This window comes from Onychostoma macrolepis, chromosome 08 (assembly GCF_012432095.1).
Source record: "Onychostoma macrolepis isolate SWU-2019 chromosome 08, ASM1243209v1, whole genome shotgun sequence".
In the NCBI taxonomy this organism is placed as follows: domain Eukaryota; kingdom Metazoa; phylum Chordata; class Actinopteri; order Cypriniformes; family Cyprinidae; genus Onychostoma; species Onychostoma macrolepis.
Genome location: NC_081162.1, coordinates 15,778,117 through 16,352,284, shown reverse-complemented (window position 1 = coordinate 16,352,284; position 574,168 = coordinate 15,778,117). Strand labels below are relative to the sequence as shown.

The 574,168-nt window shown below is 36.8% G+C and overlaps 35 protein-coding genes, 3 long non-coding RNA genes and 4 other non-coding genes across 98 annotated transcripts; 28 read left to right on the top strand and 14 right to left on the bottom strand.

Moving 5' to 3' along the window:
• Window positions 1-242: 242 nt before the first annotated feature.
• On the top strand, window positions 243-4,598 carry LOC131545662 (uncharacterized). The gene is made up of 4 exons (XR_009272474.1): window positions 243-381; window positions 1,630-1,954; window positions 4,092-4,160; window positions 4,266-4,598. It is a non-coding gene; the product is annotated as an uncharacterized LOC131545662 (long non-coding RNA).
• Window positions 4,599-15,821: 11,223 nt separating this feature from the next.
• On the top strand, window positions 15,822-30,744 carry dnmt3ba (DNA (cytosine-5-)-methyltransferase 3 beta, duplicate a). Of its 5 annotated transcripts, XM_058784738.1 has the most exons (26): window positions 15,822-16,038; window positions 17,099-17,228; window positions 17,341-17,486; window positions 17,728-17,929; window positions 18,155-19,881; window positions 19,967-20,135; window positions 21,009-21,077; window positions 21,380-21,441; window positions 22,222-22,353; window positions 23,026-23,103; window positions 23,260-23,409; window positions 23,503-23,610; window positions 23,724-23,853; window positions 24,085-24,195; window positions 24,337-24,381; window positions 24,803-24,882; window positions 25,016-25,128; window positions 25,223-25,406; window positions 25,832-25,916; window positions 26,228-26,373; window positions 26,712-26,802; window positions 26,955-27,103; window positions 27,474-27,559; window positions 27,683-27,752; window positions 27,983-28,101; window positions 28,253-30,744. In XM_058784738.1, exons 2-26 carry the CDS (start codon window positions 17,105-17,107, stop codon window positions 28,392-28,394), a joined length of 4,518 nt encoding a protein of 1,505 aa, XP_058640721.1. In that variant the 5' UTR covers window positions 15,822-16,038; window positions 17,099-17,104; the 3' UTR covers window positions 28,395-30,744. The 5 variants fall into 5 exon arrangements, with proteins under 5 accessions (XP_058640721.1, XP_058640723.1, XP_058640724.1 ...); XM_058784740.1 differs by lacking the exon at window positions 21,009-21,077 and having other exon boundaries at window positions 15,823-16,038; XM_058784741.1 differs by lacking the exon at window positions 22,222-22,353 and having other exon boundaries at window positions 15,824-16,038.
• Window positions 30,745-31,292: 548 nt separating this feature from the next.
• On the top strand, window positions 31,293-36,019 carry mapre1a (microtubule-associated protein, RP/EB family, member 1a). Of its 5 annotated transcripts, none has more exons than XR_009272660.1 (9): window positions 31,293-31,417; window positions 31,915-32,091; window positions 32,410-32,555; window positions 32,680-32,875; window positions 33,255-33,296; window positions 33,653-33,765; window positions 34,970-35,122; window positions 35,209-35,315; window positions 35,744-36,019. XR_009272660.1 is itself a non-coding variant. In XM_058785865.1 (9 exons), the coding sequence occupies exons 2-8, from the start codon at window positions 31,971-31,973 to the stop codon at window positions 35,257-35,259; spliced, it is 822 nt and encodes a 273-aa protein (XP_058641848.1). In that variant the 5' UTR covers window positions 31,293-31,417; window positions 31,915-31,970; the 3' UTR covers window positions 35,260-35,270; window positions 35,744-36,019. The 5 variants fall into 5 exon arrangements, 4 of the variants coding, with proteins under 4 accessions (XP_058641848.1, XP_058641847.1, XP_058641846.1 ...); XM_058785865.1 differs by having other exon boundaries at window positions 35,209-35,270; XM_058785864.1 differs by lacking the exon at window positions 35,744-36,019 and having other exon boundaries at window positions 31,918-32,091; window positions 35,209-35,490.
• Window positions 36,020-43,621: 7,602 nt separating this feature from the next.
• On the top strand, window positions 43,622-47,744 carry si:dkey-16n15.6 (organic solute transporter subunit alpha). 5 transcript variants are annotated; one of them, XM_058785432.1, is made up of 8 exons: window positions 43,622-43,712; window positions 45,157-45,210; window positions 45,418-45,569; window positions 45,644-45,717; window positions 45,815-45,970; window positions 46,073-46,184; window positions 46,826-47,078; window positions 47,194-47,744. In XM_058785432.1, the coding sequence occupies exons 1-8, from the start codon at window positions 43,703-43,705 to the stop codon at window positions 47,622-47,624; spliced, it is 1,242 nt and encodes a 413-aa protein (XP_058641415.1). In that variant the 5' UTR covers window positions 43,622-43,702; the 3' UTR covers window positions 47,625-47,744. The 5 variants fall into 5 exon arrangements, with proteins under 5 accessions (XP_058641415.1, XP_058641416.1, XP_058641417.1 ...); XM_058785433.1 differs by having other exon boundaries at window positions 43,635-44,252; XM_058785434.1 differs by lacking the exon at window positions 43,622-43,712 and adding an exon at window positions 44,275-44,410.
• Window positions 47,745-48,604: 860 nt separating this feature from the next.
• suv39h1a (SUV39H1 histone lysine methyltransferase a) lies at window positions 48,605-54,379 on the top strand. Of its 2 annotated transcripts, none has more exons than XM_058785400.1 (6): window positions 48,605-48,726; window positions 48,942-49,087; window positions 49,245-49,904; window positions 50,197-50,343; window positions 53,638-53,767; window positions 53,903-54,375. In XM_058785400.1, the coding sequence occupies exons 1-6, from the start codon at window positions 48,708-48,710 to the stop codon at window positions 54,034-54,036; spliced, it is 1,236 nt and encodes a 411-aa protein (XP_058641383.1). In that variant the 5' UTR covers window positions 48,605-48,707; the 3' UTR covers window positions 54,037-54,375. The 2 variants fall into 2 exon arrangements, with proteins under 2 accessions (XP_058641383.1, XP_058641385.1); XM_058785402.1 differs by having other exon boundaries at window positions 48,649-48,726; window positions 48,949-49,087; window positions 53,903-54,379.
• Window positions 54,380-55,588: 1,209 nt separating this feature from the next.
• Window positions 55,589-69,603, bottom strand: gpr173 (G protein-coupled receptor 173). The gene is made up of 2 exons (XM_058785403.1): window positions 68,476-69,603; window positions 55,589-60,818 (listed from the first exon to the last, which is right to left on the bottom strand). The coding sequence occupies exon 2, from the start codon at window positions 60,584-60,586 to the stop codon at window positions 59,423-59,425; it is 1,164 nt and encodes a 387-aa protein (XP_058641386.1). The 5' UTR covers window positions 60,587-60,818; window positions 68,476-69,603; the 3' UTR covers window positions 55,589-59,422.
• A 768-nt stretch (window positions 69,604-70,371) lies between these two features.
• On the top strand, window positions 70,372-88,611 carry foxp3b (forkhead box P3b). Of its 10 annotated transcripts, none has more exons than XM_058783762.1 (15): window positions 70,372-70,597; window positions 73,266-73,299; window positions 75,354-75,433; window positions 76,785-76,824; window positions 79,114-79,271; window positions 79,612-79,720; window positions 82,080-82,206; window positions 82,290-82,394; window positions 82,493-82,580; window positions 82,793-82,867; window positions 83,097-83,235; window positions 83,842-83,918; window positions 84,099-84,200; window positions 84,567-84,688; window positions 84,800-85,438. In XM_058783762.1, the coding sequence occupies exons 1-15, from the start codon at window positions 70,592-70,594 to the stop codon at window positions 84,888-84,890; spliced, it is 1,353 nt and encodes a 450-aa protein (XP_058639745.1). In that variant the 5' UTR covers window positions 70,372-70,591; the 3' UTR covers window positions 84,891-85,438. The 10 variants fall into 10 exon arrangements, with proteins under 10 accessions (XP_058639745.1, XP_058639746.1, XP_058639749.1 ...); XM_058783763.1 differs by having other exon boundaries at window positions 76,736-76,824; XM_058783766.1 differs by lacking the exon at window positions 75,354-75,433 and having other exon boundaries at window positions 73,269-73,299; window positions 76,736-76,824.
• Window positions 88,557-94,653, bottom strand: LOC131545188 (uncharacterized). Of its 2 annotated transcripts, none has more exons than XR_009272346.1 (4): window positions 94,488-94,653; window positions 91,158-91,310; window positions 90,880-91,051; window positions 88,557-88,678 (listed from the first exon to the last, which is right to left on the bottom strand). It is a non-coding gene; the product is annotated as an uncharacterized LOC131545188 (long non-coding RNA). The 2 variants fall into 2 exon arrangements; XR_009272347.1 differs by lacking the exon at window positions 94,488-94,653 and adding an exon at window positions 93,626-93,937.
• A 4,954-nt stretch (window positions 94,654-99,607) lies between these two features.
• Window positions 99,608-145,334, top strand: sema3gb (sema domain, immunoglobulin domain (Ig), short basic domain, secreted, (semaphorin) 3Gb). Of its 2 annotated transcripts, none has more exons than XM_058784587.1 (18): window positions 99,608-100,047; window positions 114,358-114,489; window positions 132,882-133,042; window positions 133,247-133,309; window positions 133,415-133,534; window positions 133,776-133,869; window positions 134,968-135,087; window positions 135,177-135,322; window positions 135,497-135,611; window positions 135,704-135,773; window positions 136,628-136,772; window positions 136,868-137,090; window positions 137,258-137,346; window positions 137,458-137,499; window positions 140,684-140,841; window positions 140,990-141,057; window positions 141,148-141,272; window positions 142,367-145,334. In XM_058784587.1, exons 2-18 carry the CDS (start codon window positions 114,390-114,392, stop codon window positions 142,781-142,783), a joined length of 2,256 nt encoding a protein of 751 aa, XP_058640570.1. In that variant the 5' UTR covers window positions 99,608-100,047; window positions 114,358-114,389; the 3' UTR covers window positions 142,784-145,334. The 2 variants fall into 2 exon arrangements, with proteins under 2 accessions (XP_058640570.1, XP_058640569.1); XM_058784586.1 differs by having other exon boundaries at window positions 141,145-141,272.
• A 2,578-nt stretch (window positions 145,335-147,912) lies between these two features.
• Window positions 147,913-152,871, bottom strand: wasb (WASP actin nucleation promoting factor b). The gene is made up of 12 exons (XM_058784588.1): window positions 152,645-152,871; window positions 151,926-152,066; window positions 151,497-151,583; window positions 151,277-151,373; window positions 151,133-151,159; window positions 151,015-151,050; window positions 150,476-150,668; window positions 150,347-150,389; window positions 150,066-150,219; window positions 149,222-149,625; window positions 148,799-148,910; window positions 147,913-148,136 (listed from the first exon to the last, which is right to left on the bottom strand). The coding sequence occupies exons 1-12, from the start codon at window positions 152,744-152,746 to the stop codon at window positions 148,081-148,083; spliced, it is 1,452 nt and encodes a 483-aa protein (XP_058640571.1). The 5' UTR covers window positions 152,747-152,871; the 3' UTR covers window positions 147,913-148,080.
• Window positions 152,872-153,280: 409 nt separating this feature from the next.
• slc38a5b (solute carrier family 38 member 5b) lies at window positions 153,281-174,507 on the bottom strand. 2 transcript variants are annotated; one of them, XM_058785371.1, is made up of 16 exons: window positions 173,779-174,507; window positions 165,546-165,684; window positions 164,664-164,733; window positions 164,430-164,545; window positions 162,559-162,632; window positions 160,768-160,860; window positions 160,248-160,329; window positions 159,948-160,030; window positions 159,670-159,728; window positions 157,462-157,578; window positions 157,137-157,216; window positions 156,770-156,870; window positions 156,433-156,557; window positions 155,480-155,624; window positions 155,094-155,191; window positions 153,281-154,981 (listed from the first exon to the last, which is right to left on the bottom strand). In XM_058785371.1, exons 2-16 carry the CDS (start codon window positions 165,602-165,604, stop codon window positions 154,877-154,879), a joined length of 1,407 nt encoding a protein of 468 aa, XP_058641354.1. In that variant the 5' UTR covers window positions 165,605-165,684; window positions 173,779-174,507; the 3' UTR covers window positions 153,281-154,876. The 2 variants fall into 2 exon arrangements, with proteins under 2 accessions (XP_058641354.1, XP_058641355.1); XM_058785372.1 differs by lacking the exon at window positions 173,779-174,507 and adding an exon at window positions 169,210-169,446.
• Window positions 174,508-175,007: 500 nt separating this feature from the next.
• ccdc22 (coiled-coil domain containing 22) lies at window positions 175,008-192,562 on the top strand. Its single transcript, XM_058785497.1, has 16 exons — window positions 175,008-175,772; window positions 175,899-176,076; window positions 179,740-179,872; window positions 180,930-181,036; window positions 181,151-181,235; window positions 181,442-181,611; window positions 183,288-183,500; window positions 184,771-184,962; window positions 186,697-186,816; window positions 186,973-187,089; window positions 188,621-188,722; window positions 189,105-189,212; window positions 189,364-189,459; window positions 190,403-190,462; window positions 190,834-190,908; window positions 190,991-192,562. The coding sequence occupies exons 1-16, from the start codon at window positions 175,723-175,725 to the stop codon at window positions 191,102-191,104; spliced, it is 1,920 nt and encodes a 639-aa protein (XP_058641480.1). The 5' UTR covers window positions 175,008-175,722; the 3' UTR covers window positions 191,105-192,562.
• Window positions 192,563-193,280: 718 nt separating this feature from the next.
• nt5dc2 (5'-nucleotidase domain containing 2) lies at window positions 193,281-206,615 on the top strand. The gene is made up of 14 exons (XM_058784783.1): window positions 193,281-193,756; window positions 194,064-194,248; window positions 195,357-195,431; window positions 195,537-195,592; window positions 195,685-195,778; window positions 195,999-196,127; window positions 197,009-197,069; window positions 197,595-197,697; window positions 199,573-199,674; window positions 200,099-200,180; window positions 200,919-201,005; window positions 201,222-201,362; window positions 203,726-203,790; window positions 205,441-206,615. The coding sequence occupies exons 1-14, from the start codon at window positions 193,387-193,389 to the stop codon at window positions 205,700-205,702; spliced, it is 1,812 nt and encodes a 603-aa protein (XP_058640766.1). The 5' UTR covers window positions 193,281-193,386; the 3' UTR covers window positions 205,703-206,615.
• Window positions 206,616-207,163: 548 nt separating this feature from the next.
• Window positions 207,164-207,235, top strand: trnah-gug (transfer RNA histidin (anticodon GUG)). The gene has a single exon. It is a non-coding gene; the product is annotated as a tRNA-His (tRNA).
• A 375-nt stretch (window positions 207,236-207,610) lies between these two features.
• Window positions 207,611-215,883, top strand: tbc1d25 (TBC1 domain family, member 25). Its single transcript, XM_058785280.1, has 7 exons — window positions 207,611-207,972; window positions 209,997-210,106; window positions 210,272-210,426; window positions 210,785-210,909; window positions 211,309-211,497; window positions 212,456-212,731; window positions 212,817-215,883. The coding sequence occupies exons 1-7, from the start codon at window positions 207,928-207,930 to the stop codon at window positions 214,527-214,529; spliced, it is 2,613 nt and encodes an 870-aa protein (XP_058641263.1). The 5' UTR covers window positions 207,611-207,927; the 3' UTR covers window positions 214,530-215,883.
• On the bottom strand, window positions 209,978-217,703 carry LOC131546007 (uncharacterized). The gene is made up of 3 exons (XR_009272571.1): window positions 217,075-217,703; window positions 210,297-210,447; window positions 209,978-210,098 (listed from the first exon to the last, which is right to left on the bottom strand). It is a non-coding gene; the product is annotated as an uncharacterized LOC131546007 (long non-coding RNA).
• A 1,824-nt stretch (window positions 217,704-219,527) lies between these two features.
• On the bottom strand, window positions 219,528-219,600 carry trnaf-gaa (transfer RNA phenylalanine (anticodon GAA)). Its single transcript has one exon. It is a non-coding gene; the product is annotated as a tRNA-Phe (tRNA).
• A 590-nt stretch (window positions 219,601-220,190) lies between these two features.
• Window positions 220,191-220,263, top strand: trnar-acg (transfer RNA arginine (anticodon ACG)). Its single transcript has one exon. It is a non-coding gene; the product is annotated as a tRNA-Arg (tRNA).
• Window positions 220,264-220,336: 73 nt separating this feature from the next.
• Window positions 220,337-225,027, bottom strand: LOC131546333 (properdin-like). The gene is made up of 11 exons (XM_058785862.1): window positions 224,071-225,027; window positions 223,758-223,840; window positions 223,308-223,452; window positions 222,619-222,785; window positions 222,364-222,534; window positions 222,090-222,284; window positions 221,833-222,006; window positions 221,549-221,740; window positions 220,916-221,027; window positions 220,667-220,775; window positions 220,337-220,574 (listed from the first exon to the last, which is right to left on the bottom strand). The coding sequence occupies exons 2-11, from the start codon at window positions 223,810-223,812 to the stop codon at window positions 220,566-220,568; spliced, it is 1,329 nt and encodes a 442-aa protein (XP_058641845.1). The 5' UTR covers window positions 223,813-223,840; window positions 224,071-225,027; the 3' UTR covers window positions 220,337-220,565.
• A 5,760-nt stretch (window positions 225,028-230,787) lies between these two features.
• On the top strand, window positions 230,788-243,429 carry ppardb (peroxisome proliferator-activated receptor delta b). Of its 4 annotated transcripts, none has more exons than XM_058783928.1 (9): window positions 230,788-231,433; window positions 234,860-234,970; window positions 235,062-235,515; window positions 239,014-239,165; window positions 239,601-239,739; window positions 240,324-240,523; window positions 240,761-240,964; window positions 241,118-241,361; window positions 241,596-243,429. In XM_058783928.1, exons 3-9 carry the CDS (start codon window positions 235,116-235,118, stop codon window positions 241,841-241,843), a joined length of 1,587 nt encoding a protein of 528 aa, XP_058639911.1. In that variant the 5' UTR covers window positions 230,788-231,433; window positions 234,860-234,970; window positions 235,062-235,115; the 3' UTR covers window positions 241,844-243,429. The 4 variants fall into 4 exon arrangements, with proteins under 4 accessions (XP_058639911.1, XP_058639910.1, XP_058639909.1 ...); XM_058783927.1 differs by lacking the exon at window positions 234,860-234,970 and adding an exon at window positions 233,452-233,506; XM_058783926.1 differs by lacking the exon at window positions 234,860-234,970 and having other exon boundaries at window positions 230,789-231,433.
• Window positions 243,430-244,113: 684 nt separating this feature from the next.
• Window positions 244,114-247,534, top strand: mkrn4 (makorin, ring finger protein, 4). Of its 2 annotated transcripts, none has more exons than XM_058783931.1 (8): window positions 244,114-244,276; window positions 245,145-245,276; window positions 245,347-245,627; window positions 245,708-245,841; window positions 245,931-246,172; window positions 246,268-246,378; window positions 246,467-246,584; window positions 246,803-247,534. In XM_058783931.1, the coding sequence occupies exons 1-8, from the start codon at window positions 244,116-244,118 to the stop codon at window positions 246,920-246,922; spliced, it is 1,299 nt and encodes a 432-aa protein (XP_058639914.1). In that variant the 5' UTR covers window positions 244,114-244,115; the 3' UTR covers window positions 246,923-247,534. The 2 variants fall into 2 exon arrangements, with proteins under 2 accessions (XP_058639914.1, XP_058639915.1); XM_058783932.1 differs by lacking the exon at window positions 244,114-244,276 and adding an exon at window positions 244,559-244,712.
• A 140-nt stretch (window positions 247,535-247,674) lies between these two features.
• Window positions 247,675-251,679, top strand: fance (FA complementation group E). Its single transcript, XM_058783930.1, has 10 exons — window positions 247,675-248,131; window positions 248,543-249,107; window positions 249,291-249,335; window positions 249,424-249,480; window positions 249,574-249,717; window positions 250,471-250,594; window positions 250,715-250,790; window positions 250,909-250,975; window positions 251,052-251,177; window positions 251,429-251,679. The coding sequence occupies exons 1-10, from the start codon at window positions 247,929-247,931 to the stop codon at window positions 251,528-251,530; spliced, it is 1,509 nt and encodes a 502-aa protein (XP_058639913.1). The 5' UTR covers window positions 247,675-247,928; the 3' UTR covers window positions 251,531-251,679.
• Window positions 251,680-252,597: 918 nt separating this feature from the next.
• rpl10a (ribosomal protein L10a) lies at window positions 252,598-255,511 on the top strand. The gene is made up of 6 exons (XM_058783935.1): window positions 252,598-252,682; window positions 253,092-253,163; window positions 253,734-253,814; window positions 254,229-254,377; window positions 254,486-254,658; window positions 255,289-255,511. The coding sequence occupies exons 1-6, from the start codon at window positions 252,678-252,680 to the stop codon at window positions 255,457-255,459; spliced, it is 651 nt and encodes a 216-aa protein (XP_058639918.1). The 5' UTR covers window positions 252,598-252,677; the 3' UTR covers window positions 255,460-255,511.
• A 352-nt stretch (window positions 255,512-255,863) lies between these two features.
• si:ch211-163l21.11 (inositol 1,4,5-triphosphate receptor associated 2) lies at window positions 255,864-260,162 on the top strand. 6 transcript variants are annotated; one of them, XM_058785733.1, is made up of 13 exons: window positions 255,864-255,992; window positions 256,408-256,474; window positions 256,566-256,632; window positions 256,798-256,825; window positions 257,047-257,187; window positions 257,278-257,409; window positions 257,519-257,666; window positions 257,756-257,799; window positions 257,941-257,991; window positions 258,102-258,220; window positions 259,306-259,434; window positions 259,601-259,714; window positions 259,824-260,162. In XM_058785733.1, the coding sequence occupies exons 1-13, from the start codon at window positions 255,930-255,932 to the stop codon at window positions 259,954-259,956; spliced, it is 1,236 nt and encodes a 411-aa protein (XP_058641716.1). In that variant the 5' UTR covers window positions 255,864-255,929; the 3' UTR covers window positions 259,957-260,162. The 6 variants fall into 6 exon arrangements, with proteins under 6 accessions (XP_058641716.1, XP_058641719.1, XP_058641717.1 ...); XM_058785736.1 differs by having other exon boundaries at window positions 259,828-260,001; XM_058785737.1 differs by having other exon boundaries at window positions 255,871-256,002.
• On the bottom strand, window positions 260,163-272,808 carry inavaa (innate immunity activator a). Of its 3 annotated transcripts, XM_058785712.1 has the most exons (11): window positions 272,656-272,808; window positions 271,962-272,150; window positions 266,110-266,223; window positions 265,649-265,782; window positions 264,544-264,666; window positions 264,096-264,327; window positions 263,931-263,984; window positions 263,594-263,819; window positions 262,652-262,807; window positions 261,724-262,420; window positions 260,163-261,630 (listed from the first exon to the last, which is right to left on the bottom strand). In XM_058785712.1, the coding sequence occupies exons 2-11, from the start codon at window positions 272,125-272,127 to the stop codon at window positions 261,538-261,540; spliced, it is 1,995 nt and encodes a 664-aa protein (XP_058641695.1). In that variant the 5' UTR covers window positions 272,128-272,150; window positions 272,656-272,808; the 3' UTR covers window positions 260,163-261,537. The 3 variants fall into 3 exon arrangements, with proteins under 3 accessions (XP_058641695.1, XP_058641694.1, XP_058641696.1); XM_058785711.1 differs by having other exon boundaries at window positions 271,962-272,800; XM_058785713.1 differs by having other exon boundaries at window positions 263,594-263,792; window positions 271,962-272,800.
• On the top strand, window positions 261,614-292,095 carry elapor1 (endosome-lysosome associated apoptosis and autophagy regulator 1). Of its 2 annotated transcripts, none has more exons than XM_058785707.1 (22): window positions 261,614-261,644; window positions 283,744-283,864; window positions 284,005-284,185; window positions 284,444-284,591; window positions 284,806-284,886; window positions 284,987-285,092; window positions 285,201-285,350; window positions 286,006-286,094; window positions 286,215-286,392; window positions 286,533-286,661; window positions 286,834-286,924; window positions 287,058-287,163; window positions 287,683-287,817; window positions 287,929-288,192; window positions 288,625-288,798; window positions 288,902-289,052; window positions 289,139-289,232; window positions 289,361-289,462; window positions 289,994-290,120; window positions 290,249-290,427; window positions 291,029-291,194; window positions 291,350-292,095. In XM_058785707.1, exons 3-22 carry the CDS (start codon window positions 284,037-284,039, stop codon window positions 291,416-291,418), a joined length of 2,688 nt encoding a protein of 895 aa, XP_058641690.1. In that variant the 5' UTR covers window positions 261,614-261,644; window positions 283,744-283,864; window positions 284,005-284,036; the 3' UTR covers window positions 291,419-292,095. The 2 variants fall into 2 exon arrangements, with proteins under 2 accessions (XP_058641690.1, XP_058641689.1); XM_058785706.1 differs by lacking the exon at window positions 261,614-261,644 and adding an exon at window positions 278,074-278,773.
• zgc:195245 (uncharacterized protein LOC565483 homolog) lies at window positions 273,166-275,759 on the bottom strand. Its single transcript, XM_058785755.1, is given in 6 exon segments — window positions 273,166-273,445; window positions 273,622-273,766; window positions 273,926-274,070; window positions 274,240-274,267; window positions 275,605-275,696; window positions 275,699-275,759. Coding segments are annotated over 6 exon segments (555 nt in total). The 5' UTR covers window positions 275,745-275,759; the 3' UTR covers window positions 273,166-273,346.
• On the top strand, window positions 276,283-276,600 carry LOC131546404 (small Cajal body-specific RNA 2). The gene has a single exon (XR_009272692.1). It is a non-coding gene; the product is annotated as a small Cajal body-specific RNA 2 (non-coding RNA).
• A 34-nt stretch (window positions 292,096-292,129) lies between the features above and the next one.
• si:ch211-163l21.10 (basal body-orientation factor 1) lies at window positions 292,130-299,723 on the top strand. The gene is made up of 12 exons (XM_058785732.1): window positions 292,130-292,279; window positions 292,381-292,633; window positions 292,733-292,798; window positions 292,939-293,082; window positions 293,184-293,264; window positions 293,447-293,517; window positions 293,665-293,809; window positions 295,979-296,331; window positions 296,439-296,579; window positions 296,676-296,780; window positions 298,899-298,967; window positions 299,076-299,723. Exons 1-12 carry the CDS (start codon window positions 292,242-292,244, stop codon window positions 299,173-299,175), a joined length of 1,566 nt encoding a protein of 521 aa, XP_058641715.1. The 5' UTR covers window positions 292,130-292,241; the 3' UTR covers window positions 299,176-299,723.
• A 146-nt stretch (window positions 299,724-299,869) lies between these two features.
• mapk14a (mitogen-activated protein kinase 14a) lies at window positions 299,870-314,199 on the top strand. 4 transcript variants are annotated; one of them, XM_058785744.1, is made up of 12 exons: window positions 299,874-300,262; window positions 302,455-302,584; window positions 303,448-303,506; window positions 307,044-307,155; window positions 307,313-307,342; window positions 307,878-307,925; window positions 308,079-308,193; window positions 308,829-308,900; window positions 309,643-309,722; window positions 311,393-311,471; window positions 311,791-311,964; window positions 313,555-314,199. In XM_058785744.1, the coding sequence occupies exons 1-12, from the start codon at window positions 300,144-300,146 to the stop codon at window positions 313,620-313,622; spliced, it is 1,086 nt and encodes a 361-aa protein (XP_058641727.1). In that variant the 5' UTR covers window positions 299,874-300,143; the 3' UTR covers window positions 313,623-314,199. The 4 variants fall into 4 exon arrangements, with proteins under 4 accessions (XP_058641730.1, XP_058641727.1, XP_058641728.1 ...); XM_058785743.1 differs by lacking the exon at window positions 309,643-309,722 and adding an exon at window positions 310,554-310,633 and having other exon boundaries at window positions 299,877-300,262; XM_058785745.1 differs by lacking the exons at window positions 307,313-307,342; window positions 309,643-309,722 and adding an exon at window positions 310,554-310,633 and having other exon boundaries at window positions 299,875-300,262.
• A 721-nt stretch (window positions 314,200-314,920) lies between these two features.
• On the top strand, window positions 314,921-331,484 carry srpk1a (SRSF protein kinase 1a). 3 transcript variants are annotated; one of them, XM_058785714.1, is made up of 16 exons: window positions 314,921-315,018; window positions 315,765-315,819; window positions 317,039-317,166; window positions 317,725-317,833; window positions 317,936-318,023; window positions 318,281-318,368; window positions 318,644-318,750; window positions 321,111-321,276; window positions 321,513-321,538; window positions 322,247-322,463; window positions 322,911-323,276; window positions 323,552-323,652; window positions 324,060-324,167; window positions 324,309-324,378; window positions 328,159-328,251; window positions 329,846-331,484. In XM_058785714.1, exons 1-16 carry the CDS (start codon window positions 315,006-315,008, stop codon window positions 330,028-330,030), a joined length of 1,920 nt encoding a protein of 639 aa, XP_058641697.1. In that variant the 5' UTR covers window positions 314,921-315,005; the 3' UTR covers window positions 330,031-331,484. The 3 variants fall into 3 exon arrangements, with proteins under 3 accessions (XP_058641697.1, XP_058641698.1, XP_058641699.1); XM_058785715.1 differs by lacking the exon at window positions 328,159-328,251 and adding an exon at window positions 327,527-327,619; XM_058785716.1 differs by lacking the exon at window positions 314,921-315,018 and adding an exon at window positions 315,067-315,091.
• On the bottom strand, window positions 329,946-338,104 carry lhfpl5b (LHFPL tetraspan subfamily member 5b). 2 transcript variants are annotated; one of them, XM_058785753.1, is made up of 3 exons: window positions 337,687-338,104; window positions 336,088-336,318; window positions 329,946-330,839 (listed from the first exon to the last, which is right to left on the bottom strand). In XM_058785753.1, the coding sequence occupies exons 1-3, from the start codon at window positions 338,102-338,104 to the stop codon at window positions 330,718-330,720; spliced, it is 771 nt and encodes a 256-aa protein (XP_058641736.1). In that variant the 3' UTR covers window positions 329,946-330,717. The 2 variants fall into 2 exon arrangements, with proteins under 2 accessions (XP_058641736.1, XP_058641737.1); XM_058785754.1 differs by lacking the exon at window positions 329,946-330,839 and adding an exon at window positions 335,772-335,804 and having other exon boundaries at window positions 336,082-336,318.
• Window positions 338,105-353,639: 15,535 nt separating this feature from the next.
• cpne5a (copine Va) lies at window positions 353,640-426,643 on the top strand. Of its 6 annotated transcripts, none has more exons than XM_058785720.1 (21): window positions 353,640-353,719; window positions 353,835-353,853; window positions 371,639-371,665; window positions 375,568-375,671; window positions 376,737-376,776; window positions 377,577-377,591; window positions 377,749-377,825; window positions 392,859-392,922; window positions 398,365-398,468; window positions 398,677-398,781; window positions 403,371-403,412; window positions 403,709-403,784; window positions 405,110-405,163; window positions 406,203-406,264; window positions 412,467-412,513; window positions 412,634-412,815; window positions 413,714-413,841; window positions 416,499-416,601; window positions 420,958-421,015; window positions 421,521-421,594; window positions 424,196-426,643. In XM_058785720.1, the coding sequence occupies exons 2-21, from the start codon at window positions 353,848-353,850 to the stop codon at window positions 424,382-424,384; spliced, it is 1,557 nt and encodes a 518-aa protein (XP_058641703.1). In that variant the 5' UTR covers window positions 353,640-353,719; window positions 353,835-353,847; the 3' UTR covers window positions 424,385-426,643. The 6 variants fall into 6 exon arrangements, with proteins under 6 accessions (XP_058641703.1, XP_058641701.1, XP_058641702.1 ...); XM_058785718.1 differs by lacking the exons at window positions 353,640-353,719; window positions 353,835-353,853 and adding exons at window positions 357,461-357,862; window positions 369,673-369,713 and having other exon boundaries at window positions 371,619-371,665; XM_058785719.1 differs by lacking the exons at window positions 353,640-353,719; window positions 353,835-353,853; window positions 377,577-377,591 and adding exons at window positions 357,461-357,862; window positions 369,673-369,713 and having other exon boundaries at window positions 371,619-371,665.
• A 10,868-nt stretch (window positions 426,644-437,511) lies between these two features.
• Window positions 437,512-442,715, bottom strand: dclre1b (DNA cross-link repair 1B). Of its 6 annotated transcripts, none has more exons than XM_058785730.1 (5): window positions 442,004-442,715; window positions 440,191-440,356; window positions 439,869-440,051; window positions 438,732-438,996; window positions 437,512-438,596 (listed from the first exon to the last, which is right to left on the bottom strand). In XM_058785730.1, the coding sequence occupies exons 1-5, from the start codon at window positions 442,193-442,195 to the stop codon at window positions 437,834-437,836; spliced, it is 1,569 nt and encodes a 522-aa protein (XP_058641713.1). In that variant the 5' UTR covers window positions 442,196-442,715; the 3' UTR covers window positions 437,512-437,833. The 6 variants fall into 6 exon arrangements, with proteins under 6 accessions (XP_058641713.1, XP_058641709.1, XP_058641707.1 ...); XM_058785726.1 differs by having other exon boundaries at window positions 437,512-438,996; window positions 442,004-442,249; window positions 442,401-442,715; XM_058785724.1 differs by having other exon boundaries at window positions 437,512-438,996; window positions 442,004-442,320; window positions 442,495-442,715.
• A 1,667-nt stretch (window positions 442,716-444,382) lies between these two features.
• adora1b (adenosine A1 receptor b) lies at window positions 444,383-452,147 on the bottom strand. The gene is made up of 2 exons (XM_058785748.1): window positions 450,472-452,147; window positions 444,383-446,996 (listed from the first exon to the last, which is right to left on the bottom strand). Exons 1-2 carry the CDS (start codon window positions 450,810-450,812, stop codon window positions 446,303-446,305), a joined length of 1,035 nt encoding a protein of 344 aa, XP_058641731.1. The 5' UTR covers window positions 450,813-452,147; the 3' UTR covers window positions 444,383-446,302.
• Window positions 452,148-498,504: 46,357 nt separating this feature from the next.
• zgc:110353 (uncharacterized protein LOC550482 homolog) lies at window positions 498,505-502,640 on the bottom strand. Its single transcript, XM_058785749.1, has 6 exons — window positions 502,302-502,640; window positions 501,028-501,088; window positions 500,630-500,777; window positions 499,914-500,010; window positions 499,513-499,769; window positions 498,505-499,209 (listed from the first exon to the last, which is right to left on the bottom strand). Exons 1-6 carry the CDS (start codon window positions 502,555-502,557, stop codon window positions 499,069-499,071), a joined length of 960 nt encoding a protein of 319 aa, XP_058641732.1. The 5' UTR covers window positions 502,558-502,640; the 3' UTR covers window positions 498,505-499,068.
• Window positions 502,641-515,557: 12,917 nt separating this feature from the next.
• On the top strand, window positions 515,558-521,186 carry mmp9 (matrix metallopeptidase 9). The gene is made up of 13 exons (XM_058785710.1): window positions 515,558-515,805; window positions 515,932-516,170; window positions 516,268-516,416; window positions 516,502-516,630; window positions 518,267-518,440; window positions 518,604-518,777; window positions 518,863-519,036; window positions 519,109-519,264; window positions 519,396-519,600; window positions 519,711-519,844; window positions 519,942-520,092; window positions 520,203-520,306; window positions 520,393-521,186. The coding sequence occupies exons 1-13, from the start codon at window positions 515,671-515,673 to the stop codon at window positions 520,491-520,493; spliced, it is 2,025 nt and encodes a 674-aa protein (XP_058641693.1). The 5' UTR covers window positions 515,558-515,670; the 3' UTR covers window positions 520,494-521,186.
• A 386-nt stretch (window positions 521,187-521,572) lies between these two features.
• Window positions 521,573-536,696, top strand: LOC131546257 (zinc finger protein 335-like). 3 transcript variants are annotated; one of them, XM_058785705.1, is made up of 28 exons: window positions 521,573-522,306; window positions 524,174-524,372; window positions 524,459-524,729; window positions 524,851-524,928; window positions 526,038-526,964; window positions 528,735-528,878; window positions 528,952-529,110; window positions 529,217-529,475; window positions 529,613-529,790; window positions 529,946-530,058; window positions 530,260-530,278; window positions 530,383-530,499; window positions 530,677-530,753; window positions 530,862-531,022; window positions 531,110-531,327; window positions 531,421-531,520; window positions 531,626-531,699; window positions 532,568-532,851; window positions 532,939-533,077; window positions 533,169-533,375; window positions 533,488-533,630; window positions 533,747-533,886; window positions 534,026-534,126; window positions 534,295-534,381; window positions 534,899-534,982; window positions 535,184-535,249; window positions 535,844-535,949; window positions 536,091-536,696. In XM_058785705.1, exons 2-28 carry the CDS (start codon window positions 524,181-524,183, stop codon window positions 536,210-536,212), a joined length of 4,566 nt encoding a protein of 1,521 aa, XP_058641688.1. In that variant the 5' UTR covers window positions 521,573-522,306; window positions 524,174-524,180; the 3' UTR covers window positions 536,213-536,696. The 3 variants fall into 3 exon arrangements, with proteins under 3 accessions (XP_058641688.1, XP_058641685.1, XP_058641686.1); XM_058785702.1 differs by having other exon boundaries at window positions 521,574-522,306; window positions 532,936-533,077; XM_058785703.1 differs by lacking the exon at window positions 521,573-522,306 and adding an exon at window positions 522,482-522,875 and having other exon boundaries at window positions 532,936-533,077.
• Window positions 536,697-540,075: 3,379 nt separating this feature from the next.
• Window positions 540,076-542,857, top strand: LOC131546275 (uncharacterized). 2 transcript variants are annotated; one of them, XM_058785752.1, is made up of 6 exons: window positions 540,076-540,268; window positions 540,563-540,871; window positions 540,972-541,074; window positions 541,157-541,272; window positions 541,351-541,388; window positions 541,633-542,857. In XM_058785752.1, exons 1-6 carry the CDS (start codon window positions 540,229-540,231, stop codon window positions 541,804-541,806), a joined length of 780 nt encoding a protein of 259 aa, XP_058641735.1. In that variant the 5' UTR covers window positions 540,076-540,228; the 3' UTR covers window positions 541,807-542,857. The 2 variants fall into 2 exon arrangements, with proteins under 2 accessions (XP_058641735.1, XP_058641733.1); XM_058785750.1 differs by having other exon boundaries at window positions 541,154-541,272.
• A 512-nt stretch (window positions 542,858-543,369) lies between these two features.
• prok1 (prokineticin 1) lies at window positions 543,370-545,492 on the bottom strand. Its single transcript, XM_058785756.1, has 3 exons — window positions 545,421-545,492; window positions 544,382-544,507; window positions 543,370-543,489 (listed from the first exon to the last, which is right to left on the bottom strand). The coding sequence occupies exons 1-3, from the start codon at window positions 545,490-545,492 to the stop codon at window positions 543,370-543,372; spliced, it is 318 nt and encodes a 105-aa protein (XP_058641739.1).
• A 4,221-nt stretch (window positions 545,493-549,713) lies between these two features.
• Window positions 549,714-551,592, top strand: lamtor5 (late endosomal/lysosomal adaptor, MAPK and MTOR activator 5). The gene is made up of 4 exons (XM_058785757.1): window positions 549,714-549,871; window positions 549,957-550,018; window positions 550,826-550,943; window positions 551,245-551,592. The coding sequence occupies exons 1-4, from the start codon at window positions 549,837-549,839 to the stop codon at window positions 551,303-551,305; spliced, it is 276 nt and encodes a 91-aa protein (XP_058641740.1). The 5' UTR covers window positions 549,714-549,836; the 3' UTR covers window positions 551,306-551,592.
• A 1,393-nt stretch (window positions 551,593-552,985) lies between these two features.
• Window positions 552,986-568,418, top strand: slc16a4 (solute carrier family 16 member 4). The gene is made up of 11 exons (XM_058785731.1): window positions 552,986-553,425; window positions 553,978-554,100; window positions 555,052-555,178; window positions 557,882-558,014; window positions 558,128-558,260; window positions 558,335-558,478; window positions 558,563-558,724; window positions 559,378-559,953; window positions 564,014-564,225; window positions 565,645-565,738; window positions 566,661-568,418. The coding sequence occupies exons 3-11, from the start codon at window positions 555,156-555,158 to the stop codon at window positions 566,864-566,866; spliced, it is 1,683 nt and encodes a 560-aa protein (XP_058641714.1). The 5' UTR covers window positions 552,986-553,425; window positions 553,978-554,100; window positions 555,052-555,155; the 3' UTR covers window positions 566,867-568,418.
• Window positions 568,419-574,168: the final 5,750 nt, after the last annotated feature.

Sequence of the window (574,168 nt, the reverse complement as noted above, 5' to 3'; positions counted from 1 at the left end):
CGCGAGAATCTTCAGCAAAAACGACTCGAATTATTTTAATAGCAGTGTTTCAAGCAAAAAACGCTATGCGGGTTAAAACAGACCGCCTTCACGAGCCACCGTCACGCGATAGGACTGTCCCACTCTTTCCACCTGTTTGAATCGGACCTGCGCGTGCAATGCTGCCGCCACCACGCTAGAGACCGTCCCAAATTGACATTTCTCGTTTAGAATCCTCAGGATTTAATAGCTACTGTCAGTTTTGTGACAGAAACGTCTTCCGTGGCTTACAATGAAATAAAAAAGCAGCCGTAACGAAGTACTATGTTTTCTTTGTATGTCAGTCTTTTTTTTTTCAGGAAGTAGACGGTGCAGCGCGTGGACGCAGTGGTTACAAAGCGGGTAGGCAGCATCTGGTGTCGCAATAAAGAGAAAAATTTCCGATACAAACAAAAGGGAAAATGATTTTTATATTTTGATCAACAAAGTGAAAATATTCCTATTGCGTAGGCTATTTACTGAAATATATTGAATGAAATAATCGGCATATACATCAACATGGTTCAGATGTTTTTGTTCTCTTGTAAAATGACAATAATTACAAAACAACAATCGTAATGGGATTTAAGTCATCATTTTTGAGAAGTATAGTGATTTGGGGGTATGTTAAAGTAGGCTACCCCGTTCTTAACCATTTTAAAATAATACACAAAAGGTTCAAATAAAACCAATGTAGTCCATAACAATGTTTACATAAGTAAACAAAAGCCACTAATTTGCCCCATAATCATGCACTTTATAAATAGAGTGAATGTACAGTGAAAAATTACCAGAACAGAAAATAGTTGACTATCCCTTACAAATGATTTTTTTTCTTCTATTTAAAAATGTGTTGAGTAAAGTAGTTTAAAATGATTTATTTCCTTATTTTGATAGTTTGTTAACTTTAAAGAAGGGGTCTTTTGGTCCAACTCTTAAGTGTTCAGGTAAATTGAGCTGAGTGCTGTTGTCAAAGTAACATTGTAATTAGCTCAGAAGCGCTCTGCCCACTTGTGAATATTAATAGATTATATAGGCCTATTGATGTTTATGATAACAATAAAGGATACATAGTGAAAATAGTCACTGTTAATTTCCAAATTGATCATTTTCAGAATTATATGAAATATATATGAAGATTTCATTTGCAAATAAGCTTTCTAATTTAAAAATGTTCAAAAATCATGTTTGTTTATCCTGCATTACAATTAATATAAATCAAACTGCAGTTGGGTTGTTTTGATTAATTAATAATAACTAAAAAAATACAGCTAACTAACAAAATAAAAACTGAGTTACCAGTTTTTGCAAATAAACTCTTCATACATGCCTATATGTGTGGGTATACTTGTAAAGTTAGCTAATAGATCATTCTTGGCATAGCTTAGGTTATTGTTATGTTGTGATATGTGGTGTGTGTGTGGTCCAGTCTGTTTAAAATGTCCTCTGATGTCAGGTTTTGTGAGTGTATTTGGCCTGTTAATTTCTAATATGCTCTGTGACAGCGTGCTCATGTTTGGTCATGTATGTGTACATATTAGTTGCATTGTGTTAGTGCGTGTCCCCATATGTGAGTGCTGGTATGTGAGCATCCTCTCTTTCTCTGTGTAGTGCGAGTGCTCCGGGGCTGTGTCGAGGACCATGCTGGGACTGCTGGTGATGTCGGCTGCTGTTGCTATGACAGCAGCTCAGCTCCAGCAGCTGAAGAAGCAGAACAGGCCGCCTGTATCTGCCCCATCCAGACTGCATTGCCTCACTCCAGAATCTTCTCTTAGTCCTAGAACCTGTTTTGAGTTCTAAAAGGTCTCCCTGGTCTGGAATCACTTCAGCATTTCGGAATCCTCCCTGAGCTCAGGAATTCTGTCGAAAGGTCTGGGATTCAATTGACGAAGCTGACAGGAATGTATCCCTTTGATGTTCTCCGATTCTTAAAGGGGTATTGCACCTTGTTTAAATACCATGTTCATTTTGCCCAGCAGCTAGTATTGACTAGTCAGTTCCAATAAAATGTTTGACTGACAGCACTAAATCCTCTTTGATTGGCACAGCCCTGCATATCTGTCCCAGATGTGACTCCTTTAGTTTGAAAAGATATTAACAAACCAATTACCATCACACGGCAAGGCTATATTTAGATGAAACTGATTTTGGTATAAAATGTATTTAATTCAATCCTTTTTTCTTATTTAGCCTTAATGAGAGCAATCTCATTATTTTTAATAATATATTTCTCAGAAGAAATATTATTTTTGATGGTTTAAATGGCTTGATAATACAGAGAAATTGTGCAGAGGTGTCTGAGAAAATCTTTTTTCATTGGTCTTGCAACTGTATTGCATTAACCTGTGTAAAAGGATAAACAATGTTAGAATATAGCAACGTGTGGGCACATATTAAACTAATTACTTGATCTTTCCAACACCTCGAAGTGCCATAAAAGATACATAATTTAAAGTTGGCTAATTAGTAACTGTCGAGTCAATTATGAACAAGATAGCTAAGTTTGAGTGATTTAGTAAGACAATGGCCCTTGAAAGTAGGCATTTAATTGCTAAAAATAATTCAAGTTATATTTTAGAGTATTTTATGTGATTATATGAATTATAATCATTAGTATAGAATAGTGGAGGTATTTTACATGAATATATACTGTATTATAACAGACAGAACAAATATATGTGCAAATTTTGCAGGTAAAAATTGCATGAATGAGGGACAACCAAAACATTTTCTGAACATGTTTGGTCACAAATATCTGCCTTTTGAAAAAATAAATAAATAAATAATAATAATAATAATAATAATAAAAAAAAAAAAAAATATATATATATATATATATATACTTGACAGGCATTATTGTATAGTTTGAGCTTAAGTTTGAAGTCAGTGTCAAACATCATTTTTCATTTTATTGTATTTTTATGAGACAAATAGAATGTAAGTAAAAACATCTAATTAGATTTTTCTTTTGTTGATGATCATTCAGATGTATTGAATACATTCTATGTGTTTTGGGCAGTCATTTCCCACTTGAAATGAAATTTTGTTATTTCTTTTATAATAAGCCAAAATTAAGCTTACATAACTGTAACCACACTCTAACACAAACTCTCGCTGCAGTGTGCTATTCAGGTGTGAATTTCTCTTAGTTTCATCATTTTGACCGAACTGGACAGAGATGTGCATATTCCAGGTCCAGCCCATGATTGGTCTGTTTCGGGCCTGAGCATTCTTTCTGAGTTAGCAGATCAGCTCACATGACTAATCGCTGACAGGCAGGGAGGTTAAAAGCAGAGCTTACCCTAACATTTCTACATCATGCCTTCTGGCTATGATTAAACGTACTGGCACTGAAGCGAACACTCTTATTTTTGTCCTATTGCAGGTGTTTCTATGAGTTTATGTTCCCCGTGTCATTCCATTTCTATGTTTCTCTCTTCGTTTTGGCCACACGCACAGTGCGCACCACCAGCCTTTGGCTTCAGCATGCCAGGTTTCTGTTACAGCAACAAAGGGTGTATCTCACTCCCATTGAGAGCGTGTGTGTGCAGAAGTGAATGGGAGAGAAGGGATTACGGTGCCAGTGCAGAGGAGGCAGCCGTTTTGTATGGATGTGTGTGTGCACTCTGCTGCTTATATTTGCCGGCTCAGGGTGGGTGTAACTAAAGCTGCGCATTAGCTTAGAACTTAGCTTAGGAAAAAAAAACAGTCACCCTTTTTCTTTTAATCTCTCCCTCTCTTCTCTTCATTTCTCTCGCTCTCTTCCTTCTTTTTTGTCCTCCTTTACCTCGGTTTCTTCCCATCCTTCTCTTCCTTTCTGTTGATTGCTTCAATTTTCTCTCTGTACATCCACAACATCCTTCTGCACTTGTATCCAGTCACGTCTGCGTGAATATAGATTTACGTATTAAATAAACAAGCTATGGAAACAGCAATAAAATAAGATGTTAACAAGAGATATGTGATGCCTGGTGTGTCATGTGGTTATAATAATGACAGTACGTGTGCAGCACAAAATCTCTCTTCTGTCCCTTATAAGACCTTTTGACTTTCTTGACCTTTGCCCCCCTTAGATTGGTGCCGGAACACCCTGCGGCCCAAATTACATCAGGATCAGCTGGTGGGATGAAAAGGAGGAGGGGGTGTGTGTTTTTGCATAGGGAGGGGGTTTATCATTTCACATTGTTAATAAGCCCCTCGCTTCATAATTAAACCCCCCTTAATACTCTCCCCTTCCCCCTTCACAGGAGGACAATGATGAACCTTCAGTAATCGTCTCCATAACCCTGTCATTTAGAACTGGAGGAGGGAAGGAGGCTGGGGAGAAGCAATCTCTCCTCCTTTCAGGTCCCTCAAAGGGTCACATGACTCATCTCAGCCTTACAACGGCAAGCCTTGCTCTCTAACTGTGGTGATTAGTGTCAAGCATATGTAGTCTCATCCTGGTTCTGAGATGTTTAGTGGGATGTACTCTGACTTTGTGTATAAATTAAAGAGAAGCCTCGAAGACTTCTGTCATCATTTACTCAGCCTGCCGTTCCATTCTGAAGATGATGTTGTATTGGACCCCACTGACTTGAATACCCTAGTGAAAAATAAATATACATAAATGTATTTGAAATATATTTATTTCATGCTAAGTATACTAAAAATACATTTTCATATTTATGTACTTAATAAAATGCCCTGCAATTGTACTTTTAGTATACTAAACTGGTATACTTAAAGTCTGCTAAACTTGAACAACTAATTTTGTACTTAATGCACTTTAATTGTGCGGAAGTAATGCTGAAGTACAATAAAAGATATTCTTGCTTAGTATATTTAATTGTACTAAAGTGGAACTATTGCAAGTACACTTCAGGTACACTTTAAACATTTTGCATTTAACGGCTGATATTATTTAAACAACATACAATTTTTATCAAAAGTGACATTAAAACACATTTTAGACTTAATATTAAGAAATGTGCATTGTACACAAGTAGTACACCAAATAAAGTTTAATAATAATTTTTATATCAGCTGATCTTTCTTTGTGCTCCACGGAAGAAAGAAAGTTTGCAACAACATGATAGAATTGTCATCTTGGGTGAACTATGCCTTTAATATAACTTGAAGTCCTTGCTCCATTCATCATATCCAGTGCTTGGTCTGGTTTGGCTCTTTCACATAAAAATGAACATTTTACCAATCTAAGGGGACCTAAAAGAATGAAAGATTGAGAAAGGAAAGCAGAGAGATTAAGAGAGAATATGTGGGCAGTGCTGAATCAGATAAAGTTTAAATGCTGACGACCAACATTAATATTTCTTACTTGATGACTGATGAGAAGTTGACTGATGATCTATTCGCTGCTGCCACCTTAAGTTCAGCCATGGAAATTCACTCACAATGCTGTGTGTTTTTGTCTAAAAGCTGCTGAACTAGATACAAAGAGTTTATTCTATACATTTACTGTAAATGGCAACACTTTCAGAATAATGACCAAGCTGACTTTTTATTTATTTATTAAAAGGTGTACTAAACCAGTCCATCAGAAAAGCACAGAAAGGCTCTCCTGTGCTCTATTCTGAACAGTTTACAACATCAACAACAAAATCAAACTCAGTATCATCATTTGACTTTAAATCAGTGATTTATTCAATTCAGGCCATGGAGGACTCCCAGGATTGCTCATTTTATTCAGTACTGGATCAAAATTCGGATAGGCTGTTCTAAATAACTACAAATTGTTGTTTCCAGTCTCCCTACCTCTGTCTTTCTATGCAGATAAGCCATGAATTCTTCAGCAGTTGTTAAATTGCTTGTACAGGGAGGTGGTCGGTCTGTTTGTCGTCCAAACTGAGGAAGTGGGGGAGGGAGCGAGCACACGAATGCACGCAAGCAAACACACACAGACAGCCTCGTGGGACATCAGTGTAGGGTGGGCCAGGGCCTGGGCGCGCAGGCTGGGGGGCAGTGGGGAATGTCAGGACAGGAGAGCCAAGAGGCTGTTGGGAAACGACAGAATGGGCATGGTCACCATGGCAACGCAATTGGCCCAAGCAGTTCGAGGCAACCGGTAACCAAGTAACAGGAAATGAGCAGTGAAAGGGGGAGAAGCAGAGACAGAAGATCGAGAAGGAGAGAGGTCTTCGCTAATGGGACAAGCTTGAACTCTTGATGGACAGTGTTGTTAATTGACAAAGCAAAATGTTTACACTTGGGTAAATATGTATATTTTCACATCTGTATGCATCTTAAAGCCACAGCAGCTTCGACCTGCCTGTGTGTGGGTGTGTAGAGGGCACCATATGTGAAGACTGGCTGACTGACAGACTCTCTGGACTACAGTACCTACAGTTCCTGACACCATTATAACCAACTGTGACAACTATGACACATGGGGTTAGAAGCAGAGAAACAGAAAGGTGTAAAGCCCACAAGGCAATAAGATAGATAGATAGATAGATAGATAGATAGATAGAAGATAGATAGATAGATAGATAGATAGATAGATAGATAGATAGATAGATAGATATGTTTTCAATATAAATTATACTTGCTCTTTTTTACTTCCAAAAATTGTGCATTTACAGTAACAGTATTATACTGTAAACTATGTCCCGCCCCCTTCGTTACTGTTGCTATGTTCGACAAGCCATGCCACTCTCACGTCACACATCATGTTCTCAGGCAGTGAAAAATACATTGTGTGGAGCAAAGAGCCAACTAAGGCTACTTTAGGTATGAAACAAAATCTCAGCTTTCCAATTTTGTCATTTTTTAAAGAAATTCAAACCATTGGGTATAGTCAACACATCATTTTATATTAAAAACATTTATTTTTGTAGTATAAAAAGTAAGATACGTTTGGAAAAAAAAATACTAAATACAATATTTTTCATTTAATTTGTTTAAAAGTGTTTCAAGGCTTTTTGAAACTTTCTTAATACACTTTACTAGTTGAAAACAGTTATTTCAGGATCAACCTTGTCGTCTTGACAACATGTACATATGGGTTTTAGAGGCAAATATAGTTCTGAACAACCACTTGCCGATGAATCATATTATACAAAGACTTTTGTTAATTAGGACTGACTTCTGTTAATTAGGATGACGCAAACACATAAAAAGGACTCTCTTCTGCAGTTAACAAGGTAACAAATTTTCCTCACACCAGATGTCACATAAACAACATGGTAGTAGTCTATTTAAATGTGAACTATTGGAACCAACAATAAATGAATGAAATGCAACAGACTGTAACATTTCATTTCGTCTTGAATAGCAGCATCACTTTACTCATTTAAGACTGGAGCAGTTTACAAAGCTTTGCAGCAGAATTATTGATACATGCATCAGAAATGTTATCTTCCGGTCCTGAAATTATCAGCTATAGACTTACTTCACATCTTCCATCTATTTCTAAAAGTTTAGTTATATTTGAATTCCATCAAATGTGAGTCTTGGTGTGGAAATGGCCGGACAAGTCTTATCAAGTTTTTGTCTAAGCACTCTTTAGTCATCCCTTATTCATTTGAACTGTTTTGCAGATCTCACAAAACAATATTTCTACCAGACTGAAGTTAGCAAGTAATGTTAAAGATATTTAAAACTAGATGACAAGTCATTTTAATTAGGGCAGGGCTCAGGGCTGCCCATCAGAAGGTTGTTGGTTCAAGTCCCACAAACAGTGAGACTTCAGCTATCACTCTTGAGACCTTGACCTCACTTAAGTTCAGGGGGGGTTTTTTAACAGGGAATGACCTTGCAATAGGCTATTTGCAAGTCACTGTGAGAGTCTTTTAAATCACTGTTTTCTACCTTGCATAAATGTATATTATTCTCTTTGTGCCACTTACTATAATTGGAGTTCATATTGTAGCCTCTGTGTTAAATATACTTTCCATACAAAGGTGTAAGTCTGTATGCATGCCTGTTTGAGTGTATGCATGCCTGTTTACTTAAGTGAAGCTTCATGTGGAGCAAAGAGGTTGCCATGGCAACTCAAGGTCAGTGCCTTGGCGGTGTGTGCGTGTGTGTGTTTGACTCCTGGGGGTGCATCAGAGTATCGTGGCCGGAGCACAATAGGGATCCTGCAGAGGACGTGATCTAAATTACTGCTGAAATTTTTGATTTGTAATGATTTATAGTGATTCATTACTACAACAACAACAACAACAACAACAACAACAATAGCAATAAAAATTATTATTATTATTATTATTTTTATTATTATTATTAGCCTATTAGGATTAGGCTGTTTTGTTTTTGTCATATTTGATCAATTATTATTATTCAATTTAAATAAATGGTTATATGCACTCTTATGCTCTCACACACTCTTAGAATGAAGAACATTAAAAAAAAATTAAGACCTTTTTCCACTAAGTAACCTTTGGTGCAGTAGAAAGGTTGCGTGAATGTTAAAGGTTTTTCAACAAACCATCAAAGCCAAAAAATAACCTTTATTTTTCAGAGTCAACTGAACATCTCGTGAGAAAACGGACGAATGGCTGGCTGCATATGAAGTCGGCTTTATAAACAGATGCTGTAATGGCAATTCATGTCCAATAGAGGTCGCTCTATGTATATATTAACCAGGCATTCTATACATTGTGCTTTCAAAGCACATTTTTCTAGCAGGTGGAGTTGTTCTGTGAGGGGAAGTAACTGGCTACACAAAGGCCATGTGTTTGCCACATGGTTTTAGAGAAAAAATAAATGTCTGTCTTTGGATTTCAAATGATGAAACAAGGTCAAAAAAATAAACACTACAAAAAAAGAGACACCACTTGTGAAATGTAGCCCTCTATGTACAGGTTTTTCTTTAAAGAGGCTCTCAGTATGTCACTGAGATCAATACTCTAAACCACTAAACCACGGGTGTCAAACTTAGTTCCTAGAGGGCCACAGCCCTGCAGAGTTTAGATTCAATCCTATACGCACCTGATCCAGCTAATCAGGACCATCAGGCTTATTTGAAAACTATATGTGTGTGTTGAAAATAAACTCTGCAGGGCTGCAGGCCTCCAGGAACTAAGTTTGACACACCTGCTCTAAACCTTATGGTGACCCCACTGAAGAATAACACAGTGACCTCAAAGCCAAAGTGTGTTTATGACCCTCTTGGCCCCAACTTACACCCTCCCACATGAACCAACTCAGTCACATATTAACAATATTCATGTCTGCTTCAACCAGAAGCTGCACTAGTGTAGTACTGAAAAATACATGTATAAACACTCATGGTGTCAGAAATCAACTATATGTATGCTACCTGGAACATTTTTTATTCTATTTTGTGGCATAATTAGATCATTTCTGACACAACACCCTCATAAACATGAATGTTAGGTTTAAAAATATGTGACCCTGGACCACAAAACCAGTCTTAAGTCGCTGGGGTATATTTGTAGCAATAGCCAAAAATGCATTGTATGGGTCAAAATTATCCATTTTTATTTTAAGTAAAGATCATGTTCCATGAAGATATTTTGTAAATTTCTTACCGTGAATATATCAAAACTTAAGTTTTGATTAGTAATATGCATTGCTAAGAACTTCATTTGGACAACTTTAAAGGCAATTTTCTCAATATTTAGATTTTTTTGCACCCTCAGATTCCAGATTTTTAAATAGTTGTATCTCAGTCAAATATTGTCCGATCCTAACAAACCATACATCAATGGAAAGCTTATTTATTCAGCTTTCAGATGATGTATAAATCTCAATTTCGAAAAATATGTGGTCCAGGGTCACATATGTTAAATCCCACATATAAATTAATTAAATAAAAATACACACAATGTGATTTTGTCACCTTTTAGATTTTATACACATCCAGAGCAGTTTACAACACTTCTAGCTCCATTACACGCTTTGCAATTCCTTCCCTCATCTCTGTCAGTCAAACTCAAAATCAATCAAGATGATTGGCTAGAAAAGTCTAACAGTGAGGAGACACAAACACAGGCAGTGCTCATGCTGTGATTGTGTCTGATTGGCTGTGACAAGTGCAGCGTGACCCCCTGTGGTGGCTGTGAGTTCCCTTATCCTGGGAGCTTGTGATGAGTTTGATCGCACCTGTCAGGACCTGACCTCTAGTATTGTTTTCTGTCTTTTCCCCGTCTCAGTTGCTTACCGCTCTCATTCATCGTCCTTGGTCTTTCTTGCAGGGATTTTATCCCAACCTCACCCTTTAAAAACACACTGCTCAATACTGCCCATGGTAAAAGGAGTTGTAAGACTCATTAAGAAGAGTTTAACTGCTTATCTAGTTGGTCATGTATATTTGCATTGCAGCACTGACCAACAGAAAGTTGCTTGGTTAGAAAGTGACTTCTGTGTATCTGTGCTTAATACATGGTGACACTATTGACAATAAACAGTGGACTTTTTTTCGTGACTGAAATCAACAAAACCCTGTCTGCAGCTATTTTTCAAGCATTTCTCTTTCCTGAAGTAGGTTAGAACCACACTCACTCTTTCTTGTCACTCACAGGGCGTTGCTTCTTGATAACACAAAGCCTACCTTGATCCCTCTGACCCTGCTGTGGTCTAGACCAGGCTTGACTAGCACAGAGTAAGATAGGATTTGTCATCTCAATAGCGAGGTCAGTGTTGTGATGAGCTGTCTGAGATCTTAGGTTCATTTATAGCTGAGGGTGAGAGTGGAGCATTCCTATTAGAAGGCACTTTTTCGGTTTGCTGCTATTTTTGTGCATATTAACACACTATGAAATATTTGTACTTCAAAATAATTATGTTACTCCACTATTTAAAATGAACTACATAATACAAAAAGTTATTTATTATTATTATTTTTTTAAAGTCACCAAAAAATAAAAAACAACCTAAAGGACAGTGACCATGTGAGAGGACCTAGCTACATTGTTTTGACATTTCAAAGGATTTTTACAGTAACATACTGGCAACTGTAATTAAGATTTACAGTAGCAAACTGCATTTGATTTACAGTTGCAAACTGTACTGTTTTACAGTAAATTACTGTAAACAAATCAAATTCATCAGTATACTACTGTAATTCATTCATTTTAATATAGATTTCATTAGATTTGATTTTGTTTTTATATAGAATTCATTTTATTATTACTGTACATAGGTACTACTGGCATTCAGTTAAAACAGACACAATAATTACAAAATATCAATTTTTTTTATTTAAAACATTGTATAACCTTGTACACTTAAAAATATAGTCTTCCAATGCTGGAACAGTGCATCTTCACCATTTCTCCTGTCTTAGGACGTTTTGCAGTGCATTATGTTGTGTCCTCTGGATTCATCCTCACAAAGAATATTTAGGCAACAGAAATATAATGGAGAAAAAAGACAAATTTCTGCAAAACCCAGGTGCTGCTCCAAAACGTGGCCACCACCTTTGCTCACCGTCCACTTTGTCAGTGACAGAAATATCTTCTCTGAAAAACAAGAAGTAGAAATGGCACACTTTTAAAAGGTAAACTCCATATATAGAAAACACAAATGTCTCAAAACCATAGTTGGCCAACATTAACTAACATCTGAACAAAATTTCCCATTTGTTAACCTAATGTTAATAGAAAATAAGCGTTGCTCGTTAAAAATAATTTTAATTCGGTAATTTAATTCAATAAGCTGACAAAAGTCGTTTGAAACGACAGGGCAGTTTACCATGTTACCGCCATGTTGACGGGTAAATGTTACTAACCTTATGCCGAGTTCACACTGCACGATTTTCAAACTCGTCGGATCGCTGTTGTTTTCACACTGCGTGACTATCTGGGGTAGCATAAGTTGATGCGGGAGGGAGATGCAGGGATTGTGTTCTGCAAAGAGTGGTAAATAATAATTTTGCAGTAACTGTTATGCTGATGTTGCGGCTGGTCAAGCGTTTGTGCTCGTTTCTGTATGATATAATTGTAGCTACATATTAAAATACTGATATGGTCTATAACTCCTCACTGAACTTCCCTCTGCCCTGTATCTTTGTCTCTCAATGGCTGAAGGTCATCATGATGTAGTTTTCAGTCAGAAATCATTGCACACAGCGTGACTGTGAATCGCCGACAGCTCCAGATATTTAGCATGCCAAATATTTCACAGGCGTCGGCGACGTGTCGGCGATTCCCTCAGATCGCGTCTGTGATAATTCACACTGCGCGATTCTCACTCGCGTGAACGAGCTCCGATTTGCCTCCGATGTCGGGCATTTGTCGGCGATTTATCAAAACCTGTCGGCGAGTGAAAAATCGGGCTAAAATCGTGCAGTGTGAACTCGCATTAGGTAAACTGGTGTGCAAAAATCTGACACAAACACACAGACAAACGTACATATATTTTTACCTTGCTTGCTGGTCTTATTATCTCGTAAGATGCATGGACACACAGCATAGATGTTCTCCGGAAACTCTCCCACTCTAGCAGGTTCATCCCTGGGAAAACCCGCGGCGCTGCCCCGCTGCTTCCGTGTCTTCCTCGGACGCAAGTGGCGCGGCACGACTCGATAAAAAGAACCCATTATATAGTAATATATATTATATACTATCTACAGTGGATGCGGACGGTAAAGTGATGCCCGGGTATATTTCTGAAGTACAGATGCACTCCAAGTGCTTGCGCTGTTTCTGACATAGTACAAACGAATTTTCCAATCATTACAAGCCATGTAACACGTCCAGTGAAGTGAGTCCCAAGCTGTTGCGGCGTTGTAGACAAGGTGCAGGGAAAATCGTGTCAATCCAAATGTAAGACATGAGGAAAATAAAACAACCACAATAGAATGGCGCCAAAGAGGCCGTTACAGCAAATACAGTAGTATACAGCAATTTTTAAAAATACAGTAAGTCTCTGTATGTGGGGTCTGATGTCACAGAAAATTCCCATGATGCAAAGGGTATTAGTTATTTAATGTAAAGAGAATTTGCATTATTATACTTGGTGATATACAGTAAATAACTGCAGAAATTACAGAAATGTCTAACAGTGTACACACTTTCTAAGACAGAATTTTTATGTCATTTAAAACTTGTTTTACTTTCTCTTTTTTTCAGAGTTCAAGTGGAGATTTTTTGTGAAGATATTTTTGATGCAATTACAATAAACAAACTGAAGCTTACCCTAAAAAACTTTTTTTGACTAACTAAACTAAACCTTTCATATGATGTGCACTTAGTGCTGACTTAAATTTGACATCTGCACTAGTCCTCCTCATTCATGAGAGAAGCACAATGTCTGATTCCTAAATTAATCATTCTTTTAAGCCAAATCATTTTAATGAATCTAGTTTAAAAAAAAAAACTAACTAGTTTCCTTTTGGTGCTTTAAACGTATTGCAAGAGAAAACCAGTCTTCATAATATTTCCTTGTGTGTTCTACCGATAAAAGAAATCATACAGGTCAGAGAAACATGAGGTGAGTAAATGACAACTTTCATTTCACTATTTCTTTAACGTGAAAAACCCAGGTTTTCAGTTCTTAAAAAAATTGGTTCTTCACAAACACAGCTATGAATAATTACAAGAGAAACCGTATGCTTCAAACATAAGTTAAATCGATAGGCCAAATAGGCCAAAAGAGACATTGTGAAATATGCATTAGAGAGATTTATGTGTGGGTTTAAGGTATGTCGTAGTGAAACCGTTATTTTCAGTTTCAAACAGCACACATCTGGAGGGGACAGGAAGGAGAGAAGATAAAGACCACTGTTGTTTTGTCGAGCAGCGAGCATGATAGGGATCACTGACTACCTCTTTCACTTCTGATAAGGAACTCACTTCAATTTATGTTTCCGTATTCCACTGGACAGTCAACGTCAATAATTTAACATAAACATTAAAACACATAGCCTATATTGCCTCTACATCCTGTTCTCTCTTGTAATAAGCTTTTTCAATTTGCTCATTTCCAATCTGTTGTTTTACCATGAGGGTTATAGCTACAGATTCTCTTCACTGCAATGGCTATTAAGAAAGAATAGAGAAGTGGTCTGTAAAACTTAAGCATTTTCTAAACCCTGACAGTTTCTTATTACAGTTCCTATCTCATAATGTATTTCACACCTCAGCTGTAATCACTAAACAGAACTGCAAAAATAGTTGTTTTCAAACAGGTTTCCCAAACTCTACCATTGGCTAGAAAGGCAGATAGCCTCGCCCCAAACTCAATGTTGATTGTGTCAATATTGCTCTTTTAGGCTGGTTGCAATGCTTAGAGTAATGTTTTGACACTGCCACGAAGATTCATTGGAAAATTGGACAAGTATAGCTCTGTAGGGATAAGACACAATTACACAAAACAGCTTCAAAAATGTATTCATAAAAGAAAAAGCAAAAAAGGAGGAAGATTGAATGAAAGAAAAAGTGAGTAAGTGAAAGAAAATAAAAACAATTCATGGTATGTTTGTCATGGGTGGAGGCTCACCTGTCCTGTTTGTCCAGCTGCTTTGCCTTTAAACAAATTACCCATGTTAAAATAAAAATACAATCGCCTTTGGTATTCTCTCCAAACCAAACTAAATTCTCTGTCAAACTGGGTAGAGCTTAAATACTTTTCTCACTTTGTCTTTGTGTTAAACCAAGGGATGCTTTTATCACTTCTGAAACAATAAGGCTATTTCTTGTCAAGCCCAATATAGCCTACTTTATTTACATAACTATTTTTATTATAAAAAGCAGTTTGCCCGATATTGGCTTAACTGTCTCCCAGAATAGAACGGAAAACACTAATCGTGTTGAAGTGTGGCTGAATGTGAACAGCTTGCAAACAGTGGACTAAATTGAGATTTACAAACTTACATGATCACCTTTGCTTTTGTTTAGCAAATATGGAACCAAATCATGGTCTTAAAGTATACAAAACCACACATTCGCTACAACAGACTGCAGAAGAACCAATTCAAACTGCCCCGCCATTTTAGGCGGTGAAAAACAAGCCCCTTTCCCGAAGCTTTTTCTGGCGCCATATCAACATGCTTTCAGCTCACGGCGCGCCGCCCGCCATTTCAGTGTCACTAACCTCCATAGACTGTAAAACCTCTCTTTGTTTGATATTGGTGCCATTCGTGACATTATTTAAATACTTTAACCATAAGCTTTATGTGAGTTCGACAATTAAATAAAAAACACAATTACTCAAATGTATGTTTGATCACTGATGCTACTGATATAAACAATAATCCAAAATTTATTAATGTAATCCATTTAATTATTTACCGTTCACCAACATTTTGCGCGACTGTCGATGGCTTTTGTTTGTGGTCAATTTGCATCACTTCCCGTGTTAATATTGACAGTTCATTTAATAAGATAAAGCAAAAAGTGAATTACATTCTGTGTTAAAAAAAAGTTGTCCAAATGAACATGCATCCAAATAGCAGACCAACAATCAACATTGAATCAGTGTTGATGCATCGATCAAATTATCATTGAATCAGTGTTGAAGTTTAACATCGATTTTTCGTCAAGTTTGCACCCTGAAATAATGTTGATTCAATGATGAAAAATAGATGGTTATAAAATATGCTACCCAAAAACTCAAAAAGTACTTGTATAAATTTGTTACAATTATTTATTTATTTATTTGCATTATTTCACGTATAATTTAATCGAAATGTTCAAAATAGGGTTTATGTGTTTTTAACAGAACACAATGTATAAAATAACTGATATGGATATTTTTAAACTGTGATAATTTTTTTTTTAAAAAGATCGCGATATCCCGTTTTTGACTTTAGAGTCATCGCTAACGGTTACGAATTAAACAACTGGACACACGTTAAGTCAGTTCAAACTTATTTCACATCTGAATCTTGACGTGAAAATACCGTTGTCACCGAAAAACAACACGCTATTTCGTACGTGAGAAATCCTAGCTAGCTAACTAAGCTAATGCAGTATAGGACCTCCTACTTCGGATTGTACAGGCCAATCCTTGTAGCACAATGCATATGTTGGGGGAAGGCACTGGGGTAGATTGGGGCTTACATTGTAGACTGGGGAATAGCGAGGTCTCCGGGACCAAGGTACAAATAAGGTAGGACATATTTGATGTTTTTAAAAGCACGTTTCGATTTGTCATATTTTGTCAAGAGTTACGATTATACTGAAACAGGAACCATTCTTATGTTTCACGGTCCCATAGTTTCGCTGTGTCTGAGCGACCATTACAGCCACACAAAGGCATACTAACAAAGGCAACCGGTCTTAATAAAACGAGAACACGGTTAGGGTTTATAAATGAAAAAGGGTTTACTGAATTGTCGTTATTGGCAAACATGTTTTGTACTGCATGTTAGCCGATTACATCTGGGTTAAGGGACTTGCAAAGTTAAAATCACACAAATTAAATAACATTTTAGTTTCGTTGGGCGTTAATCCAAATGTTTTGAAAAGGTCCAAAAAAAAAGACAGTAAGGGTCACTGACAAGATTATAAAATAATGGCTTGCTATACAATTCGATTATGTCACCCCACCAATAAATCAACCGCTAAATATCTAAATGCATGTCACAGGGTTGTTTTTTTATACATGTTTATTTCATTACTTTCAATAGATTTCGTGCGCTCATTGTTTGCGATCAACGGTGTATCAAGTTGTTGTCACCGGTTAAACCTGTAAAAGTGAAAGCTACTTTTAAGCTTGCATTCGCGGCAAAAATTACCCCGCGAGATTTTCGTGAACTGGGGAGGAGTTTTTTAACTCTGCACACTGACGCAAGAGAGAGGCTGTAGTCTTTTTAGGTTTGAGGAAGTCCAACATGTACCAGATTAGGCTCAGTAGACTTCAGAATACAACATTTTTATTAAACATTAATTTATGCCTTTTAGATTAACCTCAAAACGTATCTCACATGCAACTTTACATTATATAATTCATATGCTTCGGAGATTAACTTCACATTATACATCTCATAAATCTAAGAGTAATTTAAATGAATTAAAATTAAAAGAGTAACTTAGTAACATAAACATATGTATGTGTTCAAAGTTCCTTTGTAACCGCTGTACTGTTGTTTTGTTGTTTTGTTTTTTTTCTAAACGTGCAGTGTAATTACCTTTGCTGTCTCACATACATATTTTTTTGCTTATGAAAGCAAAAGATGGCTATGAATGTTAGTCTGGACTCCAATAACCCTGATGACAAGTGCAGTCGCTATGACGTTTTGTCCTGGATCAATGAAACATTGCAGACAAATTTTACTCAAGTGGAGCAATGTCGTTCAGGTACTGTTTAAATTTTATTTTGTTACTATCTACACATTGCCAGCAGCTGTAAACTGAACTTATACAATTCTTTCTTTTTCCGTGTTTTTTTTGTATTATTATTTTTTTTAAGGTGCATGTTTTTGCCAGCTTATGGACTTGCTCTTCCCAGGGTCCATTGACATGAGCAAAGTTAAGTTTGAGTCCCAAAAGAGGTCTGATTTTAAACAGAACTACAGTCTTCTGCAGACGGCTTTCCGAAAATCAGGCATAAAACAGGTCAGATTAACCTTAATCTATTCTTTTCATCTCATGAATCTCAACAAATATAAATGTTGAAGTTGATATGTGTAAGTTTGGTTATATTTCTTAGGATGTTGTTATTCTGTTTAGTCCAGCAAGTGCTACATAAACTACATGCTAGATATTTAAATGTGAATCTTGTATAATTTGAGAAGTTTGTTATCTGTCAAACTCTTCACAGTTTTTTTTTTTTCTCAATTTTTGATGCCTCTTTCAGCCAGTCCCTGTGAAGCAGCTTCTCACAGGAAAGTTTAGACCCAATTTCACCTTTCTGAAATGGTTCAGGAAATTTTTCTTTGCCAATGAGAGGCAAGGGAGAGAGTACAACCCAGTTGAAGCTCGTAATGGTCAGGATATTGTACAGGCAGATGAACCTGTTAAGTCTCCTCCAAGATCCTGGAAAAATCCACGTGAATCTGGTGAGCCTCCATTATTGTCCATTCAGTTTTTATTTTTAGTTTTTTTAGTTTATTTATTTTGTAGTATGGTGATTTTGATTTTGATTTGATTCATTTTTCCCACAATCGTGGAAAATGTTAAAATATGCCCATATTCATCAATAGTACTGGGAAATCAGTTCATCATTGAAATAAATATAATATTTCATCACAACATTGATGTAACTTGTTTTCCATTTTATACAGGCAGAGTAAGAGACGAGTCTGACAAAGACATGGAATTGAATGGAAGGAGACGGCCTTTGACTTACGATTCTAAATGGGAAAGAACCTTCAAGTGGATCAGAGCCAGCCATATGGGAGATAACTGTGCTTACTGCACTTTGTGTGACTACAATATCATTCTACATGCAGGTTTTTTAGATCTGAAGCGACACCAGCAGACTCAGAAGCATATGAAGTGTGAGATGGGAGGATTAAATTCATCTGGCAGAAGAAAGATTGAAAACTCTATTTCCTGTAGTGAAACCATGCTTGTTTTCATTCAAAACCATTGCCTCTCCAGTTTCCCCTTAAGGATCAAAAAGGTCTCTCAACGTACTGCAAGCTACGTCCTTGGCCTAAATTATCCAAATGATATTGTTTCTGCTTGTAAGATCAATCCGTACTGTATCTACATATATGGGCAGGTGCCGCTTGATGCAGAAAGCAGAGAAAGGACCTCCTGCCATGTGGTGCTAGTGGGCTTTTTTGAGGAAAAGCAAGCAAGATATTGTATCCGTCTCCTTGATGTCTTTCAGGCTGAAGATGGTAGCTCTGTATCTGGATGTTTACACAATGTTCTCCAAAATTTTGAGCTTCCTGCTGGCAACATGGTAGCTTTCTATGTTAATGACCAGGAGCAGACCTCAGGAAGCATTGCGTCGCAGATTCGGGAGCTCAACCCACAGGTGATTGATCTCGGAGGACTTTACAGCGTACCTGACTCTGCCTGCAATGCTGGCCTACAAACTCACTCCAGTCAGGTTCAGGAACTTATTGCCAACATCTATGAACACTTCTCAACTTGTTCCACCAGCAACGATAACCTCAAGATGCTATTTGTGGGCATTGAAGGACTAAAAGTCACCAGCGCTCCCCTCTCACACAGTTGTGAGGAGTTTTGTGTGCTCGTTCAAAGGATGCTTGAAATGTGGAGTGATTTGGTATCATACTTCACTTCCTGCGATGAAAATAATGATAAAGCTAAGCAAATTTGTTCGCAGTTGGAGAATCCTAAAATCAGGATCACCTTGATGTTTCTGGATCATGCTCTTGGACCAATCCGTGCCTTTGAGCAGCACCTGCAGCAAAGCAAAGGATCTGTTCGTGCCGATCTTGTCCAAATCCTTCGAGAAGCAAGTGGACTCCTACGTTCGTATGCCTCCAGCTTTCTTCGCCCTCAAGCAGTCATACGCTACCTGAAGGAACGTGACCCAGCCATCCTGGAGAACTCAACATTCTGCCTTCCTGCTACTGAGCTCAGTCTGGGTGGTGTGGTAGAAGACTTCATCTCTGCCAGAGAAGAAGAGCTAGCAGATTCCATCAATGTGTTTCATGATGAGTGTTTAGCTTTCTACAAAACTCTTACGACCTCCATCGCTGACAGTCTACCTCTGAGCGATAGTGTCCTGAGGGGCATTTCACAGCTCCTCAGCCCAGCAGGAAGATTGAAGGTCACAGGAAAGAGTATAGTTGATCTTGCTGTACAATTTGGCATCTGCTCCAAACCTGAGGATTCTGCTAAGCTCACGGATGAGTTCTTGGAGTACCAGCTTGTAGAAGATGAAGACACATCTTCAACCCTTACTCTAGAGCGATACTGGTGTAATGTGCTCAAGACTTTCCCATCAGAATCCATCTTCAAGAGACTTGTCCTCTATTTTTTGGTTTTGCCCTGTCCATCGCTTGATGCAGAAAAGATATTTGCACAGGTATAAAGTACAAGCTATTTATCTATCTATCGTTCTATCTCAATTTATATTGTTATGTGTTTAAAATGGGTTTACTTGCTCACAGGCTGTTGAAAATGGAGATGTTGCTCATTGGGATGATAGTTCAGAGGAAAGTGACACAGATTTGACAAAAGAGCTGGATTCCAATGATGACTCTTCTTTAGACCACACTGAAGTCAAGATTTCACCTATCAGAAATGGGCAAATGAAAAAAAACAGAGGTGGCACATCAGGTAAGTTATCCTAAAGGCCTGCTTGCTTTTTTACATTAAAAAATGGCAGCAGCAACCACTTGTAAAATATTTGCACCAAAACAATTCACATTTACAATGACATATCCTCAGCCTCCATCAATAGCAAACGTGAAAAAAACATCAACCTACACAGCAGAAAAATGCTCACAGGCCCTCTAATAAAGGACGCACAGGTTTTTTATTAGTCCATCTGAACACCAAATTGTGCTTTCAAGGAAAGGGCTGCTACAATGAGCACTTGTGAGGAAGAACTGAAAACTTGGACTAATTGGGCTTTGCGAGGTTAATGACATTCAGTTTCAATGATATTCAAAGTTGCATTGCTGAGGAAAAAGTTTGGATCAGATCAGATCATGTCAGAGCAGGCTGATAATGGCTTTCCCTTTTTTCATTGTGAGAAGCAGCTCACTGGTCACTGCCAAGACCATAAGAGGCTTCAATATTTTCATAATTTCTGGGTGTATTGGTGATTTGATATATTGCTTATGCAAAGTGCCTATGTGGGCGGATCTTTGCCAGAAAATGCTGTAAAATGATGCCGACTGCCAGATTTCTAGCTCTGCAAGACTAATATCTGGATTAAAGTGTATGAAGATGTAGAAACATCTTCTGGCTTGCACGTTATTAACATGGGTGCCAAAGGGTTCTCCTCATAATACTATATTACTTTCCTAATTAATTGTCATGGATTAATTTAGTGCTGTCATGTACTTTACATAGTAAGAACAATAAAATTATCAAATTGTGATCTATATTCATTTTTTGCATAGCTGTACAGTGCAGATTAAGTTCTATCCAGTCAGATCCAGCAGAGGCTGGTTAGATTGATGTAAACAATGTGCTGTTTTCCAGAGATGGTTCAACACTCAGACACAGTGAAGCCGTGTGTGGTGCGACTGGAGAAGATCACCAGTCAGAGAGGTGTGAATGAAATGCTTAAGATGAGTTTAAGAGGTTCTAGAGCAGCTACAGAATAATGCTTTATGATCTCAATCGCTTCTGGTGGCAAATTTCTGCTGGTCTGAACTTTCTTCCTTTGCTTCCTCCCTAAATGCTCAAGAAAGTTGATTCATTGCATTGAAATTACAAATATGCTCTGTTTGTCTGGGCTCAAAGTAATGTTAATTGTTGCTATCTGTGCTCTTTGTTTGTACACCCCTAAATAGTTAAATTCATACTTGATTGTTCAGTTTAACTATTTAAAACATGTTATTTCCCTACAGAAATGAACTTAAGGAAAGATGGAGCAGATGATGATATCTGGACTAGTAGCACGACACATGAGGTAATAGAAGCTGGAAAACAACTGTGGCTGAGAAAAAAATAAATAAATGTTTTTAGATTTGTTTTTAACCAAAGGATTCATTCCTGTGTGTCAATAGATACTGAGAACAGGGTGACTGTTAAAATGCTAATAAAAATGTTTATATACTAATACAACCATATATATATTTCAGTGTATTGAGTGTTTAATTTGTATACACATATATCTCATTCTAATATGCTGATTTAGTGCTAAAGAAACATTTCTTCTTCTTCTTATTATTATTATTATTAATAAAATCCATGAAAACGGATGTGCTGCTTTATATTTTTGTGATACAATTTTTTTCTGGATTCTTTGATAGAAAGCCTAAAATAACATAGCTTATTTCAAATAGAAATCTTTTGTAACAATTCTTCATTTTTGATCTATTTAAAGTAACAAATGGTTATTGGCAATACTGATAATCTGGCCTGGTCAACATATCAGTCTAACTAATTATAGTCTAAATGTCAGGCTTTTGGCAATGAATACTTTTGCTGAATACTATTTCACATTGTATTGAGATGATGAAGCAAACTAAGACTGATTAGATCCACTAGTTTTCACAGGAAAAAAAAATCACTGGCACACACAAACCAACCACATCATCACACTAACCTCTCTTGATTTAACATCTTTCTTTCCTTTTCTACATATCTGCAATTTGGCACCCTGAAACTGATTACTTCAATGTAGGAGTCATGTGACCTGAGTGACAGCGTACGTGTGTAATTTGTGTGCATATGTATGGGTCTATAGGGCTCCGTTAGGGGAATTTATGGTTGGGAGAGCAGCTTACGGCAGAAACCACAGGAACGCACAGTCTTTCAGGCTGGTACAGGCACCTGGAGCAAACCGGTGAACCCAGACAAGGACAGCAAACCAGAGGTGGTATGTACCTGTCCAGGTCTGGCTTATCGCTGGTGTAGAGGGTCTGCCTCAGTTTTGTCCCTTTCACGCTCTCTGTATTACATTGAGCTGTTTTCATAAGCGATGGATGCCACTTTATGAATGTGTGCATGAGTCCTGTGGTTTCCATTCCGGATGGTAGATTAGTCTTTGGAGTCTTCATTTTCATCTGATGTTCCTCCTTTAGCTATGTGTCTATGTCTGTTTTCCCTCTGTAATTGCATTGCTAACATTCTGCATCTGCTTCTCCATGGTGTTTTTTATTATTATGCTGCTTTAGAGCAGTATGTATTGTGATAAGTGCTTTACAAATAAATAAAGATTTATTGTTGGCTGAGTCATGCATGCTGTACTGATACACTAACATACATGATAAAAATGCTTGTGTGTGTAAAAAATTAAATAAAATAAATAATGCACATCTTTTTGTGGTAGTGTTTACAAATGAATAAAGTTAATCACTTTAAGCTTCAACAAAGCTTCCTCGGTAGTTAGCATTGTGAAAGCTAGCAAAGACAGATCAGCAGGAGACTTAATTAAAATTGGGTGTTATGTGTGTGTGCTTTCCACATGAAATGCTTACGGTCTAATTCAAAAGCATTCACTTTAGATTTCGTATTCTTCCTTGTGTATGTTTGTTTCTCACTAATGTAGGTTAAGAACAACGCTCGTTCATCTGCATCAAATTCGACACCAAGCCCCAGATCTGGAAAGAGAGAACAAGCGTACAATGTAAGTCTTAAAGGTTTTTCTTGACCTCTCTTTAATCTCACTGCAAACCTGACCGTTTGTGTATGTTTGTTTGTATGTTTCACTAATCTAGGACAACCAAGACATCCATGTTATGAATGTAGCATATAGCATATATCTGTCTCTCTGTGTGTGCAGGATGGAAAAGGTTATGCCATTGGAGAGCTTGTGTGGGGAAAAGTAAAGGGCTTCTCTTGGTGGCCTGGACTGGTGGTGGCGTGGAAGGGCAGGGCACTTCCTGTGTCAATGAGGCGTGTGGAGTGGTTTGGAGATGGCATGTTTTCAGAGGTTAGGAGTTTTTACTTGCTTTCTTGCTCCTGATTCTCATCTGAGAGATACCCCATGTTTCATGTTGAAGCATGTTTCTCTTGTTGATCTTAGATTCATACAGAGGGACTGCTGCCCTTTGCTGCATTTGCAAAGTGCTTTTGTAGTAAATCCTATGAAGGTCTGCCTACCTACAAGAATGCCATTTACCAAATCCTAGAGGTACAGCGAAAAGATACTTGACAGTTCTTTTGAAACTTGGGTTGGGTATCAAGAACCAGTTCTTATTTTATTCGTATTTTAATATTGCATTATATTGTTGTGTCCTTGTGTAGTTGGCAGCGGAGCGCTGTGGGAAGAATTTCCCCCCCTCTGAGAAGAAAGGGGAAGAGGTGAAGGCCATGCTGGATTGGGCATTTGGAGGCTTCCAGCCCATGGGCCCTGATGGATTTTTGCCTCCTGTGGGTATGTAAAAAAAACTGTAATTTATAAAAACTGTTGGTGATTGATGGCAACTTTGATGTTCATAATAACAGAGAGTACCAGAGTGACACCTGACTTCAATTGCGTGACTTCACAGTGATCCGAAAATTAGGTCTATACACAGTCATGTCAAAAATAGCAAAAGCTCTTTAATGAATAAAATCTTGATCTGGACTGATTAACAACAGTGCCCTCTGCTTTTCCATTTCACAGACAGCTCTACCAGTAAAACTGAGTCGGATTCCTCTGTGTCTGATTATCAGCCTCCAGCCAAGAGGAAGTATGTCAACAAGAACAGACCGTCAGCTCAAGATTACACCAGAGGTGAGATACATTAATCTGCGTAAAGGCCAGAGCTTAAAGATCATAAAAAACTGAACTGTAGATTATTGATGTTTTAGGTTTTTACATATTTTTTTTTTTTGTAAGAAAACATACCCCTATGTTTTGTTTTCCTCTTTTCAGATCAAATGGTCTATGAGGTAACCGTTAAAGGCAGAAACCTTGAAGGTAAGTCACCTAAAATTCATAATTTGTGTTTATTAATTAAATTATTCTAGGCTGTTTTTTCCTGCTGGGCCAATCAGAAAACCTGGAGATATTAGGAAATGTTAAAATTGTGGCCTGAATATCCCAGCCTGGAAAAATTTAAATTAATTTATAAAAGGTCATGGTAAAATTGTGGAAATATGGTTATGCTTAACTCTGAAATATTTAAATAGAGTTTAAATAAAATAATAAAGTAGGAAAAGGCATGTAGATTCATTGGTCACACTTCAGATTAAATTTGTATTTGCAACTGTCAATATTTTCACAGCTGTCACCACATGAAATCACACCTTTCATTTGATCATTTTATTTTTAGCAACTTATTTTCATTGCTCAGTCATGTATTTTAATTAATTACAAGGTAATTATTCTCTTTCCTCAGATTTCTGCCTGTCCTGTGGAACTGCCAATACTGAAATTTTCCATCCTCTTTTTGAGGGAAGCCTTTGTTTTAAATGCAAGGTGTGAATCAATTCTTGTCTTATCTGTTTAGTGCAAAATCATAAAATTAATATGCTACTTCCTATTTGGTGCCCAGAGTGTCTCTCCTTTATTTAAATTTTTTTTTTAATGTGCATGTTTTGTATTTGTTTAGGAGAACTTTACAGAAACACTGTACAGGTATGATGATGATGGCTATCAGTCATACTGCACCGTGTGCTGCGCCGGACAAGAGGTCATTCTCTGTGGAAATGCCAGCTGCTGCAGGTTTGAGCTCAAACTTATGCAAACTTAAACCTTAATGTGATGTTAACCATCATACAGGTTGTTTTACAGTCTTTCTTTTCCACCCACTGTTTAGGTGTTTCTGTAAAGACTGTTTGAATATGCTGGTGGGACCAGGGACGTTTGATAAGCTGAAGGAGGTTGACCCATGGAGCTGTTACATTTGCCTGCCCTCTAAGTGCTACGGCGCGCTCAAGCTCAGGCCTGACTGGAGTGTTCGTGTCCAGGAGTATTTCGCCAATAACAGTGCCTTTGAATTTGTGAGTGTCATTCTTATACTCCTTGTGTTAGATGTGTACCTGGTCATATTCAGATTTTTTTTTTAAATACACTACCATTTTAAATTTTGGGTTTAATAGGACTTTTTTTTTTTTTTACATTTATGAAAGAAGTCTCTTCTGCTGATCAAAGCTGCATTTATTTACTTATAAATACAGTAAAAACAATATTATTGTTAAATAATGCAATTACATTTTTTAATAACCATTTTATGTTTGAATATGTTTCAAATATTGAATGTATGCGGTTTGAATAACTTTGTCAAAGCTGTATTTTCATCAGCCATTACTCCAGTTATCTGTGTCACATGATGCTTCAAAAATCATTACAAGATGCTGATTACACAAGTATGGAAAACCAGAATGATGTTTTAATATGAAGAACACTGTTTTTGTCCTTATTTTAGGAGCCACACCGAGTGTATCCTTCTATTCCAGCTCATAAGCGTCGTCCAATCAAAGTCCTCTCCCTGTTTGATGGGATTGCAACAGGTATGCTCAGTTGTTTTGCTTTAATATTAAGGGAATACTTCCACCCCCCTCCCCCCAACCAAAAATTAGTTTTTAGTGTAATGTTTTATGATGTCAGGATAGTTTTCAATAATGAATTTTTGTGTTCCCCAAAAGAAAGGGGGAGTAAATAATAAGAGAATTACAATTTTTGGCAGAAATATTCATTTAAATCAGTTTGAATCAAAGGAAATACTGAAACAATGGCATTTATTATTTTTGTCTTTATTTACCTTGAAGTTTGTGCAATAGTGGTGAATTATACCAGGGTGATTTGATTAATTTTTTTGTAGGCTATCTAGTCTTAAAAGACTTGGGCTTTAAGTTGGAGCGCTACATTGCCTCTGAGATCTGTGAAGACTCCATTGCTGTTGGGATGATCAAACATGAGGGCCAGATTGAATATGTGAAAGATGTGCGCACCATCACAAGGAAACATGTATGTATAGAGCTTTTTCGCAAGAAATATTAATTTACTTCACAGACATTCTTCAAGTAGTATACAGATTTTAACAGTTGATTAGATTCAATGGCTAAACATTGCTATTTTATATACAGTCTTCCTAATATCTGTAAGAACCCTGTTGAAAAAAAACAGCATATCCTGGTTGGGTATGTTTTGAAGCAAGGCTGCTGATTTAAGCTGGTCCTAAGCAGAAGCAGTCATGTTTCAAAACATAACTAACCAGCATATGCTGTTTTTTTCAACAGGAAACCAGGGCAAGTCACTGTGGAAAGAACATTTTTAAACTTCCCTTTTGTCGTACCATTATGTAGCTGGCCGAGTGGGGGCCATTTGACCTCTTGATTGGTGGAAGTCCATGTAATGACCTGTCCATGGTGAATCCAGCCAGAAAAGGTCTTTTTGGTAAGAGATTTATCATTTTCTTGCACTTTATGCTACCTATTCAATAGAATTGTGAAGATTTAGCTAGATCCGAGCATGGTCTTTAGTATTAGAAGAGATTTATGTAACTCAGTTTCAGAAAGTAATATTTCAGCATTCTCATGTTCTTTCAGAAGGCACAGGTCGACTGTTCTTTGAATATTACCGCATGTTAACCATGATGAGGCCGAGAGAGGATGATGATCGCCCCTTTTTCTGGCTCTTTGAGAATGTTGTAGCCATGAGTGCCCACGACAAGGCTGATATATGTCGTTTCCTGGAGGTAAAAAAAAACCTTTCCTCTTTATTTTTCCCACCAGGCTAGAGGTGCTGTCACATTAGCAGAGATTTTGCAAAAAGTAGCACATCTCACACGCAACAGAAGTCACTTATTATTACTATTACACATTGTTTGAACTTGATGCAAACTTTGCATAGGAAAATCATTTGCCCTCACAAGATATTGCCAATTGCATGGATTCCTGTTAAAATGGCCGGATTTCACCTGCCAAAAATGGCCAAACAATGCTAAATGTGAAAGCACCTTTATACATGCTGTTTACCAAAGGTGTTCCCATCTTACTCACATGAGCATGTTATTGTTGTCGTTGTTGTAGATGGTTATGAATTATCGTGCTTTTATCTGTTTCCAGTGTAATCCTGTGATGATCGATGCTGTGAAAGTAAGCCCAGCCCACAGGGCTCGCTACTTCTGGGGAAATTTACCTGGAATGAACCGGTATAAATGCAGGGACACACAAATAATCACACACATCTGTAAACATAAAGTGTAACTTCACGGACATGTATGCATGTTCAGTAATAGATGTATGCACAGATTCATGTGAATTTGTGTTTACAGACCACTTGCGACTTCACTCACTGATAAATCAGAACTGCAGGACTGCCTGGAGGTCGGACGAACTGCAATGGTAAACAGGTTTATTGTACCTTCTGACAGAAAAGTTGATATTTCGTGAATGAAATTAATTTCATTTGTAGTTTTAGTTTACAGCAGTCCTAGAAAATATACATATGAGTGCCAGGAATCTAGGCTCAACTAAGTTATATGGTAGAATGTCAAAAACAATTACATCTTATTTATTCCTTTAACAAAAATGATTTAACAATTCCGTTTTTTTTTTTTTTACTGTATCATCAGTTCAACAAAGTTCGCACTATCACCACCAAGTCCAACTCCATCAAACAAGGGAAGATGGGGCCTCTGCCAGTCACCATGAATGGGAAAGAGGACTATCTTTGGTGCACTGAAATGGAGAGGTCAGATATATTTATATTAACTGAATTTTACTCAGAGTTTTGCCTTGTTAGGTTTGCATACAGTAAGTCAGTGGGTTTGTTTAAAAAGCGGCATAATGTGGCTCTAAACAAAATTACTGACATTTTATTTATTTATTTTTTCTGCTCTCAGAATATTTGGGTTTCCAAAGCATTACACCGATGTGAATAATATGGGGCGAGGACAGAGGCAGAGGTTGCTTGGGCGGTCCTGGAGCGTTCCCGTGATCCGACACCTCTTTGCCCCTCTGAAGGATTACTTTGCTTGCGAGTAAAGCCACCATCTGGTCCAGGCAGCACTGGCACTGGAGGTCCAAATTAAGTCTCTCAGATAAATGAATTAGCTTTTTTGTGTTTTTTTTCCCTGCAGATTCTGACCTCACAGAATATTATCAAATTTTAATGTTGCATTTGTTCTTAAGTTCAGAAAGCATGCTATCCTGATGATTTATCCTTGGAATGCACAGACACTTTTGGATTGGATTTTGAACATCTTAAGGACTGTCATTTTTAACTTGTGTACTTTTAAAGTGATTTTAATGCTGGAGAGAGCCACACGATACTCCACCCACTACCTCAGTGCCATTCTGTGATTTGTTCATTTTCTGGAGGAATGCCGCTTTATGCCTATTTATAATTTAATAAGTTAATATTAGTTTGGTTTAGTTTATCAGTTTTAAACTTATGTCAGCTTTTTATATCACATTTTTACATTAAATCTTTTCCATGTTTAGGAATAAACGTCCTGTTATTAAAGATTGCATTTCAGAATTTTTAAAATGATGGTAATGTTATCATTCAACGGTGCTGTTTTATAATACAGGATGTTTGGCCATCATGACAACTGCACCAAGTCAACATTTAAATGTTTTCTTATTTAGGAGCATCTATTTGACTGAAATGAATGTTAATATACACCGTAGATGACTTGGGTTTCAATTAAACGGCGTTTTGTTTATAGGAATACATGAAATCTTGTAGTGCTCCATGTATTTAGAAGCACAAATGTTGTCTGTGCCATTAAATTTTACTCAAAGCCTTGGGCTGATGATAGATTTGAGTTGACAGTAGTTTTCCAAAGCTTTACCGTTTTTTTAAATTACTTTTTAATTTTGTAATCTTGATCATTTTTAATTAATTTGCAGAGCAACACTGCAGTTTTAAGACAATTTTAGCCTTGAGCTAGCATTTTAGTCCACACTATCATTATTTTACAAGAAAGAGGTCATCGACCCTTAGGATTAAGTATTTTGTTTTTAATTTTGCCCCATTATCTGTACGCACTTCCGATTTTAAACTGTTGACTGAAACTGTGGTCACTGCAGCATTAATTTGTGATGTTTTTGGTGAGGATGTAGCATACTACAATATCTAAGTCAGAGTTAACTGAAGCCTTTTTGTAGATCATGCTGCAATGTGATCAAGGGCTTAAACTCTGAATAAGTGCCTACAAACTGATAGGCTATTTTTTTTATGTAGAAAAGAATTGTGAACTGATTGTAACTGGCATGACTTCAGACTACTTTAAAGGGAATAATTTTGGCTACTTTGTCTAATGCAAGTGTCTAAATTATATTGTACCTTTTTGAAATGTCTCCGAATACATTTCGTTAAAAATTGTGGTCCACTGTCAGTGTGAAATTTGGTGCTTCAGAATGGGTGTATAAATACTATGTGTTTTCTTTGTAGTTGTTTAGCATGTGTCTTTTTTTAGCATTATGCGGATCATGGTGATTTGTGGTTCGGACTGTCACAGGTCAAAGCTAGTGTGACCATACATCCTCTTTTTCCCTGACATATTCTGGCATGGATTTCTGTCAATCGATTATGTATTATACCTACATGCTGTTGGTCAGATTTCTTTTCAGTCATTACCTTCATCAAGTATAAATTACAACAGGAAAACAAATCCATTTTAGGTAATTTAGAAATCCCATCCAGGACATGTCTGTGGAGAAAAGAGGATGTATGGTCACCCAGATCAAAGCTGATCTTCAGCTTTTGGTAGTTTTCTAAAACTTACTCAAACTAAGCTTGATTAAACCAGTTTTAGAGAGGCATGGGCCAGCTTGAGGTGTATGTGTGCTTTGGTGAAATATCATTAACTGGATTACATGTCTTGATGCCTTTTGGATGTCTAGGTCTTGTAGCAAAGCTTTAGAAATTCCCAGTAAGAACTGTGTTGGTGCTGTGTTACATGTGATTCTTGTAAAATGATGGTCCATGTGTAATTTGGAGGTGCAGTATTGTGTTATAAAGAATAACTTCCTCAGGTCTTTTCAACACCAGCAGGCCTCATAGGACCGTGATCTTTAATGTCACACTTGATTATTTTTATTCAATTCTTTGTGAACAGAATATACTATATATTTGTACCCTTGAAATTGCCCTTAATACCTCTTCTTTTTTTTCCCTGTTGAATGGGTCATTCAAAACCTTGATGTGTTTTGGTGCTAAATGATATGCTAATGATGTATGTAGATCTAGAATGTTTTTCCTGAACTGATGATTGACAAGACTGGTTATGTTTTAATCTTTTGATATTTGATATAGTCTGCTTACCTAGCTTTAATATTCCATGCTTGTACTAACATCAGTGAAGAAAAATAAATTGCACCAACCTCGTTTTATCTGTCTGTCTTTTTTTTTAAATTCATGTTAATTTAAGTGTTTTATCAACCCACAAAACTAAACAGTCAATCCTTCAGATTTCTGCTTGTTTTGACTTAAAATCTTAGGGGTTTTTTTTATTGCTGGTTTAGAAATGTGCTAAGAAGCGTGAGAAGGATTACTCATACATTAAAATTTAGTTAAATAATAATATTTAATAGATGAGATAAGGTAACAGAATAGGTAACTCAATGATAGAAGCATAACCAATAGCAAATGGAAAATAACATAAATGTTATGTGTGTGATTAATTTAGATTAGTAAAATACAGCCTACATAACATAAATGTATTTTTTTTTATTTGCAGTAAAATACAGCCTACATAACATAAATGTATTTTTTTTTATTTGCATTATTACATTTACCAAAACTGCTGATTTCTTTACATTTAATTTTTTGTTTTATGCGTTTAATGATGACTTTTATTTTGACAAATTGAAGTAGTTAGCAAAATGTTTATTTCCTATAGGCGAGTGCTGACTTTTATTTTGACATCTGTGATTAGTTAGTAAGCGTCTGCTGTGGTTTCAGGCTTACAGCCCGAGTCCCAGCCAGCTGCAGAAGCGGCACTTTACGAACGACACGCCGGTGAAACTGCAGCCCGGTTTACTCACATCCAGAACCAAATGTAAGATAAAGCCGTTGATTTGATCTTTGACACGCACAACAGAGACCCTTTACTTTACAGAAAATCAATACTTTATTGATAGTTTTGGTTATTTGGACGATAACTTACGGGATAAGTGTCATCTAATGTTATGATTTAAATGTTCAACCGTTAAAAAGGTCAAACAACGGTTAAAACGTACAACTAGAGCATAAACTGTTTATATGAATAACGTTGTTGCCTTATTCAAAATTCTGGCTTTGACGTTAAAGCGGAGCGTTAAATCGGAATCCTGAAAAGTTAACAAAAGACAAACTTCTTAAAATAAAGATCAGATTTTTATCCCGTAAGTAATGTAACGTTACTTGATTTAGACCTTAAGATGGATGTAAATATACAGCAACACTGAAGTGACATTAAGTAGGAAGTAAAGATGATGATGTAGCTGGGCTGAAGGGTGTGAATGTGTGTTTAAGGAAATGAGGCTTTAACTCTTTTCTTGCAACCTCTCTGTCCAGCAGCTTCAGCGGAAAAGTGTCTCCAGCAGCTTCAATTCATCGGTTTTGTCCCAGCCATGGCTGTGAACGTGTACTCGACTTCAGTGACAAGTGAAAACCTCAGCCGCCATGACATGCTCACATGGATAAACGAGTCTTTACAGATGAGTCATGCCAAGATCGAGCAACTGTGCACAGGTCCGTGACCAGCTGTCTGGTCCTTTCACTTCACACACCCAACTTGAGCATCATTAAATTACTGACAGAGTTTGAGATGAACATAAAGCCTAGTTTGCATTTTGACCATAAAGCTTACATATATAATATTAGTGGGTTGACTGCCATTTGCATGCTGATTTTGTCGATGCCTGAGTCAGCAGTTAGTGAGGGAATGGACAAAGATAGTAAGTGCAGGGAGGATGAAAGAGGTTTTTGTTTGGGTTGGGACCTGCATGGCCTTTTAATTCTGAAATATTTTATTTTTTACTGACTATGTCTTTAATAATGTGTTTTAAGGTGCTGCTTACTGTCAATTCATGGACATGCTGTTCCCATCATGTATTCCACTGAAGAAAGTCAAATTCCAAGCCAAACTTGAGCACGAATACATCCATAACTTCAAACTCCTTCAAGGCAGCTTCAAAAAGATGGGAGTTAGCAAAGTATGTCAACCACTTAAATGCATTAGCACATAAATCATGCGTTCCGTTTTGATATACAAAATATATTCATAATTACAATTATGTGTAGCGTTACTAATTTGTTACGTTTTACGTCTCTGTGCAGATTATTCCTGTTGACAAGCTTGTGAAGGGCAAGTTCCAGGATAACTTTGAGTTCGTGCAATGGTTTAAGAAGTTTTTTGATGCAAATTATGATGGGAAAGAATATGATCCGGTGGCAGCTCGACAGGGACAAGATATGCCCACCAATCAGAGTCCAGCAGCAGCTACTGCTAACAAACCAAAGAAACCCAGCTCAGGTAAGGAGAAAGACCAAACAGGAAGTTCTCGGTACCATTTCAGCCTTTTTTTAGGCTTATCCTAATGGTTAAAATAGCATGCATAAATTTCCATCTAATATTCAATGAATGATTTATCATTTAAAAAAAGAATTATCAACATTTTCTTGGTTCCTATATTCCTAGTTCATATAGAGACTAGCATTATTGTCGGAAGCTAGCTGTCCTAATGCTAACAGGTGCATGACAGCTGCAGCTGTTATGGATTATGAGGCCAAAATATGTGGGTGTGACCCAGTCACGCACCAGTGGGCTAGTCCTACATGCTTTAGCTGTTTTAACATGTGTGAGAGTGACTGGAGCCTTACAATGCCTGTGCATGGATTTCTGTTCACTTCAGACACAGGCATCACACCTGCAGTCAAGCCAATGGCCCCTGTTGGTAAGATATTGAGAACTGCGAGTTTTAGTTCAAGCACATTGTTTACAAGGTTGCTTCACTTCTGGGTATTTTTCCTCACATTACAGTGATTCCTACATTTCCAAACACTGCATATTTTAAAAGAACAAGTCATGCAGTTCTCTTTTGGGTCTGTGGCACTTGTTGGTGGAATTATTCTAAAACAACTATAATTTTTCTTTACGTTTCTTTCTTGTTTAATTTCGGCTTCAATATATGAAATAAAACCATTTCATAATTTATTCAATTAGTCAGTTTGAGGATAGAATTGACCCTTTTCCTCAATGCAGGTCGATGAGTATGTATAACAAGGTGATGGATGTGTTCTTGATGTTCAGCTCCACAGCGTTCAGCCACAACACTTAAATCTGCTCCAAAAACAGCTCCAGCTGCAACGCGAGGCACAGGAACAGGCGCCGGTGATGAAGAGAAGGGTGCACTCACTCAGATGGTAAGACTTTACAAAAAATAGTAAATGAAAAGGTTAAATGCATTTACTTTAGAATTATTTTCACTGTGTTCAGATGCTTTAATTTTAGACTTTATTAAATCAGCTTACATAAAACAGGCTACAGTTGGTTGTTATTTTTTGCATAGTTTTTTCAATTATATTTCTATAAATATTTTTATTAATATATTTTAATAATAATAATAGTTATTAGTACTGTTAATGATAGTTGGTAGTTATTTATTGTTGTTGTTGTTTACATTTACATTTAGTTATTTAGCAGACGCTTTTATCCAAAGCGACTTATAAATGAGGACAATGGAAGCAATCAAAATCAACACAAGAGCAATGATATGCAGGTGCTATAACAAGTCTCAGTTAGCTTAACGCAGTACACGTAGCAAGGTTTTTTTTTTTTTTTTTTTTTAAGAATAGAATTAGAATAGAGAGTGCTAGAGTTAGAGGGTCAAACAAAGATGGAAGAGATGTGTTTTTAGCCGATTCTTGAAGATGGCTAAGGACTCAGCTGCTCAGATTGAGTTGGGCAGGTCATTCCACCGGGAGGGAATATGTCATTTAAAAGTCAGTGAAAGTGATTTTGTGCCTCTTTGGGATGGCACAATAAAGCGATGTTCATTAGCAGAATGTAAGCTTCTAGAGGACACACAAGTCTGAAGTAATGAATTTAGGTAAAGGGGTGCAGAGCCAGTGGTGGTTTTATAGGCAAATGTCAATGCCTTGAATTGTATGCGAGTTGGTATCCAGGGCAAATTGATGAACAGAGGTGTGACGTGCATTCTTTTCGGCTCATTAAAAATTAATTTTGCTGCCACGTTCTGGATTAATTGTGAAGATTTGATGGAACTGGCTGGAAAACCTGCCAAGAGAGCACTGCAATAGTCCAACCTGGACAGAACAAGAGCTTGAACAAGGAGTTGTGAAGCATGTTCTGAAAGAAAGGGCCTGATCTTCTTGATGTTGAATAAAGCAAATCTGCAGGACCGCAGTTTTATCAATGTGGTCTGAGAGTCAGCTGATCATCAATCATAACTCCCAAGGTTTCTGGCTGTTTTTGGAGTTATGGTTGATGCGCCTAACTGGATGGTGAAATTGTGATGAAATGATGGATGTTGTTGCTTTATCATTATTGTTATAACATATGTTGTAATTTTTTTTTTTTTTTTTTTTTTTACGCTCATCTGGGCAGATAAATGACCTGAAGGGCACTATTGCTGACATGGAAAAGGAAAGGGATTTCTACTTTGGCAAACTGAGAAACATCGAGCTCATCTGCCAAGAGAAAGAGGGTGAGGGTGATCCTACACTGCAAAGGATTGTGGATATCCTGTATGCCACAGATGTAAGTGTATATTGCAGTCTAAAGTAAGTCTCATACTAAAACTGTCTTCAGCCCTCTGAGTTCTGTGGTTTTCTGTCTTTCAACAGGAAGGTTTTGTAATTCCAGAGGATGAGGCGGGGGAACCAGAGGAGTTTTGACCAATCCAGGGGTGACTGTTTTAAAACAAAAAAATGACCCTGCTGGACACACAAATGTACATACTGGCTGATTCCTGCTGTTGTGCTGCACTTGACTTTGACTTTTGAATGTCTTTTTATTCAGGGAAGTTCTATACCTTGAATTTTCAGCTTTTTTTATTGACCATCAAAACAAAATTATTTTTGTGAATGAAAAATAAAGTACTTATCAAAGGTTGTTTGTATAAAGCAGTCCACTGAGTTCTGACTTGCCAGTGACTAAACATACCCAAGGTATTTTATTCAAACATGAGCAAGCTATTCTGATCCATTCATTCTGTAGTTAAAAAAAAAAAAACATGCAGCCTTCAGGTATGCTTGGTTGTTATCTAGTTTCTGATCTGTACATTTGAATGCTAGTTGACCAGTTGTGAGTGAAGTTCACTTCCTCTAATAAGCTCTGAAGCAGGATGTGTGTTAACTTTTTGCATTTCCCTTTCACCAGCACACGAGACCATGAGGAACCACTTGACATGAGTCATGAGAGGCTTTGGGTTTGTCTTAACTGGCCAAAGCTGTTGAGTTGCAAATACCACCATCTTCAGGCAGCTTTTGATGCAAAATCGGAGCAAGTTAGGCAGTTTTTTTGTTGCATGCTTTATTTTACATTCAGCATCCCTTTTTTGCTATGTATTAAAATCATATACTGCAAAAAAGTACTTAATTTGTGACTTTTGCTTGCAAGCAAAATGTGTTGTAAATCAGTCCACATTTCAGCAATCATTTTTCCCATGGTTTTGACTTTCTGGGCATTTGAGAAACCGTGGGCTGCTCGTGACAAGGTTTTATGTCCAGCTTTTGGAGTCCAGGAACCTCCTCCCCTGCTTGAATCATGCGGAACACCTCTGGAAAAGAGAGGGACGGAGGCTCTGCATTCGCATCTGCTGCATCTCGAGCCGCCTCCACATCAGTCTGCTGCTCCATCGCTGTATCTGCTGATCGCCACAGCCCTGTTTAAGACAACTCAAAGCAATTAATGATTTAACTCACGTCGCTCCTCGGAGATATAGTGATCAAATGTGATGTCGCGTTAATGTACCTGTTAACGTTACTGAAGAAAACCTTTAAGTAGCCTAAATTGTGTTCAGGCTATTGTGCAAAAAATAAAAGTTTCACTTCCAAAATTTCACGATTAAGCCCTTTGACGCAGCGTTGCATTTTACTTAAATTACTAGCAGGTGTTTATTTATTAGATGTAAGTTATTATTATTATTTGGAAATGCTCGATTTTAAGGAATTCTGCCTTCTGTCGTTCGACTTCCGGATACGTCTCCAACCCGTCCTCCAATCACTGATTTATAATATAAAAGTCCCTCAGTCAAAACGCACTACAGGTCGCATCTTATTTTATGCGCGTATTTTACACGCACACACACATACATATTTTTACATATTCTAAACATTACTACTGAAAGTTATGCACACTTATAGTTAAATGCGATATTTGTTTGCTTTTATTGTTTTTATTTGTGTGTCAGATTTCTTTTCTGGGTCATTCTTCATTTGTGGTGGCAAGTGGTGTCCCTCCACTTTACAACAGTTTAAATAAACTTTAAATACCAATAAATCATAAAATGGGGAGTACATTCTTTTATTAATTTTCTAAAAGTTAGCTAAATTTCTGACAATTGACAGTTTCACATTTTATTAGTGTCTGTGGTGTTATGTTGACAACATGTGGTGTTATGTTGTGTTATGTTGCAGATCTGACATATTTTAATCAATATTTTGATAAAAACATACTTATTAATATTTCCACAATGTCCCCTGATCTTGAAATCATGATGATGGCAGCCTCCATTTTATAAAAGTCTGGATTTAGGCTGATTTGTCTGTGGTATTGCTGTCTTTCCTGGTAAAACCACAGAGCCTATAGTAACTTGCAAAGTCTGTGGTGTTACTTCAAAATGACATTGTTTGATTGTAAATGACCAGTGTTTGATTGAAATTATTTAAAAATCTAAATGTTCTTAAGCTTTTATTTGAATGAATATAGCATATTAAACTAATTTTAAATGCATAGCAATACATTTTTACAAACAAGCATTTTTACAAATTCTGCCTCTCATTTGCCACCCCAACTGAAGAATGACCCTTCTGACTTTAAATCCAAAGTATGACTCAAACTATATCAGCCTTTAAGTATGCATCATATTAATTTGTAGTTATTATCCAATATAATTCTTAAAAAATATATAGAAATCAGCTAGGGGTGGGCTAAGGGGGCTACTGCTCCGAATGTTTTCAGTAAAGCCCCGAATGTCAATCGTTTCTTAAACCAGCACTTAAACAGCAAAATGCAGCTGCTTCAGGAATCTGTAGGCTACTATATTAAATGAATAATACCGATATAACCATCTTTCAAAATGAGATTACTGCAGGCCTATAGCAACAAATATAGATTTTTAATCATGGTATTATATGCACTGACTTTCTAGGACACACGCACACATTTAGAGCGATTATCACATTTGGTTAAAATTGGATAAAAGCTTTGGAATTCTAGATTAAGACCTTTTTATCTGTGGAATTTATATTCCTCCATCAGATTCCCCATACTAGACGATGAAGTATTTTACACTTTACAGGAAGAAATGAATCAAAATCAAACTCAGGGGAAAATTTTACTATGTGGAGATCTAAATGCTCGAACTGGTTCAGAATTAGACTATATTGATAACTCGGGAGATAAACATCTGTTCACACATTTACCCCAAGATCTCTTCAGTACTCTACCTAGAAGAAATAACCAGGATACTGGAGTCAATAGCCCAGCACACCTTTGTCAAACTTTAGGTCTTTATATCCTCAATGGTAGAATCAAAGGAGATTCCTGTGGACAATTTACCTATAGCTCAAATCTCGGCAACAGTGTTATAGATTATGACATATTAAATATAAGCCCCTCCCATTTCAGTGCACTTACCGTCAAAGCTCAGTCACCCCTGTCTGATCACAGCCAGATCAATCTTTGCATTAAAGGTGAAAACATCAAATCAAGAGAAATTCATAAAAAGCCAATTCATCTACATAAGCTCAAAACATCATATAGATGGACTCGTAATGCTGCTGAAACATATATTAAAATATTGAAGTCAAATGAAATTGTCAATTCCATAACACTGTTTAACAATTCAACATATGATAATAATTGGAAAGGAATAAATTTAGCAATTAAACATATTAATGACATTTTTGAAAATATAGCAAAAAAGGCTAATTTAAATAAAACTACCACATATAATCACAAGCTAAACAAAAACCTTCTGAAAAGTGGTTTGACCATGACTGTAAAACAATAAGACAAGAGCTACGATTAATTTCAAATCATAAACACAAAGATTCAGTCAACTCAGAATAACGCTTAAAGCACTCAGAACTTCTGAAACAATACAAAAACACACTGAGACAGAAGAAATTGGATTACGGTATTATAACAACACACTTCAGAAGATCGAAAACACAATTGATCAGGGTCATTCTGGAGCACTTGGAACAGTCTAAACAATACAAAGCGACAAGAACTAGCCATGCAAGATGGTCAAATTTGGAAAGATTATTTTGAGAAGCTCTATACACATCAAACTGACCCTCTGAATAATCCCAACCAGTTAAAAGTCCTTGAAAAATTGAATGCTCTTGAATCATGTATCAAAAACAACCAAAATCCACTAGATTATCCAATAACCCAACAAGAACTTAGAGTGGAAAACTGAAATCCCTCAAATGTAAGAAATCCTGTGGCCCTGATAACATAAAAAATGAGATGCTTAAAAACAGCTCTCCTGAACTTCAGATTGCACTACTCAAATTAATTTAATTTGGCTTTGAGTTCAGGCGTTTTTCCTGAGGTCTGGAACACAGGACTCATCTCTCCTTTTTAAAAGTGGAGACAAAACAGATCTTAATAACTACAGAGGGATATGTGTAACAAGTAATTTGGCAAAAGTATTTTGCTCTATAATCAACTCTCGGATTTCATCTTTCCTAAAGCAGCACAATGTCATCAGCAAATCTCAAATTGGCTTCCTCCCTAAACAACGAACCACTGACCATATTCACACACTACACACATTAATAAATTAACATGTACACCTAAAGAAAGAGGGAAAAATATTTGCATGCTTCATAGATTTTAAGAAGGCTTTTGACTCCATTTGTCATAATGAATTGTTTTATAAAATCATTCAAAGTGCAGGGGGTAAAATATATGACTTAATTAAAAACATGTATAACCAAAATAAATGTGCAGTAAAAATTGGACAGCAAAGGACAGACTATTTTTCTCAACAGCGAGGAGTGAGACAGGGCTGCTGCCTCAGCCCGACTTTATTTAACATAGTGTATATATCAATGAATTGGCAGCTCTACTGGACCAATCAGACAGTCCAGGACTACAATTATTCAACACAGAAGTCAAATATTTACTGTAAGCAGACGACTTGCCAATTCTATCTAAAACAGCAGAAGGTCTCCAAGAACAACCTTGACATTTTAATTAAATACTGCCATGATTGGAACTTAGAAGTCAACGTCCAAAAAACTAAGATTATGATATTTCAGGGGAAAAAAACAGAAATCTAGAACATATATTTACTTTAAGCAACACCACACTTCAACATGCTTTACAATATAATTATCTTGGTCTGGTTTTAACTCCCACTGGAAATTTCAATTTGGCAATAAAAACATTACTTGTAAAAGCCAGCAGGGCACTGCACGCCATACGAACAAAATGATTCAAAATAGACATCCCCATCAGAATTTGGACAAAGATTTTCGATAGTGTCATACTGCCTATTACCCTGTATGGAAGCGAGATCTGGGGCCCAACGAGTAATATAGCCATAAAGATTGGCACAAACACCCTTTAGAAGCTCTGCATGTAGAGTTCTGCAGAAGCATCCTTCATGTGCACAGAAACACACCTAATAATGCCTGCAGAGCGGAGTTAGGCCATCTCCCCCTAAATCTAATCATTAAAAAAAAGAGTTTTAAAGTTCTGGATCCACTTAAACTCTAGTTCTGAAGATTCTCTTCATTTTAAAGCACTAAAAACACAAAAAATGTGTAAAAAATGTGTAAACACAAAAACTTTGTGTAATGGTGTCAGATCTGACTAACAAAGCACTCAATATCACCAACCCTGAAAAACCTGGAAGAATCAAGAAATTATGAATGAAGAGAAGGAGACATACAGTGAGGAAAATAAGTATTTGAACACCCTGCTATTTTGCAAGTTCTCCCACTTAGAAATCATGGAGGGGTCTGAAATTGTCATCGTAGGTGCATGTCCACTGTGAGAGACATAATCTAAAAAAAAAAATCCAGAAATCGCAATGTATGATTTTTTAACTATTTATTTGTATGATACAGCTGCAAATAAGTATTTGAACACCTGTCTATCAGCTAGAATTCTGACCCTCAAAGACCTGTTAGTCTGCCTTTAAAATGTCCACCTCCACTCCATTTATTATCCTAAATTAGATGCACCTGTTTGAGGTCATTAGCTGCATAAAGACACCTGTCCACCCCATACAATCAGTAAGAATCCAGCTACTAACATGGCCAAGACCAAAGAGCTGTCCAAAGACACTAGAGACAAAATTGTACACCTCCACAAGGCTGGAAAGGGCTACGGGAAATTGCCAAGCAGCTTGGTGAAAAAGGTCCACTGTTGGAGCAATCATTAGAAAATGGAAGAAGCTAAACATGACTGTCAATCTCCCTCGGACTGGGGCTCCATGCAAGATCTCACCTCGTGGGGTCTCAATGATCCTAAGAAAGGTGAGAAATCAGCCCAGAACTACACGGGAGGAGCTGGTCAATGACCTGAAAAGAGCTGGGACCACCATTTCCAAGGTTACTGTTGGTAATACACTAAGACGTCATGGTTTGAAATCATGCATGGCACGGAAGGTTCCCCTGCTTAAACCAGCACATGTCCAGGCCCGACTTAAGTTTGCCAATGACCATTTGGATGATCCAGAGGAGTCATGGGAGAAAGTCATGTGGTCAGATGAGACCAAAACAGAACTTTTTGGTCATAATTCCACTAAACGTGTTTGGAGGAAGAATGATGAGTACCATCCCAAGAACACCATCCCTACTGTGAAGCGTGGGGGTGGTAGCATCATGCTTTGGGGGTGTTTTTCTGCACATGGGACAGGGCGACTGCACTGTATTAAGGAGAGGATGACCGGGGCCATATATTGCGAGATTTTGGGGAACAACCTCCTTCCCTCAGTTAGAGCATTGAAGATGGGTCGAGGCTGGGTCTTCCAACATGACAATGACCCGAAGCACACAGCCAGGATAACCAAGGAGTGGCTCTGTAAGAAGCATATCAAGGTTCTGGCGTGGCCTAGCCAGTCTCCAGACCTAAACCCAATAGAGAATCTTTGGAGGGAGCTCAAACTCCGTGTTTCTCAGCGACAGGCCAGAAACCTGACTGATCTAGAGAAGATCTGTGTGGAGGAGTGGGCCAAAATCCCTCCTGCAGTGTGTGCAAATCTGGTGAAAAACTACAGGAAACGTTTGACCTCTGTAATTGCAAACAAAGGCTACTGTACCAAATATTAACATTGATTTTCTCAGGTGTTCAAATACTTATTTGCAGCTGTATCATACAAATAAATAGTTAAAAAATCATACATTGTGATTTCTGGATTTTTTTTTTTTTAGATTATGTCTCTCACAGTGGACATGCACCTACGATGACAATTTCAGACCCCTCCATGATTTCTAAGTGGGAGAACTTGCAAAATAGCAGGGTGTTCAAATACTTATTTTCCTCACTGTACATACAGCATTGGAAAGAACAATGCAAAGACCAAAGTTGTCTCCAATGTTATCTGAAACTCAAGAGAGAGTACAGTCTGGCTGACTATCTGGTCTCAGTCAGGAATATAACTCACAGACATTTACTGACGAAGTACAGACTGAGTGACCATAGAAAGAAAACGACAAAAAAAGATGTGGTTACCTAAAGAAGAACGAATCTGTAGTGAATGTAAATCTGAATCGGTTGAGACGGAGGAACACTTCCTCCTCCACTGTGACAAATACACATCCTTAAGAGACGCACTGTACAGTCAAATACAGAAGATTATCCCTGAGTTCCAGTCACTCCATGAAAATTACAAATAAGGAATATTACTTGGTGAAGGACCCACTTCCTCTTTGGTAGCACATCATATTTATAAATGCCACAAACTAAGAAGTAAAGAGTGAACACATCTGCATAATGTTTATATAAATATATATATGGATGTATTTACATGTATTTTGTTTTGTTTATTTATGGATGTATATTATATGTATTTTTGTTTTGTTTTTACTCTATGTACAATGCTTTGGCAATATGTATCTAAGTATGTCATGCCAATAAATCAGTATGAATTGAATTGATTATGTGAAGGGACTGGTTAGCATCGGATGTGGCAGACTTTAATGTCTATTTCTTTGGCGCACCGCACATTTTATTTAGCTGTCCAGTTATCAAAATCTGTGTGGCAAAGCTGCCTAACATTTACATTATAGTGAAGCGCAGACCAGTAGGTCTATTGATTTTATTGTGAATACACAGTAGTCCTAACTTTTATTTTAGACAGTACAGTTTCATTAATAATGAGTAGGCTATAAATTGATTTCATTTTAGACACAACACAGTGTGTTTTATTTGACTTAAAACAAGGCGTTTCATTCTTGAATGAATCCGAGTCTTTGAATGAATCGTTTGAGTAAGTGGTTAAATGAACAAATCGGCATTTTGAACAAATCGGTTGAATTAATGACTCTATGACTCATTCATCAACAAAATGACTTGCTGCCACCTACTGGCGATGTAACCTTCATAATTCAAGTATCCAATTGTTTCATTTTGTCGCTCATTTCATTTTTCTGTAGGCTATTCAAAATGTTTTTATTTAAAACATTAATCTCATTCCGTAATGCACTTGCTGTGTTAATGCATTTACTGCCATCTGAGCAGCATTAATTGTGTAAATACATCTAAATTCAACTTAAGATGCAGTTTCTGTGCCACAGTGCAAAGATGGCTATTCTGCAATAAGCACCTAATATTTGCCATATAAAATCTATGCCTACACAGAAGTAAGCCCTGTCTAGGCGCTGCCCCAGTATGGTTTGTGTCAAACCATTTGTTAGTCTGGTTGTTTGATGAGAGGGAGATAAATGCTTTAACAGCGGAGGACTCTTATTCTGTTGCACAAAATTGAAGACGACGTTTGATCGTTGCTTGACCAATCAGTGAAAAGGGGCGTTTCATTTCCGCCCACACTTGGAAATCGAACATTCCAGGGCTGTATCCGAAATCGTCCCCTACACCCTCATTAACTATTCCCTACATTAGTCCACTCATTCAGTTCACATGAAGGAGTGAATGAAAACCTGTGAGTGAATTCGGATACTGAGCGCACCGGAAGAACTGCCGCTTTTGCATATTTGCTTGCTGTTTAATAATCATTTGAAACGGGCAGCTCCAGTAGTAAGATTGAAGGATTTATCTTGAACTCTGTTACGGAAATTATGTGTAAACCCTAATAGTCAATTTACAATTAATTTGTGCCTGTGTTGTATTACGCTGTATTACGCCTTGGACGAGCGCTTCTAAAATAAACGAATGGATGATTCAGCTGCGTGCGCCATCTTCTGGCGAGACGCGGGAATTCACTTTGCGCGCGACTCTCACAGTGCATTAGGGGTTAACTCTAGCCCTTGAGTGTACATCGGTTGTACACTCGTTTTTGCGGTGCATTGTGGGATTGAATGAGTGCACTCGAGAACGTCCACTATGGTTTCCAACACCACTTAAAATGGCCGTCCCCTCAAATAGTTTAGGGGGCGTTTCGGGGTTTAGGGGGCGATTTCGGATTTCGGATACAGCCAGTTTATCCATGTTCTACCCCTGAGTGTAAAAACGGAAAATCAAGGTGATTTCTTGTTTTTTCATTTAAAAAAACAAAAAACAAACAAAATGAAAATGTTTCTGTTTTCTATTTTAAATCAAAAATCGAATGAATGCAAGGTACACGGTCATTAAGACAGGAGCTTGCTGCCACCTGCTGGCAATTTTAGTCTCATTTTAAAGGTATTGTATTTTTTCTTATTCTAGCATTTCTTATTTCTGCGTTCTAAATTTTATATTTAAAACATTAATCTCATAATATTATTTATGCAGTTTGTTAGTAGGGCTACAAATGATAATTAATTATACGATACATGCCTCTTAAAAAACCTTAAGCCACTTAGCCAATGTAACATTTATTTTATTTGAAGTGTATCCCGTGTATTCTGACACATACATTAATGTCTCGGGGCCCCGGATATCCACTCACCCTAGAACAGCCCTGCCATGTAACATCAAACAATGTAAATTATAAAATTGCAAAATCACTTTTTATAGGCAGATAATGGTTTGCTACATATTTTATCGTTCCTTCAAATTGTTTTTTTTACAATTTTTTTTAAAGAACTGTATCGGTTTACACATTTCCCATGTACTTTATTCCGAGCATAAAAGAAGAGGTTGTCTGAGACAGTACAGACCTGTGGGAAGATGGACTTGGCCCTCTACCTGTCACCTGTGTTTAAGTCAATCATTAATAAATGAGCTCAGAAGGACACCCCTTAGGCAATAGGAAGCCACCTTGTTATAGATTTGTCAAAACTCTTTATACACAATTGCCCATTTATCTAAGCAACTGGGGTTTGCACCTGAACTGATAACAGATAAGTGGGTATTCATTTATTTTGATCCTGACATCTAAGTGCTCCTAATCGAAATTCTGGTGTTTCGTGTGTTTTTCTGATTTCACTGAACAATGGGGAAAGCAGACAACTGCACATTCATGGGAGGTGGAATTCCTCTGTCATCTGAGTTCTTTAAAGGTAAGAGATGTATCAAGCCGAATGATGTTTGCGTGCTTATGGAGCCTGCCTGTGTTACAATGCTGAAAATAATTTTCCCTGGATAATGACAGGAAAGACAGAATGTTTTAATGTAAGACATGGATGATTATACACTGTATTATTTGTAAGTTAAATAATAACTTAATAATAAATAATAAGTTTTGGTTTTGTTTCTTCTGCTTATAGTGGCCAAGAATGATCTCTGGCTGTTCCTCGTTCCTGCTGTGTTTGCTGTGCTTCTTCTTGCTCTCTTCATGGAGGAGATCGGCTTCTTTCTGCGTCATGTCCCCTCTCAGCGGCGTAGACGTCTCAGCCTGTGGATCCTGGGAATATATCCAGTAAAGCAGTACCTTCTCATTCATTCATTTCATTCCTTTAGTTATCCTTTGGTGACATTTTGTTTCTTTGACAGGTCTTCGGGATGACGTCTATCATTGCGCTATATGTTCCACGCTCTTCATCTCTGTGCAACTTCATTGCATCTCTGTGAGTGACTTTTGACTTCTACTGTTGAAATCAAATTGCACATAGTGATCCGAATGGCCGGTCATATCTGTATGGATTGTTTTGTATTTCTTGGCAGTTATCACTCCATTACACTCTTGAAGTTCATGGGTCTTATCAAAGACTTCTTTGGTGGAAAGACTCGCATGCTGGAGATGTTAGCAGGGGAGCAGGTGTCTCCAAACCCCTTCCCTTGCTGTTGCTGTTGCTGTCTTCCTCTCTTCAACATCAACAAGTACTTCACATACACTTGCATAAATGCTTAAGTTGAAGTAAATTTATAATTATTAGTGTGTTTCATTATAACAGTGAAATCTTAACTTTTGTATTCCATTAGGACCAGCGTGGGCTGGATGATGGCTGCTGTTCTTCAGCTCTCTGTGGTCAGAACTGTCTTGTTCTTCCTCACTCTTGTCCTCTGGACTGATGAGCAATACGACTATGGGGATGTGAGTACAATACACTATTGTTCTACGCTTACTATTAGTGCAGTATTTTTATGATAGACCTATAAAGTGAGAAGTTTGGATTCAACTAAAATGAATAAACCTCTTCTTCAAGATCACAAAATGTTTCTTGAATACTTAGTTCCATTCATAAGGTGCTTAAGCATTACCTTTTATTTGGAGTACACTACAGGTCAAAAGATTCAAATTATTTTTTTAAGGTTTCTTAAAGTCTGCGTTTATTTGATCAAAAATACAGTAAAACATCTGTTTTTTGCTTAAAATTTTGTGATATATATTTTTTATGATTTACACAAAAATATTAAACAAAAATGTTTTTTCAACATTGATAATAATAAGAAATATTTATTGAGAGCCAAATCAGTGTATTAAATTATTTCTGAAAGATCATGTGACACTGACAACTGGAGAAAAGCTCATGAAAAATTCAGCAGGAAAAAACTCAATTTTAAAATCTATTATATTACATTATAAATTAGTGATTGACATGACCAGTTTTTAGAATTTGCTGTGAAGCAGGGTTTTCACTGGTTTAGGGAAAAAATCACTCTCGTATATGCAAAGTAGATTTGGCTTATTTTCTGACCTACATTATGTGACTCTTCATAATCTGTTTCTCCTAGGTGAATTCAGTTAATCTCAACATGTATGTCAACGGCATCATTGCCATATCCACGTTTCTGTCTTTCTACGGCTACTTGCTGTTTTATAAAGCCACAAAAAGGGCATTGCCTGGATATAGTCTTCGAGCCAAGTTTATTTGCATCATTGTCATCCTGGTCCTTTGTGGACTACAGAGTGGGATTCTGGAGACCATGGGTGCACTGAATGTCATCCCCTGCACTCCTCCCTTCTCTGACCTGTTTCGGTCTCAATGTAAGATTCATAAAACATTACTATTGATTTCCCAACAGTTTTTGGATCTGGAATCTGGTAAACTTGCAATTTAATTCTCTCATTTGGTCTCTCTCTTTCCTGTGGTCTCTTTAAGTAATCTACCACTATTCTGTAATTGTGGAGATGTTCTGCATCAGCCTCTTTGCGCATCACACATTCCGGAAAGTTGAACCCTGTCATGAAGAGGGTGAAGAAATAGAAGTTGATGTCATAAGAGCTCTCAATGAAAAGGCAATTCAGACAGAAGATGAGCTGCCAATCGCTGTGCAGCTCTCCTCTCAAGAAGATGATCCATGCCATTCTAACCTCGGATACAATAGTGACAGTGAAGACAGCCTCTGTAAAATTGAACACGCACCACTGGACCGCTTCCCGTTCCCCTTACAGCACAGACTGCAAACTGTGGCAAACACTGGGAAAGTGTGTACTTCATCACCTGAGGACTCCATGAGTGTGGACCGGCCGACAATTACTGTCAGTGCTGAAATTAACCATGTTAACAATGGTGATGTTACTGTTGTATAGAAGAAAAAGAGAGAAAAATGTATATATTTGTATAGTCTTATACTTTAGTTGTGACATTATTCCATTTTATTTGTCTGTGACTCCACTGGGGTCAGGAAACTAAATTAAGGTATTTAAAAGTGCAGTGTAATGAAATGTAAATCTCACTAACATAATAAGATTTTATTACTTGTAATCTCTAATATAGTACCTTAAGTTTACTATTTAAATGTACAGTTTAGTACATTTTTAGAAAAAAAGTACACAATAATTTACGATTCCCAATTCTTAAAGTGTAAAGACTAGGCCCCAGATAGACTACGTTAAGAAAAAATAAATAAATTACATATTTATCAATGGTTAAATTGTGGATGCTATAGAGTTACATTTGAGCCTATAAACCTAAAGATGAACCAGGGTAGACTCACTCAATACTGAATTTACTCTGGGCAAAAATTAAATATGACACAACCCTGCTGAAAAAACAATAGAACCCTGCCCAAAACACAATAGAAAATGTAATGGTTTTAATGGTTATAATGGGAACTGTATTGGTTTTAATGGAAACTATTATGGTGTCTACTGGTATGTGAGGGATTTTATTGGTGGGATGTTAAATACTATTGGAAAAATGCCCAAAAACACACTACAAAAAGGAATTTTGTAATGGTTTTACTGGAAAAAGCTAATGGTTTATTATGGTATTTTAATGGAAACCATTGGAATTTCTGTAATGGTTTCTATTGCGCTTCTATTGTTTTTTTTGTTTTGTTTTTTAGCAGGGAACCCTGGCGATTTCTTTGCCGAATTAATTTTTATGCAGACAACTTCAGGACTTGTTCATTAAAATTGTAATGTTTTTGTTCATCTTAAATAAAGTAAAATAACAAATAATACAAAAACAAATCGTGATTTTCAGTTGTTGACACTGGACGACCTTCATTGCGGCATCAAGTTACGCACAATGCCGCGGTCAATGGGATTGACCAATAAGCGTTAGGTATCCTTTTCCTAGCTACAGCTCGACCAATCATCAATGTGAATGCCGTAACGCGTTTTTCCGGCATTGGGAATCCACCACCACCCAGCCTGTTCGAGCCGACCATGGCGCAATGTTTGAAAGGTAGGATTTCGTTTCTTTCTTCAAATGGCGAATAGTGCGCGCCCCAAATACACTACAACGAACAAACGTGCGGTTTTAAATACTGTCATACTAGGGAGCTTTTAAATAGTTAATAACATTACTCGTGTACGCACAGCAAGTGACACTAAGGTGTTTAAGGCTACAGTAGTTTCGTAAGGAATAAACATTATGGAGCCCCTTACATATGGTTTAAGATTGCAGGGTGTCATGTAAACTTTCATGGGAGGACCTCCAGGCTCTGTGCCGCAGAGAAAGAGTTGTTTGCAAGCAGCTGAATGTGGCAAAGAACAACTTTAATGACTACGAAGTGGAGTATTTGTGTAACTACAAAAAACACAAGGTGAGATATTAATTATGCGTTGTATGTACAACTGTGATCTAGTCAATTGTGGCTCCAACTGTTTCAAATACCACCATCTTCAGAACTGTTTCAACTATATCATATTCCCAATTTACATGATTCATATCACTGTAACCTTTAAAATCTCCCTGTTCAGGGTCGAGAGTTCTTCCTGGTCAAGTGGAAAGGCTACACGGAGTCAGAAAACACATGGGAGCCTCTCAGAAATCTTAAATGCCCCATACTCTTAAATCAGTTCCGACAAGACATGAAGGCTGCTCTGCTTCAGGCCAACAACCCGCTTGATCCAGAGTCTTTAAGTGCCCCTATAGTCTCCTTCCTTCTCCAAAAGGCCAAGCAACGTATGAAGCTTCAGAAATGGGAAGACCTCATGAACCGGACCTGCAAGCAGAAGGGCCACATATTCGTCTGTAATGAGATCAACCTGGACGGGCCTCCTAAGAACTTCACCTACATTAATGAGAATAAGTTAGGGAAAGGAGTGGATGTGAATCCAGCGATAGTGGGCTGTGAGTGTGATGATTGCTTCTCTCAGCCAGTTGACGGCTGCTGTCCAGGGCTGCTGAAGCGTCGGAGGGCATATAATGACAGCAGACAGGTGAAAGTGATGCCCGGTGTGCCCATCTACGAGTGTAACTCCAAGTGCAGATGTGGGCCAGGCTGTGCAAACAGGGTTGTGCAAAAAGGTATTCAGTATGATCTATGCATCTTTAAAACAACCAATGGCAGAGGTTGGGGAGTGCGGACGCTACAGAGGATTTACAAAAACAGCTTCGTTATGGAGTATCTTGGAGAGGTAAGCAAGTTAAAGGGATAGTTCACCAAGTAAATGTCATTCCAAACCTGTGTAAACACCAAAAATATGTAATTATGTATTCATATGTAATATATTAAGTCTGACAAAAGGTATTTTGAAGAATGCTTGAACTGTTTATGTATATACAATGAAAGTCAATGGGATCCAAAATAGACAAAAAATGGTACAGATATTTTTCTTTATATTTTATCCCTGTAATTTGTTTTATTTGGGTGAATCCTGTTCTGTGAATGTTGATAACTGACCTGCTGTCAGCTGTGTGTTACACCAGATCATCACGACAGAGGAAGCAGAGAGGAGAGGAGTGGTGTACGATAAGCAGGGCATCACCTACTTGTTTGATCTGGACTATGTGGATGACGTCTACACCATCGATGCGGCTCATTATGGAAACATCTCTCACTTTGTCAACCACAGCGTGAGCACTAACTAGCTGTACACATCATCTTGGCTCTCTATCAAGTAATTTGGAACAGATTCTTGTAAAGTGATTTTTATTTATAGAAGGTATGTTGCATGAATATGTGTTTTCTTGATGTTAATCGTTAATGAATGCTGGCATTATAGTAACCTGTACTCAGATATTTTTGCCATGTTTAGAAACATTTAAAGAGGTCATCGGATGCAAAATTCACTTTTACATAGTGCCAATTTTCCCGGATGTGTCCTGGCCAGGATTTCTATATGGCCTAAAATATCTAGGTTTTGGCTTTGTTTGCGTGCGCAGAGCGATCGGTGTATGACATCAAAGTACCATTCAGATGGTTCCTTATGCTTTCAAAATGCTCTCGAGGTACTTTGATGTCAAACACTGATTAATCTGAGCCGCGCTGCTTTTAAGTCGAACACACTTAATTGAATGGCTTTGACTGTAGATCACACCTTCTCACACACACCATGATTGGTCCATTATGTACAATGCCTGCATGTTATTGGTCAAACTACGTTTCGATCATTACCTTCAGCAAGCATGAAAACAGGAAAACAAAGCCAAAACAAATCCTGGCAAGGACACATCCAGGAAACATGGCACGTATGGTCACCTTATTTTACATGTTGTTTGAACTGAAATGTGTCTTGGCAGTGTGTGTACACAGCAACCCTATAATGATAAAAATCCACCCAGTGCTTTTTTAAAAATCTCAATAAATCCAAACCCCTTTCTCATATCAGGTCGATCTCAGATTATTGGCAGAATGACGTAGTTCTGCACAGGCCCCTCCCACGATTGTTGATTGACACTAGCGTTTTATCACAGCTCCGCCCTGAGTGAGCTGTCATCAGTCCGCCATTGTTTCGATGCCGGAGCGGTTGTAGACAAGAATGGCTCCTCAATAAGTGATTGTTGGATCTGTTGTTGGATGTAATAATGAACATAGTAGTCGTCATTTACTCCCGACATCTGAGCCGCTGAAGACGCAGTGGAGTACGTTTGTTTCTGAAGGGAATGCGCCCCCCCGATCTACCTAAATGCGTCTATGTTCGCGCGAATCATTCGTGATCCAGCTTCACCTACAGAAGTGAACATAAAGGCCTTTCCACACTAAGTGCGATGCGAAAAAGCGAGGCGAATCGCCAACGAACAGTGCTTTCACACCGACCGCGAAACTATTGTTTGCCTTCTGCTAATTCACGCCTGCACGCTAGGTGGCGCTGACCATCAATGCATTTATCCTCCGATATGTATCTCGTATATGATTTAACATCTAAATTAAGATAAACAAAGTTTGGTTCTACACCAGAAACACAAACTATCTATAATGCTTACAAGAATAGGCTACATCCTAAAATATAATTAGAAGTACAATTAGCATCAAGCTACACTTGAAAATGTATGTAATTATTAATGTATTTGCTTACCCACTTTAAATCATCATTGAGTGATTGTAATAACTTCCGATTGTGATTTATAGTTGATTTTGATTCTATAATAGGAAGACACTCTTTGTATGTTTAATAATGCTACACTGCTAATATTTGTCATAAAAATCCTTTATTGTTATAAATAAAACCATGAGCTACATACAAAAAACATAGAAAAACAAAATATATTGTCATAATCGTATGTCTATTTCACATTAGACTTTTTTTTGCTTTCATATATCATGTGTAGAAAAATGTTTCGCTCTATTTTTTTTTAATATGGAAGATCTAGACTAGAGAGTGAACACGCTCTGACTCATAACACGCGCACGTGGAAGAACGGACGGTGCTTTACAGATCACATGATTCAGTAGAGAATTATTAGAAATGTTTCTGTGCATGTGATAATAAATCTGTTCTCCAATACCAATGATAACAAGAACTCAGCATCCACTCTCTTATCCAGGAGACTCTTCTTCTGTTTCTCTGGTTTTCGAAACAGCACCACCATTCTCACCCTTTTGTGCAACAGCAGGTGCTCCGGGCATGTGACGTAATGCTCCAATCTTATTGGACCCTTGTTTTTGCTTTGCGAAACTGAAAAGATTCGTCAGACTGGTCGAAAAAAGAAAAACATTTGCATGTGGAAGCATCCATAGAAATCTATTGTTTTATTCTAGCGTGTCATCGCATCCGATATTCGTTTCAGTGTGGAAAGGCCTTAAGGTTGTTTTTTTTTTTTTTATGAATCTCTGCAAATTGCCTTTCCTATTAGTGTGCTAGTTAGCAAGTTTCATGATGAATGTGGCTTAAGTTTACAGTCTCTCAGAGAGTAGCTCGGAAGAGAGGGGCGGGGTGAGCAGAGCTCATTTGCATTTAAAGGAACATGCAACATAACGGCTTGCTGTAAACAGAGCTGTTTTTGACAGGGTAAAAAGGGTGTTGTTTTACACAACCATTGAGAAATTTTAAGTTTGTTATAGACTTTTCATTAAGACCCTAAAGAATCATATCAAACTGTGGAAAATGGGAATCCGATGACCCCTTTAATAGAAAAAAAAAACACAAAAATATTTTTTATTTTATTTTATTTTTTAATTACCTTTTGGGGTCAGTAAGATTTTTTATTTTATTTTTTTACTTTTATTTTATTTATTTTTTTAAAGTGTCAGGAAAGAATTTTACACAGTTACAAAAAAGTTCAAATAATTATTCTGAACCTTGTTAATCAAAGAATCCTGAAAAAAAAGTATCACAATTTTAACACTTAGTACCCAGAAAAACAGAAAAGACAAATTGCAAAACATCTATCAACAAAAATATTCTGTAGAGAATAAGTTTCCAACATTTATATGCCAAACAAAGAAAAATATAGTTCGTCAATGGAATATGAAGAAAATAGCAGTAATAAAGAAGAATAAATTAAAATATTGAGTATATGAGTAACATAAAACATTAATATGAATATGTAAAATTAGTATAACAACAATAAAAGAATCATAAAGGATAACTCGTATGGAATATACTGTGCGAATGAATATGAAAAATAAGAAACAGAACCACATTGGAAATTTACATACACCAGGTATTAAACAGCAATATTGATAATAATAAGAAATGTTTCTTGAGCACCGAATCACGATTTCTGAAGGCTCATGTGACACTGAAGACTGGAGCAATGCCTGCTGAAAATTCATCTTTGCCATGACAGGAATGAATTAAAATCTATTAAATAGAAAATAGTTGCTTATCCAGTATATTTTTTAAGAAATAAAATTAATATTTTAACATTATAACTTAAAACTTCACAAAGCATGAAATCAGTAAATCTTTACCATTGTTTTTCCAGTGCGATCCAAACCTGCAGGTGTATAATGTTTTTATTGACAACCTGGATGAGCGACTTCCCAGAATCGCATTCTTTGCAAAACGAGGGATCAAAGCAGGAGAAGAGCTCACCTTCGACTACAAGATGACTGGTAGGAAATTTTTTAATCTTTTGCTTTTTTCTTACATTTTAGGCATGGAACTACTTATAACGAAAGGAAAACCCATATCTTATACACTAACATTTGTAGTAAATGCCTAATGAGTATTCCTCATTTTTGCTGCAGTTGATCCAATAAATGCAGAGAGTTCCAAAATGGACTCGGAATTCAGTCGGGCTGGAACTGAAGGATCAGCCATCAAACGGATCCATATGGAGTGCAAGTGTGGAGTAAAGAACTGCCGGAAATATCTGTTTTAATCCAGTTTACACACGAGCATGTGTACTATGACAGGCATCAAAATACATGTCAAGATCTTAATTTTTTTTTTTTGGTTTGTTTATTAATTCTTTTACTTGTGTGTACATATATATATACTTTAAGTAGATTTTAATTTTTTATGTGTGATGCTTGATGGCTTTTATTAATTCAGTTAATGATTAATTCAATCCATTTTCAGCACTGTTTTAATAAAATAACGTTTTCCCACAATAATTATTCCTGTTTTATGTTCTTTTATCAAGTTAATAAAATAAAATTTTTAATACTGTATGAGGTGATATCGATTCTCACGTCAAGAATGTTGCTTACCTCTATAGATGTCTTTGTTTACCACCAGATGGTGCTATTGTATTCATAACACTTTACGTTTAATGTAAAGCAAATTTCTACAGATAAAATGCCAACAAAGCAGTTATAAACACCAAAAAAAGTACTTTTTAAGTTACAGAAGGATTTTGTGAGTGGGATGTTCCATTAATGTGAACTGTAGACACAAGACTTTTGGAGCTGGTCTCATACAGCTGTCTCTATCCATGTAATATACAGTATACATATAGCTATAAAGCTACAAGATAAAACAGCAATAATGTGTGAGTGAATATGGGAACCTTACAGATTGAGTCATCTGGCCTTGCTTGATCTGTGGCCTGAATCCTCAGCTTGGGCCAGGCAGACAGTCAGCTCAGCTCAGCTCAGCTTTAACCTCCCATGAGGAGGTGAGATTCCTCCAGGCCAGCGCTTTTTCTTGTTCCCCTCTCTCTGCTGTTGAAGTCTTCCTTCCTGCTATCATTCTGTTCATTTATCTATCCATACCTCTTTTTCATAGTTGTCTTCTCCCCTGTAGAGCCTACATATATGTTACTCTATACATAACATCCGAATATTCTCCTCTTTCCTTCCACCATGAGTCTGAGGGCGAGTTGTTGCCTTTATTGGATTTGCTGGATTTGTTGTGGATCAAACCTCACTAAGCGCAGACTGGCAAACATTAAACAGTTGACCTCACACATATGGTCTGAGCATCTAACCATGGCCAATCTCACGCCGAGTGGACTAATGTTCACTCACCGCATGCTGCTTATCACTTCACTGTTGAACTCCCATGGAACCTTTAGATTACAATATTACTGAGGCGGCCATAGAGACATCAAGACTTCTACAATATGATGTTATTAGAGGCTCATGCACATATTCTGTAATTGGAAAGATCAGAGGAAAATTGATTTCTTATGAAAATCTGATACAAGGTTAATGTAAATTGTTGAACTATCAAGGGGAAATGTTCACTGTCACTCTGACACATTTTAGCTGACTCACTCTGGCCCTTCTGCAGTGCGGACCATCAGACATAAGTATCAGGCAGATTAAGGTCAAAGGTCAACTCATAATCCAAGCTGTGTGTCTGCGAAATGGCAAAATTCAGGATACAGAAATGTTGACAAAATAATAAAGACTGTAAAACTCAATCAAGAATATTTCTTACTGTACTGAATAAAAGGTCACATAACATTAGGAGTCAAAAATGCAACAAAAGTAAACTTTTATTGTCATGTTGGAAAAAAAATCCTGTTGATTTACAGATCAAGATATCTGAAAGCTGACTCGCGTTTCCTCCTCACCCCCTCCCCAGTTTTTCCTTTACCCTCTTCACTCATCATGCATTCACAAATAACAACTCCCGAGTTGCTCAACTAAAATTTCAGTCCGATAAATTTCATCCCATGATGGATAGGTGCTGTCTATTGCTCTTGTAATAGTTAGCTGTGTGAGTGGCTTGTCATATTGAAGCTGTTTTTCATTCAGATTGTTTCATTCTTTCATCAGTTCAGAGAGCCAGCATGATAAAATCATGTACTCATTCAGGTTCACATATTATGATTTGGCAATTATGAGAGATTAATCATAATCATGATTTTATGATCAAGTCAGGCACTATCAATAATTAATATAAAAGGCAAAAAAGTAAGACACAGGTATAAGTAAAACTTACCACAAATCAATTATGTAACAGGCTTTGCCTGCAAATTAGATGCATTGGAATAATTAAACTCAAACTCATTTTTGTCTAATACAGCTTTTCAAAATAGATGTCATGGTCTCACCTCAACATATCCAGGGTTCTTTTATTTAATTTGTTTACCTAAAAGTATGCAGTTCTTTGTGTACAACCGTTAGTTTTATCAATAGTGGGGTGAAAAAGACCCCAGAATTGCAGATAAAATAAAAAAATGATTGATTAACTAAATTGTTAACACTAAAATGGTCAGTTGCTGCTTAAAATCCAAGGAGCAACTTGAATATCAACATTCATTAGCCGCATATATTTCTAATTGATCCATTTTTTTTTTTTTTTTTTTAACAAAAATGATTTATTTATATTCAGCAATCTTTGTAAGGCTGGAATTGCCAAGCAATGACTGATGTCTGTTTTCATGTATTTCAAGATGTGGTAAACAAGATGCATTCCTCTTTGAGTGTTGGTTGTGATCCTTATTCCCTGTTGATTTTAATCAACATTATGTCTTGTTTAAGGCTCAGCTCTTTGTAATCTTCACAGTTGTGTTGTATCAATGAAAACGGGAATTTTTAGTGGATCAACTACAGGAGTGGTTCCTATCAGATGCTGTGTCTCTGACCTTTCACCTTTGCTTTGTTCCTCATGAGTACCCAGTTCAATCCACACACTCATACTCAGCGTAAACACTCACACACACATGCGTGGTAAAAAGATGACGATCAAGGGTCGTAACCCCACCCTTCACTCCGCCCCCACTTGAAGTTAGTGCGTTGTCCATATAATACACATGAAATTACACAGAGGTTCACAGTTATTTTACAAAAGATAAGATGCCTGAAGCAACTAAAAATGTTCTACCAGGCATTTTGCTCGTTACAAAATCACATCCGTTTCACCCAACCCTAACACCGACCCAAGCAATTTCCTATTCACAAGTGAATACAACAATAGCCCAAACCGTCATTCACATACTCTCCCCCACCCCAGTCCCACCCAAAGACAAGAAGAAGAAAAAAAGTCTCAAAGAAATCCTTAAGAATCCAAGAGGTTCCTTTTAATTCCACTGAAAATCAATATATGTCTCTGTGTCACGTTTTTTTTTCGTCGTAAGTTCAAGTCTCTCCAGAGAACTGAGCAAAATTGTACACTCCCAAGTGTCGCAGTTCGCAAATTCAATAATGCAGCCGTCTTTTTACCCGCAACCCATAGGCTTGTGAAGGGCAGCGAGACATGTCCTCTGATAATCCACAAATACACAGTGTTGTGTTTTCCCCAGCATATGTTTTAGTATGATTTATTGGTGTCTATAGAAGCATACAGCTTTCAGATCATTCTTGCATTGGTAACATTAAACCTTGGTAATGGAGTAAGGCATAAAATGCAGACAACAGAAAGAATTATTCCTCTTTTTCTGTTCATAATAGATGTTTTTCTGCTGTTTTTCAGTGTTCTCGCAATGACAGGTTTCAGAAAAAGAAAGTCTGATCGCTCCTACCAATCCACGCCTACCGACAGAGAGATCTCATTGAACATTCACAGAAATATTACAATCTGTCCTGTCTGCATTGGTCAGCATTCTGATTCAAGTCAAAATATGCCAGAGAAAGCATGTGGCTGATCAATGATTTCTTGAGTTGTGTGCAAAATATTAAGGGAAATTCATTTGACACTGAACGCATTTTGGAATTTAGTTCACCTACTTGTTAGCTCCTAATGAAATGGAATACTTTAAAAAATAAATCTAAACATTCCACTAACAGCTCATTTATTTTCCTTATGTCAAACACATTCATATTTTTATTACAAGATTAAAATTAGATTTTTGTTTGATTTCTGGTTAATAGGAGGCCAAATTATACCGTCAGACTTCAATCCAGCACAAACATTCAACTTTAGGTTCCTTGTTACTACCCGACCAACAACTTCAACATACCATGTGTTAGCATGTAACACATAGTAAATGCAAACTGAAATACCTCTAATGCAACCTACCTTTCACTTACATATGATTGAAAATGTAAAGGCTGAATTCATTAACGTCCAAGATACATGTATGAAAATCACATATAATAAAAACGCTTCGATTTTGTATAGCTCCGATAGGCTAGCAAACTTTCATTCAAGTAATTCAAGACACAAAAGACAAAGTAACTTCTCCTCTACAACACCTCCTGTGCAATCGTTCGGAAGGATAAACGATCGGTTGTTTAACTGATATACATCATTAACAGATCAGTATTTTCACTCAGTCCTGATCTGTCTCTTCACAAAATGAGACAACTTACAGTAAAATACTTCACCTTTTCTTGCTCTGAATATCATAAGACTGGTCATATGTTCAGATTCATTATGGAAATTATAAGGGCATGAGTTTTTTTGTGCAATGCTAGAAAATATTTTATAAATTAATAAATAGAGTTGCGAGAGAGAAAGAGACAAAAAAACAATAAATTACATGTTGCTCAGGGAAAGAGCGCCTACAAACCTGAATAGGCCATATTTCACACAGATTCATATTTTCAGTCAGCTCCTTTCATCTGCAATCCCTTTGAATCAACTTGAGAGGAAAACAGCATTTGTTCTGGAAGTTGCTTTTGTATACACACTGTTTTCATGAGCATCTTAATTCCTGCCTGATGGAGCCACAGGAAGGATTCAGCCCAACCAATTAGCATAAATTTTAGGAACTTTGTCTTTTTTTTGTCAGCCTCATTCATTCCTCGAGGCTTATGCTTGGCACTCATTCTTAAAAATAGTTTAATCTCAAGTTTGTTTCCCCTTAAAGATAAGGTAATACACATGCACATAGAGTATTTTTTGAATCAGTAGTTCAAATAATATAAATTACTCTGCCAGGAGTGCAGCTGTTCACAAGGCATGAACAATATTTTTGTAAATCTTTGATTCGAGGCCCTCAGGATCCTGGTAAAGGGATACAGATACTGAGCCAAACCAAATGGTAATGTTTGCTGAGATCGATCATGAGAAGCCATTTGAAATAGCCTTCATACATTCACCATAAAATAGACCACCAGTTTGGTTGATTTGTACCACCCTAGCGCAAAACATACGGTTCTTCAAACCAGTTTAGAGTTGATTTACCAAACCACACATTAGCGTAGAGCCCATTTCCCCCTTAAAATCATTAAGGTGACAGTAGATGCTTATTCCGTGACATCCACCCTTTTAAAGCATCTTAAACTGAATCAAAGGCCACAACAGCTCTTAAAGTTCGTTCGTGTCTCCATCTTTAAAGACTTCTTATTCCCTCCCCCCTGGCTGTCCACTCTCCAACCATCCAGAAGAGAAAGAAAAAAAACCAAAACATTATGAATGAACACTCATCTTCACATGACACAGTAAGGCTCACGGGGCAGTTGAGGTGGAGTTCTACAGCAGGGAGGCAGGTGGGCCAGCAGGCCCTTCTTCAGGTCCTTGTTGAGGAAAAAGCAGATGATGGGGTTCACGCCCGCTTGGGCGAAACTCATCCACACGGTGGTGGAAAGATACCGATGCGGGATGGTACACGCCTTCACAAAGACCCGCCAGTAACAGGCCACAATGTACGGGGACCAGAGCACCAGAAAAAACAAGGTGATGACATAGAACATCCTGCCAAGCTGCTTCTCGGCCTTAAACTCCTCCATGCCTAGCAGGCGTCTGTTCTGGTTGTGCAAGTTCTGCCTGATGCCCAATAAAGTGGGGGGCATTGGGCCACGGCCGAACCCTGCTATCCAGTTCGCGGCTGCCTGACCTGTGGCTCCAGGTCCGTGAAAGGTCCAGTTTTGGCTGATGGCTGGAACCATCTGGACCGGCTTCATCTTTCGGTGCTTGTATTCGAACAGCAGGAGCTTCATGTAGACCACGTGAGTAGCCAGGATTAGCACAGCCAGCATCAGCATGAAGCCTAGCGTGTCATTGGCCTTGAAGTAGCGATGTTCAAAGATGCACTGGTCCTCCTCGCGGATGAACTTGTAGGTGCCGACGTCAAAGACGGGTGGGAAGGCCATGGCGACTGACAGCGTCCAAACCATGCACACCACCGCCACGCAGGTCCAGAAGGTCATTCGCTTGGAGTAGAAGCGGTGGTGGGCGATAGCCATGTAGCGTGTGACGCTAATGCAGAACAGCATGAAGGCAGCATGGAAGCAAAAAAGGACGGCCATAAAGGCCACCACCTTGCAGCTGAGCACGCTGTAAGTCCAGGCCGAGCCGTTCTTGATGGACACCAGGACAAAGGGAAAGCAGACCGCCGAGCGGATGGTGTCGGCGAGGCAGAGGTCCAGAAGAAAGTAGTAGGGTGCCTTGTGTAGGGCTCTGTCCCGTAACACTAGCAGGGATACCACTAAGTTGCCCACCAGGCTGATGCAGATGATCAAGCCTAGAAGGACAAGTTTCACATAGGTAGACACGGCCGAGGAAGGTGCTCCACCCATCACGCCACCTGTTGTGGACACCACGGCCGCCAAGGGGTTCCCAGGCCCATCGCTGCTTGCGTTTCCGTTGGCCATCCCTTTTGCTGCTCAAATCGCACACCTCCTCCTTCAACTCCTCCTTTACACCCACTTCCTCCACTCCCTCCTCCACCTCCGCCTCCTCCGGCTGAGCTGTTGTCCGTCCTCGTGGTTGCCTTTCGTTGTTGTCTCAAATGGAAGGAGAGAAGCTTGATCTGCATTGCCCCATTTTTGTACAGTTCTCTTTGGAGCGTCCCTTCAAATGTGCCACTTCTTCTGGCCTCCACACCTATGAATAGAGAACAAAACATTTGTTACCCTTGTTTTCTCACACAAACAAATGCTGGTCTTTAAAGGCCACGAACACTACTGATTTTGGGAGAAAGTATAGCATTTTTGTAATTCCTGAGAGAAAGTTTTTTTAGGTCAAGAAGACTGAGATTGCGTAAAGTGATATTGATGCAGGAAAGAAGAGAGATTTTTCTCAATACCACTACAGCATTATAAAGTTTTTGCAAATAAAAATGTATGAATTTGTTGGCATAGTGAGGAGAACACACAAATACAGTAAACTACTGGTGCTGAATAAAAACAGTAACTCTAGTACCTCTATGGCAATTCATAATTGGCAAATTCATAAAGGCAAAAACTGCAAAGTAGATTTTAAAAAGCATAACAATCAATAAAGATAATCTGGAGTTATTTACCATGTGTGGAAACACACAGGTTCTCAAATGTATAGGGAAAATACTGGAAAATTCAGTATTTTTTTCCTAGAAAAACTGTTATTCACATTAACATTCTGTTCTGGTTTGTTCAGGTTTCAGACTGCACTAATGCTGGTCAAACATGATCCCCAAAGTAAAAGATGAGACAAATAACAAAAGTAATTCTGCTTTAATTTGCTTTTTTGTATATTTTTTTCTTTCAAATTTACTGATTTATTGCTTTTACAGGACTGTCAGTATGTTTACAAGCAATTTAAAGGCCCACATTTCAGTCAGAAAGAAATAGTAATGGGTTGTCAACACAAAAATGTGGAATGGAAAGTAACGCAGAGTCTGGAGAAGTTTTTAAATATTAAACATACAACCCGAATTCCGGAAATGTTGGGACATTTTTTTAAATTTGAATAAAATGAAAACTAAAAGATTTTCAAATCACATGAGCCAATATTTTATTCACAATAGAACATAGAACATAACAAATGTTTAAAATGAGAAATTTTACACTTTTATCCACTAAATGAGCTCATTTCAAATTTGATGCCTGCTACAGGTCTCAAAAAAGTTGGCATGGGGCAACAAAGGGCTGAAAAAGCAAGAAATTTTGAAAGGATTCAGCTGGGAGAACATCTAGCAACTAATTAAGTTAATTGACATAAGGTCTGTAACATGATTAGCTATAAAAGAGATGTCTTAGAGAGGCAGAGTCTCTCAGAAGTAAAGATGGGCAGAGGCTCTCCAATCTGTAAAAAGATTGTGGAATACTTTGCAAATCTCATCATCTACAGTGCATAACATCATCAAAAGATTCAGAGAAACTGGAGAAATCTCTGTGCGTAAGGGACAAGGCCGAAGACCTTTGTTGGATGCCCGTGATCTATGGGCCCTCAGACGACACTGCATCACTCATCGGCATGATTCTCTCATTGACATTACTAAATGGGCTCGAGAATACTTCCAGAAACCACTGTCAGTAAACACAATCCGCCGTGCCATCTGCAGATGCCAAATAAAGCTCTATCATGCAAAAAGGAAGCCATCTGTGAACATGGTCCAGAAGCGCCGTCGTGTCCTGTGGGCCAAGGCTCATTTAAAATTGACTGTTTCAAAGTGGAAAAGCGAGTTGGTCAGACGAGTCCAAATTTGACATTCTTATTGGAAATTACGGATGCCATGTCCTCTGGGATAAAGTGGAGGGAGACCTTCCAGCGTGTTATCAGCGTTCAGTTCAAAAGCCAGCATCTTTGATGGTATGGGGGTGCATAAGTGCATACGGTATGGGCAGCTTGCATGTTTTGGAAGGCACTATGAATTTTGAAAGGTATATAAAGGTTTATACATCTATTTCAGGGAAAGCCTTGTGTACTTCAGCAGGACATTGCAAAATCGCATCCTGCAGCTATTATAACAGCATAGCTTCGTAGTAGAAACCTATATCAGGCAAGAATTCCAACACCAAAACTCCAGAAATTCATAACCTCGATGTCCAGACACCTTCAAACTGTTTTGAAAAGAAAAGGAGATGCTACACCATGGTAAACATGCCCCCGTCCCAACTATTTTGAGACCTGTAGCAGGCATCAAATTTGAAATGAGCTCATTTTGTGCATCAAATTCTACAATTTCTCAGTTTAAACATTTGTTATGTTATATATGTTCTATTGTGAGTAAAATATTGGCTCATGTGATTTGAAATTCCTTTAGTTTTCATTTTATTCAAATTTTTAAAAAATCCGGAATTTGGGTTGTATTTTAACTTGTCAGAGTGACAATCCCCATATCTGCTGATTGGCTTCATCACTCTGTCTCCTCTCCACCAATAAGCTGGTGTGTGGTGGGCGTTCTGGCGCACTATGGCTGCCGTCGCTTTTTGTGGGAAAAAAGCATTCCTGTCCCAGCGGGTAAAAAAGAGCACTAGCAACGGGAACATAGCATTAGCACTAGTCAGTCTTGTTAGTTTTTTTTTTTTTTTGGTCTTGGTTTGGTTTTATCAACTAGCTAGTCAAATGTGTTCATTAAACTTTAATCATTACTGCTTGCTATGGCAATATGACAATATATATGTTGGCGATGATATAAAGTGTAAATCAATTTAACTTTTTCTATATCATTTATATATCATTGTGGTATGCAAATATATCTGTGGAGCTTTTAGTTGGCAGGAGCTATTGACATGTCAGAGCGATAAAGAAACATGGATAAATGAGTAATAAGCAGCTTTCTGTGTGTGTGTGTGTGTGTGTGTACCCCAAGACAAAGATAACTAATTAAAAAAAAAATGTTCTAAATTGCACAGTTGCCTTGTAGCTACTAAAGCCCAAGTGCGATTTTCCTTTCGCTAACAGACAGATATCACAGGATTATTACAGAGGCAACTACATTATTTCCTGTTCATCAATAAGATGAGAACCAGACCCATTATAAATCTAAATGTACTCGAAATTAAATTAATTAAAAAGTGTGATATCCAAGTAGTAATAAAGATATGTGCTGTTATAATAATAACAATAGCGCATACAAAAATAGTAAATTAACTGTTTCATGCTACATGTGTACCGCACCCAAGCCACCTCTTCAAGCGGGCTAGGGCATGGTTAAATGAACTGGACACGGTACAGAGCAGTCACACTTGTGAAATGAACTGGACTTTGGGGGTCAATCGCGCTCAAGCATGGATCAGATGCCCTAGTGTGAGTACATCCTAAATCTAAGTGAATAGCAGATAGCACACCACAACTATAACCATAACAGCACAAAAAATGATGAATGATAAAAACATTGACAGTGACAATCGGAATCATTTCTGCTTTAAAGAGCTTGAGCATTTAGTGACAGATGACACAACTGCATTGTATACATAGAATACATTAATATAGTTATCTTCATAATTATCATTCTTGGTGTAAACAGGCCTTAATAGTGCTACTTCACTGGATGGCCAATTTCAAATGTATTTTGTGTATACATTGTGTATAAAACCGTATTTTGTATTTAAATACATTTTTCCACACAGTATTTTGTATTTGTATTTAAATACATTTTTCCACACAGTATTTTGTATTTCTATTTTAAATACATTTTGATGTATTTGTGCCCATCTCTGTGTGCGAGACACTGAAAAACAAGTGGAACGGTCACAAGACTGTTGTGTAGTGCATGTTTACATTGAAAAAAATACCCAAAGACAAAACAGAATTCATTCAGCGGAAATGGTGCCAAGTCCAAATTCGACCTAGATAATGTGGTTGTGTCGCTCGCGCAGCCTCGGCATTGTGCACAATCTGCGTATGCTACTAAAGAGTGTTGGCGCAATGATTTGGTTTCGCATTGTGTCAGAACGATAAAGAATGTGTCTCAGATATGCAAAATCTGCTGTAGCTTGATTCTAACTTTGCATGCAAACGGCAGATGTTAGGAAATAGCTACAGTTTATGTTTGATAAATAATGATTCTGTTAAATTAATTAATTTACATCTGGATTGCATATGCATTAAAAAACAATTTCAGTAATATAAAATATCAGTGATTTTAGATAAAGTAAACGAAAACCAAGGAAAGCACATTTTCATATTTCCATTCTTAATTATTAATATTTCAAATAGATCATGTCACATCAACTAAAATATTATCGTCTTACTCATTTAACATAAGTCAATTCTTTAAACAATAAATATAATCTTCTTCCTAATCACGAGTGCTTGCACCAAATGTAAAATCCTAAAAAAAGAGCTTCAGAAAGAATGGAAAAAAAGCGCACCTTGCACCACAGTAGATATTTTAATTGTGTCCACCATCAGTAAACAGATCAATCAATAGTCTGCTGAATGGGATAAGCAGGGCTCCTGTAAGCATCTGCTGTAACATGCTGAGGAACATCTTCTGCTTCCCCCTTAGTGCCGAGTAGATCAGCTGTTTCCACCACACGCTACATGGCATGCCAGCAACTAGTCTTTCATGGTAATTACCTCATTGTTGCTAGGCTACAACACATCACTTTTTATGTGTTGAGTATAGGCATGTGGACCTAGGATGCGGGGGCAAGGGGGATGGGGTGCCAATGAAAGACTTAGGGGATGGTAAATCTTTTTCAGTCTGCACTGAAGGTGACAGCAGAGCCTCAAGAAAAAGCTTTGGCATATATAGTGATAGTGATGGCCTGAACTATGTAGATATATAGCGTGATTAATTTCGGCCCACTTTTTACCAAATGTTTCTGGAAGTTCCAACTAACCTAGACTTTCTCATTTGCACCCACGTACCAAAAAGCCAGTCTCAGCCCCTGGTTGATGGTATTTAGATGAGGGCATGCATACTTGCCAAACAGACACGTCCCCTGCTGTGGCGTAGAACAGCCAAGCTAGCGTTATCCAACTCTCTCAATGTGAAAGAGCATTGATCCATGAATTCAGGTGTATACTTTCACCTGCTGTGGTGCTATTGGCAGCATTTAAAGAGCCATTTGTGCTAACCCTCACTGGCTAATAGCCTCTGGTAGAGAGAAAGCTAAAAGTAGATGCCAGCTGATGACAAAGTCACCGAATATCCTAGTCCAACAGGAGATAGAACTGCGCCGACCCATTGTTTTAGAGCAGAAACACTAATTCACTTGTGTCACAGCAATTACAGCTGCTTGTTGCTAGGCTACAGGGTCCTTCTGCCTTGTGCGGTGTATGTGAAACTCAGAATTGTATGCGTTGAGGTGAGCTGAGAAGGAAAGTGTCACTCATGAGGAATAATCAGCCAGAACGGAGACTAAAGTGAATGTTTCTGTCAGAGAGAAGATAAAATGTTACAACCTATACCATGACATCCTGTTGTGACCGGTTCACAAATTGTACCGCTTTACATCAGTTACAAGTGTTATTTGAACTGGCAGTTTCACTGTGATTTAATTTCAGAAAGGTAGTTGAAGTTTTGTTATTGTTCAGAAGATGTTTTCAATTGTAGCAACGTTATGACAACTATGTAATTATAAATATGATAAATATTAAGTCCCGTAACGTGCTACATGCGCGTCACCTAACCTTACCTTTATGCAAATAAAAGATGAAAGGCTCAAGGAATACGAAACTTGAACAACTGTTTCCCAAGCGCTTAATGTCACATTTCTCACTTCAAAATAAGCGGTTAAGTGGCCTGGTATAGGGGGAATATTAACATTTTTATGGTCCAAAGATGACAATTTGCATACGGACTGTTCCCACAGTAAATGCTAATGTGCTCGTGCTTTGTTCTGTGAAATAAAGGGCTAAACAAGAATGTGGCTTATTTGGATGTGTCAGAGCTGCTACTGTCGTTCTTGTCACCTACATAAGTGAAAGTTCACCTCTCTATTTTCTCAGCTCTAGATAGACTCGTGGGAGACATGTACGCATTCCAAAGAGGGCGGATGAAAGTTTCATTTTACTCAATGAAAGAGAATTTATCCTCCTATCCTCCACAATTCTTTGATAGGCCCTTAACAGTCTCTCAGATATTCAGTATGGGATGTAGCTATATATTTTGAGCACTATCAGGTCTGCTGCAGCCTTCATGTAATCTAATGAATTTAAATGTGCCTTATGGTCTAGTATGGTAATATAGTCCCTACAGACAAAAATCCTTTTCATTTTGTTTTCTCACTATATAGCAACACAACACTTGCCTTAACACCCATTTATCACTGTTATTGTAGCCCATAAGTGTATTATGTGCAATGCCAAAAGGTTAGATTTGATTATAGATTTTTTTGTACATGTTACATATTTGTTGCTATTGTATATATTTTCAAGCAAATTACTTTATTAAATAATTGAAATAATAGTATTAGGGATTTTTTTAAAAACATACAGTTAAGATAAATGGGCAAATGGGCCCAAACCAGATATACTGATGAAATTTAGGCCTACCTGTACTAATATTGTAAGATACCTGAAAAAAGTAAAAAAAAGAGAGAGGTAATGACATGCAGAAAGTGAATAAAAAAGAAATGTATATTGTGATACATGTTCCCCCTATGTAAAGACCTCCTAAAGGCATTTTACATAACGGTTGAATAATATTTGATATTTACAAGATTTTAAATCAAAATAGACTTTTTTGTCAGACTAATATTCAGTAGAATAAATATTTTTTTCACACACTTAGGAATGAACACATACACACACACACCCACACCCACACACACACACACACACACACACACACACAAACATTAGCTACATTGTACCCATTACAGTTGTCATCCCTTGGGTTATCATTGTGTTAAATTAATTATTCTGAGTCTTTAATATTTCCCTCCAGAGGTTTAGTGTGCTCTTATCTCGCATTAATAGTGAGAAGGCCTTCGATGTCGTTGGGAGGAGTCAGATGTAAAGGGAGTTGGTTGGAGGTAAAAGGCTGGATAGCAACAGCAGTGAATATCGCTACCGTGGTCTCGGTGGGAGGAGGCGACGCGGAATTCACCAACCAAACGAGCCTGAATCATTTCGACTCTCCCACACCTATCGTTTTGATACGATACAGAAAGAACAATGTGATCCCGTCGTTCGTGGTTAGCTTTTATAAAACGTTTTTTTTTTTTTCGTATCTCCTTCATCTTCATTTGCGTTGGGTTATCGGTGCGCTTGGTGATGCGCCACACTGATATACCTACATAAATCGTTTATTGAACTAGAGTCTATTTTACAGAGCGTGCGTTGTCGATGGTTTTCCTTCAAACACATGAAAGAATATAAAAATAATGAATTACCTAGAGCTAATGACGTGACCCGCACAGCCAATACGCAAAAGTGCAAATGACCCGTATGGACAGTGTCGGAGCGCATATAGCCTACAGTCCCAGACAGTGTTACACTGATATTTCGTTATCTAACTCTCTTGGGTGCGATTCCCATCTTCTTGGATGTGTTGAGCATTGTGACCTGCATGGTTATCATTAGATATCATGAACAACTACAGCGTCTCTCCCTCTCTGTGTGTGTCTTATTCCGCGCGCGCGCTTTGCGCGTGTTTGCATGAGGGACAATGAAATAACAAATGCATAAAACAGGCCTGCATTTCACTTCAGTACATAGTATGCGTCATGACGAGAGTCACTTATGTTTTTTTTATTATTAGGCTACTATTATTTATTTGTTATTATTTAAATGCTCGCGCATTTGTAGGCTATTCCCCATTTTATAGTTAATTAGCATATGATAAACATCAAATAGGAGGTTCATAATGTGATAGAGCTCTTACCTATAATTCTCGATCTTCCTCCAGACAATGGATGTTGTCTCGATGGTAGGCCTTAACAGGAGCTTGTTGCAAATATATGAAAAAATAAAAATAAATAAAATATAAAAACACACACAAAAAGGTGCAAATGCGTTTTTTCGACCCGACACAACGCGTTCAAGGAATCGCACATGAATCCAAATTGTAATCCAAGATGAACCTCGACGTCCTTTATGAACAACAGAGAATGGGAAAAAAAAAAAAAAAATTAATGAATTAATTAATACAGGGAATGGTCACGTCTGAAAAACAGAAACAATATCTGTTTCACTGGAAAGTCTTTTGCTGAACGGTTTAAACAATATTATGCCAGAAGCTGGAATATTACAGACATACGGGTTTTAAAAAACAAAAAATATCGTTTCCTCTTTTTTCGTGTGCATGTCATGTCTTCGGGTTTTCCATAAAGCTAGGCCAAGCCTTAGCAGTATATTCCCATCACACGGTGACTAAATCAAACAGAGTTTAATAGCACAATTACTCTATTTCCGCTGTGTTTTGTGGTACTGTTTAATCCTGAGACACAGCGTCAGTGTCATTATCTTGTGCGCAGATTTAGATGTGTAAATAACGACTGGCTCTCGCTACTGGGCTACAGAACAAGGCGCTTCTCCCCATCTTCATTTTCTGGCTGGAGCCAAAGACATTTTCTCCCACGCCACACCGATACACATCTTATCTTCGACGGGAATAAATCCGCTTTATCACGCATCATCCCTCGGTATATCCATTGGCATCAGCGTTGTCCTCTCACATACTGTAGTCATTCTATGTGGAGACATGTACACAGTACATGTAAGCGCCCTATATATTTAAAATGCATAAGCCTGGTACGGTCTGTGATGCAAGGCGCAAAAAAGATGGATCACACATGGCAGTCAGACCCGATTCGTTGCTCGGGAATTCGCCATGACCGTCAGTGTCCTGGTGCCATCGCTGAATTAAGAATGTTAACGAAAAATGAACGAAATGAAATGGGTTCTTCTTCTGCGATGGTGAATTGGAAACAGCGGCTCCCGTCTCTGCGCTCTACCTCGGTTTTCTCTGGATCGGATCCCTTCGGAAATGTCTCGGGATTTTTCGGCATCCTCATTGACGCTGTTCTCCCCAACATAGTCACAGTGGTGCACTGAAGTCACATAGACAACTTTTAAATGGCCAGTGTTGTTTAAAAATATATAATTAGCATTTTCACAAATAGATGGCATTTATATAGGCTGTCTTTTTGTAGTTTTGAATTACATTTTCATATTTGTTTACCCTTTTGAATTGGGTGGGCGATGGAGACTGGCATCAAAATAGCCTAAGTAGGCTACATTTTTATTAAAAGTCCAGACTTTACTCGTTTTCATAGCCATTGTGTTGTCTTGTGTTTTAGGGTTAACAATGGATAATATCCTGTCAGAAAATTAGGCTACTAATATGTACTTTTAACTAAATATGTAGCCTACTTTTTGTACTTACACTGAAAAAAAAAAAAAGATTAATTGAATTTACTAAAATTCAATGAATCATTTTATTGAAATCAATTTATTTTAGCTACATTTAAATAAACAAATTTTGTTGAAAGTTAGTCAGCTAAATTTGTTTATTTAAATGTAGCTAAAATAAATGGATTGCAACCACTTACCTTAAAAAGTGGTTTCATCGCAAATTCAATGAATCATTTTTTTTTTCAGTTATAATTAAGAGGTGAATAAGATTTTGTGCCTACCTCGTGGATAAGAAATGTATTTATTAACTATATTTTATTAATATAGGAATATATCGAAGTTTAATCAGAATGTGTTTACAACACTCCCGTCTCTCCTCTGGCTTTTGGGTCTTTGGCACATTTTTGATTGAAGAGAGGAATGTTGTAAGCCAGCTCGCTCAGTAGGCCCTTGGTGTGTGAGCGTTTAATCTATCTGTAACTTCCTGGTAAAAAGGTGTTTTGTCTCTGCGTGACACAGCGATCCGCTGCGTGCCCTCATGTCTGGCCAAACAGCTGCCTGAACCGCTGGAAGCCGCAGGAACAGATGGCCTTACCCGACAAAGGAAAAGCCGACCTGAGGACACAATCAGTCACCTGAAAGCAATGAAAGTAGGCTACAAAACAGGCGTATTTGGTAATATTTTTAAAAGTTGGTTTAATTTGTAATCAGCACAAAAATGTAGATATAAATATTTTATCAGTCAGACTAATGCTTTCCCTTTCTGCTGGTAAGACGATTATTATGTGATGCAATCATGGTCTGAGATGTAAAGATAATTTTTTTGGGCTATAAAGTTAAACATTGTTACCTCATAGAACTATTCCCTTAACTTCGTTGCATATTCTTGTATGTGATTATAATAATCTTTTGTTATGATTGTTAAAATAATTTTATATATTTTTCTTAATAATCATAATATCTTAAATCACTTAGCACTAGACTAGTCTCGAGTAGAAAAAGCTCATTTACTTTAGATGAATAAAGACACTACGTGTCCACTACGCGCCCTCTAGTGGACAGAACGATAGATGCTGCTGTACTTAGTTCAAACACTACTGCTTATTTCACATTGGAGAAAGGCGTCAGTTTGTCATCTATGGTGTTCTTAATCACAGCACAGTAAAAACACTGATGACAATGTGGCGTGATTTTTTATTTTATTTATTTATTTATTTTGTGTGCATGTGTGTGATGTGGTATGGTGACACTTGTGGTGTTAATGGCTGAATAAATAAAAAATAATTATTGAATAAATGTTTTGTTATTTTAAACCAATGTAACAAATATAATAAAATACATTATTTAAAATAATATTACATTTGTTTTATACAGAATCAATTTCTATAGGCTAAAAATATTACCACAATTTCATAATGCTCATTTCATTGCAACGTTGTCATTTTTTAAATAGAATTTTGTCACATGACATAGCCTACTTCTAAATTGAATTACCTTTTGTGATTTTATTTTTAAGTAATAGCACAATGCCTGATTCCTCTTTTGGTCTGTAAGCACAGATGAATCCTCAATATTTACTTTCCTGTGCAAATCAATTTCTTCACCCTGAGTTCTACCTCAAAGGCCAGTTCGGGGCAAAAACTGGCTTAAAACTGTATTTAGACGTGTTTCATAGTCTATAGAAGTGCTTCAAAAGATTTACAATGAATTATCAGCATCAGCATCCATCCCACACCCATAATGCAGTTCACCTGTTCAATGCAAGGCCTAGCGCAAATAACAGAATAGTCTTTAATGACTGAAATAAGTCAATAAAATATAGAAGTACAGCATGGAATTTGTTCACTGATGCTAAAGAGATTTATCTGCGATAAGTTCCTTTCCGTAATTAGAAAGAGTGTTTGTCACTCGTTCCAGTGAAAGTGTTTATCTGTGCATATTTGATGGCGTGTAAAATCGTGTGAGTGTCGACGTTGAGTGACAGGCTTTCAGCGGAAATCAGAATGTAGCTTATCAGAAATCAGAACATGTCATGTGTGACATTTGCTAACCACAAAAATAAGAATTCTCATCAAAACAAACTTCTCGTTTTCTCTTGTGAGGACAGTCCCATTTATGTAAATTTTATTTCTTATGTGTGTGTGAGTGAGTGTCTGTGTGATTGCAGCAGCCGTTTGCTTTAAATGAAGCCAGTTAAGTTTAGTCATTATATGACTTGGATGCATTGATCACAGCTTTATCGCAGTGTGCCGTATTAGAATTAAATAGGTCCAAAAAATTTATATCCTGCTATGAAAAGCAAAAGATTGAAATATCTGCACTAAACATGTCATATAAGGAAAACCCACCTCAGAATAGTAGAAAACTTTAACCTATGAAGATGTCCTCTGCTAGAAAGGTTACTCGCTAACGGTCGGTTATTTGTGTTTATTACAGTGAAAGCTGTGGTAAGCAGAGTTTTTGGAAGCCTTGAAAACAGCGGTTTTGGTGATGAACGCATGCCCGCTGTTAGAATTTAAGATCAAAGTTTCACATGTAAAACAAAACACTGTGAGACCCAGTTTTCAAAATCCCAGACAGTTTCACATTTCAACATCAGCGTTTCAACTTTGGTCAGGCACTGGTTGGTACTTTGTGTGATAATTCTCACATATGAATATTGGGTCATGTTGTTTCAGTGGCAACACTACAATGTAGAATCAGTCTTCTACGCCTACAAACGGATCCGAATCAGCTGAATCAGAGAACACCTACAATAAGAAATACTGAGTCATACTACTTAAAACACATTTGACTCATATTTGTGTAAAAAAAGATAAACATCTACTGAGCAGATATCCGGATAACCAGAAGCATACAGATGCGAGCCATGAAAATGTCATGTTTTAAAAATAGCAGCCTTAGGGTCAAACATGTTGCAGTTCTGCCCATTGCAGCTTAAAGATTTTAATGGTCACCAAGTCAATCAATGCACTTTGTTTAGTTGATCTTCCCCAGAGATTTTCTTCAGCTTGTTTCATTCAGTGAGAAAGTGCAACAATATTCTCACTAAGATATATTTTATATTGTGATATATTACACTGTAAAAATCTAAAATCTGTTGACAAAAACACACAGCAAAGATATTAAATGAGCTGTTGATTTTCGCATTTCTAACTCACCCTCATGACGTTCCAAACCTGTGATATTATGAAGAAAGTTGGGGTTCAAAGAACATTGCTGAATTGATTTTCATTGAATGGGCAGTGGACTTTTTAGTTTATGTCTTTATGTGTGTGTGTGTGTGTGTGTGTGTGTTTTTGTGTGTGTGTTCCACAGAAGAAAGAAAGTCATACAGGTTTGGAACATGAGGGTGAGTAAATGGTGACAGAATTGTCATTTCTGGGGTGAATCATTCCTTTATTAAACACTTGTTATGCAGTCGACTGTCTACATTACTATTATGCTGTTACTGTATGGTTTTGGCTGTTGTAACCTTTGTTCTGCGTAGTGACTCTGCGTCTTCACGTATTGTAGGAGAGAAATGACAATGAAGTAACTTTAATTTGAATTATGGCACAGCAGTATTGGAAACTGTTAATGCATACTTTTCTTCATATAGCAGATGATGATTTTGCCTTCACGGTTCTCTCTTATTTTCCTATAAAAGTGGCACAAAAGGTTACAGTGAATTTTGCAAGTAATGTACATACAAGTACCTGCATAATTTTTAAGAAACATTCATTGATTTTTATGCAATCATTTGTGACCCTGGACCACAAAACCAGTCTTAAGTAGCAATAGCCCAAAATACATTTTTCTTTTATGCCAAATATCATTAGTATATTAAGTAAAGATTATATTCCGTGAAGATATTATGTAAATTTTCTACTGTAAATATACCAAAACGTCATTTTTGATTAGTAATATGCATTGCTAAGAATTAATTTGAACAACTTTAACCCCTTAACTGTTACTCACAGTTTTGAACACAGACATGATAGTGCACTATCCAAACTTATTTTTTTATAATTCATGAATGAAAACATTTTCCAATGTGATTTTGATGTACCATTTCCATGGTAATGCAATGTCTGATTTTAAAATGGGTTTCAAAGGATGAATTTTGAGATTTTAAGTTTTCAACTGATATATAATTTCTTATGATTTTTAAAGCGTGATAGAGAAAAAGGCAAAAAAGAAGACTTTCTGTGACAGGTCAGAACTCCTGTTATGATGTAGATTTTTCAGGTGCACTCTTGTCATAAATTAATCTATTACTTTTCCTACATAATTTTTTTACAAAAAATGTGGTAAAATACCTATTTAGGAGTCTTAGACCTTTCCAACGATATATAGTTTGTCATGATTAGATTAGGATTTAATTGTAAAATAGTGAAGTAAACGTAGGCGTCCCACAGGGTGGACGGTGACAATTAAGAGGTTAAAGGCAATTTTCTCAATATTTAGATTTTTTTGCACCCTCAGATTCCAGATTTTCAAATAGTTGTATCTCAGCCAAATATTGTCCTATCCTAACAAACCATACATCAATATAAAGCTTAGTTATCTCAATTTCGAAAAATTGACACTTAAGACTGGTTTTGTGGTCCAGGGTCACATTCATGTAATTTCCATGGAGCAATTGTTATTTATATTCTGGTTACATTTCTGAATAAAGAAGAGAAAATTAGAGGGAAAGAAATTTACAGTCAAAATGGTAAAGATCATGACACTTTATGATGATGATGTTTATTATTATTAATAAAATTGTTGTTTCTGAAATGACACAGAAACACTGGTAACACTCTACAATAAGGTTCATTAGTTAACATGAACTAAGAATGAACAATACTTCTACAGCATTTATTAATCTTAGTTAATGTTCATTTCAGCATTTACTAATGCATTATTAAAATCTCAAGTTGTGTTTGTTAACATTAGTTAATGCACTGTGAACTAACATGAACTATCAATGAACGACTGTATTTTTATTAACTAATGTTGACAAAGATGAATAAATAGAGTAATAAATGTATTGATCATTGTTTGTTCATGTCAGTTAATACATTGACTAATGCTATCAAATGACACCTTATTGTAAAGTGTTACCGAAACATTTTATGCAATGCCTCCTTCAAACACGAAAATCATATGTATGTAAATCATTTTACTGTATATTTAAAACAATGCACAAAAGATGTTGGAAACTTAAATGGAAACATAAACGTATCTTAAACGTCTGTGACAAAATAATGTGTTGGACAATTTTTTTTCCCTTTAAAAATGATGCTTTTGACATATTAACTGTTTGATGCCGTATAAGTAAGCAAGTAAGCACCTGGTCTTTGGATTGTGGTTGTTTATGAATACCCTCACTGTGTTGTTTGCGGAACGTTTCTTTCTATTTCCTTTGTGATGACACAGAGTATTTTCTGAGTATAAATATGTGCTGGATACGGTCTACTGGCAATGACACATTCTATGTGGGAAGGTGGCAACTTCAGGTGAGACTTAAAATGCACTACAGCTCTGCGGAAACTATTAATTGTCCTTCAACTTAACTGATGGTTTGCATGATACAATTACTGCTCATATTTTTGAAAAACCCTTTTTTGTTTTTGTCTAAGCTGGAAATAATGACCATGAATCATAGAGACCAGTGAATTCATATATATCGTTACAGAAAATCGTTAAAATGCTTTTGCCATCATATCCTATATTATAATTAATTTATGATATTTTTCTTGTAATTGTGCTTTGAACGGGTGTTTTATTTCCATTCTAATAATTATGTCATAAGCTATAAAGTAGTAATAACATTCTATTAAATTATTTTTATTATTTCTTTTCATATGTAAAAAAAAAGCTATGAATCTGTAAATAATAGTCTCTCTCTAAATCTCACGATAACATTAAAATGTAAAAAGAACATGCATTTTTTATCCAGTTAATATTGTGCTTACTTATCCCAGTGAAACATTTAAGGGCACAGAAAGACATAACCTAACATACCTTTTAACCAGTGTACGTAAACTGTCAGACGTTCGAAATCCTTCATCACTTGTATTAAGATTATAATAATTTAATTTTATAGCACAGCCACCACAAAATCAGACTTACTTTGAGATCATTCTGAGGTTAAATAAAGATTTAAAACCATAACAAGAAATAGTTTAATAGCTATGATAATGTTTTTGAAATCAAATATTTTCATAGTTATGACAGGAAACACTGGCATCAGACAATAGCTTAGAAAAAAAAAAAAAGTTAATAATAAAAAATAAAGCAAATACATTAATCCAAATAGGAAATAAATCAGTTACTAAGCATGTGTGCTAAACTCCTGAAACAATGGTATCTCATATTTTAGAGCAGTCAATGCAATTTATGAAATAAATCAATTAAATCTGTATGTGGGAGATGTAACCTCCTTTGTAATTCTTAAAAAAATTTTCTCAGTAACTGTAACTGATTACAATTACATTTATTTAGTTATTAAATTATGTAATTCCGTTACATGTAACTAGTTACTCCCCAACACTGCTTTTAACATAACATAAAGCATTTTTTTCTTTTAAATTGCCAGTGAATTGCAGTAGTTATGCCTTACATCTTCCGCAAGAAAACTTACGCTCAACCTCTGCAGACTGACGTGGTTAGATGGTCTTTAGTCTTAAGTATGTCCTTTGCCATTCATGGAAGAATAATATTGCTGCATGTGATCTTTGACTTTTGATATAAATTGAAGAATCTAACATTGCATTTATTCCTTTGATGTGAGATTTTATCTCTCTTTTTTTTTCCAGATTGTCTCTTTTTTCCAATAAAGAACCTTTCACTCTTGTTTTTAACCAGAACAGCACAGGAAGACAACGTCTGACTACAAAGGCGCAAGGTAAAGAACGCTGCATCTTGGTCTATATTTACTTACAGTACTTGTTTCTGAAATGTGCTCGATTTAATACTGCCTGTCATTTAATGACAACTTTGATGACAAAGTATGTCATGCAGGCCTTAGATGAGACAGCTATGGATTATGATATTTCCAAATGATCAAAAATGTGTATGGATACTCAAATCTGACTTCACATCACTGGCATGCACATAAGATGTATGCTTGTGAAAAAAGTAATTTGGTGCTAATGAACACTCAATTTCCAGGGAAAACTTTGTTGTAAAGCAAATGATTATACATTATGATACAATGAATGTCGCATATTAAAAATTGAGAGTGTTATTACTGAAATTATTTACTGTTTATCTGTACTGCATGTATGCCTATACTCAAACATCTGAAAAAATATAAGAGTGGGAGGATAAAAGAGATCAATTTATGGTCACTGTGAGTCATTTTGTTTGTTTTTTTCTCAAATCTTGGTGGATAACATCCTGATTTTACGAAGACTAACAAAGTTCAGTTTTTCAACTTTCATGTGGTAGAGATGGAATGGAAAGTAGCTGACAAATATTGATGCCTATATGTAGTTTCACTTAGATTCTGTCTTGTGAGAAACTGCATGTATCTGAAAAGAGGGAAAATAATCAATCGTGAATAATATTCCATTGCTGAATGGTGTGAACCTGAAAGCAAAACTACATATAGAGTGACAGACACTCCACACATTGTCTAGAAAAGCGAATGGAATATTAATGAAAGCATTGTAATTGGTCTTGTTTTTGTTCTTAATAGATTAAATCCAAAAAAAAAAAAACGTTTGCTTGCATTTGATGTTTGCTTAAAGTGCAGAGGAGTGCATGAAAACATCCTTTTATTGTTATAGATGCTCTGATCTCAACTCAGGCTCAATAACATCACCGACCACATTCTATCGCTGCGTCTTATATCCCTTATCCTGTTCCTGGGTTGCTTCTTTCGTGCATGTTTTTGCAAAATGCAAAGTGCGTGTCTGTGGTTTCCTGAGAGGTGGGAGAGGTTTGTGTCTTGTATGACAGATAGATGTCACGCATGTTTTGGGTTTGCATTCAAGCAACTCTCATGTTTCCCTTTTCTGAGGACTTAAAGCTAAAAAATAGAGAGTTAGAGATTGTCAGAAATAATTATGGTCTTGTGGCTACTGTAAAATATGTAGTCTGTCCACACAGAGAACACTATAGTCATTCACCTTGCTTTCCTCATTCACCCCCTTGGTGCTTACAGGAAAATTAGGGTCAGTGTTCCTAGAACCATTCTTTATGCCAAATTTCATGTAATTATACCAGCTCCAGCCTTCTGTTCCCTCTTGGTTTTCTGTGAGCTGCCAAAAGTATTTATTTTGCCTTCTCTATAGTGTACATATAACTGTTGCCATTTTTGCACACATTTCCAACAAATGTATCTAATTTCTGTCAGGTGAAAACATTCATGAAGGTAGTGAAGGAGTCTGTTGACTGATATATAAAACAGAACTTTTTTTTTTTTTTTTATGAAAAAATACATTTCAAAATGTAGGGTAAGAGGTATGAAGAGCAATCTGTATTTACCTTTAAACTGAAACATATTTAGATATAAGTTTAGCATGTGCAGGGTGATGTATTATAGGAAATAAATAGAAACATTTGCTAATTTAGGTGTTTTAGCATAAAATGTAATATTATTCAAAAGGGCCATCTTACCCTACTACTGGTGGTAAGAAGGTGTCAACTTTTACAGTATGTATAATATTTAACATGTCATTAATGTAAAATACATAATTAAATATTCTACTTAATATATATATTATATATATGTATATATCTTATCCCAATGGTCTAATTCTTCTTAATTCAAAATAAAAACTGTACAATATTGTACTCCAAAAATAAAAAAACATTAATGTGTGTATAGATCCCTCATTAACAAACAAAAACAAAAAATGTGTTTCTCAACATAATACAATGTTGTTGATCAGTATTTTACAGAAAGAAATAGATCAGTTAACCACAAAACTCACAAATCCTTGGACAAAATTAAAAATAGCATGGACAGTCATCAAAAGTGTTGAGATTAGATTTTTTAAAGCAATATTAAGCGATCATATTTCCTAACAGGAAAATGCAATGTTGAGTTAATCTTAAAGATGAAGTTAAGAAGCTAATATTCAGGTAAATGTTTCATTGTCTCTCCTACAGTATGCATTATGTCAAATTAAAATGTAATGTAACTCTGTACATCAATCTGCAATCGTTTTCAAACTCTTGACTTCAGGAATGCCTCAGTCTGAGAGAGAGAGTGAGAAAAGAGTGAGTGGGAGAGAAAATGAACGACAGCCATCACTAAAAAAAGAGCGTGACACATCTCCCCCTCTGTTAAATGAAATCGCTTCACCCCAGCACGTGGAACGTCTTTCTTCTGGAGTACGTTCTGTGAGTGAGCTTCATTCTGTGGTACTTTCTTTAACGATGCCTTAAAAAAATGACATCCCTTTGTAGGATGTTTGCATAAAATACACTGCATTTTCTGAAGATTCCAAATGATTTTATGTAGCCTATAGAAGTCTTTTGTCTAAACAAATTCTATGTGAGCTGCATTATATTTCTGATACATATATATACATATCATTTTTATTTGTTCTTAATGTATATCATTTTTTCTCATCCTCTATGCCAGGTACATTAATAAACCACTGATGTCTAAAAGCTATAGTACAAATGTGGCGAAAGGCCTTTATTGTGTTTGCCTGATTCTCTGTGTGTTTGTGTGTAGAGAGCTGCTGATAGGGAACAGATGCAGTTTCTTCAGCTGGTGTTTCAGAATTCTCCGACTGGCCCGATCAGGCCGTCTGTACTTCGCTCTACAGCTCTCCTGCTTCAGGGTTTGTGTTCCAATGAATTATTCAAACTCCATATCTTTCCTTGACATAGTCAAAGTGGTGAAATCCTTAGAGATGTCATTATATTCCATATATTTACACGTTATGATGAGAAAAGGCATTTTAAAACAAAAGTTGCTATTGCATATAGCTTATTAAGTGTTTCAATTCAAAAGGTTTCAAAAGAAATGAAACAAAACATGAACTCTGTCTGAAGGATGTGCTGTTTAACAATGTAGATATATTGTATATAAAACTGTGGTTATATGTTTACTTACCCCTTATACAATCTGCAAAATGATAATTATTTTTTTATTTTTTTATTACTAACTGAATAATGCTGACTAAACTTACACAAATAAATCTGCAAACAACAACAACAATTGTTATTAATTATTATTAAATATTTTTCAGATTCTGCAATGGGTATGTGAATGTTTGACCATAACTATCAATATTAATATTTCATTTGACTGATTGCGGTGTAATATTTATAATATTTATATGTACTTTTGGTAACTCTTTACTTAAAGCCTTTATGTATAATGCATTATAAAGGGTTATTAAAGGGTATAGTGCATTATAATTATTCATTATGTGCATTGTAATACATTATAACTTGTCGTAAATAATTATAACTGAATTTAAAATGCGTAGTGTAACAATGAATTGATAAATGTATTAACTGTGGTTACAATTGTACAGGATTGTACAATGAATTATAAGGTGTATTAAAAGGCATAATTAATGCATTAAAACGAAATTTATAATGCATTATACATAAAGGTTTTAAGTAAAGTGATACTGTAATTTTATATAGTATATTATATATTTAGATATACAGGTGCATCTCAATAAATTAGAATGTCGTGGAAAAGTTCATTTATTTCCGTAATTCAACTCAAATTGTGAAACTCGTGTATTAAATAAATTCAATGCACACAGACTGAAGTAGTTTAAGTCTTTGGTTCACATTTAACAAAAACCCACCAATTCACTCTCTCAACAAATTAGAATATGGTGACATGCCAATCAGCTAATCAACACAAAACACCTGCAAAGGTTTCCTGAGCCTTCAAAATGGTCTCTCAGTTTGGTTCACTAGGCTACACAATCATGGGGAAGACTGCTGATCTGACAGTTGTCCAGAAGACAATCATTGACACCCTTCACAAGGAGGGTAAGCCACAAACATTCATTGCCAAAGAAGCTGGCTGTTCACAGAGTGCTGTATCCAAGCATGTTAACAGAAAGTTGAGTGGAAGATGTACAAGCAACCGAGAGAACCGCAGCTTTATGAGGATTGTCAAGCAAAATCGATTCAAGAATTTGGGTGAACTTCACAAGGAATGGACTGAGGCTGGGGTCAAGGCATCAAGAGCCACCACACACAGACGTGTCAAGGAATCTGGCTACAGTTATCGTATTCCTCTTGTTAACCCACTCCTGAACCACAGACATCATCAGTTACCTGGGCTAAGGAGAAGAAGAACTGGACTGTTGCCCAGTGGTCCAAAGTCCTCTTTTCAGATGAGAGCAAGTTTTGTATTTCATTTGGAAACCAAGGTCCTAGAGTCTGGAGGAAGGGTGGAGAAGCTCATAGCCCAAATTGCTTGAAGTCCAGTGTTAAGTTTCCACAGTCTGTGATGATTTGGGGTGCAATGTCGTCTGCTGGTTTTGGTCCATTGTGTTTTTTGAAAACCAAAGTCACTGCACCCGTTTACCAAGACATTTTGGAGCACTTCATGCTTCCTTCTGCTGACCAGCTTTTTAAAGATGCTATAAATAATATATTTATTATGTATACATAAATACACACACATACTGTATGTATTTTGAAAATATTTACATGTATTTACATGTCTATATTTAAACTGATATAATTTATATTATAAATAAATATATTTAATATAAACATAACCTATTTTTCTGAAATATATACATGCAGGTGTGTGTATTTATATATACATTATATATATATATATACACAGCACACATACATATATTATGTAAACAAAAACTTATTTTGGATGTGATTAATAGCGATTAATTGTTTGACAGCACTACACTCTCAGAAATAAAGGTACAAAAGCTGTCACTGGGGTGGTACCTTTTCAAAAGGTACACTTTTGTACCTATTAGCTTCAAATATGTACACTTTAAGTACTAATATGTACTTTTAAGGTACCAAAATGGACCCTTTAGGCACAAACATGTACCTTTTGAAAAGGTACTGCCCCAGTGACAGCTTTTGTACCTTTATATAGTATATTTTACTAATTTAAAAACAATGTAATATAATAACTGGGGAATTTTTTTTTTAAGTACTCACAAGTGTGCACTGTTTTGCCTTATTCTTTAGCAAATGAGAGCCACCAAACAGCCATGAACAGAAGAAAAGACACAGGTCACAGTGCACAGATTTCCATCCAAGCTGTTGCTGGATCAGGCCAGCACAAGAAACAGTCTCCCAGCTTTCATTCTCACAGGTAATTATCACTGGAAAAAAAATAAAAAAATTCATCAGTGTTCATCAATAAGCATCTTGATGTTACTCATGTGTCCTCCTCAGCCCCGTCGAGTCAGAAATCCAGAGATCCAGCTCTCTTTTTGTAAACGGACAATGTCGCTGGCCAGGCTGTGACAAAGTCTTTGAAGGCTATACTCATTTTCTGAGGTACGTTTTTCATCTAAAGTAACATCAGCATGCTTCCCTTTTTGGAATCAATCATTTTCAAACTTTAGAAATCACCTTTTGATTCCGAATCCGTCTAGACATCTAAACCGAGACCACAGCACAGATGAGAAAACGATTGCACAGTGGCGAGTTCAGCAAGATCTGGTACGGCACATGGAGAATCAGGTACAGCAGCGATACAATCTCTTACAGGCAGCACACTCAAGTCATGCTTTGCATCACCGATCATCATCAGTTATCATGAATGAGGCACAAGAAAGTGAATCATGGTTTCATTGGTTTTGAGTCATTCAGTGTGAACCCAAAAGAATCAAACATCTTGGTAAAAGTGGTTTGAGAACCCACTGATTCTAATATGCTATATGTGATGATTTCAGCTCATTCAGGAGAAGCAGAAACTTCACGCCATGCAACTTCACCTTCAGCTGTTTGAATGCATCACGACACATACCGTAAGACTCATCAGGATACTCTTTGACACCGCCAGACGTTTTGTGGGAGCGATAAGAAATAATAATTCTCACAGTGAACACAACATTTCCTTTTTGTGATTTCATAAAACATCAGTAAATTTATAGTAAGTGCAGATGAAGCATTCATGTCTCAAGATGTCTACGGGAAACCATATCTGTGCTCAACATCACTCTCACATGTAGGACTGACTTGTGTGTTTCCATTCAGGGAGCTGCTACAGGCTGGTGGAGGCCGCTGGCACTAAATTTGCCCCCGTTGGGGGAGCCAGATGGCAGGACAGAGAGAGCTAGTGAAGCGCCGGTACGACAGGAACCCTGGCACATACCCCCACCACACCTGCTGCCAGGTAAAACCTGCTAAAATACAAAATACACATCTTGCTGTGCCTCTAAACACACACAGTCATTAAACTAGAAAAATCCAATCAAGTGGAACTGAAATGCAGATGTCGAAGGCGTTGAAAAATATACCGATGAATAAAGGTTACCATCTATACCGCTGTTTACAGTGCGAAGGTCACACTTATCTTATGCTTACTTCCTTGCTCTTTATGCGTTTATGTTGTTGGCCAGAGAGTTGAAAGTTGGTGGTCTACCACTATGACTACAGTTGAAGTTGTGAGATTGCTTGTTTCCTGTTGCCACACTTGGCATGCAGACCACAAAGGAAGCCTAAGATCTGGACCAAATGTAGTTCAGACGCTCTCATCTCGAGTTTTCATCATAAGCCATCTATTATAAAACCTCGATTTTGCATTTGCTAGATGCATTGTGCAAGAATATTATCGAAAATGACTGACTCATAGGCGTTACCCCGACTGAATGTTTTGCACTTGCAGTAAAACACATAGCAACATACTTAAAGCACAATGCACATATGAGTGTTTGCGGTCAATTTCCAAGAATTATTGTGCAGTGTTTTGCTTAGTAATTTGGCTTTCTGGCAATTACAGATTTTGTTAGCAGTGCTGAATACTACAAATATGCTAACTTGCGTCCTCCATATACATATGCTTTCTTAATCAGATGGGTAAGTAAATAAATTATGTTTGCTTTTATTGTATATTTATTCAAATTATATATATATATATATATAATGTATTTATTATAATATTTTTAAATACATTTCACTCACTCTGAATTTTAAATGAATTTAAATAAAAAATATATAATATATAAATATATATAAAATGTATCATTGATCCTACAGTCAATCCTGGAAACTCCAGACAAACAGCGGACGCTAAACGAAATTTACAACTGGTTCACAAGAATGTTCTTCTATTTCCGTCATAATTCTCCTACATGGAAGGTACTATACATGCTGACACTGCCAACTAACCAGTCCCAAACAGTCCCATTTCTGTTCAGTTCAAAACTCCAATATTTTTTAATCATATTGTTTGAGACTGAGAGATTTGCTTGTGTGTCTGATTTAATGACATATAAATTAGCTTAATTGAAACAAAAAAAGCTCCAGTCTTGAGCAGGTTTATTTCTGAGGTTCTGAGATTGGCCTGACATAAGCGCAAAACACTTTGGAACATTATATTTATGTCCACATGGTGCCGCTGTTGGCATAAAATCATGCTGAATAGCCTCACTGAATGCCATAGGATGGTTTCATATGAATAGAAATTATATTCTCTGGTTACAACTGTTTCAACTTTTTTCTCAGAATGCTGTGCGACACAATCTTAGTCTCCACAAATGCTTTGTGCGGGTGGATGGGAGGATGGGGGCGGTGTGGACAGTGGATGAGGAAGAGTTTCAGAAGAGAAAAGGGCAGAAAATCCACAGGTCCTTTCATGTTCTTCTGAGATTTTCAAGATGATCAAAATATGAATTAAATTCACAAAATATGCTCATTGCTTTGAAAAGTCACGTAACGTCTCGTTTGTTGGTTTACAGGGACTACACTTTCAAATGGCTGACACCCTTCCCCCTTTGCCCATCCCATGAAGCCTCAGACGTATCAATAAAAGCCACAAATTCTCAGTGAAACGTTTTCCAAATATTTAGTGTAGTATGCAGAAAAAATATAGACTGTAGAGTTTTAGGTATGATCCTTAAGGATGGGATAGTTCTTAATATTCATTTTTGCATCTCTATCTGAAAAAAAAAGGAAAGTCTTCCTGAAAATATGACGTCACTGTGTTGGTTTATGTAATTGTATGTATGTAATGTATGTCTAAAAAAGTACTTAAATATAGTTAAAAAAAAAAAAAAGAAAAGAAAGAAATACAACAGCAGTAACATATTATAATATTCAAAATTATTCAGAATTTCACATTGACAGACCAAACTCCAACCTGACCAGAAGAGGGCATCTGTGCGCGCGCACGTTTTTGGGTGTGGTAATTCTGGAACAGAGCAGGCAAAGACAAAAAGCATCATCAAAGCTGCTTGAATGAAAGACAAAGAAATTTCCTATCCACATTTATAAATCGTATTCTGATGATATTGATACTGTAAAACAATTTACAACTGAGCCACTGGGCAAACTGTATGTTGTATCAAATATCTCTTATGAAATTCCTCACCATGTTAATTTGAATTAGAATTCCACCCTTTTTCTGCTACTTATTCTTCCTCAGATGTGCAAAGGGACACTTTTTCACCTTATTTTGCACATCTGTGATTCCATGCTGCAGTCTAAAGGTGGAGAGTAAATAAATCTACTGCATCTGCTCCCCTGTGGTTCTCTGTTTTGTCTTCCAGCTTGATGGGAACGCATCCATCCATTATGATGCTTCAGCCTGTGCTTTTGTGCTCCTCTGCCACCACAGGCTTTTGTTCACCCTTACATTCCAGTGCCACTGTATGTGAATTCCCAGAATGCCATTGATGGTGGTTGGCACTGCAGTCCTTAGAAAAATAATAATAATATTTATTAGTATACTAGATAAGGGATAATGTAGCCACTAAGTCAATCATTTGCCATTACATGGATACTTACCAAAAAAATAAATTGTGGAAATAAAATACTGATTTAAGTTGTGTTATTAATTTATAATCTTTCCTGTATTAAAGATTCGACTAAGTAGCCTACTTTGTACGACACAATAAGTGAAAGTAACGGCAGTGTCATGAACAAATGGGTCAATACTTTTTCAAATTTGAATCAAGTGGAAAAAAATTGCTTCACAAAAAAACTATAAAAAAAATGGATAATTAATAATAATAAATAATAAAATCATTGTTTTGAAGCGCTGGAAACACTGCACTCTGGACGGAGAAAATGAACACAACCCAAAAGACATATTTTACAAACCAATTAATGTTATGAAAGTGTAATCAATTAAATGTAGGCCTAATGTACAAATTAATGAATTCCGTTGATTATGAAGTGCATGCATAATTTGTATTCCTTTTTAATTTGTAGTACTTGTTTTATGTTTTTAGGCAGGACTTGGCTAAGAAGGCCAATTAGAAACAATTTCACTCTACCATTTTTATTATCATACACGCATGTTTATTAAAAATTAATCAAATTAAAAATGTTAAAATCATTAGACACCAGATCAACGTCCTCTAGCGGCGAACCACGTTTCGAAACAAGGTTTGAAACATGAAACATTCACGTGAAACATAAACCTCGTTTGCTAAAATCACGTGACTCTAAGTATGTATAGCCTAATTGTTCTTAATTATTCTTAAATAACTAAAAATCAAGTAACAAACTTAAAATTACTTAATTTTGTTAATGACTTATCAAATCTATAAATAATTTTAAGTTCTAAAATTCACTGTGTTTTCCGAAACTAAAGGCAAGAATATTCCACTCGTTTTATTGCTCATATTTTCCAGCTGTCTTGACGGGATTCCTCATGCCCGCTGATAATTTTATTGGTTCAGCACTGATCTGACAAAATATTTCAAACACTGTATTTTTTCTTGTTTCCATGGCCTTGAGTCCTACAGATGTATTATGATGAAAAATAGGCAGTTGACAGCCGCAGGCTAGAGTTAGCTGGACCCTAATTACACTTGGAGCATTTTTTTCAGGACACACCTCATTATAATGGCCTCTGGACAGCCTCACTGTTTCTGACAGCTGCCTCTCTCTGTGTCAGGTGCTTATTACCTGCTCTTTCTCCCCTGTTGACTTCCAGCGCCAAACAGGTGTCTCAGCCCCTGCGTCTGGTGTGTTATACGACTGCTGTGTTTTCATTACCTGAACCTGCCGTAGATATGAAGCGGAAAGGGAAGATGGTATGTCCTCCGGGGACTTTCTTCAGAGTTTTACAGCCAGAGAAAACATTCAGCTGTAATGGACAGTGTCCTTTTTTAGCGTTTTTCCAGGCGAGATAGTTGAGCATAATCATAGCTCTTTTCTATACACTCAAAATAGGTGTCTTTTGGTGGAAAGTGTGTCATCTCTGAGATTTTTTACAGGTTTAAATGTTATGAATGCAGAATGCTCTGTCATTTTGGTTTTGAAGTATTGCATTGGAGCGCAGACAGCCTACCTAATATAAATCACAGACACACATAAATGAAGATATAGAGCAGATGAAAATAGTGTTCAGTGGTTAATCATATCATGAGGGCTTTTTACACTTGAAATGAAGCCTGGGTTATAGGCTACTAAACCCCAGGTAAACTGAACCCAGGGTTATTTATTTGCATATAAGTCAGTGCCTTTGATTGGACGAACGCAGCACGTGTCCTGTGTACCGGCGCATCCTTCTATTGCAGACTGTAGCCTACTGTCAAGTTTTTGTACTACTAGCCTATCAAGTGGACTGTTCGGTGTGGACTATAAAGTTACGAATTTACATGTTTTCAGTCACTGATGCAGTGAGATCCAGGCAGACGAGTAAAAATTAAAGAAGTAAAAGAAAGAGAGTAGAAAAGAAGGCACAAGGAATATATATGCAGGAAAATTACATCCTTCCAAACTGGTGTTTGTCTAATAGACTTATCCATTATGTCACTCATCCATTATGTCATATGTTGTTTTAACGACTATGTCAGGCCAGGCTAGGCCATCATGACCAGTCAGATGTTACAGTTAAAAACAGATGAGTGGTTTTCACACCTTTTGAACAAATACAGAAAAACAAGCACTTTCAAATATCATATTACGAAAACAATTCCAGGAAAAGAACATCTAGTACAATTAATGACTAATTCTGAGAAACATTATTACTCAGGCAGTAGTTGAAAAATGTCCAATATATATTCTTGGAGAATACTACAAGTATACAACAAATATTACATCTTGAATATAAAAATATATATATATTTGAATATGAATAAATCATAAATGTGGATATGAAAATCAAGGAAAATATAATAACATTGATTATTTGGATATGTCAGTCACCACAACACAACACCACAAACGCTGAAATGACATGCGACACGCGATTAGGTGTCTCTTGCTAAGCACTGTATACATGTTTTCCACTGGTTAATACCTCATAAACCCATAGTGCTAACCCCCCTTCTAAATGAAATGAAATGTACCTTTACCTTTAAATGTACCTGGTTTAGAACCAGGGATTAAGCACAATGTGAAAAGAATAGTGCACTTCACAAATTCTGATTCTTCTCCAATTTGTCCCCCAGAACAGGAGAGAAAATAGTTCATCTAGGCATACAGCACAAAGGTGAACATCTCACACTTCATTAGCTGTCGCTCTTTGACAAGAAAGACAGACTCAACAGAGAATTGGGCTTGTAGATTCTGTTTCACCTCTGTCTCGTCACTCCCTGACAACTTCCCATCTCTGAGACGTGCAAACGCTCGACACGGAGCCAGCGGCTGGTATGTTTGACAGGCTGGGACAGAGATAAGGAATAGCATAAATGACACTCCTTCAACTAAACCACATCACAGAGAAGAGCCATAAATCACTCGGCACCTGTACAACCTGATGCAAGCAGCTGCACTATAAAACTTCATTTTTTGGGTTTGCTGGGTGAAAATTGCATTGAAAAGCATCTCGAAGGTGTTAATTCTTTACGTTTCCTTCAATGGTTTGTCAGCTTTTCAGTAACCAAACTCCTTTGTGATTTAAAAGAGATGGTAAAATGTTCCCACTCACTGGGGTTTTGAGAAACAGATGTATATAAAGATATTTGTTAATATCCCTTTTACTGTGTCTTTGTTCTCAAGTGTGACTGAGTTTGTACTGGTGTGGGCCCCACGTGCTGACGTGCCAGCCATCAAGCGTTCATATTCTCCGGTCTCAGCAGGAGGTAGACAGGCAGTGTTTTTCTGGTAAATTCAGCGCTCTCTCTGCAGTGTAAGCAGGATTATGAGGCTAAAGGTCACACTTCACTCTTGGCTTGTCTGTCTATTCATCTTCCTAAAATGACTGTATGCTAACAACACATCCGCACCTTCACACACATGTCGTAAAAACACTCACTTGTTTTCACTCAATTTTGTCCACTAACGATGTTCAAAAGTCTATACAAAAGATTTCTGAAAATCACGAGAACATGTTCATAATGTGACTTCATATATTTTGTTCAATAGCATTAAATGATGGAAATGATGAATTGATTGAATGAATGAGGGATTTATATGGAAATATAGTTTGCATTATATGATGGAAATGTCATTTTAAACATTTTGGTAATAAGAAATGTTTTTTATTTTAATGTCTTTATTTCAAACACAAATTTCTAAACCATTTATATTTATTTTACTCTTTTAGGTTATCATAGTTTTTGTGTGGATAATTTTGCTATGGCTACCCCTAAACAAGAGCAGCTGTAAGTGAGAGAAAGAAATTATTATAGTTTTTAAAATATGATACTTTATACTTTTATGAAAGTCTTGGTCTCAGATAAGGGTAAAACAATAAAATCAATGTATAAAAGGCATTTGAAAAGTAGCACAAATAAATCAAGGAAGAAGAACAGCTTTAAAGTGACCCTTATATAACAAAAATTCTGTATCCTGTAAGCTTTAAAAATCAACCTCTCAGACATGCATTTATTAAAGAAGCATAAAAGTAAATCTAATGCACAGGCACTTGTGTGTCAACGCGCTGCAACTTCTGAAAACACATGCAAATAGAAAAAGCACCAGCAAATCAAAAAAACATCTTCATCAGTTTGACAGCAGGTGCTGCAAATCACAACGCAAATAAATAAAGAAACGCACTGCAAATGCTCACAACACAACCAAATAAAGAATTTTATTTGCAGAGCGTTTCTTTGTTTGGTTGTGTTGTGAGCATTTGTTTGGTTGTGTTGTGTGTTGTCAAATCGATGTAGTTGTTTTTCTTAATTTGCAGGTGTTTTTTCTATTTGCAGCGCGTTGAGCTCTCTCGACCACCGTATATACATGCACTAAAACATTTTTTAACATAGTACTGTCTGTCGCAATGAGACGCTAACAATAGATGACTATGTGCTCTGTAATTTAACTAATCTGATTTTTTTTTCAGTGGTATTTTAATGCTTAAGGAGTCTATTCAAAATGCAAGACCCCCCCCCATTTTGCCCATTTCCATTTAGTTCAATTCAATTTACTGAAATCCAAATCCCTAAGGTCTTCACTCTGCTAAATTTCCTGGTCCATGTTTAATACAGTTAGGATCTTTTGTTCTTGTTTAAAGATGTCACTGATTTGTTGTCTGTGAGGTTTGAGCTGTGTCTACATCGTATGAAGCTTAATTACATGAGTACACAGTTATCTAAATTGCTGCTACTTGTACGACCTTGAAAGAGGAAAATCATATTTAGCAGAGAGACACATTTTAATAGACTCTGCTAGACCTCATTAATTTCTCATCAGGAAAGGCCCTGGTCATCCATTCAGGTTTGTGAAACTTCAAGCTGGGCTTTTCTCCCCAAACACAGACGTCGGTATCTAAATAGACTATCTAAATTCATTACACCAATCCCCCTATGTGTTTGATATTTTCTCACTAATGCTTTGTTCCTTCCAGCATCCCAGTTGCACAGCAGAATTTCCTGCACCGCATCTGCAATCTCCCTCACCTTGATGTTGTTAGACATGTTACCTTTGAGAGAATGAAAGAGCGTCTTTCTGCAGGAGAGGATGAAAGGGCGCTGGCCTCCATCTTAGCAACACGGAGAGACGATCTCACCGCAGGGCACCACAGCTCTCTGATGCCTCCTGACAGCTCAGGACTTTCCTCAACTTTCAAGTCGTGATACAGTAGTCAAATAGCTCTAGGGGAGAGAGAAACCATAATGGGAGAGGCAAGAGAGAGGGAATCTTACCTCCTTTTTTTTTTTTTTTTGCTTTTTAGCTTAACAAGTGCTGTGATCTAATTACCTGGGCAGAGACGTCTGGAGATGTGAGAAGATTCTAGAAAGAGGAAAAATATGCACTTGAAAATCAGAATGGAACAATCTCACCTCTTTGTTTTGACTTAGGATGTGTTCACACATGTAGTTTTGTTCTCTTGGTTCTTATGGTTTTCTTGGTCTGGACCAAAGAAGAAAATTATATAATTAGTTCTGGTTCGCTTAGCATTCACACTACTTTTTAATAGCAAACCTTATACCAAAAAAAATGGAACGTAATGAAAATGTCGCAATCTAATTGGACAGCTTTTATGACATATTTTGGAACTAAACTTATCGAATATTCAAAACAATGCTGTATTCAGCTATATGTGCTTGTTGTATGTATGTGTATGTGTATGTGCACATCCATGGTATTTTAGCAGCTGATAACTCTCAAAAATGTGTTACGAAAGGAGTCAAAACAGCGCCAGGAACTCATCAATTTTAACACAAAAGAAAATCTGCTTCATGGAGATGGCAGTTGACACCTGTACTCAACTATAATAAGAGACATGACAAACTCATATTGCTCATCATAACTCAGATGAGAAGAGAGCGTTTTTGGTCCATATTGCATTCATATTTCAGTCAAAAAAAAGCACTAGAGTTCATTTGGAAGAGGTCCGAGACCCACCTTTTCAGGGGGTCTTGGTACACTTGTTTGATGTACTAACAAAGCAATTGCACCAGAGTTTGATTTACCAAACCAAACATGCCAAGTGTGAACACACTCTTAAAAATAAAGGTTCCAAAAGGGAGTATTGCAGTGATGCCGTAGTAGGAAAACCATCTTTGGGTTCCCCAAAAAACCTTTCAGTGAACAGTTCTTAAAATAACCATTTTTTTCTTAGTGTGAAGAACATTTCAAAAATCGGAACAACTTTCTTTTTCACAAGGAACCTGAAAAGCTTCTGTGAGTGTTAAAGTTTCTTCATGGGACTGTAGATGTCAATCATTTTTAGAGAGCGTAATTATACAGAACAAACCGATCTGCTGCTGTTAATCGAATGCGTACGCACGTACAAACACAGAGAAAGCAGAACGAAGAGGGGATTTGAAGCCTGTTAGATTGGCGATGTGAACACAGGCACAGACATGTCATGCTTAATTCTGGTCCAGGGTTTTTCAATGGGGTTGACTCCGGCAGACTGGTGTTTCTGTTGATGGGACTTTAAATGAGACAGTCTTGTAAAGCAGAGATCATGATACGAACAGCTTCCGTATAAACAATCTTACATGCATGAAGACACACATTCATGTTCAGGCACACACAGTGAAATGTGGGAACACACACACACACATGCATATGCACATATAGCTAAGTATAAGGAGGGAGGGGGATGGAGAGATTAGGATGAAGAGCGAGAAGATGAATAGCAGGATAATTAGCCTCATCTCCCAGGACCTGACAGAAATATGCGGTTGAGATGGATGGAGTCCATGGAAAAATAGAGCCTATAGTCCACCCCTGCCCCCCCATTCACCCATCCCCCCCAAATCCTCCTCCCGTCCCAGCATTCAAACGGGACTACGGAGAGCGGCAGAGCGAGAGAGAAAGAGTAAGAGCATCCCTATTGGGTTGGTTATCAAAAGCCCCTCGTTCCCCAGAAATCCTCTCTGAGAAGTCAGCGAGGAGAGTCTAAAAAAAAGAAAGACAAAAACACAATTTTGAACATAGCTGACAAAGAAAGCCACAAAACTCCAGTAAAAAAATCACCAGAGAGCCTTAGCAGGGTTTTCTGAGTACCACTGTCAATCCTACAGTTTGTTTTCAAATATTTTTTATTAAATATATATATGCTTTTGAAAATCAAAGAAATATAATTACATATAAAAGTTCAACAACAAAAGTTTCTATTTAAATTATCAATGATTTAATCATTAAAATAAATTGTGTAGATTTATTGAGATCTGGGTCCTGCTAAGAACAGAAGTTGATGCTGTTGCTTTGAGCTTTTTGTATCAGGATGCCTTTCGAGATAACCATCACGGAAAGATAACATTGTTAGGCAGAGAAAATCCTTTTAGATATTTTTCAAAAACAAGACACAATCCCTTTCTTTCCCAGACAGAAGGCCCTTTGCTGGTTGTGTGTATCCTTTAGTTCGTCGCCAGTCTGACTTTCAGTAAAGTAGACTAATAACATACATTTACAAATAACTTTAATCCTTCATCAGTACTTAAAAAACACTGACTGAGAGCATCACTATCAATTTATGTCTCTTATTTTATATTTCATATTTCCTTTTTTTTGATGATTGGTAATCTTAGTTGACATAAGTAATGAGCATAGTGTTGCATCTGATAAACGCAAATAGAATCTATTATAATCAAATAGCCAATATATGATCGCTGTCTACACCTGATGCACTGCTTAGCGCCAACAGATGCCCCGTTCCATATCTGACATACTTGCACTACTTCTGACAACTGACAAATGATTGAAAGACTTACCATTGAGATGCTCTTTTTGGAAGTTTTGCTTTGACGTGTCCAGAGTAAACAGTATGCCAATGGACATGCTTGGTGTAGACAATTTTCTCTTTTTTTTCTTTTCTTTTTTTTTTTTTCACTTAAAGCAGCAGTCCGTAACTTTTTCTTTTTTTGGTTAAAAATGATCCGAAATTAATATTTGCGCAAGTACATAACCAGCCAGTGTTCACAACGGTTAGTTTATAATGTTTTCTAATTTGAGTGGTACAGGTAGGTTTTCGCGGGAAATTCGAGCATGGTACTGCGTCATTACGTCACGTCTGTAAACATAAAGACATTATCCCGGCTAGTATGTTATCATATGTAAGGATCCTGCAGGTGACGGATCGTTTATAGCCTTTTCTCACAGCAGCTAGAATAATTAAATGTATAATGTTGATGGTGGATTGTAATCCAGAAAGGATTATGTATTAATGAAACACATGTGAAATAAATTAAATTATATTTCAGTTTTAAATGTGCTTCTGATTACAGATAGCCTGGGATTACACAAGATTTGTATTTTAAAGAAAACCAGTTCGAAGGGAGAATAATGCTTTTTGGGTTAAAATAATTTCTTAATATGAAATTCGAATGGTATGACAATTAGATATTACAAAAATTGAAATCTACACGCTAAAACACACTATAATCATAGTCACACAATGCTGATGTTGTTAACATTAATAATTTGAGAATAAAGTATAAGAATAATAATAATTTGCATGGTTTGATGTTATATGAGCTAACTGATCGTTAGATTTAATTACCATTGGTAGCGCGATTTATGGTAATGCGTTTTTCCTCAGCTGGTCAGAACAAATGTGGCAGACTTGTTACTTACTTGTTCAGATGACAACATATGGTGAAAATTCTTATTTGGGTCATATATTCCAAGACGTAGGCTAGAATCTGTGATTGCCAAGTACAGTAAACATCCACACCGGTGCGGTGACTGACTGCCACACACTCCTCAAAACATTAGATTCATCCAAGCCGTGCGAACTCACAACCCACGCAAGCAAGATAATTCTGCAAGCAGCTGCAGCTTGCAATTCCAGGTTTTCAAACAGAGATGGCGACAAAGAGGCAAAATTTACGGACTGCAGATTTAATAACTGGAACAATTACTTGTGTTGTGTTTGTTGCCTCTTTGAGTTTGTTATTGGGTGTAGGCTATTTCTTTCCTTAAATATGTGGTTGTCATTAATGTTGGTTTATTGGATGTTACAGAATGCCTGTGGTTGAAAATCTTGTTTTAACAAGCATTTTGCACATTGCAAGATGTCGTCTTTTTCCAAGACTACTAGCTCAGAGCTACTAGCTCATCGCCAAAATTATGACTGTAACCCAATTTTATCAAGCAAATATGACTTTGAATTTTAAAAATGAATTTTAGTTTGTGCAGCAAGTCTAGAAGTAATCCATTTAGGATTTTGTGTCTTTCTTTCTTTTTTCTCATTAAAACAAACGATTTATGATTTCCTTAAATGTCTTTACACAATGCTCTGGCGCAGGAGACTTATGAAATCAGTATGACACATGCTGCTAATGTTCAACAGTATAGTGAGTGTCTGCCAAATCACTTATCCAAAATTATGTTAGATTAGATATGAGGTATTAGTTTAGACTAAAGCCTCCGTTATGGATTATCAGAGGTTGGGGTTTTATTAGAAACAGAAACTCATATCTCTTTGACCTTAGGTCAAATTGTTGTTGTGGTAGAGTTCAGACACTTTTTGTATTTGCCCTGTAATCAAATAAAAATGGGTTTCAGGATGTTGTTGGAAAAGAGTGTGAGTTTTTTTTTTTTATGCTTTTTCTCACCAAGGACCTTAAATAACTACAGGTGTTTTACTTGCTTTCAGTTGATACTTTGGCTCACTGTCTGAATCTAGAGACTGATTGGATTTCACATGTTCTCCTCTTTGAGGGGTTGTGATCTTAATGCTTTGACTCTTGATGATCTCAGCAGAACCAGAATTTCTCTGTATGGTTTTCACTGATATAATCAGAGGCTCTCATTGGCCAGAGAGAGAACGGAAAGAGGCTTCTTCTGGGAAAAGCTGACAGTTACAGGTGGGTTTTGTTGACTCTCCCTCTGACCTTCTTCCTGTTCTCCCGTTGTTTGATGGGAAATTGTTCATATCCGTTGGAGAAAACCAACCCTCGCAAAAACTCTGTGGGTCATGCATGATGCATAGCCAAAAATACAGAATATGAAGTTCCTTTAATTCATTTTTGCTCATGTTTGTCATCACGCCATTTTAGAGAAAACCTAACAGCTAAACAAAATAACAGTGAGTTTGAGAATAATATATAGTGAAGCTCACACATTCTCAGTGGTATTGTATGCGTGTCTGTGCGTTCCATAATACATTTGCAAGCCAAGTGAAGTCAAAATAACACATTCTGACTGCAAAATATTCGTAAGTTCCAGTACGCATCTGTGACTCTAGTACACATCTGTGACTCTAGAGTGAATGTAGTACACAGGTTTTGGATAGGGATATATTTCCATGGTATAGCTGCCAAAGCTAAGCAGTTATGCTGGAAAAACCACTGGAAAAGTTCAGAACAAATACGTAAGTCTCATGAGCAAACCAGGAACTAAATTAGAGTAAATCTCCAACAATATAATCATTGCAAACTCCCTGCGGAAGGCAAAAGATGAATACCGTGGGCATAAAACCAATCCCTCATATTTTACAGGTCTTTTAGGGAGTTTTGAATATAGAATCAAAATACAGACTGAATACATAAAAAATTAAAACACTAAAAGTGACAAGAATATCCTGTGTGCATGCTGCACCTAGCTGTGGTAATTTCCTCTTGTAAAGGAAGCATGTAGGTGTTCCACATGCATCTGTTGCATGTGACTGTCAGCTACATCAGATTGGGTGTTCAGAGGAAATCCTAGTGACTGTGCCCTGGGTGGGAAATTACACTTCACCCTTTACTGATACTCTTGTATCCTGTTCAACACCAAAGCAAACAGAAGCACCAAATACTACTGTAGAGCAGAGCTTCATCTCTCCAACTGTCCGTAAGTATTAATTATTTATTATGAGTAACAAAAATTTCAATAAAAACAGCATTACTAAATTCCATCTGTATGCATATGCACAAGCAGGAGAGAAAGATGTTGTAGAAAATCCTTAAATGGACATGATGTGGGCGTTTTATGCAAATTACCTTCATTTAAAATATTCATCATGGACCTGTTCAAAAATGATGCATGAAAACTTTTCCTGCCCAAACAAATACTATGAGTGAGGAACAATATTTCTTTCACTTGCTCATCCGAGCATGTATCGCCAATCGACTGGACCTATACATGTGACTTATGGCATAAATGTCCACCTTCTAAAGTACATCTATTCAATTCACAATGCAAAACATTTCAAAGCAGATTTACATAAAATGCATGTTTCAAATATTACAATCCAAGAAGCTAAGGTGACCGTGTCAAGGGAAAAAAATCAGCGATGAAGGATTGGAGAAAAACCTTGACAGTCTCTGAACTCATCAGTGGAAGCCCATCCTCTGGCAAAAGGTAATATCCAATGGCAATAATATATGGCTCTAAGGTCATACATGTCATGGTTATTTAATATAAGCAGGCCTAGTGGACTCAAATCAAAGGTTACTACCTCGCCGTCACAGAAAAGACATTTCAGAGTTTATTCCAAAATTTGTTTTAACTGACATAATTCAGTCATTTTAAATGTGTAACAAACATGCAAAAACTATTTGGTCTGAAGACTTGAAACAAATGCCTTTGATTTTTCATTAAGATTTGCTGCATTGTCAAAGACTGCAAAACAACTAGATCTGTGTCATTGCCGGAATGACCTCTCGTTTCCACAGAGCTGCCTGCATTCCCTAAACCCCTTCACCCAGATAGCTGCATACCTCGGTCGGCCGTCCCAAATCATTTTCTCCTTGTGAAAGCAAACAAGACCGATCGATTCATCCTCCCAGCAGGTAGAGGAGCCCTGCAGCATGCCTGTCAGTAAAATCGTGAGCATCTACAGGAGTGAGGGTTGAATAGGCTGTGTGAGACGTGTAGGCTTATGAGTGACTTGGGAAGGTGAAGGGTCTTGGGCTCCACTGGAGAACAGGGTGACCCCCACACAAAAGGCCAAACAGAGACATGGGGTTTGTTTTGCAGGCAGACACACACACACATACACACGTAAGAGAGGAATTTGAGAATGCCCTGATGTGAATGCTGTTCTTTAATCCTTTTTCCTGGTCACCCTGCTTCTTTTGTTGTGGGCCACCGAGGCTGTACTCTCAGGAATCTCAAGAATTTCCAAAGCGCTTTTTACCCTATTCCTGCATGGAGACACCGGGCACAATGACAGCACTGCCCTGTCTGTGTACAGGGTCAGATCCCCCTCAGTGTCTTTCTCTCTCTATCTGCCACCTCTTTCCGCTCTCTTACCCCTCAACTGTGATGTGCCAAAAACCTGTTAGCTATTGTGTTGGATATTGTAACAACATACAGAGAATAGCAAAATCACTGATATGGAGGGACAGTGATTACAGTATCAAGGGCAAATCAGACGCGCATTTAAGAATGTAACCAAATATTTAATAATGAGGGGGACAAAAGATCAAATTTTAGAAACATATTAATTAACCATTTGAATACTAATGAATGAGTCCCTCTCAAATTTTTAAGTGCTAGACTGACTAAATCAAAATCTAGTAAAGTAAAATACAAGCAGCTTTGTTATTGTTAATTGAAACTAAAACGGTTATTATTAGTTTTTGGTAAAAGAAATGAAGTTGAAATACAATAAAATATAGATATTAAATGAAAAACTTAGAACTATTGCCTTGGCAACTTACTGAACTAAAGTTGAAGTATTAAATTACTTAAACTGAAATAAAAATAAATGAAAGCTATTAAAATTAAACTAAATCAAAATGAAAATATAAAAATGAAAGCTAATTCAGAATATTAATAGTATATAAATAATACTAAATTAACATATAATTCAAGGGTTAGATTGACTAAAATGTTCAAATACAAGTTCTAGACCAAATGTTCCTACCTTTAATTTAAAAAAAAGAAAGCAAAAGCAAAACCCATCCTGTATCTTTGTATCTTTTACACCAGATGTAGCATGATGAAGTAATAATCTCTTCCATTTTTGTCCTAAAGAGTCAGGACACATTTTGTTGGTTGCTTGGTTTCTATTTCTGCATTGTTGCACTTAGCCCTGCCCATTGTTCAATATGATTGGTCTAAAATCCGCTCAACGTGTACATTAAACTATCTTCTAATTGGCTGAGATTGTATCACACCTCAGTTTCACATTCACTGTGGACAGACAATTGCTCAAATCACACCAGCACAGCTATAATATGACTGAGATGCACATCTGTTGTTTATAGTGACTTTTTCAGCTCAACCCATATGGCTCATGTAAAGCTACATTAAACACCAACATATAATCACAGTCAGAGGTAAAAACCCCAATAATGCAGCTTTGTCAGGCTGTTTTCAGAATAGTCCAAAGCAGTGCTCTAATAGAAACAACACAGAGTTAATATCGACATAATTTCAGACCAAATTAACTGGCTAAATGTTAAAATGGTAATCTTTTCCGAGTTCTATTCATTTCAACATATCTGCCCTTAGAAGATAAGACTATTATCACCAGAGTGTCAGAGCCGCTGACAGAAACCCGCTCTGTTTCACATCAGAGAGAATTAAATATGAGGCCTCACCCAGACTAGGAGGTTTATTATAACCCATGCAACCTGACACCAAGGGTAATAACTCTAAGTTAATAGGACTCAGTATTGGGAACTTCATGTACTAGCTTATAATTAATGATCCCCTCTTTGTAAGATTAACTAAGAGGCCTGGTTTATTAGCTGGATGACAATCCCTCATTCAGTGCCTCAATCAGGCAGCGGGGGCTCTGTGCAGTTGAGTGCTGGCAGGGAGCTGGTTAACACTGACACGGCTGGCTGGTTTTAATAGGGAGGTAGCGGAGAGAGGGCGAGGTACAGCACACAGCACAGCCGACACCTGCAAACACTTGACTGGACTCGTACAGAGAAGCAGCGCGTCTGACTCTGGAATACTAACGGATTTGCTCCTCATGATATTATGAAAGATGACAGTGCGACTGCAATTGGGAAAGTTTTTCTGAGCTCCGCGTTAATTCTCAAAGAGTGACCGGTTAATGAACGCAAGCTAGTACTTTAACTGCGCCGACTGGAAACTTTGGCAACTGAGAAAGAACGAAGAAACAACCTACAAGCCTGCAAACAAATGTACATTGACGCGTTTAGGTGTGTTTTGTGACTGTTTTGTTCGCATCGGACAGCTGCGTGCCACGGAATGTAACATCTTCCATCTTAAGTTACCTGGACAAGAAGTAAGTGGCTCTTTAAAGAAAGAAACATGTTTGGAACATTAAGTAGTGTGTTTGTTTGATTCGGTTTGTTGATTTGCTCATCTTTGAGTTCTTTGTTTACATTATCCTGTCACCCACAGGCTGTGTCTCAAACAGTGAGGTGCCTGACGAGAGCACTTTTGGGAAGCATTTTTGGGCATCATCACGCGTATATGATCCTCAAAAATGCAGCTGACACGGAAAATGCATATACTGTAAATATGAAAGGCTATAAAACGTTCTAGAAAACCTATAGGAACCCATTGAAAAGGGCCAGATTACTGAGGAAAATACAAAATGAATGGGACCTATAAGTTTTGAAGTGTCTCAAGTACCTTTTTTTTTTTTTACACATATACACATATACACATACATACATACATACATACACACACACATGTTTATATATATATATATATATATATATATATAAAACCAAGTCTTATCTTGGTGGGTTTCTCACAGCCATTGTCTCAGGCTCAGTGGTCCACAGGGTCCTGCGTCTTCATAGATGCCATGAGGTTCCCACATCAGCCTTCATTGTCCCCTTTACACCCACATGACAAAGTTGCTCAGGAATTATCAGTTTTCTGTTAAAACAAACTCAGCAGGCAACTTTAGAGAACCACGAGGTGACATTTTGAAATGCACATTATATGTTCACTGGACTAATTTATTATTCATTCACAACTCTACCTTAAAAAGTAATGCATTATGGATCTGAAGTTAAAAGCATAACAGATTAAAAATAACATCAGATATGGTCCCTAAAATTTGTAGGTTTCTAATCTTAAATTTTGCACATGTAGAATAATAGAGAGCATGAATTATGTATTATTTCCAGTAGTGCTTATTTTAATCTAGCTGAGAATTTTTTTGCAGTTGGTACACAGTTCAAGACAGCTCAGTAATCATAGAAGAGTCTAAAACTGTTGAATGTGTGGTTTATTTGGTCTTTTAATCAGTCCATTGATTGATTTTGTAAAGTGAACTTTGTCTGAAACACTGCCCTGGCTGTACAACATTTGGTGGTTTCTGGTGTCAAAAAGCGATGCTTGATGTGTGGGACACTCAAAATCCTGCACAAAACATGAAAAGGCTCTTAGTGGTTATGATTTTAAGGCTGTTTTGAAATTCACATCCTGCGCTTGTATCAGTTGAAATATAAAAAATGTATTTAATTTACGTCCTTGCTCAGCGAACTTGAGGATGATTTTTGATGCTATGACAGAGGAGATGAATAAGGAATTGATTAGCAACTCAGTTTATGTGCTCCTGGGTGTAAATACTGGTTAGATCCTTTAATGCACAACATGAAGGTATTTATGCAATTCTCTGTCTGTTACCTTGATGCTTATTAAATGCCTCTTCAGTGTTGTTATTCTGGCATATTTGTGTGCTGATTTTTTTATATATATATATATATATATGTTGCTCTAAAAGCTTCTGGCCTTGATATGAAGATGGACTGTTTTAGTGGTGTAGAATTTTCACCAACCTATTTGAAGTTATTCAAAACAAACCTGCTGCTTGAAAGACTTGACAGTGGAATTCTGGGATCCATGTGGATCGTATCTCATCAATTATTGAACAGTTATTGAGGCAGACGAGAAAAGAAGGTCTGAAATCGATTGAGAGGCATCTTGCCCTGAGGGGTTCACTGGATCTGCCTTTATTTTGGTATTGTTGACAGGCCTTAGTGAAATATTAATCTTGCCAATCATAGAATACACTATATACCGACTTGCCTAGAAGCTGTGCCATCCATACTAAAATCTCTTGCTTGTGCCATCATTTATTTATTTAAAAAAAAAAAAAAAACAGGGATTTTCTTTATATTGTTGACAAATTACACGAGTCGGTTAAATGCTTTTATTTATTGATGGAATTGTCATTTTTGAAGTTTTGCATTAGTATATTTAAGTTAATTGTAGAGAAATACAGTACACTGTAACCTCTGATTACATTAGAAAAAAAATATCAAACCACAGATGCTATTTTTTGTGATTTACATTTTCATGCATGTATGAAGTTCTTCTGAAGTTCACTCAGGTGTTCTAGCATATCCACATATGCAATTCATCACATTGTCATCATTTCAGAACTACAAAGTGTCCAAATACTTTGTCTTAATTTCAAACACTATATGTCTTGTTTTATTAATTAAAAACCGTTCTAAAAGTTCTCTAAAAATGCCACTAGGTTTGATGCTTCATTTAATGCAATGACATGTTACGCTTTTTTGAGGCTGCTAGTCTTCAAATGTTTTGCTTCCAAGTTTATCCTTTCTTAATAATTTTTTCGTTTCCCTTGTCATGAGGATGATGATAAAAGACTGAAGTAAATATTCTAAATTGGTCACTTTGTTCTATTCTGAGCGTTCCTTGAAGACATTATGAGGTCATGTTTGGGAAGAGAGTATGTGAGAACTCAGAACTGATGTCTTTGTGATTAACGCACTCTGAACATTAAGAAGAGAATCTTTTTATATAAACAGCCCCTGAAAGACACATAAATATTCACACTGATACTCTTCCAGGCGTATTTCAAAGAATCCAGAGATGGATAATTAATACCTGTACAAACCTGTTGACATAATGTTTCGAGCATAATAGGGAGCATTTGTCACGAGAACAAAAATAGTCTTTTCATCAGCTATAATTTGCAAACAATTTATTGGATGTCAATTGTCAATGTTTGGATGTCTGCCTTTCTTACATTTTTAAATGTTTTTAGACCAGAAGTTCACACAGCCTTACTAGTTTAAATCCCAAACCCCCGACAGCCTTTCTAATGAAAGTATTTTAATGGATATTCTAATCTCTTCCTTTAACTTATGAATATTAAAGCTTTTATCCCTCTCCCCGTTTTGTGTTAATTCAGGGAAACGATCTTTAGCTCAACTTGTTTTTTTTTGCTCATTTCGACATTCATGTAGCTTTTTTGTTAACTACGTAAATGACACACTTAAATTCCCATTTGTCACAAGTGCCTCTCTCTCTCCCACACACAAACATAGAGAGAGATGCACTCATGTATACACTTCTCACTCTCTACACATACAACAAGCCTCTTGAGACGGTTGTCATGACAGCGTCAGTGGTGCTGGGGGGTCAGAGTGGGGTCAGACCGGACTCTAGGGGTTGGTGGAAGGGGGAATCTGGGGCATAAGTGATAATTTAGTGATGTCATTGTGGATATGGGGAGGCGTCCACCTTACGAACAGTGGGTTTTTGCACATCACATATTCTCGATGTTCTTTAATGCATCTGTTCAGGCTTCAAAGCAGAAGCACCTGACATGATTTCAGAATGCTTACCCCCATCAACCCCATCCCGGTCCTGGTGCCACATTTACGGAGAAAGGCACAATGCAGGGGCGTCAATAACAGTGAGCAAGAGTGCCTAATCCCTGCAGCTGTCAGCCCTGGGAGTATTAAGCCTCCATTCTGAAGATTCTTGGGTCTTTGCCAATCAAAGACCAACAGTAGTTGCTGCGAGAGTCCGCTGATGACCAAACAATCTATTCTCTGGCTGGAGAGGACAGTGGATACAAAGAAAAATGAAGTCATCACATCAGAAGGGCAAGAAAAGGCTTGGAGAAAAAAAAAGATGCAGGGTGTTCATCAGTCCAGTGATGCTACACTAATGTCACACTGTAGTGTCTGGTTGTTCTCAGACTATCTGGAAAATGTGACGGTATGACAAAACAATAAAAATAAATGTTGAGTCAAGTGTTGAATGAGGGATGCCAGGAATAGCAAACGGAAACTTGTTAACCTAGAGATTTTAACCCTTTCTTTTCTTTGACTACTTACCATATGTAAGATGATCTCAACTGTTGCTCAGTTGGTTGTACTTTAGGTCTGAATGGGGTTGTGAACTATTGCGAAGTATATCGTTACCATATCTTTTTTTTTTTTACTTTATTGGTTATCATATATTTAATTGTGCATGCTTATTTTTTTCATTTAGAATTATGTGATTTAAGTACAAAATAAATATAACGATTACAAAGGGGGTTATATCTGAATTTTTTCTCACACATACAGATTTGATTGATTTTTATTAATTTTTTTCTAAATTGCATTGACTGCTCTAAGATATGAGACGATGCTTCAGGATTTTAGAACACAGAATAGGACACATGTTTATTCGATAATTGTTTTATTGGGGTTATATATATATATATATATATATATATATATATATATATATATATAATATATATTAACTGTTTGTTTTTTTTCAAGGCATTGTTAGATTTCAGTATTTCCTGTCATATGCAAAGATTTATTTTAAAAAAACAACATCAAAGCTATAAAACTATATCTTTTTATGATTTTAAATCTGTATTTGACCTCAGAATGATCTCAAAGTAAGTCTGTTTTTGTGGTGGCTATGCTTTAAAATTTAAATATTATAATCTTTATTCAAGTGAGGAAGGATTTCAAAGTCTGACAGTAATCAGTTTTGAGCACTATACTGTAAGGTTAACCCTGGCTGGTTTACATGTTTGAAAATGATTTACAGTTGAAAACTTTTACAAAAGTAATCAAAAAGTAATCAAATGTAATCGGTTACATTACTTTAATAAAGTAATTGAAATAGTTACACTATTACATTTTAAATAGAGTAACTTGTAATCTGTAACCTATTACTTTCCCAAAGTAGCCTAACACTCAATTGAAGTACATGTTTAAAAAGAATAATAATTTAATAATATGACTTAAATGGAATCTTAAACAAATGTCAAAATAAATATAATTTTTATACTGTACAGTTTAAAGTTGTAGCATTTAAATATACAATTATTATTTATAAAAATGTAATTGATGAATATTTTATTGGCTTTGTCTGTTTATGTGCATGTATTGATAAGCCAATAAATTGTCAAAAAATAGCAGACATTATATAATATTAAAACTTTTATATTTATACTATAAAACTTTGTCTGTAATTAAATAAAATTGCCTAAATAAAACTACATTTCCTGTACTGAACACAATTTGTTTTGTGCAGTTGATTATTGGCTGCTAAATCTGCATTTTTTCTAAAATTAGCATATTTTTTGCATATATACAGTTAAGTGCAATATTAATATTTATAATTTTTGTTTACTTTTGTATGATGTTTTGGATTATCATTTGATCTCCAATGTAAAATCTTTGTCCTTAAGCAAAGTCAAATCTAAACAAATCAAAATGCCATTTGAAACCAAGAACTAATGGATTAAATCTCCTTTATTCTTTTGATGCAGTGCATAACAACAGTGCATCCTATCATGAGGTCTCCTGATGCTGGAAAACAGCTGTCAGCTATGAATAGCAGAGGCCATGCTGGTGGGGTAATTGTAGAGGAATTCAGTGTTTATCATGTAAATAAAAGAAGAGAGGCCATCGAAACAGGTGTTGGTATGCACCAGGAGGGCCATGTGCTGTTCGCCCCGCTCTGCGTAAAGTCTCACTAATGCTCCTGCTCTCAATTTGTAACATTACAACACACAAGCACCACTTTCAGGGATCTGGTTTTGCCAGAGGGGAGGGGAGCATTGTGATAGGGATTAGAAAAAGAGACGGGCAGTGTTCATGTGTGCGTATTTATGTGTGCACGGGTGGCTTGAGAATGATGGAGTGCATTAATATTGCGTGATGCAAAAGCGCCATGCATTTTTTTGTTATTTCTAAATTAGTGCCTCATTATTTCCCCATTCGCAATAACCTATCATATGTACCAGGCTGCTCTCTCTTTTTGTATGAGGAAATAGTTGTTGCGTGTTGCTTGGTGACTGCACAACACCGCTGACGTGTGAAGGTGAAAATGTCCCTGTGGTTTGTGGGTAGCGGTCACTTCAAAGACCCGCAGATAAGATGTTCGGAGCTTAGCGGCCTTTGAAGACAGGAGCTGAATCCGGTCCTTAAGGGTGGTGAAGCTTAGCCAATGACTCCAAAGCTGTCTGCTCCGCCCGGTTTAAATGCACGGTACTGGACCTTCATGTAGGGGGCAGCCAACATTAGAGCTGGAGAAGGGCCACAATTCCCTCAACAGTGGCACGCACTTAGCTCCCTGACACTAGAGAGCATATGTGCATTTGTGAAAACCTTCCCTCACTTGCTAAGCGCACGACATGAACTTACTTTAGACCTGGCCCTGAGAAAGCCAATCTGTTATGCCGCTTGCCAGTATACTTCAGGACTGGCTGTCAGCCATTTTTGCAAAAACAGGCATCAAAGGCTACAATGGGCAGGTCTGTATGTGTGTGTGTGTGTGTGTGTATATATATATATAACTATGAAAAGTCAGTAAAAATAGGGCCCGGTATACTGTGTTAATAATATGAAGGAATTTTTATATTTATTTTTCACGTGTTTTACTTTATTTTAAATTACACATAAAATTGAGTTGTGTTTTAGGGTTAATGGAAACATTTGTCAAATTAATGGGTAATGGTTTGGCATAAAACTACCAGTACATTTTCATTTTTTTCTTACAGTGTATAGTAAAAAAGATTTTTTTATTTATTTTAAATATATATACTGTATATAAAAGATTTGAAGATATATTTGTAAGGCTTGTCTGAACATCTGCTTTTGAAAAGTGTGAATGATAATATAAAAAAACAAGATATTTTCAATTTAACCTGTGTTTGTCCGTTTGTGCTTCAATTTCAAAAGATTATTGCTCAAATGTATTAAAGCACAAATAATTACAAAGAAACAGCAAGTAATGTATCAATTAAACATGACATTAAGTAGAAAAACAAACAGTAATCTCTTGTAAAGCATGTTCCAAGAACCTACACTGTTAAAAAAAAGTTGTAAATAAAGATTGGAGTATGTTTTACAAGGAAATACTATTTCAGTTTTTTTACTTAAAATGTAATGCTTAATTCAGTGTGTTATTTGCCATGTCTTGTGTATTGTGATATTTGCTATTCATTTCTGAGTGTCTATACCAGATTTTTTTCAGTGTTTAAGCTGCTGGCCTGGTTTGCTGGTTTAAGGGTGTTTTAGGCTCTTGTCTGACTGGAAGACCAGCTAGTGGCCCGCTAAACTAGTGAAAACCACCATTTTTTTTCAGCAGGAAGAAAGTAAAACGTAACCGTAAAGTCTGAGTTCCTGGTAAATGATTATTGTATTTTTTTTCTCTGGTGGATGTTGAAATATGACCCTCTTGACCCCTTTGTACACTTGTTAGTCCCTTGGGGCTGTTTTCCGAGTCAGTGGCAGCTCTATTGCTGAACTAATGCGTCACGCTAATGAGTGCTAACATTGACAGCAGACCGCATTAGCCCCACCCAGCCTGCGTTCTGAGAGGTGATAGGGTTGACTGCTTCACCTTTTCTTCTCCACCTCAGTGGTTTAATTGCTTGGGCTAAAGCTCTTGTTACTTTCCTCTCTTTCTTTCCCATTTTTCTGTTGTTTATTCAGATTTGCTAAATGAAAAGTGGTCACAAAATCTTCAGAGGCCTTGAGGCAATAGAAGGTTTTGGGTGCAGAATATGCTTTTGATTCTCACTTTCTTCACAGTAGAATGAAATTTAGCCTGAGGATTTGGAGGGGATTTCAGAGATTTGGAGTTTCTAGTTCGGCTTGTCATGTAGCCGTATATCTTGAGTGGTGTCATATGGAGTGGTTTATCTACATGCATGCTTTACTTTAGATCTATTATGTTGTTTTACCCTATGACAGTTTTTTTTTAAATGGTATTTTGGCCTTAAAAATGCACTTGACTTTGGGAAAGGAGCAAACTGATACTGATTGGTTCATGAAACTGCTAATTAATTCAACATAGACTCATTGGAAAAGTGTGCCTCAAAATTCCAAACAAACACACACATACATATGCATGTACAACATACAGTATACAACACAATTCACTGCAGTTTCCAGTTGAAATTAACACTAGTGGAATTAAAACAACTTTTATTCCTTTTCCCACAAATTGTAATAGGGCAGTGGGAAATTATTGATTAATAAACACTTATTTTCATGTGTTTCTTTGCACAACAGTTTTGATTTGTAAACTATTGTTTAATGTTTGCATTCAGGGTCGTAACCATCATTTCAGAAATGAGTGGGATGGAATATCAAGCTTCAAGAATATCAATATCAAATTTATTTAATTGATGCGTTTTATTTTTACAATGTAAAAAAATATCAGTGTAATCTGGCATTTCTAAAGGCCTGTTTATCTCCTCTCACTTGTGAAGTTTTATTTTGTTTGTTGTGCATCATCATGTTTTCTGTTTAGCCCTTACAAAAAAAAAAAAAAAAAATCTGAATTAAACCTCAACCATCACCATTTTCAGTTTAATTTGTAATATGTTACAAAAGAGTTATGGTTCATCTGTTTCTGAGAAAATTGCAAATTGTTTTTAGGATCACTCAATGGACATTTTACTTTGAAAAAAGAAGTAACGTAATATAACTTTTTTTTTCAAATGAGGCTGGGTTGAGTTAAATCACATAAGGAGGTCACTTTATAGTTGTATTGAGTTTTTATATGGATTGGTTTTATACATTCTTTTCTTGTTTAGTCATTGGCCTATTTATTTAATGACTAGAGTGAACAAAACCTCAGAGAAGATATGCACAAACTCACAAAATTATTATTCTTTGCAGATGCAACTCATTGTCAGACAGTAACCGCTCCAGGCTAAAATGCAGGACGTCAACAATAGTCTCTGATCGTACCCCTCTGATTTCTCCCCATGGGCCGTTCCCAATATGCCTCTGGAGATCAGGTGGCCCAGATAAACATATGCAATCTGTCACTGCCCACGACTGATAGACAAAAGAGTCACCCTCATGCAGTTTTCCATCCATTTACCAGAAATAAACCATCTAATATCATGTAGAAAACTAGTTTTATGGATGAAAAAAATGACTAATGGAAAATTAACCACATCCTTGAAAAAACTGAGTAAATCAAGTGAAATCAAACGAAAGTGAACAGCATCTCAGCCCTTGATTTTTGAGGAGCTCATGTTTCTGGTTTTCTTGGCATGCAGGGTTTAGCCTGATCATCCATCTTTAGTGATGCTGTCATTGTGTTTTGTGTGTCTTTGGTTAAAGGTTGCTGGCCGCTGTGGTTTAAAAGCACAGTGTGAGTCTCAGTTGAAGCTCTCAGTTAATTGTGACTGTTTTTGTAGTGAGTTATAGGGTTCTAGGCCTCTTCATCACACGGGAAGCCAACAGTAATCCAACCCACAGAAACAGGAATGGTTTTCCTGGTTTCATTAATCTAGTGACTTGTGCACAAGAAATTTAAGATGGAGAACCCTTAAGTCATTTTCGGGTATGAAACAAACATAGATAAAACAAAACAAATGAAGATTATCAGGTTTTTTAAGCCATTTAAAATGCTCCAACCGAATGTTTGGTGTACATAAGCATTAAAAAGATTACATCAAAGGACAAAGATGTCAAAGAGGAGACTGGACAGACGTGTAAGGACGAGTCTTCTGTCACTGCGAGACTGATGAGGACCAACAGGTCTTTGAATTGAGAAATGGCCTGTCTTTTGTGGAGGAATGTGTGGCACAGGGTTATCAGCTCTAGACGATCCCTCAGAGCTCAGAAATGGCCTTGCACTTGATTCTGAAGTTTCTCAGATCCGTTTTACTGACTAGATGAGCTGTTGGAAATGCACCCTTGAAATTCTTAGCCGTATAGTTTGATTTAAAAACAACCGATTCACAGAGATTTAACATTCTTTTAAATAATGGGGGACATGCAGGGTGTTGGTCATGTGATCAATCATGTCTCGCTTTATTCCTTGGGGCTCCCCTGCTAAAAGTCTTTCTTTGTTGGAGGCCTATTGAAGAGGTCTGTGTATTTTTCTTTACTGCAATTAATGACTTACAAACTCTCTTTTAAAAGTTTTAAATCTAGATTCAAAATGACCTCTAAATATCGTCATCTCCTCAAAAGCTTGAGGTTTGAGAAGCATTTTCTTATTTGTCAATTAGAGCTGCTCTAAAGGGTCCTGTGAGTGAAAATGCAGACATTGGTTCAGCAGGAGGGAGCCACTGCAGTTGAATCATTGCGGGAAAGTCTCCCAGAATCCTTTGTGTCAAGTCGCCCCATGACCTACTGTTTCCACATACCCAGGCTTCTTAATGGTAAATGCGCTGCGCTATTGGTTTTCTGTATTCATGCCTGCTGCATGGAAACTAATTTCCACTTGAAGAGGAGCTCAGCTGGAGAGAGAAAAATAGAGTGTTAGAGACTGGGACAGAAATGAGAGAGTCTTTGCCAAATTATATTTTTATTCAGGTTATTTTTCTGTTTTATACTATTTTCATTAAAGAACCACCAAAAATTAAGATTTGTTTATTTTAATTGCTTTTAAAATTTCAATCCATTTGGAATACACATTTTTAGCATAAACATACTAATAAACTTAATTTGATGCATCAGTCATACATAAATGAAACATGAATGAGATTTTTGCAATGGTATTAATGCACTGCATATATTTTAAAGGCACAGTAAACAGGTTTATATATTTATCATTAATAATCCAATTTATTTAATTTTCAGTTCAACAGGAAGCTATCAAACCATGTTCCTACTTTTTAACAGATTAAATGTATTTGTTTTCACATGCCATGATTCATTTTTTTGGGTGTACTCGTTATTACTCATAATTTACTGTTGATTCATATCTGTATGTTTTTTTTAAACAGTGGCTCACAAAAACAGTTTTGAAGAATCTATTCACACTTTCCTCCATACCACAAGCATGACACACTATAGGAATACCATTGAAAAATAATGTAAAAAATTACTACATACTTCTGAAACCATGCAATAGCTTTGTGTTAATTCATTTAAATTAAATTGAATTTGAATTGCATTTATTTATGGTGCTCTTTTATTTCTAGTGTTTTTGTTTCATTTAGTTCCACTGAAAAGGGTGTGTACACGATGACAATTTCGATTTGTATAGTTAATTTTCCATTGAAAGAAGTTGATTCAGTAATATTATGAATAAGCATGCATGACACCTTTAAATCAACTTTAAATCCATATCTAGATAATGTGTTTTTCAGACCTGCAATTCATCCTCGCTGCTGTCTGTTTATATATTTACCCTCTGCTGCTCATTTTATTGCCTCACCCTTGTCCTTGACCTGTGTTTATTCTCAGATTCACTCAGTTTCCTCTCTGTTTTATAAGAACCTCATCATTCTGTCGCTCTGTGTGCAGGTGTGGCTCACTTGCGCGCGCGCACACACACACACAGTGATAATGACACCCCTGTAGCCACTTGAGGCATATAATTAGAGAGCAGACATGTGCTGACTCTTAACGATAGGTATTCTCCAGGCTACGGGACTCACCCATGACTGCACCCTCACATTTACAGTGCATCTCAAAATAAAAGATGCACTCCCTCAAGTTCAGAAATAAAAGCATGATGCAGATTGTTTTGAACTGTACTGCCAAGTGCGCCGTTAACAAACAGAGAAGTCAAAGTGGTGTATTATTACAGTTAATCAGTGCTGGGTTACTAAAATAGTGGCACTACTAATTTAACTACAATTTTCAGTAGCGTGACTGTAGTTGTTTTCAAAATAGTGTAGCTGTTCATGTAACCAAATATTTTGTTCCAAAGCGAGCTGCACAAGCATTTTGGAAGTCTGATTCAATGAACCACTTAAAAATCTTTAAAATGACTCATTTGAAAATATTTATTCATTACATTTTTAAAATGTGTGTTGTCAAATGCTTTATTTATATATATATATATATATTATTATTTTTTTTTTTTTTTTTTACTTTTTTGTTTCTCTTTATTGGTGGTATAGTGTAAATTGAATTGTTTAAATGCTATTCGGTCATTCAAATCGAGATTCATTTATATATGATACTTTTTATAACTACATGTAATTTGACAAGATGCAGTTTCAAAGTAGCTTCTTCAACACAGCAGCTATTGAAGTTGTTATATTTCAGTATTTGTTAATGGTCTTCTTTTGTAATGTGTAGGGTATATTTACATGTTAACAAGACAAGTGAGCCAAAAGGAAGCAAAGCAGACATAATGTGGGAGCGCTCGGCCTCTCCTGTCTGTCTGGATCTGTAAGATAAATTTGACACGATGACAATAATGTGTTTGTGCCAGGTTTTAATCTTCTGAAATATTCACAGACTGGTCATTCCCTCTGGTGCCTTTCAAGAGTAACAGACAGTGGAGAATTCAGCAATGCTATTGTTTTATGAATCTCACATATTAGTTTTGCTAAAAGCTGACTGTAATAAAACAAAATTGGGCCAATTGGTCTGCTTCGACTCTGAAAGCATTTCTGGTCTCTAGATCAAATTAATGATACTGTAGCACATTTATCATAGATAAAGAGCGCTGTCTTTTGGCTATTGTTCCTCTGTCATTTTTCATCACTTGGAAGAGTGTCATTTATCCTGGAAGAGGGCCAAAGTACAGCACTTCATAGCGTGTTACAAAATGACCTCAGTGAAGAGGCAGTTAGTGGTAGAACCACAACAAACCTGTTAAATACCAGCAAAGTGTACTTTTGTGGTGACACTAATTATTTTACAGGATTATTCCAGGTTCAGGTTTTTTTTGTACTTGTCCCTCTTTTTTTATATAGCCACCAGACGTAAACAATATGTGTTAACATGATTTTAGAGAAAATCTCCAGTTTAGTGTCACATGATCTTTCAGAAATCATTCTAATAGTAAAAGAATAGTGAGTGCTTATAAAATAGTAAGCTTCACATTTCTGCTTTTAAATTCTCTAAAAATTGGTCCCATTTTCTTCCATTGTGTTTCATAGTTAAAGGGACAGTTCACCCAAAATGAAAATTGTCATTAATGACTCACCCTCATGTCGTTCCAAACCCGTAAGACCTTCGTTCATCTTCGGAACACAAATTAAGATATTTTTGATGAAATCCGAGAGCTTTCTGACCCTGCATAGACAGCAAGGGTCCTACCACGATTAAGGTCCAGAAACGTACCAAGGACATCGACAAAATAGTCCATGTGACATCAGTGGTTCAACAGTAATTTTATGAAGCTACGGGAATACTAAAATTTGTTTTCTTTGCACACAAAAGTATTCTCATAGCAAAAATATCTTTGTGTCCCGAAGATGAACGAAGGTCTTACGGGTTTGGAACGACATTTAATTTTTGGGTGAATTATCCCTTTAACTTTTATGGCAATCTACATTGCTGTTGATTTAACTTGTATTGAACATGGAATATTCATTTGAAAACAAATATATTGTGCCTCGCTGTCAGCTCCACTTTAAATTGAGTTAAAGTAACTGGCATATTGTACATATAAATCAGCATTGTTCTGAGCTCAACATCTTTGAGCAGTCTCATTATAAAACCTGCTAGCAAGTGTTTGCGTTCCTGTTATGGTTATCCCTCATTAAGCATGTAAATCTGTGTACACAGCTTGCATAGATACGTGCCCGCCATGTTTAGCACCTCAGAACAGGGTGATTTTCTGCAGATACGGAGGCTCACAGTAGGGTTGCCGTTCCCTGCCGGCCGGGACTAAGAGTTTAAGATTTAAAGCAAGACTGTGTGACATGGATTTGCCGTAGCTGGAAGGATTTGGCAGACGTACTTAAGAAACCATTGCTCTCTGACTGCATAGTTTTCTAATCTCTTTTGGGCGCACGTCCCCTCTGCAGAAAGACTTGCTGCCCTCTCCCACACAGTCTAACACTGTTTTCATGGAAAAGGCCAGTTGGCTTCAGATATTTGTCTTTTTTTGTCTCTAGATAAAAAGCTAAAAACAAAACTAGGTTGTGTACCTATGGATAATTCGAGGTGTCGTGTTTAAATAGCTCAACGTTGTGGTTTAACTGGCCTGCCCTTGGGAAGGTGTTTATAGTCCTCACGGTGGATGGCTGTAAATGCTTTGAGAAAAGACAAAGAAACTTACAGCCCTGTGTTACTGTGTGGAAACATTTCAGTAGTCAAATATTAAAAAGCCAACCGACACCTTTAGTATTTTGTTTTCTTTTCTCTGCAGGGCCTCTTTATTAAAGGGTAGGACTTTTCTCAGATTTTCAGTGACCTGTAAACAGGCCTAAATTCGAGGCCGGGCTTTTTAGGGTGGGTGCTTCTATGCTAACAAGACATGAGCATTGTTGAAATCGCTCTTGTTTTATGAGCCACATTTATGGAAACAAATTGGAACTACTCATAAAATGTATACAGTTGCTGTCAGTTACCAATGAATGAACTTGCTAGTGATGTAACGCATGAACTGAATGTGTCTGTCTCTCTCACGCTTGCAGATCTCGGTGGGTTAACTGCTGCTGTCATTATCATGATCACGATGCAAACCCTGCTCCTCATCCTGAGCTTATGTGTCTGGGGTTGTCATGGCAATGCCCGCACAACACCCCGAGTGCACCTGTCATATAAAGGTGAGAAATGTGCAATTTTTCCCCCTGTTTTTTAAAACATGCACACACACATTTTTATTTGTTTGTGTATTCTGTTACCAATACTTTACTGGTCTGGTATATAACACAACAGGCCATATTTACTATGCATTTTTCCATTGTTGGTAATAAAGTGAGCCACTGAGATGATCCTAATTATTAGACCTCATCTCATTATCACATTAAAATCCTTAAAAACACCTGAAAATAACTGCGTCTGACAAAGTACAACCATTCAGGCAGAAATGCGAAACATTTAGCAAATGGAGTTTTTTTTTTTTTTTCTGGATACTGCGTATGAAGGAAATTTAAGTGTCATTTGACTTTGGAAATTTAAAAATGGAATTTGACTTGGAAGTGTCAAGTTAATTAATGAAATCATGGAAATTATATATTCAGTTCTTGAAATTTCTTGAATTACAAAAATTGATTATTTAAAAAAATCTTTTTTAGTTATTTCATAATACCATAATACTCCTAGTTTCTGTAAATAAAATGTTTGAAAACAAGCTGCTTTGTTATTATAGCAAAATAACAAGTTCCCTTCTAAAAAAGAAAATGTTCATCTTCATATTTTTCCAAACCTGTATGACTTCTGTGGAACACTAAACATATTTTGAAGAATGTTTCAACCGTTTTGTTAATGTAATGAAAGTGAAAAGGGTTTAAGACAACATTGGACCCCATTGGCTTTCATTGTCTGGACACAACAAAAAAAAATATTTTGTGAAGAAAGTCACGCAGGTTTGAAACCATTCATTTGAAGGGCTTTTTTAAGTTTTTTAGAAAGTCTGTGGAATGTAGTTATCATGCTTTGTGGAGCTTCTGAGCACTTTCTGTCATCAGTGGCTTTTTAACGCCTCTCTTTTCTTACTGTTCCTCATGTCACACTCTTTCTCACTTTCTCGCTTCCTGTCTTCCTGTGTATGTTTTGAATCTGGCACCAGCATGCCTCATCTCCCAATTAATGCCCCAGAGAGGGGACTACCCATCATCCCCTCTGCAGGGGGATGTGTCACGGCGGGGCACAAAGAGATGCAAGCAGAGCGAGGCAGATGTTTGAAGTTTAAAAGTCAAATCTCGAACACAAAAGCATTAGCATTTTTTTCCCATTCAGCTTGCAAGCGGCGGTCAAATACCAGGCATGAAAAGATACAGTGGCGTTGTTGAAGAGATATTGTTTTATATAATGAAAGACACTAGGCACAGCTGCATGCAGACACATTTATAATACTATTTTGCCCATCCGTCTGACAGAAGCACAGCAGCACAACAGGTCAGAGTCTGACATGAATTTGCTCTCAGTTCTCAGAAACTGTCACACACAAAACCCAGCAGGTACCTCTGCAGTGGAGCCCCATTACTTTGTATAATCCATCAGAAAATATTCTCACACACACACACACACACACACACACACACTTACAGTCTCCTCCGCAATGTATATTTAGTACACAACCTGGTTGCATGTGTCAATTCGGCAAGCTGAGACATGGTTCTTCATGACACCCTACTGTCAGGATGCTGGGCTTTCCTAACAGTGTCCTGACCAGATGCGACGCAACAATATTCCAAAGACAATTTTTCAGACCACACTGAAAATGAAAATGCTGTGCAAGGATTTTGTTCGCAAAGCATCTCAAAGCTGAACACATACTTTTATGACCTGATATGTCTCCATGCAACGTACTTTTTATGGATTTCCTTGTAAAAATTGAGGAATTGTTTGTGAAATTACACAATCAGTCTTTCGATGTTTATTTGTACACTTTTAACAAAGCAAACCCTTTGAACATTTATTTATACACTTTTAACAAAAAATAATATATATATTATATATTAATAAATTATAAATATTATACATATACAGGTGCTGGTCATATAATTAGAATATCATCAAAAAGTTGATTTATTTCACTAATTCCATTCAAAAAGTGAAACTTGTATATTATATTCATTCATTACACACAGACTGATATATTTCAAATGTTTATTTCTTTTAATTTTGATGATTAGAGCTTACAGCTCATGAAAGTCAAAAATCAGTATCTCAAAATATTAGAATATTTACATTTGAGTTTGAATAAATGACCATCCCTACAGTATAAATTCTGGGTATCTCTTGTTCTTTGAAACCACAATAATGGGGAAGACTGCTGACTTGGCAATGATCCAGAAGACGAACATTGACACCCTCCACAAAGAGGGTAAGTCACAGAGGGTCATTACTGAAAGGTGTGGCTGTTTACAGAGTGCTGTATCAAAGCATATTAAATGCAAAGTTGACTGGAAGGAAGAATTTGGGTAGGAAAAGGTGCACAAGCAACAGGGATGACCGCAAGCTTGAGAATACAGTCAAGCAAAGCCCATTCAAACACTTGGGAGAGCTTCACAAGAAGTGAACTGAAGCTGGAGTCAGTGCATCAAGAGTCACCACGCTCAGACGTCTTCAGGAAAAGGGCTACCAAGCCACTTCTGAAGCAGAGACAACGTCAGAAGCATCTTAACTGGGCTGTGGAGAAAAAGAACTGGACTGTTGCTCAGTGGTCCAAAGTCCTCTTTTCAGATGAAAGTAAATTTTACATTTCATTTGGAAATCAAGGTCCCAGAGTCTGGAGGAAGAGTGGAGAGGCACAGAATCCATGTTGCTTGAAGTCCAGTGTGAAGTTCCCACAGTCAGTGATGATTTGGGCTGCCATGTCATCTGCTGGTGTTGGTCCACTGTGTTTTCTGATGTCCACAGTCAACGCAGCCATCTACCAGGAAATTTTAGAGCACTTCATGCTTCCTTCTGTTGATAAGCTTTATGGAGATGCTGATTTAATTTTCCAGCAGGACTTGGCACCTGCCCACACTGCCAAAGGTACCAAAAGCTGGTTCAATGACCATAGTGTTACTGTGCTTGATTGGCCAGCAAACTCGCCTGACCTGAAGCCCATAGAGAACCTGTGGGGTATTGTCAAGAGAAAGATGAGAGACACCAGACCCAACCATGCAGATGAGCTGAAGGCCACTATCAGGGCAACCTGGGCTCTCATAACACCTGAGGAGTGCCACAGACTGATCGACTCCATGCCACGCCGCATTGAGGCAGTAATTCAGGCAAAAGGAGCCCCAACTAAGTATTGAGTGCTGTTGAGATACTTTTCAGTTGGCCAAGATTTCTAAAAATCCTTTCTTTGTATTGGTCTTAAGTAATATTCTAATATTTTGAGATACTGATTTTTGACTTTCATGAGCTGTAAGCTCTAATCATCAAAATTAAAAGAAATAAACATTTGAAATATATCAGTCTGTGTGTAATGAATGAATATAATATACAAGTTTCACTTTTTGAATGGAATTAGTGAAATAAATCAACTTTTTGATGATATTCTAATTATATGACCAGCACCTGTATATATTTCATTCATTTTTTTATAGATTTTTTCATAAATTTGTATATTGTTTTCTTAAAAAAAATATATATATATATTACACACAGAATGAAAAGATTTAAGCAGAAAAATATAGATACTATTAAGAAAAGAAAATACACAAACAAACATACATGCATACAGTGGGGAAAAAAATTATTTGATCCCCTGCTGATTTTGTACGTTTGACCATTGCATTGACAGAGAAATGATCAGTCTATAATTTTAATGGTAGATTTATTTAACCCTCTGGTTGTGTTCGGGTCAAATTGACCCGAAGAAGATTTTTCTTTTTTCCGAAAATACTAGTTAACGTTATCGCATTGGACTCAAACTTACTGACTTTGTTCACATAGGGTATAAGTTCTTCTCATAATTTTTTTTAGAATATTCGTCATTTTTTGTGGGTTTTATTTCACCTAGTAACACTTGTGTTCCCGGTCAAAAATGACCGGACTCCAAACAACTGCTTATAAATCTGTCATTATGCTATATTATCACTAAATATTGGATTCATTCTTTTTATCAACTTGTTTTCTTTCACTTAGGACTGGTTTTGTGTTTCTATTTGCATCTGATTAATCGTAAGCCTCATTTATCTGAGAGTAGGTACTTCATTTTTTGAGTGTAATTTTTTTTTTTTTATGAATAATTTTCGAAAAATTAAACAAAATTATAAAAATTTGCACTGTTTCTCACACTAGTGTGCTTTAATGATTAATCAGGAAGTTTGGTTTTAAATGCTTTTATTTTGTACAAAATTGCAAAAAGTCACACTTGTGGTGTTCCCGGTCAAAAATGACCGGACTCCAAAAAATTGCTTATAAATCTGTAATTATGCTATATTATCACCAAATATTGGATTCAATCTTTTTATCAACTTGTTTTCTTTCATTTAGGACTGGTTTTGTGTTTCTATTTGCATCTGATTAATCGTAAGCCTCATTTATCTGAGAGTAGGTACCTCATATTTTTTGAGTGAAAAAAGCATTTTTTATGAATAATATTCACAATATGAGATAAAAAATTATGAAAATTTGCACTGTTTCTCACACTAGTGTGCTTCAATGTTTAATCAGGAAATTTGCTTTGAAATGCTTTTATTTTGTACAAAATTGCACAAAGTCACACTTGTCAAAAATGGCCGGCCATTGAAAGTGAATGGGAAGGAATGAAAGTAAGAGAAACAAATAGTATTCAGGAGTATGTTGTGCTTGCAAACATAAAGGCCTTGGACCAGTGCGTGTGTGGATGCATGTATACTCACGCTATCTCACACACACACACACACACACACATCTATGCATACAAACTATTGTGAGTATTACACCTATTTCATCCTACCCTGAACTGCATGCAATATGCTTTTTGAATCTGATATTATCTCTCTCTCTCTCTCACTCACTCACTCACTCACTCACTCACTCACTCACTCACTCACTCACTCACTCACTCACTCACTCACTCACTCACTCACTCACTCACTCACACACACACACACACACACACACACACACACACACACACACACACACACACACACACACACACACACACACACACACACACACACACACACACACACACACACACACACACACACACACACACGCTCAAACTGCCTTGTCTTTAGCCTGCACTGACTTCAAAATAATCTTTTCTTTCACCACATTCTAGACAAAACATTATGACAATAGGTTTTGAGGCTTTCGTGTTCTCACAGAGTAGACAAAAGTTTACAAATAAATTCTAGATTATACAAATGCCTAGGAAGGGACAACTGAAGATGAATCTTACAATGAAGATGCATTGCAAGATATATTGGAAGAGGAAAACATCACTGAACAAGCTGAAAACCTTGCAACAACTGAAGAGGAGCAATCTTCTGATTTTGAGGGACCAGCTGAAGTTGATGTAACGTTCTGGTCGAAGGATGGAAAAAATATTATTTTGAAGTCAATACAGGTCAAAGACAAGGCAGTTTGAGCATGTGTGTGTGTGAGAGAGAGAGAGTTATAATATCAGATTCATAAAAGCATATTGCATGCAGTTCAGGGTAGGATGAAATAGGTGTAATACTCACAATAGTTTGTATGCATAGATGTGTGTGTGTGTGTGTGTGTGTGATAGCGTGAGTATACATGCATCCACACATGCACAGGTCCAAGGCCTTTATGTTTGCAAGCACAACATGCTCCTGAACACTAGTTGTTTCTCTTACTTTCATTCTTCCCCATTCACTGTCAATGGCTGGCCATTTTTGACAAGTGTGCCTTTGTGCAATTTTGTACAAAATAAAAGCATTTCAAAGCAAACTTCCTGATTAAACATTAAAGCACACTAGTGTGAGAAACAGTGCAAATTTTCATAATTTTTTATCTCATATTATGAAAATTATTCATAAAAAATGCTTTTTTCACTCAAAAAATGAGGTGCCTACTTTCGGATAAATGAGGCCTACGAATAATCCGATGCCAATAGAAACACAAAACCAGTCCTAAATGAAAGAAAACAAGTTGATAAAAAGAATGAATCCAATATTTAGTGATAATATAGCATAATGACAGATTTATAAGCAGTTGTTTGGAGTCCGGTCATTTTTGACCGGGAACACGACAAGTGTGACAGGAGTCCGAACACAACCAGAGGGTTAAATAATGAGAGGCAGAATAACAACAAAAAAATCCAGAAAAACACATTTCAAAAAAAGTTATAAATTGATTTGCATTTTAATGAGTCAAATAAGTATTTGACCCCTTCGCAAAACATGACTTAGTGGCAAAACCCTTGTTGGCAATGTCAGACATTTGTTGTAGTTGGCCACCAGGTTTGCACACATCTCAGGAGGGATTTTGTCCCACTCCTCTTTGCAGATCCTCTCCAAGTCATTAAGGTTTCGAGGCTGACGTTTGGCAACTCGAACCTTCAGCTCCCTCCACAGATTTTCTATGGGTTAAGGTCTGGAGACTGGCTAGGCCACTCCAGGACCTTAATGTGCTTCTTCTTGAGCTGCTCCTTTGTTGCCTTGGCCGTGTGTTTTGGGTCATTGTCATGCTGGAATACCCATCCACGACTCATTTTCAATGCCCTGGCTGGCTTCAATGCCCTGGCCCTGACGGTACATGATGCGGTGCAGTTGTCCTGTCCCCTTAGCAGAAAAACACCCCCAAAGCATAATGTTTCCACCTCCATGTTTGACAGTGGGGATGGTGTTCTTGGGGTCATAGGCAGCATTCCTCCTCCTCCAAACACGGCGAGTTGAGTTGATGCCAAAGAGCTGGAATTTGGTCTCATCTGACCACAACACTTTCACCCAGTTCTCCCCTGAATCATTCAGACGGGCCTGTACATGTGCTTTCTTGAGCAGGGGGACCTTGCAGGATGCAGGATTTCAGTCCATCACGGCGTAGTGTGTTACCAATTGTTTTCTTGGTGACTATGGTCCCAGCTTCCTTGAGATCATTGACAAGATCCTCCCGTGTAGTTCTGGGCTGATTCCTCACCGTTCTCATGATTATTGAAACTCCACGAGGTGAGATCTTGCATGGAGCCCCAGACCGAGGGAGACTGACAGTTATTTTGTGTTTCTTCCATTTGCAAATAATTGCACCAACTGTTGTCACCTTCTCACCAAGCTGCTTGGCGATGGTCTTGTAGCCCATTCCAGTCTTGTGTAGGTCTGCAATCTTGTCCCTGACATCCTTGGACAGCTGTTTGGTCTTGGGCATGATGAAGAGTTTGGAATCTGATTGATTGACTGCTTCTGTGGACAGGTTGTCACTCTCCCTTTAAGAGAGTGCTCCTAATCTCAGCTCCTTACCTGTATAAAAGACACCTGTGAGGCAGACATCTTGCTGATTGATAGGGGATCAAATACTTATTTGACTCATTAAAATGCAAATCAATTTATAACTTTTTTTAAATGCATTTTACTGGATTTTTTTTTGTTGTCATTCTGTCTCTCACTGTTGAAATAAACCTACCATTAAAATTATACACTGATCATTTCTTTGTCAGTGGGCAGATGTACAAAATCAGCAGGGGATCGAAAACCAGTCAGTATCTGGTGTGATCACCATTTGCCTCACGCAGTACAACACATCTCCTTCGCATAGAGTTGATCAGGTTGTTGATTGTGGCCTCTTCAATGGCTGTGCGAGGTTGCTGGATATTGGCAGGAACTGGAATATGCTGTCGTATACACCGATCCAGAGCATCCCAAACATGCTCAAAGGGTGACATGTCTGGTGAGTATGCTGGTCATGCAAGAACTGGGATGTTTTCAGCTTCCAGAAATTGTGTACAGATCCTTGCAACATGGGGCCGTGCATTATCATGCTGCAACATGAGGTGATGGTCGTGGATGAATGGCACAACAATGGGCCTCAGGATCTCGTCACGGTATCTCTGTGCATTCAAAATGCCATCAATAAAATGCACCATACCATACCATAACCCCACCGCCACCATGGGCCACTCGATCCACAACGTAGACATCAGCAATCATCTGCCCTGTACAGTGAAAACCGGGATTCATCCGTGAAGAGAACACCTGTCCAAAGTGGCAGACGCCATCGAATGTGAGCATTTGCTCACTCAAGTCGGTTACGACGACGAACTGCAGTCATGTCGAGACCCTGATGAGGACACCGAGCATGCAGATGAGCTTCCATGAGACGGTTTCTGACAGTTTGTGCAGAAATTCTTTGGTTATGCAAACCGATTGTTGCAGCAGCTGTCCGGGTGGCTGGTCTCAGATGATCTTGGAGGTGAAGATGCTGGATGTGGAGGCCCTGGGCTGGTGTGGTTACACGTAGTCTGCGGTTGTGAGATGTACTGCCAAATTCTCTGAAACACCTTTGGAGATGGCTTATGGTAGAGAAATGAACATTCAATTCACGGGCAACAGCTCTGGTGGACATTCCTGCAGTCAGCATGCCAATTGCACGCTCCTTGCGACATCTGTGGCATTGTGCTGTGTGATAAAACGGCACATTTTAGAGTGGCTTTTTATTGTGGCCAGCCTAAGACACACCTGTGCAATAATCATGCTGTCTAATCAGCATCTTGATATGCCACACCTGTGAAGTGGATGGATTATCTCAGCAAAGGAGAAGTGCTCACTAACACAGATTTAGACAGATTTGTGAACAATATTTGAGAGAAATAGGCCTTTTGTGTACATAGAAAAAGTCTTAGATCTTTGAGTTCAGCTCATGAAAAATGGGGGCAAAAACAAAAGTGTTGCGTTTATATAATTTGGTTCAGTGTATATACGTGTGTATGTGTGTGTGTATGTGTATGTGTATGTGTATATATATATATATATATATATATATATATATATATATATATATATATATATATATATATATGTGTTATGTATGTATGTATGTATGTGAAGAGTTCAGATGCAAAAGCTTCTAAGTGCCGTCTGAAATTCTAAAAGGAGCATTTTTATCAAAGTGTGTTTAAAAAAAAGTTCAGCCAACTTAACATTTTAAGGCAACCAGCTTCAGCAGATTTTTGAGTTTTCTCAAATTATTTTTGTAGGAGATTTTTGAATTGTCTCAACTTTTTGTTGTATAAACTTAAAACAAGAAGTTGAGAACACAAAAATCTGCAGAAGCTGGTTGCCTTAATTTTAAGTTGGCAGTGTAAGTACAGTGAAGGCTCCTGTGTTTAGGTTCAGTAATTTTACTCTAATGGCAATGTACAGATCCTTTTCTATGCAATTAAAGTGAAATAACTGAACATAAATATAGGAGCCTGGGAAAAAAAAAAGTAATTTTAGAAGAAAATTTCAGATGACACTTAGAGGCTTTTGCGTCTGAACTCACATACATATATAGGCTTGATTATATGTGATTTATAAGTTTAGAATTGATTGTGCATAGAAAAGACGTAGTTGGAACCTTATCAGTTATCCTTTCTTCTACTTTTTTTTCAGTATTTTACTTAAATATCCAGCTATGAGGTTTATGTTAGTCTTTGAAATGTAGTATGTGCGAGTGTCTGAGTGTGTAAGTGTGAATGTCTGTGAGCCCAAATGTTTGTGAGGGTGATTATGACCCTGGGTTGACTGGGGTTATTATTTGCGTAGGTGACAGTGGGATAGATCCCTGTTCTCAGAAACAGGATTGGTTTGTGGCGTTTGAGGTTTATTATTAGCTTGTGTGGTTGCTGTGTTTACCTCGGCCAAAGCACAGGGAAGCCCCCCAAAGCATGACAGGGCTCACTGCCAGCAACCTGTTCCAAAATGCCACAGAGACAACAGGAATGTTAGGAGCTTCAGCCGGTGTCATCCAGCCTGAATCCATCTCCACCCCACAGCAGAGCCACTGGCTTTGTCTGGATCAGGTATGAAGTTTGAGTTATGGTCAGGGTTGGGCTTAAAGATTTTGAGACTCCCATTCAGGAGATTTAACTGGAAATAATTCGGTTTTACGCTCTTCAAATCATTGTTTGTTTATCCATCTATACAATGCCACTCCCATTCCTTCTCAAGACCAAGATGAGTGACTTTAGTGCATTAAGAGAGTAACACTCAAGTTCTGTGAGTTCTCTCTGGAACCAGGCCACTTTCCCAGAGTGCCACTTTAAAACTGACAGCAGTGCTTGCTTATAAATGTGGGAAACTTTTTTGGAAAGGGTATGTGGATGAATTAATTCTATAAACCAGAATTACGAGGTAGAAGATCAGAAACAGGCCTATGGGAGATGATTTTTCTTCTCGAACCTTTCTTATATGGCTTGACCCCTGAATGTCTATGGGAATGAGGTCCACTTTCAGAATCACACAGAATACTTTGCACCGCCCTGAATCTCCAATCATTCATAAAGTTCTCCACATCCAGTGACCCTTGAGTGTTTATTCAGTATTTTTGATAATTGATTATGCATATGTAGCACTCATTTTTGGTAGTACCACATTTAACACCAAATAAATCCATTCTACAGATTTATTTAGCAGATTTGGCACATAAATTGAGAGCAAAAAGTTTACTTGATAAACCAACAAATTAAAGATTAGCTTCTAATGTAGTTACTATAGCTCCTATGTAGAATTATGTAGCTCTTTTAGTCAAGCTTTGTGGTGTTGATTGCAATAGATATGAAGACATTATATTGTTCACATCAAAAATAAATGACATATTGCACTGGAAGATTTACAGAATTGGGCGCCTTGTGCAATAATGAGGTTATTTCTTGAACACGTCTGTCTAAAACAACTGTGCTGCTCAAACTTATCTTTGTTGTTGGATCAAAGCCTTGCAAATGAATACAAATGGGTTTCTCTCTCATATATGACCATCCAAGTTTCTTGTGCAAAGTGTTTGTTGGCAGATGCATTTATAATGAGGTCATGTAGAGTTTTGCATTTCATCTACAATCAACATTTCCTTCCCTGGAGAAACTCGGAGGAATTCCTCACCAATGAGACACTTTAGCTTATGTCCTTTCCTCTGAAAAATGCTCTCTCTCTCTCTTTTTATTTTTATTTTTTATTCCATGTTGGCCTTGAGCTTGGCTCCCATGTCCATGTAATGATCTTGGCCTTTAAAAGAAAAAAACGGGTCAGAGTGGCACAGAGGAATCGATTTTTACAACATTATTAAAAGCCAGATCTGTGAGGATTCTCATGATACTCTTTACCCTTTTTTTCCAATAGTCTGGCATTCAGCCTGCAGAGTTTTTGGCTTGCAGCCACAAATTAAATGGAAAATAATGTTTAAAAACATTGAGGTGGTCTTTTTAAGGAGACACTGTCCACTTGTAAAGAAATGAGTTGGATAAATCATTAGCACAGTGTGGCAGTTTGGTGGAGTACAGTGATCAAATTTGATAGAATCAAACTGTGAAAGTGGCATAGTGGGCCAAACATATAGTTCTTTGCAGTCTAGGGAGCAGTTTGTAAAAATAGCATATGGTTGTGACCAAAGCACGTCAGTGCTCAGCCAGGCCTACGTGCTTATGAAACATGGACGCATGTGAACAATAATGTGATATGATCCCTCTCCCTTGTTATATGTCGGATTAAAATAGAGCTATGCAGTGAAATATGTTTGGTGCAGTATAACGGTTAAGATTTCAATAAAGGTCAGCGGTTCAGCTTGATCCAGAAACTACAGTCAGTTAAAGGGACAGTTCACCCAGAAATGAAAATTCTGTCATCATTTTAAATTGTTCCAAACCGGTATGAGTTTCTTTCTTCTGTTGAACCAATGTTCTTCAAAATATCTTCTTTTGTGTTTAACAGAAGAAAGAAATTCATACTAGTTTGGAACAACATGAGGGTGGGGATGACAAAAATTCTCAGTTTTGGGTGAACTAATCCTTTAAATAATTCTGAATCCATCACTGCACATTAGAACATTGAACTTTAAAGGAATAGTTCAGTACAAGTTAAATGGACAGTTCACTCAAAAATGTAAATTCTGTCATCATTTACTCACCCTCATCTCGTTCCAAACTTGTATGACACTTTTTTTTTTTTTTTTTTTTTTTTTTAGATGGCTTTTCACAACATTGAACCCATTGGCTTTCACTGCATGGACAAAAAAATAGCACAGAGATGTTGTAAATGATGACAGAATTAGCCTTTTTGAGTGAACTGTCTCTTTAAATTGTATTGAACCTGGAACATACTTTTACCCAGATTGCTACAAGTGCTCCGTAAGTTATTTTTGAGCTTCCTAAATAACTAGAAATGCAATAAAAACATATTTCCTTATGGAATCTCTGTGCATTTAGGTCATGACCTAAATATTTTGATTTCCTAAAAAAGTCTTTGGCCAGAGGGTTATAAAGTCAGTGAGGTAGAGCAGCAGCAGCTTTTGGAAAGAAGCTGTCAGGGCCGACTCGCAGCAGGAGTTTAGACGAGGCTCAAACTAGAGACGTCCAAAAGAAATATACAGACGTGGATAGTTTGCTGTACTTTTTATACAGTCTGTGTCTGTTTTCTGAGCAGACTGAACTGAACTGCTGACGCAGCTCCTAATATGCCAGTCTCTTCTAGACTTTATTTTTTTAATGAGATGTCCTTGTTCACAGAGGCAGCAACTGCTGTCCACCTGCCTCCAGCAGTTGGGCTCTGATTACTGTATTAGATGTGTCTCAGTCAAATCATGATGCTCCTTTGGAAATTATAATCTGGTTTGTTATAATTTAGAGAAGTTTTCAGATAATTAAATATATATAATTTAAAAGACGTTTTCAGATGTGTGCCTCTTAAGGGATAAAATCCAGTTTTCCACTGCACATTAATTGAGGGGTCTGGCGTCTTATTCCTCCCCACAGCATTGCATAATGTTTGTTTTTTTTCTTCTTTTTTTTTATTTTATTTATTTTTCTTTTTTTTTTTACAGGCAACAGAGGGGCTGTTAATAAATAAGAAGTTTTCCCCAACTCCAAATGCTCAGCATGTTCCACAGTTATTAGCTTGTCTTTGTGTATTAGGCAAGAGATTGGTACAAACTCAGAGTCTCTCTGCAAATCTCTTTGAGAACTCTGGACTCAAGTGCTGCTCTTCACTACTTCTCTGGGACCCTAAAGAGTCATAATGACCCACTAAATTAAACGCAACCTCTCAAACATGTATTGAGATAATCAGATTTGTGAACTGTGTGTGTGTGTCATTCACTATTTCCAGCCACAGTTGAGCATAAAGACAAATTTAGCTCACAGTACTGCCATATGTGTAGTTTGTTGTACCTTTCAGAAGATATTTTACATTTTGACCCCTTTGAATTAAGCATTTTCATAACTGTTTTTTTCTGACTCAATGAGACAGTGCCGTTTCTCTTCAGCGGCGATGTTTTAATGGTTCTGATGTATGTGTCCATGTGCAAAAGACTATAAATTCATAGTTAATTGGAAAAATATACAAAATGCCGTACTTTTCCATTAGAAATGTTATAAAAACTAGGCTGTAACAGTTATTTATCCCCTTCTTGCTTCAAACCTGATCTGTCTGTTGTTGGCACCATTACTATAGTTAGGTTTGGCAAACATTAAATGTTTGCAATTGGGACATTGTGAGTGGAAAATCTGACTGTTTTTGTCCTGCTTAAATGATGCCATTGTGATTTTTATTAAATTTGATTTTGACTCGTGGCAAACACTGGCAAAAGTCACAACTGGTCCAGCCAGCTGGAAAACAACACTAGAAGCAGAGCTCCTCAAAAACAAATAAAAAGATATGCGTCACCTAATAAATGATTCAGAGACACACATCTAATGTACCATGGGAGATTTTACCATTTAAATATTTATTATTGTTGTTTTATAATATAATATAATATAATATAATATAATATAATATAATATAATATAATATAATATAATATAATATAATATAATAAAAACATCAGACACATTTATAATAATAATAATAATAATAATAATAATGAAAAATTTTTTTATATTTATTTATTAGAAAATATAAATTTAATACAGTATACAAATATAATATACAGGTAATACAAAATATAATAAACAAATAAACTATTACATATTAATTTATTCTAAATAAATTTATTCTAGTATATCAAATACTTAATTATTATTATTATTATTTTAAAATATCAAAAACATCATAAGAGATTTTAGTGCACAAGATATTGGTTTTAGTACAAAAAGTTATGTTAAAATAAAATATTAATCTCTCACACAAAAATATTAAATTTTATTTTAAATGACAAAAGAATTTCAATTAAGATATACATCATTAAATTCAAAAAGTCTGGCTGTGGTTAATGGGTACATTTTTGTACTCTTTAAGCAAACCCCCGTTCCCATTAATCTCACATCATGTTTTATTAAAAATTCTTGTTAATTTTTAAAGAATAATTGTAAAAAAAACTTTTTTTGAAGGTACAAAGTCAATAACAAAAAAAAAAGCAGAACACTAAAATCATCGTAATGAAGTGTCATCTATAAGAACATTGCAACATCTATACTAGTCCACGTTCAGCTAAGTAACATGTTCAAAAATCAAATAAAACAAACCAATAAAACATTTAATTCATGGGGATGAACACAGAAACTAGCCTCATTATGAAGCCTTTTTTTAAATGGATGTCAGCTTATCTATAGTCTCTTATGGCTGTTGATTTTCCACAGATTTACAGTCTGGAAAAGTTGGTGCTAGTTGGCAAAGATCAGAGCCAGTCTGCAGATTTGAGTCGACAAAATCCATAGAAAATTGATTTAACTTAACTTAAAGTGACAACCATCAGGTAATATTTAAAGTCTGTTTCTGAAGTATTTACATAGACGTTCAATGTGGAAGAGCTTAATGAGAGCACACTGAGATTAATTGGAGCAGCAACAATTTTAATAAATTTGATGTAATATTTATTAAAATGACAGAATTTTTGCTAAATAAATAGTCTATAAGTCATGTATTAAGTTCATACATATTTTAATATGAACAACTATTATTAACAATATCTATGAAATTATTCTTTTTCTTATTGATGTCACACTGAAGCTGTGTGATTTTCATAGTAGTGCACCCTTTAAGCTCACCTTAAAATAGTATGAAATCTTTAAAAATGATGGCACTGTAAAACCACAGACCAGCAATAAACTGTCAATTTATAATATTATGGATGTAAAAGTACAAGCCAGTAATGCCTGTGAAGTAATATGTTAGCGTAGCACACAATCTTATACAGCTAGTCAGCTAACTGTGTTCTGTAGCATCTGCGCTGTGTTGCTAAAACTATCTTTTGAATCTAATGTAATTATTTCCCACATTCAAGTTCCAGGTTATAATATGCAAAAGTCTGAACATTAATCTCTTAATTTTACAATAAGTAGTGAAACTTACCCAAAATAAAGGCTTAAACATCTAAAAAAACGCACATTTAAGGGGCTCCCCTTTTGGTGAAAGTTTTTAGACAGCTTTCAAAATGGCCGCCAGACAGTGTGAACATATGGAGACTCATATCTCAGTGTGCAATGATCTGATTGACTTGAAATTATAGGAGGTATATAGTAACAAACATATCAATTGGTTAAGACATCAAGTAGGATAATAAATTATTTTTTCTTTTTATGATCTGATCTCAAAAATGGAAGTGTGCTTAATGGGTACATGAGCTTAATAGGTACGTTTACCCTATACATTAACATTTGTTACACTGTAAAACCTGATAAGTTAAGAATACTCAAAAAAAAAAATTGAGTTTGTTTACTCAAATGTTTTTAGTTAATAGAGCTTAAAATTTTAATGACAAGTGGGGCAGGGCTGAGAACAATGGGAGCCAAGCCAAGCCTTGCTTCCATAATCCCACCCCACTTATCAATTATCTTATTATAACGATAATTATATACAACTTGCTCCATCAACAGCACATTTATTCAGATCTTTATAGTTTAGTACTAGTTAGCAACAACACACTAGCTGGCACATGCTAATGTAGTTATCTAAAAGACTCACAACAACACTTGCATGTAAATAGTCAAAAAACATGCAGTATATATAGTCTTGAAGTTTTGCTGTCCATCCTCAACCTAACCACAGGCTCTACTCTTTACCACAACGGGAACACTACAAAACCAACATAACAGAAACCTGTAAATCCTAACATAACACAACATTTAAGTACTTATGTCTGTCTATGTTAATCTTGTGCAAAAACACACAAAATAACACTTAATTTCTACATTTATTTTCCTTGTTGTCTGATGCAAAGCATGATGGGAACTAGAAAATGCAATAATTTTAAGTTCACCTTACTACAACGACATTTTGAGTTTACAGAACTTATTTCAATTAAGTCCAATGAACTTTCATTATTATTTGAGTGAAACTAACTCATTTCATTTCATTCATTTCACTGTTCAGTTTTACAGTTTATAAAATTGCATCAATTCTAAGCTTTTTCTAAGCAAACTCAAACATTGATGACTTTGTGTCAGCTCCTTGACAGCACTTGTTTGCACTAACGACCTCTCAGATGACATTACTTCCCATCACTTCTTTCAGATGTGAGTGCTTCAGATTGTTTGTACAGTGGTAAAGGTCAAGGTCTGACCTGACGTCCACAGGCTGTCAGGTGCCTCCTTACTGAATAAAGCGAGCAGCCCTCGCTTGCCAAAAGATAGTGGATTTTGTGGATGAAGCCTGTTGGACGGGGATGAGAGAGAGCGCTGAGAATAGATCCGTGGCCCCAGTGCGCTGCGAGCGGTCTGGAATCCCAGCCTGCCCCTGTGGATCGGGCCAGGGAGATTCTGTACATGACTGGAGGATCACCCACACAGCTGCCAGAACCACACACGCACAAACAAACACACACACACACACACACACACACACACACACACACACACACACACACACACACACACACACACACACACACACACACACACACACACACACACTCTAGTACACTTCGCCACCTACTTAGAGCCCTGAGGAGCACACCTGTGCAGACACACACATTGAGAGCATATGTGGCATCTCACCCGTTTACATGTGATCTCGTGTATATATATCTGTCTGAATGACTAAATGTTATTTAGGTAGGACCTTCATTCAGTCCATTGCTTCCTTTTAAACATGTATACAAGAGGTTAATCATGTCTTTATTTAATACATTATCTAAAACCTTTTCCACGTACTTCACTCTGACCTTCCTGTCACCGGCCCCGTTCTATTTCTGTTTATCCAATGTGTAACGCTGGACAGGCGTTTGGACGAGAGCACAGTAATACCTCTGAGATCAAAGTGGTTTGTGGTATGACGCTAACATGGAGTAATTTATAGATTCGGTCTGTGTCAGTTGCGCCGTTCCGCTCCGCTAAAATCACGCACTTACTCTCGTACTCTCAGAGGGCAACGATGTCAGCACGTCCTCGTAACCTCAGATTTATGGTTAAAGTCAACTAGCTTCTCCTCATTCCCTGGCCCGACCTTCACACTATTGTTGTGTGATGTATGTGATTGTTTTTGTCATTTAAAGCTATCTGAACATGGACGGAAACACTAAATATTTGGTGTAAACGCACGGCTTTAATTGGTGATGTGTCTTTGGGGAAATTAGTGGCTGAATGTGATAGAGACGGGGAACAGACACTTGGTACACTGGAGCACGGCGTGCTCAGACAGCTGAAGCCGTCTCTCATCTCTGCACCTGCTCTGTTCTCCCTTGTGTCCTCCCTCAGAGAGAAAGAAAAAGAGAGAGATAGAAACCACCAGCACCTGCTGTGTGAAAAATATGACAGATAAAGAAGCCTGGGCTGAAGAAATAAAATATCATTTAATAAAAAAATAAATAAAAAAATAATATATTTGCATTTTATCATTTATTTCTTAATTATTAATGTAAAATATGACAAAGAGGTCTGCATTGACTTAAATTATTTAATATATATTCATTATTACACATATATTGTCTATATTTTCATTTATGAAGTAATATTTAATTAAATTTAAAAGAAAACATTTTGTCCCAGGCTCTGACAAGAAGAAGGGTTGAACTGAAAGGTCCGCAATAGAAGGATAGACCCTTTTCACAAACTTTGAGGACGTGTTTCAATGGTCATCAGAATCGTTCAAAAGTTTTTCATATTTTCATTTTTTAAAACATTTGACATTCTTCTTTCTTCTGACTGCCATTATCAATCTCTGTCTATATTTTCTTTTTTTTTTGAAAGTTTTGAAAACATTCTTTTAGAGTTCTTCTTTTGCTTTGTGAGCTAATGGTAATGCAAAAAATATATTTGATGTGGTCTCCTGTTCACCGCTATAGAAGTTTACCCAACCATGACGACTTCCATTTCTGCATTTCGACTCCACTGAAAACCTTAAACATCCAAACAATCTACTGGATGGATAATTTCTCAAGAATTAAAGCATCCATACATGAACTACAGCTGGTACTTTTAGAAAAGATTTCGTTGATGTTAACTGCTTTGACCTGATATTTTCTTTCTTTCATTCAGAGTTACTGGAGACAAAAACCATAAGGCCGTTCAGTTTCTCGTTCAACACCAGCGACTACAGAATCCTGCATATGGACCAAGACCAAGGCCGGCTCTACCTGGGCAGCTGTGAATATCTGGTCTCCCTAGACATGCAAAATGTCAACAAAGAACCTCTTATTGTAAGACACTATACAGTTATTTTAATAATTTTCTTATAATGTAAGAAATGTGTAAAAACGTTGTGTGGATTTTGAGTTAATTTAAGTGTTCATTTACTGTAATTGAACCCAGACCGTTCCAATTTCATGGTAGTTCAGTGGTACTTTTGCTACTTTTTTAGTGATTATGGTGTAGTATTTTAAATAAGGTTTGTGTGTTTTCAGATTCACTGGCCAGCAACAGTACAAAGAAAAGGGGAGTGTAAATTAACTGGTAAAGGTGGACAGGTACACTTTTACAGTCTATTTTGATTAAATATCGAATCATTTTGGCAAAGAAATAGACTTATTGCTAAAATCCCTCTGTTTTTTCTCATTTGTGTGTGTTCTCAGGGAGAGTGTGCTAACTTTGTGCGTCTGATTGAGCCGTGGAACAGGACTCACCTGTACACCTGCGGCACAGGAGCTTATAAACCCATCTGCACCTTCATCAACAGAGGCTGGAGAGCTGAGGTACACACATAATGTTTATAGTACTGCAGTGTTAATCTTGTGAATGAATTTAGAAGACAATCATTTTATTTAATCAGCAATAACAAAGAGGGTCCATACCAAAATGCTTTTTAGATATTTGTATTTTGTTTGATGCGTTTTTTTAAAGATTTTGAATAATTTGGTTAATATTTGATGTTTTTTACACACATAAAGACTAATTTTATAATTACTAATAAGTTGTGTGTGTGATTGTGTGTAGGAATACCTGTTCCGGCTGGTTCCTGGTTATGTGGACTCTGGAAAAGGAAAGTCTCCTTACGATCCCCGCCAGGAGAACGCAGCAGCTTTGATAAGTGAGACTCTCTCTTTCTCCTGCTCTCTTGTTTCTCTCATAGTAAAAGCATGTAGTCAAGCTCCAAAAAGCACATATGAGATTTTGAAGCCATTACTTCAGTGTCATATGATCACTCAGAAATCATTCTAATATCTAATTTGCTGCCTAAGAAACAGTATTTTATTATCAATGCTGAAAACATTACTGTCTCCTATAAGCGTTTGGAACTGCCTTGGTGAAGGAAATGAAGGACAAAATGTTACCTTGACAACGCTGCACGTGCGTGCAGCATTCAGCGCTCCAACAAGTTGTTGCAAATAAATAAATTTCTTCTTCTTGTTATTATTTTATTCAAATACGGTCTAACTGTGTCTTATTTACTTTTAAACTTTTTCAAACTAAAATTGCTTAAACTTGCTTACAGTAGTCTTAAATCCTATTTCTATCACTGACGAAAATATTTTGTATTGCATAAAAATAAAGACAAATTTAATTCGCTTATTCTACTTACGTTTATATGTAAAGTCAAAATAAACCCCAACTTTGCTTTAAAATGCATCACTAGATCTCCTAACTGAAGATCACATGATCTCAAACGGAAATCACTTCCATGAAGTGACCATCGTATGTTCCCTTCGCTAACGGACTTCTGGAAGGGCCCTTCGTAAAGGGAACCGGTTGTTCACTTTCATTTGGAACGTCCCTACAAACGGCGTCCCCTTCCCGAAGTGCCCATCAAGGGCGCAAAAAAGCCGTTTGGAATTCGCCCAATATGTCTTTACTGTCTTTTTTTGTCAATTTTATGCGTCCTTGCTGAATAAAAGTATTGATTTCTTTCAAAGAAATAATCTTTGTAGAGTAAAACTTGTGCAATTGTTTAGATCTATAAATTCAAATGTTTTATTTATGAAGTTATTTTTAAAAATACTTAACCAGTGACCTTGATCGACTGGAGTCCTGGAAATTCCTTGGTCAGAAGTGTGGGAACTATTCTGTTAAGCACTTAGTTGTATGAGAGACTTCAAGCTGTATAAATGGGCCAGTAGTATAAATTTAGCCAGTCTTCATCCATCATGATCTCTTTCTCTCCACATTACACTAATTCTACCCTCTTCAGATGGGAACCTGTATGCTGGAGTACATGTGGACTTTATGGGTACAGATCCAGCCATCTTCAGAACCTTGGGAGACCGTCCCGCTGTCAGAACCGAGCAGTATGACTCCCGATGGCTGAATGGTATGATATAAGCAGAGGAGTGAAGTGATTAAAATGTGACAAATATTATACTTTTTATCTCTTTACCAATCCCTTTATCTCTCCATCAGAGCCTGTGTTTATAAAAATCCAGAAGATTCCAGACAGTGCAGAGAGGAATGATGATAAGCTTTACTTCTTCTTTCGGGAGAAGAGTTTAGATGCTTCGGGGGGCAGCGCTCCGAGTGTTCTCGCGAGAGTAGGCCGAGTCTGTCTGGTGAGAAAATCCAGATGCTAGACACAAGACTTGATTTCTTAAGCCACACTCTGACTTAATAATCAACTTTTAAGCATGATGATTTTTGTCATGCAAATCATTATGTAAATCAGATGAACCCACGGTTTGTTTAAAGTCTAATCTTTTTTTCTGTCTGTGTACTTTCCCTTTTAGAATGATGATGGAGGTCAGAGGTCATTGGTGAATAAGTGGACAACGTTCCTCAAAGCACGACTGGTCTGTTCTGTGATTGGTGCAGATGGTGTTGAGACTTACTTTGATGAACTGAGTATGGCATATGTTTTTCTCTTCAACATGATCAACATGTTCTTAATCAGCTCTCTGTCTGTCTCTGATGCCTGATGTCTGTTTGTTTTGAAGGGGATGTTTTCATCCAGAGGACCCATGATGAACGGAACCCCATTGTGTATGCTGTGTTCTCCACAGCTGGGTGAGAAAACCTCTCATACACAGATCTAAAATCTAAAATTTTTGTAGTCAGAAAGAAATTGAAACTTTATTCGTCAAGGACACATTAAATTGAACAAAATTGAAAAGTAAAGAGATTTATGTTACAAAAAGTCTATTTCAAACAAATGCTGTAATTTGAACTTTCTATTCATCTAAGAATCCTGGAAAAAAGGAGCATGGTTTCCACAAAAATATTAAGCAGCACAACCGTTTTCAACATTATTGATTTCTGAAGACTGGAGTAATGTCTACTAAAAATATTAATGATTTACTGTATTTTCAATAAAATAAATATAGCCTTGGTAGGCATGAGACACTTTTTTTCCATAACACAATTCTTTTTTTTAAATCTTCCCAAACAAGATTTTTTTTTATTATATACTGCCCTTCAACCATTCCAAACACTTTTGACTTACTTTCATAAAAGAATATATTTAGCTTTTTTCCCCTCAACTTAATTTTCCCATTTAATGTATGGAAACTAATATAATTTGGAATATTACCCTTGAATATCATATGGAAAACTTAAAATAAAATTACTTCTCTGTTACTTTTCTGTCTCTTTAGAGCTTGGCGGTTTGACAATGATTTCATTGTGAAGCAATAAATATTAGTACTAAAGTAAGAAAAATCAATAAACTGACAAAGGTTAAAAATTGTTTTTAAAAAAAATAGACAGTGAAAAAAAGAGTTTTAATGTATCTAACTGATTATTTAGATTTGATTAAATCCCTGTTGAGTGTAACATCTCTATTCCTTCAGATCAGTGTTTATTGATTGTCTTTTGTTAAATGAGTTATGATGCCAATGCTGTTTCTCTGTTTTCCTCTCTAGCTCTGTGTTTAAAGGCTCTGCCGTGTGCGTGTACTCCATGGCAGACATCAGAAATGTCTTCAATGGACCCTTCTCTCACAAACACGGTCACAACTACCAGTGGACACCTTATACTGGCAAAATCCCTTACCCTCGCCCAGGGACTGTGAGTATTGCTTATGAAATCCAGTTTGGTACCTTATTAATTCTTTGCTGATATCTCATTCTAATTTGCTCTTTCTGCATATTTTTATTGCTTAGTGTCCTGGAGGAACCTTCACCCCCGATCTCCACACCACTAAAGCCTTCTCTGACGAGGCTGTAAACTTTGTACGCGCCCATCCACTGATGTATCAACCTATATATCCAATACACAAGCGCCCGCTGGTGGTCAGGACTGGAGTTGACTACCGTTTCACCACTATTGCTGTGGACCTGGTGGATGCTGTGGATGGAAGATACGAGGTGCTCTTCCTGGGCACAGGTTAGGCATTTCTCATCGTATAAGTTTCTATTTCGTTACATGCAGGATGATTTCTTCCTGAAGTTACATGAGAAGGTGTAGCATTGCAACATGAACCACCTAATTTGTACATCTTATAAAGCATGGGCAATCTGATAGGTTTACTCATGGTTCACCTTGAACTTTAGATCGTGGAACAGTCCAGAAGGTGATTGTCTTACCAAAAGACATCAGCACAACAGAAGAGCTCATTTTGGAAGAGGTTGAGGTTTTTAAGGTAAAAAAGTACAGGTTTTTGCTGAATTTTTGCTATTGGGTATGAATTACCCTAAAATACCACAATGCATGATTTTGAATGTTTTGAAATTTCTCCCTCTATTTTTTTCAGACTCCAGCTGCGGTCAAAACTCTGAAGATTTCTTCTAAAAGGGTAAGTATAGTTGTAGTAAAATCATTATTTTAGTATCATTTGGTATATATTATAATTAATTTTAAATTAGATTTTATTTTTATATATTATATTTTGTAAATTGTTGTCCTTTTTATTAGCCTTTTTATATATATATATATATATATATATATCAAATTTGAATGGGAAATTTTAATTTCAAAATATCAATTTGGCTGGCATTGCATTTTGTTCCAATTAACATAAAAATTACTTTTGCAAAGTTTTGAGGAATTCCACTGAGATTTAGGGTGCCACCTAACACATGAACTTTGGCGAAATTTGAAAAATGTGCAATTTTTGTCTAATTGCCAAAAGGTTGACCTGGAAATGTTGAGTACAGTGAACTTTTATACAGTAACATGTTCTATAGGGTTATCAAAGTAAAAGTTGTTTGTTTGCCCTTTGTGCAACTTGGGCATTTCTCAGAATTCAACTTTCAAGATTCTCCATTAATTTGTCCTATAGACAAAATGAATGGAGGTCAATGGGACATGTTCACGTGGTCTTACCCTGAATTTTGTGCAGCAGTGATGGATGTCGGACACACATATAAAGTTTAATTGACTTTATTGTTAAACACAAGGGGCGATACTGACACACTTAAAAGAACAAACCCTCTCTAGTGGCTAACTCACTGGCAGCTAACAGGGCCTAAATGGTAAGAGCTGACACTAACTAAACTTAAAACTTAATTGCTCAGTCTGTGCCAGAGTCTGCTCCAATGAGCAACATCATGTTAATTTACTGTAACAAATACAATGCTACTCTCAATAAGCATGAGACATCTACAGTGGGTACGGAAAGTATTCAGACCCTCTTAAATTTTTCACTCTTTATTATATTGCAGCCATTTGCTAAAATCATTTAAGTTCATTTTTTTCCTCATTAATGTACACACAGCACCCCATATTGACAGAAAAACACAATTGTTGACATTTTTGCAAATTTATTAAAAAAGAAAAACTGAAATATCAAATGGTCCTAAGTATTCAGACCCTTTGCTCAGTATTTAGTAAAAGCACTCTTTTGATCTAATACAGCCATGAGTCTTTTTGGGAAAGATGCAACAAGTTTTTCACACCTGGATTTGGGGATCCTCTGCCATTCCTCCTTGCAGATCCTCTCCAGTTCTGTCAGGTTGGATGGTAAACGTTGGTGGACAGCCATTTTTAGGTCTCTCCAGAGATGCTCAATTGGGTTTAAGTCAAGGCTCTGGCTGGGCCATTCAAGAACAGTCACGGAGTTGTTGTGAAGCCACTCCTTCGTTATTTTAGCTGTGTGCTTAGGGTCATTGTCTAGTTGGAAGGTAAACCTTCGGCCCAGTCTGAGGTCCTGAGCACTCTGGAGAAGGTTTTCGTCCAGGATATCCCTGTACTTGGCCGCATTCATCTTTCCCTCGATTGCAACCAGTCGTCCTGTCCCTGCAGCTGAAAAACACCCCCACAGCATGATGCTGCCACCACCATGCTTCACTGTTGGGACTGTATTGGACAGGTGATGAGCAGTGCCTGGTTTTCTCCACACATACCGCTTAGAATTAAGGCCAAAAAGTTCTATCTTGGTCTCATCAGACCAGAGAATCTTATTCAGGTGTTTTTTATCAAACTCCATGCGGGCTTTTATGTGTCTTGCACTGAAGAGAGGCTTCCGTCTGGCCACTCTGCCATAAAGCCCCGACTGGTGGAGGGCTGCAGTGATGGTTGACTTTCTACAACTTTCTCCCATCTCCCGACTGCATCTCTGGAGCTCAGCCACAGTGATCTTTGGGTTCTTCTTTACCTCTCTCACCAAGGCTCTTCTCCCCTGATAGCTCAGTTTGGCCGGACGGCCAGCTCTAGGAAGGGTTCTGGTCGTCCCAAACGTCTTTCATTTAAGGATTATGGAGGCCACTGTGCTCTTAGGAACCTTAAGTGCAGCAGAAATTTTTTTGTAACCTTGGCCAGATCTGTGCCTTGCCACAATTCTGTCTCTGAGCTCTTCAGGCAGTTGCTTTGACCTCATGATTCTCATTTGCTCTGACATGCACTGTGAGCTGTAAGGTCTTATATAGACAGGTGTGTGGCTTTCCTAATCAAGTCCAATCAGTATAATCAAACACAGCTGGACTCAAATGAAGGTGTAGAACCATCTCAAGGATGATCAGAAGAAATGGACAGCACCTGAGTTAAATATATGAGTGTCACAGCAAAGGGTCTGAATACTTAGGACCATGTGATATTTCAGTTTTTCTTTTTAATAAATCTGCAAAATGTCAACAATTCTGTGTTTTTCTGTCAATATGGGGTGCTGTGTGTACATTAATGAGGAAAAAAATTAACTTAAATGATTTTAGCAAATGGCTGCAATATAACAAAGAGTGAAAAATTTAAGGGGTCTGAATACTTTCCACTCCACTGTATACACTGAATATGACATTGTCCACTCTAGAATACTGTTGATGTTAAGCTATTAAGCTTAGCTAACATAGATAGCTAACTGTGGTTGGCAAACTAACGTTCGCTAGATGTAATGAGCACCAAATACCTATAAATATGACTTAAATGACTTATGATAAATAAGTATACAAAGACACAACTACAGATATGATAGTAATATGTAATAATACATACCCAACACAGAAAGATCACCTCAAACAGAAAGATCACCTCAGTTTTCTTGAGCTGTAGTATTGTTTACCTCAGATCTCAATGGCGACCATTGAGCACTGTTAACCACTTTATCCAACAAAAACAGATGTGCGGTGGCACCCCTAAATCATCATGTACTGGAAAAATATTTTGCATGTGTTGTTTCTACATATATTGGAACACTTTTAGCACCTAGCCATATCAAAATTCAAGAATTGTGTTTTTTGATGGACCCTAATAAATATATATATATATATATATATATATATATATATATATATATATATATATATATATATATATATATATATATATATATATATATATATATATATATATATATATATATATATATATATATATATATATATATATATATATATATATATATATATATATATATAAATAATTCCAAGCAATGAATTTAGTTAATATGATAATAACCCTGCATTAAACGCAGTTTCCGAGCTGTGACACTAATACAAATCAGTATTCAAATCATTCAACATTTTCTCTTTCTCTCTTGTGGTTTACAGCAACAGTTGTACGTGTCTTCAGAAAGGGGTCTTACCCAGGTGTCCCTGCACAGGTGTGCCGTTTATGGCAAGGCCTGTTCAGACTGCTGCCTGGCCCGCGACCCCTACTGTGCCTGGGATGGAGAATACTGCTCTGCTTTCACCCCGGCTACCAAGAGGTCAGACCACATTCGTTTACCCCACTGGGTGGTCCATGGTCCGAATTGTGTTCAAATGAATCTCTTGACTTCATTAACTGTCTATTTTAATGCTGATAAAAGTTAAAATAGTCAATAAGCTCTTAACCATTTGTGAATGAATCCTTAGGAGAAGCAGAAGGCAAGATATCAAACACGGAGATCCTCTACGGCAGTGCAGAGGATTTAATGCTAAAGGTTTGTAAACAGCCTCTCATATGATACTGAATAATGATGCAGGAGATCTTCAGAAACTTGAATGTGGCCCTTCTCTGACCCTCTCAGTAGAGAAGCGTCTGAGGGAGACGGTGCAGTTTGGGGTTGAGGGGAGCAGCACATTCCTGGAGTGCCAGCCAAGATCCCCGCAGGCCTCCGTCAAATGGCTCTACCAGAAGGATGGCAAACGAAAAGCAGTAAGACACTGATTTTACTATTATAAGGCTTCACCCAAAAATGCTAGAAGAAACATTATTTCAGTGAAAAAGTACTAAATGTGAAGTTTCACACAGGGATACACTTTATGCTTTTTCACTATGAATTATAAGATGATTTGTTCTTTTTCACTTTCAAACATTTTTATACTTAAAGGGACAGTTCACCCAAAAATGAAAATTCTGTCATTAATTACTCTCTCTCATGTCGTTCCAAACCCGTAAGACCTTCGTTCATCTTCGGAACACAAATTAAGATATTTTTGATGAAATCCGAGAGCTTTCTGACCCTCCATAGACCGCAATGGAACTACCACATTCAAGGCCCAGAAAGGTAGTAAGGACATCTTTAAAATAGTCCATGTGACATCAGGGGTTCAACCTTAATTTTATGAAGGTGCACAAATACTTTTTGTGTGCAAAGAAAACTAAAATAATGACTTTATTCAACAATTTCTTCTCTTCCGTCAGCAACACCACACACACATATGGTGGTACTCTCGTGAACGCTGGGTGAAGATAGACACGAGAGAGAAGAAATTGTCGTTATTTTTGTTTTCTTTGCACACAAAAAGTATTCTTGTAGCTTTAAAAAAAAAATTACGGTTGAACCACTGATGTCACATGGACTATTTTAATGAAGTCCTTACTACGTTTCTGGGCCTTGAACGTGTCAGTTGCATTGCTGTCTATGGAGGGTCAGAAAGCTCTCAGATTTCATCAAAAATATCTTAATTTGTGTTGAAATTTGACATGAAACATTCCATTAGATTTATTGTTGTATAGTGTATATTAGGAAATTGCTGTTAAGCCATTAAGAGGATTAATATTACAATTTTTTCCATTAAAATTTGAAATTTATTACAGTGCACTCTCATGTCATTTTGAACTTGTATGACTTTCTTTCTTCAGTGGAAGTTTGAAAAATAATTTTTGTCATTATAATGAAAGTGTTGTTTCAAACTCCTATTGACTTTCATTGTATGGACAAAAGCAGTTGAAGCATCCTTTGAAATTCATCTTTTGTGTTTTGTATCATTAATTAAGAAGGCATAAATGACTCCTTTTTCCTACAGCTCAGTCGAGATAAAGATGTCTTGAAGACCGGTCATGGCATCCTGCTGAAGTCACTCACCCAATCGGATGCCGGCCTTTACCACTGCCTGGCAACCGAGAACAACTTCAAACACACCGTGGCGCGCATCTCCCTACGGATCCTGGACCGAGAGATTGTGGAGGCGCTGACTGAGACGGACGTCCTGATCGAACCAGAGCACCGCCGCCACCATTCCCATCACCACCCTCCACCGCCGCCCCCTCCCCCTCAGACCAACCCACCTGCTCTCCAGCTCCACCCACAGCCTGAAGTGCGTCTCATCAACCAGTACTGCCAGTCCTACAGGCAGCAGATACAAAGCCAGCCACACAAAGCCAAACGCAACAACCGCAGGCACACGGGAGAACAGGAAGAGGAGGAGCTACAGGAGCAGTGAATGGAACAGCACCTGGGACCCTGTTGACCATGTCCCGTCCATGTGCCCCATCATTATGTTCTTCCTCTCGGTCCATTTAATAAATAACATTAGATGTATCAGACTGTGTCTGAACTAGATTGATTTTCGTTTTGAGGTACAGTTTGATGCACTTACTTCCCCTATCTAATATAAATCTGGCTGTGATGTGCTCACTTCCATAGCTAGCATTAAACTACACAGTTTTCCAAAGGAATTCCTTAAAACGTCCAGCCATACCAGCAAAACTACTGCTGTTTTATGTTAAACATAAGCTATTCCATTCTAATATTCAGTACACCAATGACTGCAGTGTAAATAATCAGAAACATTTGAAAACATGTACTTTGTAGAGGCTTCAAAAGGTGTTTGGGGTGAAATTGAAAGATCGCTGATTCAGTCAGTCGTCTTTAAACCCCCAGACCGTAAAATACAGTTGTGGACGGAATATTTTGGAGCATTTTAAGATGGTTCGATGTACGTATCTGCGCGCTACAATTATAGCACAATATATCTTGCCATCATTTTGACCACTAAAGCTTTTACTTTTCTTGGCATTTGCAATTGTTTATAGAGTTTTCTGTAGTAAAGTCCTTGTTTTTCTGTAGTAAACAGGTCAATTTGTATGGACAACTAGAAGTGACAATTAAAATGAAAATGAATATAATATGAAAATATTCATTTAAAATTAAAATTAAATAATAAATTCTTAAAATGGAAAGTGTCACTTCTAGTCCTCCGTACATTTGAGCTTTAATTTTAGTCTTGATCCATAACAGAAATTTGAAATCTTAGAACTGTGAAAGTTTCTATCAAAATTTATATTTCAGTATTATTCAAGTTTTTCAGGAAAAAAAATATAAAAAACTACAGATAGATAGAGAATTGAAAATCATTGCAATAACAATATTGGATGTTAGATTAAAAATACATTTAAAAAATGTTTTACATTTCGAATATGTGGATTGTAAAACAAAATATTTATCTAATATTAAAAATATTATATTTTTTTGTCATGGAACAAGCAGTTCTTTGCAACATGATTGGATCATTGCCCTGGAAATTTAAATGTTTTATTTGGACAAGACTGTGGACCAAAATGACGAAAAATAAAAGTTGTTTATAGGGATTATGCATCAGAATTTCTCCTGTGTGATCAATGAAACCAGACGTAGATAGCTATTGATATGCACTTCACATTTCAATTTTGATTGCAACCAAAATACAAGTCCGTTATCTTCTTTTGTCGTCTTGTGAAACAAATGCTTGTCCCCAACTACTATGAGCGAAGGGATCTTCCCTGATTTGAACTGCTGTATATAGATACAGTTTTTCAGTCTGGTCTCTTCTATCTTTGACTCTGGACTCTGATGATAGTCAGACCACTAAAAACATTCTCACTCTCAATCCATCGAATTGATACATTTTGTATTCCACGGTTTGTCAATGGTGATATGTGGTCATGTTTTTTGCTCGTGTATGAACACAGTATCTGTGCTTTGTGTTGTGTGACAATGACACATGTACATAGAAAATGTATGTATTCGACAAGTCACTGGTCAGGATTAAAAACCAACCTCCTCTCTTTCCTCATCTGTCATGTGACCCTCTGTCACAACATATTTATTGTGAGAGTGTACATATTCATGTGAGTTGTGCTCTTTGGTGGTGGAACAGGGCTGGTTTTGATGGAAAATGTCATTGTATTGTATTGTTTATTAACAGGACCAGGACACATAGAGAGATGCTGAGGAGAAAGAGGTAGATGTTTTTGAAGAAACTATAGTCCGTTAACCTGTAGACATATATATATATTTTAACATTTGAAACCTTTAAATTAACCTTGGGATTCTCAAGAAAAAAATATGGGCAAAAATTATTTCTTTTTAGCAGTTGGCGTGAAATATTTCATATTTGCAGTGTGTTTTAAGCCAGAAATGTCTACCTCTTCAAGCACTTTCTATGGAATATCACTTGACACCAAACTAAAGGACAAAAGCAAGGGAAACATGTTGTGTAATTTTCTTCTGAAAACATACTTTGTCTAGCCCACTAGTGTCATTTTTTGAAAGGATAAGAGACTGTTTCTCTTCTTTGGATGTTGGAGGAATATTTGTAATGACTGTGTATAAAAAGCGCTTAAAGAAACGCTCTGTGGTTTTAACCCGAGACATGTTATCTGGTCTTAAAGGGTGGAGAACATATTCTAGAGTCCAAACCACACTTCTTTCCTCTCCACAGAGATGTTATTGTGCAGAATGACATCTGACACAACTTCTCTGAAGAACTGTAATGCCACATAGACTTTCTTTGTCCTGTTGTGTCTTTCCTTTGGTGTTGAGCTAAAGAAAAACTTCCTAAATATGGTTGCTTCCTAAATACTTCCTCTTTGTATTTACCGATGTTTGTGTAGGTTCATGTTAATGTGATTGTTTGTGATAAATATTATTTTATTATCATGGTATTCTGGGATTTGGGAGTCCTAATAGGTGTTTTTTAAAGCAATAACAATAAACTGCTGTTTTTGTTTTTATCGGTTTATTTATTTATTGTTCTAATTGTCTGAACAACTGACATATCCATCCACATCAAAAAGTATCATAAATACTTTTTAGGTTATTTTAATACTCTTTTTAAACTTTTTTGTTAGTTCCACATTTGTCCTGTAGGGGGAGGTCTTGTGCAGCCAACAGATATACAGAACATTGTAGGCTACATGGCTTCAGAAAAACAGATATATCATCTCGACAAGAATAACATCACTGGGTTTGTAGTTAAAAGAGACAGATTTGGAATTAAAACAGTTGTTGAGTCAAAAGTATGTGCACACAGGAGGAAATACCCAACATAAAGCTGTGGTTAAGCTTGGCAGTCCTATGTTTGGATGAAATCTAACACCACTCCTGGTTTGGCTCAACTAAAGTTCCTTCTTCCTAAGTGAACTCACACTGAACTACTGCTGAGCTACTGAAGTGAAAGATGGAGATAAAACAGACCAGTCTTTGAAACAAGGCTGAGACTCTGCAAAACAGACTTGAAATCTACACTGTAAAAAATGGAACGGGCTATTTACTTAAAAAAGGTAACAATATTACACTTAATATTTTTGAGTAGTTTTTAAGGCTTGTTTTTTTAATGGAATCTACCTGAATAAATAATGTAAAATCTCCTAAATTAATTCATCTACGACACAATGAATTTAATATAATTTGTGAAATGTGCTCATTTATTTTAAGTTGATTCTCAAAAGTCTGTTATTTTGAGTGAGGCCTGTTTGTATTTGACTTTGAGTTATTTTGTACATTTAAAAGACTGTTTACAGCCAAACAGCTCAAGTAGGAAAATACTTGAGAAATACTGGTAATGCTCTAGCACTAGCAAAGCTACTGCTCAAGGCTTAATGCCATATAGGAGTAGTATCCATAACCATAAGTACTACTCTTCTGCACAATAGTAATGATTGCACTGCACAATGGAAACTTCAACGTAACAGAAACTCGTTCAAATGTCAAACATAACTGAACATTAAACATTGATAGATGTTTCCCTTCACTCAAAAACACATAAAATAGCATTTAATTTCTAAATTTACTCTCCATATCCAGCCATATGCAAAGCATGCTGGGAACTAATAATCACCTCTAAAATAATTATCTTCAAATAAATAGGTAGCCTTCTTTCCTTACATTTTTTAGTTTAATCAGTTCCTCAATTCAAGCCTCAAAACTGCTCAAGTTTCCTTTTTAAAAAAATTAGGAAAACACATCTCTTGGTTTTATTAGTAACACTGCCTCAATATTTTCTATACAACACTGAACCACAATTTCTTTAATGAAATATACTCACTATTTGTAATTATCACCTTAATTTTTTTAATTAAAATTACAAGACCCATGATTCATTTTTTACAGTCAGTGGGGATTTCTTTAAGACTGCAAGGGAAGCTCGGCTTCCCCTATAATGTCAAAATATTAATTGTCAAATATGTACTATTGTGTTAACATTTTATTGACTAAAAATGCGTTAGAACACGTTAATCTCGAAGACGAGTTCGTTCGGTATCAGCTACATATAGCAGGTCGGACTCGATTTCCTTCTCATACATTCCCGTAGCTTCAGGGTATTTCTCTGTTGAAGCCGAGCGTCCATTGAGTTCAATGGGGCTGCTTTGAACAGTTTTTTTCAGCGCTTCGAAACTAGACGGTCATTGGATAAATGCTGCGATTATGTCCCGCCTCCGGACGCTCTGCGTCTCTGGGGGTGAATGGAGGAGTGGGCTGGCCTGGACTCCGGGCTTCTGTGTGATGATTGGAGGGTTTGCATCTCCTTTTGATTGACAGCGGTTTTGTACTACAAAAAGTCGCTGACGCTGAATCTATTCGAGCTCAGTCCCATAGCGGCTTTGCACTTGGTTCTTATCAATCATTATATATTTTTTTAATTCATTTATAATGTTATGTTTTAATATACATGCTGCTAACTCGGAAATTTCAAGATATGCGAGCAAAAAATGCTCCTGACACTTAGGCAATACGACACGAGCAAGAGTGCTGTTTTTGTTTCGTTTGTGTTCGAATCCAAATCCGCGTTGATTTGGGCGAATCACTGATTCACTGGGCCATTCATAAAAACAGTCATTTGATTCGCTCCTGAAGGATTCAGCCGTTCTGAAAGAATCATTTGAATGACTCAGTGATTCAATCACGAACTTCTGCCACCTGCTGGCCGTTTTTAAGTTTCCCGTCTAAAAGTAGGCATATTACATTATTTTCCAACATATTTCTATATTCAGAATTTAGTATTTAAAACATTAATCTCATAACATTATTTATGCAATTATAAATACAGTCTAAATGTATAAATGCCACATCTAAATGTCACTTCATGCAGCTTCTGTGCAGTGCTAATATGAGTTTTGTTTAGATCATTTCATGGATAACAATAGCCAGTCATTCATTCACATTAAGTATTCAGAGAATAATATTGTTGGTACAACAGGGTCACAGAGCATTTTCTTAGGGCAGAATTTACGTATAAATAAATGGACAATTTTTATGATGTAGGCCGAAAATGAGCTTCCCCTCTTTGAAAGACCAGCAGCCGCAACAGTGTACGCATTATCAAAGTTAGGGTTTTATTGGATTTACAGAAAATCTTCAGATCATTCTGTGCAATTAATCTGGAATAACCTGAAGTTATCAAATAAGCATCAGCTTTATCAGCTCATTTTATGAATTGGTGGATGTCATAAGTTTGTGAACCAAGAACAGAGAGAAGCATTATTCATCCCATTCATCTTCTTCATCTTCATCACCCCCAACATCTTCTTCGTCTTCTGAAGAAAGAAAAAAAGAGAGAAAAAAAGTTAGTATTTGTTTGTATCTAATGATAAAAAATATTATGCAGATGGCTACTAAAACATGCACACCGAAGACATAAAATTCTGCCTTTATAGCCTACAGTTTAAAAAGACAATTGCCTTTTCGATAGCTCGCCTTTATATGCAAGCAGCAACCTGAAAATACATTTTAATGCACTCTTTTCTGTTTCATATCTTGAGAGTATCTTTTTGTGTGTGCGTAGAAACAACCAACCAATCATAAAACTAAACAGTCCTTGTTACATTAAATATTCATTAGGTTTGCGCAATCGCAGAAACGTTGACGAGCCGCGAGACGTTTCGTTTTTGGCGTTTGAGAGAAAGTAACGAGTTAAAAAGTAACAAAAAGCCCCGTTAATTTAAGTGAAGAAATACCGTTTTATTCTTACATGGATGGTCCAGGACAAACTGGAATATACAGTAAGGAAAAATGTAAGTCAAACTGATGCCCATAAATGAGCTATTTAACCAGCTCGAGTGTATGCAAATATACAAATAAGAACATTAAGACGCGATTCACAAATGTGAAATATGGAAAAAGATAACCAAGGATCTTGTTAACCCATGTTTTGAATGACCTGTGGTTGTGAGAATAATTTATTTATTAAATGGGTTACCCGAGGAATGGATAACTTTACTCCTTTTCTGCATCACCATCATCAGAGCTCCCACAATTCCCCCTGAGGATTCATCTTGAGCTGGAGTATTAGTGTCCGGGGATTCAGACACCTGACATAAACACCACAAAAACAATGGTTATACCCAAAAAAGCACAGTAAAAAAAAAAAAAAAACATTTACACCAAGATATATGAATCTATAAAATGATAACTATAAAGTTAAATATAAATAGGCCTATGCACGATAATGCAAAAAAAAAAAAGTGATTCCAATGGTATTAGCTATGGTTATAGCTGTGATGTGGACTTCCCTATTCTCACTGAATTAGAACGATTATTATAAAGTTATTGTTATTATGAACAGCCCTTAATACTTATAGAAACAATTGAACAAAATGCATTGCATCTGCATCTCACGTACATTCTTCAACGCACGTCCACGGCGAATTTCCTCCATTAAGGTTCCTCGTCCTCCACCACCAGAGGAAGGAGGAGGTGGTGCTGAGCTGCCAGGGCTACTGGGGAAGTTACTGGCTGAAGAAGGCGGCGGTGGAGGAGGAGGTGGGGGCGGAGGTGGAGGTGGTGCACCGCCACCCATAGGTGGAGGAGGTGGCTTGTGACTGTGGCTGGGGGGTGGTGGTGGCGGGTGAGAAGATGGCATAGGAGGTGGAGGCTCAAAACGGCCTCCAGGTGGTGCAGGTGGGGGTGGAGCGCGATGCAGGGGTCCAGGGCTGCGTGAAGGTGGTGCAGGACGTCCAGGTGGACCTGGGACTCGGGGAAGCCCGCTGCGAGGTGGAGGAGGTGCAGGGGCAAAATGAGGACCCTCTGGGAAACAAGCATGATTAAAGTCAAATGAAAAAGAAAAAAAAAAGAACCGGGACTTGGTTAAATTAATTGGTTGTTGATTGGATTGAGGCAGATCTGAATGTGAATTTTTGGTCGATTGTGAGAAAGGGGTGGAGTTTATGCAGACTAAATGATTGGAGAAGTCTGTCATATGTCAGCAGAGAAGTTTGTCTTTTTCATCAGATGATCAAGTCATGACATTTTGATGAAAAATCATGAGCTCAAAATTAAAAATAAATAAATAAAGTATGCATGGATTAATTGCTAACAGTAAGATTAAAAAAAAAAGATGCATTTAGAAAATATATCTGAATTTCCATGTCATGCTGACATTAAGGATCTTATCAAGGTAAAATTATCCAAATCAAACAAATATTCCACAAAGAACTTTTTTCATTTTGATTTTTTAATGAGCTCACCCTGTTTTCTCATTTCCTCTTTTACTGCGTCCAGGCCTCCAGATTGCTCGATGAAGTCATAGATGATCTTAGATGTTTCTTTGTCTGCCAGCTCGGCATCACTGATACCAGCACTGCTGAACAAATTCTTCAGGTCAGGGTCAAGATTGTTGGTCTAGAGGGGCCAAAAGTCAGTGTTCATATATACAGGTTTATAATTGCAATTAGCATAAGCATTAAATATCAGTTTATGTGACTAAATTTGCTTTATGCATTTTTTAAGGATTAAGGACATTTCTTACATCAAACCCAGAGTTTGGATCCCACCCAACATGAGTGACATGTCTGAAGAGGAATGAGAGGCAGCATCCCGTCAAACAAATGAAACAAAACACAAAGTGAGTGTCCAACTTATGGGAAAATTCTCTTACTTGAATCCACTAGGAGCTCCGATATCTGCCTTAGTGAGCTTTGGGCCTTTCTTCTTTCCCTTTTTGTTCTTTTTGCCAATGCAGAGTGAGGCTGGTGCAGGGATCGGCACTGGGGTGGAGCGGTACCTTGATGCCACAATATCTGGGTTCTGGATGTCCACTGTGGCCATTACAGTTGGCTGTGAAACTGGACCTGGTTATTAGACATATATAGGTTAAATACTTGCATTTGCAATGCGTTAGACCATGTGAACACTGCAGGATATGTTAAGGGGACATTTCAACCAAAAATTAACTTTTTTTCTTCTGCTGAACACAAAAGAAGGTATTTTGAAGAACAGGCACTGTCTAAAACAACACTGGACACCATTTCATTTCATTACATAAGAAAAAATAAAACACTGGGACATTTTTCAAAATGTCTTCTTTTGCTTTCCGCAGAAGAAAGAAAGTCACACAGGTTTGGAGGTGAGAGTGAGTAATGATGACAAAATTGACACTTCTGCATGAAGAGTTTAAAATGTTTAAAAGTGACTCACCATTTGTTGGAGGAGTTTGTGGTAGTGCCCGGTTTTCTGTTAATCAAAATAAAACCAGCCTTAAGATGCTTATCTAACAGTTAATACTAAGTGTACGTTTAACCTTGTGCACACATACCTTCAGACGGAGCATGCTGTTTTTTTTCTAAATATGCATATATAAAAAAAGGCACAAAGAGATACTGAGTAAATATGAGTATTTATGGGAAATGAGCCTAGCAAAAATTCATATAAAATATGAATGAGAATGACAGTAACTGACCCTGGCGATTGAATCTCTGATTAATCTTTTCCACACTGATGTTTCTGAAAAATTCAGCTTCTGTCTCACTGGCAAAGTTCAAACCTACTTGACAGTCCTGAGACACAAGTGCATTCAAATATATTAGATCTCTCAGATTGCGAGATTTGGATTTTCAGTTAAAATTGGCACAGCGTTGAGTTTTGGCTTGAATTGAGATTTTTAAAGGGCCTGTACCCACATCAGCTGAAAAAGTGTGGAAGAACCTCATTGGACAGCAATAAGCCATCTGATTATACAGCTCCTGCTCCCATACCATTTTTCCTTCCTGAAAATAAATAAATAAATAACATGAACATGCACAAATATTATCAAAGTCTAAGTGGTGCTACCACCGTATGACTTCATGAGCTGAACTGAGTTGCTGTGACTCATAACTCAAAGCAGAAGTGTATCTTTATTTAATTTCAGCCTACTTGCCACAGGTCAAGCTTGGTCATGCTAACAGGAGTCAGTATAAAACAATTTATCATAATAATATATAATCTTAGGGAACATCTCTATCTGCAAAGATGCTAGATGCATAAACATTCTGCATAACAATTCTGATGAATTAAAGAGCAGTTATGACATGTTTTTTGCACTACAGATTAGAATTTGAATTTCTAACCTTTATGTCATAAAGCCGGATGTAGTATGAACGTTTAGGATTGTCCTTAACGAAACAAACAACTCCAGTATGTTGCAGACTCCATTGCGTCGGACTGTGAGGAAGAGCCATGTACAACTGAACAACCGCTGTGGCCATGGTCTGCACACACACACACAAATGCAATAAACTGACATAAAAGTGCATTAATAAAAGATTAATGAGTGAAGTATTACAATGAAAGCTAAAGACATCAGCATCCTCTACAACAACAGGAAGTGGCCTCAAACAGCATTTCCTGTCGCTCTCCAGTTAAACTTTGCCGTTACATACATCATTTGTCACTGCAGACAGGCTAACAATGTTGTGAACTAATTCTAAAGAAATTAGTTATGTTTTATAATTAAAATTTTCCTAGGTGGAAATTAATTGACTTTGGATTAAATACTTTGGCTTTTACAGCATGTTCTGTAACAGGTTGTTTTGTATGCATTCTCTTCATCTTTTTCATTCTGCACACAGACAACGAAACAGCTTGAAAAGCTGAGTCTCACTTTGACCTTTAACTGACATCAACAGTAACAGCTCCAATCTCATCTGTAACTTCTGCACCATGTCTGTCCTTTCAGGAATTTCTCTTTTATACCTGATTGATTTATATCTCCAAAATGGGTCCAGAAAATCTGTGGGACAGAATGTCCATCCGTGATTGGCCTTCTAATCAAAGTGACTTCACTCACCATGCATCTCCTTCCCAGCAGCTCTAGCAGGCGATCATTCTCCTGGCTGCTAAGGAGAGAACTGGTCACATTCTCCTGCCCCTTGGCTTTTCCTCTGCTCATCTCTCCTTGATGTAATGGACACTCAGATTTTGGGACTCCACGCCTGGGGCCCTTGCTTAGCTTAGGCAAACGGTTTGAAGGAACTGTTGCTTCCGTGTTCTGTAATCTGATGTAAATGCAGCACAGCAAAAGAGAACAGGAAGAACGAAACCGCTACGCAGATCTGCTCTCAGAATGTCATGGACAGGCACGTGTTCCTTCGCTCACATAAAGAAAGGAGGAGCCCCTTGAACATCCTCATTCACTCATATAAGGAATATATATATAGTCATTAAACAGTACACTTAAGTAAAATGTAACTCGTTGAATATTTATAATGTGTTCATATTATATTTTTATTGTATTATATTAGTATCAGTATATTAAAACATTTTTTACATGTTAAAGATAAAGAGATAATAGGAAAAATAAGTATAGGAATAAACAATAAGAAGTCAATACTGGCAGAGTGCTTTCATATGTCATAAGGGATTCAATAAATTGACATTATAAGTGTCACTGTCCTCACAGGGGTACACAAAAAATAAAAACATACATGTTGCACTTTTTAATACTGACCACACAATCTTTATTGAAAACGGCAAGTATGACAAAGTCAAAGGCCAGTTCAGTTAACCAACAAACAAATGTAAAAGCAGTAGAAAAAGCCACTTGTTCAACTGCCTACTCTCTTTGGTGCATTTGTGTTTCACATTGGAACTGTCAATCTTCAACCTCATACAATTTTGGCACCTGTTTTCTAATTAACTAACAAACACAGAGTCATTGAAACAATATATTTATTTCCCCTAAAACAATAAATAGGCATTGCAGGACAGTGGGAACTTGAAGAGGAGGGGGATTGCCATTCTTTAAAGCTATTTGCAATGGTCTGATACTGTGAGTGGGTGTGCACTGAGATCACTTTCAAGCATTGCCTCACAGTGTACAGGGGACCAGGAGGAAAAGATGTCATTTAATGGCATGCAAAGTCATTGTTGATTTTGTTGTGTAAGGGTTTTCGGCAATTGTTGGAGTAAAAATTTCAGTGGGGTCTAAAAGTTTCCTATTTAATAGTTTTTCCTTTACAAACAGACTATGCAATTACTTTTCCATCATATCCTGGGAAAAATATAACTTAATTAAAATAATTAGAGATGAGTTTGACAATTCATGACACATTATACTGTTGTTAGATTGTGACAGATCAATGAGAATATGTCATGAATGACAGAATTCACAGGTTAGGCTTTGTTTGCATCATTATATGCATCACAGCAATGTAATTAAGCACCTTAACCATAGTTATTCACCTGTTCCTCACAATAGATGGCATTCCACCTCACTGCACCACAAAATACTGCAACTGTACGTACCTCACATTTGTTTGACATAATATATGATATCCAACAGAAAAAAAAAAAAAAAAACCCTGAAACGGTGTAAAGCTGATTGTCTGTTTTCAATTGTAGAGCAGTTTATATCACACAATATTTCAGGACCAATTTTCAACTGAATTTTTCTGGACAATTTCACAAATTCATCAATTTCATTCTCAGATATAACAGACACTGACATATTCAGTTCAGGTCTGCAGCCATTCCGAGATGATGTTGAATTTCCTAATCGAGCAACATTTTTTAATGAACAAATTGAAGCAGGAAAATATATTTCAATTTCCCTAGTATTGCACTCTGGGACTATGGCTTTCATTTGATGAGGACAACAGAACAGATGATAGGCTATGTGACAAACTTGATTGTTTCCTGGTATCCGTCAGACAAAACAAACCTCTCCAGTTATTTACTTTGGTTTCTGCTGTATCTTTTAGCATTATTTTAAAGCTGTTTAGCGGACTTCCATCTCCAACACAAGCATCATTTAACATTACGAGGCCCGTTTATGCCTCAAATTGGCATGACATTTCTGTGTCCCCCAGAAATCCTCCACCATGAAACATCATAGGATTGTTATCCATTTTTATTTTAAAGATGGCAGGACATCAGTCCTTTCCTTACTCAGTGGGAAAACAGATCTGAGGTGAGTTGGGTCCAGCCTAAGTGATGTTTTGGTTTCTCTCAAGTTCAGGAGAGAGGTAGTGATGTTCCTCTAAGAAGGCTTTTTGGACCCTTACGGTATTGTGGTTGAAGATCAGTGACCTCCTCCACTTCGATTCTCCCCGTAGACCCAATCCAGTGTGATGAATGTCAAGCTCATGCTCATAAAGAGGAAGCCCAGAGCAGTGAAGCAGGCAGCCTGAAACACGAGAGCAGGAGCTTTTAATGACTACCATAATAAAATTGCGTTCCCTTTTGATTTATTTTAACCTTATATTGATTCAAAAATGTAGAGAAAGTTTAAGTCATGCCTGAATTTTTGGTCTCGAGTTCATTGGTTCAGTGGAAACGATACGGATGTAAAAAAGACCTGGGAGAATGAAGATCAAGCTCGGAGCAGAGGTTGCACCTATGAAATGAACAAAAAATGTGGTCACATTGGTGATATTTTGGTAAAAAAGATCCATTTGCTGACTGTCAATAGTGGCAATTGTAAAAGAGATAAAGGTAGCGCAGCTAACACAGAAGTCACTTTCAGTCATTTATTATTATTCCCAATACTTGTGTGTGACAGGTATTTTGATGCTTATTAGATTTTCTCGCAACTAAACTAAATCTACAGTAATGTTCTTTCGCTGCATTGCAAGCACTGGTATTTTCTTTAGGTGCATGTCTACAATTTTCATTATTTACTCACCAATGATGCCAAAAATGTCACGAATGTTGGGCACACAAATGACGAGCAGGTTGACTACGAAAAGGAGACACAATGCAATAGAGATGTGACGCACCCAATGGAAGGGCTTATCAGGGAATAGAAGCTGAAGGAGGGCTCTGCGAATCTGAAAACACAATATGACAAAGGAATCGAAATAATTTAAACATCTGCCCTGCATTTAAAGATTGTTTACTGAGTCTTTTAACATTAAAGGGACACTCCACCCAAAAATGAAAATAAATATTCTCTTTTATCATTTACTCACCCTCATGCCATCCCAGATGTATATGTCTTTCGTTCTTCAAATGAACACAAAGATTTTTTTTTTTTTTAAATAACCCATCTCTGTCCAAATAATGCAAGTTAATAGGACCTTAAAATGTGTAATTTTTCACCACAGTTAAGTAATATTTGAAACTTCTTAAACTGTACACCGTGTCTTACACGGGTTCATGAGGTCACACTTGATGTAAGCATGACCACATTGTGATTTCAGCACATTGTGTGAAAGTGCTGACATAGCACTTTACCAAGCTCTCATGAACCAAATATATGACAGTTGGCTGGAAGTGCTGGATTATAGTCCAAAAAGTTGAAAATGTTAGTATTTGTCTCTATCATTTCTCTTCAGAAGACATTGATTTATCAACTTGGGTCATACAGTGAAGATTTCTATTCCTTCAGTTTGTGTGGTTTTTGAAGCATACACTTGCAGTATATGCACTCGCCAAAATTTTTTTCTAAAAATCTTTATGTTCATCTGAAGAAAGACAGTCATCTGGGACAGCATAAGTGCGAGTATCATTTTTGTGTGGAGTATCCCTTTACATTTGACAGTATGTTGCAACACGGTTTTGTCTTTTCAGAAATATAAAGCAGGAAAGCTAGTTGGACGTCACCATATAACTGTCAAAAAAAACCCGTCTCATTACCGGGAAGAGCACAACAGGAACAGTCAGAGTCACAGCCACCAGCACGGCCAGACGTACACACAGGATGAGCGTGTCCAGAGGATCCACCTTGTTGTAGGTGTGTAGAAGTTCTGCCTCTGTGTTTACTGAGAGAGATTCATATATTGAGAATTACTATTATTTCTAGGCTGTGCTTAAATTACACACACAAGGAAACAGATACAGGTCCCAAAACTTGTTTATTTTGAAACAACTATGGCAGAGACAAATGTGAGTCTAGCCTATAACAAGACAGCATCAGTGATGCCTCGCTTGCAGCATTAGACAAAATTTTGAATTTATAATCCAGAGTGCTTACAATAAAAGGTGAGGTAGCCAAAGATGGCAGTGAGTAGATACATGACAAACATCCCCAGGATGGACACGTTGGCAATGGCCTGCATGCGTCTCTTTGTGGGACTAGAAGTATCAAAACAACAATCATAAAAGGAGACTTTTTTTTGACTCATGTCTCTCTTTTTGCAAAAAAATAATAGACTCTTCCTTTTAAACACCCAATGTCTTGATACCATTTAAAAGTTTTAAAACCCGAAGTTTTGAATGGTAGTGTACATTATAAGTATCTGTCAAATGAAATACAATCTGTTTTGTTTTCAAACAGTGACCACAATTATTATTAGTGGTCATGAATATTTTCATAGAGAGCGTGTGTTTTCTGAACGTACTTGCGCAGCTCGGTGTAGATCGGCAGCACCTCAGGGTGGCATACAAAAGCGAAGGCCAAGATGGGAACCGTATAGGCTGTCTGCAAAACAACCAGAGTAACTGAAATTACACAAGGCAGTTCCTTATCTCACACAGTGAGGCGGTCTCACACCTGTATCATCATACTCAAATTTGTAGTTGCTTGGTAGCTTTATTTCCACCTACATACTAAGCATTTCCTGTCAGTTTCTGTCTGACTGCGGTGGAGGTCTTAAAGAGTTAAGCATGTTACTTAGAAATGGACATCCTGAATAGATTCTTGCAATGATAAGGACAGTTCCTGACCTGCTGGTTGATAGTGAAGTATTTGGCTTCACATTCACCATCAAAAGATATGTTTTCAGCAGTGTGGTTGCTGAAACCATCAAAAGGACAAGGGATGTTGAACTTCTTATAGATGACCTAGGGTACAAAAACGTGAAGTTATAATGACAAACAGGAGAGGACGAAAGCCAAAAATGAGACAAGGAGAAAGAGAGCCAGAAATATTGAAGAATGTTAAAGAGTTTATATTAAAGAAATTGACAAAAATCTAAAAGACACTCATGATGAATCTCTAAAAATACACTTTGACCTTCAAAATAGACTCCAATGCTACTCAACCCTATAACAGAACCACTAAATCTGCCAATTATTTATTGATTAAACCATTTAAAGAAAGACAAATCCTCCCTAAATACAGATTAAGTCAGAGGTCCCCAACCACCGGGTCGCGACCCACTACCGGGCCGAGAAAGTTCTGGGGAAAATGTGTATAGATATGACGCTCTGTTATTTATTGTGCGTAAATGATTTTTCTAATTACTCTTTATTTTCGTTGTATGCGATTGATATAGAGTAGCAATTTGACGATGGTTAAATTAGTAAATAAAAGATTGCTCTGATCTGTCATAGGGCTTAAACGGATCGCAGTTGATCCGTGATATACGGACCAGGTCCAGACCCCACCGTTAGGCATGTGATTCGCAGATTAATTTGCCAATTTACACGTTCAATCTATTTAAAACCACAAGAAGAAACGAAACAGAACTCAATTCGTTACTTGCTCTCTGTACTCGCACACACCAGAAGCGAGCACAAGCATAGAGATCTGTTTCAGACAGTGCGGCATACCGAATTGATTCCTCTTTCATGTATTCATGTAGTTTTAAACCATGAAGGTGAGCCAATGGATATCACACAAGCAACGTGCAAACTTTGCGCAATAGTTATGCCGGTGAACGTCTTAACTTCAGTCATACAGAAAGTGAAAGTAAAAAAAAACTGATGGAGTTTTCTAATGCCGAGTTCACACTGCACGATTTTGCAGATTTTCAAAGTTGTTTTCACACTGCGTGACTATCTGGGGAAGCATTCAGTCGCTGCTGTGTTCACATTGCACGATGGATCGGCGACAGGGGCTTTCACATTGCACGATTTCACAATAGAAAGAATCGCCGACAACTCTGTCTGATCCGCAAACTACGTTTCACAACAAAACACACGCGAGAAGTGATAAGGAAATAACGCGAGAACCTGCCCTCAGCCCGTTGTTCTCCAGCGAGACTGGAAGCATTAAAAAAATATAGCCCGCAAATGGTCTGTGCGCTGATTTCCAGCTACAAAAACAAAAACAGATTATGCAGGAGGGAGATGCAGGGAACAGGGATTGTGTTCTGCAAAGAGTGGTAAATAATAATTTTGCAGTAACTGTTATGCTGATGTTGCGGCTGGTCAAGCGTTTGTGCTTGTTTCTGTATGATATAATTGTACATATTAAAATACTGATATGGTCTATAACTCCTCACCGAACTTCCCTCTGCCCTGTATCTTTGTCTCTCATTGGCTGAAGGTCATCGTGATGTAGTTTTCAGTCAGAAATCTTTGCACACAGTGTGATTGTGAATCGCCGACAGCTCCAGATATTTAGCATGCCAAATATTTCACGGGCGTCGGCGACGTGTCGGCGATTCTCTCAGATCGCGTCTTTGGTAATTCACACTGCGCGATTGTCACTCGCGTGAACGAGCTCCGATTTTCCTCCGATGTCGGGCATTTGTCGGCGATTTATCAAAACCTGTCGGCGAGTGAAAAATCGGGCTAAAATCGTGCAGTGTGAACTCGGCATAACGCTGCATTAACAGCACATATTATCTCAGAGACAAGAGACGAATCTACTTCAACATGTGCTGATAACAGTATAAATGAATAGAGCTGTTTTAAAGACCCTATCCACAACAACAACAAAATATGTATTAACCATTCACAATGTTAGATGTTAAACATGATTAACTCGAAACTGACTTACTTTATCTTTTCATTTATTTAGATGGATTTTATTTATTATTATTTATGTTGTTGTTGTTATATATTTGTTAATGCTTTGGCAACATTGTGTTACACAGTCATGCTAATAAAGCTTAAATGAATTGAATTGAATAAGAGAAGTAGCAGTGTTTTGAGTGATCTTTTACAAAAAGCCCACACACAGACCACAGCATTAAGTGAACTTACTGAGATCAGGAAGAAAACCATGCATGTCAGAGAGAAGCCACTGGTGTAACCCAAGTACCCTACAACAACAACAACAAAAAAAAACAGACAATATTCCACAAAATGCTCATATTATACTATATCATCACCCAGCTCTGTTCTGCTAATATGGGACTGTAAGGCATGAAGATCCATAAGATAGAAAATAAATTTACTTGACTTGGTTCTGTCACCAGTTCACTGGTTATTTCTCTGTAAAAAGGATAGATTCACAACAAACACAGAGCAGAATGGCTTACCAAGTTGTCTCATCAGGGCAAGGGGCAAGATGATTAAAATGGACACAATGATGATCAGATAGTTGCCATTCAGGAACCACTCACTTTTTAAAAAAAAAGAAAAGAAGAGAGAATAAGTTTACGTGAAGGAACTTAGCAAATGTTTGTGTATTTCAACAACATTTGAAGGATTTGGATTGCTCTGAGGCTGGAATGTTCCAGCAGTTACCTTGGATGACCCAAAATTGTATCTAATTCTTGGCTAGATTAAATTAGACTCATTAGGAGAACACGGGGATAAGCAGATGATTGGTTTCTCACCCACTGCTGTGCTGAAGGCCAAGGAAAGTCTGAATAACCAGAGGTAATTCATACTTCACAATGAAGAGGTAGCTAGACATAGCTGAAAGAAAGAGAGATGGATTCATCAAACACAGTTTGGTCATACTGACTCCCTTATGCAGTAAATTGCAGATCCTTTTGGCTTGTAGCCTAAGGTGAGTTTTGCCTGTGCAGTATAATATATTATAATACCCCTGGCAGGACAATAAAACTTTAAATAAAACATTACGTAGTGCTGTTATCTTATGGACATATACCATTCCTCATAAAACTCAGGGACTGCTTCTAAACTTATGATCAGTAAAAAGCCTTTATAAATTTACATTTTCATGTCCTACTAACAGACCAAATTGTACAGAGAGAGATATTATTTCAATCTAATGGAGAACAATAAATTATAATCAGTATAACCGGATCTGGTACAGTGTTCATCAAAAGATACAGAGAAAAAAAGGGAGTTTGGAAATAAGATCAGAACTGACCCAAAACTCTAACTTACCACCAATGTTGTGCATTGTTATGACAAGAGCTGCCAGTATTTTTCCCGGGTGTCCAAATGCTCGTTTACCCAGTTGTTCATAAGCGCGAATCCCTGTACAGACAGGTTAGTGATTAATGATTTATCCTGATGAACTAACTAAAATCCTTATATACAGTGGGGTCCAAAACTCTGACATCACACTGAAAAAATGGCATTAAAAATTTTATTTAACCTGGAAATAATCAAAAAGCTTTAAATTAAAGATTTACAGTTTAGTTAAAAGTTTTAAAGTTTATATTGAATTATGTCTTATATCATCATTGTCATTAAATCAGAAGGGTGACAATGAATAAGACATTCTGAAATGTGTATATATTTATATAATATATATATTATTAGATTATTTATTCAATCAAATTGCTATAATGATTTTTAATAAAACTACTGTATTTAATTGAAAAATAATGCAAAATAGAAGCATTTAACCCCACTGTACAAAAAGAAGCAATATTAAAAGTCTTGGGGTGTCCCCGACTAAGGATTTTCATAGTCGAATCATATTTTGGGGGCGGGGCAAAATATATTACCAAGAGTCAAGTCAGACGTTCGACAGTCATAAATACTCAAGTTAAATGTGTAACGGACGCCCCGCAGATACAAACGGCGTAAATAATGTTTTATGTTTTGATTAAAAGATAGTTAACATTAAAGGTCAGCGAAATCCTCCAGAATTCACAACATTTTTTTTTTTTTTTTTACAATAGTGCTCTCATTATAACGTTATGTATATGATCGTAGTTATAAAGTTCTGCATTTCTGTTTTGAGCTGCGCGTGCTGAAGATGACCAGTAGAATGAAGAATATGATAGCAGGTTTTTAATCAATGGGATTTAACTAATTTATCTCACATAGAATACGCTTCGTTATTTATATAACATAACGTTAATATTACAATTTATAAGCTATCTGCACAAAATGCCCCGAATGCACATTAACGCGCGGCTCTGAATGAACTAATTTTGTGGACGCGTTCTTCACGCACTAACATGCAGAAACACAACTAAACACTAAAAAATCACAGCGTTTTATTATAATAGTGTTCTCATTATAATTCTATGTATATGACAGTGCCAGTCATAGTTATTAATTATTCTGCATTGTTGTTCTGCTCGCACCGCGCGCTGAAGAGAAAATCGTATAGTAGCCTACTACAATGAAGCGCTTTACCACAGCGTAACTCAACCAAATGCATCTTATACGAGATAAATAATATATACACGATATAAATAAAACGACTGAAACGTTTTGGAATCACTTGTTGTACCCTACCTGATCGAGAAAAAAGAAGAAGAAGAAGAAGAAGTCTTCCACTCTGCCTGTGTCAATTTGAATCTTGTTAAAGATTTAAATCCCTGTCGCCAAGAATGCTCCTCTGTCCGTCACGGATTAGAAAGTGAAACTTTAATCTATAGGGGAAGTTGGATTTATTCAGGCAGGTTAACATATTTATTTAAAGCTTTTTTCTTTTAACATTCTTATTTACAGCATTATCATAATAGGCTGTATATTAACTTATTGGGAGAAAACCGGTAGTTCGATGTGAAATCAGACACTGAGCACCCCCATGTAGCCAAAATGGTATTATCATAATACCCCGCGAATATTCGACTGTGAGATTGGGAGTCGAATCAGGCTCCTCGAATCGAAGCATCGAATCGTCGACTATTCGGGGACACCCCTATAAAAGTCTCATTTGATTTTTATAACAAACATTTTAAATAATGACCAAATCTCTTGAATCGGCCGTACCTACAACCCCTGCGCTCCTCAGCAGAAGATGGACAGAGTATGATGACAAGACAGCAATGCAGGTCAACAAGATCCTGTTAAAACAAGCAGAAAACACGGAACAGAATGTCTCATGTAAATGATCTATGCAGTTGAAAATATGTGCTAAAAACGATCAAAGATTTATATAATGTTCATTAGATCATTCAAATGGTTATAAATGCCATGTAAGACCACTTACAGTGGGGCAAAAAAGTATTTAGTCAGCCACCAATTGTGCAAGTTCTCCCACTTAAAAAGATGAGAGAGGCCTGTAATTTTCATCATAGGTATACCTCAACTATGAGAGACAAAATGAGAAAAAAAAAATCCAGAAAATCACATTGTAGGATTTTTAAAGAATTTATTTGCAAATTATGGTGGAAAATAAGTATTTGGTCAATAACAAAATTTCATCTCAATACTTTGTTATATACCCTTTGTTGGCAATGACAGAGGTCAAACGTTTTCTGTAGGTCTTCACAAGGTTTTCACACACTGTTGTTGGTATTTTGGCCCATTCCTCCATGCAGATCTCCTCTAGAGCAGTAATGTTTTGGGGCTGTCACTTGGCAACACGGACTCCAAAGATTTTTGATGGGGTTGAGATCTGGAGACTGGCTAGGCCACTCCAGGACCTTGAAATGCTTCTTACGAAGCCACTCCTTCGTTGCCCGGGTGGTGTGTTTGGGATCATTGTCATGCTGAAACACCCAGCCACGTTTCATCTTCAATGCCCTTGCTGATGGAAGGAGGTTTTCACTCAAAATCTCACGATACATGGCCCCATTCATTCTTTCGTTTACACGGATCAGTCGTCCTGGTCCCTTTGCAGAAAAACAGCCCCAAAGCATGATGTTTCCACCCCCATGCTTCACAGTAGGTATGGTGTTCTTTGGATGCAACTCAGCATTCTTTCTCCTCCAAACACCACTAGTTGAGTTTTTACCAAAAAGTTATATTTTGCTTTCATCTGACCATATGACATTCTCCCAATCCTCTTCTGGATCATCCAAATGCTCTCTAGCAAACTTCAGACGGGCCCGGACATGTACTGGCTTAAGCAGGGGGACACGTCTGGCACTGCAGGATTTGAGTCCCTGGCGGCACAGTGTATTACTGATGGTAGCCTTTGTTACTTTGGTCCCAGCTCTCTGCAGGTCATTCACTAGGTCCCCCCGTGTGGTTCTGGGATTTTTGCTCACAGTTCTTGTGATCATTTTGACCCCACGGGGTGAGATCTTGCGTGGAGCCCCAGATCGAGGGAGATTATCAGTGGTCTTGTATGTCTTCCATTGTCTAATAATTGCTCCCACAGTTGATTTCTTCACACCAAGCTGCTTACCTATTGCAGATTCAGTCTTCCCAGCCTGGTGCAGGTCTACAATTTTGTTTCTGGTGTCCTTTGACAGCTCTTTGGTCTTGGCCATGGTGGAGTTTGGAGTTGGACTGTTTGAGGTTGTGGACAGGTGTCTTTTATACTGATAACAAGTTCAAACAGATGCCATTAATACAGGTAACGAGTGGAGGACAGAGGAGCCTCTTAAAGAAGAAGTTACAGGTCTGTGAGAGCCAGAAATCTTGCTTGTTTGTAGGTGACCAAATACTTATTTTACCGAGGAATTTACCAATTAATTCTTTAAAAATCCTACAATGTGATTTTCTGGATTTGTTTTTTCTCATTTTGTCTCTCATAGTTGAGGTATACCTATGATGAAAATTACAGGCCTCTCTCATCTTTTTAAGTGGGAGAAGTTGCACAATTGGTGGCTGACTAAATACTTTTTTGCCCCACTGTACATTATGTCTAGTTGTGAGACTGGGGGATTTGAGGTGCATTCTGGGATACTCACAGAAAGAGGATGATACCAGTGTTGGACATGGCGTAAGACAGTCCCAGAATCCCACTGCCCATGATGGCATTGCTGAGGTTGAAGACAGACATTCCAAATGACGTCTTTCCTTCAAACTAGCAGAAAAAACAGGCACAGAGATGATAAGAGGGGAAAAAATAACCACAGACTCATTAGAAGCATCTTGGTGAAAACGGCCTGTTTTATTAATATGAGCTTGATTTCTGTACTCACATCTGTAAACTGAGGGGGTTTTCCTCCATCACTCTTGTGTGGTAAAAACTCCTCTCGTTCAGGTGACTCTCTAAAACATATAGACAAATGTCACACTCTATAAATGCAGCAATTATCAGATCATCAATTATGATGCTACAGAGTTTAAAAGTCTAATGTGTAAGTATTGGTAGCATGGCCTGCTTGTTCACTATAGTTAACCGTTTGGACCTTTTTCATTTACTCTTTATATTTATTGTCCCCTGATATTCATTTCGTAGGCAGTAAACAGTAAATCAGGTGATTCACGTTCATAAAATTAATTGACGCAAGGACCCTTTCCAAATCTTATGTCAAAGGTAACCCTTTTGCCTTACAAGACACTCATTAAAAAAAATGTGATGTGCTTGAAATTTAAACAGCCCAGACCCAGTTTATCATAGTGTTTATATGTAATAAAATGTGTCAAGGATGATATCACTTAATATGTTGATGTTGAACAGTTAACGCCGATTTGTTCAACCTTTATGGAATGCATTAATGTGACCATAAATCCAAGGATATTTTTGTGTGCTAATGAGGTGAAGGCTATGCTGTGGTATGCTGCTAAATTTCTCACTCCCTGGAAAAAAATATTTTAATGATGTTGCAATGCTCACATTTTCCTTTTAGGTTCATTTTAAGTTCACCCAAATATTCACTTAAAATACATGTAACTGCTTATGACTGTGGTGTTGTTCTAGAAAAGCAATTCTAGGTGAAGCAACCAAATAGCGTGTTTGCTTTTAGCATGAATCTGCAGGCCAATAGAAAATAGAAATGTAGTGACAGATTTAGTGACACGGGAAGCATATTCGCAATTCTGTTTTTAAAGCAAAACCACTACGAACGAATGACACGTACCCTTCCTCAAGATGTTGAAAGTCTTGGTGATGACCGTTTGTTAGTTTCTGAAGTTCCATGATGTATTCTTTCTTTCTTTTTCTCTTTTGAGCAGTGAAATTTGTGAAGTGTGAAGTGAAGCGTTTTCTCTAAAGTAGATCTGCAAGAAATAAATGACAATAAAAGCAGTTAAAGCAGACTGAAATATTACAAAAAGAATGTCACTTAGTTAGCAGCATATATATAGTACTATAACTGCATTAACTGAAAAACAAAACAAAACAAAAAATATAAATATTGTAATGACCCCAAAATAGTGAGCAGTATGTACTCTGTCATTAAAACAACAAAGGAATGCTGCATCATTTACACAGAATCAAATCTTTGCTGGTCGTACAGATATTTTAGTATGTCTATATTAACGTTACACAAACTTTGCAATGACAATCACTACTTTATAGCAGCCTTAACTCAGATACCTGACACTGTTAACTGCACTTTTTGACATATAACTTTCTATGTAGACTCTTTTTAATCATTTTCCTGAAAGTTATCCAATGAGAAGACTGTGAGAGCTGTCAAGGATATAGCTAAAAGTCCAGGAAACATGAGGTCCATGTGTCTGTTTCCCACCACCTCTATTGTGATTGGCTCTTAAGGTTATGTTTCAAGTGGGGAAAGAGCATAAAAATACACAAGAGATCTGTAATTCTGGGTTTATTTTGGATTCTTGCCTTTTCAATTGTGTAAATGAACATTAAAAAAAAAATGATTTGACAGACATGTCAAACACCACACTTGTAGGAAAATGATTGTTCTGGTACATGACGTTCTCTATGTGTGTGAATTCACTGATGAACGAAGAGCTTTGGAACTGTGACCTATAATGTTTGACTTGAAAACCTTCTGTGCTCCATTTAGTCATTTCGTAACTCTAAAAGCGTCGTGTACACCATAACAGTTACCAAAACTCTAGAAGATTTAGTAGTATACTTCCTGTTTTTGTGTTGCTACGACACTCACCCCCAAAGGGGACACACATCCAATCTTTACTGACTGACAAGAGTGGCCAAAACTTGCTCTGAAGAGACGTTGACATTCTGTCTTTTAGCTTTCACAAGGACTAGAGGTCAGTGTTATTTTAGTATCACTGAGAGACTATTATAGCTTTTTTACAATATTGTGTCGTGTTTACGATCTGCACAGTATTGAATTAAATGTACATGTGTACTCCTTCATTATGACTGTCATCAGTCAAACCAACACTATTAACTGTAGTGGTTTGCAAACTACTGATGGTTCAGATTTTGAAATCAGTGGGATCTATTCCATATGGCGGGAATAATGGTCACATGCTAACAAACGTAGCAGTATGTGACTCAAACAGCTCTACTAAGAATGTTTCTTGCCACGTGTATGCGAATTATCTCACAGTGTCTCGAACACGTAAGAAAGTGTAAATGGAAATAAATCCCTCTTCAGTGCGAGGGCAAATCTATCAGAAAAATGTAAACAAATATGAGATCAGCGTGTTTATAAGACCCTGCTGTGGGAAGAAGTAACAAGGTGAATTACTGTTGGATATGAAACTCACAGTCACATTCAGCCACAAGTCTGAATACGTGGCTCAGGCTTCGGAGGTTTGGAAACTTTCCAGCAGCCCCTACCAGCTGTAGTTCCCAAACTGCTTTCCGAGCACAACCTTGTACACCCAAAAACTTGATAAGATTTGTTGTAATAATAACATGCTGCCAGCACATGCTGATTAATGCTTTGGTCTTTCCTCAAACACACAAAATCTTGTAATAGATAGGTTTTTGAAATGAAAAGTAATTAAGTTTAAAAATATAATATGCTTTGAGAATATGCAGTGCGTATTTAGAAAATCTGGAGGATGTATAAGCAACACAACTCTTTCAAAAGCTTGTGACTCTTATTAGCCTCAACTGATTAATGGATTGTCAGTATATTGATTCCAAAATTTAACATTGAGTTGTTGACCTTATGTACTGTGGTCTGGCAAAATTCCACACTGTGTATTAAAAGTCATTGTGGTAAAAGTGTCTGAGCCATCAGGCTGAATGGTAATTCTGAAGTATCTGGAGAATTATATAATCTGTGATGTTTATGAATGCCTGTGGGCACATGAGCACAATTAAACAATCATGAAGCATTGTGGAAGAATGTTTTGGAAAGTTATAGCAGCTTCTCATAAACTCACAATTATTATTTCTTGCCTAAACTCACTACTGAAAGACTGATAGAATTTTTTTTTTTTTTTTGTTACAGTCATTTACTGCCATACATATGCAAATGAAGAGTAAATTGTACAGTATTGAAAACTGCTACCAGTAGATTAAAACCCTGATCATTTAGTAGAAACTATATAGAGAGATAGATCATGTACAATGTGAACGCACAATTATAGTACATCGTAAACAATCAGTTTTATTGATAAACTCTTAAAAATAAAGGTGCTTCACGATGCCATAGAAGAACCTTTTTGTCTAAATGGTTCCATAAAGAACCTTTAACATCTGAAGAACCTTTCTGTTTCACAAAAGGTTCTTTGTGGCGAATAAACTTCTTCAGATTATAAAAGGTAAGAAAGAGATGGTTCTTTTAAAGAACCTTTGACTAAATGGTTCTTTGTGGAACCAAAAATGGTTCTTCTATGGCATCGCTTGAAGAACCTTTTGAAGCACCTTTATTTTCAAAAGCCCTTTTCATTCATTGAAAAAAGCTGAAATCAAATGAAATATAATTATAGATGAAAAACTTCAGCTTAAATGAAAATATATATCTATAGATGAAAAAAACTATAGTTAAAAATAAATATTACAAATTAATAAAACTGTCAACAGCACAAAACAAAATTACACAAACAAAAGTTAAAATGAAAACAAAAAATATAAAAGCTATTAATACATACTGTAATAGTAGGCTATATAAATTACACTAAAATAACACAGTATCAATTTACCCTATTGATGCATTCTGAGAATTGTATATAGCTGTAAAACATCAATTAGTTAATGCATTATAAACTAAAAATAAAAACACCTCTTCTTACAGGATATTAAGGTAATGTTATATATAAATTCAAATTATAGCTATATTAGTAAAGCCTATGTAGAAATTAACATTAAAGAAGATTAATAAATGGTTTAAGTGTTATTTCATGTAAGCTATTTCAGTAACTACTGTTAACGTATGGAACCATTTTGTAAAGTGTTATTTTAAAAATGTAAGTTTTAAAAGCGAAGTCATGAGTCATAGAGTCATACAAAAACTACAGCCGAAACCAACTGGACAACATTCCTGAAGGGAAGCTTTTGTTAACTTATTAAGTTTACTCTTAAACCAACATACAAATGATCATTTCTCAAATATCACTGACTTTAAAGGCATGGAACTGATTCCAGCTTGCGTAATTCTACAGAGCAAAGTCTTACTAAATGAACACCAAAAACCTTTTCATGGAAAAATCCCCTATAAATTTGTCAGCTGCAAAATGTCACACTCGTGTATATGCCAAGAATTTCACCCTGAAGGCAGCTTGCCTACAGTCAGGAGGAGAAAGAGGTTTTAACCTCTCTGTGATAAGACCACCTCGTACCCAGCAACACTCCCAATAACTGGCTGTTCAAGTGTGAAACACTAGTGTGACCAGACTGGCTGTTACCTGGAGCAGCTTTTCTCCATGCAGCACTAGATGACTGTTGGTAATCCCACGTTCTCTGGATCTGATTTTTTAAATGCTAAATGTTACTTGGCTCAGACAACCTTTCCGCTTCACTCTCAGGAGTCATTGAGTTATTTGTTTAAACTTCTTAGCACTCAGTTAAAACATGCAGGGTGGGTTGTAGACATTATTGAGGGGCTGGGAGAAAGAGAAAGACAGAGAAAGAGGTGGGGGAGGGGGAGGTGTGCTGGGAGTCTGGGACATCGAATAACTTTTAACCCTTTACTCGCTGCTGCAGAATTGAATTTAAGAGATTCTCGAGACTTAACATTCATATAGTAAAACTCAACTTTCGGACTGCAGTGAAAACAATGCAAAATGCATTTTAACAAATCACGTTACTTACTAAGATAACCAAATGAGCCACAGGTAGACAGCCATCATCTTTGAAAACCATTGTAAAAGAACTACATGAGCTAAAAGAATATATATAGCTTGCAATAAAAATTAAATTAGAAACTAAACATTTTAACAATTTTGAATATTATTTAGCACATGTGGTTCATAATTTTATTTAGAATGAATGCTGTTCTTTGATGAATAGTTCTTTTCTTTTCGTCAGCACTTAATCAGCATATCAGAATGATTTCTGAAGGATCATCTGATTCTGCAGTAATCGCCGCTGAAAATGTAGCTTTACCATCACAGGAATAAATTACATTTCAAAATATATTCAAATAGAACACAGCTATTTTAATTTGTAATAATATTGCACAATAGTATTGTTTTTACTGTATTTTCTGCGTGTATATATACCTTTGTGTGAGTATAAAAGACTTTCAAAAACATTACAAATTCCTCGTGAACGCAAACTGTTTAACGCTGAAAATAATGTAAATGTTAAATTGTAAATAGTAATGTAAATATGAGATTTTAAATGGTTATTATAGTTAATATCATAATTTATACATTTTCATTATTTGAATGTTTACAACATTTTTGTTTACTTTAGTGTAATAGTACTAGATTGTAACCACTCTAATCTGGATCTGAAGCAAAACCATCTGAGAAGCATTGACCTAAAACAAATACATCAAATGTATTGTTAAATCACACTGGTACACTAACAAACACCTACATTGCAGCAACATTTGTGGACAAGATTTCACAGGTCCCACCCTCTATACTATCTTCACCCACTGACCATCAGAGCTGAGCAACCATCTCTCCACACATTTCACTGGCATTCCTCTCCTTGCCTCCATCCATTTCCTGTCATTCAACTCTCTCTCTCTCCCTATAAGTCAACATCTCACACTATTGCTATCCATTTGAAGGTCTTGTTTAGAGGTGTATTAGAGTACTCAAATGCTCTTGTTATGGCAGACACTGTGTAGTGTACTTGCCCATACTTGAATTTCCAGAGCATTTTTCAGGAGATAATATGATCCCCTCGCCTCAGAGGCCACACACATCTGTGTGCCAAAATGCAGGCTCGAGTGAACTCGTAGTCATTTTTGCTAATATAATAGCACTAACAGAATGCATTTTCCACATCAGAATTACTTTTCAACCCGAAAGCCTCAAAGAGTGGAAGCCGAAGTAAGAAGCCAGGTCTGGTCATTGTTGTAGACCACACAATGCACTCGCTGATCTCTCTGCAGGCTCATTTCCCTGTTGTGGCCATGTATATTCAATATGTCCAGGACATCCGTTTAAAAAAGCTACAGAAACCTCTTGAGGTTTATCAATTGTGTGGGTCACACCTTTGGTGTGTACATTGTGCCTTAAACGGCCCTTCAAAAAATCTAACACATTCCTTTTCATTTTCCACCTGATAATGATTTCCTCTACTTTTCCTTTCAGATAACAGTGGTTATCTGAAAGGAAATATTTCATAAACAGTGGAAATATTGTGAAAGTGATGTTTTTTTCACACTCTAGCCACAGAACTTTATGTGCTTCAAAGATTACAACACAACAGGAAGTGCTTCACCTGAAGTCAACAGCTAAAATTGGTAAGCAAAATTACATTATATGAAGTCATGATCTCAGACGCATTAAAATGAAACACTGGGTGAAGGGGCTGTTGTTCTTTGTGGTTAAATTTGCTTTCCAAGCAAACAGCGGAAGAAATACTGGACGTCCAGTTTTAGCACTAAGCAACATTTAAGTTAAAGTTCACATTTTGAAATACTTTCTTATGCAGAGAGTATAAATAAGCCATTAACTACTGACGTGCTATCAATACACTCTAGTGAAGCATCCTGACTAACTCGACATAGCAACATCAGCACAACCAATGGCATGAGTTTAGGGTGGGACTAAGTGTTTGGCCGGCAAATTGCAGATAAGTAAAGTGCACAGTGAAACCTGCTGTGTCCAACACCATGTACTTTCAAAATATGTGCTGAATTTAACGAGGAATATACTTCTTGATCACTGATAAAGTATGTTCTTTTGGTATGCATTTGTAAAACAATCAAGCATTGTCCTTTGAGTGCTACATGCTACATAGAATCACCACAAAAATAATGCACTTGGGAGTTAACAAGTATAATTTAACCATGATGAACAACATTCTTGATATCAAATGCAGTTTCACTTGAATTGCATTTGAAAAGAGTGGCTTAAATTCACAGTTCACATGGCCTCATTGGGATAACAAAGTGTCCACAGGCTGTGAAATTCAAAGTCACAGCAGGTGAACATCCGAGTATTATTCACCTATTTTTTCATGTGTATTTGGACAACCTACTCATCTGACATACTGCTTTTCACATACTATATAATGTGACAAGCAAAAGTATTTGAAACCTTTGGAATTGCTTGTTTTTTTTTTTTGCATTTATTGGTCAGAAAATGTTGTTTGATCTTCACCAGAGTGACAAGTAAACTTTTTTGAACAGGGCGATAATGTGTCTTTTTTTCTTATTTCGTTTAAATATCTTTTTTTTTTTTCATTTATTATTGCCCTTCAGAAGCTACATAAGATACAAATTTTTCATAGTAAGAACAATTTACCCTGATCATCATTTTCAAAAAGTTTACACCCTCAGCTTTTAAACCTTCCTGAGCATCAGTAAATGTTTCTACCTTTTGTAATAGTCGTGTAGTCGAGTTGAATCCATCACTGGTCCTTAGTGAAAATATGGATCTTAAAATCATATAGTTACTGTTGTGAAAAACCAAAGAATGTGCAGAACCTGGGCAGTTCTTTAGAAAACTGTTCAGGAAAAACAAGGGATTCATGAACAACTATCAAAAAACAATTGTGGGTCATCCAAGTACTAACAAGTCACTTACTTTTTTCATAGCATTCTGAATGTTTAATTAAATGTGTTCAGTAAATATGAAAGATTATAATTGTGTTGTTAGCTTTAGCTTTTGTCTGTACTTGTGACTTGTGTGTACACTTGTTATCAAGATCAGATGACATTTTATGACCAACAAATGTTTAAATATACATTTTGATGACCACTATAGTTGAAAAGTAAAGCGTATCCCTATAAATGACGCTAAAGAAATTGTTTTAAAAATTCTTCCTTTGAAAAGTTTGCCAATATCCTAGTGAATAACCAAACTGACATTACCAAGTTGAATGAAATTTGATATCTCTATTCCCCGAATACATGACCTGGTTGCTCTTTAAAAGCTTTTACTGAATAAATCTTGGCTTACTTCTCACAATGCACTGGGTGTACTCTTACAAGTTGCGCAACACATTTTTGAATGTTTTGGATATTTTGAGCTCTTCGTAGTCCCAATTTAGTCTGAAACGTATTGGTACAAAACAGTATATAATCCTGTTTTATTGATCAAGAAGACTTTGTGGAACATTTGAAGAACTGAGAGAATGTAAACATGCTTATACTGACAGTTTACATTCAACCTACATGTCTATCAAGTTGATTTTCTTACATTGTCATGGGAGTTTAGCTAAAAAGAAACATTCCAAGCTTAAATTCTATTCTAACAACCTCACATAGAGAGAGTGACTTGTTTATTTTTTGTAGGTATTTTGGGTGGATACACACTGCTCTCAGTCAACAGAAAACATCTCAAGACATAGTAAAAGACATAGGAACATATATATTGCCATCTATTTCCAATCTTTCATAGTCCATGCAAGTCCAAATCAGCTATTGGCCTTTTATATCTGGCTCGAGGTAATTCTAGTCCTGCGATCGGACATATGATACCCGCATAACGTCATGTGCAGTGTGCATAGAAAGATTTTCCTTTGCAGCTCAAACATGCTATTATCTCAAATCATATATAGCCATATTCTTCACAACACTGTAGGGTCATTGAGGGGAATAACAGACTGTAAATCTCACTAACCCAAAGTGTCATAAAAAGCCACCTAAAAGTACAGTTAATTGCAATCAAAGAACAAATTGTATGACTAAAAAACTTGTAATAGAACATAATGAAGGCTGTAATTGTGGTAACAAAACTCTCCTAAGCCATTAAGCCTTTTCTGTCAACAGCAGTTTGATTTTATAGACCATGTGCTCAATCAATACAACAGATACTCAGAAAAGAAAATACTCAAGACTCTCTCACCCTTTTAAAATGGCTGTTGGTGTTTTCTCAAAGGCAGTGCTAATGAAGCATTCTCTGAGAGCTTTTCTTGGTTGAGGTGTTGCTTTTTATCCCAGTTGTTAAAAGGTTTAAGTAGAGCCCAAGAGAGAAAGAGAGAAAGGACAGTGTGGTTCTATTGAAGGGAGTAAGGCAAGGGTGGGAAGCACATGGAGAAAAAAAGGGAGGGAGCTTCTCAATGCAGTCTCAAATTACTTGTGATGTCACATACAACTCAAGCCACTCTGGTAATGCAGGCAGGATTCCATTCAGTGGCTCCTTCACGCTTTCACATCTGCTTGTCTCTTATTCTTCATATTGATGGAGTGTCATGCAATCCACAAGAAGCTCCAAAATTTGAGCAGGAAAAGACACAGAATAAGACGGGTGAATAAAATTAGGTTTTGATTATTGTTTAGAGGGGTTGAGCATTTTGGGTAATTATTATTTATTTTATTTTATTTTTTGGTTATTTTTTCAGTGTCGGGTAGTTTTTCTGCAACCCTTTGGCTGGGTCAAATGCAGGTTGTGGAGTCAGTCACAGCATCTTTTGGCTTTGAGAGACCGGTTGATTACACTTGAAGTACTTTTAAATGTTTACTTTTTACTTCTAAAATGTTTGTTAAACAAGTTTAAATGTAGTCAATATGTTAAAAAGGTATAAAATATGCTGTATTAAACAAGTAGTTGAGTTGTGTATTTTACAAAGATTGAGAAGATTAACTTAATCTGTATTACTAATTCATGCATGAGGTAAGAAAAAATTTATATAATATAAAAATATATAATATTATTGAAAATATCAATGGGTAAAATCAACTCATCATGCTGGGTTACATAAACTACCCAACTTTGGTCAAATTAGCCCAACATGTGTTCTGTCCTATATATATATATATATATATATACTCAGCCGCTGGGCTAAAAACAGCCCAGGTTGGGTAATTTGTAACCCTTTTTTTTTTTAGAGTGTGTCAGTGATTCCACAAAGAATTGTCAAAGAATTGAGTTTGACACCCCTGGTCTAGAGCAGGATTTAAAATAAATAAATAAATAAATAAAAAACACATTTTGGATTTAGGCACACAAAACTATTGTCAGTCTTCAGCTGAATTTTGAAGGTTTGTTTATGTGTTTGTTTGTTTTTTGTTTTTGTAATGTCAAAATTTCTTCATTGTCTTGTAATATTTATTCATTTATTTATTGTTACTGATCAATGTGAAAACAGTATTTCTTGAAGAAGTGACTCAAGTAGCAGCCATATGTAAAACCTGTAGTTTTCCTAGTTTAAAGATCTCTAAAGATTTACTGTATGCTACAAATCATTATAGATTTAAATATTTCATTAAATGTTTAGTCAGCAGCACTAATAATATTGACTATAAAAAGCTTGTTCTTTATGGCTTAAACATCTGCAAATAACACGACTGTTCTAAATCTAATGAAATCATCTGATTTTCTCTCAGACCTACAAAAACAGCGCACGTGCTTACGCGTCGGTCTCGTCACGAGACCTGCCCGCGCTGTGGGTGTCGGGAACTTGAGTTTATATGAGTAGTTCAGTACAGGCGGCTCAAAGATCTAAAACTTCATGTCCCATTGTGCACTGCGTCGGACACTCCTAGGTAATGACTTCCTCTCCAGAAAAAGCAGATTTTGAAGAGACTGTGAGGAAAAAGCCGTAATTTTGACACGCAGATTTGTTGGAGCATGTGTTAAAAAACTATTTACGGTTAATTTGAAGCTTCGGTTTGAAATGTAACCATGGCAACCGAACGGCCGTCCTGGTTAGCAGCCCTGCACAGGCTGTAGAGAAGGCGATGCTGAGGGTTAGCTGAAGCCTTATGATATTCATTTGCCTTGTCCACGGTGGGGGTTTAATTTTGTTACGGAAGACAGTCGAGCAGCTATATCTGACCTCTTTCCGTGATGGAAGAAGTCGACAGGATTTTAATTCACTCTCTAAGGCAAGCTGGCACGTAAGTAACAGGTCTCCTCAGTTGTGACAAGTCATTTCCTCGCTCTTTGGAGTGATTTGTATCTTGGGACATGTCAAACTTATTTATTGTCTATGTCTGCGTGGTTGGGGTCACCTCATCTTCCAGGGACATTGATGAGGATGTTCAGAGTGTGAAGCAGTTCACCAGTGAGCTGATTGTGGAGGCTGTGGTGAAATGCCTGCGTGTGATCGACCCTGCGCTGGGCAATGGCTTGTCCCATTCACTCCCCCCTGGCATGTCTGCCCGCTTCAGACTGGGCATGAGCCTGGCACAGGCCTGTCAGGTGAGAGACACGCTGCCTGGACGTCCCACTGTGTGCTTGAGTTAACCTGACCCCTCACAACTGACAGAGTCAGCTGATAACCGTTCAAAATGCATTACTGCTGGTGAATAAGTACTTTTGTTTTCATTTTAGGCTTGAGTAAAGATATAACAGTGTGGACATTTATAAAAAAAAATAATTCAGTTCAAGTTTATTTGTATAGCGCTTTTCACAATACAAATCGTTGCAAAGCAGCTTTACAAAAAATTTAAGTTTCTACAATATATTTAGTAGTAGTTTATCAGTGGTAGTAGTAGTAGTTTGTCAAGTTGATGTACATTTGGCAGAAATGTACAGTAAAAATCAGCTAATGACGTAATCAAACAGATGATGAACAATATTAACAGCAATGATTATATGTTGCAATCAACTTATAGCAAAATTTGGTAGTTCTGTATGTTGTTTCAGGGTTGGCATCATCTGAGGTCCTCTGAGGGGTTGGCATCATCTCTTCTCAGGTGTTCTGGATCCAGACTGAAGCTTGTGTAATTCCTAGTTACAGAAACAGATAAACAAATAGAGACATAATTAGCGTAGCAGCTGTTCCAACCAAGCAAAAATGATTTGTTCAACCCAAGCTAAAGAATAATAATGTTCATTTGATCAGATATAACTGCAGTACAAGATTATGAGATGCATTATGTGAATGCTTGAAGATGTGTCTTTAATCTAGATTTAAACAGAGAGAATGTGTCTGAACCGTGAACATTATTGGGAAGGATGTTCCAGAGTTTGGGAGCCAAATGTGAAAAAGCTCTACCACTTTAGTGGACTTTGCTATCCTAGGTACTACCAAAAGTCCTGAGTTTTGTGACCTGATGGATTGTAGCATGATAGAAGACTAGTTAGGTACACAGGAGTTAAACCATTTAGGTCCTTATAGTAGTAATGTTTTGTAACTGATACAGAATTTAATAGGTAGCCAGTGCAGAGACTGTAAAACTGAGGTAATATGATCATATTTTATGGTAAGGACTCTAGCTGCTGCATTTTGTACTATCTGTAGCTTGTTTATTGAAGATTCAGGACAGCCACCTAGCAGTGCATTATAATAGTCCAGTCTAGAGGTCATGAATGCATGAACTAGCTTTTCTGCATCAGAAAGAGGGAACATGTTTCGTAGCTTGGCAGAGTTTCTAAGATGGAAGAATGCTGTTTTTGTAACATTGGAAATATGGTTTTCAAAAGACAAGTTGCTGTGTAATATAACACCCTGATTTTTGACTGTAGAGGAAGTAACAGTACATCTGTCTAGTTGTAATCCAAGAGATTCTGTTTACTGTTTTTTGGTCCAATAAGTAATATATCTGTCTTATCCAAATTTAATAGGAGAAAATGATTGGTCATCCAATATTTTCCATTTTTAACACACTCTGTTAGCTTAGATAATTTTGAAGTTTCATCTGGTCTTTTTGAGATATATAGTTGAGTATCATAAGCATAACAATGGAAGCCAATCCCATATTTTCTAATAATATTACCAAGACCAGTTAACTAGACTTTGTAGATAAATTATGAACAAACTGCATTACGGCATACAATAGATTTTGTAGAATCTTACAGTAGATATTCTGTGATTGAATCAATCTGTTGTGATTTAATTCAGATGACCTTTAACTGTTACAAAGACAAATAGTTTTTTATCATTGTAATATCATCAGTAATTATCCTTTTTGGCAGTATTGTTTCATAAGTAGTTGGTACCAGAAACACAGTTATGTTTCATTTGTAACTACATAACTAAATTGGTTAACACGCACTAACAATGAAAATACTTTTATTAATCTTAGCTATTGTTCAACATTATTAATACGTTATTAAAATCAAATGTCGTATTTGTTAACATTAATTAATGTACTGTGAACGTTTTTACAATATAACGATGGAGTAGTGCAAGCCAAATGTTTGTCAGTGCTGGTGTGCCAACCTGCTCTGCTGTGCTGCACAAGTGTATGTGTAGATTATCAGATTTTGCAAATAGTATAATTTCAACACTGACAAAAGTCAGATTTTTCTCCAGGATGTGGAACCACTGGCGTTTTAAGGCTGGAATACACTACACGACTTTTAAAATCTGAACAGATTTTCAAAACACCAGGCATCATACACTTACGAATTTGTAAATGGTGACAAAAGAAAACTGGGCATCATACACTACTACATGACCAAGGATCATACACTACCAGACTTTAAAGTTGTTCTGATCACAACAAACTCAAGCAGAAATGTGCTCCTTGTTGCTAGGAGACGCATGACAAATGAAAACAATGTGTTCTAAACTTGGCTGAAAATATCAAACATGTTTGATATCCTCCGACTGAATAGAATCAAAGTCTGAAGCTAAAAAATTGGAGTCTGTGACCATCATACACTACGCGTAATCTGAACGTGGAATCTGTCAGCTGTAATCTGCAGACTGGCTCTGACTTTCCTCAACTAGCGTCAACTTGTTCAGACTGTAAAATCGGGGGGAAATCAGGGCAAAAATCGTATAGTGTATTCCAGGCTTTAGTCTGTATGTAAATTTATGATGTGGATTCTGTCTGTTTTTAACTAGTATTGGTGTTTATTTTGTCTGTTATATTGTCTGTGTTTTTGGACCGTGTGTGTCCTTAATAAAGTTTTGATGATGATGATGATGATAAGATTAACAAAGGATAATAACTGGTGTAAAAATATATAATTAAGAATTCAATAAAATAAATAAATAAAGTAAAAAATATATAGTTCACGTTAGTAAATTAACTAATGTTAACAAATGTGACCCTGGACCACAAAACCAGTCAATTTTTCAAAATTGCGATTTGTACATCATCTGAAAGCTGAATAAATAAGCTTTCCATTGATGTATGGTTATTGTTAGGACAATATTTGGCCGAGATACAACTGTTTGAAAATCTGGAATCTGAGGGTGCAAAAAAAAAAAAAAAATCAAAATATTGTGAAAATCACCTTTAAAGTTGTCCAAATGGAGTTCTTAGCAATGATTTTTACAAACGATTAATCGCATCCAAAATAAAAGTTTTTGTTTACATAATATATGTGTGTGTACTGTGTATATTTATTGTTTATATATAAATACAGACACATGCATGTATATATTTAAGAAAATGTTATGTTTATATATGAAATATATTTCTAGATTATATAATTTATGAATATAAATATATACGTTTAAGTACATATAAATATTTTCTAAATATATTCTGTATGTGTGTGTCTTTATATATACATAATAAATATACACAGTACACACACATATGTAAACACTTTTATTTTGGATGCGATAAATCGTTTGACAGCACTACATATTACTAATCAAAAATTAGGTTTTAATATATTTACAGTAGGAAATTTACAAAATATCTTCATGGAACATGATCTTTACTTAATATCCTAATGATTTTTGGCATAAAAGAAAAAAAACGATAATTTTGACCCATACAATGTATTTTTGGCTATTGCTACCTATATACCTGTGCAATTTAAGACTGGTTTTGTGGTGGGTCACAAATGAGACCTTACTTTAAAGTGCTACTGTTAGTACCTCTCTACACGTTCTAACTTAACACGGTGACTTGTAATCCACTCTGATGTGATTTTTGCATTCATCTGTATGTTTAGGATGTGGGTTTTAAAGGGGAAATTGGCTACCAGACATTTCTCTACAGCAATGAGCCAGAGATTCGTTCTCTGTTCATGTTTCTGGTTGAGAAGCTGCCCAGAGAGAGTGCAGAGGCTTCGGACCAGCCTTCAGGTACTTTTGCCTACTGTTTTTTGCATTTATGTAATTGGCATATGCTTGACAATGATATTAAACTCGGCATAAAATGGAAATTCACAGTGCTTATTTTATAAATGCATCTTATTAGGATTGATTCATCCGTCCAATTTTTAATCAAAATGTCATAATTCAATCTTCTGCTGAAACAACAGTCTTCTCTCTAGTGAGGTTTGCCAGACTACTGCAATCATTTTGTCTACTTAAAGCTTGCCCATTTCTTAAAATCATCCTCAAGTTCAGATTCAGATCAACTATACCCAAGTCCCTTCCCTGCATTTTTTTTTTTTTCGATAATTTGTTTCATTAGAAAATACGTCACAATACAGAAGAAAAGATGTTGCTATTTTTATTTCGGCTTAAACGGCATGATCTATTAGATGCAATACAGATAGTAAAACTTCAATTTAGCAACTAAGCCTGTTTCTCAGAGTTTATGATTGCAATTCTCAGTTATTTTACACACCATGTGATAATACCTGAGAATAATGACGTAATAATGATTCACCTCATTAAATCTGGTGTGACTCAAAGTCTCCAACAAATTCTCCAACACCTGAGATGAATTTCTGGTTGCATATTAATAAAGTATTGCGGTTGGGCTGCGTGGTCTTCATGCTGGGATCAAAGGGCAATGTGATTAACTAGGGTGTTAATGTAAGAGCTTAGAGTGCTGATTATTCCCAGCTTTCTTCAATAAACTAGAAACGATTATTCTGCCCCCTCAATTCTCCTACATTAATTAAGCGCTCTTGATTGCCTAAAAATGCATTAAAATGTTTTATTATCTTGGAAAGTATCCAGAGTCAATTTCAGTTAATAGCTAGTTAACGCAATTATAAACTCAGTGGGAAACAGTGCCGACTGGTTCAGACTCACTGTCGCAAACATTACTATTATTTTTTTCCAAAGAATAGTTTGCTTGCCTTTGTAGTGTCACATGTTGCTTTTGATTATTGAATTAAATTAATATGATTAATGAGGCTAGTTTCTCAGAATTGTCTGATTTTTGCATGTATCTCTCTTCTTTTAGGGAAGTCTGCGCTGTTGCAGAGAGCAATTGCTGCTCAAATTAAAGCGCAGTTGTCAGTGCCTTGGCTCCCTCCGTCCTGTAGACTCCCCATTCATCGTAAAACTCAGGTACCTCAGCACGCATACATCTTGAAATCCAGGGCTAAGGCTTATATGCAGAACTCTAGAAACTTCTTGCAAGCTACCTAACTAACTGACAAATGTGTGTCAATGTAATTTCAGAGTTCTGGCCCATGTCACAATTTCCACGCCCAGCCACTGAGCCTCCCATATTCAGTGAAGGTTTCTTCCAGGAAACAGCCAAAAGGCATGCTCATTTTCACTTACTCAACTCAATAAGCCCCCTTAGGTTTGGTGTGATATGTCTTATACATTGTGGTATTGGCCTTGTTGCCACCTGCCCCTGAAGCGTGATTACCCCTTTGAGGAATTTGACAAAAAACAAATTCAGCTCTTATGATTCATTCAGCTAACATTGGTATGTCTTTGATGTTTATTTGTGAATTCTCTCAGAGGTGCAAGAATATTGGAGGGATTATTTGCTGCCTGTGACCGCCCAGCCTTCCCAGCATGCCTCAGTGCCAGCGTCCCTCCTGGAGAACCACATCTCTGAACTTAGTGCCACACAGGAGTGGGAGAGTGAATGGAACAGCCAAGGCCTTCTGTCTAGACTTACACCTGAGGTTATTCTCACCCCCCTTAAATTTTAAAGAGAGTTCATCCAAAAAAATTCTGTCATTAGTTGCTTAGTGATAGTTTTGACAAACTTTCAAGGTCTCCATGGCACTTATAACAGTGTTGCTTTAGCTTTGTTTATATGCTATTATAGGATATATTAATATTTCAAAACTTTAATTTTTCAATATATTTTTAGTTTTCATTGTAATTTTAGTATTTTTTGTTATATTTGTTTTGTTGCGTCATTTTAATAGTTTTTTAATAGTTAACAAGGTAGAGCAATGAAATAAATAGTTTTTTTTTATATATATCTTTAATTTTTAATATAAGTTTTAATTTAAAGGTATAGTTCACCCAAAAAGGAAAATAAAATTCTCTTCATTTACTCACCCTCAAGTTGTTTCAAACCTGTATGAATTTCTTTTTTCTGCTGAATTTAAAAGAAGATATTTTAAAGAGGTTAAACAAAGAGTTGTAAGTCCCTATTGGCTTCCATAGACCAGGAACTGCTTGGTTACCCACATTCTTCAAAATGTTCAGCAGAAGAAAGAAATTCATACAGGTTTGGAGAAACCTGAGGGTGAGTGAATAACGACAGAATTTTAATTTGGGGTGAAAGTTGCTAAAGTTGCAACATTTCTAAATTTGTAAAGTTAAAAAAAAAAAAGTAATCTAATAATCATCTAATAATTTATTTTAATTCAGATGACCAAGAACCCTTTGAATAGTTTTAGTTAACAGTGTCCGATTTGTAGATAAACGATTCATTTGAGTTGAATCTAAAAATGAGTTTGAATGATCGGTTTCATTCACGCCTGTCAGTTGTATGATGCTTTATTTGTCATTTTAAAGCTTGACAGCCCCAGTTCTCATAGCCATGATGTTCTTAAAAAAATTACATTTTGTGGTATGTGGGAAAAAAATCTCACAGGTTTGAGAAAACTTGAGGGCAAGTAGATATTTTTAGAAAAACTATCCCTTTAAGAGCTGATTATTATTATTATTATTATTATTATTAAGCTCATAAATTCCTCATTGTGCATCCTTTAACAATGTCTGAAACTGGAATTCATGTTAATAGTATAGTTAAATTGCCAAGCACTTCATTTCAGTTTGGCTCAGTTTACTCATGCAGACAGCCTTTTTTTACAGCCTCAGCATGGCGTCTCTCTACCACAACACCTAGGTTCCCTGTCTTGATAATAACAATAACACTAGCATGTAATTTAATCTTATGTAATATTTTTGCTGCTGTGCTGTTTTCCTTGATGGCGTCTCTGTGGTAAAGGCATGTATCAACACGAGGATGGAACACAGAGATGTCTTTCACACAAGTGTGACATTCAGCATGTATGTGTCCTTTGACTGTACCGCTGCCCCCTCACATCTCAGTTCCACATTCTCACCTCACCTGCCCCTCCAACTAACTTACACACTGGCCTATTGTCTGACCCCTAGATGTTCTCCAAGGGTTCGGCACGTATTTTATTTGTAAATCACACGGCTTTATCTGTGTTTGAGCTTTGTTGTGTTGAATCTGTTTGAAAATAGCCACAGCGCATTCAGAACTGTCATCATTTAGTAAATTAATAAAATGTGATATTCAACTAAAGAAATATAATCATGTTAAGTATTTCATTTGGTGATTTAAAGCCTTGGCACTCTTATGTCGTCTCTTCAGGAGTACCGATCCAGAAAGAAGGCCCGACTGCAGAAGCGTATCGAAGAGCAGCTGAGGGCAGCAGCTCAGCCTCGTCCTGACACACATGGAGCCACGCGCTCGACTTCTGACCTTTCTGAGCTGCTGCAGTCATTCGGTGGTGCTTCCACTGGGGGAGATGTGCTGACCAAAGGCACACGCTTCACCCATACAGAGAAATTCACCTTTACACAGGTACCTGTCAGAGTTTGTTTACTCAAGCTGATGGGCCAGGGTTCCCACATGCTGGAAAATCTTGGTTTTTGTAATGCTGTTTTCCAGTCATGGAAAATAATAGTGACATGACTGTGTTACTAACAAGGTTATTTTCAAAATGTAGACATTTTGGGACTACAGCTATGACTAAGCTTACCAGACATGGAAATGTACCAGAAATGTGGGCCAAAAGCTCAATCAAAAGAAATGTGTGTCTGAAATAGTTTTTTGTTTTGAGTGAGAACCAAAGTGCTAATATGCCACATCTATACAGTAATTTTGCATGTATTGACTGACTGTAGATGTGTTGCTCACAGTAAACACATGGTAAAAATAGTGGTGTGCAAGTAGGCTGTCATGATGTTATCTAGGCTGAGATAAACATAGATAAACTATTAATACTGATAATATGCTTTCTCAGCAGTACTCTGTGATTGGCCATTACAGTTTTTTAAATTTTCTTAGATTGCATGATTATTGCATGACTATAATACAGTTTTATAAATAATACATAAACTTTACAAAAAACAAATTATTATTATTATAAACATAATTATATAGTAGTAATAATAATATTTATAAATCATAAATTATACATAAACCTTTCAAAACCAAAACATTATGTAAAACTTGAGAAAATTGTAGCACTCCGAACAGAAAAAAATAAGGGTGAATGTTGTTTAAGTGATCAAGTGATGTGCTGAAATGTCTGCTTGCTCGTGTCCATCTGTTTTTAACTCACATGCACTTTGCACTTTTTGCACAATGCAATTTATAAAATAAAAAAATGTTTTTGTAGACTTTTCCAGTCTTGAGTGGATCAGTGTGCGGTTAGCCACCCTCCTGTTCAAAACTAAAAAATTATTAATTATAAAACATTTATATAGTAATTAAAAATATGTACTATGTTTATATCACTGCAGTCTAATGTTTTATATATATATATATATATATATATATATATATATATATATATATATATATATATATATATATATATATATGTATGTGTGTGTGTATGTAATTGGACACTTACAAAAGTGCAAAAAATTGTATTTGTCAATCTCTACTTGAATAACTTAAAGCCATTTATTATTATTATTCTTATTTATTATTAAAACTAAAACCATAATTTTAGATTCTTTATCCAGTTAATTTAATCTGCTTGTAATCTGAATTAGTGGATCTTGAGATGTTTAGGCTCTTAACTAAAAAGGCAAATTAAAGAAAAGGACAAAATGATTTTTAGGAACCTGAGAAGGCAGCCCAGCAGATGGCAGCAGCAGCAAGTGCACTTCCCAGCTCTCACCAATCAGAGGAGGACCTAAAGGCCCAGCAGGAAGCAGAACTTTCTGGTCTGCAGCAGCAGTTGCAGCAGCTGTCAGTCCAAATGGAAGAAGTGGGAGGAGACATCAAGCAGCTCACTGTATCCATCCAGCAGGTAGTGACCAATCAGATAAAATGAAATTATATCACATATAGTATACAGGTGCTGTTCATATAATTAGAATATCATCAAAAAGTTGATTTATTTCACTAATTCCATTCAAAAAGTGAAACTTGTATATTATATTCATTCATTACACACAGACTGATATATTTCAAATGTTTATTTCTTTTAATTTTGATGATTAGAGCTTACAGCTCATGAAAGTCAAAAATCAGTATCTCAAAATATTAGAATATTACTTAAGACCAATACAAAGAAAGGATTTTTAGAAATCTTGGCCAACTGAAAAGTATGAAAATGAAAAGTATGAGCATGTACAGCACTCAATACTTAGTTGGGGCTCCTTTTGCCTGAATTACTGCAGCAATGCGGCGTGGCATGGAGTCGATCAGTCTGTGGCACTGCTCAGGTGTTATGAGAGCCCAGGTTGCTCTGATAGTGGCCTTCAGCTCATCTGCATTGTTGGGTCTGGTGTCTCTCATCTTCCTCTTGACAATACCCCATAGATTCTCTATGGGGTTCAGGTCAAGCGAGTTTGCTGGCCAATCAAGCACAGTAACACTATGGTCATTGAACCAGCTTTTGGTACCTTTGGCAGTGTGGGCAGGTGTCAAGTCCTGCTGGAAAATGAAATCAGCATCTCCATAAAGCTTGTCAACAGAAGGAAGCATGAAGTGCTCTAAAATTTCCTGGTAGATGGCTGCGTTGACTGTGGACTTCAGAAAACACAGTGGACCAACACCAGCAGATGACATGGCAGCCCAAATCATCACTGACTGTGGAAATTTCACACTGGACTTCAAGCAACATGGATTCTGTGCCTCTCCACTCTTCCTTCAGACTCTGGGACCTTGATTTCCAAATGAAATGTAAAATTTACTTTCATCTGAAAAGAGGACTTTGGACCACTGAGCAACAGTCCAGTTCTTTTCTCCACAGCCCAGTTAAGATGCTTCTGGCGTTGTCTCTGGTTCAGAAGTGGCTTGGTAGCCCTTTTCCTGAAGACGTCTGAGCGTGGTGACTCTTGATGCACTGACTCCAGCTTCAGTTCTCTCCCTGAGAAACTCTCACAAGTGTTTGAATGGGCTTTGCTTGACTGTATTCTCAAGCTTGTGGTCATCCCTGTTGCTTGTGCACCTTTTCCTACCCAAATTCTTCCTTCCAGTCAACTTTGCATTTAATATGCTTTGATACAGCACTCTGTAAACAGCCACACCTTTCAGTAATGACCCTCTGTGACTTACCCTCTTTGTGGAGGGTGTCAATGTTCGTCTTCTGGATCATTGCCAAGTCAGCAGTCTTCCCCATTATTGTGGTTTCAAAGAACAAGAGATACCCAGAATTTATACTGTAGGGGTGGTCATTTATTCAAACTCAAATGTAAATATTCTAATATTTTGAGATACTGATTTTTGACTTTCATGAGCTGTAAGCTCTAATCATCAAAATTAAAAGAAATAAACATTTGAAATATATCAGTCTGTGTGTAATGAATGAATATAATATACAAGTTTCACGTTTTGAATGGAATTAGTGAAATAAATCAACTTTTTGATGATATTCTAATTATATGACCAGCACCTGTAGTATAACATATCACATATGATGTTGTGATGTAACAATAATAATATGGGGAAATATTTTAATTCGCAGAATCTTCAGCGAATTAGAGAATAAATGCAGCAGTTAGTTTTAATCATTGATATGTCACATTCCTGTCTGCAGGTGTCAGATGAGCTGCAACAGAAAGAGGTTAGTAATGACGAGAAGGAGAATTCAATCAAAATGAAGAGACAAGCCATTGACTTGCTACCTGACGCTGAGAACAACCTGCTAAAATTACAGGTACACCAGTCACACGCCGTACACACCTGTATCACTATCACCCCCGTTCAGGACCAAACAAACAATAAAAACAGGAATAACAGTACAGTGCAGACAGAATTAAACCGTGTGACTAATGACATGTTTGTCTTTGTCCTGTGTGTTTGTGTTTGATAGAGTCTGGTTGAGGCAAGCTCTAAACGAGTGGTTCATTTAGCCTCTCAGTGGGAGAAACACAGAGTCCCGTTGATTGACGAGCACCGCAGACTAAAAGAGCTGTGCAGCAACAGAGAGGTACCTTGTGATCTCACTATAATATGCACTCCTGTCTAAACAGCCAAATATGTCGATATCAATTCAAATCAAATTCCTGAATAATAACAGGCTGATTTATTGATCCTGCATGAGTTGTTTTTGCAAAGTAGTTTTTAAGGTCATTTTTGTGACATTTGCTATAACATTGAGAAAGTATGAAAAGGGCTGCACGATTTGGGAAAGAAGTATAATTGTGTTTACATCAGGTTAAGTTATATTCATAAAAAAAAAATAGTTTGCGATGTCCTAAGAGTAATGTTGTGGTAATATCCTTTAAATTTTTAAGGGTAGTGTACTACACCCATGGCTCACGTCAGCACTAGTCAATGCATTTATTTCTATAAAGTGAAGCATCAGCTTCTGCTTTTCCCTCTGTCGTTTATCCCAGCGTTTACCCCTTACGTCACTAGCTCCGCCCTTGCGCCATAGCTCGTGACCGGAAGAGAAGATGAGTCGTTTTGCACGGATAAATTATTTATAATAAACACTACAGTTTTCCATTAAAAAATACAATTTTTCAATTTGGATTTCATGCCGACTTTAAGTGCTAGGTTTGCTGTGCTTCTTTGTATTGTGCAAAATGCTTGTTTGTGTTGTGGCTGCACATTTTTGCCCAAGAAATGTTTTGATTGTATATCAACATAATAACAATAACAACAACAACAATAACAGTAATGATGATAATAAGAATAATATCTATTATTATTATTATTACTAAATAAAAATAATAAATGAGAAAATTTTCTATGAAAACTCATCTCTTCCGTCATCACATCGGAACCGACTTCATCTTAAAAAAAACGCAAAAAAACAACAACTTTGCTTTCTTTCCTTAACCTCTCCCTGTCTAGCTGGTATTTACTCTGAACAATGCCTGAAACTTAGTATTACAAGCACTTCCTGTGTCTATTTGCCTCTTTATAATGAATCGCTTACTGTATTCCTCAATTGTATGTCGCTTTGGATAAAAGCGTCTGCTAAATGAATAAATGTAAATGTAAGAAATATCTCTATTGTGATATTTCATTGCAAAATAAAAGTACTCCAAAATAAAAATTGTAGTAGGTTAAGGAAAATTATGGAGCATTAATATAAGTAACATTTTATTTTACAGTAAAACTGCAACTTTTATTTATGGCTGTCCTAATTTCTTAATTTTTAAATGTTAAACCATCAAGCTTTTGTTTTGGCTGAAAACTACTGTGTAATTCTCTTTTTTTGACAACAGCCGATTTTTAAGCATTTCTCATTACAAGTTTGATGATTGCTGCATGTTGTGTTCTCAAATGCATGTTAAAAGTGATTCATTTACTGTGAACCAAGCCACTCCGGGACACTGAAAACACTGCATCATGAGCGGCTTACATGTAAAATCTTTGCTATTTTAATAATCTCACTAAGCCATATAGCGTTTTTTATTTTTTTTGTGATTAGTTGTGCAGCCCTTATTATGACTTTGACTGCATCGTGTGCCTTCATGAAGTAACCAGTTATGTAAACTTTTGCTTAGTCTGAGTCCTCCAGGAAGCTGTCAGAGATCAAAGACCTGCATGACAAAATCAGACAGTCTGCTGAGGAGGCCAAAAAGAAGGAGAGTCTGTATAAGCAGCTGGTACGAAATGTTTCCCTCTCCTTTCAGTCATCCAAGACATGCATTTAGCACTTACACCATGTCCTAACCAGTCATACCACTCAAAAACAAGTGCTCAGTGCCATCTGTTCCATGTAAATGAGTTTTTGTCCTCATTAGACATCACAACACATATGATCGTTTGGTTTACATCTGTTACATCTGGCTGTGTAACCCCACTTCCTTTGGGATCTCAAATTTTGTACATTTGTACGAATGTACATTCTGATTGGTTGTGATTGTGTCATGGTTAGGACATGGTCTAAAAAAATCATTTAAAAGTTACGTCTGTCTTATAATATTTATTGTTTGTTGTTAACATTCACTGTGTTTGTTTACTCTCCTTCTTAATATTATTCTACAGCTAACTGAGTATGAAACGCTATCTAAAGATGTGTCTCGCTCAGCCTACACCATGAGGATCTTGGAGATTGTAGGCAACATAAAGAAACAGAAGGAGGAAATCACTAAGGTCTTTGTTTGAATTTATCCTTAATCTAGTGCTCAATAAAAAACTTCACCTGAGTTCATGACCTTTGTCCACAGACATTAGCTTTGTGTTTGAAGTTAGCAGGTCTTCAGAAGCCTTTTGACCTCTGACCCTATTAATCGACCCCCTGTAGATTTTGTCCGACACAAAGGACTTGCAGAAGGAGATTAACAGCCTGACGGGAAAACTGGACCGAACATTTGCTGTCACTGATGAACTGGTTTTTAAGGTCAGTCTTATTTCCAAAGGTTCAAAAGATGTTTTTTTAATAAATATGTACACTACTGTTAAAAAAATTGGGGTAGGTTTTTGTTATATATATGTCAGGAGTGAGCGAGTTTTTGGATATGGTAAGATTAAACTTATTTTAGTGAATAAAGTACCACATTTCAGTTATCATTTTGTTAGGGTGGTTACTGGTTACACAAAATGTTATTTTTTTTATCCTTGCTTCTAAGAAATCCTCAATCTATATGCTTTCTAACAGCTTCATGTGGCCGTAAACATTTTATTTTAACCTGGCTTTAAGCACTATGCATCATTAAAGTTTCACTTTCACCACGTAAAGCCGACAAATGTGGTGTTTGTTTACATGTAATAATCGTAATATGAGTTTACCTTATGGTACGAACCCAGAGTCTCCGTATCTGTAGGAAAGCGATAAAACGAGCAACTTCCCTCCGAAGACTTGTTGCATTTTGGGGCAAAGCAAAAAAACATTGTTGAACAACAATATAAAATGCGGGAATGAAAAATGAAAAAACTATTCATTGGTTATTTTACAATTAATTGTATTACAAATTATACTACAATTGGAAAATACTGTAAATTGATAAACTGTTCGGCGTGATGACGTTTAATGTCTCCGACAGCGCCTGTAGTCCCATTTAGCAACTTCTTTTTTAAGAAACATAACAGTTTAAAAAAATCACGAGTGGGATGTAACTGGTGTGTTTTATGTCATAGAATAAAACGTGAAAGTATCTTGAGCCTGTGTGAACCACGGACCTTATTTAAGGGATTTAACCAAAATCCCATTCAAAAAACCCATTGTAACTCGCTAAAATTGTTTATTTTCAATGTGATCTGAGACCCTCTTAGATAAACTGAAGTTATTATTGTTTTGTAATAATAGTTCAGTATTAAAAAAATGAATTTTTTTTTAACTGCAGGATGCCAAGAAAGATGAATCTGTCCGTAAATCCTACAAGTACTTGGCTGCCTTACATGAGGTACGAGTCTGCATATCATTATCACATTTATTCGTAGCTCTTAATGTATACTTTGATGTTGTCTGTGGTTTTGAATGCTTTTTTAAAAAAGTAGCACATTGGAGTCTTAAAATGCAGGTACTGTGTTTGAAAGACATTTTTGTCTTGTGACAAGACCAGCAAAGGGGAAGCTGCTTGTGAACCTACAAAAATGGCACATTATGTGGTGGCTTGTCCTGCTTTAGCTCAGGCCATTAGCAATGCTTTAGTCCATCTGTTCAACCTTTGAACTACACAACTGAACTTAAGAGCTAATGCCCTTGCTGATTCTGGCTGTTTTGTCTTGCCAGAGAATTATCAGTTTAATCATTCTAACATTTTTGCGATCTCAGAACTGCACTCAGCTGATTCAGACTATTGAGGACACGGGAACCATCATGAGAGAAATCCGAGATCTTGAGGAGCAGGTGCGAAAAGATCTAAACAACATTTCATTGTCACTTTTCAACTGTCATCGGTTTAATGTATTTACGTATTTATTTTTTGTAGATTGAGACTGAAAATGGCAAAAGAACAGTTAGCAATCTAGAGAAGATCCTTGAAGACTACAAGGCCATTCGTCAGGAGAACTCGGCCCTTGCTGCGAAGATCCGGGAAGGTTAAGCTGTTGCTCCGTCCATGTTTGATGGTACTGCAGAGTGAAAACCCGGCCTGCTGAAATGAGCGCTGCTGTGAGAGATGTCAGTTTGGCTCCCATCTGCGTCAGCCCTCCATCCGAAATAATCCTCATCACATTAGCAACTTTCAGCTTTTATTGAGGGTTTGAACACAAAAGTTTTTTGCATCAAAATGACACAAATTTGAAGATGTTAGTTAAAGCTAATTCTGATCATTGTGATGAGATTCTGTTTTTTAACAAAAAGCTTGGACTGCAATAATTTGAGAAGGACCAGTACCGGTGCTTTGGATTGATAAAACATCTTTGTTATACGGCGATAACCACATTATGAAAGTGTCCGTTAACCGTGACCTCTGATTGTTGTTCATCATATGGGTTGAGCTGCTCATGAACATTACAGAATTTAAGCAATTTGATTGAGCTTGGAGAATAGTGGGCTGATAACAAGTGAATAATCATAAACAGCTTGCCTGTTTCATATTAAAGCATACATTTGATAACGTATCTGTTTGTTTGGCTCTGATGGATCCATAGAGCTGCTCAAATACTCGTCATTGATAGTTATATTGTCATTGAACCTGTGATAGAAAAGTACTCTTGTCAGGCTGACTGTAGGAAAGCTGTGTAAACACATTTAAGTGTCTGATTGAATAACACTGATGATTGTCCCAATCAAACTGGTTTTCAAAACCGTTTCATAGTTTATGCCTGTTTTTGGAATGTTTAGATGATATCGAAAATAATGTTTTGTAATTTACCATGACTTGTATACATTTGCTCAATCTCTGAACAAGATGTTCTGATATTTCACCATGTTGCCACCGGTTGTTATTGTCCTTTTTTTTTTTTTGGCAAAATTGTTTTGAGGATGATGTGTTGAGTTAAAATGAGGTATTAGACACATTGACTTTATTAAGGCAATTTTCCATCTTCGCTGTTATAATTAGACAATTAGAGTAAGGCTGCACAATTTAAGGAAAAGTCTAATTGAGAATTTATATTGAAATGAATGTTTTGTAATTTACCATGACTTGTATACATGATGTTCTGATATTTCACCAATTTGCTACCAGTTACTGTCCTGAGGAAGTTATCAGATATTCAAATCTGACAAAAATATTTCCCACCCACATTTCCCTCCAATTGAAGGTTGTCCTAAACGGTAGAAAAAAAAATAAGCTTCATTGTCTTTAAGGAAATTTAATTTATTTTTATTTACATTTTGCAGCGAAATATGATCCTACTTGTTGACAGGTTGCGTGAGGTTCAGTTTCTGCATGGTTTTATGAGGATTTTCCTGGGACATTGACAAAACACGTTCCTGTTGCCATTGCAACACCCTATGCTACACATTCAAATTAATGCTGTATGAATATCAATACAAGCAGCTGTAAACAAACAGTTACTTCAGACAAGAGTGGCTATAAAGTGACAACATTTTAGCTATTCTGCACTTCTTATTTTATGTTTCTGAGCTGATTAGCCTAGTAAATACGTTTTGACAACTTGTGAATGTGTGCGAAACGTGACTTTACTGTTCACTGCAACGCCTAAAATCGACTCACTGACAAAAAAACGTGTGCAATCCGGAAGGGCCTCATAAATAAAAATCAATTTTGTCTGTCGGTTAGGATAAGATAGTAACATAAGTCGAACATATGATCAAAAGCGGTAAAATAATTAGCCTACATGAGACTTTTTGTTACTGCACTAAACCACAGTCATAATGCGTCCCTTTTGTTCCAGTGTTTTGGGCTGTCCGGCAGTCCTGAAGTCTGCGATGAAACAAGCGTAGAACAACACCATATAAATACTTCCAAAAAATCCTGTTTTTAAAGTAGAACCAGTGGCTTCTATGGTCACATCTTGTACATGCATGCATGTCTCTAGGAACAAAAAGTACGCTAAGCATATTCAGTCACGTAGCACATGTAGGCAGTTGCCCGGTAGTCTGACCAATCATAAGGCATGAAATGTTGCAAAATTTTCATCAGGCGAAACGTATTGGTTGGACTGGCATGTAAACACGTTTTCCTCCTAAACCAAACCCCTAGATAAGCGACACAGCAGAATCCATGTCTTATTGGTTTAACGAACTGTCAATCATTACAAGTCTGTTATTTGATTGGTTAATAAGACAGCTCGCGCCCGACCAACGAGGATCTCAGCGAAGCTGTATGTATCAGTTCCCACAGAAGCGATCTGACTGGACACGCGGGCAAGCACGAATGAAAGAAGTGAACAACTTTGTTAGTATAGCTTAGACATGGCTTGCAAAAAATTAGGCAGTTTAAGTAACGCAGTGTGGCAAAGAAGCTCCACTTGCAGAGTTTCGCTGTGCGCAGGATTGAATATTCCTGCTTTTGCTTGTGGAAGCTTCGCCTCGGCTGGTGCAACAATGAACGGACAGAACTGCTGCAAAGATGGAAACAACTGTGGACCGACGAGAAATTCAGCAGCTAATCAAAGCCCTGCTGCAGCCGCAGTCACATCGCAAAAACACCAGATCGTGGGCAAAAATAGAAGCGAAGAACCTCTTACCAAATCTGGCAGGGCTTTCTCATCCACGGCCCCGCAGATCAACAATAAAACGTACTTGTGGGCGAAATATAATGAGATGAAACGGCTCGTGCACGGTATGTTGATTTAATTTGAGTTTTCATATGTGATTTTCTGTAATCTCTGCACTCATGGCAAAACTTATTTGTCCACTTTTCCTCCGTTCCAAAGAGGCGCTGGTTTCTGGACAGTTTGTAAACAACTGCCAGTTGCCATTCACGTCCAATGCGTGATCGACATTTTATGTTCATAACTATTTCAAGTGTAAGAGACATGGGTTTTTCATAATTGCCTTGTTTATGCACAGAAGAAACAGAATTTAAGACATATGATGCTACTAAATATTTAATAATAAACTTCAGATCTCCCTTTGCCGCCCCACAGATTTGATTCCTCCTGGGGTGTGCAATCTTTTGAACCCTTCCACCATCTATGCCAACAATGAGGTGAATCTGGAAGAGGTGGACATCTACGGCTTTGACTATGATTACACGCTCGCGCTCTATTCCAGCGCGCTGGACGAGATGATATACAACAAGGCGCGAGAGTTTCTCGTCCAGCACTACAAGGTCCGAGAAAGATATCCAAGTTAATGCCATATTTGCATATTTAATTGTTATTAAACCAAATAATTATAATTACCAAGCGTTATTATGAAGTAAAACGCATAACCAATAAATACTTATGGTCCATTCACACAGAACGCGTTTTGGCGATTAAAAACGCGAGAGGCGGGGCTGTGGAATGGGGAAAAGAAAGAAAAAAACGTTAGGACATGCTTATTTTAAAGTTTAACTTTTATCTATACACGTTTTCATCTGGCCCAAGCTTAATTTCCGGTCTGTATTTGTTTATCGGTCTGGGTTGAGGTGCGTTTACCAAAAGCAACGTTAACGGGAAGCGCGCATGCGCAATAACATTTGTTTGTTGTTGCCGTTGAAACCGTCTATAGCACGACGATTTTAGAACGCTGCAAAAAACAAACGCAACAACAGACAGCGTTTTTTATTTAAAAATGCAAGACCAAAAAAAACCAAAAACAATTATTATTATTTTATATATATATATATATATATATATATATATAAGTCAGCTTCTTTTAATTTTAGTGCCACGTTTTTAGAACACCGTGAAAGACCCGAGCAATGGTCAAACTGGTTTGTCTAGCATATGTTTACATGGACAAATTATGGAAAGCAGTACAGTGGAGTCCTTTAGAAAGTCTAAGAGGCCATATACAGAATGCATTTTTGCTTTTAAAAATGTGAAACGCAAAGCACTGGAATAGGAAAAAAAATAAAAATGCAAGGTCTTGAGACCTTTTTGCTTTTTCTCTTTTTAAAAGTTTTTTTGAACACACTATTGGAGCGTTGTTATGCTTCAGTCGCTGCAAAAGACGCGAGCGCAACAGTCGAAACATGTCCATCTAGTTCATGTTAGCATAGAAAACAGTAGAAAAACAATGCAGAGTAACACAAAAATGTGTTTTGTGTGAACGGCCCCTAATGCAACAAATGTATCCTGGGCTTTTAACTCAAGTCCTCCGATGATATGTAGGTCTGTTATGCTTAATTGTTCTAATGATGGTGACCTGCCTGAGGGATCATGTGGAGTCAAGGTGTGGGGGGTTAAAGGTTGGCATGTTTGAGAGGACTTAACTTTTGTTTCTTTCACTAGTATCCCGAGGGAATCAGTAAGTACGACTACATCCCCAACTTTGCAACTCGGGGACTTCACTATGACATCCAAAAGGTGCGTTTAACCTTCTTTGTTTGAGTTTTTGCTGAATTGTTTAATTGTAGCTGTGCAATAAAAGTAATAACACATTATTTTTTTTTCATTATTTAAATGCCACAGGGACTACTGATGAAAATTGATGCCTTCCATTATATCCAGTTGGGCACTGTTTATAGGTAAATTGACCCTCATTTGATCAATTTAATCAGTGTGTTTGTGTGGAGAACTGTGTTATGTAATTCTCAGGCTTTGTTTCTTGTATTCGCAGGGGTCTGAAGCCTGTCCCTGATGATGAGGTCATGAAACTTTATGGAGGTTCTAATCATGTTCCCCTCCACCAAGTCAGTGGATTTTACGGCAAGGTGATTGTTCCACATTGCATTTTCATTTCATCAAATTTCATTTCAAGTTTACATTCGAGAGCGCAGATGTTTACATGGTTTTATTGGCATGCTTACATTTTTGTGCCTCATTACTAAGAGGTCAGTGAGGCTGAAGTGGTGCCACCCTGTCAGGAGCTCAGATCTGATATTGTGTGTCCAGTCACCATGAGTCAGTGAGTCAGTTTATTATTTGTTCCAGGGTCCCAAAATGAAACAGTTTATGGACGTGTTCTCTATCCCTGAGATGACTCTCTTGGCAGCTGCAAATGATTACTTCATCTCAAATGACATAGAGTACGACCCAGTGCATCTCTACAAAGATGTCTCAGTAAGTATGAAGTCAATATGCCCTTCGTGAATCCTGATCAAACCGCTTGTCTTCCTGGCGATTAGGAGCATTTGCACAATAAAGCCAGGCTGTTTTTACAGACTGTGGGAATAGTTTACAAACTGCTTTTGTCATTTAAAACCGTGAGAGCTGTTTCTTGTCTGTCGTTTTGTAAACTCTGTTGTCAAGCTGAGCGGATTCTTTTTTCTGCCTGAGGTTAAGTGCAGCTGACTGATTTGTTTTCATTCAGCCCAGATCACGGTGGTCCTGAATTGGGTTACAGAGCAGCTTTTTGTTTTTTCATGCTGTTTTGGGTCAATTTACTGGCAGAATGTAGTCTTGTATTTTACTTCTGCTTTTCAGCTCCACTCTTTAATCCTCCTTACTTGAGCTTTCGCTGACTAATAGAAAATAAAATTAGCTGAGCAATAAATGGCTAAAATCCAATTTGTCAGAGCTCCAAAGTGCGTCAATGAGAATCAAATAATTTCTTCTGCGGTATGTGGGTTTGCCTCATTAACACATTCACTGGAGTGCTTGTCAGGAAGTAGAGCGTCATCGGAGCTTGTTTATCTTTCAAGCTCAGCTTTTCGAACTGACTTCTGTCCGCGCTGGTAGAACAGATTGTACTGTACTCGCAGTGTGACGTGTGGATACGCAAGATGTCATAGGGAACCGGAAACCTGGCAGCAGATCGAAGTAAAGTTTTTGAAAGATGTGTTTTAAAATCATTTTTGCAAACAAAGGAAATAATAAAAAGAGAATAGAAAGTGTTTGCCTTGAGCGCTGGTTCATGAAAACGCCTGTTAGAGTTTGTTAAACTCCTCTTATAGTTTGAGAAATATGAGCACTGAATTGATGGACAAAATCTGTATTTTCAGGATGCAATTGGAATGGTGCATATCAAGGGTTACATGTACAAATGGATCATGCAAGATCTTGGTGAGTATGAACAAATTACTATGTGCATTACCCAATCATGTAGCACAAAATGGCTTAAAATCTTAGTTATAGTAAGATTTGCACTGAGCCAAGTACAGATCATGTTATTGAAACCTGAAACTAACGACAACCAGACTTGAAGTTGACGCTCCCCACCCAGTGTGTGTGTGTGGTGTGCATATAGGTGGAGAGCAGTCTTTTGTTTTCAGAGCAGACTGTTGCATAATCGGACCTCTCTGGAGAATGAGATTCTGTTGGGCTAGCCCAATCTCATCTTTGGTTTTAATGTTTGTTGTATCCCTGCGGACAAGCAGGGAACCTGCAAATCCTTATCATAGGTTTTCTATTGCAGTATAAACACTTTTTAGGCAAACAGGAAAACAGATTTGATCAGGCTCTATTACATTCATCAGAGTATGCAAAAATGACTGATTTGGTTTTAGTCAGAATAGAATAGACTTGGTTTTAAAAGGTTGTCTTTTTTCTGCCTTTTGTGACCCTTTTCCTTCCTTATTTGGTACCCAGAGAAATACATTCTCAGAGGAGATGAGACATACGCTGTATTGCACCGACTGGCCAGTCAGGGGAAGAAGCTTTTCCTTATTACCAACAGCCCCTTCAGCTTTGTGTAAGTTTCTTTTCTGTTGTATTATATTCAGCAGATTAATTCATAAAGGACCTCAAAGTGAAACTCAGAATTTCTCCATACAATTTGTTAAAAAAAAAAAGTACATGTTTAAAACGATGGCGATTTTATTTTAAACCCCTAATTCTTTTTTTGTCCCAAATCATTTTCTTACATAGTCATAAATTTAAACATTAGCTTTATAGTGGTGTGAAAAAGTGTTGGCCTCCTTCCTGATTTTAAATTTTTTTGCATATTTGTCACACTTAAAAGATTCAGATCATCAAACAAATTTTAATATTACACACAGATAATGCAAGTAAATACAAAATGCAGTTTTTAAATAATGATTTCATTTATTAAGGGAAAAAAGCTGTCCAAACCTACCTGGCCCTACGTGAAAAATTAATTGCCCCCTCCTATTAAATCATGAAAGAACTGTGATTAACCACATTATTTAAGAAAGCGGAGTTAAATTTCACTAGCCAAACCCAGACCTGATTACTGCCAGACCTGTTGAATCAAGAAATCACTTAAATAGAACCTGTCTGACAAAGTGAAGCATGTTTAAAGAGAAATGCATCATTCCACGATCTTAAGAAATTCATAAACAGATGAGAAACAAAATAGTTTACATGTATCAGTCTGGAAAAGGTTATAAAGCCATTTCTAAGGCTTTGGGACTCCAGCAAACCATGGTCAGAGCCATTAGCCACAAATGGAGAAAACTTGGAACAGTGGTGAACCTTCACAGGAGTGGCCGGCCTACCAAAATTACTCCATGAGCACAAAGATGACTCATCCAGGAGGTCATAAAAGAACCCAGAACAACATCTAAAGAACTGCAGGCCTCACTTGCCTCAATTAAAGTCAGTGTTCATGATTCAACAATAAGAAAGAGACTGGGCAAAAACAGCATCCATGGGAGAGTTCCAAGGCAAAACCCAAGTTCTGACCAAAAAGAACATAAAGGCTCGTCTCACATTTGCCAAAAAATATCTTCAATATCCCCAAGACCTTTGGGCAAATATTTTGTGGACTGATGCGACAAAAGCTGAACTTTTTGGAAGGTGTGTGTCCTGTTACATCTGGAGTAAAACCAACGCAGCATTTCATAAAAAGAACATCATACCAACAGTCAAACATGGTGGTGGTAGTGTGATGGTCTGGGGTTGCTTTGCAGCTTCAGAATCTGGATGACTTGCCATAATTGATGGAACCATGAATTCTGCACTCTATCAGAAAATCCTGAAGGAGAATGTCCGGCCATCTGTTCGTGACCTCAAGCTGAAGCGAACTTCGGTTCTGCAGCAGGACGATGATCCAAAACACACCAGCAAGTCCACCTCTGAATGGCTGAAGAAAAACAAAATGAAGACTTTGGAGTGGCCTAGTCAAAGTCATGACCTGAATCCTATTGAGATGCTGTGGCATGACCTTAAAAAGGCGGTTCATGCTCAAACCCTCCAATGTGGCTGAATTACAACAATCTGCAAAGATGAGTGGCCCAAAATTCCTCCACAGCGCTGTAACAGACTCATTGCAAGTTCTCGCAAACGCTTGATTGCAGTTGTTGCTGCAAAGGGTGGCCCAACCAGTTATTAGGTTTAGGGGGCAAGCACTTTTTCACACAGGGCCATGTGGGTTTGGATTTTGTTTTCCCTTCATAATAAAAAACTTAATTTAAAGACTGCATGTTGTGCTTACTTGTGTTATCTTTGATTAATATTTAAATTAGTTTGATCTGAAACATTAAAGTGTGACAAACATGCAAAAAAAAATCAGGAAGGGGCCCAACACTTTTTCACACAACTGTATATTTATAATTTTTTCACTGTTGTTTTATGTAATTGTGGGTTTTTCTCTGTATTTTTTCAGTGATAAAGGCATGAAGTACATGGTTGGAAAGGAGTGGAGGGACTTTTTTGATGTTGTCATTGTTCAAGCTGACAAACCTCATTTTTTTAATGACTGCGTAAAGTAAGTCTGCTTTATTGTGAATGGAAAATATCTCATTTATTATCAATGTTGAAAACCCAAGTGCTTCTTAATATTTTTGTGGCAATGGTGATAAAGTTTCAGTATTCTTTGATTTAATGGAAAGTTCAAAACAAAAACATTTGTTTGAAAGACGTCTTTTGACATTTATAAATGGCTTTTGATCACTTTTGATCAATTTAACACCCTTGCCAAATAAATGTATTACTTTTTATTATATAATTATAAAAATAAAAATTATAAGTTTTTTTAAATGACTGACCCTAGACTTATATTGGATAATAAACAGTAATGTATTGATTCCTAATAACCTTTTATTTTCTCCAGCATGAGTGTTTTTAATTTTATACTGAGTTACCACTTTGCAGTGGTTTAAAGCATCTCTATCCCTTAATTTTCCATCCAGACCATTTAGACGTTTGGACAGCAATGGAGACTTACAGTGGGACAGAATCAAGAGTCTGGATAAGGGACAGATCTATAAACAGGTAACACAGATTTGTTTTGTCCTGCATCATGTCTGTTCATTCTGGTACGATGATTATGAGCAATACAGGCAGATGAGAAGCTTTTAGATAGTACATCATTTATGCTGACTCATCTCTGAGTCAGGATTAAGTTAGAGATTACAAATACATCTGGTGAATTTTTTTCAGAATTACTGGGACATTTATAAGTCCTCAACTTGCAAAAACATGTTATTTTAAAGTTTACATGGCTAACATTTTCCTGTCCCTGTGAGAATAAACCCAAATCTTTCCAGCTCAGCACTGAGTGTCTGTTAATTGTAGAATGATTTATCCACTTAATTTGACTCTTTAATTTGGAAAAAGTAGAAAAGAAGGTGGCAATGTCAACTTCAGACTGAATGGAAAATCAGTATAACACAGTTCAGTGGTGTCAGGCATGTACAAACAGATTTGGCTGACCAGAACAGAGGCTTAGCCTGACAACATACCCACCCTCAGGCAAGATGAAGTTAAAGCAGCATATGAAAACCATCCTAAATTGGGAAAGACTTATGGGAAAGTTCCTTGGCAGGAAACTTGGAGCAAACTGTTCCTGCCATACAAAACCAATGAAAGGTCTTTCTGTTGACTCGTTGCTTCCAGAAATCCAAATGAGTACGGGGGGAACTGCAACGTGTTGTAGAATCTAGTTCAAAACCTAGAAACTACAAATCAATTGAAATATTAGCAACTGCCATTTGTTTTGCTTTGTTTCAGGGAAACCTTGTGGATTTTCTGAAGCTAACAGGATGGCGGGGATCCAAGGTTTTCTATTTTGGAGATCATCTCTACAGTGACCTGGCAGTGAGTCATCGTCATGCTTCTGATTTGTTCACATTTGTTTTGCACGTCTCTTCCTTTTGTTTTTACTCTTTCAGCTCAGTGATTCCAACAACAGTGGAAGTAAATCTCAGCCTATAGTTTTCATAATCACTGGTTTCCAGAGTCAAGCAGTAACAATGAATGTTAAGGTTCTTGAAGTGGCTTCTAGTCTAAACATCCTGTGTCCTGGCATTTTAGGACCTGATGCTGCGGCATGGGTGGAGGACGGGAGCGATCGTGCCTGAACTTGAGGTGGAGACGAAAGTGGTGAACACAGAGCAGTACGCGCAAAGTCTCACGTGGTTGCAGGCGCTCACCGGAATGCTGGAGCGCATGCAGGTACGCAGTAGAGGTCGACCGATTCATCGGTTTTGCCGATGAATCGACAATCAACTATCGGTTATCGGCAAAAATCCATGCCGATAGTTTTCCGGTTTGCAATCATTGCTGGAGTGGCTGAGAAGGGTCCGCTGGCATTATACAGTACGAGAGCAGCCTCTAGAGGCGGAAATCACTGGCAACACGTTGTTTATTTTGACACGTGACACTGCGCGCTGCACAGAGCGGGAAACTCCAGACTCGCATTTAAATACAGGCGACAGAAAATCCTGCCGCGGAACAGAGCGCCATTCACATAGTTTTCTATTAAATGACGTTATATTTGTCCCAAATTATTGTGAATGTACATAATGACTTCACCCTAGGCTATAAAATTATGTATTGTGCATTTTTCAGCAAAAGTGTCTTTCTGTGGCTCTAATAAAGTCTGTATGCTTCATATAGAGAGCTGTAATAGATCGCGATTTCTCTTTCCGCTTGCTCTGTTTTTTTTAAACACCGAACTTCAAACTCATTTATGCCACATTGTTCATTCTTGAAGCAAACTTATGTCCGTTTGGGGATTAAATAAATTGTTTTAGACCGCCACTTGAATTGAACGCAAAGCGTCTGGTGTGTGTGTGTGATACCTCTTGAGTTCTCCTAGACGCAGCGCTGCGCTTTTGCCCGGTGTGTGACTAACTTTTTTTATTAGATAATTATCAAGTGTTAAAAAATAGAAGCATATAAAGTGTGTGAGTACACATACAATATCCATTTGTATGTAATTTTAATGCTATGGCCTTGTGTAGATATTTAAAGATGGCCATCTTTAAGCATGACTGTTGAAATTAAATGGTAACACTTAACAATAAGAGTCCATTCGTAGCATTAATGAAAACTGTAGAAGTATTGTTCCTTGTTAGAGTGTTCATTTCAACATTCACTATTAGCAACTAATAGGCTACATTTTTAAAATGTTAAAGTTTCTTTTTAACATTAGCAAACTATGAAATAACTTTAATGATCAATACAGTAAATAATATTAATATTTTTATTCATTTACAATGTATGGTTCAGTACTGTTACTGCTTTTTTTTTTTTTTTTTTTTATAAATGGTAAAGCACTAGTTCTCCTTCAGTATCCATTTTGAAAACTATCGGTTGATTAATCTGTATCGGCCAGTGTGGTCCAACCTAACTATCGGTATCGGTAAAATCCATTATCGGTCGACCTCTGGTACACAGTGTGGCTCTGAACTTCAACACTCTTCCTGTTTAGAATAGAAAAATATTTATCCTGATAAGGGTCTACTTTTTTATTCAATTTCATGTTAAAGTAAAAAAAAGAATAATTTAATTATTCAAACTTTCTTCGTTTTCTAATACTGTATTTCTAAGCGAGTTTCTAGAGAACAAATGAGAGCAAAATAAACACATCTGCAGCACATGTGCTTCTGCAGTATATGGTTGCATAGGAATGACCTGATACGTTTGGCAGCGGACCATTCGCTTTACATTGATCTGAATTGATTGTTCTGAGTGTTCGTATGTAAAGTTAGATCTCTATGAAAGAAAAGTTTGGTGTGATCGGTTTTTCTGTTTACATGATCCAGAATGCATTCGACCCCATATTCTGTCAAGGTTTTGGGTGATAATTGTTTTAAATTGTGCTACACTAAGATTTAAGCTTCTCAAAATGCTATATTTGGATGAAAAGGAATAAAATGTTAAGTTTAAACAAACATTTTTATTATAAAATCCGCATCTGTATCACCTGAAGTGATCAGTTTTTCATGCTCACCAAGGTTGTTTTTAATTGATTTAAATAAAAAGAAAAAATACAGGAAAATGTGATATTGTGAAATATTAGTTTTCTGTTTGAATATAATTTTAGAGTGCTTTTTTTTTTTTTTTTTTTTTTTATTCCTGTGATTTTGTAAATTGAAAATATAAATTCAATTTTATGCTTATCCTTTAATATGCTAATTTGGTGCTTAAACAAATCTTATCATCAATGTTTAAACAGTTGTGCTACCTAATATTTTTGTGGAAATGTGATAGTAAAAACACTTTTAAGGTTACAAAATAGTTCTTTTGAAATAAATGATTTTCTTTTATTTATATAAAAAAAAAATCCTGAAAACAAAACTATCACTTGCTGAATAAAAATGTTATTTTCTTACCAAAAAAAATCTTATTTACTCTAAAACTCTTGAATAATAGTTTATTTATATTATATTATATATATTATATTATATTAAAATAAAATAAAAGTATGATTTTCGTTTCATCTTAAGGTCATCTTCCAAAAGTTTTCCCTGTTGACTTGCAGAAAAAACATTTTCTTTGGACAAGTGACTTATTTCCGTCTTGGTTTTCAGATGCATCGGGACCCTGAGTCCAAGAAGGTTCTGCAGGAGTGGCTGAAAGAGAGAGAGGAGCTACGGTGAGTGAAGCAAGACAAAAGGACAAATTCTCAAACTCACTTGATGATGATCAGTGGTGGAAAGAGTACTGAAAAAATATACTGAAGTAAAAGTACCATTACCTTCCAAAAAATGTAGTGTGAGTAGAGTGAAAGTACTTGTCCAAAAAAACTACTTGAGTAAGAGTAAAAGAGTAGCCTATTTAAAAGTACTCATGAGTATTGAGTAGTGACTACTGAGCTGTGGATTCTACCCCCTCATAATAAACGCTGTACACTGCAATTTATGGATTTAAAAAACGCTGTACATTCTGTAATTCACATTATCTTGTTTGTCATAAAGAATGTAGAATATCTATCATCCAGCAGTTTTAATTTTGACTGCCAACTCTTTAAAATACATCAAAACAGCACGGAAACCGTATTCAGTTGAAGAAAAGATGAAAGTTATTCTCAGTACAATCATCCCCATTTAAATCATAAAGTTTGAAAAAATAGATTTAAAATCATGTGTAAGGCCACTGAGACAGCATGCTGTTGTTGCACATAAAATTTTAATGTTTAGAACAGTGCAAATACAAACACCATTAGAAACTCATAGTTCAGCATCACACAACATATGGGTTAAAATGAGAGCCCATTTCTCTCCAAAATGTGCCAGTTTTAGCATTTTGCAATAAAGAAATAAGAATAACTAAACTTGATAATTTATGTTTTAATTTTAACATAAATGCACATTGTTCTAGATTAGAATAATGGCATCATGCCATACCTTTTACACATGTACTCGAATTGTTATGCTGATAATACAATTTGTAAGGAAAAATGCAATAAATAGAGAAGTATTTCTGGGGAAGCTTTGCAAAGCACGTTTCTTTACTGAGCCCCGGCAGTCTCGGTGAATCAGCAGCATCCACAACTGAATGGAACAAAAAGCGTTGAAAATTGTTTATGCGCGAGTGCACTTGTTAAATGAAGGCGGATTGTATAAAATGGATCCAAAAAAAAAAAGTTTATTAACGAGCTGCAGTTTTATTACATCACGCGCTGACACAGATGCAGTAGGCTATATTAACGCCACGGGTCATCAATAAGGTGCAGATTGGTCCTCAATTTGAGTACATAATTTCAAATTGTTTTACAGTGTTTCAACACACTTTTTCACAGCACACATCACGCTGTACACAATACCCGCAACCTCACACCGAATTTCAGGCCGTGTAGATAGGCAAGCATATATACAAATCATTTAGTAAGCAGGAATCCGAAGTTTACCTTAACATATTAGAGGAAGATGCGACTGAATTGATGCTTAAAGAATGCACTTCCAGCAGCCATGATTAACAGCAGTGTGCGGTTAAAGTTTTCTAATTTGATTTGACAAAAGTCAAGAGACCTCTCTACTAACTCTCTATCCAATAGATGGATAAAAATAAAATTCAAATAAGCATGTAAAGACCACAAATGGAGGAAAATAGCGTACCGATAAAAGTACCGATACATCACTTAAAATGTACTGAAGTAAAAGTACACAATTTTTTAACTACTCAAAGTACAATTACTGATAAAAAACTACTTGATTACTGTAACGTGAGTATTTGTAATTCGTTACGTCACACCCCTGTCAAGGACTATAGCCATTGTAACACATCTCCCAATTTCCTTTTACAGGGCAGTCACCAAGAACCTCTTCAACCCTCACTTTGGCAGCATATTTCGTACCTGCCACAACCCCACCTACTTTTCCCGCCGCCTGTGCCGTTTCTCAGACCTCTACATGGCCTCTATCAGCTGCCTGCTGAACTACGACCTCTCATACACTTTTTACCCTCGCCGAACGCCCCTGCAGCACGAAGCCCCCCTCTGGATGGACCAGCTCTGCACTGGCTGCATGAAGACACCCTTCTTGGAGGACATGACCCATATTCGTTAAAACCGCAAAAGGTTTAATATGCAAATATGAACTGAAAAGTGAAATGAGGGGGGCGTGTTTGTGTCTCTATAGCATTGGAGACGTGGCACTTTTTGCATGAACACCACATACAACGGGGCCACCTGTTGGATGTTATGTTACAATGCATCTCAATGTTCTCAAGCCTAGGACAGTTAGAGATGGGCTTGTTGTTGTACTTATCCTTATGTTCTTATCTCTAACTTTTTTTTACATTTGATGCTATTGCATTACGTATTACTAAACGCAGTTAGATGTTAAGTGGTTTACAGTTCTCTTTTTTTGGTTTTGTAAATTTAAACCTTTATGTCATGAGTTTTGTAGGTGCAACAGGGTGATGTTTGTATTAACATGAATTATGGTAGCACGAGGAATGAAACCATACTTGGGGTACCCACATTTTTTTTTTTTTTATTCTGGTAGGCCAAAGTATTAAGCCGCTGGCCAAAAATGCACAATATGAGTTACAAATAGGTCTGATTACAAGTACGATTAGGTCAAATCGCTTCATAGATTTGGTGTTGTAATGCTACTTACCTTCCCCACACTATGGTAATAATGTAGCCAAGCCTCAAAGTATAACATGCACAAGTAATAACAGTCTACACAGCTTATTATTTAGTAGAAAAATTACTTTTTTAATTGACAGCTGTATTTACATACATGGAAGCTCCTGGAGGGCCAAACCAAATGCTGTTGTTATTTTTGCCTTGCAAGCCCTCACTGTTTGTGGCTTTAGAATAAGCTTCTGTACAACCAGAGTATTGTTTGCTTGCAGTGAAATCTGTGAATAGCTATGCTGCTAAATTCAGTTTTCCAGGAACGAGAAAGATGTCATCTTTTTTTATGTACTTGCTCTACAATTGATGAAATCAAATAAAAGGCTTTGTATTAATATGTCGTGTTGGTTGTAATAACTTTAAGGAATGAAACACATAACCAACATTTTTTTCAAAGTAGCGAAATAAAATTTTTTTAAAAAGTGAATTATTACTACAGTAATAATTTTCTATTTAAATATTGTTTTAGAACGTAATTTATTTATGTGATAGGAAAAAAGCCATTACTCCAGTCTTCAGTGTCACATGATCTTTCAGAAATCATTCTAAAAGTCAATGTTACAAATAGCTTATTATTTTTGAGGAAACCTTGATACACTGCCGTTTGGGAGTTTTTAACAAATTGATACTTTTATTCAGCAAAGGCAGAAATGGATCAGAATCGATAGTAAAAAGCTTTATAATGTTACAAAAGATTTCTATTTTAAACGCTTTTCTTTCATCAAAGAATCCTAAAAAAAAAGTGTCCGTATAACCACACGATCATAACACATCGACGAGCTGTCAAGTAGCCCTCAAAGAAGCTGATAATATAAACAAGAAATATATTCCATTTAATTATATGGCCTAAAACTGCCGCGGGTGAGCAGCTGCCGAGTAGCTCGCCGTGATCGTATAGTGGTTAGTACTCTGCGTTGTGGCCGCAGCAACCCCGGTTCGAATCCGGGTCACGGCATAAAAAAATGGCAAAGCTGAATTTTTTTGAGTTATGCAAAACGTCTACCGCTACTTAATGATGTGATTCATACACAAACATCTTTTTGTAGATATATTTGCTCATAAAAACACTTGAGAACATTTTATTTATTATCATATAGCTTAATAGTATTTGCCATCGGTGAGTGTAAGACATATATTTAAAAATCCATTTAAATAATAGCTAAATGTCTGCATCTGTCTGACCGTAAATCATCGTTGTATATTTTGTTTTCTTTTTGTTGCACATGCATCATGAATTCCCCGATGAATCCAATGATGTAATGCCAAAGTGGCGTCATATCCTGTTGCTGTTATCTCACGTAGCAAACGTAATGCCTTCTTACTTATGTCATGATTATTGATCTGAAAAGACGAAGCTCTGGTTCCACGAGTCAATCATACCCGAACTGTCTTAAAATACATTCAAACTTTCCAATTTTTAAGACACGAAAGTATTTTGCTGTCTTGGACCGGGGCTTTTATTTTGAAGCGTGTCAGCAGGATATTGGTTGTTTTTTAGTCTCTTGTTAACGGTGTTTTCATTAAATCTGCCTAGCAGTAAGAGAGGGGTAACGGGTAACAGCATCCATTGTTATTGTACTTTTAATTTTTTTTACTGGATGACAACAACGCATCTCTGAACGGGACCCCCAAAGCGGACTACCCACCATGTCGGCTGAGGAGGAGAGGGGGGTAGTTCGTGTCAAAGTCAAGGTGAGAGATTGTGGGGACCGAGCGGCAGGTACAAACCCTAACTACACACACACACACACACACACACACGCAGCAACACAGCGGGATGGAAACACAATAACACACAGCAGTCCACGTAGTCCAGCCAGGCCAGGAGACAGTGTCTGGTTGCGTGTCTGCGTCTGTCGAGGAGCTTTTTTAATCAGCCCATCATCGCTTGACTTGGCTGGCATCTTTGTTGTTTACAAATCGTGATCGCATCTTAATCATTCGTTCACTGAGCATACGTACATTCTTTAAGGGTGTGTAATAATTGTATTGCTTTAATCCTTAAGTGACACACACTTTTTGTAGAAATGTGTTCATTTGTCGTTCTATTGAATTTGTTTTAATTATGTTTTATTGTTCGTGTCATATAGTTGTTCGACAAATACACGTTAATCATATGCAGTTACGTCGTTATCATTCTGTGTTATAGTAATAATGTTTATGTCTGTATATTTATTTGTGAAGCCACGTCCTAAAAAGAAAAACTTACACAAATATATACCCCTGACCTGATAGTGAGTCATGTTTGCTGTTAAGTGTCACATGATCAACCTGCCATGAATTCCCTCGCTTGTTTTTCAGTCATTTCTCAGGTCTGCTGTAACCAACAGCATGAAAGCATGAACCAACATCATGAAAGCCAGTAGGTATTGTTTTAGATGCAGGCCTAAGAGAACCGCCATAAATGATTAAATGGCACTTGACATGTTGGGCCATTTTAAAACAGCACCTCTGTTTCTTTAAGAAGTCTCTTTAGACGACAATGTAGGTCACCGAATTGTAGTTAAATCACAGTGAACTTTTGATTAATCACTGCCATGACACTAATTCTTGAGATATGGGATAAAAATGATCTGCTATTGTAATGCAAGATTTCACAATTATATAGTTGTAGGCTACATGCATGTTTTTTTCCCTGTCAACTGTCACACAGCTTGTACAGAAGTAATTTGTAATTTTTAGATGATTTTCAGAAAAGTGACAAACAAAAGGCTATTTAGTATGTATGAAATATGGTTATGTCAGTATTTTCAAGATTTTCTGTGTCTGACTGTGGTGACTGAAAATCTGTTTGAAACCACCCTGTAGCATCAGTTCATTAGTTCATGGAAGTGAATACTAGATTTTTCATGATTTATGCCACATAACTTCTGTTTCTCGCAGTGTTGATCCCTAATGATACAGTGTTGTTAACTAAACCTATTCATTTTCAATAACTAAAACAAAGCTAAAATAACACAAAATATAAATATTAGATGTAAAAACTTGTACATTTTAGTAATGTGTTTAAGTTGAAGTACTAAAACTGAAATAAGCATAAATTAAGGCTAAATAGAAGTATATACAAACTAATAAAAAATGACAAACGCATAGAAATTTACTGAAATTAAAATTTAAATATAAATTTAAATAATTTGAAATATTAATAAATGCTATGATAGTAAATAAGAAATACTGAAATAACAAGTAAACCACATTTTGGCAAAGGAGAAAAAGAAGCTGGAGATGCACCTACACATGAGTGAACATTTTGATGCAATTTGAATTATTCCTTGAATAAGTTTCATATCTTGGTTTGTCCCAGCACTCAAGAGTCCGTATCAAATGGCAACTGAAGTTACAAATTTTGGAATAATAAAAGAATTTAGGTTCAGTGTGAACCTTGACAGATGTGCTGCAATATGGTCTGCTTGGGACAGATGACCTTGTGGTGCTGTGTTTTGCAGGAGTTCGGGCACGTGTTAGTAAAGTTCAAAGCAATCTGTACAGCCAGCGTCAGTTTCCCATGGTTGGTTGCAACGCTGACAGAGACTCAACAGGCAGTAAATCCACCTGAATAAATAATGTCACCTGATTAGGTGATTTGCATTTCAGATGATAGAGTGATTAGCCTTTCAGGACCTTGAGATAATTAACAAAGTAGGGTTATGTAAAATAGGCAGTGTTACCCATTTTCTTTGTTTTTCTAAAATTGTACCTTTAAAATCTGTCTGCAGAAGTGTGAAGGGGTGTTACCGGTGGAGTTCCGCTCCTTTGCTGTTGATCCTCAAATAACCTCACTGGAGGTGTTGCAGCATATCCTCATACGAGCATTTGAGCTGAATGGGTGAGTGTGAAATTGCAAAATAGATTTGTTTTGTGCTTATTCTCTTCAGATCCGTTTTTAAAAAAATACAGTGGTAATCCAATTTTTATGATTGTTTAATAGCAATTCTAGGTAAATGAACTGCAGCGAACATAGATGCCGTCTTTTTTCTTTGGTTCCCTGTAGGAAACGCAACTTTGGGATAAGTTACCTGTCCCGTGACCGCGGAGGTGTGGAGGTCTACGTGTCTCTGCTGTCCGACTGGGATTTAGATGCAGCGTTCGTCAGTGCGGCAAAGCCTTTCCTCCAGCTCAAGATGGAAATCAAACCATCAGAAGACAGTGAGTGAACTCCACATCCTTCTATTTGGAGAGGATTAAATGTCTGTCAAACTCAGTAGATTATGAAAATCTTCGACTGCTCTGCCTCCCTTATGATTTCTCCAGTTTAGCCATTCACCCAAAAGTTGTTTTTTTGGTAGTTGCTGTTCATTTCAAATGATTGTGTATTTTCCTGAAAATATGCACATTTTTCCACTATGTTTGTTGTTTTGTAGAGTCTACGTATCGTATTTATTGATTACAAGAATAATTTTAACATTCTGTATTTACCTGTAAATAAAACTTATCCAGTCTCGAATTCTTTTTAAAAAAATATTATCATTGTTCTTTAATGATTTCACACCATATTCTTCCTAAGGTCCTGTTTTGGAGGATTGGGACATAATCAGCCCTAAAGATGTGATTGGCTCAGACCAGTTGCAGGGAGAGAAGAGGTCGTTGGCTTCTGCCGCACTTCCTTTCACACAGACGCTGCTGTCCCAGGTTACTCATGATGTACTTCACCCTATCAGCCAGCTGTTTTGCCAGCTAGTGTCTGTTGCAGTCAGTCAGATTCGCAGTCTACTGCCTTGATACTTTAATTGATGGCAATTACCCCCAAACAGTTGAAGTCATTAGATATTTCAGGAGTCCTTGAAGGCCACTTTTGCTCTTGTAAGAAGCAGCTTTGTTCTGCTTTTGTGCTTACACACTGAAATATTAATTTGAAGATAGAGGGAATATATTCTGCATTTCACAGATAACTAATTAATCATGGGCCAGATATCTTATGTGATAGGAATGTTTCTTTCCATGTGTCTTCCAACTAATACCATAGATTTTTGCTAAAAGGCTATATAAATTGTGAAACATTTCTCACTTTGTAACTACCTTCACATTTAGGTGGGTCGCACACTGTCACGTGTGCAGCAGGCCTTGAGTTGGTCCTATGGGGAGGAGGTGAAACCATTCAAGCCTCCCTTAAGTGATACTGAGTTCCACAGTTACCTGAACAGCCAAGGTCAACTGAGCCGACCAGAGGAACTTAGACTTCGTATATATCATGGTGGAGTTGAGCCATCCTTACGCAAGGTAATCAGACTGACTTGGCATTTTTTAAAGCGGTCAAGAACTGCCTTTGTTTTTTTACTGTTCTCTGAGTTGCACATAATGTTATTTTTTTACCTCAAAAATATCATAATTTAGAAGTAATAGGCTATTTTCTGTCCTGTTTTGACCTCCCTCTTCAGAACGCTCTGTTTGAATAGGTGTGGCAGATTGTAGACTCGGAAGTAAAAGCCCACTGGTACAATTGGCTAACAGTTGTGTATGATTAACAGCGTACATCCTTTATAGATGGAGGATTTTGTGATTTAGGTTAAAAGCGCATAAATACTCAGCACATATCAAACGATCTATAATAACAGACAAAGCTAGAGTGACCACGTAACACTTGTGTGTTTTGCGACATTACTGTCGGATCCAATATAGTCGGCACATCATCGTCTTTCAATATTTCTGAAAATCCTGTGTCAAACTGTGCCTTGTTTGTAAACAAATCCACATAAAGTGGCACATTCCACAACTTATTTTGGTAAATTGGCTTCAATATAAGCTGTTTTTAGACTAATGAGAAAGTTTTGAGTTCTGAAACTTACAGGATGTTTCTATAGAACAATGACCTCTTATGTCAAAAGATCAAGGGAATTTTGATTTCTGAGTTCATGACCCCTTTAACTAATCTACCGCTAGAGGATATCCTGATATTACTTTCTGTATAGAAATATTTGGTTTTTTGTTTGTTTGTTTTTTTATCATATTTATTTAATGAAAAGCTAATAAAACACTTAATTAGCTCAATCATTTGTATTCAGGGCTGGAAAAAATATTTTATATAATTTATTACCATAAATTACATTATGGATTATTTTATATCATATATGCATAAAATAATAAAGTGCACATTTTAAAAAGCTTTTTGAAGACCGATGTGGCAGACAGTCCTCTTTTTAGCTGAATTTTCTCTTCCATCTCTGTATTTTTGTGACAGGTTGTTTGGCGATACCTCCTTAATGTGTACCCAGATGGTCTGACAGGGCAAGAGAGAATGGACTACATGAAGAGGAAGACAAGAGAGTACGACCAGCTGAAGAGCGAATGGACAGAACGGGTCAGCGCAGAGGACCTGGAGTTCATCAGGGGAAATGTTCTGAAAGATGTTCTTCGAACAGACCGAGCACATCCTTACTACGCAGGCTCAGAGGACAGCCCGCATCTCACCGCCTTGACAGATCTCCTCACCACCTTTGCTATTACACACCCACAGGTAAATACACAGTAATACCCTTCAATAACACTAGGATGTGCCTTTACCTCTGTGGGAAATAAACGGTCCTCTTTTGGTTTCACAGGTGTCTTATTGCCAAGGCATGAGCGACATAGCCTCGCCAATCCTCGCCGTCATGGACAACGAAGCTCATGCCTTTATCTGCTTCTGTGGCATTATGAAACGTCTTGAGGGCAACTTCCGCCCTGACGGACAACTTATGTCCATTAAGTTCCAACATCTCAAGTTGCTTCTGCAGTATTCAGACCCTGAGTTTTATGCCTACCTAGTCTCAAAAGGTGCAGACGATCTGTTTTTCTGTTACCGCTGGCTACTTTTGGAGCTGAAGCGTGAATTCGCTTTTGATGATGCCCTGAGAATGCTGGAGGTCACCTGGAGCTCCTTGCCGCCTGATCCACCTGAGACAGAGGTGGAGCTTCTGGGGCCAGCGCTTGAGGCAGATCAGTCCAATGGCTCACAGAATCTCCATCAGAATGTGGACATGGAGGAGATGGAAGAGAAGCAGATGGAAAGGCAGAGGAGACGTCACATGCTAAGACCGTCCCGAGAGGAGGCAGATGGGGGACGTAACTTCATCGTAGAGGAGGAGAAGGGGCCTCGGAAGGAAGGTGAAGGAGAGTATGGTGTAGATGACATGGTCAAGAATGATGTCAAAGCTCCAGCTCCCTCATTTGAGAAGCAGGCAAGTTTTGGGGAATTCAAGTACTATAGTGGCCGAAACGAGGACAGCTTTGAGATGAATGAAAACGATTGCTCTGATCCTACGTTATCTCCAGTACAGTTTCAGTCTGCACACTCCACGTTGCCATTCTCGGCCCGTCAGTCCACAGAGGAAAGTGAGGATGACCCTGGAGAGCAGGAACCTCTTATCGGTAATCATACACCGTCTTCTCCAGGGCAAAGAGACTCTCCCAATGGTCAAGCAGCGTCCCCAGCATCATCTCTTCCTTCTGGTCTACCAAATTGGAAGAGTAGCTCAAATCATTCACCGGAAGCATCTAATTCTCCATCCAGCTGGAGAACGGCGTCTCCCGATGCCCTTTCAAAATGCACATCCTCTTCCTCTAGTGGAGACAAAGCTGTGTCTCCTGATAAACCTCCTGGGGGGTTCATGTCCTCACAAGCTGTAATAAATGAAACCGGGGCTCAATCCCCATCAGTGGTCCCAGGGAAATCTTTACTGGCGTCTCCATCGCAGGGTTACAATCGTTCGCTTCTCTCTTCGCCTGTTTTATCCTTTGGCAAGTCACCGTCTTTGCCCAAAGCGTTCTCCAGCAATCTTCCCTCGCCATGCAGACCCACCGGATCTGGCGTAACCTCTCCAAACACAAACAAACCAGAAGGAGGCGGAATTAAACCCTGCTCGCTTCCTCCTCCTCAAGAGTTTGGGAAAGGGAATCCCTTCATGCTTTTCCTTTGCCTGTCTATCCTGCTGGAACATCGTGACCACATTGTTAAAAACAGCCTGGATTACAATGAGCTGGCCATGCATTTTGACCGCCTGGTCCGTCGCCACAACCTTGGGCGTATTCTGCAGCGAGCTAAAGCCCTCTTTGCAGACTACCTGCAGAGTGAGGTATGGGACTCGGAGGAAGGGGATGAAGTCAGCTTGGACTCCCCAGTCACAGCGGCAACATCCCCCCAAACACCCACAACTAGACCTCCTTTCCTCAATGTACAGCCCTCTCAGGGTACCTTACCGAATTCAACCTATAATCTGGCCAATACCGTTCCCTCTCCAACAACTCCTGTTGCCCTCTCTCCATCTGATTCCTGATTCTGTGCAGTAGTAGATTATCTCCAGAAACCAGCTCCGGATCACAAACGGACCCAGAAGCAAGTTTTACTGTACCTTGCCGAGTCACAACATACCTTTGTGCTTTACACATGCTTAATAAGACTTGTATTGTTTTATGTTAACAACCAAAGCTTAGTGACTTTCTCATGTCTCCTTTTCCCTGTCCAACAAGTCAAGCCCCTTTCATTGTACTGTATCTTTTTTTTAATTGCACTTTATTGATTGTCCTTTGAAAGGGCAGGCCAGTTTGGGTCTCATTTCACTTTGTAAATAACACTTTCAAAAGACACATTATGGACACGTAAAACCCGTTATAGTAACCTAACTTACGTAAAACAAAGCTACAAGATTATGGTGTTATTTATTTCTGTGTGCAATCTTTATTTTGGCAAAAAGGGTGTCATCAGCATCCTCTGAGGTTATCGAGGCTCTGTTGTTGTAGAGAGGAGAATGTTTACTCAAGTAAAGGTTTTGAGACGCTCTCTGAAATGTATTCATGAATTTGTTTGACATTGCCAGCAGCAAGGGTGTATTTGTTATGCTGATACTTGTCATTTGTGCTTTATGAGAACCTTAAGCCTTGACTTTTGTTTGTACAAAACATTTGACCAGAGATGAAGGTGCTGATGCATTATCCAGTATCCCATCAATGTGAAACCACCTGTTGTAGAATAGGTAACATTCAGCCCCAATCTTGAATTGATCTCTGAACTACCCATTGAAATCTTCTCTAGTGTACAGCAGCTATTTGACCTGTCAGCTGTAGCTCTACATGCAGTGGATGTTTTGGTAAAGCAGCACTCAACATGGAGAATGGCTGGTAATTTGGTTTCACTTATCCTCGCCTTTGTTGGAGAAGTGCCTCGTTTCACTGAATTAGGCATTTTTGTCTGTCTTTCTTCTGTATGTAAATATAATTTCATTGCTTTCATCCTTCATCTACCAAAGGTTTGTCTGTTCATTCGTTGCCATAACGACTTTATCATCAAGAGGCAACAATCAAGGATCCCTGCTGTTAAAAAAAAAAATCTGAGTATTTAATGCCTTTAGCAGAATGCATTTCTTTGGAGACCTTAAGACTCATTCTTTGTCTTAATACCAAGTGTTCTTTTCTCTTTTTTTCTAAGTGCTAAAATGATAAACCTGCACATGGACTAAAAAATGATTTTCCTGGAAAGTAGAACAGTGATGAGTCCTGCATATACTTGTATGTTTGTTTCTCTGATTTTGGTTTGGTTCTGTATGATAGTATTTTACTCATACCCATGGAGAGACTTGCTAGATTGAATGCTTGCAATACTCCTATTTGTACAATAAATTCACTGAATATTAACTGATCAGTGACCTTTCTGTAGACGCAAAAAGAGTTAATGCAATCCCTGCTGGAATTGCATCTTAATCTGTGAATTTTTTATTTTATTTATTTATTTTTTTGGAACATGGTAGCTGGTCTAAGGTGGTAGATCATCTTGGACAAGCAACAAACCTGCAACTGGCCGGTCAAGCTGGTTTTTAGAATATGATAGCTGGTCACTCGGCTAATGACCAGTCACCATGGTCCAAAACACTGCGGTTCAATATGGAAGTGATTACCAAGAGAAAGCTTTCTTATTTAAAATAAATTTTTTATAGTTAATCGATTAATTTATTATTATGTTTGTTGCTACGTCTTGTAACACCATAGGCCGTTTGAGATTTTTGTTGTTGATAGAAATGTGTAGATTTCCAAAATATTTAGTTTGAAATGGTCGGGAAAACGGTAAGTCTTGGAAGCATTGTTGGTTTGATGAAATAACTTCTTTCATGTATCTTTGGCTATTGGATAACTGTAAAAGCAATATTCTTGGCACACAGCTTTTATGTCATTTTATTGTTTTGTTTTGCATGTTTAACACTGTTTCAGTGTTTCTAATATAATATTTTAAGTGTAATTTCCAGCTTCCACTATTGTGCAAAAGTTTCAATCAGGGTAATGCGGAAGTTGTCTACTGGCTTGCAGGATTCTACTGGGATGGTCATAAGATATTAAATAAAAAAATGTTCAAGAAATTTTTAAGGAACGGTAAGTGTGAAGGCAAACGTGATAACCACTACACTACAGAAAGTTGCGTCGCCAAAATGAGGGCGGGGTTTATAATACGTAAACCTATGACGGCTGTGCTTGTTAGAAATGGAGTTTGATTGACAGACTATCTAACCAATCATAATGCCGAATCTACCATTTTTATCCGACAAACAAAGCAGACGGGACTGGAACAAGATTGACGTTGGTGGGTCTGAAATTGATAAATGATGGTGACGTCTTTCCGCGGTTGAAACAAGAAACCTTTCTTATGTTCATTCATGTTTATTTCATGCTATAATTAGTAAAGAGGAAGAGATGATCGGTTCATGTACTGCTTTAACTGAGGCGCTTCATCGATCTTTCAGACACGTTAAAGAGCTATAAAACGTTATGTATTGTTTGGATTTCTTAAAAAAATTTTTTAAAAGACAAAATTTGAGAGCGGCGGCTGTTTCATACCAAAAGTCTTGTTTGTAGGCACGTTGTCGGTTTCCTCTTTGCTCCGCGATGTATTTTTCACTGAATGAGAATGGTGGCTATATCCGAAAACTGAGAAATGCTGCCTTCGGAGGACACATTGCAAGGTAGGAAGGCATCAAGGCACGTCCGAATCCAAAGTTAGCTTCACTTCCTGTCTCATGAGATGCCTTCATCTGATCGATTTTTGAAGGCAGCATAGATAGATGTAACCATAGACATAATATATGTAGACGCCTCATAGACTGACGCTGCCTATTGGAGCTGACGTACAGCGCGGCCGCCATCTTGGATGGGTCTCCAATGCGCCCCCCCTGCATTAATTTCTACTGAGGAATGTGTATCCCCAACTACAATAATCATAACTCCCCGAATTTTTACCGGATTTTCACACGGTTTGGTTTGTTACAAACTGCAGAGATTTAGTTTTTTAGATTTAGACGCTGTCACACATTAAAAAATACGTGCTTTCATGCTAAAAGACTTTGTATTATGCTCTTTAACAAAGACATATGGTAGGCTATGGCATATTGATAAATGAATGAATTTTATATTTTAATAAAGAAACAAGTTTGATTGTTCATTTGAATTTATTTCTCTCTCTCTCTGTCTCTCACTCAAACACACACACACACACACACACGCGTGAAAAGAACTTAAAATAATAGTGGAAACAACTTAAAATACGCCATAATGTTTGCTCATAAAGTTAAGAGTAATACATCATTCGGAACTGTAAAGGGTCTACTTTTATTTGTGTGCATTCACAATATAAAAAAACATTGTGCTTTTATTAAAATAAATAGGAAAACAGATGCGCTTGCCGTCTCGTCTTGAACAGGAGCGCTTCACAATGATGAACTAAAACGAATTGAGTCACAAATAAGATAAATATATCTATAGAAAGCTTTAAATTACTACTTTAAAACGAAATAATTCAAATCGAAAACAAAAACTCTTTCATTATGTAATCCGTAAAGATGCATTTCTCTCTAAAGGCTCGTCAAATGAGGAGATGGCAAGTCATTTTTCATCACCGTCTAAAATATAAAAATAAGGAAAAGCCTAAAACAGGCCCGATTATATTTTTTCTGATTTTTACGTTGCTCTGCTCTTAATTCCTTAACATTTAAAGGGTTTTCTGCAACGAAATTTTGTCTGCATGATATGTGAATTATTTATTAGCCTATTTTTTTATCCATGCAGCAAAATGCTTTAAAAACAGCTGTAAAAATTACTTTAATCCAGATGATTTTAAAGAACTTTTCACTATAAATTTTACGGGTAGATAGTCGATAGAAATACGGCTATAATCTACTGCTGAAATGTTTGCGGGGCAAATCTCAGGTCAGTCTGAGCGCGCATGGTACACACAGTGCGTCCAGCCGTACACCTGCAGGCGCCACTGACCACAAATGACACAAGCATGAAATGATGTCCCCGAGTAAGAACACATCCTCTGAACGTTGAAGAACAGAAAAAAAAAAAACAGCAAGAGACAATGAGAGAGAGTACCAGTTCCTGCTGTAATAATGTTACACGTAAGTAACGTTAGTTACGATGACATAATATTATAAATGGTAAAATAACCAAAATTATTGTTCAATCTTACTTGTGAAAGGTAATCCCACGCGATCTGGTATCTGCGCGGGTTATTGCAACAGTAAACTGCACAAAATACGGGCATAAATTGCTCGCTCTCCATTGACTCCGCTGCTATCGTAGAGCGAGGAGACCCAAGCAATATGGCGGCGACGCTGGAATACGTTCCAGCATGTCATGAGGCGTCTACGTATATTATGTCTATGGATGTAACGTTATCCTTCGCTGCCTTTGATATCCCACAATCCTGTGCGTTCCATTCCGTGACAGTTGAGCAAAAAATAATAAAGATGGCGTCTGAAAGTTGCGCTTGGTGGTTAGTTAATGTGTAAATGTATATTTCAGATTGTTGGTTTGATAACACTTTTGATGTTATTTCTAGCGAGAAATCAGTATTATATAGAAATTGAATATTCGTTTAGTTATCACCAAAACTCGTTCTATTTCGTTGTAGATCATTAAACCGTTGTGCTGCCTCAGAAGCCTGTCCAAAATCAGCTTCGCGAGGTGCCGTCGTGCAAAAACGCTGCCTGCAAAGTCATGCCTAAGTTTTCGGATGCAGCCGTGCATATGTGGCCTGAGAGCCATGATGACTTGTCGGACATAGCAACAGTAGGGGGGCGGGTCTTTGCGGAGTGTGTTGAAATTATATCAAAAAGCCTCTAAATCAACAACCATCATCTTAAACTCAAAGAACACAATTTCATATTGCCTGTTTCTTTCACAAAATAATGAACACATGCACTTCGTTCACGTTACAAGGCACAGGTTTCTTTCTTGAGACATGTGAAGGTTCTATGGCGTATTCCACTAAAAATAGTTTTGGATCAAAATGCCGAAACCCGGGATCGAACCAGGGACCTTTAGATCTTCAGTCTAACGCTCTCCCAACTGAGCTATTTCGGCAGATGATGTCCATGTGTAGGAAAGTTGTGATTTATTTTTTTCAATATGTCTATGTATATGGCAATAGTATACAGCTGTAAGATCATACCGTCATGGTCATGCATTCAGTTAAGTAGACATTAATATGCGATGCTTTCAGTTTGTGATCATAATGATGTCTCTGCCAACCAATTTAATGAAATGAAAACATACTAGTCTTCTAGAAAAGAAAGGGTTGTCTTTCGAACGTCTATACTCAATTTAATTTCAATTTAAAAGTACTTTATTGTGCTTCTACATTCTGTGTTTACGTAAAATATTGTCTCTCATTTCGAAGACTGCTGCGCCCTCGTGTGGTCGCATAACGTACCTCATCGAGGATGTGTCATTTCAGAAAAGTAACTGTTATAAAGTTGGTTGTTCTTTGTCTTGGGACATAACTAATAGTAATTATTTTTTTATTTTGGAATGTAATCGTTACTTTTTTTAAATGAGGCTTAATATAGTTGCAACCATAAAATGCGACCGCAGGAGGGCGCTGCAGTCTTCGAAATGAGGAAGCTAGTAAAGTCATACGATATAGAGTCACGTGGTCCGTTAGCGTATTTGTCGGGCCAGTGGCGCAATGGATAACGCGTCTGACTACGGATCAGAAGATTCTAGGTTCGACTCCTGGCTGGCTCGCATCTTTTCCTCTTCCGAATAACCAGTATGTGTAATTTAAGAGAAGGTAATTTATTTTATCCCATGTACTACATTACTTTCCTCTAAAACTTTATTGTGACAGCAAAGCAGTTTACAAAGGTGTGCATCAATCAACAATCAATTCAATCCATATCACAAAAGCTAATAAAGCAAGTGTTTTTCTTTTAATAGCACATTTCATAAGAGAACAGCTTGGCATGTTGAGGTCCTTCCAGCTGCTGGTGAGTTTACTGTGTAAGGCAGCTGGTCATCTTGTCTTCAACAGCTACTCTGGAGACTGCTCATTCATTCTGGAAAACAGTAAGAATATGTTGTTAAAAATTAAAATGTATTCACTTTAACAAAAAATAATATACATAAGCTCTGAACATAAGATTACAACCTCATTCTGGCATTCAGGAACGTTTTTACATGTTCTTCTTTCTATTTGTTGTTCCAAACCCTGACAGTTAACATTTGGATCCCCTGCAAAAATATCACGGTCTTGGGAACTGTAGGAGATAAAGAAAAAAAAATATGTAAACAGATTTTTAAACAATGCACAACCTACAGTATGAATGTAATGGAATTACACACCTACAAGATTTATTATAGATAATGTCTTATTTCAGTTGAGATGTTTTTCTCCTACCGGTATTTAGAGATGTCACCAACACAATTTATTTCTCTTGTTTGTTCAGAGTTTTGCCCACAGGCAGGTTTGCAAAAACTCCACTCACTCCACTCTGACAAGACGCCCTTCACTGAACACAGTCAGAGAGTCATTTGTTACTTTATACAATACCTTACAGCTGCAATAGTTTGGAAAATCCTAATTTTGTCTGAAACTAGGAACAACCATCCACTAATATCATCATTCACAATATGTAGAGATTATACTATTTGTTTGAAGTGCACTAATCTTAAACACTCACTTTAATTTGATGCTAAACGATAAAAATAAGCATGCTTTGTATTTATGTAGCTTATGCTGCGTGGTTGTGCCTGAATATGCCTACTTCAATACTATTTATAGTATGCGAAAAACAGTATGGCAAAAGAGTATGTCCAAATTCATAGTATGCAAAAAGTATCTGAATGACCAACTACCTCTGAAGTAGGCATCCAATGGACACTATATTGTCCCATGAAACCACAGAAGAGGATTTCAGAATGGCAGTGAAGGCTGGTAAGTCACATACTATTCATTCTATACAGAGCATACTTTTTTTAATGTCGAAAATTACGTTTTAAACTAAATCTATTGATTTTTCTTTGCACTCACTGTCACAGTCGTTAATGTCATAGCAGTTGCCATGTTGAATAATCTCTCCTTCACAGAGGCTTCCATTGTGTCTTCTATCAACACAGTCCCTCTCTCTCCTTCGGGTTCCCTCCCTGGTATTGCATTTAATTTTTCTAGTGCTAGGTTGTCTACATTGACTCCACTCACTCCATTCGGTCCACATCCCATTTACTGACACAAAAAAAAAACAGAGAGAAAAATGTTAAACAATCGGTTATTTTTTGTTTGTTTAGATAAATCTTTCATTGTGTCACTCTACTTACCCGGACAGGGGACAGCAACGATGCAGACACCAGTTTTTTGCTCTTCACCTTGACACCGTCTTCCACCATGTGCAGGTTTAGGAGAATCACACATCCGTCTTTGAGTCTGCTGGCCCACTCCACACGTCACAGAGCAGGGTGTGGAACCTGTCCAGGCTCCCCAGTTTCCATCAGCTGTGGAGCAGAGATATAAAGCTGTGGTTTCTAAAAACCTCTTGTACGTTTTGTTGTTTTATAGAAGAAAACAAATATATTACCTGGGCAGAAAGGTAGTCCACTGCAAGGACGGCCGTCTGTGTTGGAGCCTTCGCAGTCATTGCCACGTGGAACCACAGATGGAGGAGGGTTAGTGCATGTCCTTGTACGAATCTCTATTTCAGGATTGCGTCCTTCATAAAGACAAGTAACTGGACAGGGACCCCAATTTCCCCAACCGGACCACCCGCCATGTGCTAGACATCAAATGAGAGCATGTTCTTAATTATTCTCAGTATCTTTAGTAAGTAAAAAAAGAGAGAAAACTATACTTACTCGGACAGATTACTTCAGTGGCGCAATTGGTGGTTTCTTCCTCTGCACCGCTACAGGAGCCCCCACATTCTGGAATGGGTTCAGAACATGTTCTTCGCCTCTTTTTCAGTCCATCGCCACATGTGACTGAACATAGCTGCCATTTCGCCCACTCTGACCAGCCACCTTCCACTGAACAATATATATACAGAAACATGAGAAAGGACATGGAAACCTATATGTTGAAATGTAACAATTGCTTAATGTTCTTTCTACCTGGACAGCATTCTTTTTTCACACATGGTTTAGTTTGAATTGTTCCTAGATTTTCAGGATCTGCGCAAGCAGCAATTCCATAACAAGATCGTCGCCTTTGGCTGACTCCCTCTGTACAACTCACCGAGCACTCGCCCCAGCGAGTCCATTCAGTCCATGATGGCCGCCTGGAGGTCAACAATCAACATACAAGACATTTTTAAGGGATATGCTGTGCTAATTCAGTAGCCTGAAGAGTTACATTATCTGAAAGGTAAAATAGTGATTGGTGAAAGTCTCCAATATATATATATATATATATATATATATATATATATATATATATTTTTTTTTTTTTTTAATGCAATACTATTTATAAAGATTTCCACAAAAAAAGACCATTAACATTGCATTAATTTAAAGTTGTGATGTAATGGAAGTAGAGACAGATCGTCTCTGCCATATTGTGACATACATCGGAATGTAACAGATTATAGAAAAAGGAAAAATGTAGGGTGGGGACTTTGTTCTATACATCAGTTGATGATTGGATTTTGCGATGTGGGCATTGCACATTGCACAAGTCAGCAGAAAGAAGTCTGCCATTTTAATTTTCACTGAAACAATCTAATAAACAATAATGAAGCTTAATGTGACATTTATCTGTTTTTGGACATGAACATTATAAGCATCACATCACTGAAACTCACCCACAGGACTTACAAACACCATCTGCTTCTTTGTAGCCGTAGTTGGTGTTCAAGCAACAGTCGTTTTTTTTAACTTGACCCAAAAGATCACTACATTTCCCAGTGGACGGTTTAAATGATGAAAAACAGTCCACCATCTCTGAAACTTCAAACACACCAAATTAATGAAAGAATTAAATACTTATTACACTTTTTGCCTGGTATTATTGCCATGGCACAGATGATCAGTATGCATTAATATTAAAAAAATATGTGCATGATTCAGTTGTTTAAGGGATTTACTAACTGATTATAATTTACAAAAACAGATCATTCAAAAAAAAAAAAAGATAATTTGGCAGTCGGTACAAAAAGTACTTGAGAAAAAAGTCAGTCAGCTGTTAATATTTTTGCTTAATATTCATGTAGATATGACTGAATATGTATATATAATCACAAAACATTTCCAACCTGATTGCTGGACATAAATCCCAAGGAGCACAATCCCCCACAAGATCAGATTCATGGCTGAATCAGTGTAACAGAAATTCTTTCTGAATGTAGAAAGACTTGTAAATTAATAAAATAAACTGCAAGTAAACACTGTAAAAATCAGTTAAACAGTATACAAAAACAGAAACTGCAAACAAATGTGGGTGTGGGTTATTGAGTAATACAAATTAATTGATAAATTGATCATACAAATTAAAGGCTCAAATACTAATGTAATAAATTCATACATTAAGAATTCATATTTTAACCAATATAAGATTTAACCACTTACCTTACACACTTCCCTTTATTGTGAGTTTAAGAGATGAGTGGTTTTGTAACTGCCTCAAAAGTGACTTACAAAAACCTCAGAGAGATGTTTATGAAAACAGGAATTTTTCATTGTGAAACAAGTTAACCAGCTTCCCCTATTCGACAATGATTTCGCAGATTCATCAGCATTACTTGCTTGTTTGTAAAAGAATAAAATGGTTTCAGTTCCACCCCTTCAGCAGTTCATCGCAGTTGTTGAGCACAGTCACGTGCGGTCAAATGTTTTTGCCAATTTCCTTAAAGTGTCCTCCTAACCCACTAACAAGCATATAACATTATTTTAAATAAAAGCTGCATAATAGCATTCATGCAATCACGTTGCATGCAAAATAAACTTACCCGATCCGTGCAAATTGTTTTCAGGGGTGTTTCAGGAAAGGGAAAAACAAACAAACAATACAAAACCCCTGCAGAATTTTTTTTTCTCATTTTCATATGGTTGTTATAGGGTAAATAGAAAAGTAATATCAAAGTTAAACAGAAATTAACATTAAAAATCATTGTCATGTGTCAAATCTTTGGACTGTTACACTTGGTACTGAAATATCTTCCACGTTTATTAATTTCTGAATAAACACGGGTAAGTTTGTATGAATGTTTGTTTCGCACAGATATAGGCTACTTGTAACGGTTTTAACATGATTACTGCCAATGTTCTCAGGCCTCACGTCCGTTTCCTCACCAAGTGTCAGTGACTTTTGTATGTAGGCCATGAGTTCGTGGTTTTACAAGTTAAGCAATATCAGAGGAAGAAGAGGGCTGTTTTCCCGAACATGACATTGTAAATGTCAAAAGAAAAAGTTAATATTACTTGACTTACATTTTAGACACAGTAGCCTGTCTGTTTTGCTCTATATCTCCAACGAAAAGAGTTAAAAAGCAAGCAAGTTTTGCGCATCTCCGATCAACACAGATGTTCGTTTCCCGAATGAATCCCATGTTTTGAACAAGCAAATGACTCGGTTATATTACCCATTCATAATCATCAGTCATTGAATCGGTCCTTTGAACGAATCGAATGATGACTCATTTAAGATGGCTCATTTAATAACGACGGCCTACTGGAAGTTTTAGTTTTAAAAATGTTATATTTAAAACATTAATTTTATAACATTATGCAATTAGAATTGCTTTAAGAGCATTCATGCCACCCTTGATCTGCATTAAACAGTCTGTGTAAATAATTCTGATGCCGCTTAAGATGGCCGTCTGCAGTACCATGGGTCGGCACTGACAACACAGCACAGCCAAGCAAGTAAAAGACTGCTACATGAAATGAGAGCTTTGAGGTTATTCCGAGCTGCATATTGCACAATCATATTTTTTATGCATGGTGCAATCAAGGTTTTTATGGAATCTGAAAGCGCAGATTTCTGCACCCAGCAAGCAATTCTGCGTTTAAAATACATCTATTAGCCGTTCAAACTCAGCCCTGACAGCTAGGCTAAAACAAGGACAAATTTGGGCTGTCAGTGAAAATTTAATAGACGTCTAACCATAGCCCAAGAATAGACTAGTCATCAAATAGACGGCTAATGAATGCCTACATACATCTAATAGACAACAAAACAGCAATCCATCCAAACTAATTAAATATCCAGCTTTTAAGAAAAATAACATTAACAACTTAAACACCACAAAATGATAAAAATACAAAAGAATTTAATGACAAAAATAAATTATAATAAATACAATACACTTACATTTTATTATGATAAAAAAAATAAAAGGAACCCTTTTGTTGGTTTACTTATTCTAACAAATAAAACGACTAACAGTGAACTTAAAAGGAAATTCATTATTGGTTTTATTTCTTGTTTAAAATGCTTCCCAACTGCATTTCTCAAGTCCAACTCTGTTGCTGCCGGGAAATTGGTCACCACAGCATCTGCCAAATAAGAAAAAAATAAACGCATAAGAGCTTTTTTGACACAACTTTTTACTTTAATTACACTCATTGTGACAGGGAGTCATTCTCTTTTGCTTGGATGCCTACAAAAAACAAAAACGAGATATATATATTGTGCATCACCATTCAGCGTTTTAAAAAAAAAAAAAGGGGAAAAAAAGAAGCTCTCTGGTAAATGTTGTGGGTTGAACATCTAATGACCGAGAACAGTGCAGTCTTTTCAAATACCTCTTTCTGCAGTAGACCACCCCCCTTCATGTTGAATTTGGACATGAGGGAATTATTTAAAGCCCTAAAATATAATACAGATTGAGGTGGTTAACAATTGTGGAAAAAGTTTGACATTTCAAAATGACCAGTAAAGGAATTGTTTAAATATCGGATTTGCGTTGTAACTTTTGTTTGATTAATGTTGCACTTTTGAAGGCTTTACCTGTCCAGCATCCTTCTGGCACTGTCTGAGGTTTCTTCCTTTGACTCCTGAATAACACATGCCAATGTCAGGCGGGTAGTATTATGCGCGTCAGTGTACAAGTGTTTACCAACCTTAAACACTGATACCCATTGACCTGCAAGTTTTCCATCACTACCCCTTTAGAACTCTTTATTCCAGCAGTTTAAGTTTTTCCCCTATTAGTCTGTCTCTGCCTCAACTGACTTCATAACACAGTGATAGCTGCTGTAACTAAAAAGCAGCCCAGTACACATTAACCTCAAATGTACATGGAATAATACATTCACCCCTACCGTTTTTATTACAATTCTGTTTGTACCGTTTAGGTTTTAATGCCGCATTGCACATCTGAGCTATTAACACTACTTTAATACTGCTGCAAACATTTTATAATTGATGATTTTATATTGTCATTTTAAATCATTTCAATTTTTAAGCTTTACTATCAATTTGGAAGTTTCAAAATAAACCTTACTGTACTTGTACAATGACAAAGATACTCTAGTCTATTCAATTAGCTCGTGCTCTCTCTGGATGTAACAAGCCATTGTTCAGTCAAATTCGATTTAATTAAGATAAATGGACTTCGTCAAAGATGAGCTTTAGTGAGGAAATGTTTTGGATATTTTTTTTTAATTTTTACCATTGATGCCCGGATCTCCTCAATTCTACAGTGCGGTCACTGTATAAATTAATATAGATTAATCTTTGTCAAAGCCGTGTTTGTTCTGTTGTTTGCTCTTTCGCCTCTTCTTGTGCCGTTTTAAAATAGCTCGAGTTTGTAAACACATGCAAATGATAAAACTTTAACTCTTATTAAATTTTGCAATTAATTATCTGAACACATGCATGCTGAACCGTGGGCCTAATCACTGATCACTATCAACTACGATCTGCTCCCTTCACTAAAATTTCACGGTTCCTACACAACAAAATACAGATAAATAATGAACACGTCAAAACGAAAACAGATACTTAAAAGACCAAGTAGGAGTGTGCTTTATCGTTTGTTGTTTGCCCGCTGCTCTCCGACAGGTAAACTTAGTGCTCGCTTTCTCTCTCGTGTAAAAACAATTCAAAACAACAGTGATCTCTACTAACTTTCACGTCTCGCGTTGCCTCTCAGTTGGGCTACGATTGCCATCTAGCGGTTGGGAAATGTAATTACAGTCAAATAATATCATGCGTGTATGAACGTAACATTTAACAGCTTGTGGGATGCATTTGATAATGTCATGCAAGTAAACTTTTGAAACATTTAAATTCGCATTATTTTTGGCATAATAAATAATGATATATTTAACAATGCTGTAAAATTAAATAAAATATAAAATATCTAATTTAAAGGTTTCAAAAGTTTACTTGCATTTGATAAGAAGCTGCTAGGGCGAAAATTACATGTAAACAATTTTAAGGCTATTTTGGCCATGGTATAGGGCTATAGCCAAGCCGTTAAAAGGATTGCCTCGATTTCACCGGTTTGGGCTAAAAGCAGACTACATGTAGCCCGTCCAATTTAGAGCTAAACGTGGCTACATATAGACCATGTCATGAAATGACACATTTTTGTAAATATTGACACTGCGAACATGATGGGATATCAACCATCTCATGCGCTGCCTGACCAAAAACTACAGAGAATCGGTTTTGACTATTAAGTGGGCTAGAAATAGCCGGTCTGACTACAAGCTAAAACGAGGCTACGCAAAGAACAGGTCAAAGAAATGAAACCAAACACCTTGCAATCACTGTTGACTTTGCTTACATGATGGAATATCATACATCTCACAGGTTAGTTTGCGAAAAACAACATTAACCAAATTCAAGGTTATTTGGGCTAGAAGATAGCCGGACTATATCGGGTCTATAGTTAACCAAGACGATGAAATCACAGCTTTGCTTGCTGGGCTGGATTGTACGCCTGTGACTCGCTCAGACTACACATCCTCACCTGCATGATATGGTGTAAAATATTTGAGCTAATTTGATTATGCTACCAATAAGTGCCAATACTTCATGTTACAAAAACAGCATTGCCACGGAACTTGTTACCTGTTTAAGTTGCAGAAAGGCTAATTCATGCATTTGTGACCTCTAGATAGGACTATTGCACTGCTAGATGGTTGTCCTGCATCCTCAATAAACAAGCTCCAGGTAGTATAAAAAAAATGATACATCAAATACATCAAAATACCCTAACTCCCTTACTAACATAAACAGGAGAAAACAAGTCCAGAAAGAAAAATGGCACCCCCTCTCTACTTATCCCCGTCCTAAATTAACAATGCCAATTTAAGTTAAAGATCCAGTTAGGAAACAAAATACAAACAAATATTAACTTACAATAACATGTTTTCTGGTTGTAAAGATGGAAGTTACAACAGAAGGTGGATTAACTCCAAATCACTAAGAGAATCCAGTCAACAAAACATAATTCAAACCCTTGGAAAAACCAAGAGGAGAAAAACCTCAAAACAGAGCCTCCAAACACACACAACCATGCTGTTCTGTGGTGGAAATGCTGCTTAAATCTCCTCTGCTCCTTCGCATCTTCCAATCAGTGTGAACAGCCAATCACTGGTGACAGGTTGTAGCCATGGCATGCATTACCTCCTACTTGTGAGTAGAGGGGGAGAGAAGGAGAGAAAGAGAGAGAGAGAGAGAGCGCGAGCACGAGAACAAAAAAACACATACGTCCTGGGATGTAACACTACTATAAGGACCTAAATGGTTTAACTCCTGTGTACCTATAACTAGTCTTCTATCATGCTACAATCCAACAGGTCACAAAACTCTGGACTTTTGGTAGTACCTAGGAAAGCAAAGTCCACTAAAGGAGGTAGAGCTTTTTCGCATTTGGCTCCCAAGCTCTGGAATAGCCTTCCTGATAACATTCGGGGGTTCAGACACACTCTCTCTGTTTAAATCTAGAATAAAGACACATCTAATTAGCCAAGCATTCACAAAATGTACCTCACGACCTTGTACTTCAGTTATATCTGATCAAATGCACATGACCATTCTTTTGTTTAGATTGAACAGCAGCTATGCTAATTGTTCTCTGTTTGCTTCTCTTTTTCTGCTACGGGATTGGCATCTCGAGGTAACTAGGAATTACTTCAGTCTGGATCCAACCCTTGCAGAGATCTGAGATGACCGAACACCTGAGAAGAGATGACGCCAACCCCTCAGAGGACCTCAGATGATGCCAACTCTGAACCAACATACAAAACTACCAAATTTTGCTATAAGTCTGATTGCAACATATTATCATTGCTGTTAATATTGTTCACTGTCTGTTTGAATAAGCCTTCATGTCATTAACTGCATGCTTTTTACTGTAAATTTCTGCCATTTGGACATCACCTTGACATATAGTCACCACTGATAAGATACTCCTAAATATAAAGTAGAAACTTTAATTTTCTGTGAAGCTGCTTTGCAACGATTTGTGTTAAGCGCTATACAAATAAACATTAATTGAATTGAAGTGCCATTGGCATGTTTAAATCCATTCAATCCCACAAAACATCCTATGTGGGTGTGGCATACGGCCAATATCTGTATTTAATATCAATATTTCATGCTCATTCGTGCAATTGTTCTGTAGTCTTATTTACTAAAAATCCTTATAGGAGCAATAGGAAGTGCAGCGCTCTTAACATCATACAAGGAAAAAACTTGTCCTCAAATGCTTTGTAATCCATATTCAAGAAGAGATTTGAGAGCTAAAACAAGACAAAATCATAATTTTTTTAATCTATTCTATTTCTATCACTCCTGTTTCGTTGTATGGGCAGAGCAGGACATTCAGCTAAATATCTCCTTTGGTGATGCATTATTAACTTGAAGTCCATCTGTTTACTGTTAGACTCCGATCTAATGGCCCCATCTACAGGAGCACTTTGGAACTTATTATTAGTATTTATGTATTAAATTGAGCTCATTTGTTATCATTTAACAATATTTATTACATGGAATTTTCCAGTAGCTCAGAGCACAGAGTAACTAACCCGTTTCGGAACGGTTTCAACCCTCGCGGGAAATAACATTTATGATTCATACAGCAGCATTAATATTCATCCATTTCCTGCTGGCTGGATCTAGCCACATTGTATTACGTAACATTCACGCCATGCTTTTTCTCAGCTGTCAACCACACAACCGGCTCTACACCCTAGAAAGGAAAACAGATTCTGAACTAAACCCCTCCGCTCGAGCTGTCATTGGACAAACGCCTATCACGTGATTAGGTCATACGTCAAACCGCGGTGAGGGACATTTATTACACTCAAGCTGAAAAATCGCTTGTAGATGTGAATTGTTCTACGCGTATTTAGTTCTATTCGCATGTTTATACATTTTAAATACGGCTGTACCAAATGTAAGTGGTAAAATTGAGTTCGACCATTTGTTTTGCGCTTTATGCTCAGTGACCTCAAGGACTACTTTGGGCCGAAGAGCGACCCCTTCAGGCTAAACTATAAAGAATACGCGCATCTTTTCTAGTTCCTTCACTTCTGTCATCCCTGACAACCGAGTAATCAAAGTGAATGGAGTTACTAGACCAGATTGAGCAAAAGTTGGTGTATGAATAACAGCGCGATGGTTATCGCTTGATCCGTTTTCTGATTGGATTTTAAAGCAGAATGGATATAACAGAAATCTGAAATGAAAAGGCCTGTATTTGGTATCTTAACCTATTTAGCCGGGAGAAATCTGAAAGCGTGTACATCAAAATAAAAAACAAAAACATGTTAGCGTTAAGCTAGCTAGCGCTAACCTCGGACTAGCATGTGTGGAATAAGAGACACAGGGACGCAGTGATGTCAAACACGATGTAAACCGACGGACTATGAGCTCAGTTGAGTCTCAAAACAACTTAACTTCACGTACGAAGAGCGTATTTGTATTTTATCGACCGCCGGGAAACTTCGAAGCTGGCCCGTAAACACCAAGGTAAACCAGAACAGCTAGTTAGCCAAAACTCGCTGTTTTGCTAAAAGTCTCATATATGCTTCAACCGATTACTTACAGAGTAAATGTGTCCATATTAGAATAAGTGTATGTTGTAGTCTGTTAAACAGTTGATGTCACCGTTTTGAAGCCATGTTTTTGTCAGCTAGCTAGATTTGTTGTCTGTGAGGTTGATGTGTCTGCCTAGCTTTTTGGTTATATTGAGTTATTTGTCAACGTATAATTAAGGTTAATCAGCAGTGGGCTTCATGTTAGTCACTGTTTCTTAGTTGAAGTTTCACCATCTGTATTATAAATTTGTAAGCTTTGCTTTGATGTTCGTGTTAACTTTTAAGTTAGATTTTCAACAGCTAACTATTAACAATTTAAGGAACAAGGATGCAACGTAAGGAATACTTTAGTAGGCACATTATACAAATATTTTGACTTCATCTTATAAAAAATTTTAGCTCTTAAAAAAAAAAAAAGATGACCAGGCAATTAAAGCAACATATCTTTATTAAACATTTATATGTCAATTTAAGCAATTGTGTGATGAGTACTGTTTTCTGGAACAGACAGTATCACTTTTAATAGACACAAAGAAGCTTTTAAATGTACATTATACTGCTAAAAATAAGTGAATTGTTTGTTTTGTGTAGGCTATTTGAAAGGCTTCATGTCGAAGTATCAAGTGTGACCTTGTGTACACCGAAGACCAACTGCTTTCACTCTGATTACAAGGTTAAGGTTTTAACAATTAATGTGAAGATCTACTATATATAATCTTCAGCAGTTGTTTTGTACAAGTTTATTATTAATTTTGTAGTGCCCAGAGTTTTCCTGTCCTTTAACTCTTAAGGCAAGACATCACAGGCGAAAAAGGTCTTTTTTTTTTTTTTTTTTTACTGATAGATATCACAATGCTTACCCAGTTGATTAATAATTACAGCACAATAAGACATTTTTTTTTGTAAGTTTTCTGAAATATTATGTTTAAATAGGCAAATGAATGATACACTAAATTATTTACTAAATGTGCACTAATTTGCATTTCTAGAACAGAAATCTGAACACTGGATATAGCCAGGTTCAAAATGTATGATTCATTTGTTTAGGTTTTTAAAGAGGGGACATTGGGTCTCTCTTTTTGTCTCTCAGAAAATAAATGAATCAGAGAATACTGTCAAGAGTCAGAAAAAAAAATCATGTTTTCAGGAATACAATGTTATGTAAATTAAGTAAATGATATATGAACAAACCCCTCTGTAAAAACTTCAGAGTAAAGCTAAGTACTACTGAAGTGGAGTTATTTAGGATATTATCAATGGTTTTTCCAGTGGTGTCTTGCTTTAAAAACAAGGATGAAGCAACCGAGAGGTCCAGACACTGGAATGCATGTCTGACAAAAACCTCTGCACACTGACTCATTTAGTTCCTCTGTGCGGGTCGCCTCTAGCATGCAGCCTGAGTACAATGCAGATAGGTTGAGAACCAGAACGACTGGTTGCTGACAAGTCTGAACAGTGGCTCAAAGCATTTCTTATCGCTTCATTTACTGTGCGTGTATATAAGTTAACATGAAGTCCTGTTTTTTTCATGTTATCCAGTGTGGTTCAGTAACTTTTTTTAATTTTATTTTTTAAAATTGCATTGTCTTAGTTAGTAACATTGATGTGGCTACGGCGTAATCCTCTTGTCACAATCCAAGGATTACAAACGTAGTCTGTTTGGTAGGGGTCTCTATCCTCCATATGAACAAACACTCACATCTGTTATCAATGTTCTCCATGCTGAGAGCTATGATGGAAGTGACTGGCTTATTCATCCAATGTCTAATAGTTTTGTCCCTCATGTTGTTCCAAAACTGTATACTTCTCATACATAGTACAACTGTGTATGAATGTTTTTGTTGTTGTTTTTTGTCTATACAATTAAAGCCAATGTGGTTCAATGTTGTTTAGACTCCAGATTTCTTTAAAATATATATATATTTGTGTGTGTGTGTGTGTGTTCCCCAGAATGTTTGGAAAGACACGAGGGTGAATAAACGATGACGGGATTTTCATTTTTTGGGTAAACTATCCCTTTAAGACATTCTGTAAACACCTTGTAGTCTGAGGAAGTACACTGCTTACCAGATGAAACACAATATATCTTGACCTTTGTGTTGACAGACTGTTTTTTTTGTTTGCTCATGCAAATGGGTCATGAGTGAGAGCATGGATCTCTCCAGTATTTTACAAATAGCATTTATTCAGGTCTGTGTTTGACATGGCTGATTGTTGTTGTTCTCTGGTAGGATGTAAGTTATGTGACCTGTGCTTAACATACATGGGCACAGTCAGTTCTGTGTCTCTTGAGGAAGGAAGATCACAATTATTCTTTCTCTTTTCATTCTGTTTTGATACACTATTCTTGTGCAGGTGGCCTGATTATGTAGGTTCTGTAACACCGAAGTCTTTTGCTAGATCTCTTTCTATTGGTCATACAGTCTTCCCACAGCTGCTTTCTTTTCAGGGTTATATTTTTAAGTAAACAACCTCGCAGCGTCTCATAATGGATTTATCACCTCTAACCCTGTATGTGTAGACTCAGTATACCACAGACCTATAAAATTGCTGACGGCACAGTCTGCATCCGACTCCCTCAAAAAGATAAAGGTCATGTAATCGGAAGTGGTGAATGAATGAAAGGCCAAAAAAGACAAAAGCTTCTTTCTGATTCTCTACGTTTAAGGATTCTCTTTTCCAGAAAGCATTTGAGCCAGGCCTCAAACAAGATTGACATTTCACGTGGCTAACAGAGTGCCACGGTAACCACCCACTTTTTCAGCAGGCTTGGTTTTGGAGAATTTTCACATTCATTTACTTCATAGGCATTTAAAAAAAATTTAAAAAGGCATTTACAGTTAAAATGAAAATGATGTGAAATATTTTTGTGAAATATTAATACAAAATACTAATACAATTTTATATTTATGTAGTCACATGGTCATTATTTTCATATGCTGATTTGGCGCTCAAGAAACATTTCTTATTGTTAGCAATGTTGAAATATATTATTGCTTAACATTTTAGTAGAAACTATGATGCATCAGGATTCTTTTATTAAAGGAAAAACAGCTTTCATTTGAAATCTTTTGTAATATTTGAAATCTCTTTACTGTCTCTTTTGATCAATTTAATGTGGCCTTAATGAAAAAAAGTTTGTTTATTGTTAAAAATCTTTATCTTTATGAGGAAAATGAATGATTTTTTTTTTTTACTGACACAACCCTCTTTTGCAATACGTTTTGAAATATCGGACTCTGCACATGAATAATCTGAATTAAAAAATTGTGTTTTTCCTGCAGTGTGAACAAAGCCTTGCTGTGCTTTAAAAATCTTCATGATAAATTTTTTCCCCCTTTAATTTTATTTGAGTCAGCAGAGAGATAACGGGGGTGGGGTGGAGTTAGGAATGACACAAGCAGCACTGGATCTCAGGTCAAACTCAGGTCATCTGTGTTATCTCTGGAGCATGTGCACTAAACACCAGGTCACTTCACCAGAGATGATGGTCATATTCTGATACAGTGTTGTATTAATGCACCATTGCAATAATTCACTCTCTCTACTTGTCTTTTCAGAGGCAATGTCACGTGACGGATGGTTATGAGATTTAGCAGCCATATAGGAGAACCATGGAACAGGTTGAGCAACCTACCTCAGAAAAGAAATGTGACAGCCCCGTAGACGTCGCAGCAGCCCAGGAGGCCCTCGTGCTCACAGGAGTTTCAGAGGGCCGGTCCTCTCCGCAGACGGAATTGAATCCTGTTCAGATTCTTGAAGACACAACATGGATGGCAGTCCAGGAAGGTGAGTCTGCATCCTCAGACTGTGGAGGGATATCAGACCTACAGGAGCCAAGCTCAGCGTCGGGTGAGGAGGTGGAGGGCAGCGAGACGTCTGATGCCGTAGGATTAGAGGTCTCACCCAGCAGCAAGGGATCGGGGGGTGGCACTCCACAGAATGGAGATGGGACGTCGCAGGAGAGTCCTCAACAGAATAGTGACACTCCTGTAACAGCTCAAATGTTTCAAGGTAAAACTGCGCTTACACATCAGAGCCAAGTATTATGATATTGTGACAGATTTTTTTCACCCACTTAACTCTGAAAATATGTATGTGTCATATTTGATACATGGCTTTCAAAGGCTTCTACATCATTAAATACAATCAATGTATTTCTGAAAAGCATAACATTTATTGATATTGAATATTTACTGTATGCAACTATGCATACTTTATTTGTACTTTGCATTTCATCATGTTTATATATATATATATATATATATATACACACACACACAGGTGCATCTCAATGAATTGACTCATGTTACGATCGTCTAGGGTCAGCCATAACATAAATGAAATGTGCACTCACTCCCTTGGTAGCGTCAAACAAAAAGTGCATTTATTAACAAATTTATAAAGCAATACAAAACCAGTAATAAAGGGGACAAATTCAGGAGTGGACAAGGCCAAAATAACAAACCTAACAACTAGTTTAAATAAACCCTAAATTCCCTAACCAAAATAAAACACAAAAGAAAAATATACAACACAACTTCCCTAACTCCCTTAACTCAAAACATAGAACAAACAATATATATATATATATATATAAAAGAAATGGCGTCACACTCCCTACTTCCCTTAAACTAAATATTAACAAACATAATTAAAAAGTAACTAGAACAAAAGCAAATTTCTCACAGCGCCCACATCACATCTGAAAGGAACCCAACCCAAAGCAAAACAAATGGCCCACATTCGGCCTCCTAGAATGCTTGAGGAGGTCCTTTTCACTGAAACCAGAACTAGACCAATTAGAAGGCAGCCAATCAGGATCTCCCATATCTCGTGATCTCCAATCAGGACGAATGCAGACCACACCTTCTCCTGCACAGACACACTCAGAAATATATATACACATTTACCGGCAAGCCGGAGATGTAACACTCAAATGACTCAAATTGTGAAACTCGTGTATTAAATAAATTCAGTGCACACAGACTGAAGTAGTTTAAGTCTTTGGTTCTTTTAATTGTGATGATTTTGGCTCACATTTAACAAAAACCCACCAATTCACTATCTCAACAAATTAGAATACTTCATAAGACCAATAAAAAAAAAAACATTTTTAGTGAATTGTTGGCCTTCTGGAAAGTATGTTCATTTACTGTATATGTACTCAATACTTGGTAGGGGCTCCTTTTGCTTTAATTACTTCCTCAATTCGGTGTGGCATGGAGGTGATCAGTTTGTGGCACTGCTGAGGTGGTATGGAAGCCCAGGTTTCTTTGACAGTGGCCTTCAGCTCATCTGCATTTTTTGGTCTCTTGTTTCTCATTTTCCTCTTGACAATACCCCATAGATTCTCTATAGGGTTCAGGTCTGGTGAGTTTGCTGGCCAGTCAAGCACACCAACACCATGGTCATTTAACCAACTTTTGGTGCTTTTGGCAGTGTGGGCAGGTGCCAAATCCTGCTGGAAAATTAAATCAGCATCTTCAAAAAGCTGGTCAGCAGAAGGAAGCATGAAGTGCTCCAAAATGTCTTGGTAAACGGGTGCAGTGACTTTGGTTTTCAAAAAACACAATGGACCAACACCAGCAGATGACATTGCACCCCAAATCATCACAGACTGTGATGGCTATTATCAACTAGGGCTATTAGCTTCTCCACCCTTCCTCCAGACTCTAGGACCTTGGTTTCCAAATGAAATACAAAACTTGCTCTCATCTGAAAAGAGGACTTTGGACCAATTCTTCTTCTCCTTAGCCCAGGTAAGACGCCTCTGACGTTGTCTGTGGTTCAGGAGTGGCTTAACAAGAGGAATACGACAACTGTAGCCAAATTCTTTGACACGTCTGTGTGTGGTGGCTCTTGATGCCTTGACCCCAGCCTCAGTCCATTCCTTGTGAAGTTCACCCAAATTCTTGAATCGATTTTGCTTGACAATCCTCATAAGGCTGCGGTTCTCTCGGATGCTTGTGCATCTTTTTCTTCCACACTTTTTTCACTCAACTTTCTGTTAACATGCTTGGATACAGCACTCTGCTTCTTTGGCAGTGAATGTTTGTGGCTTACCCTCCTTGTGAAGGGTGTCAATGATTGTCTTCTGGACAACTGTCAGATCAGCAGTCTTCCCCATGATTGTGTAGCCTAGTGAACCAAACTGAGAGACCATTTTGAAGGCTCAGGAAACCTTTGCAGGTGTTTTGAGTTGATTAGCTGATTGGCATGTCACCATATTCTAATTTGTTGAGATAGTGAATTGGTGGGTTTTTGTTAAATGTGAGCCAAAATCATCACAATTAAAAGAACCAAAGACTTAAACTACTTCAGTCTGTGTGCATTGAATTTATTTAATACACGAGTTTCACAATTTGAGTTGAATTACGGAAATAAAAACTTTTCCACAACATTCTAATTTATTGAGATGCACCTGTGTGTGTGTGTGTGTGTGTGTATGTGTATATATGTGTATATGTGGACAGCAAAACATAAATACATTTTATTACTATTATTAATACTATATTTATTACTATTATATGTTATTATCTTCATGTAATTATTATTTATATATAATATTTTTATGACTTATTCATGACTTAGTTTTATCCTTTGTTGGCTTTGAAACTTTAAACAATGTTAATAGGAGATTAAAATCAATAAATCAATAGTAAAATATAGAAGAGAATTGTTTTCTGACATCAAAACTTTCAATAGACATTCATTGTCAGGCTTTCTGATGTTAAAATAAATGTAAATAAATACTTTAGTAATATCTTATCCATAAAATACCGTATTGTCCCGAATATAAGACGACCCTGATTATAAGACGACCCCCCTTTTTCCAGATGTACCTGTTGAAAAAAGGCTTTTTGAAAACCAAATCTTGTTTTTTTTTGTAAAATCTGTAAAACACATTGATTCTTAAATTATTTTCATATTGCATATTTTTCCAATTCTAATTTTTGTTTTGAAAGTATGGTAAATACTGGTAAAATGTATCAACAATGACATTGGAAAATTTTGATATACCATTGAAATAACAGGTAGCCCATCTGAATTATATAACATTTAGGCTATCCAACTCATAGTAGCCTACCAAAATGTTATTATCAGTAGACGTTAAATCTTATTGTAGTCTTCAAATCTGGGTACTGTCTTATGTTTTATAATCACTTACAGAGGAAGTTTGGTCCCATCGGGCTAACATGACAGTCACGATCATGCTGCTGTAAGCTTTTCTTTTTCATTTGTTTTCATTCGCGATCTTTACAACACACATTACATTACATATTTCATGGCACACTCGTTTTATGCGTTTTTGGCGCCACCTATTGTTGTGGGTGTATTATTGACATGTCAAAGTCTAGACCCTGAATATAAGACGAACGCGTTTTTTCAGATGTATTTCCAAGGAAAAAACATCGTCTTATATTCGGGTCAATACGGTATATACTTTTGCAGTGCTCTGATAAGAGATGCTTTAAAAAATTTCTTTCTGTGTCTGTCTCACATTTATAGATCCGTTACAGAACCCCTCTCTCTCGCTGTCAGACCAGTTACGGCTGGGTCGGGATGATCCCAGTAGTATGGGCCTGAACGTTGAGTGCCGCATATGTGGAGATAAAGCCTCAGGATTTCATTATGGAGTTCATGCTTGTGAAGGGTGCAAGGTAATTTTGCTGAACTTGTCCAAACTACTACAGTCAAGGTTTTTCACAAACCGTGGGTGGATTTGTGGCCTAAAATAAACGTCATCTATAATATACCAACATTAAAGGTGCTGTAAGCGATGCTTTCTAACAGATATCACTGAAATAGATTTCCTGAGAAATCACATTTGGCAGTTTTTTTTTTTTTGTTTTTTTTTCAACCAATCATAAGCCCAGTCTGCATGTGCATTGGCTGGAATTTTGGAGGAGTTTTTGTTTAAAGGGATGAGGCAGTCTAATTTTAGCTAAATGACTGAAATCTCTTACAGCATCTTAAATAAAACCACTGGGCTTCCTAATGCTTAAAGTTGCGTTTCTGTGGTGAAATAATTCAGCAATCCAAGCGCATATTTGCCTTGCTGTTTTTCAGTGAGGAAGTGTCATCTTTTTTTAAAGGGGTTTTTCAGACGCACCATTCGTATGAAGCTGGAGTATGAGCGGTGTGAGCGTGCCTGTAAAGTCCAGAAAAAGAGCCGGAACAAATGCCAGTACTGTCGCTTCCAGAAGTGTCTGGCATTGGGCATGTCACATGATGGTGAGCAGCCTGCATATAACCACAATTTAAAGCATTCAGAATTTTGATTCTCATTTTACATCCCACTTAATGTGCAAACTGAATATTAAAGGAATAATTCACACAAAAAAATTAAAATTTGCTGAAAATTTACTCACCCTCAGGCCATCCGAGATTATAGATTCTTTCTTCATCAGAACAGATTTGCAGAAATTTAGCGCTATATTGCTCACCAGTAGATCCTGTGAATGGGTGCCGTCAGAATGAGAGTCCAAACAGCTGATAAAAACATCTCAATAATCCACACAACTCTAGTCTGTGTGTTTGTTAGAAACATATCCGTCATTAGGATGCTTTAATGTTTCACCGTCACTGTTTTATCAAACAGTGACGCATGGCACCCATTCACTTCATCTTTTCCAATGAAGAAACAAACTCATCAGCATCTTGGACGGTCTGGGGGTGGGTACATTTTTGTCAATGATTCCTTTAATAGTCATACTCTGCAATTAATATTTCAGTGTTCATAAATTGTTGCTTTATTTTGAAATGTGTGCTGGGTTATTTTGTGATAAATGGAGCTAGTTTTTGTATCTTTGCCTCAGCGATCAGGTACGGACGTATGCCAGAGGCGGAGAAGAAGAAGCTAGTGGCCGGGCTCCTCGCTGGGGAGAAACTGCAAAGCTCTAGTGGAGCTGACCTCAAAACACTGGCCAAACATGTCAACACATCCTACCTGAGGAACCTCAACATGACCAAGAAGAAAGCACGGAGCATCCTCACGGGCAAGACGAGTTGCACATCGGTACATGCTCAGCTTTCACTGACAATTTCAGTTTTCTCATATGGTCTACTTTAGAAAGTCTAAGGATGCATGTTACTGAAGTTCCGGCAGATACGATAAGCCAATATTTATTTTGATGTTAACTGATTTTAAAATAATGTTTTTGTGGGTTTGTTTGTTTATTTATTTTTACACAAAATAGTATATGATTGATTTGTAGTTATTCCAGTTGTTTTTAAGTTCTCATTTCATCTCCAGCCTTTTGTGATCCATGATATGGACTCACTGTGGCAGGCAGAAAACGGGCTGGTCTGGAACCAGCTTAATGGAGCACCACCCAACAAAGAGATCGGGGTCCATGTCTTCTACCGCTGCCAGTGTACTACAGTTGAAACTGTGCGAGAGCTCACAGAGTTTGCCAAAAACATCCCTGGCTTTGTGGATCTCTTCCTTAATGATCAGGTGAGAATGAACTGTTACTTTGCTACCTTGTAACCTGTTAAATCTATTGTTAGTGGTTTATTCATTTCAAGTAGTGACTGCTAGGATTGATGTTTTTTTCCTGTATTTATTATACATTCTTCCACTAAAGTCATCTCCCACTTTTTCTCTCAGGTAACGCTGTTAAAATATGGAGTCCATGAGGCCATATTTGCAATGCTCCCATCACTCATGAATAAAGACGGGCTGCTGGTGGCCAATGGAAAGGGCTTTGTGACGAGAGAGTTCCTGCGTAGTCTACGCAAACCTTTCAGCGAGATCATGGAGCCCAAATTTGAGTTTGCGGTGAAATTCAATGCCCTGGAGCTGGATGACAGTGACCTGGCTCTGTTTGTGGCAGCAATCATACTGTGCGGAGGTAAGGCCGTGGTGTTTGTTTGATCAGTATGTTTTCAAATGTCCTTTGTTGTTGTTTATACACTTTACATCTACAAATGAGAACCAAACATTAGAAGAGATCAAAAGCTTGTTTATCATAACAAGAAAAAGCACACTTTACACTGGATGTAAACCAATTAATTGTAATGTTCACATGTCAGTAAAATAGCTAAAGAAGAAAATGGATGCTAAAAATGGTTTCTCTTTGCTCTAGATCGTCCCGGGCTGATGAACGTGAAGCAGGTCGAACAGATCCAGGATGGCATCCTGCAAGCTCTGGACCAGCATCTTCAGGTGCACCACCCTGACTCTCTTCATCTCTTCCCCAAACTGCTCCAGAAGATGGCTGACCTCAGACAGCTGGTCACAGAGAACGCCCAGCTGGTTCAGATGATCAAAAAGACTGAATCTGAGACCTCCCTCCACCCGCTTTTACAGGAGATCTATAAAGACATGTACTGACATGCAAGGACCTGACTGAAGAATGGACTTCAGATTCTCTCCTGAACGGAGAGAGTGCACACATATTAATGGCGCTGCGGTGCTGTTTGTTTTTTTTTAAATGGATTTTTGTAAAGGACTTTTACAAATATTGACTTTGAATACTGACATTTTCTCTGATTTTTGCGGAGTGTTTTTTATTTAAAATCAAGGACGCAGAACATCTAGGCACCGTTTACTACTACTACTACTACTACCACCATCATGTTATTCTTCATTTGCTTGATGAGGGCTAACACCTTTACAAGTTGTCTTTTCCATCCTGGTTTTGGTTTGCAAGTGATATCTAGTATGTTTCTTTGAGGAGATCAGAGCACAGTCAAGCTCTTGTAATGCCACCGTATGTGTTTGTAGGGCTTTTATTTTGTAGTTCTTCTTTCCTACTGATTCTGTTTGATTAGGCACTTTTACTAAAGTAAAAGTTAGACTCCTCACAAAACTGTACAGCAGTCAGTTATATTATTTTGGAATTATGTTACTTTGTCAAGGGTGGTGTTTTCAGCGTCAGCTGCTACAAATATATATTGGTATTGAAACTGAAGACAAATCTGTTTAATAATTCACTCTTTGGGATAAACCTACAACAGTGTGATAATTTCAGCTGTATGGAAGGAAATGTTTGTTCACATGCTATATGTTTATATAATTCTTCTGTACTGATCTCTTTGTTAAGGTCTAGTACCTTGATGGTACTTGTATTTTAGCACACTGTCCGGTACCAGTCTTAAAGTCATTTTACTGATTTGAGACATGACATCACTTCGATCTCATTGTCTCCTTAATGAGCAGTTGTATTAAATTAGGTCTTCCATTATATGTTGATTGAACATGTTTTATGAATATGTAATGAGTGATTGAAAGCAAGCAGTCTGTGGTTACATTCAAACTTGAACATTATGGTCAAATTGATTTATAGTACACATCTAAACTTAAATTAATTCTTTAAATCAGATGCATTAATTAATTACTGAATGATCATGTCATGATAGTTGTATGTACATGGATGCATGGATTTTGAGTAAACACATGCATTGTCCTTTATTGAAGTAACTTGGACACTTCTGAGTTTAGAACGGGTCTCGTCAAAAACAGTGCTGAATAATTTGGGAATTCAGTGTACACGCATTAAAAAGCATTTTTGATGTTGAATTACATTAATTGGTATTATTATGATGTGCAACACATCTACCATTTCACATCCAGAAGTCTCTCAGAAATATCTGAGATTTTCTCTTATGGCTGAAATTTGCTTTTCTGATCTGTTTATTCAAGATGGAACTTGAGGTCAGAGTGATGTCTATGATCATGTAGAAACCTGTTACTGTGAAACTAGAGAGCATAATAATATGAAATTATAAGAAATTTTTTTTTTTCTTTTCTTATTTTAAAAATACTTTTTTTGAATCTATTTTCACACCACATGTTCACCAGTATCGTTCTCTCTGGCCCATCTCAGCAATGTCTTGCTTCACTGACAAGATGCACAAGTGTTATGATTTGTGGGATATTATTTGGCTCACAGTAAAACAATTCCAGACATCTCTTAAGTTTTTTGTGATTTATGAAAAGCTTCAGATATAACTATATTTCACAAGCAATTTGCAGTCATAATGAAATATATATGTTAGTGTAATCTTTTTAATCACGGTTTACCAAACTATTTAAAATGTGTGAAAAATTATTAAACATTTTAATAAGGAACAATTGGCGTCAATGAATGACCCTTTATTGTTTGACTAAACCTCCCGTTTTATCCGGTGCAAATATTTCACGATTAGTTTGGTCTAACTGTCAAGCTTAAGTGAATGAAATGTTGCATCGTAACGAATAGTTTTTGTTTTTCGAATCTTTTAAAGAATCGGTTAAAATGCTTCATAAGCGAGTTTGAACTACTGAATAGTGTGTCTGAATTCAGATTGATTAGTTCGCGAATCGAATCGGTCCGTTCGGTTCTCGAGTCATATTGAACAGAGAATCGACTTATCAGAGCCGATTTTAAATAGCATATTTAGTTATATTTATCTCGTTACATTTAGTATATATAATTAGTGTTATTATATTGTTATATTTAGACACAGCCATAATAAATATGAATATGAAGGAAAGTATCGCAAAATAACGCAATTGCACCATGATATACAAGAATCTCTAAATTGATCATCTGAACCAATTGTGTTCGAAAGAACCGTTTGCTGTAATTGATTCGGACCCTCACTGGGCATCACGATTTAAGATGCCTCCCTGTCCATCACACGTCCAAATGGGAAGGCCCCGCCCAACAATTATAAAAGTGTGCGTGCCATTACCCATCCATCAGGCAAAGAGGGACAAGCGCAAGATGGAAAGGGACGCACAATCATCCAAAGGCCCAGAAGACAGCAGTGCAGTTTGTAGGTGGGTATATACGTTACTTCAGTTCTTAGCATTTCCACTAGTATACAAATCACTGGTTCTTGGATTGTTGCAGTACCACCAAGCAAACAATTGGGGGAAAAATAAGTTAAGAAAAAGAAATTAAAAGTTTATATGAATTGTGAGACCCAAGTCTCGTTTGTATAGATGTCACTCTCCAAACTCGCTGTTTATTCTATAGAAATGACACGGGCGCCCCTGGTTGGTCAGCGCGCGTTCTGCGTGACGTGGGTCTCCAGCGCTTCACTCTCTCTCTCTCTCTCTCTCTCTCTCCAACTCTTCAACTCTTTAATCCGTTTACTTACTCTTACAACTGCATTAAATCAAGCTTTTTGGAGGATTTAAAAATGGATCGGTATCGCACATCGTGTAGACGGTCGAGAAAAGGCAGCTCAAACGTGGAAAGAGAAGTCTGCAGGTAGTTTCATCTTTTTGACTGGATGAAAAGTTCGTTTCTAGCCCCGATCATCTGTTTGAAAGAGTGACTTTTCCTGCTTTAACGTTTCTCGGCGCAGATGTTTACATCCGGTTACGGCAGCAAGCGATTTGTTTTTGTTTTCGTAGAAAGATCAGTGCTGTTACAACGAACATCATAATATTTATTATACTCTGAACTGCAACGTAGTTGGAAAAAAACCGTTGCAAGTTTCTTTTTTTTTATAGTTCTAAAGTCATAAAGTTTCCGTGTACTTTGGTAGTCAATAACAACATGAAGTAATGCTCGAGGGTTCAAAACTGCTACTATCCCCCTTTTTTCTTTTTAATTAAATGTTGCAAGTTTTCAAAAACTTGTGAAGGACGTGCTGCAGTTGTCAACAAATGTATGCAATTAGCATGTTGTGTTTTGCAGGCAGTTCATCAATGGATCTTGTCGCTATGGTCCAAGCTGTTACTATCTACACGAGTTTCCTGCGGCACCGTCGTTTCAAGTTCAGTGTAGGTACTTCCAGAAAGGTGGCTGCTGGTTTGGTGACCGTTGCAGGTAAGGAGCCAGCTGGCCTTTTTTTGAACATGTATTTAGAAAAGCGTTTTAAGTGTTGTATGTCTTGCAGGTATCTCCATGTTCCTCAAGCGGGTGAAGGTTCTTCAGGGAGCAGCAGACGTGGTTCAGCACCTGCGGTGTTCCCCTCAGCGCTGGTGGGACATTCTCTGGCTGACCGCCGAGGATCTGAGCCCTCTCTTCCACCTCAAGGAGCCTACAGCCTGAATCGAAGGGGTTCAGAGCCTCTAGTCACAAGTATGAGCATGCTGCAGCAGAACTTTGAGCGCTTGACTACAGGCATTGCAGAGGAGGAAGAGTTCGGGGTTGTGGCAGATGGACCTCCCCAGCAAGGTATTACTGCTTATTCAGGCTTTTCTTTGACACTACACCTCATGTTTTCCTTTTATGAATTTAATTGATGTCCTCTTCAGATGCAATGAGACCGCTACAACAAATCGGTGCTACAGACTCCAGTTCTTCAGATAACTACAGCTCTGCAGCTTTTGTACCTGGAGCAGCACCTGCCGAAGTCCAAAAAGTAACCGTATCTGAAGCCGAAACACAGGTCACAAACACTACACATTTCTGTAGCTCCTAGATGAAGCTATCTGGGTTTAATCGGCCTGGGTTTAATGAAATGTTATTGGATCATAGGTGACTGGTTCACCAGAGAGACCAGATCAGGTTGGCGCTGCAGTATCGACGGAGCAGCAGCATTCAAGGGCCTTTGACCAAAGCAAAGATGTGGCCTGTGGCATCTGCATGGACAAAATTTCTGAGAAATCCACCTCTCAGGAACGGCGTTATGGCATCCTACCCAACTGCAATCATGCTTTCTGCATCAGCTGCATTGTTACATGGCGGAAAACCAAGGACTTCCAGGAGGATGTCGTCAAGTGAGTTTCTTCTTTCTCCCTTTTGTGCACAAAGCCATGTATATTAATTGTAAAAATTATTATTATTTTTTTTTTTTTAAATCTGATTAAAATAGGGGCTGTCCACAGTGCAGAGTGAAATCCTCCTTCTACATTCCCAGCAAGCACTGGGTCTGTGATGGGGAGGAAAAGGCATCATTGATAGCCGCTTTCAAAGAAAGAAGCAGGTTAGAATGGCTTACATACATGCCGTCAAATCTTTTGTAATTGTTTATTTGATCCCTTACATTGACTCTGGAATTTTGTTTATTCTAGTAAGTTAAAGTGCACTTTCTTCATGCGTCACGGATGCTGCCCCTTTAAGTCGGAGTGTATCTACAGCCATGACATGCCCCCTAATCACACACACCGTCGCAGGCGCTCTGCACGCAGGGTAACGATTTTTGTTTGACTAATTTTGCGGAAAAAAATTTTGTAATGCATTTTGTCAATTGTATGTACATCTTTTAACTGTAGTTTTGGTTTTTTTTTTTTTTTTTTTTTTTTGAGTTGGAAAATGTTCACTATGCTGTATTGCAGTGCTAAGCTTGCTGTATTGGACAACATCAGTTAGCCATTTTAAAAGAAAAATGTATACATTTATTTTTTCAGGACACAGCTGAGGTGTTGGAGGACTTGGGCATTGATGGCATCCAACTTTGGAGCTACATTTTTGCCCTAACTCTTTTGGATGAAGATGACGAGGACCTTCTGGATTTTCTTGATGACTAAGGACCTTCTAGTCATGTATATGTTGGCTTAGCCTTGAGTGAGCTTTGCTTATCTTCTGCACTGAAATCTAATAGTCTCTTTTTAGGGTTGGCTTTACTTTAGCTAGCCCTAAATGTTTGGCTAATTCTTTAGCCGTGTAGATTTACTATGGGTTTCTTTTTTGTATGAGTGAAAGTCTTTTGCCTTTAGTTTAAGGGAGTGGGTGGGAGAGGAAAAAAGTTTGAATGCTCAAATCTCAAATAGCGTGTCTCTTCGGGTTGAGGAGAAACTAGGGCAAAAAGTTAATGTTAACAGAATGCATGGTCACTTATTTCAGCTTGTTTTTTCACTTGTTGATCGTTTAGTACTTCCATCTGTGCCGATTCCTGATTGTTGCACCCTTTTGTCTGATACCTTTATATGAAATCAGATTTTAATTTTGTATACTTTGTGTAGTACTTTATAATATTGCCGGTATTTTGCAAAACACTAAATGTGCAACCTGTCAGCAGGCTTTTGTATTGTTCTCCTCAGCAGTGTTAACAGGTTATACCAGGACTTGATATCACATTTTATTACTTTTAGTACATGTTTATATTCAAAGAAAAGTGAAAATAAAAAAATGTTCCACTGTTTGCCTTATCTGATCCTCTCAGTCTCTTTAACTTATGTGAGCTGCCAGTAAGATGTTTTGAGGGTGGTGTGTGGGGGAGGCTTTTTATTTTATTTATTTTTAACCAGTAATTCCATTATAACAATTAAAGATGACACTACAGCAAAATTGGTTCAGAATGTCGCCAGAGGGCTTCTCAATTGTAATTTCGCTCCAAAACGGCAGGGGTCCTCGGTGTACAATAAGCGTTTGTTTATAACCACAAAGAACTGAGGCGAAATTAGTGCACACAACTTCCTACAGCTTTAAGCGGTGTTATGAGCTGTCATTGTTTTGATGGCATTTCGCTACGGCTGTCATTTTGAAATGACAATAGTAGCAAGCTTCGTCGATATCTGTGACTGAGGTCCAGTGATGGATCTGAAAGCTCTGTTGCAGCGTTTTGACGGACGGTCCCGGTTTCTGGTTCATTCGCTGTTTTCAGGAGCAGCTGGGGCGAGCAATGCGCAGACGGTTTTCAATAAACAGCGCAGATCTGATCCAGATTTCACGCTCACTCCGTTTTTAGAAACTTTGTGTCAACAGGAAGCATGTGTGCGCGAGGACACTCTCGTTCTGTAAGTAACGTAACGTTAGACCGTCGAAAACGATCCTAATTCTGTTGAGTGTCACTTGGAAAACTTACGAAATATTTTATTTCTTCACAATAGTTTATTTTCTTTTTGGATTTTCACAAGAAACTGTCTAGTGATGTGTAAAAAAAAAAGCTGTCCTTTTTTGTGTGTTTTTAGAGGTTTAGTATAAATGAAAGGCTTAAATCGACTGTTGTTCAACTGTCATACGTGTCAATATTCGAAAATAACGTTATTTCTTTTCTTTTGTATATAAAATGAAAAATAACACCATTTTGAATTCAGAAGTCATTATGAATGAGTCTTCGTTCATTTATGTTCCTTTCCTTTTAAGAGTTCATTCCATTGTTAAATACACTGACATCGTTTGTATGAGTAATTCTTTTTGTTTTACAGTAAACCTTTGGTGTGCCTGTTTTCTGAAGGCTTTAAGCGAAATTTGCTGTGTTTTCTACATCCGATTCACGCTGGACTGCCCAAAGACCATGTTCTCCACCTGCTTCAGTGTCTGACTCAGGATGATGTGGAAAATCAGTGGACTTTTGCCTTAATCAAGCAGCTCCAAAGAGATATTGAGGGCATTAGGAAAGGGACTCTCCTCACCTCAGATGGTACAGGGAAACTAAAGAGTCTTTGTGAGAGATTTGGGAATGCTAATGCAAAGGGTAAATGGGCTTTTTGTTTTGAGGATCTTGAAGCAGAGGATAAAGAGATCAACATGCCAGTTTTATCTCAGAAAAAGAGGAAAAGTGACAACATGGATCATGATGGAGATGCCCAAGAAGATCACCAAAGTAAAAGGGTAAAGATGGATTTCTGTCCAAGTGAAGATGAAGAGAAGTTGACCGAAGAGGAGGAACATAAAATGAGAACGTCGCAGCTGGAACAGAGTGCTGCTTCTGTATCACAGGCTCGCTCTGATGTGTTGGGGTCTTCAAAAAATCTACCAGACCACCTGAAGGTAAAGTGGAATTCACTTCAGTTGAACTGATTTTTCATGCTCTCACATAGCTTATTTTCCATAATTTGACCATTAAAAGTTCACAAACAGTTTCACAGGTTATTCTCTTCATGTATAAACCTCAGAAAAGTTACTGCTCTTCAGAATGAATGCATTTCTAACATTTTAACATTCCATTTTTAGGCTGCTGTTCATGTGATCAAAGACTTACTAGACACAGAGTCAGCAGTAAGACATCTTTGTTTTATTATGCAAATGTAATTGCTTTTATCTTTTCATTTGTATAATTATTACATATTTATTTTTTCCTTCACAGTGGGATGAGAGCTCCGTGTCTGTTTTGAAAGTATTTAATGAATGTGACCCCAGTGAGGTTTGTGGTGTTTCACTTGAAAATGAATTGCTTGATGGATTCATTACTCCAGAAATGTTTCCATTAGTATGGATTTGTTGTATCTGATCACAGGTGGAGGTATTGTGTTCGATGCTGTGTTTGTCTGAAGCATCTGAACAGAGTTTACCTCAGTTCTGCAGCTGCTTGTTGGAACTGTCGCCAGACCTCAGTCACAGCACTGCTTCTGCTGTGATCTCACACCTTCTGCTGCCAAAAGTTAGTATGTTCACAAACTTCACATTTGTCACGGGTTACCACCTTAAAAAGATTTTAATCATAATATTGAATCAAAACACATGGGGAAAAAATGTTTATGTTATTAAATTAAATATATTTTTGCAGGGGGGGAGGGGGGTCAATTGCATACATATATTAAAGTTTAAATGTTTGGGAGCGGTAATTTAAAAAAAAAAAAAAAAAAATGAAATTACTTTTATTCAGCATTAACTTCAACAAAAGTGACGGTAAGAAAAACTTGAACGTTCTATTAATAAAAAAAATCTTGGAAAAAAAAATGCATCATGGTTTTCACAAAAATATAAAGCAGTACAACTGTTTTCATCATTGATAATAAGAAATGTTTCTTGAGCTCCAAATCAGCATATTAGAATGATTTCTGAAAGATCATGTGACACTAAAGACTGGAGTAATGGCTGTTGAATGTTATCAAACGAATAAATCATATATAAAATAGAAAACATTCACTTTAAGTTGCAGTAATATTTCACAATGTTACCATCTTTATTATATTTATCATGAAATATATACAGCCTTAGCGAGCTTAATAGACTTTTTGTAAAAGCATCAAAAATCATACCAACCTGAAACTTTTGAACTGTTGTGCGTATAGGTGTTTGGTTACTTTAATGGTTTGTTTTTAATTGAATTTGTAAGTATTATGCTTTAAATACAGCTTTTTTTTTTTTATAAGCGTAATCGCACTTATATATATGCATTTCTCTGCCTTAGATTGTGTCCCTTGCAGAACCTGCCTCTCGCTGTTTGGCAACAGCAGTAATGTCTCTTTGCGCTCGTTACCCGAGGCCGACCTGCCAGGCTCTGATAGAGCCAGTTTTACGGAAGGGTCAAACTGGTATGAGTATTTTTTTTTTTCACCTGGATTAGTTTGTAAGATTGTATTTACCATTTTTATTTGTTATATACTTAATTTCAGGCATCTTTTCAGTAAATACTAATTCTATTTTTTCTTTAGGAAGCGCCCAGGCAGAGGTTCTCTGTAGACTGGTAGTGGACTGCCTTGAGCCACATCACAGGCTTCTTGTATTTCGGTCAGTCTGAGGATCACAATTCAGCTTTCAGAAAGAAAGTAGTCTGGGTCATTTCTGGAATATATTATGTTTGAGTAATCGGTTTAGCTGATCACAGAAATTTACTTCTAAATCTTAGAACAATACTCGGAGTGTCCTGGGATGAGGGAGTGTTATCAGTCATCCATGCATTGCTGGATTCAAAGGTACTTCAGAAAGCAGTTTTGAATCTTTAAGGGTCTTTTAGTCCCATGTTAATGGTTTTTGTTGTGATGCTCACAGCTTGAGCTGAGTCAGGAGGATTTCTCTCTCTTCACCGATCAGCTTTGCAGCCAGTCTCCACATTTCAGCAAATCTATGAAGTTTGCCAAGATGTTGCTGAGCGTCTTGACCAAGTATCAGTCACATGTGAGTATAACTGTAATGACTGGAAATAAAAAGTTTTTAAAAACATATCAACAAATCCTCACAGCATCTGGACTACTATGAAAACTACTTAAGCTCCATAGGCAAATTTCAGAGGCATAGAAAGTAACCAATAAACATCACAATAATAATAACTATCTAGATGTTAAAGTGTTTTTTCTTTTAAAGCTAGCATAAACCTGCTGATTAATAAGGTTTTTTTTTTAATTTTTTTTTTTTTTTTTTGCTTTCAGGTGAATCCTGCATGCCACCACACACTTTCTAGTTGCCTGTCTTTCAATGAAACCTTCCTCAAGAAATCATTGCAGGCTGCATTAAAACGGATTTCCCTTTGAATCATATTATGCCCATTTTAAATGGCACTTTACTAGATGAGTTTCAGTCATTCTGATTGTAAAAAGTTGTGAATATGTATTGTAAATGTAATAAAAACTTCTTTGTATTGTATAGTTGTATTCAGATAAAAAAAAAAAATTGGATTTGATATCTCTTCGTATCAATATTTATTTATATTATTTATTAAACGTAATAGTTTCAATTAAACTATCTGGATTCCTATTACCGTATTGTCCCGAATATAAGACGACCCTGATTATAGGACGACCCCCCTTTTTCCAGATGTACCTGTTGGAAAAAGGCTTTTTGAAAACCAAATCTTTTTTTTTTCTCTCTCTGTAAAACATATTTATTCTTAAATTATTTTCATATTGCATATTTTTCCAATTCTAATTTTTGTTTTGAAAGTATGGTAAATACTGGTAAAATGTACCAACAATGACATTGGAAAATTTTGATGTACCATTGAAATAACAGGTAGCCCATCTGAATTATAAATGTTATTATCAGTAGACGTTAAATCTTATTGTAGTCTTCAAATCTGGGTACTGTCTTATGTTTTAAAATCACTTACAGAGGAAGTTTTGTCCCATCGGGCTAACATGACAGTCACGATCATGCTGCTGTAAGCTTTTCTTTTTCATTTGTTTTCATTCGCGATCTTTACAACACACATTACATTACATATTTCATGGCACACTCGTTTTATGCGTTTTTGGCGCCACCTATTGTTGTGGGTGTATTATTGACATGTCAAAGTCTAGACCCTGAATATAAGACGAACGCGTTTTTTCAGATGTATTTCCAAGGAAAAAACATCGCCTTATATTCAGGTCAATACGGTATTTAAATGTTATGACCTGGACACATTTGAATGCTTTAAGAAGAATTATTGTGACTGATTAGAAATATATCAAATTTAATGTAACTGTGCATGGCGCGCGCACACACACTTTTTTTGACACATATAAAAAAAAAAAAAAAGTTTGTGGAATGTAAAGTTCTCTGCTGGTTACATTTCTGTGGCCACAACAATCATGGCGGGTCCGGAAGTCCCTTTTTCTCACTCAGGCGCATATATTCGACGCAACTTCCCTTCATACTTCCTTTTTCGAGCTCCGTGTGAGAGGAGAGCATCACGGCAAAATGAGGCACGTGAGAAATGTTCATATATACATTATTTTAATCCTTTATAACGTTTTATTTCACTACTTAATAGCTATATAAGCAAATATATCATCAAGCAATGCCAGTCGGAGACCTTGAGATTTATTTTCCTTGACGAACTCGAGCAGCTCTTGAGAGCCGCAGCGCAGCGCACCGGGTCATCTGGAATGCAATCCGGTTTAATCTGACAAATATTTAAGTTCATCTGAAATTATAATTATTCTGACGGTTATTATTCATATTGATCTTAAGTAATATAGATATATTTCGTTTTGGGAAACTGAGTTTGGAGGCATGTTAGTGGTGCATTCACCGGTCAGTCTTATTTGCACTCGGAACAAACTTGTCATGGGATTAATTATTTTTTGTATTTATTTTTTATTTTTTTAACAGCAAGGTCTCAAGAGACACTTTGTACGAGGCTGTTCGGGAGGTCCAGGCTGGTGCCCGTCTCAAGAAGAGAAAGTAAGTGTGGTCCTAGTGTTAGCGTTGGCTAACAGCATAAATTTATGTAGTAGCCCATATGAACTTTTAATAGTAAATGTTTAAAAAAAAAAAAAAAAAAATCTACTTTTTTAATTTCTCTTTTAATTCTTTAGTAGTTCACTTGTGTAGAAATCGAGTTTGATACGGGTGTCTCCTACTTCACTTTTTACTATGAACTGCTGTGTAATAAATTCCTATTAGTGAAGCTTAAACACACTTGCAGCTCTTGGTATAGTTTCAAGTAACGTTAACCATGTAGTAGTTTCTAAAGAGTTATTAGTACTTAACTGAATAGGGACCAGCAACGTTTTTTTTTTTCTTGGATTAGTAATTTGGGCTGGTAATTTCTGGTCAACGCAAACTAGTTATTGTGCTCCTTGCTAGTAATTAAATAGCTATTCGTCAAATTAATGTATGTTTATCTGTTTGCCATAAAGAGTAAGGCTATGCTTAAGTATCAGATGTATTTTTGTTAACCGCACCAAGTGTTTACTCTCATTATGTAGCAGCTATTTGTATACAACATTTATATTGACTTTTATATTTAAGGTTTCTTGAGACTGTGGAGCTGCAGATCAGCTTGAAGAACTACGATCCCCAGAAGGACAAGCGTTTCTCAGGCACTGTCAGGTTCGGCCCTTTACTGTATCACCCAGCCTTCTGTCTGCCTGCCCTTTTCTCTGCCTGAATAAATCTGGATATCTTGACATGAGGTAGTTATTCTGTCGATTAAATTGCTTGAGCAGGCAGGTTAAAGGCAGGCAGTGTAGAATAGCCTCGGGTAGTCTGTCTGAACCATCCATTCTCTGGCTTGGTGAAGCAGGCGGACCCCTACCCTGGGTCTTAAAACATGAGGGGAGGCTATAGGTGACTGCGTTCATGCTGTCATACCTAAGCCGACCATTTTATTATATGCCTGTGCTATCAACACCTGATTCCAGCTGAGGTGGTATGGGTAAGACTCTTCTGTTCTGCCTCACGTGGGTCAAAAGGGGTCTGACATGCTTCTGTTTGTCAGTCAGTCTTTTCCGTTGCCCCTTGCAGGCTGAAGACCACCCCACGTCCCAAGTTCTCCGTGTGCGTCCTTGGTGACCAGCAGCATTGTGATGAAGCCAAGGCCGCTGAGCTTCCACACATGGACATCGAGGCTCTTAAAAAGCTCAACAAGAACAAGAAACTGGTCAAGAAGCTGGGTGAGTTTCCTTTTGAGAGAACATTATCAATAAGACATGTTCAGTGCTATTGTTTTATGTTCTGGCTTGAGTCTAAGTGTTGATGCATCTTGTTGGTTCTCTTTTTAGCAAAGAAGTACGATGCTTTCCTGGCTTCTGAGTCTCTGATCAAGCAGATTCCTCGTATCCTGGGACCTGGCCTCAACAAGGCAGGAAAGTTCCCCTCTCTGCTCACCCATAACGAGAACCTGGCCACCAAGGTGGATGAAGTGAAATCCACCATCAAATTCCAAATGAAGAAGGTATGTTTTTATTCAAGTGCTTTGGACACATTAAATTGATCAAAAGTGACCGTATAGACATTTATACTTTTACAAAAGACTTCTATTTTAAAGAAATGCTGAATCTTTTTTTTTTTATTATTATTATTGCAAATGTATTCTGACAATGTATGACTGTTTCCACAAAAATATGTAAATGAGTAATGGCTTCTGCAAATTCAACCTTGTCACCACAGGAATACATTAGATCAGAGGTCTTCAACCCTGTTTCTGGGGACCCACTATCCTGAAGAGTTTAGCTACAACCCTAATCAAACACACCTGAAGCGGCCAATCAAGCTCCTCTAGACTGCTTGAAAATTGCAGGCAGGTGTGCTGAATCAGGTTGGAAATAAACTTTCCAGGAGAGTGGGTCCCCAGGAGCAGGGTTGAAGACCTCTGCATTAGATTTTAAAATAAAGTAGAAAATACTTTTACTTATAGTATTTTAATATATCCTAAAATTACTGTTTACTGTGTTTTTGTTCAAATAAATGCAGCCTTGTGCATAAGAGACTTTTCAAACGCACAAAAAAAATCTTATCAACCTTATATTTTTTAACTCCTGAATTTGTTACTTAAATTGATAATGGTCATCTCTGTCATGTTCAGGTTCTGTGTCTGGCTGTGGCTGTTGGTCATGTCAGGATGACTGAGGAAGAGCTGGTCTACAACATCCACCTGGCTGTGAACTTCCTGGTGTCTCTGCTGAAGAAGAACTGGCAGAACGTCAGAGCGCTCTACATCAAGAGCACCATGGGAAAGCCACAGCGCCTCTATTAGAGACTCTGTTCCTCAATTTTCTACAATAAATGTGGAGTTGATCCAAATCTCATCTGTTTTTGTGTCTTTCCTAATGTCCTTTCAAATAAATGCTAAATATGCTCACTTGTTTTATTGGTGTAAAAATTGTGCATTCATTGGAACAGTTTTTCAAATGTTTGCATCACATTTATAGACCACAAGGAAGCTGTGTAATGCCATGTAGTTAGAAAAACTTTGATGTGAAACTGCTTCACGTGTATAAATTAAGAATTTTATATTAAATTGGCTACAACACTAAAGGCAATTTTTGCAAGACGGCTCATCTTAATGGTGTTTTGTAGTATGCATACCAAGCGAAATCCATTTTGCCGTTGTTTCGTAGCATTTATTTTTCGCTCAATTCTGGTATTGTCACTAGTGTCTGTGACAGCCATGACTCCTCTAAAACAGCCTCATTAGTCTGCCCGTTTTCTTTACTCTATCTCTTAATGAGATTAAGAGTGTTAGGAGCAGGAATAGAGGTGGAGAGCAAGAAGTCAGCAAATGTCATGGTAAGCAAGCGTAAGTTTATCTTTATTTGGTTTTACTTCGTGGATGTTACGCTGAGCAGAAGCTGTAAATATGAATATTAGAACGACGGTTAATGAGGTTGGGTTGAATTTAAATGTTAGTAGAGGGCTTTTGTTAATAGACGACAAGAATATATTGGCAGAATTAATAACTTTGTGTAGAAAACGTGTTTTTAATGTGTAAAACGTTAATTGTTAAACATTTAATGTTGCTGGGGAATTAAGGATACAGTTGGTTTTTTGCAACTTGGAATTATCAAGATGAACGAAATATAAATATTTTCATTAGCTTTGTTTTTGAGGAAAAATAGTAATTAATCCAATCAGTATATTTATAGTATTATATACTACAGTATGTATTACAATATATTTTGTATAAACAATAACGTCTGATTAGGCCTGTGAAGACCAGCAAGTCCTGACCAACAACCAGACAGAGAACAGTGAGAATGACTCTGTGGAAGGTAATGCCAAAACTATTTACTCACCATACATTCATGCTATACAGGGTATATTAAAGAAGTTTAAGTTTTTTTTTTTCTTTCTCTTTTGAAGGGTCTAGACAGGAGGACCAAACTGCCTTAGAAGAGTCATCTGATATGGTGAGGCTAGGTCCAAACAGGTGATTTATTCAGATATTAACACAAGCTAGTTTTTAATAGCTATCTTTGTTTCAGCCATTCATTTGGTTATCCAGATATTTGATTTTTGGTTTGTGGACATAAATTCCTATAATATCTGTTATTTCACTCCATCTGTATTGTTGGTTATTTCACATTCATCATAGTGTTGACATGACAGAGGAGGAATTGGAGGTCAGTCCTGTTTGACATAGATAGATAGATACATACATACATAAATGGACATTGTGAAGTGATGGTTTTGAAGAATATCAGCTCTCTTTAAAGTCTGGCATGCCTTCATAATTCTGTTCCATGTAGATTGTATTTTTATCTAAATAAATATTTTAAATGGTATTTTAATTTTTTTAATTATTTAATTTAGCTTTTCATTACCTTATAAACCCCCTGCACAGGCTGCTTTCTCTCAGCTGTCTCTGGCCTTTCGCTGTGACCAGTACACACTGTGTCAGAGGCTGGAGACAGAGGAACACGCTCGAGACAATGCCGAGGACAACCTCAAACTGGAAGTGGAAAGAGGCATGGAAGTGCTTGAGGTATGACTACAGTCTGAGAATAGCTTTTGTGAATCATTGCTTTTTTAGATTTAGCCTATGCCAATTATAGAATTGTATTTTTGTCACTAGACACTCAAGGAAATGTGTTTAGATATCAAACGCGCCGGGCTTCTCCAGCGTCTTGAGTTGTGTCTCAACATTATCGGAGGCACCATCGGACGAATCTCCAACACAGCAGAGGTTCTTGGGGCTGCGCATCAGGTATCGGTCCATACTAGATTTTACTCTGGTAGCAAAGCCAGATCCCATTAGATTGGTGGTTCAATCAATGGGCTTTTAATATATTCAATCCCGTTCTGTGTCTGTGTAGGAGGCCAAAGTGAGCCATGCAGTGGAACTGATGGTGGCTCATGTGGAGAACCTGAAGCGCCGTCATGAGAGGAACAGCGCTGAACTGGAGGAGATGAAGAAACAGATGGAGAAAAGCAGCAGAGAGCGACATGTCTGTGAGCAGTGGGGTAGGAAAACACCCATTCAGTTCTTTCACGATGTTAAAGTTACAATTCATCCACTAGCATTTTGAAATAATGTATCTGTGTCACTGCAGAGGAAACTGACGCTATTGAAAAGCTGGAAAAAGACTCACAGAAGGTATTGACTCTGTACTTCGGCTTTATCTTGAAAAATGTGATTTTGTTGTTTGCTTTCTTAATTTATGTAGATATATAATCAATTTATAGTTCAGATGTGTGTTATATGATTTGTATCATCGGTCTCTTTCTTTTGTCTCAGCCTCAGTTACGGCGTAGAATCAGTACAAACATCATTGCAAAGCAAATCCAGGTTGGTGCGCAATGAGTCTCAACTATTCAATTACATTTTAACTACAATAAGCATCTAATCTTAATTTAGTTTAAATGCACTTGTAATTTTCTTTTTGTTTTCATTTGAAGAAGCAAAAAATAAAGGGGTCAGAAGCTATATTATCTTCAGTGACCAATGAGATTTGTGAAGAGATAAAATCAACCACAAAGAAACCAGACCACACAGATGACTGCCAAATGAGCAGAGGGTAATTTTAATACATTTGTATATTTATAGTTGCGATGTAACAGAAGTAGTGACAGATCTTTTCTTCTGTATAGACAGCTTCAGGAGGGACGATGTATTTTTGTAGGCCAAAACCCAGAACAAGTTAGCATTTTAGCACTTTCGGTTCTATCGTTCTGAAGTCAATGTTTGAAGTCAATTTCTTCACTGGGTTTTGGATAAAAGCTTAAAATAAGGTCTGTGGTTAAGACCAGTTCAATTTATTTTCACGTTGTATTCTAAGACCTTAAATATTTGAAAGATTTAAAGCTTTTACGTAGTTTGAAAAAGTCTGAAGTGGTTAAATGGTACTGCAGAGGTTGTCAGAATGTTAAATGCCAACATATCGCGCTGGTAAACTCATCTAATCACTAGTCCGCTTTCACAGCTTCATTGTGTTTATAATCACACTCTTGAAAACTATTTTAACTCAAACTTTCAGAGTAAATAAAGACTGAAAGAGTTGTTGACAGCTTAGTGATTGTGATGCCATGTGATCATGTAGGTAATTTATAGCCTACATTTAGCTTTTTACTTCTGCCAGTTATATTATATACAGAATATTATAATGATGAACAAAATGTGTAAGGATCGTAAACTTGTTTCTACAATAATCCAAAAGCCTATGGCAAAATCCCATTGGGTTTTTGTCCAGGGAAACAGCGTGATGCTAATTTCCAGGTTGGCCTGCAAAAATACCTAATCGCTGTCGTGATGTACATCTGAGGAAACAGATTATCGAAAAAAAATATGTTGGAGTTCTTGATTCAAGTCTTTGTTTTTTTAAACCAATGATATACACAGATGAACCATTCACAATAAAATAATTTATAAAATATATACAGTGAATTTTTATCAACATGAAATCAAATTTTAAACTATTGACTGACTTTATACACATTTCTAATGGATAAAATTAAGTCCTGTCATTTTTTCTTGTTTCATACCCTTTTTTACTTGGGAATACATAACATTTTGGAATAAAATGGGTTGTGAATGCTGTTTTATGCTGACTTACTACAGTATAAGTGTGATTAATAACCACATCCAAGTCTCACATTTCTTTAGGCAAGTAGTACCTCAAGATTTCAGTCCCTCACAAACTGCCACAGTGGATGCTCCTGAGGAGACATCCTCTGCCCAAATTCATCCTAACCAGACTCTGAGTCTTGAGCTGGACCCCTCCTTTGTAAAAAAGTAGGTCACTTTAAACATGGACGCATTATTATTGAAAGTCATGGAGAAAAAGTTTCAGGAATAAACAAACCTTAATGTATCATTGCAGATATAAACAATCCACAAAGATTTATTCTGCTAGTTATCCAGTGGTATATTAACTATTTCATAATTTTGAAAATAACAGACACACAAGTTCACTGCCAGTGTTACCTCATCAAAGGCTGAGGAGGAAGGCGTCGCTGGAGTGCAAGAAATCTGAGCGCCACCTCAGAGACTGTGATGGATGTGTCATTAGCTTGTAAGTTACACTTACTATTAATTTGCACACTGCTTTTTCACATAGGACTTTATTTATTGAATTATTAATCCATACTGATCATTTGTATTGTTTGTGACTCCACCTGCAGACAGCGCCCTCTTATGCAGTGGATGTATCATTGCCGCTGGATAGTCCTTGTCATTTACCTCGCTGTTCTTTGCTCAATCATTATATTAGCCATATTAGTGTGGTTGCTGCAAACCCCTGTCTTATGGATGTGAATATTATAATAAATATCTACAGAAATGTAAATTTGATGAATATGTTAAAAGTAGTGCTGTCAAACGATTAATCGTGATCCACATCCAAAATAAGTTTTTATTTATTTACACACACATACAGTATATATTTTGAAAGTAATTACATATATATACATTTATATATAAACATAACATATTTTCTTAAATATATGTGACCCTGGACCACAAAACCAGTCTTAAGTCGCTGGGGTATATTTGTAGCAATAGCCAAAAATACATTGTATGGGTCAAAATTATCCATTTTTCTTTTATGCCAAAAATCATTAGGATATTAAGTAAAGTGTTCCATGAAGATATTTTGTAAATTTCTTACCGTAAATGTATAAAAACGTTTTGATTAGTAATATGCATTGCTAAGAACTTAATTTGGACAACTTTAAAGGCGATTTTCTCAATATTTAGATTTTTTTGCACCCTCAGATTGCAGATTTTCAAATAGTTTTATCTCGGCCAAATATTGTCCGATCCTAACAAACGATACATCAATGGAAAGCCTATTTATTCAGCTTTCAGAATCTCAATTTTGAAAAATTGACAGTTAAGACTGGTTTTGTGGTCCAGGGTCACATATACATGCGATGTGTTTGCATTTGTATATATAAAATAAATATACACATTCGTATATTATGTAAACAAAAACTTTTATTTTGGATGTGATTAATTGTTTGACAGCACTAATTAAAAGCACTGTTGATAGCTCTTAGTTACTATTTGGTAGGTTTTAACTTTGTTTTAGGGGAAACTGTTTCATGTATAGTTGGAAATGGTCTCAATAAAAGTCTTACACTAGCAATCATGTCAATGTATACTCTCCATCTGTTTTCTATAATGTCAATGTGAAATATCTGAAAATGTGACAATGCACAAGACAATAATGAGGATCTGTAATATTGTTTATTAAAGTATTATAAATAATATAAAATATATTTCATAATTAGTTAGTGTACAAACAGGAAGTAAAACTTCTGCATTTGGTATTATTAAAACTCACAGATGGATTATTCTTACAATGCATATTACAGTAGCAGAGCAACACTTAACTAATTAAAAAAAAAAATGTTAGGAAAGGGGTAATATTAATTCACAAATAAAAAATATAATGGAAAAATAATATATTAATTGTGTTAAATTAAATAAAATCATGGGGAAACTAAGACATTATGTAATACATTAATTATGAAGAATCGTGTACCAGACACAAATATATACTAAATGATGTCATTTCCATGAGGGAATTCATTTGCAAAAGGTGGGCCACACTCTCCTGACATCAATAAAATCACAATTATATTATACATTCATCATAAACATCTGGCATGATGCCTTACAAGGAAGTCTTAGACTTGAAATTTAATCACAAATGTAGGCATATATGGAATTGAGGCATACACTGGCTCAGCTCCAACTTGGTCAAAAAGTCGGTGAGAATGAACATAATCAGACTACATCAGTGAGTCCATTGGCTCAATAAATAAAAATAAAGACATGTACAATGAGAGCACTTATTCTCTGTGTCATCTCCTCCAGGTTTCTTCTACCTGGTTACACCTGACTCACAATCTCAGAGTCTTCCTCTTCGAACCACTGCAGCGGCGTTCCATCCGAAGCCCTATGCAGAATCACCTTCTGAGAAACCTGGATAGAAACAAGTATGTTTATTATTTACCAAGAACGGATTTCAATTATGAAACTGGTACTGATAAACGCACATATTGTTCACATCTTTACCTGTTTATGAGAGGGAATCTGGTGGTAGGGCGGCGGCTCTGGGCGCTTGATTCGAATCGATCCTTGCCGCTCATGTGAGCGAGGTTTGGATATGACTATATTGTTTTTCTGGTGCCAGGTTTTAAGCTCCCCTGATACCACATCTCGAGGAAGCACACGGCTGGGGTGGTTGGGATATTCTCTTAGTGACATTGTGCGGACCACCTTTGTGTATGGCGGGGGAGGCTTGAGCATTCGTTTGGGTGAGGTAACCTCGCCTTGTTGGGGTTTATTGGTATGTACAGGATCAGATTGTGAATTCTGTCTGAGTTGCAGCCTCGCTATGTCTGCCTGAAGTGGTGTCCCATTGCTAATCTTCACTCGATTGGGGCCGGGCACGAGGTTAGGTGGGTTTTTGTTGTTGTTTTTGAGTGTACTGTGGGTGTTGAGCTGGCTTGGTCCGTTATTTGGAGCGGTGCGATGGTAGCCGTATGGAGGCGGACAGGGTTTAGGTGCCTCAGTGGTCGTCTCTCGGCTGGAGGAACTGCTATACGAGGAAATGGAAAGCTCGGAGCTGCTGTCTTCAGAGCTGCACTGATATAAACGTTGAACTGAGTAGGCTAATGCGAAATCGGTCACTCGTCGACGTGGCAGCTTTGTCCGGCCCCGTCCCAGGTCTGAGCTGGCCTTGGTCAATTCTGGTTTGCTTCTGGGAAGCCTATTTGAGAGGAGATGATAACAGATTAGTAAGGCAAGACATTTCCACAGATGGAATAGAATAGAAATACAAATTTTGCTCATTAATAAACTTATCAATCAAAAATATTTAAATGCAACTGTTTCACCAAATATTTTTGTATGTGACAAAGTCTTGTTATCATTTTAAGCCATGTATTTGACAAACAGCTATTCAGACAATCCTGAAGTACCAATACTGTAAATGAATTACCTGAAGGACTGTGAGAACTGTCGGCGCAGTGGCAGCTCTGGGGTGGAGGGGGCGCTGTTTGGCTGATTGTTTCGCACTGGCAGACTCTTAAACACAAACTGGGGCGCTGGAGGAAGTTCTGCCATTCTTGTGTCTGTTGGTGAGCCTGTTGGACTGCTGCTGACACAGAAGCACAACTGTTTTTAATATTGATAATAATGTCTCTGCACCAAATAAGCATACTGGGATGATTTTTGATGGATCACTTAAGACTACTGAAAATTCAGCTTTGCCATCACAGGAGTAAATTACATTTCAAATATTTAAAATAGAAAACAGACTAAATTGTAATAACATTTCACAATATTACTGTTTTTACTGTAAGTTAAATAAATGCAGCCTTGATGAGCACAAGACACTTAAAAAGGTAACACTTTACTTAAAGCATTTATGTATAATGCATAATAAAAGTAGTTTTAATGCATCAATTATGCCTTGTAATGCAGCTTATAATCTCATGAATAATTGTAACCACGGTTAATACATTATAATGCTTATCAATTCATTGCATTATACATAAAGGCTTAAAGCAGTGGTTTTCAATCTCAGCCTCGACTCCACTGTTTCAGACATTTTGCATGTCTCCCTTATCTGACACACTCATTTGAGTTCATGGAGCTCTTTCCTAATGAGCTGATGATCTGAATCAGGTGTGTAAATTAGGGAGACATGCAAAATGTGCAGAGCTGTGGGTCCCCAGGAACAAGTTTGAAAACCACTGGCTTAAAGTAAAGTGTTACCAAAAAATCTTACCAACCCCAAACATTTGAACAGTAAGGTGTATGTTAACCAAATGCTCTATCAAGTACCTTTAAAACAGCTCTGACAACACAAAGTAAAGGTTTGCTTATATTGCAATTAAATATCTACCATGGGACTCAAAGCTAGAATATCCCACAGTACCTTGAGCGGCTGCTGCAGGCAGAGTGAGAAGGTTTTTGTTTCTGGTAGGGCTGGTCCAAGCTGGACTCCTTCCATGGAGAGTTCTGGATGGGTGAGGCATCATAGTCCAGACTGGAACTGGAGCTCGATTGCTTTGGGCCGTTATTGGGCAAGAGAGTCAGACACTGGAAACCGCTGTCTGCTGAAGACCCCAGAACGGCTGGAGAAAAGGGAGCAGAGTCTGAGTCTGTAGATAAAAGACAACTTTTTCTAAATGAGCGAACGCCTAGAGTCTAGACATGAAAAACAGTGGAGTGCGAACATTTGAGTTTGAGGAAATAAAGGGTTGCTTACTTACCATCATCCAAGGCAACAGCATCAGACAGTGAGCTGTCATCAGACATACAAAGATCTGGAATGGACCAACAAATATTTGTTTATTCATATTATATCTTTTTAGTAATACAGTCAATCGCTTTTATAATGCTTAAAATTTTGTTCATGTGAGAATCGACTGGCTGACCTCTCTGTCTGGAAGAACAGCAGGTCTGTGGAGAGACACAGCCGTGGTTGATGCGGTGTTTTAGTATCACATCCTGCAGCTCTTTCAGCTTCTTCTCTTCACGTTTACACTGCTGCAGTCGGCTTTTCCTCACCGGTTTGCTGATGTGCTCCTCGAGGGAGAGCTTTCGGGCTGCCTCATAAATCTGCCGCTGCAGGGCGAGATCAGCCTCGAGCGCGTGCAGCTCAGACTCCTGGAGACAAACATTTCAGGGTGTAACTGCACGATTACAAGCTAGAAATGCTGAAATATGCATTAAACGCACCTCGTAAAAATCTTTTTCCATATAAGTGGAACGGTTTCACCACCATAAATAATATCTTTTAAAACTAGCCAGGTTGGCTCAAATAACAGTCAGTTGCATTAAAGCTATTAAAGTAATCTCTGTGTAGAAACTGTGGCCTATTACCTCGCCATCTTGTGAAATAAAACCCTCATCCAGTTTGAAAGCAGCTCCGATGCGACGCCGGACCTGTGGAGGCTTCTCGTCAGGCAGGAGAGGGTAATCGGAGGGCAGCTTTCCAGTCAGCTCCTGTTAAAACAAAGGGCATTTTAATCTCAAAGAAAACAAACTTTGTGTTTGTCAGTCAATGCAAAACAAAAAAAAATCTTTGAGCGAGCAGATGCTCGTCTTTATATTATCGAAGTGTCCACAAAGAGATTTCTATGGTGTAATGATTAGGCCCTTAAATCTTCTCCCTGCTTGGCCAATAGTGAATGACAGACATGTGGGTTAACATGCAAAGAAGCATCTGTTTCTTGGACATTGCTTTAGTGCCTCTATTGAAGGGCTGTATTGAAGAACAAGAAAAAGCCCAGCTTAATCAGAGCAATCTGATTTACGCTTACGGGCCAGCTGACTTTCCTACTGAAACTTTACTATTCTTTTGAAACTCTGACACAATGTGTGTGCAAAGTAATTTATGCTTGCACGTAATAGAGTACTTTTCAAAAGTTTAGGATCAGTAAGATTTTATCATGGTTTTTGAGCAAGAAAACCATTTTCAATCTTTATAAAAATAAGAAATAAGCAGCAAATCAGCATATCAGAATGATTTCTGAAGGATTATGTGACACTGAAGACTGGAGTAATGGCTGCTGAAAATTCAGCTTTGCATCACAGGATTACATGACAAAATATAATAAAACTGTTATTTTAAATTGAAACAATATTTTATAAGATTACTGTTTCATTGTAATTTTGAAATCACAAAAAGAATGGCTCTTTTTTTCGGTTGATGGCTTAAAACATTTTTGAAATTTCTATGAAGAAAATTAATGGGAAATATCATATTGGCTGCCAGTTTTTCCAAGCAGATTTTTGGTCACAATTCAAGAATTTTCCACAGACCCTCTATTTGTGATGGTTTAATTTACATGTAAATATAAGTCCCATGCTTTAAAATATAATAAAAATAAAAATAATATATATATAATGTATGTGTGTGTGATACATGATGTCTGTGAATTTAGCAGAGATGGCAATACTGATGGCACATTTTTTTGTCACTCACAGCCTCTCTAATGCAGAGTTTCTTTAGCTCCAAGACACAAAGCTCCAGTCTGTCCTCAAGGGCCTGCTGTTTCAGCCTCATGGCACGTGTGTGAGTGTTCAGGTCCTTCACCGGCGACGTGGGACTGTCTGGGCCTGGATATCACAACAGATTTCATTACACAAGAGCACACACATACAGGGGGCTAGCATTTGGCCTACCCTGACACAATGAACTCTAGTGCTCATGTAAGAAACTAGAGTTTGGGTATCTGACTTTCCTCCAATTCCTGTGTTCTTAACACAAAAAAAATACATTTAGATAAAAAAAAAGCTAGAAAACTTCACTAATGTTTATTAACTGGTATACTGATAAAAAAAATCTGTTTTTTGGGGACTACAGCACCAAATTTGCATTCTGCTCCCTCCTAAATATCATTTATCATTAAAAATACAAAAACAAAAAAAAACAAAAGCACTCACCAGAGTTCAAAATGATCCCGCTATCAGAGTCACTGATCTCCTCCTTACAATCCATGTTTATTTTTGTTACTCTGCAGTTTTCAACAATATCCGAGTTCAGTCTGCAGATGTGACCTGTTGATGGGGAAGAGAAAAGACTGAAATCCGTCGTTTGATTTCAAGCGCTATCCATTTACTACTGCTCTTCAGTCCAGCAACCACTAAGTAAATTTGCCTTCCAAATAGTGGCTTGTGGCTGTGCAATTATGTAAAACCGAACCTCCCGAGGAGAACCCTTCACAGGCACCTCAGCGTCTCCTCCACATCTGACAAAGCAACTAGTCTTTCGCCTCATCCACCCCTATTTCAGTCTGCGCACACACACGCACACCCCCCAAATGTTTGAATGTCTCAAAACACAATAGCCGCGCGCCCAGAGTTGACCGCACACATGTGGGGGTCTTATCCTTCCCATACAGCACCATAGCAACCTGGATCACTATGACCAAGCAGGCGTGTGTGAATTGTGATGAAGTGTGTTTGGGGGAAAACTAGAAGTCAACAGATGGCAGAAGGGACTCTCCCCCTCCCAAAGACTGCACCTGTTCTCTCCAAGACCCCCTCTCTTTCTTTCAGTGCCCACTCGCCGCAGCTTTGAAGTGGAACAATGTGTCCATGCTGATACAGCCTCAGGCGGGACATGCTGATAACTTAGATAACCATGTCAGGGATTCTCTTATTACCATGAAGAAAACTTACAGGCAAAGTTTTTCTAAGGGATTGTTAGAAATAATGTTTAGGGATCTCTGACTGTGACATCTCAGATTTCACAGGCCTCAGTATGGAGAAAGTAAGATGAGGAGATACCGCTGTGACATTTACATAAAGTCTTGTTCTGTTATTATAAAGGAACATGTTAATGCATTGGGCAGAGTTTGAATGACAAATCAGATCCTCTTACAGATGTAAAAGGAATCAAACAAGCGGGAAACTTTTCTGTTTAAAGGGGAAGTTTACCCAAAAATGAGAGTGGATAAATCGTGGCAGAATTCAAATGAAAGCCAATGGGGTTCAAAACAACACTGGACCCTACTGACTTGCATTATATGGAAAACATTTTTATTTTAATTTTTGTGTTCCACAGAAGAAAGTGGCCTAAAGTTTGGAACAACATTAGGATGAGTAAATTATGACTGAATTGTCATCATCTTGAGTTTCAGGATTACAAAAGATCCTTTCATATCCAGTAACAAGATTTGAGGAAGATACTAGCTCAATTTATGACATATGCAACACTACTTTTTTGAAGTCCTACAAAAAAGTAAGCGGTTTCATTTCCTGAGAAAATAAAGGCAAGTTACATCAACCATTATCAAACCTAGGCCTCATGTATAAAGACGTGCATAGAATGATCCTAAATGTGAACATGCAACAGTTTTTTGAAATGTTCCTATGACTGATTTATAAAATATTAATATAATATGCACAAAAAAACATTCCTTAAATGTATCCCTCTTACATACACACATATTTATATATTCATTCATTCATTCATTCCAGGAAATCAAATATCTAATTAATGAATTAAATTAAATCATGTAATACCCACAACACAGTTAAAATGACTAATGTGCACATACAATAATATTTAAGCATATTGTGATTGTCTAGTTATTTATTTTTACATTTTCATAATCAGTGGACTATTTGAATCACTGGTATATATGGCGTAAAAAGTTTGTATGGATGTTATGCAACAGTTTTGACATATTGGATGAAATCCATGGAATTTAGGATCAAATCCAATCATGCGTGCGTTTTAGAAATAGGGCCCATGGCTCCTTGTTATATCTAATGAGCGCTGGTGTCAAGCACTCAAAAATCTAGGGCAGACGCTGTATTTATATAAATGCTATTTTGGGGGAAATCTAGTTGCCCACCCACATCACTAGGGACAACATCCCTGCTAATGAGTCGGTGTGGATCCTTATCATCCCTCTTCCTGAGTTCTGAGGAAGAAAATTTAACAGGATGTGATTGTGGAGCTTCTAAAGGCTCCATCCTCATTCAGTTCTGTAACTCATGTGGATGGATGCAGCTCAGCACAATAGAAGGCAGCCTGCTCCATCAGACACTCCAACGACTGAAAAAATACCAGCAAAGCTCTGTGTCAACAAGCCCGAGTGGCCAGTTTGCTGAGAGGACAGTATCTGCTGATACAACAAGACTTACAGAGGGCAAAAGAAAGGCTGATGAAACTGCAGTAGGAATTAGGTCACTGTGACAAACTGTGCTTTATTAAACAAAAAGCAACTCCCAATTTTAGTTCACCCCAAAATTATCATTCTGCCAACATTGACTCACCCTCACGTCTTTGAAAACCTGTATGACTTTCTGCCATGGAACACATACAAAGAAATATTGAAAACTGTGAAATAAGTGTCTTGAATTTTGTTCTTGTTTTCTCGCACAAAGATATTGTTTGACTTCAGAAGACTAACATGTTTTTTAATGCATGGAACTTGTAAAGACAAATGATAACACTTGTGTTTCCACTGCAGTAAGTATTGTATCTAATCAGAATGTAATCATGCCAAGTCAATATAGCACATGGGTCAAAGTTTATGATTAATTTATGGTGCTTTTGCATCATTTTTGATGCTTGAAAGCTTCAGTCTCCCTTCATTGTAAATGAAGACTGTATATATGCACCAAGACAGTTTAAATGGGAGAAACTGCAATGCACAATATAGCCTTCTAAATAAAAGAGCCAGTCACCACATTGCCAGTTGTTCCTACATTTTTTTCAGAATAAATTTTAGTACCTACACTCTCAGAAATAAAGGTACAAAAGCTGTCACTGGGGCAGTACCTTTTCAAAAGGTATACTTTTGTACCTATTAGGTTCAAATATGTACAATTTAAGTACTAATATGTACTTTTAAGGTACCAAAATGGACCCTTTAGGTATAAACATGTACCTTTTGAAAAGGTACCGCCCCAGTGACAGCTTTTGTACCTTTATTCCTGAGAGTGTACGTAATTAGTGAATCATGATTTATTCATGAAAACATTCATTCACACCCAAATTTGCCCAACATTTGTGGGGCAGTTCATGTTTGATTTTATTCCTGATTTGAAATGTGATTTAAAGGTGCCATAGAATGCATTGATACAATGTTTTAAATTGTTCTCTGATATCTACATAGAAGCTACGTGGCTTATGTAAGGGCAAACATTCTCCAGAAACAGTTTTACATGTCCATTTACAACCCTAGAATTTTATCCCTATAATGAAACGGTCTGTTATTGGCTTTGGAAGGGTCATGAATAATAATATTGAGCTCTGCTCTGATTGGCTGTTTCACAGTGCTGCTCATTTCAGTAGCTTACAGGAAGGAAACAGAGAAAATATATATTTCAATACTTTCTCGCGCAGTTATATCGTTGGGTAATTATACTGTAAATAAAATGCGGGCATCAGGGAGCTGCTATTAATATTCTGGGCATTGAAACTGCTTTCAAATGCACGATCGCTTTTTAGTTTCACTTTCGCTTTGGAGATTCGCTATCGCACGAACTCTGTTTATACTATGGAGCGGCAGTACTAACCACACATTTTACAAGATCTGATGCTTGTCAGTGGTGCTCAGGATCTGTAAATCAATCGCCATCATCCTCAGTCATCTCTTCTTACTCTGTTTATGTGGTAAGTGAAATCTTATGTAATTTAACAGGCTACCGATAGCAAGGAGCTAACCATGTCCCTTTAGTGGCTTGCGTTATTTTATTAGAACGCGTTATTTTCTTTCCGTGCCTTTCTGAATACACACAAACCCATCCCTGCACTTCACATCCCCTGCACAGCCTGGAACATAACATTTATTTCCATGATCTGCCATTTTCGCTGTTGTCCTCGCTTGTTTCTTCACAATACCTGCAGAACTTCTGATGGTTCGGCTGGCGGCTGGCCTAGAACATGGGCGTGTATATGCAAATGTTGGAGGCGTAACTATTAGTGATCCTGGCTGTTAAGTCACAGTCGGTGTTATGTTCTGATTCACCTATTTTTCAGTGGTCTTTTTTATTCACGAGATTTACATAAGGAGGAAACAATGGTGTTTGATGCTCATGGTATGTCATTTCCATGTACAGAACTGTTATTATTCAACTATACCAAGGTAAATACAGTTTTCCATTCTATAGCACCTTAAAATATGAATTTGGCAAGCAGTTTTTGAAACGTAAGTATTTCACCATTCAAGATGTCACTACATGCCTAATATTTCCCAAATCGCCATTAAATGAATTTCCTTGAAAGTCAACGTGTTGTAAACGTGTGAAAAGGAGCAATCAGCACAATCTTCAGAACTTCTCTTTTTGTGTTCCAAAGAAGAAATGAAATCACAAGGGGACGGGATGAGTAAATCACCTACTCCTTTCTAACCCACAAACTGTACTCGCAAGGACCTCCACCCTGAAAACACATTAGGTCTGTCATGATTACAAAGCACATTAAGCTCAGAAGAGCAGACAGGACGTAGTCTTCTCGACAGAGATCTCAGCAGCAGAAGAATAACACAACAGATCCACCCATCCTCTCTCGCAGTCAAGCGTAAAGATGAGACATCAGCGAATAAGCCAATTTTCAATAGTCTGCAATTCTCATGTCATCTCCGCCAGATTCCCAAACACCCTTTCCCATGAGTCTGTGGGGCTGTGATCTATTGGAATGCCTACTCGGCCAATTTCATTACCACTGCGGCCAGGTCTGGAATTCCCAGAGAGGGCCAGAGCTTGGAAAGTCTGACGGGAGACTTGAACACGGCCCAGATTGTATGCGGAGCCTGTTATTATAGAGATGCTGAATCGTGTGGATGCAGATGTTATGGGAGCGACAGAATTTGGTGTGTGACTTATTTCCACAGCTGGTGCAAAGCCAAAAACCAGTCGAATGTTAATGAAGCCATGCAAAACATGGCGGAGAGCAAGAAAGAGAGAGTGAGTGTGTGAAGAGACTTGAAAGACAGTCTTTGTGATTCCACTTCTCTCCTTTCATCATGCCACTCAATGAAAATGAAGCGATTGATCAGAATGCATGACAAAACCCTCTCAAAGACGAAAACACCTTTTGCTAATAAATTAAAGAAAGTTTCTCTGCCAGTGTAAACAGACTCATTCTCCTTTATGAATGGACATTCACTTCAATATGTATTCCAGTACAAAGTTAATTGAGATACACCATGGATTTCTGGAAAAAAGATCAACCCTTTATACAAATAATAATGGCTTTAACTGTATGTAAAATGTTCCTTTTAATTAACTTTTAACAGACCTAATGTCTAGAATGGCTGTACTAATACCAGTGGATCTGGATCAGTGGTAAACAACACTTGCAAGCACTAAGAAACATGTCTTTTAAATGCATGGAACTTGTGTAGATAAATATTATTGTAGTAGGTATTCCATTTAATCAATGCAATTATGCCATCAGCATCTAAACCAACTCGGGCCCCATAAATATCATGCAATTCAGATTTCATTTTATTAGTGACGGTCTTTAATAATTTGCATGCTTTGAAAGGGGTTGGATGACCTTATAAGCACCAAGGAATGAAATGGTCAGCATTTATGTCTGTTGTAAATGTAGGTTTAAGTCCCAAAAACATCAAATGCACTCAAAACACATTTAAGAACATGAGTACAGAGCTTATCAAAGAATTAGCGCATGCCTTCAAATGAATGATTTCATGGAGCCTTTGTGCAAAGCTTTAATCAAATGTATTTTATATGTGGAATTACATTTATGCCACAAAAAAAAGATAATACACAAATGTAATATTTCTTAATATAAATATGTATTTTTACCATACCTTTCTTTGCAGTATCCAGCCCAATACACACCCTCCGTTCACTCCATTCCCGCAGATGCGCGTGTGCCGGTGACTCCACAGTGCGGCTGGATGTGGAGTCTTTACTCAAGCCAGCCAAAAGCCACTGGACTGTACCAATCGTATTTGCGCAGGGGGAGAGTGCCATGTAGTTGAAATATTCTCCAGTTTCTATTTATAAAGTAACATACGTATTAACATTAATAGACGCCTACTTAAGATTTTAATGAGGAAAAATTTTAAACTGTGCTTGTTAACAAGTTTAGAAGTACAAAACCGGGCGATACCACTGCAACTGCCCCCTATCGCGAATGTTTGTCTAGATGCTTCGTAAGCGTGCGTGATCTTTTGAAGGCAGCACACGCTTCTTTTGCGATAGGCGTGTCTAGAGCCAGCGGGAGAAAACCGAGACAATAAGAGTTAAACAAGAGGACAGCTGGCGAATAGTCCTCTGGACTGTATGAATTGTGTCCGAAATGGCATGCTGCCACAACTTGATTGTTTTGCTGCATGGCGACATGCCCAACCCTCTTCAAAGTAATTTGCTGAAAGAGTATTTGTCGTAACTGTCGTCAGCCTATAAAGATATATAAATTTTGAGAGCACAACATGGCTCGAGTTTCTTCCTACAAACGTTTCTTTGTCGATTTGCTTCCCATTTGCCTCCTGTTGTTACCTTCCTGATAAAGGCGGGCTACGGCAGATGGTCAGGCTTTCTTGAGTCGTGACTCCCTGAATTTAAAGATCAGCTAATTAAACTGAGGCATTTCCATGTGCAAAGAAGAGTCCGTGGAGATTTCTCTCCGTGCTGGCGAGGTGCAGAAGTGCCACCCATAAATGCAAAGGCAGCGACACACCGAATCGATTTGGGAATTCTAGTGTAGAGGAAAAAAAAAAAAAAAAGACCCCACAAAAAAAACAAAACGAGGCTCAGAGCGAGTAGACAAAAGTTATTTTTCCATTTAAAAAGAAAAGACCATGCTAGGATATTATGGTCCTGAGATTTTGTCATTTGGTTGCTAGGAAGCAACTGACTTTTCAATATGAAAGTCCCATTGAAGTATGACAGTTTGGTCACCTGCTTGACAAAAGTTGTATGTCAAATAGGAAAGTCGTAGTATAAGTCTAAAAGTATTATGCGGTTACTGGTGAAGGAAGGAAAAAAAAAGGGGAAGAGACAGGGTAATATTATACAAGACATTAATAGCTTTAATTTGACTCAAGTTTACAGAACATTTAAATTGAGGGCTTCATTACCAAACTACATTATAGCTGTATGCAACTTAATTTCATAACATTCTCTTTTATTATATGAAAACAGTAAAAATTACAAGGCGCTTTCTTCTGCATCGGCCCTTTCGGTTGTTTTATTCCGTCAACTGTATACGACGCAGATTTTCTTTCACTCTGACAAATTCTGGAACATTTTTCTCATCCTCTATGCGCCTTTGTTCCTCCATCTCATACTGTGGAGAAATATTAAAATATATTAAATGTGCAGGTCCATTCAACAAAACGCATAGCCACAATAATTCAGTTCATCAAAAAAAAAAAAAAAAAAAGTACCGCCTTGCATCTGGCAAAACCCTTTACCTCCATTTCAGCAATAAGGAACGTTAAGTGGACAGAGATTGGTCAGTACCTCCTGCAGTTTCTGCTGTCTCTTACGGAGCTCTTGTTCCAGGTCAGAAGGAGGTCGGAGGGCAAGTTCCTCCTCTCTGTGCAGGTCAAGCCTCCTCTGCTGTAACACACGCTGCAATTCTGGTTTCTCCTCCAACAACAGGCCTCTGAGAAGAAAAAAAGGTCACAGTTTGTATGGATAAATGCAGGTTAGATGCCACTTTAAACTTGATGTTTACTTTGCTTTTATTCTTTGTAAAGTATTGGGTTATGTTGGTGTACACCATCATTTGCAAAGTAAATATCTTTTAGATGTTACTATTCACCTCTTGTGGCTGAGCAGAAGCTCCTTATGGAGATTCTGGCGACTGGGACACTCGCCGGGTGAGCCATTCAGTTTCCGGAGCGGACTGAACTCATCTCCACTGTCTGTGCTTTGCTGGGACACAGGGGAATGACACGCATAATTCTCTGAAAAGATAGGAAACATTTAGACTTACATGAACACCGACAAATCTTCAGTTATGATTTGCATGTTTGAGAAGCAAAATTGTAGGATGTCTAAAATTATGTTTACATGTCAATATGACAGATTATATGATGCAGTGTAAATTAAACGGAGCATCGTCAGTGCCTGTACCTTTTCTGTGATGTCTGAATCCTGGCCGCTGGAGAGAAAGTTAACAAAAATAAAATGGATACACATTAATAAAAAGTAAATGGGTTTACCCAAATGAATGGGTTACTTCTAGCATGCAATTAAAAATAGTGCCAGCATGTCCACCTGCTGATGAAAGCACGGAATCAAATCAGCTCAGTGGACGGAGATGACACATGCTCTGCCTCCTAATGCGTGTTGGCTTGATTTACTGAATGAAGCAAAGAGGGCCATTTATAGCTCAACACTGAGGCTTTCTTAAGTTATTTTTTTCCACCTCCTGACCTCTGAAACATGCCTACAGCCAACAGGACAGAGAAAAGATGTTCAAAATTGGATTTCCTTAGGAAGCATTAAATATTACAGACAAACTTGAGTATATACATAAACTTGCAAAATTACTACCAACACCATTATTAACCAGTCTATCAATCAATAACTATTGACCATTTTGTATGAATTTAAATAACAAACAGACACGCTTCTGCATGAACCCACAAAAAAAAAAAAAAAAAGTCACATATGAAATGTGTATCCTTGTTTTGGCTGTGGTGTGTGTTTGGGTGAGTTAAATGCTTTTATCCAAGTCTACTTGCATTGTACTCCCAGGACACACATTATAGCTCTTTGTGCATTCCATGTGAACCTATAATTTTGGCATGGTTAGCACTATACAGTTTGGTCTACAGGAACATTTTAGGGACCTTGACCAGTCCACCTCTTATTGAGACGTTAATCTTTTGGGCATCCTGCCCACAGCATAGGGTTTATAACCAAGACCGGGTTAAACCAGCTTACTCTGGTCTAACAGTCCAATGCTCAATGGCCATTTGCGGGTCAGCCTCACCAAACACACCCCTATCCCATCTCCACACTCCAACCAACATGACAGATACTGATGGAAATACATGACTCATGCAAATTATGATCATATTCTATCAAGGTTTGTGATAGGGTCATTTAAAAACTACTTGCTGGGACTGACACCATTAAATGGGAACAAAATTTAGTGCGAAGGCTAAGTGCATTGTCAGTGCAACACAATGAATAACTCCAGAAACATTTTAAAATTCATGAAATAGTTTATATTTGAGAGACAGACAAACATAAAACTAAAACCAGCAGCTAAACAAACAAAAACCTGTTGTTTCTCTTAAAACGAACAATGGAAAAGTAACTGGATAATAAAAACGTTTAATTCATATATCATAATTTTTCCCCATTCAAATAAAAATCAAAGCACTAAATTTAGTTAGTGAAAGAGAGTGACTTTATCAAACACCAACAATCATTCACTTAAGATCAATCAAACTACTTTTTTTTTTTTTTTTTTTAAAGAACACTCACCTCCACGCATACAGTTGATTGCTTTTTTGTCGTGTTCAGGTCCAGCATTGTGCGTCTAGTGTCGAGGCTGTGGCCTTCGTTCAGCGTTTGCTCTGTTTATGTTCAGTGATGCTTGTTGTAGACATTACGTTGAAGCTCATTACGCCATTCCAGATTAACCTGAACCTATACGAGGCACGTAGGATGCCAGATTAACTAATTACCGTAGACATCAGTGCTGATTTTAACTGTCTTCCTTCCTTGGAAATATTAGCTCTTGATCTCTTTATTTTTTCCTCAGTAAGACAAATGAAAAGACCGATAGACGTCCGTCTTTGCTAATTAAATAAGCAAATTCCTGTTAATAGGTGTTTGTTTTCTGACAGGGTTATTGTTCTATCAATATAAAATCTTGTCCAAATTATGTAGTTTTACTCTCTGTTTATTCCTCTACATTTAAGTTACATCAACTAATAATCACTAATTTATAAGAATTATAATTTTATAATATAATTAATTGAAATATACATATTGCGCGCATGCTCCTCAATTTATAAAATACTACCGTTGCCAGCCACAAGAGGGCAGTGTGATTTTTAATGGTTGTTTAAACGCTTCCCATGATTCCAAAGTGCTACTTATCGACGTCAACCAGGATGTGAGGTCATTGAGTGAATGTGTTCGCGCGTGTATGGAGTGAATGCTGTGAGAGTGGTTGTCTGTGTTTTGTGAGAGTGTGTGTGTGTGAGTGAATGAATGAGATAATTTTAAAAATCTACACCGTGATCTTATTTGATCTGGTCCGAGTTGCCCTGCTCGGATACAGAGATGATAAGAACCGACTCGAGAGCTTCTGTAGCAATGATCGTGAGGCTTTTCACAAAACTCGGGGCATCCATAGTTGAAACTGTGGTAAGAAATGATGAGTCGATCAGATATACTAGAACAGGCGGGGTGCTGGATCTCGGTCTAGTATGCTCTGCTTGTTCACTGAGTATAACGGCGATTCTGATCTCACCATAACTTCCAACTGTGAGCGAGTCCTTAAAGTCTGTGAGCACCACGGAGCTGCACGCTAAGTTTATTGTATCGTTATTCATTTAAAGAAGAGACCACACCGGCATATCTACGGTTCTTTTATTCTCTTTTTCAAGCCCTTATACGTGGTATTTCTGATATCCATTGTTTAACAACCGACTAGTGGGAGTACGGGCAACCCATCTTAACTTGTAGAACGTGTTGTGTTACGTGGAGTAAAAGCCGCCATCATGCTTACGAGAGTAACCTCGGTTTGTAGAAGCGGTGTGATGAGACTCTGTAAATAAAAACACCGTGTTTAAATTCTGTAGCACTTCTCTTTTTTTAAAAGAATCTCTTATGGGTTGAGAATTAAATATCACCTATGGACCCTTTAATACTGTATATAGAAGCCTTCTGGGTGTCGACCCACACTCTCAGTCCTTTGTTTTCCGTCTCGCACATTGATTCTTCTAATTGTTTGTTTTTCAGTGTCCTGTGTAGGGGGGAAAACATCAAAATGGCTGCGAGTTTTACCCTCACTGAGCCTTCAAACTAAACTCTTTGCTGTTTGGGTGTCTCTTTTATTTCGTTGAAATACCAATAAAAAGAAATTCAAAAAAATAAGTGTAAAATTTTAATCAATATATATTAAATAGTTTAAGAGTTCATTTGCGAAAACGGATAACACTTATTAAAAATGTTCAAAAATCATGTTTTTGTTTTTGTTTTTTTTAAATCCTGCATTCCAGTTAATACCAATCAAACTGTAGTTGGGTTGTTTTGATTAAATAACTAAGAAATACAGCTAACTAACACAATGAAAAACATGATTTGGTGAGGTATCTGTTTTTGCAAATAAACTCGTATATTCAATATAAATTATTTAGAGGCCTTACCCATTATCCAATGCAACAGTTTCCTTCTGCGTCGCGATTTGATTTTTGTTTTGAAATAATCCTAGATGATGATCGTATGTGGATTTTAGATGAATGTCCAGACTGTCCTTTGGTGCCTTGTGACAACATTTTAGCAGTCAGTACATTTCAAAAACACAAAGCTTTGAATGTTAATTTTTAAGTAGCTAGTAGTAACATTAAGCAAATTCAAATCTTCCTTCGAGGTTAGGCTTCATCAACTCACTGTAGTGTCATAATGAAAGACACTTCGCCGAGAGCTGGCTTGTGTTGTCGTGTTGTAGAGTCTCCTCCAGGGTTCATCATTTTGTGCGAGATGGGTTGGCTTGTCATATGGCAGTTTCTGATCAAGCAAGGATAAAAGTAAGAAATATGTAAACAAATGTACTCTGTAATCAAAATGCATACGAACTAGAAAAGCGTGGGCAGTTATAAAGTTTGAAGTTCATCAATTACCTGAATTTCCTTGCTCCCTGTAAACGTATAATCGTTCTCATATTGCGGGAATGGAAAAGGATCTCGTTCTTGTGGCATATTTCCACAATATATCCAAATGAGTCTGGTGGAATGTAACAGATCGATGTTTTGGGATCTTTACTTGCAACTTTTTTTTTGTTGTCCCTCCTACCGTTGCCTAGAGACCAACAGAGAGCGTCAGGTCTGCCGCGCACACAGCTCGAGACGTAAATAGACTAACTAACCTTACAAACGCATTTTTGTGTAAAAATTTACATTAACAGTAGATTAGGTGGCTGTTACAACGTTGTTTTTACAACAGAAAAAAAAAAAAAGCTTTTCATTTTCCCCAGAATTTGCTGCTACGTACTAAAATGTGTTTTCCCCAAATGTAGACCTCATATCATTACTATAATGTTTTGTTATCCAGCCGTGTTCTCGGTGCTTAATGTGATTTTTATTTTTTTTAAACCTTTACGAATATTAATGTCTTGACATTTAGCTTATCTATACAAGAGGGACACGTTTGCAGTTGGAACTCCATCCCAAAGAGACTGACCAATAGGAGAGCAGAGCGCGTTACACGCTTAGTATGTGCAAACAGAGTCTGGATAAAAGCCCAGCAATATTTACAGCACGTCTGTTACTGTCACACGCCTTTCCAGAAGTGAACGTATCTTTTGGAAACAGAAATGTATTCAAGTCATGTGCTTTTCAATGTTGGAAGGCAAAGAGTTTCTGTTATTTTTCTGCTTCACTTACTTTTAACGGGGGCAACGGAATTACCCAGCTGCAAAGAGGTAGGTGCTACTTTACTGTGCATTATACAGATTTTCTGAGACTATAACCTGAGGTACTACAACAGTCTTTTAAAATAACGTAATTTCAAGTGATTTGAATTATTTATTATATGCTGTTTATTTCTGACAGAACTACATAATGCACTGAAATTATTGGCTGACTGACTACTGGCTAAACCCATTAACAGAACACATTTGTGAGCTAATGCTGCTGCTGATTGAATATTGATCATTATAAACACCTAACATTGTGCTGGAGGACTAGGCCAGTACATTCTATAAAAAATATATATCATGTAAGGTCCATTAATAGTAACAGAAAACTTCGTTATTCCCAATTGATTACATGCTGAGAAAATCGTATTGTACACACATCATCATACACACTGGAGCCTGTGTATCACATGACGCCACTTTACAAAAAAAGAAACCATACAAATTTAATGAAAAAAGAAGCCTGACAGCTCATATCATTTAATAAAGCAAATAAGGGATGTGAGCTGGATGTTTTCTTTTTTTTAAATAAAAAGCTCACATGCATCATATCAGTATTAACTTTCAGTAAACTTGTTTCCTTTCTGCTGTATGTTTTAGCTCTCTGTCCTCTTTTCCCTCAAGACAATTATTATGTTTGAATAAGAGTGAACATAATCATGGAAATGGGTGACACACTTACTTTATCATGTCTAGATAAGCTTGTACGTTGGCCCTAGAGAGGGGTGTGAAAGGGGCATCTGCTGTTATGATCAGCTAACAAACGGCTGCATTGTAACTGATACACCTGTCTATAATAATAATAATATAATTTTAAAACATTTTTATTATTGCAAATATAACTGAAAATAGACCAAGTGAAAATTGGCATTAACCTTGTGGAAAAAAAAAAAAACAGCCCATGTTTTCTGTGGGAGTAAGACATTCATCAATTAATCTGACCCCTAAGAGACACCATAGAAACAAATGTCAGTCTGTTCTGTTGTCTTGGTTTCTCGGTTTCTCGGTTTCATCATTTATATGGATGTGAGGATTATGATGTGGACTGCTTGCTCAGAACAACAACTTCTTTCTTTCTTTCTTTCTTTCTTTCTCACTAAACGTTACTAATGTTGCTGCACTAACACAAAGCACTTAGGAAGCATAGCCACTCGTCATGTTGAGGTCTTGTTAACTATTAATCTTGTTTCATTTCACATGGGTCATTCTGATTTGCTCTGTGAAAGTGAAGTGTCTGCTGTTACCTCAGGTGCCATTCTGTCAGTTTAATTTAATAGGTTCTTGTTTCTTGCCAGCTGCCTGTTCTTTGGGGGAGTTAGCTGTCAACATATACAAACCACTTTAAGTCTAAATAATTGTTTCATTTAAACCACACCTTTAAGCATTTAAGTATCTTTTTACAGATTATTATGCCCTTCGTTAAATTAGGATAAACTGATAAACAGGATGTTTGGAGATGTTAATATGTTAATATATATTCAAGATTTTATTTTATCTGGCTCTCCTGCTTTGCATAACGGTGAGAAAATAATACCTGCTAAAGACTGTTTGTTTGGACAAGGATTCGAAGACTTCCTTGAAGTTGATCTTCAGTGGGTGGATCCGCCTATTGTGCAAATATTGATCTTACACAGTATTTTAAAAGGAGATATAATCCAGAGGAACTTTATAAACAAGATGTTGGTAACTACAATTTTATATTATGTCTGTGAAGCACAAAATGACGAGTTGTACATCTCAGCTATCAACTGTAGTGAAAATTGCTTAAAAGCACTCAGAGACAGACTTTGGACCACTGCAGTTTTAATATTGCTGTAATATAGTATTGTAATGAAAGCTTTTTACTTAGCAGAAGCTTTATGATAGTATTACATAATATAAAATAATTCCAACTCAAATCAACATTTCATTTCCATGTATTTATTTATTTGGTGAGTAGCTACCTATTAAACACTCCACGTCAGCTTTTTATCATTAGGGGCCAAGCACCGAAGGTGCGGAGGCACCTATTGAAACCGTTAGATTTCTTCTTCTTCTTCTTCTTCTTCTTCTTCTTCTTCTTCTTCTTCTTCCGCCGCAAAGTCAATGGCAGCCCATAGAACCGATTGCGGGAAAGTTGTATAATTTGGCACACTGATAGAGGACAGTCTCAATAGTAACCACAGCAAATTTGGAGTCTCTAACTCAAACTCTCTAGCGCCACCACTTGTCCAAAGTTTCACTTTTGAAATGCTAATAACTTTTGAACCGTAAGCCACAAAATGAAAATTCCTTTTTACTCGTATTCTTTGGCTCAAGCCGAGTCGAATGAAGTCCAAAATTCAAAAATCGTAAGGTTTAGTTTTTTCGCTATATTGAATTGTTCGTAAAACCTACTTTGTCGAACTCGTCCTAGACGATTAGTCCGATTCTCACCAAATTTGGCTCAGATCATCTACAGACCATGCAGGCAAAAAGTTATGGAATTCAAGTCGATTCGTCCAAGCGTTTTCGAAAAACATGCTAACGAATTTGCCGAAAACCACGCAAAAATGGATCCGAGGCTATATCTCCGCAACAGTTTGGCATATTGAGACGAAACTTGGTGGGTGTTATAACAAACATGACCTGAGGCTACCTGCAGTGTTTCGGCGCTGTGCCCCCTAGTGGTCAGGAGATATGAAAAATGCATATTTTTGCTTATAACTTGTGAACGGTTAGGCTAAAAATCACAAAACTGGTCTCTTTAGATTCGGTGCATCATGCCGAGTCCAACCATATAAAATTTTCCCATGTCAGCCATTTTGGCCGTCGGCCATGTTGAATTTCGTCGTAAAATGCTATATTTTACGAACGCATTAACTTATCGTTACGAAACTCAGTGTGGTTCTTCGGCCCCATGCCCTGATGGTACTCAAAAAGTTTGGGGACAGCGCCACCTTTTGGTCAAAAGTTATAATGAAATTTCTAAAAATGCTAATAACTTTTGCTTACATTAGCCTATTGTAATCAAACTGATGTTGATAGATTCCTTGGGTCATGCCGAGATCATCGATACCAATTTTGCAATAATTGGCTAAACTTCCTGTCCGCCATTTTGATTCATGTTGAAAACCTACTTTTTCGAACTCCTCCTAGACCGTAAGTCCGATTTTCACGAAATTTGACTCGGATCATCTTCAGACCATGCTGGCAAAAGTTATGGATTTTGTGTCGATATATTTCACGGTTTTCGTTTGGCGCATCAACGAATTGGCTGGAAAGATGCTACACTGCATCTGAGGCTGTATCTCAGCGAAACTTTGACATATTCGCACCAAATTTTGTACGTGACATTGTGACCTCACACTGACCACGCTACATAAGTTTGGTAACGGTGCCACCTATTGGTCAAGAGTAATAAACCATTAATTAATCATTAATAATGAAATTTCCAAACATGCTAATAACTTTTGACTGCATTAGCCGATCGTAATGAAACTGTTCTCAAATTATTCCTTGGGTCATGCCGACAACATACATACCAATTATGTCATAATAAGCCGAACTTTCTTTCCGCCATTTTGATTTATGTGGAAAACATACTTTTTCGAACTCCTCCTAAACCGTTTGTCCGATTTTCACCAAATTTGAATCATATCATCTCCAGACCATGCTGACCAAAAGTTATGGATTTCGTGTCGATAGACAAAACCGTTTTCAAATAATACAGCAACGAATATGAGGCATGATGCCAAAATGACACTTGCGACTGTATCTCTGCAATGCTTTGGCCTATTGACACCAAACTTTGTTAGTGCCATTGTAAACTCACACAGAATACATTACTTGGATTTGATAACAGCGCCACCTATTAGTCAAACGTGATAAGCCAATAAATCATATTGCTATAGGTTTATATGTGATTTTTCTGCCGTTTTCACTAAAAATATCCTAAAATGGCTTCAATTACTCATGTCTGCATACAACAGCAACAAATTTGTGGCATGACGCCATTATGACACTTGAGGCTGTATCTCTGCAATGCTTTGGCGTATTGACACCAAACTTTGTGTGTGCCATTGCCACCTCACACAGAACACACCACATCGATTTGATAACAGCGCCACCTATTAGTCAAACGTGATAAGCCAATAAATCATATTGCTCTATGTTTATATATGATTTTTCAGCCTTTTTCACTAAAAACATCCTAAAATGGCTTAAATTACTCATTTCTGCAGTTGGTCTGTTGTTTGCTTCTGTAGTGCTTGGCCCCGTGATTGCTGCTTGCAGCTATATTTTAATCTGTTTTTCTACGTTAATTGGATAGCTATACAATATAATTTTCTTAAACACTAAATTAATCGGTAACACTTTACAATAAGGTTCATTAGTTAAATATTAGTTAATGTATTAACTAACATGAACTAACCATGAGCAATACATTTGTTACTGGATTTACTAATCTTCGCTAACGTTAGTTAATAAAAATACAGATGTTCATTGTTAGCTCATGTTAGTTCACAGTGCATTACCTAATGTTAACAAGATTTTAATAATGTATTAGTAAATGTTGAAATTAACATTAACAAAGATTAATAAACGCTGTATAAGTGCAGTTCATTATTAGTTCATGTTAACTAATGTAGTTAACTAATGAACCTTATTGTAAAGTGTTACCAATTAATCATTACTGAATAAGGTTTACATTTACATTTATGCATTTAGCAGACGCTTTTATCCAAAGCGACTTACATTGCATTCAAGTTACAGTTTTTACATTTTATCAGCTCTTGCTTTCCCTGGGAATCGAACCTTGGCGTTGCTAGCACCATGCTCTACTATTTGAGCTACAGGAAAGCTTTATGTGGTTTATGTGGTTGATATCTCCAATCACGCCAACAAATATATTACCCTGCACAAAACTCCATTTTACGGTATTCCTAGTTTTGTCTTATTTTCAAAATGAATGACATTTCAATGCAGCTGTTTTTGTATGTTTCAATATTTTGCAGTCCGATTATCATTTTGAGTACACAGACTGTGACGTTTTGGGCTCTCGATGGAGAGTAGCGATACCCAACAAGCCTGAGACCTGCACTGGCCTGCCTGATCCAGTCAAAGGCACCCACTGCAGTGAGTAACTGCAACACACACACACACTGCCACTAGATAACGGTCTCTAGCATGCTATGTTACCAGGTGAAGGGTTTTCAAAACTAGAAATGCATTAAGATAATTTAATCGTTGTTGTTGTTTTTTTTCTCTTTTGTCAGCATTTAGCTGTAATGAAGGTGAATTTCTGGACATGAGAACTCAAGAGTGTCAGAAATGCGTTGCAGGGACCTATTCTCTTGGGACGGGTGTTGCTTTCGACGAGTGGGACACTTTGCCCACAGGCTTTGTCAGCCATGGCATCAGTATGAACTTAGGAGACACTCACACAAATTGCTCCAAGTGAGTGACTCATGAATTTGAGCTACAGCATTTCAGGATATGCAAACAGGTGCTAGTGCTTAAAATTCAAGATCAAGTGGATGGCTGAGCCATTCAACTTTCACTTAACAGTAATTGCATGCTCAGAATGTTTATGCAAAAGTACTTGACGAGCCAGGACCTTGAATTTTTTGGAATTAAAATGAAACTGAAGAATGGACATTTGTGGAAATTTGCTTTAATGGGGACCCATTGCATGTGTCTCTTGCATCTGCGCAGCTCAACATGGATCCCAAAAGGTGATTATATTGCCTCTAACACAGATGAGTGCACTTCAACTCTTTCATATGCTGTGAGTCTAAAGAAGCCCGGATCTGTGTCCTTCCAATACTTCTATCCAGACAACCACATGTTTTTTGAATTTTATGTAAGTACTGTGGCTATATTTTCTTATATTTTCCCCCAAATATATACATATATAGAATTAAAAAAAATTATGGTTAGTTAAATTGAATTTGTATATAGCGCATTTTTATGTTTAATATATAAATAACGTATAATAAATTGAGTTTCATAACAACCACAAATGTGACAATGTTAGATACTGGATGAAATGGGATATGATATGCATGTGCTAACAGGTTCAGAATGACCAGTGTCAGTCTACAGACTCTCAGCGTCGCTGGATGAAGATATCAGAAAGTGATTGGGATTACCATTATGTAAGTCTGTGTGTGTGTGTGTGTGTGTGTGTGTGTGTGTTTTGAGAGAATATGTAGAAGCCGCAGGCCTCAAAACCTTTTCTTCTTGCTATCTATCCAGGTGCAGCTGAGTAGTGGTAACAATGTCTTGTACTGGAGAACAACAGGTTTCTCTCTGGCTGCCAATACTGCCAAGCCAGTTCTACTGAAGAACATTGCCATCTCAGGTATTTATCCATCACAAATCATTGTGCACTACCTTAAAAAAAAGATGGCTTGAATTTGAATGCATGAAAAAAATTGACTTAGTATATAACAATTGACCTTTTCTTCAGGTGTCTCGTATACATCTGAGTGTTTTCACTGTAAGCCTGGTACCTATAGTGATAAACCAGGGGCTGCCCGCTGTGTGCCATGCCCTGCTAATTCATATTCTAATAAGGGAGCCACTGCGTGCCAACCCTGTGAGGCAGACAAATATTCAGGTGTGTGTCTCAGCATTTTTAAAGCAATGTTCATGTTAATTCAGGTCAGTCATCAGCCGCTACTGTTATCATTTCACATTCATTATTTCTCATAGTAGTGTTATTTTTTCCTCTGTACTTAGACAAGTATATGAGTGTTTACAGGATGTTTTGTGTACGTGGAATATTGGAGTACTTACAACATATTTATATTCCTTGTGTAGGTGCATAAATGATCCTGAAGTCTTTCAACTGAAAGAATATATATATACTGCATATATAAACATTACATTAATTGTACAAATTAAAATAATTCTATAAAAACATGAAACGATATTGAATTGTTGATATAATTATTGAATGATTTTGTGGTTAAACTAACATAATCAGTCTTATACTAGAAAATCATGATGCATGTAAGCATAGTTATTTTAAATGACTGGTGGTCACCCATCAAATGCCTTATAAAGGGCTTTAAACATTACATCTGCATAGATGTGATCAAGCATTTAAATGTAAGCTCATGAAAGTAAATGTTCATGTAAATGACCTGCACGCACTAGCGCCTGTACCCTATGGGATTTGCCTACTGTGTTTTATCACTTTATCTAAACGAGTGTGTGTTTTTCCTAATGCCATGGGCGTTTTCCTCTGTCCTGTGTGTGTGTTACTTCAGGAAATGGATCTGGAACCTGTCTACAGCGACCACCCTGCACGACAACTGATTACTTCCATACTCACACACCATGTGACTCCAGTGGTCAGGTACCACAAACAATCCAACAAATCTAGAGATTTTTATTTTATTTGATTAATTAATTTTATTTTATTTTATTGATGTAACATCTCCAGATGACAAATGACTGTTTATATAAATATATTTAGACACAACTGATGTATAAGTGGATGGAGCCAAAGATCTGCAGTGAGACTGCGGAGGGGGCAGTGCAGCTTCCGGCTTCAGGGGAGATGATGGCCTGCCCTCCGTGCAATCCAGGATTCTTCTCCAACAACACTTCCACCTGTGAACCCTGCCCACAAGGCTTCTATTCAAATGGGACAGGTAGAGAGAGCCAGGCAACAGACAACAATTAATGATTTCTCATCTCTAGATGGCAACACTACATGTTTATATAAGTACACTATTGTAGTGCATCAATAACAGAACTCACTGTTATAAACAATCATGTTACATGTGTTCAGAATGCTCAGAGTGTCCTGCTGGAACGGAACCAGTCGTGGGTTTTGAATATAAATGGTGGAACACAATGCCCAGCAATATAAGGAGTTCAGTCTTCAGCTCAGAATACAGAAGCACTGAGAGGAACACAGGTAGGCCTAAATATCTCCTCACTAGCTCTCCACACAATTTGATACAAATTTGATATAACTTTATAATTTAATATATAATTTTAAGTGAGCCATTGATTTGGGCATACAGTTTTTGTAGACAGAGTCATTCTGTCATAGATGTTTGTGAATTATGGGGGTTTTGCTGTAACAGGCTGGGAGGTTGCAGGCGAGTACATCTATACCACACCAAGCAATCAGGACTCTGACTACATGATGCTAGCACTCACAGTACCTGGATACAGGTGAGCACATACAGATGGTAACGAATAGCAACCGCATCTTATTAATGGTCTCAATAGCTCATATGAAGACATCATTAATGCTAATACAAGAGATTGATATTTTGATCAATATATTTTGTTTTTCCTTTTCCAGCCTGCCTCATTCCCTGAGTGAAGACAACGAGAGAGTTCAGCTTTCCAGAATAACATTTGTGTTTGAAACAAAGTGTACAGCTGATTGTAAACTGTATTTCATGGCAGTGAGTTTGACTGTATTTTATACCATTGTATATGACATTTACAATTAGAGCTTGAAGAACATTTTTTAAGTGTCTTATGTTCACCAAGACAGTACATACAGTAAAATTAGCAACATTGTGAAATATTAGTATAATGTAAAATAATTTATATTTGAATATACTGTATATTTTAAATGTCATTTATTTTTGTGAGGGCAATGCTGGATCTCTAGCAGAAATAATTATAATATGCTTGTTTGGTGCTTATGAAACAGTTTTATTATTAATATCGAAAAGAGTTTGTGCTTGTTAATATTTTTGTGGAATGTTCAAAAGAATAGAAATAGAAATCTTTTGTAACAATATAAATGTCTTTACTGTCACTTTTGATCAATGTAATGCATCATTAATGAATAAAAGTATTATTCTTCTTTTAAACCTTACTTACCCCAAACATTTAAATGGTACAATCATTGTAATTTCTTAATTCCTTAATTTAAGGAGTATCAATGTCTAAGATTTGTCTACATCTCTTTGCAGGGGCAAAATGAATGGAGTAATATCGTGGAGAGTTGGTCTGGCACTATAGGGAAGCAGTCTTACTCTTACCTTATTAAAAGCAACAACACCGTTAGCTTCACCTGGGGTTTTCAGCGTACTGGGATCTTCAGTATGGTAAGATTAAACTACAATCTTTCACTTCTTTTCCGTTTTGTTTTTACTTTTTTTAACTGTTAAGTAACAGAGATTTTAGACTCCAAAAAGCTTTGTGTGCCTGTATTACAGAAAAATGAATACAGCTCTGACTATGCTAAGATCTACTCTGTCCACCTCACTAATGTGATTGGGGGTGTGGCATCAGAATGTCGTCAGTGTGCTCTGGCTGCCGTTGACTCTGAGTCTGCCTGCGTCCCATGCCCTCCAGGACACTACATGCTTAACGGCACTGGAGTGTGTAAAAGCTGTCCCTCAAATACCATTATCAGGCCCGAGCAGCCAATCGGAAAGCAAGCCTGCATACCTTGCGGACCCAATACTTACAGTAATGAAGTAAGCATTATTTATTTACACAAAAGAAGTTCAGCTTTAAAACTTGTCTTTAGACCATGTGCTCTTTTCCATTCCAAAAACACATTCTGTGTGAATAGCCCCTGTTCACTGCAGTTTAAAGCCTTTGTTTTTAAGTGTCTTGCATTGATATAGCTAGCTTTTGAACAGTACCTGTTCCGGCCAGTAGGTGGGACTGTTGTCAGTCGACAGGTTTCAGTAAACATTATTGATTCAAAGAGCTGATGAGGTAATAATAGAAGTGTTCAGCAACCTTGAGAACTTATGTCTAACCGCTGTGCTTAATACATTTGTGCACAGTTTGAAATGTGACCTTGTAAATGTGTAATGTACATACTTTCCCAAATCATGCACTTTCCAGCTCTTTTATATATCTATTCACTTCTGTCATATGTTTGTCCTCTCTGTTCACAGGGCCGTTCTGCGTGCATGAGTGACTGTACATTAGCACTGCATCATAAAGGAGATATGCTGAATTATGATTTCTCTACGCTGGCAAATGTCACTGGCTTCCAGAGCAGCCCACTCTTCACCAGTAAAGGGCTGCAGTATTTCCACCATTTCAGTGTGGCGCTGTGTGGGACAGAAGTAAGAGAATAAATTAGACCAGATTCATTACTGAACTATGTAGTGAAGTTTGAGTTGTAAAAGTTCAGAATGAAACATTAAAGTGTGTCTTTCTCTCATTTAGAACAGAGCTCTTGCATCCTGTGTGGAAAATGTAACTGAAAGCAAGAGGGATGTAAAAGGCTACATCTGTCAGTCTACCGTAGTGCCTTCTGAGGTCAGGGATCAGAGTGTTGTGTCCTCTCAGCCCTTCAGTATTGGAGATAGCTTAATTGGTGAGTGCTTTGAAATCTCTATCAAATAAACCTATCCTGCTGGGTCCATCCTGTGGATTCATCAAATGTAAACTTTTTATACTCAGGAGTGACAACTGACTTCAAATTTGATGACATCTCGTCATTGGATGGCAACTTTCCTGTTGAATCAGAGCTGCCTGATGTCATATTCTACTACAGGTGAGTGTACTTGCAATGATCTGTGTTTAGTTTATTCTAATGCTTTTAATATGACCTCAACTCAGTATGTCACTTGATTTAGTTCAGACTGATCTGTAATGACGTTCTTCCTCTTATGGTGTCAACAGATCTAGAGAAACGACACAAGCGTGTAAAAATGCAAGATCAGCCTCCATTAGGCTCCGATGTGATCCCACTGTAATACTGAAGAACCATGTTTCCCTACCAAGGTACAGCATGAAATATAGTTTTTCCATCTAAACAACACCAAAATTGCTTAGTGCGATTATCAAATCACAAAGGCTGTGATTTAATTAAAGGGATAGTTCACCCAAAATAACCCTCATGTCGTTCCAAACTCGTAAGACCTTCGTTCATCTTCAGAACACAAATTAAGATATTTTTGATGAAATCTAAAAGCTTTCTGACCCTGCATAGACAGCAACGCAACTGACACGTTCAAGGCCCAGAAAGGTAGTAAGGACATCATTAAAATAGTCCATGTGACATCAGTGGTTCAATCTCAATTTTATGAAATTATAATTTTATTCCCCGCAAATGGTGCAGCCCTACTTTTGGGGCACTTCCAAGGAAAAAACAAGACCAATCAAGACCAATCTGATTTGAAAGTGTGTGTGTTGAATATTGCATGGTTTGGGACTGAACTGTAATACTGGTTTTATGTATGTATTCCAACTCAGACGATAGAAGAATATTGCTGTTTATTACTTGTTTTCTTTGTGTGTGTGCATTTGGTATAGCAACTGTTCAGAGGGCACCTGTGATGGCTGCTCGTTTCATTTCCTGTGGCGCTCCCAGTATGCCTGTCCTCTCTGTTCTGAGAGGAACTATAAAGAGATTGTGAGCGCTTGTATCCAAGGAATTCAGGTACATGTCAATTCACATCATGACAGACCACACAGTTTGTGAATGAGACTATTTTCCTGCTCTGAATGTGTTTATTTTACCATTTATTAGATGACTTAATGTAGCTAAAATGTGTTTATGTTTCGCAGAGAACTACCTATGTGTGGCAGCAACCTCTGAGGTGCACAGGTGGGGTGTCACTGCCTCCTCAGAAGATCAGTGCCTGTGTGACGCTGGACTTCTGGCTGAAGTTTGGTGTCTCCATCGGAACTGTGGCTGCTATATTGCTCATTACTATCAGCTGCTACTTCTGGAAAAGGACACGCAAGTGAGAGTTCATTACTTAAAGTGACACTTGAAAATGGGACCAAAAACTGGTTTACTTACTTTGACAAGAAGTAATAAAATTGTTGAGGTAGAAAACAAAGCAGCATACAGGTGAAATTACCTAGGTTTAATTTGATGTAATGAAAATGTAAATAAATATTGATGAATTATCGATGGAAAAATATTTTTTCCACATTATTGTTAAATAAATAAAATAAATTAAAATCCTATAGATGTTAATCGAATAATGCCAACTTAAGGAAAAATATATTAGTTTGGTTATTTCAAACAAAAATACTTTTTAAAATGTTTGTTTTTAGCCCATTGCATCTCGAATTGCATTTTGGCCAAGACATTATCATATATCTATATTGATAGATTACATACATGAATTTAAGTGTAAAATCATAGTGGATAACTGTATCGTACAACACTGACTTTGTGAGGGAAAGAAATTAAGACAAAAAGAACAACATACAACTTCATGCTGCCACAAAGATGGATGTGAATGTGTTCTTTTATCTCTATAAGCCTAATTGTAGATAAATTGGGGATAAATGAAGACTGCTGTATGTATAAGAGTATTTATGCCCTCTCTTTAGGCTGCAGTATAAGTACTCAAAGTTAATGATGACTGCAGGAGATAAGGAGTGTGAACTTCCGGCTGCAGATAGCTGTGCCATCATGGAGGGAGAAGATGCAGAGGATGACCTCATCTACCTCTCCAAGAAATCTTTCTTCACCAAGATCAAGTCATTTTCCCGAGAGGTAAGGAGGTCACAAGGCAGACTTCAGTTTGGCCGTACTATAAACTCTATAGCTATATTCTTGATGGATGCTATACATGTTTTTAATGTTACAGTAATAGTAGCATTAACAGGCAGATACAGACATTTTCTTGACAAACTGCTGATATTTTACAGAGAACGTCAGATGGCTTTGATTCTGTTCCTCTAAAATCATCAGCTGCACAGGAGATGGAGATGAACTAGAACTTCTGAGACACAGAGAGAGCCAGCAAGAAATGTTTGGCCTGTCACAACACATCCTTGATGCTATATCTGACAATATAACATCCATACTTTTATTCCCAAATAGACTGAGCGAAGAAAAAAATATTGAAAAACATGTCTGCCTTATTCAAGTCACTTCATAAACCTGTGATTTCAAGACTGGCATAAGAAGATTTTTTAAAACTTTTTTTTTATTTTTAATGATGTGAGGTTTTTTTAAAGACCTGTAACATATGTGTATAGGCTAATAAAAATGTATCACCTGTATGCTTGTGAACGATAATGCTGGAAAATTTACATTGGATTTGTTTGACGTCATCTTGTGATATTATCAAATATTATCTTTTTTTTTCTCTCTTATTTTGGGTCAGTGAGATGTTGTTTTCATGAGTTGAGTGCTTGCAATATGTTGCAGTTTTCGTTTTTTTTTTTTAATCATTCAAATGTTTTGGCATATGTTATTTGTATTTTAGGAAATGTCATCTTGTTTGTAATGATTTTCTTAAAGAATAGAGCCTACTTGATAAAGCTAATGTGTCCATTGTTTATTACATCTTGAGATCAACTGTAATTACACCAAGCTACAACAAGAAATAATATCAATAAGGACAATAATAATAATAAAAATGTCTAGCTTTTATTTGCTATTTAAATCATTTCTCTTATGTTGCGTCAGTTTGTTCAACGGAGTGGCTCAGACAGTGACCGTCTCCATAGTAACGAATGTAAACAGAATGAAACTATGGGCCCGTGCAGCTCCAAAATCATCCGATAGCTAGTTAGTTGTCTGAAGCGCCGAAACATGCCGAAAAAGAAAGGAAACAAGGGCAAGGGAAAAGGGTAAGGATGAAAGATGAAGCCTACTTTTAGGTTTGATTTATACAGTAAGCCTTTGAGGTACTTGCTCTCTCTAATTGTCTTTACACTTAACGTTTTTACAGAAAAGGTAAGAAAGAAGGCAAGCATGAGTCTAAAGCCGACAAGGAGTCAGAGATCGAAAAGTTCAAATCAAACGCTGATTTATGGGAGGCGAAGTTTAATATCACGGAAATTTCGCGTGTCGAGTATCGTGAAGCTACTCGCGCGCTCGCTAAAGCCAACGAGGAGCTCGCGAACCAGCAATATAGAGCCGAGAAAGACACAAACGATATTATTGCTTTTCTGAAGAGAACAGACCGTGAAAAGACAGCAACGGTTAGTCTGCTTTTGTCATTATACATCTCTATCATACACATTTCAGTTTATCCACCTGTGCTGTTCTTTTCCTACTAACGTTAATTTGCCTCCTGTAAGATTGCTGCATTAGAAGAGCAACTAAAAAGAGAAAAAGCGAAGGCTTTACAAGAGAAAGACCTTCTGGTAAGCACTGATTGAATTTGAGTTATTTTTCCAAATGAATTAGCATTGTGTCAAGCTGTTACAAGTGAATTTCAAGAAGCTGTTATCATGCAAGACTTAAGTTTCACCCCTCATTGGTTTCAACTGACTGGATGTTGCAGGTGGCTGAATACATGCAGAAGATTGATGCTTTAGAAGACAGGTTTAAGCAGAGGTCAAGCGACTTCCAGAGGATGCAGGGCGAGCTCAAAACCATTAAGCATTTTCGCAAAATAAAGGCCAATCTGGAAGAAGACCTGATCAGTGTACAGCACAGTCATTACTAATAACTATTTAATGTAGTAAGCAATGTCGATGCATCAAAACTCCAGAGATTTAACATATAATGTATTTCTTGTGCTTCTAGATGAGAGAAAAAATGTATATTGCTGACCGTGGACACCAAGAGAGTCTGGCGAGAACAGAGTACAAGTTCTACACAGCACGAGTGAGAAAACCCAGATGCCAAATATATTATGCATCCATTTATATGAAAGACATAATGGAAAGACACATGTTTCAGAAAGTGCATCAAAATCCATTTGTTATGGCTTTTTAGATACTTTGTTTAAACCAGATGTGCCATTAAAATACGTGCTTGAACAGTCAGCGATATCTTCTTCTATATAGATTCACCTTGAGAAGGAAGCGGAGCAAAAGATCACTCAGCTTGCACAGCAAGCACATCATGAAGCTATTGCGTGAGCAGCTATTCTTTCAATACTATTAATGAAGCCATTATTCATTTCTGTCATTATGGTTAAAGACTGCATATATAACTTTTGTATGTGTATCATTGGTGTTTATTGGTATATATGAGTCGAATCTTCAGTTTTTGCTCCTAACAGGCAGCTCGGTACAGCGTCACATACTGTGTTCAAGGAGAATGTACGATTGAATGAGGCACTGAATTATTACCTGAAAGAGGCGGAGGAAATGAAGCGGACAAATGTAACCTTGACAGAGAAGAATGCTTCCCTTGCTCTCTTAAAGGTGCTACCACTAACAGACTATCAGTCATTTTAAGAGACAGTTTCTCTGTAGAGTATTTAATTAAAGCGTAAGCTTAATGAAATGGAAGTACAATTTAGCCTTGTAAAACCTGACATTTGAAAAAATTGTCTGGCAAATCAAATTTTTTAGAAATGGAACAGTTTATTCACACTCGAGAAGGAAAAGAACACACCAGCTTTATTAAGAGGCCCGAACTGCACAAAATATGCAATTGGGTGAAGATATTGTTATTTATATGAACAAAAGTATGATTTTGAAATTCTAATAGCTTGTAATGTGAACAATATTCTATAGACTACTTACATAAAATGCATATAAATATCAGTTGTCACTCTGTATATCCCAATAATATTTCTTAGTAAAATTATATTTAAATGCCTAGGTTCTGTAGTTATTATTGTGGAGGCAAAACATATAATGAAATAGAATTATGACTGAAAGAAGTACAGATAAACGTTCCTCAAAAGCCTGATGTATCATATTTGATACTCACTTTTTAACTTAAATTTGTGCATCAAATACAGGTGCTGGTCATATAATTAGAATATCATCAAAAAGTTTATTTATTTCACTAATTCCATTCAAAAAGTGAAACTTGTATATTATATTCATTCATTACACACAGACTGATATATTTCAAATGTTTATTTCTTTTAATTTTGATGATTATAACTGACAACTAAGGAAAATCCCAAATTCAGTATCTCAGAAAATTAGAATATTTACATTTGAGCTTCAATTAATGACCATCCCTACAGTATAAATTCCGGGTATCTCTTGTTCTTTGAAACCACAATAATGGGGAAGACTGCTGACTTGGCAATGATCCAGAAGACGAACATTGACACCCTCCACAAAGAGGGTAAATCACAGAGGGTCATTACTGAAAGGTGTGGCTGTTTACAGAGTGCTGTATCAAAGCATATTAAATGCAAAGTTGACTGGAAGGAAGAATTTGGGTAGGAAAAGGTGCACAAGCAACAGGGATGACTGCAAGCTTGAGAATACAGTCAAGCAAAGCCGATTCAAACACTTGTCAGAGCTTCACAAAGAGTGAACTGAAGCTGGAGTCAGTGCATCAAGAGTCACCACACTCAGACGTCTTCAGGAAAAGGGCTACCAAGCCACTTCTGAACCAGAGACAACGTCAGAAGCATCTTAACTGGGCTGTGGAGAAAAAGAACTGACTGTTGCTCAGTGGTCCAAAGTCCTCTTTTCAGATGAAAGTAAATTTTGCATTTCTGGAGGAAGAGTGGAGAGGCATAGAATCCATGTTGCTTGAAGTCCAGTGTGAAGTTTCCACAGTCAGTGATGATTTGGGCTGCCATGTCATCTGCTGGTGTTGGTCCACTGTGTTTTCTGAGGTCCAAGGTCAACACAGCCGTATATCAGGAAGTTTTAGAACACTTCATGCTTCCTGCTGCTGACCAACTTTATGGAGATGCAGATTTCATTTTCCAACAGGACTTGGCACCTGCACACAGTGCCAAAGCAACCAGTATCTGGTTTAAGGACCATGGTATCCCTGTTCTTAATTGGCCAGAAAACTCGCCTGACCTTAACCCCATAGGGGGTATTGTGAAGAGGAAGATGCGACATGCCAGACCCAACAATGCAGATGAGCTGAAGGCCACTATCAGAGCAACCTGGGCTCTCATAACACCTGAGCAGTGCCACAGACTGATCGACTCCATGCCACGCCGCATTGCTGCAGTAATTCAGGCAAAAGGAGCCCCAACTAAGTATTGAGTCCTGTACATGCTCATACTTTTCATGTTCATACTTTTCAGTTGGCCAAGATTTCTAAAAATCCTTTCTTTGTATTGGTCTTAAGTAATATTCTAATTTTCTGAGATACTGAATTTGGGATTTTCCTTAGTTGTCAGTTATAATCATCAAAATTAAAAGAAATAAACATTTGAAATATATCAGTCTGTGTGTAATGAATGAATATAATATACAAGTTTCACTTTTTTAATGGAATTAGTGAAATAAATCAACTTTTTGATGATATTCTAATTATATGACCAGCACCTGTATGATACAGTAGGCTTTATAGAGAGCTGGCGTTCAGAGATGCTCGTGTTTGCCATTGTGTTTGGCACATTGCTTCTGTCCAGTGATTAGACTGACTCTCAAATTCTGCAGGAGACAAATGAACTGATGAGAAAAGAAGGCGATTCCCAGCTGAGGTCCCAGCAAAATGAGATCTCCGAGCTGAGGGCTAAATTGGTCACACTTGAGCAAGCTCTGGGCATCATATCTGGGGAGTTTGAGCAGGAGAGAGAGGAGGTGGAGCGGCATGCCATGGTCAGTATGCAGGCCAACAGCGTAGACCTCGAGAGGTTGGAAATGCTTCTAGCTGCCCGCGAGAAGGAGCTGGGCCAAGTGAAACGGCTGGCTCAAAGCATCATCGAGCAGCGCAAAGAACTTGAACTCTTTTTTCATGAAGCTCTTGACCATGTGAGGAAGGAAATAAGAACACAGCAACATCTCTACAGGTTTGCTCAAGTTATGAAAACTCTGTGAAATATCGTTTAATAGGGGATTTTGGATGATAGATTCATTTGGGAGTGCTTCACGCATTTGAAGATTATCTTGTATGTAGACAGGAGGCTCTGAAGGCCTATCGCTGGAGGATGAATGAGGCTCGGGCTGGAAGGTTGGAGTATCCTCGTATACGGACCTTCTCTAATGCCCCACGCAGCACCAATGATGTTCAGACTGACCTGGAAGAAGCTGACAAATGGTGTGAGAGCTTTTAGCACAGAATTACTAATTGCTCTTAACGTGCATCACTAATCAAGATGACTATGATGTTGAAAATGGTCTGGTGTCATTTTAGGAGCAACTTGAAAAGCTCCAGTGTGGATATTTCTGATCTAACATGGGAGCAGAAAGAGAGACTACTCAATCTGCTTTTTGCTAAATTGAATGGGCAAAAAACAAGGTAAATTAATTTATATTTGTATTTATAGACATAAATACACACACACATTACATATATGTTATTTTCAGAAAACCTCAACTAAATAAGTTGTAATGCAAAATTGTTGATTAGATTTTTTTTTTTTTTTTTTTAATGTATACTAATGGTTGGAATTCAGTATTTATTTTCAATGTTATTGTTGTTAAACAAAACATTGTTATTTTATTATTAAATATAAAAATTAACATTAAAAACGAAGAAAGTGATGTCCATTGGAATGTGTGCTGGATCCGAATGAGTAAAAAGGGATTTGAATATTGCGTTCTGTTCTGTATGGAAGACATTTGGTTGAAATGGCAGTACCAAATAAAATAAAATAAAACAGCAACGCTGCAACGTGTTTTTAGCACTGCCATGCCTTCACTCAAAGAAACGGCATCCAGAATTCAGATTTTGATTCTCTTAGGCCTGGATTTCTTTGCATTTCACAGATTCCAGTGAAATTCAGGGTCCCAAATGCTTATTCATTGTTTCATCCTTGTGCAGGGGTGCAAACTTGTCACTTTTCGGCGAAATTCGCCGTTTTCACCTTGAAATTGGTCATTCACGTAAATCGTGTAGATCTGTAAAAAAATTAAAAATGGGGATCGTATCTGCGCGTCATCTGTGTCACGACACCTGTAGCGTTTTTTCCCCCTGTTGGCAAAGGAATGGCCCCGCCCTACTCTGCCTCTGATTGGCTTACCTTAATGTTCTTTCCCTCAACCAACCAATCTCACTGCTGAAGCATAACTTTTAGACGCTGCAGGCAACTGTCCATATTTCCAGAGGCTATGTAAAATGTGAAGGAACAAGCTAACGGCAAGCAACTTATTTTTGAAGTAATTGGGCTATGTTGGTGGTTAGATTAGCCTGTTTGTAGCTAGCTAAATTAAGTTCACTGTAGAGCAGGACCGAATGCATTTGTATCTGCTGTAAATTATGGTGTTCCAGTATAAATGGTGATTACCGCGTGAGGCTGCTGTTTTTTTTGTTTGTTTTTGTTTGTTTTGCATGAGGCTGCTGTTGCAATAGCTATGAAGATTGTAAGTTACGTTATCGCTGCATTAGTTCGCTACCCTTTGCAAAATGCTCCTCAGTCTCATTTGTCTCGGTCTCATTTGTCTCGCATATCAGCTATTACTCTGACATGAAGTCGATTTGAGAACTGTTCGACCTACAAGTAAAGCATACTGTTTAATGTACATTAATATTAGTATCACTCAGCTCAAGTGGAGGCAGCGCTAAGCTAGGGCTGGACAATAATTCAGTATCAATATGTATCACGATATAATTTTTTTCAATAACGGTGATATGATTTTTAAACACATTTCCGATTTACATTACCAGTGTTTCCCATACAATGATTTATTTGTGGCGTTTGACTTCGTTGAATAAACATGAGCACTGCACGTTTCAAAAAGCGGGTGATTTATATGAATGTATCTCTGAAGGGAACATACTGTCTTCAGAATAGTTTTGATGTTATTTTCATTTTATCTGATAAAGTAGCGTTCATGAGCGGAGCTGCTTAGATTACAGCCGTTACCGGGGAAACCGCTAGTTCTTCCGCTCTCAAAGCGCCTCCTACTGGCAGAGAATCAGATTCTACTCCGCTGTTTTCGACATAATAATAAATGTTTTTTTGAGCAGCAAATCAGAATATTAGAATGATTTCTGAAGGATCATGTGACTGGAATAATGATGCTAAAAATTCATCTTAGAAATCACAGGAATAACTAGCATTTTAAAATATTTTCAAGTAGAAAACAGTTATTTTAAATGGTAAATATTTCAAAATGTTACTGTTTTTGCTGTATTTTGGATCAAATAAATGCAGGCTTGGTGAGCAGAAGAGAATTCTTTAAAAAACTAAAATCTTACTGTTCAAAAACCTTTGACTGGTAGTGTATGTTAGCCTATAGTTTGGTTTGTCACCTTTTTCACCCCTGACGAGTTTGCACCCCTGCTTGTGTGAAAGTGTCCTTGTTTCTGTAGTGACAGACAACACAGTGCCAAGTAGCTTTCGTGGCCCAATTCAACTTTACAATTAAACATATTTTGTTTTGTTTTTTCTTGGTTTTTTTTACTCCCTGACAGGAAACCAGCCCATCTTCCAGCTCTATCAACATCTTCCTCTGAGAAGATCCAGGTTGGCAGTGATGCAGGGTAAGGCCCACTGTGATGGATAACACTTAGGATGTTCTTTCACAAGAATAATTATAATGCTGTTTTGTGGCCTTATACGTGCTAAGTCAAACCATTTTTCCTTCACAGGTTTACTGAAGAAAAACGTAGCCTGACCTTTATAACCCAGATGCCAATGTCCAATATGACCTCTGACTCCTGTGTTCTACCAGCCCTTAAGAGCACATGACTGTAAATCTTTTCATATTGTGTTACAGTCAAATATTTCATTTAAAAAAATATATAGAACAAGACTGTAATTCCCTGCAGTAAAATCTTCAAAATATATTTCATCCATCTTCAGACAAAAATCTTCCACTTCCTTCTCCATCCATTGATTTATTTTGTTATTGTTCTATTAGGTTCAGTCTGCAATGTTAATTTATGTTTTTTTTCTCTGCTCATTACTGCATTCTGTGACTATATTGTTTTTTTTTTTTCGTTTTATGTCAATCATGCTATATAACAATTTTTCTTATTTTTCTTTGTTCTTATAAAGTGACCTTGAGTGAATGTTTTCATGTAAAATAAAACTATAAATGATTATAATATTATAACTATAAAAAATATTATTTCATTAAAAACAAATGTAGAAATATCTTGGAGAGCTTTACACCATCTTCCATTATGTACAGAAGTTTGTTCTCTGATGTTATTGTGCATTGTAAAGTTCAAAAAACCGAAAACGTTTTAGTGTGGTATAAATATCGAATTCAAAGACTTGCATTAAATGTTGCATAAAACGTTGTAGTACATCAACAACCTGTGTGTGTTGCCTTTGTTAAATCCTCCTGTGTACGTGTAAATGTGTTGCAGGGGGCGCGCTTGGGAACTCACTTTGCATTTTTTTTTTTTTTTTACGCTGTGACTTTCATTTGTAGCAGCAGGGAGAGACGCAGACGGGATAGTGCTCGAGATCACCGCGACCCGGAACCGAGCAACTTCTCAACACTCACATTCCAAGAATATTTGGAGCCGCTGGCATGAATTAAACACACCGAGTTGGTTCGCTCTTGAGTATCCGCGTGCACAGTCGACTTTATCGGTCGTTTCCTTTCCATTTTTGATTGTTGCAAGAAGACTCGACCGCCTTGAATCACAGGCAGGCTAGGGAAAGCAGAAGTCTCTCAACTCGCCTCGGGCGCTCGTTCTGCAGGCATGTCGCAGAAAGAAAGACCCACTTTCTATCGACAGGAGGTCAACAAGACGATATGGGAGGTCCCTGTGCGATATCAGAACTTGTCTCCCGTCGGCTCGGGTGCATACGGATCTGTTTGGTAAATATTTAGCTGTTGTTTCGATGGCGGAACGATGTGTCCCATTCATTCTTACGGGCCCGTACAAGCATTGCACTGCGTTAGCAAACTTGCTAATAAGACCAAAGTCCGTAGTTTGTTATGCAAGAGGTATTGCTAGTTACAAAAAGCGGGTTAAAAGTGCTTGTAGTGTTGCAAAGTGTTTTTAACGTGTGTGATTTATGCTTTATAAACATTTAAAGTCACGTATGTTGCAAATGCCACCTCGCGTGCACGCACGCATGCCACTTCAGTTGCAAAGTGATAAACCTTTTGCGGTGGATGAGCAACGTGATGCACACGTTAAAATTGTCGAAGATATGAACGCGGTGCACTGCAAAGTTGTTTTTCTTGTAAACTGCGATGTTTGTTGGTGATCGAGAACCACACGTTTCTTTATTCGCCCTACTTAGTGGTGTAGTGTGGTCTTAATGCGGACATCTGGTGGGGTCTGTCCTGAATGAGGTCACCCCACAGATGATGCATCATGACTGTGTCTCCAGAAACAAGGGAGCTGCCGTTTTGGGCACCTTAGTGTGCTTGTGAGGCGCTAAATTGCTGTCTTTGTAGGTAACTCGATAGGTTTTGATACGCAGCCGGTGAGTCAGAGCTGCGTGTAATTTCAAGACTGTTGTCATAGCACTTAATTTTCTCGTTTGCTTGTAGTAACACCACGGATGAGGTGAAGCACTGGGTTTGTCTTATGTTATTGTCTTAATCTCGTGATTAATTCCTGTGGATTGCTCGTTTGGTTTGTTTAGCTGCTATGAGGAAGTTTGTCGGTGGTTTTGTGCTTGTTTTCTGACACAGTTGGATTTATGATTCACTTAAAGGTGCACTCAGTAATTTGTTGCTAATTAACAAAACATTACAGGTAAATAAATGAACCACACGTTTGAGAAAGATCATTACAAAATGTAGTCACACTCAAACGAGGTGTAGACTCCAGACTTAACAATATTTTTTATTCTACGTGGAGCGGGTCGCCCCCTCATGATGTTTACATCACATGACTTAGTCTGTCATGCAATTAAAACTAAGTTACATTTACGTTATCTAGCACTTTAAGTCAGCACTCAAGATAACAAAGAATTAAAAAGACTAAACAAAAGATGCTTAAACAGATTGGCTTTTGGTTATGAAGTGCAAAACTACTGGTATTATTGAAATGAAAAAAGAGCAACTCGCAGCCATTGTGGTGGCAGATGCTCAAAGAAGCACTCTGATGTTTCGAAAGCGACATACTGTTTTTAGGGAAACATTCTACAAATTGTTATATATTAAAGAGGAAGTACATTTTTACATTGTAAAAATTGCACATTTCAACTTCTGAATTATTGTGATCAGCAAACACACTTGTCACGACACAATGTTTTTTTGAGATGTGGCCTTTTTTTAACTGGTCATGTTTGTGCACATCCAGAGACTTCTTTGGTTTCTCAAACTCAAAACAAGTGTTACCTCACTCTTTAATGTTTGCAAATGATTTTCAGAAAGGGCTCTGTGATATTAAACAGACAGGTGTTTGAAGGCCAGGCTCATTTTCTAAATTACTCCTACTCAGGGCAGACAGGTTGTTTATGCACCAAAGTGACTGTTAGAAGTTGCAATGCTAGGCAACCGTGCTATCTAGATTATATTTCATGGGCCCCCTTATTGTGTCTGTGTAATTGAATATCTAATGAACAGATTGCACTGGGTTTGAAGTGCCAGGCTCATCTCTCAGCTTATGTAGTGGTTTCAAAAAAAGAGAAGCTCTGAGATTTTCTTTGATAAGATCTGTTAGTTCTCTGTCAATTTATACACGTAAAACAAATATCCTGTGGTTCTTGAAAGGTTGTTTCTTGACCCTTGCAGTTAAGACTACTTCATTGTTGTGGTGGTCAATGTGTGACAAATTATTTAACTATTTGTCCTTGAAAAGGTAGTTTCTGATTGGTTGCAATAGGTATGTTTTACTGTTTAGTTCCTTCTGTAAGCCTTGGTGGTTATTTCCATGAGGAAGTGAGAATCTGGACGGTTTTTGTTTCAGTCTGAAATGCATAGCAAGTCAATTCAGTGCCTCTCATATGCTGACTCCTACTTCCAACTGTCTTTAACTTTGGTCCTGTTGTAGCATGTTGGAGTTTCAGTTGTGCAACAAAGTGAGGGCATGTTTGAATCATGTGTTTCAGCTCTGCGTATGATGAAAAGACAGGATTGAAGGTCGCTGTGAAGAAGCTGTCAAGGCCGTTTCAGTCCATCATCCATGCCAAACGGACCTACAGGGAATTGCGTCTACTCAAGCATATGAAACATGAGAATGTGAGTTTGGATCGCAGGTATTATCAAACTGACAAGGCTAATATGCACAGTGGTGTATGGTAATCCCAATGGTTAAAGGCTTAGTTCATCCAAATATTTAAAATTCTGTCATTATTTACTCACCCAAACCTGTTTTTCTCTCTTACACAAAAGAAAATACATTGCAGACTTCCATTCATTTCTTAATTAGGAAGACTGAGCTAGTCAGGGTAGTGGCATATTTAATTTTTAAAGTGAAACACACATGCCGTTGTAAAGTCTAACCCTCATAGCCTTGTTTTCATTTGCAGAAAATTCAATATGGCTTCTAACCTTATTAATGTCAGTGGGGCAACATAATGACCATGAGTGAACTGGCAAACTAGAATTTCTAAATTAAGAGAATGTTAACTAGTTACTGCACAAGATAAAAGTCCTCTTTCCATTGGGTCCCCAACATAATTCACAGTAAATAATTCTTGTTGGAAATCATAAAATAGAATAGGTCAATAATAGGGTGTTTACTGTAAAATAGCAGTGATGTGCAATTGGAAATGTGGGTTATTATACTCTTAAATCAAGCCCTGTCATTGAGCTATTGTTTGCTCCAGGGGCTCTGGAGAATCATTTTTCTCACTGTATCCTTGAAAACGCCAGCAAATTCTAAACAGCTCTCCTCTGCTATTAGAGTTAGCCATTATTCTGTCTGTCAGAATCAAACATAGTAATTCCTCTCTTTTTCTTATTAGAAATTGGTTTATACAGGGAATTCTTTAACTGCTTAATTCTAGATTTGTCAGGTTACGCTATGAAATCTTAATGCAAGACTGTACTTGCTGTACTAAATGATACTGATTCGTGTTCTTTGCACTTTGTGCTTGTAGGTGATCGGCCTGCTGGATGTTTTTACACCTGCCACCAGCCTGGAGGAGTTTAATGATGTGTGAGTCAGACAATTACTTCCTCCCTAAGAGATCTTTTCACTGGACTTGATTCATTTTTTTTTTCTTGAATATGATTATACTTCATGCAAACTAGTCCACTCAAACATTTGGGTTGAGTAAAATTATTTTTGAAGAAATTAATTCAACAAGGGCACTTTAAATTATTTAAAAGTGACAGCAAAGACATGTATGTTATAGAAAAATTGTGTCAAATAAAAGGTGTTCTTTTGAAGTGTCTATTCTATTCAGAATCCAGAAGAAAAAAATGCATCATGGTTTTCACACAAATGTTAAGCGGCTCAGCTGTTTTCTGCATTGATGATGATGATGATGATGATGATAATAATAATAATAATAATAAATATTTCTTAAGTGCCAGATCAGCATTTTAGAATGTGTCACTGAAGACTGGAGTGATGACTGAAAATTCAGCTTTTCCATCACAATAAATTATGTTTTAAAGTATAGAAGTTATTTTAAATGGTAATATATTTCTAATATATTATTAAATATCAAATAAATAATACTGTTTTACTGGATCAAATAAATGTAGCCTTGGTGAGCTTTTTTTAATAACATGAAAGAAAATCTTGCTTACTAAAAATTTTGAGGGATAGTGTAAATTCATTCAGAAAATCATTTTATTGCAGACAGGTGGGCAAAATGAAGTGGCCACTGCACATCAAAAATAGAAACTCTATGTCTACCAACTGAAGTTGTGATCAGACGCTTCCTGTGTAAACAACGGTGTTGATCATAATTAGAGCGATTTGATTTTGATGCGCTGTGTCCTTTAGTTCAGCTTTAATATAATCCCATAATATAATAGTACAGTTTAACATACCCTTGTGTGTTTACCACTAATTTCTAATACCGAATACTGCATTATTTATCTTGTGCCATTTGTTACATGACTAGAAGCATGTTTTCGGGCTCTCATGGTTTTATGGAGCTTCGGGTTTCCACAGAGACTGAGCTTTTTGTGCTGCCTGGCTCCAGCCTAGCAGCTGTGGGTTGGTGGGGAATGCTAAGGATACGGCCAGGTTGTAAAACCAGATGCTGCTGTGACTTAACATTGATTCTGTTGCCAAAAATAGACCTGACGCACAGTGATGGATGAAGGGCATCCACACTTTGCTTCAGTTTTTCATTTGTCTGTGCAAGGAGAAGCGATGTATGTTTGTTTACTGTCTCTAATCTGTGTTTTTTTCCCCTCAAAATCTTTGTGGGGGTTGGATGTATTTGTTGATTATCTCTAATGCTGAGTGTGCCTGTTGGGTGGAGAGTGTTTCTGGGATTAAGTAGGGTTTATTTTAAGCTCTGCTGTGTGTGTCGTACCACAGTGGCTCTGTTTGACCTGTAGCTCCACCCTCTCGCCAAGAGTCAGTGCTTATTTAGACTCTACTGTTGGTTACCGTGAAGTGTTTGCTTGATAAATTGAAGACTGGAATAAAATCTGATTGTTAATGTGCCTAAATATACTGTGAGCCAGGTTCAGTGGTCAACACAGTTGCACATTGGCAAAATCAAAGGACTTACTCATTTAAATGAACCCTTACATATCTGTTGTTTCTGTTCTACCTTTAAGTGACTACTTGAGTATAACAGTCCTTCTTAAGTAATAATATATATTTATTATACGTACACTACCATTTAAAACAGCAGTCTGTTATGCTGCCCAAGGCTGCATTTATTTAATTAAAAATACAGTAAAAACAGTAATGTTGTGAAATATTATTAGAATTTAAAACACAGGTTTTCTGTATTAACATTTTAAAATGTAAAATACCAGTGTCACTTGATCCTTTAGAAATAATTTTTTAACAATGTGAAAGTTTTTACTATCACTTTTGCTCAATTTGATGCATCCATGACAAATAAAAGCATTCATTCATTTATTTAAAGAAACAACCTTACTGGCCCCAGACGTTTTTTAATGGTTGTGTAATTTCATGTAAAGCGCTTTGAATACTCAGAAAAGCAATATATAATTTTAATGAATTATTATAATTACTATTATTTAAGGCTGGGTTTTGACACATTTCACGATTCGATTAGATTCTCGTTCACAAGCTTTCGATTCGATTACCAATTTGATTAAATTCAATAGCGATGATTTTGGATATATATCAGGTACAGTACATGCCAAATTTTCTCAAGGAAAAAAAACCTCAACTAATGCTGTAAAATATACATGAGTCAGTTGGTACTACATAATATTGAAAGTTAAAATTGACTAATTTGTTAAAATTGACTAATTTGTTAAAATTACACCTAATGAAGTTTTTAAAATAATAAAGTTACAATTAGCCTACATAACATTTCTACTTCAATTTGTTTTTTTAAAATGTAAACATAATGGTGGCAGTCATAAAAACTTGATGGATTTATTCAAACATAAATTAAACATTGAAGAACAGTAAATTAATGTTATATGATGCATATATTTAGCAAAATGCCCCTCTCTGCAGTTTATTTCTTTATTTTTTATTTTATCTGACTAATGTGTTTATGGTCACCAAATATGTTTTCCTGAGGTAACGTTAAATGTGACGTTACGTGACATTGTTTACAAGCCGTTATAATATTGATGTCTTTGCGCGGCTGAAACACTGATTGAGCGATTACATGAGACAAGATACGGATTGTAAAGTTGTACTCTTTCTATTTTAACTTACCTTCGGATGTTTATTTCGTGCTGAAACTGGTATTAATGTGGAGGAGATGAAGCACTACGCGCTGCCGCGTCTGTTGAACTGAGGCGCTACAGCAATCTGTCACTCCACATTAAACAGCGCCAAAACGGCATTTATTATTTGAATACTGCAATACAATGGACAGAATTTGAAATCTGAAACTTTTTCATATTAAAAGTACCAAAGCACAATGCTTATTGCGATATATTGGATGGGAAGTGCCCTTCAACTTTCCTTCCATTAACTGAAAACAGACTAACGTTAGACTGATTCTTGGGATTTAAGAATCGGTATCTTCCGTAAAAATGAGAATAGATTAATATCGAGATATCGATATTTTTTACCCAGCCCTACTATTATTATTATTATTATTATTATTATTTATAAGGTCATTCTGTGAATGCCCAAATATTTAATAAATAAATATTAAATAAGTATCTGAAGTATTTAATCACTATTGTAAGGAAAGCAGTGAAATATTTATTATATGATTGTATCAGCACAGCTCTAGTTTATATCTCCCTGTGGCTTCCTGTTTCCTCTCTTACAGTCCCAAAATAATCATTAAAATATGTGCGAACAACTACCCCAGGATATTTACATGAAAACTGATCCAGTCGCACATCTTGATGTTGACAGTAGTTAGAAGTTCCCCATGGCCAAAATTTGTGTTAAGTTGCTGCTTCACTTCGGAAGCGCAGTCAGCCTTCAACCAAAACAAGATTATTGGATTTATCAAAACAGAACTAAATGTTCCCTACGTTTCAGTCTATGCTGTCACTCCCAACACCGGGTTAAACAGTTGGCAGGAGAATAACATTCCTGTGTTCTGTTTGGCAGGTACCTGGTGACTCATCTAATGGGTGCTGACCTGAATAATATTGTGAAGTGTCAGAAGCTGACCGATGATCATGTTCAGTTCCTTATTTACCAGATCCTGCGAGGGCTTAAGGTGAAACTGCACTTTTTCAATCCTGTTACAAACACAAACAGGAATCTCTTAATTCTGATGTAAATAAGACTTAATCTGGAATTTGATACTCTCACATAACCTAACCTAACCTTATCCCCCCCTCCCCCCTCCCTTATATTTCTTTTAATTTTACCAGTACATCCATTCGGCTGACATAATTCACAGGGTAAGTGTTCACTCAGGCATATGAGAAATGGCCTGCAGGTTTTTTCCCCCTTAATTTTTTTTGTGTTTGTTGCCCCGTGGAGCCAATTCTCCCTGGCATCACCATGCTGCATGCTCAGGCCTGCTGTTGTGCAAAGACTAAAGCCAGAAATTGCTAGAAATGAGTTCTGACTTAAAGGAATAGTCTGTGTTATTTTCAGCTTGATGCCTGTGGACAGCATCGTTGCCATATTGTCGATTACCACAGAAGATATTTGTGATTTAATTTTTTTATTTAGTTTCTGTTCCATAGAAGTCACATAGGTAATCTGAAAGATTTTGACAACATTACAGCTCACATAACGTTTTTGTTTTAAAATCTATTCATGTTTATGTGTTCGCATTGCTTTTAATTTAATTTGTTCTAATGAACTTGAAATGTTTTGTCTCTGGAAATTGAAATGTGAAAAAAGTGTTACATCTATACATTTAATTCATAAATTGCTGCAAATATTCTTTTAAAACAGTAAAACTGATTGTCACTAATTATTTCCCAGGACTTGAAACCCAGTAATCTGGCAGTAAATGAAGACTGTGAACTTAAGGTGAGTCTGTTTTTTTTTTTTTCTTCTTTTTTTTATATAGTTGTTATACTTTTGCTTGTAATGTGGTTACTCAAATCATCCTGTAAACAATAATAGTATGTTTTTCCCCCAATTTTTTTTTTTTTTTTTATATTTTTTTTTTTTGTATCTCAGATCCTTGACTTTGGTCTGGCGCGACACACAGATGATGAGATGACAGGTTATGTGGCCACAAGGTGGTACCGTGCTCCAGAGATCATGCTTAACTGGATGCACTACAACATGACAGGTAACACAGCTACACCCACATCTGATACAATACAAATCAACTCATTTTGAATCAGTGGAGAAAATTGCTTTTTAGAACAAGATGGTGTAGATCTTTTATGCACAACTCTCTTATAGAAATATAATTCTATTTGAATATATTTTTAAATGTAATTTATTAAAGCTGAATTTTCAGCAGCCATTACTCCATACTTCAGTGTCACATGATCATTCAGGAGTGTTGAAAACAGTTATGTTTAAGCTGCTTAACACAATGTTTTTTTTTGTAACAATGTTTTTTTTTTGTAACAATGTAAGTGTCTTTACTGTCACTTTTGATCAAGTTAATTCATCCTTGCTGAATGAAGGTATTAAAAATAAAAAAATAATAGGCTTTAAAAATAATTTTACTGACCCCAAATGCTTGAATGGTAGTGTAGTTATGACAACTACCAAGCAAGCTGACTGGCCCATGCTAACCAGCCAAATCTTGATGGGTTTGCCTAAATGTCTTTTGAGGATTGTGGCTGTTGATCCATGTTGTTTTTTTTTTTTTTTTTTTACAGCTCTCTGTGACAAGATAGCTGGGTCAGGACACAAGAGCGGGAACATGTGCTTGCTTCCTCTCCACTAATGTTGTTTCTTGATTTCTTTCAGTGGACATTTGGTCAGTGGGCTGCATCATGGCTGAGCTGTTGACAGGCAGGACTCTGTTTCCTGGCACAGATCGTATCCTTTTCCTCTCATTTCCCCCCCTTCGCTGACCTACAAAATGCTCTCTGTAAATTGCACCATGGCTCCAAGCCAGAAAATGCGTGATGTAGTGTTTTTAAGTGTGTATTTGCTCATGGATAAATGTTTTTTTTTATAAAGTTTCTCCCCTTTCTCTGTCCTTGCAGTGTGTATTTGTGCTACGGCAGAAGCTCTTGTCTTAAACTGAACTTTTGTCCTTTCTGCTTAAGCTCCGCCTTTAAGCTACGCCCAAAGACGCAACAGTGATTGGAAGGATATATCATCCATCATTATGAGAACACGATAAACTGCCCTGCAGGAAATGACATGCCTCTTTCTCGCTTCTAATTGCCAATGACAAATGTTTTCAGGTTTCAGCACTTGCAGTGTGTTTTCCCCCCTGGCTTTGCATATTTGACACACTGTATCTTGAACGGCTGCCACTCTAAATGCATCTGGATCCGCAACCTATGGAACAGAAATACTTGCCAAATATTTTCCCCCTCTCACAGGCAGAGAACACCTGTGCAGCGTCTTCTGACCTGCTTTTGCTGGGCAGGCTGAAAATATTCAACCTGTGCTATTTTTATCAGCTTGCTTGTCTTTCCACAGATGTGACCAAAGTGTCTACGCTATCCTGTTCTTTAAGTAATGAACCCAAAATAAGCGTTTCATGCTTTGTTTTTGTGGCCTGTTCCTTGTTGAGCCACACTAGTTTTCCTTCATCTCATTTTATTAGACATCGATCAGTTGAAGCTTATTATGCTTCTGGTTGGAACTCCAGGACCTGAGCTGTTAATGAAAATTTCATCGGAGTCTGTGAGTTTGATATATTTAGGAAGTGTGTACTTGCTAAAAACGCCTGTCTATGTTGATTTTCAAAGTGGAAAATCCATTTGAAGCTGGCAGCTGTAATAACTTTTCTCTGGTCCGGGCTGGATGAGGATTCTTTGAAAAGGAAGTTCAAAAGAACAGTATTTATTTGCAATACATTTTTTGTACTATTATAAATATCTTCACTGCCATTTTTTATGAATATAATGAATCCTTGCTAAGTTATAATTTCTTAAGTAAATAAATGCATAAATACTAACCCAAAATTGGTAGACCATCTACAAGACTAGTTACCAGATCTTAAAGTGAAAAAGCTAGTTTTTGAAACATGGTGGCTGGATGACCAGCTAATGATCTGCTTGGACCAGCTAGAAATCAAATACAGTTAACACTATAAGCTGGATTTTCCAACAGGGAATGTGTGTTGATTGTCGCTAATTGAAACGTATGCTTCTCCAGTATTCTCTAACTAAACTTTGACCTTTTGGCTTCACTTTTAGAAGAAAGACTGATTTGAGGTTCTGTTTGGGACTGAATCATCATGTAAACTGAAATTTACAAGCCTGAGTTTTGTCTTCCAGCTCTGCTGATGTGTTTCTCAACTGATTCTAATCCTTGTCAAAATCTCTAAAGCATGACATTCTTCTCTGCTGTATATGAACACAATTTGCATGCCGATTTCTCCTCTCTCTTTCTTTGATCATGTCTTTCTCCCTAGAGCAGTGGAGAACCACAATGTAATGTCTAGATAACATTTGATAAATTTGCATTACACTAAATTTGTTGACCGTGAGCTCCTTGACCCGGCCTTCAAAGATATAAACCAGCTTCAACAGATAATGCGACTTACAGGAACTCCACCTGCCTCTCTAATAAGCAGGATGCCTAGCCACGAGGTGAGCTCGCTGTCGCCCAGCCCCTTGTTTGCAGAATACCCATCATGCCCTTTAATTAGCAGACCTCATTTTGGAAATACGGACTGCATTTAGAAGAATTTAAAAAGTCCTATTCACGTATAGTAAAGTGATGTCACACGATCAAGAGAGATGTTTTTATGTGCCGGATAAACACAGCCATGCGTTCTGTAATCACTCCAGTTCCAAGCTTGAGTGATACAAAAAGCGACGTTGGACTAAAAACCCCACACAGCAAATCAAATTAGGGAAACAGAGCAAACTGATACAATATTCATTAGAACATTTTCAAGTCCGGTTAAACCATTATTTTTATATGGAGAATACAAGCAAAAGTAATAGTTGTAATAAATTTAACCCAAAGAAGTTCCTTTATCTTCTCCACTTTCTCCTTTGCTCACTGCTTGCCGCTGAGCCGTCATGCGGTTATTCACTGATCTATGCGAGCTGAAATCACTGTCCGTCATCGCCAGCACAAGCACAGACCCCTCTGCCTTCTGAAGCTGTTTGTTTGCTGCATTATTCAAATGGCACTGCATACTAACACCACAATGTTATGATTCACAGGGTTAGCAATGTGCAAAACGCAAGCAGTTGTCATGGTGATCAAGTCAAGAATTGCATCAAGCTCAATTCTTAATTGTAATATTAACTTTAAACGAATATAGCTGATACTTTGATAATGACAGTAATCAACATTATTTCATTGCCTCTGACTGCTTCACCTGGTTCTTTCCACAGGCTCGTACTTACATCAACTCACTTCCTCAGATGCCCAAGAGGAATTTTGCCGATGTGTTTATTGGAGCTAATCCACAAGGTAAAAGTGGTCATTTTTATCATTTTTGTGGAAAAAAAGGATACTTTTTATTTATTTATTTTTAAGAGTTCTTGATGAACAGAAAGTGCAGAAAAACAGCATTTGAAACATTCTAATTGTCTTTACCGTCACTTTTGATATATTTAATGCATCCTTGCAGAAAAAAAATTGTAATAGTTGTGCATGTGCAAATACAGTGTTTGGTATATTTTAGTATATTTTGTGTATGTGTAAACATTATAAAACCAACAGGACAGTAAAATATTTAGAGAAAATAAGTATTTGTTTTTGATTAAATATTTAATCCTTTATGTTTTAGCTGTGGACCTTCTAGAAAAGATGCTGGTTTTGGACACGGATAAGCGCATCACGGCGGCGGAGGCTCTGGCTCACCCATACTTTGCTCAGTACCATGACCCAGATGATGAACCCGAGGCAGAGCCTTTCGACCAGAGCTTTGAGAGCCAAGAGCTTGATATTGAAGAGTGGAAACGTGAGTCAAGGGTTTTTGCTCTGTTTATAAGGAGAATGCCAAAAAGTCTTGAAGCAATGAAGCAGTTTTGTTCACTTGAGGCATTGAGTTAGATTCCCCCCCATCCTGTCAACAACACATTGTCCCCCCCAAAACCCCCATCCTCCCACCCTGAACCAGAGTTATTTTATACTATTATACTATATTTATTTTCATATATTAATTTACTGTTACTTTCTGAATAAACCATTACTAATTGAATTGTTTTATTTTATTTTTTTAATTTTTTAATTAAGTCATTTTGTTATGTCAAAAAAATTAAATAATTTAACAACACTGCGTCGTTAGCGTTGGTATTGTATCAGACACCTGCACTTAACATTATATGAAAATCAAGCTCAAATGGAGTTAATAATGTTTTTGACCAGAGAATGACGGAGATGGGGTGTTTTGTCTGTCGTTAGAACGGCTGTAACTGTTATGCAGTGCATAAGTGCATTATGCTTTCATCAACTTTTACAGGTTATATAACTTTGATTGTAGCTATATGGGCGCTTAGTTTTTTCTTGTTGTTTAATACACTTGGCCAAAATCTCAAATTAAGCGCTTATGCACATAATGCACAGGATATTTAAAACGTATATAGACAGCAAATAACTAATTCTTCTCCACTCTTCAAACACACAAAAACATTATCCTTTACTGACATAGTGTTTGAGTAAAGAAAACGCTGTACTATTCAAACACCAATTATTTATTCACCCTTGCATTGCGAAAAAGCAGAGATCTCATCTTCTCCAGGCTGTGCGCGCGTCAATCTGAACGGAGGCGGGGTGAAGGTACGAGGTCTCGCTGAGAGCTCGATGATCCAATGGCGTTACAGTTTTACTGACAAGTTATTTTAATGCTTATCATTGGTTTACTATTTTTAAAACTCTCTGATTTAAAATAATAAAACGAATTATAAGCGACTCAAGTTTGGATAATTTTTCACAGCACCTGACTGGGCTAGGTATGGCAACTGCCATACTCTGCCATACGCAAACGCCGCCCCTGCTCCCACACCTTGGATGACTTGGGTCGCACGGATTTCTCTGCCTCCGCCATGTATCTTTCCTCTACCTCCGCTCGTTTTTTTTTTTTTTTTTTTTTTATTTATGAGGCGCCAAACTCTGCTAGCATCCGTGAGCGAGAGAGACCGAGTGTGTTCACTCCGCTCCGCCCTCAACTAAAGGTTTTTTTTTTTTTTTTTTTTTTTAATAATCAAACGTCTCCGCGTCGCGCGACACAACGAATCGATTATGAAATTCGTTGCCAACGCTTTTAGTAATTGATTTTTATCGATTTAATCGATTCGTTGTTGCAGCCCTAGTAATTTTAGTGCTTCAACAAATTATTTCAGTTAGTTGCATTGGCACTATTTCTAATTTGTTTAGCTGTTTTTCATCTAATATTTGTATATCTTTTTTCAGCTTTATTTCAATTAATAAAATGTTTCCGTTAATGAAAATAACGGGCAGTTTTGATAGCCATTATTTAGGATAATCTAGATTTATGTTTTAATGTATGTTGCAGTCACAACCTTAATTGTTTGTTTCTGTTCCTGTTCAGGTCAGACATATGAAGAGGTGATAAGTTTTGATCCGCCAGTCTTTGAGGGGGATGAAATGGAATCTTGACCTTCTCTTCTGGATTGCAATCAAACCAACTGTACTATTTTTACAGTAATGCTGTCATTTTGCAGTATTGTAATCAGCCAGTCAGTAGGATGTTTGACTGTTTCTTTTTTTTTTTATGTTGTCTGCTGGGCCAAACGGAAGGAATAATTTAATAGAAAATCATTATTTTACACATTGAAACTTTTCAAAAGATTCTGATAGTAATAATATCAACAATTGTTTTTCATGCAAGTCCACTTGTAAATGTAACATCTACCTGAAATTTCTTAGTATTTAGTTGTGCTGTTATAATGTTCTTTTTGTGTACAATGCATCACATTTGCAGTACTTTTTAAAATGTTCAGAAAACATTGTTCATTCAGTTTCTGTTAATATATATTTTTTTCCAATCAAATAATGAGCATTGTATTTAAAGATTTACAGTACGTTCCTCATTAATCAGTTTTCATAAAGATGGGATTTATTGGAGTCTCCTTTGATAGAGCTAGGATGAAAAATGTAAATTTTTGCATTGGGTATTGGTGATATGTTTAGGCTATTTGTAAATATATGTTCCATAAAGCTTTTCGAATCTGTAGCTGTTTTATTTCTGATCTTTTTCACATTGTTTGTGTGCGTTTCCTAGGGAGAGAAAGTGTGTGTGTGTGTGTGTGTGTGTGTGTGTGCGTGTGTGTGTGTGCGTGTCCACCTGAGGTTGCTACTATGAACTGTATGCGATATGATTCTGCCTCCAGTAGCTGTTTTTAAAATGCTATTAATTGAATGTTCAAATATGAAAGTAGAGTAAAATATTTATATACTGTTAAGGTGGTATTTATGAACCTGAAAAGCTTCAACTGTCTTTAGCACCTGACATAGAAAACATGGAATCAAACACACCATTGTTTACTGAAAATAAAGGCCGATATTTTTCAGAAACTTCTGCTTCTTTGTTTTGTTTGTTTTATGTTGAACAATAGAAAGTGAGGTCATTATTGACATTCTCCACCCTAGGTCTGGATTTCATTTAAAAATGTATTAAAATGCATTTTATGACCAATGCACCTTCAAGAGTTTCTTTAGTCTCTTATAACAAATTACCACAGAAACCATAATTTACAACAGTAACCGCTGTAACTATGGCTACCATGATGCATTTTGTCCCGTAGATTTACCTGTGCTTTGTTTTCGTGTTAAGATGTGCTCGTCTGGCTACTTCTGTCACTGTCACATCTTTCTTCTTTCGATGTATAATTGCGAAAGCACATACATTTAAAAAATGTGCTCTGACAAATAAAAAAAATATATGACAGGTCGCACCATGAACGCGCAATAGTCAAGACGCTCGTGTCCGGAGGTGCGCGCATGCGCAGGGCCACCCAAGCCGCCAACTAAGGGGCCAACATGGAGAGAAAAGGTAAGCTCTTCCTTGACTTTCTCTGAATAATATTTGCCTTGTTTGAAGCTATAACGTTTATATATGAGGCAAGGTGAATAACGTACGTTCTGACTCAAACGAGTAGTGTGATATTAAAGCATAAAGGCGCATTTTGCTTTGTATTGGGACGCATGGGCTGGTGTCTTTAGCGTTAGCATGTAGCCATTCAGTCTGCAGCTGAAGTGAGCTAAATTTATTTTTATCACGCCCCAGAGGCATGTTTTATTGTCGGTTTTTATCGCCTTCACTTTAAGCGATTTCGCTTTTCGTTTGTTTTAGATAGACGTTAATCTTCTGAGTAGGCGCGCGCACGAATCAACTGGATGAGAGTTGAAAGCGTCTGTTTTCCTCTTTGCTGTCGTGGAAACTTCAGGAATTCATTTCCTACAACCTCGTTTCTGCATCCATGTTCGTGGCGTTATAAAAACAGATGAAAAAATGCATGTTATTAAAGAGCCACGTCTGCACTCATGTAAAGCGCTCAGTTCCTGTCACACTGTAAACACTCAGCTGTGTATTGTTTATGTGCATTACATAAGATTACATGAGATTACTATCACCGGTCTGTGTTTCTCCTGTATTATTGTCAGGCTATGTTTGGCTGTCTTTGAGTAACTGAGTTTAAGCTATTTAAAAAAAAAAAAAAAAAAAAAAAATATATATATATATATAACAATGAAACCACTAATATACATATATATGTTGTACTTCATTTGTCACACCAGTTCTGGCACTTCAGGCGAGGAAGAAAAGGTCCAAAGCCAAGAAGTCGACCAAGAAGTGAGTTTGTGACTTATCCTCTTGTGTTTTTTCACCTGTTAGTATTTATTTATTATATTATTTATTTGGGTGTCAATTTTAATTTTTAAAATGAGTGTTAGACTAGACCTAAGAAGGACTGCCTGCATGTATACTACTGGGTTGTGCACAGTTAAACACTTTTCTGGGACATTATTGGACATTAAGATATTAGGAACCATAATATGGAATTCTGTCTTGTTGACTTTTTTTATGATGTTCTGGAAGTTGCTTAGTTAGTAGGTTGTTAAACGCAGTGTCTGTTAGGCGCCACTGTTTTGATGTGTACAGAATGAGTCATCTTGAGTTTATTCTGATTATTCTGTCTTAGTTGTTGAACCGTGTTCATTTGATATCTTTAAACATTTTGGTTTAAAAAATTTGCAGGATGCATGCAGTCAGTGAAATGCATTGAAACACTGGTAGACTTTTTTTTTTTTTTTTTTACACAAGAGTGCGTCAACATTGTATTTAACAAAAGATCTTATGCGATAGAAAACAAAAAAAAACACTAGCTGTGTGCATATCGTGTTTTTTGCATTAAGATTCAGATGACTGATTCAGATGAAGTTAAAAAAAAAAAGAATGTTTTTTTTTTTTTTTAAACAAGTCAAGTTTATTTATTTTACGCTCTTAATAATAATGGTTCCAAAAGGGGATTTTGCCATAGATTCATATTTTTGGTTCCCCAAACAACCTATCAGTTCAAAAGTTATTAAAATAACCTCTCTTTTTTTTTCACTATAAAGAACCTTTTGTGGACTGGAACCAACAATGCCAACTTTTAACAATGTAGTTTTTTTTTGTTTACAATACAGGTAGTTTTAAAGTAGATTTGCAGTAGTAAACAGCAAAACAGCACCAGCAAGTTCTTCGATCAGGATTCTGTAATTTTAGTTATAAAGACAACTTCTGTTTCACTTATTCTAAGATTATATAGCTGCTTTATTCAGGTCAATCCAGTTCGGTTATTCATTGAAGGCGTTTTTATGTAGGTCCTTTTGAGTGTAGCGTGTCAAAAATTAAAATCACATGCTGAAACGGTTGTCAGAACATTTAAACCATGTAAAATCAGCATCAAAGACTCTTTCATGTAAGATGATGGCTCTATGAGTGTTTATACTGTAAGAGGGCCGCCCTATATAGACTGTGCTGTAATGTGTGTCCATTGACCTAAATGAAATGTACTGTCATCCCTCAGGCCAGCACATCCTCCACGCGGGGCATCACAACAGCAGGCCCCTACAGAGACCCAGATACAGGAGCCCGATGAGGAAATCCTTGGCTCTGACGATGAAGAGCAAGAAGATCCTAATGACTATTGCAAAGGTTGCAAACAAAGCTCTATAAGTTCTTTTTGACAGCAGAAGCTACAGCTTAATTATTATAGACTAGACTTAAAATTGCTGAAATAAGTTCAATCTGAGAAAGCTAAAAAGGCTAGAAGCACTTATTTTTCACAGTTGTTTTTTCTGTTGGTGAAACAACAATTTCGTCCTAGAAGTGCAACACATAACTACTGTAAACTGCAAAATAAATTGATCTTTTGTACTGTAAATACAGGAATGTCATCATCCTCTGTGTTTATACCCCTATCGCTGTATGTTTCAAATATCTATGTGATTTTTTTTTTGTATTTAATGTAAAAGGGAAGTGATGTTATTATTACTCGCTTTATTATTTTTTTTTATTTTTGTTTTATTATTCACTTTACTTTTAAAATGTCAAGAATCTGATCAAATTCTAATTTCTATTTTTGGTCTAAACATACTTTACATTGATTGCTCAAAATCAGTCCCTAACAAAATAACAATCAAACTAGCCCTAAAGGACAATCGATGAGCTGTCCAAATGCAAATTGAAGGATTGCTGTTCTTCTTCGGTTAGGAGGATATCACCATGTGAAAATAGGGGACCTATTCAATGGTAAATACCATGTGATCCGGAAGCTGGGATGGGGGCATTTCTCCACTGTGTGGCTGTCCTGGGACATCCAGTAAGACCTTTGTAATTTTGAATAACATAACACAATAATGTGCCAAAATCACATATGCATGATACAGTTTTTTTTTTCTATTCCTTCTTTCCTTCTCTGCAGAGGGAAGCGGTTTGTTGCCATGAAGGTGGTAAAGAGTGCAGAGCATTACACTGAAACAGCTCTGGATGAAATAAAGCTACTCAGATCTGTAAGTATCCAAAGAAACTTCTGAAACTGATATGATTTAAATAATCATTTTAGAAAAAAGGGAAGGTAAAAACAATGAAGGTGAAATATAGATTATTTATTTTTAATGTAAATATTGAATTACCAAGTAAGCATATTTTGTAAGCATATTTACAAAATATGCTTACAAAAATATGCTTACCCCCAAGTAAGCATATTTTGATATATCACTAAACCAGGATGCTTAATTAATTTTATTTTATGCTGTTTTGTTTTCAGGTCAGAAATACAGACCCTGATGATCCAAACAGAGAGATGGTTGTGCAGCTACTGGATGACTTCAAGATCTCAGGGGTCAATGGGACTCGTATCCTTGAATATGTGTTGTGTGTGTGTGTCTGTGTGTGAGAATGAAAATGGGTCAAAAAGTCTTCAAGCAGGTGTCCCGTGCTATTTTAAGATACTCCAAATTCTTTTACAAGGGCACTTGTGAATGCCGACTTTGAAACAGTTGTTGCATGGTAGTGATTATACTGAGAGAAACTGTTCTGGTATTATGTTTTTCAGTTAGAACTTCTAGACTTATTTCTATCAAAAGCAGGTTCTGTTTTAAAAGCCTTGGACCTTCACTTGACCTTTCAGATGTCTGCATGGTGTTTGAGGTTCTAGGGCACCACTTGCTTAAATGGATTATCAAGTCCAACTATCAAGGCTTACCTCTGCCCTGTGTCAAGAGCATCATTCGACAGGTAACACGGCACACTACTGCACAACTAGATCAGTGTTCACATAATTATGGTTTGACTAATTAACTGCTGTCCTGGATTCAGTGGATCAGGTACAGATTAATTATTATGGGTTTACAGTCTTGCTTAACATTTTTGGTTTTATTAAAAATTCAGAATGATTTGATAATGACATCATGTTTAGTTTCTGTGTCACATCTGTTTTTTTAATAAAACCATGAATACAGATATGTTTGTAAGGGATAATGTACAGTGGGGCAAAAAAGTATTTAGTCAGCCACCAATTGTGCAAGTTCTCCCACTTAAAAAGATGAGAGAGGCCTGTAATTTTCATCATAGGTATACCTCAACTATGAGAGACAAAATGAGAAAAAAAAATCCAGAAAATCACATTGTAGGATTTTTAAAGAATTAATTGGTAAATTCCTCTGTAAAACAAGTATTTGGTCACCTACAAACAAGCAAGATTTCTGGCTCTCACAGACCTGTAACTTCTTCTTTAAGAGGCTCCTCTATCCTCCACTCGTTACCTGTATTAATGGCATCTGTTTGAACTTGTTATCAGTATAAAAGACACCTGTCCACAAACTCAAACAGTCCAACTCCAAACTCCACCATGGCCAAGACCAAAGAGCTGTCAAAGGACACCAGAAACAAAATTGTAGACCTGCACCAGGCTGGGAAGACTGAATCTGCAATAGGTAAGCAGCTTGGTGTGAAGAAATCAACTGTGGGAGCAATTATTAGAAAATGGAAGACATACAAGACCACTGATAATCTCCCTCGTTCTGGGGCTCCACGCAGATCTCACCCGTGGGGTCAAAATGATCACAAGAACTGTGAGCAAAAATCCCAGAACCACATGGGGGACCTAGTGAATGACCTGCAGAGAGCTGGGACCAAAGTAACAAAGGCCTCAAATCCTGCAGTGCCAGACGTGTCCCCCTGCTTAAGCCAGTACATGTCCGGGCCCGTCTGAAGTTTGCTAGAGAGCATTTGGATGATCCAGAAGAGGATTGGGAGAATGTCATATGGTCAGATGAAACCAAAATATAACTTTTTGGTAAAAACTCAACTTGTCGTGTTTGGAGGAGAAAGAATGCTGAGTTGCATCCAAAGAACACCATACCTACTGTGAAGCATGGGGGTGGAAACATTATGCTTTGGGGCTGTTTTTCTGCAAAGGGACCAGGACGACTGATCCGTGTAAACGAAAGAATGAATGGGGCCATGTATCGTGAGATTTTGAGTGAAAACCTCCTTCCATCAGCAAGGGCATTGAAGATGAAACGTGGCTGGGTGTTTCAGCATGACAATGATCCCAAACACACCGCCCGGGCAACGAAGGAGTGGCTTCGTAAGAAGCATTTCAAGGTCCTGGAGTGGCCTAGCCAGTCTCCAGATCTCAACCCCATCGAAAATCTTTGGAGTCCGTGTTGCCCAGCGACAGCCCCAAAACATTACTGCTCTAGAGGAGATCTGCATGGAGGAATGGGCCAAAATACCAGAAGACTTACAGAAAATGTTTGACCTCTGTCATTGCCAACAAAGGGTATATAACAACGTATTGAGATGAAATTTTGTTATTGACCAAATACTTATTTTCCACCATAATTTGCAAATAAATTCTTTCAAAATCCTACAATGTGATTTTCTGGATTTTTTTTTTTCTCATTTTGTCTCTCATAGTTGAGGTATACCTATGATGAAAATTACAGGCCTCTCTCATCTTTTTAAGTGGGAGAACTTGCACAATTGGTGGCTGACTAAATACTTTTTTGCCCCACTGTACATTACTGTCAAAACTTTTTGTTTTTTTGTTGTTGAAAGTAATACTTTAGGAAGGATGTATTAAATTGGTCAAAAGTGACATTAAAACACAAGATTTGGAAAAAGAATGCTATTCTTTTGAACTTTCTATTCATCAAAGAATCCTGAAAAATTTGTGCCTTCAGTATTGATAAGAATATTTTTCTTAAGCATCAAAATCAGAATTATTAGAATGATTTCTGAAGGATCATCTGACACCGAAGACTGGAGTAATAGCTACTGAATTCAGCTTTGCAATCACATGAATAAATTACATTTTAAAATATATTGAAATAGAAATAAGTTATTTTAAATTGCTGTTTTTTTAATCAAATAAATGCAGCCTTGGTGAGCATAAGAGACTTCATGACAATTCTACAGAGTGTTGTTTCTCAATTAGAATCAGAAGCAAACAAAATCATCTTGTTTTAGAGAGCTGTGAATAACCAATAGTGTAATGTTGTGTGTTGCTTAAGTATGTTTAGAAAGATGCTAATAGATATTTCTATAGTTGTTTGAGTGTCTGTATTTATTTATTTTTTTAAATCTCTCAGGTTCTTCAAGGTCTGGATTATCTGCACACGAAGTGTCAAATCATCCACACAGATATTAAGCCAGAGAACATTCTCATGAGTGTGGATGAGCTGTATATCAGGCGGTTGGCTGCAGAAGCCACTGAGTGGCAGAAAGCTGGTGCTCCCCCTCCATCTGGGTCAGCAGGTATGGCAGCTCTGCTTAATGACACACACATGATGAAGCACACTTATTACACGGCTTCAGTCAGTTTCGAATGATTATGTGTCAACTTTTCCCTACTATTTTTTTTTAATTTTTTTTAGCCAATTCACATTCTCTCATTAACTTGTTGGTTAGCTTTCTTACCCTCTAGCATACTGCTCTTAAAATTGGTTTACTTTGCAAGCTGTCATTGTGTTGTGTTGTTCTTTATCTTCCAGTGAGCACTGCCCCAGCACCTAAACTGGTATGTGTTCCTCCTTTAGCAGATGTTTTTATGCATTTCATTTAGAAAAATTAAATTATCTTTTTCTTTTCAATTAATTTTAATGTCCTGAAGAAAACTATTCAGTTATTCTCATTCTTTCTGTAGTTCTCGGAATATAATCTTGAGCTGTTGTTACCAATTTCAAGAATGTTCTGGGTTATTTACAACTTAAAATCTTGCCACCGTGACTGTGAAGACATTTATAATGTTACAAAAGATTTATATTTTAAATAAATGTTCATCAGAGAATCCTAAAAAATGTGCCATAGTTATAAAAAATATAAAGCAGCACAACTGTTTTCAACATTTATAGTAATACATTTTTCTTGAGCAGCAAATTGAGCATATTATAATGATTTCTGAAGGATCTTGTGACTCTGAAGACTGGACTATTGGCTGCTGAAAATTCAGTTTGCCATCACAGGAATTAATTACATTTGAAAATGTTTTAAAATAGAAAACGGCGCTTTTAAAATTGAGCAATATTAATGTGTTTAACCAAATAAATGCTTCCTTGTTAAGACTGCGAGTCATGATTCAAAAACATCTTGGGAAAAAAAAAAACAATTCTAAATGTTTGCATGGTAGTATAAGTTTATTTGTCAAATAACCGGGAATATTTCAGTTGTCATCAAAATGCTTTTGCTTTTTAGCATTACCATGATTACCCATCTTGCTCTTCCTCAGGCACCAAAAATGTCAAAAAACAAGAAAAAGAAGCTAAAGAAGAAACAGAAGCGTCAAGCGGAGCTCCTGGAGAAGTGCATTATGGACTTGGAGGAGATGGAGATTGGGCCTGAAGGCAGAGAAGAAGAGGAGGATGACCCAGAATCCCCCAAATCCCCCTCCTGTGCCCCACTCAGACAAGCGTCACTGCAGGACATTGCTTCTGAGGATGCAATAAGTTAGCTTCTATTTGTATAAATAATCTTTTATAGTGCTAGTGTTAATTAAAGTTGTTTATGCCATGGTCTGTCTGAATACTCGATTCTGATTGGCTGGCAGGTGTTGATTAAATTTGTTGAACTGCACAGGTAGTTCCAGGTCAATTTAATCACGTTCTATATTAATGCGCTTCCTATAAACATTGGTAACCATAGTAACATGGTTACAGTTGAATAGTAATACAGACGAAAATAACCATCATTTTTATCGTTCCGGTCAAATATTGCAGCACAAATATTGTTAACATCTTTAATATGTGAATGCTGGGAAATGACCATGGCATAAACAGGATCCGCTGCGCGTCGGGTGGTTCTTCGCCTCCACGTCGTGCATTCAAATCGTTTAATGCACAGCAAGCCGTTGATTATCCCTTACTTAGAATTTGCTATTATTTGTGATTCCATAGTGGAGACCAGAGAGAGACTAACCTCAGATGCTTCACTTGAGCTCAACTGTAACGGCTGTATACACTCCAGTCAAACACAACCTGAAGAGGATGATCAAGTAGACCAGCGACATGGCCAACTGCTACAGAAGGGCCAACTGCTACAGGAGGACCACCATAATGCAAACACAGGCCCAGAGGACACAGCTCAAAGCATGTACGAGTACTGTAATGGGGCCGAGTCCCCTGATCTGGACCAGGCCTGCTACAGTAATGGCACCTCAGGCCGAGAGCAGCCGGAGGAGGGAGAGTTGCCATCCAGAGAACAAGATCAGCAAAAGACTAGAACCAGAGCCAGGGAACAGAACAAGGATAAGCTAAAGAACGGTCAGTGAATTTTCTATGGCTTTTTAATTCTTTTAGTGAGGATTTTCAGAGATTATATGAGTCTTACATGCTGGTAACTGTTTGTATTAAAGGGGTAGTTCACAAAAAAAACTAAAGTGTCATTATTTGCTCACCCTCATGTCGTTTCTAACCTGCAATGCTATTATTTTCAGGAGAACACATAGTGAGCATTTTTGATGAGTCTCTTTACAATGACAGCTCATAGTGACCACATGCGTCTGTTTTTGATTTTGAGCTTTTTCCTCCTCTTTCAGATAAGTTGTCATCTGGAAGCCTATTGGTCAATCCACTGGAGCCATTTAACGCAGACAAAATCAAGGTCAAGATTGCTGACCTTGGCAACGCCTGCTGGGTGGTAAGAATCTTAATAATCTGATGAAATCCAAATTGTAGTAAAAACGCAAATTAGAATGATTTCTGAAGGATCACGTGATACTAAAGTAATGTAATGAGTAATGAATGACGAAAATGATGCTTAACATCACAGGAATAAATTACATTAAATAGTTATTTAAAATTGTAATAATATTTCACAATATTACTGTTTTTACTGTATTTTTGAGCCTTAGTGAGCACGAAAACATAAACAATCTTACTGGCCCCAATGGTTTGAACTTTAGTGTAAGTTTATTTGGTTGTGTGTGGACTGATAAATGGTGCACAGACGTTTATTAAATATAGAAGTTGATTTCATCTTTTTATAAATTGAAGAATCGCATTTTTTCCAGAGCTGAGTATTGCTATGATTTTTCTGCCCTTCAGCACAAGCACTTTACTGAAGACATTCAGACCCGGCAGTACCGCTCCCTGGAGGTGCTGCTGGGATCGGGGTACAGCACACCCGCTGACATATGGAGCACAGCCTGCATGGTGAGAAGCTACACGTGATCTTTCATCAGTTTGTTAAATCTGCATTACTTCTACATAAATCCACAGGGACCATTGTGAGATCAGATAAATCAATTTGGTAACAATTCAGACCTGATATTGGAATGCTCTTTCTCTTTTTAGGCGTTTGAATTGGCCACTGGTGATTATTTGTTTGAGCCCCACTCTGGTGAAGATTACTCCAGAGATGAAGGTAATGCAATATTTCTTCTTTCTGCCCGAAATACAAAAATGATGAATGTTTCCTGCATTACATTTATTAAGAAAAGATGGTACTGTGATAATTAATCCGGATTACAGATGCATGTGCAGTATATGCCAACAGTAAAGGACATACCGAATGATTTCAGTTTTAATATGACTGACAATTTACTTTGACATTTTAATGTCTCACTACAGGCACTATGTAATAGAATTTAAATAACAAATTATTTATTGTATGTTGTTTTCTTCTAATATGTATTGAAATTTCAGTGCTTTAAGAGCTTGAGTAATCCTGTGGTTATTTCCCCGCTAACAATCAGAGCCTGCTGTTTAAATGCATGTCTCTTCTATAAACTTCCTCTTATATTCACTTCCTCCTCCTCCACCTTTCGCCCACTACTTCTGCCTCTTTTATTGACCCATGTTTCTTTGTTCCTCCTAGTGTTCTATTCTTAGTTGATGCTGTAACTAAATGGACTAAAACAGAAAGATGCATATTTTGCATGCCTTGGAAATTGAGTGTGGGAAGAATTTGTAAACGTAAAGCCTAATTTATTACACATCAGTCAAGCTTCGTTTGCAGTTTCTAAGGCATTCTGTCATCTGTGATCTAATTGTATTTACACTGGAGTGTAAATGCTATTTAAACAGATCTTGGGAGTTATGTTAGTCATGATCAGAATTTGCATGTTTTGAGCAACTATGTGGTTGTTTTAATAGATTCCTATTAGGGCTGCAACAACGAATCGATTAAATCGATAAAAATCGATTATTAAAAGCGTTGGCAACGAATTTCATAATCGATTCGTTGTGTCGCGCGACGCGGAGACGTTTGATTATTAAAAAAAAAAAAAAAAAAACTTTAGTTGAGCGCGGAGCGGAGTGAACACACTCGGTCTCTCTCGCGCACGGATGCTAGCAGAGTTTGGCGCCTCATAAATAAAAAACAAAAAGTAAAAAAAAAAAAAAAACGAGCGGAGGTAGAGGAAAGATACATGGCGGAGGCAGAGAAATCCGTGCGACCCAAGTCATCCAAGGTGTGGGAGCAGGGGCGGCGTTTGCGTATGGCAGAGTATGGCAGTTGCCATACCCTAGCCCAGTCAGGTGCTGTGAAAAATTATCCAAACTTGAGTCGCTTATAATTCGTTTTTATTATTTTAAATCAGAGAGTTTTAAAAATAGTAAACCAATGATAAGCATTAAAATAACTTGTCAGTAAAACTGTAACGCCATTGGATCATCGAGCTCTCAGCGAGACCTCGTACCTTCACCCCGCCTCCGTTCAGATTGACGCGCGCACAGCCTGGAGAAGATGAGATCTCTGCTTTTTCGCAATGCAAGGGTGAATAAATAATTGGTGTTTGAATAGTACAGCGTTTTCTTTACTCAAACACTATGTCAGTAAAGGATAATGTTTTTGTGTGTTTGAAGAGTGGAGAAGAATTAGTTATTTGCTGTCAATATACGTTTTAAATATCCTGTGCATTATGTGCATAAGCGCTTAATTTGAGATTTTGGCCAAGTGTATTAAACAGCAAGAAAAACTAAGCGCCCATATAGCTACAATCAAAGTTATATAACCTGTAAAGTTGATGAAAGCATAATGCACTTATGCACTGCATAACAGTTACAGCCGTTCTAACGACAGACAAAACACCCCATCTCCGTCATTCTCTGGTCAAAAACATTATTAACTCCATTTGAGCTTGATTTTCATATAATGTTAAGTGCAGGTGTCTGATACAATACCAACGCTAACGACGCAGTGTTGTTAAATTATTTAATTTTTGCACTCCCAGATGTAAAGCATACATGTGTATGTTTTTTGTGTTAGTCCATTTTTATTTTATTTTATTATTATTATTATAACAGCTCAGGGATGTTCAAGGAGCAACATGTTTGTGCACTTTCTAAAGATTTTAGTTCTGTTTTTGAATAAAGGGTTGGAAATGAATGCTTTTTTTTTTTTAAATCCGATTCATCGATTAATCGAAAAAATAATCGATTATTAAAATAATCGTTAGTTGCAGCCCTAATTCCTATTATTTGTCAAGTGAAATTTCTGATTATTCTATTGATTTTAAAAGGCGAATTATTTAATGGCATTTGACAAGTATAAGGATACATAGATTTATCATTTGGTTGTAAATTGTGCATTGTGGTGCTTAAATTTATTATATTTGTATATCTGCATGGTGTTTAGCAGAATCTGGTCAGACAAGAAGTCAAACTGGAGAGACAGCTAGAAACCAGTTATGATTCATTATGCTTCTGCTTAGGACACACTGTGTTCTTACTCTTGTGGTAGACCACATTGCACTGGAATCAGCTGATGTAATTTTCATAAATATGGAGTGAGCAGAATTAGATCACACTTCAACCTTCTTCCAGTTTAAGTCATCTCAAAGAGGAAGGTAGCTATTGAATTTTCCTATTGGCATAGAAAACATTGCCTATCTGTGTCTCATGGTTTTTTCTGTCACCATCCCATCCTTCATGTCCTTCAAGTCATGTCTCTGTGATTGGGTTGGGTATTTTTTATTTTATTATATTGTTTAGTCCTATAATCGCATTTACATTTATTTTTTTCTGTATTTTATCAGTTGAATGATATATAAAAAGTTCAAATTAAATTTGTGTGTGTGTGTGTATAAATATATAAATGTGTATACACACACACACTTTTATCTGTATCTGCCATCAAAAAAATCCATATCGGTCAACAACTAGTGTCTATCTGTTTGTTTGTTTGTTTGTTTGTTTTTGGGGTTTTCTGTCGATTTTGTTTATCAACCTGAATTTTAAAATTTAATGCGTTCCCTTTATGGGCGGTGTGTCCCAAAGTTTTAGTGGTCATAATGCAAAAATATAACTCCAAATTGCCGTCTGAATCAAATATTCCATAGAGCCATGAAACAAATATTTATAAGCTGAGACTGGAGACCCTGATGTAAGCTTGTAATCTGTCATTCTGACCCACTGTTATTTGCCTTGAGTTTGGTCTTTTTATTTATTTATTTATTTTTAAGATTCTCTTCATGTTCTTTCTGCTTGTCCCCATTCCATTATCATGTTCTCTTTCTGTCTCTGTCTTCCCTGTGTGTCTCTCTCTCTCTCTCTCTCTATCTCTCTCTCAGACCACCTTGCTCTGATTATTGAGCTTTTGGGGTATATCCCCCGTCACTATGCTTTGAGCGGGAAATTTTCACAGGAATATTTCAGCTGTAAAGGTACGCCTGTCAATCAGGAAGAGCCCTGCCCTGAGGGAGGGGTTTGAAGGGAAGAGAGGAGATCCAGCAGCTCCATTGACAGCACAGCCTTGTGTTACACTTTTTTTTGAAAACATTTTTCTGAAGGTTTTGTGAAAATCCTCTTCAGCAAATGTCCAGTTGTTCACAAGGAGGCTTTTCTTACAAGTCTAATCACAATAGACGAACTGTTGTAGCTTCAAAGCCACTGAATTGCGGCATGACTGAATTAGCTTGAAGCTCTAGAGGCAGGAGAATCTCAGAAACACTTCTGCATTACACAAGTCCAATTCTTCTTGAAATCTTTAATCTGAATCTCTGATGTGAAAATAGTTCACTATGTGACTGCCATCTGTGCTGTCGGGACATGGCTGCGCCTCCTTGTTTTCCCTCTTGTCTCTCTGCTCTCAGGATGGGTGAATGACTGTATTAACACTGTCTGATCAAGTTGTCCAATGTTTGGTCCTCCCCTTCACCTCACTACCCCCTCCCTGCTCGACACTCTCTGTGTGTGATGGTAGACCACATTGCTTTGATCATTGAACTGCTGGGGGCCGTCCCACGCAAACTCATATTGACCGGAAAATATTCCAAGGAGTTTTTCACCAAGAAAGGTAATGCAGCCATTATGAATACATTTTATACCTAGTCATGATGCTTTTATTTCAGATGATTAAATTGCAATGTAAACTTTATAAAGTAGTATGTGCACTCCTATTCAAATGTTTGGGGTTGATAACATTTTTTAAAAGTTTTTCACCAAGGCAGCATTTACTTGATTAAAAAGACAGTAAAAGCTACAATATTGTAAAATTAATATTAGAATTTAAATGTTTTAAATTATTATATTTTAAAATCTAACTTATTTCTGGCCATTACTCCAGTCTACAGTGTCGCATGATTCTTCAGAAATCATTCTAATATGTTCATTTGGTGCCCAATTATCATTTCAGGGCTCTCGAAATTTCCATGGTAGCCTTTTGGGCAGGCATCCTTCAGATTTTGGTAGCCCAAAATGAATTTAACTAGCCCGAATAAAAAAGATAAATCAGCATAATTGAAAACTTCAGTATTTTTCTTCAAATAACAAGTCAACAAGTCCAGACTGTAGGGGTGCAACAGATCACAAATCTCATGGTTCGGCTCACATTACGGATATTGAGTCACAAATCAGATCAGATTCTTTTGGTGAGCAAAATTTTAACACTTTAAGTACTTCTTCGATACCACAGGAAAAACTTGTAGTATAACTAATAAAGGTCAAGCATTATTAAAGACAAGTGAACACTCCGTAATAAAATAAGAACATGGATAAATAAAAGCATAGATAAAATATAACAAAGCTACTTTTCTAAATAAATTAAGTTCTAACATTAGTTTTCAGGCACTGAAATGTAATTAAGTTTAAAATAACACTGCATGGTGTTCACTGTATAAATTAGTTTAATCTTTGCTAAAGCTGTTTTGTTGTTTGATTAACATTACTGACACAGACAGCATCCGATTTCTTTCTGATTGTGTTTGCTTTACTTAAGACATAGCCAACTGTTTAAGATGATACTTGCTGAGACAACTATTTTGAGGTCATTTTGTGTGCGTGCGCACTTTGAGTAACAGCGCGTCAGTACTGAATTCTTTCACTTGAAACGCTTGACTTTTAAATCAGCAAGACAGAAATGCATGCAAATGATTAATTAAGATCTGTTTCAACACTACAAGCGAGTGAACAATGCAAATCAAGTAAGGGATTTTATGTCACTATTCAAGATAGAGCAGTGATGCATTTTGGTAGCCCGACTGGAAAACACAGTAGCCCCAGTACATCAGGCTAGCGATTTTGCAAGCCCTGCATTTATTATCATCAATGTTGAAAGCAGTTGTGCTGCTCAATATTTTGTGGAAACCATGAAGTTTCAAAAGAACAGCATTTATTTGAAATGGAAAGCTTATGGAACAATGTAAAAGTCTCTTTTGATCTGCATGTTTGCTGAATAAAAGTGCTTTTTAAAAAAATGTATATATATATATATATATATATATATATATATATATATCACTTTGAAAGGCATCCCATTATCAATTTAAAATGAAGTTTTAAGGGGTTTTGTGTGGCAAAATGTTAATGCAAGAAAGTTGCAAGGAAAAAAAAAACGGTACTAGAGTACTGCATGGAATGAGAAGCCTGGACTCTAATTGTGCTTTCTGTAGGTGACCTGAAGCACATCACTAAACTGAAGCCGTGGGGTTTGCTGGATGTTCTGATGGATAAATACGAGTGGCCTCGGGAGGAGGCCGAGACCTTCACTGATTTCCTGATTCCAATGCTGGAGCTCCTGCCAGAGAAAAGAGCCACTGCTGCAGACTGTCTGCGACACCCTTGGCTTGCCGTCTAGTGGCCTCTTGCTGTCACTGCACATACTTCAGGCCATCTCTCCCTGAACTCTAGAGACTGCAACAGATCACTTTCCAGTTTATAGAGCATATCGGCGTAGTTATTTTTCTTCTGTTAATCTGAGTGATCTCATTTGCTTGGCTCACCAGAGGAATAGTAAACCTGTCTGTTTTTGTTCTAGATGCTTTCTTCTACTTTCTTTTTTCTTTTTTTTTGTTCGTGAGGATTACACCCGCCTTGCTCCCACTGCCGTCCCTGTTATTTTGGCAAAGGATGAAATTTAGACCTAGGAGGCGCCTGTTTAGGTACCTGGGGTATTTTCTGGAGTCGTTAAAAATTAAGATGGAAGTCTGTTTTTTTGCAGTACTAACATGAGATGCAGTCCAATCCTCCTGAGCACCGATGACCCAGACTGCAGTGCAATGTACAAGAGATCATTTTGTTACTCATAGTTTTCTGAGTGGGAAAGGAATGGTGGTTTATGGAAAGGGAATTGTTTGGTTTACCTTTATGACTGTAGAGTATAAATTAAGATGTTCTGTTCTGCGTCAAGATTCGCCACACTTCTGTGTTTCTCCCAACTATACAAGTGTCTTTTGTGTGTGTTTGTGTGTTTATTAGTTCAGTAGGTTTTGATCTTGTCTGTCTCAGATTAGATTTTAAAGAGCTGAAGTCTTCTCACTCATGGTCAGTACATTTTGTGTACAAGAAGCTTCCACATAAAGTGAGTAACTGTCAAGGGCCACCAAAAGTGATATGGGGGGAGGGGGAGAAAAACATTTGTGAGTGTGTGTTGTACGTATGATTTATGTGTGCGCGCATGTGCATGCGTGTGTGTCTGTATATATGTGTACCAAAGAGTTTGCCTTGATCTGTATATTACAGCCATGTACAGTTTTTAAAAGAAATCCTACTATTGCATCTAAGCTAAGATTACTTAGCTGGATAGAAGTGTTTTAATAAAGCATTTGGAAGATGGGTGCACCTGTTGGTCTGATTTGCTGTTTTCAAAAAATTTAAAATTTTATAAAATGGAGGTGATAAAGCAGAGTATTTTTCATTGTAATGTACGCTGATCTTTTGTACAGATGAAAGTTAAGATTAAATAATTGTTGTGTTACTAAATCAGTGCAAAACAATTAGAAAAAAAGGTAAAGAGTGCCGGAAAATGTGTATTTTTTTTTTATTTGGTAACATTTTATGAAATACATCAGAACCAGGGGCTGTCGATCTGGATTGACAATTTTACATTATAGCCTTATAGCCTGAATATATATATATATGTATATATACTATAAAATATGTATGCAAATTGTATAATATCCAAGGTACACATTTCTAGTAATTGTGCAGGTCATTCTCGTATTGTATTTTCAGAAAGTTTTGGAATATTTGTCCTCTCCCCAAATTTGTCACTACTGAAACACAGTAATAAAAATTTTATTAGAAGGGTTATATTGATCTATTAAGATTTTGCATCTACATTGTGTGTATGTGTGTGTATGTATGTGTGTATATATATATATATATATATATACACAGTGGGTGCGGAAAGTATTCAGACCCCCTTAAATTTTTCACTCTTTGTTATATTGCAGCCATTTGCTAAAATCATTTAAGTTCATTTTTTTTCCCTCAATGTACACACAGCACCCCATATTGACAGAAGAACAGAATTGTTGACATTTTTGCAGATTTATTAAAAAAGAAAAACTTAAATATCACATGGTCCTAAATATTCAGACCCTTTTCTCAGTATTTAGTAGAAGCACCCTTTTGATTTAATACAGCCATGAGTCTTTTTGGGAAAGATGCAACAAGTTTTTCACACCTGGATTTGGGGATCCTCTGCCATTCCTCCTTGCAGATCCTCTCCAGTTCTGTCAGGTTGGATGGTAAACGTTGGTGGACAGCCATTTTTAGGTCTCTCCAGAGATGCTCAATTGGGTTTAAGTCAGGGCTCTGGCTGGGCCATTCAAGAACAGTCACGGAGTTGTTGTGAAGCCACTCCTTCGTTATTTTAGCTGTCTGCTTAGGGTCATTGTCTTGTTGGAAGGTAAACCTTCGGCCCAGTCTGAGGTCCTGAGCACTCTGGAGAAGGTTTTCGTCCAGGATATCCAGAGGTGGGTAGTAACGAGTTACATTTACTTGAGTAAATTTTTTGGGTAACTAATACTTTTAGAGTATATTTAAAAATGGGTACTTTTACTCTTACTCAAGTATATTTTTAGTGAAAAAACGGTACTTTTACTTCGTTACTGTGGGCGACGCTCCTCTCGTTACTTTATCTTAATGCATACAAGTTAAAAATCCTTCAGTTTATTCCAAGCGCGCCATCTACTTTTTTTTCTGGGCAATGAGCGATGCCCGTTCGCGAATGATTCATTCTTTTGAGTCAATTCTGTTCGAAGGCTTGATCAAACCAGTTGGCAGACCAATGAATCGGTTCGCGAATCAGTTTGAATGATTCGTTCAGTTCCCTGCCGCACGCGCTGAGTCGTCTGAAGCGGTTCTCACTCAGAGTTGTAACATCAAGAGCGCTGAAGACGTGGCTCTGGATCAACAGTCAGTTGAAAGCAAATCTGCAAAGGCTATGTTTACTAGCTATGAAGATCTTTATTAGATGAACGCGTGTGCTGTCGGTTCCACAGGTATAGATTCGATTACAATACACGATACCACTATGACATTACCAGTTTGTTGTACATGTACCTTACACATTAAATACAATGTATAATTGATTCATTAAATAAGCTGTCACAGAGTATGAAATAAACACCCGCCAAACCCGCGTTAGTTCCAGGAGGAATGCCTTGCCTAGACACAATTAATATGGAAATTTTCACAATATTTACGCTTGCAGAAATAAAGGCTACATTTGTTTACATTTTGCAGAACAGACGGAAGAAGATCCGTCAATGTGCGTTTGTTTCGTTATGTTCAGATGTTCTGTAACGTTAGCGGTCGTGTGAGGAGATTTCACTCTTCTCCGTGTCAGAGGTTAAATACATTTATAATACATAATTAAACTTTAAAATATAATTTAATTTAACTCAGTGATGCAAATCAGAATTTGTATCAGCTGTTACTCCAGTTTTCGGTGTAATATGATCCTTCAGAAATCATTCAAAAATATTGTTTTATTACCAGTGTTGTTGAAAAAAAAAAAACAGCATATGCTGGTTAGGTATGTTTTGAAGCTGGGATGCTGGTTTGTGCTGGTCATGTGCTGGTCTTGAGCTGGTCGGACCAGTTTAGGACAAGCAAAGGACCAGCTTAAATCAGCTCAAACCAGCATCCCATGCTTCAAAACATACCTAACCAGCATATGCTGTTTTTTTCAACAGGGAACAGTTTTGCTGCTTAATATTTTTTGGAACCTGTGACAGTTTGTTCAGGATTCTTTTATGAATAGAAAGCTAAAAAAGAACAGCATTGATAATAAATCAGGCTGATAAAAATTATGATTTGCATCACTGAAATAAATTACATTAAAAAAAATTAAAGGTATTTTGAATGGCAGTGTGTGTGTGTGTATAAAAATGTATCTAAATATCTATATATCTAAATAAAAATCTCATCAGACCAGAGAATCTTATTCAGGTGTTTTTTAGCAAACTCCATGCAGGCTTTCATGTGTCTTGCACTGAGGAGAGGCTTCCGTCGGGCCACTCTGCCATAAAACCCCGACTGGTGGAGGGCTGCAGTGATGGTTGACTTTCTACAACTTTCTCCCATCTCCCGACTGCATCTCTGGAGCTCAGCCACAGTGATCTTTGGGTTCTTCTTTACCTCTCTCACCAAGGCTCTTCTCCCCTGATAGCTCAGTTTGGCCGGACGGCCAGCTCTAGGAAGGGTTCTGGTCGTCCCAAACGTCTTCCATTTAAGGATTATGGAGGCCACTGTGCTCTTAGGAACCTTAAGTGCAGCAGAAATTTTTTTGTAACCTTGGCCAGATCTGTGCCTTGCCACAATTCTGTCTCTGAGCTCTTCAGGCAGTTCCTTTGACCTCATGATTCTCATTTGCTCTGACATGCACTGTGAGCTGTAAGGTCTTATATAGACAGGTGTGTGGCTTTCCTAATCAAGTCCAATCAGTATAATCAAACACAGCTGGACTCAAATGAAGGTGTAGAACCATCTCAAGGATGATCAGAAGAAATGGACAGCACCTGAGTTAAATATATGAGTGTCACAGCAAAGGGTCTGAATACTTAGGACCATGTGATATTTCAGTTTTTCTTTTTTAATAAATCTGCAAAATGTCAACAATTCTGTGTTTTCTGTCAATATGGGGTGCTGTGTGTACATTAATGAGGAAAAAAAGAACTTAAACGATTTTAGCAAATGGCTGCAATATAACAAAGAGTGAAAAATTTAAGGGGGTCTGAATACTTTCCGCACCCACTGTATATCTATCTATCTATCTCTCTATCTATCCCTCTCTCTCTCTCTCTCTCTCTATATATATATATATATATAAATTAATTAATTAATTTTATATATATATACATTTGCTCTTTTATTTAAGTTTTTTCAGTGGTAAATCCATAATTACATTTTCAACTGTATTTTACTCGTAATTTTGAGATTTTGTATTGATTTTGATTTTGTATTTTGAATCCATTTTTTCTTTGTAAAAGGCAAAAAGTTTATCATATACTGATCTCAAAGTTAAGGATTCATTAGTTTGAATATACATTTAACCAAAAACTATCATAACATCTTGTGACAGTAAATGCTTCAGAAGTGACCACATCACATTACAGAATTTTAACTTGCACACTAAAACACTACAAAAACATAGTAAAATACAAAAAAATTGCATTACTGTACTAAAATTTAGTTAATTTCCCCCAAATATGAGGATTATGTGCTCCCTTTTCTCACCACCGAAACAATGATGACATGTTTTGGTCGTGACCGTTTCAGTAGCAATTCTATGGGATTAATACCCCAAAAAAACAAAGACGTCATTATACTGAAACTCCACTTTCGAGTTTCGGTAGTGACAATTTTAGATACTTTTGAACCTAGCTCAAAGATTCTAATCAGATTTTTCAAATTTAGTTACATTTACCCCAAAATGATGGGACATACTCGCACTTTGTAGCTATGAGAGAGGGGGACGTAAGAATATTTCCTGCTCATAAATTTAGGGCTGTAGTTAAAATAAGTCTCGGCCAATGGACTAAAACATACAATGGTTTTGGTAGTGACATGAAAAATGTGGGACACATTTTTTTTATTTCATTTTTTTTACATAATTGACGAAGGAAATATAAAATAAATATTTTTTTAACTTAACTTTTCAAAAGAATCAAAAAGATAGTTTTAAAAACAATAGAAAAAAAATACAAAATTTATTTTAATATCATTTTCATAAGTTGAAATTTAGGGGTTAGGGTTTGGACAGCCACCTCCCAATTGAAAGTACCCAATAAATGATGATTTTATTAAGCTTACTAATATTGTAAATATTATTGTGGGTTTCAATGAAATCTAAGATTTGAATACTTAAATGCTTTTTAAATGTTTTTTGGTTGTGGGACAACAGTTTGCATCAATTCTGTAGAAAAGTCCATATATAGGCCTATATATATATATATATATATATATATATATATATATATATATATATATATACAGCCTTTGCCAAAAAAGTACAAAAAATAAAAAGTTTATTTTTATTTTTTTAATATAATTTCCTTTAACTTTAAAGAATCTCCAGTTCCATGTCCACTGCAGTTCAAATCTGTTGGATTCAGGCTTTATCTATAAACAAATGGAAACAACATTTCTACAGGTTATTGCATCCTAAATATAGTCATGAATAATTATTTAGTAGGATAGAAACGTATTTATTATTTATCCATATTATTTATGGAAAATTAAATTAATTATCAATTCATTGGCACATTCTGGCTGTGTTTTCAAAGTGAGAATCTATCCAGCTCATAGCCAGTGTAACTTCATGTTCTGCTCTGAATTAGGAGTAATAAATATATTCTAATTACTCTCCAAATCATTCCTTAATCAGTGCTTCTCTTACCATTATTCTCCACCTCGAAGTCATCTGGCAGCAGTTTGTCTTGCCGGTTGCCCAGAGTGAAGGCAAGCAGTGCCAGTAACGCTGCGTCCAGGATGCTGATAATGCCTAGAATATAGGCCCACCGAACGGTGCAGTTCCCCAGCGTGTACTTGTCCGTCCTCTCGCCACACATCCGCTTTACCTCCGGAGCATCCCAGCCGTCCGGATAAATCATACAACCCATCACCATCAACACAGCTACAACATCAAGTGCAAAGATGACATTTTTCGACTTCTCCCTCTTTATAAAAAAATTACAATATCCATTTATTCAGGGTAGAGGCAATATAAAATTTTTCACGAATGAAAACGAGTTTGTGAAGGATATACGCACAGGTAAAAATGTTTTTAAATTCGCTGATGCAACAAATGCACTACCAGTCAAAAGTTTTTGAACAGTAAGATTTTTTATATTTTTTTAAAGAATTATCTGTGCTCACTAAGCCTGCATTTATTTGATCCAAAATACAGCAAAAGCAGTAATATTGTGATATTTTTTGTACTTTTTTTTTTTAAATAACTGCTGTCTATTCGAATATATTTTAAAATGTAATTTATTCCTGTGATAAAAGTTATATTATAAAACAATATTTAAAACAGTTGAGTAAATTTTTTCAGGATTCTTTGATGAATCTAAAGATCAGCATTTATCTGAAATAAAAAGCTTTTGTAACATTATACACTATACCATTCAAAAGCTTGGAGTCAGTATTTTTTTGGGGGGGTATTAATATAAAAGTATTAATAATTAAAAATTAATACTTTTATTTTGCAAGGATGCTTTAAATTGATAGAATATCTAGATTTCTATTTCAGATAAATGCTGTTCTTCTGAACATTCTATTCATCAAAGAAACCTGAAAAAATCTACTCAGCTGTTTTCAATATAATAATAATAAATGTTTTTTTTTTTTTTTTTAGCAGCAAATCAGAATATTAGAATGATTTCTGAAGGATCACGTGACACTGAAGACTGGAGTAATGATGCTGAAAATTCAGCCTTAAAATCACAGGAATTAATTTAAAATATATTCAAATAGAAAACAGTTATTTCAAATAGTAAAAATATTTCAAAATTGTACTCTTTTTGCTGTACTTTAGATCAAATAAATGCAGGCTTGGCGAGCAGAAGAGACTTCTTAATCTTAATATAAACTTTTGACTGGTAGGGTATGTCTTAAAATACGTCCTTCCAAATTATTCTCTGGTGCCAGAAAACTGAAAACAGAAATTAATCGAAAAGTTTAAATGGATTCAGGCCAAAAAGGAAATTCTGTATGACTTTATTTCTGCAGAACACAAACTAGTAAGTAAATAAATAAATGAATAAAGATTTTTCCCCTTTAAGACACTACACTACAAGACTGTTATTGAATAGACTGTGTGAGTGTCCCTCACAGCTTGCTGATCGATAGCAAGCAAACAAACAAATAAATGTCTAACCTTATTCAGGTCTCTACCCTTAATAAATATATTAATAAACAATATTTCACATTTGGTTATTTTTTTAAATGCTTTAATATATTTATGCTTATTAGCAAGGCTAACTAGATACACTTTGCTCACCTGAAGATGTTTGCATCCATGCGCATATCTTATACACACTTGCGGAGTTGCAGAAGAAGAAAAGACCCAAGCACACAATGGTGCCCACAATAAGGAGCATTGAGGTGCCTACAAAAAACATAGCAGTCCTGAAAGCCCCAGAGGGGATCGAACCAAAATCAAACACACTTCCTTTACAGACCAATTCGGAGGTGATGGGGTTGCCAATACAGTAGTGAAAAAGCCCAAAGTATCCAGCCTGCGGCGTGTTAACACTGTCACCGATCCAGTAGGGCTGAATGAAGACCACCACCGTTATGATGGCGAAGAATATGGTGAAAACAGCCCACAGGACGCCGATGGCCCTGGCATTTCTCACATAATTGGTGTGGTAGATTTTGGCAGCCTCTTGGGCTGGAAGCATCTTCTCATTCGCCATTATTAGACTTTCATTTATCCAGCGAGGTTAGAAGTCTGTGGATATTTTTCAAGAAGAAACCAGACCAGATGAAAAGCTAGTTCAGAATCCAATGCCACGGACAGCTCTTATTATTATGTAGCCATTTAGTTCAAAGAAACAAATGAAATCAGCTTTTTTCAAAGATGTCCAAAGGCTAGGGAGACCGTCACCAGTGGAATAGTGTCTGAAACAACGTTGTTGCCAACAAAGGTGTCAGTTTTTAAATTATTAATGGTAAATTAAGCTGAGGAATAAGGTGGCGACAATAACCTGTTCTCTTAGATGCTGTAATCAGATATGTCTGTTACTTCACAGTAAAAGAACAGCTGTTGTGTTCTAGGACCAACATGGATTCTTTATCTTTTGTGAAAAGATGCATTATTATACGTATATAATTATATATTATATATAAAATATGCTCCTGCCAAATCTATGAAACACAGCAGATTAATACATCTTTATCTCACCAAAACAGTTTAACTTTTTATTTTTTATTTTTTTTATGCAGGAACCAACTATGTTGTCAAAGTTTGTTCAGTGTCTGTGTGAGGGGACCCTTGGCATCATGTTCATAGCTTTTTTATTGATATCTCTGTGCTTAGTGGTTGTCCTTTCCGAACCTAATGGCTTTATTACCAATCTTATGATCTTTATCAAATTAAACATTAAAACACTACATGGCCAAGTGTGTCACGGTCCTGCTGGAGCCAGGGAAACGCGGGGACCAGGAGTTACTTCCAACATAGACTTTTATTTGGAATAGCAGGAATGCAGGACACACGAGTAACAATTAACAACCGACAAGATGACAGGGAAACACAGGGCTTATGAACAGAACGAAATCAAATGAGGAGAACTGTAACAGGTGGGGAACAAATCAAACACGGCTGGAGACTAAAGAACTCATAATGACAGGAACAGGAACAAACCAAATATGGGCACGAGAGGAGGGGAAACACAAGACAGGACTGACAAAGTGTTTGTGGACACCCCACAGGTCACTCTTTTCTGATAAAATGTTAGACAGCAGGGAAAAAAACATGCTTAATGCAATTGCTAAAATCGTTTTTTTTTTAATAAATGTTTTGATAATAATAATAATAATAATAAAAAAAGTATCTTACGCTCACCAAGGATGCATTGGTTTGGTATTATTCATTGATAAAAAAATCCAGTAAAAACTATATTGTGAAATTTAAAATAAATTTTTCTATTTGAATATATTTTAAATTATAATTTATTCCTGTGATGGCAAAGCTGCATTTTCAGCAGTCATTATGCCAGTCTTCAGTGTTCATATTGATTCATTTAATTCATCCATGCTAAATAAAAGTATTAATTTCTTTGAAAGAAATCTTACTGACCCCCAACATTTGAACAGTGGTAGTGTATAATGGTGAATAAATAGGATAGGAAAGTAAATAGACTTACCATCTTTTAAAAGAAAAAAAAAAAACACATCTTTTATTCATTTATTGGTTTGGTGGTTTACTTTTTTTGAAGATTTAGTTTACGTTCTAAAAACAACAGTGTCCACCAGGACAAGCGGAAAGAGAGCATAAAAGAGAGATCATTGCTAATGAGGTTGGTAGTGATATAAATAAACAAATGTATCTTTTGTAAGGAATTTATTGCTCAAAAGGGAATTTGTCAGACAAGACAGTCAACAACAAAGACTGCACTCTGATGTTTGCGTTCCTCTTGGGCGTGATGTGAAGCCTTTGCTTTGTAGGTCAAGAATTACAAAGATATCAAAGGCGCTGCAAGCCTGATATGTAAACAGCACAACTGAGCATCACACAATGCTGCAACAGCAATGCAACATCTGTTCAACTGCAATAGATGCACAAATAGTGCACAAAGAGATCTTAAGATACGTTTACATCTATAAATGCTTTGAAGAACTTATGTTATAAGCCTTTCATAACTTATACCTTAATGCACAAGCTACATTTTACAGCATCATTGCCTGACAAATGATGAGATTTTTTGAATATACTTTCTGCATTTCATGTTTTTATCAAAAAGACCAAACAAGCCACATGCCATTTCTGCCTTGGGTGTCCACCAGAATGTGACAGATCTCTGATTAGTGACACACAGGCTTCTGCTGCCTCTCTGCTACTGTGAAACATCAGAATCAAAGTGGAGAAAAGGAACATGTGCTGGATCATCTTAAAGCACACAGAAATGCAGAAATGAAGGTGGGTTGCGACAAACCTGTTAAAAAAATAAAAAGAAATAAGCCTTTGGATTTGTCCCAACACAAATGTCTCTGGTCCAATAATAAATAGGCCTACATGGCACAGGTCAAGCCATTATATTGGGGCTTTAAAGGAAACCTCTGCCAAAGCTAAACACACATAGGCTATACCTACATGGAGGCTATTTTTTGTATCATTTATCAAGTGCTGTTATTTAGTATGCAGTGAGGGGCTTCACCACCAGATGGCTGCCTCCCATCAGAACTCATACTGTAGAATGCCCTATAAATAAAATTACACAGCCGCAGTAAATATGCCAGATGAGTTTTCCCCATGAGCGCAGCATCGTCAAAGCACACCAGCAGAGAATTCAATGAGGATGTGTGTTCACAGCAGGCGTGGAAGAAATCAACTTCCACTAGTACACTTCCATTGTTCTGGAATATAATGATGTTTTCTAGCATGCGATGTATGTGCTTCACAGGCCTGAACTAAAACTTGCATACAAATCAGGCACAAGCTTTACTGTGGTGCTGTAAATGTTGCATTGCGTAGTTGTGCTCGTGCATCGGATGGAACCCCTAGAAATCCAGTAGCTCTAGAAATCTCGCGATTTTACGGTGGCGCACATTGAAGTAACGCATTTTCACGCAGGTTATCCGCTGCATGTGCATTTGCATTTTTATCAAAATAGTCCATTAACTTATTGTATGTTGTTTATTGGCCAAACCTGACGTGTGAGGGACTATATTACTCAGACACAGCAGTGTGCTGTAAAGGTATTTGATAAATATGATCCCTGGGCTTTGTCGTTTTGCATATGCAACATGATTGATCTTGTTTACTTTGTAGCCGCTCCACTGCGCTCTTCAGTTTGTCTTCAAACACACACACACACAAAGAATATGGAATATTTGATTAGCGTTTGTGAAGACTGTAAGCTATAATGAATGAGGTAGGCTAACGTCCAACATCTCCGCCATCTGCTAAATTCACTTATTTACTTCATTTTGGTGCGGAATATAAAGCGCGTCACAAAAAACCTCGATTTGGACAGACTTTCTGAAACAAGCATTTAAATATAGTTCAGATAGGATCTCTTTTAATTACATGTGGGTTAATGGTAGTTTACATCTAATCTAATCTAAAATCTCAATTTTAAGGTGTATAGCCTAGCCCTTGCCAAATATTAAAAGCCCTGGTTCTCCTTCGTTGGGTTTCAGTGGGAATTGATGTGCATAGAAGCAGCAAGGAAGCTCATTAGTATATTTAATTAAGTTTTTATTCACAGAGAATATTTGCAACATTTATGTTTACCAAACGTCACTAACATTTTAGTCAAAATCTACTAAATCAAATTATCTAATCTAATGATTACTAAATGTATCAGAACCATAGCATTTTCAAGTTCATTCCTCCACAAAATTATGGCTTTTGTGGGAATGGAATAGTACTGTATTGCATACTGCACAGAATGAAGTGTAGACTACTTAGCAGTATGCTGGTGTGACCTCATTTTGTTGCCATCTAGTTTTCATCACAGAAAAGTGTGTCAGCGGGTGTATTCACGCCTATCTTGTTTGGTTCAATTGAATCGAACTCTGGTACGGTTGCATGGATGAACCAATGAATGGATGACCTGAGCACACGTGTGGTTTTGTTTACATACTTGTAAAAAGGGCAGTGTGAAAGCGAACCACACCAAAAAAAAAAAAATATATCAAAATTGTATTTGGTCCGGACCAAAGCAAGTGAACTAGCGGACTTTCCTGGTGTGAATACACCTTAATGGTATAAAATTAACCAATAGCCTGTTTGCCCATTGATCAGCAAACGGTTACCATAGAAGGCCCATGAACTAACGGGTAGCAAAAACACTACTGAATGTGGCGAGGGCTGTTAATGTTATGTTGGAGTATAAAGTAACCTCTCATTAAAAAAAAATAAAAACCTGAGGCCAGGGACACTTATTGAATTTAAGACCAACTTTAATCTTTATTGCAACCGTTATTTCATTTTTTCATTTTATTGTTTTTTGATTGGGACTGTAACAATATGTCATATTTGGAATGTGTATTTAAGAAATGTGTATTTCATCTTGTGGCGTATCTTTGATTTCCTTACTTTAATGTAATTGTACAGCCAGTCTCATTTACAGAGTGCTTTATTGGATCAGTTTGAGCACTTTCAGTCTGTTCTGTTAACAGTGAAGTCTGGAGATTTTCAGTGTCCCCAAAAAAGTGTTTGGACACTTAACTCACACAAAAAACGAATGAATGTCATTGTGCTAGTTGTGAAATATCAAACCAAATGGCATGTGCTAACAAATGATGACCTTTTCTTAGACCTTTACTTTTCTTAACTTCACATCGTGCCATTTTAGTTATTTTAAGATCATGGCTGTATCTGAAATCACATACTCTCTAAGAAGGCACTTCTTTTGAATAAGTCATTACTTTGCGATCGTTAAAAAAGTGCATTCTATAAAGTATTTAATCCAGAAGAACTTTTTGGACAACCTATTTATTGTTGTATGACTTAAAACTACCTTCTTAAATGTTTTGCTTAAAATGTGTGTTTGTGCTATTGTCACAAACAGAGACAGAAACCACAGGTGAGTGAAATGGCAAGAAGGTTTATTAACAGGAAGGGGAAATGGATCTTGGAGAGAGAGTCTTGGGTGAGTATCTAGGTGATAGTAGATGTCCAGTGAGCCTTAGCTGACAGCTGATCGAAGCCTCTGGTACAGCGGGAACCAGGAGACTGAGAGATCCGTCATGGAGATTCGTAGGAGGTAAAGGTCTGCGAGACAACAGGTAAGCATGAGTAGAGTCAGGTAACTGTTCATGTGGTGAACCATAGACCGGATGGTGAGTGTCAGAGAGAGTGAGTACTTATGGGAGTGCTGATGAGGGTTTGCAGGTGCGGGTGATTAGAACTCAGGTGATTGTGATCTGGTGATTGCTGTTGACAGCTATGTTTCTTTGAAAATATGGTATGATATTTTGATATATAGGCTAACGCATTACCATTCAAGTCAAATACTTTTTGAAACAACTGTATTTATGTGCCTCCTCCTTACTCAGTTGTTGCCAAAAAGAAAAAACAACCAATTTTTTTTGTGCTTTTTTTCATCCTGCTCTTGATCATGTCAAGGGCTTCAACAGTGTTTTTTCAAAGAAATTTATTCCTCACTCATATCAACGGTCTGTTCCCTCTCATCATCTGTTCTGACCTCTGACCTCTGTTGCAGCTCTCTGTGGTGTGATTGCAGCATTGTTTCCTCAAACCTGTGTCGATTTTCTCTCACCTTGCAGGAGGTGAGCGAACTTGCACGCCTCTCTTCATCAAACCCACACCAGGAAATTCAGAGATGATGATAAAGCTGCCTTGTTTGGAGGGATCAAGGGGTCAAGGTTTTGGCTGGTTAGCATGACTTATCCCATGCTGGTTGATGCCCATTCAGAAGCAACCGTTTATTCTGACCCAGTTTTTGCAAATAACAAGTATATCACTCATATTTCATTGTAGTACTGTAGATATTTTATCAGTTACATTTTCAGGGTTTCTGTGGGTCTTAAAAAGTACAAGGTCATAAAAAGTCTTACACCAGTTAAGGCCTTAAAAATCTTAAATTTGTTAAGTCTTAAATTCATTGCATTAAATGTTGCATGTATTGCAAGAAATCTTCCTCTGTATTTTTGTTTTTCAATACAACAAAAAATCCTTAAATTCAAGCAAATGTACCTTAAACATTCACTAAAATAAAGTTAGTTTATGCTTAAAACAAGAACAATTATCTGTCAGGTTATGAAACTTGTTTTCCTTTTGAATTAAGTTGCTTTTTCTGAGATCATTGGCAGATATCTGTTCTCGTTTTAAGAATGAAGTCACTTCATTTTAAGCAGAAAACTAGACTTCTTATCTTATCTTTTTGCATCTCAAGTAAATGTATCTCCATTTAAGAAACTTTAGACATTTGCACCAGAAAACAAGACAGAAATACTGAGGAAGCAGTACATTGATCAGAATCACTGATCAGTAGTACAGTAAAAGTTCCATATTCTAGCGTTTGGGAGCAGAGCTATCATTTTTCAAAAAATAATTAAAAAGTACTGGAGATTGGTTGGAAGTTGTGTATTTAAACTTTTAAGTGTTGTTAATACAATTAATTGTCCCTAGACTATGATTCCCTGCTACCTAGATATATTCATTAAGAGAACATATTGACATTCCTTTAAATTTATCCCATTTTTAATTACTTGGTCATTAGAATGTCTTTACCTTCAAGTCTGCAATTTATATTATATTATGTTATGTTATGTTATATTATATTATTTTATTTTATTTTATTTTATTTTATTATTTTATTTTATTTTATATTAATTATATTATATTATATTATATTATATTATATTATATTATATTATATTATATTATATTATATTATATTATATTATATTATATTATATTATATTATATTATATTATATTATATTATACATTGGTGTGGAGGTTGAGGCTATGTCCAGAATAATTGGTCACAAATATGAGGAAGTAATTAAGAACATATCAGTGATAATTTCATTCTTTTGTTTGACTTTATTTCTTTATTTCTGGCTTAATAGAGATAATAAGGGAAGTTAATAGAAAATGGTTTGCTGCTTTTTTGGTATCCATTAGTGTTGGTTTCTTTCATGGCATGTGTAACACTTTTGTGTGTGCTAATGGCTTTGTTTGAGTTTGGGCTTGGTGCCCAGACTTCCCTCACCTCCTCTACAGCAGGTCCTTGGGAAACAGTGGCCCATCCTGTTTATGGACAGCTGCTGGTGTGGAGAATAGAGCAATTTAGCATAATTGCTGATGGGTATTAAGTGGAGGGCTTTGTCCGGGCAGCGCAGGGCACTGCTATCATTAAAGTAAACAGTCATTATCATATATGCTGTTCACCTGCTTTACTGCTGCCCTTTGCCATACTGGGATCTTTGGTGCATAAAATCTAACACCATTGTTTAGCTTTGCTCCGGTCATATCACCACCATTTGCTAATGTCAATGTCACAGACAGTATGAAATCCGGAGATTAATTTTTCAGTTGAAGCATATAAGTGTGCACACGCATATATAATTTATTGATTGATTTATTTAGTGTTTCCCCTCCAATCCGTTTTATCAACCAAACTGATAAATGATACACTGCACGCATTGGCAAAAAAAAACGTACTCTGCATTTATAATTCTTAGGTAGGCAGTCGTGGTAATTCTGTCCTGTAACAGCTAATTGAGGGTTAGTTTTGTTTGTTTGGACTGAAGTGATTATGATTAGTTATGAAGAATTGGTAATTAAGCTGTTTCTAATGCTTCCACAGAATACTGTGCTTTAAAACCCATCAGCAATCTCTGTATATCTTCTTACAATATCTGTATATCCTGGTGAACTGCAGTGAATGTCAGTCATATCAGGCCATGAATGCTATTGACACAAGAAGACAAGTCCAAATGTTACAGAAGCAGCATTCATAGTGTGGCATTAAAATGTGCCGTCTTTGGTGATTGTCCTTGATGTTTCTTCACTGTAAAAAACATTCTGTAAAATTTACGGTAAAATAAATGTTGTATAAACTTAAAACGACAAGTTGAGAAAACTCAAAAATCTGCTGAAGCTGGTTGCCTTAAAATTTTAAGTTGGCTCAACTTTTCTTTTTTTTTTTTAACAGTGCCTCAAATGCAGGTGGTGATGAGAAAGTCACATGATGAACCAAAGCCCATCACAAGCAGCTTTTAAATAATAACATATATAGAAGGTGCACAGTGTCGTTCACACTAGAACTAAACACCATCATGGTGAGACTCATTAAACTAATGTATGCAATAAACATTAATTTAACAACATTGGATGTAACATACAACCCTAATAAACATAACTGATAAGAAAACCTAAGAAGAAACATAGTTATTTAAAAGAAAAAACATCAAATTCAAACAAAATTTGAAATGCAACGCAGGCAATTCTGAGAACGTCAGTTTACGTTTTCCCTGTAAATTTTACAGAAACTTACCACTATCCATTTAACAGGTTTTTACTGTAGCATTTTCACAGTTTTATTACCGTTAAAATCACGGTATTTTTTTTACAGTGTTGTATTGAAGGCACAGACATTCCCAGCCATGTGAAATTGCATGGCTTTTTGGGCAATCTGTGAATGCCCAGCATTTGAAGCTGATAAAGTGGTTTTCATGAAAATGAAGGAAATACTGAACCATATGAAACAATGTAATGCTGAAAAGATCATTTTAAAATCAATCATTTTAGAGTATTTTTTATGCGTTAAGTTGCCTTTTGGCTACAGAAAGATTAGATGACAATAAAACTATTAAAAATGACATGCTTCTACTTGCCTCAGCCACTTTGGACACAAGTATAAGCTACATGTACGGGTGCATCTCAATAAATTAGAATGTCGTGGAAAAGTTCATTTATTTCAGTAATTCAGCTCAAATTGTGAAACTCGTGTATTAAATAAATTCAATGCACACAGACTGAAGTAGTTTAAGTCTTTGGTTCTTTTAATTGTGATGATTTTGGCTCACATTTAACAAAAACCCACCAATTCACTATCTCAACAAATTAGAATATGGTGACATGCCAATCAGCTAATCAACACAAAACACCTGCAAAGGTTTCCTGAGCCTTCAAAATGGTCTCTCAGTTTGGTTCACTAGGCTACACAATCATGGGGAAGACTGCTGATCTGACAGTTGTCCAGAAGACAATCATTGACACCCTTGACAAGGAGGGTAAGCCACAAACATTCATTGCCAAAGAAGCAGAGTGCTGTATCCAAGCATGTTAACAGAAAGTTGAGTGGAAGGAAAAAGTGTGGAAGAAAAAGATGCACAACCAACCGAGTGAACCGCAGCCTTATGAGGATTGTCAAGCAAAATCGATTCAAGAATTTGGGTGAACTTCACAAGGAATGGACTGAGGCTGGGGTCAAGGCATCAAGAGCCACCACACACAGACGTGTCAAAGAATTTGGCTACAGTTGTCGTATTCCTCTTGTTAAGCCACTCCTGAACCACAGACAACGTCAGCGACGCCTCTTACCTGGGCTAAGGAGAAGAAGAATTGGTCCAAAGTCCTCTTTTCAGATGAGAGCAAGTTTTGTATTTCATTTGGAAACCAAGGTCCTAGAGTCTGGAGGAAGGGTGGAGAAGCTAATAGCCCAAGTTGATAATAGCCATCACAGTCTGTGATGATTTGGGGTGCAATGTCATCTGCTGGTGTTGGTGTGTTTTTTGAAAACCAAAGTCACTGCACCCATTTACAAAGAAATTTTGGAGCACTTCATGCTTCCTTCTGCTGACCAGCTTTTTAAAGATGCTGATTTCATTTTCCAGCAGGACTTGGCACCTGCCCACACTGCCAAAAGCACCAAAAGTTGGTTAAATGACCATGGTGTTGGTGTGCTTGACTGGCCAGCAAACTCACCAGACCTGAACCCCATAGAGAATCTATGGGGTATTGTCAAGAGGAAAATGATAAACAAGAGACCAAAAAAATGCAGATGAGCTGAAGGCCACTGTCAAAGAAACCTGGGCTTCCATACCACCTCAGCTGTGCCACAAACTGATCACCTCCATGCCACGCCGAATTGAGGCAGTAATTAAAGCAAAAGGAGCCCCTACCAAGTATTGAGTACATATACAGTAAATGAACATACTTTCCAGAAGGCCAACAATTCACTAAAAATGTTTTTTTTATTGGTCTTATGAAGTATTCTAATTTGTTGAGATAGTGAATTGGTGGGTTTTTGTTAAATGTGAGCCAAAATCATCACAATTAAAAGAACCAAAGACTTAAAATACTTCAGTCTGTGTGCATTGAACTGATTAAATACACGAGTTTCACAATTTGAGCTGAATTACTTATTTTATTAAATTACTTAATTTATTGAATTACTTAATTTATTGAGATGCACCTGTACATTCTCATTCATGTACAGTCTTATTTTGCTGAGCATTATTCCTATTTTTATAAACCTGCCAGAAAAGATTTAATTTTCTGAATATGTGAATGTAGTGAAACTGTTTACATAATTTTATAACATTTAAAATTTTCTGAATTTGGATGCAAAGCTCACTAATGGAGCCGCTTACCCTGAAGGATCTGGCACGCTTTACCCCACAGATACCAGTTAAGCAAAAATGCATTATTGAATAATTCATGTCTAATCTGTAGCCAAAACAAAAGACAATGTTTTATATCTTGGCAATTCACCATCATATACACTAACGAGCAAAAGTTTGGGGTTGGTAAGACATTTAAAATATTTTTGAAAGACATCTCTTATGCTCAACAAGGCTGCGTTGAATTGATCAGCGTCACATGATCTTTCAGAAATCATTCTAATATGCTGATTCGGTGCCCAACAATTTATTATTATTATCAATGTTGAAGACAGTTGTGCTGCTTAATAATTTTGTGGAAATCATGATACATTTTATCCATATTCAATGTATTTAATTAAAATAGAAATCTTTTGTAACAATGTAAAAGTGTTAAATTTTTTGATCAATTTAAGGCATCCTTGCTAAATAAAATATTAATTTCTTTCCAAAAAAAAAGTTCTTAACACTTTTCTAAAGTTTATCTCTCAGTGCTAGACGGTGACATTTTACCCCACTCTATTTTTTGAGTTAGCTTTGTAGGTATTTGATAACTGAAGACGCAAAGTCAACAACTTTTAACTCTATTACGTCCTTCACACTGACACTCAAGATGTTAGTTTGAATTCTGTGCCACAGCAGAGGGCATCTTTGCAATGAGTTTGTTTAACATGTGTTATTGACTGCAGAGCAAAAGTGGAAAACTAGTTTCTCAGAAACAACATTCTGCAGCAGCCCGTACTCTATTTACCTCTGTCATTATATACCCTTGCTGAAACACCCATGCATTTTCCATTGTGTGGACCTCAGATTAAAACGTGTTCGGTTCGGATATTGATGTCAAGATAAGTCGTTATTTAGCGGTCAATTCCCTGGAGGGCTTTTTATTATTTGTGCCCTGTCAGTGGAGCAGTCAGTAGGGTCAGAAAATGAGTAATGTCTGTGATGGCATCGATTAAGCTGGAGAACGGGCAAGAATCATACACAATCCCTCCCATAATAAGAGCAGTGAAATGGTACTTTCATCTTCAGATTCATCTATCATATTCAGCTAATGCCTGTTATAGACCTGACCCGCCACTCGGTTGCTATTGATCACTGTTGTGAATTTCCTTAGGGGGTAAAGTGAAGGATTTGGCAGTGACGGATGCCGTTTAACCGATTCCAATTCTTTATGGTTGCAGTGAAGATGATACAGTCGGTGAACTAGACAAATTCCTGTTTTATCTTCCCTGCTGCAGTTTTTGGAGCTGCTCAGCCTCCCTGAGGTTATAGCTGCTCATCACCCGATTGGATGGAACTGGATCTGAAGTTTGCAGAGCTTTGTGAACTCTTTAGTTCACACCTCTGTGAGGTGTATGGATATACACACTCATTCGCTCGGTTGTTTCCTCTAATGATGTCCCTAGGCACATGTGTATGGATGTACAGTGATAGGAGATCATAATACCATATGATGGTATAGCACAGGACTGTGTATGTGTGTGTGTGTGTGTGTGTGTGTGTGTGTGTGTGTCTCACATCCTTGTCCACACTGTCATCGAGGTTTGAGTGATATGGACATATATATGTATCTGACCTTTCAGTCTATTATAAGCAGAGTGTAATTCATCACTCAAAAGGAACAATGTGTGCTGATGTAGTTTATTGCTTCTCGTGGTTTTACAAATAGCTACATTTAATGTTTTCATTGTAGACATTCATAAACATAGTTTAGACCCCAAAATTTGAACAGTAGTGCATATTAAAAATTATTTGAAATTTTTGTGCATTATTTTATTATTATTTTTATTTAATTTTTTTTGCAGTTTTGATATGAGTAAACAAATCATACACATGGTTTAAAATGTCCACTCACATTTATATTACAATTAGCCCTGTGTTAGTTTGTACTAGTCATTCCAACATTTGTGGGGTTTTTTTTTTTTTTTGTGTAGCTGAAACCAAACATTATACAGCTTTGATAAGAAATACTTCTCCAGCATCTCTCATTGAATTCCCCACGGCCTCAAATGGAATTATATTTACAGGATTATTATTTTGTCCCACACATGAATTTAAAAGTGATCCAAAAATGTTCCTTTGTAAATCAATAACAAAATATTGTCTTTTAAATTGCTTCATATTTTTTTTTCATGAATATTTTTTGATGTATTTTGTGTGAAGGAGTCGCCGCTGTGTTTACATCAAACCACATTAGCATCGGTTGGTATCCTAGAGTAACAGGATTAGCATTTGCTGTTGTCTGTGGGATAATTCCTCTATTGTAGCAGCTCAGTGCGTTGTTGACAGCAGCAGGTTTGTAGAGGAACTAGGAATTAAATGACTTAACATTTAATAGTAATTCCATAACACTGAAATACAAAACGTTAGAATGCAAAAGAGAATGTAAAACATTGCTGATTTAATGAAAGATTGCAATAAGGCCGCAGTTTGTATACGGTGTAGTGCGTGTTTATTGTCTTGGAAGCATCTTTGGAGGTTGGGTGTTTGTTTACAAGAAGGAACATCTGACATTTCTGACTCTGCGTAGGAGTTCACATAATGCTTTCGAGGAAACCGGTAATTTTTTAAAGCTTCCAACTCGTCTTCCTGTTTCCTGCCATTGCCCTTTTTCATAGCAGATGATATAGGCCTATCTGCTGTAGAATGGCAGCTGGCATTGAATTGGAAACAAGTTATGATTTTGTGAATGTTTCTGTGCGTTTGGCACCTCATGGAACCGAAAAGGAAAATTCATTGCAACAGAAAGTGAATATAATCCTGCTTGGTTGCCTTGAAATCTTACCTAACATTTCACTTCAGTTTGTGTTTACGCTTGTGCTGTACTGAAAATCCTTTAATTTGGTGTTCCTGGCTTTTGAAAAAAATGCTTGTAAATCTCTCATTAGTTTAAATCCAGTATTTGGTAATAATATAGCATAATGTGAGATTTACAAGCAATTTTTATAGGTTAGTTATTTTTGACTGGGAACACCACAAGTGTAACAAGGTGGAGAAAAATCCTTAAAAAACTGCAAAAATTAGTTATACAATAGATCATTTGTTATACCCAGTCCATTGCATTAATATTTACTAGCATTTTCGGGAAAAAGAAAATCCTGTCCAGGTCAAAATGACCAGAACACAACATGAGGCTTATTTGTGTGTGTGTGTGTGTGTGTGTGTGTGTATGTCTTCCATGTGACATTTTAGTTAATATTCTGAATATTTTTGAATCATTGATGTCATCTGTATTCAATACTTTAAATATTTCTTCTATACTAATAGGGTATTTAAAATGCAATTTATGGCACTGTGCCTTTCCTTCCTTGGTATCTCTCCAGGTATCTCCCTCCAATTAAAAAATAAATATGAAAAACATAGTTCCAGCACTATGTCATTGTCATACACGTACATCTCTTTATTTTGCACCCAACCCTTAATGAGCACTCAGTGCTCTTTGAGCTGGCTGGTAATAATTAACATCTCCTCTTTCGCGCATGCATATGGTTGGTCTCTGATTAGTGCGTTCATGAATATGTATATGTGCGCTGAGAGTAGAGGTTGAAATTAGGTCATAATGGCGTGATATTCTGTTCCAGCGCTATAAGCGATGCATAGCTGCACTCTCTGACACTTTAAACCATCATAATACCTTTAACCTTCCTGACCGAAGAACACTGTGTTCTAGAAGGTTCATCGAAACTCGACAGAATCCTTCTGACTTAAAATTGGCTACTAGAATCTTATGTCAAAGGACACCAGCTTTTTCCGTATTTATGGAATACACCTTCCTGGCTGACAGTGTCACGTGTTTGAGTTCCTGTTTGTCCTTATTTGGTTTGTTTCCTGTTCTCATCATTTGTTAATCACCTTCAGTCTGTTCACCTGAGCTTATTAATCATCTCGTTTGCTCCCTTGGTTTCTCTGTCTTTTATAAGCCTTCAGTTTCTGTATGTTCTTTGTCTAGGTTTAATGTTATTTGAATGGAATACGTGTGTTGATGAATTTGTTCTCCTGGTTATTCTCCTGTTCTTTGTTTTGGATTACAAGTTGGAATTAAAGAATCTTTATATTTACTCCTTCGTCATGCACTATTGCTATAACAACGTCCCGCGACAGACAGATTCCTCCTTATTGGGCTCTGCTTTTACTTTGCAATAACTGAATGTACCTTATCAACCTCAACTTGCCACTTTTAATGTATCTTAGAGCAGCAAGACTTTAACATCATTTTTTGTTATTATTATTTATTAAGTAATCTTAATCTATATTTTATTTATTTGTTTTATCTTATTTATTTTTCTATTTATAGATCTCCTTGCACATGTATTTATTTATGCACTCATTTTAATATTCTTTCTTTCTTTTTTTATTTGTATATTTATATTTAAACTATTTTTGCAGTTTTCCTCCTCCATTGTCAATCACTTCAGTTCAGTTATAACCATTAAAACTCTGCCATTTTGAGTGGAATTGAGCAGATTTCATAATACAGCTCCCAAGGTCTTTGATTGACCATTGGTTGCTTAACACGACCGTGATTGGTTAGACCACTCAATGCCGCTAAGAAATTTAAAATATTTGATGAGATCAAAAGAGAATGTTTTTCCTGATTAGTTAACTGATTTGTTGATTTTTTATTTATTTATTTTTTTTTTCAGAAGGACCTTTGCGTGATCTTCTGAAAAATTCAAGAATCTGACTTGAAAATTGTGCGGAAAATCTTCTGAAGGTTTGAGTGTTGCTTGACTTCTAACCATAATGTTTGTTTTGGTTTTCCAAGTACAAAGGGCAATCATCTCTGAGCCCAAATATTATTTTGACAGCTCTCTTTTCCATTTTCACTGCGTTGGCTTGTTCTTTTGTTATCAAAGGTCATTTTTAAAGGTTTTTTTTAGAGAACTGTTCAGCAAAGATTGCACCTGCAAAATACACAGCCTTTTCTGGTAGGAGTGTGCAAGGTGAAGTTCAGAAACCTTTTTCTGTGTTAGTGTGTTCTTCTCTTCTCTTCTTTAATTCTCACAGAATTATTAAAGAAATTATTCACCTCCAAAATTTCAGCATTTGCACATTTTAGGTTTGCTATTAAAATACCAGAAGGCCTGCCAAGTGAACATTTCCACAATCTACTTGACTAGAGTGTGAAGTGCAAGATGCTGGACACCACCATTTTACTGTTAAAATGCTTTAATTTTGTGTTGTGGCTGGTACACATGGAAAATTATCATCGAGCCACATGTAAGTTTTGCTGACATGTTTGGTACTATATTATGTGCTAAAGTGAGCAGGTTACTGCCTTTGCATTGAATTCATCCAAGTGGATACTTATTAAATCTCTGTATTTGTCCCACAGAAGAAAGAAAGTCATGCAGGTTTGGAACCATAAAAGAGTAAGTAAATGAAGGCCTCAGTCGACCATGTTGTGCTCAGAGATTTATTTAGTTGGGAAGTTATTATAACTGTGGAAAAATGACTTTACATAAGAACATTAGAGAAAAAGACAGCCCTCCAGTCACATAACAAATCACCTGACCCCCAAACCTACTTGTTACTATGGCATGTGTCACCATATCTGTCGTCTGTGAGAGAACTAGATTTCTCACTGTCTTTTATATTGAACTTTTTTTTTTTCAGATCCCTATACAGGGTGACAGCCAGAGCACTGTGGACAATGACTGATCTTTACAAAGCTATAACTTTGCCATCTACACGCTTTCACAGACCACTCTTTTATTTAGCACTTACTTTACCTTTCAAACTGAAGTTGCATTGCAGTTTGTAGGCTTACTGTAATCTGTTTCTCTGAGAACTTTTTTGACCTAGAAACCAGTGGCTTCAAACAAGCTGTCTGATACTCTTCTTTTTCTGCTGAAACACTAAATGCCTTGCTTCTTTCTCTAATGGAAAATGGCATTTGTAAACAGACTCCTGCCTGAGGAGTACTGAGTTCAATTTGACTACTAACAAATAAGCCGTTGTGTATCCGTTGAGCCAGCAGTGACAGAATTCACCTCGCTGAACTGAAGCAACATGTGGCCAAACCCAGAAGGAATCCAGAGAGGGAATCATCTGTGCAGGGTAGATAGACCACGTTCTCACAGCTGCTTTCATCAGCTTGTGGCAAAATAACAGACAGATGAACTGCTAAAAACAAAACGCTTTAGTAGTTCGGAATATAGTGTGCAATGACTTGTCGTTATCAGCTCAAATCATGATTTTAACCTCGGTCAGGCTATTTTTACTATATTTTCACTGGAGTACTATAGAGATAATTTTTGTGTTATGTTTTGCAGTAATCCAAAAGCCAATGGAGAAATGCTGTTGCTATTTTGTCTAGGGAACCAGGTTGATGCTAACCTCCGGGTATACGATAACCACCCCCCATAATAATCTCAGGAGGCTATTTTGTAAATGCATGCTATTAATCTTATTGTGAAATGTTCATCCATGCATATGTTTCATCTTGTAATGTTTAATCATAACATTACTTCTCCAATCATTTTGGAGATTCACATTTTGAGTGGAATGCCCACATCTCAAAATCCAATGAACAACCGATGCATAAAACTAAGTCTCCACCCTACATTTTTTTCTTTTTTGAAAGTCTTGGATTTCTGTCACAATATGGAATAAAAGATCAGTTGTTACTTCCTTTACATAGTGAACTGTAAGAAAGAATTGTAACATTTCTTTTTCAAATCAGAATTAACATTAAAGTAGCTTTGGAAATGGAGTAAATTTAACAATTGCGCTAGCTGTTTAACTAAAAACACCCACCTCACACTGAATCCCATGACCCGAGGTTGAAGATAAAGGATATGTGACCGTTATTTCTTTAGGAAGTGATGGATGAAATAATGTATTGGGTTGCATAGAGGGTCTGTGAGCCGATATGGCAGGGATAACCTGCTACGAATGTCTAGGCAGATACTACAGGAGTTTTCAGCTTGAGAAAGCACCGAATCTATGACACACTCTCCCATTACTTTGTGTCCAGGCCGGCTGGCCTGTGGATAAATGTTGTCATGTTCAGGAAAGCCACTTGACTAATGGTTTCCACCATGCATGAAGCCATGAAATTACGTAGCAATGACTAGTTCAGTGATGGTGCCTTGTTTTCCATTTGGTTTCTGCTTTATTGTGCCGAGTGATTTTTGGAGATGGAATTTAACGGAGGCAGTGAGAAAAGAGGCGTCTGTGTCTGATGCTTCGGTGTGTGTGACGGAAAGGCAGGGCTGGATGTCAATCTGTGAAGTCCTCTGTGGAATTGGATCCAAACCAAGGGGAAAGACTCTGAATGAAGTGTCTCTCCATTTTCGCTCTCGACTCAAGAGGAACAATAACAGATGCCATTGATAGGAAATACGCATTCTGAGCAGCAGAGTAATTCAAGAGTTTGAGAGGGTTTCTATTGTCTTTTTCACACACATTCTAACCACGCCTCAAAACCAGTGCAAAAACACTGTTGTGTCAGTCAGGCCCCCCACTGGAGCATGGATCTCTGTGACTGTGGGACTAGATAGTATTCCAGCATGCCGTCCTGTCAGAATGCAGGCCACACGCTGTCACCTTCAGCCCTCCACTAGTAACACCCATAATTACCCACTGGGTGATTTGGAGGAAGTTGGGTGTGTGGGGAAAAAGCCTTGAAATGGGTGAGCAGGGCCTTTGGGTTCAGGGTAGACAGCAGCAGCTGTATTTAAATCTGACAAGTGATTAACTTTGATTCTAAGAAACTTTGGTGGGAATTTGTCTGTACTAGTAATTTTTTTATTTATTGATTGATTTATTTTCAATTAGTGTTTCTGCATGGCAGGGAAAGGGATGACGGAGCTGTCCAATACTGTGGTGCTGAAATGTAGTTGCAGCATGAAGAACTCTGGGTGGGCCGTCTCATGCTGTGCTTTTTATCAGCTCTAACTCAGATTCCTGTCATCCACTAGACGTAAAGGGATTTTATGTTATAATTATTCTAGCCCTTTCAAAATATTTGCTGATAACAAACCACTTATTTTCAGCATCACAAAATAACTCTGAAATGTTGTCTTATCAACAAAACCCTCTGTTGCCTAAATAGATTAAATTAAGTTTGTTTTAGCTAAATCAAACAACTTTTAACATTCTTTGTAATTATTTATGACTACAATAAAAATACCATTTTGCCTGTGAACTGTAAAATATATGTATTAGCCTATACTTCTTCAAAGCTAGGCTAAATTAAAAAAAAAATGTTTTAGCCTTTCCACTTCAAAATTTCACATTTAATTCAGTGTAATGTAATTTTTTGCAATGCAATTTCTGAGCAAATTGTTTCTACACATTATTTTCAGTAAGGTAACTTATAGTTCGAGTTAACTGCCCTGCTTCTATTGGATGAGAACAAAATTTGAACTGAATTGAGCTGGATGGTGACACTAGCATCGGTACAGTTGTTTAACTGTATTGAATTAACATTGAACTGACATGAGCTGAATAATGACCCTATTTCCTTGTGTAGAGTTTCGTAACTGATGACATATAGGCTACAACATTGGCATTGAACTGAATTGAAGCAACACTGCACTGAATGGAGCTGAATAACGACACTGTTGTAAAGCTGCAACTGGATTAGTTTCATAACTAGTTTTACATTTACACTTATATTTTCCTGTTTATTCACGTGAAGCTGCTGTGAATAAATCGTATTTTATAAAACGCTATATGTGACTTTGACTTGACAGTTAACCATTTTAATGCAGCATTTCTGCGTTAAATTCCTCTCGTTATTTTTACAGTGGGCTTTGAGGGTATATTTCAGAAGTTAACCGCCGTGAGAAATAACTCAGTTATGAGTAATGAGTAATGAGTCGTATGGCAGTAATGAGTCGTATCTGTGGATCAATAGCGTGATGCTGCGCCGAGCGAATATGTGAAAGAATGCGCGAGGGGTGGAGTTCTGCTCTTTTACTTTGCACTCTACACAGTGCAGACACAGAGATCTCACCGCTGTCAGAAGAGTCGCGCACTTGTACTCTTCCTTGACTTTTTCCATTTAGCAAAGCAAACCCTTTATGTAGTCATCTTTTTTTCTTTCTTTCTTGTAACATTGCTGGTTTCTTCATTTGAGCGCATCACAGTGCATCCGCGGTCTCCAGCGCGCCCCAGCACAGACGCTGATTCTCTGTCGCCCTGCTGCGGTCCTCGCTGGAGCTGTGAGATTTTAGTAAGCACCGCAGGACCCAGAACTGCAAAACTGTTTGAAGTAGAGAGCTTCCTCTTGTCCCGCGCGCCCATGGAAGGCGACGTTATGGATAAACTGGAGGACATGGCCTCAGTGTGCGAGTTCGACCCTATCACGGGGGATATTCCCGCGACCAAAGTGGAGATCACCGTCTCGTGCAGGTATGAGGCAGAATCACTGTACATTGACTCACTCAAGTTGAAATCACTTTGATTTCATGGCGTTTATAGTTCATGTTGACCACATAATATCATGTTTGATTTGTTTGATTATAGATTCTTTTTTTTTTTTTTTTTTAGGTTCAGCAAAGAATCCTTTTCTCATTTAAAACAAACAAACAAACAAACAAACAAACAGTGTGGTCTTAAATTGAATATTTTTGTTCATTGGAGAAAAAAGTTAGATTTGTATTCTTTCTAGGGTTTTTCCGACCAGCATACTGGTTCTGTTAACTGAGAGCATCTACATCAGTATGTAGATGGTTTTGGTCTAAAGAAGCATAAAATGTTCTGCTTCGGGATCAGGCTTTATTTTCAGCTTTATAACCTAGTGGAATACATTTTTGGGGTAGCACGTTATTTTAAGGTCCTTATTACAGTGTAATTATACATTTAAATACTGACTAATATTAATTAACCACATGTACCTCCTATATGGTTTGGGCTAGGATTAGGGTTTGATTTAGGTTTACTTGCATGTAATTATGCATAATTTATTATTATTATTATTATAGTAAGTACATATAACTTGTAACAAGGTCACTTAAAGTGTTACCATTTTTGTTAATGAGCTGCCATGAATTATACAATTTTTAAAAAGTTTTAGAAGTAGCAGTTCACATGCAACAATTTTGATCCCAGACTTTCTGGCTCCACAGTATTGATATGTGCGTAAATATCTAATATATCCGGTGAGTTACATCTATGTAGGCTGCTTGCCCAAAGCACTTGATGTTGCTGCTCAGCTGTTTCCATATAGAGATGCCATAAGTTGTCAGATGCTCTGAACGTCAAGGACAGTGAAGATAAACCTCATCTTTGCTTTCCATCAATAATAAATGTTATGTTTGGGTATTTAGTTGTGTTACATGAACTGCTTGTTAGAGGAAATCCATCTTCAATTTCATGACTAGCTTGTAAAATGTGATATTACTAGTTGCCAAATCATAGCACTGTATTACTGAAGCAAACAGTGAATATTCATGAGAGGCAGCATAAAAACCCCACCCAGATATCCTCACATCAATGCATACAGCCTTCACTACAGTACAAAATAGCAGAGAGGGTTTTTTATGTTGCTTGCAACATAATTCTTGGGTGAAGTTTTTGACGGATGCTTATATCATCATCGTAGCTTTCAGGGCAGACAACGTTGCTCTTATTAAGAATGAATCACTAAAACGCTGCTACTGGAAAAACAGGTTCTGAGATGTGGTGAAAATGAATTTCAGTCATGGGGCTCCGCAGCCAAGACCACAGCCGGTTCGTTGCTCAGACTGATAGGTGGGCTATTGGTTTGGGCTTTCAATCATCTTGAGGAGTAATGGATACGGCTGGCGTACTCAACATCTGCTATGTCTTTAATAGTCGCTTATAGTCAATTATACACGCTCCAGTCCAATTTAGACAAAATGATTTTACTGAATTTCCCAACTTGACAGTCAGACCATTTATTTAATGAGAGCAATTTTCTGTGCAAGTAGCTAATAACCATAAGCTCGCCAACTTCTCAGCTGCAAGTTAATATTGCCTGCTGTCTACATAAAGAAAGAAAGAATACTGATCTTGGGTGTAATTTGGTCTGATTGTTAGCTGAATAAATTTCTCTGTTAAAGACCAAGACTTCATCACATTAGCTAAAAGTGATCTCAACTGTTTTTAATGAACTAGATATAAATTGCTTTTTAAAAATGAAATACATTTGCAACTAAATGATTATATCAAAATACAAGCAATAGTGCCAGTTATACAAAAACTCTGCAGTCTTTAGTCAGAAATTGCATTTTAATTTGAACTTGACATGACATATATTTGACAAGTATCATGGACGTATAAGAGCATATTTTTGCATTTTCTTTTTCTACCCGTTTCTTCATACTTTCTCTTTTATGTTCCTTGTAAAAAAAAAAAGTCCCAAGGGAATGCTAATGGGTTCATTATCCATTATAAAGGGATTTCTGTCATATATCTATATAGGTAATTGGTTCAAATAAGATTCTAATGGACCAAAAAAAAAAAAAAAATCTGGAGATTAAACTTAAAATAGGAATATGAGTTTGTTTAGTAGGATCTCATTTGATTCTAAGAGAATTTTTAGAAGATTCTTGTTTGATCTTATTAGGATTGGTTCGTAATTCTAATTGTGAAATTCCATTAGCTTTGCTTTATTGGATTTTTATTTTTTACTCTTCCCGCTTCTACATCACAGATAAAAAACCTCATTAGTGTTATCAAATATATGGTCAAATTATAGATAAAAAATAAAATAAAATACTGCTTTTATTGTTATTTTTAATTGAATTAGATTTTTGCCAGCTCGTTGCTCTTGTTATTGAGTCAATGAATAAATAAATCTATTGGCCCTGAACCGTTATGGCCGCATCTGTCACCGCAGAACATTCTCTCAGGTCTGTGATGAGACTCGGTGTGGTGGTGCTGGAAATCATCACCTGCGTTTGTTCTCTGTAATTGATTTAGTTTGGGCTGATTATCAGGGGATTGTGGCAGACATGGAATTGAATTGCTTCACTTCCCCCTCCAGATTCCCTCATAACCTGCTGATGTTATTGGAGAGCAGAAAGTTGGGTCTGACATACCAGAGGCTTTGTGATAAACCTTATCACAAACAAACACTGTCCTGTGGGTGGGAGATATACGATTGATCCAGTTGTCTGGCACTAATTGGGTTTTGATTGGTTTGTGTTTTACTAGTCAAATGGCAGAGAAAAAGCTTTTGGATATACTTAGTGGGTCTTAAGCATTAGAAAGATATTTTTTGTTATACACTACTGTTTAAAGGTTTGCAGGAACTGAGAATGCTTTTCAGAGATTTTTGATTGAATTTTCATTGATTTGAAATCAATTTTACACTTCATTTTCTCTGAATCTGATCATTCATGAACTGAACACATCTGTCAGAACAGATCATTTTGCTCATAACTCAAATGTGAACATACACACACACAATGTGTAGTTACTGCTTTTTACTTTTGAAACTAAAGGGGTAATGCTAAAAATCACCACATACTTTGTTTATGTTGGATTTGTATTCACCCTTTCTCCTATCAGCTTTGCGGAATTCTGATAATGCTTCAAATAACAAATATGCATTTTAACTAGCAAAACCTTTTTGGATACTGCTGCGTTGCGCTATTAAATATGCTTGAAATGGCTCTTTAAAAGCACATATGTTTCTTCACCTAAAACCATTTAATCCTAAATATACTGGACTGGACATCAACAAAGCTGCTTGCTGCTCGGAAATATGGTTTTAGCAAGGGTGTCCTTGCCAAAAAACATGTGTCCCTGCTGTTACTATCCTCCATGATTAGCTCGCTGTGTTGTAAAAGTGAAGGAATAAAGTTGCAGTTGTTGGCAAGCTTCAGTTTCACTGCCGATCCACGTCCTCCTCTTAGTTGACCTTGCAGGTGAGGAACCAGATCATGGAATACATCTACATTCACTCTGCACCCCTCTGCTGCTAGACTCTCTAGGCTCTGCTCTGCTGAGAAGGGCTCTTTCTGGTGGGCATTTGCAAACCAGGAGATGATTTACGGCTGGGGTTCAGCTCCATTCTCAGCATGTGACTTGATTCCAAATGGAGCCGTGGTGTATTGTAAGCCGTTATTGTTCTTTTGCTATTCATTCAGCTCCAGTGTCTTTTATTGCTGGATTTCCTCATCTGATTATATATGCTTGAAAAATGGAGCACCTTTAGTCCCAGAGCTGTGAATAGTAGAACAGATGTTTACATATTCCTTAGTGTCCTGCTTCCAACATGTCTTCCTTCCAAGAGTTAAAGGTGTAGTTCTCCCCAAAATGAAAATATACTGACCAAAGGTGTACTTAGATGAGTTTGTTTCTTCATCTGAACAGATTTGGAGAAATGTAGCATTACATTACTTGACCACCAAAGGATCCTCTGCAGTGAATGGGTGCCATCAGAATTAGAGTCCAGACAGCTGAAAAAGCATCACAATAATCCACATGTAATCCACACAACTCCAGTCCATCAGTTAACATCTTGTGAAGTGAAAAGCTGCATGTTTGTGAGAAACATATCCATCATGAAGGCATTTTAACCGTAAACTGTCGCTTCTAGGCAAAATAGAGTCCATAATCCATAATAATGCTTCCTCCAATGAAAAAGTCCATCCTCTGTTGTTCTCTCACATCAAAATCCACCAAAATATTTGTTTATAACTGTTTTGGACTGTTTTCTCTTATAAATAGTGCTTGACCTGTGCATATTTCACCTCTGATTTAGACAAGATGACTTTTTCACTGGAGAAAACAATATTATGGATATATGGACTTCTGTATTTTAGCTGGAAGCAATTTTTTGAAGTTAAAACGTCTTATTAATGAATTTATATATTACAAACAGTATTAGCTTCACAACACATTGTTTTATGGACTGGAGTTGTGTGGATTACTTGTGGGTTATTGTGATGTTTTTATCAGCTGTTTGAACTCTCATTCTGATGGCACCCATTCACTGCAGAGGATCAATTCGTGATGATCAGTTCAAGTGATGTACTGCTAAATTTTTCCAAATCAGTTCTGACAGAGAAGCAAACTCAGCTGCATCTTGGATAACCTGAAGGTGAGTAAACCTTCATCAAATATTCATTTTTGGGTGAACAATCTCTCTAAATACAAAATGAAAAACAATCAGGGCTGATTTTGCAGATGCTACTTGAACTTTAACTGGTGATGAAGGAAGTATCCAAAGTGAGACTGAGAGAAAGAGAAAAGTAGAAAGATGGATGGTGAAGTCTTCAGCGTGTAATAAAGATGCAGATTCAATGCCAAAAGATGTGAGAGGCCAAATGAGGCTCAGAGATTTACAGTCATTATGTATTCACACTGTAATCTACTGCAGAAGTGGTTGTGTGTGTGTGTGTGTGTGTGTGTCCTAGTTTATGCATTGTTTTCATCCAGTCTCTATTCACATCTTTTTGTCCTGTTTTTGCAGTGATTTTTGTCTGTAGATTTGATTGGCATAATTGACATCTGGAAGAACCGACCGATATTACACTGCGGCAGTAATTTTGAACCTTTAGGAATTAACAAGTCTGTGATATGGCCAATATGTGATTAAAATTAAATCATAGGTTGGTAGATAACAGTTTTTAGGGGGAGGGACTGAGTGTCTGACCTCTGCGTGTCACTGAGGGAAGCGCTTAATATGGTGAATAGTCTAACAGATGGTTGAGGAAAAAAAAAACAGCTGCTGAACGGATGGATGGGCTGGGTGAGAGCTTGGCCAGTTGTTAATTGAGCTGGCTGATTTAGTATGCGTATAAATGTGTTAGTAGAGCGAGTGTGGGTATGCCTGTGTTTTGACAGAGGATAGAATCGAATCAAAGAGCTCAAAACGGCTGTCTCACAAACCCAGAATTCTCTTGTGTGCTGTTCGGGAGCGTTGTGTGATGTGACAAAGATACTGGGAATAACAAGAGGCTTGTCTACACTTGCAGTTCAACTCTGATCATTGTTGGGCTTATTCAGTCGAGTGCAGCTGACCCTTTGTTCAAATGAAAACACATTGATTGCATCACAGTTTTTAACGCCTATGGTCAAACTCATTGTGATGTGCTTAATATCAGCATTGATGCTTACACATCACTACTAGTAGCCTAGTTTAAAAAAAAAAAATGTATCATCACCAATTTGTTCTTGGTTGTTATTGTAATATTGTTGTTGGTTGGTTGGGTGGGTGTGTAACATTGCTTAAAAGCAACATGGTTTTTTGTTTTCTTTAATCAAAATATAATTACTTGCTCCAAAATGCTGACATCTTCATGAAGGCACTAACATGGTGGACCACCAGAGCAAACACTATTTAGTGTAGCAAACAGAGATGGCGGGAAGGTCAGTTTTTGGCTTTTTCCCTGCGTGACTTGCATCACTTTTTAAAAAAGATTTTCCTTTTTGACCTGGGTTTACTCTGATCCATTTCTTAATAAGTTTTTCAGTAAATATTATCTGATAACATTTTTTTGTGTTAATTATAATTTTGCATTCCTCTACCTCTTTGTGTAAAAAATAACATTATTTACATACGAAACAACACTGTGCTCTGTTATCACATTAATTTACTCTCACATAACTTTATATTGTGCATCACATGTTTTTAGGGATGCACAATATAGTCGGACCTTATACTTTATATACACTGTAAAAAGTGATAAGTTGACTTAACTTAAAAAAATTTAGGAAACCCGTTGCCTTAAAATTATTAAGTAAATAATAATAAAAAAAAGTTAAGTGGACTTGACAATTCACTTCACTTATTTTTTAAATGATCATTTACTTAAAAATTTAAAGGCAACGGGTTTCCTCAATATTTTTAAGTTAAGTCAACTTATCACTTTTTACAGTGTACAGTACACTTTCGTGCAAAAGTTTGTGGTTAAGATTTTTTTCTAATGTATTTAAAAGTGTCTCACCAAAGCTTTATTTTTTGTTCAAAATACAGTAAAACCAGTAATATTGTGAAATATTATTACAATTTAAAATAACAGTTTAAACAGCTGAATTTTCAGCAGCCATTACTCCAGTACTCAGTGTCACATGATAATTGAGAAATTTCTTCTTATCATCAGTGTCGAAAACAGTTGTGCTGCTTAATATTTTTTGTGGAGACTGTGATGCATCTTTTCAGTGTTCTTTAATTAATGCAAACTTCAAATAAAATGTATTTTTGAAAATCTTTTGTAACATTATTATGTAATTACTTTCAGTTTTGATCAATTTAATGCATCCTTGCTGAATAAAAGTATTAAATTCTTGAAAAAAATTTTATTGACCCCAGTGCATAAATATGCATTAATATTGCGTCAGAGCTGTTGGTTATTCAGTGTTACCGTCGGTTAAACTGAGTCATATAGTTCTTACAAGTGGTGTAGGCTGATAACTAATGTCTTGTGACTCTAATTACTTAATCACACCATTACCAACACTTTAGCGTTTTTTTTAATTAGTTTTTTTTTTTAAAGCAATTTTCATTTTATTGTGCAATATGACACTTCATTAATAACTGACCCACTGAACCTGTGTTTTATTATTTGTACTGACCTCTGTAATCAAGTACTCAACATATCTATCCTATAAAGAGGTAACTCAACTTAAATGAGCAACATAGATCAGGATTTGCTGTTTAACAGTGATTAACCGTCACATTAGTTGCATTTACAAGCTATTGAGCGAGAGACATGCAAAACGAGATCGTTGGCCCTGTGGATTGTGACTTCACTAAAGGTCTTTTGTCGAGATTTATGCCTGGTTTATGAACAGCGTTTGCCAGGATTTAATTACACTGTTTCATTGTTGTTGACGAGCTGGAAAAATGCTGACACTCCTGTTCTTCTATAATTACTCCTTTAGGAGAAGACAGAGGGATTGTAGGTCATATTGCATTTAATGAAACACTATAACAGGACTTCCTAGGTCTTAGAAGTGGCACAGGACCTTTGAGAGTCATTGTAATAATGTTCTGTTTGGTTGCCAGTGCCCAGTGTGCCTTTAGGTGACAGTTAGATGGAGCCCTAGGACGGTAAATTACACCCTGCTGGCCATCTTTTGTTTTGACTCATGGGAAATGTTTTGCCTGGTGTTTTTCATACTCGGTCCTGCTCTTGGCTTTGTTCAGAGTTCATCAAATAGCCATGATGATAAGGACTCTCCATTGACCTGAGAGTCTGTCACGGTGGTAATACCCCTGTCAGGGTGGCCAGACTACAAGAGTTTTCATTCCAGACGACATGATGAGCGACATGATCCTTTCCTCTCCTCCACCTCCAGGTCTGTGACTTTGGGCTGAGATGCACTCTGAAATTTCTCTTTGCCCCTCTTAACCAGATAGCAACTTGAATTACTTTTTTTCTGCTTCTTTGAACCAATAAGGATTCATTGGATGGCTGAGGAGTTTAGAATCTATTTTGATCCCTCCGGCTGAAATAGCTTCTCCCGCATGAGGGTGCCAATTACAGTGCCACTGGGTTCTGGGAGAGCGTGGGTGAGAAGGGGATTGGATCACAAGTCCAATAGTGTCAGACCACTTCCTTAGCAAAGAGAAAGAACTGATCTGTGGTGCTAATATCACCAAAGTGTTATAGCATCACAAACATCAGCAAAGAACACTATGATCCAGTGCAAGCATTCAGGAGAGTGTTTACAATGAATGTTTATTGATCAGAGATAAACACAGAAGAGGGCCAAATCGCGAGGAACTCAATCAAATGATCTTTTACAAGAGATCATTTACACTGTACTAGTTCATTGTACTGTTAAAAAATACTACAGGCCTAACTAAAAATACCTCCTCACTGAAAAAAGAACAGTTATTAAAGGGGTCATATAATGCTACATGCACTTTTACAAGTTGTTTGAACTGAAATGTGTGTTGGCAGTGTGTGTACACAACCACCCTATAATGATAAAAATCCACCCAGTGTTTTTTTTGTAATCTCGTTAAATCTTTACCCCTTTCTCAAATCGAGCCATCTGTCCGTGTGACGTCACACGGACAGAGGCACCTCCCACGATAGTTTGATTGACAGCAGTGTTTCAGCACAGACTGCACTGGTGTCTTACCTCAGACCCGCCCTGAGAGAGCTGTCATCAGTTGTTTCACCGCCGGAGCAGATGTAGACAAGAATGACTCCTAAACGATTGAGGTGTTTTGTTGTTGGATGTAATAATGAACATAGCAGTAGTCATTTACTCCCGTCATCTGAGCGGCTGAAGAGGATTAGGTTTGATTATGAAAGGGAAAGCGCCCTCCATCTACCTAAATGCATCTATGTTCGCGCGAATCATTCGTGATCCAGCTTCACTTCCAGAAAAAGTGAGTACAAGGTTTTTTTAATGAATCTTTGCAAATGGCCTTTCCTAATAATGTGCTAATTAGCAATTTTCACAATGAATGCGACTAAAGTAAACAGTCCCTCAGAGAGCGGCTTAGAAGAGAGGGGCGGAGTCAGCAGAGCTCATTAACATTTAAAGGAGAATGACACAATACCGCTTGCACTGACAAGAGCTGTTTTTGACAGGGTAAAAAGGTGTTTTTTACACTACCAATGAGAAATTTTAACCAAACTATGTAACAGACTTTTCATTAAGACCCTAAAGATGCATTTGATCTCGGTGGAATTGATACTGAATTGTTGCTGTTGGTTAACTTGCTACTGCCAATACAGTGCTGTGAGTATGTAAGACATACTGCTGCTGCACAAGTAGCATATATAATAGCAGGTCTATACAGGTGGAGCTGGGGAAGGTGGAGGTTTCAGAGGAACTCACTAATGCTCTTGTAATGTAAAGCAGCAAGCTTATTGGCTGTGTATGCAATGATCCAGTCAGCTTGTGCCAAGTAGTTTAGTGCTGTGAATAACAGTTTGCATTAACGACCCATCTGCCTGTGCCATCTAGCGTTTCATGACAGAACTTGGCATGAATGTGAATTATGCACATTAATAGGTATACTAATAAAAAATTATTTTCATTGTTACTTTAATTTCTGAGATGACGCTGCCTTTCTTTCCTCCTCTTTCATCCTTTTTTTGTTTTGAAGAATGTTTTAACAGTTGCCCATACCTTGAAAGTCCAATAACAGCATATATATTATGTGTGTGTATATATATATATATATATATATATATACTCTCTTTAGTAGTATATATGTAGACCTCCGAAAGAAAGCATGACATGACAAGCAAGGCATTGATTAATGATTTATGTGTAACTGTATGATTAATGTCCTGTCTTTTATGGCTAAATTTAAACCTTTCTTACACACTTCTCACATTTAAACTGCAGTGTTCTAGGATTCCTCTTAAGATGTAGTCCTGCCTCAAAGCCCAGAGGAGTTAATTTGAACTTACGGTCTGTGTTTGAACATCAGACATCTGTCAGAGCCTCTATACGTTCAGACAGTTAAGCCCATTTTTAAGACTATAGCGTAATAGCTCTCCAGACGCCTTTATTTCAGTTTTATTTCAACAGTTTTAACAGTAGGTCACTAGTCGTAGAACATTGTTGATTCGCTCTTAGTACTGCAAATTTTCAGCTTTTCAAACTTTCCAAGGTCTGTATAATTTATTACATGCCTTTTTAAAATACAGACAGAACAGAAAAAAATCACATGGCTTCAAGTCAATTTTTAATGTGAGTTTATCCTGTTTTTATGAAACACTGCTTAGGTGCAGTAAATGTTTGCTTCTTGCATTAAAGCGGCTGCTTCTGTCCCTATAAAGGAACTTTTTGTTTTTTGGGTTCTCAAGGGTCTATATTAAACTGGTGAAGGATTGCGAGACTAATTTAAAATGTTTTCAATTCCAGGAATGTTTAATAGCAGAAGTGACTGTTTTTTTCTGTCTGTGTCTATTTGATACGACAGCACGTATTAGCAATGTGTAGTGTAGCTGACACTCATTGGTGTTGGAGAACACAGTTTCTGCATTTTCAAACAGCCATTATACAGTCCAGATTCCAGAGCCACACATAAAATTTAATTAAAAGCCAGCTGCTCTGACATTGATATTGTGACAGAAATTAGATATTTTTCAAGCCTGTCGAATCAAATCAAAGGTTTTTTTGATTGTTTTCATTGAGCCCGTCTCAATTTTCTAGGTGTTCAATGATCTATTTATAGTGGTTTCACACTCTCAGAGAGTTTATTGAAACTGCATGCCAGAATCACTTTCTGAATCAATCTGCTCTGATTCAACAATCCAGTTCATCGCAATTAAATAGATGCCAAGCGCTGAATGGATGCAGAACTGTTAAATGCTGCCAAAGATACAGTTTTTGAGCATAAATTGTACATGAATTTTATGTTATCATGTAATAAATGCAAAGATATGGTCTTTATGTTTTGAATCACGACTTGTCATGTAGTCATTTAGCAGACTGTTTAATTCAGCGGTCTCCAATGAGCAGTTAAATGAAATCACAGCGGTGCACTGAGAACCTGTCATTTCAGCTCACTTTTGAACCCAGGTTCATTAATCAAGTAGACATTGGAAATGATCAGACTAAATTTCCAGTTCAAGATGGACCCCTACCTGGAATCTAAGTGGTACCTCTTAAATAAATCCCCAAGAAAGGCCCAACCACAAAACTTCTATAAAAACCATGGTCCAAAATCATTAACTCTTACAGCCTGTTTGCCAAAACCCAATTCATGATTTTGTGCAGGAAAACCCAAATAAAAATCAGCATGCTACAGCGATATATGAGAGATATGATTGTGAGAGATGAAGCGATATGAAGATGATAAACAGGTTAAAAATAATAATTATAGATAGTTTGTGTATTTATAATGCAGATAAAGCTGTGTTTCCAGCATCTGCATAATTTGTGTACGTGAATGTATATGTTTTATGAAGCATTGATGGTAGAGATTCTTCTATTTTGTGTTAGTGCCCTGCTAATGTTTTTGTAGCCATATGCTGCTCCTTATGCGTTTGAATGGATCACTGAATTTTTGGAGTGACTGGAGAATAATGATGAAAGTGTATCTTGCTTCAAAACACAAAGAGAAAATGACAAAAAATGTAATGTCAAGAGATGTTTTTGTGGCTGCTAATGGAAGGCAATGGATGGTTTCTGAAATAACATGTGAATGAGAGCTCCATTAGGTTTATTTGTGAGGCCTTTGTATCATTTTATGCCTGAACTGTTTGATTGGAGTGACCTACTTTATCAGCCCTTAACTGACTCTCTTTTTCTTCCTGTTTCCCCAGAAACCTGTTAGATCGGGACACGTTCTCCAAGTCTGATCCTTGTAAGTACTTCTCTTTTTTTCATAGCTGAAGCACTTGTTTTTTTTAACCTAAAATCATATTTTTTTTTTACACACATTCAGTCTCCAGGCTTTGTACCCCACTGACACATTGTTCTCAGGTCCGGTCTCTTCCACACACCTCTTCGACTTTCTTCCGCTTTCCACACTTTGCCTGCAATTTGTCTACTCTGCTATTTCTCCAAGTTGCCTAAAACACATGCATAGAATTTGCATCACAATGTGACAGCTTTTCTTCCCTATCAACATAAATGCAGAGCATGAGCTCAGCCCCCTGAATACAAATTGTTCATGAGCCATGGGGACATTTAGACCTGTGTACAGTAAATCTCTTGCTGAAGACATGAAATGATGAAATAGAGAGCAATGGGTCAAATAGTCTGGCCACCTTTGCAATTCTAATCTTTGCAAGAAGAACATTTATTGCTAAGACGTTGCTCTTTCATCAAGGAAGCTTAATGTTTAACATTAATATAATTAAATTATTAGAATTCTGTTAATCTTCATTTAACCCTCATGCTCCAAAATGTTGTATGTGTAAAACTAATAACTTTGAAAATAACCTTTATATTTTCCTTTCAAACATTTTAGTATGCACCCTTGGCCCAATAAAAAACCAGTAGATAGATATTGACTCTTTAACCTGATGGTAAATCACAAAGCAAGTGTGAACTTTTGGCTCCAAGATAATCACAGTGAATTTCTTTTCCGTTATTCGTTTAGAGGTAAAAAAAATAAAAATTTAATATATGCAAGCCATGCTTTACTGTTAGCAAACATCCCGATGCTGCCCGCACTGCTGAGAGTTCTGTTCAGATAAATATGTGCTGGATTTCCCTCTCAGTAACAAAACAAACACAACAAAAATTACAGCGGAGAGAAAGCAGCAGTTAAGAAAGCATCTTATCATAACAATGTAGATGTTTGCACGAGCTCTGCAATTCAGCACTCCAGTAAAGTCCAGTCATGTTCTTTTTACATTGCACTTTTTTTTTACTAGCAGCATCACAGTACTAAATTGTCAGTGTCACTTTCAGTTATAATTACTAAGCAGCTCCTCACTTTGAAGATAGGTAATGTTAAATCTCTTTACTGGTAAATGCAAGGTATTCAAAATAAGTTTTTTTAGAGGCAATGTTTTGTTTTTTTTAAGATAATGTTGTGAATAAAATAGTTCACCTAAAAATAAATATTGTTATCACTTTATTGTTCCATATCCACATGTCTTACAAAAGGAGATGTTGGGCAGAATGATGTGTCAGTCAGTTAATTTTTCACACAGTTAATTAAATGGTGAATGAGAATGTTTCTCTGTCTTTCATTCCATTTTGTGTGCCACATTTATTTATTTATATTGTAAAAAACAAAAAAACATTGTTATTGTATAATAGTAATGTAATTGTTTGTAAAAGCTTAATAAATGAAAGCCTAAAATTAAATGAATCAAAGCCTACTGCTTAATCAGTGAAATAATTAATGATTAGTCGATTAATTATTCTAATAATCATTAGATTATTAATTATCAAAATAATCATTTGTTACAGCCCTACATTCTATAAAATAATTTCTAAATATTGTATAAGCCTAATAATTTGGCTTGTGATTTCTTCCAAAATTCTATACACAAATTATAGGAAATTATAAAGTCTATTTCACAGGAGAAAAATGTAAGCAGGAAACTCAATTTATTCTCCGTAAAAATTGAGACATTAACAAAAGACCTTGTTTGTGACGTTTCTTTTCTGTGGGCTACTAAGCTACTCATTGTTCAGCTGTTCTTCAGAGACGCATCTACAGTCAATGTAACATAAAAGCTTTTTCTTAAAAATTAAATAGATGCTGATTTCTCTCTCTCTCTCTCTCTCTCTCTCTCTCTCATCTTCTCAGTGTGTGTTCTGTACACTCAGGGAGTGGAGTCTAAGCAGTGGCGTGAGGTAAGTGTCCACGTTCAGGAACAAACCTACAATCAGCTCTGACAGAGACTCCCTCATTTGCCCTAATCAGCTCTGCATATCCTCTCTGTCTCTCCGCCCCGTTCAGTCTCTCCGCAGCGCTCTGGTGCCCATCACTGCCCATTGATTGTCCTGTTGAATATTCATGAATCTGTCCCCATGGCCCAGAGTGATTGACTGTTAAGATGATTGTACACTTTCCGTTAGCGATTAGCATTAAAGTCGATCTGGCTCTAAAGTTACAGGCCAATGCATTTGTAATGCTTCCCAGCTCACTAAATGTGATTTTTCACACTTAAATTGCGTTGAGCTGGAGGACCCGGCCCTTGGATTTGGCAGGTCATTGCAATCAGCTGAAAATCGGACATCCTCGGGCTATCATATCCATTACTGAGCTAGCAAAAAAGACCTTGAGTATGAAAAATCGCATTGCGATTCTCTTTTGCAAGTCTTGGTTTGTGTTTCAGACCCTTTTAATTGAATCCCTTATTAGCGGGTGACAGTTGTTCTAGCAGGTGTTCTCAAGGCTGATGTGAATGCGTCAAAGCGGTCGAAAATGTCAAGATGTGCGCATGAGGTGCTGTAACAACTTTTTGACCCAAAATAAAACTGGTACCAGTGTCGATTTTTTTTTTCTTCACGGATGGTTTTGATGGAACACCTTTCTCCTACGATGAAAGACGACGGCTTACATAACTCTGAGCAGGTTGCTAACTCTGATTAGCTGCGTCGACTCTTTCTCCATGCCTCTGCCCATGTAAGATGCCTCTTGTTTGGGTATAATACCAACCGCTGTGGAAAAGAGGCAGTCAAGCTGTAAGGGATTGATAAGGATGGAGTTTTCTTTGTGCGTTTTTCTGTCTCAGCAGGAGATTTGGGAGTATGTGTGTCTGTCTCTTTGTTACTAACACAGCATAAGCGCCTTACTTTGACTGAGTGATTGTGTCCATGGTTCGGCTACTGTATCTCACATTCTTGTTTTCTTATATTTTTTTCTATATTAAATTGTTTACAAATTAATAAGAAACTAACCACTGAATTTTATGCATTAGAGTGATCTTACCATGGATAATAGTTGTTTTGAATGTATAGTAAAATTGCTGTAACACAGTCTATAGAGTAGGTTAATGCTTTGAGCTAAATTGTATTTTTTTGGTAGTTAAGGAATAGTTCTTTAGATAAATAGTTCAGCAAAAATAAAATAAAATAATAATAATAATAATTGAACCATTTGTCGTTCCAAAAAACCTCAATGACTTGCTTTCTTCTGTGAAACATGTGTGTTTTTTCTCTATACAGTGTAAGTAAATAGCAGCCAAATTTGTTTGGTAACCAACATTATTCCAAATATCTTTTTTATGCTGAAAAGAAGAGAGAAATTCATTCAGGTTTGGAACAACATGAGGATGAGTAAATGTTGACTTTTATGAAGCTGAATATGATGTTAAACATGAATGATACGCTTCAACTACCACGCTCTCAGTTTCCTGCTTCTCATATATGAGCTGCCTATGATTGCATGGATTGATGGACAGGCGGAAAATGCATCAATGAGTTTTGCTTGGCTAAACAAAAAAATCCAATAGGCACTGTGTCATTCCGATAAAAAATCATGTACAATACCTTTAAGATAGTTTAACATGATTTGCAGTTGTAAATATTTCAAGTCTAAAGACCTATTCACACCAAGAACAATAACTTTAATGACGGTAATTGATAACACTTATTTTAAACACGCTCTGCAGTTATGTTGCATGCCTCATCAAATGCTCAAGCTCTTTAAATTTAGATGGATTGTGATTCACTATCAATGTTTTTATCAGGCATTATCTGGAAAAAAAAAACTTTTTGAAAGTGATTTCAGCAATATCACTCCAGTTTTTTTGGGGTCGGTATTGTTATTGCTGTGCTGCGGACTTCCCAATTCTTATGGAATTAGAACAAATATTAAAATGTTATAATCATAGTTATCTTCCTTAGTCTGGATGCTGACATAGTTATCCTTGGTGTGAATGGGCCTTAACATAAAAGCTCTTCATGAAAAACTTCTCGAAATCCCAAATATCTTATCTGTGACTTGAGAACAACAGGTTTCACCTCTTTTTCACTGTGATTTGGTTACCTCTTTAACACTCAATGGGAGGTAAAGCTTTTTCAAAAGCAGTTTGGAGATTTAAGTTGAATGTTTTTCTTTGCATCTCCTCTCTCCGATGGGATTTCTGTCCAAAGGCAATTTTGACAAAAAGGTTGGAAACCAGTGCAATACTTGCAGAATAATGCGCCATATGAAAAACCATAAAAGGCTTTGTGTGCAGCAGCAGGTTAACAGAATGATTTATAGCAGATGTAAAGTCAGACTGTGAGGTGGTATTAGCAGTGCATAAAGCATTATGTTATGAATCCTAATGACTTCGTGCTCTTTTATCACAGAGCTTTGCTTGAGAAGGTTCAGTCATTCCTAGCCTGTGCAATCATCAATGTGTATGGGCTTGAAATCTAAATTCATTCTAAATTTTACAGATTTAAGAGTGTTATTTGTGGTTCAGGCTACGTGATTTGGAAATGGTCTTTTAATACGAAAGTTTATGCATCTCTAAACTACTGCTGAGAACATCAGACATGCCTCAGGCTTTAAGCATACACTACACTGAATGTTTGTGAGATAGTCAGTCTGTGATGATACTATGTCTGTCTTTATCATTAACAAGAGCACTGTGGGATGGTCTTTACTGTATGTTTAAATCACCTTATCGTTCCCTTATCCCTCATAAGCCATCTCCTTCATTTCTGCACGGCCAGGGTGTTGTAACACCCTTCTGGTGATTCATTTATTTATGCATTTCTCATCTGCTTCATCTTGTTTAATTATTCATGGGAAACACAATTAGCTGAGGGAACCGACTGCAGAGCATCCTTCAAAAATACAGTGAAAGACAACAGGCTTCTCTTCTCTTCTCTTCTCTTCTCTTCTCTTCTCTTCTCTTCTCTTCTCTTCTCTTCTCTTCTCTTCTCTTCTCTTCTCTTCTCTTCTCTTCTCTTCTCTTCTCTTCTCTTCTCTTCTCTTCTCTTCTCTTCTCTTCTCTTCTCTTCTCTTCTCTTCTCTTCTCTTCTCTTCTCTTCTCTTCTCTTCTCTTCTCTTCTCTTCTCTTCTCTTCTCTTCTCTTCTCAACACATTACTTTCACTTCCTTCCTTTCATCCTTCCTGCATTCCTTCTTTTCTTTCTTCTTGTTTCCTTTTCCTTCTTCATTTTCTTTCCATTGGCAGAAGATTCTAAAATGTTCACCCACCCTGATTTACGTTTCTTACATAAAAGCAGCAAGGCAGACATCCTTACAGAGACAGTAGAAGACGAAAGGAGGATCATTAGTGGATCGAAGGCCTTTTGCATTTTCAGAGGATGTTACACAAGGAATGTATTGAAATGTCAATGTTTATGGTTGCACAGTAATTCAGATATAGCATAGAGAGCTGGAGCCAAAGTGTTATTTGTACATTAACATAGAAATCACAGTTGTTTACAGTACTGCATTTGTTCTGGTGGATGAATAGATTGTCATTAAAGTGGCATCCCAAGCATGAGCTTAGAACTCATGAATATTCCTGAATATTTATTACTTCATTTGCATGCAAACACTCACACATACGTATGTGCCACACATATTTACACATTACTGATTCTGAGCAGGGGTTTCTGTTATTCACCAGTAGAAGAGATACTTCACCTCTCAAAAAATCACCTCTTGCTGTCCTAGTTTTTCCTAAGGCTTCAGAGTCACAGGAACAGGGCAGTTAATGGACTGAACAGAGATGTAGAATTGTCTGTAGCTGCAAAGTGTCAACTTTTGCATTCCCATGTAGATGTTCTCTCTCTCTTTTTGTGTAGTTTGGGAGAACTGAAGTCATCGACAACACCCTGAACCCAGACTTTGTGAGAAAGTACATCCTGGACTATTTCTTCGAGGAGAAGCAGAATCTGCGCTTTGACATGTGAGTTATTCCCTTTGATGCTGACACACAGGAATCTGCCTCGCTCTGCGATGAGCTGTCCCACTCCGGTCTTTCTGCTCTCGCTCTGTTTGTCTCCCTCTCTCCCAGCGCGTCCTCCTTGGTAATTATTGATGCTGCCTCTCTCTTGACTGTCATGTGTAAGGGGCTGGATCAGTGAAAGGGTGATAAATATTTCAGATGAGTTTTATCCTCAATCTTCACGCAGCCGTTCAAACGCAAATGTGTGACGCGGGGTCCCAGATGATTTACAATGTGTTCTTCCCTTCCCGCGCCCGACTGTCCATCTCGCTCTCATTCACCTTCTTAAATGGGCTCTGCTGAGTTGAAAAAGGCCTGCTGCACTGCAGGCTGGACTTAATTGGAGAGTTCAGAATGCTGTCAGCGAGAAACCTTCCACGATTATGCGAATTCCTGCTTATACCAATGCAAATATTCACAGAGCCAACCAGCTGTGCCCCAGAACAGCACTTCCACTCAAATTTTAACAGCATCAAGAATTTAATGCACACTAAGAGGGATCTGATTTAAAGGGGAATGTATCTTTTTTTTTTCACTAGTGACGAAATGAAATTTCAAAAATTACAGTATATTCTATTGTTTGGACAGAATTATGGTAACAACCAGATGTAAATTAAAGTTTTGATTTTTAAAGCCACAATGCATCTGAAGGAGTGACAGATCTTTTCTTCTGATATTGTCTCATACAGCCGAGAGTAACATTTTCATTATGACATTTTGATTAAATATTACAAGGTCATTAAAAAAAAAAAAAAAAAAATGAAACATGCACAGATAAATTGTTCTCAATATCTATGACATGGATTTAGAAAATAGATGTGAATAGGCGGAATTTTCATTTCATGCTGACTTAAAGAAATGTTCTCTATAAGAAATCAAAATATTAACTTTATGGATGATTTAGTTCATAGGAATTCCAGATCAAATAATGTGAGGATGGTGGAGCAAATTGAGCTGTTATTCAAGAGAAAATGGGTCATGCCATCATATAACAATACCAACTGAAGCTGTTTTGTTGGATTTCAGATATGACATCGACTCCAAAAGTCCTGATCTGGCCAAACATGTGAGTGTATAGAAGCACTTTGTATATGCTTTTTGTTTATATGTGCATGTGTATTTGCTTGGATGTATATGAAAGTTCTTTGTGTTTATTGGCAATTGCACTCACATTTTGACATGCATGCTCTTCATTCTGCGGTTGGTTTTGTGCAATCTAAAATGACTGAAAAATGACATTTTGTATCAATATCAAAGCTGTGCAAAACCGCAGAAGAAGTGAAGATAAACTCTCTCTTTGACTTCTGAAGGTTCTGAATGTATCCTGCAGTGTGCTTGAATATCTTGGGAAATATAGACAATTTGTTCCCTATTAAACTGATGAAAGGCAAGCTAAAACATATAATGACAAGATATTGAGTGATATTAAGTGTTGTAAAATAATAGGTTGCATCATACTTGGTTTCCATAATTATATTCCATAAAACATGTACCAAAACTAAGCGGACAGGGTGAAAATAAACAACTCTCAATAGGGGCAAATTATGAATTATGATTTTGTACAGAACCACCCGAATGTTTTGTGTGTGTGTGTCTATCTGTTCATTTTCATTTTTCAGTGAAATTCAGATTTATGATTTGGTTTTCTCGCTTTCTTTTGTAATCAGTGATCATCGTAGGTGTTTTTCCCTTTCTCTCTTCTCCAAGATCTTTTCTCGCTATTCTCTAACTCTCGTTTTTTCTCTTCTATCCTCTTCGGCCTGACTTCTTCAATTCGTTTGTATTTTTTTTTTTTTTTGTCTTTTTGGTTACATGATATGCTCTGTTGTTATTGTTATATTTGCGGCCTCACCTCCCTACTGGAAGCCCTCCGATTTCAACGTACGTCTCTGCCTTGCACTCCTAGACTTTTCTCTTTACCTGTACAACTCATTTATGCCCAGAACCACCCTGACTCATTCTGCTGTCTCTTCTTTACTTCCTATGTGCCTATCCCGCCTCCTCTGGGCATTCTTTTGTTCGGGCCACCCTTCTGTAGGACTTCCTGGGTCAGACCTTCTGCACTCTGGGTGAGATAGTGGGTTCACCAGGCAGTCGTCTGGAAAAGCCTCTGGGGTAAGAAGCTAATGCACTGTTCTATGAGCCAGGCTTACATACTCGATCAGATTGGGATGTGTTCAAAGTTGGAGAAGCTGTGGGTTCAGCAACTGTGCCTGAAGCCATCTCAGATAGATTACTGGCCATAGGAAACAGAGAAATGAAATATTTATTCCTATTGAGTACCTATCTATCTACACTGTAAAATTGGGGAATTACATTTTCTGCAGCATATTGGTGCATATTGATGTTTTTTTGGGGCACTAGGACGTTATTTTGACCCATTGTTTTGTACAGTTTCAGTGTGTCGGCCCTTATTGTTTTAGTTTATTTATTGCTGAGCTACAATGTGTGTGCAACCAGTGCCAAAGCTTGTTTGACTAATGAGTCATCTTTTGCTAATTAAGTCATAAACATGTGATGCATTTTTTTCTTAATTAACTTTATAGCTGTATGAAGCACACAGGCCTTGTATATTTAACCTTGGCCAAAAAGCTATCATGCACTTTAGCTGATCAGTTTATTAACCCATCTTTCTGTTCAGATCTTGCTGAAATGAGCTTGGTGTTCTCCTGTCGTTTAGAGCATTATAGCTGTGGAATGATGATGGATACTCCCATCTATCCCTCACCATCTGTGTCTTATGTCAGTGTAGCAGATTAGGCTTGTCGGTGCAGATTGCAAGCGTTAATGGAACACAACCAGAGACTTCCATTTGGCATTTATTGCTAAAGTATCCGTCATGCAACCCTAGAGGTGGAGAATTCTTTAACTACTAGCCATGGTATTTCTTAACATAATCTCTTTAACTTTTAAAAATGTATTTAATTGATCCCCAACAGCGTCATACCGTGAAACCACTTGCATCTAATTTCATGGCTAGATATAAATGTACTCTAAATATACCCAGTTAAATCATATTTTTACACTTCTTGATTTGACAATCACAGATTGTGTTTTTTCTTTATTGTCTCATATTTCACCTGAAACAAGCACTTAACTGAGATATTTGTTAGGTAAACTACAATTTTATCTTTTTTTTTAATTTGTTGGCTGTAATGGAAAGGATGCCACAGCTGAGAGACAGTCGTAATTTGTGTAAAAATGGCAAAATAATAAGCTTTTTTTTTTTTTGTAAGACTATTTAATACTGTGTATTTTGTGTAATTATCATAGTTATTCATTTCTTATTTTTAATTATAATCCACCCATAAAACTAAAAGTGCTTCTAGTTGAAGAAACACACTGGTTCAGTTTACAGAGACATTTTCCCATGAGCTGGAACTGTTTTAAATCGGTGCTGCTTGGACACAATGCTAAGAGAATACAAAAGAGCTGAAGTTTAGGAGGGAGATGTAATAATTGCAGGGTTTAGTTGGCCTGTATATACACTACACAGCTGAGTGAGTGCTAGGGGTGGAGCAGACCCTATTGATCAACCTCAAACACCCACTCAATCTCATACTGCACTGAGGCGTGTGAATTGCTTTCATTTATGGGCATTATCTGTGCAGAAAGGAGGGTGTGATTGGAGGTATTTGGTTGTGGAGAAGAGATCGGCCAGTAATGATGAGCTGTTCTGCTCAAAATCTGTGGGAGTTTAAAAGCTTTAGGGGTGAATTTGAGCCCCTGATCTCTGTACAGTTTCCCCAGACTGTGTTAAGTTAGATGAAGACAGACAAAGAAGGGTGAGGGCTGGAACACAGAGAGGCTGCTTTCACACAGCAGCAGAAAACGCTTGTCAGTGCCGTTTTAGAGAGCTAAATATGGTTGTGTTTGCACAGAATTCAGTTAGTTGTCAGAGTAACAACTGGTTTCTACGATGAAGTGACTGTCTTAAATTTTTAGGACTCGCAAACGCAGTCTGACAGCAGGTTTGTAGGATAGCATGAACGGTACTGCAGTCACTGTTTTCTGCAGTGTCACTGACATACAATGCTGTGCAAGTCTAGAAGTTTCACGAAAAATATTTATTTTCTTCTGATAAGAGTTACTAAGTCAGTAGAAAACCTGATTTTTAGTGCACCAAATGTTCCTTTTGCAAATTCCTTGTGTACAAACCAGTGAAAGGCAAAGGGTCTCACACCAAATATTGATTTGATTAGTTCATAGCAACTTAATAGAAATTGTTTTAAAAATTAATGGCATTATTTCATAAGTGGCTACACAGTATTGCACATATTGTATGAGGCACACATACTGTGTATTGCTGTGGATCTGATAATGTTAGATAAGGATAATGTTAATAAAAAATGTGATTAATAAAATTCATTTATTAATAAAAAATAAATGAGCAATACAAAATCTATAGTTATCTTTCACTGTGGTTATAGGCATTATTCCAGGCTTTTTCAAGATTATCGTTTTCCTAAATAATATTCAAATTAGAATTAGTGTATCCCAAATAATGTTGAAATTAATATCCCTTTAGATGGTCTACTGTTTTTTTTGGAGATTCAAAGTGCAGATAGCTCTAACAATTAATATTGCACACAACCCTACTTTGGAAAATTGGACAATATTGGTTCAGAACTACAAACACAAGCAGAAAAATGTCAAATGGGGCAGATGTGTAAGACCGATGATTGAGAGAGAGTTTAGGTGAAGTGAATTGAGTGATTAATAATATCTAACTTCATCCATGTTATATTTCATCTGCAAAAATATTGTGAACTTTTGTAAAGATACACAGAGAAGATCATGTGAATGGAGTAATGATGCTAAAAATTCAGCTTTGAAATCACAGGAATAAATTACATTTTAAAATATATTAAAATAGAAACAGTATAACTATTAGTTAATATTAGTATTTTAAATAGTAAAAATATAATTTAAAAAAATTATGCTGTTTTTTTCTGTATTTTGGATCAAATAAATGCAGGCTTGGTGAGCAGAAGAGACTTCTTTTAAAAATCAACTTGAAATCAACATGCTGCTATTTTCTGTCCGGTAAGAATGGTTGACTGTAAATGAAATGAACTGAAATGTGGAGTGTGTATAAGAGGATATTAACTGTGGTAAGTTGATTGACAGGCCATGTAACTATGCAACAGAGTGGTATATTACACTTTCTTTAATGGCTTAAGTATAAGTAGATGAACTGGGATGCAGCACTTGACTTTGGTTTAATTTATTTGAATAGAGAACATAAGGAAGAAGAGAGCAACAGAAACAAAGTAACTTTGTGTGCAATTGAGGAATCAAAAAATACAAAAATTGTGTAAAATGCCTGAATGCAGGATGACCTGCTTTTGAAACAGCCTGTCTGTATTACACACACAAACTCTCTAATATCGTCCTCTTTCCACACCTCAATAATTCCCCATAGCCACAGAGCTGTCTTTGTGTATCTATTGCAGGAAACAGACTATAGCTTTCCCTCCATCCGTCCTGTGCAACTGATATAGATACAGTCATCTCTTGAAATGTATCCCTCCATTGTGTTGAAATAAGTAAATCAGAGACTACACACTTGGCAGCTGAATACAGAGAATTGTATGTTTGGCAATAAACAGGGTGTAAGGAGAATTTAGCCGCGGGCTGAACTGCTTTAAAACACACTGCAAAACTAGTCTTATTGGATTTGAATTTCAGCAATGTTAATTCATCATCTCCCCTTCCCTGGCTGTGTGCCGAAAGAACACAAAACATTGCCCAGCTTTAGATTCAATTAGAGTTTTCTACTGTTCATATAGGGGATATAGGAAGGGAAGTAACATAAGCCTTATTGAATACAGTGCATTTGGCCCATCTGTGCCTTAAAAGCTGTGCCCTTAGTGATACTAAAGGCAATTTAGCTTATCAGTTATTTACATACACACACACACACACACACACACACACATATATATATATATATATATATATATATATATATATATATATATATATATATATATATATATATATATATATACAGTATACATATAAAATTGTTGTTCATTTGTATTTAATAAGTCAGCTTATTTTGCATTTACGTTGTATGGTAAAGGGCAGCTTTGACGTTTGGTTCTTTGTGTGTTTGAATGGTCATGATGCTTCTGGCCCGTGGCATTAGGTTATTATGTCATACTGATGGATTGGGCCTGTGCTTTATATCAGCGTTAAACAGGACTTGTATGCTTTGACTCTGGAAATACATTATGCTGAGCTGCATTGACAAATAGAGAGGAAGGGGGTGGAAAAAAAGAAAGGGAGAGAGAAATATGGGCCAGCGAGTCTTATCTAGGCCTGAGATTCGATACTCTGGTGGGACATCACAGCCATGTGTTTCTGACTGCGGGCTGTTTGAGCTTTTTACTGAAGAAAAAAGTCTTTCAGATTTAAATGGTAACAAGGCAGAAAGCGCAAGTAACTCTGAGCTGTAAGAGAACAACAATAGATTGCAAGCTTTTGCCCTCAATGATGGACCCAGTCTCCAAAAAATCACCCCATGAAATACAAACAGGTTGTTGCTCTGATACACTGGAAGTATTTCCACCTGATCTGACTATTACAGTCTAGTTTCATTGGAGGAATATCAATTCAATCATATAAAGTATATATAAACCAATTAAACTGGTCTTTCTCCAGTGTTAGCAGCTATAATAGAATTATAAATTATATTTATTATTTCTATATTTATTATTAATTCTTACTTCATTATTATTTAAATAAAAGCAGTTTTATGTGTTTTATATACACACACACTGCCAGCCATATATATTATTATATATTTTATGTAATATATATTATGTAATGTATTATATATATATATATATATATATATATATATATATATATATATATATAATTAATTGAGCAACAAATTAGCATATTCAAATGATTTCTGTAGGTTTATGTGATACTGACGACTGGAGTAATGACTGCTGAAAAGGAATAAATTAGTTTTAAAATATATTCAAATAGAAAACAGTTATTTTAAACTACAATATTTGTTTTTACTGTATTTTTGATCAAATAAATGCAGCCTTTGTGAGCATAAGAGACTTTGAGACTTATTATTAAATATTAATACATAATAAATATTAAACAATAAACTAGTTTTGTTTAAGTAAATAGATATATTTTTACTTAAATGTGTTGATTTATGTATATTTATTTTATTTATTGCTTTTAAAATCACAAATCATAGCACAGTATGTCAGAGCCACAGTACATGAAGTTGCAACAGCAGGTCAGCAAAACTATAAAGGAGTAGTACAATTTTCACCTACATTTATGCATTTGGTAGTTGCTCTTATGCAAGGCGACAGAGTCAGACCCATGACCTTGGCGTTGCTATTGCCTTGCTCTATAGTTTGAGCTAATGGAAGGAATCACGTATGGGAGAATATTTAAATACATGTCCCATCTAAAAGGTCATATTGAATATGAAATCTAGTGTTAATCCATCACTGGATGAATTAAATTGGAGTTCACATATTCAGCACAGGAATCCGTGATGGTCTAAGCCGCTCCATATTATGCAAATACACAAACGTTCACACTGAAGGATAGGGGTTTTCAGTGTGTGTGTGTGTTTTTTTTTTTTTTTATAGGTCCCCATCACAAAATGAAATTTTAAGCCATTCTGTCACATTCAGAGAGCTCAGGACAGGAAATGCATTTTCCATTCCATCTAGCGCAGCACTCTGGGCTAGGGTCGTTTATGAAAGGTAATTGTTATAATAATGTATACATTGAGTGCTTGGCTGAGTTTTTAAACAGCTGACAGACCATGTAAAATGTCTCCAGTGCTAGAAGCAAATTTTACTTCATTGACATTCATTCTGTTGTCATTTGGACAGTAGCTGATTTGTTCCCTTAGTGGTCAACACAAGGGCAAGACAAATGTCTCAGGAGAGCGCACTGCCATCTCAGTGACCTCTGACTTTCCTCTTTTGACTACTCTGACATGCTAACAGTGCCATATTGTTAAACAGACTCCACTATAGACGGCAGCATAGCCATAAGGACAGAAGCAAACAGTATTATAGATATGAATGCTATCACTCACTATGCACGGTCAGGTAGCAATGCTAGAAAGAAGAAAATGCATCGCGCAAATGACTCACTGAAGAATATCCCATTCAAGGGTATCCAGATACTCAGAGTAAGCACAATTTCAGGTCTGTAACAAACAACCTCTTCTCTCCTGCTAGAAGAATGGCTTGCGTTTAGCAGAGGTAGACTCTGTGCTCCGTCATTATGTTGAATCGATTGCCACATCCAAGATTTGTTTTATGAATAACATTTAATTGCAGACATGCATGCATTCTCGCACAATAGACAATAATAGTTCATTTGAAGCTTGTTCGACTGCGATGCTTCTTAAGTAGCTCTGGATGCTGCAAATGAGTCTTCATTATGGTAAAGGCATGGTCGGTTAGCCTGGAGGTTTCATATTAATTATGTATTATACAGCCATGTGCAAATCATATGTAGAGCTTCAGTATTCTTTGGTTGGAGCTATTTTGCAGGTGTTTAGTCCATTGAAACACTAAAATCCACAAGTGGTGGAGAACGGTGCACCAATCTTAATTCAAATCCGGGTGTATTTAAGGATTATGGATGCCTGTCTAAGTATGAAAAGCAATTGGATTTAAGTTATAATCTCATTCCAACCCCTTGTGGAGTTCTAGAGCTTTATGTAATGCAGCCTGACTGCGACTCGCTCGCCGCAGTGAATCAGCGATCCGTCATATTTCACCCTCCGCTCCGTTTGTCTTAGTTTCACATGAAATGAGTCTGGATAAACTTATTCACTTAATCTCTTTGTTAGACAGATGAATGTAAATGTTCCTAACAGCCCAATGGTCTGTGAATGCACAGCTTATCACTCTCAAACAGGGCTGTTTATTTCAGGTACTCTGGTTACATACACGCTCACATATTCAGAGACACATGAATAATTTAATCTGCCTTTCTCTGTTTTCTCTAGTTCTATTTTCTTTTGCATGTTCGATGCATGTTATCTTATATGTTTCAACTCTTTTGCGCAACACATGTTTGAAAACCCCTGCCATAGAGGACATTAGTTGGCCACTCATTGTAAGGCCTGATGAGTACCATTGTACGAGGGGCCTGTTTGTATCTCTCCTTCGCTGAATCTCCTCCATTTCTTTTTCCCCCTCTTTCACCTGTCAGCCTGTTGTCTGCTTAAATACCAACATAATTCTTCATCCTAATGATGAAATGTGCAAATATCTCCAGAAACCTCACTACCTGCTGTGTCGAATGATAATGCTGGCTAGCGTTAAATACTGTTATACATCTTCCTCAGTCATGTGGGACAACATTTAAGCATTTTCAATTACCCAGAGGGCTTTTGGCAGGTTTAAGACATGGGACTCCACATTTAATTACAGTGCAGTTTATTTTATTCTTTGGTACAGTATACAATGTTCCCTGACTCATTATAGAGGGCGGATATGAAGAGAAATCTCCCTTTATTGTAAATCCTGGACTCTTTGTCAACACTTTGATGAATAGCTTCTGATATAGCATGTAGAATTACCTCACAAGCCGCAAGTAGCGAGCAATTTGTTAGGGTGACGAGTAGCTCCATAAATCACCTCCTCTTCTCACATGAATTGATCAAATCAGGCCTGCCCGTGTGGAATGAGACGCTGAGCAGCTACGAATGCCATGATGAAGAAAAGGCTGCAACAAAGTCTGAAAATATTCTGCGTAATACCACCTAACTCCTCTCCCTCGACCGACTTTCTTTCATCTGTGATCAGTATGTAAAAATATTCCCCCTGTTCCTTAAGGACAGGACTTGGTGCGCATACTTTGTTAAAGGACTGTTTGATCATAGCGAACAGGTCGGGCTGTGTGATGTTGACTTATAAGTCATTTGGCTTTGAATGGTGGATTTGGGACAGTATCATTGATCCTCTGAATCTCCGTTGGCTCCATTTAAAGGTTAGAAAGTTGATATCAAGCTCTCGGCTATGTGCAAAAAGATGCCTTGATCTCCTTCCTCATGCTGGTGTGCACTCTAGATCATTGTTATTGCTTATGTCAACATTATTGAGCTTTCCCTTGGCAGGTGCAATGCTGTAAATGCCAACAGAATCTGCCAATAGTCAAATCAGTTTGTGTCTAATGTATGCTTAATCATTGCATACTAAATATGAATAAAAATGAAAAGGTTTTGTACTGTTGAAATGTCAAAAGTTAACTTTTCAGTAGTCTGTTTGACAGCTAAGCAAATCAAGAATCAGTGGAGATAGTTTAACTTTCAAAAGTTTGGGGTCAGTAAGTCTTTTTATTCAGAAAGAACTAATTAAATTGAGTAAAAGTGACAGGAAAGACTTCAAAAAGTTAGAAAAGATTTCAAATAAAAGCTGTTAAAATAAACTTTTTTCTTCATCAAAGAATCTTGAAACAATGTATCATGGTTTTCACAAAAACATTAGGCTGCACAACTGTTTTAAACGCTGATAATAATAAGAAATGTTTCTTGAACAGCAAATCAGTAGCCTATTAGAATGATTCCTGAAGGATCGTGTGACACTGATGACTGGAGTAATAAATCTGAAAATCCAGCTTTGCATCACAGGAATAAATTACACTTTAAAATATATTAAAATACTAGAAAACATTTATTTTAAATTGTAATAATATTTCAAAATATCAGTGATTACTGTATAAAATTAATGCATCCTTATTTAATGTAATTATTGTATTTAATTATATATATCTATATCAAGAACCCCAGCTCTCATCACATGAGAGAAGTCAATCTGAACTGACAGTGTCTGTATTCTTTCATTCCACATTGCATTTGATGGCTGAGAAATCTTCATTTTCTGCCAATGTGAACCTTAACCAGTTTAGATGATTTGGCTTGGTTCCAGGCCATGATATTGCTTCAATGGCACTACTGTATGCAGTTCTATTTGATTTTTTGATTTTTATAGCTTTTTCAATTTAAACTAGATGAAAGGAAAATTAAACTCTGGTGAGTTTGCACTAATAAGAATAACAGCGTGCAGTGTTCAATGTCAGCTGAAGGCACCAAGGGGTTCAGATGTTTGATCAGACGCTAATCAATTGGAAATGCAGCAGGGAGAGGCGTGAGTGCCATTGATTTTGCTCTTCTGCAGAGCACAGCTAACACACAGTGTTAAAGGGGACATCGGATGCCCAATTTCCACAAGTTGGTATGATTCTTCAGGGTCTTCATGAAATGTCTGCAAAATACTTTTTTGGGGTATTTACAAACTTAATCACACTGTTAATGCAACAGCATGACTGAATGCTCTTAAATAACCGTTTAACAAGTGACATAATGAATCATCACTGCTTCAACTGTTAAAGTGTAAAATAAGATAAAGTCAGTGAATTTGAGTTTAATGTGTGTATATTATCTGTAAAGTAATCATTAAACATTTGTAATCATTCAAAAAATTATTAGCCATTTATATTAATGTAATTCAGAGATAATGTTGTTCACACGAGGGAGCCACAGGAAAGTAAATCCTTCAAGATAAAGACTGTGAAAATGGTTATTTTTATAAAAAATGCATATAAATTCATTATATTTTCATAAGGTTTAATAAAGTCCAGTGTAATAGGTATGCAAAAACTGTAATCTCCTAGAGACTTATAGACCATTATATATTTTTTTATCTTAATTTTAATGTTATTGACAATATATTATTCAAGTTGTCAGACATAACTGAGTATGTCCAACTGAAGAAGGGACACTATATTATTTATATATTTGCATAATAAGCCTTACATAAAAACTCATAATTTACTTGAAAAGAGACATCCATTGTATAACTATATCATCTACACAAGCCAATTGTTTTTGGACCCCGATGATCAGCTCAAGTTAAACTGTGTTGTTTTAATTACCTTCTGTGTCATTGCCAACGCTTCGGTGACAGGACTTTGAAATAATAATCAGGAAAAACAATAAAAGGCATGACTTACATCACATCCAGCTTGCCAACTCCATCCAATCTCCATGATCTGTATTTGTATTTAATTTTTTTTCTTCATTTGAATGCCTTGTGAAAGGATTTTTTGTAAAGTTAAAATCGAATTTACTTTCATCTCGGAAGAGATATTAGGCTTATTCAACTTCATGCGGCGCCGCAAAGATCGGCTGCCGCCTGACAAAAGCAATGCATTCTGTTTAGAACATTTGCCCAGCTTTGATTGGCGCTGCAGTCGCCTTACGATCACATATGCCATCAAAGTACCGCGAGAGCAAAAAGAGACCAGCCGCCTTTGCTCAAAATCGGCTGCGAGAGCCTTGATGACGACACACTTTATTCTCATTGGTTGGAGATTCTGTGATGACAAGCACGAGGTGTGTTGCGTGTTTATTCTAACAATTCAATTCCAATAATGCTCACAAATGTGTTTTTATAACAGTAAAAGCTTTTTTAGTGTAGTCACACTGTTATCTTGAGTCATTTTTATCAAAAACATTGATAAAAGCATATACCCCCACTTTATCTGTATTTAGTAGCCTATATGTTTATGCTGACTTTTATTCTTGAACAGATGACGCTTTATTAAGCAGTATATAAAAAGTGTTTCTGTTTCTCAAAAAAAAAAAAATGTTTCTGTGTATTTGACAAATATTGCATTTTATTCACTTTATCTGTGATAAGAGTATGCAAACACCATGATAGTGTTACTACCGGGAGCAGAAAGTGGCTACAAGCAGCTACTCTCACCAGCTGGTGGCAGGCTAGTATAGTTAATCTGGAACAAGCCTATTGTGCCTATTTGACGATCGAGAACGGACCCATCACATGAGGCCAAAATATATAAAAACATTGATTCGCTAAGATCAAAAGTGGGAGGGCCCGAGGACAATCGGAAACAAGCCAATTAGAGCTCAGCCTCAAGTCACATGTGTTTTAAAAGTTTACAGACCTAATAGACACCTATTAGTCCGGCGCCCCGCACACACAAAATAAACGAAATACAGTTGTGATTTTTAAAATTTTTAATAGGTGCTAACTGCTAACATGATTACCAGTCGAATAAGACGATTTTGCAATGTGTATTTAACTTATTTTAAACATGTTGATGTAGGCTTCTTCCCTGGCTAACTTGAAGGTGGGGCGGCACCCCCTATTGGCCAGCCGCCACTGCTCAATGGACGTGTAAAACAACACCCTTTTTACCTTGTCAAAAACAGCTCTGTTCACAACGAGCCATTTCGGTGCATGTCCTTTAAATGATAATGAGCTACTGCTTACCCCACCCCTCTCTTCTGTTTTTTTGTGTATTCGATGGTGCCTTACCTTCAAAAACAAAACTAATGCTAGACTCTTATGTTCACTTTTACAGTACGTTAAACCAGTGTTCGAATTGTGTCAAAGCTCTTGGGGGTCCCCCTAACCCCCCCCCCTTCAAAAAATGAAAAATATAAAACCTTGTATAGCCTAAATATGATTCATATTTTTTGTCTTGTTATCGTTGAGAAAACCTAATTCTAAGATGAAAGTTTATTTTAAGATGATCAATGAATTATGTGCAAACAATCACTAAGCAAAGAAGAATTAAATATCTATCTTAGGGGTGTGCAATATAGACAAAAAATATATATTTTGGGTATATATATATATATATATAGATAGATAGATAGATAGATAGATAGATAGATAGATAGATAGATAGATAGATATTTTCTGGGATTTTATCGATAACAGACAATATTTTACTGAGTGTACTGAGCTGCAGGACTGCAGTGGGCAGCTGACTCCTAAAGTTTTTGATATTCTTAAAAATAAAGCCTTTTTTCCCTAGAATATCATTATCATTAAAATCATTATCAACAAAATTCATCTTTGCAATGCAGAGGAAACACAGAAGCTGCATCTGAAGTTCAGATATATTTACACATTATTTAATGCAAAACATGAATGCATTTAACCTGCAGTTACAAATGCATAAATGTTTTGATATTTTAATCCTAAAACACTGAATACTGATATTTGAAATTATTTTAAAAATATATACTTTAAATGTGAAATTAAAACCGCCAATAGGTGGCAGTAAGTCATTGTTATTAAGTGATTCATTGCGATTGAACCGAATCATTTAAACGGTTGATTCATTCAGGAACGAAACACGGTCATGTTGCTCAGAGACGCAAAACAGTGCTGTGGCTGTGTTTAGAATGTTTTTTTGTTGGCGAAATAGAGCAAAAATAGGCAATATGGTGTCTAAAACGTAAGTCCATTAATACCTTATTGTTTATTGAACTGTTGTATAATATCACATTTGTGATTTTTGCGGGGGGAAAAATGGCACTCTTCGTGTGATATTGAATAACTTTATGAAATTATATAAATATACATATATTCTGCCGCATCTTAAATTTTGGGAGCATTCTGCATTTTATTAGACTGAATCATGCAGTGAAAGAATGCACTCAGTCAGTCTAGCTATAATCTGTATGATAAATGAATCTCTTACTTTTATCGTACGTAGGTCTGCACTTTTATTGCTTATGCGCAAGTTTCAGTCTTTTATAGTTTTATTGAAAAACCAGGGGACCCCCCCAATTTTATATTTTGGGTGTTATGGGGGGTCCCTTAATGCTTATGGGAGGTCCGGGACCCCCCCAGCCCCCCCTCAATTCGAACACTGCCTCAAACTAGAAAACACCTGCATTGCTTAAGAGACATTATTGTCACTATAGCTGCAGCTGCTCAAGCATGGAGAAAATGGCGGACAGCGTACAATGTGCTGAGGAAGGAAATTTGCTGATATGGGACAGTCCGTCAGCGGACGTGGGCGGGGCCTGAGCAGTATGACGTTATTGTGCTCAGAAACTCAAAATGGCTTGATAATTGAGACTGTTTCATTTTTGGGGGGGTTAAAAAAAGGAGTGAATGGATTTTTAGCATTATAAGGTGGCTGTGTTCACACACTGCTAAGACACATTTATATATACAAACACTGTATAGAAGTGAATTTTGCATCCGATGTCCCCTTTAAAAGCAACTTTCCAAATAAACAAATGGCCATGCCACTGGGGTTTGTAATAGGAGACACTTCACACAGAACCACATTTCAAACAGTTTCATCATTTTTATTCTCTTGTCACAGTGAACGGTTGTATGTACAGCAACCTGTGAATGAATATAGTGATAAAAGACTGCTCCACTTGTGTGACAGTTGTCAGTTTGTTCATGTATTTGCAATTACAGTCCAACATGTTTTAATATTGCTGTCAGTTGTTAGCTTTCATCTTTTTGGAAGCCTGTCTCTGAGAGCACTAATCAGGGTATGACCCTAGAAAATGAGTTGAACTCCATCAGTTAACCCTGTTTACTTGGTTCATGTTCAAGGATTGGATCAAAGAATTTGTTTAGCTCAACATCTTGCCACTCTGTCATTGATTCAAGAGCAATTTGTTCAGACACTACAGAAAAGTCTCTGGAGAACACGTAACAAACCAAAGTTTTTTTTTTTTCTTTAGTAAAGAAGTAGTTTCTAAAAAAATAGGTTTCATCTAACAAGTCCTCTCTAATACCTAAGGGAAAAACATGAGCAGCAGCAAACACTGACCTTTCTAACCTACATTGTGGAGGCAGTTCAAACCAACTATGGTGATCCAGCATCTTCAGAAGGTTAATGGGGAAACTGGCCTGAAATCCATTGTGTATCTAAATTATTCACCAAGTGTAATTTTTTTTTTTTTACAGAAGTGTCTCCTATAAAGGCAGAGGGTAAATTGCTCCCTCACTTGTCCTGAGGCCAAAAGCTCATTTTACATCCTTTCAGTGACTCGAGTGGAACTGGCCTGCTTTTAATTGTCTCAGCTTCAGATTGTGAATGTGTTTTCCACTAGCTAGAACTCAAAGCTATTTAAAAATACTAATATAATATAATACTTTTTATTCAGCAAGGATGCATCAACATTTACAATAAAGACATTTATAATGTTACATAAGATTTCTATTTCAAAGAAATACTGTTCTTTTGAACTTTTTATTCAAGGAATTCTGAAAAAGATGACAGTTTTCACAAGAATATTTAGCAGAACAACTGTTTTGATCAGTTATGACAGTAAGAAATATCTCTTGAGCACCAAATCAGTTTAACTGATTTTTGAAGGTTCATGTGACACTGAAGACTGGAGTAATGATTGCTGATAATTCATTTTTGCCATCACAGAAATACATTGTATAAAATATATTCAAATAGAAAACAGTTATTTTAAATTATGAATGTAATTCACAATATTACTTGTTTGCTCTCTGTTTGATCAAATAAAAGCAACCTTGGTGAGAGACTACTCTCAGAAACATAAGAACAAATACACTTTTTTGACTGTATGTGTGTACTGTCATGTGACGGTGTTGAACTGTGGTTTAAAGTAATTAATTTTAAAGGGAAGTTACATCCTTTTACAATACACACATATTTTACAACAATTCCATATCATTTTTTATAGCAATACAAAACATGGAGATATGCAAATGAACTGAGGGGCATTTCTGCACCTGAGCTGAGCACTTTAATGCATTGTTACTTGTTCATCTGTAGTTGGCAGTAACCCTAAAGACACATGAGAGGATGCATTTTCTTTACACATAGAGGGGTCAGCATAAAATCCTCTACTTGATTGTGCACCAGTTGATGCCTAAATTTAGGATCTTGTGTGATTGATAGAGATAAACTGGTATGAATCAGCCAAAGATTTAAGCTTTACAACATCCTGAACACTTCCTGAGGCGGAGGTTTATTTTAACACTCGATGGTTGCTGTTTGTTGACTGCACAGGATGTATTCAGGGCAAAACAATGATCTGAACTGAAATATCTAGTTTTTGTCAGCATACAACATGACTGGGATCTCCAGCTCCCCAGTATATCATCTCGGCTTTGAAACAGTTCTGATATTACTATTCTGAAATTCTGCTGCTGTTATATGTAGCCATATGCAGTCATGAAATGTCTTTAACCGTAATTATATGGGAATCAGGTCATTATTAGGAGGATTTTTGACACTATTCCTGCCCTACTGTTCCCAATAACTCAGAACTGTGCACTAATGCACCATATGTGTTAATTTTTTCAGTGGCATCCCTGGGAAGAATTGTGGTACCATTATTCTCACTGCAGAGGAACTTGGAAACTGCCGGGTAAGTCAGCAGTTTTACTTTATCCTCCAAAGAATAGTTTTACTCTGAAATAATTGTTTTTTCAACCCCTTTTCTCTTCGAAATGCTTGCAACTATTCAGCAGTGAAAACCTTTACTGAAATGATTCACTTTGATAAGAAAGCTGACTGTTATACTCTTCAGATCAGACCATTCATTGCCTGGCAGCCAAATACATTATTCCAGAGAAATGAACTGGATTGTGCCTATATAAGTTGTTTCCACAGACAAAAGGGGTAACAACATTTGAACACCAATGCTACCTTTAAATACTTTTATTTCCATCTTAGTGACAAAATGTTATTAAAGCATAAATAGTGGAATAACAGAAGCCATGGTATTTGTAGTCAAATGTTTGCATCATTATTTAATACTTCTAACATGCATTATTAACCGTCTTTTACACTGGCTATTTGCGTTATTCTGATTAACTAAATAAAGACCAGAACAGGCTTGATGTAGCAGCAACTGAAAAATTACTGAGCATTCAGTAGTGAAGATCACCACAGCATTGCCCACAGGGTACTGTTAGAGCTTTTGATCTAATACACAATGAAGGCTTTGTTTGTCTCCCCTGTTCTTCTGAATACTTTCAGCTGGTATTTTAAGACCAGCACTTATTAAACCAAAGGATCATGGAATTGGCATCAAGGTTTTCAAGGAGGAATAAACACACAATGGAATGTTTCAGCAACTGGTATCACAGCTTCAGTGAAAATAATCTTAAAATTGCTTTCAAAAAATCAAAGTGAGACATGGATTATGTGGTCTCTCTGAACCAGTTCAAGAGTGAAGACGTCTCCCCCTTAGAAGACGCTTTCTAAGACCTGTGTGCTCATAACATGTTTTGTTAGACTGCATTGGTTGTCTGGTCCTAAGGACCTGGAGAGGACCAAGTATCCTGCATCTAATATTCTGTTTATGCATTTTAAACCTGTTCTGACGTCAGTCTTCATTGCTGTTGGACCAAAGGGTCCGATATAATATCAGTGAATAGCACTAGATGGATATGAAAAGAGGGTTCTTATGAATGGGAGTGATGGCTTGGAAAAATGATAAGCAATAAAATACTAATTAAGAGGCATTTGAAGATATCTGGTTATGTAAACATTCATATGGTCTGCTGAAGAAAACCAGACCATGTAGTTTTTCCTGCAGAATTATTTTTATATATAAATATATTTTTAATAACATTTTTAAATATTGAATTCATCATTTAAAAGTTCAATTTAATATGTACAATTTTAAATATGATATATTGCAAAAAAAGAAAAATCTTTTTATATGCTTAGCCAGTAATGATACTAATTAAAGTTTCATGAAATTCTTGAATTCTTGCTTCATTTCAAGTCAGACAGATGTTAATTCAGAATCCACTTTGATGGATTCAATCAGTTTGTTCAGAGTAAAAGAGTTGAAAAACCCCTTTTAAATCCTTTTGTGGGATTCATTAAAAGAACTGACTCATTTGTTTCGACTACAATAGTTAGCCAACAAAATGCAAAGAATATCATGTTTAATGTTGCAGTTCTCAGTCACTTTATTTCATCATATTCTCTTTAGACTGCATGGTAAAATATAACCATTCCATTTGTAGATTCAGTGGAGGAGGTCAGACAAAAAAGTTTCTATCTCCATCCCTCCCATCTCTTTATCATGTCTTCTCACTGGAACATTCCAGTTTCGTCCCTCTGTCTAGTAAAGTTTACTCTGTCACTGGTGATAGTACTCATTAAATCACTGAAATAGCAGTGCAGAGTAAATTACAGCTTTTCCGGGTTGTAAATGGCTATGTTGTGCTGACTACAAGCTCAAACACACACAGAGGACTGCTCATTTGAGCCATCTATTGCACACACTCACAGCCTCACTCAAGCTCATTTGAAATGCTCAAAAAGCTTTTCCCCTGTGTGAGAGTAATATATTGGTACATCTGCTTGATCTATATATATTTCACATGGTAGATCAAAAGATTTTACAGGATGTTATGAAAGGCTGGGTTTTGATCAGGTACATGCAAAGAGCAGCTATGAGGAAATGCACCACGTGGAGACAAACCCTCCGCTTAATAGCAGGAATGAGGTTTGCAAATTTCTTCAAAAGTCTGTCTCTTTCCAAGAAGTTACATAGATGAATCCCATTCAGAAACCAGATAAAACCTGCAAACCCAAAATAATGAATGAAATGTTTCATCTCTGAAGTACATTGTGGCCAAAGACAGGCAGCTTTAGCTGTGATGTGAATCGCTTTGACTGACTTTCATTTATATAACTAACTATGCTGTCATTTAAGTTGTTTACTGTTTCTGAAGAAAGAATTGCAATCCGCAAGAAATGCTCGATTGCTCATAGATGCTGGATTCAAAACTAACATAGGCTGATATTTCGCTTTTCTCTGCCCAAATTGTTTTCAGCTCAAATTGACCTTGCCACTAAGGTCTATTCATGGGATCATAGTCGCTGTGAATGCTTGGTTTGAATGGGGTTGTTAATCATGTGCAAAGTCCTCCACACACTATGGTTTAGTTTCAGTCAAGAAACAATTCAAGCAATGTGTAATGAAAGGTAGTGCTCCCTCGGTCATTAAATATAAGGTGAATTGTGCCTAGAGCGTGGAAAGACCACTGGCCATGTTCATCAGTGGATATACCATTAAGACTAATGACTTCGTATCAGTTAGACCGCACACCATAGCATTATGGCTAATGAGGGTTGTCTCCATTGTGTTGATAACATCCCTCTGGCCTGAGAAGCCCTTAGCAAGCAGGTTTACGATGATGTCAGTCATTACTGGAGTGTAATTTGCAGTATCAACTGCACATCACGTGAAGGATTCCTTTGGAAATGTTCTAGATCTCTTTCAATCTCTTCTCTCACTCACTCTTCGTCTCTCCTCACTGACTCCAGCCTACAATTTCATCATTCTCCAAATGGCACTCTAAATGCAAGATAGTGTTTAGCGGCTAATTGGTTCAAATGGAATTGATGCTTGTTGATGCCAGGCACAGATTAACCATTTGGGTCACAAAATACCCATTTAGGGGCCACAGACGGTTTTTCTTTTGTATCCCAAGAAATTGCAGGTAATAATAAAAATGAGATTGGTATCTTGATTCATGTGGACTGTTATTTTAGTATTATTTTTATACTATTGTTATTGTTATTTATATTTTGAATTAGCTTTTAGTTTTATTTTAATTTTAGTAAAGATTTTAGTAATTTTGCCACTTTTTAATATATCTATTTTTGCTGCCATGACAAAAAAAAAAAAAAAAAATTATGTCAGCTTTATTTTAATTAATGAAAAATAATTTAATTAAAAATGTAGTTTTGGTTTAACAATAACAACACTGTTCATGTGTCAGTGAAGTACATAATTATTATATAAATTCAATGATGATCTAATGACATTCTATACAATATTACAGTTTGGTCCATATATATTTGGACACTGACACAATTTTCATAATTTTGGCTCTGTGTGCCACCAGAATAGAATTAAAATGAAACAATCAAGATGAAATTGAAGTGCAGACTTTAAGCTTTAATTCAAAGGGGTTGAACAAAAATAACATAAAATGCTTACAGCCATTTTTATACACAGTCCCCCCATTTTCAGGGGCTCAAATGTAATTGGACAAATAAATAGAATAATAAATAGAATGTTCATTTTTGATATTTTGTTTAGAATCCTTTGTAGGCAATGACTGCCTTAAGTTTGGATCTCATAGACATCACCAAAGACTGGGTTTCCTCCTTTGTGATGCTTTGCCAGGCCTTTGCTGCAGCTGACTTCAGTTATTGTTTGTTTGTGGGTCTTTCTGCCTTTAGTTTTGTCTTCAGCATGTGAAAAGCATGCTCAATTGGGTTGAGATCAGGAGACTGACTTGGCCATTGCTGAATATTCCACTTTATTATCTTCAAAAACTCCTGTTGTTTTTGCTTTATGTTTTGGGTCATTGTCCATTTGTACTATGAAGCGCCGTCCAATCAACTTTGCTCCATTTGACTGAATCTGGGCAGAGAGTATATCCCTATACACTTCATAATTCTTCCAGCTGCTTGTGTCTTCTGTCACGTCATCACTAAACATCAGTAACCCAGTGCCATTGGAAGCCATGCACGCTCATGCCATCACACTGCTCTACCATGTTTCACTGATGATGTTATATGCTTTGGATCATGAGCTTTTTTCTTCCCGTCATTCTGGTACAGGTTGATCTTAATTTCAGCCCTCCAAAGAATGCTTTTGCAGAAGTGGTCTGGCTTTTTATTTATTTTTTGGCAAAGTGTTCCTGCCTAATGTTCCTGCTATCTATCTGATGGATTTGTTTTGTTTTTGAAGCCTAGCAATTGTCTGTTTCACTTGTTTGGAGAGATCCTTTGACCGTCTGATGTGGGTTCAGAGCAACAGCTTCCAAATGCTAATGGAACACTTAGAATCTTCTCCAGATCTTTTACCTGCTTAATTGATGTAGAAATAATGAAGGAATAGCCCACGCATGTCCATGAAAAAGCTTTTGAGTCAATTGTCCAATTACTTAAGGTCCCTTGAAAAAGGGGGGAGGTACATATTAAAGAGCTGTAATTCCTTAACCTTTTCTCTAATTTTGATGTGAATACCCTCAAATTAACGATCAGAGTGTGCACTTTAAGCCAATATTATATAACTGAAACTTGAATATGTTTTGGTCAGCAGCAAAAATAATAAAAATTGTGCCTGTGTCCAAATATATATTGATCTAACTGTATATACGATAAGACAATAATTATTTTCATATTATGGTCGTTAATCGTGTATTTTTTATTGATGTTTTTTTTTTTTTTTTTTTCGCCCAGATTTTTATCATTAAAGATGATTTTAGGTAACCCTACCTCATGATAAACATAAATCTGCATAAAACTACTCCACTAAACAAAAACATTACATTCTACCATTGAGCCCTTGGAATGTCCATCAGAATGAGAAAATTACAGTCAGTGTTGTAGCGGGATGTCAGTATCGACAGTAGTGTGAAATATTGTGATTAAAAAAGAGCCAGCCGTGCTTTTTGAGAGCTAAATATTGAGCCACAGTCAGGGTCAGTAGAAATTGTGGGAGGATTTGTTCATTATCAAAGTTGTTCAAAGAAGAGTTATTTTACCTTTAAAGCTTTTAATGGAGTGTGAGTCTGAAGCATATGGCTTTAATAAATGTGTGTACACATACAGTATATGTCTGTGCTGTATAGACATGGTGGGGGGTGAATTGTGCCTAAGGGTCCAGAATCTCGTCATTCATCTAAGCTGCACAAGAAAAAGCAATGTGCCTCTGATTTCACTAGATTTAGCTGCTCTCTGTGCTATTTCAATCTTTTGCCTTTCATTTTTCCTTCCCTTTCCCCCTTGTTTTTTGTTTCTTTCGTTCTTTCTCTCAACCTCTCAGGACTGTGCAACAATGCAGTTCTGTGCCAATAAGCTGGATAAGAAAGACTTCTTTGGCCGCTCTGACCCGTTCATGGTGTTCTACAGAAGTAATGAGGACGGAACGTGAGTTAGCTGTCTTTCTCACTCAAGCATGTCTTCTTTTCGTGATGTCCAAGGAAAAGTAATGTCTTAGGAAAATTGTTCTAGCCAATAAAATTCTCTTAGTACTCAGTTAAGGCTTACAATATGCAAACTTCTAACTGTAATAAAATATAATCATGCAATGTATACTGCTTTGTCTGAGTTTAACATCTTTGTTTTTGCTTCTTAGGTTCACTATCTGCCATAAAACTGAAGTGGTAAAGAGTACGCTGAACCCCGTCTGGCAGCCGTTCACCATTCCTGTCAGAGCGCTGTGCAATGGAGATTATGACAGGTGCACTCACACATACAAACACAGTCATGCATATCAGTATGTTCTGATGCTTGTGTGCCTGCCGCCAATGTTAACAGCTCTCATTCACTAACAGTGCATGTGCGTAAAACCTGTGGGCAAAAGCTTTCACACAGTAATTGATTTGTCAATGTATTTTTCAAAGTATAGGATTATAATTTTTTAGATAAAACCCATAAACAAATCACAAATTGTAATTTTCTATTTATTTTGACGTATTTTTTATTGAATAAGCTATTTAAAAAAATTATAAGTAATAATAGCAACGTTATATTATATAATATTATATATGTTAGTCATTTAAAAAAATAATATACTTACTTTTTTAGAGTATCAAAATTATTTGATGCAGTCAATCACGTTTAGTCTAGGACTATATAAAGGTGTTTAGTATATGTCGATGTTTAGGTGTGTATTAACCTGTGGACACATGCTTCCTTATTTAGAATCATTTTAGCAGTGAGGGTTTAACATTAGAATGAGGATAAGAGCCTATTTGTGAGCACGCAGTGTTGTGAATCCTGCAGAAATTTACCATGAGAAGGCTGTTGTACCCGAACAAGACCCTCTGTATGTGTGTTGAGAGGAATCGTGTCCCTGTGCTCTTTGATTCAGTCGCACATTGAAACCAGACTGCTGGTACTCATTGCATCAGCATTATTTGATCACAGACAGCCCTGTTCACGGTGCTGCGCTGTTGTGATTTATGTGCTCTACAAGGACACATTATTTTTGCTTTGTACTTTCTGTGTAGCAGATATTTGTGTGTTCGCACTGCACTGGCTCTTTGTTGGTACTACTTTGTTTTGTACTATCCAGTGTGTGTGTGTGTGTGTGTGTGTGTCAATCAGTGTTCATGAATATTTGGTAGGCTATACTTTTGTGTGTGTGTGTACTGTTTTTTGCGGTTTACGGGGACAAAATTTGTATAATGACATGGGTATGACAGAGGTATTACAATTTGAAGGTGGTTTATGAGGACACTGCCTATGTCCCTGTAAAACAAAAGGCTTAAAAAACATACTAAATGGTGTTTTTTTTTTAATCTAAAAATGCAGACAGTCTCCTGTAAGGGATAGGTTTAGGTGTAGGGTTGGTGTAGGGCAATAGCACATACAGTTTGTACAGTATAAAAACCATTACGCCTATGGAGAGTCCCCGTAAACCACTAAAACAAACATGTGTGTGTGTGTGTGTGAGAGAGGTGAGGTTTGCAGACATGTTGGCAGCTGTGTGTCGTCTGAGAGCTGTCATAGCCAATCAGGACACAGGGAATAGAACCACCTGCCACCCAGTCCCCACCTGGCCTCTGATCCCGTGTGTGAGAGAGAGACCAAGCGAAAGAGAGAGAGAGAGAAAGAAAGAGGAAAGGGAAACTCCAGCTGTTGTGGTGCTGTGCTAATTATTACCTGCTGCAATGATGCCAGCAGAGAGGAGTATTTATATTGCAGTTGGGATATGTTTTTCAACAAAAATGTCTGTAATTAGAGTTTTATATGTTATACAGATCCTAATATATTGGATTTAAATCAGAATAGGGTCAGTCTGTAAAATTGCACAAACTTCCAATAATATAGAATGACTTTTGAAAGATGGCAGCATCATTGTTATTTTTATACAGATATCGGTTGCTTTGTGAGTCAAATATGTTGACTTTAGCAATCTTTGTTGCATTAAATGCCAATGGTGACAGTTTCCATGCCTCATTCGGTGAAGCCTAACTCAAGAAGAATTAAATAAATCTCAATAGTGCCTTTTCCCCATTTTTGAACTGTCACTATTGGCATTTAATGCATCAAGGATTGAAAAAGTCAGCATTTTTTACTAATAGACCTATCAATCTCTTTGTAAAAATAAAATAATGATATTTCTGAAATGATTTCCCCCCCCCCCTGTAAATGGGATGAAAAGTGTTATTTGACCCCCTTTCACAAAATAGTGGTTTACTCAGTAAATATTTATCTATGGTATTTAATATTTTGGCTTTCTTCTTCATTTACATATGTGCTGTATTTTACAGGAAAAGCCATAGACTGACTTTCAAGCAATAATGTGGCAGAGAGTATGATATTTTGCCATTATTTTATTAATTTAAGAAACAACACATGTGTAAAAGTGCTGCTGCACTGATGATCAGCTTAGGTTGTGTTGATACGATCCAAAAGCTCAAGCTGAGTTAGTTTTTAACAGCTGTGACCATCAATGTGCATCTTCTGGGTGTTTGTCTCTTTCTTTTCACAGAGACAAATGTTTTTGTGGAATCAGGTTAGCAAAGAGGGTGGCGCCTCCTTCAGGGGTCTTAAACAAATGAGAGCAAATTTGGTTTGATTGACATGAGGGGAAGCCATAATTTGCCCATAGTGTCACAACTGATCTGCATCTGTCCTGTGATCTTGGGGAGAGACAGGAACAGCACTTAACCCTGTCAATCAGCCACGCTCCTGAGGGAAACGTCTCAGACTTTACAGAGGAAATTACTGCAGGGCTTCCTGATGTTATAAGGCACCTCTGGGTGGTTGGTAGAATGTTGTGGAAGTTGTTTTCCAGTGGAATGTCCTATAAAATAGTTATGTTTAGCACTGGAGTTTTTTCTTACCAGAAAAAGAAATTCTTATCAGACTACACATTTTCCTATATTTTGATGTTTGCTGGTTTGAATTGTGAAGAAAATGTTTTTAAGATAATATTTTTTATTATAATAAATTATATGCTACTGTTCAAATGTTTGGGGTTGAAAAGATTTTTGAATGTTTTTGAAAGAGGTGTCTTATGCTAACTGAGGCTGCATTTATTTGATCTATTTGATGCATATATTTTTTATTATTATCAATGGTAAGAACGGTTGTTCTGCTTAATAATTTTGTGGAAACTATAATATTTTTTCCAGGATTCTTTAAAAAAAATAAAAAGAACATAATTTATTTGAAATAGAAATCTTTTGTAACAATTTAAAAGTTTCTTACTGCCACTTTTGACAAATGTAATACATCCTTTGCTGAATAAAAGTATTAATTCCTTAAAAAATCTTACTGACCCCCAAAAATTTGAACAGTAGTGTATATAATATTTTATATAATATAATAATTTTCTCCACTCTAGTCTATTATTGTGGTGTAATATATTTCAGAATAAACATAAAATAAACTGTGGTTGGTCACTTTACGTATCAGTCAGACTCTTGGCTAGAACAAGCTTCAAAAGATGCTTTTGGGGAACGCAGCCCTGGACCTTTTGCTATTTAGTTGAAATGATGTGAAACTACTGGTTGCCTGTCTGTAGGGAATCTGAGAACTGATTGACAGGATGTGGGCCATATGATCTCTGATGAATCTGCTACATCTGTTCTCTTACACCAGAGCTGAACCAGTCGGCTTTACCAACAGATGGAGAGTTTCCTCATGTACTCTATGGAATTACTCAGTAGAGGCTCTGTGTTTAGGTCCATTCTTTCATTCCAACTCAGATGATGCTTCTGTGCCTCTGAGATTTCATTACTACCACTGCAGCGTAAACAACCAGCGAATGATTCTAATCAAACAACTGTACAAAATCATAATTTGCATCCTACGACGGTGGATTTCCACTTTTTCTAGCGTAATCATGTAGAAAAAAAATAAACAAGTCTGCTGAAAAGACATGAAGTTCCATCAAGGTATTTCTTGTGAGACTTGTTGACCAGTGGAGGCTTTCTGTTTAAGCTTGTAGTTAAAGGGCTAATTCACCTAAAAATGAAAATGTCAACATTTATTATGATTTATAAAAATATTTTGAAGAATGTAGCAGTTTTTTTTTTTTTTTAATTGTCCACATAATGAAAGTCAATAGAATCCAATGTTGTTTTGTCATTTGCGCCGTGGACACAAAAACTGTGTTTTACATATTCTTCAAAATATGTTTATGCTCTACAGAAGAAAGAAAGTCATACAAAATTTGGAACAACATGAAGGTGAGTAAATGAAGACAATTTTCATGTTTGGGTGAACTAGGAACAACAGCATCCAAAACACAACATACATTAGGCTAGTTATTAACAGGGAAGAAGAATGATTGGCTGAATTGTGTGTAATCTTTGCAGTTGCCTGATCTTCTTTTTTTTTTTTGTCATTTTGTGGTAACAAGTGTGTGACATGCTTTCGCGCCAAATACCGTTTAGAGCTATTACCCTCGAAAGTCACTTTTATTAACGAGTCTACAAATCTCAGCTGCCTCTGTGTAATTGATCGCGTTAACTTGCTTTGAACAGAATGAGTTTCTTATTATTCAAAACTTCAGATGTAATTAATGTTTAAATGAAACTCGCCTGCGTCCTGTCAGGTGAAGTGACGCTCCACGGCTGCTCCGTGTCACAGCCCTGGAGTTCATTCCCTGCCGACCGCTGTTTAATTCCGAGTGCACTGTCTGGATAATGGCCTGTAATTGGTTGGTTTTAGCATGGAGATGAAAACCACAGTGAGACAGTCTCTCAGCTCTGTTTTAATCAGAAAGCATCCATCAGCTCAACTATCATTCTCTTTTCGGTGTCTGAAATATAGCAAGCCATGTTTCTAAATGCTCTGTTTTGAATCTTTCAGGTCAATTAAAGTGGAGGTGTACGACTGGGACAGAGATGGCAGGTAGAGAAACACACACGTTTGTTTTTTTTCCACACTACACATTTATGTAATATACTCTCTTATGTATGCATTTGGTACACCCTACACAAAGTCACTTTATTTTTTCAAGTCATATTTTCTCCTTGATAACGTAGCAGCAAAATTTCCCTCTAGCTTCCTGCAGTGCTGTCAGCTCTGCTGTAAAATGCCTAGCAGTAACAAATACTGATCACTCCAGATCTCATAAAATAGTTGAAATCCATCTATCTTCATCATCACAGACAGTAAGAGTCTCATTGTTGTTCTTTGTGCTTCAGTCATGATTTTATCGGGGAGTTCACCACCAGCTTCAGAGAGCTCTCTCGCGGTCAGAGTCAGTTCAACGTGTACGAGGTGAGTTCATTGAAGCAGATACTGACCCATTGATCATCATAGGATTTATTGTATTCGGATAAAGGTGTGATTGTAGATTCATGAATTTATGATTTCAGAAACTAAATAAAAATGTTTGTGTATGTAAGCTTATCTTTGAAAAAAAAGAGAGACTGTGAGAGTTTGAACATCACCTTGATATTCAGAGTGGTTTTTCACCAATAAGTTTTACGTGCTATGACTGGTTTTGTGGACCAGGATCACACACACACACACACACAGAGCTGGGTTACATGATTATGATGAAAAATGTAGTTAGTAATGTACTCATTTTAGGTAATGTATTCTGACTACTTTTTAGACAACAACAACAACTACTATTATTATTATTATATTCTGTTATAATGTTGATGTTATTTTATATAATATTAATCACACTGTAATAATACTGTTTTAATGCTGTGCTGACCAAACCGACAAATTGGACCAGCCATGTTGGAGCTGGTTTTAGTTAATAATGAACAAAATGGAGGAATATGTTGTCCTTGTTTTATCTAAGAACTGGATTTTCTTAATATCTGTTTCATTAGAGATTCAGCAAGCAATGAAAATTGCACCATTTCAGGTCTACCTTATTTGCTCTTTTTGATTATCACACTTTGTCTGCCAGCAAGTACAGCAGCAGCAAATGAGTGTGAGAGATTGTTTTTGAAGGTTTATGGAAGAGAGCAAGAAAAAAACAAAACAAGGACAATGAGTCAATGCACGACAGGGTACAAAGCGTGTGTTTATGTGAGACAGGAGGAGAGAGTAACAGATAGCTATGTAAAGGTGAGGAGTGTGTATAAATGTGTGTTTGTGTGTGTGTGTGTGTGTGTGTGTGTGTGTGTGTATTCACCCTAGCATTAGCCCAGTGGTTGGGTGAGGGGGTGGTGAGATGTTCTACAGGAGTGTGACAGTCCCAGTGGTGTGCTGAAAGGATCTGGGGTTTCCTGGGGATTGAGTTGGACAAACAACACTAGAAGCTGCGGTGTCGGTTCAGTTAAACCCCAATCCATACAAATCACATCATCTGTGTCCTGGTTTCCAAACTGTCAGCCAAGGTTGTGTATGTAACCAACCTGAACTGGATTTCTCAAAGCATCTGAACACTTAGATCAGTTGTGTCTTTGAAAGCAAGTGGAACAGAAATGACTGGGAATGATCCAGCAGCAGAGCTCTCAAACTTCTCTTCCTTTGGACAAGTAACGGCTCTAATGAGAACTATTTACTCCCATTCTCCGTCTCTCACACACACTCCCACTCTTCCTGTAAATTATGTGTAATTTCAAAATTTTGTATTTCAGGTGGTAAATCCTAAAAAGAAACTCAAAAAGAGGAGATACATCAACTCTGGCACAGTGAGTAGAGAATTTGCTTTCCTAAAATCCTGCACAAAATCAGTACTTTTTGTCTTGTTTTCCAGTACAAACATTTAAACATGCTAAACTTACCTTAGAAGTAATACTGCATAAGATAATAAGATTTATTTTCAATATATCTTAAATTAAGTTTACATTTCTTATCATACTGTCAAATAGTTTTTCTTGCTTGAAGAAAATTAAACTCAATTCTGTGAGAGTTATGCCTAAAACAAGAAAAAGGAATATTTGTTAAACATAAATAATAAAAATAATTCAAGAGATTTTCACTAAAAACAAGCTCTCCTTTTTCAGAACAATGCAACTCTCTCTTTAGCAACACTTGTTATTTTAGTATTATTTCTAGTACTTATTCATATTTTAAATTAGCTTATATATATAATTTATCTCAGTTTTATTTCAGAATTATTGTCGATTTCAGTTTTAGTTAACAATAACAGCACAATTTTGCATCCAAAGTTAATTTTATCCTGTTCTTTGAGGATGTTTATATATTTTATTACTAGAAAACTAGACAAAACCGTTGAAAAAAAAACAGAGCTTTGTGCATTGCATTCACTGCATTCTTACATAGATTAATTTTGTCCAGCTGTATTCCACAAGGACTCTGACGCCTGGATATTATTCAGATAAATTACTCGACAATCTGAGATCCAAGTCCCCTGACTGAATAGTGCTTTCTGTTTTACACTCTGATAAGGTGAGCAGTGAGGAAGTAATATTGGAGGTCCAGGTGGATAACAGTGATTGATGATCCACAAAGACTCTCCGCATTGACTGCCATGAATTGACTTTAAGATTGTAATCAAAACTGAAATGAATAGTCCATCACCTGTCTTCCTCCCAACATGGAAAGATTCTGGTTGTCTAATGACAGTACTAATGAAAAAGACTGTGTGGCCCTGACAGCTGAGAGAAGAGTCTTTGCATAATGCCATGATGGATTGTTTCGTGGCAGATGTGGTTTGTGTTTATATGCTGGTGTAAACCGTCTGTTCTTTGTTGCTCAATTACCCAGGTGACACTGCTTTCATTCTCGGTGGAGGCCGAACACACGTTCCTGGACTACATCAAAGCAGGGTACGGACGAAAATACACACAATCACCCTCCTGTAAGCGTATGTGCTGTATTTAGACTTTTCTGAAATGCTTCTGAAATCACAGCGTCACAACATGTAATTTTTGTAAACATTCTCAACGGATGTAAAGGTCAGAATCTTACTCAACCCCTCAGGATGTTATCACAGTAATGGCGTCAAACAGCTCATCAAACAGCTTTGAGAAAGAGCTCTGGTAAACAAGACCGAATAACCCCTTAAATGTTAAAATAGAACAACATACACGGCTATTGTAGTAGTTACTGTAATCAGCATTCAAGGGTTGCCAGGTCCTCTTCAGTTTACACTGATGAAAGGCTGGCCAGTAGTGTGGAAAACATCTCAAAGCCGTCGACCTTATACTGTGGTCTGATCCATTGATATGTCTGGCATTAGGAAGTATGACCTGCTGCCCCTCTGTGTCTGTTATCTCTGACTTGAGCCTGCTTCCTAAACCTGAAAAAATGCTGCACTGACAGGCAGTATCTGGAGGTAGGAATGCATCAGAGCATGTCCGAATCCAAGGTTTGAATAAAAGGTATTTTAAGATACCTCCATCTGATCAGGTTTTAAATCTAGTGATTTATCCTTTCTGTACACTGTAAGAAAAAAAAAAAAAAAAAAAGTGGTTAAAAGTACATTTTGTATTAAAAGAATTAATATTAATATTACAAATAATAATTATTTTCACTATTAATTATATAATAATAATAATTAATTACACTACTTTTGAAATGTTTGGGGTCTGTAAGAGTTTTTAAACAAAAAATTAATGCATTAAACTGATTAAACATAACAGTGTTGTTATTAGTATTTTACATTATTATTATGTAATTAGTATATTTTTAGATTTACAGATCAGAATGATTTCTGAATAATCATGAGACACTGAAAATTGCCTGCTGATAATTCAGCCTTGCCTATCACAGGAATAAATTACATTTTTAAATATATTAAAATAGAAAACAGCTACTTTCATTTGTTATATATTTTTTTTCATAATATTGCTGTTTTTATTATACCTTTGATCAAATAATTGCAACCTTGTTGAGAATAAGACTTCTACCAACCCCAAACTTTTGAATGCTAGTTTATACATCCATTTATATTAAATAAAGTAATATTAATTGTTAAATAATGTTTTTGTTTGTTTGTTTACAGAGAAACAAACATTGTTTTTATTAATCATTTGCCTGGATATTTCCAAGGGCCAGATGTACTATCAGCTTGTGCCAATGCAAACAGTCTTTTGCCATTAAAATAGTACTGTCAGAATTTACTTAAGACACACAGTGAAGAATTACTGCTGAAAACATTGGAAACAGTTATTTTTGTGCCTGACCTTATTGAATATGCATTTGTAGGAGCTTCCCTTTCAGAAGCAAAATTTATGGGAGGAGAGTATTAAAATGAATCATGCAATATGATTTACTAACGTTTGTACTCGTTCTGGTATTACTGGTATTTGAGCCATTATTTAACAACCCAAAAAACCCATCTCAAAGCAGGTGGTAATTTGCGCTGCTCTTGCTATATTGCGTTGGTCGTTATGGAAATGATCTGGCTGTGTCTGTGTTCTTTAATGTGCACATTGTTAGTAAATCACCCACAGAATTTTCCCCTCCCATCGGCACTTTTATGGAATTGCGCTCTAGCACTAATTTGCCCTGTTTAGTCAATTTGGCCATATAGCTTTCTTAAATTTGTTCTAGATCATTATTGTGATGTTATCGTTGCTATTAGAGGAATCTTCATACATCATTAGGCAGTAGTTGGTAAAAGAAAGAAAACTGGCTTACAACCTGTCTGTTGTGTTGAGTTAGTAATTCCCGGCTCTTCTGGATGGTTCATGGATAAGATTTTGCAATCAACTTAAAATCAGACTCACCTGCTTTATCAGCTGTAATGTGTGACTACAACAGCAGGCAATTAATTTGATAACCTCGCTTAATGGTTTGAATGTTCTGCTCTCTCCACCCTTTTGTAATCCAATATTGATCAGCTCCTGCCATGGTTCCTGTCCCACACCTAAAGATACTAGTGTGTCTCATCCTGCTGGAGACTGATATCACCCAGTATCTCTCACTCTGTCAGTCAGGCTGTGCAGTTTAAGAGATTGAGTGAGGAGGTGAAAAGACTCTAGACTTGACTTTGGTGTTGTGGTCTGGGTGGCTAGGACAATTACTGTTTTACAGTTGTGTTAATATCTTGTACTGTGGCACTTCAAAACACAATTATTCAGCTACCTGTTGGCAAACGTTGCCAAATAGTCCCCCTTGTTTTAAAGAGATTTATATATTGATTTAATATATTTTTGTATGTATCTACACTCTCAGAAAAAAGGTACAAAAGTTGTCTTTTCAAAATGGACCATTTAGGTACTAATATGTGCGCTTTAGGGATAAATAAGGTACAAAGGTGTACTTTTTCAAAGGTGCCACTCCAGTGACAGGTTTTGTACCTGAGAGTGTCGGTTTTAAAATAAACATGGCAAAAGCCTAAAAATAAAAAACAGAGAGGCAGAATAATAAAGCAAGCGAGAGCGTAAACAGTCTGTGATCTGTGACTATCCAAAGACGTGGCTGACCTTTCACACTGGAGTAATCTATATCGCTCTGACATCGCCCTGTGTGCCACGTTCAGTTCACACTGACTCAGATCACTCTGTCCACACTCAAACTGCTTTCTGTCAGGTTTTCACCTTTGTTATTTTTCTCCATCAGACTCTGACCTTTAATATTGACGCTGAAAGCAGACCTTTGTATCGATTTCCCATTGCTACACGTTTCATTCACTTTCCTCTTTACAAAGAGGACTATATATAACCCTACTTCGTTCTTAAATCATCATATCCTGGTTCAGAGAGTGAGATGGATTCTCTTTTTACTGCTGCGAATGAATGAAAGAATCATGTCTTAAGAGAGAAGTGTTAATTATAGTGCAGGTCATAAAGGTAGCTCTCAGAGTTAATGTAAAATTTAAAACCTTTTCTGAGGACCTTATTAAATGTTTAATCATGTTTTTGAAAAGAAACGGACTGCATGGAAGAACTTCTGTCTAGACTAGTTAATCAAATTTACATTAAGCTCAGCATTTATTCATCGAAAAAATTACTCATTAGACAGGTTTTTAAAATTAGAAACAAGCTGGACACAAATGAGATGATTGTTGACAAAGTAGAAATAAAATAGATTCAAGAGAAAAATAATTTGTTGAGAAATCTTCGACTTTTGAGCAGTTAAACTGAACACAGTTTGTGATATTGTTGAGATCTCTTCTGAAACCCTAAAAGAGACACGTAAGATTATGGGGACTTTTTCTTAGGAGTAAAACCTGAGAAACAGTCTCCATTGATCTCCATTATTTTTGATCTATTTCATTGCTGTCTAGGTGAAATCATTAAGATTAGATTTGTGATTCATTTCCAGTGGGAGATACAGTAGAAAGAAACACAAGTATATTTTCATGGAAATGTGATGCTTTTGTTCTTTACAATCTTAGTAAAGCCCTTTTTATAGGTGATTAGATCTTTAGAGGTCTCTTGAACTCATCAGATTGCACTTCATCCTGGGCCAGAGTGAGACATTGTGTAAAATGTCATTGAAGAACTCATGAGAGGAATCTAGCTTTAGAAAGACACAAGACACTCATAACCATACAGCGTGGAAATACAAAACTACCGCATTGCAGAGATGTGTGTGTTTCTGGATCAAGCTACACATTAGTACATTTACAAAATATATTTACATAAAAAAAAAACTGTCAGTGCTTTTTGCATTCATTGGATCAAAATGTTAATTTATCATGAATGTAAAATACATCTGTCTGCACTGTTGCTAATGTGACAGTCGCAATCCCATCATTCTATATCATTCTATTCTAGCTGGGGGATTTTTTTCCACTCCTATAGATGACACTCAGAATTCCAGCATTAAGATAAATGTTCTTCATATAAAAGCTCCGGTCCAAAAGCTCTCGGTGGTTTCTTGTCTCCACTAAAGGAGCTGTTGAGCTTCCCGGCATAATGCAGATTAATGCACCAGCGCTGGCTTTGTGCCTGGAGATATCAGTGATAATCAAAAAAAAACAAAAACTTGAGATGGACGGAAAAAAAGGAATGAAGATAAAAGAGCATAAACAGAGCTTGTTAATCACCATTGTGCTCCCCACCTTCCTGTTTATATTGTGCTGAGTTAAATATAAGATAAAAAGGATTCAGTTTTTTGGTCTTTACCCAAGGTCTTTGCATAAACACAATACCCTTGTGTTGCATATGAATATGATTTGGCCCGAATCACTCATTAACAGATGTGTGGTCATGCTTGCGGATGTACAGTGGATGTTTAAAATACATAATTACTCTCTGCTGACCCATCACTGATGAATCAGCGCTTAGGAAAACATCTCGCCGCAGGGGTTGCGTATGAATGACAGCTGTAGTCGCATGTTGATTGGGGCCTTTTTTAAAATGTTTTCCCCCCTTTTTGTTTTTGTGTTTTACCCACTTGCATCAGAGGATGATTTCTTTGTGTGTGCAAATGTTTCTTAAATATTCACTAACTTCATACTCCACGTTTTCCGATATTCTCGTCCAGAGCTCATTTCTCATTTGCACTGAGAGCACAGAGTTCATGCTGAAAAGGGAAAGCCATTGAGATTCAGATATTAGATGTCATTATATTTTTCAGTGCTTCAGAGGTTATCTGTACAAGTGTTCTGTACTCCCATCAGCAGCAGAAAAACTTGTTTGTTCCCGTATAATCAGTTCTATTGTGCAGGTGTTCAGATTAGCCATTTATTTTCTGTGGGCTCAGTGATTTCTATTAAAGCATTTAACAGATATAAACAAAAGCAAACTAAACAAAAACGTTGGTTATCCAATTAGATAACCATTTTTTTTTTTTTGGCCATTTAAAAATGGCAGTATTAGAATCTGTAACAGATTTTTATATATTTTTCTTTTCAGTTTCAATTTATTTGTATAGCACTTTTCACAATAATTACTGTACTGAAGCAGCTATACAAAGAATAATGCTTTATGAGTGAGACTAAATCTGGGGCTTATGTATGCTTACACGTTTATTTTATTTTTATTTTTGTTTTTTAATTGTATTACCACACGCTATTTTATCTGTATGAGATATGGTAGTGGAAAACAGAACTGGGACATTTTTATTTATTTGTTTATTCATTTTTATGCCATGAACATTGCTTTAATTCTAATAAAATTAAACTTGAACTTGGAATAAACTGAAACAGTGAAAATAAAAAAAAGAAATAATAATAATAATTTTATTCTAATTTTAAAACATGTTTTTAATGAAAAATCATAAAAATATTTTAACTTTCATCCAGTTTGTTAAAAATATATTTTGTGACTAATAAGTTATTAAAGTTATTAAATGACAAGTTCAATTTTAAAAATATGCTATTTTTACTAGTAGGTTTTGGACCGCATTGTATATAATACATTGATATACGTTATAACATTTCTTCTTTGGATTGCTTGAATGAAATTGTATTTCAAAGGGCTGTTATTTAAAAGACATGTCCCTGCACTGTGCTCTGATGTCCATTGAACTCTAGCTATCAGAAACGGTGGGTAATCACTGGCTCCATACTGTGTCTAGTGAATGTACTGTCCTCCAGCCAGTCTTCTCTCTGCACGATAAACATCAGTTATCCAGGACTAAGCTGGAGTTCCCACTGATTTGAGTATAGAAACAGAGTTGTGAGCAAATCTGTGATGTTTGGCGGTTTTGTATGTGGAAGTCGTCCTCGACTGCTGTTCTGAGACCAGTTTCACTGTTGCCCTAATTAAAAAAAAATGAGGAAAAAGAAGTGGGTTTACACAGATGTTGGATCTGCCCACCAGGCAGAGTTGATTGTGAGGAACGTCTGGCTGCTGAGCAGGAGGTTGGCTGTCTGCCTGTCAGGTGAGAGAGACGACACAATGCAGGGCTGGGGATGGTAATTACACCAACCTCTCGAACAGCGGGAGTGGAAACATTGGAGTGTTTTGAAACTGGAAATGTGATCTGTGCCACAGTTTGGGGTGTATCAGGATCCATCACCTTTGTTGAGCCTCACCGTCAGGTTCTCACATCTGTAATGTGTGAAAATGTTGGTTTATATTAAAATGCTTTCATTTGATATTCTTACCTTCTCTCTTTCTCTCTCTCTAGCACTCAGATCCATTTCACAGTGGCCATTGATTTCACTGCGTCCAATGGTAAGGATTGTTTTTTTTTATTTTTCAGTGTTGATTGGATTTGTTCTCTATGCTGTGTTGACCAACAGATTTGAATCAGATTTTGTCTTAATTTATGAATTGTCTCTCTTTAAACTCTAGGGAACCCTTCTCAGTCTACCTCCCTGCACTACATGAACCCCTATCAGATGAACGCTTATGCCATGGCGTTGAAGGCTGTGGGCGAGATCATTCAGGACTATGACAGCGATAAGATGTTCCCTGCATTGGGCTTTGGAGCCAAACTTCCTCCTGATGGCCGGGTTTCCCATGAATTTCCCCTGGTACCTGTTTCCTAGATATGATAGATTATGTGGATTTCACAGCTAGCTGGCGCACATCCAGAGTCATTTCTGTTCGAATCCTAAGTGCGTGCTGTGTTTTTCAGACACTCTGAATAATATTGCTTTGTGAAATTTAATGTGTGAGGGTATGTATGGTTGTTTTGAAGTATTTATTTAGTTGTTTGCACATATGTTGATGATATTGTAATTAGTAATGCTCGGTAACATCTATGTGTAATGTGTAAATAAGGCTCTCCTGACACTCCTGCTCATTAACGTTACCCAAGCATTCATCCTGAGTGTGTGCCAAACCCTCATCTCGTCAAGCATTTTGAGTCTCTTAATTAGTTTTTGCTCGCTCTTTCTCTTTTTTCCTCCATCATCTACTCCTCCTTCCACCTCTTTTTCCCTGTGCTGGAACTTAGGATCATGACTATTCATTTTCATTCTTGCTGCTTCACTCTTCAAGTATCACTGTCCTTAGAGCATGAATAATTATCTAATGATGAATCAGAAAATACTGAACAGATTCTGAGATCCCTAAGGGCGACACACTTGAGAAAGTTTTGACGTTACGTTTGAGGAATATGAATGTGCAAAATGGGTTTTTAGTATGCAGAAAGAACCAGTTTTTGGTTGCATGACACTTTTGCGTCCTTGAGACGCACCATCGCCAGTTTAATCAATTGATTCGCAGTTGAATTAACTGATGCGCCGCAAATTCTAGTGCGTAGACTTACTATTAGTAAGTTACTAATAAATACTCTATACCCTATAGAGTTTTATATTCAAATGAATAATGACAGATATCTTGAGAAATGTAAAGTATTATGATAAATCTAGTCTGCTGATTTGGCTTTGACATAGTATTGATCGATCTCTGATGTTCTCTTTGAAGAATGGTAATGTAGATAACCCATACTGCAACGGGATGGAGGGAATCCTAGAGGCTTACCACGACAGTCTGAAGACTGTCCAGCTCTACGGACCTACCAATTTTGCTCCTGTCATCAACCATGTAGCAAGGTAAGAAAAATGCAACAGCATTCGCTCAAAGGAGTTGAAAACTTAGAAAGACAGAGCTGAGATTGATTTCTAGACTCAAATGAATAGAAAATGGTTCTATTAAAATCACAGTCTTTGCTCAGTCAAGCAAAAATGTTTGTGATGACAGACTTTATTTTGAGTTTCACCTTTACAGTTTTGGAAAAACAAAATAACACTTTTTCATCTTATGTTTTGGGACTCATCGGCTAAAACTTCATAGCCAGAGTTGGCATCCTAAATATTAGAAAAATAGGAGCTCATAGAGCACAGCTGTTGCTCTTTTGGAGATGTTAAGGCGCGGTCCCATTTACTATTGTTTGATGAATTTTCAAGGTCAAATATACAGGTGCATCTCAATAAATTAGAATGTCGTGGAAAAGTTCATTTATTTCAGTAATTCAACTCAAATTGTGAAACTCGTGTATTAAATAAATTCGATGCACACAGACTGAAGTAGTTTAAGTCTTTGGTTCTTTTAATTGTAATGATTTTGGCTCACATTTAACAAAAACCCAACAATTCACTATCTCAACAAATTAGAATATGGTGACATGCCAATCAGCTAATCAACTCAAAACACCTGCAAAGGTTTCCTGAGCCTTCAAAATGGTCTCTCAGTTTGGTTCACTAGGCTACACAATCATGGGGAAGACTGCTGATCTGACAGTTGTCCAGAAGACAATCATTGACACCCTTCACAAGGAGGGTAAGCCACAAACATTCATTGCCAAAGAAGCAGAGTGCTGTATCCAAGCATGTTAACAGAAAGTTAAGTGGAAGGAAAAAGTATGGAAGAAAAAGATGCACAAGCATCCGAGAGAACCGCAGCCTTATGAGGATTGTCAAGCAAAATCGATTCAAGAATTTGGGTGAACTTCACAAGGAAGGTCCTAGAGTCTGGAGGAAGGGTGGAGAAGCTCACAGCCCAAATTGCTTGAAGTCCAGTGTTAAGTTTCCACAGTCTGTGATGATTTGGGGTGCAATGTCATCTGCTGGTGTTGGTCCATTGTGTTTTTTGAAAACCAAAGTCACTGCACCCGTTTACCAAGAAATTTTGGAGCACTTCACGCTTCCTTCTGCTGACCAGCTTTTTGAAGATGCTGATTTAATTTTCCAGCAGGATTTGGCACCTGCCCACACTGCCAAAAGCACCAAAAGTTGGTTAAATGACCATGGTGTTGGTGTGCTTGACTGGCCAGCAAACTCACCAGACCTGAACCCCATAGAGAATCTATGGGGTATTGTCAAGAGGAAAATGAGAAACAAGAGACCAAAAAATGCAGATGAGCTGAAGGCCACTGTCAAAGAAACCTGGGCTTCCATACCACCTCAGCAGTGCCACAAACTGATCACCTCCATGCCACACCGAATTGAGGAAGTAATTAAAGCAAAATGAGCCCCTATCAAGTATTGAGTACATATACAGTAAATGAACATACTTTCCAGAAGGCCAACAATTCACTAAAAATGTTTTTCTTTATTGGTCTTATGAAGTATTCTAATTTGTTGAGATAGTGAATTGGTGGGTTTTTGTTAAATGTGAGCCAAAATCATCACAATTAAAAGAACCAAAGACTTAAACTACTTCAGTCTGTGTGCACTGAATTTATTTAATACACGAGTTTCACAATTTGAGTTGAATTACTGAAATAAATTAACTTTTCCACGACATTCTAATTTATTGAGATGCACCTGTAGTCAGTTCAATAGGAATCTGTGCAATCTGGAATTTGGCTTGAGGGCGAAAGATTTTCCCACACAGATTTCACATTGTGTTCAAGTTGGTCACGCATATAGTGTCACTAATGTGTCCTTACATTTAAGCTCACTGTTTAGGGTGTTGCTTCTGCTTGCATATTCTTCAAGATGTCCTGAGTACTGATGTATGGGGAAAAAAGTTTTCACCTTAGAGTAAAAAATAAAACTGATAACTGTCAGATAAAAATAATAAATAAAACCATATTGTAACATGTAAAGTCGCAACTCTGCTAAATAGTAAGATGTCAGAAATAACTGACAAAGTCACAACTGTTAGATATAAAAATCACAATTATGAACAACAAAGTCACAGCAATAAAGTCGAAACAAAGTCGTAGTTGTGAGGAATAAAATAATAATGACAAAAAGTCGCACTTGACTTCTGTTTTGTATTCTGAGGCAGACACAGGCTTCTATACTCACGAACACTGTAGCTAATGTGATAATGATTGTATGTATTATCAAAATTAACATGTAGATGATTTAACAAGCATGAAGTATTTGTTTCATGTTGCTGTGACCGTGTGTGGACCTCCGAGAGACCAGATCTCCTGTCATAGCTTCTGTAAAGTGTTTTGCATCACAAAGAGCATTATGGGATTTTGATGAAGGCAGAAGAGCTGTGTCAATAGCACAGGGACATCCCAGAGCAAATATATATGTATGCATGAGGTTCAGCGCTGAATACTAAGTGTTCATTGAAGATGCTCATTCTTTCATTATTCATCCGCCATGTTAAAACAAACAATCATCAGTACCAGCATGAAGAGATTTTCAATTTTGGGTTATGGTTCATTTGGGTGATTTGTATCATGACGGTTTCTGCTAATATGTTTGTTAATGTGAAAATGTGATTGTGTGTGTGTGTCTTGGCACAGGTATGCTGCAGCAGTTCAAGACGGCTCGCAGTACTTTGTGCTTCTCATCATCACAGACGGTGTGATATCAGATATGGCTCAGACTAAAGAAGCCATCGTCAATGTGAGTTTTCCTTGACCTTTCTCTCTCTCGCCTACTGTCCTCAAAAACTGTTTACATCATCATATTCTGGTGCAACACTGCATCACAAGTGCCCCCCAGGCAAAGCCTAAGAAGAGTTAATGTGCTTTTTGGGTCTTCCGGAGGTCCTCTCCGCACCTAATGGGATTCGCCTGTCTCCGTTGCTATGGTTACCCAGCAGACTGGATTTAAAGGGAATTTGCGACTGTTTAGTCACATTATTAAAACAGCCACACCTTCCTTTTAAGATCTTGCCTGCTGCTCTGTCTCTTCTTCACCCTCTACCCATGATGCTTTGGATCTCTTCGGTCACACGGTAACATTTCTGCACTGACTGATATGGGTTCATGCACTTTGAATGACTGAACACTTCATGTGCGTTATGCGTTTTTATGACTTGAGTGATTTTTATTGAAGTCCACTATGGAAATTCCACTCTTGTGCTCTTTTCTGTTGGTCTTTTTAAAATGATTAGATAAAAATGAGCACTTTGAAGTGTTTCTCATATGCACTCTCTCACTCTGATTGCTGATTCTCAGCACTCTCAGCGATTTGGCTTCTTATATATATTCTAGCTGAAGTAGCTGAAGCGAAATGTAGGTTAATTCCATGGACTGAATGGTCATTGGTTTTGTCATCAGTAATTTTGACCATTGGTGTTTTTTGAACAAGAATAGTTACTCTGAAATAACCGTTTATAGTCACTGTTTCCCAATAAAAATATCTAAACATCTTTAAATAAATAAATTTGGGAAGCAAAGGTAATTCTTTTTATAAGTCTCTTATATCTATATTCTTATAGAGCAACTGAAGTTAAATGTTTTCATAAACAAAAATCTAATATACTACATCTACACTGTAAATATTTTAATCAGTATTTCTGTCTTGTTTTACAGTAAATACAATATATTTATTTTTAAAACATGTAAATAAAACAAAGATTATTGGAGTATGTTTTACAAGAAAAGACTATTTCAGTGTCTCTACTTCAAAATTTCACATTTAATTCATGTTACTTCCCTAGTAAAAAAAGTAATATATGCAAAATACATTTATTAAGTTCAAATTTATTAACATTTACTGACATATCGCTTGGGACTTACTGATATAAAAATTTAAATTAAACTTTACCTCGGAGTACTACTTGTGCACAATGCACATTTCTTAAAATGTAGCCTAAAATGTGTTTTAATGTCACTATTGATGAGGATTGTATGATCTTTGAATAATATCGGTCTTTAAATGCAAGATATTTAAAGTGTACCTGAAGTATACTTGCAATAGTTCCACTTTAGCACATTCAAATATACTTAAGTATATCTTTAGTTGGACTTCAGCACTACTTCCACACAATTAAAGTGCAGTAAATACAAAATTAGTTGTTCCAAATTAGCAGACTTTGAGTATACCAGTTTAGTATACCAAAAGTACAATATCAGGGTATTTATTAAGCACATAAATATGAAACTGTATTTTTAGTATACTTGGCATAAAATAATTGTATTTCGAATAAATTTTAGTATATTCATTTTTCACTAGGGTCGCCATTTGTTTGTAATTAATTGGAAAATTTACCAGCAATTTCTGAGTGAAAAGTTTTTCTACAGTGTAAAAATTTGTTAGATTTATGCTTAAAACAAGAAAGCATTTTCCAACTGAAATAAAGAACAAAATAAATAAACTGAAAGATATGTGATTTGAAAAGTCTTATTATCTTTTCCAGTTTTGCTTCTCAAGTCAGTGTATCTAAGGGTATTTCAGTATTTATGGAAAAACATGACAAGAAATAATGATTACAAGAATTCCAGTGTATGTGTAAAAATGATGGATTTAATATTTAATAAATCTATAAATGACTCCAAAGACATTTTATCCTCACTGATACCAGTAGATATGTGCATGTTCAAGCAGTCACTGAGAATCTAAGAATACACTGAAGCCAAGCAAGGGGTATGTGGCTCAGCGGACAAGAAAACACTGTAATTCACAGTGTTTATTATAGGCTAGCTGCAAATGTGTCACAGCACATAACTCTCAGTAATTGCACTTATTTCATGGCTGAGAGAGGTATTTGTTAAAAAAGTCAGGAAAACAGGGAGAAACAAGAGGGAGAGAGAAAGAAAACAAACAAGTGAGCAAGCAAGATTGCGAGAGAAACACTTGAAGTAAAGACCTACAGGAAATAGAGCAGTGAATACATGAAGTGTGTTTGTTTAGACTCATCTTCCCAGCTCTATTTCTTTCAACACATGACCGCCTCTGTCCCCCGTGAGCATTTCCGGGAATGCTGACCTACTTCCAACCCCATAAATATGTTTTTATAATCCTTGCCCATTGGCACCAAGCACTCAATGTCCGGTCTGCACAATGCATACAGACAGGGATGGACTGGTAGACAAAAAACAGCCTGGGACCAATACCATCCCCATCACAACACAAGTGGATAGAATAATTGCCTGCTTTATTTAAGTGTATAAAGGTACTGTACATGTATTCAAACCAAAAATTTACAAGAGATTTACAAGGGAAAATACAGTTTATATTCATATATCTTGATGTTACGAACTCATCTGAAAATTAAACGCAGAAAACAAAGTCAGCTGCAGCGGGAAAAATGACATGCTTTATATTAAGAATTTCAAACTAACTCAGTATAGAGTTTAGAGTGGCTTTTCCTCTTGTTTGTAAGTTGTTTGTGCTGCTTAATGCATTTGAGATGTGTTTTCCTCAGCTCATAACTTTCATCTTAAGATTTTATCCTTATCTGTAAATATTAGAAAGTCATGTAAGTACTTCCATTTTGCTAAAAAGCTCGTCTTGACAGCAAATGAGTTTTCATTAGAGTTCGCAGACTTCACATAAGGAGCTCAGCATGCGCACGCTCACACACACACACACACACACACACACATCCAAATTAATATTTTATTTATTGAACAAATGTATTTTAAAAATACTCACTGAAAGCAAAGTCAGATGTTTCAGAAATAAAGAAACATACAGTGAAAACCAATATGAATAGATTTCATTTATTCATACTGATTTCCACTAGATGTCTGAAATGCTAAAAGATGCAGTCAGCTGTTTCTGCTTTAGAATTGTTGACAATTTATAGAGTCCATCTTTTGGTTTCCCACATAAAGCTCAAGGGTTATTGAAGGAATCGATCTGTGAATCGTAGTAATTAATGATCTAAATCACTCATTTGGTTTGATTAGCTCTCCAGGCCCCACAGTTTAGGGTTTGTTTGTGCTGTGTGTGTGTGTGTGTGTGTGGCTCTTTTTCATCTTGTGTGATGTGTTTTTGTGTGGCCCCCGGTGAAATTCCAATTCTAACTCCATTACAGCCCACAAACTTATCAGTGTGACTGAGGGTGTGTGGCCAGCCAGCTTTATTCGACAAATTATTCATTCCTCTCAACAGGCTTTCACGGGCCCTCTGGGGAGTACATTCAAAATTCAGACCCTCAGGAGCCTTTAATATTTCTCTCTTTATGTATTTGATATATTAAAGGTATATTTCATTATAAGCTCTTCAGATTACATTTCATAGAAATCATGTTTCCCCTTGTATGTATTTCTTGTATTTTAGTCTGTGTTCTGCTGTGCTCATGCGTAATGCATTATATGCAATTACTTTTCATTTCGAACCACCGAGAAGTCACTTTGGGAGAAAGTGAATTTTGTTTCTCTGAATATCCTGTAGTTTTCTGGTTATCCGTTGTCACTGTTAAGCAGCCTCTGAGCTAGCTCACTCTTTACTTCTCTGATAAAGGGGATTTTACCTGTCAGTCAGGCATCATATCAGGACAGTGGACAGTTAGCACAGGAGAGAGAATGTTGATTCAGGAGGGTCTGAATAATGCATACCTTTCACCTCACTGTATGTGAAAAAAATCACGCTGTCAAAATATTTTTTTCAAACCATCACAGTCAAAATTCAAACCCGACTGGCTTAACATGTTCTGAAACAAACAACTCATTTTCTTTTGTTACCTTTATCACAAGCTGTGTAATAAATGTATAAAACTGTATTTGACCCCCAAAATGATTGTATTTTATATAAGGAGAGTTTTTGTTTTGTGATTCACATTAGATTCTTATGATTGTAAAACAGCAAAATGATACAGTAAAATACCAAGCCAATGCAAATGTTTTTTTGGGATTCTTTTTTTTTTTTTACTGTACTGTTCGGTGTATCAAATAGGTCAGTCCACCATTACAGTAAATCTGAATGATCTTCACAGAAATTTTGAATTCTGAATACTCAAACAGTAAATTTAGTATGTAAATTTTTTATCATGAGGTAGAATTTGTCTTCTCTGTTTTCTATTCTCAGGCGGCAAAACTACCGATGTCCATCATTATTGTTGGAGTTGGCCAGGCTGAGTTTGATGGTAAGATGTGAAACTATTGTTATTTAGTTTAATCTGTATATATTCTTCTATATACTTTCTTTTCTCTTACTATATTTAATGTACCGCAAACATAAGAAGAAAATGTTCTGCATAACCCTTTATTGATTGTTTATATTGTACTCAGCATCTTCCTAACTGTTTCGTAACTATCAACTCAGCTAATAATAGTATTCCCACATGGAGGTTTAAAACTTGAATGCATAAGTGCGACTTCACAGTTTGCACTCCCGTAAAGTAGAGTTTCTGGATGAAAAGTCACCTAATTGGGAAGGTTTAGGGTTTCGGACTGATAAGCAGATGTCATCACGCAGATCTCACAGCTGTTCAATATAATTAGCATGTCCCACCATCTGCTATTAGTATTTGTGTTTGGCCTTTCATAATGTTCCAGCAAAGAGGTAAATGTTGGTGTCATGCTGGGGCGAAAGGCTCCAGATTGTTTTATTGGCTGGAGGGCAGATAACATCATGATCTCACTTTTTAGCCATGGTTGAACTGGACGGCGACGATGTAAGAATATCCTCCAGAGGAAAGCTGGCGGAGAGGGATATTGTACAGGTACATATCTCTAGATATTTCTATATGTTGTATATGTATGAATTCATATTTTTACATTATTTACATTTACATTTAGTCATTATCCAAAGCGACTTACAATTGGGGAATACATAAAGTGACCGACAAACGAAGTGCTTGTAACACCAAGTCTCAGGCATTGTTTAAATAAGTACAAGCTAGCAAGGGAAGGAATAAATAAGGAGAAAGATTTTTATTTTATTTTTATGTGTAGGGTGAAGTCAAGTAGTGTCGAAAGAGATGAGTTTTCAGCTGTTGCTTGAAGATTGACAGGGATCCAGCACTCCGAATATGGGTGGGAAGATCATTCCACCAGCCAGGAATGGTGAACGAGAATGTTCTGGAGAGTGATTTTGAGCCTCTTTGTGATGGTACCACGAGGCGACGCTCACTAGCAGATCTCAGACTTCTGGAGGGGATGTAGATTCTTAATAGTGAGTGCATGTAGGCGGGTGCTGAGCCTGTGGTTGTTCTATAAGCAAGCATCAGTGTCTTGAACTTGATGCGAGCTGCGATTGGTAGCCAATGCAATGAGATAAAGAGAGGTGTGACATGGGCTCTTTTGGGTTCCTTGAAGACCAGTCGTGCCACCGCATTCTGAATCATTTGTAGAGGTTTGACTGTGTTTGATGGAAGTCCAGCCAGAAGAGCATTGCAGTAGTCCAGCCTAGAAATTACAAGGGCCTGGACAAGAAGTTGTGCAGCATGCTCCGTCAGAAAGGGCCTGATCTTTCTGATGTTGTGTAGTGCAAACCTGCAAGATCGAGCAGTCTTTGCAATGTGGTCTTTTTGACCGAAGTTGATGATGTAATTGTTGATGAACCTAACTGGATCGTGATGTCATGCTGTAGAGTCGGAGCGGCGGGAAAGACAAGAAGCTCAGTCTTTGCCAGGTTGAGCTGAAGGTGATGTTCTTTCATCCATGCCGAGATGTCCGCCAGGCAACCTGAGATCCTTGCAGCTACTGTTGGATCATCTGGTTGAAAGGAGAGATGGAGCTGTGTGTCATCAGCATAGCAGTGGTAGGAGAATCCATGTGCCTGTATGATGGGACCCAGTGATGTAGTGTATGTGGAGAAGAGGAGGGGTCCAAGAACCGATCCCTGAGGAACCCCAGTGACCAGTGTATGTGCTTTGGATACCTCCCCTCCCCAGGCCACCCTGAAAGACCTACCAGTGAGATAGGATTCAAACCAGCGAAGTGGAATTCCAGCGATGCCCAGGGATGAGAGGGTGGAGAGGAGTATCTGATGATTGACAGTGTCAAACGCAGCAGATAGATCCAGCAGAATGAGGACTGATGATTTGGAATGGGCTTTTGCAATTCGCAGGGCTTCAGTGACCGAGAGAAGCGCAGTCTCAGTTGAATGGCCACTCCTGAAACCTGACTGTTTAGCGTCCAGTTTGTTGTTCTGTGAAAGAAACAATGAGACCTGGTTGAAGACAACACGTTCAAGTGTTTTCGCTATGAATGGAAGGAGAGAGACAGGTCTATAGTTTTCTATAAGAGAAGTGTTTAATGTAGGTTTTTTGAGCAGTGGGGTTACCCGAGCCTGCTTGAACGCAGTGGGGAAGATGCCTGTGAGGGATGTGTTGATGATGTGTGTGAGTGCCGGTAAGAGCGTGGGAGATTGCTTGCAGAAGGTGTGAGGGGATTGGGTCAAGAGGACATGTTGTAGGATGGTTGGAGAGGAGAAGTTTGGATATTTCAGCCTCCGTCAGGGGACAGAAGGAGAAGATGGGAGTTTTAGCAGTGGATGTGGTTGAGAACTGATCACTGATCAATCACTGATCGATCTAGTTTTGTCTGTAAAAAAAAGTTGCAAAGTCATCAGCTGTAATAGAAGTGGTGGGAGGTGGTGGAGGGGGACAGAGGAGAGAATTAAATGTTCTGAAGAGATTACGCATGTCTGGAGCGCTGTTGATCTTGTTGTGGAAATGTGAGGATTTGGCAGTGTGGACATCAGCAGAGAAAGATGAGAGCAGAGACTGATACCTACTCAGGTCCGACGGGTTGTTTGATTTGCGCCATTTTCTCTCTGCCGCTCTGAGTTTAGTCCGATGTTCACGAAGAACATCAGATAACCAGGGGTTGGAAGGGGCAGCCCGTGCTGACCTAGAGGAGAAAGGAATGTGGTGGTGAAATGTGGTCAGTAATTCAGGATTCATTCTGATTCGTTCGTAATCTCTGATTCGGTTCGGAATGCCATATACGCATATCTCAGCAAAATATTTATGTAGCCTAAGCAGAGTCAAAGTAATATAACTCTTTGGGGAAGTTTCTTAAGGAATAACTTTGGGTGACCTACATTTACAGACATCTCAGATTCAGAGAACACTGCGACATCACACATGAAAAAAATAACTCAAGCTAACAAACAACAACAACACTTGTGCAGCCTATAAATAATGAAAGAATCCAGAGTATTTTTTTGTGTGTGAAACAACCAAGGTTACATTGTTTACATGGATATTTCAGTTGCCTAGACTTAAAAAAAAAAAAAAAAAGCATAAATGATTCTGAGAATAAATTAAACAACTATAGCTAACTGCTTTTTAATCTAATCTTATCTCTGCCTGCAGTTTGTACCATTCAGAGACTACATGGATAGGACAGGAAACCATGTCCTGAGCATGGCACGGCTTGCCAAGGATGTCCTGGCCGAGATCCCGGATCAGTTAATTTTATATATGAAGTCAAGGGGCATCAAGCCCAACCAGACACCACCAGACTACAGCCCACCTGGGCTCAGCCCAACCCCCACCGTATGAGTTTACCCAGCCTGCTGAAAGAAAACAGGCGATGTTATGTCACCTCCAATTTGGATCTCGTTCAAAGCCAATACAGCTGATTCAGTGTGAGGCGTCTAGGAGAGCGGATGGTTTCAATTCCCGGTTTTTGGATCTCATATACTGGAGAAATTGAAAACTCTATCTGTGTTCTGGAGGTTGAACTGATAAGAACGGTTCTTATTGGTCTGTGAGTTGGTTTCCTCCTCATAATTTCTTCACAAATTAGCCAACATTTATAGTTTGGGTCAGTCTCATTCAGATTCATACGTCTGACTTTGCTGGATATATGGAGAAGATCTGCGCAAGCAATGCAATATTCTGCTTATTTAACATCTCTAACATCTCAGCATCTATAAAAACGCTATAGCTATTGTTTGTCAGCATGTGAGGACTGTGTGTTATATTAGGAAAATCTTCCTTGTATCTGCCAGAGGAGGCAAACGAGCATTACTAGAAAGTGTGATTTAAAAAAAAAAATAGTGAAATTATAAGTGGTTGTTTGAAATATTAAATCCTGTACGGGTGATCTGTTTAGTAAAACTGTTTGATTTGTTTCTAGAATTTGTAGAGAGTTTGTGTTATGGTGGTTTTATTTTTCCATGGGGTTTGGGCAAAGTCTTTTTAGTACAAAGTTATATTTCCCATTGCATTTCCCATTTATAGCTTTTTAGAGCTATGATAAACAAGATTTTCTATTCTAAAGCATGAAATCCAGGTAAAAGCAATTGTACATTGCATTAATACATTGTATTAAATGCATTTATGTACTTTAGATGAAATCAGTTAGGAAAAAATCCAATGTTAAAGTCTAAGAGAAGCACAAATATTTTCTTAAAGCTGTAAAATCTGTAAATGTTAATCAGAGGTCACAGATTCAGATTCATTACACTGTACACAAACTGAAATTTCAGGAATAATCAGCTCACAAGAACACAACATTTACTTTAATTTGCCCCTCCAATTCCTTAATGTTCTGGAGCCGGTATATCTTGATATTGTACAGCAGGTCCTCAGACGCATGCGAGCCATCAGGGGAAACATGAGAGATGCCTCGCCGCTCGCTGCTAAAGATGATTGGAGATGAGGCAGCGTCTGCTGTTTTTCTCATAGCACTGTCTGACTCACCTGCTGTCATTGTCCAGCCACGCTGAACCTTAGCTCCCTCATTCCTGGGATTTTCCCTGGAGTTTAAAACACTTTTCTATTCTTCACCATGACAGGAATTATTTTACTGGTTTCAAAAGATGAAAGACACATTGCATGTAGCTGAAATTGCATTACCCACAGTGCAAACATAATGCCATTTTGCTTCAGTGTTCTAGCGATAAATGATTTATAGCATTGGAGTAATAACAGGACAAGCATCGAACACAATTAATTTCATAAACTTGCCTTACGTACAGTAAGTTTACATTAATGGTTAATAGTAAGCATAAATTAGAAGCAGTATTTTATATGCAGTATTATTTCTAAGGAAGCGCATGTTGATTTCCTTTTCAATTTTAGAACCTTAATAGGCTTAAGACTTTCAGTTAAATCTCAGAAAATGTTAGCTATAAGATTTACTCTTGTTTAGCATATACAGCCTTTTTTGTCTGAGGTCCATTTTGAAAATTAATAATCACTATCACAGACAAATCTGTATGTGTTAGTAAATACTGACTGACTTGCTTTTTTGGACAGCAGGGGCGTTTATACTTGTTCTTACCCACAGTTTTGATACATTTTCTCCTTGTCCGGTAAATTTTGACATCTTTGCTTGTTTGTGCCAAGTTGTACCAATGTTTTAGTTTTAGGACATTTATCTGTTATTATAGTGTAGATTATGAACTGTGAAGATGAATTGCAGTTTTATTTTTAAATCTCCATTGGTCCTGAAGCTACAAATTTGTGAGCACAGATGTTTACAAAATGTGATTTCCTCTTTTTTAACCCACTTTTACAACAAGAATGACAATATTCTTTTGCAAAGATTGTTAAATTTGGAAAATCTGCTCCCGGATAACAAGACAATGTGTTTAAACGCACCTTTCTTTTACTGTGAGTTATTAGCACACCTGGTGTTACTGAGAACGAAGTGATCCATCAATCAATTAGGAGGTGAAGATTAAGTCTGACAAAGGGAGCATTGGGTGAAAGGTTTTTTTTAAGGTGTATTGATTTTAAAGGCTTATTTACTCTTCACTTGATATTATTAATGGCTAGTTAATAACTAGAAGATAATAGTCCTTTTACTGTTGAGAAGAACATTATTTTTCATGTTTCTTCCTTATATATATATATATATATATATATATATATATATATATATATATATTTTTTTTTTTTTTTTTTTTTCAAGGGGCTTTTTAATGTATTCTGTTTCTCAAATGTAAACCTGAAATTTCTACGTGCATAAATGTAACCTTTTTTAAATCCTGTTTAATATTTATGAACGCATTGCTGCTAGGTGGCTTGTAAATCTGAAGAACAAATTACAGGCATCCTGAAACACATGTATATCACTATCCAGAGAATGTTAATGGGTTAATTTTATGGCATGGTGTAAATTTAGCAAATACTATTTTTTTTATCCCACTTTAATAAAGCCAGTAAGTCATATAGTAGTTCACAAAACCATTGCAAAGAGGTAATAGTAAGAAAAAGTGTAAATTATATGTCAAAGATGTGGCCCTTGTCCAGTGCCAACGTTCCCTCTGTGAGATATGCATGATTGTGCCAAAATGGCGAATGGGTTCAGTGACGAACTGGCCTATTGCTCTGCGTTAAGCCTCTGCCGCTCGTCTCATAACCGAAATCCAGAGCATGACGCATCCCATCCTTGCTATATTCCTTTTCCTTCTCTCTTTTTCCTCTTCTTCTTTGCCTCTCTTTATCTCAGTCGATATGCATGGTGAGCTATTTCCAAACCGAACATAGAACATTGCTGTTGTCATTCCTGTGGTGTGTGAAATTTGTAATGGATTGCCTTAAAAATGACAATGAATAAAACAATGACAACGTTTTTTGAGAAGATCAGAGAGAGATTTTTTTGTATGCATGAGTTTCTTCTTCATGAATAATCCAGCAGTTACAAACTGTTGCAGTCTATTACAAACCGAAGCAGCCTTTAATGGGGGAGCAGAGAGATTTTCTCATTAATTCATGTTAGATGCCACGGCTGGGCCCTCCAGAGACAGGTGTGCATTTACATAAGTCTATTCGCTTTAGTTCCTTTGGGTTTGTCACATTCATTCTGAACGATTAGTCACTAGTCTCTCTGGTCGCTGTGTTTTGATGATGTACATGGGTGAGTTTCCTCTCCTCAAAGGGTAAAATACCATTAAATGTCATTAGCTAGTTTTTTTGTTTTTTTTTTGTGCGCTGACACTGCAGAAGTTCCAATCTATGCTGTGTTCATTATGTTTACTTGCTAGTTGCTAAATGCTAAACAATTGCTATTTAGTGTGTGGTCAATTTTATTTATGTGAAAATAGACTGACTGCAAAGGGCCGTCATGATGCAAATTGAAAAGTAAACTCTAGGTTGAGAGATGGGTAGAATTTTAACTAAGTCTCAAGTATTGTTCAGACTTGTCCTTTAATCAAAGTCTTTTTGTCATTGCCGAACAGCGGCAAGAAGAGAACTCGCCGTCCAATCAGTTGGCTCCCTGGGGCCGGTTGGTGTGTTTCCTTCCTCAAGAGCACCTGCAGCATTTAATAAGATTCACTTCTGATACATCAGCTGCATCACCTGAATTGAAGGAAGGAAGGATGGGGGAGATGTATTGCTGATACCAGTGTTGGGGGTAACGCATTACAAGTAACGAGAGTTACATAATCAGATTACTTTTTTCAAGTAACTAGTAAAGTAACGCATTACTTTTTTAATTTACAAGAAAATATCTGAGTTACTTTTTCAAAAAAGTAATGCCAGTTACTTTGTTTTCCCATTTATTGACTGACAAGTCTCCTGTCCCCATGTTGGGAGAAATTGGAAGCACAGAGCCGTTGTGTGTGAACATGATGTTACTGTAGTTCTAGACTAAATGTGAACGTGCATCTCACTAGCAAAAAAACAGTCAGTATTCATCAAAACAGTGAAATGCAAACTCAGAATATGACCTGCAATAATTAAATATATTAAATAACACAAATGTATCTAATCTCATTTTATTAACCAATGTCTTTGCTGCTGACCTTTGATGATCCAGTTCAACCATACTAATAAGCAAAAATGACTTTAGATGAACTAACAATTGTGCTTCATTGTTTTTTAGTGTTGAAGAGTGTTGAACCTTCTTCTCCTGCATTCTACTGTACAGACGTGAATTTTCTTTTCCTTCAGCCTGAGGTTTATTCATTACACTTTTTGGTGTGAAAGGGCTTTTACATTTGCTATAAATAGAACTTTTTATATTAAAAACAAACAATCAATGAGCCCTGCTCATATTTAAAAAGTACCGCAAAAGTAACGTAACGCATTACTTTCCATGAAAAGTAACTAAGTACCGTAATTAGTTACTTTTTTAGGGAGTAACGCAATATTGTAATGCATTACTTTTAAAAGTAACTTTCCCCAACACTGGCTGATACAGAGTTTATTTGTTTTTAATATAGCAAAAATGTATTTGCTACTTGCCGTCCTGCTTCTTGAGGCCTTCAGCTGCTGTATAATGAGTGGAACCCTTTCAAAATGTTACCAGGGGAGATAGATACTCACAATTCTGACAGACTGATTGATGGTCCCTTCAAAGGCCACATCCCGAACAATCTGGAAGAAACAATCAACATCAAGACAATACAGTGAACAAAAGAACAGAGCTGTATGTATAGCCTACATACTGTCATGGGGTTCCCAAACTTTACACATAGGCCTATATATAGGACCCACCCAAGTAAAATCACTCTCAAGATTTTTTTAGATTATTATTTTTCTAATACTTAATATTGTTACTGTAAGTATTCCTCAATTTCATTTCCTGTAGACCAAAAATGAGGAGCAAAGGTACCGAGGTTACACAAAGCTTTAAGCAAAGATTCACGGACTTGCAGTTCAGTAATGTTGATTCAGTAGCGGCTCTGAAAGATTTGTTTAGTTCAACAAGTTAAGGATTCCTCAAAGTGATTCAAATAACTCCATAGGTTCGTGTGTTTTTGAACGATTCATTTAAAGAACCACCTCATGAGAGTAATTGTTGTGAATCTATTTACAGTGGGTACAGAAAGTATTCAGACCCCCTTAAATTTTTCACTCTTTGTTATATTGCAGCCATTTGCTAAAATCATTTAAGTTCATTTTTTTTCCTCATTAATTTACACACAGCACCCCATATTGACAGAAAAACACAGAATTGTTGACATTTTTGCAGATTTATTAAAAAAGAAAAACTGAAATATCAAATGGTCCTAAGTATTCAGACCCTTTGCTCAGTATTTAGTAGAAGCACCCTTTTGATCTAATACAGCCATGAGTCTTTTTGGGAAAGATGCAACAAGTTTTTCACACCTGGATTTGGGGATCCTCTGCCATTCCTCCTTGCAGATCCTCTCCAGTTCTGTCAGGTTGGATGGTAAACGTTGGTGGACAGCCATTTTTAGGTCTCTCCAGAGATGCTCAATTGGGTTTAAGTCAGGGCTCTGGCTGGGCCATTCAAGAACAGTCACGGAGTTGTTGTGAAGCCACTCCTTCGTTATTTTAGCTGTGTGCTTAGGGTCATTGTCTTGTTGGAAGGTAAACCTTCAGCCCAGTCTGAGGTCCTGAGCACTCTGGAGAAGGTTTTCGTCCAGTATATCCCTGTACTTGGCTGCATTCATCTTTCCCTCGATTGCAACCAGTCGTCCTGTCCCTGCAGCTGAAAAACACCCCCACAGCATGATGCTGCCACCACCATGCTTCACTGTTGGGACTGTATTGGACAGGTGATGAGCAGTGCCTGGTTTTCTCCACACATACCGCTTAGAATTAAGGCCAAAAAGTTCTATCTTGGTCTCATCAGACCAGAGAATCTTATTCAGGTGTTTTTTAGCAAACTCCATGCGGGCTTTCATGTGTCTTGCACTGAGGAGAGGCTTCCGTCGGGCCACTCTGCCATAAAGCCCCGACTGGTGGAGGGCTGCAGTGATGGTTGACTTTCTACAACTTTCTCCCATCTCCCGACTGCATCTCTGGAGCTCAGCCACAGTGATCTTTGGGTTCTTCTTTACCTCTCTCACCAAGGCTCTTCTCCCCGATAGCTCAGTTTGGCGGACGGCCAGCTCTAGGAAGGGTTCTGGTCGTCCCAAACATCTTCCATTTAAGGATTATGGAGGCCACTGTGCTCTTAGGAACCTTAAGTGCAGCAGAAATTTTTTGTAACCTTGGCCAGATCTGTGCCTTGCCACAATTCTGTCTCTGAGCTCTTCAGGCAGTTCCTTTGACCTCATGATTCTCATTTGCTCTGACATGCACTGTGAGCTGTAAGGTCTTATATAGACAGGTGTGTGGCTTTCCTAATCAAGTCCAATCAGTATAATCAAACACAGCTGGACTCAAATGAAGGTGTAGAACCATCTCAAGGATGATCAGAAGAAATGGACAGCACCTGAGTTAAATATATGAGTGTCACAGCAAAGGGTCTGAATACTTAGGACCATGTGATATTTCAGTTTTTCTTTTTTAATAAATCTGCAAAAATGTCAACAATTCTGTGTTTTTCTGTCAATATGGGGTGCTGTGTGTACATTAATGAGAAAAAAAAAAAAGAACTTAAATGATTTTAGCAAATGGCTGCAATATAACAAAGAGTGAAAAATTTAAGGGGGTCTGAATACTTTCCGTACCCACTGTATATACGTAACAATGTTTATGCGTGCAACGCGCAAGGAGCGCCGTCTCTTAAGCTTAAAAGCGGTGTTGGAGACCAACAATTTTCACCAACAAACTTGTTCACTTAATTTGAGTTCACTTGTTTTTTTATGTCTGACACACGACACGATTTGAAAACCGCTGCTATAGTCATTCATTTGGCGCGCGCGGGCAAAAAGGAATTGTTCTCCCCAATCATTTGTTTTTTTTGTTATTTAATTAACGCTAAAAATAATATTAGTTGCTGGTAAATTAAGTGTTGGCCATTAAAGGACTTTGCAGAAATAAGGAGTCATAGCTCCAATTATGTTAAAATGCCAGTGGTACAGACAAAAGCGCTATTCGAGAGCATCTCTAGATTTGTTTGTTAGTATCAGGCTTTTGTCTGTTGTCTGTCTCTATTTCTTTAGAGATGTCGGTCTCTTTATGAGACACATGGCTGAAGGGAAGACAAGGGCACAGGTCATCAGCATGCTGAAAACACTAATGCTCCTTGTCAACATGCCGTAAGCCAGCCTGGCTTTTAAAACACAATACAAAAAGTCACTCCAGTGAAAAGCATGAGCCTGAAATAGATAAACCAGGGAACATTTTCACAAATGACATCTGAAATCTGGGGCATCAGAAGTCTAGAAGAAATCCGGCCCTCAGACACATCTCATTGCACCTAATAGGCTACACATTTTGAAATAAGTGTGCAGTGTACGGTTTTGACATTCATCTGTGTTTCAACAAAACATAAATAATAACACCTTTGGCAGTGTATTCAGAGCTGATCAAAATAATCTCCCCGAACGGTGGAAATGGAATAAAATAGAATAAAATCTACATATTCACAATCAGAAATACATGAATGAGGGGTTTTTGTAAATATCTAATTTGTGTGTTCATTTCAGGCATATTTTAGCCAAACAACAGAATTCATTTGCAAGTGCAGCGAGCAGTTAAATATGTTTTTCTGCTCCGAAGATTTGACAGACTTGCCATAACACATTCACTTTACTCTAAGGAAAAACAGAATAACCTCATGCATCATCATAAGCCGACTCACTTAATCATTGGATTGGTGTTCTGAGCTGTGAGAATAAATGAAATTATGCCAGGCTAACCTGAAATAAAATGAACTAAGCTGATAAAACTGTCAACAGCTGGCACTTTTCATGAATATAATACACTTTGGTGTCCTTAGAGTTTGACACCCAAGAAATAACATCATTTGAATTTTTTTTTACAGCATGGTGGAAGTAATCTTTTTTCCCAGTTTTACGCAAATTGTTTTATTATTATTATTGTTGTTGTTTATGATAAATCTTGTATACTCATTGGTTTTTATGGATGTTTATTTAATATTTCTTATTATATTGTTTGAGTTTGTTGACTGCTAAAAAAGAACAAATCGAACAAATCAGTGCTTTAATGACCAAGATTTTATTTTAATTTTTGTTTATAATTTTATTTATACCAAATGTTCTTAATTCCTAAAGTCTGCTTGATCTCCAGTCTGACACTTAGAATTTCTCAAATATAATAACATTGGTGCAATAATAAACAGAAAAAGTTCAGCAATGCAATATCAAGTGAAATGAACAGAACATGACTTTGTGCATGTCTTCAGCTTTACTTGAATAAAGTCTCTGATTTGGTTTTTAATGGCATTTCCAATAAAGTTGTTCTACTTTCTCAATTGCATACCCGAGCACACATACATACTTTCCCTCTTTTTCTTTCTCATTAAGCTGTCTTGGCTCTTGGTGTAAAGGGAGGGACACCCTGTCTGGGGCACATCAAAGGCTTTTGCAGTAGCGACAGGGGCTGATGAAATGCTCCATGCCTAATTTAAACCCCCAGCAGCACCACCAGAACTTGTCTCAAACGTCCCAGTAAAAGTCACTGTATGGATGGCCTACTTCAGGAAGCAGGCTCAAATCACATGAGGCTTTGATTCTGACAACACCAACACTCTGTCTTAGAGAGGGAAGAACTGTATTTTGCTTAGGGTGATGATGATATCCTGTGCTGCAGATGCTGATCAGAGAAACGTAATTATGCAATTTGAGGTCAAACTGAGAAGGGAAGTGTTCAGAAGAGAATCAAAATCAAACACATTTCCAGCTGCATTTAGCCCTACATTTGCTATATCTCACAAACTCAAATATAGCTTCTGCAGGCTCAAGCTTTTCAAAGGTATGCCTTAATAAAGTTCAACACAACTTATGTTTAAGTAATATCGCATGAACAAAAGTGCTGTTCTGAATAATAATGAATTGTTCAGACAGCTGATTCGTTCTGAAAGATTCATTTAAGAATGAAACACCAGTGCATTTTTCTTGGTGATATGCAATGCAACCAATCATAAACGTGGTGACACTCTGCAAAATGATGTGTGTGATATTGATTTTATTCAACTGTTCAGTTTAATAAGAAGTTAATATTGATTAGCTTACATTAGCAGTTTAGTCTATTTATGCTTTGCCAAAGAAAATCAGAATCAACAGTTCTGCAACTCCAGTATTGGCAATTAGTTCCTGAATGAATTGCAGTTTTGAATCAGTTGACTGAGTGAATGATTCAGTGGTGCTTGCTCATCATTTGTTTGGTTCCTGAATCAATCTGGTTGAATGAGCGATTCTAATGACTCACTCATAAAGCCATAACTTTCCTGTAGCTCAAATAGTAGAGCATGGCGCTAGCAACGCCAAGATCATGGGTTCGATTCCCAGGGAAAGCAAGAGCTGATAAAATGTAAAAAACAACTGTAACTTGAATGCAATGTAAGTCGCTTTGGATAAAAAGCGTCTGTCAAATGCATAAATATCAAAAAAATCACTTGTCATCATGCACTTTACTTGTGTAACAATGTAAGAGTCACTGAAAATTCCAACCTGAACATCTTTGCAGACCAACAGGAATGCACACAAACACAGACAAGTGGAGTGATACTAACAGTGTTGGGAAGGTTACTTTTGAAATGTAATAGGTTTCAGATTGTGGTAACACTTTATTTTATGGTGTCCTTGTTACACGTTACATGTACTTACTATAATTACAATAATAAATTATGCATAATTACATGCAAGTAACCCTAAGCCAAACCCTAATCGTAAGTACATGTAGTTAATTAATATTACTCAGTAATTACACTGTAACCAATAAAGTCACCCTATTTAAAATGTAATAAGTAGTGTAACTAGTTCAATCACTTTATTTACATTTTTGATTACTTTCCCAAATTTCTAATGCATGTTTTCAACTGTTAATCAGTTAATCAACTCTCAGACAGGTTGTAGCCTAAAGCTTTCAGCAGCAATGTGGATTGATGTAATTGTCAGACGTGGTTTGCTGCAAATTCAAACAAGAGAATCAATCAAAAGCATCATAATAGCATTGCTAAATGGCCTTTAAATGGCAGGAGGCACCGTGAACATCAAAAACAGGCAGAACAACAAATTAATATTATTCAACATATCCTAGCTTTTTACAGAAAACATTCAGATGTAACCCTCTTCGTAATCGTTAACATTTTCATAAGTGACTAATTTAATGTAATGGATTACAGTTGCATTTATTTTGTAATTAAATTATGTAACACCACTGCATGGAACTAGTTACTAACCAACACTGGATACTAACAATAAAAAGTCCCAGTGCTGCTATTGAAACACCACTTGGCCAATCAGATTTGAGGACCGAAACTGTTGTTTGTTACCTGTTTATGTGGATGGACCTACAGGTCAAATGGATAAAAGAGTAAAACAAAATTGTATGCCACCCAGAAAATATCATCCCACTCCTGCAGGATGGGTCAGTGACATTTTAGCAAGTTTTTTCCCACCTCAAGGCACTCAGTGTAAATACCTTGCCCCTGTCCGACTCCTTCAACTGGCAGTGTCCAACATGGTCTAATGGGATGTACAAGTAAGCTATTAGGTCTATCCTGCTGACCTTGTGTAGACCATGAGCAAATGTGTTGTTTATTTCTGTTTGTCTTTTGCTTCTCCTACAGACACAAAAGTCAGAGGCTTTCATCGGTCGGCAGGGGTTCTGCTGTAAGGTTGATGGACTCGAGATCAGGCAGCTACATCTGTGAGAAAACTGCATAAAGTTCATAATAGTGAAATTTCAGCAGGATTTTGCAGGCTCAAGGTGCCATTGCCTATTGTCAGAAGTCTTGCAATGTATAAAGCACAGCTCACACAAAAGTCACTTTCAAACCAAAAAGTTTTCTGTTAGTCAACGCAGTAAGTTCATGCAACCAACATGTAGGAACAGTGGTAGATGTGATCAAATGTTAATAATGTGTGTGAGCTCAAGTGAGTCTCCGTTTATAAAAAGCGAGGGAAAGAAAGCAATCTGCTAGTACTGTAAATTTGGTTCTTTTTCTTACTCTATACACCAACCATCAGTCAAATCATAAACACTCACTACTGCTGCTGTGTTGTTCCTCTTCAAGGCGCGGCCCAGATAACAAAGTCAGGTACAACTTGTTAGGTACAAAATAATTCACTTGAATCGCAAAATAACAGGATTTGATGTCGATAATGGTATTACATCCAATCTAACATTTTTACCATCCAGTGATAACTCAGAGGGACCGATTGAATTACACATTTAGGCTGATAATTCTCTCATTGGCTTTGGTGAGTCAGTCTGTTGTTTCCCTGTGGCGGTTGAGCCAGCGGTTGGCCGTCAATCCAGGATGTTAGGCTGATGTAAGGATGCCTGTGCTGGATCAGCTCAGTCTGGAGAGTGTTTTTAATGTGGATTTGGCCTCATCTGGAATGCAAAGAGTCCCCCTGATGCATCAAACCATTCATCCTTTATGAGCATAGTGAGCGTGTGCAGAAACCAGAGGTGAATTAAACATCACAGCTATAGGACAGCCTGGCTTTAGTCATATATTTCCTCGCACAGCAGCATGCAAGCCCAATCACTTACACACAATCCCTCAGTACGTGGATACAATGGTAAACAGAAGTGTTTGGAATGCCTAAATATGTATTACAAGGTATTGTCACAAGCTGGTGAATACTAAATCACAGACCTCTGACTTCTCTATCTGAGGTATGATAGAAATAAATTGGACATTGATCTGCTCTTATTTTATTCATATCTCTCTGAATATGAGGCAGTGGTATCAGTGACATGGACAAATCCTCGTGGATAATCTGTTCACACAGAGGAATTGTTTAGGTGAAACTTTCAATAGGCTGTCTCTTCTTTGAACATATATGTTTATCTGAGGAAACAGAAATATCAGATAAAAATGTGATGAATCTGTCACAGACGTCAGTATAGTTGATTGTGGCTTTTCTCTGTGTGTAACTGTTTGAAAGTTTTTTTAGACTCATACCCATCTGTGAGGAATGAAATTCTCACTGCTTTTCTAATGTCTGCTAATCTAATCAGACTGTTAGTGGGATCTTAAATTACTACAAACAGTCATTTCAATTTAAAGAGAAATAGTATTTAATTAGATTTTGAGTTTATTCAAAATTGAATAGAAACATGCTGTGCACATAATCAGTACTATCATAAAAACATAATTTCTAACTTTTTGTAGGCAACTGTAAAATCAATAAGATTAATTCACTATATCTTCCTGCATTAATTCCACATGACTGTATACAAGATATGGCTGTGTTTTAGAGTATTGAACTACTCTGCCACCTGCTGGTTAAACCAAGAGCCTATTCAATTCACACAGTCTAAAACAGTGCTGCTCCCTCCCTGTTTTTTTTGCTTTCGGAGATAAAACACAAAAAAAGAGAATACTAAGATGAGAATACGCTGCACACAAGCTTCACTGATTCTTGTGGACAGGTCTATGTGTCCGATTTGAATGGTACAGAAGTGAATTCTCCCCACACTTTGAGAATCACTGCAGTAAAGAAAACTTTCAACAAGAAATTAGATGGCAGATTAATCAAAATATTACTTAAGGGCATTTTATCCTATTAATGTTTAATGCCTTGAGCAGCTAATAAAGTCACAGGCTGTATGATTCAAAGAGAATATTCCAAAGCTATTAATTTAATAACCTTGAAATGATTGGTCTGTTATGTGTCCCAACATGCACAGGATTTTCCATCTCATGCCCATCGGCTTCAGTCTGCCAAACATTTCTCACATTAAATAAAAGGTTATTTGGATGTATTTGGGTGTTATTCTACACAAAAACTGAAATGTTTATTGTTCAGAAGGTCTACAAAATTCTTATCGTTTAAATAAAATTTAATCACAAGCAAAAAAGATGATATGTACATAAAACAATGACCCAGAAGAACAAGAAACACTTTTAATAGGATTTTTTTTTCAATCTGCACAGTAAGGTGCTTTGTGATGCTACATAAGATAACAAATGCATGCAAAACATGTTAAACCTCAGCATCCACATTGTGAAACTAATACCATTAGTATTATCAATAATACCAACAGTTTTTGTCTCAAAAGAAATGCAGAAAAACAATGTGAAAAAGAGTAAGTACTTGGCACAGTGTTAATGATTTGTACATTTAACCACAATATTGTTGACATCTAATTTACAATGATACATGATAATAATTAAACTTTCACATAAACATTACACATACTTTAAGTGCTTGCTTAATCACATTTAGATTTGAATGTCTTTATAGCTGCTTCTAGGGGATCACCAGCTGGTTTAGAAAGATCAACCGGAGTAAGGCGAATCTCTTCATGAACTCCCCACAACATCTGCTCACCTTTAAGTTGTTCAGCAGGTATGATGAAGTTCTCAAGGAGCAACTGCTCAATCTGCTCTCGCTGTAATGTGAAGGTCAAGGCAGCGGTCACCGATCGTGTTTCAGGGGGTGTGAATGCAGCGGTAACACAGGTTTGGTCGTGAATACTGATGCTGTCCAATGAAGAGCACCTCTCTCTAGAATTAGTGCTGCCCATTTGAGGACTCTTCTCCTTGGATGACTTTGTTGGACTTTCATGCTCACATTCGTACACAGAGCTGTGGTCAGGTGATCTTACATCTGTAAGTGTACTAACAGACTCATTGTCATCTGAAGGAAGGCTGCTGCCAATTGTGACGACATCTTCTGATGCAACTTGGATGGGTTTCAAACGTTTGTTGTGTGGGCCGTTCTCTCGGGAGTAGGAGTTGGTGCTCAAGTCTAGAAGAACGCAGTCGGAGTCTTGATCTGTCTCAGAATCCCCATCATCGTGACTAAGTCGGCTTATTTTTGACTCTGGAGATTCAAACACCACCCCGCGAGACTCTGGCCGCGAGGTTCTTTGAAGCATGTTTGTAATGCCATTTGTGGAGCTCTGAATATTAGAATTGGTCATCATGTAGTGCTTGACCGACTCTGGAATCACCACCTCTTTGGGCTTTTTCCTGCAGGGGTTTAGAAGAGAAGAAAAATAAGGCAGACAGTTGCCCACAATGGGCACCAGTGAGATGGGACGCAGGGCAGACACAAAGTCCTCCAGCTCCTGGTAGGAAGAATGGTCCGAGTAAGGCACCACATACACATTAGTGTGACAGGAGATCATGGGGCGGCTGGTGGGCAATATAGCGATGGTAGGCTGCACTTTATTCCACACCTGCAGGTTGGAGGCATTGATCATTGACTGAGAGACCACACGAATACGGCCCGCACCAGAGTCAGTGGTGAAAACATCAGGGAGCTCCAGAACACGCAAGGTTTCCAGACGCTCTCTATCCACCTCCACCCATGTTTTAAACTCCATAGCCAGCTCCACCATCAGAGACTCTTTACCCAGAGAGTAAAGACCTAATAACAGGTAAAAGCATTAATTAATAATTATTACAGTGGGGATTCATTGACATTAATTCAGTCACTTTTCACAGTATGTTTTCTATCAGCACAACTAAATAACATTAATGGGTTAATTATTCAATATGACATGTATAAGATACATATAAAAAATGAAAAATATAATATGAAAAATAAGTATTTTAATTAAATTAAGTTACATTAATACAGTTACATATAAATATATTTATAATTATATATACAAAGATATTAATAAATGTTTGCACTACCATTTAAAAGGGGTTTATATTATTTTTGTTTTTTCATGTTTTTGAAATAAGTCTCTTATGCTCACCATGGTAAGTAATTCAAGTAATTTATTCCTGTGATGGCAAAGAATTGACAAAATGGCAAACTGAATTTTCAGCAGCCATTACTTCAGTCTTCACTGTCACATGATAGTTCAGAAATTATTTTAATATGCTGATTTGGTGCTAAAAAAAAAAAACTTGTCTTATTATCAGTGTTGAAACAGTTCTTCTAATTAATTATTTGTGGAAAATGATGCATTTATTTTTAGAACGAATAGAAAGTTTTTCTTTGAGGAGTAAAAAAGTTCAAAAGAACAAAATATGTTTGAAGTAGAAATTAATTTTAACAAAGTGATTCTAACAACATCATTCCTCTTATATCGTTATCATTACAGCTGTGGTGTGGACTTCCCAACTCTCATGGAATTAGAATGATTACAAAAACCTAGTTATCGTACTTGATGTAAACAGGCCTTTATTGCCCATCTGATTTAAATCTGTTTCATTTCTCGTAGGCTGAACATAAAACATCCCATTACATGAAATACTCTTAAAGTTTTGCAAATGTGAGAGTCTCACCAATAACCACAGCATATCCAGGATGAGCCCTAATGATCTCTTTAATTTGTTGAGTGGCTCGTTGACGAGAAGGTACGGCTCGAGTGGGGTCACAGTTTGTGTTGTCCAGATACAGCACATCAATAGTAGTGGTATTCCTCAGACATTGCTCTCTGAGCATAGATGGGGTGTAACGGAAATCACCTGAGATAAAACACAATAACAGTATCATTAAAATGTAATCTCTGTATGCGACAGTGAAATTCAATAATGTTCTGTCTTAAGAAAAACTATTAGATTATAGCGCATTTCCATAATATTCATTTTCTTCTCCCACACACACCAGTGTAGAGTCTGGTGCCAAAGTATCCCTCAAAGAGAAACATAACCGCCCCAGGACAGTGATTGGCATCTATTAGAGTAACGGTCAGGCGTTCTTTTCCAAGATCATCGAGCAACAGCATGTGAGCTTCCCCAATCTCCAATGGACGAATCCATTTCTCTTTGACCTGCGGAACACAACAACAGGACACAATTAACACACACTCCGGAGCGGTATTTGAGGCTTAGTTTATCCCATCGTGCATCATGTTCTGGAAATAATTCGTGAGACTTTGTGCCAAGATCTCGTTAGAGGTAAAGGAAACCTTTCCAATGCAAGTTAAATATTAATAATAATTAGATATTACATATAATTTGATAGAAAAACAAAGTATTGCACATTTTATTGGTGCAAAGATGAGTATATTTATTTTGTACAACATTTGCAACTGCTTTTAATCACTTAATTAGAAGCACCACAAATTAAATTGCCATCTGTTATAGGGACTACTGAGCAAACATTTAGAAGTTCATTTTAAAATGCAGAGTATTGAAAATAAAAATAAAGCTCTGTAAACACCTGCAGATTTACAACCCATCAGGTAATGAGAAGTTCTACACACTCTTGTGGTCTTCATGCTTACTTGAACACTTAGGCCAAATACAGGAAACACATAAAAGTAGTCAGTGCAAAGACCACAAGTGTGGGTATTTGGACAGGGCATTTGTTTAGCATTTTTCATCCACTGTTTTCTAGATCAGAAGTTTTCAAACTTTTACGTGGGGACCCCTTCCTATTTTAAATATGTATAGATCAATTTATACTGAGTGAGAAAAAGCGTGATATTATAGACAAGTTTGTTGTTTTAATTTTTGACTAACTATTATTTAGAGAATCTACACTATTACGTAGATGCACATTTATTTGTAAAGCACTGTTCACTATAAATATCATTCCAGTTGAGTGTTTTTTGTTTTTTTCAGTTGACTTGTATAACAGTGTTGTTATTGTTAACTAAAATTATAAAAGAAATATAAATATTTTGAAGGCTCAGGAAACCTTTGCAGGTGTTTTGAGTCGATTAGCTGTTTGGCATTTCACCATATTCTAATTTGTTGAGATAGTGAATTGGTGGGTTTTTGTTAAATGTGAGCCAAAATCATCACAATTAAAAGAACCAAAAACTTAAACTACTTCAGTCTGTGTGCACTGAATTTATTTAATACACGAGTTTCACAATTTGAGTTGAATTACTGAAATAAATGAACTTATCCACGACATTCTAATTTATTGAGATGCACCTGTAAATAGGTTTAAGTACTAAAATTACTGAAACCAAAATAAAAATAAACCAATACAGAATATTTAAACAAATCTGATTAAAGCATATAACAAAATTAAATAAGTAGGCTATATTTATATTCAGTTCACTAATTTTATGATTAATATGTTACAGAAATAAAAAATTTAAATGAAAAATAACAGCACCACCTCTCTTGTACGCATTCAGTGTTTCGGAGCAGCTCAAGACATTATTTTTGCTAAGTAGTCACATTCTTGCTAAGCATTTAGCATTGTGTTCTAAATATAGAACACTAGTGTCTATCTTCAATTTGTTTACAAATAATTACATGGAATTAAAAGGTAATAACACTAGAATACATTTTTTTGTTTGTTTTAAATAGAAAAGTTTGGGGGTGGGGGGGCTTGAAGTATTTATTCGGAGAGGAGGGGGGCCTTGGAGTAAAAAAGGTTGAGAACCACTGCTCTAGATAACCTCGTACTGACCCTAGTCAACCTCGTGCAGACCTCAGTCATAGCCGCTTGGCCTCACCTTGAGTTTGCGCTGGAGCAGTTTGGCAGTGAGAGGAGAGCAGTATATGGGCCTGTGACTCCAGGTGGATGACAGGCCAGAGGTGTGATCCGCGTGCATGTGAGACAAGAAGAACAGACGGACGTGATGGCACTTGCGGAGCTGCCAGCAGTCTACAGCTATTGGAGTGTCTGGTAGGACTTTCCCGTTCATTCTGTGCTGCTGTGAAGAGTTCAGACGGTATCTACTGTTTATTCCTAAAGGGATCTGTTAACAAAAGCTGTTTCAGTTTCACTGGATTTTGTTGATGTTTGAAAAGCGTCACTTCTCTAGCAGAGCTGTCAGAAATGTAAATAAACACAATATTCAGTATGCACTAGCAAGGGTTTGTAGAGTAACAATGTAACCGACAGCTTACAAACAAGCAGCGCTAGTAGTTAACGAATAGCTGCATCGCATTGTTTCGTGTTAACACACACAGATTCAATCGAAAAGGATAAATGCACGCTTGCCAGTCACGGTTCATCCGAGTGTGTTAGCCGCAGGCCGGTTGATGGTGCGCTGTATTTGTGCAGATGAGCGCCATGCTGAACTCGCGAGGGTCGCGGTATGTTTACAAATTCAAACGATTTCAGCGCGCGTTGAAAGGCACTCCTGAGCTCCGGCATTTGCGGCGCGTTTGTCCGCCAAAAAATACGTTTACTGTCCACGCCTCCAAGTCGCGCGCGAGCTCATGTGACGTCACTGGCTGCAGATTTGGTGATATTTATTTGAGATCAGCTCACCGACTGCTTCAGCATGGCATATTTTTATTTTTCGATTATTGATCACAGTGGATGATATTACGTGGTGCCATTCTTTCAAGCTTAAAAATACCGTTTCGGTTCATTTGGTATTTTGTTTAATTTATGTTTATGGTGGTTTTCTTTCTTGCTTGATTTTTTTTTTTTGCTTTCTTTTAGGGTCTTTCTTCGTGTTTGTTCTTGGCTTTGGTGGACAGTTGTAGAGAGATGAAATAAATGAGATAAATTCACAAATAATGCGGCTATATATTTGTTTTCACTTGAAATTAAATTCTGTAGCTGACCGCAGAGGGGTGCTGTTAGCTTAACTATTTTCGCTTTACGTTTAGTCAGTGAGTTATGTTTACTGTATACTGTATATTTAGTTTTTTGTTGTGTATTTTGATTTTTGTCATTATCTTTATTCGGAAATACGTTTTATTTTTATTTTAGGCTTGTTATGTTTTAACCTGGCAAAATTGCCCTATTATTTACAGCATGCTTTATTTATTTATTTATTTTTTTTAATTCGGCACCCATTACTTCCACTAGAGGTCAATATAAGACTGATACGATGCAGAGTATCCTGGTTTATTTTTATTATTTTTTTTGACTAGGCATACTAGAAACAGACACCCACCTCAAAACTATAGGATACTATAAATTTGGGAAAACTATAGGTTGGCACAGGGTTAATTTCTGGTTAATTACTGAATGCTCACATTAATGTAGCATCTGACATTTGACCTCTTGAACCACTCATTGATTACAGATAGTTATCTAAAATATATAATCAGAAATTAAAGATGGATCTAAATATATGTTTTTAATAGAGATATGAACCAGATTTGGAAGTCTGTGATAAATGATGTTGCATAGCTAAACTCATTTATCATGTGCAATTATTACCTTTTAATCAATCATTAGTAGCTACACATAATTTACCTCACTTACAGACACATACACACATATAATAAAAATAAAACATAATTTGTTAATATGTTAAAAAGGCAACTGGAAGAACAAAAAACAATGCATCATATGAATCATGCTTTATATTTAGTTTTTTATATTTTTGTTGTTAACATCTCAAATCTATAGCTATTATCACTGTGCCAACCACTTCCATAATATTTATTAACTAGTGCTGTCAAACGATTAATCGCGATTAATCGCATCCAAAATAAAAGTTTTTTTTTTTTACATAATATATGTATGTGTGCTGTGTATATTTATCATGTATATATAAATACACACACATGCATGTATATATTTCAGAAAAATAGGTATGTTTATATATTAAATATATTTATTTATAATATAAATTATATGAATATAAATATAGACATGTAAATACATGTAAATATTTTCGAAATATATACTTTATGTGTGTGTATTTATATATATACATACATATATTATGCAAACAAAATTGTTTATTTTGTATGCGATTAATCGTTTGACAGCAATAGTATTAACACAAATTTAGTCATGAATTAACAAGATTTATAAAATATTTTATTACATTTAATGTGTATACCTTTACCTAACTACTTTTGTTTGCACATAATTTGGTTAATATTGTTTTCACATATTCAACAAAAAATCAAAACTGTGCCAACCGACCCACTACCCACACATGTGGACCCCTGGGACCTGTGTTATTTCTACTAAGAATCTTCACTGCTTTCTTGGCTGCTTTCTGCTCATGCATGAGAGGAACATTTGCATAATAGAGGATTATTTGGCCATAAATATATTAATTAACACAAGAGTAATTTTTAAATGATTTTTTTTTAATTGTCTTTCATTAGCATGAGACAAACAAAAGATGATATCAACAGCTAGAGTAAGGCAAATATGCTGACAGTAAAAATGATGAATGATGATGAACTATTTCCATTGATAGTAAAGTGATATTTTCAATCATATTGAGAATGGATGGGGTTCAGGGACAGGAAGCTCCCACCTCCTCATTCAGGCAATGCAGTGCCACTCATTTATACCATGTCTGTCTGTTGCAGTGAAGTAAAAACAAGATTGCAAAATGAATTAGCCCATTGTTCCCATTTACTCAGAAATATTTCATGTACAAATGATTGTAATTACACAACCGTCTGTTTAACAATTATGAACATAATGTACTTGGACATAGTGCATAACATTACTATGTACAGATTAGATACATGTTCAGCTTTGATGTCAGTATAGACCTGGTATTTCATCCGCATGTGAGATCAAAAACCCCACACTAGTGTGACAAATGAAGTGTGTAATTCGTGCGCCACTAGAGTGACCAAACGGAATTGCAAAAATAATTCCCAAACACTCCCCCATGTGCAACTGGCGCCCCAAACTCACGGTCAGGATGTCGGTGTCAAGCTGGTCAGGATGCTCAAACAAACAGAGCAATGTTTTGATGGCACCTCAGAGCCACAGAGTTTAAACTTTTCAGGGAAATCAACCAACAAATGGCTTTATTATTTGTTGTTGGGACAGGAGAAAGCATTTTATCATCCCAAAAATTACACATTTCACCTTTAAAGGGGTTACTTCACCCAAAAAGACGTCAAAATAAACTTCAGTAGTGTAGCATACTTTTGTTTTAAAACTGATCATTATGATTCTGGAAAAAGTATACCTAAATTCTGTTATAATACTGAAAGGTAATACAGTATTGGTTTTGATCATTTATTAACCCTGAATATGTTCAAATAGTGGAGATTTAGACTTAGGTACTGACAGTTTCGCTTCTGTTTTCCAGTCACCAAAAAGGATAAATACTAGGACTTCATTGTATCTTCATATCCTCAAACAATTCCAGTTTTGTTGTGGCATGCAACCAATCATACGCTTCACACACACACACACGCACACAATTTTGCTAAAAGGCAAGAGAACCTCGCTGCATCTGTGAGTAAAATCCAATGTCAGCTGCCTGCAGTGCCTTTTTTTTTTTTTTTTTGTCCTTTACAATAACAGACCTGCGCTGAGACACTCCATAATAGGACAAGAAAAACCTGTGTCCACCTCCATGTCACTATTTCTGACATCCTCTTCCTGTCATTGTGCACAAAGGTTCAGAATACAAGAAGAATATCCAAGAACCTGAGAGTGTACAGCGCTCTGATATATGTTCTGCATACATTCATACGGAACCAGTAACTGGTGATGATATATACTTTTATAACCGCACAAAACACAATTGAGTGCAATTCTTTTGATTCATTATACTGATGTTTTTATAATTTAATTGTATGATATGTACTGTCAAACTAATTTGATATAAAAGCATCCTTCAAGGCTGCTTCATAAAGCAAGATTTCCTGTGGTTCCCCCTCGTCTTCAAAATGATTTTGACTCATTTGGGCTTTTTAAAGTGATGCTGTCTCATTATTCCAATAAAGGGACATTTCAGCCAGAAGAGTCTGTGGTGAGCTCTGATTTACATTCAAAAGAGACAAACCAAGACATGACAGCTTTGGACGTCCAGCCAGCAGAAGTCATTCAACCTCGTTAGAGAATCCTGGGATGTCAGTCAGACGTTATGTTCCAAAGCCGGTTCGGGAGCAGCGACGGCGGCAGCGGCAGCGATGTAGTGGTTGTGATCCAGTCTCTCGCTCAGCTGGCTCTCAGGGGGAGGAGCCTCCTTGCAGCAGAAGTACTGCTTCCAGATCCGTTGGAATGCAGTACGAAATTTCTTGATGCGGAAAGCATAAATGATAGGGTTGACAGCAGAATTGCCATGCGTGAGCAGAATGGCAATATAAATGAGGAACATGGGCTTCTCACACTTCGGACAGAAGAGTGTGATGCAGTTCATAATGTGGAGAGGAAGCCAGCTAACAGCGAACAAGAAAAGGACTAGTGCCAGGGACTTCGCCAGCTTCAGTTCTTTGTCGTAATACTTGTTTGGTTCAGAGTGGCTGGACACCTTCTTATTTAGCTGCTTGTGGATCATGTAAAAGATTTCAGAGTAAATGATGAGCATGAAAATCAGAGGGGGAAGCACCCAACCGAAAAAGTTGAAGTAGACCATGTACTCCATGCTGATGACGTTCTCAAACTGGCAGGTGACGATGAGGTCAGGGCCAATTGAGCCGTTGTTATTATGTTGCAGGTTGTGTAAATTGTTCCAGCCCAGCATGGGAGTCAAGCCGACTATGAAGGCCACCGTCCAACACACGAACACTGCAATTCCAGCTCGTTTGGGAGTGACCACTCGCTTATAACTGAAACACAAAAACAAGATACATTATAAATTATTATTACTGCAATTTCAACATAATTATCACTCCAAAATGTGCAATGTATCTCCACAATATCCATTTTACATGCAAATAAAAGGCTAAATTCTGTATAATTACTTCTGGTACAGAATCAGGGTCACTTGATGACCAGGGCCAGCTGCTTTTACCTGCTGTCTAACTTTAAATTAAGAGCTAAATTGTGACAAAGTACCACCACCAGAAACACCCATTCCGTCTTGTCCTTCCATCGTCTTTGAGATGCTGTCTTTCATCTGAGATTCTAGTTCTCTCTCCAAACTCCTTGTCTTTGGTGTGAATGATATCAGAACAAAGGTACCTGTGATTTAATGGCAGACTTTCAAGTCTCTGTAGCTGTCTGATTGAATTCCACACAAACGTGCAGTGAGTCAATAGACCCTGTTTGTTCAGGGATTCAGTAGACAGTTTTTGCTTGAATCATTGCTTGGATGTGCTTTTATTAACTGCAATACGGTAAAAACATAAATGTTAAATGATAAACAGTTTGTTTCATCTCAATATTAATACTCTTTGCATGATTTGTGTGCAGCCCAGGACCACAGCGTATTACTATGTTTTTACTCACGCATACAGTGAAGTGCTGTTTGCTTTGTTTTTAAGTTGCTATGATTAAATTAACAGTTTTCAGATTGTACAAAAATAGATGGTTGTGTTTGGAAAGCTGTGATGCATGACTACACTTTATACAGAATAAAAGCCATATGCATTATTGAAGAGTGGAACAAATAAAATAAAATGGAGTTCAAATGGATTCATTTGTCCCTGTCTTCTGCCAGTAGGTTGTAATGCCACGTTACATTCTGTATCAGTAAAAGCCGTAGACCGTAGAACTTTAGTCTGTTTTACTTCAGCTCACCCTTGTATTATTCTGGGATCATGCTGAGATAACAGGGATGGAATGTATGGAATTCACACAGATTGAGCACTGCTGTCAATGAGATATACTGATGATACACACTTTTGGACTCCACTGTAGGCCTTCAGTTCAGTTTCTTACATTCTCATATTGTGCACAGTGGTTGATCCTGGTAGAGCGGACAGGCAGTGCCTCAGACACACTTCACTTCTCTATAGCTCATTCACGACAGTTTCATGGGATTGTGTTCGCTCTCCAAAATAAATTGTTTTATAGGAGGTAACTTTTTCCTTGCAGCACCCTGTGCTAATCACCTAATTTTTAACATAAGAGCAACTACGGCCATTTGTAGCTTGAATTTGCAAGGTTTCTTGTGTCATTCGCTTGCACATTCAAAGAAAATAGCTTACTTCCGTGTTGAAAGGAGTTGATTTTATGTTAATTCTCTTATGTAGTACTGGTCATGGCAATCATTCCAGTGAAATCACAGTATTAAATGCAAAATTATAGAATAAACTCATCTGGGATTTGAACACAGGACTCCCGTGTTTTATGCATTAAATTGAGAAAAGAGCACAGAACACAGAAGTGGCTACACTGTCCACAAAAAGCATCTTTAAAAATGGAATGGCTTTTACATAGCTGAGTATGCTGAATATGTTCATCTCCACTGGGGACAAAGAGTAACCTAGCAATAGAGTCTGCAAATAGGATGTAGCTTGAACTTAAAAGCACACAGTGTATGCATGATGGAGATGTTATTCATGGAGATCTGGCTGGGACAGTGTATTGATGTGATAAAGAGTTGGAACATGCTTCTGGAATTTTTCTTCTCTCATGAAACTTGACATTAAGTGATACACAGCAAGTATAGAGAATTCAAGAAACAATAAAAAAAGAAAGAAACTGCAACAACAACAAAAAAAAAAGATCACAAAAGGAAAAAAATAAGCATATATACCAAAGAATACCTGTGCTAAAAAAAAAAAAAAGCATGTTCAGATCCATTAACCTGTGCCTACTTAAAGACACATTCCTTGTGCCATATAAGTGTTGCGACTGAACAGAATCATTCAAACTGTCGATTCATTCAGGAACGAAACATTGTCATGTTGCTCATTATTCTCTCTGAGAATAATATTCTCTCCGAGTTTCCATGTTCCCTTACAAAAATAAACACAAATAAAACCAAAAATCATGGTTTTTGTAGCCATGGTAACCACAAATTAACCATGGTTTTGTTACTTCAAATAATAGGTTACAAAGAAGTATTAGGATAATATTTTTTGTGGCTATAAAAACAGATCTAAGCCAACAACAGCTTTTAAAATTACTTAAAATTCATTATACAAAAACAATGAGGCAATGATTGGTTAATTAATAATTATATGGTTTCATTGAATAACACTGTTAAAATACATAATGTAGCTAATACAAAATAAACAATGCACATTACATAATATTACAAATGCCAAAGGGTGCCTGTAATGCTGCTGTTACACTTACAGGACGATCAAATCCTTGTTTAATATTGACCAAACATTTAGGCTAATTCAAATATCCACTTAATCTTTCATTTTAAGCCACCTTATTGTGATAGAAATGCTACAGCATTTATAATTTATTCAACAAAAACATGTGGACATCACAACCCTTACAAAAATTAACCAAATTTTCTTTTGTATGATTTCTGAATGCTAGAGATTTTAAAATCAATCAAACAACTGTATTAATAAAATCAAAGCCATAACTGTCTAAAGCTACAATTGTATTTTTTAAATAATATAATTTAATTACAATTTATTTACTTTATATTAAAGTTCTATTTTGACCCATAGTAGGTGTTTTATTTTAATTTTATTTTTTTTAATTCCATAATATTTGACAGAGGGGGCACAACAATACAATTCTTCTTCCATTTGGCCCTGCGTGCATGTAGTTTCCTCCATCTGTACCCCTTGAGCAACATAAACAGCATGTTGCTTGAAAACAGTCTGGCCAGACAGTAGCCAATATGATTATTATTATAAATTAACTTATTAATGGGTCAGCAGAACTTTGATTCATTGTAAAATGACAATCCCCATAATTTACATCTTTATGCAAGTGTAAGTGGAACTTACAGTACAGAATAGTACAAAATTAATCATTTTTATTGATATTTTACATGATGTATTCCTATTTATTCCCTTTATTATATCTTATCCTTATTATTTTGTATGAAATCCTACAGCATTTTTCTGTGTTCTCAAGTGACTGGACCCCATAGTTGGAGACAGTAGGCTATATATGTATCAGGACTGGTAGATGGATCATGTTTTGTGGGCACCAGCCAATAAACACCACCAGGAATCTCTAAAAATACAAAAAGGTATATCTGAGGGGTATGTTTGAGGTAGGCTTAGAAAATACCATTAGCTCATATAAAAACAATACATGGAACGCCGTCAAACGAAAGTAAAACCTTGTTTGTTTGTTTGTGTGTTTTATGTGTGTGTGTGTGTGTGTGTGTGATGTACTTCTTACAGAACACCAGATGGAATGAGGGCATGATAACTTTACCTGGTTGGGATCTTGACCCTCAGGTATCGGTCGATGGCTATAGCGAGCAAGGCGAGGATAGAACTTTGGGTTAGAACCAGCACCGTGCACGCCACCAGCAGACAGCTGTAGAAGTGAGTCTGGAGTCCGATACTTATAGTTATCGCCAGTGGTATGACCAGCGCTCCTACTGCAATGTCCGCGAGCGCCAGAGAAACGATGAAGCAAAACGTAGTGTCTCTCAGAGATCTATTAATTTTTACCGCCCAAACCACCATCACATTTCCTATCACGGATGACACGGCGATCACAACCTCCATGCCCATGTAGAGGGCTTTGGCCGCGGAGAGGTCCTCAGGCATTCTTTCACTCGACGCCGGGAATCGATAATACGATGAATATCCACGCGACAATGGGGATTCAAGTGAAAGTGATGCGTAAATGGATAAACTGTAGCAGTCCAGAGAAAAATCCTCCCGTTAATACGCTGTCCCTCAAAAGAGCAGCCTTATTCCACACATGCCTATTTACAGTTGGAATTGGACGAACGGGAAAAAAATAAGCCCAACAAAACCACAGAAGTGACTTACAAAATACTCAGCTGAAAATATCGCTGGGTTTTGCGCGTTTTCTTTTCGTTCACTACAGCGCCTCTTCATTAGGTCCACCTGCGCTCATGCGAGAGATGCGCGCGCCACTTATTCATCCCAAAATCGTTCAAATTAATTTCTCCGTGTCACCTACAACAGTCAGGCAGTTCTCTGGACGTCCAAAGAGTCGGAAAATAAATTAAAAGACGCACCATATTTGTTCCTTGGATATGTGAAACCAGATATTGTCCAGAGCGCGGGTCGTTCTCAACACTCTCGTGAGCTATGCGGTGCCCCAGAATAGCCGTCGATGGGTAGAGCCCTTTGTCTCACCCATACTCGCCCTGTTATCAATTTCAAACACCTTTGGGAGCGAAAGAAGTCCAACTAACCCTTGTAGATTCTTGAAAATGTCAAAACAAAAGGTCGTTCCGTTTTCCTCAGAAAAAAGACCATCCCAAACATCACGCCGTCTATTTTGGTTCCCTCCTTGAGAATGGCTGAGGGACAACCTGCCTTCGCTACTTTCTTTTGTAGAGATCCCGAACTCCTTTTCTCGTCATTCTGTTTGTCTTAAGTGAGAGTTTAACTTAAGCTCGGGATAAAAAGTGGGGCTGACCGTGCCCCGCTGTTCGTGTAATATTAGTCTGCTCTATATATGAGTGGAAGAGAGTAGGAGGGGACAGCGCCTGATGAGCAGTGATAATTTAAACTCTCAAACGACGCCCCATGAAAGATATAAAATGTAATAAGAAAAATATTTGCAACATTTCAAGGAAAGTAATAGGTTTAATAATGTACAATAAGCTTAATGTGCCAGCTGAGACATCAGTTAAAAGAAAATCACAGTATCAGTTATCTCACAGATGAAGCCAGTCTAATGTAGCAAAACAAAATGATGTAGTAGCCTATATGACACACTTTGCAAGGTCCTTTTGATGTTTAAGTTTTAAATAGAGAGGAGACCAAGCCTAGATGTTCCAGTTTTACTCCACTGAATATTTATCTTTATAGGTTCATTTTTGAAAGTCAATTTTTGTGTAAATTGTCTCAGTGGAACCTAGATGAATAAATCTTTTAGCAAAATGTGAACATACAAAAATATCAAATAAATTTTTTTTTAATAAAATTATCATTTTAAATAAATAATATTTGTATTGCATTTGTAATTACAAAAAATAAATAATTACAAAAAAAAAAAAAATTGTAGCTATAAAATTACAAATTCTAGAGACCATGTTATTTGTGTTGGTATTGTGGATCAGTGACTTAGCCTCTGTCTGGCTGACAAAAATCTCCTGTTTTTGAGGTGAATCATAATGAAGTCTTCCTCCTTCTGACACGTCCCGATAAAAGCCCGCTCAGTGCTTTCAGTCGTGGTCTCTCCAGCTTTTGAGTGTGAGCTCAGAGACAAAGCACAGACCCCTCCACGCTAGATGCAGGTGATTTAGCAAGTAGGAAAATTCATGGTGTGAGAAAGCTGGCTGCACCGCAGTGCCTGCCTCATTTCCATATGAGAAATTTCTGCATGATCCATCAAGGGCGGTGAATTTGTTCATGCACACAGAATTACGACATGAGATTTATCCCGCCAATTCTGAGGAAAGAAACTATGCTATGTCATGCTATGTTATGAAGTAAGTCTTATATGAATACACGGGAATGGCTTTTATATAGCAGCCTACAGTTTTAAAGTGCTTTTTTGGCATGAAAAAAATATGTAACAGTATTTGGAGCTGATCTGCATGAAGATGAAACAATTCAAAACATGAAGAAAATAAATTAAAAATAAATTAAAAAATAAAAAGCACATAAAAAGTGAATTTGTTATGCTTGTGCTTCATGACATGGACTACTGTCTGGGATTCTTGAATTATCCAATGTCCTCTAGGGAATAATATCAATAGTTAGACCAATGCACAGCTGTGCAGTAACTAATTATCCAACCATACCTGCAATAAAAATAATAACGACTGCATATATTCTGTGGCCTTTTTGTGTCCTATGGGAGCAGGTTCAACGTCCCTTGGAATGGTAAACGTCTTTTTTGCGTACGTAGTACTGGCACTAGTTCTGTACCAAAACCCCAGTGGAGCAGAACCACACCAATGAATCTCACTCAAGGGAGGACAAAATCAACAAACAATCGAACAAACAGACTGTTTAGGATTATCGGGATGATAAGGGTGTTTGTTTTGTCTTGCATGTCTGATCACAATTAAAAATCTGCCTGGCTCTTATCAAATCTGTTTCACTGTTTGTTTTTATAGAGTTCAGGTCAAGAGGTCATACATGAGGGGTGAGAGGTCACAGAATTAAACCAAAATATCATTGCAATAAATATTTTTACACTGTAAAAAATGGCATAATTAATAGTAAAATTTACAAGCTATTTCAGTTAAAAACTGCTTCTACACCATTTTTTCAGTGTACAGTATGTACAATAATATTATTGCTTATTAATATTAAGATTATTACTATTACAATGTTTTTTTTTTTTTTATCTTTCATTTTATTTCTGAATGTTTTGTCTTTTGCATTTTTTTTAATGCAGTTAAATTGCAAAGAATTTGGCAATAAAAAATTGGTCATAAAATTGTGCTGCAAGAAAAATTGTGAACCTTAGTTGCAACCTAAATCTTATGCATTCATTGCTCAGATGTAGTTTGCTAAGTGACAAGAATGGACAAACACAATTTACTTAAACTAATAACACCCAAACAATTGTAGTCCTTGTCAATACTTAACACACTGTCTAAACATTTACCTTACCTGTGACCAGCTTTTCTCAGGAACCGGTAAACATCTCCCAGACTGATTCTTCAGAAAAACATGCGCTGTTTTAACATGCCTTTCGGTTGATTTAGTGTTGCTAAATGAAGCAGAAATCTGTGTTGCATTTAACTCAACCTGACCACATTCTTGGCATGAATATGCCTCTGATTCACCTTGAATATCTCTTTTCTACCCTGAAGTGGTTTCGCACCCTAAGAAGGCACAGATTAAGTGTGGTCCCTGAAAAGAAATATGATGTGGTAAGCACTTTCGATCTGACTCATTTGTGTAGATTTTTTTTAATGGCTGAGCCATTTTGTGTCCATTTCCTTATCATCCACACGCATGCCTAAAATCTCTGAGGTTCACGATCATAATGCTTTGAGGGTGTGTTGTAGTAATTAAGCAGACAAAGAGATCTTTGTGTGTTTCACTCGCTTGCAATCCTCCCCAAGGAACATTCGCTGTGTCCACAGTTTGAGAGCAGCACTTTACCAACAGCAGTATTTGCCTATGCACCTTAATGACCCACTCAGTGTCTGCACTGCTGGGTTTTCTTGAGAAAACATCTGGGCTTTGCGCAGCTGAAGTTGACATTATTAAACTCATGCCAGCTGGTTCTATTACAGTTTTCTTAGTCAAGACACCTTTTAAGACCTATTCACACCAACCATCCCCCAGAAAGTCTGTCTTTAAAAGCAACTATCAAGAGGGAATCATGCCGTAATGGATCGACCCTTAAATGTCACTAAGGAGTCCTGCGGGTACTTACACAGACCCTAAAATCGTGCCATTAGGACAGGAAGAAACAAATGTGTTTGTGACCAAGTGATAGATACTCCTTGCTTTATAAAATGCATATTTTGGTTGTTCATGATGTTTATTGGTCAGCATGATACCATTTTTAGACCCATTTTTACTCATATTTATTTATTTTAGTTAATTCCAGTCCTCAAATCTGATAGGCTGAGCCAATATTGACAATGCTACTGAGACGCATCTCAGTTTGTATCATTCCACTTGTCCATGTTTGCGAAGTGAGATAAGTTTCATTAAAGGGGTGGTTGATTGTGATTTCACTTTTTTAACGTTAGTTAGTGTGTAATGTTGGTGTTTGAGCATAAACAATTCAATTAAATTCAATTCAAGTTTATTTGTATAGCGCTTTTTACGATACAATCGTTGCAAAGCAGCTTTACAGGAAATTAAGTTTCTACTATACACATACACATATATATACATATATACATACATGCATGCACATATGCACACATACATACAGTGGGTACGGAAAGTATTCAGACCCCCTTAAATTTTTCACTCTTTGTTATATTGCAGCCATTTGCTAAAATCATTTAAGTTCATTTTTTTTCCTCATTAATATACACACAGCACCCCATATTGACAGAAAAACACAGAATCGTTAACATTTTTGCAGATTTATTAAAAAAGAAAAACTGAAATATCACATGGTCCTAAGTATTCAGACCCTTTGCTCAGTATTTAGTAGAAGCACCCTTTTGATCTAAGAATCAGAGAAACAGATAGAGACGTAATTAGCGTAGCTGCTGTTCTATTCAAGCAAAAATTATTTGTTCAACCCAATCTAAAGAATTATAATGTACATTTGATTAGATATAAATGCAGTACAAGATTATTATGTGAATGCTTGGCTAAAGAGATGTGTCTTTAATCTAGATTTAAACAGAGAGAGTGTGTCTGAACCCCGAACGTTATCAGGAAGGCTATTCCAGAGTTTGGGTGCCAAATGTGAAAAAGCTCTACCTCCTTTAGTGGACTTTGCTATCCTAGGTACTACCAAAAGTCCAGAATTTTGCGACCTTAGGGAGCGGGTTGGATTGTAGCGTGGTAGAAGACTAGTTAGGTACGCAGGAGATAAACCATTTAGTGCCTTATAGGCAAGTAATAGTATTTTGTAATTGATCCGGAACTTAATAGGTAGCCAGTGCAGAGACTGTAAAATTGGGGTAATATGATCATATTTTCTTGACCTGGTAAGGACTCTAGCTGCTGCATTTTGGACTATCTGTAGCTTGTTTATTGAAGATGCTGGACAGCCACCTAACAGTGCATTACAATAGTCCAGTCTAGAGGTCATGAATGCATGAACTAGCTTTTCAGCATCTGAAACAGGTAGCATGTTTCGAAGCTTGGCAATGTTTCTAAGAAGAATGCTGTTTTTGTAACATGGGAAATATGATTTTCAAAGGACAAGTTGCTGTCTAATATAACACCCAGATTTTTGACTGTAGAGGAAGTAACAGTACATCCGTCTAGTTGCAAATTGTAATCCAAGAGATTCTGAGTACTGTTTTTTGGTCCAATAAGTAATATCTCGGTCTTATCCGAATTTAATAGGAGGAAATTATTGGTCATCCAATCTTTTACATTTTTAACACAATCTATTAGCTTTATCTATCTGGTCTTGTTGAGATATATAGTTGAGTATCATCAGCATAACAATGAAAACTAATCCCGTATTTTCTAATAATATCACCAAGGGGCAACATGTATATTGAAAATAGCAGAGGACCTAGGACAGATCCTTGTGGTACTCCATACTTTACTGGTGATAGTTGAGATGGCTCCCCGTTTAAAAAAACAAAGTGGTAGCGATCGGATAGGTAGGATCTAAACCATCTTAAAGCCTGCCCTTGAATACCCGTATAGTTTTGTAATCGATCTATGAGTATGTCATGATCTATAGTGTCGAACGCAGCACTAAGATCAAGTAAAACTAGCAATGAGGTGCAGCCTTGGTCTGACGCAAGAAGCAAGTCATTTGTAATTTTAACAAGTGCAGTTTCTGTGCTATGGTGAGGCCTGAAACCTGACTGAAATTCTTCATAGAGATCATTTTTTTGCAAGAAGCAGCACAATTGAGCAGACACAACTTTTTCTCAAATTTTAGACATAAACAGCAGATTTGAAATGGGTCTGTAATTTGCCAGTTCACTAGAATCTAGTTGTGGTTTCTTAATAAGAGGCTTAATAACCGCCAGCTTGAATGGTTTTGGGACGTGACCTAAAGATAACGATGAGTTAATAATATTGAGAAGCGGTTCTTCTGCTACAGGTAACAACTCTTTCAGTAGTTTAGTGGGTACAGGATCTAATAAACATGTTGTTGGTTTAGATGCAGTGATACATTTATTTAGTTCTTCCTGTCCTATAGTTGTAAAGCACTGAAGTTTTTCTTTGGGAGCTGTGAATGAAACTGAAGTACTAGACGGTGCAGAACCTACATTTGTTATTGTATTTCTAATGTTATCTATTTTATCAGTGAAGAAATTCATAAAGTCATTACTATTAAACTGTGAGGGAATATTTAGATCGGGTGGCGTCTGTTTATTTGTTAATCTAGCCACTGTGCTAAATAAAAACCTTGTATTGTTTTGGTTATTATCTATGAGTTTGTGGATATGCTCTGCCCTGGCAGCTTTTAGAGCCTTTCTATAGCTGGACATACTGTTTTTCCACGCAATTCTAAAAACTTCCAAGTTAGTTTTTCTCTGCAATATCTGCAAAGTTGCAGCACTGAAAGTTCAATGCAAATGGAGATATCGTCTTTTAAAATTATGTCAGTTTAATGCCTACAATAATGGCTCGTAGGGACTACAACGAGCTACTTCCGAACGTCACGAATGTCACGAACCCAGAAAAACCCCGCCCCCGGGAGCATGCAGCAAAGGGGGCGAGGCCATGTTGTGCTGCTTTAGATGAAGAGAAAACTAGGGGTGCAAGTTAAAATCTATTCATATATGAATCACAATTCTGTCTTCTAACGATTCTAATAGATTCACAAGTTTCAAAATCAATATTCTAAAGCAGCAGTTCTCAATCCTGTTCCTCGCGTCGCCCACGCTCTGCATCTCTCTCTCTTTCTCTCTCTCATTCAGATCGTCAGCTCATCAGGTCAGCTCCAACAATAAACTGTTCCTCATATATGAGACAACAACAAACAAAAAACATACCATTACGAGCCGTGCTTGCACAGGTTCTTCGCGATCCTCTTCATATTCTCTACGTCTCAATCAGGCTCGAATTGATAAGCAATATAGACAACGCCATTGTTTACAATACAACTGGAGCACATGCTGTTGAGGTGAAGGGCGGGACGTTTAGAGGCACTAGAGGTGGTTTAGCCAATCACTACACACTGGACCGGCTAACCAATCTGAGCCCATTGCCTATTTCTGAGGGAGGGGCTTCATAAAACCAGGAAATGATCAGCGCGTTTATAGGAGAAGGGACAGAGCGGTGTGGAATAAAGGTAAATTATGTGAAAAATAACATGTTTTTTTTTTTTTTTTAAAACAAAGCATTAACACATGTTAGACTGCACCCCATAAACACAATCAAGCCTAGAAAAAAAAACAGTCAACCACCCCTTTAATCATTCCAACTTTAAGAAAACAGAGTCCACAACACAACTATAACAATATTGTTGGAATCATAGAGCAATATTCTATTAAAATATTTTTTCTTGTTAATTAATTACCTTTCATTATCCCCACCTGTTTTGTATTACGTTGTTTGCTCTTTTGTTCCTGTTCCTTTATAAGCCTTCAGTTCTCCATTTGTTTTTGTCGGTTCTAAGTTAATAAAGGGAAAAGTGCGTTGAAGCCGTTTCATACTCTCGTCATTCATTTAAGTTTGGGTTTGCTCACGCCACAACCACAACCCGTAACATTCACTTATAAACAACCGATTTGTTCAAAAACACCAATTCATTCAGGAATAAAACAACAGTCTTTATACTGCGAAGTCACTGAGTCATTCACTCAACTGATTTGTTGAGAAACTGAGGAACACTAGTCTGTGATATGCAGCAGTGAACTCTGCTTTGGTTTTGTTTGGGCCTAGTTTCTTTGACGGAGCGAAAATTACTTCTAAAATGTGAGTTACTCAATTTTAATTTCTTATTTAGGGAACTGTTGTATAAATGCAAAGCTGTGTTGGTCACAAAGTTTCTCATACTGTATTCTGTCGCAACAGCAGCATTCTTGCATGTGTGATTTTACATTCATTTTAACTTTGCTTATATTACGCATTTGAAAATTTGCCTATGAACAGTAACTAACACTGGCATAATCCTAGATGGGGTATTTTCCCATAGTGACTGATATTAAGAGTCAGTATATGATGATTTGACGTATGGCAATGACTGTAAATGATTGTTTAATTACACATTCCATTTTTCGCTTTTGAAAGTGAAGCCTCTGTGAAGAGCATAACCTCTTGAAGACCTGCCAACTCTCCTCTCCACTGGCCTGAATAGAGAAACTGGCAGATTTTCTTCTACGCAGAGCGAGAGCAGCTTGTCATCACACTCCTAGATTTTTAAAGCTAGAAATATCAGCAGATGGTCCCTCAGCAAGACCGCTGGCAGATAAAAAAAGAGAAAGATGAATTTTTATTAAGCTAAAACAGTGGGGAAAAGAAAAGAGTGCTTGTGCATGTTTTTGTAGAGAACATTTTTTCAAGTGCATTGTCAGAGTCAGCCTCAAAGTGTATTTAAAACATTTCTGTGTGTTTTTTTCTCGATACCTCCCATCTTTTTTAAGTTAAAATTGTGAGGTAACCATAGCTTGTTTTCTACCCTATCACTCTAAATGAACAGCACGTCTTGACTGTGTAAACTTCACATTCTAAGTGAGATGTTTTTGTTGCTATTGCTGTTGTTATTTATCTTATTTTATTCGTTTTGTGTATTTGAATTTATATTTGATTTAATTTTCTCACCCCAGCCAGGGCTCTGTTCTAAATGGCCAATTTTCCACTTCAATCTGTCCATAAGAGGAAGTCGGATGACATGGTTTTTCGAGGCCATTACCGCACTTCATCTCTGAGATTCATATAATTCGTGGTTGGGGGTCTATGAGTGGGCTGCATTTTTCCCAATAGCACAAAGAAGCAGTGGGAAAGAGAGTGAGCGATGCTGTAGGTCATCATGCAGAGCTTCGTTATCGTGTGCCATTCACCAAGAAAGATTGTTGCCTTAAAAGGATAGTTCACCCAAGAATGAAAATTATGTCATTAATTACTCACCCTCATGTCGTTCCAAACCCGTAAGACCCCCGTTTGTCTTCGGAACACAAATTAAGATATTTTTGATGAATTCTGAGAGCTCTCAGACCCTCCATAGACAGCAATGTTATTACCATGATCAACATCCAGAAATGTACCAAGGAGATCGGTAAAATAATCCATGTGACATCAGGGGTTCAACTGTAATTTTACGAAGCTACGAGATTACTTTTTGTGCGGAAAGAAGAACAAAAAAACGACTTTATTCAACAATTCATCTCCTCCGCATCACCCTGGCGCCATTTTGGAGAGTATCCACTGAATGTAAACAACGTATGCTGCTCTGTGTCAAATTGCTGAATAAAGTCGTTTTTATTTTCTTTGCACACAAAAAGTAATATCATAGCTTTTTTGTCCTTACTACGTTTCTGGACCTTGATCGTGGCAATTACATTGCTGTCTATGGGAGGGTCAGAGAGCTCTCAGAATTCTTCAAAAATATCTTAATTTGTGTTCCAAAGATGAACTGAGGTCTTACGGGTTTGGAACGACATGAGGGAGAGTAATTAGTGACAGAATTTTCATTTTTGGGTGAACTATCCCTTTAAGGTCTGTTCCATTAATGTTGCCTCATCTACAATGCTTCTTTCTTCTTTTTCTCTCTCTGTAACACGCATACACGGATACGGAGACGCTCACCCACTTTGTCTATTCATGAAAATCAAATATTGTGCTTAAATGCTGTTGCGGATCAGAAATAGCAAATTTATGTTTTAGAATGAATGTGTTTACATGCACGATCATACACTTATTTGTATGAGGCTATATAAACACATTAAACTGTGCTCTTTCATCAGGAAAAGGTTGTAAGCAATACCTGCTGGATATGGTTTTTCTTATTACCCGATTTCAATAAGCATTCTGTGTGATTGAACATTCTGTATAAGTGTTCGGTATCATCTACTCAGAATCTCTCTGAGACAGACACTCTTTATATGGAGTACCATTTGTTCAGAGCCACAAGAAGCATCATGTCGCACTCTGCAAAGAGATTCATTAGTCATTATAGCCCATGAAGACCATCCTCTAGCAGTCATCCCGTTCGTTTATTAGCAATAAAATCTGATCAGATGTAAAAAAATGGGAGCAACCTAACAAATGTCTCCTGGCTGCTTAAGAAACTTGTTAGCAAAAGAAGAATTGCTGAGATGATGAACTATGCCAGGTGCAGAACAGTGCATTTCTGTTTCAGTTCCTGCCTTCATGTGGAGTCGTGTCTTGACATAGAAGCAGATGAGTAGTATAGCACTTCTGTGAGAAAAGTGGACCCTGCAGACCATCTGCAGGACATTCAGCAGGGAGGAGGGTATTATTAGACAGAGACAGCTAGAGAGAGAGTATGGAAGATAAAGAGATGATGGAGTTAGCAGTAAGAGTAATAGAGAAGTAGGAAGCTAGTTTAAAAAACAGGCATGAGGTGAGGAGGAAAGATGATAAAAAGTTTAAAGGGCTACAAGGTGTCTTGGAAGCTGAGACATGTCGGGAAAGAGATTTGTTGGATTTCCTGTTCCATTTGAATCAGACGGCATACGGAGGATTGTTGTTAAGAAAAAAAAATGAAAAAGAGAGCAACAAAAAAAACGCACACGCATTTTGTTTATCAAACTGTTGTTTATATATACAGAATACATATATGTGCTCACATTCATTAACAGTGGGGTCCAAGTGAAGATACAGTTTTTTGTTATACACATTTGTATCAGCAAATTAGATTATGAACATAATTTCAGTGAGAAGAGCTATTCAAAAAATACATGAATTTTATAATGTCTTTGTATTTGGTTTGTACCGCTTTTGCTTTAATGACATCAGCATCATTGACCTGCATGAACTCCACAAGTTTGTGTAAAATTATAGAACTGATATTCTGTTTTTGTTAATTCCATTTTTGTTAATTCGAATTTTATGTGATATTTAGCATTTTTTTAATTGAAATGTACAAAATTCTAAATATGTATTAAAAAATGACACCTTATAATTTTTAGTCATTTTTTCTAGCTCCATATGAATAATTTAAAATGTTTCAAGCTTCTTTGTCTTTAATGGAGGATTGTACAAAAGAGTTCACATGCTCAGTGTCACAAATTTGTGACCTAGAAATAGTGCAGAATCTTAAATATTCAAAGTTAATTTTGCATCATAAAATTTTAAATCCTGAAACTTAGAAGAGTTAACTAGGCTAAAACTTAAAATTAGAAGATATCTGTACCTGTTTTTCTATTATTTCTCACGTTCATACAGAATCATTCTCTCTGCTTTTCACATCTTTTAGAAAATATTCAAATCCTTTTCTTTTCCACATTTTTTTGGGAGAAAAAATAGGTCAGATGTATTTTGTAGAGGATGGCGTGGGGAATTACACTGTACTCTAAGTGAGATGAGCAAAACGAGGAAGATTAAGAAAGTTGCTCTGGCGAACAATGATTGCGGGTTTCTGCTGTTTAAACAAAAATGGATTATTAATGTGATCAGAGGCCCCTACTGTTGAAAAGAGAAGATAAGAAAGAATGAAAAAGGAAATGATCAGCTTTTGCAGGTAGTGAGACTGACAACATACAGCATAACCCTCCCCCACTGCACTATACACTGCTGAAGCTGTAATTCCCTGATGCATAAGGAGTACTGCAATAGCTGAGATAAACCATCTGATCCTCACAAAAGTTGAGATTATACCAAAACAACATATGAAAATAAAAATGGCCTTGGGAGAGGAGAAATAGTGCACTAAACAGTGCCTGAAACTCAATTTTCAGAAATGAATATGTCTTCGTGGAGCTCGTTTCAGATTTAATTAAAGCTTGTGTCCTTTTAGCAAAAAGAAATTACATTTTCTCTGTGGCTCTCACTCCTTTTAGCAGTCTACATTTGTTGAAAGTCACTAAACAAAGCAGCGCTCTCAATCTATTACCACCTGAGCTTTTCATACACTTTCGCTTACTTCATTTAGAGGTCTAATTAACAACACACATCTGAATATTAACGGGGTAAACAGAGGTAATATATTGCATCTGAGCACAGTCCTGAATGACCTCTGGTGCCCTTTTACTGCAAACCATTGATTTGTGTGTGGTTTTTGTGTGAATGCACATCTGTGTGTGTTTTAACACCTTTAGGGACATGGGGGGCATGATGTTGCATTATTCATTGAAAATCAAAGAAGTTTACACCTCTCTTCCCCTTTAACGTCTGCTGTTGCTTCTGCTGGAAATTGCAGTTTGTGGAATAGATCTGAGAGATCAGAAGGTATGAGCAGCACTCTGAGGATGGATTGTATTTTGAAGAGAGAGAGAGGTGTGGATAAAATGTGTTTTCCACAGTTTCTGCTTGTGGCTGTATAGGTGAATTGAGCAAAAATATGCAGTGACCTCTCCATGGCTGTGGGGAAATACAATTTTTAACTGTTATCGTTTAGTAAACCGTGATCGGAACATGAAATGAATTATGCATTCTTTCATGATTGCTTTGTGCTGCTCAAGATACACTTGAAGATTACGTCTAAATAAATAAGGTGATGTTTGTGTTACGGCGCAATCAATTTTGCGGCTCACAAATTGCTTTCTGACCCACTATTTAATTGCAGCGTTTTCTCTCTGAGGTAAATGTAGAGAGTATGTTGAGTTATAGGATTTGAATAAGCTCCGAGGGCCTGATATCTAGCTAACCTCCCTTTTTCTGCTCAGACATCCTCATAATGGCCTGAATTAGTCAAAGCGATAAGAATCCAAGCTGTAGATATGGAGAGCCTGATGGCAGAGGACGAATGCACTGGCAGTAGTCTAGGAATGTTTTGTGCGAAATGTGGGATTCTTAGTCAACTCAACACCTCATCATTGTCTATAGCGATACAGGCATCTGAATGCAGACTATATACCAAACCACACCGCAGGGGCAGTTTGACCCCTGAATTGGTTAATCATAATGGCAGTGCATGAATGATACATGTCATACACCATGCCTGAGTGTACATGTCTGTTTCCATGGCAACTGCAACAAGCATGAACTCTTTGCACAGCTGACCTCCCATGATTCCCATAAATTACTCTTCCCCACCAGAGGGGAATAAATTGGAACTGAGCCTGGTATGATACACATTACAAGTGAGGGCACTATGATCTGTGTCATTTACTTGTCAGTCCTGCTGTTCTCTGCTGAACCTACCACAGTCCGTGAATGGATGATATCACACACGTCCAAAGTGATAAACATAGCCTCAATGATTCCCAGTCATGACATCCAATTGAAAGCTGACATGGTTAATTCATAGGAATTTTAGAATTGCATGCTTTGATTTATGAGACTGATATTGACATTACTTTGTGAGCTTCTTAATTTATTCTACAGCATATAACACATAAGCATATGAGATTGAGATTGACATTACGTTGTTTTGTGAGCTTCCTAATATAACACATAAGCATATATCGAATGTGAATTTTAAAACCATTGCTTACAAGTTTCTACAAGGACTACACTCTTAATAATATAGCTTCTTTTTTGGCAATTATGGTTCTATGAAGAACCTTTACCTTACATGGAAATTTTCCATTGCACAAAAGATTCTCAATAGTGAAAAGGTTCTTTAGTTTATTACAATGTTATTCACACTAAGAAACTGTTTATTTTAAGAACCGTTCACTGAAAGTTTTGTGGAACCCAAAATGGTTCTTCTAGGGCACTAGTGAAAATCCCTTTTATAATCTTTATTTTTAAGAATGTAATTGTCTGATGAAATCCATGTCATATGTGAAGCACATAAACTCACATTCTTATTCTGCACAAATAAATTTGCAAGTACATAACTGAATATGTATTCAAGATTTGAGAGAAATACAAACCACATACAACTTACTTATAAAAAAGTAATCCTCTAGGATTCAAGGCTGTTTCAGTTAGTGTGTCCTCATCCTTCAAAGACAATCAGAAGAGTGCTGTGGGAGATGAAAAACACTACAAACATGTTTCAATGACTTCCAGAGATCTGCTTTGTAGAGAGTTAGATGTGGAAGGACTGCATGGGCAAGTTTTTTCTTAATGTTCCTAATTTCTTATCAAGGAACATTAACCACAGACCATATTTTATTTATAAACAACTTAAAAATGCTATTTAAAATAACATTAGAATTTCCCGACAGAACCTATGTCAGAACAGCTCAGTACTGAAGAATCAACTTTGTGTTTCTCAAAATTTGGGCTAGTCAGCAGAGAAACGTATGGGAGTGTTGTTATTGTTCAAATGTGTTTGATTTCTGTAGTGCTATTGGGGTCAACTAGGACTTTCAAGTACCTCTTTAAATAGTCGAGATCATCTGATCTCAAGCTAATTGTCTTGGAGTTACATTAACATCCTCAATAATTAATGTGTGAATGCTAGTGTTCTAAATGAGTTTGTGTAATACATGACCGAAGAGAAAATATGAGAAATCAGTGGCTCATTGGAGCAGGCAGGGAAAGAATATACCGTACCAACATGTAAAGATGCTGACATAGACAGAGTTACAAGATCTGCAATCACTAAATGATGTGTGTGTGTGTGTGTGTGTGTGTGTGTGTGTGAGAGAGAGAGAGAGAGAGAGAGAGAGAGAGAGAATGTGTTTCAGACCAAGAATAGCAGTTGATTTGATTGAGCCTTCCTGGATTCTGTTTCCGTACCACAGAGCTGTCCAAAAGTGAAAAGACATGTCATTGTTTTAACATTGTTTTTTCCTTTATTCTAAATTAAGAAAAACATAAAGGGCATCAAGGAAGAAAAACACCTCTAAGAATTGCCTTTCAGGTTCGCAACATTGATCAAAGCCTCAAAGAATATCAGTCTGTTTAGACCAGTCATTTTTCAGTGTCTTGTAAGTTACATATTTCCACCAGTACACTGTAAAAAATTTCAGACCTCCCCAACTCAAAATTTTCTAGTGACTGATTACATCTAAATTTTGCCATTGGCCCAATTGGATTTCTGCTAACTGAATTGTATCAATTGTGGCAACAGTCTGTTAACATTGGCACAATGAGAAATAATATGTTGAGCCAATTGAAAAAACATTAAATCTACAAAAGCATGTTATTGGTCCAATTAAATAATTTAAATAGTAGTAGCATACATTTTTTGTTTTACCTAATCTAAAAATGTATATTGGCAAATTTATATAGATAAAGCAACCTTACTGAATTGTTTATTCCCCGTTGTCCCAAAAGAAAATGATAATAAAAAAAAAAAACATTAAATGATGATACACTGAACACTGACACATTTTAATACATATTTTAATAAAATCTACAACAATATTGTAAAAAATACCTTACAATGATAAATACATTGACATTTTCTACACAGTAAACCTTACAAAATCATGCATTTTAATTCTCATAAGACACACAAAGTTGATGAATTGCACTTTAAACATTAATACATTCACAAACATGCAAAAATATCAAAAACACCATAAGATGTAATAATTTATCTGAGGTTACTTCAACCAGTGTTTAGTGTAATGTCACCTGAATATTACCATTCTCACTAAAGGTACTCTGAGCTCATGAAACTTACACTTCAAATGTTTGCCAAAAAAATAAATAATAGTAATAATCTCATAAGAGGTAGTTTGAACTTGAAGGGTTAGTTCACCTAAAACATGAAAATTCTGTCATTAATTACCCTCATGCCATTCTACATCTGTAAGACCTTTGTTCATCTTCAGAACACAAATGAAGATATTTTTGATGAGATCTGAGAGCTTTCCGTCCCTCCATAGACAGCTACGCAGCTTACACATTCAAGGTCCAGAACAGTAGGAAAGACATCATTAGAGTAATCAACGTGACTCCAGTGGTTTAAACCTCAATTTTAGGAAGCAACGCGAGTGCTTTGTTTGTGCAAAAATAAATAAATAAATAACCACCTTATTTACTAAAACATCGATCTGCAACCCAATAGGGGAGCACCACCACACTTTGGATATTATTTTGTAAATAAAGTAGCAAATTGTTTTTTTTTTCTGCAAACAAAACTCTTGCGTTGCTTCATCAAATTTAGGTTAAACCACTGGACTCACACTGAATACTTTACTGATGTCTTTCCTACTGTTCTGGAACTTGAATGTGTAAGTTGCATAGCTTCCTATGGAGGGTCAGAGAGCTCTCTGATTTATCAAAAATATCCTAATATGTGTTCTGAAGATGATTGAAGGTTTATTGGTTAGAGTACAACATGAGGGTGAGTAATAATCACAATTTCCATTTTTGGGTGAACTAACCTTTTACTGTAAATGCATGTTGAGTGCATACAATAATCCAAAGAGTACAATAAATACATTTTCAAAGTCTCCTAATTTGTCAAGCACCACCTCCTCTTCCAGGACAACGGAGACATTTAGAACACTTGACAGGGCTCTTGAAGTGCAACTGCTGCTGCTTACTATTCCAATTTTCATTGCAGTTGTGTGGTTCTCCAATGAATCTGTAAAAAAATTTTTTTTTTAAATAGCAATGTTAATATAAGTCTACATATAACTTCAATAACTTATGCAGCCTGCATTACACAGAGCCACGTCACACAAATTACATCTAAGAGGTCATAGTATTTGACACTAAAATGGAATTAACATATTCAATAAGAACTGAGTTAAATACTCACTGTGAAAATCATAGTGGTTCCTTTTCTACACTTCTGACTAAATGGTGCCTCGTAAGCTCAGACCTAGCAATGTTGGGTTACATTGAGGGGAACAAAAAAGCTTTGTTACTGCAGAAACGTTTTCCTTGGGTCTCATACATTTAATATAATAATCATAAAGTGAAATAAAAATAATTTAGTTCAATAAATAGTAACTTTAGGTAACCGAGAGATAGGGGTGTGCTATATTGACAAAAATGATATATCAATATTTTCTGAGATTTTATCGATAACAACAATTAGACGGACAATACAGGTGCTGGTCATATAATTAGAATATCATCAAAAAGTTGATTTATTTCACTAATTCCATTCAAAAAGTGAAACTTGTATATTATATTCATTCATTACACACAGACTGATATATTTCAAATGTTTATTTCTTTTAATTTTGATGATTAGAGCTTACGGCTCATGAAAGTCAAAAATCAGTATCTCAAAATATTAGAATATTTACATTTGAGTTTGAATAAATGACCATCCCTACAGTATAAATTCTGGGTATCTCTTGTTCTTTGAAACCACAATAATGGGGAAGACTGCTGACTTGGCAATGATCCAGAAGACGAACATTGACACCCTCCACAAAGAGGGTAAGTCATAGAAGGTCATTACTGAAAGGTGTGGCTGTTTACAGAGTGCTGTATCAAAGCATATTAAATGCAAAGTTGACTGGAAGGAAGAATTTGGGTAGGAAAAGGTGCACAAGCAACAGGGATGACCGCAAGCTTGAGAATACAGTCAAGCAAAGCCATTCAAACACTTGGGAGAGCTTCACAAGGAGAGAACTGAAGCTGGAGTCAGTGCATCAAGAGTCACCACGCTCAGACGTCTTCAGGAAAAGGGCTACCAAGCCACTTCTGAACCAGAGACAACGTCAGAAGCATCTTAACTGGGCTGTGGAGAAAAAGAACTGGACTGTTGCTCAGTGGTCCAAAGTCCTCTTTTCAGATGAAAGTAAATTTTACATTTCATTTGGAAATCAAGGTCCCAGAGTCTGAAGGAAGAGTGGAGAGGCACAGAATCCATGTTGCTTGAAGTCCAGTGTGAAGTTTCCACAGTCAGTGATGATTTGGGCTGCCATGTCATCTGCTGGTGTTGGTCCACTGTGTTTTCTGAAGTCCACAGTCAACGCAGCCATCTACCAGGAAATTTTAGAGCACTTCATGCTTCCTTCTGTTGACAAGCTTTATGGAGATGCTGATTTCATTTTCCAGCAGGACTTGGCACCTGCCCACAATGCCAAAGGTACCAAAAGCTGGTTCAATGACCATAGTGTTACTGTGCTTGATTGGCCAGCAAACTCGCCTGACCTGAACCCCATAGACAATCTATGGGGTATTGTCAAGAGGAAGATGAGAGACACCAGACCCAACAATGCAGAAGAGCTGAAGGCCACTATCAGAGCAACCTGGGCTCTCATAACACCTGAGCAGTGCCACAGACTGATCGACTCCATGCCACGCCGCATTGCTGCAGTAATTCAGGCAAAAGGAGCCCCAACTAAGTATTGAGTGCTGTACATGCTCATACTTTTCATTTTCATACTTTTCAATTGGCCAAGATTTCTAAAAATCCTTTCTTTGTATTGGTCTTAAGTAATATTCTAATATTTTGAGATACTGATTTTTGACTTTCATGAGCTGTAAGCTCTAATCATCAAAATTAAAAGAAATAAACATTTGAAATATATCAGTCTGTGTGTAATGAATGAATATAATATACAAGTTTCACTTCATTAACTTTTTAATGATATTCTAATTATATGACCAGCACCTGTATTTTGCTGAGTGTGTTTTTGTGCTGACATTTTAAGGACTACCTCCTAGAGTTTTGATATTCTGCATATTCTGTGTGGTGGTCAGTTCACAGCAGTCATAGAAATTAATCTTTTCCAGTACGTTTAAATTGAGTTTTACCTTTTATGGGCATTTTTACCTTCATAAAGACATTTTTCTATAAATGTACATCATCTTTTGAGTCAAATTCTTACATTTTAGTACTCAATTAGAATAAGACATTTGTGCTGTTACCAAGCAAATGAAATCAGTATCAACAAAATGCATCTTTGCAATGCAATGGAAACACACATGCTGCATCTGAAGTGGCATTTAGAAACATTTACAAACTGTTTAATGCAGAACATCAACCATTTAAGCTACAGATACAACTGCATAAATAATGTTCTGATATCTTAAACACGAATACAGATATTTGGAATTATTTAAAAATGAAGATACTTTACATGTGAAATTAAAGCCGCCAGTCACTGTTAATAAGCGAGTCATTGCGATTGAACTGAATCATTTAAACAGTTGATTCATTCAGGAAGGAAACACCGACATGTTGCTCAAACATGAGACGCAAATTGTAATTATTTTTGTTGGCGAAATAGAGCAAAAACAGGCAATATTGTGTCTAAAATGTAAGTCCCTTAATATTATCATCTTGTTTATTGAACTATTGTATAAAATCAATATCACATTTGTAATCATGTTGCCAAGGTATTCTATAGTCTTTGATGTTGCTTTGTGGTAGAAAAAAAACGTGACTCTTCGTGTGATATTGATTAACCATTTGAAATTATGTAAGTATATAAATTAGGGTTGGGCCGATAGACGATGCCATTGTCCGTCGCCGATGGCTGATAGACATCACAATGTTGAGCTGGCATCGTGATTCCACGCCTCCCCAACCCCTTCAGACCTTCAGCTAAAATTCACACCAGGAAAGTGTCTGATGATCAACAGCTGTAGAATCCAAGATGGCAGCACTGTGTTTGTCTTGTCTGATCTGCTGAACTGCAGTCTTTTTTTGTACATTTAAATGTTGCGTGTTTTATTTTAAGAAGGTGTTTTAAAATTGGGCTCTATCCTGTATCGAGTCTGGAATAAAGTCAGACCTGTTTTAATGGACTTTTAATTACCTACAACCTGTTCTGTGTTGGGTGAAGCGTGCTTACCTGTTGCACTATCCTGGGTCGCCATCCATCACTACGTTTTCGCTTTGGAAAGCGTTTGCGTTAATAACGGCGATCGGAAATTCACGGCTGTTCCTTGAAGAAACCCCGGATATTAAACTAACTGGAGCTCACAGACCATCGCGGTGGGGATACTTGCAGTTAAGGTCGGTGATGTTTTTCTCGCCTTGTCTGATCTCTCCAGCTGTGGCTCGCCCGTAAACGAGGCCTACATCTTCCACACTATCGCTCTGCTGTCTGCTCTTCTGTTGGGGTCGTGGAGCTGTCTGTGCAAGCTTGTTTCGGAGCTTGTCTGTGCGATTTTCACTTCAACGCTGGTATCATGAAAGTGCTGCTTTTCTGTGCGGTAATCTATATGCTCGGACTATGGGACATACCAAGGATGACGGAAGACAAAGCGATTCAATTGTCGCGTCTCCATATGCATCTCCCATCAAAACATACGGACACTACCTTCATATTTCGGGTTGTTATTAATTCCGTGTTAATGGATACAGGGATAAAGAACTCACTCATCTTTATTTTCATCCCTAAGAATCCTCTTTTCTTGTCGAACTCTATATTGGACACTTGTAATGAACAATGTAGTTCTCCACCAAAAAATCTAAGGCAGCGATATCTAATAATGTTGCTGCTCTTAATGGCCGGTATTAATCCAAATCCGGGTCCTGTTGGAATTGTTTCAACTTGTACACTTAAATGTTCGTAGCCTGTTGCCAAAATTAGATCAAGTACAAATATGGGCCAAGACGACCAAAGCAGATATTTTGGTTATCTCTGAGACATGGCTTAAAAAATCAATCTCAAATCATGACATTGCATTAGAAGGGTACAATGTGTTTCGAGCTGATCGTAAAAGTAAGGGGGGTGGGGTTGCTATGTATATTAAATCAAAATTCCATGCAACTGTTTTTAAATCAGTTTCTCTCCCTAAACAGTTTGAGTTTTTGGCTATCGACCTGGAATATGGAAAGGATTGTCATTTTTGTATAGTTGGCTGTTATAGACCACATGCAGCTATCAGTGATGCTCTCACTTCACTGTCAGCTATTTTAAGTGACCTGCTTTCTAAAGATCTTGTATTAATGGGTGATTTGAATTGGAATTGGTTGACATCAAACTCAGATCAGTTTAAGGCATACTGTGATTCTGTGAATCTTACTCAACTTATTGAATCGCCTACACGACCTAATTATAAGAACCCAAGCAAGTCCACTCTAATAGATATTATATTAACAAATAAACCACATAAATACACCTATACAGGGGTTTTTCCTGATGACGTCAGTGATCATTGTACTGTAGTTGCTATAAGGAATTGTAAAATTCCCAAAGTAAAACCTAGAATTATTACAAAAAGGAGTTTTAAATTGTTTGATATTCAAGGGTTTCTGCATGAGTTGTTTGCATCTGATTGGGATAGACTGCTTTTAATATCTGATGTGACCATTGCATGGCAGTATTTTCACACTTTGTTTTTGAAGATTGTGAACAAGCATGCACCTATCAGGATATTCAGAGTAAAAGGCAGTGATAATCCATGGTTTTCAAATGAATTATCTGAACTCCTTCATGAAAGAAACTTGGCTTGGGCCACAGCGAGGAAATTGGGCATAGAAAGAGATTGGGTAGCATTTAGAAAATTGAGAAATAAATGTACAGCTCTTATACGCAGATCAAAATCTGAATATTATCTAAATGAAACCTCACAAAATTTAAATAATCCTATTAAATTTTGGAAAACCATCAAATCACTTTCTCCTTCTACGTTATCTAATGATTTTCCTAAACAAATTTTAGTAAAAGATAGTCTTATTACTAATGGGACAGATATGGTAAATAGCTTTAATAAGCATTTTATCTCTTCAGGTTCTATTTTTAATGAAGTTTCAGTGAGTGATATATCAAACCCATCTCCTCTTCGGAGAGAAGATAGCCCTACTTTTAGCTTTTCGCCAATCTTAAGAAGTGAAGTTTTAAAGGCCCTAAAAAATCTGGACATTAAGAAGTCTGCAGGGCCTGATGAAGTTGAGCCATATTTTTTGAAAGTAGCTGCTGAGATCATTGCTGGCCCACTAGTTCATATTTTTAATTTATCATTAGAACAGAATGTTGTCCCTGATGTCTGGAAATCTGCTCTGGTCGTACCCCTGTTGAAAGGTGGTGATCCAACCAACTTAAATAATTATAGACCGATTTCTAAGCTATCAGTTGTAGCCAAAATTTTAGAATCTATTGTTAGTGAACAGTTAAAGGAATTTTTGGTTAGTAATAGCATTTTGTCTAGGTTTCAGTCTGGTTTCAGAAAGAATCATAGTACGGTAACTGCCACTATGAAGGTTCTAAATGACATTACCTGTGCCTTAGATAATGGAAGATCATGTGCTGCGGTGTTTATTGATTTGACTAAAGCTTTTGATACTGTCAATCATGGTATTCTTCTATCGCGTCTATACAGTATTGGTCTTTCTGAAACCGCATTAGGTTGGATTAGGAACTACTTAAAGAATAGGTGCCAAAGGGTGCAAATTAAGGGGTCTTTTTCTGATAGTCTCAGTATTGAATCTGGTGTACCACAGGGGTCCGTTTTGGGTCCCCTGTTATTTACACTATATATTAACAACCTTGGTGATAACCTATCAGATGCATGTATTCATTTATATGCAGATGATACCGTAATTTATTGTTCTGCATCCTCTATTGTTAGTTGTATTTCTAAGTTGCAGGACGCATTTGTAATAGTTCAGCACAACCTTCTTTCTTTAAAACTAGTTTTGAATGATAAGAAAACAAAATGCATGTTTTTTTCTAGGAAACATAAGTGTGAATCTTCTCCACCACCTCTTTACACTCTGCAGGGCAAATCTGTGGATTTGGTCTCCTCCTACAGATACCTAGGCTTTGTGTTGGAAGAGGACTTATCATTCAAGTTACATGTTAAACAATTGCTATCTAAGTTAAGGCTACAGCTGGGGTTTTATTTTCGGAATAGTGCCTGTTTTTCACAGTCTGCTAAGAGAAAGTTGGTGGAAGCTACCTTCTTACCTGTATTAGATTATGGAGATGTTTTTTATAGAAATACTACTAAGGCTCTTTTACAATCGTTGGATTCTGTTTATCACTCTGCTCTAAGATTTATAACTTGTACAAATTATACTACTCATCGTTGTGCACTGTATGAAATGGTTGGTTGGCCTTCACTTCACTTAAGAAGGTACAAGCATTGGCTTATACTTGTGTACAAGGCCATAGTTGGCCAGCTTCCTCTGTATATGATTAGTCTATTAACTGTCAAAAATCAAGGGTATAATCTGCGTTCAAATAGATATATTCTTTTGGATGTTCCCTTGATGAAGACAGAGTTTGGAAAAACTGCTTTTATTTATAGTGCACCAACTGCTTGGAATGAGATTCAAAGGACATTGAAACTTACTGTATTTATTTCAATCAATGAGTTTAAGTTATATCTTAACCAATCATTCAAAACTGTCTGCACCTGTTCTTAACTTTGAATTTTGCATTATTGTTGTGTGTGTGTATGTGTGTGGTTGTGAGTGTGTGTGTGTTATTAGGGTTGTGATCATTGTTTTATGTATTTAATCTTACTTTGTTTGTTTTATTATGTTTATTGTGTGCTGCTACCTTGGCCAGGGCTCACTTGTAAATGAGATAATTATCTCAATGTGATTTTCTTCCCTGGTTAAATAAAGGTATAATAAAAAAATAAAAAAATAAAATTAGTACAATGTATTTTTTTGTTTGGGGGTAATTTTTGGGAAGCAATTTGTTGAGTCAATGTTTATTTGCAGTTTCCACAATTTTTCAAAATGTAATTTTTTTACAGTGTAGGTGGCAACAAGTGCATCATTGACCTTTTGTTTGAAAGCATTGCTTCATCAGGAATGGAACAATGATGATCTTTATGAGTGATTCATTAATCATTCAATCAAGTGATTTGTTCAGAACACTGATGTATTCGTAATTGAATCAATTATCCTCTGAAATAAACAGAAATAGGCCTATGTTCTATATAGAATTTATGTGTATTATGAATGTAATCTGGATGTGCTATATTCACCATGTTGTCATTATCATGTGATCTACCAGTTGCATCACTTCACTGCAATTCACAAATCCTCTCATGGGAAGTGAAGTGTCCATCAAATGCACACTTCAGATTCTCTGAAGAGACTTCTTCATTCTAGCTTTGGCTGAAGTTAACTTAATGTTGTATTTATATTTATGCACCTTTTCTCTTTTTTTCACAAAAAATAAAATAAAATAAAAAAATGAGTTTTTGATAATGCTATGTTGTTTGTACCTTTTGTACTGACATCTAAGTTGTTGTTCCAAAAGGAAGTGTTTATAGGCACAGGGCTTTTAAAGCATCCTTGATGTGTAAACAGCATCTGGGAAAACAGCCAGATTCAGGCACAGTTTAGCTGCTTATTTCACATATAGGCGATGTCAGTTCTCAATATTACTCCGCCAGCACACTATCACTTCTTCAGCATTGTTGTCTTTATGGCTTGGTCGCGCCAAGCTCATTTCATGACCCAGCAGACAAATAGATCCTCCTGAGCTGTTGTCAGCGGTCTATTGAGTCAGATTGGAATAGCACAGTGCATCTCTGAGCTGAGGCTGGCATGTCAATCCTACCATTGTCCTGCCTCTGATACTTCATTTCACATGCCATTTGTTCTTTTCGTCAGAATAAAGACAGTGCTAGTATGGATTCAAGCTATCCATCTCATTAAATAACCTAGACATGCCTAAATTCTGCCTGAGTGGAGGTCAGTATGAGTGATTGCAAGAATCTCTCTGCATTTCTATCCCTCAGGCATCCAAACAACCTGATTTTTCTTCATATTTTCAGCGTCTCATATCTTTTTATGTTATGAATGATCTTACATTGCCTGTCTCTCTCCTTTGTGTGTTGACGGCCATATTTATGCGTGATGTGATAAGTAATAGCATTCATATACAAAGATCCATGTGAATAGGTACTGGGAAGCTTGTTATTCATTTCAGGAGGGTTTTTTTCAGTGAGAAGACATCAAAGTCAAGTCTAACGATCGTGGCTTTAGGCAGGGCTGATGTCTTTTATCCTTTAATACCAATTAATTTCCTTGATTCAAAGTTAGCAGCTTTTCCACTGCATGGTAATAGATTATATGACCGTAATGGATCTTTTTTCTGCAAGGTGTTGCACAATTTTTTTACAATACAAGCTTTTATGAAGAAACAAAATGCTGGTGCGAACTACTCACCCATTGTTTCAAAAAGAAAAAGACATCTGCTGGGTTTGACGCAGGAGCCACACGCATGCATGCATACATGCAAACACTTTTTATGCATTAAATATAGCAGCATAGAGATCATTTAAGCAGTTTATTCCTTAAGTTTGAAATTTGGGTTCCATTCATTTTGTAAATCATTTTGTAAATAATATACATTTTTGCTGCCTCTTGTGTTTATGGGTACTAAATTCAATATAATTGGGAAGCATACATTCTTGTTTCATTATAGGTTCTTCATATCAGCTTAATGGTTTCTGGGTTCTGTAAAGCAACTAATTCCTAAAGAATTAAAGAGTAAAACTTTTTCTGTTGAACAAAGTGTGCTCTTACAGCATCAGGATGTAAAACTCTTTTTGGTTGGTACTTTGCGAGATATATATTGGGTGCTGTTCTTTAAAAGGCTCTGTGTATCTAAGCCTGCAGGGAGACACAGTGCCAGCTTAAGCATTACATGAATTGCTCTACTCTACTTATTGACTTTTTGTGGGTTTGATTTGTTTTAGAGGAAAATGTGGATAAAGAGCATACGATTCAACATATTGTAAAGTTTAAGTTGTACACTTCAATTTCAGAATAAGCCTACAGGCAAGTAAGCAGATTTTATGAAGATTTTACATTGTGGCGTTCGACTGGAAAAAGGCTGAGAGATATTATGCATGCACACTACCGTTTAAAGGTTATTGGTCAGTAAAATTTATTTATTTATTTATTTTGAGAAGCTGTTATTTTTGAGCTAAGCAGCAACTGTTTTCAACATTTAAAATCGATTACTTGGACAGCAAATCAGCATATTAGGATGATTTCTGAAGGATCATGTGATACTGAAGACTGGGGTAATGGCTGCTGAAAATTCAGCATTGCCGTCACGGGAATAAACCACATTTTAAAATGTATTCAAATAGAAAACAGTTAATTGTAATAATGTTTCACAATATTATTGTTTTGCTGCATTTATAATTGAATAAATGCAGCCTTGGTGAACACAAGAGACTTCTTTACTGACCCCAACGTTTTAAATGGTATGTTTAACATCCAGTTCAGACTGTACAAATATAGAACCTTCTTGTTAAATAGTTTAAACCTTCTCAGTGTGTGGTTTATATTCCAGCCAAGATTAGTCAGATTTATTTTGATTGATTTTAATAATTTTACCAAGATCTGAGGATATTTGTAACAGTCTTAAGCATACATCTTCTGTATGTTTAATTTCAAAGGAAGTTGCTTCTGGCATGTTGTCTTTAACGTAATGGAGATTAAACCTTGAAATTGCAAATTCCATCATCTTCCTTAATTTTCATGGTCATTTTATATGGAGACTTGAGTGATAATTAGTTTTTTTTTTTAATGCATTCACTAAATTCACAGCATCGGGATTAAACAAGGTTATAAGGTTACTTGACTGGTTTGTTTCCTCCACAGATCTATTTATAGTTTTCTCCTTAATTTAGTCTTGCTCACTCAAGTACAGTGCTCTTGGCGCTTATCTAGAATTGCCCCATTGCATTGTGGGTGTGAGTGTAATCCTCTATTATCGAAAGGTACAGCTGGTAATTCAGGTATAGTGCAGAAACAGATAATTTCACAGTGTGTTCTCATTTGGAATAGATTTGGCTGCAAATAGGTTGATGCAGCAGGAGAGATGAACAGACATTTTTCTACCTCAATCATCTCAAACACTAAAAGGTTCATTTAGATGTATTTTTTTCTTTATTCTCTTTATACTTCTCACTCCATTTGCCTTCTCACTTATGCTTTCATCCGTATTTCCATGAATATTTCATAAATTTAGTGTCCTTTATATTTTTTAACTCATCTAATAATTCTGAAAACTTTTTTCCTCTCTTTGACATAATTAATGTGAGCGAGTAATGTATTGTGGTGTCATATTCTGATATTTAAAAGATACAAATAACCTCTTAAAGATAAATAATAATAGTTCTCTTCCTTTATGAGACTTGTGGAGTATTTGTAGCTACTCAGCAGTACCAGAACAATTGTTGTCTGATGAGTGGATGCCTGATTTAGACTCACCCAGATGGCTCACAGAGGTTGCATAATCTCGCTATAATCCTGCTGCCAGTGAGGCATCTGTGACATTTTTGGCAATATTGTTTTTCCTCCAATATTCTAACTAGTTAAAAGTCCTGTAAATTCAACATAACAGATATCACTGAAATAGATGTCCTGAGAAATCACACTTGTATGTGCGACAGCCCTTAAGGCTCTGTAAACAGCAAGAAAGTATCAGGGGAGCAGCCCACGCTTTTCAGCCAATTACAAAACTTCTAGCAGAATTTAGAAAAATTCCTTAAAGCTCCTTTAAATTTCCATTGAGTTTCATTCTGTAGTTTAAAATAAGGAAGGATCCATTAGAATAAGCCCACATGGAATTTGTGCCCTCGTGATTTTGAAGAAAACTTTGTGCATTTGCTGATGAAATATGAATAATTTGAAAATACTTTCAGCTGCGTTGAACTCATTCTGCGTTTTAAATGAATCAGTGTCTGTTTACTCTGAATGCAAATAGCCAGAAGTGTTGGAAGAGACTATTTTCAGTAACCATTGCTCAGATATTTACATATTACTTCTGTTTACAGTTTGTATGAATAGCATCTATCACTACTGCACTGTAACCAAGATGTTAATTGTTGCTATTTATACTAGATGCAAACAATACCTGCCACTGTTTACACTAACATCTACATTTGTATGAGTGTAAACAGCATCGCCTTTAAATCCATTGTGTATAATTCCTTAGATGTTCTCCTTACAGTCTGCACTACTAATTCCATGTGGACCTAAATATGAGTGGTAGAAAAAACATCTATCTTTCTCTACTTTTCTGCATCTCACTAACTTCTACACTAGCTTGGAATTGTTTGCTACAAATATTGTTACCTCTTATAATAAATTGCTTGTGATGTTCCTCATTGGTCGCTTTTGAATGAAAGCATCTGCTAAGTGCATACATTTAAAGTGTATTTAAATTTAAAATGTAAATACATTTAGAGCAAAGAAATCCTGCTACTGAATTATTCATCTGAGCCACTGTATATAATAACTATGGATAATTAATACAAAATTATGCCCTGTTGCTGCAGGGAGAAAGGAAGATTTTGAAAGCTTCGAAGCATAATCGGAATTCAAGATGGACCCAAAGCAGTGAATGTCAAGAACTTGACGGTGCAGCTCACACCCTACTTTGACAGGTCAACTCTGCAGGGCTACTACCTGCCTGTCTGTCCAATTACATGCCAGCAACAGCACAGAAGAGTGATCCAGTGTTTTAAAACACTAGATTCACTGGCAGCCTCAGGAAACCCAGGGTGAAGGAACAGCGGGTTTCAAAATTTGTAAACTACTGCACACAGTTGGTAAGTTAAAAGATGCCCTAAGCGAAACAGTTTGACAGACATTGAGAACGCATTATACAATGGGAAAAGTATCTTGCCCAGGAGATGAATTGGAAAGGAAAGTAAACACCAAGGTCAAGGTCTTCATTTAATCCATTGGGGCAACGACTTATTCAGGGTTGTGCAATATTGCAAAGCAAGGGCAGAGAATTTAACACTTGCCTTTATGAATACCAAGTGTATCCCAAGCACCTTTTGTCATATTGCTTTCAAGGTGTACAAAGAGTCTTTTTTTCACCTATGGACATATAAATTATGAACTTATTTATAAGTTGCATTGAAGTAATGTTCTGCTTTAGATTTCTAGATTAATTATATAATATACATGTTTTAATTTATTTAAAAGTTATTGTTAATAAGATTAATTTAAGAAACGTTATTCCTTATAGCCTCATTTTGGCCAAATGTAAGAAGATTTTCCTTCTGTTTGAACTAATATTTGCTCAAACAGCAACTGGAGCACTGGAATTCTGTTTCCATACCCACTGACCTTTTCAGGCTCTCAGTTATCTGAAAATTATAAATCAGTATTCAGGTTTCGGCCTGAGACTGCAGCCTGATCTTGAGATGGGAACAGTAATCTGTGATGCTGATATGAAGCTGATATATTTGCAGGACCAACAATGCCAAAAGCTTATTTCCACAAATCTGAGGCATGACATGCATAAAAGCTTGTGGGTGTCAGGCTGATGTGAATCAGACTGAACTGAAGATAGTGTAGCTTACTCCTTTTGTTTAACCAGAGATCTTGTTGAAATGACCAGCAAACATTTTGCAGAAGTTGTAAGCTAACAATACCATTTGTCGAGTCAATTCAGTTTGTGAATATTTAATCGGAGCAAATTTGATGAACTTGTTTTAGAAAGCTTGTTGGCTCTTTGTACTCTGTTGTGTCCACACTAATTCCCCTCTGGGTCCAATTAGGGGTCAAACAGCACACAGTGGAGCCTCTTGATTGGAGGATAGGAGTAAATGGACAATCAGTGCAAGAATGAATGAAAGCATTGGAGGATACACTTTCAGATGATGGAATCGCTGTACTGAATTTAATATTGAGCTAATGTATTTAGTATGGAGAAGATGCTGTAAGTATTTAAGGGAGTTCAAGGTTATTATTATATTATATATTAATAATTACTTGACCGTGTGCAATTATTTACAATATTATGTGGCACAGGCACACAGTTAGTTGTGACTGTATAGCTATTTGTTATAATAAACATGAACAGATGTTTCATGGTTTCATGATGTATTGTTTACACCCAAGAACAGTCTAACCTTGACTACAGTCCTCATAAACATGCAGAAAGAAGTGAGCAGCTGAGATTATGTAAGATACAGCTCTGAAGCTTTTCTTGCATGTTGAAAAATTTAACAGCCATCTGTGCTCGTCCCAGAACAGTGCAGGAGAAAACAGGCCATTTCTGAGCTGTTCTATAGGACGTGACATTACATCTTTTACATTACAGCCTTTTACCTGCTGTGGGCTAGTCGGGTTTTATAGGCCTGACGATATTTTAAGAGCACTTAATGAAATGGTCAATCAGGTCATGCTCATGCTCTTGACCTCCAGTAATCAGAACCACCGCACCATTTAAAGGGCCCATGAACACTCATCTGCTGCTACTTTAACCACCTGAGTCTAGGCTATTTGCCTTGTGTTTGTCATCTTGTGTGACCAGACATTTGACAGCATAATGCCTGCTTAATATTCTGGCTGAGAACCAGGCACTTAGACAGGAAGAGACTGACTAACTAACGTGTAAAGCAACCAATAATAGTTGGTTTGGTTTTGACATACCATTTAGATGTATCTAAAAATGATAATGGCTGCGTCCAGTAGCTTAGGCAACTGACTTGTTGCCTTTCTTCTCATTTAGGCAACAACTTCGCAGGCAGCATTTGCGCACAACCTACTGAAACTTATTTCAGACAGACTTCTGATGCAGCATAATTGTTTAATGATCTACAACAAATTAGAGAGAGCTTTGGTGATAACTAAGCACATATCTATTTCCTCGTTAGAAATAACATCAAAAGTGGAAAAAAGTTGGTCAAAGACATGCATTTATACACAAACTGACCACCAAGTAACCATCTTTATTTTTAATTAGCTCAACTGTCACAGAATGAGAACGCACAGGATAGTAGGATATCATAGACAGCGAAGGATACATCTGTGCTGCCATCAAAAATCGATCAGATGAAGGTATCTCAGTTGACTGGATGGACAGTAATTGGTTTCGGACATGCCTTGTTGCTTTCTTACAGCCATATGCTGTGTGTGGTGGCAAAAACATTTTATATCACAATAATAGGTTAACATGGAAAGAAATAGATAAATGAAAGATATAAAATGAAAAAAAAACAAAACATAAAATGTCTTTTCAGAAACAAGAATGGATTATTACACAGCCATATAATAACTTGTACAAGATATTTATACAAAATACTTATACAAACCTATACAAGAAAATATCTGTGTAAGAAAAATATACATTTCTATTTGCAGATATTCTCAAAAAAATCCCTCAAACAAAAGTGTAAATATCTTTGTGTCAGTCTGATTGGAGCTAGTAATTTATATTGATTTTTGAGTTTAATATGGATCAGAAGGTTTAGCGTGAAACTATAAGGTTTGCAATCAGCACACTTGAAGCGTGTCAGACAAACAGACCTGAGAGACCAAGATGCTTCTTTCAGTCTGCCATCTATCAACATCAGGATTGACTGACTTGCTCTTTGAGGGGCATTTCAGTCTGCCTGGCTAAGCAGAGTGTAGCAAAATGAAGCCCCCTCTGGGGCAGTCCTCCTACATTTAGTACATGACATTTGTGCATCGTCTGTGAGAGTGTGTTTGAGAGTCTGTTGAAACCTGCATTTGACACAATTGTGCATCCATATGTGAAGTGTTTTCCTCTCCCGAGCACCAGACACCCTCTTCTTATACTTGAATCAGTGAACAAGACTGCTAATGCAGCAGCGACAATGCCCCATTCTCTCTCAGTTCAGCGCCTCTGAAATCAGACCTCCAGAAATTGCATCAAAGCCCAGTTCATCAAACATGGGCGGTCATTATATGATTAATTATAAATGCGCCGCTGCCTAAAAATAAAATAGTCAATAATTCACCGTGATTCAGTACAAATTCAATATCAGATTTCATCTCCCGGCAGTGCAGTCAATATCTGGCTTGCACACGCAGACGCATTATCTTCCGTTTTATTCAAGGAATCTGATGAAGAGGCAAGAAGCATCAGGTCCGTTCAAATTGAGGCATGTGGATTTAAATTTTTTTCAGTCAAGTGGATTTTAAATTAAACATAGGATTTGAGTCTTTTATAATTCAGCTACACCATTTCATCTACAAGAAAATATTTGTTGTTTTAGAATATATTAACACTATATTGAGAGTGCAATATGTATAAGAACTGTTTTTAATTAATCTATTTTTTAAATAAATAAATTTTAAAATGTGATTTATTCTTGTGCTTAATCCTTAAGATTTAAGCTGGTCAGCTAGGTTTAAAAAAAAAAAATTTAATAATGCAGTGCTGCTCTTTTCAGTAGGAGGTGTGCAGAATACAGTGAAGAGAAAAAGCATTGCCATCTCATTCAGCCCATCTGCTGTTTTTGTTTAATGCTGATATGTTTTATGTAGTAGTTATGTAAAATCTTTCTCCTTACTTATTCCTTCCCTTGCTAGCTTGTACTTATTTAAACAATGCCTGAGACTTGGTGTTACAAGCACTTCCTTTGTCGAATTGCCTCTTCAAGATGAATCGCTTCATGTGTTCCCCAAATTGTAAGTCGCTTTGGATAAAAGCGTCTGCAAAATGACTAAATGTAAATGTAAATGTAGTAGTTACACAAAGCTAAAGTCGGACCATTCTGTTTTTGCTTCAAATTTCATATTTATACAATCTAATTTCGATTAGAAACTGCTCATGCTGCTTGTATGCATCATCTTTGTTTGGATCTTGATTAAAATGCCTCTAAATGGACAGAACACAAAGCCTTAGTTTGATTATATGAAGAGATGTTTTATATGTGTTATTTATTTATTTGATTTGAGGTTTGTTTTAAAATTTCAATTGAGTTTTTTGACTTATTTCAATTTCACAAAGAAATATGCAGCATTTTGTCGTGAATCGTATCACATCGTGAGTTAACTGAATTATTACATCCCTACGATACAGGTTTTTTTAAAATGTATTTGAGCCCTTTTGTAACAATGTTAAAGTCTTTACTGTCACTTTCATCAATTAAATGCATCATTGTTGCATAACAGTATTAATTTAATCTTACTGTCCTCAGACTTTTGAACAGTCTAGTCTAGACCAATGTAAAGTCTCAAAGTCTGAAGTATACATCACAGTAACTGTTCAGGGTTATTTTGTATTTTGTGTGAACTGTGAACTCAGCACTGGTTCTGAATGAGCTAGTTTCAGGTTGTCTGAAATCTTTTTGACTGACTTATTAAGAAGAATCCGTTTTTATTTAAGTCATTAAGAACAGGTTCTTATTTTCAATAACAGCTTGTTCAGAAGAGTCATTTTTTCTCAAATCGGATATAACATCTCATGCTGCGTTTATTGTTCTATGCCCTCTAACAAGATCTGATGAAATCACATATGGACGCATATGATTGCTGCGTCCAAAACTGCATGCTGTCTAGCTACCGCTTTTAGTTTGAAAATTACTTTGTGCCTGTCGAAAGGAAAACTACTTTCCTGTCTGTCTAAATGTATTTATGTTTTGTTTGCATGTTTAATCATCCAGTCGCATTTGCGACTATTTTAACCACAGTCTTAGATGGTTTGGTGCTTGCCTAGCTGCCATACAAAACTTGACTGCATATAGCATATGAAATATGGTGAAGTTGGTTGGCTATCGTGTTTTTTCTCTCTCTCATGAAGGTGGTTAAAGTCATGCAGTGCTGCTTTTTTCACTAGGAGGGTGTGCAGAACAGTGAAGAGAAAAAAGCAGTTGCCATGATGCCAGTAACACAGCAGGGCTTCAGATTAGTCTGGATCCTAACTGTAACAGTTTTTCATGTGCTGAGAGATGCTCACAGCTTCACTTCAGTAATACGTGACCTTGAGTCATATTTACATAGTGTTTCTTCTAACACGCTGAGTTGTTTTGCTGAAGGTGACCCGCTACACCTGTCTAACAGGATAAAAATCTGTGTTTGTTTTTAACATATTAGCAAGCGTAAAGGTCAAAGCAGTGCTTGTGGTGTTTTTCTTTAAAGGAAGGCTCCATGGCTCCAGCTGATTTGTGATTTTGTAATGCTAATGGTTCTGTCTGGAGGCCGCGAGTACATAGCAATTTATATAAAATGAAACAAAAGCATGTTCCACACCATTTGTTCATGCTTTCAGTCAGCAATGACTCAGCACTTCTGCCTCAGGTCTGATTTGATATGCAAAAGCCACATAAAGAAAGAGAGTGCATTCCTTAGTGATAACCCCTGGTGATGTCATGGGTTCCCAGCCAGTGTTTGTCAGGTACTTCCTCTTGAGTACACACAGTTGTGTGACGCTTTTATCGCTCACTGGGTGTGATAAGACAAGCGTTCATCTCTGTTCCCAGGCTTTGCTGTGCATCTCTCATCTCAACAGTTGTCGCTTTAACACTGCGTTCTGCAGCAGTAGGTCAGTCAAAATGCAATCCGACTCTCTGGCAGCCGCTCAGAACGTCAGTTGTGACGGCTCTTCAAAGAAAAGTGAGTTTTACAGGCAGTTGGTTTAACATTTTTCATTTTTCAATTCTGTGTAATTCCACAAAGTAACAAAGTAGGTATTTTCAGAATAGGCTCTTTTTACTGTTAAATGTGTCTGAGAAGGAGTGCTATATTACATGGGAGAAATAAATCCATCAACATTCCTATTATTTTCCATGGCAGCATTCCTTTTCTTTTTCAACTCAGCTGGTGCTTGACTCCTCAGCAGATAAAATATTAAAATAAAAGGTATTTTCAACACCAGCAAATAAATCCATTATGTATGAATATTAATATTAAAATAGAGCAGAGGATGCTTTTGTGATGTGCAAATTTTGCAGAGTTCCAATCTGGTTACACGCAACAATGAGCAAATCGAGATTTTCTGCTCTTGGAGTAGCACAACACACAGGGGTTGTCCAGTTTTTCAGCAGCGTGGGTGACTTGCCAGATAATTTTCCAATTTTTCTCCACTGACATTTCTAAAAATTCTTACTTAAGACTTCCATGCCGTGAAACAAACCAGCCAACTCAAAGATCAATCACAACATTTCTGAACTTGACACAGAAACAATCAAAAGACATTTAAGGGTAAATAAATAAGCTATAATTAGTTCATTTGAAATCACGTAAATCTACAGCTTTGACAAAAACAAATTCAATTGCGAAGAATATATGTTAAACGTATATGCAAATATATGGTAATATACATCCTAAACATATATTCAAATGGGAAAATCCAATTATAATGTTTAATGTCTATAAACCAGCTACTAGTGATTTTTTGTAAATAATAAAAGAGCTGGGGGCTGGTAAAACATCTGCTATAATGTAATGAAATATTAGTGATATTTGCTTTAAAAATATTTTGTCAGAATAGATGGCTCATTTTTAATGATTGTCAATGGCAGAAAAATTATTTTGGATGTAGTTACAGCATCTACCAACAGGGGCTAATATAGCCATGCTAACCAGCAAATATTCACCCCTTGGTTTCTGACCAGATCACTAAAACAACACAGTCCAGTTGAATTGTATAAATCCAAAACATTTTCTAATTAAATTCTCTGAAGTAATTAATTGAATCTGGCTCATACAGTGATGGAGCAGGACCTGCACAACATCAATGAACACTGGCTCAAGATACCTTTCACTTTGCATTTTCTTTTTTAAGCTGCCATTTTTATGGTACTTTTATTGCATGAAAGACAGTGTGAAATGATCTTTGGATAGCAGCTCTGTTCTAACACTAGCTCTGTGGACTTATAGCGCCCTGGGCCTCATAAAACGGTAATGAGAACGCAGCCTTGTCTGCCGATGGGTGAAGACAGCAGCACACTGCACTTCAAAAAAACACTGCAAGAAAAAAAAAAATTATGCACAGTCGGTTTCATCAGAATAGTGTGAGATTTGAAAACTGAGTGTGAGATTTGTTTTAATTAACTGTCATTCTCTATTTTGTGCTGCAGGGGGACTCACTCTAAAGCACAAATGACTAGTCTAGCACCTCTATTAGGTTTACACCTGACCTACTAAAAACAGAATAAATTAACTCCACTGAAGCCTGTCTGCACCAACGAGACACATTTTTACAATAGCGTTCAAGGATGGTTTACTGTAGGAGACTGATGTTCAGTATTCAGGGCAAAGGTGACTTATTTTGAATGAGGCAGCTGGGTTGTTCCTTCACCTCTGCAGTGAAATCTTGGGCATAGCTTTCACACTTTTAGGAAGAGGGTGGGAGAGCTGTTTCTAGCCTCAGCCATCTCTGGAGGAAAGGAAGATATTTATAACTCGCAAAAGACATAACACCAGAACAAAGAGTATTATGGTGTGACCCGAAAACAATTTTTCACTGGGTGAGATGACACTGAAGATGAAAATGTTTGGGGAAATCCTGAATATTGTATATGCAGTGTCGCCAAGGGTCATTGGATGAAGAATGAGACCTGATGAAAGCATATCTAATCTGACATCTAAGTTGTTATTTGCTATTAAGAAAGAAATATTGGCAAATAAAATTTGTGGAGAGCCACAAATTAAACAGGATTTATTCCATGGTCTGTCTGAATACTGGATTCTGATTGGCTGGCAGGTATGCAATAAAACAGTTTAATGCACAGGTAATTCCAAGTCAGTTTAATCACTGTTCTATATTAATGCGCTGCTTTAATTGCATCACGCACTCGCACACACACATACACACACACGGAGAGAGAGAGAGAGAGATCGCAGATTGCGCTGCACACACACACAAACTTGTTGTCAACGCTTCCCTGCGATTTTTATTAAAAAAATAAAAGATAGATACTAGATCGCTACATTATATTCCCCAGCAACGAGGTGGTAAAATCGCTGTTTTTGAAGTAATTGTTTGTAGAGAGAGACACGCAGACGCAGCAAGCAGGTACACACAACTGTCATCTCTCTCTCTCGATAATTAATTCATGCTAATTAAGATAATTCATGCTCATAATTAATATCAAATAAATGTGGTCTTACCGCACTATTTCATCTCTGTGTCTGATTTGAAGTGGCAGAATGCTAGAGCAAGAGTCAATTTTACCCATTCAGTCAACTATTGCGCTGCAAAGAGCAATACTAGTTTTAACTGGTCTATAACTTGGCAAATGACCATGGAATAAACGAGATAATCAACGGCTAGCCGTGCATTAATTGATGCGCTTCGTGTCGGGTGGTTCTTTGCCTCCACGTCATGCATTAAAATCCTTTTAGCCGTTGATTATCCCTTACTTATTGCACATTGCAGGGTATTTTAAGTTATGGTGCAGTCAAGCTATAACTGTTATCAGTATGTGGATTCCATAGTCAAACTCATGACCTTGTTGTTGCTAGTGCCATGTTTTAGCATTTGAGATACAGGGTCACATGTGTTTACTTGTTTTGCATAGTTGGTTTGTGTTTTCAGAGAGCATGAAGCTGATCTGAGCCGTGTTATAATGTTCTTGCTCCTAGGGACCCTCCAGCATGCCTTTTTTATCACTAATCTGACATGTACAATTCAGGTCATGGAGCTCTCTACAAATGAACGGATGAGTTGAATTAGGTAAGTCAGATAAGAGAGAGACATTCGAAATGTGAAATGCTTGGTGGCCCCAGGAATCAAATTAAAAAGCGTTTAAATGCAACTCTTAAAAATTATGTGCTACTGTTACAAGATTTGGGGTCGGAAGGTTTTTTTAAAAATTTATTTATTTTTTTTTAATGTTTTTGAAAGAAGTGTCGTATGCTGTCCAAGGCTGCATTTATTTGATTACAAATATAGTAAACAGTAATATTGTGAAATATGATAATTTGAAGCCAAAATGATTTAAGCCATTACTCCAGTCTTCAGTGCTTCATGATACTTCAGTCATTCTACACTCTTAAATAAATCTGCATGTAAAAATAGGGCACAATATACTGTATAATTTGAAGGATTTTTTTTCCGTATTTATATTTCAGAGGTGTTTTAAGAAAGGTGTTTATCTAAAACAATGTGGAAAAATCACTCGTTCACATGAATGTCTAAATGTGGTCATTTCAGTAGAGTCACACTTTCCACAAGTTCAAAGAGTTAATATCAAAAAGTCAAATCTGCTCTTTTACATGGAAAAATTCAACTGCAGTTTTCACTTGGTTTTATTTAAAAAAATTATACCTTGAGTCTATTGTATATTGATAGGAATTCAGTAAAAAAAAAATATAGGCTTGTATATACTTGTGCAATTCAGATGTTTATCTTTGACTGGGATTCTGTTTTTTGACTCGTCAATATTTAATTATTCAATAAATTGCCAAAATGCATAAATTTACATAGAATATTTGATTTATATTATATCATATTAATTTTACAAATGCAATTTAGAAGTAAATGCAGTCTTCTTATCCTATGTAGGTCATTACTTTTTTTGGTTTCATGTTGTTTCATTTACAGTAGGGCATCAAGTGAGCCAGGACTGCCCTTTAAAAAAGGTGTGCAATCCTGATCTTACTATGATTTCAGTCCTAAGGATTGTGCTGTTTGTCACGGCTCTTGGGTGTTTGTGTACTTTCTGACTGTTAATGGAGACAAAAGTCAGCATGCTGCCAAATAATCACATTATGTGAGATCGCACTGATCTGCAGGCTTGTATCAGAGAAGAGGAACCCTACTAAGATACAGCACAGGCCTGAGGACCCAGGGCTTCATTGAATCCATTAATTGCCTGATGTAATCCTCTGGTGACTTGTCTCACTGGAGCTCCACTCAACTAGTATGTTTAATACTTTTTTTTTTCTATTGAGGACAGTTATAGAACACACTTGGGAGAATTGTTGCCTTGGTAACCTTAATAAAACCTAAAATTCTGATTCCACATGGTTTTGCATTTCAATCTGTATGTAACCAAAGTCTTTGTCTCTACAGACCTTTACATTAGTTCTTCTCTCTCTGCAGGCGTCTCTGCAGATGGACTGCCCTAATAATGTACTTATTTAGAATGAGCTAATACAGTTATTTGACAGTTTATGAGAATGTATTTTTATTGCATTCAATTTGAAACCGAATTGTATTTAAGCCATTAGTATTTTCCTTTGCATTGCTAAAGCAGGGGACTTCCAGTTTGCATTGGACTGGATGAGGAGAGAACATGTTGAAATTAAAGGGAGTTTTTGGTTTTAGTTCACCCAAAAATGAAAAAAAAAAAAAAAATTGTCATTGTTTATTCACCCTCAAGTTGAATCCATATAGTTTTTTCCCCGTCAGCTGTTTGTTTACCCATATTCTTCTAAATATCTTCAAACAGAAAAAGAAAGTTTTTCTTGTCCCCGGTGATGCACCAAAATTCAGCCAAAACAGCACAAAAAAAGGAATTTTTGCTTTCAGCCAAAAGAGTTTGAAGGACCGAAATCACTGACTGAAATATCAAGAGGTAACTTGTTGCCAAAGAACTTTACAATGACTGGTTTAATTTATCACCTGAGAACACAACTGAGGTCGCTATGAACAGCATACTGATTTAAATTACCCAAATTTAATGACCAAAACTTTATTTATATATTTATGATATGATAAATTAAAACTTTATTTTTGTCTTTGGTATTTCAGTAAAAAATGTAAATGGTGCATCTCTACGGTCTGTTTGCACTATACCACATGTATGTTTTAGGTTGTAACTCAGTTGAGTTAGTTTTTTGTATGAAAATTGTCATTCTGCTGAGCAAAAATGTAAAATTATTAAAAAAAGAAAGAAAGAAACTGTACGCAGACTCCAAGCCAAACAAGGACATGGAGGTTAAAGGGGAACCAAATAGCATTGTTTTGATGTGGGTGTAGGTGGGCGTGCTGCTGGCTGACGCACGCAGCTCAAAACATATATCACACTTAGTCCATATGAGGGTGGTTACCAAAAGAGTTGTCTGCAGCCTTTTGCTTCTGTGTGGGATGTGTCATATTTATCTTACTGTGGTCTTAATTTAACCCCTTTCATCAGTTCATGGAATGAACAAAAGAGACAATGTAAGCAGCAGTGCTGGAAATATGCATCTAAAAGTATGGGTAAGAAACAAATATGTGTCTCAGGTGCAGTTTCATCAATGACCTGTGTTGTTTTACATTTACATTTACATTTAGCAGATGCTTTTATCCAAAGCGATTACAAATGAGGACAATGGAAGCAATCAAAACAAAAGAGCAATAATATGCAAGTGCTATAACAAGTACACATAGCAAGGTTTTTTGCTTTTGTTAATTGTATAATAAATAAAAAGAAAACAAATAGATAGAATACAAAAAAGATTAGAGAAGCTAGTGTTAGTTTTTTTTTTTTTTTTCAAAGAAAACAAGCAGTTAGTAAATGAATAGAGTGCAAGTTTAAAAGGGACACTTTTTTTAAAGAATATTAGAATAAAGCGTGCTAGAGTTAGAGGGTCAAATAAAGATGGAAGAGATGTGTTTTTAGCCGATTCTTGAAGATGGCTAAGGACTCAGCTGCTCTGATTGAGTTGGGCAGATCATTCAACCAGGAGGGAACATTTAATTTAAAAGTCTGTTAAAGTGATTTTGTGCCTCTTTGGGATGGCACAATAAAGCGATGTTCACTTGCAGAACGCAAGCTTCTAGAGGACACACAAGTCTGAAGTAATGAATTCAGGTAAAGGGGTGCAGAGCCAGTGGTAGTTTTATATGCAAACATTAATGTCTTGAATTTTATGCGAGCAGTTATTGGTAGCCATTGCAAATTGATGAACAGACGTGTGACGTGCATTCTCTTCGGCTCAATAACAATTTATCTTGCTGCCGCGTTCTGGATTAATTGTAAAGGTTTGATAGAACTGGCTGGAAGACCTGCCAAGAGAGCATTGCAATAGTCCAGCCTGGACAGAACAAGAGCTTGAACAAGGAGTTGTGAAGCATGTTCCTGTAAGTGAAACAGGTCAATTTAGCTTAAAGGGAATCATTTATGATTTTATAGGGAATTTGGATAGAATCACTGTTTACGGCCAGCGATTCATTGAACGAGCCTTATAACATAAATTCTGCAGTGGATATTAATATCCAAAGTATAGTGAAAACACTATTTATTAGCACAGTAACAAGATCGGCAGTATAAGACATTAACTTGTGAGCACAAAACACAAGATACTGCTCTTTTCAATATAAATAAGACTTTATTGGATAAATCTAAGACATGTAAAACTAACACAAACACACGCATTCACACAGGTTGCAGAAAAGAGAGAAAGGGAGGAAAGAATGAGTTTAGGAGAGTGAAAATGTGAAATCTCAAGTTTATAGCAATATGTGTAATTGCATAGAACAACCACTTCACAAATCACTTAATTAACCCTCGCATTGAGTTTCTCAATGAGGCTATTAACTAAATATTAAATGTCCTTTGTTGTCGTCGTTTCACAATAAAGCGATGTTCACTTGCAGAACGCAAGCTTCTAGAGGACACACAAGTCTGAAGTAATGAATTCAGGTAAAGGGTGCAGAGCCAGTGGTAGTTTTATATGCAAACATTAATGTCTTGAATTTTATGCGAGCAGTTATTGGTAGCCATTGCAAATTGATGAACAGACGTGTGACGTGCATTCTCTTCGGCTCAATAACAATTTATCTTGCTGCGCGTTCTGGATTAATTGTAAAGGTTTGATAGAACTGGCTGGAAGACCTGCCAAGAGAGCATTGCAATAGTCCAGCCTGGACAGAACAAGAGCTTGAACAAGGAGTTGTGAAGCATGTTCCTGTAAGTGAAACAGGTCAATTTAGCTTAAAGGGAATCATTTATGATTTTATAGGGAATTTGGATAGAATCACTGTTTACGGCCAGCGATTCATTGAACGAGCCTTATAACATAAATTCTGCAGTGGATATTAATATCCAAAGTATAGTGAAAACACTATTTATTAGCACAGTAACAAGATCGGCAGTATAAGACATTAACTTGTGAGCACAAAACACAAGATACTGCTCTTTTCAATATAAATAAGACTTTATTGGATAAATCTAAGACATGTAAAACTAACACAAACACACGCATTCACACAGGTTGCAGAAAAGAGAGAAAGGGAGGAAAGAATGAGTTTAGGAGAGTGAAAATGTGAAATCTCAAGTTTATAGCAATATGTGTAATTGCATAGAACAACCACTTCACAAATCACTTAATTAACCCTCGCATTGAGTTTCTCAATGAGGCTATTAACTAAATATTAAATGTCCTTTGTTGTCGTCGTTTCCCAAGAAAGGGGTTTTCCAAGGTTGCTGATTGGCTGGAAGTTCAGTGGTCGTTCTTAGTGAAGTCTTGGGCGTTGGCTGAAGTTGCGGAGTTGTGGGCTGGTTGAAGTTTTAGATGGGCACTCGAGGTTGGACTCGGAGACACGGCGTTTCTGCAAAACTTAACTCGGAGCACGAAACTCTCAACGGAAAAGAAAAGAAATTAAAGTAGAAGCCAGCAAGAAGAGTGATGAGACTAGATGGCGTTTCTCCTCATGGTTTTAGAGGAGCAGCTGGCGTGTAAGCCAGAGCACGCTCAAAGAGCGCTAAAAAGCAGCATCAAAATGCGGTGGCAAAAAGGCAAGAAAAAGCATGGCTAAAAGCCCTAATGCAAAAAGCAATGACTAAAAGCAAATTTTGTTGGTGTCCTGATGTTTTAAACTCGGCTGTTGGACACATCCTAAATGGTGTCTTTACCAATTAGACATTGTCTTAGCTTGGGGTGTTGCTATATGTTTCTCCTTCCAATACATAAATCAACATCTTATCTTATCAGTCACATGGTCCGAATTATCCCGCTTTTGCAGAGTATAAGTCTGTCATTCTGTGAATGTAAGGACATGTTCTGTGAATACCATAGAGGTTAAAAGGTCTCATAAGGAATCTCAATCTGGTTCTTGTCTTCTAGGTGGGGGAAACCACCCAACAAAGTCTCTACTAATGATTTCCCTCATGTGGTGGTCATGATGTTGTCTCTTCAGTTATTAATCTTGGGTTTCTTGCCCCAAAATTGACAATCTCCTCCCTGATTTGGGATTATCAATAAGTGTCCTTTTGTTTTAATGTTACAAGCTGTTCTGTGAAAGAGTTGCATGGTTAGACTTGCTTCAGACTGGCTGGCGCTTGGGTATTGTGGACAGATTTATGACATTGTCTTGTTGTCCTGGGCCTATTTGTGGAATTTGGCTCTTTGGGTTGTTCAACACCAATCTGATCAAATCTTAAATAGTTTGGTTCGCTCTGATACCCTACATTCCGAAATAAAGGGCCTGATCTTCTTGATGTTGAATAAAGAAAATCTGCAGGACCGGGCAGTTTTATCATTGTGGTCTGAGAAAGTCAGCTGATCATCAATCACAACTCCAAGGTTTCTGGCTGTTTTTGAAGGAGTTATGGTTGATGTGCCCAATTGGATAGTGAAATTGTGATGAAACGATGGGTTTGCTGGAGCCACAAGCAGTTCTGTCTTGGCAAGGTTGAGTTGAAGGTGATGGTCCTTCATCCAGCAAGAAATGTCGGTTAGACAAGCTGAGATGCGAGCAGCTATCGTCGGTTCTTCAGGATAGAATGAGAGGTAGAGTTGAGTGTCATCAGTTGTTTTGTCACAGATATGCAAGGAAACTGCTAAAGGAACAGCTATTATAATGTTGTTGTCAATAGGACAAAAATATTTTTATTTATTTTAAATTATATTTCAAATTAATGAAATGATTATTAATTTAAATGTATTGTTTATATTAAAATAAAAATGTCTTTTTTTTTTTTTTTAATGAGACATTCCGTTAAAAATATCTGACCTTCAGCTGTCTCAGCCAGATCTAGAACTTGGACTGACAACAGCCCTTATGTGGACCACTGCAAAACACTCCAAACATCAAATATCAACTGAGAAAATACTGGAACAGAAAGTAGAAGAGAATTGGACACAGCTCAGCCTGTAAACTTGCCATCAGCATTACTCACACTTCACATATTTCTCAAGGATTTTCCTCAGAAAGCTGATGCCAGGCTGCCTAATGCAAGAAAGATCCCAACAGCAAAGAGTGAGAGAATTCAAGCCATACGACCTGCAAAAACTTGCCCAAAGCCATGTGGGAATATCTGTCAGCAGCATTTTAGGTCCCAAGGCAAACAGAGAAAAGTTATTCATTTCTTCATATACAGGTTAGCAATAAAATAATAACATAATGGTTCATTGATCTTGATATCACCAGACAGATTCTGCCACCTGTTCAGGTAAGAACAGACAAAGGATGAATATGACTGCATTCATCTGTCAGCAACAAAATCTCTTAAGTACTACAAATGCCCAGATGCAGATTTTTGAGGACAGCACAAATTCATCTTTGTTTCAGTGTTCAGGGATCACTGTCTTGCTAATTAGTGAGTAAAAGATAAAATGAAACAGATGTTGAGAAAAATTAAAATTTCACTTTCAGACATCATTATTATGGCTAATGAGTGTAGAAATGGTTGTTTCTCCATTTCACAAAGCATTTCTACTCTGACCCTTACATGCACATGTGTTCCATTTTAGGTTATGTTTATCATGATTGAGTGCAAGAACATTTTTAGTTAGTTATTTGAGAATGCAACTTGTTTAAAAATACTCAAGGACTTGTGATTTGCATCATTGCACACAACAAATAGAAGTCACTTATTGGGAACAGCTGAAGTGTTATTCTGTCTGCACAAAGACAACAGATGGTCCTCACTTTCTCACTTTTTTCTTCAAATTCCCTTCCCCCTCTAACCAGACAAACAGCTGTTTATGCCTGACTTACTATATGTGCAAAATTCTTCTGGTTATCAGAGCAGTCATTCCATATATTCGATGGGGTCTGAATGACCGAACCGTGCAAAGCACCCATATTTGAATGTAAAGCTGCAAAATAGTAATCCTGATCCCTGTATCAAACCAAATATGCATGTGTCCTTCTTATAGGGACCATTTTATTCCCAGCATGTCTATGCGTGACACTCAACTTCCACATGCAATTAATTATAGTTGATGTGAATTGGGCCTGCCATCTTCATGAGAAATAAATAGGGACTGTCTAGCATCTCTAGTGGTTACTGTTGTTTGTTATCAAATATCCTTTTTCATTTAGAAGAAAAATGAGGTGTTCAATTGCTGTGCTATGTTTTCCCAATTCACACTGCCATCCATCTATAGTTTAGATTTTCCTCACACTGATTCAGATCTGCTTTTCTGATTAGTGTCATTCATCTCATTTTCAAGAGCAGCTTGTTCAAATCTCACTTTTAAATTAGTTTAATTGATTGCCTTATATAGTAATACCAAAACATCTGGAGTTCATCATGTAATTCCCTGCTCATCATACCAATCAGAGAAAAAGCAATCTTCCTTTAAAGCTCTTTTTATATACAATAAGATTCCCTGCAATGCATAATGTTTTTAAATTAGTATTTTTAGCTAATTTATTTTCCAGTCTTTAAAATTAGATAAATGTAAGAAAACAAAATATTATATTATATTATATTATATTTATTATATTATAGAAAATATTTATGACCTGAATACCAAAGACCATAACTTGGATATTATTATATAATGCTAAGTAATAATAATTGTCGTCATTGTTGTTGTTGTAAAACTATATTAATTTTATGCCCTATATTCTATGATATATAGGCTACAGACATTTGAGTGTCTGAACCTATCATGGGTCACTGATGACTTCCCTTCAGTCCGAGTGTGTTCACTGACTTTAAATCAGCTGCACCTCTCATTAGTGAGTGCAAACTGTGACAGCCGTCTGCTCATAGGTTTGCTCAAACACAGGCTAAATGCTGGACCTAATGAGGTGCGGTGACCGCTCTAGCTTAGTCACACCAACAGACCTCTTTCTCTTCCTCCAGTTTATGATCCGTAAAGAATACGTTTAATCTGAATCTCAGTGGTAATAGAATCAGGCATACAGCATATGGTGTACGATTCACCCGTCCTGTAGCCAACTGATAGCCTTCACAGCTGGTGCCAAGATGTCATAATTCTTCTTATATTACTGCACTAATCTCGCATAGCCAGACCTTTGTCTGGCATAAATCTGGCCCACATTCCAACTTATTCTAACCAAGAGCCACTCACTTAGACAGAATGCGACCACAGGCGTGTAAAGCAACCAACCAGTATGTTTCAATATAATATAGCATAATATGGCCATTTCTCAATAAATGTTTGATCTTGTGTCCTTGTGTGCTTGTTCTTGTTCATAATCAACTGCCAAAGTTTAATTCCAATACTCAAGACTTGAGAACCAACGTTGCTATCAAAAATCCCAGAAGTTATTGCGGGTGGACGATGTACAGAAGTCTGTGAGCTTTAAAGTTCTCTTGTTCTGTCTTGATAGATTCCCACTGCAAGCTCGCAAATATGTGACAGCTTGTGAAAGTAAACCTTTGTCATTTTGTTTGGCTTCATTTAAAAAAAAAGTGATGAAGTCCTGAGGAAAGTCTGCAATAATTTTTATTGCCATATTAAAAAGACTCTTAACACTGACAAAGCATAAGTAACATTAAATATGCATGCTCATTTACACAGTTTATTGTGCATTGGAGGGTGCTGTCCTATTACTTAAAATGTGTTGAGACGGTCAGTTAAGCAACAAGATCTCAACACATCTCAGGCTCTGTGTCCTCATGTCCTTCCAAGTTTGTTCTTTCAAGGTAGCCTGGCAAGTCCGTTCTTTGCATTCTAGGAAATTGAGAAATAGCCCATGTCTCTTTGACATTAAAATAAGTAACGTGAGCAAGGCACCGAGCCCTCAACTGCTCCCCGGGCGCCGGGTGTGTTATGTGCACTTGGATGGGTTACAAATTCCGAGTATGGGTCACCATACTTGGCCACACATCACATCCTTTCCTTTCCTTCCTTCCTTTCCTTTACACTCAATTCCTGCTAATCAGTTGTTATTTATTTAGGAGAGTATTGGTTAATTTGGGTCAATAACATAAAGCTATTCCCTAGGAAACTGCAACTAAGGAATAGCCATTCAATAACTCATTATTTTGAGACCGCTTCACACAGGAGATCGTACAGTGAATGTCACTACTGCTGCCTTAATGTTAAATATGAATTAAAGGTAATCTGGTTTAGCTAAACGAAGGAAATAATTCAATTATGCTGCCCTAATTAACCTATTGGTGTATGTTCTCATAGAAAAGATATCAGCCTCACGTCTCCTGTAATTCGATTAGAGCAATGGTTTTCAATAAACTGCCTATATGTTCAGCCTCCCGTGAGCTTTGTCTAATGTTGTGACATTATTTACTGACGGTACAAGCCTACACACACAGCAGTTAAAGATTTCTACTCGATAAGTGAATTACTACAATTACATGGTGAGCATCAGAGAACAGACACTATTAAACTGTCAAGTCATATAAGTGAGAAGTAACGACATTCGTTTTCCAGCAGGGGGAGGTGAAATACTGAACTCTTCCAATCACTGTCATCTAAAGATGGCTGCTGATCATTCACAGTAAAGACACTTTCTATTTAATTCCGTAGAAATCAAGTGAAAAAGGTCTTAAAATGTTGGTTTAACCTTTGTGTTGTAAACTGTGATTAAAGTTTTTCTTCCCAAGATTTAAGTAATTTTTTTCTCTAAAGAATTGTGTTTTTTAAAACTTTGCTCAGATAAATCAAATGGCTTTTCTAATGGAACAGATAAATTCAGTGTCCTCCATTTACAAAGCTCAGATGTTCTGTATTTCATCTTTTGCTGTGGGGTCAAAGGTCAAAGATCTTTCACTCTACACTAAAAGTTGAATTCAGAAGCTGTGAGTTACACGCAGCAAAGAGCAGAAGGATACTGGTGCAGAAAGGTTGCTTTGTTGAAGATATCCGCCAGAGCTCAGTGGCCTCCAGGTTGACAGGCAGAGTCTTCCTCTGTATTTATGTCAGCGGGAGGGCTTGAGTGTCATGGTAAATGCCATTCTGATGTTCCATTTCTCTTCACATGTTCACTTTGTAAAAGGAACATGACATACGCTCCCTTTTAGTTGAATTAACTGAGCTGATCTAATAACAAACGAGGTTACAGAGAGATTATAGCCAACAATAAAGACACTCTCAGGGATACATGCATTAATGTTTTATTTATTTATTTTTGCACAATTGTACTCTTTTTGTATGGATGGAAGCGATAAAATGCATTTATTTAAAACGAGCTAGAATTCTGTTAATTTTAAAGGGATAGCCCACCCAAAAATAAATATGTTGCCATCATTTCCTCATGGTTATTTCATTTCAAACCTGTATGACTTTCTTTCTCCTGTGGACGTAACATTCTTCCAAATCTTCTTTTTGTTTTTGTCAAACGAAAGAAAGTCATACAGGTTTAGAACATGAGGGTGAGAATATGATGACAGAATTTTCATTTTTGGGTAAACTGTTCCCTTTAAATATGCAATTACAAGAAGTATATATCACGTTTTTGCTTATTTTCCATATATGATTTCATATTTTTGAAAATAAATTATTTTTTAAAAGTAGGATACAATAAGTGTAAAACAAAAGTTCAAACAAAACTAGTGCTTATTGCTTATATTAATTTAAAATATTCATTTTGGCCAGGTCCCCGTGTAGTCCTGCCTCCAACTCTTTGGATGAGGTCCCGTCATGTAGAGGTAGTACGATCAATGGGAGTTTAATCACAGTGTTTTTAGTGAATGATACATCCAAAATAACCTGCAACAGAAAGAACAGACTATACTGTAGATGATTTCAAGAGAGAAACACACAGAATCTGAACAGTGAAAAAACCCATAATTTATTCATGAACGATTCTTATTTTAAGTAACGTGTCCTCAAACAATTGATTGACACCGTCTTTTATTTCCATTCCTTTTTTTCATGAAAACACAAAGGCAGACTATAAAAAAACCGACAACATTCCTGAATACAAAGTACATCAAACTATTTTTGCTGCTGAAAAGAAATCAAACTCTTTTGTAAACCTGCTAGAGGCCTGTCTTGTTTCTGGGCTCCTACCTTCAGTCTATACTCGACTTTGAGGATTCTGCAGTTCTGGATGGTGGTGCTGATTTCTGTGGGAAGGACTAATAATTTCGACAGATTCTGTCTCGTGGAGGACACTAAAGGCTCTCCCTTATCCTTCAGTATCTGGGTGGTATGAACAGCTCTCTGGCCTCCAGCAAAAAAGCTTTGCTTCTGGTAGATAATGTACTTTGGCACAATTTTTCGAGTTGAGCTGTTTACAATCTCACCGTTGACGGCTAGCCTTTCACCTGTTTGAGATATAAATATTGTATTACAGCTTGTCAAATGAATCAAAGCAGTTATCTATGTTGTATGATGCTCTTTTTTTTTTTTTTTTTTAAATTGATAGATCCATTAATTTACCAAAATGCTGGGTATATTGCTTGGGTTACCTTGCTGGTAGCCTGTCTTTGGCAAGAAAATATTCATTGAAATATTTCCAGAGGCAAAAAATATGACATTCTTATCTTTACTGCCATGTTGAAGTGCCTGCAGAGGATGACAGATTTAATATCCATACTTAACATCCATAAATTTACAGTTACATCTGTTAATCTGTTCATTTAAATCTAACCTTTAACAGATTAACTTTTTTGTTTTGTTTTGACAACAGGACAATGTAGTCTTTTGGGCCTTTTAGGGGTGGTGATATACTGGTAGACATGGTTATAAATTTGTCAACCGTTAGAGATTTTGGACTATCGTCTATATCACAGACATGGTTACATGCTTACATGACGTGGCTGTGCTATTTGGTCACGAAAATGTATTACTCATTTCGCTAGGCCTATATGAGCTTGCTGTCTGAGAGACTGTTTCTGAGTGCTGTCCGAGAGGCGTGCGCACGTGAAAACAGTGCTCATAGAGCAACATAATGCACTGCAGTATTGAACGGAGTTATTTTTGCCGCTTTATAGGCCTTGAATGGTTAAATACACACACTTGTATGTGTCAAAATGCCCATTTTTGATAGAGTTGTCATCAGTTGAGTTTATGAGTTCTGTTATTATTATTGGTCCATATATGTGTTTTTTTTTTTTGTATTTCATGCATTAAAATGAGGCTTTGAATATTTTTTCTGGTTTAACTGATAAAAGTTTGACCATACCATCAGTGTTGACTGATCATAATCAGCTCTGGCAACGAAGGTGAACTTTGCTTCAGCTTTACTTGCTGCACGCATAGACCTGCTCAACTTGGCTGAAAGTCGGTAATGAATTTTACCATGAGCACCTTTAAAAGATGAAGGCAGACCCCTGAAAGAAAGAGATTTGGCATGGATGACTAACAGTCTTCAGAAAGAAAGTTGCATCATATGATAGATCAATATTTCAACATAAAGGATATAGCACATTGAAGTATTGGCTACATTGCAAAAAGTAACTGAGACTGTTTCAAAGGAAGATCGATTTTCTCTCAGGAATCAATAAAGTATATTCTGTCTATCTATAAGTCACATCTATCAACCAGACTGAATGCCTGCAGGACAAGAAGGTGATGACTTACTGGTAGGGAAGCTGAAAGGCAAAAGGGAAGACATGTCTACCAGCCACAAGAGTTACAGAGCCTAGCAAAAAGATACAGACACATTACATAATGTTGTCAATGTTGTCCTGTATACTTATTTAATAATACACCACCATTGAAAAGTTTGTGGTTCACTGTTAGACATTTCTGTAATTTCCACAGTTATTTACTGTATATCACCCAGTATAATACTGCAAATTCCCTTTACAGTAAATAATTGTAATACCCTTTGCATCATGGGAATTTTCTGTGACGACAGACCACACATACAGAGACTTACTGTATTTTTTAAAATTGCTGTATACTACTGCTGTAACGGTCTCTTTGGAGCCATTCTATTCAGGTAGTTTTATTTTCCTCATTTCTTACATTTAGATTGACACAATTTGCCCTGCACCGTGTCTACAACGCAACAACAGCTTGGGACTGACTACTGGATGTTACATCGCTTGTAATGATTGGAAAAATCCATTTGTAATGGATGACACGGAAGCTGCGGGGCAGCGCCGCGGGTTTTGCCCGGAGATGAACCCGCTAGAGTGGGAGAGTTCCGGAGAACATCTGCGCTGTGTGTCGATGCATCTTACGAGAGAATAAGACCATGCAAGCAAGGTAAAAATATATGTAGGTTTGTCTGTGTGTTCGTGTCAGATTTTTGCACACCAGTTTAACCCATAGTAACATCTCCTCCTCAACATGGCGGTTACAGAACTTTACTATGGTAAACTGCTCGGTCATTTCAAACGACTTTTGTCATCTTATTAATTTTAAGTTGTCTAAAATTTTCAAAGCCATTACTCACATGATCCTTCATAAATAATTCTATAATGCTGATTTTGTGCTCAAATAAATATTTTATAATAATTTTTGTGGAAACCATACATTTTTTCAGGATTTTTTGATAAATAGAAAGTTTAAAAGAACAGCATTTAAACAAAATATTTTTGTAATACATTTGTAATATTATAAGTGTCTTCAATATCACTTTTGATCAATTTCATGTGTTCTTGCTAAATAAAAGTATGAATCTTTTCTCTAGAAGAGAAATCTTGCTAACCCAAAACTTTGAAACAGTTTGTCTACAAATAACATACACAGACCACATTACACAATCACAATGTTGTCCAGTATTTTATGGTTTTCTGTTTCTAACTATACAGTCTTTGTATTGCTCTAGAATGCATGACATTAAATGTAAAGATTGTTTTGAACAGATGAACGTTTATAACATCATCTGTCACATCAGATATTACCATCTGCGTTATCCTCCGGTGAGACAGATTGAGTTTGTGAGAAATACTTTTCTTTATCCCAGTATGTCACACTATTTTCCCCTTGCGTCTCAGTCCATGACACGTCAGCCTTGCCTTTCGCCTTGACAGTCAGAGCCTTGATTTTGGTTTCCTTTGACACATCCACGATAACTCTGCCCACCAAAATATCCCCATTGCTAAAGGTGTTGCGATCATTTACGGCATCATACTCAATAGCAAATTTCCGGATCGTCATTTCCTGGGACAACAGGTTAAGTCTTAATGTATATTGCTTTTGTAAGCGTATTTGTACGACGCCCAGAGTTGTAATTATCCCAACTGTTTTCTATATCTGTATTTTAAAAACACACCTGTTTGGCATCTTTCTGAAGGAGGGCTCACCAAACTGGCTCAACAGGTTTCACCTTGAAAAGACACACCTCTTGTCAACAGGTCTAGCACGTAAACTGAAAATGAACCACACAGTAAAATGAAAGAGCTGGATGAACTTCTATGGTGTCAGAGACCAAAGAGTCTATTGGGAAAAGCTGTTTTTAGAACATGGCAGCATAAACAGCGTCCTTGAGAGGCAGGAAACATGAAGAGCTGTGAACATGGTTCATAAAAAAAAAACAAAGATCCCTCTGCTCTTGGTGAACCTGCTCTCCAAACCTGAGCTTTGATCAATGTAGTTCATAACGGATGTGTGTTTTGTGGTTAAAGAGAATTTGAACCACAATCACTTTCTATTGTATGATAATTGCTCTTATTTATTTAAACATACGAATATGTCTTCTATGAAATTATATATGAAGCAATTAGGTATTGTTAGGATGACAGTGAGTGAGTGTTGTTTAAGTGTTCAATGGAAATATGTGGGATGAAATTTCGACAGGATTCCTAACTGGCAGATTATTTTTGCCATGACTCATTTTCTTCTTTCTGCATGCACATAATACATATGTGATGGCAATGAAATGGTTAATAATGAAGGGAGGACTCTGAATAAGTTCAAAGACAGTTAAAAGCTATTCTTGGTCACTAAATCCTGTTGTATTCTTAATCTGGCCTCTTTTTTGCCCATCAAAAAGTATGACTACCATTTGTTAGCAAGTAAGCTTGATTTTAAAACATTTATAGTTTATTTTATAGTTTTATAGTTGCATATAAGTGAGTGGAGTGAATATGGATCAGGATGTGTGTTTTGTGGAGAATATATTGTAGTTCACATATATATTATTTCGGTTTATCCATTATTGAAGAATCTGCCTTTTTAGAATTCGGTGAAAATTTAGGTATTCTATTTGATTCCATCATTAAGCAGTTAGTTTATAATATTATGACAAAATCTAAATAGATTTTCTTTCTGTTGTTGAATAATTCCATTGCCTGTGGACATAGCGATATTTGTATGTGTTGATGAATTGCTTAAATGTGCTTGTTGCATAGAAGTGAATCAAGTGAATATGGATCAGTGGAGAATATTGCAGTTCACATATTTATTTATTTATTTATTAATCTATCTTTTCAGTCTTTTTTTTTTTAATTGTAGGCATTAGATTCCACCATAAATTAGTTAGTTTATAATATTATGACATCAAAATCTAAATTAATTTTCCTTTTGTTGCACATTTCCATAACCTCCATTTGACATACTTAAAAAGGTCAATTGCTTTCATAATGTATTTAATAGTGGATTAACCACACAAATGTGTGGGCATCAATGACAAAGACCCATGACATCAGTGTAATATAGAGAGGAAGTCGTCGTATGTTCCACACTTATAATAGCATTGTTATACCACTGAAGCTATATGCAAGAAGGGTGATGATATTTGAGTCTTTAGATTTTTTTGAAAATAGCCAAACACACTCACTTAGATCTGTAACATGATTCTAAATTGATATAGTCATGGGTTTTCAAGGGCAGGGTCATTAGTCATGACTAATATATGTTTCACATTCAGCTCCTCATTAAATACAGATTAGAATGAATAGTTGACCTGATCCTCAGTGGAATGTTTTTTTTTCAAATTGTTATTATGTTTAATGTGAATCATTTAAGCAGGATGACTTGTCGAAATATGTAAGGTTGAAGCAAAATGATTGGATGTTTATAGCCACTGGGCATTGTAATGAGTTAATAAGAGAACACTCATGATTTCATGTCATAATGTCAACATAGCTATCAGGCAGGAATTTCTAAGTGTTTTAATATAATACAGCTATCTAAGCACTGCTTCAGCATTGCTTATAACCTATTAAATGTTTGGTTTTTATTTAACCGTACTCCCATGTGACTGATGCAGTGCTCACTGTTCTCATCACCAGAACAGACAGAAGGTTTTCAGTCTGTCTTCCCTGTGTTTTTCTAATTAAGGTCTGCAGTCTAATCTTAAATGGCCTTCAGTATGGTATAAGAGAAACAGCACTGACACACATGAGTGCCAGCAATTTATTTATTTTTTCACTCTTATCTAACTCAGTTGGGTCAGCAGGCATGAATGAGGTAAAAGTGTTTCTAGTCGAAGCTCCAATAATTTATTCAGGCTTAAGCTTGAATAAACATTACTACATCAGAGCCGATTCAATCATGCTGAAAACTAAATGTTCCGTGTAGGAACTTTTGGCTGCTTTTAAAGCATGAGAAAGACAAATATCTATCCCCTTGGATTTGAGAAAGCCCTAAAAGTTTATACCATATTGACCAACGCAACATGAACAAAAATATTCCTTGTAGATGTTTTCATGTAGCAGATATTTAGGGTTTTTAAGGTATTTCAGCTTCAAGAACTCACCAGGTTTTGAACTGATTATCTGAACAAAAAGCACTCTGAGTTCTAGACTCTCTTTAATACGGATAAAGGACAAATGTTGGCCTACAGTTTTTCAAGATAACATCTGACAAAAAAGAGGCCCCTTTTGCCCTTATGCCTTTAAGATTGTCAAACAAGCACCATGTAAAATTATGAGCTTACAGAGATGTTATGGGCCAGGTTGTCAGCAGAGCAGATCAATAGTACAGTGCAATATTTATGGAGCAGACATCAGACTTAAAAGGCCCGAGCAGACAGAAACAGTGGAGCAGAGAGACCAGCAATCAAGGCGATCTATAAATTGCTATGAGGTATGAAGTATAAAAGGAAAACATTAAATAAATGTTTGTAATTAAATTGATTAAGCAAATGCGAGCACACACATAAAAGTTAAAAAAAACAAAAAACAATCTAGCACACTTCTTTGAACCATTTTACCAAAAGGTAATCTTCATAAGCATTCATTTGACACAAAGGAATGATAACAAGCACTTAATAAACACAGTAGAGTCTCTGCTATCATTGAAGCACACATAGGGGGCAGTGAGGTCACAGCTGTTGGTTTAATGAAGCACGTCCTCTGGGAATTCCAGCACCTCAGCATCCTTTGGCACCCTTACACACTCACTCTCACACATGTATGTTAATGTAGGAATCCAATTGTATTTAAAAGAATGCATTCATGTGTTATATGTTTCAAAACTATTCTGACTGGCTGTGTGTCTCTATCATGTCAGCTGTGTGAGCTGTAAGTGATTTGACATCTGAAAGATGTTTTCTTTGTATTTTTAGAAACGGATGGCAGAGATGGACAGATTATATTACTTGGTAGACTGTACAAATTTTCTTTTTGAAACCACACAAGTTGCAATTTTTTGACAGTTTACTTTAAAAAGAGATTATTGCAATAAATGTCAATATTGTTGCCTTGTTCATATACAAAGGTTTGTGTGTTAATGGTTTTTCCACAAAGTTATACAGAGATACACAGTGTCCTCTACAGGTATATTCAAGCATTACATAAACGATGAACTTTTATCTTTGAAGTTTGAATGATTTGTCACACAAGTATTTCATTTTAGAAAAAGAATAACATCTTTTCATTTTACTAACTGCATTACAGCACAAAGAATGAATGAGAAAAGCAGCATTTCCCCCCTATTTCTTTATATTCCAAAAACAAAAAACTCATCAGCAGTTACTTGTGAAACAATTACACATACAAAATGTACTTGTGAAAAAGAAAAACACACAAAAATAAATATAAAAATACTGAAGCAATAATTACCAAAACAAACATCAGCAGTCTAATGTAATGAGGTGCTGTATGTGCAGTATTGAAGTCCCAGCTGCTGCAGGAGTTGAAATTGCATTTAGTTGTGTTTGGAATAATTATTATTCAATTTAATAATAAATATTCTGCTAAGATTTTATATTTCAATATAATTCCTGCAGAAATGGACATTTTGCCATCGTTCTGATTTGAATGTGCTTTTATCAGTTTTGAAAGCAGTGTGTTAGCATCTGAAAAATGTGCTGGAAATATGTAGTGCTTTGCAGGTTGTGGAGTATGTATGACAAAAGTGTTTGTGGATTTTGAAAAATGTGGTCATTGCATGCATTTTGCCTGAAAGCAATGAAAAATGATTCACGTAGGCTTCTGTATTGCTGAATGTGTGAACAGTTTGGAAAATGTGGCTTCAGTATTGAACAATGCTTGTTAGCAATTGAAAAAAAAACTGTAATGCAAACAGACCTTTAGACGGTGTAATTTAGTAGCCCGTAACCACCTTTGCATCCTGACACACCTGAGGTGTAAACAGCCTATTTTAGTGGTCAGATTTATTGTGTTTGAATGAATTCAGTGCTTTGACATAAAATGGTATCATGACCTCAATTATGACTGATTGCTTCATTATTTATTAACACAAAATGTGCCACTGTCTCTTTTTATTTGTTTTCAAAGTTTAATATTGAAACTGATTTGTGTAGATTATGATTTGTTTCATGAAGTTAGGGCCTGAAAATGATTATTCAGTTTATGTTAATGTCACCCTCAGTGGATTACATAGTTCTGGAGTTACCTTGTTTTTTTTGTTTGTTTTTTTTAAATGATTATCACTTACAGGAAAGAGGACTCCTGCACATGTGCCTGCCAGGATGTAGGAGGTTCATTATAATGTGTTGCATGTGGAAAACCAGGAATTTACCATGAGTGTTATGACTTTTGTCCTGCTGTTACTCAACACTTAATAGTTGTCAAATACTGAAACAGATTTTATTAAATTTGGGCCTAGGTGAATTTCCGAAAATTTATTTATTATTATTATTATTTTCTTTTTTTTCTGGCAAAAAATGAATATTTACTTATTTTGTCAATAAAACATACCCTAAAACAATTTCACCTTACTCTAATATTAATAGTTATTATTATTATTTATATATAAAATAATTTTAATGATTATAAATTGTAAATTATAAATTGTTGTAATTCTTAAATGATTATCAATATTATTTATTACAAAATATATTTGTATGTTGATTCATTTTATATAACTCTCCCTATTTGCATTTAAAAGGCACAATGCAATTATCTGTGTAAATGGAATAGCTCTATAAAATACAGAAAAACAAACCTGTTTTGGCTTATAACTGTACATATAGTTATAGTTATTTCTTCTTCCCAGCCGCTTCCTGCTTCTCTCCTGCCACACCGTGTTGTGTTTGTGTTATGTCAGCACACAAATGTGTTTTTGTTGGTGCATGGCCACATTCCTGCAGATTGAGTGTTACAAATTCAAATACACCTTAGGGTGACCACTTATCTAACCTCACATAAACACACACAGAATCTACCTCTCTTTGTCTTGTCAGGGCCTGTACTGTGTAGGTCATGCTATAGCATCTGCTCCCGACTCAAGCCGAGGAGGAAATTCCCCACCCTGCTCCACCGAGAGGAACTGTTGTTTTAAACATGAAGTTGAAACTTGGCAGCGATGATGATGATGATGATGATGATGGTGGTGGTGGTGGTGGTGTTTGTGGATACTGTGGGGAGTTTTGTTGATACTAAATAGGTCAAAAAGACTGTGAAAGTGATGGATGTTTGGCTTCCTGAAACCTCAGAAAATCAGTTTTTAAATTATAAATACTTGATATTCTCTCCCAGAAGAGATTTCTGACTACTGTTTCTCTCAGACATTGCTCACGGAGAAAAAATAAACACATTTAAACTGTTATAAAGGCGTAGTCCTGTGTATGCCAACATGTTAAATAAGCTCTAATTATATGTGGGTTAATCAAGCTTTGTGGTCCATCCCTCTCACTGCGGCAGTGAGTGATCAACCACAGCTTTACAACTGCCTTTCTTTGCCAACTTAAAGAATCCTTTCCGCTCAAACTGCTCTTCTTTTGCTCCACACTGACTGTCATTGGAAAAATCCATGCTTTTTAGATTTAGCCCCCATCCCGCTTTGTTGTTGTTGTTTCTTTTCTTCTCATTTGAATGTGACCTAATTGCCCTTTAAACTGATTTTCTGAAGTCTGTTTACACATTGCAAATAGTTCCCTCTCTTTTTCTTTGAGTGTGGTTTTACTGGAAATGGAAATGTTAAACCACTGCTTGCTACAGGTCCTGCTGAGTTCAGCTTGTGGCTGCTTTGGAGTGACAGTAAATTCTCGATTATTGTGCAAAGTTTACAAAGTGTATCGGTTAATGCTGAGCAAAAAACATCTGCTGTCTCCTGTTTTTGTGCACACCACTTTAATTTTATCTTCACATGTGTTCCTGTGAACTTTGGCCTCAATTATATTACTGTTCTTTAATCCAATGATTTTGCTGACAGACACTAATTTGTTTTTATTATTTACAACAAATGTAGCATATGCTGTTTAGACTGACAATTAATACTTATTTCACAGTTCAGTCAGGAAACAACAGTCATCAGTCTGAGAAGTGAATACCTAATTATTCTGTATCGCAGGGCTTTAAATGAATCATTGCAGTGAGGCCTGTGATATGAAAAGATTTGCAGAAGTTGTCTCTAGCCAGACGGAAGAGTCATCTGGGATTTATCAACACCAGCACTTTGACTCACAGACTTAAACATTTTTTATGTTGTTTTTTTCTTTTCATCCTAGTTTCACATGACACCTTAGGCTCTAATCTTTACATTTTATTTATATTACTCAGCTCTTTGTGTGCTGACTATTTACTTAGTGGTGATCTTCTTCAGTTTTGTGGGACAGGTGAACTTCATCTACACTGAATGATATTATAAAAAAATAACATGATATCCTGATTTTGTGTGTTACTCTATTTATTTTTTCAGCAACCATTGCTCAAGTCGTCAGTGTCTCATGATGATAACTTCAAAAAAAAATTTAATATGCTGTTTTGCACGCAATTATTATCAATTATAAAAATATTCATTATTGCAGATCAGTGCTATAGAGAGAGAGTGTGTAAGCAGCACAACATTACATAATGTGACAAAGGACCCGCTGCAGGGTATATCCAGTGTAGGTAGGGATGGAAGTGAAAGTTGGCTGATTTGATGACGGCTGTCTTGAGGAAGGATTGTAGTTGACAGGTGATGGGACAGAGTCAGTGTCAATCCATCTTATTCTGAAACTGCAAGGGACTTTGATAGATGGTGACTGTTCCAGTTTGCTAAGGGAGGAGAAGTTGAGAAATCTTGGACTCAGGATACCAACCTGAGGGAGTAGATGTTATCATGTTGTTCCATATTTAGCCTTGGTAATTGCTGACTTAAGCTTTCTATAAAGTGCCGGTGTTGGTATCTGACCGGTATCGTGGCTCACATCCCACCCCCTTCTGTTTAACGCCCAAAAAAAAAAATATCCCCACTTACCTCTTATAATGTCATCACATTGTATGTAGCCACAGGAAATGATTCAATCTCTTAAGCAAACACATCCGCATCTGCTGCGCTAGTAGCAAAGCAGAAAGCAAGTGCCTTTGATGTTAAAAGTCTAAAAATGCTACTTTTTGCTTGTTATTGTGGCTTGTTACCTAAGTAGCTTGGTCTAACTTGGTCTTTTATTCCTCCAGCTGGAAAAGTATGTCAACACAGCAGCAGATGATGCGTCTAAAATGATTCAGTTGATTCACAGAGGCCATGTTCGCACAGCAACACAGTACGGTTGTTAATACAGTATTATTGTATACAGTTATGTTCACACAGTTTGGTTATTTGCATGAGTGCTCAAATGCTGCATTCTCTACTTGGGTAATAAAAATGCAGTTTTATTAAGAGTTCACTAATGAGCTTGTGTTATTGAACTCTTATAGTGTCAGTTATGATAAGACTTTTCAGTGTTATGGATGTCGTCATCACTTGCCAATCACAAACCTCATTGTTTTTGTGCCAACAAAAATAAAACACTGTTTAAATTATGAATTAAATGCAATTATTTTAAATGGATACATTTTCCCCTTTTAATGTAAACTTAAATTTAGTTAATTATGTTTTGTTTGTGTTTTGTTGTCATTTTTTCTTTTCCCCTAATGACTAGCTTGGCTAGTTTAACTACTTCAAATTATGATTATCTTGTAGCTTGGCAAGCTACAGCTTTAAAGTTGCAATGCAAGTAATGACAGATTTTTTTCTTTCATATTGTGACTTGCATCTGAGTATAATCAATTATCAAAAAAGAAAAGAAACGTAGGTTCTATGCATGGGTTGTTGATTGGATTTTGAATTGTGGTTAAAAATAGAGGCAGATAAATGTGAGCTTGCTTTAAACTTGGTTTAAGTGAACTAAATTGTTGGAGAAGACCTGAGCCAGGAGTAATATTCCCAGGAAAAATCATTTTTTCTGGTGTACCAGTTCATTCCTGTGGGAGTACAATGACACTTCAGACCATTTCTCAAGAAGTAAGTAATAGAAATCCTGTGTTGTATATTACAGTACGTGATTTGGTCTGCTGGACGATGTATTCCCATTCAATTAGCTGAATGATATAAGCATCTTTTTACAGAATACATAGCTGGGGTGCAGTCCTCCATTTTAGCAGCGGTCATTGGTGATAAACACAATACAGAATTACTCTCAATGATTTATGAACAGTTTATTCGGTTGTTCAGCCATTTCGTAACACAAATACCATGGGCCAAACATATCATAAAATATTATTAGAGCATTGTTTTCCTAAAAAGCAGCCTGCTGGAGCGGGACAAAGCCAAGTGTGAGGGCTCAGTGGCTGTGTAGGCTTTGGCTGGAGGACCAGGGCAGGGCAGACTATGTAGCTGTGGTTGTTTTATTGCTAGCAATCTCTGCCTGCGACATTTAAAACATAATTATTTTCATGCTTCACCCTGAGAGTTTAAGAAGAGGCGGACTTGTCGCGGACACTCCTTGACTTGTCCAACATCGACTCTACGGTTGAACAGTAGCGTACTGTTTTCACACAGGATCTTTTCAGACCACACTGTTATTGCGTAGTCGCATTCACACTGACGTCACACACACATTCTCATCGTCGTAATGCAATAACTTGTTTCTGTCTTCTGTGGCTTCCTCTTGTAACATATGGCGTGAGAATTGTTTTCTCAAATAAAGGGTAAATTTATGTTGCCAGACAAGGCAGGTTGATCTGTTTTGTTTCCAGCAGAAGATGCTGGGGGGTATGCTAGGGTTTATTTTTATTTTTATTTTATGTACAATAGCAAAAACACTGTGGCATTCTGTACAACCCTGGAGCCGTTTTTCATTACTCACTTGACGCCGTACTTAAACAGATGCAGATGTTTCCACATAAGCAATCTAGATAGGTTTTGTGAAATCTGGATATGTGACAGATGAAAATAGTAGCGCCTGAATGATTGTGCATAAATGATTGTAAATAAATGTCCAGTAAATTAACCCAGCTTATAAATAGTTATAGCTACAGGATTTGATTACCATAAAAAATTAACAGCGTGTCAGCAAGTCAGAATATAGAAATACTATATGAAGTGAGAAATCATTCGACGAGGTCTTTTTATAATACCAACAGTGCAAAAACCAAATGTGACCACATCGGCAAGTTTTGTTATGCTTTGTGGATTTTGGTTGCTTTCTAAATGTAGCCTGCCTGCATTTGTGTGTGTGTTGTTGTTATGCTAATTCATATTGAAATTATTTTCTTGTGTTGTGTCCAAATTTGACATCCCTCCTTGTCACAGGAAAGTTTGTCCTCAAAAGGGTTTTAAATGAACAACAGAGCTCTCCACATCAAATGCCAGCCGTATGTCTCAAAAACATAAACACCAATATATTTCCCTTGTTTTGTCTTTAAATTTAAAGAGTCACTCCCTTGTTGTCTACTGAGAAAATTGTGCACAAGTTATGCATTAAACAAGTCTTCATGTGGACTTACTCTATCTCAGCATGATCAAACATTTTTTAAAGAAAATATTGTTCTATTATTTCTATTTGGATTATATGTATAGATATATAGCTATTATTATGTAAATATGATGCAGGACTAAGCCTCTATTTGATCTGATAAAGATCTCATACAGCATATATATAGATATGTGAAAATACATGAGAAGAATTGTCTCAGGAATTGCACATTTTGAACGCATTTCCTAATAATTTCTTACTCACCATTATGTGAGTGACACACCCCAAATTTAAACTCACACATCAATGCCCAGACACACACACACACAAACTGGTTAAAAAGTGACCTCATTATATTGTAATTTTTATTATCCTTTTAACAAATCAAATCCATTTTCCAATACAACTCCACCCACAGGATACAGACATTACAGTGGACCATAAAAACTATTTCTGATAAAATGCACTCAATATGTTTGATATTTTGCCATATAACTTAAGTCATGCTTTCTATATCAGTTTACTCTAAATTCAGGTAAACCAGAAAAATAGTTTTGTCATGACAACTCTCGGAGGGTTTGGCATGGTAATGTACATGACAATGTTAATGTATTTGGTCTTGGCAGAATAGATCTGCTACGCTGCTGCTGCGGCATACTTGCTACTGCCAGTACATCCACAACATGCTGCTGTGTGAGCATGTAGGAAATACTGCTGCTGCACATACAACACATATGAATAACCCCATATAGCATACATGAATCACCTCGTAGCAGATCTATGCAGGTGGAGCTGGGGAAGGTGGAGGGTTTCTGAAGTGTGCTGCCAAACTGCTGCAGCAAACAAAAGCCAGGTATATGAATATATTGAGCAGTGAGCTCATTGGCTACTGATACAGGAGAAAACCAATCAGCTGTCATGTGATAATGATGTCATTAGGCTAGACTGAGTTAGACTAGAGTTTCATGCCAGAACTCTGTATTAGGCCTTCATACTGTATACATATGGATTACATTTCCAAACCACTTGGTGGTTGTTTATGAAAACATTCTGGGGGTCAAACAATGCAAGCGATAAAACCTCAACTGGGATCCACTTGTCCTGAATTGTTTTATTTCATGACACAAACAACTCAAACATGTCTCTTGCTCTTGGCATCCACTAAATCTGAAAATGACCAAAGAAACAATTTCAGTAAACAACATATGAATCCTCAGAAGCATGGTGCTCATTTATGCATGTGAAAACACTGGCACTGATGTGAGAATGGGTGACAGATGTAAAAAAGCTTTTATATTTGAATTCTGAAATTATGCTATTTCCTGGTTTCTCATGTCTAATTATGTGCAATTAAGCATCTGTGTTATTATGTTGTTGAAAGTGATTAATGCCTGTTTGTGATCAAGTTTGTGTTACAATCCTGATGAAATAATTAAAAAGGATATTGCAATTGTGTCGCAAGTGTTTCAGACACAAAAATGTCTTAATACAATCAGCTTTTATGCAGTATTTTCCCATCACTGTGTCAGAATCAATTACCACATGCTCATTGTCCCACCAGATTGTTCTTAGATTGTTCTGTTTAAAAAACATTACGCTTTTATATCTTCTTCTGTATTACTAATTTAATTCATGTCCTTAAAAGAGCAAAGACAGTCACCACCCTCACTGTAGCTGCTGATTCATTATCAAGTGTACATTGAGAGAGGAAATGAATTTTAAAGTCCAAGATAGAGACATGCGAGATACTTTTAGCAATATGCAAGACTAGAAGTCTTTCCTGTTTTAGTTTGTGTCACAGTTTATTAATGTACTGATGCATTTGTTGATGTGTATAACTAGAATATTTCATCAGTGTTTTACATTATGTGAGGTGTGTAACAGAATTTCCCAAAAAAACGGACATAGACACACATCAGCGACTGAAATTAGGAAATTAGCATATGATTGCATCACTTAACACCACTCTTACATCCTCATTTGCAATTAGGCAACTTTTTCTGAACTAAACAGCTGATGACTTCTGCATTTTTTGCAGAAACTAGGGTCTGCAAATTTATGGCCATATTTGGTTTAGGATTTCCTTTGCCTCTGGGCACAAAACTACTCAGAAACTGCATGTCAACACAGCGCACATGAATACACTTGCACAACATTGTAAGTTAATAGAGCTGTGTTGGCCAAACACCTGTATGTATTCATCACTTAGCTTCATCAATGCTGCTGATTGTGCAATACGGCTGCTTACCTGGCACTATTTCAGTTTATGGGTTTCCCAAAGTTTTCAAATACAGAATGACTTCATGCCTATTCATTTCGGACATTATCCAAAAACAATTTTCTCTGGTGCTTATTACATGCATTACCTTCCTGCACTGTGAAAAAAAGAAAATTTAATTTATGTTTTTGTACATTTACACTCATATAACCAACTGCTAAAATGTATAATATATATTTGTTTGTTTGTTTTCCATGAATACATTTATGCTCATAAAGGATTACTATTTTTATTTATTTATTTATCCTTATTTTCCATTCTATATACTTGCATACTTATATAGATAATTGCTAAAACAGTATACTGTTTATTTATTTATATTTCTTATTCTTAAGTACTTTTATGCTCATACAACCAATAGCTAAAAAAAATAATCCAGTTGCTAAAATATGCACTATTTATTTATTTACTTTTTTTTTTTTTACATAAATGCAGTTATATGCATAAAGCCAATTTCTCAAAATTATTTATGTGATATATTTATGTTTTTTAAATGTATTATATTTATTTTAAGATATGCTTTAATTAATACTTATGATTATATTTATGAGTCACAGTTTATTTTAAGAAACTTAAAGTTAAACTTAAAAATTAAAGACAAGACTTTGTTTGTTATCTTTTGTGTCTTCAAGCTTAATGTGAGGTTGTTGGAAAGCCCCTTTTTTTTGAATGGATGAAAAAAATCACTCCTTTTCAGTGGGTAAGTGCTAGTGAGTGGGAGTGCTGAAATGACCTACTGGAGGTGGGTGGGTGCTCAGTGACTAAGCCCTGAGGATCACATAAATACTGCCTTCAGGGCACCGAAGAATTCAGAGAGAGCAGGAGAAGAGGAAACAACAACATTGCTTGTGCTTCATCTCCTTCAAAGACTGTTCTTATAGTTTCAAATTGTTACTTTGATCTGTGACTTGAAGCGCTAATCATGAGACTTGGAGTCTTGGCGTTTCTGGTTCTTGGAACCTGTTCTTTAAGAGCCTGGTGTCTGCCGCTCAAATCTGTGTATGTGACGTTCCCTGGAGATGTGATCAAGAACATGACAAACACACAGCTGGCAGATGTGAGTATAACAAGTTTTAGTTCATGGTTTCTCTGGATATTCAGTCATCTGCTTTTAAAATAGCACATTGCAGTTGATTTTATTATTCTAAATTAATTTCTCTCTTATGTAAATTTTTGACTCCAGGAGTACCTAAAGCGTTACGGCTACATAGATGTTCTCCAGAAGAGCGGACTGCAGGCAGTCGTGTCTAATTCTAAAGCATTGAAGAAGCTCCAGAGGCAGCTCGGGCTGAAGGAGACAGGCTCTCTTGACCAGACCACAGTTGATGCCATGAAGCAGCCTCGCTGTGGGGTCCCAGACATCCGCAACTATCAGACTTTCACAGGAGACCTCAAGTGGGATCACAATGATGTTACATACAGGTGGGATATTATCTACACCATCTACACCTTGAATACAGCACATCTCATAGATTTGTAATGAACTCACTGTGATCCATTGCATTGTTTTGATAAACAGGATTTTGAACTACTCACCCGACATGGATGCCTCTTTGATCGATGACGCCTTTGCCAGAGCTTTCAAAGTCTGGAGTGAAGTTACCCCTCTGAAGTTCACGCGCCTCTATGACGGCACTGCTGACATCATGATCTCCTTTGGCAAAGCTGGTGAGTTGAGTTTTTGTAATAGATTAAAGTATTACGATTTAACACTATTTGAATGAGTTTGATTGAGCTGCTGTTTTTGTTTCAGATCACGGCGATCCCTACCCCTTTGATGGGAAAGATGGGCTGCTGGCTCACGCCTATCCTCCAGGTGAGGGAATTCAGGGAGATGCCCATTTTGATGATGATGAATACTGGACCCTTGGCTCTGGACCAGGTGAGAGTGATTCTTGATTTAGATTTCAATACACCCCATTTTCACTGCATGTATTTAAAGTATAAGTACTTTAAACACCATGTAGCATCACACTCTCTATCAGTTGCATGGGATGCATGATGTAACAATAGCTCCCTCTACAGTTTTGAGTGTATAGTGACAGTTGGAGGCAGTGTTGCCAACTTAGCAATTTTGTTGCTAAATTTAGCAACTTTTCAGACTACCCTAGCAACTTTTTCTTCCAAAAGCACCTAGCAACAAATTTAGCAATTTTTAAAATTTATTTGGCAACTTTTAGCAACTTTTGATAAGTGACTCAGACAATAAAAAGACACACATTTTCCATCCAAATTACACAAAAAGAAAACCAAAGATGCCTAGCAGTACACACATCACGTGAATTGAATTAGCTGCTATTTGCATTTCTTCAATATAATAATAATAACAACTGACTAATTGAATAATTGTTCATTTATAATAGGCTACACTTTGTTATAGCTTATAACAGCTTATTGTTGATCAGTTAGTATGCTGTAAGAAAAATGGAATATAGGCTACTAGTAAATTTCCATTGTAACCCTGTAACCCGAAAACACAATGCGTAATTTAAAATGCAGGTAAAAAACCAATACGTAAAATTCTTTCATATTAACATTAAGATTGTGCCCTATTTTTACAGCCTTTTCTTGGAGTGTAGCACACTAACTACTAATACACTGCTTAAAGCATAATTGTTGCGAATGTGTTATATTACTAGTTTACTAGCTATTAAAAAAAAAAAAAAAACTTAAATTGTAATCATTCAAAAATGTAAGTGTTCAATAATTCAATGTTTTTAAAATACAGTTATTTATATTTTAATATTATATTATGCATATTATTTTACAAACAAATCTAAATTAACATATATAAAATATATATTTTTGCTGAGATTTGATGTTGTGACACAATTTTGCGGCGTGATTACGCAATGACGTCATTGCGCAATGACATCACAACGTCATTTAGCAACTTCTAGCAACAAATTGACCTTCCTTTAGCAACTTTCTCTGAAAATTAGTTGGCAACACTGGTTGGAGGGTTTGTCAAACTGATAATATATCAATATGGGGTAATATTTTAAATGTTAGCTTTGAGTTCCATCCAATATCAATTAAAAAAAAAGCCAATTCATTAATTTTGGGAACATACTGTCCTTATTATTTATTGTATAGTATTTTGCATATGTAGCATAAATGAGTTCTTATATTTAAAAATGTACAGTTCTGTTTTTAAACTCAGGTCCTGTGGTAATATTTTAAATGTTAGTTTTGGGTTCCGTTCAGTAGCGTATAATATCACACTTAATATCTTTCATATAAATGAGTCTTGTATTTTCACATTTGTAGCTCTGGTTTTAAACTGAGGTCTGGGTAATATAAATGTTTGCTTTAGGTTTTTATTCAATAACAATTTATTAAATTTGGAAACATATTGTCTTTCTAATATCACATTTAATATTTTTTCATAAATAATGTAATGAGTTCTTATATATTAAAAATGTATATCTCACTCAGGTCAGCTCAACATGTTTACCCCTGTATACCTTGTCTTAAAATTTGTGAAGAAGACAATGACATTGATGTGTTTCTTTCAGCGATTCAAACCCGCTATGGTAATGCAGATGGTGCAATGTGTCACTTCCCCTTCCTGTTTGAGGGAACATCCTACTCCACCTGCACCACGGAGGGGCGCACAGATGGTCTCCCCTGGTGCGCAACCACCGCGGACTATGACAAGGACAAGAAATATGGCTTCTGTCCCAGTGAGCGTAAGTGTTCCAGTCATGATTTTATGAGGCTTTAATTCCAAAACAGACATTTAAACTGACTCCTTTGGCCTTAAAATGTGGAATTAATGTCACAATATTTCAACAACCACAAGTATTTATTATTATGAGTATGGCTAACATTCTTTTCTCTGTTTTCCCCCAGTTCTCTTTACGTTTGACGGAAACAGCAACGAAGCGCCATGTGTTTTCCCCTTCGTGTTTCTGGGGCAAAAATATGACTCGTGCACCACTGATGGACGAAATGATGGGTATCGCTGGTGTGCCACTACATCTAACTTTGACACCGATAAGAAGTATGGATTCTGTCCTAACAGAGGTAAGCAGTACCTTCGTACCTTCAGACTGAATCCTGAAACTTTAATGAAGAAAGACATTATATAATACAATATTTCCCCCCACAGATACAGCTGTAATTGGTGGAAATTCAGAAGGTGAGCCATGCCAGTTTCCTTTCACCTTCCTTGGAACCGAATACTCTTCTTGCACCAGTGAAGGCCGTAGTGATGGAAAACTCTGGTGTGCAACCACCAGCAACTACGACACAGATGCAAAATGGGGATTTTGCCCTGATAGGGGTAAGTGATAATCATCTCCTTCAGACACTGTATGGAAGTGAGACATTGGCTAACATGTCTTTCCTCTCACAGGATACAGTCTGTTTCTGGTGGCTGCTCATGAGTTTGGACATGCACTTGGTTTGGACCACTCCAACATCAAAGATGCTCTGATGTATCCCATGTACAAATACATAAAGGATTTCTCTCTGCATCATGATGATATTGAGGGCATTCAGTATCTCTATGGTAATTATCCAATTAAACAATTCATAATTTATTGATTTTTAGGATTACTATGCATTTTTTTGATGTTGAAACCCAACAGTATTTTACAATTCTGGTCTTAATAGCTATATTATTTAATTATTTCTTTTCAGGACCTAAAACTGGCCCTGATCCCACTCCTCCAGAACCACAGTTCACCACTTCCTCTCCGATTATGCCAACTAAATCCACCCCGAGTGAGAAAACAACCACTGTTTCTACCACAGTACATGTCGATCCTGCACAGGATGCTTGCCAAATCAAGGAATTTGATGCCATCACTGAAATCCAGAAAGAGCTTCATTTCTTCAAGGATGGGTATGTGCTATAACTCTGCATATATAGTGTTATGAACACAAACACAACTTAGAAAACAAACTTCATTATGCCTTATTTTCAATTAAATGTTTCTAAATTCTCTCTCAAAGGCACTACTGGAAGATCTCAAACAAAGGAGAACGCAAAGGTCCATTCTTGATATCTGAGAAGTGGCCTGCCCTGCCAGCCGTCATTAACACTGCCTTTGAGGACCAGCTCACGAAGAAGATCTACTTCTTTGCAGGTACTTATTTACCAGGTTGAGATATTTCGCCATTATTGACGAACATGTTGAAGTTGATATATAACAGTGCTTTTTCAACTGTATCTCATGCACACAGAAAAACAGTTCTGGGTTTATACTGGAAATGAGGTGTTTGGACCACGTAAAATCGAGAAGCTCGGCCTGCCAAGCAACTTGGACAGAGTGGATGGAGCTGTGCAGAGAGGAAAAGGCAAAGTGCTCCTGTTTAATGGGGAGAACTTCTGGAGGTATGTGAACTTTGCTTCAGGACTGTAACATGCAAGAGCTGATCGGAAAGCATAAAGCTCTTTAATTGTAGTTTTTCCACAGTAATCTAATCTCTTATTTATTGTCACAGACTTGATGTAAAGTCTCAGATGATAGACAGAGGATACCCACGATTCACTGACTCCGTTTTTGGCGGAGTGCCCATTGATTCACATGATGTGTTCCTCTACAAGGGTAAGTAAAAATGAATAGTCTAAAATGGTTAATAAAATCTGATTTATCTGATCAAGCAAATGACGTTTGTTTCTGCTATTTTTCAGGATTCTTTTACTTCTGCCGGGAGAATTTCTACTGGAGAATGAATGCCAGAAGGCAGGTTGACCGAGTGGGTTATGTGAAGTACGACCTCCTAAAATGCTAAGATGTGCAGTCTCTGTGCACAGTGAAAACATCCAACATCCTAACCTGATGACAGAGCCCTTTTTAAAAGGCAAACCATTTCTCTTCAGTGTAAAATGTAGTGAGGAAGACGCAGACAGAATGTATTAAATTTAAAGTCTCTGTTATGGGGACTTTGACTTTAACTGTTATAGGAAAAGAACTGTTTTAACACTGCAATTATCTATGAAACGGGATGTTAGGCATATTTGTCTGTTAGCTTTAATGTGGTCTTATAATTTATTTCAGCTTACTATGTAACTGCTTTGTCCATGATGAGTTTCTTATCAGCACATTAAGAGAAACTATAATCTTGTTCTGTCAAACTACAATGAGGCACTGCCAGTCTAATTCTAGGAATTAACTTTGTCAGCAAATGTATGAGTGGAGTCACCTCAGGAACATTGTAGCCTAAATGCATTTGTTAACAAAGCATCCATTCCCTGTGTATTGACCCCACTCGCACGTTTTTCTAAGCAAAGGTTTATTTTTAGCCTTAGAGCTAATATTGAGATGTTATTTAGCCCAGATTTTGGCATATTGTGAAATCATTTGCCTGGTGTAAATGATAATATTAATATTATTAATTTAATTTTCCACATTCCACTTATTTATATTTTTCTTTGTTTGTTGCATTGGTTATGATTACTCAATAAATGAAAAAAAGACCATTCAATCCTTGTGCAACTGCTCTATCATTATATCTAGATGAAGAATCATATTTGAAAATGCAGCAAAATATTGAATTTGATCTATATAATGTTTTCACAAGGTTAGAATGCTGTAGTTCTTTAATATTCAAAATATAATTACTGCAGACTATTTTAAACTGTTGCCACGGTAGTGTTTGATATTTAGCAGCTGATTAATATCGAAAGAAAGTCTAATATTCGTAGGTATGCAGTAGAAATTAATGTAAATATTTACACAAACATACACACACGCCCATTTTATATAAAAAGATACAGTCACTCTTAAATACAGATAGAAGAAATTACAATTATTTAAAGTCTCACTAGTGTTTATGAGAAATGTAATAAACATATAATTTCAGGGGGACTTCTGACATTTAAATATCTGTTGACCTTAAAATGATATAAGAATTCTGACACAAAGAGCAATCTAACTGTCCGTTGATATTTTAACGCTGCTCTAAATGATTTACCGTAAGAGACAATGCTAAAACAAGTGAAACCGCTGGACTAATCTTTACAAATAAAACCTAAATTAAAAGTCAAAATATTAATCGAAGTTCACGCGGAATGATAGCATATGCAGTGGGGTAAACGTCTCATCTAACGTTATATTCACAGAACAGATTTAACAGAATATAAACTGACTCGTGTATAACCCCTCACATTCAAAATGTGCAATAAAAGATGTTTGTGTTGGAGTAATCAAAAATTATAAACGAGAATCTTAAAATAAACAACCGATGTCATATTAATCCGCGAGACACTCGGTGGTTTCATCCTCTGAGAGCAATTAGTCCTTCGGTTTACAACGTTATTTGATAAAACACTTAAAAGATGAAGTGAGATGTTCGATATTAATGTTCTCTAAATAAAACATCACTTTTAAAATAAATCGTGATATATTATAAATCAGATTAAGGGTCTCTCCCTCTCGTCTTTTCCCCGTGACGGATAAATGAGTTCCGGCCAGCTTTGAGGACAGGAAGCGAGGAGACGCTGATGGCGCCCGACTAGAAACCATTACCAACCATTCGCTTTCAAAGATCTATTTTATTTCGCCTCATTCGCGAGCGTGAAGAGCAAAATACTCGTCCATTCAAGGTAAGAAAAAATCGTAGCTCAAAATAATGGTGTAGAATTGTGTACAAATACAGTTTCTTCCATGATTGGCAAGAGAAAAACATTCGGGCGAACTGGCTCTCCCTGCTCGCTTAGGCCCTCGAGGTCCCCGAGCGGTTCTTCATATCGCCTGAGCGGAAAAAAATTAACTCGTAGCGGCGGGAGGGAAAATGGCGCTGCGCGAGCAGGCAGGAGGAAGGGCAGCACATACACCGTACGCGCTTAGTATAGAGATAGAAACGAGGAAAGAGTAGCCACGGTCCATGAGAGGACTTTTTGGTGTCTAATGTAGTGACATTTTCTTCATAAAATTGCTGGTGTGCTTAGCACCAGAACGTGATATGTTGAGCAAGGACAAATAACGTTACCCTTTTGTCCTTGATAAGTTTGAGTCAAGGGAAAGATTGTATGTCCCAACCACAGCTAGATGGGTGTTTTGGTGGGGAGGGATTGATGTCAGTTGAGGACATGTGAGAAATCAAAAGTTTTTAGATGTTTTCTGTTATTTAAAGGATTTTAATGGGGGATCACGCTAGCTTGTGGTTTTACTGGTAAGCTTATAATGTGCTTGAGTGACCTAGAAAGGTGTCTTCACAAGACAACTGTATTCACCCTCTGGGGGAATTTGGCACTAACTTACAGCAGTAGACATACATCACAGAGTAGGAAACAACAATAAATACAATAATGAAAATTGAGTGTTTAATCTTGTACATTACTGACACTCTATCCTCCAATTTGATACTGTTAAGTGCTTTGACACAATCTGTATTGTTAAAAGTATATAAATAAAGGTCACTTGACTTGACTTGACAATACAACACAAAATATATATATATATATATATATCTCTCTGTAATGCAATAAATATTTAGAAAATTATAGTTTATTAAGAAAAATCTAGTTGTGCAACTTGATTGCAACAAGCCTTTTGTAAAAAATTCTGCAGAATTTGAAGTGGATCTGTCCAGTCGTTAAAGCTGAATAAAAGAAAATAGGTTATTTAGCATTTTTACTTAGGTTTTTATTTTCATAGCTCACAGATTACCGCAAAGCAATTTACACAATTATATAAACAAGTATATATTATATAATTATAGAAACAATTATATAAACCCACTGTATCTCTAATATAATATGATTTTAACAAATCTATTTTTTGTATATGTAGTATGAATTGTTTTAATGGTGAGAAACAATATCTGTTCAAAAATGTTGTGTTTATATTCATACTTTTTTAGGTTTTTATATAATTCTCTTTTGCTCACCAAGGTTGCATTTATTTAATCAAAAATACAGTTAAAAAACGTAAGATTGTGAAATATTTTTTAGTTTAAATTAACTTTTCTATTCTAATATATTTTAATATGTATCTCTGTGCATTTTCAGTAGGCATTACTCCAGTTTTCAGTGTTACACGATCCTTTACAAATTATTCTAATGCTGATTTGCTGCTCAAGAAACATTTCTTTTTGTTATTATTGAACAAACAGTTGTTCTGCTTAATATTTTTTGTGCAATCCATGATAATGTTTGATGAATAGAAAGAACAACAATTATTCAAAATGGTCTTTACTGATAAATATAATGTATCCTTGCTAATTGAAGGTCTTAATTTCTATTTAGAAATTCTTACTGGCTTCAAACTTTGTTAAAATATCATTAATATAAATATTCAAATTCTGAACTTCCACAAAATCATGTTAATACATCAAAATACATTTTTCAATAACATTATTACTTTATTACACTTTATGCGCTTGCCATCACCCATGCCCTTGCATGTATCATTCAGAATGCAATGTCCAACTTAGTTCTGCATTACTGAGTGACAGCCACTTTCCCACAGAGCAGAGATGGACTCTGAGGAGATGGAGGTGGAGAGCAGCAGTGATGTGGGGCATTCTGGGATGGAGGAGCCGTCAGAGAGCGGCATGGGCATGGAGTCTTCAGAAGCCATGTCTGCTGATAGCAGCGATGCGGCGGCTCCTCCTGCCCCGGCCCCAGAATCAGACTGTCACGTAGGACAGAGCTCCGAGGGAGTTGTGGTGAGACAAACAACACCATGCGTTTATATCGCCACATGTTAGTGTGTAAATCATATCAAGGTTATTTTTTTTGGCTTGCGCTTTAGGTTTTTATCCCAGAGACAAGCTCCAGTACAGATGTGCGAAGAATTCATCTCCCAGACTCCTCTTCTGTGGCACAGTCAACCAGTGTGTCCAGCGTCTCCACAGTGACGCAGTCAGTCATGGTGTCAGAGTCTGTCCAGGTCCTGGTCCACTCCAGCGCTGTTTCTGAAGGAGGAATGATGGTTTCTGATTCCACTGCTTCCACGTCCTCAGATCTCGGCTCAGCTATTGACAAGATCATTGAATCCACCATTGGACCTGACATTATGAATGGTAGAAAAACCTCTTACCTCTTCTTTTTATCACAGCCAAGTTATTAAATATGGTGGACATCGTTATCTTTATGTTTATGTAGTATTCAATGTCAATACTGTGTTCTGTGCCCATTTTACAGGATGCATTGCAGTTACGAGCGCAGAGGATGGCAGTGCAGAGACCACACAGTATCTGATACTTCAAGGTCCTGATGATGGTGAGAAAAATCCCTAGAGTTCAAAGTCAAGGGCTGTATGTAGAATCACTTACTCTATAAGTATGTAAGTGATTAAAAAGTATGTTCTATATAGTATGAATGTGTGTAGTATGATTGTAATCCGGACATGACCCACAATGTCACTTTACTCACATTCACAAATCCTCTCCCGTGGCCTCATGGGATAGTAAACTGTCCATCAGATGCGCACTTCAGAATCTCGCCGGGAAATAGTAGAGTATCTGGGTACTTTTCACCTACTGTTTTATAAACACTGTGAATTCGGACATACTACTCTTTTCACATACTGTTTTTCACCTACACTCTATGGTTGTTGGGAAACAAAGCAAGCTTTGAAATAAGATAAAATAAAAAAGAATCATAATATATTTATTATATTAATTCACCTCCAAACTTCTGGAATTTTCTTTTCTTCATTTTTAATTATAATCATATCTGTGGACAAATGGGAGTCAGAAAGGTTGACAATCACTGTGCTAAATGACCAAATCCTTTTCCACAGAAAAATACAAATGTTTTAAACAAGAAGAGCATTAATAGGTTATGGCTGATTTTTCTTTTTTTGGCTAAACTACCCCTACATCCTGCATATGGTGCTTTCAGTATTTAAATTGTTGGAAAATTCCCTTTTTGTCTTGTTCTTCTTATAATCTGTGTGACTAATCTAGATTTTAAATGCATAAATTGTCAATTAGTATATTATGTGACCAAAATGTGCTAGTACTACTACCATTCTCAATGCAGAAAATAACTTTTCAAATTGCCTTAAAGGGATAGTCCACGTAAAAATGAAATGTTTCTCCCTGTCCTGCCGTTCTAAACCTGTATGAAAAAAAAACATTTTGGTAATGTTGGTAACTAAACTGTTTCAGTTCCCATTGACTTCCCATTGAATGGACAAAAATGCAATGGAACTCAATGGGAATCGAAACTCTTTAGTTACCATCATTCTTCAAAATATCTTCTTTTTTTGTTCCACAGAAGAAATGCATACAGAATTTGAACAACATGAGGGGGAGTAAATAATGATGAAATAGGTGTAGTTTTTGGATATTCAATTAGCCATTTCCTTTGTTCACTGTGTGTAGGAGCTCCTATGGTGGCTCAGATGTCTTCATCTGCTCTGTCAAGCCGCATTGCCATTGAAGCCCTTGCCGATGGACCTACCTCCACTTGCCTGGACCAGGCAGACCTGTCAGAAAACCCACAGGGTAGCGTGGAACCAGACCAGCCTGGACACTCCGGATACCGTGAGCACGACGACGGCAGTAGCAGCTGCAGCCGCCCAGACCAGCCACAGCACTCCCAGTACATAGAGTACAGTGGAGGAGACGACCCGGACCAAACCAGGGAGGCTCGGTACATCGAGTGCTCGGGAGCCGAACCTGACCAGACCCCACGTCATTCAGGGGTCACCAACTACAATGTCGCAGACTCAGAAGAACCTCTAGGGCGTTACGCAGCAGAGTGCAGCGGTACTAACAGTAGCCCTCAGAGACGCTTGTTTCGCTCCTCCCGGTACATCGTAGAGTGCAGTGATGGCTACTTGGATTACGGTGCAGAGGGTGCGGAGCGGCCGCAGCATTCACGTTATATAGACAGCAGCATGGATGACAGGGAGCACGTCTCGGCATCAGAGCAGGAAGGAAGTGTGGTAGAAGATCCCCAGCACTCCTACTTACCACAGGGCTCGCTATATGCTGACGAGGGTGCTGTTCAGCACTCACTGGCTGACACAGTGGGATCCCAGCTCACTGATCAAATGGACTGCAGTGATAACTTGCCTGGCCCATACATAAGTAGCAGTGGGACCTATTCCACCCACCCAGAGCCCGAAGTGGTGGAGTCTGGGGTGGTGGATGAGCCTGGGCACAGAACCCCAGATATGGCTGAGCTAGAGGAAATGATGGAGGTGGTGATCGTACAGCAGTTTAAGTGTAAGATGTGCCCATATAAAAGTGTCTCCAAGGATACGCTCATCAACCACATGAGAGACAAACACTTTAAACCACCAGGTAAAGTAGGAGGTGCTAATTTTGTCATTTTCAAATGTATTCTTTGTTTTTGATATCTGCCTCATTAATGGCCCTGTCAATGGCACTCTTAAACTAGGGCTGGGCGGTATATCGAGGTTGTACGATATATCGATATATTCTTTATAAGCGATATGGTTCTGGGGGATTTAGGCATGGACGACATAGGCAACCGCCCAGGGTGGCACGGTTGACAACCGCACAAGAAGAAAAGAGTTTTTTTAATCCTCATATGCACAGCACGTCAAAATGTCACTGTGTGGGTCAATTAACCTGGTCAATACTCGGAGTGTGTATACGGAGAAACATTGTTTATGATGAAAGAATTCGTGAGAGTGCTGAATTTAGAGAGCTAGTACGCACTATCAACAAAACTCCGGCATTTCAGCGATGACTCATCTGAACGCCTCTGATTGGCCATTGCATTCATCAACTCAGCAGAACTTTATGTGATTGGTTAGAATGCATACCGTGATTAAAAAGAATTGTAAAATAAATATGATGCAACATGATGAGATAAAATTGAATGCCTATTTATTTCACTTATGTGAAATAAATGACTTGTGTCACTTTTAATTAGGTAACTTAAGAAGGGAGAGCCCAATTTAGGAAAAACAAAGAGGGAAAATTTGCAAAAAAAATTTTTTTTATCTAGGCAGCTGTTACTCATCTCATTAAAATAGGTTAATAAATCACTTATGTTATTTTATGGTATTATGCTATGTTATTGCACATAGGGCAACAACATTCCTTTTTCTGTTCAACTATAACCATACAGTAAAATGTGATTTTTTTAAAATGTACTTTTTATTTTTAAACAAATGTAACATCACTCTTTTTATTAAGGTTTTTACTGTGCAGTTGTGCAGTTTTGGGGGGATTCATGGTATTTATTTTATTTACTTTCCTGAATAATTTAAAATATATATACATTCATATAAAATAGAAAAAAAATATGTCAAATTAATTTCATGTAGGGGTGGCAGAAGGGGTGGTTCGCCCTGGGCACCATACAAGCTAGAACCGCCACTGCGATATGGTATGAGGAAATACCATTTATCGATATATCGTTACAGTAGTTTGATATGAGTGCATCTTAATAATAGCAGAGGACATAGAGAGTGAGCTGCTGCGGAGAAAGTGCATAATTCAATTTGTTCTAAACATGAGACATGCTTTACATTTACATTTACATTTACATTTATGCATTTAGCAGACGCTTTTATCCAAAGCGACTTACATTGCATTCAAGTTGAAGGGCTTTATAGTTAATACGTAAAGTTTAAACAGCTTGCCCAGTCAGATGCTCTGACAGATGCATGTGCTGCTGACAGATAGGATACTTGCACTGTTTAATGTATTTGAGATGTGCTGTTTTCCTGAGTGCATAACTTATTTCACAGGTATATTCTTCATCTGTAAATGTTAGAAAGTCATGGAAATACTTCCCTAGTTTTGAGTGCATGAGCCTAAAACTAAAGTGAACGAGCGCCGTCACGCTTATGCGTGCCAAACAAACAGATTTTTAATCAAAATATAATGCAATTAATTTGTGCTTTAGTTTTTATTTATTTTCTTTTTATTTCTATTTCTTTTCTGGCCTCAATTAACAAACAATATGTGATTTAATAACGTGCAATTACAATAACATAATGCAGAAAAAATTGTGCAGTCTTAAGTCTCAATCAGGTCTTAATTTATGTATGCAGTTCTCTTAAGTTTCTCTTGTTCAGAATGTGCTATCTCATGTAGGTGGTCCGGGCCAAAAGAAACGTGGACGGGGACGTCCTCGAAAATCCGACAGCAGGGCGCGAGAGGTTGCTGAGGTCAAGAAGGAGGAGCCACCAGAAGAGGAAGAAGATGACATCATTGATGCAGGTGCTCTTGATGATCAAGGTTAGTGGAGAGCAGTTTGCGTACTCTATATTTAATTTCCTGTTTTTTTAATTTATCTGCATTTTGCATTTAGGCGACAGTGATTATAAGCCAGCTGATGAAGAGGCCAGGTCCAGATTGGCTTCCAGTCACAGCACTCCTCCTCCTTCCTGCTCTTCATCATCTTCCTCTACCTCACGGAGACGGCCCCGCAGGGCGGTGGGGCCACCCCGCAAATTCCTTCCTGACACAGGTCAGTGTTAATTCAGCTTTTTAGGTCTAAGAAGTATAATAATATATCTACTTCACGACTTGCATAGGTCTGAGATAACTCTTATTTTCACCTGTGTATAAAACAGAGTCACCAGCAGCAACTCAAACAAGCAATGCAGGGGAGCCTCAAGCTCCTGAAGAAGCAAGTTCCTCTGGACTGGAGAATGGATCTTCCTCACTATCCAATGGGTCAGCAGTGGAACCAGGCGTCAGCCAGTCAGATTCAGAAAACAAAGATCCCTCATCAAACACAGGCCCTGACGACCTGGAGTTTTTGCCCAAAAAAAGAGGCAGACCTTCTAAACGATTCCTTCAAAAGAAGTACAAAAAGTACATGAATCGCAAGTAAGTAGCGCCTGTACTACTCTTTGACCATCCACAACATTTGATTAATTTGACTTGTCCGTTTGACACAAAATTATGTCTTAGAAAACCTTATAATCCATTTAAAACACATTCTATTTCATTTATGTTTTTTTAAGCAAGTACTACAGATCCCTTAAACCTCTGCTAAGACCTCATAATTGCTGGATCTGTGGCTCTCGCTTTCTGTCACAAGAGGATCTCCGATTCCATGTGGATTCTCACGAGGGAAATGACCCTGAACGCTTTAAGTGCCTGCAGTGCAGCTACCGCTGTAAACGGTGGTCCTCACTAAAGGTAAGAAGTAGAGTCCTTCATCTGACAATCCATAAAAACTGTTTTTTATTCACTTTCATTAGTTAAAGAACCATTTTTAATGTAATTTAAATGTTTGTATATAATGTCAAAAGAAATGTGTATATAACTATAAAATTGATGTTTGTGTCCTATAGGAGCACATGTTCAATCATGAAGGTACAAAGCCATACAAATGTGAGATGTGTGATTACTCCAGTGTTTATAAGAAAGACGTGATCCGGCACTCAGCTGTCCACAACAAAAGCAAGTAAGAATTGAGCATGTCTCCTTCTCATCAATCACTCCTCATGAATTTTATTTTGTCAAACCCTTGAGGTTGTCTATGATTGTGTGCTTTTAAAAGATTTTTGTCTGTCCTCTAGAAATTGTAAAACATTGAAATTTAAATTTCACATATGACATAAACTGATTATAGTATAAATTAATGTTCTTGTTTCTTCTCTTTTAGGAGTCGAAAGACAGATATGGTAAGATTCAAGATGTGACATGATGTATCAGTTTAAGTTAGCTTTGAGTGGTTTGATGAGGAAAGGTTTTCATGCAACAGCAGTCTTGCATCAATCCTTCACAGGTTCCCAAAGTGTCTGAGTTTCCATGCCCCATCTGCTGTCGCGTATATCCCATGCAGAAACGCCTGACGCAGCACATGAAGACACACAGCACAGAGAAACCTCACATGTGTGACAAGGTAAAGTTCTTGTATGTAGCTAGGTGTGTGAATTTTGTTAAACTAGTTTTGATGAATCAGTGAATAATCTAAGCAGCACTGATAAAAAAAATAGTCTGTACAGTCTATATTGGTTCACAGTGGTTTTGTGAAACGCAGCCCTGGATATTTGCTATGTTCACACTGTTTGCTTTTCAGTGTGGGAAATCCTTCAAGAAGCGCTACACTTTCAAAATGCATCTTCTCACGCACATACAGAACTGTGGCAACAGCACGTAAGTGAGATGTCAGGATGTCAGTGTAACTGTCTGTTCCTCTTAAAAACTGAACTCCACTGGTTAACATAATGTAAAGGCAGCTATTTTTCTCCTCTCCTGTGTCAGGTTTAAATGTGAGTTCTGTGAGTACACCTGCAATGACAAGAAGCACCTGCTTAATCACCAGCTGTCTCACACCAATGACAAACCATTCAAATGCGAAGAGTGCAAATACTCTACGAGTAAAGAGGATTTCCTGGTGTCCCACATTGCCATTAAACACACTGGTGAGTTATGTAACAGTTAAGAATGTTTAAATGTTGCTTGTAGAAAGGTTTCCTGATTATATCTGTCCATCTTTACCCACTGACCAGGTGAAAAGCCGTTTTCATGTGAAATGTGCCACTTCACAACCAGACACAGGAAGAACCTGCGGCTGCATGTGCAGTGTAGGCACCCCGAGGCCTTTGACGAGTGGAGCCGATCCCACCCAGAGGAGCCAATTCGCCGGCGCCAGACGTCTGTTTTCACCGTGCAGCAGATTGAGGAACTGAGATTACAGCATGAAACCCAGGAATTTCAAGGGACCATTGTACGTACATAGATATGCATTTTGACGCCCTTGTATTAATAATGGAAGGAAATACCAGCATCCATATATATAATACTTGTTTTACACCCAAAGGTAACAGTGGACCCCATTACTCTCCAAACCATGGAGTCCATAGGGAAAACATCTGTATCTCAAGATGCACTGGGAAACACTACCATCATTTATGAGCAAGGTTAGTAGAAAAGTTATTAGTGATTGGAACACACCTAAAATATATGGTGTGATTATGAATCCATCTATACGTATATCATCATTTGATATTTACCCTCTCTCACAGCCCAGTCTACAGACCTCTCAGCCCAAAATGCTTTAGATCTGCTGCTGAACATGAGTAACGCCAGAGAACTGCAGGTACTGTACTGACACACTCGCAATATAAAATAATCTTATAAATGTATAATGTGTATGACATTTATTGGATAAAATGGTACCAGAAAGTGAATTAAGGTGATATCTATAAAAAGAAAATGTGTAAATTCGGAAATTTTTGAATGATACTAATTTTAACAGCAACGACAAAACTATAGGCCAGTACTAGTGTGTATGCAGTCAAATCACTGTTCTGCCTTTGAATTGTGCTTTAAAATGTACAGATTTCAGATACACCCTCTACAAAAGGCAAAAAAGAGCTATTTTAGTGTTACATTCATAATATAATAACAATAATATATATATTAAGTACATTCCATTGAACATATCTGGATTGGATCTGTTAGTTGAAAGTTTAACAGGCCTAGAAAAGCACAATAAAAGAAAAGTAATAAATATTGGTATATAAGATTGTTGTATTTGTATTATAAAAATAAGCAATACAAAATGTTATAGAAAACAATAAAACGTTTTGTGGTAGAGTATTACAAAGTATAAATTATTTAAAAATAGACTGAAAGTTCAGCTTTGTCAGAAAAAGTGGCATGTTTTCTTTACTAAATAAGCTTTTCTTGTTTTTCTTTTAATGCATGTGTACATAGACTTAATGTGTACAAAACATCAGACATGCTTTACACATAGGGATTTTATTTTACATAATGTAAAATGCAATAAATACTTAATAATTATAAGTAAGCCATAATAATGGTATAAGCCTTTTTATGATTATAGCTTATTATATTTGTTCATCTGTATCTCTGAAATCATCACCGTGTTAAACTGAAATTATATGACTATATATATCTATCGATATTTTTATTTTTTGTGATAAACTGATCATTCTTCTCAGGTGGCAGTGTTGAAACCAGATGGTAAGACCCTGGAGACGGGGTCATGGACCGGAGCTGACTCTGGGAGTGAGGGCTCATCCTTGCAGCCTCAAAAGATCGTCACATTCCATGTGTCAGAGAACGGAGACACTCTGGTGCAGGAGGCATTTGATACGGCTACAGAGACCGTGGAGCAAGAGGAGACAACGGATGTGTCGCAAGAGGTGACACAGATTGGCATCGGTACATACGAGGGAGCAGATTTCAGTGTGGTGGAGCAGGCCCCTGAAGAGACAGCACACAGGTACTACTGAATGTCAAAAACAGCAACTCTAATTCCTTTTAATGTCATATAAATCCTTTAAGATGATGCATGTGTGTTTGGTAGCAGTTTAGAGGAACCCTCAGCAGAGCCTCAGGTTATGGAAGTGAGCACCGAGCCCTTGTCCATCTCTACACCTCTCAAAGAGAATAAAGAGAAGTTTTATTTGAGCTCAGGCTTGACAGATGGAGTCCTGCAGCAGATAGAGGTGAGACTCGGTTTTGTTACTTCACAGATAGAATAGCCAATTGTGTTCCTTCCCAATGGAAATATTAATTGACAGAATTCTCCTCCTGCAGCTAAGCAGTGAAGCTCCAGGTTCCCCTCCTCTGTGTCCATCACCCCCTTCTCAACAGCTCAACACCAAACGCTTCTCCTGCCGCATATGCATGGAGGCTTTCCACGGCCGCTCGGACATGGAGAACCACAAGAGGGCGCACATAGACCCCAAAACATTCAAATGCCCCGACTGTGACTTTACAGCACCTTCTTGGCCAGAAGTCAAGGTGTGTTGGTCATATGGTTTGAGTTTTAATTCAGTATCTATCTGACCTCTACAAAACCATTTTTGTTGTATTAAATGCTTTTTTATAATATATTTATTTTTTACAATCCTAGTCTCACATGGCCATGCATGCATATTTGAGGCCTCATAAATGCAACAGCTGCAGTTTTGCCTCTAAAAACAAGAAGGACTTGAGACGCCACATGATGACACACACCAACGAAAAGCCTTACGCCTGTCAAGTCTGTGGCCAAAGGTAAGGGAGCAATTGAGAAATTATCATTAAAATGATAATAGAATTCATTTATCAGACAATTTGTGCTATTTACATTACTGGTTATACAACACTTCCATTACTTCCTCCTCTTTAAGGTTTAACCGTAACGGCCATCTAAAGTTCCACATGGAGAGGCTTCACACTCAGGAACCCTCGCCCCGTAAAACCCGCTCTGTCCCCTCTCAGCAGACAATCATTGTTAACAGTGATGAAGAAGCTTTAGCCACACTGCAGAGTAAGTGCTGACTCTCATAGTGAGATTGTATTTTGATTATATAGAAATAATGGATTCACACAGCCCTATTCTGATTATTTGACGTGTCACTCATTTTTACTTATGCCTTTATAATATTTCTTTTTCCTGTGTTGTTCAGATCTGCAGGCGGGTCAGGCAGTCATCAGTCCAGAGAGGTTGCAGCAGGCTTTGGGTCAGGAACACATCATTGTGGCTCAGGATCAATCGCTTTCTGAACAGGTATTGCACTTTTACACAATGCACACAGTCTCATTCTCATCCTCTATGTGATTGACACTTTTTGGTCAACAGAGCAGCTTGTTAATATTTAATGTATGTATAATACAGAAGATTTTGTATTCAGTTTTCTCATTTTGCATGTTTTTGAAAAAATTTTACATTTCTCAGGAGGAGGCAACCTATATTCAGCAGATCACAACAGTAGATGGACAGACGGTACAGCACTTAATGACTGGAGACAATCAGGTCACTGAGGTACAACGTATTTTCTAAGGCTTTATTCAGAAAACCAGTAAACTAGCACACTACCAGTCAAACATTTGGAGTTTGGTTTTTTTTAATTAAAGCTTTCATACAGTAAAGATATTAAGTTGAGCACAAGCAAGTGTAAAGACATTTATAATGTTACAAAAGATTTCTATTTCAAATAAATTCTGTTCTTTTTAACTTTACATTCGACAAAGAATCCTGAAAAAAAAATCCACAGAAATGTTAAGCAGCACAACTGTTTTCAACAATGATAATAATAATAAGAAGAAGAAATGTTTCTTTAGCACCAAATCAGCATATTAGAATGATTTCTGAAGGATCATGTGACACTGAAGACTGGAGTAATGACTGCTGACAATCCAGATTTGCCATTGCAGAAATAAATTACAATTTAATATATTATATAAAATCCTTAAAAAAAACCTTTGGAACTGTAGTGTGCGTGTATGTGTGTGATAAGCAAACACATTCAAGACCTTCATATGTACTTGTATTTTGTCAGGTCCAGTATATTATCTCTCAGGACGGAGTTCAGCACCTGCTTCCGCGGGAATATGTGGTGGTATCTGATGGAAACCACATTCAGGTTAGTATGTGCTCTTTCCATCATTCATAACCCAAGGGTCCAGAATTCCTCATGGTTGTTGATGAACAGTTCTCTGATGGCTGTGAACAGACTCACCTGATCGGTTACTGCAGCCTGAAAAGCATTTTCATTATCATTTGTGGTCTGTAGGACGTTATATTTCATCATTATGACAAAAACAATTCTGATTGTAAATTGCAGATGGAGGATGGACGGATCGCTCACATTCAGTATGAGCATGACGGGACATTTCTGCAGGAGCAACAGGTTGAGCCCAGAGCAGATTACACAATTTTATTTTTTATGTTACAGCTTATATTATGCTGCATTCGAGTTGTGTTTGAATTACAGTAATTACAGCATGATAACTGTTCATGTCTTTAGACTTGAAATGATTTGATTCTAAGGAACATAATGCTAAATGGATCCATATGCAGCTTTGTTGTCAATGACAGCATATGAAACCTCGAAATGCTATTTTAATAAAGTGACATCAATCAGGAACATGGTATCATTGAAAAATGTAGCGTTAGTAAGACATTTTTAGTGTTTTTTTGTGTTCCCTAAAGCTGCGTTTATTTGATCAAAAATAGACAGCAAAACAGTAATATTATTACAATTGAAAATAACTGTTCTTTTGTCAATTTTATTAAATTTTAAAATGTAATTTATTCCTGTAATGTAGCTGAATTTTCAGTAGTGTCAAATGATCCTTCAAAAATCATTCTGACATGTATTTAAAACAGTGCTTAATATTTTTGTTATGCAATTTAATATTCTTAACTGTCATGTTTGATCAGTTTAATGCACCATTCATTTGGATCATTGATTTCTTAAAAAAGAATGTGTGTTGTGTGTCAGATTGCTCTGTCTCAGGATGGACAGATCCAGTACGTCCCCATCACCACCGAGCAGCAGGTTGTCGGCCCTGAGGACCTGGAGGCAGCCGCCCATTCTGCTGTCACTGGTATGATCTTACACCTTCACACTTACCTAGGAGTTTTATTCACTCAAAAAAGCCAAGAACAGGTAGTTTTAATGCTACAACCTTCTGGTTATGTTAAAGAGAATCCGAGGCGGTATAAGTGATGTGTGTTTGTGTGTGTAGCTGTTGCAGATGCAGCCATGGCTCAGACTCAGACGGTTTACACCGAGGCCACACCTGAACAACTGGAACAGCTGCAGCAGCAGGGCATCCAGTATGACGTCATCACTTTTACTGAGGAGTAGAAACAAGACACACACACAGATCACTCTGACGATCACAAGTAACAGTTGTCTTCTTCCAGAGTTATTCAGTTAGAGGGTGAATGTACAGTTAGATCCTCTCTGAAAATTATACGACTCATGCCTTTGTAAATATTCAAAGCAATTTATCTTTGTGTGCCTACTGTGTTTTGCCTTGTAAAGAAAAAGAAACACAAAAGCCAAGAGCTGTCTGTATAGAAAATCCCTGTATTTAATTTTACGTGTCGCTGTGATGTGCTACGATGGATGCTACTTCAGTGGAGGATTGATGTCACATTGTTATGAAACAGTTCCTAGCTGTAGCTGAAGTGCTTATTAAGGAGGATTGATTATTTGTTTTCATTTTACGTGAAAAGTACCGTTTCATCATTGGCTTCTTAAGTTTTAGAGATTTGTTTTTCTTTCAGATGGCTACAGAAAGGAACTTAAAATGCATACCAAATAAATCACAACCTCTTTATCTGAACTAATTGTTGGTTTTCTTGAAGTCATCATGCTACAGAGATGGTGGAAATGATAATAGGGAATGGAGTGTGATAGAATATGAAAACGTGTAACTTTAATTGAACTTGTGTACGTTATTAAGACATCTTGCTGATTTTTCAAGAGCTTTTTCAAGAAGACATGAATACCAAACTGTGTTAGGTTAGAAGAAATTCAGATGAACTTGTGATCAAATGAAAGTGTTAATGCTGTCTTCATCTCTTCTGCATTTGAATCTGCTTTTATGCTCCATACCAAAGATCAGGTCCATCCCATTTAAAAGGTGGATTTTTGTTCACTTGGTTGTGACATAAGTTTTAAAATTTAATATATGTTTGCAGAGATGCGGTTAATAGGCTAATGTCTAATGTTGTGGTCTGTGATTGCTCAGTTTCCACTGAATGTTCGTTATAGTAAATGCAATTTTCATTTGTTTTACAGACCAAAGGTGGAGTCGATATGACTTTCTATTGTATTCAATCAATTTGCAGATGTAAGTATTAAATTTAACCCTGCATATTTATTTAACAGCGGTGATGAATCTTCTGTTGATGAGACCTTTAGAATTTCCAAAATATCATTTTTTTGTTTGTTTTTTTTGTTTAGTGCTTGATTAACAAATACATTTTAACAACACCATCTGACAATGAAACAAGGCGAGATTTCCTGTTGATGTTATTTTTCTCGGGTGTTCGGCATGGTCTCATATTTCAATAGTTTGTTCCTCGATTTGAAGAGATTAAAATCAAATGTTCACAAGAGCCAGTCCAGCTTTTTGGGAACTCTTAGATCAAAGGGAAATATTAGATGGAATTGAAAAAAACGGTGAGAATGGTTCTTGTTTTTTTTTTTTTTTTAATGAAAATTATGAAGTTAAATTGCTATTAGACTGAAACCATTTCTAGTACATACATTTTTCCATATTTAAAATAAATACCAGGATTGTTGTAGATAAATTATAAAAATGTTTATGAATTAACCTTAATTGTTTTGCTTGTATTATTTTATTTAATTTGAATTCTCAAAATCATCCTACAAATGAAATGTCAAGCAGCAATAAACAATGGGATTATGTCTATCATCTCTGTTTTTAAGATACATCAGTGTTTATCAGGAATGAATCTAACAGCAGGACTGAAATATTTCTTTCAATCATATTATAATAGTTATGAAAAAGCTTGCTGTAAATTTGATCAGTTGGGGCGCTCCCCCTTTGTGAATAATAGAGGACAAGCTGCCTCACTGTATACAGGAAGAATGTTCATCACTAATTATGATGGAGAATTTGAAGTAAAAACGACGAACCTGAGCATAATGGATGCAGGCAGATACATCCTGCCACCTCAAGATGTTCAAGTTACAGCTTCTGGTAAGACCTGGAACAATTTCTATATTAAGGCTTCTGCATTCATTGATTGATCATTAGGAAATCTGAAGCATCATAAATGAGAATTAGTATCATCTGTCTTATATGCTGTGTTGGTCATGCTCATTTGGAGATCGAATTCTTATAATTGTTAAATAATAAATTGTGAAATAAATATTATATTCTTCATTAAAAGACTTCAAGGGACAGATCACCCAAAAATTCTCAACCTCATGTTGTTCCATGACTCACTTTCTTCAGAACACAAAAGAAGATATTTTGAAGAATGTTGGGGTCCAAACAGCAAAAAAATAAAATAATAATAAACAATAATGAAAGAAATTCATACAGGTGTAGAATGACATTAGGTAGAGTAAATGACGATTTTGGACGAATTCATTAATATTTTAATATGCATTAACCTCTGTAACATAACCTGTTAATCAGTGACAGCTGGAGAACATCCTGCACGCTAGCTTGTGTTTCTTCTAATGACTTGGAAGAAGAAATCCACAGGTTGGTAGAACCAAAATACTTTCTTGACGAAACATTGGTTAATTAAATAAAATAGTTTATTTGCAAGTTAGTGTGCAGTTATATATCCTCTCTACACTAATTCGTTATCTACTGACCTGCACCTCGGTTGGTGTGCGTGGGCTTGATTATTTAATTAAGAACCAAAATACTCAGCAGATTTGAATACTAATGTGACCGTTTCTTAAATCTAATGAATGAACATAATTTATGATTTTCACACTCATGTAAATATGGAACTTGTAGTTCTCTCGACACCATGGTGGTAAGCAGTTTATGCATCTGACTCATGACCGGATGACATCTTAAAACTCATGTCCTAAATATGATTCACTTTACTTAACAGGGGGTGACATATATTCTGCAGAACAATGCGGCAGATGGACAGGTGGTATAATTACCAGACACAGTGAAATCACTGAGGTACAGCTTCTGCTTCAGTTTTACAGGAATCACTATAAACAGGTTCAAAACCCTCAGTCAGATGGACTCATGATCAAATCACAGTCTGACGTATTTGTCTCCATCTCTTCTTCTGTCTTCCATTGCCCAGGTCAAGTATGTAATAGAGTTCAACATTTACAGCTTTTGTTGCACTCTCAAGGCAACCACGTTCAGGTTACACTGTTAAAAAAAAAAAGCATAATTCTGCAGGAACTGTAGATGTAAATTGTGTAGCTTAATAGTATAGTACCGTTTTGTCTTTATTAAACACACTACTTACTGTAAAAAAAAACTAAAAAAAATTAATCTAGTAGTAATTATCAATTATAATGGGATTCTTGATTCAAATGTTGTGTAACAGCAGCTTGAAAAACATTTACTGTTTCACTCTTTCAATCCTGGCCTGTAGTATGTTACAGCTTCATCAATGAAACAATATAAATTCACTGTGATTTTCTTCTCACAATGACTGTACAAATGACGAATCTGCAGAAACAACAGGTTGGACGTAGAAAAACACTATAAAACATTTTTAAATCTCTGAATGAATGAATGAATTAATGTTTTCAGCTTTATAGGAAATAAGTATTTGACACAATTTGAAAATATTTATATTTTTCACTGTATAAATGAGGCATTATTTGTTAAAGTATATAGCTGATATTTAAGGGTCTGTGGCATTAAAAACTTAAAAACCTTAGGTTTTTAGGTGTTTTAAAAACACACCAGTTGTGAGAATGTATTTAACAATATTTTGTGACTATTTGTGCTGTAGCTACAATTGATTATTTAGTATCATTTGTTCCCAATTAATGCAAGCATCACGTTTTGTAGTTTAGCAGTGTAACTGGATTGAGGGTGCGATAGAGAACTTGAAAAAATCTTTCAAACTCTATTCAAGCCCAACAGACAATTTAGAGGTAACATTTCTACCTGTCATGACTACACAAAACTTTGATGTGGCTATCATGTTTAAGTGGTTTTTGAGAGTGTAGTCAAAATAATTTTCTGATGAGTTCAAAAGGCTGTACTTCCTTTTTCTGTCAGTTATTCGTCATGGTCTTATGTTTAGATAGGTCGTTCCTCAATTTGACAGGAAAAGAAGAAGAGGAAAGAGTTCATCAGAGTCTGTTCAGATTTTTAAAGAATATTTGAAATATCAGAGAGGAAAATGAAGCTGATTTTCTTTCTTCTTGTCCTCTTGGAGAACGGTGAGAATGTTTATTCTGTTCTTTATAGAAGATTAAGGAGCTAAATCTGACATTCGACTAAAAGTTAAAGTTTAAAAGCATGCATTTTATCTATTTTAGTTGCATTTTAAAAAGTTATGGGTTAACCGTAACTCTTTTATTGGTACTTAAATGTATTTTGATGATTTTGATAAAATAACTGTATAATTTTCATAATAAAACAATATTTATATAAGCAGTGATAATAGATGGAATTGTGTTTATCATCTCAGTTTTAAAATAAGAAAACATTAATGTTCAGTAAATGTTTTTCAGGAATGAATTCAACAGAAGGACTCCAAGTGACTTATTCAACAGATAGAGTTATTTTAAAATATTCCTTTCACCCAGATTATTATAGTTATGAAAAAGCTTGCTGTAAGTTTGATCAGTCAAAGTGCCAGCAGTTTGTGAATAATGGAGGACAAGTTGCCACCATGTATCAAGGAAGAATATTTATCACTGATTACAATGGAGTATTCAAAGTAATAATTATAGGTCTAAGTGTAATGGATGCTGGCGTGTATGGATGTGGTTTCAGAGGGTTACCTGCCACCTATGAATATGTTAAAATTACAGTTTCTGGTAAGATTTTCTGTTGCTAAATGTTCAGTTTAATAGAAGCAGCCATTAATAAAAATAATCTAATTAATTAAAAAAAAATGTTTATATGTGTATATATAAGAATCCTCCTATAAAGCCCTCCAGCAGACCAGCAGACCAGCAGTCTGGTCCACTTCTTCTCCCTCTCCACCCACTCTATCTGAGGATGATGCAGAGAAACACAGGTACATTTCGTCACAATCATGAACCCTTTACAGTTCCAACTCTTAACAGGTATTAATCTGTGTAACACAATACATTAAGCAGTGACAGCTGGAGAACATCCTACATGCTAGCTGCTGTTTTAAGTGTTCTGGTGTTTGCTGTCATCTCAATGACACTGATTGTGTACCGTCTAAAGACCAGGAAGAAGAAATCCACAGGTAGGTGAATGGACAATGATCATTTTCCTTTATCTAAGGAATTTTTGACTGAACACGTTTTCTTTTCCCGCCTAACAGATAAAAGTGAAATTTGTGGTTCTCCTAACGCCACCCTGGTAAGCAATTTATACATACTGTGTTTTCTCTATTGACTCAAAACCACATGGATTCAGTCGCTTGACAAAGTCAGCCATGTGCTATAAATAAGGTTTAATCTGAGGTAAAATCAACGTTTGGTGAATCATTAGTTTGTTTACAGCGTATTCTGTAATCACTGTCATCATCCTGAACCGGGAAAATTAGATTCTACGATGGATGGATGGATTGAAAGATTGATTCTGAAATGTCATCTCTCCACAGGAGCAGAATGGCATAATCTACTCTATGGTGGACTTTAAGCCGTACCAGGATCCATCTGAACTTTATGCCAATTTGCAGATATACAACCCAAAGGACACTGCTGCTTCTTCAAACTCTACAGTCACAGTAGAGGAAAGTGTAGAATATTCCACGATTATGAGAGCACCAGCGTAAACATTTGCAATAATTGTGTTCTATGTTTTCATTGCTTTGGTTTGTTTTTGTTGTGGTTGCTTTTGTTTTCTTGAGGGATTTTTTTAAATAAGATTTAACAATATTATTAATTCAACACTGATACTGCAGAAGTATTTCATTCTTAAAAATTTCATTATGATGATAAATGCCTGAAAATGTCTAGAAGTAAAAAATTGTAACTCTTTACTCTAAATCCACTTGGATATTTGACTCGCGTGGGTGATTGACCATGGAAACACAAAGGACGACAATTCGTGATGCAGTAATTATAACTGCAATAATTTTATTTTGGATGAACAGAGAAAGTTTCTATTATGAAATTGTAGTTAGATGTCGAAAATCAGTGAAACCCAGATTTTGCAATCCTGTACTTCTTTAGGTAGCAACAGTTAGACCCATCAAAATCCAGAAATAGTTTTGAGCGAGGCAACATAAACATGTGGTGACGCATGTTTTGTGCAATGCATTACGTTAGTATTGAATAGGTTTTAAGGGACACTGGGTTAATCAAGGCCACTCAAATGAATCAAGACTAGACCCTACCACCTTCCATAAACCATACCAATAAATTCAGCAATGACATTTCATGGCACCCCTCCTTTGTCTTCATCCAGCTCATAGGCAGTTTGTTGACCTGTCTACAGCAGGTCTCAGAGGTGAAGAGAATCCATTGCATTCGCTGCAGATTTCAGAGGAACAATCTTTCGTGTTATTTTTGCAAATTCTCTGAACTGAGACTCAGATTGAACCAGTCATACAGAAGTGTTAGAGACTGTTAAACAGAAGTGAAACTTTAAAAAGGAGAGTCATATAGTCATCTTTTCATCATACATCTTTAATAGAAAATCACTGTGTCTAGATAGCCTGCTAATTTAATATTGACCACCATTCTCAAACTCAGTTGTATTGACACCCTAACGCATGGTGAACAATGATCATTTATTTTATTTTCAATATTTTATTATTGCATTTTAATGTTTTGTATTGAAATTTTCTAAATTAATTTGGAATATTAAAATATTACAGCATTATTTTGCTGTCTTTTCTGGACAAATATAGTATTCGTTTTTTTTTTTATTAAGCATCAGATATTTTGTTTCACATACACACACCTAGCACATATTCACACAGTGAGAAAAACACAAAGACCATTCAGACTGATAATAATTTATTTACCATAATTAAGCCTTCAACAAATTCACAGCAGAAAATATGATTCCCGCCTAAGCACATTCCTTTAAAAATGTCTGTTTGCATGTGTACTCACGTAAAGGTGATGAAACTAACTTTGTTTTTTACTATCAAGTGTAGTGGATGCCAAGGTAAACCAGTGATTCTGAGGTAGACCTTGTGCCACGGTGGATAATGTATGTCAGCATTTCTGGGGCAGCTGGATAACAGCATTTTTGTTGTGCAAAGTGCATGAAAGTGAAAAATGAACATGACCAGAAAGGTGTTATGGCACTTGTTATTAATCTTCTTGTGCTGTTCCTTTTCAAGTATTCCCACCTTCATTTGTCTCTTTCTCACACGTTTCCAGTGTTAAAAGTCTATGTTTTTGAAGTCGCTGGTACAGCGATATCTGTTGTCGCTGTACCTGGTGCAGACCAGATGTGGCAGGCAGGGGCAAGTGTGATGTTGTCTCTTGCCAGGGAAAGGAACCTGCAGTCAAAACACACAGATAACTGCATTAGTCACTAGATTGTATTATTATTTCATATAGTTAATTGACTTTTAGATCAGCAATGCATTAATTATGAAAACATAAATTGTGAATTATTTACATTTTGTGTGTCTGACTGCTGTAAAGATATCATTTTAATTAAATCTTTTCAGCCGTTGGGTTAGCTAATCAAGATACATTACAAAACTCTATAGGCTTAGGTTTCTGTTTAAGGATCTTGTCAGTTTTACTAGTCATCAATGAGTCACAAACACCCTCGTAACCTCAGCTGAATGGCAAAGCTTCTGTATCTCTGTATCAGTCTGAGACTGTCCGACAAAGTGATAAACAGCCCCGATCTGTGAGACATTCGATCAATATCAGTTACTCTTATCAGCAGATTCTTTTAAAGCCTTTCTCAGTCATCTCTGGCAATCACCCATGTTTACTCCACGATCCGATCAGCTGTTTAAAATGAGATTGAAAACTTGTTTCCAATGTGTTAGTTTTTACTTAAAAGCAAACATTGACTCGTTTGCTAAGATTTCCACAGTGTGGGAAAAAATTCTATGGAAGTCAATGGGTTTTCTTTTATGTTCAACAGAAGAACGAAACTCATACAGGGTGGGAACAACGTGAGGGTCAATAAATAATTTAAATTTTGGGGTAAATTATCCCTTAAAGAGTTTTTTGACCATCTGTATAAGCTGCATTGTCCGGTCTGACTAGTCTAAGATTAAATTGTCTTTCTCTTTTGATCTTTCCTCTGTTTATCCCCTGGTTTTCTTTCAGTTCTTATAACAGTTAGGCCTGGGTTGCCTCAGGTCAGCCAGTGAAATCACTGCTTTCATATTCCGGAGGGGTTTCTCATGGCTGTGTGTATCTGTATACCTTGTGGCTGTACGGGTGGCATTCGTCTCCTTCCAGCCCCTGTGGTGTGCACATACGCAGGCCTCTGAGCCACAGACTCACAGCACAGCACAGACCCACACCGCACTGCACATCCCTGTCACATGCCTGACACACAAACACAACACAACACAACATCAGTCACATACGGTATGGCATTCATTCCCAGTGAATAGAAGATCTTGCCTTGCATGGCTGTGTTAAAGTCTTTGTTAATGTGTACGAATGATAAAGTATTTGCTTTTTTAAATGTATCTACCCCATGCCAAGAGTGCAAATTCAATTATTTTATAAACATTCTGTTTGATTTAAAATAACATTCTGTTTGATTTCCTATGATTTTTCCCAGAACTATCAAAACCTGTGGCAGTCAAAAAAGCTCAGGTGTCTCATTAAAGAGAGAGGAAACTTCTCTTTTCACACAACCCTGTAAAAAATGATATGATCAATAGAAATGACTTTTTTACATGTGAATCAGTGCAATATATTTAATATTCTACATGAAATGACAATGCTAAACGATATCCAGTTAAATATGAGTTAAATGGAGGTTGTTAATTGGGGCTGTAAAAGTATAGGGCAAAAACTGATAAAATATACAGAAAAATGTGTGATAGAAATGCCAAATTAATGTGGGAAAACTTTGTAAAATGTTCAAAAATTTGATTATAAAGAAATTGTTTATATTATTAATTTTTTTTTTTTTCTAATACAATTACATTTAATTTGACATATTGGCTTACGAGCAAACATGCTTTTTAAACAATTAGTGAACAAGCAAATTCTGAACAAGCAAAATTAAGGCAAATCATAAATGAACTTAATCCATTTGGGGGATAAGCAAACCTCCCGCTTACTTTTTTTTTAGCATTAACTATTGAAATTTATCAATAGTAAATTTATCTATCAGCTAAACATGATTGATTATGTATAACTGCACAAATAAATGATCAATTCAATGAAGACATAATTAAATAATGCAATTAAAAGTAAGTCCTGCGAGATGATTTGTCAGACTTACCCCTGTGATGACGGCACATCTGCACCAGCTCAGGGACAGCAGGAGCACGGACAGAATCAACACCCTGCTCATAGCAGCAGCGGGACACAAACACTAAAAGCTTGATCGTTCTTTTTTGTGTTTTTCTAATTCTCCCTGTTGATCTCTATTCTGTCCTGTGGAGCTCCTGGAGGATTGAGTATGGCCCTGAGATGATTTCAGTTCTCTGCTGGTCTTGTCCTCCTGTCTCAGAGTGTGGAGTCTTTGGTAACTTCTGAAATAAGGTCTGAGGTCTGGCTCTGTCTCTCTCTTTCTTTCTCCATCTCTCTTTCTCTTTATCTCCCCTCGCCCCTCGCTTCCCCCCACCCACACCTCCGCAGGGACTTCGTCATCTCTTTCTGTATGACGCTGGACCGGATGATGGAGAAGAGACCTCACTGGACGTTTCACTTCAAGCACATCCTTCCTAATGACACCAGCTAGAGTAGCACATTTTTTCATTGGATTTGTGTGGTTATAAATCAGCTGAGTTAAATTTAGAGCAGCATTATTCGCCAGTCTTTTTTTGGCTTATATGCCCCCAAAGCCATATCAATAAAGCTCAAGCACCCCTTCATTGAATTCTGAAATGTGCTCATATTGTCAACTCATTTTATACTGAATATCATTTAAAATAAGAAGTTATTTTACAATTTAATAACAACAACGCTGATATATGAGTGGGAAAAAGTGTCGCCCACACTAATTTATAAGAACACGCAAAACAATATTTTGTTCATTCACTTTTTATTTTATTTCCTCAAAATAACTTTTTTAACTTATTTTTCACTGGAGCTCAAATTGCTATAAAACATTCAGTCATTTCTCCAGTTAATGTTTATAGTTTTATTTATTTACGGGCATACTCATGTGGCAAATAATTATTATTATTTTTTTTTCCTGGCCAAAATACATTTTAAATATATGTTGTGTTGTAAAAAGTGAACCTTAATAAAATATATTTTTGAAATTAAAAATATATTTAGTTTCAACCTTCATACAATTAAATATGCTTTATTATGAATTCATACATTTAGGCTAGAGATCAAAACTTTGGGCTATATATATAGATATGTAAGTGATTTAGTGAGTATGTTCCTTTCTGATTTTTATTCAGATATGTTACATATATGTTATAGAAAACAAATAAAGGTTTTCATTAAATGTGACATATGTGAATGTATTTTCTTGGATTGTAATGTAATGTATGGAGAGCAAAGTATATTTTTAAATGCTTTTTAAAATATATATGAATATGTTTTTTTATTTAAAAATGAATATATTTTTGGTCATTTTTGAAAATACTTTTTTCCCCTGCCATATGGGTAATATTAGTAGTTTAGTAGTATTTGCAGTACAATTCCCTAATTTATACATCTTTTAAAGGAATATTTTAGGTACATTTTTATATTTTTAAAATATGACAGGATTTGTAAGAGCTGTGAGGAGTCTGAAATTCTCAAACAATAATTTGAAAATATATTTTCAACATAATTTACTCCATTACCAAAAGTAATAGTAATTAACACCTTCATCATCCATATCCTCTATGCATCCGGTTTCATGCACAGCTTGTTAAAGTCATTTTAGTTTTTTTTTTTTCGTTCCCTCATTCACTTCTCCGCTAGGCACTTGTTCATTTTACAGGAGTCCACGAGCCATAATTATCACCTTCTCATTTGAATCATTAGGATTCATCACCCTTTACAGTGCCAAAGTAATGTCAGACTTGCAGCCAAGTTTCAGAGTACCAACACAAGTCAAGTAAGTTCATAGGAAATGAGTCATCAGCGCAAGGGGTTGAAACATTTATTTTTGCTTCCTGACAATATGATGCAGCTCGCAGGTAAATCACAACAAATTAAGCACTTGTCAATTCATTTGAGACGTTTAAGCCTACAGTCACTCCATGACATAATATGCCCTGTCATTCACTGACAATTTCCTATTTACAAGTCTTAAATGTGCCAGTCATCCCCAGACAGTTAAACACATTCGACATCGTGTCCTCTCAAGCCTGAAAACTTCCTTGACCCAGCAGTAACAAGAGTAATTACATCTCATCGTGGACACATAAGCCCTACTCACTACAAACAGTACGTTTCTCATGAAGGGACTCTTTAAAAATAAGCACTCTTCAATTTCTGGTGTCATGTTCAATCTGGTCTCGTCCTTCTGCTTTTGCTGCCGTAAGGTCATCGGAAGGCCTACAAGGCATCGCTGCCTCCAGAAATTCACACAAAGCTCTGCAGTTTTATGCAGAATTGGAACATCTGCCATTCAAGCTGTTAGCATATTCGTTTATAAGTATTTTAATTGTGCTTTCAGCTAACAGTACATACAATTATGACATTTTACATGGCCTTATAAAGTCCTTATAAAGGCACCTTATAAAGTCTAGCATACTCTTTTTATCAGCGTCAGAAGCAAATGAAAATGTGGATATAGCCTGTATGAACTGCTGATCATCAAAGCCCTAGGGATGGAGATACGTGATGAAACGCAGCTATACAGAATCAATGAGCTTACTTGAAATTATAGCTAAATAAAATATCCGACTTGACGGCAATTGGAGTGAAAGATAGCAGGGTGGAAAATGTCAGTCCTATCTGTTGGGATTTGATTTACGTTTAGCGAGAGCATGAAAATGCCATTGGTTAGTCAGCAGTGCATTACTTGACTGCAGTGAAAGTGATGGATGTCACTGACGCCCAGGCCACGTAATTACATTGCAACTTTTTGCCCTGTCAGCAGACCAACTTGGCTCTAACTGCACAGGACTGGGTAGAAATCATCAAGCGTTGCCGGCAGGGGAGAATCCAAGTTAGCTAAAAGAGCTTGAAAGCTGTTAAGCATAACTTCATAATAAATGCAGTTTGAAAACTGAGCCAAAAAGGGAAAGAAAATAATTGTTTAAATTTAATTTAATTTAAAAAAAAATAATAATAATTATTATATTTACTTAATATTCACTTAATAATTATTTTTGAATTATTTAAATTATCCAGCACACACTAATAACGTGTAATTTTTGGAACAATAAGCTCATTAATTCATGTCTGTCTTTTGCAGTAGCAGTAGTATGTCAAATGGACCTCATATCAAAACTGTGATATCCATAAATAAAAGGTTGCATAAATTCTGGAAACATTAACCTGATCAGATGGGCTCTAGAGGGACAGAAATGGTCGATGTTGCTCTGCCTCATGCTATTTGCATGTATATTGAGCTCAATAACCTGATTTATGCGTTACACTTTGCACAAATTGTGAAGTGGTAGGCTGTACACAGTATATACATAGTCTAGATATATGCAACACAGTTATATAAACATATATTTAATATTATGTTATATAATGGATATGACCAAAAAATAGAGCCTTTGTCAGAAGTGATTCTTAAAACAGGCTCACAAAACACAAAAGAGAGTGCCTCACTATCATGAGTGTTCAAAATGGAGAAGACAGCATTGGTTTCTGATAAAGAACTTCTGCTCAAATACAATTGATGGTGAGGAGAAGGACTGGTCTTTTATTCTGCTCTTGGTCAGAGCATGGGGTCATCTAGAGAGATATCAACAGTGAACATTCACACGTTCCCCTGGGAGTTCTCATTGACAATGACAGCTAAATGTTAACCGGATGTATTTGCCCTTTAAAGAGTTTTTAGCAATGTATTATTTATAAAAAGGAAGTGGTGGAAGAAAAAGATGTCGATCTAGCCACTGAATCATATGTGATCATCCACTAAATAACAATAAAGTGCTGCAGCCGTGACGTCAAAACTCGGACAAATTCACCATGGGTTCCCTTGAGATTTTCCTATGGGTTTTAATAATGGGTTTTTCAATTTATATAAAACAAGGTCTGTGTAGGGCCGTCCTTAAGGCAGTGCAACTGTGCGGTCACACCGGGCCCTGCGCTTCAGTTTATATTCCTGGGTTTTGGCGTCATGTCTGCAGCACTCCATAGCCCTGCAGAAACATCCATCTTAAGCTGGTTGCTGTGTTTTAGTACATTTTAGCTGGTTTGTGGTTCAAGCTGGTAATAAATCATTTTGGTCCAGCAAAAACTATCAGCTCGTTAGTTCTCCTGTTAACCTGCATCAAATTAATGTTTATTTAAACTAAAACCCATAATGCATTACATGCTACACAAAGGGGGTTAGGCTGCTAACAGTAGTTTTTATTTACTGACAAGATTAGACTTTTGAGCTAGATGGCGCTAAATCATATTCGCTTTTAGTATTTTTTCCTTAGAGGGCGCCGTAGCGTTGGAATCGCGTTTTAGAATGTCAGCTGACATCCCGGAAGTGATACAAAATAATAAATATCGCTGCCGCTCTCTCCACAATATTTCATATTTCGGTTAATTTAAAGACATTATTTAATCCGCTATTATGGAGGGTTCACTGGAGCAGCATCTTGATGATACGTACGTTATAATGTATAATTTTCCCCCCAAGCATCTATACTTATTTTGGGTGTTGCTTTACTAATCTGTTTTCTTCTTCCACTAGAATGAAAAATCCTGCCATCGTTGGGGTTTTGTGCACAGACGCTCAAGGCCATAATCTAGGATGTAAGTATCATTATGTTTTATTCATCCACTGACTGTTATGTCACGATGACAGTGTTGTATTTGCGTGTATTTTCAGCATTCATTTTATGTTAATATTTGTGTACAAGGTATACAAAAAATGTATCAATACAAAAGGTTTGGATGTGGTTCAGTTCAGTTTATTTCCAAAAAAGAAAAAGAAAAACTGGGGACATTATTATTACGCAAAATAGACAACTTTACAACCCGAACTAAAACTTTTAAGTTTGTGTTATGTTTACTAACATATTTGTAATTGTTTGTGTTAATTGAACTCATTGAACACATACAAAAAATAAATATTAATATAAAAGAAAATCTTTTGAAGCTCTGAAATTAAAAAAGGCAAAAGATAACAAAACCAAGTAATGTTAACATTACAATTATCAGTAACGCATTACTAAAAATTTAACAAAAACTAAAATGAAAACATTGAAATAAATGCTCTTTCAAAATATTACTAAAAACCACAATAATATATAGCCTAATTAATACTTAAAATAACACTACATTTATTATATTTTGTTTCACTAATGAAGCAAGGGTAAAAAGTCAGGACAGTGACAAGCTCCTTATAGATGACAAATAATTTTTCCCTCACTTTTTTTATATGTGCAAAACACCATACAGTAATAACATTGAACGTATTGTTTAATAAAATATAATGGTTACAGAATCTTGCTTTTATATGGGTTTTCTTGAATGTCTGAAATCTTTTTCATTGCTCACCATAATTTGAGCATGACTCATATACTGTAACTGTCAACTTCTTTAATGTTTTAATCTCAGGCCGTGGCTCGCTTTCTGATGAACATGGAGGCATTGTGTCTGTGCTGGCCAAGCAAGCTGCTTCTCTAACCAAAGACCCCACTGACTCTCCTACTGTGTGTCTGGAGTCTGACTCTGGGTAAGAAGCTACTTGACAAACATCTGAAACAGACTCCAGATCTTGAAATGTTTATTTGAAATGTCAAATGTTTAAATCTTCATTTAAAAAATAAATAAATTGTATAATTCAGGAGCATAGCCATCATTAGAACTGAGGACACGTTCTCCCATCTTTTATCCCATTAAGTACCTGCCACTCTGCCACATGCTTTTTGAATTGTATCTGTGCACTAAAGTTTATTATAACATGACTTATGATAAATATTGTTACTGCTTTTTAAGTATTAAATGGGACCCTTAATGTAATTCTCTCATTGCAGGAACATTTTGGTGAGAACGCATGGAACAATTACACTGGCTGTGCATAAGATGGCATCATAAATTCTGTTTGTTTATAATTGTCATGTATTGAATGTGTGCAGTGTTTTAAACATCAATATTTGAGTTTGATGAGTTTCAACGGTCTATTGTGAGCAACCTAGAAATTTATTGATCAGCTGAGATCATGTCTTCCATCAAATGAAAAACCATCATATATTTGTGTCCATGGTTAATCAGTCATTTCTTTTCCAATATTTGTATTTTCTTTCAACCATAGTTTAGATGTGTTTATGTGTTTGTTTATTTTGGTCAAACTATTGTTTCCCATCTAATAAATTGTTATTTAAGGAAACTAATTCTGACTGAGTCTATTTTGTACATTTGTGAGAGGTTGAAGTACCATAATGTGTTCAGAAGGGGGCAGTAGTTGTAACATGTTTTGCATGAAGTAGAATACTGAAGATATTAGTCATAATGATTTTACATTCAGTAAGTACCTTACAGAGAACAGTTTAATGGATCATTGTGAGTTCTAGTTTATATGCAAGATTAACAATGGCAAATTATTAAAGTTGAGACAGGTAAGGTTTTTCTCAGCCTCCTTAGTTATGGTTAATTATAAATGTATTTTTTTTGTCAAACATACCATTTACAATTAGGTTAGTATTACTTTTGTCTTATTTTATGAATAACAGAAATACACTAGAAATATTCCTTGTGTCCTGTTTGTTTGAATTGAACAGGTTTGTTGTCTGCATATGGAAAATACAGAGAATTCTTTGTTCTTCTCATTTTTCTCTTTTTGTAAAAAAAATCTCCAATAAAACATACAGAGGTAAGAAATCATTTAAAAAGAGGTAACGTTTCTTAATTTTTTAGCAGTCACTCTGGCCTGTCATGGAGAGTTCCTTCCTTGATAACAGTTAACAGTGAAATCACTTATCTTTTGATTATGAAAGATTTATTATTTTTACCTTAACATAGCTGATAAGAATCAGAGTTTGGCAACGTTAGCACTTAAACTGGAAACATCCAATTGGAATACAAAGTGTGCAGCATGAATACTAAGAAAATAAATCATAAACTGCAGTTTTTGCTCTATTTTTTTTTTTTTTCTGATGTACCTAATGTACTATTTGTACATAATGTTCAGAAGATGTTGTGAATGTGTAACTTTTTCAAGCACAAAAACAGCACTGAGACTAGAACACAATATAATCATCAAAGCAAGTGTGGGTCAACCTAACAATTTCATGACTATTGAGAGGAAAATCTGTTTTTAAAAAAATAATAAAATGCACACAATATATATTTGTAGATTGTAATGCCCTTTATGGATCTTCAACTGAAAAGACAAATTATATTATCTGATTTGCAGCTCTAAATAGTTGGCCAATTTTGTGATATGCTGCATGTGGAAGGTTTGTGTGTGCTTTAAACAGCAGATAAATCTTCTCTAAGTACATTTGTATGGTTAACATTTCAGAATACAGCAGGTGTGTTTATATAATATTTGAGAACATAAGACATGTAATGACTTGGGATTACAGTATTAAAATGTACAGGTCTAGATCTTGTAGGACAGTCTGTCATTCATTACTGTCTGTTTACCTGTGTTGTTCTAAAACTTCAAAGATTAACCTGCCTTCAACGTTTTAAGGGCATCTCACATCAGTGCCTTTTATGGTTTTCCCACCACATAGTGGTATTTATCTGAATACCTAAACATTTATTATTTGCCCCCTAAGCAGTCACAGTGTAGTGCGTTGACCTCTTTCAAATAGCCACAGTCCAGGAAAGCCTCTGTAATAATTAGTTCCACTTCAATACTTAGCTTCTAAGTTCCGGTCACATCGTCATTAAATGCACTAGGGGCCGTCTTTGGCTCTGCACGCCCTGAGCGCATTGCTTCCGAGCTGTGCCGGTCCGAGTGGTCAGATGTGACCCCCGAGAGACTCAGAGACTGGGGCAAATTTTCAGAAAGTAGGAGAAATTAAGCACAGGGAGTCTAGCCATGGTCAGGAATGACTTTGATAAGACATACCACCACATAGGAGGAGCTGTCACCGGGGAATCCACGGATGTTGCCCGCAGCACAACTGCAGATGCGCGCCTGAGGAGATCAAGTCTTAACAAGTGAAACCTGGAATTAAATGACTGATATCGTTTCGGGAAATATGGTAAGTCCTTCTTTTCCCGTTTGCGTTCATGAAATAGTCGTTGACAATTCACACAATGATTTTTTTCGGTTGCAAGTTCACAAGTCTATATAACACAAATCCGAAGTTTTCAAGGTTAAGTTTAAGTCTCTCTCTCTCTCTCTCTCTCTCGTCAATTTGGTAATAGTTTTTATATGCTTTTGGTTGATTTCAACGGCGTGTGATGAGTATTATTCTGAGGGATTTCTGTGTTCATTAAACCATAATTATATAAAATAGCTACATGTAACCTGGCTAGGTTAAAATTTTATGGTTCTTTAACATTTTATTTATTTTTCAAATGTATTAGCATTTTTGCAACAATCTAATACGATTGCGTAGGCTATAAACGACAGGTAGGCTAGCTAAATGCGATTAACTTTTTATTTAGGCTATTTTTCCTCAAAAAACTAGCCTAACTAACAGAAAAAAAAGGGGAAAAAAGCCCGGTATGTTTTATCATAACTTGAAGCATGATCATATAATGCCAGAGGTTTAACTGACGGTGTTTTTTCTATCGACTGTTATCGATAGGTGTAAAGTACTGCACTCCAGTAGCGCGCATACACATGAACGCCGCTGGGCTCGCGCGATCCATACACGAGCGCTATGCGGCTGCGGACAGCTCGCGACAGCATCGGCTCTCTGGCGTTTGAGGTAAGTGCATAAGTGCGACCTCCTCGTGATTTTCGCCTCTGCTTTGTGTCATAGTATAGGATTATGTACTAAGCCTAAATTTTGAGAGGTTTAACTACACAACCGCACGGTTAGTTGTGGCACGGTTGAGTTGAGGATGGGAAGGAAAGATAACGTTGTAGTCTGTGTGGGATGTCCTGAACGGTGTGTTTCCAGTGAGAATCTTTGAATGATGCAAACATTTTACAAGCGTTTGCTTAAGTAAAAGTTAGGAGTCACGAGGTTATTAATTATGGCAACGTTGAAGAGTGATACTGGATTATAAATTGGAAACTTTATCCCAAAGTTAGTAACATTTTTAAGTTAGGCCTACTTAATCTTATTAAACTACTATGTTTTTTAGACTCTAAATGTTTGATGTGAAGACACTGGGAGGCAATGTGTGGAAATGTACTTCTGTGAATGTGTTTAGAAAACATTACAGTGAATCAATGGAGAGGTCAAGGGATTTCCTTCCACTGTAATGTCAGAATAACAAGACTGCATTTGCAGTTTTATCAATGAGTGAGATTTAAAAAAAAGAAGATTAATGTAATTCTCAGATGAACTGAGGTTATATAACTAATTATAAAGGCCAAGCCCCTGCACAAACCCAACATAAGGTAAGAGGGGTGTAACACAGTCACAGGGGTGTAAAGTTCCACACAGGTATGCCAACACAAAAACTGTTTAAAAAGTTTGATGCACAAGCAGTACTCTGACTATTCACGCCATAAACCACCACAGTTATGAAAGCTTGTGATCCCCTGTCAGACATCTCTAACAATGAATGTAAGATTAACTGCATCATGCATTTGTCAACATGCATGATAACTAAAGAATTAGTTATTTGAAAGACGCATACCTTGAATAGAGATTATTGTGTGGGGAAGGTCCAAAAGATAGTAAGTTTTAACAGAGTTTGTGTAACAGGTTCATCCAAAGCAAGATCTGCAAGTTGAGCTTCCAGTGCAGAAGATGACACAGAGTAAATAGGCTCTCACCTTAAAGGTCATTCATTTTCCTGTGCAACAATTATGCTGCCAAAAGAGCAACACAGGTGAGTCTTTTTCAAAGTGTTTTTCTCTAACTGCCTAAGATTATGAGATCTAAATTTGTTTTTTAAGGCGAGACACTGCAGGTGAATAGGGTAATTTTTTTTACTAATAGTTATCGCCTTACTTACCTAGTTGATTGATTACATTCATAATTGCAAACATTTTTTGTATTACAAGTTTTCTAAAATGTTAGGTTTAAATATGCAAATGAGGCATTATTTAATGAAATATGCACTAATTTGCATACATTTCTAGTACAAAAATCTAAACACTGGATGAAGTCAGTTTCAAAAGTCTTGTTTAAGTTTTTTTTGACATATTACAGAGGGAATTTTGGGTATCTCATTTTGTCACTCCATAATTCAGAAAATACTTAGAACAGACAGAAAACACTATATTTTGACAATTTTGGGGGGATTAAAATGTTGTATATAATCAAGAAAATTATATATGAACAAATCCCTCTGTAAAAACCTTCAGGATATAGACAGGAATAAAAATGTAAAGTTTGGTGTGTGTAAGTGCTACTGAAGTGGAGATTTATGGCTCAGTGTAGGAGAAAAAACTCATTTTGAGAAAACGGCCTTTAAAAATATGTATTGTAATTGAAATCTATTGACACAAACAGATAAAGTGCTATAAAAGAAACACTTAACAGTGTCTTTTGGATGTTTTCGTTCTACTAGTCTGAAAAAACACTTTATGAAAAACCAAAAAGCCCAAAATCTCAAAATTGACAGGTGCATGAAAAAACTGTGTTTTTGCCTGTAGTGTCTCCCCTTAAGATGGATCTTTTTACATTTTTATAGGTGGCCCTTTTCATTGCTATTACTACTGATTGTTATCCAACATTTAAAACAAAGTGATCAGACAGGTTCTGCATAACTGTCACATAACCAACAATGATATAATGATTTCATAACACATACCAGAGGAGGAAAACACTGCTTTTGTGACCAAAAATATTGCTCACTCAATCGCTGCATATAGGGCAATTACCAAAAATGCAATTAGCACTGGATTTTAAAGAGCCTTTTGAGTGAAAGTGTCGGGATGAGTAACAGGGTGGACTGTAGACCTTTCCAATGCAACTTCCTGGACTCACTCCTGAACTGAAGCATTCACACATGTGATCTGACATACTTGCATGCATGCAAGCACACACACATGCACAGACACACTCCGGGGTGGCCCTCGGTAAGCACATGGAAGGAAATGTTTTCACTTACAACACACTGGCCCAATTCATTGCTCTGTAATCCTCTAAGCAGTTTCTGCATGCTTTAGCGTCTCCACTTGTCTGTTTTCTCTTGAAGGAACAGCCAACTACTTGAACTCATGAGCTTTATGTACGAGAGCTTTACAAACCACATATTTTCTGTCTGACACGATTATGTTTTCATCAGTGAAGCTATGAATTTCCAGATCACTTTGTCTTTAAAAGTTCTGCACACATAGCGGCTTTAGATAAAGGGATTGTTCACACAGAAAAGAAAATTCTGTTGTCATGTACTGCAAAATTTGTATGCCTTTCTCTCTTCTGGGGAACACAAAGTGGATGCTTTTAGCAGAATGTCCAAGCAGTTCTTTTGAAAGTGAATGGGCCATGATTTCAGTGAATAAAGTGTTACATTTTCATTTCTCATTTAAGGCTATTGAATGGTTCCTAAAGACCTGTGATGTAGTGCATTTATACTTCTTTTTGTGCTTTTTGGGGCTTGATTCCTATCAACTTTCACTGTACAGGTACGTCCAATGTCAATTTAGATATTATGCTAAATGCCTCCTTTTTTGTGTTCCACAAAAGAAAGCAAATCATACAGGTTTGAAACAAAATGAAGGCAAGTAAATTGTGAGTGGGTATATTTTTAGTGAACTGTACCTTTAAGAAAAAAGTGTATATTTTCTATACAGTCGTTATGTGTATGCATACATTTTCAGATCAGCAAATTTCATGTTCCTGCTTCAGCTGGAATGACCTGAGGTGATGAATTTGATTGCTCAGTATTTGTAGTTGAGCAAGTGTTTATCTCTGTGAAATAATTCAAACGATCCACCATCTCTGCACAGGGGCTCGCCGTTCGGTTAACTTCATGCCAGGTGTTTGTTTGAACGAACCCGTTAGCCTTTGACCGTTCTTTCGCTCAGTCGCTCTGTGTCATTTTGAACACTGTACTAGACACACATTGTATTCAGCTGTATCAGCTGTAAATAAAGAGGTCTCAGGCCTGGATCCAAAACACTTCACCTCATACTGATAACCAGTTTAAACCAGTGGCATCCTCATGTTTACTCAGAATTTAACCACTCTAAATAGAATAACCCATGGCACTGATGTCATCACGGTCCACTGCATTCTGGGTTTGGAAAATGTTTAACAGATAACACCAGATCAAACCACATTATGCTGGCAATACTGTATTTGGGTCCAAATGTAAAAAGGGCAAAGAAGATAGAAGAGTAACAGGAGATCAGATTAAAAATTAACTACCACATTTGCCATTTTTACATTCTTTTTTATCAGTGTTTTGATACATTTGTTTTTGTCTTAATTGAACCTGTTCATATAATAATAATTGATTAATTATTGTGTTCTTGGAAACCTTTCGTCTATAAAGGGTTGTATGTTTCAGATGGTGAAGAGGTAATTTTATAAAACTTTCTCTCTCACTGGTTGATGTTAAGTGGATGTTGTGATGTTTCAGTGATGGCAAGGCCGCCAAAACCTCCTGCTCTGAACAAAAAGCCATGACCATGAAGAAAGAAAAGAAGGAGGTTGTTTATGTGGATCCACCAGATGGCGGTTGGGGTTGGATGGTGGTTCTGCATTGTTTCCTGGTATGTCATGAATCCTGCTGTTAGAGACTCTGATTTAGAGCTTCTTTGCTGTGATAAAATTGAGGTGATCTGTATTGAGCTGAAATCAGTTGAATCTGCTGGTGTTTTTTTAGGTGAACGTGTTGGTAATGGGTACATTGAAGAGCTTTGGGATCTTCTTTGTGGCACTGCAGGATGAGTTTGGAGGTTCGTCCGAGAGCATCAGCTGGATTGGATCCATCATGTCCAGCCTCAGGCTCTCTGGAGGTACGGTCACCATAGCAACCATCTTCGATCCAATATGACAGGTTATAAACCCAGTTTTGTTTGTGACCCGTTAGGTCCTTTGGCCTCGGTGGCCTGTGCCAAGCTGGGGAACAGGGTTACCTCCATAGTGGGGGCGTTTTTTGTCAGCGCCGGCTTCATCTCCAGCATATTTGCCACCAGCGTGATCTACCTTTACTTTAGCATGGGGATAGTTGTTGGTGAGTTTTGCTTTATATGAAAAATAAAAGTATAGATATTATGAGATAAAAAATGTATCCACAAAACTTTTTTATTTTTTCCAGGTCTCGGGTTTGCTCTTCTTTATCAGGCCACATCTGTTGTAACAGTGACCTATTTCAGAAAGAGGCTGGCAACTGCATATTCTATTGGACGCTCTGGCATGGGTTTGACCTTTGCCCTCGCTCCTTTCACTCAGCTGCTTTTGGATCAGTATGCTTGGCAGGGTAATTGGCTTTCAGCTACATTATTATAAAATCTGTAATATCAGTATAAAACTTTAACTGGTATATGATTTATATACTATTTTTCAAAAGTTTGGGCTCAGTATGACTATTTGAAAGAAGTTTCTTATGCTCACCAAGGCTGCATTTATTTGATAAAAGCAGTTATATTATGACATTTTATTACTATTTAAATGAGCTTTTTTCTATTTTCATTTTTTTCTGTAGTGGCAATACTGAATTATCAGCAGCCATTACTCCAGTCTTCAGTGTCACATGATCTCTCATGGTGAAGTGTGGAAAGAGTGGAAGTGTTTTTTAGGAGTTTTTATAACAACATTATAACAGAAAGCTTGAGTTACATAACTATAATTTTACTTTTTTTTTTTTTTTTTTTTAAGGCTAAAAAGTAATTTTTGGTTTAATAAAGTGACTATTTTTTTCTGGATCTAATAATTTATCCGAAAATACATTAAAATGCAATGCAGCCATTTATTTGAATATTGAGTATGTTTTTAATAAATTTTATTTAATGAATTTATGAGCATAAATTAAAAAATGTCAGGGTGTCCTGATATTACAGTAAAGAAAGGAGTATTATTATTACATGTTAAAATATTATTATTGACACTCATGAGTTTCTCTTCTGTCTCTAGGAGCTCTTTTGATTTTGGGAGGCCTGATGCTGAACCTGGTGGCTTCTGGGATGCTTTTGCGGCCCATTAATGTTAGACCTCCAGCTTTTCTCATGTCAAACTCCAGCCTTCACATAGCTGGATCTGAAAAAGATCCTCTTAAGAACCATATGAATGGCAACACATCTATATCCAATGGCACTTCCAAAATGGACAGCTCACCTCCCATTCACAGGGACACACTTATAATAGAGAACCCCGTTCACGAACAGAACACTCTCCCACATTTGGAACTCAAAAAATCTATCCAGAATGGGGTGAACGGTACAGACGGCAGCCAAATTAAAACTTCCCCTGAGATGAATGGGGTTTCTCCTGTGGATTCGTTACTTGAGAACAGCAGAACAGAAAATCTTCCTGAAAACCCCCAAAAAGTGCTGGACTTCTCACTGTTGAAGAACCCTTTCTTTTGCATCTACACTTGGTCGCTGGTCTTCAGTCAGCTGGCATATTTTATCCCTTACTTCCATTTGTCTGCAAGGGCCCGGAACCTGGGTATCGACCCTATGGATGCTTCCTTCATCATCTCTGTAGCTGGTGAGTCATATTACCTTTGATCAACCTATGTAACCCTAGAGTCTTGTTTTTCCACCAACATCTATTTTAAGTATTACGTGCTTTTTACAGAATTAATTTTGCATATGCAAAGGAATTTATAGATAAAGGATTCGTGATAAAGGTTATAAGATGATTTAAATTAAAAAGTTACCTATTGCACAAAAAAGTCCTCTAGTCAGCATGTTTGTTATTGCTGTTCTCTGGCTGCAACAGTTCAACTGTACACTAATAATGCGTAACAGTAGAAGAAATCAATAGGACGTAAGCACTGCTGAGCTATGCTGTGGAAAATGGAGAGACAAAAGACCATGTAATGACAGTGCTAGTGGACAGCATGTCATTAGCGAAGCTGAGTTTTTTTCTGGCTTCATCAGGGATGTATTCCAGGAAAGCCATAAAGCCATACCTGATAGATGCTCTATGGCCATTGTGCTTTGCAGCAAGATGTGCTCTAATATGGGCTTTAAAGGGTTAATGCAAAAACGCAGCCAACTTCACATTAATTATTTGTGAGCAGTTTAAATTCTGCAGTGTTATGCAATGAGTGCTCTTACATAAAAAATGAACTTTGGCATAGTGGCTAAAACCAGAGGGCTTGTAAGTGTCCTATCAATAATGCCACAGTGAATGAAAGAGAGTGTGAATATGTTTACTCAAACATTTGTTTTTTTTTTTTTGCATTTATTTACCAAAAGGTAGTATTGCTTTTAAGGGTGTTGATTATTACCTCTAATGGTGTTCTTTAGAGAAACTAGAAATACAAGGCACTTATGTTAACATTAAAAAGCCTTTACTAAAATGTAAACTTTTTCAGCAAAAAATCATAACCAACATGTTGTCTGGGTATGTAGGAAACATGTGACACCCTATTGACCTGGCTGTTTGTTTACTGCAATACACACCCTGATAAAGGCTCACTATTTGCAACATGTCTATTGTTGTTTTTCTTCAACTTTATTTATATAGCGCTTTATACAATACAGATTGTATCAAAGCAGCTTTACAGTATTAAACAGGAAAATAGTGTGTCGATAGTGCAAGAGGAAAATAGTAACACTATTTAATTTTTATGTTACACCCTGTGCAATTTACTTGAAATTCATGCTTCATATTAGAATTGTAAATGCGCTGTTACTGAAATTCTGACTGATATGATGAGCTGTTATTTTCATGCTATGGCTGATAACTGATGAATGTCCGTTAATAAAATTATAAACTATTTTGTCAAAATCAATTAAAAATAAAACACTCATACATCCCTACTTTATATAGTGGCAAAAAAAAGTCACTTAAAATGTATCAATGTCTCTAATTTATATAATTTTTTTTTTTTTTAAATAGCACAAGCAAAAATAATTTAAATTCGTAAATCAATAAAATAATGGCTCAGAAATGTGTGGTTTTGTAAGTTTAGCATCACTTATTCACAGAGGCTGCTTGGGGTTTTTGTTGTTATTTTTTTAAAATAATTTTTTGTCATTTTTTTCTGCCAAGTTTGACTTAATTAAGCAGTCAAAAAACTGCTTCAATGGTCTTCAATACACTATGAAAAGTCACCTTTATTCATATAGCACATTATACAATACAGATTGTTTCGATGCAGCTTCACAATAATAAACAGGAAATAAATCATATAAATTTAAAATGGGACAAATTCAAATTCAGCTGTAAATCATGTACTCCGCTGTCTAGTGTCTGAACTTTATAAGGTCATTTTGTCATCCAGCATCTATCTGATAGACCCTCCCCTTCCAGTACATAAAGAAAGCTGCAATAGTTAAGTCAATGAAGTGTCCAACATTCCACACTTTGTTTTTCTGGTTAATTAAGTGCATCGTACATATATCTGAAGTGTACTTTTTCTTTTTGAAATTTTCAGTATGAATATACTTGCAATATACAGTATATACTACAAAATGGCTTTGAATAGTGCATAAGTGCACAAAGTTGAGACAATTGCGAAAGAAAGATGTTTTCACATTGGACAGGGTGAGCAGGGAACTAACGCTCAGGCTCCTCGTGGCAGGTCACTCACTGTCGGCGAGCCGAGGGAAGTCGCTAAGCAACAGCCCAAGTAGCTGCCATGAGGCTTGGTAGTTCAGTACCCAGTTCTGAAGTGGTTGGCATTGTGTGGTGCGCCACCAAGGCAGCAATGCGGACAAAAGAGAGTGAGGAGACGAGCCAAACACGTTTTGTGTTTTAATGAGCTGGTAGCGATCGGACATGCATTTGGGCGCTCTGTACCTCAGTGAGGGCCTATTGTCTGTCTTTGATGTAGTGGGGACATTGCATTCGTCCAGTCCTTTTGTGTCCACTGAGTGAAGTGCACAAAGACACAAACACCTGTCACATGCCCGATTACCCTGGTGAAAGTCCCCCTATACACTACAGAGTTTTGTGGACTAGGAACCTCTACTTTTGTCACTGAGATTCTGTACTGAAGTTTCATTTTGCAAAGCATGACAGGAACAGCTGTGAAACTCAACGGCCCTGCTGGGATTTAAACACACAAACAACGCGCAAAATGTCTTTGGGTTCAAGCGGGGCACACCAGGATGTCACCTTTAGTGGCGCACCGAGGACATGCAAACATCGAGCAGCTGTTTTGTTTTATGTCTGGCCAGCAATAAATGACTCCACATGTGCACAAACTGCAGCATCAGTTCAAGCCATTGGTTCTATTTGAGCTGGTCAGATCATACCACGATCTTGTGTATGTGCATTTTTATGTAAGTCTATTAAGTAAACTGTGATAGCCTGCATGTCAGCAGAGAGTCTCCCTCTTTGGATCTGTTGCGTATGTATGAATCTGCAATAGTGCCGCCTCAGGTCTTTTCCTAGACTGTTCAATAAAGCTCTGCAGCACATACAGCTCCGGCACAGACAACAGCAAACAAAAAGCAGCACTGAACGCTTTGTACGGCACACCGCAAAATAACTAGTCTGTTATCACTACTTCTGTTTCCTTTTCTGTCACTCTTTGAACTGAAAAACAGATTGCACCATAGGCTTCATGCAAAGTGTTAATTAACTGAAAGTATGTTAAGCAGCAGTTTTTCATGTTTGTGAAATATACACCATGGACACTTAGTTCAAAAGTTTGGGGTCGTTTAATGTTTTTGAAAGAAGTCTCTTACGCTCACCCAGGCTGAATTCATTTGATCAAAAGTACAGTAAAACAGGAATATTTTGAAATATTATTACAGTTTAAAATAACTTTTCTGTTTGAATATATTTCAAAATCTAATTTATTCCTGTGAGGACAAAGGTCATGTGATACTGAAGACTAAAGCAATGGATGCTGAACATTTAGTTGATTCTTCAGAAATCATTTTAAATTGCTGACTTGCTGCTGTAAGAAATGTTTCATATTAGTTTCTGCTGCTTAATATTTCTTCATTCAGATTCATTTTTTAGGATTCTTTGATACTAATTAAAGTTCAGTAGAATAACATTTATGTGAAAGATTTTGTAACATTATAAAAGTCTTTACTGTCACTACTGTTTACTGTAATGCATCCTTGCTAAATAGAAGTATTCATTTCATTTAAAATCTTAACCCAACCCCAAACTTTTGAACTGTAGTATACCCGAGTTACTTTTTCAAAGAATTAAAATATGCATTATTTATTTATTTATTCTTTTTTTTTTATTTGTTACTAACACTGACCTTGGGGATGTTGGGAGAAACAGAGGTATATTTCATGTGTACAAGCAATGTAAAAAGATATTGTAGTATGTGTATGCATAAGAGCGACCTATATTTTGGAAATTTGGGAAATACTGTTTTTCTCACAAAGCCAAAAAAATATATATATATTTCAAGTAATATACTATATTAGCCATTTAGAACACCAATGTTTTTGTTATTTTGAACCTTGACATGTAAAGAGGTCAAACAGGTTTGGAACAACATTCCATAAAATTCCATAACATCAATACAAGGCAGCAATACTCTATAAGGATGAAACTTTGGAAGAATCTAATACCAAGTGGTCCATTTTCAGTCCATCAATACAACAGTCTCTCTGTCTCACAGGTATAACAGAGACAGTGGCCCAACTTGCATCTGGCTGGGTGACAGACAGGAATCTGATTCACAAGTATCACTACCATAAGGCCTACCTGATCCTGTGTGGTGTGGTCAATCTTCTCTCCCCTCTGGCCACCTCATACATCTTACTCATGGTCTACGCTATCTTCTTTGCCATCTTCTGTGGGGGGTACATGGCTCTCCTACTTCCTGTGCTGGTGAGTACTGGAAGGCCTGGGCCTTGCAAAGATCATGTATAGATGTGTAGATATAGATAATATACTTAGTTTAGTTTAAAAATGAAATTTCAGTTGTCTCTATTTAGTTGTTTCACCACTTTGATTGTTCTCAATGTTACCAGCAGCTTGAAAGTATATCTTAGTTATGGGCTCAGGTCTGTTCATTACAAATGAGGACATCCTAATGCGGTTTCCTTCACTCGTATTATGTGCTCATGGAAAGGTCTTCTTTCTAGTTCTGAGACATTGAGTTCTTGTGCTGTAATACTGCGAAGGGCAGTGTAAGGAGAGAGGGCTAGATTGACAGCCAGCACTGCAGTACACCCGTTCCTCTGGAAGGAATCTCAGGTTTTACCTTTCAAATATTTTTTACAACCTGGAATCACTCTCAGTGAACCAGATAGACAGAGCGAGTGCTTAAAAAGCCCCTGAGGGAAAACATGTATAGACATTAAATATGCTAGTTGAATGTGCATGTAAGACGTAGTTATTATGAAAATATCTTTGAATTAAAGGGATAGTTCACCCAAAAATGCGCCAAAAATTTGGTTATCATTTACTCACCTTCAAGTTGTTCCAAACCTGCATGAAATTCTTTCTTCTGCTGAACACAAAATAAGATATTTTGAAGAATGTAGAAACTGTTCTAGTCCCCATTAACTTCATAGTATTTTTTTTTTTTATGTACTATGGAAGTTAAGGGGGACACGGAACTCTTTTATGTTCAAAAGAATAAACTCATACAGGTTAATTAAATTTTTTGGTGAACTATCCCATTAAGAGAATAATCAAATATTGATTCTTTGTGAAGTCCCTGAACCTCAAGAAAGCAATTTAAAAAATATATACCATTTGCATCAACACAATGCCATTGCTTGTTTAATTGTAATATGCAATACGAGTAAATATGGCAAGAGAATTTCTTTAGTAAAGCATGATGGAACAAATAGTTTTTTCAAACTGCAAGGTGCTGGAAATGTATGAAGATTTTATGAAATATATACACTACCTTTGGGGTCGGTAAGATTTTTATTCAGCAAAGATGCATTAAATTAATCAAAAGTGACAGTAATCAAGAGTTTGGCATTGTTACAAAATTTGTTTACATTGATACTTTTTATATGTGTGTGTGTTGGATGGATTATATTGCATTTAATTATTATTAAAATGATTAATTTATTTAGAAATATGCTTTGTTGGGGGAAAATGTGTATTGATAAATTTGCTAAGAATGTGGAATTTAAAAAAACTTTTTCTTTAATGATAAATCCTTGTCTATATTCTCTATCAAAGTTTGCTAGCCAAAGTTCAGTTTTTTCTGGCCTAGTCAGAGAAGTCATAATCTGCCATATGTCATCTGTCATTAATATTATTCATTTCTCCGTCTGTGTTTTCCAGGTGGACTTGGTGGGCTCTGAAAAGCTGAACAATTCGATGGGGTTCTCAATGTTCTTTGTGGGGCTTGGCTGTCTAACAGGTCCTCCTTTGGCAGGTATGTGGAGTTTGGATGAATTCCTTGACTAGATCATGCAAGCGATAAACATCAATTGGTGAACGTAGCTCCGATGTCTCACGAATATAACCAGCAGCTTTGGAAAGACTTGGCCGGACATGATAATGTGTAAGACAAGCTTGCTTCTGTGTGTGTGGCTTGTGGGACACTGAGGCCGTACAGTTTCATATTTCTGTTTAAGTGGGTTACAGATGGGAGACATGTTAACCCACCTAAAAATAGGATTACCTGTCTGGATAGATTTAAAGCATTTTGAACTTGTTTAGTTTTCCTACTATGGCTCCTTTTCATTATAATTTATTGCTAAACAAATTCTGTTAGGCTACTAGATAAATGTATTTATGATGCTATTTAATAAGAATACTCAGTCATCAACACAAATGCAGAATCTCCTTACGTAGAACAGTTCTACAGTGAAGTACAGTTCTTGGAAAAGCAAGGGGCCTCTTCAGAAAGGCGAGTATAGACCTTCCCCTGAACTCTGTAACACAGTTATGCTAACATGAACCATCTTGTCAGGGCCCCTTCCACAATCCCCCCACCCCCCCAAAAAAATAATGAGCAGCCAGGGAAGCAAAACTGATTTTTCTATCCTACCCAAGGCCTTTCCGGATATGACCCAGTGCTGCTTTCATAGTGAAAACAAGCCGTGGTTTTAAAAGTGTATCCAGTCAGAAAACAGGTGTGACAAAATTCTGGGCCGGAAAGTGAAGAAAGTTTTCTCCATGAGACCAACATCTTAAGTGTCAGGTTACTGACCATTCTCGAGTATATCGTGCAAGTAAAGTCTGTCTGTTTTTTTTCCATGTTTTCTTCATTGATCTCCATTGACTATTCAAGGAAAACTTTTCATCTGTCAGCAGTTTTATATAGGTCTAACGCTTTGCGTTTCATCCCAAAGGCTTCCTGTACGACTACACTCAGACCTATGACTGCTCCTTCTACCTGGCAGGTGTGTGTTATCTGTTATCGTCAGTTTCTCTTTTCCTCGAGCCTCTGGCAAGACGCTGGCAAGCCCGGAAGAAGCGGCTAGAGGCGCTAAACCAAGAAATGATGTGGAGTAATGGCTGTTTCTGCCCGGCACCTCAGAGGAATGGTGTTGTATAATAAAGGACTTAACTCAAAGCCATTTTACTTTCCACCATGTCATGTGGTTCACCCACTGAGGGCTGATCGGAAGAGGACCTGACCTGAACATTTGGCGGGACCACAGCGTGGCAAGCAAATGAATGTTCATTTGAATGCAGAGACCAATAAATGAATGCTTCAGGACACTACAATGCAAACTACTTTGTGTTGAGAATGGAGTTGGTTGAATTGTTTTATATAAATCTTCTTCTTGCTTCTCTCACCGCCATCTTTAATGGCAATCAGATCAGCACGAGAACAAAATGAGGAGCCTTCGTCACCCTGTAAGCTTTTATTTTACAGCACATGATAAATCTGGATCTTCCTACATTAGAAAGTTACTCAAATGCTTCCACTGATACGATTGTAAATTTGTATCACAGGACACATAATACTCACTTTTTGTCAGATGGGGATGGGTCTATGCAATAAGCCTATTTTTTGAGCCTTTAATGCGTTCATGTCTGTTGATGTTTTTTGCTATGAGGCTCAGTACTGTGTAAAGGACTGCATGAAGCCATAATGGCTGACAACAACAGATTTTGTCATTGGTGCCCCAACTGGAAGACATTTTAGGCCAGAATGTTTCAGACATGGACTTCTTTCTTTTTTTTCCACTTGTGCCAAATCAGTCACACTGTCATTTACTGCTGACAACAACCAAGAGATTTTTTGGAACAAACCGCTGTGTGAATACAAGTGAATATTCTTCTGATGCCAAGTTTTGCAAGAATTAGGTCAGTTGGCTTGTGGGTTCATGTGTACCTGTACAAGAGGCCCAGACGCTGAGCATTTATATTGAGCGTTCTCTAAAGTGCAAATCCTTTATACTTATCCTTTATACTCATTTTTATTTTTATGTTCTGATTTTGTTGGGTATGCTACAGTGCACTGTTTATCACCACTGTTTGCCTTTGTACACAATGACTGTGCTAAATATCCTGTGATGAGAGCCAAAGATGCAATAGAAATATAATTTATCAATCTATGCATTTGAACATGTCCTGTGTTGATAGAAATCTGCTTACTGCTCACATGTTGTAGTTCTCTCTGGTAATGTGGTTCTGTGTGAGCTGTTGCCCTCTAGAGGCACGAAAGATGTACTGCTACTGGAATGTTGCGTCAATTAACAGGCAGTCCATGTTCTGGAATGTCCAGTTCTTTTCTTTCATCAGCCAAGTAATGACAAACTAAGTATTTCCTAGAAGACACGCACAAATGTGACAATTTAACAAATAATAACAATACGCCATTGAAGTCATTGGCCACTGATTTTTTGTTTTTGGCAGCAAGCTTTTCCTTATCACATTTAATTGTTTAATGAAAGCGGGGTTTTTGAAGAAATGAGTTAGTGTTTTGGAAAATTTGTATAAGTTGTTTTAAACTAGCCTTAAAGACAGTTAAGGGGACGCAATAACACTATTAATGTCAATGACAGACTTCACCAGCTATACTGTACTGTTAGTGATTTTGTACTTTTGGAAAAATGTGATGGCAAGATGCTGGCCAGAAGATTATAAGATGAACGTTTTTTGTTGTGTGTGTGGTTTTTTCTTCCTTTTTTATTATTATTGTTTTGTTGACAATGCTCACAACTGTCAAGATCTACAAGACTGCAATTAAAGCCAGCAGTATATTTCACAGCCACTGGGTTTCCTGTAAAACATTTGTTAATCCCTGGTAAAACCGGAAATCATATAATATAATCTTTAAAACAGCACTGTCTGAAGTCCATTGATTATCTTAATTGTTATTAATGTCTTTAAAAAAAAAAAAAAAAAAAACGATTGCATTCATATTAAGATTTGTAATTTTAAAACACACTCATTCTTTTCATGTATAACATCAAAAAATAGCACAAAGTAGTGTAAAAGATGATCTTTATTGAGAACACTGCATGTAACACACAACAATGGTAAGCAGTATATTTACATTTCTAATGCATCAATTCCAAGACGTTCCTCAAATACAAAAATATATAATGCTTTACAAGAAATCATAGGCATCCATTAGTATTAATATAAACCAACTTGATTCTAAACTATTTTAACAAAATTACTCTCAAAAAATGCTTAACTTAAAAAATTGAGCTGGTACTTACAGAAATGTGAGCAGAGATGCGATGCACTGCACTGTTTTCATGTTTAATCACTGATGAATAGATACCTACAATGCAACCATGATGTTCTGCAGACACCAAAAACAGCACATAATAATGTGTAGAAAATCTCAAATACATAAAAAATTAATAATTAAATTCATTTGTTCAGCTGTAGGAAACAAAGACTTCTAATCAATAACGAACCGTCCTGGTTTCATCCGAAGACAGCCATTACTCGCATCTGTCCACCTGAAACAGATTCAGATCAGGACATTGGTTAAAAAATGTCAACAAATATTCTCACAATAGTGGCCCTTGGTGATAAAAGATAGCAGATATAACACCTATAACATCAATGGCTGACAGTTGTAAGCAGATTTTTGAGTTTGAACACAATCATTAGATTCCTCTATAAGGTATAACAGTTCAGAGTTCACTCTTTACAGGGAAAAGTCTGACTTCATTTTTCTTGAGTTTCCAATCAACATTCAGAGTAGAAAGACCATTCCTAGTAAGATCAGTGTGTAGAAAGCCTATTGTGAGGCCTGGAATAGCTTATAGTCATCATGTGGTAGCTTATGCAGAGAACTAAGCTACAACCAGGAACAATGAGCTAATGTTTTGGACTGTCAAAGACTTAATATGCTCTTTTCAGTACTTGGAAAAGTGGGAAGGGAACAGTGCCTGGACTACACAAAGAGATTATGTAAATGAGGCCAGAGGAGGGGCTTGAGTGTTACCGGTTACCAAGTTACCAGGCCCACTCCATAGCATCAGAAGACAAGCCAGTCAGTCAGAACTGTGGTGAAGAGAAAACATTAGAGACTACAGCTGAGTGCCATGGACTGAAACATCCGATTATTATTATCACCATCACTGACATGTTATTCTGACCTGTGTAACTTAAAATTAAGTAACAGAAATTAATTATCATATATGCGTAAATGCAAGTGGATTTTAATGTTAGTCAGTTCGCAAACTGTTCTGCAGAGAGCAGATTTTGGTCAAACTATGTGCCACATCTGTGATCGTAATGAAAGCCGCCACATTTCAAGGGCTGCGCCCTCATCAGCCACCTTAGTCTTCAAGGATGTCTCATTTCAGAAAAGTAATTATAAAATTAACTGTTATTCCCTGTGAGGCATAAATGATTTCTCTCTTAACTTGGAATGTAATGGTTAATTTTCTAAATGAGGCAGTCTCAATGACATATGTTAACGATAAATGCGTCCTTCAGAAGGAACAGCCTTTAAAATGAGACACCCCAGGTGAAAAACAAGTACACTTCCATAATGTACTTAAAGTGCTCTATTTTCGCGCACTAATTTTGTACTTAATATACGAAAAATTATCCTTTAGTACTTCTTAAGGTCAACTCAAGAATATCTAAGTGTACTCAACTGTGCTATTTTGAGACACCATGAATATGAACTAAAATGCACTTTTAACATAACTATCTTTGTATTTAAAAAATTTATTTAGCTACCACTTGTAGTACACTTGAGTGTAATAGTGTATGAAAGATAGGTTCAAGTGTACTACAAGTGGTAACTAAATACATTTTTTAAATACAAAGTATGTTAAAAGCTAATTTTAGTCTCAAAATAGCACATTTGAGTACACTTAGATGATCTTAAGTTGACCTTAAGTACTACTAAAGGACCATTTTTAGTATATTAAGTACAAAATTAGTGTGTGAAAATAGAGCACTTTAAGTACATTATGGAAGTGCACTTGTTTTTCACCTGGGATGCCAACAGAAATACACTCTAAATATGAAATAAAAACCAATGTACTGTGAAATTTGAATAGACCATCTAATTGTTTTTTTTTATATATAAATGATCATAAAAATGTTCCTAAATGTAAATTCTATTCATATTTATGAGCAGAAATCTGAAAATTCTTGTTTGTCTTTATCTTTATAGTGACCTTCACAGTATACCAGTATGAACAATATCAGTGTAAAGGGGGAAAGTATAACAGTCCTATGGAGGGTAAAGGAGATAAGGAGGAAAACAACCTTATGTAATCAACTATCTTTTGGACACCCATCATTATTTAAACTAAGAGATTCAACATAACCTCCCACAATAAGCCCTTGGTTCAGCCTGTCTATAATCAACGAGGTCTAGTGCAGAGCTAAATGATCAGTTCCATGATTTTCTATAGTCATCTAATAAATGTATTGTTACTTTCTGTCATTAGAATAAAACACAATACTTAGACAATTCAGTCCTGTTTTAATTATGTTCCTGTTTTAGGAAATCATCACAATGCAGTTTGTTATAAAGTTGCAATTCAAATTAACATTAGAACTCATAAGCAAATTAACTGTTAGGATTATAAGGCTTACTAAAGGGCTTAAAAGGCTAAAAGGAAATGTAATGAAGCTTTAATTGGAATTAAGAGCTTTATGACATTACAGGCTAAAAGTAAGTGTGGGGTTATGTTACATTTTGTATGTAAATTGTAAATTTAATTGTTTTAGATCTGTATATGTATATATTTATATATATATATATATATATATATATATATATATAATAACCAAAATTAAAATGAAAGAACATCCATGATCTTATTTTAAAAACTTCTTTTAATTATTTTATCACTTTAAATGAGTGTTTTTGGGTTGCTTACTGTCACTAGAAGGATTTGAATGATCTGAATGAAGCGGACAGTTGAACGTGTTCGAGGGATACTCCCAACAATTCATTTTGCATCTGTGAATAATAGGTATGTTATTAGTTTACCTACATTTAAAAATACAGCAAATATAATATTATCAACTTAAAGAAATAGTTTACCCCCCAAAATTTAATTTGCTAACCTTCAAGCCATTCCAAACATATATGATTCTCCTCTGTGGAACACAAAAATATATTTTGAAGAATATATGAATGTCAAGAGAATTTGCCCATTCATTTTTCAAAATATCTTGTTTGCTCCACAGAAGAAATTCATAATGGTTTAGAACAACATGAGAGTGCATAAATGATATATTTTTAGGTGAACTTGTGCTTTAGCATTTTATCATTGTTGCCAATTTATTTGTGTAAAATCACATGCACAATAATCTCCTACTTAAAATATTAATATATTTCTGAATTTTTTCCCCAGAAGAAACAAATAAATAAATATGATTTTGGAAACTACAGGCCAAGATGTCAGAGTTACAACCAATGGCAATGCTCTAATGTATTTGCTTAACTGACACTTACCTGCACCAGGTAGACTTCTAAAGTCTAAAGACCTGGTATAAAGCAAATACTCCCTACTCACCACCCACACCAGAGGACTGGTCTGGATCCTCGCGCCGGAGGCTGGTGAAGTGATGCAGCTGACCGGACATCTTACTAAGGGAAGTTCGTTTTCTTCCTCCTGATGAGGCTCCTCGCAAGCAAACTCCAGGTTAACTCTGGGTGGAATTCACACGGGCAGCATTGTTTTCTTTCAGGGGTTCTTCACAACGAAGGGTCAATTTACCACGTACCGATCATCGTTTTCTCTTTCAGAAAATAAACGTTTAAGAAAACAAAACTATAGACACAATTTCGAAGGCTAAAATGCTTTTGGCTTTTCTAAATCCTCTTCCTTCACTGAATTTCAATGGAGCAAAACAAAATCATATCGGACGAAATCAAAGGATGGGATAAACAAACGCCTGCTCCTCTGAATTGGAAATCACTGATTTGAGGTTCGTGCTGGCAATGCATAGTACGGCCGGACCGGTTACAGCAAGCCTGGATACTTCCAGATGAAGGACACATACAGGAAGCAGCCGCCAGCCTGGGAGAATCAAAAGATTTCAGTTTAGGTGAAGGTCTGCGCAAACATCATCTCTCCACTCATTCTCAAAGCTCAGCAGAACGGCCCCCTTCTCCCTGATCTGTTTGAGGGTTGGGGAGAGCAGCAGCGCCCTCAGGTTACTTAGCACGTGGGGCAACTCCAGGACACAAGGGTGGAAAACACAGATCAACAACAACATTGAGCCTCTCTCGCCCTTCGCTCTCACTGCCATGACTGATCCCGGAGGAGAATTTCTCTTTCCTGAGCAGAAACAAGCAATCGAGCAACAATTCCTCCCGAAACACAACCGAAAAAAAGCAGCGGCAGGCGTTCTTCAATTGATTTCCAACGAATAAACATTTTCTCCCTCAAATGAAACAATTTATTGATAGCGTGATATAATCAAATGAGGGGCCAGTGCACTTTTTGTGTGTGTACAAACAGCCACGTCAGAAGCTGTGCAAGGAGTGAGTGAGCGCTTCCTCTTTCTCCCCCAATCAAGAAATTAGGTAAACACAGCACAAATCAAGAGTGTCATTATTTCCGTTTAAATACGGGAACTGTAAGCACAAAAAAAAAAAAAAACAATTACACAAGCAGGAAGATGCTCTCAGTGAGAGTACACTAACACTAAATGGAAAGCTCTTGCCCTGTGCATCCAAAGGGCTCCTGAATCATTTCAAACAATCATTTCTGCTTCCAGCCATGTGAAGTCCACTTGTGGAACGGTCCATTTCCTGTCCTGTCCTGTCGTATGTGGCCGGGACTGAACGTACAGTATGTCCATTTATTCATGTACACAAATAGCCGTTATGTTGTGAAATCACCAAGCAATCAACTTTTAAAACACAATTTAGTGTGAATAGAAAAGTCATACATGAAAAGATGTTAGTTATGCATCAGTTCAGTACATTGCAATTAGCTAAACACACTAAGAACACAAATTCCTACTTCTTCAGGATTTTAGAGAAAAGTGTAGACTGCCATTTTAAAACCATTCAAACAATGACACCTAAGAACCACAACATTGTGTAATATTTCAAACTAAAAACATCCTTAAATGTACGTCTATATTGTTAACTAAAGGTATGTCAATGAAATAAAATGTAGGACTGTCTTACAGATGCACAGGAACCAAATCTTTTTTGTACAAATATGTGGGCTTGATTTTTTTTTTTTTTTGTACATTTGTTATACACCTTAATTTCTTAGTGCTATCCACATGGCATATCTAGCAATTGACAGGTGATTATGACAATATCACATTATAGGGCACATGCACTTTACATTGATGAATGGAAAAGTCTGTGTTTGTAGCAAATGCACCTTTTTTCTTTAACTTTATAAAGAGACCTTCATAAGAATAACATTATTAACAATATCACTGT

What these genes read in the sequence shown, in the direction of transcription:
- dnmt3ba (XM_058784738.1), top strand. Translation starts at nt 17,105, where the DNA reads ATGGCTATGAATGTTAGTCTGGACTCCAATAACCCTGATGACAAGTGC. An exon ending in AGAGAGAACAAGCGTACAAT is followed by an intron (nt 23,104 to 23,259) that starts GTAAGTCTTAAA and finishes CTGTGTGTGCAG; the next exon opens with GATGGAAAAGGTTATGCCAT. An exon ending in GAGATGGCATGTTTTCAGAG is followed by an intron (nt 23,410 to 23,502) that starts GTTAGGAGTTTT and finishes TGTTGATCTTAG; the next exon opens with ATTCATACAGAGGGACTGCT.
- mapre1a (XM_058785865.1), top strand. Translation starts at nt 31,971, where the DNA reads ATGGCTGTGAACGTGTACTCGACTTCAGTGACAAGTGAAAACCTCAGC. An exon ending in GATCGAGCAACTGTGCACAG is followed by an intron (nt 32,092 to 32,409) that starts GTCCGTGACCAG and finishes ATGTGTTTTAAG; the next exon opens with GTGCTGCTTACTGTCAATTC. An exon ending in ACCAAAGAAACCCAGCTCAG is followed by an intron (nt 32,876 to 33,254) that starts GTAAGGAGAAAG and finishes TGTTCACTTCAG; the next exon opens with ACACAGGCATCACACCTGCA.
- si:dkey-16n15.6 (XM_058785431.1), top strand. Translation starts at nt 45,144, where the DNA reads ATGGGGAAAGCAGACAACTGCACATTCATGGGAGGTGGAATTCCTCTG. An exon ending in AGCAATACGACTATGGGGAT is followed by an intron (nt 46,185 to 46,825) that starts GTGAGTACAATA and finishes TGTTTCTCCTAG; the next exon opens with GTGAATTCAGTTAATCTCAA. An exon ending in TGACCTGTTTCGGTCTCAAT is followed by an intron (nt 47,079 to 47,193) that starts GTAAGATTCATA and finishes GGTCTCTTTAAG; the next exon opens with TAATCTACCACTATTCTGTA.
- suv39h1a (XM_058785400.1), top strand. An exon ending in CTCACTTTGTCAACCACAGC is followed by an intron (nt 50,344 to 53,637) that starts GTGAGCACTAAC and finishes TTGTTTTTCCAG; the next exon opens with TGCGATCCAAACCTGCAGGT. An exon ending in CTTCGACTACAAGATGACTG is followed by an intron (nt 53,768 to 53,902) that starts GTAGGAAATTTT and finishes TTTTTGCTGCAG; the next exon opens with TTGATCCAATAAATGCAGAG.
- gpr173 (XM_058785403.1), bottom strand. Translation starts at nt 60,586, where the DNA reads ATGGCCAACGGAAACGCAAGCAGCGATGGGCCTGGGAACCCCTTGGCG.
- foxp3b (XM_058783762.1), top strand. An exon ending in TGGGAAGGTGGCAACTTCAG is followed by an intron (nt 75,434 to 76,784) that starts GTGAGACTTAAA and finishes GTTTTTAACCAG; the next exon opens with AACAGCACAGGAAGACAACG. An exon ending in TCTGACTACAAAGGCGCAAG is followed by an intron (nt 76,825 to 79,113) that starts GTAAAGAACGCT and finishes TCTTGACTTCAG; the next exon opens with GAATGCCTCAGTCTGAGAGA.
- sema3gb (XM_058784586.1), top strand. Translation starts at nt 114,390, where the DNA reads ATGATCACGATGCAAACCCTGCTCCTCATCCTGAGCTTATGTGTCTGG. An exon ending in TAACTGGTAAAGGTGGACAG is followed by an intron (nt 133,310 to 133,414) that starts GTACACTTTTAC and finishes GTGTGTTCTCAG; the next exon opens with GGAGAGTGTGCTAACTTTGT. An exon ending in TTCACCCCGGCTACCAAGAG is followed by an intron (nt 140,842 to 140,989) that starts GTCAGACCACAT and finishes ATGAATCCTTAG; the next exon opens with GAGAAGCAGAAGGCAAGATA.
- wasb (XM_058784588.1), bottom strand. Translation starts at nt 152,746, where the DNA reads ATGAGCAGAGGAAAAGCCAAGGGGCAGGAGAATGTGACCAGTTCTCTC. An exon ending in ACAAACTCCTCCAACAAATG is followed by an intron (nt 150,669 to 151,014) that starts GTGAGTCACTTT and finishes TCTAATAACCAG; the next exon opens with GTCCAGTTTCACAGCCAACT. An exon ending in ATCCAAACTCTGGGTTTGAT is followed by an intron (nt 150,220 to 150,346) that starts GTAAGAAATGTC and finishes TGGCCCCTCTAG; the next exon opens with ACCAACAATCTTGACCCTGA.
- slc38a5b (XM_058785371.1), bottom strand. Translation starts at nt 165,604, where the DNA reads ATGGAACTTCAGAAACTAACAAACGGTCATCACCAAGACTTTCAACAT. An exon ending in GGCCTTCAGCACAGCAGTGG is followed by an intron (nt 160,031 to 160,247) that starts GTGAGAAACCAA and finishes TTTTTTAAAAAG; the next exon opens with TGAGTGGTTCCTGAATGGCA. An exon ending in ACTTCACTATCAACCAGCAG is followed by an intron (nt 157,217 to 157,461) that starts GTCAGGAACTGT and finishes GTTGTTTTGCAG; the next exon opens with ACAGCCTATACGGTTCCCAT.
- ccdc22 (XM_058785497.1), top strand. Translation starts at nt 175,723, where the DNA reads ATGGAAGAAGTCGACAGGATTTTAATTCACTCTCTAAGGCAAGCTGGC. An exon ending in GCCTGGCACAGGCCTGTCAG is followed by an intron (nt 176,077 to 179,739) that starts GTGAGAGACACG and finishes CTGTATGTTTAG; the next exon opens with GATGTGGGTTTTAAAGGGGA. An exon ending in AGCTGTGCAGCAACAGAGAG is followed by an intron (nt 187,090 to 188,620) that starts GTACCTTGTGAT and finishes ACTTTTGCTTAG; the next exon opens with TCTGAGTCCTCCAGGAAGCT.
- nt5dc2 (XM_058784783.1), top strand. Translation starts at nt 193,387, where the DNA reads ATGGCTTGCAAAAAATTAGGCAGTTTAAGTAACGCAGTGTGGCAAAGA. An exon ending in TCAGTGGATTTTACGGCAAG is followed by an intron (nt 195,779 to 195,998) that starts GTGATTGTTCCA and finishes TATTTGTTCCAG; the next exon opens with GGTCCCAAAATGAAACAGTT. An exon ending in AGGGACAGATCTATAAACAG is followed by an intron (nt 200,181 to 200,918) that starts GTAACACAGATT and finishes GCTTTGTTTCAG; the next exon opens with GGAAACCTTGTGGATTTTCT.
- tbc1d25 (XM_058785280.1), top strand. Translation starts at nt 207,928, where the DNA reads ATGTCGGCTGAGGAGGAGAGGGGGGTAGTTCGTGTCAAAGTCAAG. An exon ending in CGAGCATTTGAGCTGAATGG is followed by an intron (nt 210,107 to 210,271) that starts GTGAGTGTGAAA and finishes GGTTCCCTGTAG; the next exon opens with GAAACGCAACTTTGGGATAA. An exon ending in TTGAGCCATCCTTACGCAAG is followed by an intron (nt 211,498 to 212,455) that starts GTAATCAGACTG and finishes TTTTTGTGACAG; the next exon opens with GTTGTTTGGCGATACCTCCT.
- LOC131546333 (XM_058785862.1), bottom strand. Translation starts at nt 223,812, where the DNA reads ATGAATCTGATCTTGTGGGGGATTGTGCTCCTTGGGATTTATGTCCAG. An exon ending in CACTGAAGTAATCTGTCCGA is followed by an intron (nt 222,285 to 222,363) that starts GTAAGTATAGTT and finishes TTTGATGTCTAG; the next exon opens with CACATGGCGGGTGGTCCGGT. An exon ending in TGGACTACCTTTCTGCCCAG is followed by an intron (nt 222,007 to 222,089) that starts GTAATATATTTG and finishes TCTGCTCCACAG; the next exon opens with CTGATGGAAACTGGGGAGCC.
- ppardb (XM_058783928.1), top strand. Translation starts at nt 235,116, where the DNA reads ATGGAACAGGTTGAGCAACCTACCTCAGAAAAGAAATGTGACAGCCCC. An exon ending in GCAAGACGAGTTGCACATCG is followed by an intron (nt 240,524 to 240,760) that starts GTACATGCTCAG and finishes TTTCATCTCCAG; the next exon opens with CCTTTTGTGATCCATGATAT. An exon ending in AGCAATCATACTGTGCGGAG is followed by an intron (nt 241,362 to 241,595) that starts GTAAGGCCGTGG and finishes TCTTTGCTCTAG; the next exon opens with ATCGTCCCGGGCTGATGAAC.
- mkrn4 (XM_058783931.1), top strand. Translation starts at nt 244,116, where the DNA reads ATGCCTCCCTGTCCATCACACGTCCAAATGGGAAGGCCCCGCCCAACA. An exon ending in AGATGGACCTCCCCAGCAAG is followed by an intron (nt 245,628 to 245,707) that starts GTATTACTGCTT and finishes TGTCCTCTTCAG; the next exon opens with ATGCAATGAGACCGCTACAA. An exon ending in TATCTGAAGCCGAAACACAG is followed by an intron (nt 245,842 to 245,930) that starts GTCACAAACACT and finishes ATTGGATCATAG; the next exon opens with GTGACTGGTTCACCAGAGAG.
- fance (XM_058783930.1), top strand. Translation starts at nt 247,929, where the DNA reads ATGGATCTGAAAGCTCTGTTGCAGCGTTTTGACGGACGGTCCCGGTTT. An exon ending in ATGAATGTGACCCCAGTGAG is followed by an intron (nt 249,481 to 249,573) that starts GTTTGTGGTGTT and finishes ATCTGATCACAG; the next exon opens with GTGGAGGTATTGTGTTCGAT. An exon ending in ATGCATTGCTGGATTCAAAG is followed by an intron (nt 250,976 to 251,051) that starts GTACTTCAGAAA and finishes TGATGCTCACAG; the next exon opens with CTTGAGCTGAGTCAGGAGGA.
- rpl10a (XM_058783935.1), top strand. An exon ending in CGTTTCTCAGGCACTGTCAG is followed by an intron (nt 253,815 to 254,228) that starts GTTCGGCCCTTT and finishes TGCCCCTTGCAG; the next exon opens with GCTGAAGACCACCCCACGTC. An exon ending in TCAAATTCCAAATGAAGAAG is followed by an intron (nt 254,659 to 255,288) that starts GTATGTTTTTAT and finishes TGTCATGTTCAG; the next exon opens with GTTCTGTGTCTGGCTGTGGC.
- si:ch211-163l21.11 (XM_058785733.1), top strand. Translation starts at nt 255,930, where the DNA reads ATGAGATTAAGAGTGTTAGGAGCAGGAATAGAGGTGGAGAGCAAGAAG. An exon ending in GTGAGGCTAGGTCCAAACAG is followed by an intron (nt 256,633 to 256,797) that starts GTGATTTATTCA and finishes CATTCATCATAG; the next exon opens with TGTTGACATGACAGAGGAGG. An exon ending in TGACAGAGGAGGAATTGGAG is followed by an intron (nt 256,826 to 257,046) that starts GTCAGTCCTGTT and finishes CCCCCTGCACAG; the next exon opens with GCTGCTTTCTCTCAGCTGTC.
- inavaa (XM_058785712.1), bottom strand. Translation starts at nt 272,127, where the DNA reads ATGGCACTCTCCCCCTGCGCAAATACGATTGGTACAGTCCAGTGGCTT. An exon ending in TTATTTCACAAGATGGCGAG is followed by an intron (nt 264,328 to 264,543) that starts GTAATAGGCCAC and finishes GTTTGTCTCCAG; the next exon opens with GAGTCTGAGCTGCACGCGCT. An exon ending in GCCTGCAGCAGCCGCTCAAG is followed by an intron (nt 262,808 to 263,593) that starts GTACTGTGGGAT and finishes CTGTGTCAGCAG; the next exon opens with CAGTCCAACAGGCTCACCAA.
- elapor1 (XM_058785706.1), top strand. Translation starts at nt 278,666, where the DNA reads ATGTATTCAAGTCATGTGCTTTTCAATGTTGGAAGGCAAAGAGTTTCT. An exon ending in ACATGTTTTTTGAATTTTAT is followed by an intron (nt 284,592 to 284,805) that starts GTAAGTACTGTG and finishes ATGTGCTAACAG; the next exon opens with GTTCAGAATGACCAGTGTCA. An exon ending in GTGATTGGGATTACCATTAT is followed by an intron (nt 284,887 to 284,986) that starts GTAAGTCTGTGT and finishes CTATCTATCCAG; the next exon opens with GTGCAGCTGAGTAGTGGTAA.
- si:ch211-163l21.10 (XM_058785732.1), top strand. Translation starts at nt 292,242, where the DNA reads ATGCCGAAAAAGAAAGGAAACAAGGGCAAGGGAAAAGG. An exon ending in TACAAGAGAAAGACCTTCTG is followed by an intron (nt 292,799 to 292,938) that starts GTAAGCACTGAT and finishes TGGATGTTGCAG; the next exon opens with GTGGCTGAATACATGCAGAA. An exon ending in TTGAATGGGCAAAAAACAAG is followed by an intron (nt 296,781 to 298,898) that starts GTAAATTAATTT and finishes ACTCCCTGACAG; the next exon opens with GAAACCAGCCCATCTTCCAG.
- mapk14a (XM_058785744.1), top strand. Translation starts at nt 300,144, where the DNA reads ATGTCGCAGAAAGAAAGACCCACTTTCTATCGACAGGAGGTCAACAAG. An exon ending in GATGCACTACAACATGACAG is followed by an intron (nt 308,194 to 308,828) that starts GTAACACAGCTA and finishes GATTTCTTTCAG; the next exon opens with TGGACATTTGGTCAGTGGGC. An exon ending in TATTGGAGCTAATCCACAAG is followed by an intron (nt 311,472 to 311,790) that starts GTAAAAGTGGTC and finishes TTTATGTTTTAG; the next exon opens with CTGTGGACCTTCTAGAAAAG.
- srpk1a (XM_058785714.1), top strand. An exon ending in AAATAAAGCTACTCAGATCT is followed by an intron (nt 318,024 to 318,280) that starts GTAAGTATCCAA and finishes TTTTGTTTTCAG; the next exon opens with GTCAGAAATACAGACCCTGA. An exon ending in TTGGCAACGCCTGCTGGGTG is followed by an intron (nt 323,653 to 324,059) that starts GTAAGAATCTTA and finishes TCTGCCCTTCAG; the next exon opens with CACAAGCACTTTACTGAAGA.
- lhfpl5b (XM_058785753.1), bottom strand. Translation starts at nt 338,104, where the DNA reads ATGGCGAATGAGAAGATGCTTCCAGCCCAAGAGGCTGCCAAAATCTAC. An exon ending in ATGGATGCAAACATCTTCAG is followed by an intron (nt 336,319 to 337,686) that starts GTGAGCAAAGTG and finishes TTGATGTTGTAG; the next exon opens with CTGTGTTGATGGTGATGGGT. An exon ending in AGATGACTTCGAGGTGGAGA is followed by an intron (nt 330,840 to 336,087) that starts ATAATGGTAAGA and finishes ATGCGCGCACAC; the next exon opens with ATAAATCATACGTACAACAC.
- cpne5a (XM_058785718.1), top strand. Translation starts at nt 357,753, where the DNA reads ATGGAAGGCGACGTTATGGATAAACTGGAGGACATGGCCTCAGTGTGC. An exon ending in CAGAATCTGCGCTTTGACAT is followed by an intron (nt 375,672 to 376,736) that starts GTGAGTTATTCC and finishes GTTGGATTTCAG; the next exon opens with ATATGACATCGACTCCAAAA. An exon ending in TGATTTCACTGCGTCCAATG is followed by an intron (nt 412,514 to 412,633) that starts GTAAGGATTGTT and finishes TTTAAACTCTAG; the next exon opens with GGAACCCTTCTCAGTCTACC.
- dclre1b (XM_058785726.1), bottom strand. Translation starts at nt 442,195, where the DNA reads ATGAACGGGAAAGTCCTACCAGACACTCCAATAGCTGTAGACTGCTGG. An exon ending in TGGCACCAGACTCTACACTG is followed by an intron (nt 440,052 to 440,190) that starts GTGTGTGTGGGA and finishes GTTTTATCTCAG; the next exon opens with GTGATTTCCGTTACACCCCA. An exon ending in TGGATATGCTGTGGTTATTG is followed by an intron (nt 438,997 to 439,868) that starts GTGAGACTCTCA and finishes ACCTGTTATTAG; the next exon opens with GTCTTTACTCTCTGGGTAAA.
- adora1b (XM_058785748.1), bottom strand. Translation starts at nt 450,812, where the DNA reads ATGCCTGAGGACCTCTCCGCGGCCAAAGCCCTCTACATGGGCATGGAG. An exon ending in AGGGTCAAGATCCCAACCAG is followed by an intron (nt 446,997 to 450,471) that starts GTAAAGTTATCA and finishes TTTGTGTTTCAG; the next exon opens with TTATAAGCGAGTGGTCACTC.
- zgc:110353 (XM_058785749.1), bottom strand. Translation starts at nt 502,557, where the DNA reads ATGACGATCCGGAAATTTGCTATTGAGTATGATGCCGTAAATGATCGC. An exon ending in GCCTTTCAGCTTCCCTACCA is followed by an intron (nt 500,778 to 501,027) that starts GTAAGTCATCAC and finishes TCTTTCTTTCAG; the next exon opens with GGGTCTGCCTTCATCTTTTA. An exon ending in AAGTCGAGTATAGACTGAAG is followed by an intron (nt 499,210 to 499,512) that starts GTAGGAGCCCAG and finishes TTTCTGTTGCAG; the next exon opens with GTTATTTTGGATGTATCATT.
- mmp9 (XM_058785710.1), top strand. Translation starts at nt 515,671, where the DNA reads ATGAGACTTGGAGTCTTGGCGTTTCTGGTTCTTGGAACCTGTTCTTTA. An exon ending in GGGATTTTGCCCTGATAGGG is followed by an intron (nt 519,037 to 519,108) that starts GTAAGTGATAAT and finishes TTCCTCTCACAG; the next exon opens with GATACAGTCTGTTTCTGGTG. An exon ending in AATGGGGAGAACTTCTGGAG is followed by an intron (nt 520,093 to 520,202) that starts GTATGTGAACTT and finishes TTATTGTCACAG; the next exon opens with ACTTGATGTAAAGTCTCAGA.
- LOC131546257 (XM_058785702.1), top strand. Translation starts at nt 524,181, where the DNA reads ATGGACTCTGAGGAGATGGAGGTGGAGAGCAGCAGTGATGTGGGGCAT. An exon ending in AGGAATTTCAAGGGACCATT is followed by an intron (nt 531,328 to 531,420) that starts GTACGTACATAG and finishes TTACACCCAAAG; the next exon opens with GTAACAGTGGACCCCATTAC. An exon ending in ATCAATCGCTTTCTGAACAG is followed by an intron (nt 534,127 to 534,294) that starts GTATTGCACTTT and finishes TACATTTCTCAG; the next exon opens with GAGGAGGCAACCTATATTCA.
- LOC131546275 (XM_058785750.1), top strand. Translation starts at nt 540,229, where the DNA reads ATGAAGCTGATTTTCTTTCTTCTTGTCCTCTTGGAGAACG. An exon ending in TGTTAAAATTACAGTTTCTG is followed by an intron (nt 540,872 to 540,971) that starts GTAAGATTTTCT and finishes TGTATATATAAG; the next exon opens with AATCCTCCTATAAAGCCCTC. An exon ending in GATGATGCAGAGAAACACAG is followed by an intron (nt 541,075 to 541,153) that starts GTACATTTCGTC and finishes CAATACATTAAG; the next exon opens with CAGTGACAGCTGGAGAACAT.
- prok1 (XM_058785756.1), bottom strand. Translation starts at nt 545,492, where the DNA reads ATGAGCAGGGTGTTGATTCTGTCCGTGCTCCTGCTGTCCCTGAGCTGG. An exon ending in GATGTGCCGTCATCACAGGG is followed by an intron (nt 544,508 to 545,420) that starts GTAAGTCTGACA and finishes TTTGTGTGTCAG; the next exon opens with GCATGTGACAGGGATGTGCA. An exon ending in GCCACCCGTACAGCCACAAG is followed by an intron (nt 543,490 to 544,381) that starts GTATACAGATAC and finishes TTTTGACTGCAG; the next exon opens with GTTCCTTTCCCTGGCAAGAG.
- lamtor5 (XM_058785757.1), top strand. Translation starts at nt 549,837, where the DNA reads ATGGAGGGTTCACTGGAGCAGCATCTTGATGATAC. An exon ending in GAGCAGCATCTTGATGATAC is followed by an intron (nt 549,872 to 549,956) that starts GTACGTTATAAT and finishes TTCTTCCACTAG; the next exon opens with AATGAAAAATCCTGCCATCG. An exon ending in TCAAGGCCATAATCTAGGAT is followed by an intron (nt 550,019 to 550,825) that starts GTAAGTATCATT and finishes TTTTAATCTCAG; the next exon opens with GCCGTGGCTCGCTTTCTGAT.
- slc16a4 (XM_058785731.1), top strand. Translation starts at nt 555,156, where the DNA reads ATGCTGCCAAAAGAGCAACACAG. An exon ending in CTTCATCATCTCTGTAGCTG is followed by an intron (nt 559,954 to 564,013) that starts GTGAGTCATATT and finishes TCTGTCTCACAG; the next exon opens with GTATAACAGAGACAGTGGCC. An exon ending in AACAGGTCCTCCTTTGGCAG is followed by an intron (nt 565,739 to 566,660) that starts GTATGTGGAGTT and finishes TTCATCCCAAAG; the next exon opens with GCTTCCTGTACGACTACACT.